Source organism: Ursus americanus, chromosome 1 (genome assembly GCF_024610735.1).
Source record: "Ursus americanus isolate L20-20 chromosome 1, mUrsAme1.1.p, whole genome shotgun sequence".
In the NCBI taxonomy this organism is placed as follows: domain Eukaryota; kingdom Metazoa; phylum Chordata; class Mammalia; order Carnivora; family Ursidae; genus Ursus; species Ursus americanus.
In genome coordinates this window covers 1,430,035-2,006,750 of record NC_142127.1, presented here as the reverse complement: position 1 = coordinate 2,006,750, position 576,716 = coordinate 1,430,035, and the positions used below count along the sequence as shown (strand labels likewise).

Here is a 576,716-nt window from a genome sequence, read left to right as displayed (position 1 = left end):
CACAGTTAATATCATATTTAATGGTTAAAGACTGGATGCTTTCTCCCTAAGATCAGGGACAAGATAAAGAAGTCTGCTCTTGCCACTTCTATTCAATGCTGTACTGGAGGTTCTATCCAGGGCAACTGGACAAGGAAAAAAAAAAGCATCCAGGTTTGAAAAGAGGATATAAAACCATTTCTATTCAGAGATAACATGACCTTGTATATAGTATACTAAGAATTTAGTATGTCCAACTTAAAAACTATAAGAACTAATGAATGAGTTTAACAAGGTTTTAGAACACAAGGGCCAAATAAAAAATCAATTGTATTTCTATACAATTGCAATGAAATTAAGACATCAATTTCATTTATAATAACATCAAAATAAAATACTTAGAATTAAATTGAATAAAATAAGTGCAAAACTTGTACTCTTAAAACTGAAACATTGAAAGAAATTAAAGAAGATCTAAATAAACGGGCCAATAAGCACATGAAAAAATGCTCAACATCATTAGTCATCAGGGAAATGCAAATCCAAGCCACAGTGAAATACCTCACACCATCTCACAAACACTAGGGTAGCTAGAATTAAATGGTTGGATAATAACAAGTGCTGACAAGGATGTGGGGAAATTAGAGCCCTATTACATTACTGGTGGGAATGTAAAATGGTGCCTTCACTTTGGAAAACACTCTGGTAGTTCCTCAAACAATTAAACATGGAATTACCACACAACCTTGCAATTTCACTCCAAGGTATATACCCAAGAGAAATGAAAACATATCTGCATAAAAAAAGAAAAAAAAAACACATGGGGCCCCTGGCTGGCTCAGTCAGTTGAATGTCTGACTCTTGATTTTTGCTCAGGTCATGATCTTAGGGTCCTGGGATTGAGCCCCACATTGTGCTCTGTGCTCAGCTCAGCTTGGAGTCTGCTTGTCCCTCTCTTTTTGCTCCTCCCCCTGCTCACATGCTCTCTCTGTCTCAAATGAGTAAATAAAATCTTTTAAAAAAAGAAAAAAAAAACCAGAAAAACATCTCATGTTTATGGATTCAGAAGACTTGGTACTGTGAAGATGCCAATACTTCTCCAATTGTTCAACATAATTCCAGTTAGAATACCGGCTATTTTCTTTGTTGAAATTGACAAGCTGATTCTAAAATTCACATATAATTACAAGGAGTCCCAAATAGCTAAAACAATTTTGAGAAAGAAGAACAAAACACAAGGACTCACACTTCGCACCTTCAAAACTTAACTACAAAGTAATGGTAATGAAGACAGTGTGGTTGCTGGCACAAGGATAGACACATATCAATCAAATAGAATTGAGAGTCCAGAAATAAACCCATCCATCTATGGTCAACTGATTTTTGACAGGGATGCCAAGGCCATTCAATGGGGGAAACTAGTCTTTTCAACAAATGGTGCTAAGACAACTAGACAGCAATGCAGAAAAACAAAGTTGGACCCTTACCTCAGACTTCATATAAAAACTCAAAAAGCCATTTTTATAACTCAAAATGGATCAAAGATCTAAATGTAAGAGCTAAAACCATAAAACTGCTAAAATAAAATATACAGATAAATCTTCATAGCCCTGTCACTTCAGGACTTGACAAAGGATTCCTAGCTATGTTAGTAAAAGCATGATCAACAGAAGGAAAAAAAACAGATAAATTGCATTTCATAAAATCTAAATACTTTTGTGCTTTAAAGGCACCACCAAGAAAGTGAAAAGACAACTTACAGAATGGGAGAATATATTTGCAAGTCATACATCTGATAAGAGATTTGTATCTAGAGTACATAAAGAACTCTTACAACTCAATAATACAATGGCAAATAATCAAAGTAAAAAATGCGCAAGGGATCTGAACAGAGAGTTCTCCAAGGAAGATATACAAATGTCTGATGAAAGAATGCTTCACAGCATTAACCATCAGGAAAATGCAAATCAAAGCCACAATGAGATGCCACTTCACATGCACTAGGATGGCTAGAATAAAAGGTCAGATAATAAGTATTGACAAGAATGTGGCAAAATAGGAACCCACGTGCACTAATGGTATAAAATGGTGCAACCACCTTGGAAAAGTCTGGCAGTTCTTCAAATGATTAAACATAGTTGCCATATGACCCAACAATTCCACTCCTAGCTATATACCTAAGAGAAATGATGACATATGCTATCACACAAAAATGTGTACACGAATGTTTATAGTTGCATTATTCATAATAACCAAAAGGCAGAAACAACCCATATGTCTATCAACTGATAAATAAAGAAAATGTAGCCTATAATACAAAGGAGTATTATTCTGCCATAATAAGAAATTTAAATACTGATACATGGGTGAACCTTGAAATCATGCTCAGTGAAAAAAGCCAGTCACAAGTGAGCACATATTACATGATTCCATATGATATAAAAGTCCAGAATAGGGAAATCAATGGAGGTTGAGGTAGGTTAGTGATTACTTCTGTCTGAAAGGAGAGGGGGTATACAGGTGTGATAGCTAAACAGTGCAGGGTTTCTTTAAGAGGTGATGAAGATGTCTAGACATTCCTAAATGATGACTGTGGGATGGTTGTACATACCTGTGAGTGTGCTAAAGTTCATTGAACTGAACACTTTAAGTGGATGGATTGCAAGGTATGTGAATTATATCACAATAAAGTTGTTAAAAACAATTGTTAGTAAAATAAAACAAATTAGGAAAAGAGAACTGGAGAGAGAAACAGGAGAAAGGGAACAAAGAGGTGGTTATTCAATGTTGGTAAATAAATCTTTGACTTTAGGTGGGGAGAGATACAGGAAGATGTGAGAAAGCCATGTGGAACAGCATACAGACTGACATCAAGTGAAACGTCATCAATTGCTAAAAGAATTAGACCAGCCCCAAAGATTGTGGGGTTGGGGACAGATCAGAGGGGATGGGAAGAATGTGGGGTGGTGATAAATGAGCCAGTGTTGTCTGTCCCAGGATTCAGGGTGACTTCCCTGACCCAGGAAGAGATAGACAGTGGAATCCTCTGACCATGTTAAAACAATGAAATTGACCATCATGCCCTGACATGGAAAGATGTCCATGATTGTTAGATTATAAAAGCAGGGTGCAGAACAATGTATGTAAGATATTCCATTTTTGTTAAAAAAATAAAGATGTAGGAAAAAAAGTCTAGAAAGATCTACACCAAGCAGTAGTTAATTTTAGAAGGAGAGATTGAGAAGGAAGCTTATGCTTTTTCTAGATCAGTTGATTTTTTTTTTTGCAAAGAATCAGGAAAAAAACCCCGATAAAGGTATTTCCACAAAGAACAAAGTAGTAAGACAGACCTAATTAACATTTGTGATTTGCAAATATTCTTTGATGAGAGATGATGTGTAAACAAGAAGGATTATTACCATAGACTCAGACAGCTTGGAATGTCCACCTCTGCCATTGTTTCTTCCAGGAAAATGCTGCAGGTTCTTCCACACGGCACCTGGGGCCCCAGGGAGGCCACCCAGCCTCCCTGAAGCCTCACTTCCCATGACTTTCCCAGTACCTCTTCTTCCATGCATCCCCGTCACACATCATTCCACTGAATTGTTCTTCTCACCACTTCCTTGAAACTGAGCCTGTCATGTCCACCAATGACCTCCAAGTTGCCCATGAACTTCTTTCTGCCCCTCTTGACTCTCAGTGTTTGGCAGTCTGGGTCTTGCCCTGTTCTTGGAATGCTTTCTTCTCTTGGCTTCTGGGCATCTTAGGTCACCTGCAGGTTCTCCTTCCCTGTCTCTGGCTGCCCCTTCTCAGCTGTCCTCCTGCTCTGTGCAGTCTGGGATGTGGGTGTGCTGGGCTCTGATCAGGCCTAGTCTTTCTCTTCCTTAGGGACCTCATCTGGGTCCTGCTGTCCTCTCTCTTAGAAGGACCCTAAAGGTTGTTTTTCCTTCCCTTGTTTCATATGGAAGATAAGAAAGAGGCAGAAATAGAGATTCAAAAAGAAGAGTCTCCAAAGGTAAGTGAACTTGTAGGGCTGGATTTTCCTCTTCCCCTGGTAAGACCAGGCAAGGGGAAAGGAGAGACGGAAAGTGAAGCAGGTGTGTGTGGAGGAGAGAGAGGGGCACAGGAACAGGTGCAAGTCCTCTGGTGTCTCTTCTTATCAGGGCACTAATCCCATCAGGAGGGCCCTACCCCCATGACTCCTTTTAACCCTAATTACTTCTGTCAAGGCCCTATCTCAAAGTAGTCACACTGGGGTTTCCACATATAACTTTTGGGGGACCCAAACATTGAGTCCATAACAGATGGGCTCAGTGCTGAGCGATCCTCAACAGAAAGCTCTCTCTCTCTCCTTGCACCCTCCCCTCAACCCCCTAAAATGTGAAGACATAGTGAGACGGGGACAACAGATAAGAAGTCTGCACATCAGAAAGAGAGTTGTCCCTGAAAGCCAAGTGTGCTGGCACCATCATCTTGGGCATTGGCCTCCAGAACTGTATAATCATTTTTTTTGTTTTAATTTTTTATTATGTTATGTCAGTCACCATACAGTACATCCTTAGTTTTTTATGTAGTGTTCCATGATTCATTGTATTATAACACCCAGTGCTCCATGCAATACGTGCACTTCTTAATACTCATCACTGCCCTAGACAATCCCCCCACCCCTCTCCCCTCTGAAACTCTGTTTCCCAGAGTCCATAGACTCTTGTGGTTCATTCCCCCTTCTGTTCCCCCCCTTCATTCTTCCCTTCCTTCTCCTACTGATCTCCCTGCTGTTCCTTATGTTCCACAAATGAGTGAAACTATATGATAATTGTCTTTCTCTGCTTGACTTATTTCACTTAGCATAATCTCCTCCAGTCCCGTCCATGTTGCTGCAAATGTTGGGTAATCGTTCTTTCTGATGGCTGGAAGGAGCCGAGATGCCCCTCACCAGCTTCTGGTATTTCAATCAAGTTGCTTCCTAGCCTGGACTTGAAGGTGTAGAGTTCAGAAAATGTGTTATTTATATGCTTTCCACAGCAACAACTAACCTGAAGTAGATGTGGAGGAGTACCCTTGCATCAATGTGGGAGTTTATCCACCTTGTTTTTTTTTTTTTTTATGTAGATATTCTTGGAACTCAATTTCACACATGGGAATTCATATTTATTTTTTCATTTATGTACTCAATTCACTCATAATGTAATGTTGAAGGTTACTGTTAGTTTTAGGTTAGGGCTAGATTTAGGGTTTAGGGCTTAGGGTCTAAGGACTAGGGCTTAGGGCATGTGCCTGGTATCCTGCAGTTCAGAGATCTCCCCAGAGAGTAAATTCAACACTGACTGTGATGAGAATAGCCTTGGCACTATCTCCTGAGCTGAGACAAGAAGGGGATTTGGGGCTCTAAATACTTGTTTTTAGAAATGCTGATTTTGGTGTGCCTGGGTGGCCCAGTCATTAAGCATCTGCCTTTGGCTCAGGGAGCAATCGCAGGGTCCTGGGATCAAGTCCCACATTGGGCTCCCTGCTCCCTGCCCTCAGAAATCGTTCTTTCTGACGGCTGAGTAATATTCCATTGTGTATATGGACCATATCTTCTTAATCCAGTCATCTGTGGAAGGGCATCTCGGCTTCTTCCACAATTTAGTTATTGTGGGCAATGCTGCTATGAACATTGGGGTGCATATGGCCCTTCTCTTCACTACGTCTGTATCTTTGGGGTAAATACCCAGGACTGCAATTGCTGGATCATAAGGTAGCTCAATTTTTAACTTTTTAAGGGACCTCCACACTGTTTTCCAAAGTGGCTGTACCAACTTACATTCCCACGAACAGTGTAAGAGGGAACCCCTTTCTCCACATCCTCTCCAACATTTGTTGTTTCCTGCCTTGTCCATTTTTGCCGTTCTAACTGGTATCTCAATGTGGTTTTGATTTGAATTTCCCTGATGGCTAAAGATTTTGAACATTTTTTCATATGTCTGTTGGCCATTTGTATGCCTTCAATTGGAAAAGTGTCTGTTCATATCATCTGCCCATTTTTTGATTTGATTATTTGTTTCCCATGTATTGAGTTTGAGAAGTTCTTTGTAGATCTTGGATACTAGTTCTTTTATCTGTAGTGTCATCTTCTCCCATTCCGTGGGGTGACTCTTAGTTTTTTTGACTGTTTCCTTGGCTGTGCAGAAGCTTTTTATCTTGACGAAGTCCCACAAGTTCATTTTATCTTTTGTTTCTCTTGCCTTTGGAGATGTGTCATGAAAAAAGTTGCTGTGGCAGATGTCGTAGAGGTTGCTGCCTATGTTCTCCTCTAGGATTTTGATGGATTCCTGTCTCACATCAAGGTCTTTCATCCATTTGGAGTTTATCTTTGTGTATGGTGTGAGAGAGTGGTCAAGTTTCATTCTATTGCATGTAGCTGTCCAATTTTCCCAGCACCATTTATCGAAGAGACTGTCTTGTTCCCACTGGATGTTGTTTCCTGCTTTGTCAAAGATTAGTTGCCCAAAGAGCCGAGGGTCCATTTCTGGGTTCTCTATTCTGTTCCATTGGTCTATGTGTCTGTTTTTGTGCCAGTACCATGCTGCCTTTTTGATCACAACTTTGTAGTATACCTTGAAATCAGGCAATGTGATGCCCCCAACTTTGTTTTTCCTTTTCAACAATTCCTTGGTGATTCAGGGCCTTTTCTGATTCCACACAAATTTAAGGGCTGTTTGTTCCAGCTCTTTGAAAAATGTCATTGGTATTTTGATTGGGATGGCATTGAAAGTGTAGATTGCTCTGGGTAGTGTAGACATTTTAACTATGTTTATTCTTCCGATCCATAAGCATGGAATATTTTTCCATCTTTTTGTGTCTTCTTCAATGTCTTTCAAGAGTGATTTGTAGTTTCTAGAATATACATCCTTTATGTCTCTGGTTAAGTTAATTCCGAGATAACGTATGGTTTTTGGTGCTATTGTAAATGGAATAGATTCCCTAATTTCTCTTTCTTCAGTCTCATTGTTCGTGTAGAGAAATGCAACTGATTTCTGAGCATTGATTTTGTATCCCGCCACATTACTGAATTGCTCTATAACTTCTAGTAGTTTGGGGGTGGAGTCTTTTGGGTTTTCTATATAGAGTATCATGTCATCTGCGAAGAGAGACAGTTTGACTTGTTCTTTGCCTATTTCGATACCTTTTATCCCTTTTTGTTGTCTGATTGCTGTTGCAAGGACTTCTAGTACTTTGTTGAATAATAATGGCGAGAGTGGACATCCTTGTCATGTTCCTGATCTTAAGGGTAAGGCTTCCAGCTTTTCTCCTTTGAGAATGATATTTGCTGTAGGCTTTTCATAGATGGTTTTTATGAAATTGAGGAATGTACCCTCTATCCCTACACTCTGAAGGGTTTTAACCAGGAAAGGATGCTGTATTTTGTCAAATGCTTTTTCTGCATCAATTGAGAGGATCGTATGGTTCTTGACTCTTTTCTTGTTGATATGATCTATCACACTGATCGATTTGTGAATGTCGAACGACCCTTGCACCCCAGGGATGAATCCCACTTGGTCTTGATGGATAATCCTTTTAATGTACTGTTGGATCCTATTAGGTAGGATCTTGTTGAGAATTTTGGCATCCATATTCATCAGGGAAATTGGTCTGTAATTCTTCTTTTTGATGGGGTCTTTGACTGGTTTGGGAATTAAGGTAATACTGGCCTCATAGAATGAGTTTGGTAGTTTTCCTTCTGTTTCTATTTTTTGAAACAGCTTCAGGAGAACAGGTATTATTTCTTCTTTGATTGTTTGGTAGAATTCCCCGGGGAATCCGTCAGGCCCTGGACTCTTGTTTTTTGGAAGGTTTTTGATCACTGCTTCAATCTCTTCATAATTAATCAGTCTGTTTAAATAATCAGTTTCTTCCTGTTTCAGTCTTGGTAGTTTATAGGTTTCCAGGAAGGCATCTGTTTCTTCCAGGTTGTTTAATTTATTGGCATAAAGCTGTTGATAAAAGTTTCTAATGATTCTTCCTATTGCATTGGTGTTGTTCATGATCTCTCCCCTTTCATTCTTAATTTTATTAATTTGGGTCCCTTCTCTATTCTTTTGAATAAGTCTGGCCAGTGGCTTATCGATCTTATTTATTCTTTCAAAGAAGCAGCTTCTAGTTCTGTTGATCTGCTCTACTGTGCTACTGGTTTCTAATTCATTGTTCTCTGCTCTAATCTTGATCAACTGCCTTCTCGTGCGTGGGTTAGGCCTGTTCTTCTATTCCAGCTCCAGCTTCTCGAGGTAAGAATATAAAAACTGCATTTTAGATTTTTCTGTTCTTTTGAATGAGGCTTGGATGGCTGTGTATTTTCCCCTTAGGACCACCTTTGCAGTGTCCCATAGGTTTTGGACCATTGTGTTTTCATTCTCGTTGGCCCCCATAAATTGTTTAAAATGATTTTTAATTTCCTGGTTTAACCAATCATTCTTGAGCAGGATGGTTCTTAGTTTCCAAGTATTTGAGTTTCTTCCAAATTTTTCCTTGTGATTGAGTTCCAATTTCAAAGCATTGTGGTCTGAGAATATGCATGGTATAATTTAAGTCTTTTGGTATCAGTTGAGACCTGTTTTGTGACCCTGTTTATGGTCTATTTTGGAGAAAGTTCCATGTGCATTTGAAAAGAATGAGTATTCTGTTGGTCTGGGGTGTAGTGTTCTGTATATATTTTTGAGGTCCATCTGGTCTAGTATGTCATTCAAAGCTCTTGTTTCTTTGTTTTCTGCTGAGGTGATCTGTCTATTGCTGAGAGTGGAGTGTTGAAGTCCCCTACTATTAATATATTATTATCTTTATGTCTCTTTATTCTGGTTAAGAGTTGGCTTGTATATCTAGCTGCTCCCCTGTTGGGGGCATAGATATTTACAATTTTCATATCCACTTGTTGGATACATCCTTTAAGAATAATATGGTGCCCTTCTGTATCTCTAACAACAGTCTTTAGTTTAAAATCTAATCTGTCTGATATGAGAATTGCTACCCCAGCTTTCTTTTGAGGTCCGTTGGCATGGAAAATTGTTCTCCATTCCTTCACTTTCAGTCTGGATGTATCTTTAGGTTCAAAATGAGTCTCTTGTAGACAGCAAATGGATGGGTCATGTCTTTTTATCCAATCTGCAACCCTGTGCCATTTATGGGAGCATTTAGGCCATTTACATTGAGACTGATTATTGAGAGATATGATTTTAATGATGCCATGTTGTCTGTAAAGTCTTTGTTTCTATAGATTGTGACTTTCTGTTCTGTATCACTCTTGGGGCCTTTTTACTTTTATAGAACCCCCCTTAATATCTCCTGTAGGGCTGGTTTTGTGGTTACAAAATTGGTCAATGACTGGAGATTCTGGAAGGTCTTTATCTCTCTATCAATTCTGAATGACAGCCTTGCTTGATAAAGGATCCTTGGCTGCATGTTCTTCTCATATAGAGCTTTGACAATACGCCGCCAACACTTCCTAGCCTGCCAGGTATCTCTAGACAGGTCTGATGTTATTCTGATATTTTTACCACTGTATGTAAGGATTTTCTTCCCCCTGGCCACTTTCAATACTGTATCCTTGGATCTAATATTTGCAAAATGCACTATGACGTGACTTGGTGTAGGTCTGTCGTCATTGACCTTGGGAGGGGTCCTCTCTGCCTCTTGGACACAAATGCTTGTGTTCTTTGCTTGTATCCTTTGCCAGATTAGGGATGTTCTCAACTACAATTTGTTCAAATATCTCTTCTAGACCTCTCTCTTTCTCCACCGCCTTGGGGATGCCGATGATTCTGACACTGGAACGTTTCATTGAGTCAATAATCCTCTGTAATCTACATTCTTGAGATTGGATTTTTTTGAGCCATGTTTCTGTTTTAACTTTCTCCTCTACCATCCCATCCTCCAATTCACTAATTCGTTCTTCTGCCTCATTTACCCTTGCCATCAGAGTGTCTAGTTTTGACTGCATTTGATTCAGAGCTTTTTAAATTTCTGCCAGATTTGCTCTCATTTCTGCCCTTAGAGGTTCTATATTCTTGTTAAGATTTTCGTTAATATTTTTTTGAAGTCTACACATCATCTTGACCATTGTTACTCTGAACTCCATTTCTGACAAGTTGGTTATATCCATATCCATCAGTTCTGTGGCAGAGGCTGCAGCCTCATTATCTTTTCTTTGCTGGGGGGGATTTCTCCACCTCATCCTTCTGATGAGGAGAGGTTGCAGGGATGCCCGGAGCCCAAATTATTGACCAGGTCCCAGGCAGTGTGCACTTGTTTTATAGGGACCTTAGGGATGTGGGCCTCTTGATTTTTCAGCCTGCTTTCTGGGGGAGGGGCCTACTGCACTGCTATTTAGGCAACCCTGTTAGGGTAGAGTTGCCCTGTCCCCTGCGAGGGGGTCACAATGTGACCTGGAATTTCCGGGCTTTTGTTCTCTGGCGGCTTTCCCTGGCGATTTTCTGTGACTCTTCTGAGAGTCAGAGCAGCAGTGGCCATATCCTAGCCTCTGTCTCAGAACAGAGAGATTGCAGTCTGCTCTCCACTGAGCTCTCTTGGCCACTTTAACTCTGTTTCTGTCGGTGCTGCTAAAAACCCTGCAGAGTCCCAGGTTGTGCTCCCTGCAGCCACTGTCCCAGCTCTCGCTTCCAGGGCCTGCACGTCTCTGTCCTTTGTGCTTTTAACACCACCAGCCACCACCTCCCCCTTCCTGCATGCACTTCCAAGCTCCCTGTTTCAGTGTGGTTCAGGCGTGATCCGGAGCTCCGGTTTTCAGTATGGTCATGCGCACGCTCCCGAGCTCCCGGTTTTAGTCTGGTTCCAGTGAATGCTCCAGAGGTCTGGTTTTCAGTCTGGTCGGGCACATGTTCCCAGGCTTACGGTCTCAGTCTGCTTTCTCGTGGGTACCGGTCCGCAAGGTTGGCCACCTCCCCATTGCTGGTGGCTACTGCTTCCCGGCACCCGAGGGCAGCAACTCCCTCCCCCTTCCGTTTACCTTCTGTTATCTGTGTGCTGATTCACAGCTCCCCGCATTGTACCTCAATACTCAGCCTGGAGATGTTCGTTTGTAGAGATCCAGATGTATCTTCCTGCATCTCAGGCTGATTTCATGGGTGTTCAGGATGGTCTTGTAGATATCCAGCTCGACTCAGGGGACCAACTGAAAAAGGAGTCCCCTACTCCTCTGCCATCTTTTCTCCTCCAGCCAAATAAATAAAATCTTTAAAAAAATGTTGATTTTAATGCCAGTTACCATGCAGCGTGATATTACGTGTCCAGTATTCAATACTTCCATCCAGAACTGTATAATCAATGCGTGCTGTTTAAGCTGCCTGGTCTGTGGTATTGGGTCGTGGCGCCCTAGCTAAGACAGCACGTCTGTCAGGGGTCTCTGCTCCTCTTTGCAGCTCTGTTTGCTCCTTCTTTCTCTCCTTCCCTCTCCTCCTCACTCATGGCTGTCCCTCAGAGTGGTCCAGAAGGTGGCTCAGGATGCCTAATCAGGGCTTCAGCTCAGCTGCAGCTGGAAGGCACTTTCTTCTGGGTCTCCGGTTACATCCTGCAAGGGGAGTCTGCTCAGTTTGTCTCCTCTGGTCCTGGTCTGTGGCTCTGCCTGCTGGGGGTGTGTGCCTCCGGATGGCCCACCCCGTTTCGGTCCAAGCAGCCCCCGGCCGAAGGTCTAGCACCCACTCAGCAGGGCAGTGAGAGCAGCGTGAGCGTGAGCGTGAAAGCCTGTGGGTGGCAGGAGGGATGGGTGTTCTGCGGAGGAAGTTCGCACGGGAGTGAAGGGAACATCAAACACCCCTGACTGTTCTGCAGTCATTATTCCTGCGCATGCATTTGCCCAACCTCCACTTCAATCAGGAGGCAGGCAACAGTGCCAACTTACAGAGGAAGGAATGGGGCTCTGAGTGCTCAGGGCTCTTTCCCAGGAGCTGGGCAGGAGCCAGGGCGGGGCTAGGAGGTGGCTTGCTGGGAGCTCCGCCCCTGGGTGGGACCTGCCTGCTCAGGCCCCTGGACCACATTCCCAAAGGGCAAGATAGAGGCCTGGATTCCCTCCGTAGTGAGCCCAGGTGAGCGCCCAGGTAACCCAGATAAACCCCTTGACCGGGCAGCCTGGGAGGCAGGGGCCTGCCTTCTTCCCAGGCCATTCCTTGCAGTGCGAAGGGGGCGGTGTCACGGAGTCGGTTTGATGGGCACAGACCCTCTGCCTGCCTGTCCTGTCGGATTAAGCTCTTTGAATTAAACATGGTCCCTCCAGGCTTTGATCTGGATGCAAGCGCCTGGTGCGGGTTACACCCTGAGCCATTATCAGCAGCAACACCTTGGTGTGACTTCTTTATCAGATCTTCTTTTCCCTAGACTGAGAATTGTACTAGAGAATAGACGTTTGGGAGGATTTGAGGGATGGGGAGATCTCTTACAAAGGCGCCATCACCGCCGACCGTCTTCAGCTCAGGACAATAATCTGAGATAACCATCGCCCTGTTTCGGCTGTACTGTGCCTACTCTGGAGCCAGCTGTGGTGTTCCAGTGATGGCCTCACCTCTTCCTAGCTGTGTGAACAAGGCACCTGAATTCCTCCGCTGTAAGAGACCTGGCGAGCAGGAGTGCCCTGTAGGCATTAAGTGCTCAATTACAAGAATAGCAACACAACAACCAGTATCTTCACATCAATTACAGATTACAAAGCCATTTTGCATGATTTTCTTTGAGTCGCAAACAGCTCTGGCAATTTTGACTCCCATTTTACAGATTAAGGAACTGAGGCTCAGAGAGATTAAGAGCCTTGTTCTACATAGGAGTCAAACCCAGCCTTTTTGATTCCACATCTGCAGAGTCCTGAAAGACCTCAGGTTTTGGGTGTTGCTGGACTTCGTGTTGAGCACTGGTCCTTGACAAAATGATGTGGCCTCTCAGAGCCTCGGTTTCCCCACCTGCTAAATGGGGATTGCAGAGTAGCAGTGTGGGTCATTATCACCATTACCTCACTGCCTGGGTTCCACGGGCCTGACGGACTTCTCTGCTATTGCTGTTGATGTCTGGGCTTAGCCCTGTCTGTCCACAAAACGATAGCAGAGACTTTGAAGGCTGAGAGCGGGTCAACAAAAGATAAAATACAGCCCCAGCCTATTATCTCAGCTTCAGATATCGACATTGGCAGACTTTTCCATGCTTGTGGAGGGAAGCATTGGAACTCCTGCCAAGAGCAAAAACTGATTTGCCCACATGCAGTCCAGCCCTCTGATCTGTCCCTGGAGACAAAATAAGGAAACTACCTCTTTGATCCAAAACTATTTTTATCTGCCTCTGAGCAGTGCTTATGGTGCATTATGTGTTTTTCAGGGAAGGGTGCTATCAGCAGTAGAGATAAACATTACCCTGGCCGAGCCCCGCAAATCGGCCCCCTTTGTTTTCACTGGCAGTACCAGTGGGGCCAGGCTTGGGTCACATGCTGATAGCAGCTGAGAAATGGAGTCACCTCAGCTGGTTGGCACTGACCATATGGCGAAGGAGGCAAAGTTGATTCAATGCATCTTGTCCCCAGATGTGTGTGCTGTGGCGTGAGGAAGGCCTGAGTGGATGCCCATGCCTACCTTGTGGGCTCTTCCCTCCTGTCCTCCCATCCCAGATTTTCGTCTCTGTGTTGGCCCACCCCTCTCCCATCAGGATCTAGCTGGACACTGGCTTATGGTTTCAGTTCACCCACAGCTTTGGGCAGAGACAACCCTGCATCAGCCCTCCCTGCCAACTTTTCTGGGGAGGAGGGATTCAGACAGAAGGGGCATACATTTTGCTGGGCCCTCAGGGGTCACTAGGAGTAGAGGGAGCCACAGGGAGGAGGGAAGTGATTTATGGCTGGGGGAAGCCTGCTGGTAAAAGCCTGGAGGTGGAAATCAGTGCAGCAGTATAAGGTTAGAGATGTTTCACAAGCTCTTTGTGTCTTCCCCAGAAGTGGCTGCTTTCCTTGTACTCTGCCTCCAGTGCACAGAGGTAGATACAGCTTGGAACCAAGTGTGATGGTTGATTTTGTGTCAGCCACTGGGTGCCCAGACATTTGGGCACCGGTATTCTGTGTGTGTCTGTGAGGGAGTTGATGCTATCATTTGAATCCATAGGCTAAAACAGATTGCCCTCCCCAGTGTGGGTGGGCCTCATCCAATCAGTTGAAGACCTGAATACACAAAAAGGTAACTCTGCCTGATTGGTTTGAGCTGGGACATCAGATCTTTTCTGCCTTTGGACTCAAACTGAAACGTTGGCTCTTTCTAGGTCTTGAGCCTGTTGGCATTTGGACCAGAGCTATACCATCAGCTCTTCTGGGTCTCTAGCTTGCTGACTTCAGGTCTTGGGACTTGTCAGCCTCCATAATCACCAATGGACCAATTCCTTAAATAAATCTCTTTGCACCCCCCCATGTCCTCCCCCCAACATTCTATTGACTCTTTTTCTGGAGAACACTGACTAATATACCAAGTGTCAAAATTTGACTTTTCTAAAATATGCCCGAAAACACATAGTAGAGACATTGTCTTGAAAGCCTAGGTTTTTAATGATAAGAACATGGGTTTTTGAAAGAGAAGGACTCAGCACATAAGTTGAGCAGCATATAGTCAGGGTTGGGAAGCCTGTATGGAGATGCAACAGCAGGTTTCCCATCCCGGGGGGTTGTGTTTTGGTGGGTGGAAGATGACCAGAGGGCTGTGGATGGAGCCTGGAGGGCAGGGTCCCTGAGAGGGGCCAGTGCACTGCCCCCTCCAATGTCTGAGCTGGGAGGATAGTGTTGACAGAATGCACTGCATTGTTGAGTGTGGCGGTTGAGGGCTGAGTGAGCATGTGCTTGACACTTCCTGAGGAGAACAGGGCAGCATCCTGAATTGAATGAATATTTACGCAATTGTTCAAATCAAATTTGCACACTCCACAATTTTTTCCCTCGGGTCAAGAGAGTTGTCCCTGCTAATGTTGACTTTTGCAGTTCTTATATAAAAATCAATTAGCTTTTAAAATTTCTCTCAGTTCCTCTCCATGCATCTATCCTTCATCCTCCATCCTCCATCCTGAGTTACACCTGTGGGGCTGTACCACACATGCCTGCCAACGTTTAAATATGTGTAATAGTATATTTGTTAGGGTGCTTTTGATCACAAGCAACAGGAAAAGCAGTTTCAAACCAGTTGAAACAATAGAGAGACTCTGACTAACTCAAATGAAAAATCCAGATGGTTGCAGGCTTCAGGTGAGGCTTGCTCCAGTGGCTTGGAAATGTCACAAACCCCATTTCTCCACACTGCCTTCTACAATGTGAGATTAACTACTGAGTGCTTCATATCAGGTCCCAAGATGGCAGGCTGTAGCTTCTTAAGCAGCTTGACTCTTCTTTCACATCCAGCCAGAAGGAGCCTTGGTTCACAGCCATTGTAGTTACTGCCAGGACGAACAGAGGCAGTGCCCATCTCCAGCCCAGTGATTGGATTCAGGAATGTCCTCAGCCTAGGATGCCAGCTCTGTGCTTGGAGTGTAAGATCCCTGGGTGGTGTGGTGGGATCAGCGGTGTTGGAAAGGGCAAGGGGGTAGAGATGCTGAGGAGGCAGCAACAAAAGTCCTTTATAAAGGGAATCTTGCATTTTTGTGTTTTATTAAATTTCACCTTTGCTACCATCTTCCCATAGTTTTCCTGCTAACTAGTAAGGAATCTTCCATCTTAGCAGAAATTGTTAAATTCTAACCAGCCAAGTAGGGATTGGTAAGTCTGTCCCTTTACCTTGGTTAGGGGCAGGCTCTGAATCATGCATCCTGGCCACACCCACCCTGGTCTTGTTCTGCTCACCTGTGAAATGAATCGGTGGTCTCTGCTTTGTGAGGTCCCTGTGAAGATACAGCAGTGTGTCTCCCAGTGTGTGTCCTGCCCCATGCTGAGGGGTGATGAATGCACATGCTCTTAGGATGCACTGTTAGTTCATGTAAAGGCCCATTGAGGCTGCTTCCTACAAAGTGCTATGGAGGTCTTGGGTATTTAGACAGAGGGCAGATCCAAAGGGTTAAGGGGAGGATAAGGCATAGGTAGCATGAAGCTGTCAGCCAGGACTCTGTGAACTTCAGGTGGAGGGGAGGAGTCCCATGAAGAGTGAGGGCCCCAGAGTCATCTGCTAACCCTCTCTGCCATTTCTGACGAGACCTTGTTGACCCATCACCAATTCACCATCCAACTCAATAGGAGTTATTGAAAGTGGCCATGCTCCTATGTGGTCACTCCTGGTCTGGTGTGGCTGTGGGGCCTGATGGTGATGGTGTCCTGTTTGCTGAAGGAGGGGAGCTCTGCAGTGCCCAGTCCAGGCTGGCCTTATAGTCATCTTCTGGGTGAGCCCTCAGTGCAAAAGCACACTTGAAGCTGCAGGGCCCTTAGGTGCTCAGAGCCACCATGGTGTGGCAACCTTAGTCCCCTACCACCCCCAAAGACAGGTCTGGGGTTGGGAGTAGAGAGTTCTGGCTCTGCTCTGTGGTCTTGACCAAGACGTTTATGTTTACCTGCCTTCCATTTCCTCAGCTACCTGTCTCAGGGTGGCAAGCGATGCTTTGGGGCCTTTGGGCAGAGCCCCCACAGGCAAGGAATGATCTTGTAACAAGACATTAATATGGGACTGTTCCAGCAGTTCTAGTTCAGACCCCAAAATGCTGGGGACAAGTGGATGGTAAGTGTCCCAGCCACTTTGAAAGTGGGGGCTACCTACACAGCAGAGGGGGGCTCACATAGTCAGTGGCAAACCCCTCCTGGGCCTTGGCCTCCAGCTCCGCCTCCCTGCTGGAGGTCCAGCTCAGTCTTGGGCCTGTTTCTTCTGTCCCTCGGTGCCCCTGTGGCCCCAGGTATGTCTGCCCGCTTGGCTTCTCTCCTCAGCTGCAGGAATGCCCCCTCCCGGTGAATGGCTCCTGAACTTGGCCAAAATGGTACTCCCGACCTCCATCCCTAACCAGCAGGCCGCTGTCTTCTCCGGCTCAGGTGACCACAGCTCCATTGTGCCTGCCACCTGCTCAAGCAAAAATCCTCGGGGCTGTCTTTGCCTCCTCCCTTTCTCTTCCACATCACTTTCAGTGAAGTAGAAAATCTAAAAAAAAAAAATCCATTTAGCTTGGTCTTGGAACATGTCTGGAATGTGACCACCTCTCACTGTTTTCATTTCCTCTTCTGGGGCCCAAAGTTCATTGGGATTTTTGTGCTGACCCCCACTTGCCCTCCATATCCACATCCCCTATCCGCAGACTGTCTGCTCTTAACACCAGCCAGAACAATCCTTTCAAAACGGAAGACTTAAGATGCTACTCCTCTGCTCTGGCTTTTCCTCTGTCTCCCTGAGGCCCAGCTTTCCCCTGCCCCACTTTGTCCTGTCTATAGTTCTTGTTGTTCTTTAAATAAATATGCCAAGGCTTTTGCACTGCTCCATTCCCCTTCCCAGAATGCTTGTCCTCCATGCTCCACTCTCTCCCCTTCCCCAAGTCCTTGCTAGAGCATCACCTTCTGCCTGAGGCCCACCAGCAGCCATACATTGAAAGTTGCAGCACACTGTCCCGTGCACCCTCACACCCTACCCTGCTCTCTGGTTGTCCCTCGACAGGCATGAGTAGTGTTCTGACACCGCACCATGTGCTGTGCTACTGTGTTTCTTTCTGTCTCCTCCCATTAAAGGACAACCCCATGAAGGCAGAGAGTCTTCTCTGTTCTGTTCCCTCTGGCCTCAGAACAGTGCCTGGCACATAGTAAATGCTCAATAAATATATGGGGAAGGAATGAGCACCCCCTTGATTTTATTAAGGGACTGAGCTTGAAGGTGCCAGGAGAAGGGATTTCTTGGGGAGATCTGTTGGAGTGCTGGAAGGGACTTCCCAATCCCAGCCCCATCTCCTCGGCAAGCAAGAAGGACTTTAGGAAGACCTCTGAGCAACTAATGTGAATCTCCGGGAAGGGCGCAGTGGCTCTTGGCTGAGTCAGGCCCAAACTGACACCAAGTGGGAAGGAGGCTGGCTTGGGGTGGATGGAAGGCAGGGCCACACTGCACTGCTGTGTTTCCTGAGGACTAGAGGTGCCTGTGCCCTAGACAGCGGGCCAGCAGGAGTGGGACAAGAGCCAGGGGACAGGAGGGCTGGCTGAAGGGGAGCTAGGTGGTCGCCAGAGCAGGATCTTTCTGGTGAGGGAACTGGGGTCAGCTATGCCTGGAGGCAGGTCTGCAAGGACATCAGAGGCTCGCACAGGAACATCACTCTAGCAAGGTGGGACCCTGGCAATCACAGTTCCTGTGCAGAGAGGACATCTGCAGGGGGATCCTGCCCACCCACTGAGGTCCCAGGGGGAGAAGAGGTACCTCTCATCCAACCATGGGTCTCCAACAGTGATGTAAGATGGGGCACATTAATGGTGGAAGCAATGTTGTTTGGGACTAAAAGTGACAGGAAAACATTTTATTTTATAAGCAAGATCAGGAGACTTGTATGACCTGTGTGGGATTTCATCCCGAGGAGCAGAACTTGGGGTGGGAGAAACACGACTGAGGTTAGATTTAGAGGTACAGTGAGAGGAAAGAGTAAAGTGGTTGCTTCTATGACCCATGGAGTCAGTCTTCTTCCTGGTTCTGCTTACAGATGGGGCCAAATCCGTGCATCTCCCTCAAGTGAGATGCTAGAACACCAACTGAGGACACTCTAAGAGACAGTGAGCCTGGCTATGTAGGAAGTTAAAGACCTCAGTGCTGGGGGGGTCATTGTGTGCTGAGCCCATCACTGCCAAAGAGGAGCAGAGGAAGGTGCCTCCCTCTCCCCCAAGCAAGTGAGAGATGGCTTTGAGGGGACACAGACTGGAGTCTGACTTTGGTGGTGTATCAGTCAGGACCAACCAGGTCATGCTGCAGTAACAAACATCCCCAAAGCTCATAGGCTTAACATCATGGTGCTTCTTCTCTATCCATGTTACTTGCCCACTTGGGCTGGTGATTTCTGCTCACGTGGTCACTGAGTGACCCTCCATCAGCTTCTGTGTGCTTCTGCTATTGCCTCAGCTGAGCGAGGAGGATTCAGAGAATTGTGGCCCTGAAAGCTTTCTCATGGAAGTGAGTGACACAGCCTGTGGTTGTCCCTATATCATTGTCCAAAACAAATTGTGTGACCACGCCTTTGAAGAGGGGCAAGGGAGTAGGCATAGAGATGAAATTTTGCCATGTGCTGGAAGGCAGAGACCCAAAAATACTGGGACCAGCACTAGTGACCACCACTGCTGGGAGAGGCCCTTCCCAGCAGAGGGGATGGGGCCAGACGGAAATGTGCTCCCTTCCACCAACGTGGGATGAAGGGTGTGTATCCAGCACCAGTGAGGGTTGTCTTGAAAGAGATCCTGGGGGATCCCAGTACAGGGGTGGGCCCCTAAAGCCAAGGTGAGGGCAGGAATTGAGAGCAGCAAACCTAGGAGGACATTGCCCATTTCAAGGACCCAGCCAGGGGCTACTAAGGAGCCTACAGACTGCCTATGGGAGTAGGTCAGCTTGCCCACCTGGGCTCATTTAGCAGACTTTTCCTATCACTTTATTCCCCAGTCCAGCTCCCCAAGGCCTCCCTCTATTACTCCGGAGTTGCCCTAAACTTCAGCCACCAGTAGGGGCAGAGTGGAGTGAGAAGGGGAGAGGAGCAGGCCAGCCCCACACCTCCCTGGCAGGTGTCCAGGGAGAAAATTTACTTGGATGAGAGCTCAGGATTTTAACATCAAACCGATTCAACTGGAATTATGGGGTTATTAGCCTGGGCTGGACCTTCTGTTATCCTGCAGAGACTGAGAAGCTCCAGGACCGGGCCGTAGGTCCCTGCTATGGACAGGAGGAACAAACTCATGGCGTGGCTTGAAGGTATAGCAGGAGCAGGAGCATGCTGCCCATCCTCTTGGAGATGAATGGTTCCATCTAAAACAGGGGAAACACCACCCACATGTGACCCGCCTCTCAGGGCATCCTGGCCCAAGTGACGCTGCATGAGTGAGGAGGGGCTTGAGCACCATGTGCTAGATATGTGATCAGGGCTGCAGGTGGCTCTTGTGAGGTGCACTCCCAGATTCTGGGGCACAAGCCTGTCTCAGGACAGCCTCCCACTCCCAGCCCTAAATTCCTGCGATCCTTAGGCCTCCCTCCCTCCCTCCCCTCTTTCTCTGTGCCCAGACCCTGCCCTGGGGCTCACCTACCTACCGAAGGTCAGACATTCTCATGCTGTACAGGGGGAAAACTGGAGATTGAGGGAGTTGAGGTATGGAGGTGACCCAGGAGGGAGCAAGCTAGGGAAGAGAGGAGGGCTGGAGCTGCTCAGGCTGGTGTGCTATCTGCTGCAGGGGCTGTGTGAGCATCAGGGAAAGGGCTGGGAGGGGCCACTGGACCTCCTGCAGTACCTCTCCTAGGCCAGATGCTGTTCTGCCCTCAGGGGCTTATGTTCCTGTGAGGGGGGCAGATGGTAAACAAGTGGCAGAGGGTGATTTGGGCAAGGGGGAGCAGGGAAAGACTGGGAGGACCATGCAGATAGGAGATGGGAGGATGCCTCACTGACAAGTGGGATTTGAACCAAGAGCCCAAGGTGTGAGGGGTTAGCAGGGGACAGCAGGGTGCTGCCTGTCAGGTGGGGGGCAGGGCTGTAGCTTGGGTGTTCTGGGAACTCCAGGAGCTGCACAAGCATCGGGGAGGTGGGATCGGATCCTGGGGTTCCCATATTGGCCACCACCCTGTGTGAAGTAGGTTTTGAGCAGAGGGTGATAGGACTTGATGTAGATTTTAACAGGTTCATTCCAACTTTGGGTCAAGAATACCCCTGAGGTCGGCAAGGGTGAGGGAGGGAAAGTGGGGAGGCTCTGCAATCCTGCAGCAGAGGTCATGGTGGCTTGGACCAGGGTGGGGTGGCAGGGACTGTGAGAGATGGTTACATTCTAGATGTAATTTGAGGGTTGAGCCAAGAGGATTTGCTCTGTGGGGGGGATGAGAAAAAGGAAGTGGATGAGAATAAACCCAAGGTTTCTGGCCTGAATGGATGGAAGAATAGAAGTACCACTAATTGAACGAGAAGGCTGGGATGGGACAGGTTTTGGGGACAGGTGGCTGAGAGTTATTTTGGCCACAGTAAGCTTGAGGTGACTGCTAGGCCTCGGAGTCACTATCTGTAGTAAGTGGTCGTGTGTCTGAGCCCTTGTTTTTAGGGGAGAGGTTTGTAGCGTGGTCTGAGGCTAGAAGTTCTCACTGTGTCAGTGGTATTTAAAACCCCAGCGAGGGAAGAATCCCCAGGGGAGTGAGTGCAGACAGGAAGAGACATATTCCAGACCCAGAGATCTCGGCATCTGCCACTGACAGGCTGCGAGAAGAGCTGAGAGCAACGAGGCAGTCTGAGAAACAACCTGGAGCCTGGTGACAGGCAGGTTGGAGGCTGGCCCAGGCCCAGGAGAGGGAACAACATTCCTCAGAAGGGGGATTTGAGCCCCTGCAGCCCAGGGGGCTGGAAAAACCCCTGGTCAGTGCAAGACAGAGACCTCAGTTAGAGCAGGACTCCCCAGGCTTACTCTTTCATTGATGCAGTGATGGGGGCAGCGTGAGTGAGACCCTGCAGGCCTGCCTTGTTCTGCTGTGTGGCCAGGCCACAGAGCCAGAAAAGGGTGCCAGAGGCTGGAGGGCCACAGTCAATGCTGGGAGGACAGTGGGTGGGTGAAGGCCTGCCTCTAGGCTGAGCATAGCTCACTGCCTCTCCATCAGAGAGGGCCTGCTATCTCTGTTTTACAGATGATGAAACTGAGGCTGGGAGGCTGTGTGACTTGATGTAGGTCACACTGCCAAGTGCAGGCTTGGGCTCCAAGGCCAGGGATCTTCTCACTGCTGGCCACCTGTCTCCTTAGAAAAGCTATATGAAAAAAAACCTGCAAAGCCAATTGCAGAAGGTTGCATATGGTCTGAGGCCGTTTAGATAAGGTTTAAAATATGCAAAACAGTGCTGGATGTTGCTTAAGGACATGACTGCAGAGACCAGCAGTGCGATGAGAAAGTCCAATGCGGGAGAGCGGGTTGGTTGAGAGAGGGGTTCACTCAAGGGCACCTTGTGGCCTCTTGTATTTCAGGCTGGGTGGTGCGGATGGGCACTGCCGTGCCAGTCCTCGTGCTTTTCCTAGCATGAGACGTCCGGCAAAACCTCCTGCTGTGGGCTCCCCTTGCCTTTGAGACTCCCGGTGCTCCTTTATCCCCAAGTGGCCTGCGTGCCCCATGTGTGCAAGCACTTCCCGCTTTGTGGGACCTCCTGTGTGCGTCTGGCTGTGTTCCAGGGAACTGGGGCTGCACTGGAGCTGGCTCAGAACGGCTCATGGTTTTACCTTTGTGAGCTGGGCATCAAACTGTTGGTGGCATGAAATGGACTGTGGGGGGTAGTTACACCGCAGGAGTCAGTCGGTGCTCACAGCAGGGCCTTTTCTCTCTTGCTCTGGAGAAATGGTTGTCGACATTTGCCAGCACAGCTCCCTGGAGCACCCACAGTGAACCTTGTTTAACTGGCCCGGCTGTGTCTCTGGGCTCAGGCCTCACCGTCCCACTGTCTGCTCCCACTCTCTCTTAGCTCCTGCGGGGCCCAGGCCTGCCCGGCTGTAGTGTGTGCTGCGTGGGGCTGCTCTGGGCCCTGCTATGCTGCCACACCCTGAGCACATGTTGGGGGCTGCCTGCTAGAAGGAGCTGGGCTCTTGCATCTCACACACCAGGGTTGACTTGGGCTGTGCCCGTGTCACTCTGGAAAAGTGACAGCCTTTGGAGCTTCAGTTTCTTCCTGGTCACACGATGTGAATGCCACCTAGACATAACTTCCACTGGTGGCTCCAGGAACATGGCGGCGTGCCATCGGTGACAAACTCTGGTGGGGGGGGGCAGGTGTGGTATGACTGGGGACTTCTGGAAGTTACTTTGAGAGGTTTCCCCTCCCTTCTCCATTCAACACCCCTGCCCTGCAAACAGGTATGTGACGTACAGGGGCGCTGTCCCTGCTGACCCCTTTGCTGCCGGAAAGAACCACCTCCAATGTCATCCTAGGGGTGTGTGGGGGAAGCTGTGCGCTCAGGGGTCCTAGCAGTGTCACCTAAAGAGCCAGGGCATGGGCTGGGAGTTGTAAGGGCTGTGTGGGTGTTGCTCATGTGTGTGTCTGGGTGTGCAAGTCTCTCCTAGCCGTGTGTGGATATGGATTTCCATGAACTGAATTTGTTGAATCCTGGCCCCACTTGCAAATGGAGGATAGAAACTGTGCTCAATTGGGTTCAGTAGATCCTAAACCCAAAGCTGCCACTCTCTCTCGTCCAGTCCTGGCAGTGGCTTGGTGCTGGATACCCAGTGGGGAACCCCACATTGGCTACTTTGCTGAGTGACTGTCTTTGCATTCCCCTTGTGGTGGACTGAACTGGGGCCCCCACTCCATATGTTGAAGTCCTAAACCTAATGTGACTGCATTTGAGGATAGGGTATAAGGGTGGGGCCTGGATCCCATGGGACTGGTATCCTTATAAGAACAGGAAAAGACCCCAGCCTCTCTCCCCATCTCCCTCTCTCTCTGAGTGTGTGTGTGCGCACGTGTGTGCACAGGGAGTAGGCCATGTGAGGACACTGCAAGAAGCAGCCATCTGCAAGCCAGGAGGAGGGTCTCACCAGACAACAATGTTGATTTCAAACTTCCAGCCTCCAAAATGGTGAAGAAATAGTCTGTTTAAGCTGCTCTGTCTGGGTATTAGCTGAGGCAGCCAGGTGGGCAAAGACACCAGAGGTTACTCTCTTTTATTGAGCACCATGGGCTTTATAAACATTATCCACGTGCAGTATTTATCTTTGCGCGATTTACATGCATTATTTCACTTAGATTGTCCTTGTTTTACAAATGAGGTGCCTGAAGCACAGGGAGGTGGAGTGACTTGCCCAGGGTCACAGCTAGCAGAGCCAGAATTTAAACAAAAGAGGGGATCACCTTGTAACCAATGTTCCTGACACCATACCACATTTGGGGTTCCCACATGAAGCTCCTTGGGTCTGACCCCAGTTGGCCCCCACAGCCCTCAACACTGTGACCTGAAGTGACCTGGCCCATGAATGGGGCCAGAGATGCTCTTTCCCTAGCACACTGGAAATTAGGCTCAGGACTAAACCCCAAGAAATTGGGGCCAGTGCCAGGCCCATGACCACAGGGCTCCCTGTGCAGCACCCTGGCATTTTGATGGATGAAAAACATTTCCAGTTTTCCTGTAAAAATGTCTGTTGTGGAAAGATAAGGTAATTCTAGCACATGCAGCAACAATTTCTTAACTAGCTTGTGCAAGAACGATTATGCTTATTTTTAGCCTTAGGGCTGGGTAGCTCATGGCTCCAATCAGCAGCTAGGGTGATGCCAGCTAGGTCAGCACCACTCCAGATCCAAAAGGCAGTATGGACGCTGGCCCTCTGCCAAGGGGTGTGGCCCGGGAACCACCCTTATCCGCACACTGGTGCCATGTGCCCTGGCCTTGGGAGCAGTTCAAGAGCCCTGCAGAGGACACAAGCCTCAGAACCCAAGGGGCCTGGACACTCCCAGCCACAAAAGGGATGCACACACACCTCTGAGGTTGGGGGCTGAGCATGACAGTGAATCCTGGGGCCAGGTAGGGCCTTGCCTGCCCTGTGACCTCAGGCAGCTCCATTCATGCATGCAGTGGGAAGAAGGGTTGACATGAGCTCAGCATTCTGAGGACCCTGGAGTCCTGTCATGCTGCCAGCTGGGAGGCTGTCCCCTGAATGGTTAGAGATGGGGCATGTGCTGGAGGCAGCATCTTCACCTGTCATCTGCACTGGTACTCCCACATGTGGAGCCCTCAGAGTTCTGCCTGCATGCCCTAGCAAAGCTGAGGTAGTGGAAGCATCCTATATTTGACCAGTGCAGTACCCCAACTTCCCAATAGCAGATGCCTCAGGGGCCACCCAGCTGGCAGGTGAAGGTCAGATGGGGAGCTTATGCTCAGCCCCTGGTCTGGCCCCCTTTGCAAGTGCCACCAGGTATGGCCCTTCCATCTGCCCTGGGCTGACCACACCTGTCCGCATCTCTTTTGCTGCAATCATTAGCCATGTTACACCTTGCTCTCCACTCCAGACAGGGAGTCCTGAGGGCTGATGATGACAGGTTGCCTCATCAACTGGACCCAGAGGAGAATACAGCCCCCAGTTGACCTCCCTCCCTCTTCTAGCCCCAACATTCTGGGTTCTCTAGCTCCAAAGGGCTGTGAGGGCCTGGCCCCAGCTCTGGGCTCAGGTTTCTCTAGCCACTGGCTTTTCCTGCAGACCCTTCACTCTCTTCTACTTCTAGGCCTCTCCAATTAGAGATGGGTCTCATGCCCTCACCCAAAGCATTCTTCCTCCATTTCCAGGGTCAGGAAACCCAGAATCTTTTTTGCTCCTGTGTCAGCCACATTTTGACCTTCTGGCCAGACCTGGCCCTGCCAGCTGCCCAGGAAGCTGTTTATTTGGGTGTTCCCTGCCTGAGACGTTCCTCCCCAGTCACCCTGAGGACCGGAGTGCTCAGGAGGGAGGAGGCATCAGCAATTTGGACGGTTGCCCCTCTCTGACAGTGGGCTGTGCAATCAGAGGGAACTGGGGCTGCATCTCAGCTCAGATGCTGATCAGCTGGGTGACTGAGCCCAGCTGACCTCTGGGCACTCATGACCTTCTGTGACAGATGGGTGACAGGGTGATTGTGAAATCTGGAGAGATACCTCGCAGTACCCTCCAGGCACAGTGCTTGCTCAGTGCAGGGCTCCCTGAACAGACACTGCCTGCATTCAGGCTGACTGCGAGGTCATTGTCAGGCTCAGATGTGCTGGGGTGATGGGCCATGTTTTGCTCTAGGTAGCAGTTTCTTTCTCTGTCTGGGATGGGGGTAGGGGGAGTTGCCTCCATGGTCTCTGGATGACCCAGCTCAGTTTGGAACAGTGGTGAAATCTTCAGGCCCCAGCCCAGACAAGGCCTTAGTTAGCACCTCCCCTAGGGCTAGCACAACCCCACTTTATGATTCTTGGAAATCCCTCTCCGAGAAAATGCACAATTCATTCACCCTTGGGGAGCTCTTGGCAGCCCTGGGTTACATTTCAGCCCATCCATGCAAGGGCCTGGTGTTCAAGCTGGAAACCTCAGCCCACCCTGAATGTGGTCATGACAAAGAGGAGGGGGAAGTGGATTGGAGATACAGGGAGCAGTGGCTCTGGCTCCTGCTGGGGAAGATGATAAATTAATTGTACACTGATGTGGGAGAGATGACGCCCAGATTCTACGCAGTGCCCGGCCCTGCTGCAATCTATATGTGTAATGTGTAATTGCATTGTATTGCCAAGAGAGTTGTGGCGGGGATTCATTTACACTGCAGAGTGACTGTAAGCATCCCCCACACCCTTTCTTGTCTAGTCTCTAGTGTTAGAGAAGATGCTCCATCAACAGGCTCCAAGCTCAGCAGAGGAAGCACCAACAGCCAGGTCATGGCTCCATGGTCGTTTGTCCAGAAGGGATTCCTACTTCTGAGAAGAAATCCATGGAGCGAGCCTGAGGAACTGAATGTGTGTGTCCCCTAATCAAATGTTGAAGCCCTAACCCCCAGTGTGCTGGTATCTGGAGGTGGAGCCTTTGGGAGGTAATTAGGTTTAGATGAGGTCAGGAGGGTGGGGCCCCTGATGTATAACATCCTTATAAGAACAGAAACAGAGACCAGAGCTTACTCTCTGTCCACCGTGTGAGGACACAGCAAGAAGGCAGCCATGTGTAAGCCAGGAAAAGGGCTCTTACCGGAGACTGACTCAGCTGGCATCTTGATCTTGGACTTCTCAGGCTCTAGTCTAGAATGGTGAGAAATAAACAGTTAAGCTGCCCAGTCTGTGGGGTTTCGTTATAGCAGCCTGAACAAGCAAGAGTTCAATTGGTGCCTGTAGTTGAAGCAGGCACTGTCCACGGGGACCAGAGGCCTACTGTCCTATAGCTGCCCGAAGTCCCACGTTCCTCCCCCACCAGTCCCTACAGGCCCTGTAAGGGCTCTTTATCCTTTATTAAAGAGCTGCTTAAAATGAGGGCCTGGGATTCTCCTACCTGTTTCTTGCATGGTGTTAGATATTTTTAAAGTGTTTTCCTTTGATCCTGGAAGCAATAAGCACTCTTGAGGCAGGATTAAGATTTCATGCTTTAAGGGAAGGGGAAGCTGAATGTGCACCAACCAGGTGCCTACTGTGTGCCAGCTACTGTCCCAGGCAGTGGGCAAAATGAGCAAAAATCTTCACCCTTGCAGAGCTGCATTCTGGCAGAGGCACACGATAAACGATGGACCTTATATAGTACATTGGAAGGAGGTCGTGCTTGAGTAGATTAGATCTGAGTCAGTGGAATTAGGAAGTCTGGAGTGGGTGAGGACAGGAGGTGGGACGCAATTTATAAAAAGTGGTCCGAGCAAGCCTCAATGACAAGGTGATGCTGAGCAAAGATTTGCTGGAGGTGAGGGAGTTAGCCATGTGGATATCTGGGTGAAGTATGTTCCAGACAGAGGGAACGGCCATGCCCAAGCCCTATGACAGGACATGCTGGAGTGCTTGGGGAACAGCTTGAGGAATAGGTGGCTGGTGTGGATGGAGGAAAGCAAATGTAGGGCAAAAAGGAGCTGAAGTTAGAGGGCTCCCACCAGGGAGGGTCTCATAGGTCATTGTGAAGACTTGAGTCTTATTCTGAAACAGGAGCCATGGGAGGGAAGGAGAAGAAAAATGACATGACCAGACCTATATTTTAAGAAGGTCATTGTGACTTTGTGGATGGTGGCAAGGGTGGCTGGTTGAGTTCTTGGGAGGCTACTGAAGTAATCCTGGTGATGGGGTAGTGGCGGCTAACAGCAGGGCAATAGATGTAGAGGGAAATGGTCAGATTCTCCATGCATTTTGAAGAGTGAGCCACCAAGATTTCCTGATCAGTTGGTAGTGGGTTGTGCTGGAGCAGGTGAGGCACCCATGACCCTAACGTATTTCAGTGGAGTGATTGGAAGGATGGAGGAGGGTTGGGAAGGTGCAGGTCATCAAGTTGGGGACAGAACCATGAGCTCAGTTCTGGCTGGCTGAGGTTGAGATATCCAAGTGGGACTGTCAAGTAGATGGCAGCCCAAGATCCTAGAAGTGGGAGAAATTTAGCTTTTCCAGGTCTGTCTGTTATTTCATGATGATTTTCTCTCTTCCACTAGTTTTGGGAACTGGACAATAGAAAGGGGCATGTACAACAAATGTCACATTTGCTTTGGTATGTGAAAGCCAGAGTTTCCCCAATGCCAGAAGCTCTTTACATGAATGCCCTGGGTAGGGCCAGCAGCTCCCATCATGGTGCAAAGATCTGCTTGGCCTGCTCTGTGAAGGTGTGATTGTTCATACCACCCTCTCCATTTAGATTGTGAGACTTCAGAAGATAGCACTGGATTGCTCATCTCTGGCTTCTCATGCCCAGCTTTTGAGGTGACCTATGGCAAATGACTCAGTAAATGGCTGATGTCACCTAGAGAAGCACAACCATCTGACCCCCAGTACAAGCAAGGGTTTGAAGTGGTCAACTTCAAAGGAGCACCAATGATTGCAAAGTCTTTGAATGGTATTTCTTATTTTAGCTGTAGAATTTAGTATGGGCTGTGGAGCCTGACAGCCTCTTAGGGACACCTGCCTTTCCTGGGGAAATCTTGAATCTATCTTCCACATTTGTTATTCTTTTGGTTTTTCTCTTTTTGCAAATTGCTCATTCATATTCTTTATCCATTTTTTCCCTTCTTTTGGGTTGTCTGCTTTTTTGCCTTTTGATCTGCAGGAATTCTTTATATACAATGGCTGCTGATCTTTTGTCAAGTTGCAAATATCTACTTCCAGTAGTGGTTGTCTTTTCATTTTGTTTCTGATATCTTTTGTTCATAGAATTAAAAAATTTTACTATAGTCAAATTTATGATCTTTTCCTTTATAGTATGTTCTTTTTGTGTCCTTTGACAAATCTCTTTATAATATTTCTTAATATATTCTAAAAGTTTTACAAGTTTTATTTTTCATGTTTAGATTTTTAATTCATTTGGAATTGATTTTTGTATGTATAACATATGTATATCCTACAAAGTGAAGATCTGTTTTTATATTTTCCCATGTGGATAACACTGTCTTTGTATCATTTGTGGAAAAATTTATTCCCACTTATTTTAATGCCACCTCTCTCATACATTGTTTTATATAGACGTGGATCTATTTCTGGGCTCTCTTACTCTGCTCCATTTTGCTATTTGATGGTCCCTGGGTCAATCCCATACTGCTTGAATGCCTACAGCTTTATTACAATTCCTGATATTTGATAGAGCAAACATTTCTATCTGTGTCTTTTTATTAAAAGTTTTGTGTCTTTTTTTTTGGGAAAATATTTTGGCCAGATATATTTAAGAGTCACTTTGTCAAATGCCATGAAATACCCTGTTGGATTTTAATTGGAATTACATTGCATTCCTAGCATAATTTGGGGAGAATTGATATCTTTATGGTATTGAATCTTTAAACCCATGAACATGGTAAGAATCTCCATTTGTTTACATTTACTTTAATTTTTTTCAATGCTGTCTTAGAACTTTCTTTATAAAGGCAGGGCTACAATTGTGTAGATTGTGTATCTCAGTCTATGTAACGATGCCCATGGAGTTGTGCAATGTATAAACTTCTGGCTACTCAGGACCAACATGTGTATAAGTCTTGCACAACTATTTTTGGACTTATTTCTAAGGATCTTATAGTTTTTGTTGCTATTAGAAGTATATCTTTCAAAAATTTAAATTTTTAAATTTAACATTGCTGGTATATATGTGTGTGTGTGTACATGTACGCACACACACATATCTAGTATTCAGTGGACTTGCTGAACTCTTTATTAGTTTTAATAGTTTGTAGGGTTTTTTTAGATTTTTCGTTGTAGACAACCGTAATATCTGCAGATAATAAAATATTTGTTTCATCTTTTCTAATCCTTAAACTTTTTTAAAGTGCAATGAGTGAATAAATTTCAATACTGTATTTAAAAATACAGAAAACTATATGTTGGGAGAATTATGGAAATATGAATATAAACTAGATGAAATTATTGTTAATTTTTTAAGGTGTTGTGGTTATGTAGAAACATGATTTTATTCTTTAAAAAATTTTTTTGGGGGGTCCCTGGGTGGCTCAGTCAGTTAAGCATCTGACTTTGCCTCAGGTCATGATTTCAGGGTCTTGGGATTGAGCCCCATATTGGGCTCTGCACTCAGGGGGAGTCTGCTTCTCCCTCTGCCCCTCCCCCTGCTTGTGCTCTCTCTCTTTCTCAAATATATAAAATCTTAAAAAGATTTTTTTTGTTGTTGTTTGCGTATAGTTGGCACACAATGTTACATTAGTTTCAGGTGTACGACATAGCAATTCAACTTTTCTATATGTTGTGCTGTTCTCACCACAGATGAGATACCATCTGTCACCATACAACACAGATATAATACCACTGACTATATTCCCTATGTTGTGCCTTATTCATCCCATAACTGGGAGTCCTTACATAAGCTTTTAAAAAAAAGTTTTATTGTAATTTTAACTGATTTAAAAAATCTGTTTGTAGTGAAATTATCACTCCTCTTTTTAATCTTTTAATGTGGTGAATTAAACAGGTATGTTTTCTAGTATTATATCTTGCTTTCCTGGTAGCAGCTTTCCTAGTGGTCATGATATATTGTTGTTTTTATTCATTACTGGCTTTGGTTTGCTAATATTTTTTTTATTATATTATGTTAGTCACCATATAGTACATCCCTGCTTTTTGATGTAAAGTTCGATGATTCATTACTTGCGTATAACACCCAGTGCACCATGCAATACGTGCCCTCCTTACTACCCATCACCGGTCTATCCCATTCCCCTACACCCCTCCCCTCTGAAGCCCTCAGTTTGTTTCTCAGAGTCCATAGTCTCTCATGCTTCATTCCCCCTTCTGATTACCCCCTTCTTTATCCCTTTCTTCTCCTACCAATCTTCTGAGTTCTTATGTCCCATAGATGAGAGAAACCATATGATAATTGTCTTTCTCTGCTTGACTTATTTCACTTAGCATTATCTCCTCTAGTGCCGTCCATGTTGCAGCAAATGTTGAGAAATCGTTCTTTTTGATAGCTGAGTAATATTCCATTGTATATATGGACCACAACTTCTTAATCCAGTCATCTGTTGAAGGGCATCTTGGTTCCTTCCACGATTTAGCTATTGTGGACAATGCTGCTATGAACACTGGGGTGCATATGGCCCTTCTCGTCACTACATCTGTATCTTTGGGGTAAACACCCAGTAGTGCAATGGCTGGATCATAGGGTAGCTCAATTTTTAACTTTTTAAGGGACCTCCACACTGTTTTCCAGAGTGGCTGTACCAACTTGCATTCCCACCAACAATGTAGGAGGGATCCCCTTTCTCCACATCCTCTCCAACAATTGTTGTTTCTTGCCTTGTCAATTTTTGCCATTCTAACTGGCGTAAGGTGGTATCTCAGTGTGGTTTTGATTTGAATTTCCCTGATGGCTAATGATTTTGAACATTTTTTCATGTGTCTGTTAGCCATCTGTATGTCTTCATTGGAAAAGTATCTGTTCATATCTTCTGCCCATTTTATGATTTGTTTATTTGTTTCTCGTGTATTGAGTTTGAGAAGTTCTTTGTAGATCTTGGATACCAGTCTTTTATCTGTAGTGTCATTTGCAAATATCTTCTCCTATTCCGTGGGCTGCCTCTTAGTTTTTTTGACTGTTTCCTTGGCTGTGCAGAAACTTTTAATCTTGATGAAGTCCCACAAGTTCATTTTATCTTTTGTTTCTCTTGCCTTTGGAGATGTGTCATGAAAAAGGTTGCTATGGCTGATGTTGTAGACGTTGCTGCCTATGTTCTTCTCTAGGATTTTGATGGATTCCTGTCTCACATCGAGGTCTTTCATCCATTTGGAGTTTATTTTTGTGTATGGTGTGAGAGAGTGGTCAATTTCATTCTATTGCATGTAGCTGTCCAATGTTCCCAGCACCATTTATTGAAGAGACTGTCTTTTTTCCACTGGATGTTTTTTCCTGCTTTGTCAAAGATTAGTTGCCCAAAGAGCTGAGGGTCCATTTCTGGGCTCTCTATTCTGTTCCATTGGTCTATGTGTCTGTTTTTGTGCCCGTACCATGCTGTCTTTGTGATACAATTTGAAATCCGGCAACGTGATGCCCCCAGCTTTGTTTTTCCTTTTCAACACTTCCTTGGTGATCGGGGCCTTTTCTGGTTCCACACAAATTTAAGGGCTGTTTGCTCCAGTTCTTTGAAAAATGTCATTGGTATTTTGATTGGGATAGCATTGAATTAGTAGATTGCTCTGGGTAGCATGGACATTTTAACTATGTTAATTCTTCCGATCCATGATCATGGAATATTTTTCCATCTTGACCAAGTGGGATTCATCCCTGGGATGCAAGGGTGGTTCAACATTCACGAATCTATTAGTGTGATAGATTATATCAACAAGAAGAAAGCCAAGAATCATATGATCCTCTCAATAGATGCAGAATTAGCATTTGACAAAATACAGCATCCTTTCCTGATTAAAACCCTTCAGAGTGTAGGGATAGATGGTACATTCCTCAATCTCATAAAAACCATCTATGAAAAGCCTACAGCAAATATCATTCTCAATGGGGAAAAGCTGGAAGCTTTTCCCTTAAGATCAGGAACACGACAAGGATGCCCACTCTCACCATTATTATTCAACATAGTACTAGAAGTCCTTGCAACAGCAATCAGACAACAAAAAGGGATAAAAGGTATCCAAATCGGCAAAGAAGAAGTCAAACTGTCTCTCTTCACAGATTACATGATACTCTATATGGAAAAACCAAAAGAATCCACCCCCAAACTACTAGAAGTTATAGAGTAATTCAGTAATGTGGCAGGATACAAAATCAATGCTCAGAAATCAGTTGCATTTCTATACACGAATAATGAGACTGAAGAAAGAGAAATTAGGGAATCCATTCCATTTACAATAGCACCAAAAATCATATGTTATCTTGACATTAACTTAATCAGAGACGTAAAGGATCTATTTTCTAGAAACTACAAATCACTCTTGAGAGACATTGAAGAAGACACAAAAAGATGGTTCGCTAATATTTTACTCATGACTTTGATAGTTATGTTCATGAGTATAACTGACCTATAATTTTCCCTACTGTGTTATCCTTGTCTGGTTTTATATCATGGTTACACTAGGGTCATCAAAGCAGCTATAGAACATTCTTCCTGTCCATTTAAATGGTTTGTATAATATTGGGATTATCTATTCTCTGACTTATTTAGAACTCATCCTAAAATTATCTGGCATCTGGGCTTGATTTCTCTCTGTGTCTCTATTTCTCTATCTTTCTGCAGATTTTAAACCACTGATAACTTTGATGGAGATGAGTCTGTCAGCTTTTCCATTTCTTCTTGAGTCAGTTTTGTTAAGCAGTATTTGTTAGAAAATTGTCTAAATTGTTGAATGTGCATGAAGTTTTAAATAATTCTCTGTCTTTTAAAAATTGCAGCCTCATTTTTCACTAATTTCTGCTCTTTGTCATTATTTCCCTTCCACTTTCCTTGGGTTACACTTGTTTTTCTCACTATGAAGTTGATGCTTTGCTTTTTAATATTCACCTCTTCCTTCTGATGTGATATAAGCATCAAAGACTCTAGTTTCTGTTTAAGTACCACCAGGAGTTTTGGTACCTAGTACTTTTATTACTGTTCATTTTTCAGGATCTTCTAATTAATATTTTGATTTCTTTTTTAGCCTGTGAGTTAGTCATAGATTTATTTCTACATCCTCAAATGTGTGTGGTTTTTTGTTATTGATTTCTAACTTGATTGCATGATACAGGATCTTTGAAATTTGTTGAAACTGGCATTAGGCTTAGTATACGATCAATTTTGTTAATATTCCTGTGTTGTTGAGAATTATGTATACTCTTTGATTGTTTTGCTTTATAATTGTCCAATAAGTCGATCTTGTTAATTGCATTGTTCAAATTTTCTATATCCTTACAATTTTTTGATATGCTTCATCCGCTAATTCCTGAGAGGGGACTTAAAAATCTTTCAAGACAGTTGTGGATTTCTTTCCTTGGAATTAGGTCAATTTTTGCTTTATAAATATGAAGCTATGTTTTTGGTTGTATATAATCTAGAATGTTTGCATCATTCTGCTGAATTCTTTCTTTTTTCCATTATATAGTATAGTCTCTATTTTTCTTAATAATGCTATTCTTTTGGTTAATATTTCCCCAATATATGTTCTTTTACATTCTTTACTTTTAGTTTTTATGTATCTTTGGGTTGTAGGTGTGATTCCTGTAAATGGTCTATTTCTAGATTATTCTTTTAATCCAACCCAACAATCCACGTTTTTATTTTTAAACAGGAAAGTTTAGTCAATGTATATTTAGTGTGATTACTGATATATTTAGATTTCATTCTAACACCTTATTGCACCTTATTTTGTGCCATTTGTTTTGCTTTTTCTATGACTTTCCCTTTTCTTTTTAAAAAAAAGATTTTATTTATTTATTTGAGAGAGAGTGTGTGCTCACGTGAGAGAGAGAGAGAGGAGAGAGAAGGAGAGAGAGCATGCGTATGAGAGCATGAGGACTCCCTGCTGAGCAGGGAGCCCACCTCAGGCTGGATACCCAGGCCCTGAAATCACGACCTAAGCTGATGGCTGATGCTTAACCAACTGAGCGACCCAGGTGCCCCTGCTCTTTCTTTCTTTTCTTTTATTGGCATGACGGAGTTTTCTTATTCCTCTTTTTTATCCTCTGATTGTTTGGAAGTTATGCATTCTTATGTATGTGATCATGTGAACTTTTTAAACCCTTTTTTAACACACAAACTGCCCTCCCCCAGTTTTATTGAGATAAAATGACACACAGCACTGTATAAATTTAAGGTATACAGCATAATGATTTGACTTACATATATTGTGAAATGGTCACCACATTAAGTTTAGTTAACATCCATCATCTCATATAGATACCAAAAAAACCCCAAAAAACAAAAACTTTTTTTTTCTTGTGATGAACTACCATATAATCCCACAATTCCACTTCTGGGAACATGCCTGAAGGAAACAAAACACGATGTTACAGAGATATCAGCACCCCCATGTTCATAGTAGCATTATGTGCAATAACCAAGTTATGGAAATAGCCTTAAGTGTCCATTGACAGGTGAATGGATAAAGAAGTTGTAGTGTAGATAGATACAATGGAATATTAATTGGCCTCAAAAAGAAGGAAATCCTGTCATTTACAATAGCATGGTTAGACCTCAAGGGCATGCTAAATGAAATAAGTCAGAAAGAGAAAGACAAACACTGCATGATCTCACTTATATTGTGGAATCTAAAAACAACAAACAAACAAACAACTCATAAAAAAAAGAGATCAGACTTGAGGTTACCAGAGACAGGGATGGTGGGAGTGAGAATTGGATTAAAGTGTTCAACAGCCACAAACTTTCAGTATAAGTAAGTACAAGGATGCAACATACAATATGATGACTACAGCGAACATGTCTGTATAATATATTTGAAAGTTGTTTAAAAGAGATCCTAAGAGTTGTCATCACAAGAAAAAAAACCTTGGGTAAGCCTTATGCTTGATGAATCACATTGCTGGGTCCCAAAGATACTGCATCTTCCAGTAGTGGTTTCTTCACCTCACAAAGCACATGCTGTTCAGGGCCCTTCAAGAATTCTACAGGCAAAGAGTCTCTGCAATATTGAGTGCTGTCCCAGGTTCATCTGTCTGCCAAAGAGAATGAATCTTTAACATACGTGTCAGGGATTTTAGGACAGGGCTCCCCAGTCCTCCCCCCCTTTCCCACATCATTTCCCTTCTCACTATTGGATCATTCCCAGGAACAGACAAACGTGCTGCATTTCTCCCATCTGGGAAGCAACCCTTTCTGACACTGCTTCCTCCTCCAGATACTGCCAGAGATGGGGCATGCTTCGAGCTGGAGCTGGCAGGGCCGCAGATGGATTGGCTGCATCAGAGGGAATGATGTTGAGACTGACACTGGGTTTTTGGTTTTCTCTCTTTGCAGAGATCTTCAGGCAGTTCCATATAAAGCTTGCATCCCTGAAATGGAGGCAGGAGTAGGAAGGATCATAGCTGGGGAAGGGCCCAGGCTCCTTGGGCCACTGGTCATTCTTGGGGAGCCTGGAGCATGTGCTTAGCTGGTCTCCAGACAAGATCTAACTTCCCTGCTGTTTCCAGACCTCTGGGGTCTACAGGAGTATGGATTTACCTCCTAGGCACAGCAGTACTTCTTGGGGCCTGGAGCAAATAGGGAGTGTATCCCAGAGAGACTTTATGGGACACTCCTTAGACTGGGAGAAGCCCTGCCATTGAGAGACATCAAATCCTAAGTCACCTAAGATGGGCAGAGCAGTAAGAGGAGTGGGACTGGCTCAGTGAGAGGGATGTTCATCCCCAGAGGCAGGTATAACAGGCCTTTCAAACAGGCTGTGGACAGCTGTGTTGTTCTACTGTCAACGCTGCTTCAAGGTAGGCCCTGTCTGGTTGGCACCAAGGCTCCAGGCATCTCCAGGGTGCTAGGGTGTCACCTTGGTCCTCCTCAACTGATCAGACTCAAGAAGCCATGGGCCTCCCTTCTCACTTGGGGGTGGCACACAGTAGGACAGCTTCCCTAGGTCCCACTTGAACCCCACTGAAGGGCCCACTGAATTATCCCCTGCCCTCACCATGTGTGCCCCATGAGCAGTGCCAACCTCACTGACTTCCACCCCCTCCCTATCCCAAGGGGGCATCTCCTCAGCCAAGTCAGGAGAACAAATAGGGCCATGTGTGCTAAATGTATCGTGCAGAGCCAGGCATACACTATACAGTTTCTAAGGATCCTCGTCTCCTATCACCGGCTTTGCTTGTCATCTTAGCTGAGTTGGGCTCTAGGCCTCTGTGTAATCATCTGCTAAACAGAGTAAATAATCTCCATTCTCCTAGCCTCCCAGGACTATTGAGAGAAGCAAATTGAGGTGTGGACTTGAAAAATGCTTAATCTAAGCTTGATCCCTGGCTTGTTTGAAAGGCCTGTTATACCTGCCTCTGGGGACGAACATCCCTCTCACTGAGCCAGTCCCACTCCTCTTACTGCTCTGCCCATCTTAGGTGACTTAGGATTTGATGTCTCTCAATGGCAGGGCTTCTCCCAGTCTAAGGAGTGTCCCATAAAGTCTCTCTGGGATACACTCCCTATTTGCTCCACCAGGCTGAGTGGGATTTCTCAGCCTTTGTATCTACTGTGTTCTGAGGCAGCATTTGGCTGCTAAGAGCCCCACCTATGTAACCTCTCTTGAGGACACTGACCCATCTCCCCCAATAAGATTAGGTACCCCCCCTCCACTGCAGAGCTCATCACTCTCTGCTTTGCCTCCTGGTCTGTCCTCCTGAGCAAGATCAGGGTCCAATTCAGACCCAGGTCCTTGGATACAGCACAGGTTTGACAAGCAACCCATGATGGCTTTTTAAACAAATGGGTACGTGAATGGGTAAGCAAGCTAGCAGATGAGCCGTGAATGATGGCCAGCTCAGGGAAGGAAAAAGAAGCTGTGGCCCAGCTGGTGGGCTCTCTCTGGGTGTGATGATGCCCTGGCGTTTCCAAGTTTCCAGTCAGCCTGGTGCTTAGCCCAGGGCAACCCCAAAACTACCCTCGAGTGTCAGGCAGGCTCCTGGGCTCACACTCAAGTTCCTCTCCTGCGGTGGGCCCCTCACTGCTCTCACCTGTCCTGTGTATCCTCTTTGCAAGTAGCAACCTTTTGCATAGACTGTGAGTTGAATGTTGAAGATAAGGTGGGCTCCATATCATTATCAGAGATGTTTCTGGTACCATCTCTAATTTCTCACCATGCATTCATTCTGCATCCAGCTCATTTGCCTTTCTCCCCTGCCATCTCCACCAGATGTGACTTTGAGCCACATGTTGTCAGACCCAGGCTCCCCATTCTCTGAGTAACATCACTTCAAGTGCCTGCCTTCCAGGAAGCCCTCCCCGTCTTTTGGCTTCTGTGATCCCATTTTGCCTGCCTTTCCTTTTCTGCCTTCCCAGATGCACTCATTTTCCTGAGCCCTGCCCTGAGCTTGCCCAGCATCATGGCCTGGTGGGCCATGTGTATTTGTAGGCTGAGCCCCCCATGGATCACAGCTCAGGGGCTGTCTGATCTCTTCACTTCTCAAACTGGACCTGCTCCCCTTCCCCAAACTCAACCGGTAATTTTTCTCTTGCACTCTTCTCTCTTGGTCTCTGTTCTGTAGTTCGTCCTTCTATCCACCCAGGTCGTCATTCCTGAGTCTTAGAAATCATCCTGGGGGCACCTGGGTGGCTCAGTTGGTTAAGTCTCTGACTCTTGATTTTGGCTCAGGTCATGATCTTAGGGTCATGAGATTGTTGGGCTCCATTCTGGGCATGTAGCTTGCTTGAGATTTTCTCCTTCCCTCTCCCTCTGCTCCTCCACCCACCCTCTCTCTCTCTCAAAAAAAAAAAAGGAGAAAGAAAGAAGAAAAAGAAATCATCCTGATTCTTCTCACTCTCTCATGCACTACATCTGACCCATGAACAAGTCCCATTGTTCTGCCTTTACTCCACACCTCCCCATTTACTTTCTGCATTCCCCATGAGATGTAAACTCCATCTGTCAAGTGAATGACTGAGTCTCATTTCATCTACTGAGGAACTCCATGAAGTAAGAAGAGTAGGGGTTATTACCCTCATTTTGGAAATGGGAGTGCAAAGAGACCTGGGGCCAGACCTGCCCCAGGCCAGAACCCTTCTGTTCCTTCTGTGCATCTCCCCTTCCTCCCAGTCATGACTTTAGCATGGGGATTGAGAGCACAAGCATACACGCTTAATCCAAGTCTGGGGTTCATTCAAACACCACCCTCCCCCACATTCTTAAGGGCTGTGAGGCTCTAACTCTTTGTGCCTCAGTTTCTCTTACTGTATTTCAGGAAGAATCATGCTACTATGCTGTAGAGCTGTTGTGAGGATTAGGAGAATGGATCCATGCTATACACTCAGCACTGTGCCGGCACAGACAGTGCTTGGGGTAGGCTGGATGTTTATAACAATGCTGTTATCACTGAAGAGTTCAGCACCCGGTTTCTCATTAGAGCTGTCTACACACACTTGCTTTCTTCACTTCCTTGCCCTCTTCAGTGCACTCCCACTGGTCCTCCCACCCCTGCACTACGAGCTGCTCCTCAGAGTCATCAGGAATTCTATAGCTGGGGGCGCCTGGGTGGCACAGCGGTTAAGCTTCTGCCTTTGGCTCAGGGCATGATCCTGGTGTTCTGGGATCGAGCCCCACATCAGGCTCCTCCGCTATGAGCCTGCTTCTTCCTCTCCCACTCCCCCTGCTTGTGTTCCCTCTCTCACTGGCTGTCTCTATCTCTGTCGAATAAATAAATAAAATCTTTAAAAAAAAAAGGAATTCTATAGCTGTATGTCCTGCACACTTGTCCTTGTGTCATACTGGATTTCATGGAGCACCTGGCTCCCTTCCTCCTGAGACAGTCCTTCCTCTTGGCAGCTGGGATACTCCCAGTTTTCCTCCAGTTCTTGAATTTCTCTTTCTCTTGCTCCTTTGTTGGCTCCCCCTCCTCCACTGGGCCCTAAGGATTGGCATCTGCCCACAAGACTCTCGGTCTTCCTTCCTCTGGGTTGCCTCTTCTATGAGACCTTGTCCACCTGCATACCATCACAGGCCAGCCACTCACCAGTGATGCCCCGTCTCCTTTCAACCCTCACCTCATGGCCAGCCTGCTCCCCTTAGCTCCCAATACCTACAGCTGTTTGACACTACCTCTTGGGATCTTCTGGGCACTGGTACTGAATATGTTTAAACTGAGCTGTGCTTTCTCTTAAACCCGACTCACTTTTGTCTTCCCACCAGGTAGGATCCTCCACCCCAAACCCGGGGAATCCTGCTTAGCCTGTTCCCTCTCCCACCCTCCTTCGCCTCCTGTGTCATTCACCTGCTTCATGTTTCTCAGGTCCATCTCCTTTTCCCATCTCTGCACGTATCACTGTAGTCCAAACATGTAATTTCTCACCTGGATGGATTACTTTGCCTCTCTAATCCATTCTCTGCAAAGCAGCTTATGTGATCCTTTAAAAACTCAAATCGGATCACGTCACTCTGCTATTAAAAACTCTTCAATCTTTGCCTGGGCCTTTGCTGATAAAATCCCACGTCCTTGGCACCCTTCACTTTCCTGAGCTCAGTCACCTCATGGCCTGTTCCTGGTCTTTGAATGTCCCATGCTGTCCTCTGCCCTGGCCTGGCTAGCTCACGTCAGTGTCACCTTCATATCCCTTCCCCAAGGATACCTTGCTGTGCCCTCAGACTGGGTCAGGACTTGCCAAAGCAGAGACTCAGAGAAGCCACCTCTCTGAAGCACATTCCTGACTGCCTCAAAGAGCTGTTCACATGTATGGAGCTGTGATTTTGTGTTATTCATCTGAAGTGAACCCAGCTGGCCTCCCAGTTTTAAATTCCACAGAAGTGCTGGTGCTTCCCTAGTTCCCACCTCCCCTGGGTACCCGAAAACCCACTTGACTCCTTCATGGGGTGTCCAGCAGGCACCTCAACACGGAACATGCCTGAAAACCGAATTCCTGATCCCACGGGGGCCAGATGTGCTCTTCCTGCAGCCGCGCCTGGTGAAGTGCTCTGTGTGTTGAGGCTCCAATCGCAGACTCAGCCTTAATGGCTCTCTTGCTCTCACCTGTTGCCTGTAACTCAAAATACCTCCCAAATCCCAGTGGCATCCTGAGCACATTTGACACCCAGAGATGATATTTTGTTAACATCCCCCTTGCTATGTTTGTGTCCCCTCCAAATCCCTAGTGTGGTGGTATTTGTGGGTGGAGGTGGGGCTTTTGGAAGGTGATTAGGTCATGAGGGTGGAGCTCCCCATGATAGGATTAGTACCATTTTAAAAGAGGAAGAAACACAAATCTCTGTCTCCATGAATTCACCAAAAGAGGCCGGGTGATGACATAACCAGGAAGAAAGCCTTCGTCAAGAACCGCACCATGCTGGCACACTGATTTTGGACTTCCAGCCTCCAGAACCATGAAGAATAAATGTCTGGTGTTTAAGCTGCTGGTCTGGAGTATTTTGTTATGGAAGCCTGAACTAACTGATACGCCTCTTCTATGTGACAAAATTATTTTCAGTAATAATCAATTAAATAAGGAATAGGATCCAGAAAAGAAAGGCAGAGCACTTTTTCTCAAATTGAACTTTGTGTATACAATCATGCCAATAAAAAATAAATGAATTTTAATAAAAGGGAATCGGCCACAAGAGGTACAACTGGGGCACAAAAGGCAAGCACTGAGAGACATCACTGATGTGACGTATCATTTACTTGATTAGTGCTTTAGTTTTAAAACAATCACTTAACACTTATAAAAGGCTGAATTTCAAGGATATTATTTACAATCAGTAACAGTTTATGTAGGAACTGAAATATGTACTTATCAAACAAAAATATTACACCTTCCAGTTCAAATTTTAAACACAGACAACCCAGGTGATTGCGCAGAATGACAGAGGTGAGGTAACTCACATTCTGCTTCCTCGTCTTCATAACTGCTGTACCACCAATATTTATTTCAAATTTACTGCCTGAATGCAGGGCCTGGAGACTGAACCAGGTGAACTGACCTGTGACCCGGTCCCTGCAGGGGGATGGGGGGGTCAACTGTGTGACGGATTGCTCTCTGGATTAATGTCCAGGTAGAAGACAAAGTTGTCTAAAGGAAATGTCATAAATTGTGTTAATTTGAAGTTTACAAATGTACTAATAAAACTCAATAGTAACTGCAGCAATTGTTTAGGAATTAGGTAAACAAAGGTTTCTTTTTGGGGGGGCAGTATTTGATCAAAGAGTCTATTTAGCACTGGCTGTTTGTGCAGGCTTCATTCTCTCTGGATGATGCACACGCACCCCTTACCACCTTCACTTGAGGCCCACTGCTCCCACACCCAACTTTAGCACCCACCTGCAGGATCAGACCCCTTCTCACCATCTTCCCTGCCACCTCCGTGGTCCCAGGCGTGTTTTCTCGCCTGGATTCCTGTCATTGTCACTGTTAGGGACTGAATTGTGTCACCCTCAGACTCCACCTGCAAAATTCATATGCAGAAGCCCTGACCCCAGTACCTCAGGATGTGACTGTTTGAAGACAGAACCTATAGAGAGGTAATTAAGATGAAATGAGGTCACTGGGGTGGGTCCTAATCTAATATGACTGGTGCCCTTATAAGAAGAGGAGATTAGGACATAGACACATGTAGAGGCAAAGACCACATGAAGACCCAGGGGAGAGACCAGTGGCTGTGCTGTTTGCTATGGCGCTCCAAGCGGACTGATACAGTCAAGGAAGAGGTTCACATGTGTTGCCCTGGCCCCAGCTCCAATCTTCCCCATCACAGCAGCACAGTGATTCTTCACATCAGATACCCTCCAGAGGTCCGCACTGCCTCACAGTAGGAGCCACAGTCCTGGCTGGAAGGACTTCCAACCTCCTCTCCCCTCCCCTCCTCCTTGGCAGGCGGGACCCCAGGCCTCCTGCTGCTCCTCATCAAACACCCCAGACCCTCGCACCTTGGGGCCTTTGTCTTTCCTGTGGTTACTCTGCAGGAATGCTTCTCCCTCAGGGCTCACGCTGTCAGTTCCCACCACGGACTTCCTTATTAGAGCACCACCTCCTAGGGCACCTGGGTGGCTCAGTTAAGTGGTTCAGCATCCAACTCTTGATTTCAGCTGGGATTACGATCTCAGGGCTGTGAGACTGAGCCCCGCATTGGGCTCCACCCTGTGTGTGGGGCTTGCTTAAGGTTCTTTCTCTCCCTCTGTCCCCACCCTCCCTCTCTAATAAATAAACAAATTAATAAATAGCCACCTGTTTTGTGAGGCCTGGCAAAACTTCACCTCACCTCACCTCAGCACTTCTGATTTCCTCTCCCTGCTTTCTCCTTCCTACCTAGTGCCTAATCTCACTTCCTAGCATGCTCTATCTATCTCTGCCGCCTCTTCTGGTAGAAAGAAGCCTCCCTGCCCTGAATCTCATTTCCTAGGACAGTGCTTGGCACAGAGTAGGTGACCAACTATTCAAAGAAAGAATGAGTGCATGAATGAATGACTGTCAGACACCCTGCAGGCCTGTCTACCAGAGCAGGAAGCAGGCCTGGCTTATTAGCAGCTCCATCCCCAGGGCCTGGGCTAACATCTGGCACATGGAAATTCTGAATTCAAATGTGCCGATTGCCTTGGATTTCACCACACTCTCTGAGCAGATTTACAAATAGAGCTAAGATTGCAGAATTAGTCCCCCAAGAATTGGCTCTTTCAACTGGGAAGTGAAATGGGATTTCAGAGAAAGGGTGGATGGATGTAAGAGGCTCAAAGGGCTTCGGTAGGGATTCAGGTTAGAGGAAGTCTCTGGAAGTTAATTCACCCACAAAGCCTCTGGTTACACCTTAGAAAGGTTTGGGGTTGAATCAGCCTGTCACTGTGCATTTTGTCTGGGACACACAGCCCAGAGAAGAGCTGTACACCCTTTACTGATTCAGTTACATTTTGACACCCCTCCCCCACCTTGGTGCCTGGATGGGATTATATCAAGAGCCTTGTCTTCCTCCCCAGTCCATGGCCACATGGAAGCTTGCCCTCCTCATGGGGACCCTACCCCTCCTTGGAGGGGCCCAAGACCTTCAAGCCTAGGCCTTGCTGTTGCCAGTGGCTTGGAAATGCTCCTTGGAGAAAGGGTACTTTCAAAGTTGTCATTTCAGGCTTCCTGGGAAGGGCTAAGTAGTAGGACACACTGGATTCTCCTGTGGGTGAGGACAAGCAAGTGCTTTCTTTCTGCCCCTCAGTTTGCTCAGCTATAACCAGAGGAGGGCCACAGTCACCTGGCAGGTGCATGTGAGGGTCAAGGACAGTGTAGGGAAGCAGTTGTTCTGTGGTTTGAACTCCATTAATGCTGGGAACTAACACTACCCACGATAGCAATGAGGAGGATGCAAGCCAAGAGTCTCCAGTCCTGGAGTTCAGGCAGGACACTGAACAAAGGGAAAGAGGCATTGGTTGTCCAGCCTTGCCACCTCCTCCTTCTTGCCCAGCTGCTGGGCCCACTAGGTTGGTGATAGCTCTGCGGCTCTGAGGTCCCCATGGTGATGGGACTGTTAGGCACATGGGCCATTAGACTTGTGCTGAGGGTTTGAAAGCAGCTATCCTGAGGCAGCCTTTCAAGCCAAGGGACCATCATGGAAGCATATTTCATGCAGACTGCCAAGTGTGTGTGATTTATCCAGTACCTGGCTTCTAAAATGCTATCAAAGTCTCCATGTGTTAATTACAGAGCCATTTACTGAATGAAGGGAGAAGGGCAGACATTCCTTTTCTGGGGCCAAAGTCCATTAGAAATGGAGATATTCTCTTTTGCCTGTGACAGGGTACTCACAGGGATGGAGCGTCTCAAAGAGGACTCCAAATGAGTCTGCGTCCTTTTGGCTGACACCTGACTGTCAGATGGCCTGTCCAGGCCTCAGGAACCCTGATGATGTCTGATCCAGGCCACAGTGATGTGGTACAGTCCTCTGGGGCCAGGACCTCAGGGGCCAGCAGGGCGACAAGCATCTTGGTTTGCCTGTCCTATGTTTAGCATGGAATTCTGGGCAGTCTGATACAGTCTGGCCTTGCAGCCCCACACGTGGATCCCCCATCCCCACTGCTGCCACACTGAGGCATCCACACAACATCCCCTGTGTCCCTCTTACAGCTTTGCTCTTCCTTACCATGAATGAGACGGGGGAGGGGGGGGCAGGGCTCTAGGGGTCAATTAGGCCAGTGGGGAGGCCATTATGTGCCCTGACCCTGGAGTACTGCCTGGGGGTAGGGAGCTGGCCCCCCAGGATTAAATGACTTCTGTATCTACCAGAAGGCAATGGGCACTGCCTCCAGGGAGATTAGCCACTCCTCCTGGGCCTTTGGCACAGGAGGCTCTTCCAGATTCTTGGGAGAAAAACTCTCATGTAATTGTCTCCTACGCTGAGGAATTATTTTAGTCCACCTTTTCGTTCATGGGCCAGAGCCTGTGCTGGGGGCTTGTCCTGAGGGGGCCAGGTCAGTGGGAGGGACACATACATAAACAAGGACACTAAGAGGGGTTAAAGCCCCTAAGGGAGAAAGATGCCAGGTGTGTGTGTGCGTGTGTGCGTGTGCTTGCGCACCTATGTGAGGAATCCGTCCCTGTCCAGGGGGCTGGAGAGGTGACAGGTGAGGGCTCCTGGGGAGGATGAGACACAGAAGCAGGGAGCTATGGGGATGGTCTTGACTGAATGCAGCACTGGAAGGGCCCTGAGTGGCCTCAAGAAGCCACATAAACCCAAGAAACTTGTTGTCACAGTGGAATGAGGCCTGGAGATGCCTCTTTATCTCTCTCTCCCTCCCTGAAAACCCTCCCCACCCCCGCCCAACTGCGGTGGTGTCTTGAGGCAGGACCCAAAGATTTTCTTCCTCTTCAGATGTCATAGTGAGGTGAGGGATGTTAAAAATAGGGAAATTCTGCAGCTAGGGAGTGAGGGTGCATTCTTCACTTATTAACAATGAAGAGACTGCACATGGGGTAAAAAATTCTGCTATTTGGTTGGAGGGCCTAGAAACAGAACTCTTTTCTATTTTTGCCACAAAAACATTTCAGTATGTACTTTGAAAACTTTTAGGTGAAACGTTTCTAAAAAATATTGTTCAATTAAAAAAACTTTGCTCAAAGTTATGAATGTATGGGGTTTAAAGAGTCTAACAGCATAAGTTTTGTTATGCAAAACAGCAGTCTCCTTGCCCTACCGCATGGATTCCTGCTTCCCAGAGAAAACCAATTTTTAACAGTTCTTTTGATACCATATTCACAACTCTAAATACAATAATGCTAACATTGCTAACTTTTGATTTGCCAGTTTTGGGCATTATCCTTTTACTTTCTACCAAGGAAGGTGGGGAATTATTTTTTGTTCATCCCATTCTGGGCAGCACCACATACATGTTCGAACATTTCCCATCCCCCACTATCAGCGACATAGTTAACTCTCAATTCTGAAGGCTTGAGAATACAAAAGTTCCCACACTCCTAGGAAAAGACCGATTGTTCTGTAGCCATGGTAACAAATAACCGCAGAACCAGTTTTAAACCTTTTCAATGGATAGACACCAGCTGACTTCAATGAACGTGCTTTGCAGCCAACCAATCAGTGTCCATCCCTAGCTGAAACTCGGCCAATCAGAGACAGATACACCCGCATAAGCAGCCTCTGAGTGCCAGCCAAGCAACCATTCTCTTTCATCCAGTCACCTTCAAGGGATGATGGATGACATGACCCCTAGTCCAGACGTCTGGCCAATCCCTGCTCTCTCCGCTCTGTGCTCTGGGAGACTGCCTGAGCAGTAAAGCTTAGGCTTGCTCAAGCAAGCAATAAATTCAGCTTCGTGTTTTACTTTAGAGTTGAACTAGGGCCTCATTACCTTTGACAAGATTAACACCCCCTGTTTACAGTGTGATTATGATAAGGCTTTTCACAGATAAGTTTTTTGTTTTAACTGGAGTTAATGATTGCTCTATATTTTAAATTTTCTTAATTTTATTTTCCTTTCTTTCATAACTTTTTTGTTTTACCTGGAGTTAATAATTGTTCTGTATCTGACATTTATTTGATTTTTTTCGTACTTGCCCCTAATTTATCCCCAAACTCGTTTCTATCGCCATGCCCACTCCCTGTTGGTGTAAATTTCTTCTCACAGTGTTCCAATGCATTAACTGTGCTATCAATTTAATTTTCCTGCAAAGTGTTTCTTTGAAGCTCTGACTTCCCCAGCTACCCTGGCTTTTCTGGCCCTGCCGCTCAGGCCTCTTGGGGTTTCCCTTCATTGCTTGCCTGGGACCCCCTTCCACTGTCCTTTTGGACTCCTGTTTCCTGCAGCCCTGGCAGGATGATGCCCTCATCTGGGAGAAGCCCATCCCCTGAGAGCTTCCTGAAGAGGAGTACAGGGGAGGATAATCTGAGAAATTGCATGTCTGAAAATGTCTTAAACTGTTACTTACTCCTGATAGTTTGGTATAGAATTCTCTGGTCAAGATCATTTTCCTTTAGAATTTTGAAGATATGGCCCTTTTACTTCTGGTTTTCAGAGTTACTAACAAGAGTCCTCTGGCATTCTGACCCTTGGACCATTGTATCTAATCCATGTTCACTGATTTTTATATCCTTTCTGAAAGCTTATAGGATCTTCTGTTTGTCATCAGTATTCTAAAATTTGAACCATGGTGATTGCAAGCTCATCTATCCCAAAAAATATTCTCAATTCCTTCAGATTGTCCTATTGCAAGTTTAAACTCATTCACCAGTTTCTCTCTCCACACACTCAGCACTCTGAAGTGCTTGGATGGAGCTTTAGAGCTGGCAGGGAGGGAACAATACATCAGGGAAATATTGCCTGTGCCAAGGTGGGCCCTAGTGAGTACCATCTAACCCCACTGGCAACTGATGGGACATCTGGGTCCTGCCTTGGTCTGTGGTCACCCGACACCTGCCACTTACTCTGCATCTCCTTATGTGAACTCTGAAGCCACAAGGCCTCACTGGCCCCCTTAGCCATGCTGTTGCTCCTGTCACAGACACAGGACACTTGTGGTGGGGAGGGGCGATCCAGACCTCTCTGCTGCCTCCTGGGGTTCCCACAGCCAATGGGACACATGTCCTCACAGCTTCAGGGATAATCTAAGTTTGCTTGGTGTTCTATCATTCCTGCTTTGGGAGCTGACCTAGGGTGGGGGCTGAGGGCCAAGTGATCTTTAGCAGCACCCAGCTTCTTCCCTGACTCTCTCCTCCCCCAGGCCAAGGGCCCCCATTTGCTCTCTGTGGGGGAAATAGCAAGAGAGGTGGTACCTTTCCATCCTGTTACTCATGCAGGGACCCTATCTCTTTTTGGTTAGACCCCGTTTTCCTGTAGTGCTGTCTCTGTCCTCGGCTCAGATGTCTATATGTAGTACTATAGAAGGCTGCCACATGGTTTCTTTGCTTCGGTTCCTGTTCTGTCAGCCTCAACTCCTGGAGCAGACCCAGGGGGACTTTTTACATTTCTAACTTGTAGTTAATGTTCATCCCCCCACCCCCCTTGCTCACTGTTTTCTGATGTCTTCGCTCCAATATCTGATGTCTACTGGTTTCTCTCACTTTCCCTGCTCTTTCCTTTGTTCCCTTCCTCCCACTCAGGGGCTATTTGGATGCTCCTTAAAACTGCCTGTCTGGCCTCAGGGCCTTTGTACTGCTTTCTGTGCTTGGATGTTCTTCTAGCTCTTTTTCCCTACTTCATTCAGATCCCTGCCTGAGTCTTCACCAGAATGGCAATCTTTTTGACCCCCCACCCCCCAAAGATTTTCTCTTCCCCTTACAGAGCACTATTCAAGAAAACACATGGTGTTGGAGGTACGTAATTGTGTTTTACTTCACAAATGACTTCACACTGTCTGCATGTGGGCTGCAAGGGCAGGGACTTCCCTGATTCATCATGCCACCCCCAGCCCTGATGGAGCTGATGTTGAGCAGGCACTTGGTAAATTCTTTGGATGAATATGGACAGCACTTGACTTGGTGAGCTCTGGAGCTGAGCATTGACTCATGCCAGCTTCTCTCTTCTGCAGTGAAAATGCTTCCCGAGTGTGGGTCCCACACTGAGCCCTTCAGGCTACATGCTCAGCCCACCATAAACGCAATGGTCTGCATATCAACGTTTCCTTACCAGAGCAGCCTGACCTCAGTATGTGCTAATTAGGCCTCTTGATGTCACTCTACACCTAAACCTCTAAGCCAGGAGGGTTCCCTGGCACCAACTCCTCCTGCTACTAGCCAGGCTCTGCTTCTCTGCTAATCTGCTCATTTGGTGTTCTGCTGTGGAAGAGCAGGTAATTAGCAAAGCACCATGCACCCCTCTATGCCATGCTAATGTCCAGCCCCACTGAGCTTTCCCTTCCCTGGCCCACCCAGCTTGCCTGCCTGCACTTTGACTCTCTACTGGTTTTATAAAGCATCTGGAGAATGTAGCAGGTGTCATCAGATCCCTCCCACATCCCTGCTGCTCTGTCCCATGTGTGGGATGCTGTGGGAATATTGGGAATTGACACTCCCCAGAGCAGCTCTGAATCAGTCTGAGGATTTTTGTGTAAATGTCCAGCTCCCTCACCCTGGGGGAGGATGGGATGACTCTGAGGCTTGTGTTTTACACCATTTCCCAACAGAATTAAGCTGATGGTGTGCTAGTGAATGTTTAGCAGCCAGTTCCCCAGGAAGAAATGAGTCTGATTTGTAGTGCTTGTGATTTCCATGGTATGAAGACTCCCACCTTGGCAAATTGCAGCTACCACATGAATATCACTGAAGTTGGAGCTGGAGACCTGCTCACCAAGGGCAGGTGTAAGTCAGCTCCAGTTCACCTGCAGTCTAGTTTTTGTAAGCACATCTTCTTTCCTTTCCTTCTCTGTCTCACTCTACTTCCTTCCTGCTGGGATCCTCCACCTCCCAAATAAACTAATTCCACACTTCCACTCAAATCAATCCTTAGGAACTGCTTCTGGGGGAATCTGATTTAAACAGTGAAAGTTAACTCCAGAAGGGACGTGGAGATCATTCATTTCTCAGAAGAGGAAATAGAGGCCCAGGGAGGGGAAATGGCTCCCCAGGACCCTACAGCTGGGTAGCAGCAGATCCAGCTTGGACCCCTGATCTACAGGTCAGGGGTCATCCTCAATCATGCCACCTTTAAAATTCCATTTTTGAACCCCATCTATGCTGTGTGGAATTTGGGGTCACACACATGGCTAGAAGGCTCAGGAGAGTATTGTCCTTACCCACCCACATGCCTGGAAATGGGCCCTCTGCAGGTGAGGTGCTGAGAAGCCTTGCAGCCCAGAGTCCCAACAAGACAGTGGAAGAACAAAAGGGAGCTGGAGGGGGTGAGGCAAATGGGAAATTTAGAATCTCATGTTGCCTTTCCACTGAGCCCGGATATGTCACTCTTACATGTGCAGTCCCTCCATCTATAAGGTAGTGATGGTGATTCTGACACTGAGAACCTTCCAGAGACCCCTTCTTAGTGCCTAGCACAGAGTGAACCCTCAGGGAGCGATGGTGATGAGGATGACGATGAAAATGCCAGGCAGCAGCAGTGTGGCTGGCACTCCCTCCATAGACCTCAGGCTGCTCATCTGCAAAGTGGGAGGTGGCCTGTGAGGGCAGGTGACTGACAGTTTGAAGGTGGGCTCTGTACTGGCAGGCATCCATGGGTCCCCACAAGACTGTCACACCCTGTATGCTCCAGTGGCTGCGGTTGTCCTGGGCCACTGTGGAGGCAATGGTGTGTCATCATGTCCATGGTCCTAGGAGTTCAACCTTGCTGCTTCTCTCAGGAGAAATGAGCTCAAGCACAGTCACCGCAGTCACTGAGCTGTCATAGCTAGAGAGATGGGCTGATGCCTTGGGCTGATTATTGCTGTACAGAATTGTGAGAAAGGGGGCAGAGTGTGTGGGATGGGGGATTAAACTGGATTTTTGTACTGCACATTTGTAGGTAATAAAATTATATTTTTAGAAAGCATTTTCATGCAATTCCCATGGTTAATTCCTCTTTGTTCTTCTATTTTCTGGTGAAATGTTATGCAATGATTGGTTAATTTCAACTTTTAAACTTATATCAAGGATAATTATCAAATGTTTGCCATTGGAATTAGTAGGATTTTTTTAAATCAAATGGAATGACAGTATTTTGCGATTAGGCCATCCTGGGCAGGGGGGCAAACTCTCCTGAGAGCCCTGTGCTGAGGTGAGAAGGACTCAGGCTCCCCTTATTGCCAAGGGCCTCCTATCTCTGAGACTGTCCCCAAGTTCTGAGGATTCCACATGCCACGCCTACTCTACAGACCACCACATATTGGGAGAAAGCAGCCCAGGGTGAGATGAAGGTAGCCTTGGTCTTATACTTTGCCCTGCCTTTTGCTGGCAGTGTAACTTGGAGGCTATTCATCTTCTCTGAGCCTGTCCCCTAGTCTGATGGGCAGGTGGTATCACTTAGGTGCTTATAAGAACTTGGGAAATCACACGGTAAAGTTCTGAGCTCAATGCTTGACACAGGGTGGATATGTGATGTTCATTAGTTCCCTTCTCCTTTTGTCAGACCACCCATTGTTTCTGTGGAGCACCTGCTGTGAGCACATCCTTTTGTGGTCCTGGGCCCTGCCTTCTGAGTTTCTCCTCCCTACATGAAAAAGAATGTAAGGTGATGCTGACAATAACCCACGTGCAGGAGTGATTCCTACCTGACAGGTGCTGTTCTAAGTGTCTACATGAGTTACTTCATTTAATCTTCCTAATAATCTTTTTTTCATTTTATAGGTGAGGAAGTTGGGCACAGGAAGATTAAGTGACTCACCCAAGGCACCAAGACCAGGATGGAAAAGTCAGGATTGAACCCCAGACCCACTCCCTTAAGTACCTCTTTGTGCCTCCAAGTACCAAAGCAGCTGGTCCAAACCTGTGTACTGCTTATGACCAGAGAAGGGACAGTGTGGATCTGAGGTCATCTGGAAAGCTATCCTGAGAGTAGGTAGATGGGCTGTGGGGAGTGACTTCAAAGGGGGCTGAGCTGGGGATAAGGTGGCAAAGGCTTTAGGTGGAGGTGAGAGTGGAGAAGAGTCACAGCCTCACCAAATACCTCTGCAACAGGAAGCCTTCCTTCAACGCAGGTGGCCTTCATTGTGCATTCAGTGAGAGTTTCTGCATCTCTCATTGGTTCAGTAAATATTCTTGAGCCTCATTCTGATACAGAGGTAGCAGGATTGGAGTCCAGTGGAATCTCTTCCTTCTGTGGAGGAGACAGACCTAAGCAGATGGACACAGTATGATGTGTTGGGAACTATGACACAGGGGAATGAAGATTTGAGGTAGGTTTGGGGATGGGGCAGTGTCAGGGAAAAAGATGAGGAACAGCTTGAGAGGTGCGCAGACTATAAGGGTTTTGCTCTGTGTGGGATAAAGAAAAGGTTGGGGGTTCCAACTTTGTTGAAGGACAAGAGCAAAGTTAGAGACTGACACTTCCCATTTTCAAGACTTACTATAAAGCTACAGTAATCAGGACAGTGTGATATTGGTGGAAGAATAGACAAGTAGATCAATAGAACAAAACAGAGATCAATAGAACAAAATAGACCCACAGTCAACTGATACTTGACAGAAAAGCAAAAGTAATACAACAGAGGAAAGACAGCCTTTTCAGCAAATGGTGCTGAAACAATTGGACAGCCACATGCAAAAACAATGAATCTAAACACAGACATTATGCTTTTCACAAAAATGAACTCAAAATGGATCAGAGACCTAAATGCAGAATGCAAAACTGTAAAACTCCTAGAAGATAACATAGGAGAAAATCTAGATGACCTTGGATTTGACTATAACCTTTTATTTTTTTAAATTTATTTTAATTTTTTAAAAAGATTTTATTTATTTATTTATTTCACAGAGAGAGAGACAGAGAGAGCACAAGCAGGGGAAGAGGTAGAGGCAGAAGGAGAGGGAGAAGCGGACTCCTTGCTGAGCTGGGAGCCTGACATGGGGCTTAATCCCAGGACCTGGAGATCATCACCTGAACCGAAGGGAGATGGTTAACCATCTGAGCCACCTAGGTGCCCTAGGCTATAACTTTTTAGATACAACACTAAAAGTATGATTCATGAAAGCAAGAATGGATAATCTAGACTTCATTAAAATTAAAAATTTCTGCCCTGCCAAAGACACTGTTAAAAAATGAAAAGACAAGCCTATCTGTTAAAGGACGGTTCTCCAAAATACATAATGAACTCTTAAAACTCAGCAAAAAGAAAAGAAACAACCTGATTAAAAAATGGGCCAAAGACCTTAAGGGACACTTCACCAAAGAAGATATACAAGTTGGCAAATAGGCACATGAAAAGGTGCTTTACATATGTCATCAGGGAAAAGCAAATTAAGACAACAATGAGAAACTACTACACACCCATTAGAATGGTCAAAATTCAGGACACTGATGACAGCTAATGCTGGGAAGGATGTGGAACAAGAACTCTCATTTGCTGCTGGTGGGAATGCAAAATGGTATGGATACTTTGGAAAACAATTTGGTGGCTCCTTACAAAATTAAGCATAATCTTTTCATACAATACAGGAATCACGCTCTTTGGTATTTACCCAAAGGCGTTAAACATGCACATGAATATTTATAGCAACTTATTTCTAATTGCTAAAACTTGGAAGCAACCAAGATATCTTTCACTAGATAAATGGATAAATAAACTATGGTAACACAGACAATGGGATATTACTCATCACTAAAAAGAAATGAGCTTCAGGCCATGAAAAAACATGGAGGAAACTTAAATGCATATTGCTAAGTGAAAGAAGCTAATCTGGAAAGGCTACATACTATATGATTCTGACTATATGACATTCTAGGAAAGGCAAACTATAGAGACAGTAAAAAGTTCAGTGGTTGTCAAGAGTTGAGAGGAACGAGGAAAGGGTTGATAGGCAGAGCACAGGGTTTTTTTAAAAGGAAGTGTGACTACACTGTATAAAAGTACAATGGTGGATACATGTCATAGTAAATTTGCCCAAACCCACAGAATGTACAACACTAAGACTGAACCCTAGTGTAAACTATGGATTTTGGGTGATTATGATGTATCAGTGTAGGTTTATCAATTGCAACAAATGTACCACTGTGGTGGGGGATGCTGATAATGGAGGAGGTTATGAATTTGTAGGGGCAAAGGGTATATGGGGTATCTTTGTATGTTCTTCACAAAATTGCTGTAAACCAAAAACTGCTCTAAAAAATAAGGGCTGTTTTTAAAAAATGAGATTCTAGAGGTAAAACTACAATGTCTGAGATGAAAAAATAATGCTGAATGGGATTAATGACAGATTAATGCTGAAAAGACTAATGAATTTGAAGAAATAGCAATAGAAACTATTCAAAATGTAACATATGAACAAAGAAAACTTCAAGTCGTCTAAAATATGTAGAATTGGAGTCCCCAAAAGAGGGGTAAGGGGGAAGGCCAGAAAATATATTTCAAGGAACAATAGCTGAAAAATTTCCAAATTAGATGAAAACTATAAACCCACAAGAAGTTCTATGAATCTCAAACACAAGAAAAATGAAGAAAACTACATCAAGGTGCATCACAATCAATTTGCTTGAAACCAGTGATAAAAACAAAATCATAAGGCAGCTGGAGCCAAAAGTCATGTTCTGCACAAAGGAACAAATATGAGAATGAAAGCAGACTTCTCGTTGGAAACCATGCAAGTCAGAAGACAGTGGAATGTCACCTGTAAAGTACTGAAACAAAAATAACCTGTCAGCCCAGGATTCTATGCTTGGTAAAAATATCTTCCCAAATTAAGGTGAAATAAGGATTTTCCTAGACTGTCAAATGATGGAAGAATTCATCACAAGAAGACCTGCACCATAAGATGTGCTAAAGGAAATCCTCCAGGCAGAGGAAAATGATCCCAAATGGAAATGTGGATCCACACAAAGGGATGAAGAACATCAGACATCATAAAGATGTGGGTGCATATAAAACATTTTAAAAGATCTTTTAAAAGGAAAATTGGCTATTCAGAAATGAAATATATGAGAAAAATAACAAAAGTCTGGGAGAAGGGACAAATAGAAATATACTGTTGTAAGGATCTTATACTATGTGGGTTGTGCAATAACATTACTTAAAGGTAGATAGTAGAGTATAAACTCTAACACAACCACACACATACACACACACGCATGAGTGCACACAGAGTTATGGACAATAAACCAAAATGGAGGTAAACAAGGAATCATTAAAAATATTCAATCTAAAGAAAAAAAGGCAGAAAAAAAGAAAAAGAAAAGGGACAAAAGAACAGATGTACAACTGGAAAACAAACAGCAAGATGGTAGATCAAGGTCCAGGTGTATGTAATCACATTAAATATAAATGATCTTAATAGTCAAAATTGGTTGTTTTCTAAGGTCCTGTATTCTTCAGAGAAGGTCAAGGCATTCTAAGTCTTAATCCATTGTATGTGGTCTAGGTTTTCCTTTCTGAAACAGGTAGAAGCTGATTTTCTCTTGTGCTCTAAACTTCTGCAGTAAAATGACTTGAGGTGGGTCTGTGCTCCTCGGTTTTGCTGGGTCCTCCATAGATGTCCCAATATGGAGATGCACGTCTTTCAGTTCAGGAGTTTTCTTGTTTGTTTGATTTCCACCATTCTGTTTTCTATGTTCTTTTCTTCAGGAATTCTTTTTTTTTTTTTTTAAAGATTTATTTATTTGTCAGAGAGAGAGAGAGAGAGAGTGAGCACAAGCAGGGCGAGCGGCAGGCAGAGGGAGAAAAAGGCTCCCTGTTGAGCAAGGATCCCCCTGTGGACTCTATCCCAGGACCCTGGGATCGTGACCTGGGCTGAAGAAAGATGCTTAACTGACTGAGCTGCCCAGGTGTTCCTCTTCAGGAACTCCTATCATTTGGGTATACACATTGTCTTAGGTCAGATCCCCAAGAAGCAGACCTTGAGATGCGGGTTTATATGCAAGTGGCTCATTAAAGAAATGCTTCCAGGGGAAATTGGCCAGGGAGTGGGGAGCAGGAGAGGGAAGGGCAAGCAACCCAGCAGGGAGCAGGTGAGCCTTCAGGCCAAGTCCCCAGAGGGGCACTTTGGCTGTCCAGCAGGGGACTCTGGGGTACAAGTTACCCTTCAGAACATCCTGCTCTAAGGCAAGGGAGCTGGCCTTTCATTCTCCTATGCTCCACTGACCAAGGGCCATTGGGGGGTCTAGACTTCCAGAACTCTGGACCCTACGTATACAAGTAAAGTGTCTCTGCAGTTGAGCAAAAGCCCTGTAATGCTGAGGGAGGGGAGCAGATGAGGGCAGCAGTGTCAGGATAGGACATTGACAGGGCTTGCTACACAGTCTCCTGGGCAGGTCCTTTGTTTTTCTTTCTTTTTTTTTTCTGTCTCATTTAAAAAAAATTTTTTTTAATTTCAATGTTTTTTTATTATATTATGTTAGTCACCATATAGTACATCACTGGTTTCTGATGTAAAGTTCGATGATTCATTAGTTGCATATAACACCCAGTGCACCATGCAATACGTGCCCTCCTTACTACCCATCACCAGTCTATCCCATTCCCCCACTCCCCTCCCCTCTGAGGCCCTCAGTTTGTTTCTCAGAGTCCATAGTCTCTCATGCTTCATTCCCCCTTCTGATTACCCCCCTTTCTTTATCCCTTTCTTCCCCTACGGATCTTCCTAGTTCTTATGTCCCATAGATGAGAGAAAGCATATGATAATTGTCTTTCTCTGCTTGACTTATTTCACTTAGCATTATCTCCTCCAGTGCCATCCATGTTGCAGCAAATGTTGGGTAATCGTTCTTTCTGATGGCTGAGTAATATTCCATTGTATATATGGACCACAACTTCTTAATCCAGTCATCTGTTGAAGGGCATCTCGGTCTGCCCCATTTTTTTTTAACTCTTTACCTTTTTCTCTTCTTTCTGAGAGATGTCCTCAACTTGTTAGATTATTACTTCTATAAATTTTGAAACTTTTATATTCATATTTTTAACTTTAAAGACCTTGTGTTTGTTTTTTGATGATTCCTTTTTTTTGTTCGTTTGTTTAAGTAGGTTCCACGCCTAGCATGGGGTCCCACACGAGGCTTGAACTTACGACCCTGAGATCAAGAGTTGGACACTTAACCAACTCAGCCACCCAGGTGACCCTGTTTTCTGTTTTTTTTTTTTTAATTATATTATATTTAAATTCAATTAATTAACATATAGTGTATCATCAGTTTCAGAGGTAGAGTTCAGTGATTCATCCATTGCATATAACACCCAATACTCATTACATCATGTACCCTCCTTAATGCCCTCACCCAGTTACTCCAACCCCCTACCGACCTCTCCTCCAGCAACCCTCAGTTTGTTTCCTATAGTTGAGAGCCTCTCATGGTTTTTCTCCCTCTCTGATTTTCTCTTATTTTATTTTTCCCTCCCTTCCCCTGTGATCCTCTGTTTTGTTTCTTAATTTCCACATATGATTGAAATCATATCATAATTGCCTTTCTCTGATTGACTTATTTCACTTAGCATAATACCCTCTAGTTCCATCCATGTTGTTGCAAATCGTAAGATTTCTTCTTTTGATGTCTGAGTAATATTCCATTGTATATTTATACCACATCTTCTTTCTCCATCCATCTATCAATGGACATCTGGGCTTGTTCCATACTTTGGCTATTGTGGACTTTGCCACCATAATTTGAATATTCTTTTTATAGAGTATCCTTTCACATTTCATGGATATACTATTTTCTCTTATTTCTTAGAAGCTATTAATGATAGTTTTATTGGACTTTCTCTCTATGTGTGGATTTCCTCTGAGTGGCTCATTCTCTCTCTCTCTATCATGATGAAGACTTTCCTCAGATGTCTGCTACACCTTGGCCTAAGAGCCAGGGCTCATGCACTGCTTGGGATCAGTGAAGGGGTAGGTGGCTCTTGTAGAGCCCTTGGGGGGCGGGGGCTTTGTGGGAGACTCTCCTGTCATTATTGTTAGGTCCCTCCTCTGGGACTAGTAGGTTTCCCCAGAGCTTGAATACCCTTCTCACCTCCTATTTGGAGGATGAAACATCTGAGTTCAGTGTTCTGGGGGCCCAGAAGGGGAGACTGCATGCTATTGGTTAACAGCTTGGTGTCTGGAATGGCACTCACAGCCCTACTGTGTGGTCTCTGATCAAGAGTCTGCTTTATTGTCTTCAGAGAGCAGACCTCCAGTCTTCCTCTGGAGGAGAGGGAGAGCTGGCTGGGGGAGGGCAGACTTTCCATTCAAGGCTGAGCAAGCATGGAAGAGGGGATCTAGGGATCTATTTCCCAGAGAGCTTCTGGGCAGTTCTCCTTATTTTAGCCCTATTGTAGCTCTTTATTATTCTGAGCTCCTGGTGCTGCCAGTTCCTGAGCATTTTGAGAATTCTTCGGTGTGAATTGGGTTGTTTCTTTGCTTTCCCTGCTGATGGCTTTTGATTTGCCTTTTTCCAGTTTACTTTACACCTTTTAAATTTTTGTTGGTATTGTATCTTCTTTTCTCAGTATCCTTGTGAATTTATACCTTTTAAAAGATTTCTTTCACAGTGGTTTTTTTTTTTTTTTTGGAGGTGGGGAGTGGATTTGGGAGGGGGTGAAATTAGGTGTGCACGCTCAATTAGTTGCCTTAAGTTTAAAGTCTTTTTGTCTCTTTATCCTCCATGAGCCACCTAGCCCCTGGGAGAGCAAGTGGGGCATGTGCCCTGTGTCTCTGGACTGGCAGATTTCAACACACTGTTCTTCCTCTGTGAGCCAACCAAATCCTGGCTGCTGCCTGGGCCTATATGGCACATGAAAGACCACATGGCTGTGTCGGTGCTTTCTGAATGTGTCTGTGGTTGACCTGTGTAGAGGCATCCTTCTGGCCAGGGAGAGTGCTGGGGTGAGAGGCTGCTCCAAGGAGGAATAGTTATGAGACCCCTGGAAAGTGGGCTGTAGGAGATCAGTGATCAAGCACCCTGCCCCTGTAGACTACTTGACCACGTTCAATAGTTGGTGTCATGCTTGTGGTCATGGTTTCTCCCTTATTTTTCACAGTAATCTCTTGAGGTTGTTACTTCCCTTCTTACAATGATTCCCATTTACAATGAGAAAGCTCAGGCCTAGCCAGGTGGCCAATGTGTATTACAGAACTAGAAGGTGAGAAGTGCCGGGTCCTAACCCCACATTCAGAGTCTTTGAAGCATCTTGGGAACAACTTAGATGTAGAGGCCACACAACAGCAGCTGCATGTGGGTGTTCATGATTGGAACTGTAATAAATTGTTCCATTATCTGTAGGATTTTAAATACTTTCCCCAACTCTCCTTGTTCATCCCCATGGTTGGCATTTATTCTCCAGCAAAAGAAACACTCAGAAAGGAAATATTTTTTAAAAGAAACAGTCATTGCTGGGAGCCTGCACGGGTTCATTAAAAGCAAGTCATTGCTTAATGGCATTCAGTTTCATTGAACAGATATGCTAAGCTGTAAGACTCGGTGCTTTTAAATAAAGTGCATTGTGAGTTCTGTAAAATATTTGACAACATTTCTAATTCTGTCACTGTGAACAAAATAGGGTCTGAATGAGGGCCACTGCTATTCGGAGGACACAAAGAGGGTGGAGCTCCGTGCCCTCAGCTGGAGTGATGAGCCTCCTTTTGTTCAGATGCATTTTCTATACCACAGCTGTAGGCTCTGTTTGTGGTTGTAACAGTTCATTTTAATCAATGACCTAAATCATGGAGGGCTTACTTATATTCTGCAGATGGAAGAAAAGCTGGGGGAGAGAGCTATTTGTTGGACAAGAGGTTCCAAGAAGTGTTGGAATGGTGAGTAAACCCAGAAGGTGGGGCTCAAAGGTGCAATCACAGGCCTGCTACACCTTCATAGAAACTAAGCCATGGTTGGTCATGGGGCTTGGACATAGGAGGATTTAAGTTTAAAATTCATGGTATTTTATAATCAGCCCTACTACTTAGACTTCAGACAGCCTCTTCAGGGTCTCAGAGGAGTTAATCCTCAGATCCCCAATGGGTCTTTCTTCTTTCACACTTACCACCTACTCACTTTCCCACCAGCCCACTCAAGTGTGCCCCCATTGCCATCTACCCATCTACTGACATCAACTAGTCCACCTACTCACCACCTATCTGTCCAATTACCCATCCATCGAAATACCCAACCATCCATTCACCCATCCACCCATTTACCCACCCATTATCCATCCATCCATCCATCCATCCATCCATCCATCCATCCATCCATCCTCCTAGATACGGCATCCACCAAATGCCTATCTCAGGCACTGTACCAGGTGCTGAAGAGCTAACAGATGAATTCAGTGCAGCTCCTACTTTTGAAGAGCTCATGACCTATTTATGGGTGGGCATGTGTGTGAATTCAATTAATTAACATATAGTGTATTATTAATTAACATATAGTATATATAGTGCATATAGAGGTAGAGTTCAGTGATTCATCTGTTGCATATAACACCCACTGCTAATTACATCATGCTCTCCTTAATACCCATCACCCAGTTACCCCATCCCCCCACACCCCTTCTCTGCAGCAACCCTCAATTTGTTTCTTATAGTTAAGAGTCTCTTATGGTTTGTCTCCGTCTCTGGTTTCATCTTATTTTATTTTTCCCTCCCTTCCCCTATGATCCTCTGTTTTGTTTCTTAATTTCCATATATGATTGAAATCATGTGAAAATTGCCTTTCTCTGATTGACTTATTTAATTTAGCACAATACCCTCTAGTTTCATCCATGTCATTGCAAATTGTAAGATTTCATTCTTTTGATGGCTGAATAATAGTCTGTTGTGTGTGTGTGTGTGTGTGTGTATATATATATACATATATATACATATACATACATATATATATATATATATATATATATCTCACATCTTCTTTTTCCATCCATCTATCAGTGGACATCTGGGATCTTTCTACAGTTTGTCTATTGTGGACATTGCTGCTATAAACAGTGGGGTGCATGTGTCCCTTCTCATGACTACAGTTGTATCTTTGAGGTAAATACCTAGTAGTACAGTTACTGGGTTGTAGGGTAGCTCTATTTTCAACTTTTTGAGGAAACTCCATACTGTTTTCCAGAGTGGCTGCACTGGCTTGCATTCCCACCAACAGTGTAAGAGCGTTCTCCTTTCTCTGCAACCTCGCCAACATATTTTCCTGAGTTGTTAATTTCAGCCATTCTGATGGGTGTGAGGTGGTATCTCACTGTGGTTTTGATTTGTATTTTCCTGATGCCAAGTAATGTGGAACATTTTTTCATGTGTCTGTTGGCCATTTGTATGTCTTATTTGGGGAAATGTCTGTGCATGTCCTCTGCCCATTTCTTGAATGGATTATTTGATTTTTGGGGGTGTTGCATTTGGTAAGATCTTTATAGATATTGGATACTAGCCCTTTATCTGATAAGACATTTGCAGATATTTTCTCCCTTTCTGCAGGTTGTCTTTTGGTTTGGCTACTGTTTCCTTTGCTGTGCAAAAGCTTTTTATCTTGATGAAGTCCCAACAGTTCATTTTTGCTTTTGTTTTCCTTTTTTTAATAATAATTTTTTGTTATGCTATGTTATTCACCATCCTTAGTTTTTGATGTAGTGTTCCATGATTCATTATTTGTGTATAACACCCAGTGCTCCATGCGATGTGCCCTCCTTAATACCCATCACCAGCCTATCCCAATCCCCCACCCTCTCCCCTCCAAGGCCCTCAGTTTGTTTCCCAGAGTCCATAGTTTCTCATGGTTCATTCCCCTTTCTGTTTACCCCCCCTTCATTCTTCCCTTCCTTCTCCTACCGATCTCCCTGCTATTTCTTATGTTCCATAAATGAGTGAAACCATATGATAATTGTCTTTCTCTGCTTGACTTATTTCACTTAGCATAATCTCCTCCAGTCCCACCCATGTTGCAGCAAATGTTGGGTAATCGTTCTTTCTGATGGCTGAGTAATATTCCATTGTGTATATGGACCACATCTTCTTAATCCAGTCATCTGTTGAAGGGCATCTCAGCTCCTTCCACAATTCAGCTATTGTGGACAATGCTGCTATGAACATTGGGGTGCATATGGCCCTTCTCTTCACTATGTCTGTATCTTTGGGGTAAATACCCAGTAGTGCCATTACTGGAACATAGGGTAGCTCTATTTTTAACTTTTTTTAAAAAAAGATTTTATTTATTCATTTGACAGAGATAAAGACAGCCAGCGAGAGAGGGAACACAAGCAGGGGGAGTGGGAGAGGAAGAAGCAGGCTTCCAGTGGAGGAGCCTGATGTGGGGCTCGATCCCAGAATGCTGGGATTATGCCCTGAGCTGAAGGCAGATGCTTAATGACTGAGCCACCCAGGCGCCCCTCTATTTTTAAGTTTTTAAGGGACCTCCACACTGTTTTTCAAAGTGGCTGTACCAACTTGTTTTCCTTGCCTTTGGAGATGTGTCTAGCAAAATGTTGCTGCGGCCAGTTCAAAGAGGTTGCTGCCCATGTGTTCCTCTAGGATTTTGAGGGATTCTTGTCTCACATTGAGGTCTTTCATCCACTTTGAGTTTATTTTTGTGTATGGTATGAAGAAATGGTCCAGTTTCATCTTCTGCATGTTGCTGTCTAATTTTCCCAACACCATTTGTTAAAGAGACTCTCTTTTTTTCCATTGGATATTCTTCCATGCTTTGTTGAAGATTAGTTGACCCTAGAGTTGAGGGTCCATTTCTGGGTTCTCTATTGTGTTCCATTGATCTATGTGTCTGTTTTTGTGCCAGTACATTGCTGTCTTGATGATTACAGCTTTGTAATATAGCTTTAAGTCCTGAATTGTGATGCCACCAGCTTTGTTTTTCTTTTTCAACATTCTTCTGGTTATTCAGGGTCTTTTCTGGTTCCATACAAATTTTAGGATTATTTGTTTTAGCTCTGTGAAAAATGTTGATGGTATTTTGATAGAGATTGCATTGAATGTGTAGATTGCTCTGGGTAGCATAGACATTTTAACAATATCTGTTCTTCCAATCCATGAGCATGGGATGTTTTTCCATTTCTTTGGGTCCCTCTCAATTTCTTTCATAAGTCTTCTGTAGTTTTCAGAATACAGATCCTATACCTTTTTGGTTAAGTTTATTCCTAGGTATCTTATGTTTTTTGGTGCAGTTGTAAATGGGATTGATTCCTTAAGAAAAAGAGAATGTTTATATTTAAGGTTTTTGGAGTCAAGTAAAGGGTGGAAAAGAGAAAGCACTGAGGAGCTAAGCAGAAAGTGCCACGGCAAGATTTACATTTTAGGACCATGGCTTTGACAGTTCTGGGCAGGATGGATTACAGGGGAGATATTAAAGGGTGAATGGTTGGCAAGTTGTCCTAACACTCTCTATGAAGAATGATGTGGCCCTAAGAAATAGAAGGAGAAAGATCAAGGAAGGCTATGGGGTGAAATGTTTTGCTGGTGCAGTTTCAGGCTGGGAACTAGTATGTTTGATGTTTGGATTGGATGGATATTTTAAAGTGTAGAAGCAGAGATCAGCCTGGGGCTCTGGGCAGCTTAGGGACTCTGGAGGCCAAGACATCATTATTGCCTGGTAAATGGTCTTCTCTTATTCCGAAGGCCTGGTGCCCTCCAGTTCTTCCTCCTATCATCCTTGCTTCCCCTGACCCACCCTTCCTATTTCTAGAATTATGAGAGCTGACAACAGCCAAGGGTCAGGGGAGAATAAGTGAATTTCCTACTTGTAAATTATTACAGAAGCACAGACTATTCTTTGCAGTTTCACCCTGACTGGCAGCCATTTATCTGGATAATGCATTTATTTATTGCCGCTTGACTGTTTTGCATTGAGATATATGTGCAAACTTAAAGTGCCAATGATTTGCTTGCAGACATCAAAGGTAGAAAAAGAAAATGAAATCGGGCATATTAGATTATTTGGTATTGAATTCAGTGTCTGCAGCCTCCCATTTTTCTCCATCTCCTGCCTTTTCTACAAATCAATTTACATGGCTTTTGCTGGAAATATTCATTGGTATACAAATCTGTGGGCAAAATCCAGCCATGGTGATCATTCTCCTAGCAGAAGGCAGTGAGATGCCAAGCAGGGTGGCTGTGCTGAGCAGCCCTCCTGCTCCATTGCTCACCCCCCACAGCCACAGTGCAGAAGCAGGGGCACACACAAATGTGTGCATGTACACATGCACGGAAGGATGAACTAGTCACTGAACTGTTGTGAGGTATTAAAAGAATGGGTCACTGATGGCTGGAGGAAGTCGGGATTGTCATAAAGTTGCCTGGACTTGGGGAAATCATAAGCTGGGCTCCAAGTTCTTAGGAGAGATGCAAGGTTGACCATACCTCCTCTGAGGTGTGTGAGGATTAGAGCTAGTGTGTGAAGATGCGGCCATGTCTAGCACTGAGGCTCTCCTCTCTCCCATCTTCTTCCTGCTGGTGGTACGGACAGGCCTCTGTGTCAATGATGTGTCTGGGAAGGTGGTCACCATTCGGACAACCTTTCAGGCTGCCTCCTGGGCTTTCCTTCTAAAAATATCCATCCAATCCTTCTACTCTGTGGGGCTTGCCATCCCCTCCTGGCAGCTTCCTGCCCTCCCTCAAGTCCAGCCTCTCAGCCTCCTGACCCCTCTCCACACTCCTTCCTCTACCCAACTGATGTCTCTGCTACCCCAGGCTCCATCCAGTCACAGCATCACATTACCACTAATCTTTTTTTAAAAATTGCTTCCATAGTAAGGTTTACCTGGTGACGTAAAGTGACATACAGGTCAAGACACGGAATACTTAAGCTCTCGCTGGCTTTGTCTCTACCTGGCTCTGCAGCTCCCGCAAGGCCCTTTGTGGGTCTCAGTTTCCATATCTGTTAAATGGGGTAATTCTTGTTTGCTCACTTCACCAGGTTTTGTAAGAATCACACAAGAGAGCCAATATGAAAATCCTCTAAATTAGGAACTCGCTGTAGAGCAGCGGTTGAACACGGGCCCCAGGAGTCCACGGTTTCTGCCCTCCTTGCTGTGTGACTCTGGCAAGTTGCTCACGTCGTTCATCTTGGGATCCCTCTGTGACACTTACTTCCGAGGGTTGTTCTGATGAAGGTGGCAGGAGTGGGTGACTGTGCTTTGCTCAGGCCTGCCACATACTGAGCCCTCATGACTGTAGGGATTACTATTTACTTATTTTTTATTTTATTTTATTATTTTAAAATATTTTATTTATGTATTTTTGAGAGAAAGGAAGGGAGAGTGAGAGAGTGGGGGGAGGGGAAGAGGGGGAGAGAATCTCTAGCAGACTCCACACTGAGCAGGTAGCCGGATGCAGGGCTTGATCCCAGGACCCTGAGATCATGACCTGAGTGGAAACCAAGAGACAGACAGTTAACTGACAGGACCACCCAGGTGCCCCAAATTACTATTTATTTTTAAGAAAACATTAAAATATGTGGAAGTTGGGTGATTGAGAAAATGTGATTACTTTGTGAATCAGGAAGAATTTAGAAAACCTGGGATCTTGAGGGGAAAAGTGTCGTTTCATCCATGTGAGATCTCTTGTCCTACTTTGGGGTAAAATGAATAAGGAGCATGAGGAGGTGGGGGAGAGTCTCCCCTGGCAGAACCAACTGCCAGGAACCTGGTGCTATGTGGACCTGTGGCTTCTTCTCAATGCTCCTCTGTCTGTCTGTCCTGTGGTCTCCCATGTCCAGAGAGTCTGGTGTGACCTGAGTAGGCAGGTGGCCATGCAGAGCCCTGTGGTCCCTCCTGCTCCTTCTGGGAGCCAAGCTCTGTGAGTACTTCCCCCACGACAACTGGGGCTGTGTTCAGGTGCTCCTCCTGTCCCCTGTCATCCACCTCAGACTCCCCTGCCTGTCCTTCCCTGTTGCCTGCAGGAAGCTGGTCTAATGAGGTGCACTTGGCAGCCTGCTGGGGTGGGCAAAACTACTTTGTCAGCATTTCTTCAGCTTCTCATAAATTCGCAGAAAAATTCCCTGCAGACAAAAGCTTGGCATGGAGACTCTCTGCTCAGAAAGGCGTTTCCTCTTGAAGTTAGAGGGGAATCAGTTTCCAGGGCTGTTCCCACCCCATAGTTTGCTTTTGGGAAAGGATGTGGAGAGGCTGAGGAAGGAAGAGGGCAGGAAAACCACTTGAAAATTTCAGGCTTGCCTCCCCCAACCCTTGTCCCTTTTTCCCCCTCCCCCTCCCCCGGCTCTCTCTTTTTCCTCTGCCCTCCCCCTCACTCCCACTTACAGAATCTGTGGCTGCCCTGGTTTTAATGTTTAAAAACCTTGAAATTCCACCACCACACCCTCCTACCAGAGCAGAGCATGGTATTTTGTTGGCGCAAAGTGTTTCAGTCCGTGAGATGGCACACCTAACATTGGTGGCTTCTTTACATGTTGCCGCTGGGTTCTGGTGGATTGGCGTTTCTGGAGCCACATGGACTTGGATTATGTTTCTAGATTATCCTCTTAGTAGATCAGGGACGTGGAGATTTTTACATCCGCAGACACAAAAGTGCCTGGCACACCGTTGGTGCCCAGTAAAGGCGCAGTATCACCCTGGTTTGCGTCTACCTTTGAGGCTTCACTTTCCTTCTGGGCATCAGCACACAGCTGCTATGGAATGGTCTATCAATCTGAGATACTGTCGGAGGCACACATGGCCGGACACTGGGTGAAGACAGGTGTTAGTTTGTCCCCACTGCAGCAGGAGAAGAGCTGAGCTCCCTACTGCCTGGAGCAGAGGTGTATGAGCTTTCAAAGGGAGAGGGAGGGACTGGGGGCCTGAACAGAGTCAGGCAAGTGAACTATTCCAGAATGCAGGTGAGATGGTTGGTCAATGTCAATGCTGTGCCTGCTAACTGGCACTTCCTAAGTTAGATTTGGACTACGACCCTCCACCAAGACTGGGAGGAGGGGCCCTGTCCTTCTTGATGACTACATTTCAAAGGACTGGCCCCTGAGTCCTTGAGAAAGAAACTCGTGAGTGGTAGGAAATACATCTCAACGGAAGGACAGGCAGAGGAAGGTTTTACAATTGTACTTTTTCTTGAAGAACTGCTTTATTTGGGGGATTCAGGGGCCTGTAGTCGGGTGTTGGCTGAAGCAAATGGCAAATTCTTTTGGCAGCCTTAGCTTTCTTCAGCAGGCACTTGAAAGGGTTTGGGGGCATCCCAGGGATGTGGCCTTAGGCTGCCAGAAGCCATGTTAGAGTTGTTCAAGTCCCTTAGTGAGTGTGTGGGTGGGTGGGGGAAATTGTTTATGTTGAAATGGCAGTTCTACAGGCTAAGGTTGAGGCCTAGTGGAAGGGGGCCCCCAGGGGCCCGACTAGGTTTTGATCGGGACTGAGTGTCATGGCCAGCAGGAAGTCCGTGGCAGAGCAGGCTGAGGCTGACAGACCTGCCACGGTGAGCGAGCCAGAGTCCAGTTATTGCCACCATGACGGCCTGTGCCAGGTTTACCCGTCTGCATGGAAACGGATGTAGTGATTGCATTTGACACTCAAAGGCAGAGGGAATGGGCATTTGTCCCCTGAGGCCCTGAGCTGCTCAAAACAAGGCCCCCAGCCTCCTGAGCCCTGTTCTCGGAGTGCTGTCTTGTTTCTTCTCTGGGTGGGCTCGTTCTCCTCAAAATGGGTGGAAGGCAGTGAAGCCTGTTCTTCCCAGGGAGGTGGCTCTGTGCTCACAGAGGCCTCCTCCTGCAGAGCCTTGGGTGTGGGGAGCTCCAAGATTGCTGGCCAGTGTGGGAGGGGCAGGGCATGGGAATCCCACATCCTGCACTGGGTGGCCCCCTCACAAGTTGAATCAGGGGCACGTGCTGGAACTCTCCCGGTGTCCATCTCAGCCTCCCGAGGGCTGGGCTATAGTGCTCTTTGTGTGGTCTGGGCTGTCCCCCTTCACTAGTGAGCTAATCACCATGGAGCTGGCCCGAAGTGCCTCATTTTGGATGAAGAAAATGGGCTGCACCTGGCGCCAGCATGCCGGGGTGGGGGGTGTCTCCCTGACCTCTTTGGCAGCCAGCTCTATATGGTGCGTCCTGCTATGGTTGGGCCTCAGGCGTGAGCCTTTTGGAAGCTCTGTGACAGTGAGGGTTATAGGGTCCTCCCTATGTCTGAGTGTTCCCCTGTGTCCCATTCTCAATCTGAGAAGCTGTCCTCCTTGGCTCTGTTCATACTACAGCAGCACCAAACAGCTGAGGCATCTGGCGCAGGGTCAGAGGTGTAGGCTGGAGGGAGGCTGCCCCTGATGGGACAGGTTGGGACGGCGAGCTGAAGGGGTAACCATGGGCACATGTGGGTGCTGGCTGATACAGAGGCTGTGCCCGGAAGGGGACAATTCAGCAGGGAACCGGGGTCCCATCCACATGAGGCGGATGCTGCAGAACAGAGAGCATCTGGAGAACCAGGACAGAAGAGTCAGGGCTGGGGGAAGGCACCTCACAGGCTGGACCCCCGGGTCACCAAGGGTGACCTTGGGCTGTCTCCAGAACCTCCAAGGTCAAGTTCTCAAAAGCTGGCTAAACTGGAAGGAGATTAAGAACATCACGTCTCAGTTAACAGGAGAGCCCAGCTGGATCAGGAAGCGGGTGATTTAGGATATTGTATTTCCTGATTAGTGGAAGTGCCTGAAACTGTCTCATACCCTCCTTGGGAGAGGAGTCTCTCTGGTGCCTGAGCCCTTCCTTGCTCTAAGTCTGCGGATGGGATGCTCTTGGGACTCCAGGGACTTTATGAATGAACCCAGTGCCCTCTGTTTGGGCCCATGGACACGGGAGGACAAGGTGACATCAGACTCATATTCAGGAACTTGAGGGGGATTTTATCACTTATCACGTCTTCTGGATCATTAACCCCTGGGGAGCTGACTTTCCAGGGAAAGGGGAGGGAGAACTGCATTTTTAATTTTTCCTTTCTTCCAGCTGCTGGAGTGCAGCATGGCCAGGCGTCCCAGGCCCTTGTCCTTGAGCCCCCACTCTGAGGGGTGGGCTTCCGGCCTCCCAGGATGAACTCAGTGACCAGGTTCTCATGCATAAGAAAGTAGCAGTGCCAAGTGGGCTGTCCACAGCACATGCTCACGTTAGGATGGAACTCTCCCTATCCTGGGGTTTACTCAAGCTCATAGATGGGTGTTATGGGAGGTCATTCATTTCCAGAGGTCTGCATCAGAACCCCCTGCAGCCTTGTTTAAGACACAGACCGAGGGACCCATCCCTAGCCTGCTGAACAGCACCTCCTCATACCGAGGAGCCTGCATGAACTCAAGCAGCCCTCGGGCTTGGGGGCTGGGGTTAGCAGGTGGGTGCCAGGCTCCTCTCAGCCCTGAGTCTGACGCTGGCCTGGGTATGGGCAGTGCAGCCACTGCACCTCAGAATGTTCAACCTTGAACCTAGCCCAGCACATAGAGGGACCCCTTTCCAGGGTGCTGGGGATGTGCTCAGAAGTCAGGGAAGCAGCATCTTTCTTGCAATGTTTCTCCAGCAGGTTCTGGCTGCTCCTAGGTCTGTCCAGACGTGCAACAGCCTACTTTATTTCTTTCTACGTTTCTTAAAACATCATTCAAGAGGAAGCTATTTTGCCTTCCACATCTGGGCCATTATTTGTGTGTGTGTGTGTTTTCCTAGGAGTCAGGAAGGAAACCCCTCCTTACTTTCTTAAATTGCAGTATCCTGGGGAGCATTAGTCCATAACTGGATTGGGCAGGGGGCCCAGTGTCTGCACATGGCTGGCTGGGGAGACAGTTTCCTGGGGCCCACCTAAGAGGGTCACTTTCTAGCATCCTGATTTCCTTTTTTCTCATTCCAGGGCCAAGAGCATAGCTTTTAGGCCCAGCTCCATGCTGGCTGACTTTGGATTTCCTTTCTCTGGGCCTCAGTTTCCCCAGGTGTGGAATGTAAGTCTGGCTGTGCTTGCTGTCCGGTTGGGGGATGGGGTCACCCTGAGGCTTCCATGTCCCCTTTGGGAGCTCAGCTTGCCCTCTGTCCTCCAAGTCTTGAAGTCCCAGGACCTGTGTTTCCTTCCAGAAGGGACTTTAGGATTAAGGGTGTGGATAGTAATCAGATTACACAGCAGACCTGGCCTCATCTTCCCTGGCCACAGACAGGAAGTGGGCCTGAGCACAGCAGGGCTGAGTCCTCTGCGAGGGGCACGGCCGGCAGCTTCCCCGTAGATGGCAGTGAGATGCCTTCATGTCCCTGGCTGAGGAAGGTAGACTGCCAGGCTGGGGGCTGAAGCTTGCTGGCTACTCACCTCAGTCATGGGTCACCTCCACTTTCCCTGCTCAGACTTGGGATGAGAAAGCATTTCCCTGGGTGGGGGGCTGCTCCCTGTGCCCATAGATATCAGGGTCTAGGTCAGAGCCCCGCTTCCTCCTCCCCTCCCTCTTCTTGATAGAAAGGTCTTTGTGTTTGGGCTGCAATCATCTTACAAAATCTGCTGCTTGAGTCTTACCCTCTCTGGCCCCGCCTGGAGGGAGGCAGGGCAGTGAGGCGGAAAGAGCATAGCCCTTGGGACAGAGCTGACCTGGATGTGAACCCAACCCGTAGTTGTCACTCCCCAGGGCAGGGAGTTTGCATGTTTTGCTCACTTGAGCGCCCCCAGCTCCTAGGCCACGTGGTGAGCTTGCAAACATACTTGCTAAATCCATGAACAGATACGGGTGTGGTACTCGTACCAAAGAATGTATTGGTAAGAAACAAAAAACAAGATAACCCAAAACCAGTCAGCGCCTCTTCCCCAGGCTTCCACCCAGCCAGCTCTGCCTCACTCTGTATTTGCGTATTGATATTTTGACTTTTGGGACTTAAATCCAGGCAGACAGATACCTCCTGGGGCAGGTGTGCAGGAAGTGTGTGGGACTCCTTTCTGCCTCACTGATGGAGAAAGTCCTTCCTGCAGCAGCTGGCCTGACCACATTCCTTCTCCCATGGGGTCTGGCACAGCTTGCTCTCTGATCTCAGGAGCCCCCTCGGTGGGGTGTGTGTGGGGGGGGGGGCATCAGCCTGGGCAGGATGTAGGGCACAGCAGCTGGGCCTGTGCACTGCGCATGGGGGCATGGGGAAAGCCCAGCGAATGTCGCATGTGGGCCTTCCTGCTGACGTACTCTTTTGCATTGCCCTGTGTCCCTGGTCTTGTCAGTGTCCACTTCTGGTGCCTTGTCCCCCTGCCCCCCCGCCCCCCCACTCCTAAGCCATGTCTGCTCCCCACTCTGGCTCCTTGTCTTCTGGAAGCTACGAATTTGGGACACCCCCCCCCCCTTCCGTTAGAAGCCCTTCCATGGATGCTCACTTGAGCCTAGAGAGTGACACTAGGGAGCTCAGACCCAGGCTACAGACACGGCTTTTCCTTCCTGGTAACAAGAAGGGACAGTCTTGCCTCTTCCAGCATCTTCCAGAAGCAGCCAGCGTTCCTTGTCTCCAGCTCACATCACTCCAGTGTCTGACTGCGACTTTACAGAGCCTCTCCTGCGTTCGACTCTCTTGCCCCTCCCCACAGAGACCCTTGTGATTGCATTTAGGACTTACCTGGATGATCCAGGAAAGTGTTCCCATCTCCAGGGCCTTAATTTAACCACATCTGTAGTCTGTTTTGTCAAAAAAAGGTGACATTCACAGCTTCCAGGGATCAGGGCATGGACATCTCGGTGGGAGGATTATTCAGTCTGCCACAACAACTTTATAATTTTCAAAATGCATTGTGTGTCAAGACAGGAGAGTAGAAAGAATTCTGTAGCTGGGGTTCAGACAGACTGGCTGTGATTGTGGCTCTCCCACGTGGGTGGCCTGGGACAAGACCTCACCTCTCTGGGCCCCAGCTCCTTGGGCTGGATCTCAGAGTTCTTAACCTCCTTCAGCATAGGCACTGGCTTTGTACATTCTTGGTGACTTGAAATCAAATAACTGAGTATCTGAATCAGAGGATGGAAGAAAAATAAAGGTTGGGTCGAGGCATCAGACAATGAGGTACCAAATGGTGTCTGAACCTTTATTTCTCAGCCCAGGGTCAGTCTTTGCTAATTTATCCTGGTATTGATTCCAGAAGTCTGAAGACTGAGCTCTTTTGTACTCCAGTGTTTAAAAATGTTTGCTAGGCACTGCCAAGGGACTTGCAATTTGCTGCAGTTTGGGCTCCAGGAAGCAGGAAGTTTCCCCTAGGCTAACTCGAGGTGCAGATTAGTGTAGGAGGTGTCAGGTCAGCAGCTGACTAACACGGGTCAGGACACAGGCCGGGGCGCAGGGTCCACGAGCTGCACTGACTCAGCTGGGCCCACAGAGAGCTGGAGCGGCCATCAGAGTGCAATGGAGCTGGGACAAGGGGTGGGAACAGGTGTGTATGCCAGTGTCTACAAGTCATGGATGTGGCCATCTGGGGAAGGGGTGTGGCCCTAGGCAGTCCCCAGGGGCTGCACTTCCAGTGGCTTGGGGGTAAAGCCTTTCTTCCTGAAGGAGGAGCCAAGTGGCACATCATTGCCTCTCAAACCACCTGCTTTTTCTTTCCTTCTTGCCTCCACACCTTTGCACAAGGTGGGCCCCATTCCTGGAATGTCATTCCCTTCTGTTAAGTTCATTTAACTCCCTAGATAACTTCTACCTGGTATGCTCAGCTCAGCTCAGGGAGACTGCCTCCATGGGTCTCCCACCACCACACACCTGAAGCTGTTGCCGTTACTTCTGTTCTTGCTTCTGAAGCTCTTGTCAAATTGCGGGAGTTTTTGCTTATGGGTCCATGTTATGGTCTGGATGTTTGTGTCCCCCACCCCAAATTCGTGTTGAAATCTGAACCCCTGAAGGTGATGGTATGTAGTAGACGGGCCTCTGAGAGGTGCTTAGGTCATGAGGGTGGAGTACTCAAGAGTGGAAAGAGTGCTCTTATAAAAGACCCCACAAAGCCCCTTAACTCCTTTTCAAAACCATGAGAGGATGGATATTAGCACTCCGTGGCCTGGAAAAGGTCCTCACCTGACCGTGCTGGCACCCTGACCTCCAGCCTCCAGAACTGTGAGCAATACATTTCTGCTCTTTATGAGCCACTGGTCTGTGGTCTTTTGTTCTAGCAGTCCAAACAGACTAAGATAGTCTGTAGCCCCACCAGCCTGGCTGCTGGAGGGCAGCTACTGTATCCTATACAGCTTTGACTCAGGCCCTATATGAGCGTGTAGTTAGTTCATACATGTCGCATGATCTTCTGAGTACAGAGGGTTTAAATGACTTGAAATCTCTTAGGACACATGACTTTTCAAGCTTCCAGACAGGAATACTAACCTAATCTTCTTGGGAGTGTGGCAAATATAGGGTTATAATTGTACTGTGTTGCTGTGATAACCCAGGAAGCCTAATAGAATGCCATGTGGAGTGGAATTACAGGCAGAACTTGCTCTGTGAGCAGTTTCGAACCATCATGGGGAGGTGGTAATACAGAATGAGGGTGGGGGTTTCTGGAGCCGCCATGCATGACACCCTGCCTGGAGATCCCATTTATAGATCTAATGGTGATGGTTTGGAAGGACTCACTCAAAACAGTGCACATGCAGAAAAGCTTAGGTTCTTCTTAATGGAGCTAAGTGTCATGGGTGTTTTTTCCTTGTGTTTAATGATGAAACCCAATGAATTCTAGGACTTGCCAACAGTGGATGGATTGCTTCTCTGCCCACAACCTCAGGAATTGCTTGGAAGTAGGAGAGAGGAACACTTCCAACAAAAAGGACAACTTGTCCTTGGAACGTACTTCTTAATGCTCATCCTAAGGTGAGGTTCTGGTCCAGGGAGGGTAGACACCCTGACAGCAAAGGGCCTCCAGGGCGGGATGTGAAGCAGAATCACCTGGGAGTGTTGTTACCATGCAGGTTCCCGGGCTCTGACCAGACCTACTGAACTGGGGCCTCTGGGTGAGGGCATGGCATTCATAGCTTTTAGAAGGTTCCCAGGGGACTCTGAGGCCGGTGGTTCAGCATGGCCTGTAGAATGACATTTGGGATCTACTATGAGGACAGATGAATGCCCCAGCAGACTGACCTTGAAAACAATGAGGTTGGACAGTGATACCTCACTCCCTCAGCTAGTGACCTTGCTGACTGAAAGCAGAGCTGCTATTGACTGTATGTGCCCAAGGTCTCTGCAGCTTCATGAGTTAAAGTCATTGCCCATTTTACAGATGACTATGTTGAGGCACAGGGAGGCTTGAATTAACTGCTTCAAGATGCCAGGGAGGCAGGGTAGTGAGCCCAGAGTTCAAACCTGACCTGCTGATCCCGCACCAGCAACTACCTCTACTCTAGATTGCTTTCTATAAACCAGGGAGCCTCAGGGAAGGGTGGCAGCAAGAGCTGGAGTAGAAGGCCACTTCCCTCTCAGGCCCTGGCTCTGTTACGCCAGGCTGCATGGCTGGAACAGAGCTGGGGATGGCTTGCATCACTGTCCCCCTTGATCTGAGCCCCCTTTCCTTTATCCCTGGTTTTGTCGTCCTACAGGAAACCGAGCTGTCATCTAGGTAAGGAGTTGAGACTGCTTTGGTTTCTATTTCTAAGTTGGGATCTCACCTCTGACAGGAAATACTCTTCCTGCTTTTTAATTTTTTTCTTTTTTATTATTTTTTAAATTCAATTAGCCAACATATAGTACATCATTAATTTCATATGTAGTGTTCATTTATCAGCTGCATATAACACCAGTGCTCAGCCCATCACGTGCCCTTCTTAATGCCCATCACTCAATTACCCCATCCCCGCACCCCCCTTCGCTCCAGCAACTCTGTTTTCTATAGTTAAGAGTCTCATGATTTTTCTCCTTCTCTGATGACCTCCCATTCAGTTTTCCCTCCCTTGCTTTTTAATTTTTTAAAATAAGTCTTAAATGAAATTTTATCTGATACTGTGGTCATTGTAGTACATTTGGAAAATCAAAAGTGTAATAATGCAGAAAATTCACCTCTAATTCTCCTATGTACTGTTAGCATTATCACATTTTTCTTTCCAGTGTTTCTTAAATTTGTTTTCTTTTTCTAAACTGAGCACATAGTGTAAATAAAATTTTGCATTCTGATTTTAGTTCAATATTAAATCAGAGACATTTTCTCACATCATTAAAAGAGCTTTTCGTAAACATTTTTCATAGGTGCCTAATATCCCATTGGTATGATAATGCATTACTTAACCACTTCCCATGTTTGGGTTGTCTTTAATATCTTGCTATGATGAGAATGCCTGACAGACATCTTCGTGTGTGAATGTTTGTCTGTGTCTCTGGTTATATAGATGGTGTTGAAGCAGTATCTGTGGGTTATTGCAAAGGCTCTCGATACAAATCGCCAAACTGCTTCCCTGGAAGCTTATGCTAATTCATTTTCCTGCCCTGTGAGTTAGTATTTGACCTCAAAGAGATGGTATGAGTCCTCCCTCAGTTATAAAATGACCCTCCAAATTAAATTGGGGCAGAAAGAATAAGGGCAGCCCATTTCTCCATGAAGGGAAGCCACCGGGGACGTCTGGCCTCCATTAAGGGTGCACGTGGTCTGTTGGAATAGGAGGAATACAGCTCACCTTTAGGCAGATTAGGTGGGTCATGTTTGCCTGGTAAGCCTGTTAGTTTTAATAGATTTCATTTTAAAATATCCATTGCCAACCTAATGTCAGAGAATTTTATGTAGGAACAGCTTTTAGATTTTGATATGCTTCTGTTTAGTCACTTAGAGGAGTCATTATTCTAATCTTTCTTTTTAAATATTATGTTTCCAGTCCCTTCCCAACTCAAGGTCCAGCCACCGAACCCAGTCCTGATGTCACCCCAGTGCCCATGAGGTGCGCTGGCATACCCACTCACACCCCCTGGGGAGGAGAGCCCGAATGCTTCCCTGGGGCAGAGTGGGGGTGAGTAGAGAGAAAGTGAGCTGGCAGCGGGGGCCCATCATGCCCCTCCGTCTCATGCCCACAACAGACGTAACCTACCAGCTTTTGATCTGTTGGACCTCGGTACCTCCCGGAAGTCTTCTCAGCACTGCCCTAGGGAGTCACTGCCCATCAGATAAATTTCATTTATTTTGCATAGAAAATTGAAACTTGTTTTCCATCCCCATTTAACTCTGCCAGTTACAAACACCCAGCACAGGGTGCTGTAATTGTTAGCTCTGTGGTTTCTCCCCCGCTTGTCGATGTGCATGGCTGGATGGCTGTTGGGGGAGTTTGAGTAGCCCTGGGTGATGTTTGGATGCCACGATCCCCACAGGGCCTTTCAGCTCCCACCTCACCACCTCACTGTTGGTGGAGTCCTCCGCTCACGCTGGAGGCTGCCCTCCCTCACCGCCAGACTTTCTGACCTTGGCGGCAGCTGCTGCTTGTATACTTTTCTGTCTGCTCTCTGTCTTTCATTGCCTGTGTCCTCTGTCCTTGCCTGCTTGTAGTGGGGCTTCTTTTGCCGCAGGTTCCTGTTAGGAGTCACTTTCCAAGGGTGAATTTAGGAAGTGGGTGGGAGCAGAGGGAAGCTGTGAGAGCATGGAGGTAGAGGCAGGTGGCCCTCTGGGAGTAGAATACCCACACCTTCTCCCAGCTCCTGGCTGCCCTCCACTGAGCTCTGTCCTGGCTGGGGGCCTGAGCCCTCAACAGCAGTCAGACGCTGGCCCATGGCTTCCAAAGGCCCAGTGCAGTCATTCTGCAAAGGCTCACAGCATCCTCATTGCCGAAGCCTTCTCCCACTGTAGACTGTGAGTTCCTCCAGAGCTGGGACTATACTTGGCAATGCCACTTCTTCCTAGGGCTGACTCTCCGTAAATGCAGAAATGGTCATGCTAATGATCCCCATTCACCAAGTAGTTATGGAGTCCCTACTCTGAGCAGGCACTTTCTAGGGCTTGGCATCCCTGACCCATGAACCTGTGTTCTTGGTGCAAAGTGTTTCGTACCTCATACAATGTGGTGGAGGTGCTTAATGTCTGTAACAAAGATGAGGTAGAGCAGAGTAAGTGGCCGGGGAGTGCCAACTGTAATTTCACATAGGGTGACCCAGGCAAGCCTCAAGGAGCAGGTGGCATTTGGGCAAATGCTTGAAACAGGTAAGGGTGTTGGCCATACAGATATCTATGGAACGAATAGCAACTAATGAATCATCGAACTTTACATCAAAACCAGGTGACTAACATAATATAATAGAAAAAACTAAAAAAAAAAATGTTCTAGGGAGAGGGAACAACAAGTACAAAGGACCTAGGGCAAGTATGAGACACAGAGGTTGCATGCAGAGTAGCTGGAGGGTCAGGTGTCAGAGCTGGGGCCCTCGAAACTTCACAAGGGCTGGGGCTTCCCCTCCAAGTGAGGCAGCAGCCTTGCTGGGGTTGTGGGAACAGACTGTGGAAGGTTGGTTGGAAGGACCTTGCAGTAATCCAGACAGGGGCTGATGGCAGGTGGGACAAGAGTGTTAGCTGGGAAGGTGGCAAGAGGTTACCCAGTGCTGGATGTATTTTGAAGGCAGAGCTGGCAGAATTCCCAGGACACAGAGTTTTAGAGAAAGAGGCATCAAAGACAACTCTGGGGTTTTGACCCATTCAGTCAGAAGCATGTGCTGCTGTTAGCGGACATGGCAAAGGCTGTGGGTGGCAGGGTTCAGGGCAAAAGGTGGAACACGCAGAGCTGGAGGTGCTCACAGACCCCCAGGAAGCCTGTGTGCTGGATGGCAGCAGGTGGGAGGGCAGACTGTGGGCCCAGGCTGGTGGGCAGAGGGCAGTCTGTGGAGGCCCTCTGTCTTGTCAGTGCCGCAGGACAGCCATTAGCTGTGAGCAAGGATGGCAGAGGCGTCGAAGCATCTGGGGACAGGTGGGAAGGGGAGTGGCCACCTTGCTGTGTGGAAGGAGAGCCTTGGGGACTCACACGAGCTCCATGCCATGGTAAAAATTAATGGAGGGCTACAGCAACCCAACATAGGCTGTGCTGCTGGAGGTTCAGATCCTTGAGGAATGAAGGTGTGGGTCACCTGGCCAGTTAAAGGACCATGATCAGTGGAGGGGCTGGCGATGGCAGAGGAAACAGGCATGGGTAGAGGGGAAAGGAAGTCGTGAAGGCAGACTAGGGCTGTAACAGCTGGGTAGGAGTTCTTCTCTGCTTTATTATTCATACATTTGTATGTACTCACCCATTTCCTTGCTCTCCCTCCATGACTTGCTGATACAGGATCTCAAACGGGAATAGTGGCTGAGCTGGAGATGAGGTGAATGATCTCCGGAGACAGATCTGTGCCTTCCAGGCCTTTGTCCCTTTGTTTTCTGAAGAGGGATTGTGTTTCCAGCTCTGTGAGGGACTGTCACATGGGTGAGATGCAGGTACACCGCAGCTCCCCTTGCTGTTGGAGACTGCTGGCTGTCCTTGTGCACCGCTACCTTCTGCTCTCCATCGTGCAGGTGAGGCCCCTGGAGCTGCATATTCTCGAGCCCCCTTCCTCTTGGGCTGGGTAGAGACAGCCAAAGAGAGGCACCGGGTGAGATTTGTGAAGTGGAGGAGAAAGGGAACACACTCCTCCTTGGTGGCAGGCGATGACAGCTTGTGAGGGTCAGCTGCTTGGTGCTGCGGGCTGCCAAGATAGTTTCTGGTGGACTCCTTGCTTCCGAGTTGTCCAGCAGTCATGAAAGCCTCTAACTCTCCATGTGAAAACCATTTCCACAACTGAGTGGAGTATCTTGAGCGGCTTCCAGCATCTTCGCCAAACCCTGCTTGATGCAGTCTGATAGACAGCTGTTGTATATGTTGGGCCCCATGCACTCGAGTGTGCCTGGGAGCTGGGGACCTGCTTACTGATAATTTCTATGGAAGTCAACATAAGCACCCTCCCCTGCTCCCTCTGTGGGGAGGTGTCTGCAAGGCAGTGTGGGCTCTGTGGTCTCTCCAGGAACATTACAGGGTCTCTGTGCCTACAGATGATTTTATCAATTTTAACTAAACTTTCCTCATAAAATTGACAAGTGGTCTAAAAATATTTCTGCTAATAAGCTGTGGACTAATGATCATACTAATAACGAAAGCAGAAGTGATGGGAAGTAGCAGGACTGGCATGTATATTCCTAGCAGGGACTTTTCTTGCTTCCACATTAAGTTGTGAAAACACTGCTGAGCTGGTGAGACTTTTTTTTAAATAATTTTTATTTTGTTATATTAGTCACCATACAGTACATCCCCAGTTTTTGATGTAAAGTTCCATGATTCATTATTTGCGTATAACACCCAGTGCACCCTGCAATACGTGCCCTCCTTAATATCCATCACCAGCCTATCCCAGTCCCCCACGCCCCTCCCCTCTGAAGCCCTCAGTTTGTTTGATCTGGTGAGATTTTATATATTTATATTTGCATCATTAATTATATTATTTTAATATATCATTTTAATATTATTATATTATTATATAATTTATTAAAGATAGATTTAAAAATAAAATAAATAAATAAATTTTAAAATAATCATGTTCTCAGTGTATGGTGTAGGTTCAGTGGATTGGTAGAGAACATTTAGGTAGAGATGCGGGGGGGCACAGGGCAGTGCGTAACTCGAGGGTGGAGGGAATTGTATGGAAAAACTATCTTTTTCTTTCCCTTGTATTTTCCAGTAGTTCTCTACATAGACAAAAAGTAATTCTTTTGGAGTATCAATTCTATAGCTAGACAACGGAATTCTCTTAAATTTCAGATAGATTTTTCTCCAGTGGATTCTCCTAGTTCTTCCAGATATGTAGATAATAATTTTGCTTCCTTCTTCCTAATTTTTATTATCAAACTGCCAGGCCCAGATTGAGTTCTGTAACATCAAAGTATAGAATCTGAACGCGCTTGTAAACTGTTCTAAAAGTTAGAAAAAGACATCAAAACAATTTAATGGAACTAGCGTAAAATTCACACCAAAATCTGATAAAGGGAGCACAAAAATAAAAGTTCGTATTGATTGAAGCAAAAACTTGAAATACAGTTTTACCAAATCAAATCTACAAACAAACTAAAAAAATAGTGCAGGACAATCAGCGGGGGCTCATTGCAAGGATGCAAGGGTATTTTATGGTCAGAAAATAATTAACATTACAAAACATAGTTGGGAATTAATTTCCTGTATTAAAAAGTCACAAGGAAAAAGAAAACACTACTTGCGATTATCTCCACGAAATTCAAAATGGCATTTGATAGAAGTGCACAGTCACACCTAAAACAGGAATAGAGAGAAACACTTCCTCCACGTAGCAGGAGAAACAAACTTAAACAGGAAGTCAGTGTGCCACAGAGTAGGGACTCCCTGAGAGCATACCCGTTAAAGCAGAAATGAGGAAAAGATGATCACTTCCCCACTGTTGTCCAACACTTTGCTGAAAGGACTCATCAATAGAGCTGGAAAACAGACAGGAATAAGGTATAAAAATTGGGAAGAAAGGAGCAAAGCTCTCATTATTTTCAGGTGACTTAATAGTGTATCTGAAACCAGCAGGAGAATCTAGAGAAAATTTCTTGAAAAATAAGGGAATTTGGTAAAATGTCTAATTATGGAATAGATAACACAAAATACTTTCCTGTAATAATTCATCTGCTAATTTTGTTCTATATTCTATGTATTTTTCCCTATATTCAAATTTGGTAACTCACATTTTCTTGGAAAGTCATCCATTTTTTCCAGGTTTCATATGTATTTGCATGGATTTGAGCAAAATATGTTTTTATTATGTCTCATGAATTTATTTTCTGTCATTTCTCATTCTCACTTGTAACTTGGGGCATTTTGCTTTTTCCTTTCCCCTTGATTACATTAGCATGCCGCAATTTCTCCCTTTGCCCATCCCCAACATATTTTTCACCCTGTCCTGCCGTTTCTGGGCCCCGGGAGGCACACCTCTGTGGCTGTCGCCTAAACAAGCTTGCATGCCTGGGCTGGCTGGCGTCTAGGAAGGGTTAGAAGGCCGGGCAGAGCATTGCCACATCACCCAGCTGCTCTGTAGGTTGGGCTCTCACCTGGCTCCCCACAGAGTCCCTCTCCTGCCTCTTCAGTCCTGGGGTGGGATGGCTTGATTCATCAGATGCGAGCTCCGGGTGCCCCGCTTCCCTCCCTCGTCCCCCTCACCCTGCCCACACCTTTGTAAGTAGCTTGGCCGTTGAGGGGGCCCAGGAGGCGCCACAGTGTGTAAATGTCCCATGGGCCTTAGAAAGGAGGGGTCATTCTGTTTGCCGGGCATGGTTTGAAACATTTTGATTCATTTTGTTACATAGACCCCCCCCCCCATCTTCTGTCATTGCGTTTATGTGATTGATTGGTCATAGGCAGACAGGGAAGTGACTGAAATTTGTTTGCTCCTGTTGTGTTTCTATTTCTCTTTGTATTTACTGTGGTTTTTCTTTTTATAATTTGCTGCTGCATTATTTGGTACATAAATTTTCCTGACAGTTAGAACTTTATTGTATATTATACTCTTTATCATTATAGAGTGGCTTTCTCTCTCTCCATAATGATTTTCCCTGGATTGTCTTGACTGGTATTGCTTCCACACCCCCAGCTTTGCTTTGTCTGTGTTCACTGGGAAGTCTGCAGAGGCTTCTCACTGACTTCGTTGTATATGCATTGCTTTCTTTCAGCAAGTAGATTTCTTGAATACAACCTTTAAAATGTGATTTATCCACTTACTGATATATCTGTTATGTTTGGTCTTTGATCTATCATCTTTTTTGGTTATAATACTGAGTTTTAACGTTCTCTGTGTGTGTTTGTACTTTGTATATTTTGTTCCAGTAATATGGAGGTTGATTGTCCTATTTCATCGTTTTCATATTTATATAATATACTTGCAACTCCATTTCTTGATTTATCAACTTCCAGACAGTATTTGACAGCCCATGATGAAGTATGAGAAGAGGAGAAGATTAGACTTTGTTCCAAGTCCCTTACCTGCCCGTACCTCCAAGTATGCTTAGCTCACACCATTCTCACGTGGCCGATGTTAGCATATTGACACGGAGAGTTCTTGGTTCTGTGAGTAACCCACTTCTGGACCATCTCCAGTCCTTGTACCAGACATTGCCATGTATGCCTTGGCTGGCTGGCTGTTTTTAGTCAGTACGACTTTCAAGAGACTTTCATGGGTGCAGTATTTTGGGTACTTGCATGTTTGAGATTATCTATTGCTCAACTTGGCTTAGTATAAATTTTTTAAGTCATAGTTTATTTCCCACAAATGCTGAATATATTCCTCTGTGGTCTTCTGGAATGTGGTGGGGCTGGGAGAAATCTGAAGGCAGCCTGATTTCTTTCTTTGTAAGGAATTATAATTACTATTATTTTTTCCTGGATGTCTAAGGAATTTCTTCTCTATCCTTGAGAAAGCTTGCTAGGATATCCTTATTGTTGATTTGTCTGTATCATTTTCTTATGGAATGTGTTCTGTCCTTTCACTCTGTAGATACAGCTCTTCCTTTTTTTTCCCCAAAAGTATTTCCTTCTCATTTACCTTCAAATAATTTTTTTAAAAAGATTTACTTATTTATTTTGGAGAGACAGAGAGAGAGTGAGAGAGAGCGGAGGGGAGGGGTAGAGGGAAAGAGAAAATCCTCAAGCAGACTCCCTGCTGAGTGTGGAACCCCACATGGGGCTCCATTTCACAACCCTGAGAGCATGACCTGGGCGGAAATCAAGAGTTGGATGCTTAACCAACTGAGCCGCCCAGGCGTCTCTTATTTACTTTTGAATATTCTAATTTCCACTTGGTAGGTTCCCTATTTTAGGGATACCGATTATCCATTAGCTGGATGTTTGTTTGCTCTTCGTGTCCACTGACTTTTAAACACGACTTTAATCAACTTGCCTTTTCATTCCGCACTCATTTTGACCACATTCAGTACTTCCTCTTTGCCGGAAATGCAATGATCCAACCTGTCTTTCCTTTGCTATTTCTAATTTAGTTATTAGTTCTGAAAGGCACTCTATTTGTTTCCTTGCCTCTTTAATCTTCCCTTGTTATGCTGTTAAACTATTTTAATCACTTTTAAAATCCATAAATCCTCAGCAGTATACGAGCCCTTCCACATCATCTCATGTAATTCTTTTTTTTTTTTTTTAAGATTTCATTTATTTATTTGAAAGAGAGAGAGAGAGAGAGTGAGCACGAGCAGTGGGGAGGCTGAGGGAGAGGGAGAAGCAGGCTCCCCTGCTGAGCAGGGAGCCCAACGCGGGGCTCAATCCCAGGACCCTGGCATCATGACCTGAGCTGAAGGCAGGCGCTTAACCAATGGAGCCACCCAGGTGCCCCTCACGTAATTCTTATGATGGTTTTGAAGAGCAGGTATCTTTCTTCCCCAACACTTTATTATACATATTTTCACATACAGAAAAGACAATGCAATTTCAGTGACCATCCACTTATCCACCACCCAAATCCCCTCAACATCTTCCTATACATGCTTGAGCACGGTTTCTCCACCTCTCTTTCTTTCCCTCCATCGATCTTTCTTGATGCATTTCAAGTTGCAGACCTCAGCACGCTTGACCCAAATACCTCAGCAGAGACATCTACTTTGGAGGTTTGTGTCAGGTTTGCTGTAACATGCAGCACTTTTGGGGCATTTCCTACTGTTTCTTGTCTCTCTCCCCACCCCCAGCCAGAGTGAATTATTCATTTTTTTTGTCTTATGTTTTTTCCGTTAATTTATTCATTTCTTTGCTCTCATATTTTCCATAGCTGCTATATCCTTTCTTTTCGTTTGAATATATGTAGCTCAATGGAGACTTCCTCCTCTTGTTAATATGGTGTGGGAAATTTCTCCTTGCCTTGCCCTCCTCTTATTCGAGACTCTTTGTTCTTTCCCCTCAGAGCTTCCATTGGAGGGCCGGGTATATTGTGTTCTCCAGTTTCCTGGAGGGATCTAGGGGTAGGTGGTGATGGAGTGGGGTACTGCGCTGTGGTTAATTGAGGCTGTGGACCTACTTGTGCTTGCCTCTGCCCTGCAGTTGTAATAGGAGCTTTGTTACAGGCTCTCTTCCTCTGGGGGAATGCATGTTTTAACCCGGAGGGAGGATCCCTGGCTTTCATTCAGCTCAGAGCTCTGCTGCCAGGCTTAGGGGCAGACCTCCTTTCCAGTAATCTGCCTCTCCCAGGAGCTCCCAGCTTCTTCCAGCTCCTCTGAGGACCTTCTCTTTTGTCCTCCACTGTGCTAACACCATGTTTATTTATTGAAGAAGATCAGCCCTTGGTGAAAACAGACTTTTCGCTGTTCCCCTCCAGACTGCTGAGCAGACCTGCACCCGTGTCTTCTCCGGGCTCCGGGGAGGAGTGGCAGGGTATTCCAGAGGGGCGCCCACCATAGCACTCAGCACCCCTGCATCTCTTCTCAACTTTTTCTTGCCTCCCCTACCCCCACGGTGTGATTGTTCAGTTGCTTTCTTACACAGAAGGAACCACGGGAACTGTGCCACCATGGCCATTACAGCTCATGTCCCCTCTCTCCTTGTTCACCATTACTTTCTGAAATTTATGCTGAGGGTATCTCAGATTCATAATAAATTAAACCAGGTCTTATTCACTTAATAGCTATCAGATGTGACACAAGCCGTTCGCAGGTGCTGCAGTGAGGCTGGGGTGGCTGTGAGGCTCATTGTCCTCTGCCTGTTCAGCAACTTGGGACCCTCAGTGTGGGCCAGAGAGCCCACCTTCCACTTCATCTGAAGATCCAGGGAGCCAGCTCTAAGGCCCTGAAATCGCCACTGCCCAACAAGCTGCCCCCCGCCCCTGTTCTGAGGGACTGTGCTTTCTGGGCCCACTCAGGTTGCTGCTTCAGTGTGACAACATTGTCACGTTGACAAGGGGATCTGCCAGAGAGAGAGAAAAGGAGAAGAGAAAGAGCACTGTTTGTCTTCAGCTCAGATGTGAGCCTCTCCCCCAAGGGGAGACTCATGTAAGACAGAAGAGTAGCATTAGAGAAAAATGGCCACAGGACAAGACCCTGCTTTTCTCAGAAGACAAAATCCCCAAAGGCTCATAGGCTCAACTGCCGTGTCTGGGGAGGTGCCTGACCATGAGATGCCACTAGAAAGGCCATTACAGTGATGAGTCACCAGGGCAAGTGATACATACTGTCCCTGTTGGGAGGACTGTATCCCAGCTCTGCCTTGGGAGGCCAGACGGGTGAGCCCTAATGAAACTGAAAAGCACAAAACCATAACCCCGACATTCTGCAAGGTTTTCTTACCAGGGAAACTGCTCTGTGTGAAGGTGTGAGCATGGCTGTGAGCTGGAGAATTGTTTACGGTGCTGAAAAATTGCAATGCCCACCACGCAGGAATTGACGGAATAAATCATGCTATATTCACATGCATGCATTCTAACAGCAATTACAACAAATGAACTAGATTTGTATGAATCAACTGCAAGGAAGCTTAAAGCTGGAATATGAATACGATGAGTGAAAAAAGCATGTTTTGGGATTATAAATTCAGTATGACTTCATGTAAATAGTAAAAACAAAGCATTGCTATACTGTCTTTTTGGATGCATCGAGTAAAATCTGACTCTCAGGATGGGAAGAACACATACCAACTTCAGATAGGGTTCTTCTGTCCGGCCAGGGAGGAGGAATGGGGTGGGGAAGGGGCACAGAGCAGACTCAATAGTAGCTATATCATTTTATTTCCTTAGAATCTCCTAGGCAGTTATGGAAATACTAACATCTGTTAATTCTGGGTAGTGGGTACATACACAGTTATAGTTCTCTTGGTATTTTTTATTTTCTAAAGTTTTTAATTGTACTTTCCCCTCCCCATTTCAATGAAAAGGCCATGGAGTCCCCCATGTGGCAGAGGGAAAGGTGGGAATGCACAAAGGCCAGGACCGCAGACTGAACACGGAGTTGCTGGGTGGCTGCATGGCCCCTGCTGGACTGTGAGTCCGTGAGCCCAGCCTGTGATTCCCTGGCCTGGCCCCCGCAGAACTGCTGTTGGAAACCGACCTCCATGCTTCGGAGCCAAAATATAACATGAAGACAGTTTGGGATAAGGAGGAATAACAGCTTTATTGCTTTGGTGGGCAAAGGAGGCTGCAACAAGCTAAGGCCTTTAACAAACAGCAAGCCCGTTTGGAGGAAGAGACTGGGGGGTTTTACAGGGAAATACAGGATCTAGCCAGTTTTGACAGGAATTGAGTACTTGCTGCCAGCCTCCTTTGTGCTGTCTTGAGGGTGGTACCAGTTCCGAAACTAAAGGCCAAGGTGGGGGCATGGGAAGTTTGCCGAAGAGAGGAGAAAGGTTACTTTAAACCCCAACTCACTGAAGCCTTAGTGCAGCCATTTTGAGTTTTGTCCAACTTTATGTTTTTAAGTGGTTTCAGAAGGACAGCTGTGCAGGTTGTCTTGTTTGAGTTGAGCAGAGTGGTGAGTTGACATCTCTCTCTGGCTGTCTCCCAGGGCAGGAGTGATGGTTTCCTCCTTGCTGTCTGCCAGTGCCATCTCGGGATCTGGCTCAAGGGGCCATGCTATCTATGCATGCTTGTTGAATGGACAGGCCCTGAAAAGGGGTTCTGCAAAGGGGTGGGGCAGGGTCCTGCAAAGGGGTGACCCTCTGGGCCCCAGCCTCACCCCACAGAGCCAAGCCAGGGAGAGCTTGACTGGGCAAGGGGTGAGCACCAGCACAGAGATGGGGGCCATGGAGGAGTGTCTTCTTCTGTTCTGTACCCAGGCCTCTGAGACACACCTTGAAAAGGAAGAGCAGACCCAGGACAGTGAGTTCTCATCACCTCACCCTGCCTCAGGGATGCAGGAGCAGAGCTTTAAAAGGCTTCGAAGTGCCCGCCCTGGGCTTAGATTAATGAAGGAGGGCTAACAGCAGGAACAACAGTCACAACCACCACCACAACACAACCTTGGAATTTTGGATGCCAGATGTTCCTAACTGTAAGGTATCTCTTCTGTCAGGTAGCTGATTTTGTCAACTAGCCAATGGATAAAGAACGGGTGCCTTTACATGGAGTGTAAAGGGGAAGTATTGGTGCCTCACCCTAGACCCTGTAGGCAGGCGTGCTGGCAAGTCTTTGGACAGGCCAGCTCTGCGTGCCCGGGAAGACCAACAGGAAAGACCACTTCTCTTGGCTCTGTTTGTATGTATGGGTTCTGATTTTTAAAATAAGTAGTCCTGAATTGATAAAATAAGAATCTATTTCATGTTGACTTTGTGCTGGACCCTGTGCTGGAGGGCAGGAATCACAGGGGTCCCTGCCCTCACAAAGCCCCCTCCCTCTGTGTGTGAACCCTGCTAGCTGGGAGCTGGATGGAGATGGGAGGGGGGATTCTGAGCAGATTTAGGAGCAGCCTGTGTCTGAAAGCCAGGGGGCTTGGAAAAGCCTAGTGCATTTAGGAAACTGTAGGCTGTAGGGGTGTGTGCATGCGTATACGTATGTGTGTGTGAACGCGTTGCATATGAACATGTATGCACACGCTTGCATGTTTGAGCATGCATGTGTTCAGGAGGGGTATGCAAACAGATATGAGGATGGAGGGAAGTAGGGAGCAGACATTTGAGTCCCAGGCAAGGAGACTGGCCTTGTCCTCTGTGAGTGGGGTGGGGGGTGGTCAATGAGCATATAAGTTGGTCAGGTGGGCCAGGTCAGGCCAGCTGGGGGGACAGGGAACAGCAGTGGCAGGTGAGGGATGGACCTTGAAAGAGTCAGGCCCTGCATTGGACCTTCAGGTGGGAGTGTCGCAGGCTGCACCCAGGCAGGGCTGTGCAGTTGAGACTCACTGTCAGACTCACCTGGACCTGGGCAGCATAGGCCATCCAGTTTCTGATGACCAGGGAATTGGTTCTTTACCTAACTCTGGAAGTGAGACAGAGGCAAGGCATAAGGAGAAGAGAAGAGAAGGAGCTGACAGAGTGACCAAGGGCTCAACCTCTTGACTGTGTTTTGCAAAACAGCCTCACGTACTTGGTTCAGATCCTATGTCCCTCCTAGGGGACCACAGGCATCAGGGAGTGGCCCAGCAGGGAAGGATATCACCAAGTCAATGAACCAGATCTTTCGTTAGATAACTGCAGTGAGGGATACTCCTGTTTTTAGCCTTAGTGAGGCACTTCTCTTTAGAAAGGGTCAGCTTTTGAAAGTATTGCGCAGTAAGAGTCAGCACTCCATGGAGAAGGTGGACTGGGAAGCTTCCACGTGCCTGTGGAACTCTAAACACATGTCTCCAGGACAGACTGAATTCAATAAAGGAAGGGACTCTAACTCAAAGAAGTCATTGGATTTTGAGGATAGAGATAGAAATCTGGGCCTAAGTGGAGATTATTATGTTAGCTTTTATATATGACACAGTTTACATTTACTTTTTTGTTCTTTTTTTTACAGATAATGCCAGTTGGTTTCTTTGGTGATATTTTCATCTTATTCCTCATATTTGGGCACCATTGCTGTCCTCAAAACACTTGGGCAGCACCAGTGGAGCCATGAAAACATCGGCTAGGACTCAGACTCACTTTCTAGTCCTATTGTCTGACCTGAGACAAGCCTCTTTACCCTTCTCAGCCTCAGTTTCCCTGTTGGTAGAACAATGGGGCTGCACTGGATTGTCTATAATGTGTGGCCTAATTCTAACCTTCAAGGATGCAAAGGGCCATGTACACGAAGCACCCACATATGTGTGGGACGGCATCTGTCTGTGTGTCCATAGAACTGACATGAAGGACAAACATAAACAAAAATAGGAATAGAGAAGTTCTCTCTGTTTTTATTTATTTATTACTTACTTATTTTACATGTATGTATATATATATTTATTTATTTATTTTATTATTATATTATGCTAGTCACCATACAGTACATCCCTAGTTTTTGATGTAAAGTTCCACGATTCATTACTTGCGTACGACACCCAGTGCACCATGCAATATATGCCCTCCTTACTACCCATCACCAGCCTCTCCCATTCTGTTTTTAAAAGACATCTGCTGTCAAATCCAACATTATTCACTTCTTTATGCCTGACTTCAATAATATGCTCTGCTTTATACCAAAAGCCCAGAGGCATGAAATAGATTAGCTCTTGGAAAATTGGGAGGTGAGTCTATTTTTCTATTGATTATAAAATTCACATATTCTAATAGGGAAAATTTTACAGGTACAGAGAAATCTGAAGAAGAAAATGAAAATTGCCTATAACATTACCACCCAGAGAACAGCATTGTTAATATTTTATGTACTTCCTTTTAAACTTTTCTTAGCATATAAATTCAAATATAGAAATCTTAAAATTGCAGAAAACTACAAATATAACAAGCATCCACAGTATAGAATATATATATATCTACCATATAGAATCAACACCTGTCAATATAGATCACATGTATCATGTCTTTACTTTCTAAAGAATAACATAGCGTACAGTTGGAATCTCTACAGCCCCCTACGCCAGGCCAGTTCCAACAACAGTTGTGATTCCATGTGTGTCTTTCCAGTCTGTGTTTGGGGGGCTTGTATGTCACATACTAGTATCCATGAGTAATTTAGAATATTCTTTTCTGTGCTTCTAAAATGTGTATAAAAGTTACCATATGAAAAATTTTATTTTTCAAATTTTTGTGATTAAACATTACATTTTTGAGAAGTATCAATGTTGATAGAGATCTTGATCTTATTTAAACATGAATAGCATATTACTGAATGAATATTCCATGTTTTGTTTAACCATTCTGTGAATGGTGAACATTTGAGTTTATATGTATATGTGGATATACAGTATATGATACAGGTTTTTACATTATGCTTTTTTTCAAGAAGTATTTCATAATGAAAATTCCCTTGTATCATTGACAATTCTTTAAAAAACATCGTTTTTGAATATTGAATATTACTCCATTTTATGGGTGCAACAAAGTTTATTTAACTGTTAACTGTGTGGTCTGGTACTGTTCAGGAGAATCAGGGAACCATCTAGTACCGTGGACCCACATGAATAAGTTGGATTTCGAGGAAATGTGTGGCATCTGTGGACTTCAGGCTGACCTATGATAGATTTCCAGCATTGCCTTTTACAAGCTGAGTGAACTTAGCAAATTCCTTAAATTCTGGGAGCCACCAAAGCCCCACCTGGACCAAGGGGACCATAATGTTATCCTCCACAACTAGGTCTGCAGGGAATATTGCATGCATGGAAGGTGCTCAGTGCAGGGCCAGGCATCTCATCTGCCCACATTGCCCATCACTAGCAGGGTTATTATTGAGAGCTGTTGAGAATTAGGTTTGCTCTCTCAGACTAGTTTTCTCCTGGGAACCTTGAGGTTACAGGTGCATTGTCTTGGGGTTGTACACATAGTCTGGTCCAATGCTTTCAAACTGCAAGGTGCATAAGCATTTCCAAGGGTCTCATTGAGACATGGATTCTGATCAGTACATGAGGGGCACCCCAAATCCTCTTTTATGAGCAGCTCCGTGGTCAGCTTGGCACTGCTGGTGTGATTAGCCGTGAGGGTTGGTACAACCTTGGCCTCTTCCCATTGGCTCACTCTTCTCTGGGCTCTGGTCTTTTTCCACATCTGTGGGTGACTGCACATGAGAGGGAGTATGGTTAGTGAGGCCACAAGAAGATCCTCCCTACCTCCTTTTCTCCCATCCCAGGGGGAGGCCTAGGGGCTTCCTGAGCCTTAAGTTTGCTGAGGGTTGCAGATGTCTTCGTTGCTATCATGGTAACAAGAAAGACTTCCCAAAAAAGAGGCTTTTTTTTTTTCTTTCTGTAATACTCCTAAATTCGTGAGTTTTTGCAATCAGGGATTCAAAATGGTGCGGGGGGAGAAACAAAGAAACCTCACTTAATAAGTGTGTTATCCTGTCCCGAGTTACTAATAGTTAATTTTACTTAAACTGGATTCACTCAGTCAAAATTTTGATCTTATTTAATAACCCGAAGATTTTTTTGACTAATAATAGAACTTAAAAGAGCAAATCTAACTTACGGATCTTGGTGAAGGCTTGCAAATGGGACGTTACGATGTTCACATAAAAACAAGAGATTCAGCCAACCAGAGAATGAAATCTACATATGCTGGAGGGGGAAGGGAAAAGGGAGCCTCCCCACTTCCTCTCCACTTGCCCTCCCATCCTTGAGACACCCCAAAGCAAAGCAGCCCTCCCCCCCATTGCTGTGTGGCTTCCAGTTGTCCAGAGGCAGTGAAATGAAAGCTGATTCCTGTTGTTCCCACCACATCCCCTGTGTCCCTGCTCATTTGGAGATCCAGGTGGCAGAAGACCCTGGGCAGAGCCCTGGTCTTCCCCCAGTGCCTTCCCTTTCCTCTTCCCTGTCCCTTCTGGACCCTGTTCCTGAGCCGTTTCTCACTGTTCCCTCATGCACCGCACACCCCTGGTAGAGGGCAGGCCTGCACAGGGCTCGTCTCTATCCCGGTGTGGCCTCCACCTTGTGTGCAGGTTCCCTTCTTCAGAAGCCCCACCCTCTGCCTCTGCTCCTCCTAACTCACTAGCCTTAGATTATGTTGATCACCTCCTGACATGCTCCTAGGAGATCTCAGCTTGTAGGCTCTGGGTCCTCCCTAGCCTCCTGAGCCCTGTGAGCATCCCCTCCTCACTGCCTGAAGCCAGCCCTGTCTTCCCTGACTCACTTCAAAGCTTTCCATCTTCACATGTGGTGCAAGTGCTCTTCCTCTTGCCAAGCTCCTGCTGATCTTCCAGCTGCCAGCCCCTCCTGCCCCCTGCCTTCCTGGGGCTCCTCCATCACTTGTGCCTTGCTGTCACTGCCACAGTCATCCGGGTAGATGCTTCCTCCAGAGCAGGGAGGCTTGCTCACCCAGTATGGAGCCACTGGGCATAGCTCAAGAAATCAAGTTAATCAGTCGTTAAGCATCTGCCTTTGGCTCAGGGCGTGATCCCAGTGTTCTGGGATCGAACCCCACATCAGGCTCCTCCGCTGGGAGCCTGCTTCTTCCTCTCCCACTCTCCCTGCTGTGTTCCCTCTCTTGCTGGCTGTCTCTCTGTCAAATAAATAAATAAAATCTTAAAAAAAAAAGAAATCAAACTTCCACTGTGCAGCATGGATCTGGACAATTTAATGACCTCCGTCTCGGCGAGGCTGTCACATTTCTGGGGTCCTTGCACATATCCCTGTCATGTCCCTCTGTTTCTTGGGACTCTACTCATCTTCCATCCCCTTTGTGTTCAGTGGATGACACTGCCTTCTTCTTCACTGTGTTAACTGAGAGCACCAGTTGCTCTCCATCACCTTCTGACCCATTCTCTCCAGTTCTCCATGATCATGCTCAGCCTCATTCCCACACCCTCCTGAGAGGATGAGTCTTCCCATCTCCACTCATGGCCATATTTTCTTGTGTCTTGGTCCCAGCCCCCTGATGTTTGTGAGTATATAATTAACATTTATCCACTCCACACTCCCACCTCCACTCCCACTATGAGCTCCAGAATATCAGGCATTGATTTATTCAAGCCTTATTCTTATTCAAGAATTTCTTATTCTTATCCTATGCTCAGGTGGCCTTCAATAAATGTTTGTTTGGTGAGTGAGTGCTATTGATTCTCAAATATATATTCCATTCTTCTTGCTGGCTTGTATACTAGTTGGCATCCCTGGGATGTGCCACAAGCAATCCAGACCCAAACTGATCCAAAACTGAAGCCATTGTCTTCTTTCTTAAATTAGGATAAGTCCAGTGTCCCCCATTGCCAATTAGACAATGGAGTTATCATCAACTCTTTCTTGACTGAATGAGCGTTCTCCCATGCAATTCCATTTCATGTCCCACAAATGTCCACTCTGTTTCCTCACCTAGGACTCAATGATGGGGTCCAGGCAGAACTAGTCTGATGATGATTCCAGACCCCTGGTTTGTAGAGCCAAGACAAGGCACCAGTGATTCTGTTTAGGCCACAGGGCCTTGAGAAAAGCTAGGGTCAGGTTGTTACTCCACCCCTACATCTCAGTTTGTATGGAGAAATAGATAAAGGTAGGGGGATTCTACCTCCATCATAGTGTCCAGGTCTCCTCAGTGCCAGCAATAATCTGGCAAGCAAAAGTTTTGAGCTTGCTATGTAATTTATAGTGGAAGCATAACTTATTCTGGATAACTGCAAAGTAAGAAACAATAATTCCACCAATTAACAGAAAATAATGACCACCAAAACATTACACAAAGCCATCTACAAAAGGACCTACCATATTCGAATAATATATCAAGAGTGGAAGCTGTAAATAATATAGTCTTTAGGGCAAAGGAGCCTCCCCACTCATCCATAATACCAGATCTTTCTTGACTTATGATAGAGTTATGTCTTTTTCTCCCCCAAAGATTTATTTATTTATTTGAGAGAGAGAGAGAGAGAGAGCGCACATAGAGGGGAGGGGCAGAGGGAGAGGGAGAGAGAATCTTAAGCAGACTCCAAGCTGAGTGTGGAGCCCGATGCAGGGCTCTATCCCATGACCCTGAGATCATGACCTGAGCTGAAACTGCGAGTTAGATGCTTAACTGACTGTGCCACCCAGGTGCCCCAATAGGGTTATGTCTCAATAAACCCATTGTAAGTTGAAATGTTGTTAAATTGAAAATGCATTTAATACGCCTAACCTACCAAACATCGTAGCTTAGCCTCACCCACCTTAAGTGTGCTCAGAACACTTATATTATTCTACAGGTGGGCAAAATCATCTAACACAAATTCTATTTTATCACTAAGTGTGGACTGACTATCTCATGTAATTTGTTGAATACTGTACTGAAAGTGAAAACCAGGATGGTCATATGGGTAGAACGGTTGCCAGTGTGTGGGTTGTTTGCCCTTGTGATCCTGTGGCTGACTGGAAACTGCTGCCCAACATCAGGAGAGGATAGTCTCGCATAATGCTAACCCGGGAAAAGATCAAAATTCAAAATTAGAAGCACAATTTTTCCTGAATTTGTATTGCTTTTGCACCATCCTAAGGTCAAAAAATTGTAGTTGAACCATCATACGTTGGGGACCCTCTGTACTTAATAGTCCAATGCTCTAAGGCAGACAAACAAATAAACTCACTCTCCCAAAACTTAAATTGAATATGAGGAGTAGTTGGTGAGAAAATCCTAGGCTCCAGTCCTGGATAATTATCATAAGGAACTTAAGAAATATTAAAAATAATCTATTTCTGACCAAACTGGTAAGCTCAATTCCTAAATATAGTGTAGATAGATCAATTGAAGCCACTAATAGCACCATTAATCAAGTTCTAGAAACTCGAGGGGGTTGGGGGAACTGGCACTCTCGGGCTTCAGAGAATTCACACATGACTCTAAGGGAAAAGGCTGTAAATAAATGATCGAGGTTGATAGTATCTGAAGGCCAAAGGCATCTGCTTTTATTTTTAAGTATTCTCTCATTGTTGCTCCTTGATCTGAGGCTCTGCACCAGAGCCCTTTTTGTGTCTGAGCTGAGAAGCCACTGTTTTCTCCAAGGAGTGCATTACACCCAGAATCTAATGCATGGAGCTTTCTTTCTGCAGCTTGGTTTCCCCAAAGTCTGAACAGGAAATGAAGGGGATGGGAGCTTTCAAAGTTTTCTGGGTCAGCTGCAAGTGCCTTTGATTTGGCAAGGCCAGGTAAGCACTGCCTGAGGCCATGCACCCCTGACTCAAGCTTCAACTCAAGCCTTGGTGCCAATTCCAATTATAGGGGCACAGGACTGCAATGGGGAGATGGCTGCCAGTAATGGTGGGGAAGCAATCAGGATGTGGGTCATATAAGCCTGGAAAGTGAGAGGCTTTAGATGGGTCACTGTGATTCTTTCTTCAGGCACCTCTCTGCCTTTACATCCACATCTCCCTTGGCAAGGGAATGGAGGTGACTTTTACTTTGAAACTTGACCATTTTACTCTACTGCCTCCTCCCTCTTTCTGCTTCTGCTTTATCCTTAATAACCCCATAAAGCAACACAGCCCAAAGGACTTAATTACAGTTTGAGCTCAGACTTGTCCTTCAGGTCTTGGTTGAATGCCACCATCTCTGGGCTACCTTCGTGGCCTACCTTGGCCAGGTTAGGCCCTCTGGCTGGGTCGGCATCACACACCTACCTACCTGTAAGGTTTTGTGTGTTAACCTTGGACTTGCTTGTTGAATTCTTTGTCTCTCCTACCAAACCACAGGCCCCGTGGGGTCAGTGACTGCTTCTAGACACATAACCATGGTCAAGGCCCTTGATTACAGTCCCTCGGATCAGGCCAGGCTACTTAGAGTCATACTGCCTACATGGGGCCCAGGGAGCTCTCTTGGCCACATGAATATAGAGGACTTTAGGATCAACAGCTGGTTAATGGTACTGGGAAGTCAAGTTCTAGGGACTTTGGGAGGAGGTGGACTCTTAAATACAGAGGTGAGGGAGAGTTCAGTTATTGCCCTTGGCCTCTGGGGATGCCCCGGGCTGAAGAGGCTCATCCTGGTAGAGGAGAGTGTGGAGAAGTTTGAGCTGCATCTAGACCACAGGCTGAGTGGAGCAGGCTGAACAGTGTGCTTACCATTGTTTCATGACCCACCAGTAAAGTATTGTTCAAGGTTGCTCAAGATGCGGCTCTACCTCTGTTCTGTTCTGTTGATTTATTTGCCTGTCTTTATGACAATACCCTGTTGTCTTTATATTACTGTGGTTTACAATGTCTTGAAATCAGGGAGTGTTGGTCCTCTAGCTTTGGCCTTTTCAAAGTTGTTTTGGATATTCTACGTTCTTTGCATTTTATTTATTTATTTATTTATTTATTTATTTATTTATTTATTATTATAATAATATTTTTCATTATATTATGTTAGTCACCATACAGTACGTCCCTGGTTTCTGATGTAAAGTTCCATGATTCATTAGTTGCGTATAACACCCAGTGCACCATGCAATATGTGCCCCCCTTACTACCCATTACCAATCTATCCCATTCCCCCACCCCCTCCCCTCTGAAGCCCTCAGTTTGCATTTTATAATTAGTTTGTCCATATGCAAAAAAAAATTCTGTTGGGATTTTGATTGGGATTATGTCAAATCTGTAGATCAATTTGGAGAGAATTGATGTCTTAACAAAATTGAGCCTTCTGATCCATGAACATGACATATGTCTCCTTTAACTTCTCTCAATGGTGTTTCATGATTTCCAAATCTTCTTGTCAGATTTATCCCCAAGTGTTTCATATTTTCTAATGTTGTAAGTGGCATTTCTTAAAAATTCAATTTATGATTTTTTATTCCTAATATATAGAAATTAAATTGGGTGTTTTTGTACACCACTCTTGTGACCTGCAAATTTGTTAAACTCACTTTTACATTCTAGTACTTAAAATTTTATTGGATTTTCTATATAGATGATCATGTGACTAGAGATAGTTTTACTTCTTCCTTTCCAAGTATTCTTTCTTTTTCTTGCCTTACTGACTTGAACTTCCAATGCAATGCTGATTGAAGTGGTTAGTAGACATCCTTGTCTTGTTCCTGATTCAGAGGGAACGTGTTCAGTTGTTCACCACTGAGTATGATTTTCTTGTAGGTTTTTTGTTGATGCCCTTTAATGGGTAGAAGAAACTCCTTTTCTGTTCATAGTTGCTGAAAGTTTTTTTATGTCTTTTTTTTTTTCATCAGGAATGAATGTTGGATTTTTTCTGCATCTATTGGGATGAACATACAGTTTTTCTGTTTTAATTTGTTAACATGGAGATTACATTGGTTGGTTTTTGAATGCCATACCAATCTTGCAATCCTGGGTTAAACCCCACTTGGGGGCGCCCAGGTGGCACAGTCCTTAAGCGTCTGCCTTCAGCTCAGGGCCTGATCCCAGAGTGCTGGGATCAAGCCCCACATCAGGCTCCTCCTCTGGGAGCCTGCTTCTTCCTTTCCCACTCCCCCTGCTTGTGTTCCCTCTCTCTCGGGCTATCTCTCTCTTTGTCAAATAAATAAATAAAATCTTAAAAAAAATAAATAAACCCCTCTTGGTCATGATGTATTCTTTTTTTTAATACATTATTGGATTTATTTACTGAAATATTGCAAAGAATTTTTACATCCACATTCATAAGGGATGTTGATCTACAATTTTTTTTTTCTTGTAATGCCTTTTACTGGTTTTGGTATTATGGTAATTCTGACTTTATACAATCAGTTGAGAAATATGCCCTCCTTTTCAGCTTTCAGGAATAATTTGTGTAGAATTGTTATTAGTTCTTCCTTGAATATTTGGTAGAATTAATTAGTGAATCCATCTGGGTCTGGAGTTTTCTCTGTGGAAAAATTTTAACTACAATTATGTTTCTTAACAGATATAAGGATAATAAAAGTTATCTGTTTTTGTGTGTGAGTTTTTGGTAGTTTGTATCTGTCAAGAAATTTGTCCATTTCACCTAAATTTTCAAATCTATTGGCATAAATATTTTTATAATTGTATTAGTTTCTTAGGATTTCTGTAACAAATTACCATGGCTTAAAACAACAGAAATTTATTGTCTCATGGTCCTGGAGGCTAGAAGTCCAAAGTCAAGTTTTTGGGAAAGTTGGTTCCTTTTAGAGGCTCTGAAGGAAAATCTCTTCCATTCCTCTCTCCTAAGTTCTGGTGATTGCTAGCAATTCATGGCATTCCTTGGCTTATAGGTTCTTGACTACAATCTCTGTGTTCATCTTCACATGATGTTCTCCATGTGTATTTCTCTGTGCTGAGTTTCCCTTTTCCTGTAAGGTTACCCGTCACTGGATTTAGGGGCCAACCCAGTTTAGTCTGACCTTACCTTAACTTGATCACAAATATAGACACTATTTTCAGAAAGGTCACATTGACCGGTTTCAGGTAGACATGAATTTTTTGGGAACACTATTCAACCAGCACAATAATTTTTCCTTATTATTCTTTTAATATCCGTAGAATTGTGGAAATATCACTTCTCTCATTTATGATTTTGATAATTTGTGACTTCTCTTTCTCTCTCTCTTTTTCTGATGTCTAGTTAGAGGTTTAACAATAGCAGTAATCATTCTGAGGAACTGGTTTTTGGTTTCACTGATTTATTTCTGTTGTTTTACTGCTTTTCTATTTCTATTATTTCCTTACTTCTACTTCCTTTGGGTTTAATTTTCTCTTATTTTCTAGTTTCTGAAGGTAGAAGCTGAGATAATTGATTTGAGACCTTTCATCTATTTAACTATAGGTGTTTCGTGCTTTTATTTTCTCTAAGTACTTCTTTAGTGGCATCCTGCAAATTTCAATGTGTTGTGCTTTCATTTTCATTCAGTTAAAAATAGTATTTTTTTTAGGGTTTTAAATCCTGTTTTATTTATTTATTTTTATTTAAGTATATTTGACATACAACATTATATTAGTTTCAGGTGTAAAACATAATGAGTTGATAATCGTATATACTGCTAAATGATCACCAAAATAAGTGTAGTTAATATCTGTCACCTCACATAGTCACACATTTTTTTCTTGTGATGAGAACTTTTAAGATCTACTCTGTTAACAACTTCCATATATGGAATACCCAATATTATTAATTATAGTCACCATGCTGAACATCATATCCCCGTTACTATTTATTTTATGATTGGAAGTTTCTACCCTTTGCCCCCCCTTCATTCACTTCACTCACGGCCCCACCTCCCACCTCTGGTAACCACCAATTTATTCTTTGTATCTATAGGCTTATTTTTGTTTGTTTGTTTGTTTGTTTATTTTTAGATTTCACATATAAATGAGAACATATGGTATTTGTTTCTCTCTGCCTGACTCATTTTACTTAGCATAATACCCTCAAGGTGCATCCGTATGTCACAAATGACAAGATCTTCTTTTTTATATATCATATTTTCTTTATCTATTAATCCATCAATGGATTAATGCAATCTAAGTTGCTTCCCATCTTGGCCACTGCAAATAATGTTGCAATGGACATGTGAGTGCATATGTCTTTTCCAGTTAGTGTTTTAGTTTTCTTCAGATAAACACCCACAAGTGGGATTGCTAGATCATATGGTAGTTCTATTTTTAATTTTTTGAGAAACCTCCACACTTATCCATAGTGGCTGTACTAATTTACATTCCCACCAATAGTGCACAAGGATTTCCTTTTTTTCACATTCTCGCCAACACTTATGTCTTGGCTTTTTGATAATAGTCATTCTAACAGGTGTGAGGTAATATCTCGTTGTTTTGATTTGAATTTCCCTGATAATTTGTGATGTTGAGTACCTTTTTATTGCCTGTTGTATGTCTTCTTTGGAAAAATGTTTATTCAGGTCTTCTGTCAATTTTTTTTAATTTTTTTATTTTATTATTTTTTATAATAATATTTTTTATTATATTATGGTAGTATCTACGCCCCCAACAGGGGAGCAGCAAGATACACAAGCCAACTCTTAACCAGAATAAAGACACATATAGAAAAAAATACATTAATAGTAGGGGACTTCAACACTCCACTCTCAGCAATAGACAGATCACCTAAGCAGAAAATCAACAAAGAAACAAGAGATTTGAATGACATACTAGACCAGATGGACCTCATAGATATATATAGAACACTACACCCCAGAACAACAGAATACTCATTCTTTTCGAATGCACATGGAACGTTCTCCAGAACAGACCATATACTGGGTCACAAAACAGGTCTCAACTGATACCAAAAAACTGAGATTATTCCCTGCATATTCTCAGACCACAATGCTTTGAAATTGGAACTCAATCACAAGGAAAAATTTGGAAGAAACTCAAACACTTGGAATGATTGGATAAACCAGGAAATCAAAATCAATTTAAACAATTTATGGAGACCAATGAGAATGAAAACACAATGGTCCAAAATCTATGGGACACTGCAAAAGCGGTCCTAAGGGGAAAATACATAGCCATCCAAGCCTCACGCAAAAGAATAGAAGAATCTAAAATGCAGTTTTTATATTCTCACCTTCTGTCAATTTTTTAATTGGATTGTTTGTCATTGACTTGTATGAGTTCTTTATATATTTTGGAGATTAACCCCTTATCAGATACATGATTTGCAAATATTTTCTCCCATTTGGTTGGTTGTATTTTCATTTTGTTGATTCCTTTGCTGTGCAAAGCTTTTTAGTTTAATGTAGTTCCACTTCTTTATATTTGCTTTTGTTGCTTTTGCTTTTGGTGTCAGATCCAAAAAATCATCACCAAGACTGATGTTAAAGAGCTTAGCATCTATACTTTCTTCTAGGAATTTTTTTTTAAGGACTATATGTATTTATTTGAGAGAGAGCGAGAGCGAGAGCGAGACCATGAACAGGCGGAAGGGCAGAGGGAGGGGGAGAAGCAGAGATCCCAACACAGGGCTTGGTCCCAAGGACCCTGGGATCATGACCTGAGCCATAGGCATACATTTAACAGACTGAGCCACCCAGGTGCTCCTCTTCTAGGAGTTTTATGGTTTTAAGTTTCAGGTTCAAAGCTTTAATTCAATTTTTGTGTATGGTATTAGATAGTGATCAAGTTTCATTTTTTTGCATATAGCTGTCCATTTTTCCCAGTACCATTTATTGAAGAGACTGTCTTTTCCCCATGCTATATTCTTGGCTCCTTTGTCATAAATTAAGTGACCAATTATGTGTGGGTTTATTACTGGGCTTTCTATTCTGTTCCATTGATCTATGTTTGTTTTTATGCCTATTCTGTGCTATAGCTTGGTAATTTTACCTTTGTAATATAGGTCGAAATCAGGGAGTGTGACACCTCCAGGTTTATTCTTCTCTCTCAAGATTATTTTGGCTATCTTTGGGATGTTGGTGATCCCATACAAATTTTAGGATTCTTTGTTCTATTTTTGTGAAAAATGTCACTGGAATTTTGATAGGAACTGCATTGAATCTGTAGATTGCTTTGGGTAGTATGGACATTTTAACAATATTAATTCTTCCAATCCATGAGCATAGAATATCTTTCCATTTATTTGTGCCTTCTTCAATTTCTTTCATCGGTATTTTATAGTTTTTAGTGTATAGGTCTTTCATCTCTTTCATTAAATTTATGCCTAGGTATTTTATTCTTATTGATGCAATTGTAAATTGGGTTATTTTTAATTTCTCTTTCTGATAGTTTGTTATTAGTGTATAGAAATACAGAAGATTTTTTAAAAATATTGAATACTTCATGAATTTGTGTGTTATCTTGTTCAGGGACCATGCTAATCTCTGTATTGTTCTGATTTTAGAATATGTGCTGCCAAAATGAGCACCAAAATATTTTTATAAATTGGTTTTGTATCCTGTAACTTTACTGAATTTGTTATAGCAGTTTGCTTTCTAATTCCTAATTTAACTTTTCATTATTTCATGTATTACTTATAAGCATGTTAGTTTCCAGATATTTGGGAATTTTTAAGATATCTTCTTGTTATTGATTTCTAATATAATACCTTTGTGACATAACAGCTTTTGTGTTCTTTGAATTCTTTAAAATTTACAAAGATTTGTTTTATGATCCAGAATATGGTTTATCCAAATAAATGGTCTATGCACACTTGCAAAGAATATCTGCTTTTGTTGGTTGGAGTGTTCTTATAAATATCTTTTGGATCAGGTTGGTTGATAGTGTAGTTCAAATTTGATTTTACTAATTTTCTGTCTACTTATTCTAGCAATTATTGAGAAAGGGGTATTGAGATATCTAACTATAATTTTAGGTTTATCACTCTTTGAAGTTTTGACTTTTATCCATTAATTTGGTGCTCTGATATTTGGGGCATGGGTGGCTAAGATTTTTATGTTCTAATGCAACAAACATTTTATTATTATGAAATAATTATTTTGGTCCATGGTAATATTTTGTGCTTTGAAATCTATTTTATCTGATATTAACACAGCCCCTCCAGCTTTCTTTTAGCCAGTGTTAGTATGATATACTTTTTTTTCTATCTTTCTACTTTTAACTTATTTGTGTCTATGTTTCAAGTGTCTTTCTTGTAGGCAGTATTTGGGTATTGCTTTTTAATCCAATATGACAATATCTGGTATTTAATTTGGGAGTATTCATCCATTTATATTTAATGTGACTACTGGTATTATTCAATTTAAATCCATCATCTTGCTTTTGGTTTTCTGTTTGTCCTATCTGTTCTCTGATCTCCTTTTCTTCTTTCTCTGTCTTCTTTGGGATTTGTTACATATTTTTTAAATGATTTTATGCTACCTTCTTTGTTGACTTTATGTTATTATTTTTGTGGTTGCTTAGAGTTTTACCTCTCTAACTTCTCTTGGTCTGATCTGCACTTGCACAAGCCTGAGAGTCAGTGTCTCCTGAAGTTTTGTGCCTACATACCTCTTCTGTCTCACCCTACTCCTGACTCTGGTTTTTATGTCTTTATTTGCTAACTCAAACCTCTATGAGGTTGTAGGTTAGATTTGATTGATTTATCTCCTCATTGGGAGTCCTATTTTCTTGTTTCTTTTCATACCTGCTGATTTTTTTACTGATGCTGGACTTTATGAGTTGTTTGGTAATGGATATTTTTGTATTCTCTTACATATTCTTGAGTTTTGCTTCAGAACACATTTAAGTACTTGGAAACAGTTTGATGATTTTGAGTCTTGCTTTGAAGATTCTTTTAGGAGCAGTGCATCTTAAGCATCCTTAGCACTCTAAGTCTAGTATTCACTATTACTGAGGCCCCATGAATTTCAATGTTTTTAGTATGGTTGGTGGGAACAGGCATGATTCCCAGTCTTCTCCTGATGCCAGGCACTGTTACCTGCAATCATTGGGGTCTGTCTTTTCATGGTCTTGAATAGTTTGTTTATAAGTATATGCTGATCTGTTCTCGGCTGAGGAGTTGAGGCGGGTCCTCTGTGGTTGTTAAGAGTTTTCTCTCTTAGCAGCTCTTTTGTACTCAGCACTGTTCCATGGACTCTGGTAGACTTGCTCTTTCTGGGTTTTCCATACCATCTCCTCGACTTAGGAAGTCTGCAAGGCTCCTTCTTAATTTGAACTCCTGTGCTTTGCCTTTGAATTTGAACTCCCAGGGTGATAAACTGGGGCAACTTTATAAAGGTATATCTTTGCTTTATTTTTTCTCCATCTCTCAGGAATCATTATCTTCTGTTGCCTTAAGTACAGTGCCTTGCAGATATTCATTTCACTTATTTTATCAATTTCTGCTGCTGTTATGTTTCAGGTGGGAGGATAAATCCAGTCCTTGCTACTTCCTCTTGGCTGTAAGCAGAAGTCCCTATTTTACCCATACGAAAGCCTAGTTTTAAGCATACATACCACTCTGCTTAAAACCTACCTGTAGGGGCTACCTGGAGAAATTCAAATTCACATCCTCTTCAATCTGTCCCATCAGAAATATGCTGTCATCATCAAAAACCTTTAAACTCTAATTTTGTTACTTGAAAGAGCATACTTTGTCAATGAGTCATTACAAATTTCAACTGGTGGTTTCATCACACATGAATAAACATCATCACTTTTATAAATATTTTATTTATAAACCATAAATATATTTAACTGCTCACTTCTCGTACATGTGCACAAACACACACACACGTCACATATTCAGGGATGTTGATAGAGAGAGTGAAAAGTGCACTGGATTTTGAACAGGACAGATTTGGCTTTTTGAACCTAGTCAACCAAGCTCCCCTTTCCTCTCCATCCCTGTTCTGTAAGCATTAAATGAGATATGTGAAGTTCTAGAATATTCAGTAGGTGTTAATAGCTTCCACTCATCTCTCCTCTCCCCATTCTCACTGTAACCCACCTCTGCTCCCTCATTTTATGTAATTTCTTTTGGCTGAAATAATCATGAACAAAAAAACATCAGGGTTATTTCTGAAATACATTGAAATCCCTTTCAGGCTGAGTACTGTGTGGGTAGATTAACAGTGTTTTGTAGTCAGTTTGGGGGGCAGCATTTTGCCATATGGAGTTGTTTTTCATCAGGGAATGCACTTTCTCTTAGTGGTAGATCTGAGTCACTAGCACGTTTATGGAGTCATAGCTCCTTAGGGGAGCCAAGACCTTGAGGGATTAGAGAGATGGTACAACTCTGGCTCCCTGATAGAGGCTGGGGTTATCTGCAGAGGCAAAGTGACTAGAATGAACACATGGCAGGCGGTGGTAGAGCTGGATTTAGAATCTCCTGTTTGCTGATGTTGGGATTGTTCTTGTGCTGTGAAGAATTCTATCCCCTCAGAGAATGTGTTTCACACAACTGGTAGCAGATAATTAGAGTAGTTTGGGGTTCATCTGGGCTGTGACTCAACTAGTGGGGGGACTCAAATGCTTTCAGTGTTATCTCAGTTCTATTGGCAGCAAAGAGGACAAACAGAAATTACCTGGTTGTGTCCATTCTCTTCTTATGTGTAAGACAAGGACTGCCAAGTTAAATTATGCCCCTAGTCCCTGTTGCTATGAATTCACAGTTCAAGGTCTCCTTCCCTCTTCATTAAAAAAAAATCACACATTTTCTCTATTAACAAAAATGTAAAAGTCAGAGTTAGAAAGAATTTTTAAATTCCCATAGTGACTCCTATCAAAGACAACCACTGTTAACTTTTGGGATAATTTTTCCCATTAAAAAAAAAACTAGGATGATTTTTTGTTTTCCGTTTTTTTTAAGATTTATTTATTTATTTTAGAGAGAGAGAAAGAAAGAAAGGGAGCACACAAGCAGGGGTGAGGGGGAGGGACAGGGAGAGAGTCTCAAGCAGACTCCCCACTGAGTGCAGAGCCTGACATGGCAGGATCTCAGGACCTGAGATCATGACCTGAGCCGAAGTCGGATGCTTAACCGACTGAGCCACCTAGGTGCCTTGTTTTGTTCTTGTTCTTGTTCTTGTTTTTATATATATTTGTGACCATAGTCCATATACAATTTCATGTTCTGCAGTTTTCATCTTACACTGTAACAGAAGTTTTTCCCATAGTTATTATAAATTCTTTATAAAAATAATTTTAGTGGCTATAGAATATTAACAACTGGACTTATAACTTCTATTGCAACTGAATTCTAGGACTGAAAGTACTAGAGAAACATCTAGAATGTTTGATAACATATTGTTTAAATAACAAAATAATACACGAATATTATATAAACATGTACAAAGAAAATAATCAAATGTCCAAAAGAACAGAAAATAAAAAGCATGTAGCCTCATTCTGTACCTCTTCTAACCTCCCATCCTCTGTTAACCATTTATAACTTTTGTTTTTCTGGAAATTGACTCTCCATCTGTAAGTAAGAGTTGTCAAGTATTCTAAACCCTTGTCTAGTAATTTTAGTCCTTGTACTTGGTAACAGTGAAAGATATATATCCAACAATCTAGGTACCTAATAAATTGCCCAGACAGATATCATGCAGCCACTAAAATTATTTTTATAAAGACTTTGTAATAAACATGGAATCAAGCATGCCCCTATCCTTGATTTATCAACCAAGACCCATGTATTCAGTCCTCAATATTTAAGAGAGGAATTTAGCTCATTTAAGGTATCCAGTACTTTTAACTTTTTCCTCTCAAATTTTAATTTTTATGCTATTACAATCGCTATTACAAGTAATTGTTATTTTGATAAATTTGAATTATGTCCTTACACCTCTGTTTCTTGGGCTGTCTACTCTTGGGGCATCTTACAGCTCTCGTGTCACACAGGAGGAAAAACATGCACTCCTCTGCTTCTTCCCAGCTTCATTTCCTCCTTCCCACTGTCGATGTCTTGAAGCATCACCTCTTTACATGACAGGGTTGATAAGCTTTCACTGAGGTTGCTACTGACCTGAGACTTGTTTTAGAGCTTCAGTGACCAGACTTGCATTAAAATTGGAAATCCAGGGGTAGAAGGACCAGAAAAATATTATACATTCCAGGTGAAGGTGGGGCATAAATGACCCCGCTCCATGGTTGCATCCCCTTAGATGTGTTTGCCCAACACAATAGGTCAACTGGAGGGACACTAGCCATGTTGTCTGCTGCTCATCTTTTGAAAATCTCATGCTTTCCTGGAGGAAGTGTTCACTCGAGTTGGGGAAAGGAAAACACCAGCAGCAGCTTCCTTCTCCCACCCCCCTCCCTGCCTGTGCAGAGAGCTCATCCTTTTCAGGGGCTATGTAGATGGATTAGGGGGTCCCTCTGAGGTGGCTGCTCCCAGGGAACAGCTAGTGGTGGGTGCCCACCCCCCCTCCCCAATCCCTGGGTCTAGGCCAGCTCCAGCTTTCTCTTTCACTGCTGGCTGGGGGAATGGCTCAGTGACTGGGATCCTTGTGTTCTGGTTAGGAGACTGGTAGGATAATCCCTCTCAGGGCTACATGAGGGACATGGGTGGGAAGTACGTGGGGTAAAGCCTGCAAACTGTTGGGGGTCCTTGTGCTGAGCAGAACCCTGGATTGTCCTGGGCCATGTGGCATCCATGCCTTCCCTGACAGGTCCATGCCCATGGTCTGTTTCTGCTTGTGCCCATCACTGTTCTAGTTCCTGGGGACATGAACAAAGGAGACAAGAATCCCTGTAGAAGCTGAAAGTCATCAGAGGGAGGCAGACAACAAGCAAAATCAATGCCATCTATAGTGTGGGGCATCAGAAGTTAGCAGGTGTGATGGATAGGGTAGCACAGGGAAGGGCTGGGAACCTGGGTGGGCCTCGCCTGGATCCTGCCCTCCCTCGGGCTCCCCACTGTCCCGCTCTCCAGCATTGTGCCTTCCCCACTCTTCCCTGTGTTCCCAAACCCTGTGCAGGGAGCCTCCTGGCAGTGTTGGTGGTGTGGGGGGGTAGTGATGGGCAGACTGCAGCAGTGAGAGGAAGGGTGTCCTCCAGCTCCAGCCAGCTGCTGCTGGGAAGGAAGGGCAGGAGAGGGGGTGACCTCAGGGCTCCCCCATGAGACCTTCTGGAGGGTGTCCCAGGCACACGCCTCAGCTGTCAGGTTGGCTCGTGGGCTGGACTCCTTTTGCATGGAGGAAAGGAGGGTGAATCTTCCTCCGTTGGTAGGTGCAGCCCCAGAAGGCGAGCTGGGACTGGATGCTTGTGGGACTGCTGGCAGGCAGCGTTCTCAGCATTACCGGGGAAGTTGCCAGCACAGGCAGAGACAGTCCCAGGCTCCCTAGCCACCAGCTTTATCACTTCAGTCCTCAAATAACCCACCAAGCCTCTTTGGTGAGACGGAAGCCCTCCTCCCCAGTTGCCGTGACCTGGCATGAGGCTGACTCAGTCATTCAGTGGGTGCTGACTGGATGTGCCAGGCTCTGTGTGGGTGTGACCCTGTGCTGCACGCCACTGCCGGGCATGGAGAAGGCCCTGTGTGCTCTGCCTGGCTGTCATCATTCCTCATCAGTCCCCTAAGAGGGAGGAGTGGGCGAGGGCTCTGAGAGGGAGCCAAGGAGGACAAGGGGAAGGAGGAGAGAGCCATTGCAGGCAGGACACTGAGTGGACACAGCAGAGGGAGGGACACAGAGCCGAGCCTGAGCACCTGAGTTGGTGGGAGAAGAGAATCGAGATATTTCCAGGACAGCTGGGGATGTCTTTTCATTATTCTTTTGCTCAAAATAGAATTATCTTTCGAAATCAAATTTGACAGGCAGCCTAGGCGTTTTGCCTGGGCTGTCGGGAGGAACTGGCTTCCTCGCCTGCAGATACTTTTTTTTCTTCCAAAGGAAGAGGAGGTAACATTCTGCTGGTTTAAAAGAAAGTGGGAGGAGGGAGACGTACAGTGGATGAATTTAGAAGGGTGAGGCCGGGTAAGGTGGGCAGGGGAAGCTGGGATTAAGCCCTTTGCTACTCTGAAAGGCTGAGAACCCTGTACTGGCTATTTTGCCCCCTGTGTCCTCCCCTAGGAACGTGAGTCTTGGACCCCTGGGCCCCCAGCGATGCAGCCCCACAGCATAGGCCCCTGGCTCAGATATCACCGTGAAGACAAGAAGAAAGCTCAGCGTGAAAACCAGGGAAGCAAAGAAGAGACAGAGACCGGGAGAGCATGTCAGGCACTTGGGGTGGGGAGTAGGGAGTGAGGGAGGGGTACTCTGAGATAGCAACTGGGAGGCTAGTAGGGCAGAGAGGAACCCAGGCCTGGTTTGGCCACTGCTGTCCTCAGTTTCCCTGTCTGGTATAGTGAGGTGGTGTAGACCCTTCTTGCCCTTGCTTAGGTGGTCCAGATGGCAGATCTGGGGGAGGCTCTGCATTGTCCCTGTCACCCTCTGTAGCTCTAGACCCTCCATCTGGGATGCCACCTGTTCTTACTATTCTCCCTGGGGCTGCTCTGGGTGCACACTGATTCTAAGTGGGGGTCCTCTCTGGGTTGCTTTCTCACTGCTGGAGGGTGGGCAGCCCAGGGCTAGAGCTTCTCCTTTGTGGAAGTGACCAGAATGGGCTGGACCCTCCCCTTTCCCTGCTCACCAATAGGGATTAGATCTAGGAAACATGATGCAGGTGACTTACTGTTGCAACAAAAACAGAGGTGCTTTCTTGCTGGGCCTTGAACCTAAAATGAGGAAAATATTGTCTAAATCCCACATTTAGAGGATTAACAAAAATAGTTCACTAAATGCTTAGGACAGTGCCTAGTACAGTATGCACTTTCCAAGGGGAGAGCTGTGACCCCAGTGACCGGGAGCCACTGTGTGTCCAGTCCTCACAGACCTTCCATGCCTCTTGTAACTGAGGCCTTCTGCAGGTGAGTGGGGACTGGAATGGAGCCCCTCATGGCCTGCTTTGGCCTCTCTGAAGTCAGGTCCAGCCCCTCATCTGCCTGGCTGGCTTTGGCCTGTCTCCTACTATTCAATGGTCACCTGTACTCAGAACTAGCCAGCTTTGCCTCTCCTCTGAACACACAAGCCAGTCACTGACCTCTGTAGTGCTGGTCTGTGCCCCATGCTCAAGGCTGGTGAAGATGACCTGAATGGGCAAGGATGGTACTGCTGGCTAGCTGTTGGGCAGAATGAAGTCCAGGGACCTATGGAGACAGAGGGAGGGGTCTAGGTACTCAGAGCAGAACTCTGGCATCCTCCTAGTTGACATGAAATGAGTGGGAGGGTAACATGGGGAGGGCACTTGAGGGTGTTTCAGATGTCAGAGCAGCAGGTGCAGCGGCCTGGAGGTGAGACAAAGTGCAGACCCACAGCTGCACGTGGCTGGAGGGTCTAGGCAGAGCTGGCAGAGAAGGTGGGGCTGGCATCCCAAAGGCAGGGTGGGTAGGGCCCAGGGATCTGACTTTGCCTGCGCTATAGGGCCAGGTAGGGAGGAGTGTGCCCAGATGGTGGGCTCCTATGCTGCTCCTCCGTGGCCTAGCTCCCTCAGCCACCCCTGACTCAAAAAGAGTGATGGCTATCCTTCCCAGCCCCCATGGGCGCCCTCTGCTGTGCATTGAGCCATTTGGCCCCATCTGTGTGCTCTTCCCTGGGCTCTGAGTCTAGTCATGTCCACCCTGTCTCCCTGTCTCTGAATCCCTTTTGCACTTGCACAGGGCCTGCAGCACACTTGATGTGTGTGTGTGGAATGGATCAATGCAGCAATTAAAAATCTTAGGGGGAAATTTCCAAAAGGCAAGAAGGGGTTCCTTTTTAATCAAGGAAAATTGAACACATGCAGTGTTCTGTCTCCTATCAAAATTACATTTAAATGACAGTAAAGGAGTAAAAAGAGCAAAAACTTACAAGAACAAAAAGAGAACCAGGGAGGACATAACACAGGCATGCCTCAGAGATAGTCCAGGTTCAGCTCCAGACCAGCTCAATAAAGTGAATATTCCAAGAGAGCGAGTCAAATGAATTTTTTGGTTTCCCAGTGCATGTAAGAGTTATCTTTACATTGTGTTGTAGTCTATTAAGTGTGTAATAGCATTATGTCTAAAAAACAATGTACATACCTTAATTAAAAATAGTTTATTGCTAGAAAGCTAACCATTCTGTAAGCTTTCAGCAGGTTGTAATCTTCTTGTTGGCAGAGGGTCTTGCCTGGGTGTTGGTGGCTGCTGACTGATCAGGGTGATGGCTGCTGAAGGTGGGGTGGCTGTAGCAGTTTCTTAAAACAAGACGACAATGAGGTCTGTGGCATCAGTTTAGTCTTCCTTCCATGACAATTTCTCTGTAGCACGTGATGCTACTTGAGAGCATTATACCCACAAGAGAACATCTTTCAAAATTGGAGTCAAACCTCTGAAAGCCTGCCACTGCTTTGTCACTAAATTTTTGTAATATTCTAAATCTTTTGTTGTCATTTCAATAATCTTCACAGCATCTGCACCAGAGTAGATCCCATCTCAAGAAACTGCTCTCTTTGCTTATCGATAAGAAGCCACCCCTCATCTGTTCAACTTTTATCATGAGATCGCAGCAATTCAGTCCCATATTCAGGCTCCACTTCTAATTCTCCTTCCCTTGCTATTTCCACCACAGCTACTCTTACTCCCTCCACTGAAGTCTTCAACCCCTCCAAGTCATCCATGAGGCCTGGAATCAACTTCTTTTAAACTCTTGTTAATGTTACTATTTTGACCTCTTCCCATGAATCACAAATGCTCTTTTTTTTTTTTTAAAGATTTTATTTATTTATTCGACCGAGATAGAGACAGTCAGCGAGAGAGGGAACACAAGCAGGGGGAGTGGGAGAGGAAGAAGCAGGCTCATTGCGGAGGAGCCTGATGTGGGGCTCGATCCCACAACGCCGGGATCACGCCCTGAGCTGAAGGCAGACGCTAAACCGCTGTGCCACCCAGGCGCCCCCACAAATGCTCTTAATGGCATCTGGAATGGCAAACCCTTTCCAGAAGATTTCCAATTAAGTTTTCCCAATCCATCAGAGGAATCTTTATCTATTGCAGCTTTAGACTATGAAATGTATTTCTTAAGGAATAAGACTTGAGAGTCAAAATTTACTCCCTGACCCATGGGCTGCTGGATGGGTGTTGTGTGAAAAGGCATGCCAGTGTTAATTGCGTACATCTCCATCAGAGGTCTTAGGTGAGGAGGTGCGTTGTGAATAAGCAGTCATATTTTGAAGGAAACTTCTTTCCTGAGCAGGTGGTCTCAACGGTGGGCTCAAAACCTTCAGTAAAGCATGTTACAAATGGATGTACTATCATCCTCACTTTTGTTCTATTTGTAGAGCACAAGCAGAGTAGATTTAACCATAATTCTTAAGGAGTCCAGAATTTTTGGATTGGAAAATGAGCATTGGCCTCAACTTAAAGTCACCAGCTACGTTAAGGAACAAGAGAGTCAGCCCGTGCTTTGGTGCCAGGCATTGACTCCTCTAGTGTGAAAGTCTTAGATAGCATCTTCTTCCAATAGAAGGCTGTTTCATCTACATTGGAAATCTCCTGCCGGTGTAGCCACCTGCATTAATGGCCTCAGCTGGATCTTCTGGAGAATTTGCTGCAGCTTCTACATCAGAACTTGCTGCTTCATCTTTCATTTTCATGTTATGGAGATGAGTTCTTTCCTTAAACCTCACGAAGCGGTCTTTGTCAGCTTCAAACTTTTCTTCTGCAGCTTCCTCACCTCTCTCAGCCTTCACAGGACTGAAGAGAGTAAGGGCCTTGCACTGGATTCGGCTTTGGCTCAAGGGAATGTTGTGGCTGGTTTGATCTTCTAATCCAGACCACTCAAACTTTCTCTGTATCAGGTATATGGCTGTTTTGTTTTCTTCTCACTTGTGTGTTAACTGGAACAGCACTTTTAATTTCCTTCAAGAACTTTTCCTTTGCCCTCACAACCTGGCTAACTGTTTGGTACAAGAGGGGTAGCTTTCAGCCTATCTCAGCTTTTGACATGCCCTCCTCACTAAGCTTAGTCAGTTCTAGCTTTTGATTTAAAGTGAGAGACAGACGACTCTTCCTTTCACTTAAACACTTCGAGACCATCGTAGGCTATTAATTGGTCTTATTTCAATATTGTTGTGTCTCGGGGTATAGGGAGGCCTGGGAGGAAGAGAGACAGGGGAACGGGTGGCTGGTGGAGCAGTCAGAACACACATAACATTTATCAGTTAAGTTCACTGTCTTATATGGGCACGGTCTGTGGTGCTCCAAAACAATTACGATAATATCAAACACCACTGATCACAGATCACAACAAACACAATAATAACGAAAACGTTTGAAATATCACAAGAATAACCAAAAGGTGACGCAAACCCGAAGTGAGCAAATGCTGTTGGAAAAATGGCATCGATAGTCATGCTCAACGCAGGGTGGCCGTGGACCTTCAATTTGTGAAAGATGCAGCATCTGCAAAGGGCACTAAACTGAAGGGCAATAAGAGGAGACGTGCCTGTATCAGAGAGGAGGTGTTCAGAACGTTTTAGAAGCCTGGGAGTGCGTGCATACATAGTAAGTGACTTTGGACACTGGAGAAAGCTAGACCTAATCACCTATTATTGGTACAAAACTCCAGGAAGGCTCTAGAATTAAAGGCAGGGTGCTGGGGTGGGATTGGAATGGAGAACCAGATAAACGTTTTGAGGACAGTTGGTCCTGATTCAGGGCCTGAGAATGGCCCACCTTGACTGGCTCTGTGGCCTACCTGCTCCTCTTCTGCTCCAGGTGGGACAAGCTGTGGTTTCTGTGCTCCGTGGAGATTTGGGAAATAAGGCAGACTGTGATAAAATCACCAGAACCTGGTGAAATCCATGCTGTAAAGCCGGATCCCTGTCTTCAGGCCTGGTCACCTATCCCTCCTGCCACTGTCAGCCGTGTGGCTTGGGGACAGCACCATCTCGTTGTGATGGTGATGATCTTCCCTTTGGGAGCCCCCCAGCATCCAGGCCCGGGGCAGCCATGGGAGTTACGGAGACCTGGAGGGCAACCCAGAACCTCCTTGAGGCAGGCAATGCCCTTCCTCTGAGTGCTCCTTGGGCACCAAAGCAGCTTCTGGTCAAAGCTCTTACTTTTCCTTGGCTGCAGATGGGTTTATCAGAATGTGTCTGACACTGGCAGGACCATTCACGTTTCACCTCAGGCATACAGTTTGTCCCCTGGACCGTCTGTAAAGCACTAAGCTGATTGCTGAGATTGCCTGTGATGTGAACTTAGCATCCTCTCAGCTTTGCCACAGCTGTAGCCCTCTGACCCTGCCCCTCTGTGGTCCCCACCAGGCAGAAGCTGGGTCTGTGTGTGCAAGGTGCCACCCGTCAGCTTGGATGGCAGTCACCCTCTCTAAGCACCATATCATGTAAGACAGCAAGGTGGGTAGTGTGGGCCTGGTGAAAGAAAGGACACCTAACAGCTCTTCCAGAGCTCACCTGGCCAGCAGCCTGTTTTGGAAGACTCAGGTGAACTTGCTTTCCTAGTTTCCTACATCATTCCCACCATGGTGTTTCCAGAGAGGAGAAAACAAGATCTCTTAGGTGTTAAGAGTGGGTCACAGGAATCTTCTTATGAATGCCATCTTCATCACTCTGGTTGCTCAGGTGGGAAGTCTGGGAATTATCTTGCTTCCCTCTTCTCTGGTATCCCATATCAACAAATATATTCAGAATCGGGCCCCTCCTCCCGCCTCTCACATTTTCCCTGGTCCAAGCATCCAGCCACTCTGGCCTAGGTGGCTACAAGGGCCACCCATCCGGCCTTGCTGCTTTCACTGTACCCTGCTGTCTATACCTGGCACTACAGCAGAAGTGACCCTGTTACACCTGAGTCATATTGGGTCTATCCTCTGCTCAAACCCTCAGTGGCTCTTATCCCTTGTGGCCCTCCTGGACTGTCCCTGCAGGCTGCCCCCTTGCTCCGTCCCAGATTCATCTGTTCCCTGTGGGTGCCCAACTCACCCTGCTCCGGGGCCTCTGCTCTGTGCCTCTGTGCTGGAGATATCCACATGCTTGTTTCCTACTCCCCTCAGGTCGCAGAGGCCCTCCTGATCTGAGCAGTGGACCGTATCCCCACCCCGCCCTCTCTGTTGCCCTTCCCTATTTGGTTTTGTCCACTGCACTTGTTATTAGCTGACCCAGTTTATATTGATTTGTTCACTGGCATTTTTGAGTCTCCCCTCACTGGAATATGAACAGCATGAGGACAAGGATTTCATGTGTTTAGTCAGCTACTGTATCCTTAGTGCTTATGTTCCCAGCATGCACTGGGCCCAGAGTTCCAGGTCTTTACCACAACAGTGCTACTGCAACAAACAACCCCCGCAGGCAAGTGTACGGGCTTCCTGGGCTAGCCTGCACCGAGCCTATGAGGTCACCTACAGCTTGCAGCCTTTACAGTCCAGGCTGCAGGGAAGCCCAGTCATGAGGCCATGGGCAGGTGGCCAGTAAGGCAGACTTAGTTCCTCACCATTGCCAGGCTACCTTTCCTGATTCAAACTTGGCCTCTGGTTCCTTGGCCAAGTTATTGAAGCTTTCTTAGCCTCAGTGTTCTCATCTGTAAAATGGGGATGATAACACACCTCCCTCAGTGATTACTGTGCTGATGGACAGATCTTCAAAGTGGATGGAGCAGTGGGACTTGCATTCCTACCTCTGTCCCAAATGCCAATACCCCATGGAATTTCTTTTATGGATTCTGGGTGAAGATTTTGCTGAGCCGTGAGCCCTGAACTGCTTAACACTCTGCTTTGTAAGTATCCCTTAACATATCCATTCATGAATTCAGCTGATGCAGGGTGCAAGGTGCAAAATCAATTTCCTACAGGTTCATAGCTGACTTTACATCGGTGGCAGTCCTTCCACTGCTGCTCTCGAAAATGCCACCCCTTACCTTTCATAGGTGGTGGGATGCCCCACACCCTGACAAAATGAGCGGCCAGGCGATATTTTCTAAGAGGGGTTGTCTACCTCTTTTGCTCATGTTGGAAGAGACCCCTGTTCTTAGGAAATATAGTCAATAGTATTATGACAACCTTGTATGGTAACAGATGGTAGTGAGACTTATCTTGGTGATCACTTTGTAATGTACACAAATGTTGAATCACTATGTTGTACACCTGAAACTAATATAATATTGAATGCCAACTTCACTTCAGTTAAAAAAAAAAGACCCCCATTATTTCTGTGGGACAAGTGTAGTCCTGTTGTCTGAGCCTTATGGGTTGTTCAGGGATCATGTGACTGTGAAAAGGTGGGGCGGGGGGAGGTTGCTTTCAGCTCCTTTGTCCAGAACGAGAGGTTCTTGACTGGAATGCAGCTGGGACTGGAGACCTACCTCATGGAACATGGATGCAGACATTTTCCATGTCACTCCATTAAATGTCCACACATTGTCAGCCCCCCAGGCCAGTGGACTCAGAGGCTCCTAAGAACCTCATGACACCCAGGAGCATCTTTCAAAGACTCAGGACATCACGGACAAGTTTCAGAGAGACTGGAAAGGTGCTAAAACTGGCAAGTCCATGCTAGGGAGCCTTGAGCAGCCAAAGGGAGCAGGGAGGTGGGGAGGGTATCGAACTGGGCTCCAGACCAGGCTTTGTTGGGACTGAGCTTCTAGAGTACCTTCTCATAGCCCTGCAGCCAGCCATTCTGGTCCTGCATCTCCTGCTGGGCTCTGGATGAGTCTTCAGTCAGTGAGGGAGACAGAAAACAGATAGGCAGGTGCTGTACTGTGTAAGGTACTGGAGATGTGATAGAAGATCCAGAGTCAAGGGGTACAGGACAAGGGAGGGTACTCAGCTCAAGCTCAGGGAGATCCAGGAGAGGCAGCAGGGAGGCTTCCTGAAGGACTTGCCAGCTGAGGATGAGACAGAACAGGAGCATGAGCTAGCCAGCCTTGAGTGGCAGGCAGAAGTGATGCAGGGGCCCAGACAAAGGGAGGACAGGAGCAAAGCCCAGAAGTGCAATCAGTGTGTGTGTCAGCAATATTGTGCAATGAGAGAGTGTGAGCTGGAGCTAGGGAGATGGGAGACATTGCACAGGGGCTGGCGCAGGGTATTAATGAGTCTGGACTTTATGTTGCAGACATAGGGGGGCCATTGTGGGGTTTCAGGCCAGGAAGTGACAGATTGGATTTGGATTTAACCTAGTGGAGGAGTGTGGATGGGGGTGGGGTGGCTGGAGGCACAGAATCCAAGGAGGAGTCTGTGGCAACAATCTCAGCCAGATGGGATGTGGTCCTTGATTGGACATGGAAGACAAGCCAAAGGGAGGAGTCCTTTGTAGCAGCTATGGGAATAGAAGGCACAAGAAGCACCCCAGCTGAGACCTCCTGAGGGAGTCTTCCCCGTGGGCCCAGGGTGGCCACGTGGGGCAGCCAGAGGCTCTGCGGCTGCCAGCTTGAAGCATTCCCATGCTGCAGACCTGGCAGGCAAAGTACTTAAATATTTATTACAAACAGAAATTGATGTTGGAGAACTAAATTCTCAAAAAGGAAATCGAAAGGAAAGGGAGGGTGGGCCTCTGAATTCCAATTTGTAGCACCTGGCCTCTGCATATTTCATAAACTCCTCCGAGTGTGGAGGGACCAGATGTTCAGGACGCTAGGAGGTCCGGCTATTCACACTCCAATGCTCTGCCTGGCAGCAGCTCATTATTCAGGGGCTGTGGTGAGGAAGGTCAGATGCAGAGATGCTTGAAAAAAAGAAGAGTGAATGAAATCATGATGGACAGGGGGAGGACTTGTGTCAAACTGCTGAAGGAATAATAGATATGAGAAGTGAGTTGAGAATTGAAATGAACATTGGAAAAAGGTAATGGCAATTTCCAATGTTTGGAAAGAGCATTGACTAGGAAATCAGCTAGACCTTCATCCTTCTACCAGCTCTGAGAACTTGAGAAAATGTCTTAATGTCTCTATACTCAGTGGAATACAAATAATATAATCTACAACCATCATTATTATCCTTTTCACCATCACCATCATCACCACTATCACCGTTATTATTACCACCATCACCATAATCACCATCATCACTACCATGATATTACCATTATCATCACCATCATCATCATCATCACCATCACCACCATCATTACATCACCATGGCCATTACCATCATCATCACCATCATCATCATCATCACCATCACCACCATCATTACATCACCATGGCCATTACCATCATCATCACCATCACCATCACCATCACCATCATCACCACTATCACTGTTATTATTACCACCATCACCATAATCACCATCATCACTACCATGATATTACCATTATCATCACCATCATCATCACCATCACCATTATCATCAGCACCATCATCACTATCATCATCACCACCATTACCATCATCATCACTATCATCATTTCCATCACCATGGCCATTACTATCATCATCACCATGATCATTACCATCACCATCACCATAGTTATCACCATCATCACAATCACTATTATCACCATCATCATTATCACCATCTTTATCATCACCCCGCCATCATTACGATTATCATCATTATTAACATTATCATCATTTTCATCATATTGACCACTCACTGTGTGACCCACACATAGTATGATCTATTTTTAAAACAGTGGTATTATTGCAATCTATTGTCTATATATCCCTCGCACAATTGAAGAAACTGAGTCATAATAAGTTTGGGTCAAGTTGACCAGAGCCAATAAATGGCAGAATGATTCTGCCTGATAGCACAGCACCCAGCATCTCCTGGGTTGAGTGTTGCTGTGAATATTAAACATACTGATATTTGCACATTGCTGGGTGAAGCAGGTCTTATTACATGGAGTTTCTTATTACATGTGTCTTACTTGGTAAAGAGCAGCTGTACTATGGCCTTGTCCAGAGTTGGCATGAATCAGGTTGAGACCTGTTAAGCAGAAACAAAGTCCAAAGACATTTTGGGGACCCTACTGTGTGCTGGGCAATGTGCTGGGAAGCACTGGCTCTGCAGCCCTTGACACAAGCACCAAGAACAATGTCTGTTGCCTGGACAAGGGGGTGGTTAATGTGCATGAGGGGCACACGCTGGAGGGCGCCTGGAGACTCCCTCTGCCTGTTGCCCAGTGAGACCTGGTTGGTGGCTGCTGTGTCAACTCCCAAAGACTAAGGTGGAGAGAGAAGAGTTTGGTCAGCAACTCCAGTGGTGCTGGTAGAGGCCAAAGGCCTGCTGGCTCCTGTTCAGGTGCTTAGGTGGGTGCTTGGCAGCCATACCCAGGTCCTGAGTTGGTTAGCAGAAATGGCTTGAATAAGAGAATAGGTCTTTGACATTTCGAGAGCAAACGGCTGAGGAATTCGAATACATTTTAATTACTTTAATAAAGTACACCCTATAGAATGCATTTTAATGGCAGGAGGAAGGAGGGATTATTCCAGCGCACTGCATAATTTATTTCATGCACTGTAGAGTCACCTCAGACATAGAGGAATTATGCACTGTGCTGTTGGCAAAGGAGAAAACAGGCAGAAAAGGGATACTTTTCTTATTGGCCTAGTCTTTTCTATCTTGTTAAAGGGTCTAAATTTATTTTCAAAATCTAAGTCAGAGCTTTACCATCCAAAGATGAACCTTTTGTTAGTATTTTATAAATGTACCTTTTCAGTCTTCTTTTTCTTTTGCTTTTTTTTTTTTTAAGAAAAGAAGAACAAGAAAAGGAGGCAATGGAGGGTTAAGAAGTATTCAGGGGAAGGAGGGACCCTCAGGGAATCCTGAGGGTGATGTGATGCCATAGAAAGTGGGTTGGTTTGTGATTAGATAAATGCAGGTTAAAGCTGCACTCTGCCCATAATGCTGACAGCCACTGAGTCTCTGTGCTTCAGTCTCCTTGTCTTCAAAGTAGAGAGCAGAGTACCTACCTGTCAGGATCTGCAAGGTTAAGTGAGGTGAGCTGTAGGAAGCACCTGGCGGTGCTTCAGTAGGTGGCCGTCCCTCAGGTGCCTGAGACCTGGGTGCTCTGGGCCACACAGAAGACATGCCCTGTGCTCCGTGGTGGTGCCTGGGATCAAGTCATTACCCTAGCATGCACAGGTGTATGGTATGTGTGCATGCATGCTTGTGTGGATACACGTACACACACACACACACACGCACACACACACACACATGCAGATAAATAGTGGAGCTGGGGACACAGCTAAGGACAACCAGAGGACACACCAGCCAACCAGGAAGCATTTGAAAGGTGAGGAGCATTTCAAAGCCAGTACAGGGTGTGCAGGCCTCTGCTGTCTGCATGAGCTGTGTCTCCCATGGCCAGACCCTTTCATCCAGTGCACATCCCTGTGGGAGCTTTTGAGGAACACAGGCTCCATGCTGTCACATGGCCCCTGGGCCAAGCAGAGGCTTTACTGTAGCTGAAGGAAGAGATACCTCACTGCCACCAGGTGTGTTGGCCATGGCAGCTGCTCTCTTCTTAGTCACAGTTATCAACCATGGTAAGTACCATCAACCCCAAGAGCCTGTGAGGCTCTAAGATGGCTCTTGACATAGGGCATCATGTATGTGGGATAGACTGAGTGTCCTTGCCTTGAAAGATACTTGGGATAACATGGTAGCTGTGTCTGCAGCGGACAAAAGAATGTGTCCTGGGCATAGTCTTCATGGCTCTGAGGGGCCGGGTGCTGGCCTTCAAGACTCAGAGAGAAGGTGTTAGGCCCAGCATTCCACAGGCATATTCCTGTCTATCTGAAGTGGAGGCAATGCCGGTGCTGTCTGCTGCATGACTGAGAGGTGCATTTACTTGTGGCGTGCTAGTTCATTCCACTTAATATTTTGAAGTCCACTTCCCAGGGGGCACTGTGCAGGTGAGTGTGGAGGCTGAAAGATGGGTACCACCTCCCTGCCTCCCAGTTCCCCAGGAAGGAGGCCTGTGTTCCCTCCCTTGCATCAGGGCTGGCTTGAGGCCGCTTTGACCAACAGAGAATGGAGGTTGTGAGGGCCCAACCATGCAGAGAGCTTAGAAGGGGCTTGTACAGGGAGAGGGGGGCCTATTGCTTGAGGCCAAGTGTGGGTACCGCTGGAGAGTGTTGCCCCCACAGCCCAGTGTGAGGGCCGGGGTCCCAGAGGACAGGTGCCAAGTGGATTCTCTGAAGGGAGTCCTCCCACTCTCCCTTTCTCACCCCTGCTCAGTTATGGGGCCCTGAAAATATGCCTTGTTTTGGTTTGCATTCCTAATTTCTGATTGGAAATTTGGAAGATATGAAAAGGTATAAAGGAAAAGTAGAAATCATCTGTAACTCTCCCACTTAGAGATAACTCCTATTATAGTCTGATAATTTCCTTCTGACTCTTTCAAGAATCACTCTTTTGAGATAAAGACCATAGGCTCCCCAACACACAGAACAAGAATTCCCATGTGCTCGGGAAAAGTGCCCATCCCAGTGGCCTTGTGGGCTGTGCAGTGCACTTAGGTGGCTTTCCTACTCCTTTGTGCCTCAGTTTATTCCTCCGAAATGGGGATAATAAGAATCTTTATTTCATAGGCTGTCTTTGGAGCATTCATTGTCCTGCTAAAATTAAACTGGGGTCACAGGGGACACTATGTGAGCTTTGGTGCTTGTATGATTGTGCAGAGAGCTGGCGTCTGTCAGGCCCTCATCGGGGTCCATGCACAGTGCCCTTTCTCTGGAACTGGGAGTGTCATACCTCTGCCCCAGGAGAGGCCCGTGGACAAGGACTGCATGCCCCAGGGGAACCCCACACTTCCAAGCAGTCTGTGCTTGGGGCCTCGCTCCCCTAGCAGGGTGAGACTGACTTTACCTGAGGTCACCTGAGTTGGCCCTTTCCAGGGGGAAGCTGCCGGGGCTGCCTCACAGAGCTTCCTGGAAAGCTCACCTAAGACTCTGACATCTGTGCACCGTTGAGCCCCAGGTTCTGCTTCTAGGGGACACAGCCCAAGACAGCAGTATTAGCTTCTTGTATCTGCTGTAACAAATTAGTACACACTTGAAACAATTGAAAACAACACAGACTTGGTAGTTTACAGTCCTGCAGGCCAGATGCCTGAAATCAGCTTCACTGGTATTAAGGCTGGGTTCCTTATGGAGCTTCTAGGAGAGAATCCCTTCCCTTGCATTTTCCAGTGTCCAGAGGCCGCCACACTCCTAAGCTTGTGGCCCTTCCTCCATCTTCACTGCTTGTCCTCCAACCTCTGCTGCTGTCACCAAGTCTCTTCTCTGATTCATCCTGTGGTTACATCAGGCTACATCTGTAATCTGAATAATCTCCCCCCTCAAGACGCTTAACTTTATCACACATGTACAGTCCCCTCTGCCATGGGAAGTGACATTCTCGGGTTCTGGAGATAAAGACAGGGGCATCTTCGAGGACTGTTACTCAGTAGCCTCCAACAACTGTTGTTACTGTCAAAATTTTCCTTCCTGGCTGTGTGGCAGGAGCCAGGGAAGGGCAGAGACCAAAGTCTTGATGTAGGGGTCCAGGGCAAGCTTTGGGCTGTACCCTGTGCTCTTCCCCCTCCACACCAAACACAAAATCAGACCCAGTTCCTCTCTGCTCCAACCCTCCAATGGCTCTCATCCCTCTTGGAAACCCCCAGGCCTTTGCTCATGCCTGCTTTTGCCCCACTGATCACTTGTATTTTCCTGAACATTTCAACCACACTCCTGCTCAGGGTCTTGGTACACACTGTTTGTGCTGCCAGACACCCATCTCCAGACTTTCTGCCCTTCTTTCAAGTCTTGCATCAAGATCACATGGTGGGCCTGTCCTCCCTGACTAACCTCTTCAAACTGGCCACACCTGCACTTTTACTCCTCTTTTTCTTCTTGACATTTTGGTGCAGCTGACATAGGTTTGTTTGTTTTGCTTCTGTCACCCTAGAATATAAACTGCTGAGGTCAGGGACTTTGTATCCCCAGTGCCTAAAACACTGCAAGTCTAGGTAAATGTCAAATGAGTGAGTGAATGAGTGAATGAATGAATGTCTTATACCTTGGAGAAAAGCTCCCAAAACATAAGATCCAACATCAGCAAGGTGGGAAAGAAAATTCTGGCTTGGGATTCCTGCTTCAAATCACCTGGCTGCCTCCCTGCTCCACAGAGCTCGCAGTTTACTGGGAAGGGTGCCAAGTGACCCCTCCTGGTATTGAGCCCAGTGTGCTTGGGGAAGGGGGCTGCGGCTGCCCACCCAGGAAGAAGAAATGGCTCTTTTTAAAGCCTGGTGACATCAGCACCTCCACTGGGAGGCTCCTCGGGTATGTAAGCTTCTTAATGACGTTGGACCTGAAGAGAAAAATGAGCTCTGTAAATATGCTCTCACAGACTTAAAATTAAATTCTACATTTTCCTGAGCTCATGGGAACTGACACTGCCATTAGTCTGTAATTTGTTTCTCAAAATTCTTCTATTTTAAGAAATTAAGCAGGAGGAGTAGAGGGTGAGAAACAAAAGGGAGGGAGGGGCTGGGAGGAAATGAGGACACCAAAGGCAGACAGTGTGGGGGGTGGGGCGGGTGGTGTGGGGGAGGCGTGGTGCAGGGGGAGGTGAGGAGACTGCTGAAGCCTGCGCTCTCTGGTCTTTTCCTCCCTGTGGATATTTCTAACCGGGATTGTCTTTGCTTCCAGTGCTGTGTGGAGACCGTGGGAAAGCCACGGTGGTTGCAGTGGCGTCAGGGCCATGTCTCAGTGAGGCACAGGGTCCCAGGCTCCCACTGGCACTCACTGCCCTGGCGACCAGCCTGACCTGCGCAGCACCAGCAGGTTTGGCCGATGTGAGGAGAGGAGCTTCACACAGCCCTGCTGCCCTCTGCGCAGGTGGCAATGCTTCTGGAGGGCTGCCTGGGCCCTCCAAAAGTACAAACCCCACAGCTCTTGGAAGGAACGAGGGCAGTGGGTTCTCAGATGAGCAGGGGGCAGGGTTTCCTGGTGGGTGTGGACACCTCAGCTGTGAGCAGCTGCTAGTTTCTGACGGCTCCCATTTTTTGCACTGGAAACTGATCTACTGATTTCAATTAACCTTAGGATCATGTCCATTACAAAGAATCACCAAGGTGACTGTTGGCAGGTGCTTACTTATGGATGGGTGGTACATCACTGCACAAAGAGGTAGGGAATGAGCTCTGAGTTGGTATATTTGGGTTGAGTGCTGTTTGGGCCAAGAATAACAAGTGCAAAGGCCCTGAGGAGACATGCTCCTGGCTTATTTGAGGAGCAGCAAGGAATCCTGAGTGGGATGAGGTTGGGAAAGAAGGGTAGGGGATGTGCTCAGGGGTCCTGAACAGGATGGAGGCAGATGGGGCCTTGCAGGCAACTGTGGGGACTTTGCCATCGCTATGAGTGAGACAGTGGCACTGGGGCTTGGATTGAGGAGGGCCCCGGCCTGACCTACACGTTGGAAAGATCCCTCTGGTGACATGCTGTGGGGAGACTGTCAGGGGCAGGGGTTGGGGGAAGCACAGCTATCTGGTAGGAGGCAGGAGATGAGGGTGAGCTTGGACAAGGATGGCAGCAGGCAGGGCAGGCTCAGAGAAGTGGCTGGCTCCAGGTTTATGGTATTGGGACGGGAGAACCCTCAGCTTTGTTGCTGTGGGATGAGGAATGGGAGAGGAAAGTGGGAGCCACAGCTAATGGAGGTTGTATCAGAGGCGGGCTGAGGGAGGGGCAGGTCTGGGAGGAGATGGGTGCAGAGGACTGTGGTGTTTGATGGGGTGGGCATGTGCATTCCTGGGCTGTTCAGGCAGGCTGCCATGGCAAGTGATGCCTGTCCAAGTTGTCAGAGTGGGGGAGAAAGAAGGAGGAGCTTACCCTAGGGGAATGTGCACAGCCACCCATTTCCACTTCCCATTTTTGGTGACCCAGCTTCCCAGGGCCCCTTGACTGAGCAGCTGTGAGTCTTACTTGCTGAGGCATCACAATGCTCTCATTTCTGAGACCTGGAATCACCCGTGTCCCATTACCATCCTCACTTCCCCTGTCAGGGTTCCCTGTAGCCCAAGCCTTGGTTGTGGTAGCTCTGCTTATTAGCAGGGCCTCCATACTGGACTCGGGGGAACTGGGGCACAGTCTCTCCCCCCCCCCCGCCCCGCTGGGAGCGCCCTAGCCTCTCAGTCAGCTCCGCCTTCACTCCTATTATCAAGACCATGGTGTGCCACGTTCAGCCCTGGACCCAGGGCTGACGCTCTGTGGTTTTGGTCCAGAAGTGAGTTCTACACTGACGACAAACACCAGCTTTGACTGCCGCTGGCATGCAGGAGGGCATCCTCTTGCTCTGTGGCTAGTCTGGACCCTCTGCCGCATCGACATCACAGGGGACACCCCTCTTCACTCCTGATCTGGGCCTTAGTTTTAGATTTGCACCATGCCTTTCTTCTAAGGTTTTTTTCCTTGAAGATTTTTCATTGTTATTATTGCTACCATTTTTCAGTTTTTGTGTAACTTTGTTTTACCCCAAGACTTGAATAGATTTTTCAGCACTTCTCTAAAGGCCCCTAATGTGCTCTGAGGCTTCCTTCCTGTGCCCTCTCCCCTCACCCCTGCAGTCCTGGGGGCCTGTCTCAGCTGGCAGCTCAGTGGCATCCTGGGTCACCCCCACCTCTCTTTTACACTGGGTGCACTGTTATTTGGTTCTGTCTTTTCACGTACCCTGGTTTTCACTCTCACTTCATTGGACTCTATTAGGAATAACTTTCTAAAAATGTGGGTTTTACAGGGGTTTTATACAAAGTTTTATATAGAGTTAAATTTTTTAATCACTGCATTTCTAAAAAGATTTATTTTGCTTTCACATTTTCTGATAGTTTGGTTAGGTGAACAATTGTATGTCTTACAAATCACTTCTGCTTAGAACCTGGCAGGAACCCTCTGTTGCCTTCTGGAAACCCTGATGTCTGTTGTTATTGGGACAGTTAAATGTTTATGGGTGATGTGTTCTTTTGTCCAAAAGCCTTGTATCTTCCTTAACTCCGGCAAATTTCCCTCTTAATTTTTAGATACTTTTCCCCCTTCATTTTGTTCTGCCTTTTTGGAACTTTTACCAGTCAGTTGTTAGAGCTTCTGGATTGATGCCCTACATGGTTTATCATTATTGCTAGTGTTTCCTTCTACACTCCAGGGAGTATTTTTGTTTTTATCTTTCTATCAAATTGTTCGTTTTGGCAATGTATGTAGTATTCATGAGAATTTTCTTGTTCCCTAATTTTTATTTATTTTTAAAAAAGATTTATTTATTTATTTTTTAGATGGAGAGAGAGAGCAAGTGCTAGCAGCGGTAGAGGGAGAGAGAGAGAGAGAATCTCAAGCAGACTCCCTGCTGACTGCAGAGGCTGACGCAAAGCTCCATCTCAGGACCCTGAGATCATGACCTGAGCCGAAATCAAGAGTCAGATGCTTAACCGACTGAGCCACCCAGGTGCCCCTGATTTTTTATTTCTATGACAGCCTGTTCCATGGATGCCTTCCTTATCATATCCAATTTCCCCAGAACATTCACTGCATGTCTCTTCCTAAAGTTATTTGTGGAGATCTGTTTACTGAGTGATAGCTGTTTTGTTTGAAACTGTCCCTGCTCTTTATGCTGGTCTTTCATTTTTAGGCTTTCTTCATGAGTTGTGGTCCTGGGACCACTCATGTTTAAGAATAAGGCACACGGGCTGCCTGGAAGCTCAGAGTTTTGGGAACTGCAAGCCCACGGTCAGGAATCCCTTTAGATGACATTGGCCATTATTTGGGGACATGTTTGAGACATAATGGCTGTTGTGGGGTGCCAACCTGCCCCCCTTGGTTCTCAGCAGCATGGGACACAGCTGGCCACTCCTAGGTCACTGTCCTCTTGGCTCTTTGCCCACCTCCATGGCCACTCTTTGCTATCTGCTCTCCTGGCCTCTCTTCATCTTCCTGACCCAGAAGTGTTGGAGGCCCTGGGGGCTACATCCTGGTTCTCTCCTCTCTTCCATCTTTACACATTCTTTCCAGGGTCTCATTTGAACTCATAGTTTTGAGAAATAGGTACATGCTAATACCTCTGAGGTATGTCACTGGAATTCTTCCCGGAGCCTCATATGCCCCATCCTGTTCAGGGTCTCTGAGCACATCCCCTACCCTTCTATCCCCCAACCTCACTCTGCTCTGGATTCCTTGCTGCTCCTCAAACAAGTCAGGAGCATATCCCCTCAGGGCCTTTGCACTTGCTATTCTTGGCCCAGACAGCACTCAATCCAAATATACCACTCAGGGCTCATTCCCTACCTCCTTCAGTAGTAGTGAGGTATGTATCACCCACCCATAAGAAAATACCTGTTACAATTTACCCTGGTGATTCTTTTTTTTTTTTTTTGTATTTCCAAAATTATTAATTTATTCATGTATTCATTTACCTATCTGTGCTAGATGCCTTTTTAAAAAAATTTTGATTTTTTTTTTATTATGTTAGTCACCATACAGTACATCCCTGGTTTCTGATGTAAAGTTCGATGATTCATTAGTTGCATATAACACCCAGTGCACCATGCAATACGTGCCCTCCTTACTACCCATCACCAGTCTGTCCCATTCCCCCGCCCCCCTCCCCTCTGAAACCCTGGTGATTCTTTGTAATGGAAATGATCCTAAGGTTAATTGAAATCAGTGGATCGGTTTCCAGTGCAAAATATAGGTGCTAACAGGAACTAGCACCCTGGTAGTATCGCCCCTTGCCCCCATGCCAGAGGCAGAGCTCGGGGGTGGAGGGGCTATCCTGGCTGGTTCTGGGCCATGCAAAGGAGGCCATATGGGTGTAAATTGAAAATGGGCAGAGTGGAATTGATTTGCATAAGCAAATGGGAGGATTGTTTTTGGTTTTCTTCTGAGGGGAAGGGAGCAGAGGAGAGACAGGAGGGAAGAGTGTCAGCATGGCATGGCCCAACCAAAGACATTTCAGTCTAGAAATGTGTACTGTGCCATGGCAAGAGGTTAGTGTTCAGTGATGGGGGAATCTTCCTGTGTTCCCTTTCTTTCAGTCATTGCCAGGTGATGATTACAAACAGCAATGCAGCTCAGAAACTATAGAAGACAATTCAATGGGATGAGGCAGCCAGAGCTACAGGGGGTCAGGAATCTGAAAACCCCTTAGAGTTTCCCAGGAATATTGAGGAGGGCTTTAGAACTTCAGTGGAGCATGTCTTCCATAGACAGAAGCATCAGGGAGACATGAACTGATGTGGTAGCAGTGCCACACCCCCAGCAAATGTCCAGTCCCTAGTTCCAAGGATCTGGGAATATGTTATTTCATGTGGCAAAGGGACTTTGCAGATGGGATTCATTTAAAGATCTTGAGATGGGGAGATTATCCAGATGGGTCAAATCTAAGTCCTTTAAAAAGTAGGACAGGAAGATGGAGAAGAGAGGTCAGCAAAATGCAACATTGGAAGGACGGAGCTTGTCCTTGTTCGTTTGAAGATACAAGAAGGGGGCTGTGAGCTGAGGGCTGTGGGCAACCTCTAGAAGTTTGCAGCCAGCAAGAAAGTCCTACAGCCACAAGGAAACTGATGCTCCCTTGGAACTGGCAGTAAGAAACCCACTTGCTAACACCTTGATTTCTGTGCCATGGACTTCTGACCTGAAGAACTAGAAGATAATGAATTTCTGTTGTCTTAGGCCATGGAATTCATGGTGATTTGTTCCAGCTGTGTGAAGTAAAGGATTAGCTCTGTAGGCCCGGGTTGTGAAAATCCTGCACTTTCCAAGTTGTTTAGGACTGTCTTTCCCAGCTCCTGGGGCATAACTTCTGAGCCGTTGAAATATCCTGCCTGATAAGAGGGTCTTTGTATATCTTTGTATTGCTGAGGCTTTGGGCCATGCCAGACAGTTCATGCAAACAATGTGATTTAGGGCTCTCTCTGTCTGCTCAGGCTGCCATAATGAAGAATCACAGGCTGGGCAGCTACAATGACAGAAAGTTATTATCTCACATTCTGGAGGCTGGAAGAACAAGATTCAGGTGTTGGCAGGGGTGGTTTCTCCTGAGGCCTCTCTCCTTGACCTGCAGATCGGCACCTTCTTGCTGTGTCCTCACACAGTCTGTCCTTTGTACTTAGACTTCCTCTGGTGTCTCTGTGTGTCCCAATTTTCTCTTTTTATAAGACACTGGTCTTAATAAAGACACTGGTCAGATTGAATGAGGGCCACCCTAACGACCTCATTTAACTTAATCACGTCTTTAAAGTCCCTATCTCCAAATACAGTCACATTCCAACGTTCTGGAGGTCATAAAAATTTGGGGGGGGGGATGCAATTCAGCCCATAACAATGATGAATGCTTGTTTTTCTTTGTCTAGACCCCGAGCCACACTGTGTATAGTTTGGCTGCTGGGGGGTCCTGGAGACTGAGTCACTAAGGTCACTCTCATGGGCTCTTAATGCCTGTGTGAGTGACCCCCAGAAAACACTCTGGATGGCCACACTGCACACGTATCCTCACTGGGAGACTTAAGTACTGTCGTGTGATCCTCCTGGGAGTGAATAGTACATGCTTGTGCCTGGTATCTCCTGGAGTCACCCTGTGTGCCTTTTCCCTTTGCTGCTTTCAACCTGTATCCTATCACTGCAACACACCAAAACTGTGAGTACCAACAGCTCTTCTGAGTTTTGTGAGTCTTATTGACTTGTCAACAGGGAGAGGTCCTGGGGACCCCTCAATGGTAGTAGCAATAGAAAACTAATGCATATTGAAAACAAAGCCAGGCTGTGAAGTGAATCAAGCTGCAGTGGGAACACTGCTTAATCAGTTAAAACATCACCTTCCCTAGAGGCCTCTGCATGTGACTGTGGGTCTAGTTCTTCCCTGGCAGGAGTGAATGGTGGTGTGAAGGGGTTCTGGGCACTTAGCATAGTTGGTAGGGATGGCCTTCCTAGTGGAAGCCACTGCCTAGGACCAGCTAGATTCCTGCTGTGTGTTTTTCTTGTAAGGAAATATGTTCTAAAAAGAATCTTAATCTGACTTTGTGAGAAGGGCCTGGAACCCCCTTCTGGAGGAGACTTGAAGCTGAGTGGACAACGGCATCAAGGTTGTGGCTGTCCTGCCAGCATCAGGGATGCTTGGGAAGAGAATCAGCATCTGCAGTACTGATCCCGCTGCCTCTTAGCAGTCCTGGGAGCAGTGGCAACATCACTCTGCTGCTGGTTCTGTCAGGCCTGTTGGGTGAGCTGTTTCTCTGCAATGGGCTCGTGAGTAGTGGAGGCTGCCACCTGGGAGACTACACAGTGCAGCTGCCCTGCTGCTCTTCGGCCCCCTGCATCTTGCAGCATCTAGCCCCTTTGCTCTCTGTGCCTTTCCTATCCTTCCTTCTTCTAGTTGGCTTGTGTAGGCCCCTTTGCTCTGCTGTGTCTGGGAGCCATAGCTCTGACTCATTCCTGATTGCAGAGATTCTCGGGTTTGCAGTCTGGATGTTAAAAAAATTAAGTCAAAGTGAGCACACCACAGAGTCATGGGATAATGGAACAAGAAGTAATGGGATAGCACTTTGCAGATACCTGTGCGGGGGCAAAGGGACACTAGGCAGGATAATAGAGCTCCAGAAGGTAGTAGCATGGGGCAGCTCACAGAAGGGGTGCTGCCTTCACAGCCTTCCCAGAAGTAGAGCTGAAGGCTCAGGAATGTGTGAGGAGGGAGTGGGGGGAATGTGGGAGCATCTCCGCAGGCAGGAGGGTCAAGGATCCAGTGTGTGGAAATGTGCTGCTCATTAAGAACACACAGCCTGGCCGACCACACAGTCAGCTGCTCTCCTTGGAGACAGAGGCATAGCCTGCGCCGCGCCATGTACTCCTCCGTGGACCCTCAGCTCTGCTGAATGAACTCCTTCCAGCTGGGTGGCCTGCCCCAGGAGGCTATACTGACCCTGAGGTCCCAGCAGATTCTTGACCCTGTGGCAGGACCTCCTGGGCTGCTGTTTTTCTTTACCTTCCCCAACTTTTTTGGTTCTCAGGAAGAGAAGGAAACAAGCAAGCACCGAGTGCCAGTCAGGCCCTGCAAGGGTGACTTGGCACAAGGGTCCTTTCTGATTTCAGCAAGGTGGTGACATTAGCACTTTACTGATAAGCTGCTGAGGCTCAAGGGCATCAGGGCAACCCAGCCAGGCTGGGCTTGGGTTTGTCTGCTCCAAAGTGCCTTCCTGAATGTTCGGGTACATAGGATGCCCCTGCAGTCCCCTGGTCCTGAGAGCCAAGGTAGTCAGGCTGCTGTAGGGATGGGTGTCCCTGGAGGGAAAGAGCTATCTGTCTGGGGGAGCTGGAGGCTGTCTATCTCTCTGCCCTCCCTCTCTCACTGTTTCTTCTGGGGCTTCTTTGGGTTCTGAGCAGCCCTCCTTGCACAGAAGTGCTGTGTCCTCCTGGGCCCATGAGCTGAGTTTCCTCTCACTCTGGACCAGTAGGTTTGTGGCCATAAGACTTACTAGGCTCGGATCCCTGGCACCCCCTGCCCAGGGGGGCCTAGTCTAGCCCCTGCTGCCCTCCTAGCACTTCCTCCTCTCTTCCCCAGAACTGTCCCTCTATCCCACCCAGCCACAGTCTAGACAACTAGCCAGGTGGGTCCTAGGCAGGAGCCTCAGCGCTCCACCCTCTGTGGGCCCCTCTGGCCCTTCTGATGTGAGTGGCCTCTCTCTCACCTCTGAACCTGTGCCCAGTTACCCATGCTGCATAAGTAGCTCCCCAGCCTTAGTGGCATATGACCCCCATTAGTTATGCTCATGATTTTGTGGGTCAGGAGTTCACACAGCACACAGTGGGGATGGCTTGTCTCTGTTCCATGGTGTCTGGGGGCTGGTTGAGGAGACTTGAAGATGGGGGCTGAAATCACTGAAGGCCAGTTGCTCAAGTGCTTGGTAGGTGGTGCAGCTGTCAGCTCTTCCCTCAGCTAGAGCTGCTGGTTGTAATGTGCATGTGGCCTCTCATGTGGCTCACCTGGGCTTCCTCACAGCAAGGCGGTTGGGTTCCATCTGGAACTAGGCGGAAGAGGTGTTGCCCATTGTGACCTATCTTTGGAAGCACCTTGTGTCACTTCCCTGTAGTCACAGACCTTTCCAGATTCAAGGCAATGGAAACACAGACTCCACTTTCTCAATGTAAGAGAACCAAAAACACGTGGGGAGAAGAGGGTGTGGGATAGAAGAGGTTGTAGCACCATTTTAAAAAAATGCAGTCTGCCACATTAGCCATGGATGAAATGAGTTCATTTGTTCATTCATTTGTTCATTCAACCACAGCATCCCAGCTCCTCCTGTATGCAAGGTGCCTCCTGGCCACGGGGAGAACAGCAGCAAACAGCACAGCCCGTCCTAGAAGCTCTGGAGCCTACAGTCTAGTCGGGGAGGCTGAGAGAAAACAGCAGAGCTCAGTGCATGTGTGGAGCAGAGCTTCTCCCTTATTGGACGTTGTTAAAAAGGTCCTAGCTCCAGAAGGCTTTTAACTCACAGGTGGAGTCCTTAGCAAGATTTCCAGACCTTTGAAGCCCCCTACTCATCTTAAATACTGCCCATCTCTGGGAATGGATCTGGTCCATGTGAGTTCCGGGGCAGGGGGTGGCAGCGGCGCAGAGCGGGCCCTGGCAAGTGGTAGGGTGGGTGATCCCAGGAGGGGAGAGGAGGAGCCAGCAAGTATAGCTGTGCATTCCGGAAGATGCCATGGCTACAGGTGGACTGGCCTTGGCATTGGAGAGAGCAGGGAGGCAGCCTCGTCCTGCTCACATCTTGTTCAAAACACGTCATGAGGATTAACTAAAGCAATGCACAAGAGTTAGCCAGGACTTGTAGCTACTCCGTGTGGTCGTAACTACCTTTGGCAATTTGGTGAAGCCTATGGTCTCCTTCTCAAAATAATGGTTTTAAATGCATCAAATAAAATCCATAGGCTTATAAAGGAAGCCAATTATATTGAAATATAAAGGCAAGTTTGAGTTTGAGTTTCAGTAGCATCTGCATTTCTTAATTAACCTGTTATATAGCAAAATTAGCACACTTCTAATGATTACCGTAGTTTCAAAGTAATGATGAGGTAGTGCAGGATATTTTGAGATGTCTGTGGCACCTGCCTGCTATGCGAGAGGAAAATACCTGTGATTTCTTCAGGCAATAGTCACAGTACTGCAAATCTCACTGTGGCTTGTTGCTCACATTCATCAGGGAAGGAACTTCTAATTTCAGTTAGTTTGGTGGAAAAAAAAGATAAAATGTTTTCATTCCCACATTTGGGGCTCCCCTGCAATTCTATCCTTAGATGCCCCAGGTTAAGGTCTCCTGAGAGCCTACCCTGTGATCCCTGGCAGGGGAGGCCTGCCTGGTGTTGATAGTGCTGGGTAACTATTCCAGAACCTTCTCTGCTGCTGACCTGGGCCCCGCCCATGGTGTGGAATCCTGCTCCATAAACCCCTCAATTCAATCTGAGCTCAGGCAGACACCCGCAGGGTGGCTACATCATGCCCCCCAGAGACGGATTTTCTCCTTGCTCTGAGCAGAGACTCTTCGGATTACACTTGGGGCTTGGATTTCAGCCACATTTGCAAATTTTTCTTTTCATTTGCACAGAAACCTGAGAAGCCTCTGTGGTCTGATTGCATCATTAATCATTGTGGGACTCCTGTGCTTGCATGCCCAAGTGGGAAATCTGTTCTTTGTTTCTTTTTGCTCCTTGGATTTTCACTCTGCCTCCCAATGAGGGTTGGACAATTCCATGCTCCATGCTTCTCTGTGCTGTGCCTCCTGTCACCCCACCCAGGCTCCTCCTCTCCCCTCCCCTGCCCCCAACCACATCCATCCCTGCCCGTCCTGCTGTGGGGAGGGCAACACACACACACACACACACACACACACACACACACACACACACACACACACAATCTATTTGTTCTTTCCAAGAACTGGTTGGCTTATTGCAAAAGTGCTAATTAGTTGGGGCAAGATTCAATCACCAGGGAAAAATTACACAATGGAGATAAATGGTTTTGTGGAGGTGAATGTTAGAATTGCTCTGTCTGTACTTTCTCTCTTCCCTTTTCCACCAAAAATTTCAGTGAAGATGAGACTGAGAATTGGATTTCAAAGGCTCTTATGGTTTGACTCTAAAGGGGCTTCTTAACTCCATGTCCCCATCTCCTCACCATCACGCCTGTCCTGTCCTGGTGGGCAGGTTGTTCACTGCACAGGGGGTGGCCAAGCAGAAGCTGAAATCCGGTCTCTTCTGTTGTCTTTGACTAAGTCTGATCTCCCACTCCTGGATGCTCTGCTGAGATCTTGACCTCTCCACTGCAAGGTAACTTTCATTCACCCTATCTCAGGGATCTCTGCAGGTGGCAGTCCAGAGCAAACTAACCCTTCTCCTAGAAAGGGGCAGTTCTTCCCTCAGACTCACCTCTCCAAATGCTCATCCCTGGCCCCAGCTCCTTCCCAAACTGATGAGGAGGCAGGGGAAAGGCCTTGTCTTCTTGTTAGTAAAAGCCCAGGACCCCAGGGAAGCAGTCACATGTTTCCAGAGTTTCTGCCTCTTTGTCTAGGGGTCTCATTCCATCATAAATAGGAACATATCATGGGACCTCCCTGAGCCTGACTGGGGTGGGATGCTGACAGGCTTATAGAACCACACACACACACACACACACACACACACACACACACACACACACACTTCTCCACCTGATGACTCCTCTGACTGTACACCCAGCTCACATTCTGCATTCAGAATCAGTCCCTGTATTGAGTCTCCCTCAGGGCAGTGGGTGGGCATTCACGACCTCAGCCCCATATTTGGATAGCTAAAAGAACCATGCAGGGTTTTCTTGGAACAAAGGGGCAATTGCACCTTGAGGTTAATTTCAGTCTCTTCTCCAAATGCAGAATGTGCTGGTAACTTTTTAAATGGCACTTTGCTTTTAGATCCAAATGTTCATTGTAAGGAGCACCCCTACAGGGACTGCTTGGGACAAAAGCAGGGAAGGATCAATGCATTTCAGACAGGATCTCCTCTTCTGTCACCATGCTCTTCAGTAAGAAAGAGCTGGAGTCCCAAGTGGCCCTGAGGTCATCCTTTGGTTTCTTTGTAACAGGAAAACAAGGAGTGCATCCCAAAGGGGCCTGCTTTCATTTGGGGAACTTGGTTTTGTCCTGGGAAAACAGCATTTTACTGTTACTTGGGCCTGAAGATTTGACCATGTTCTGGTTCCCAGAATGAACATGGCCGGGTCATCAGGCTCCCACTGTGTATGTTCAGGTTTGAGGTTGCTCTGTGGAGCACCTGTGACAGAGAAGTCTTCCTTAATTATATGGAAGGGAGGGGTTAAGAAGCAATATTCAATCAAGTAAATTTAAAGATCTGATTGACTTTATTCAAGGATTCATGAATCAAGCAGCATCCCATCTAGCAGAAAGGAAGAGACGAGATGACAAAAGTCAAACTGACACTCCACATACTGCTGCCCTCCCCCCACACCCAGGTGGCAGTGGGATAGATCTGATTTTTCTCAGGCACTCCTGACTGCCTAAGAACAAAGGAAGGAAAAAGCCAATGGTCAACTGATAAAGACCACATGAAACTCTATCAGTTTGTCACTGTCTTAATGATTTACAAGAAAAGCACAATCTTGAGAATAGTCAGACCTCCAGAAACTTATGGACTCAATTTTCCGGAGCCCTAATGTCACCTTCCCCTCCATGGGACAGAAAACCCTATATAATAGTTGCTCCTCACACTTATAATGCAGCTCTGTCTGCCCATTGGTCCTGTCCCCGTGCTTTAGTAAAATCATTTTTTTATGCCATGAGACATCTCAAGAATTCTTTCTTGACCGTTGGGTTCCACCATCCCACATCAGACGACGCACAGAGGAGCTGCACAAAATGGAAGGGTTTTACAGGCAGAAGGGGCTGGTTCAAGGAGGTTACTAGAAAAGAGTGAATTCTTTCTGGCAAGGTCACCTTCCTTCGGGGACAGCAGAATTCTATCAGGCTGGTTACCTCAGTAGTGCTGACCAAGAAATTCCAGACTGACTGCTTAAGAGTACATCCCTGGAGAGCCTGAAACCACAATTAGGTTAGAAATTAAGTCTTGGTTTGGTGATGTGGGCTTAGCACAAGTGACTCAGTTTGGAGCCTGTTTGTTCTTTTTTTTTTTTTTTTTTTAACAGAAGGAAAAGAGAAGGAGCAAGCAGATGCAGATGCTTCTCTGACTTAGGTGTGTCTCTGAGATCTGGTGTGGACCTGGAGCCTGGACATAAGCCACTCTGTCGACATGTCATTCATCCATGGAAATAAGACATTTGAGGCCTCACCTCCCAGGCAGAGGTGAAGCTACACTCAAAGGGAGTGATTCAGGATGACAACAGCAAAGCACTTTTCATGATCTGTCTGAATTACTGGCCCCTGCCCCAGCTCTTTAGTTCTCACATGTGTCCAAGTGGGAAGGGGCCACTGGGAGACCCAGCCTTCATGGCAGGAGGGTACCAGCTCTGCCCCCGCTCCTAAGTCCAGAATGAGGGCAGAGAAGCCCTCTGGCCAGCAACATTGCTTACCTTCCTTGGATTCATGGGCAATCTGGCCCTACCTCCCTGCTGCAGGAAGGGTAGGAGTGACTCAAAGGCTAAGGCTGGAATCATCTGCAGACTTCCAGGAGTAGCCGTAGAGGGCCGCAGGTGTTTCATGTGGCTGCACCAAGGGCTCTCATGGCCTGGTGCATCCATCCCTTTTTTGACCAAGCCTGCGAAGTCATGTGCTCTGCATTTTATTGATTGAAGGTGAGGCCCAGCCCCACTCCGTAAAGAATTCAAGGCTCTAACTGGGAGGAGCACGCAGGCAACTGTGTAGAAGAGCAGAGGGGGTGGGGAGCAGGTTGTGACATCACTGGAACACATACTTGGTGGGGAGCACTGCTCCATGCTCCTGCTCAGAATGTCCTTTCTTCTGGCCCACCTTGAGTAAGCTTTTCCTTTCCACTGCTCAGAAAATCCACAGCTGTGATTAAACCTTAGTCCCCACCCACTTTGGGTCTCCTTCTGAACAGCTAAAGTACTGGAGGAAGCGCAGGAGCCCCCTGGCTGGTCTCACATTCTTTGCAAATCCTGGAAGTGGCCTGGCAATCATGGGGTATCTCCTGTCCTTTCCTACAGGAGTTCTCTGCTCTTTTCATCAACCTGAAAGGTAAGTAGAACCTCTGCAGGCAAGTTCCCTGCAGGCAGCCCTCCTGAGAAGTGCGTGAGGGTCACATTAAGGCCTTCTTCTGGCAGAAGGGTAAGATAGATGATTCAAGGCACCATCTTCCTCCTCATAAGGTTGTCTCCATTGGGTTTGGCATCCAGGCCATCATGCTAGGGCAGGGGCTGGAGACTGCCTAAAAATGAATGCTGTGGTGGAAGAACACACTGCGGGTCAAGGAGTCACCATGTCAATCTGTTGGCAGCCCCCTGATCTTGCCAAGGAAGGGGCTGGCACTTTCTAATCAAACAGCTTAAGATCCTGCAACCTGAAGGCCAGGTCCTCTCCAGGAGTCTGATTCAGCTTTGTTGACTGTGGGCCACTTTCCCAGACTGTGAGGGGACAGGTGAGCCAGCACCTGTTGCTACTTTGATCTTTGAGAGTGCCCCTCGCCAATCACTGTTCCAGAAAGGCTGGCCTCCTGCTGCCTGGCTGCTGTTCTCTGACTGGGGACATGGCTGCATCTCTTTCCTCACATATAGGCCTTTCATACCTCTAGGTGCAAAGGTGGTGTGACCTGTTTTTGTGGCTAATCCCATATCTTAAACTTTCATCCCACCAATAAAAATCTACTTCTAACATACGTTCTGCTAAGTAAGTGTCCTCTGCTGCAAACTTAATGATGTCTTTGTAATGGTTTCTGTCTCCAGTGGGTCCCTTTAATGCTGCCTAAGCACCCAATGGTATAGACTGAAGTTGACTTCTGGCACATGGTGCGTAGTACTGTCTCTTCTCAAGTATTTTAGAGGACATTACAGTCAATATAAGACACGAGGAGGGGGGTGGCTCTAGTTTTACCTTCTGACAAGTGTTCCTGTTAGAGTGCTTATGTGTGTGTGTACATGTGTGCATGTGTGTTTGTGTTTTCACTGTGCATACAGCCAGTGCCCATAATAAGCTGGTTAACTTGGAAGCAGTGTCTGAGCTGTCTGGGTAAGCGGATTCACAGGGCTGACATAGAGGCCTGGCCCTGATGACTTTCTCTGAGCTCCCAGCAAGATGGAGGAGGAGGTAAGGAGGAGGAGGAGGAGATAGGGGGTGGCAGTTCAGTTACTCCAGGGTAGCAAAGGATGCCTTCCTGAGGATCACTGCTCTTTTTTCCAAAGCTGTCCTGGCCATCCATTCCAACTGATTCCATGGAGAAACAGGGATGCAGGGAGGGGGTGGATAATGTGACAGGAAGCCTGAGGAACCCCCCCCCCCGCCATGGCAATGCCCTGGTGTATCAGTCTGAAAAATCATGGGGCTGGACTCTGAGCCCTCCCAGCTCTGACACTCTGAGCATATGGTTGTGGTGGCTGTTGTGTGGGTGCTGGAAGATCTGTGTGTGTTGGGAAAATAGGCTTCAAAACCAAGAGCGTGCATGTAGCTCCGAGTGCTGATGGAGGCTGAGAGAAGCATACTCCCTTCTGCTCTGCAGCGTCTGGGCAGTTTCCCTTTTCTGTGGGAACCTACTCACCTTCTGCTTTTCCAGTGAATACACTTGCAACTTTAATATTGAGTTCCTGGGGATTTGCTTGGTTCATTTAGCAAAATGATTTACTGTGATGGGGATTGTTTGCTGCTTGGCTTCCCCATGACAGACACCTGTGTCTGTGCTGCCCTGCAGAGACAATTGGGAGGGGACTCTCATCAAGACCCCCTCTTTCTGCCCCCCATAAATTGTTCTGTGACTGAGACATTGATGATATAATTCCAACCAATGCATTCACCTTTAGAGCCTTGATTTAAGAATGCCCACACAGATATGACAAATGGCTAGTGTGTAATTTTGGTTAGCAGAATATATGTCCCCAGAATCCAATATATTTCTTAACCTCATACAATTTAATGGAGGCCAGTGTGAATTTGCTTGAGACCTAACACACCATAACTCAGTCTGTATTTTATAGCTAGACTCTGGAAATGAACTAATGTCACCTTAGAGCTAAGATTTCCAAATATCTGTGTTAAGCTATTAGAAATCAGTCTGCTCTTTGGGGGTGAAGGGGGTTGACCCGAGCCTCCCTTTAGAGCTCATTGGGTCCTTAGATGTGGGAAGGAGCAATGCCAGTCAAATGAAGGAGGCAGTGTGGCCACACCCTCTGGAGGTCTTTCCTAAAGGAGGACTGTCATGTCTTAACCTCTTGGGTTAATTTGCCTTTAGACCAAGCATAGACTCTTCTAGGGGCAAACTGAAAGATTCCCCACAAGCAGTGAGGTCCTTGAAGGTAGAGACGTCTGTTTTCATCTTTGTTTCCCAAACCCTGGCCCTTGGCAATGGTCTGGCCAAATAGAATGGGCTGTTGACCACTGGATGTTGAGGGAAGATCTTTGGCTTGCTGGGTCCTGCCTGGCTGCAGAGGCGAAACATCAGTCTGTGTGAGTGGCCTCAAGACAAGAATTACAAAATGGTTCCGGTGTATGTGGCCAACACGTTGGGGGAGCGGTGGGCATTGGCCAAAGCTGAGAAGTAGGCAGTCACATGACCAACCTCCATATGTTGGTCTTTGAGTCCTTGGGAAGAAGTGAGGTACTCTCTGGGGCTGTGAGGCTGCCTCTGCCTGGATGGAATGTCCTTTCCTTACCTGAACCTCATCTTTTGTGCAGCTCCTTTGTCTTTTTCATTATGTGTAATTAGATAGAGAGACTTTTCTAGAGGCCTTGGGTCTAATTCTATGATTTGGATTGTGACAATAGCCAGCACATGGCTGGCACTTCCTAGATGTTTAATAAATAATAATAATTATCCTAATGATAGGCCTTCTGCTTGCTGACAGTTTCTGCCCTCCTCCCTCCCACGAGCTGCCAGCTCTTCTGAGGGCTCCTTCCTTCCCCTTTGCCATCTTCACAACTCGGTGGCCATGATCTGAGCCTCCCTGTTGCTCTTCACCTCCCTGGAGGACTCTTTACAACTGTCATGGACAGACACAGTTCTCTTCTTTTCTAGGATGCATGCTCTTTCTTTTGCAGCATTTGTGAGCAAAAACAGGGACTCTTACACAGCTCACAGGATGACCCAAAAGAAGAGTCAGGCTTGTTTAGTGTGGAACCTGAATGATAGTGTTTTCTGGGATATTCAGAGCAAGTGTCAGCTTCTGAGCACCAAGCAGGCACCAGCCCATGGAGGTCTGTACCTGTCTCCCAGGGGGTCACAGCAGGGTGGGTAAAGCTGACAATTACCCACAGTCCTGCTGCCTTCATTTGAACACTGTGTGAATAGTTTGTAATTAGCAAGTTCTTTGTTGCTGTTGCCAAAGGGCTTGGAAACTGTCTTATTATTTCCCTCCTGAGTAGAGGCTCTTTTCATGGATTGAGCAATGGGAGGAAGCTGTCTAGGTTTTGCTGGACTATTACTGCATTTCTAAATTTTTTGCAAGCTGAAGAGTAAAGTTTCAATGGAAATATGTGTAAGACTTTTAAAAATGTGGCTATTATAATGGAACTTTTTATGTAAGCTTTTCCCAAATAAGCAAATCTTCATATATTCACTTAAAAATGTTAGGAGAGGTTATATGTGATTGTGAAATGTATGTGTGGATGTCAGCTTTGCTGGGACAAGGCATCCCAATATTTGGTCAAACAGTATTGTGGGTGTTTCTGTGAGGGTATTTTTGGATGAGATGAAAGCAGATTGCCCTTCATAATGTGGGTGGGCCTTGTACAATCAGTTGAAGGCTTGAACAGAACAAAATGCTGACCCTCCACCCCCTCAGTAAGAGAGAATTCTTCACACTAGATGGCCATGGAAGTGGGACATCAGCTCTTGGTTCTGCTGCATTTTCTATTCTGCGGATTCTGGACTTGACATCCTCTATAGTCACATGAGCCTGCTCCTTATAATAAATCTCTCTTTCTCTTTCTATCTCCTATTGGTTCTGTTTCTCTGGAGAACCCTGGCTGATACACTGTGTGATATTATGGAAACAGCTTGGGATTGAGTTAGACCTTCAGCTCCTCTATTTGGGACCCTTGGGCAAGTCACTGAACCTCTCTGAGCTTGAATTTTTCTCACCTGAAAATAGGGGATCTATCTTACACTGTCATTTTAGGAATTGGGTGCTCAGATAAATACTAAGGGAATGCACTGATGATCACACAAAGACATAACGCAAAATAGATTGCCTTCTCTTTTTCCAGGCTGTGGTAAGCATCAGGATTGATGAAACCTAGACCTGCTGCTGTGGAGGACACAGATCTCTCCCTCCATCCCTGCTCCAGCAGCAACAGCTGCAGACACTTACTGTGGGCCCACTGTGGGCAGGGGACACCTCTCTGGTACCCCATGCCCCTACTGGGAGACATTCCTGGGTGATCCAGAGCCCTTGTTTTCCATCAGCCATGCCCACTCTTCCCATATTTCACCTGTTTTTAGACCCTGTATTCCAGTCCTTTTAAACTCTGTTCTCTACACTCCAGGCCAATGACTAGCTAATTCGTTGGCCTCATCCTCAGAAAGCAGAAGGAAAGCCCCATTCCTGCTCTTTCTAGGTGTCATTTTTAATAGTGATGCCCTGGAGACTTCCATGTGACATGAGCCCGTACCCATTGGTATCACTACCAGTAAGACATTTCAGGGAAGGGACAGGGCCTTGGCTCCTCTGTCCACTGCATGGCCACTTGCTCTTTCCAAGCCCTGCCCTCTCTGGCCTAGTCTGCAATCCCCTGTTTGGCTTCCTCCTTCTCCTTGCTCTTGTCTGGCTCAGCTATTCTCTACAAGTCACTTGTAGCCATCAATTGAAAATGCAAATCTGAGCACCTCTTACCCATGCTTAAACCATCCACTGTCTTGTTCTCAGGGACAAGACAGAATCCTTGGAGGCCTGTGGGGCCAAAAAGGACACAGCCCTGCCCAGCCGCAGCCTCTCCCACACTGCCTCTGGCTCCCCCCGTGTGTCACTGCCTCTCCATGTAGAGGTTTCACATAGGGTTTGTGTTAGGGACTCTTTCTGACCATCTGGGTCCTAATGTTTTAATTTTTTCAGTGATACAGGTTTTTTTTAAGCTTTTTATTCTTTTTGAGTCTATTTGGTAAATTTTATTTTACTAGGAATTCATAAGTTATTTGCATTACTATTTTTAGATTTTTGCTGTATCTGTAGTTATGTCCCATTATCAATCCTGACATTTTAAATGTCTCCTTTTATTAATTTTTGATTATGCTTGTCAGAATTTTGTCTATTTTATTAGCTTTTTCAATGAAACAACTTTTGGTTTTTAAAAAACACTCTTTATTTTCTATTGTACCATTTCTGTAGTCCTTGCTCTTATTTCCTTTCTTCCTTTTTGGGTATATTTTGCTGTTATTTTTCTCACCTCTTTGGTTGGGCATTTGACTCATTAAATTTGTTGCTATTATTATTATTATTATTATTATTATTATTATTATTAATGCAAATGTAACATACCAATTGTATCCTACTTCAACTTGCTTATTTTTGGAAGGTTACTGGTGTAGAATTTCCCTGCAGTAACATTTATTCATTTGAAGTGTATACTTCATTGAATTTTGACCAATATATAGTCTTGTAACCACTGACACCAAAGATATAGGACATTTCTATCACCCCAAATGTTCCTTTATGACTCTTTGCAATCAATGTCCTCCTCCCAACCCTAGCCTTTGGCAACCATTGATCTGATTTCTTTCTTTTTATTTTGCCTTTTCCAGAATGTCAGATAAATGTAAATTCACAGTGTTACCATTTTGTGTTTCATTCCTTTCACACACTTGGTAATTTGTGAGATTCATCACACCATTGCACGTATCAATAGTTCATTTCTTTGTATTGCTGAATTGCTGAATAATGTTCTGCTGTTTGCCTATATCATAGATATGTATTGTTTCATTAGTTAATAGACATTTAGATTGCTTTCATTTTTGACTGTTATGAGTTGAAGTTGATCTTCACGAGGACAAATGCTTTCCTTTCCTTCTGAGCAAATGCATGGAAGTAGAATTGCTAGGTTGTATGGTAAGCTTATGTTTAACTTTGTAAGTATCTTTCAAACTGTTTTCCAAAGTGGCTGTACCATTTGCATTCCCACCAGCAGTGTATGAGAATTCTAGTTGCCCCACATTCTTGCTGATACTCGTTATGGTTATTCTTTGTAATTTTAGCCATTCTAGTAGATGTGTAGCGGTATTTCACTGTAGTTTTAACTTCATTTCCTGTATTGAATGAATTGTGTCTCCCCACCAACTTCATAGAAGTCCTAACCCCCAGTATTTCAGAATGTGACTGCATTTGCTGATAGGACCTTTAAAGAGGTGATTCAGTTAAAATGAGGCTGTTAGGGTGGCCCTAATCCATTCTGACTGGTATCCTTATAAGAAGGGGAAATCTGGACATATCAAGAGACACCAGGGATGCTCACACACAGAAGAAAGGCCAAGTGAGGACATGCAAGGAGGCTGTCTGCAAGCCAGACAGAGGAGAATCTAACCCTGCTGGTACCTTGCTCCTGGACTTGGAGCCTCCAGAACTGTGAGAAGTAAATTGCTGTTGTTCAAGCCACCTGGTCTGTGTTATTTGTTATGGCAGTTTGAGCAAACCAATACATTTCCCTAATGAATAATGCTATTGTGTGTTTTTGTGTGCCATTCATATATTTTTTTGGTGAAGTGCCTGTTAAAATATTTTGCCCATCTTTAAAAATTGAGTTGTTGGTCTTTTTATTATGGGGTTATAAATACTCTTTATACATTCTGAAAAGGTTCTTTATCAGATATGTCTTTTGAAAATGTTTTCTCCTAGTCTATGGACTGACTTTTCCTTTTTTAAAATGGTGTCTTTCAAAAACAGATTTTAATTTTGAGGAAGCCTAACTGATCAATTTTTTTGTTTGTGGGCTGAAATTTTTAAGTCTTGTTTAAAACATTTTTACCGAATCCAAGGACCCAAATATTTTTCTCCTGTGTTTTCTCTTTATGAGTTTTAGTTTTTGGTTTTATACTTTGTTTTATGTTTCATTTCAGTTATTTTTTTGTGTGCATACGGTGCAAGAGTCATAATGCATTTAAAAAATGAGGGTATCCGGTTGTTCCACTATCACTTGTTGGAAAGACTGTCCCTTACTTGCATGCTGGTTGCAGATCAATTGATCATGTATGTGCAGGCCTATTTCTGAACTCCCAACCCTCTTGTATTGCTCTCTGCTGCCCATCCTTATGACAAGACCACGTGGTGTTGATTAGTGTAGCTTTATAGTAAGTATTTAGCTCAGGTGTGAGATTCCTCCAAATTTCTTCTCTTTTTTCCCCAAAACTGTCATGGTTATTCTAAGATCTGCTTTTCAATAAAAAATTTTAGAATGAGCTGCTAATTTTAGAGGTTCTTAATAAGTTTGCCTTAAATATGGATCAATCTGGAAGAACTGCTATCTTAAACAATGTTGAGGCTTACAATCCACATGTTGCACTTCTCTGGAGTTTTAGTCTTATTAAATTTCTCTTATCAATTTGGGATTTTTTTGTATACGTTTTTCACATATTTTGTTAGATTTATCCCTAAGTATGTGATGTTTATAATGCTGCAATAAATGATTTTTTAAAAAATATACATTTTTAAATTTCCAATTGTTTCCTGCTAGTTTGTAGAAGTGCAGTTGAATTTTCCCTCAACTTCTATTGCTTTCCCCTCTCAAGGCAGACTCTCCCTGGCTCTTTGCAGTGGTGGATAGGAAGCGCAGTTCTTATTCCTATGGGAGAGGGGGTGGGGATTAGAATACCCTTCTGGTATTGCTGTGTGTTAGCTATCTTTTTTTTCTTTCAAAATTCTCTTTTAAAGGCTTTGATGACGCCTTGCTTACAGTGGCTAGATGTGAAGAAAAGGCAGGGCCCCCCCAGTGTTATCTCTATCCTTGTCCAGCTCCTTCCCACCCTGGATGGGGTCATAGTGTCAACTTCTAGACTCAGTTCCACTGATGCAGAGTGCCAGAGGGAGGGACAAACAGCTGCAGTGATAGCATCAGTTCACCACAAACTCAAGCCTGAACCCGGAGAGCTTTCTGAAGACACTGTGGAGGAGTACATTGAGTTGTTGACCGAACTGATTTATTTTACTTGGTTTGGGACAAAAGGAAATTCTATTTTAAGACTTATTTTTAGGTGAATTTATTATGGAGACAAAGGTATTCTGAGATTTGCAATAAAATGCAGCATCTGCAGGAATAAATAATAGACAAAACACTTACATAAATGGTGACCCTGAAAAGAAGGCTTTTTGATGGCAAAGCCTCTTCATCAAAAGCAAAATCCCTTTCTTGTGCCTGTGTTCCACCTTTGGTTTTGCACTGCTGTCTATGGTGAGCCTCAGACAGGAAGAGCTCATCTACAGACTGTTTCTGCTGCTTGGTATACATGTCTGCTGTCATTCTTCCAAGGTCAAAGACCGTCTTCTGATCCTTCTCAGCTTGACTCAGAAATTTCTCCTCTGCATCTTGGTGGGTCCAGTGGGCAGAATGAAGTGGCTCTCCTCTCTGTTCCTGGATTTCCCTGTGATCAGTACTCTGTTGGAAGAGGCTCACATATCTGTCTCTCTCCTTGGAAGAAGCACTGGCCTCCATCATCTCAGGGTTTCTGCTGCTTCCACAGTGATGGGCATGAGTCATGTTCACTAGCTATAAAGAGGACATTAAAAGGCCAAGCATGTTGGAGACTTGGTTGGACTGGATTTCCAGACTCTGAACACCTTTCTGTGACAAGTATTCTTCTGGACCTTCCAAATACTGGACGGACAAGCACTAGTGTGACAGCTTTGGAGTTTTCAGGGACAGCTAGATCAGTAGAGGTCAGAAGGAGATGGGGTTGCAGAGAACTCATGCAAATGGAGCATAGGATGCAGCACAAGTGTGGCTAGGAGGACCTGTCCTCTTCCTGGGGCACCTTACAGGTTCCCAGGCTCTGTCACTGCTGGTCTATCTGATCTTCCACCAGCCCTCCTGACACATTATAGGCAGCCCCAGTCAAAGTAAAGAAATTTGAATTCATATCACACGGCTACAAATTAGTTCAGTGGGAGTGAAACCCAGGTCTCTAGGCTTATTGTTCAGTGCTCTTTCTAGCAGCGAGCAGGGGCTAGAGATGGGGCAATGTGGCAGAGTGAACAGTCTCCTTGGTTAACAAATCTAGATGCAGTCCAACTCATTCACCTAGCCGAGTGACTGTGGGTGAGTGATCTCACCTCCCTACATCTCAGTTCTCTCCATCTGCATCAGGGGTATAATAATGTCCACCTAATAAGCTCAAATGGGTGTCACTTGGGGGTTTCATGTAGGACATAGTGGGAAATCAATAACATCTGTACTATTTTGTTTCCTCTGGCTGCCATGTTTAAGAAGAGACATTGCCCATGGGTTTAGTGCTACCGAGGGATGCCTGGAATTGTGGCAGGTGGGAAGGCCAGACTCTACTGTGTGCAGCTGCAGAGAGGAGGTGAGGGGGGACACATGCAGATGCACCTGCATCCTTGCAAAGCTCAGAGCCCCAGAGGGATGTAGAGTTGGCTTTTGGTAGTGGGTATGTTGTGCATGGATGTGTTCAAGTACAGGTTTCATGAGCACTCACTGGGAATGCTGGGGAGGGAGTTTTTGGGTTTGTGAGTTGACTAAACCCAATAGCCCCTGAAAGCCTTCCCAGACCAAGTATTTTTATTCATTTCTGTGGTAGGTTAAAAAATGGCCCCCGCAGATGTCCACAATGTGAATGAGCTGTGAATGGGTTATGTTAATGGCAAGGGGGAATTAAGGCTGCTTATCAGTGGTCTTTAAGTTAGGGAGATTCCTGGATTATCCGGGTGGGCCCAAGGAGTCACTGGGTTCTCACAGCGGGAGAGGGAGACAGAAAGAATGAGAGTCAGACAGATGCAGTGTGAGGAACAGTCCACCCACCTTTGTTGTGGACCAGAGACTGTGGGTGGGCTCGAGAAGTGGAAGGGGCAAGGACACAGACTCTATGCTACAGCCTCCAGAAAGGAACACAATCTTGGCAACACCCTGACTTCAGCCAAATGAGACTCATTTCAGGTTTCTGGTCTCCACTACTATAAGGTGATAAATTCATGTTGTTTTAAGCCACCAAGTTTATGGTAATTTGTTACAGATGCAATAGGAGACAAATACAGTTTCATTTCCCCTTTAGTGAGAGTTTTGGTTATAATGGGAAAACAGCAACTCCTTCAAAATCTACAGCTGTGATAGGCATTTCCAGATGGTTGGGCAAGTACAAATCAGTAATTGTAATCTGACAAGAAACAAGGGCCATGGCTCGGGCAGGAAGGTCTGCGGAAGGCAGCCGTATCATGGTAGGTCTGAGGCAATTCAAAGTGCTCTATTGCTCAGCTTTGCAAATGGTTTAGCAAATAATACACTAACAAAAGCCATGTATTGCTTCTTGTGTATAGGATGATGGATAGTTCATGAGCCAGCCCTGGCAGCTCATAACAAGGTCCCTGGAATGGGGCATTTCAGACAACTGCTTGAATGCCAGATCTGTCATGTCCTTGTGGGGCACCTTGAGCAAGTCACAAAACCTCAGGGCCTGGTAATGCTAACCACTCCCTCCTGTGGTCTGTGCAGACATATACATGGTATATTGTGTCTGGGGTAATTTGTCAGGGCCTGGGTCATACAGCAAGAGCAGTAATTGCGTGGTCTCTAATGTAATCTTCCCAGAGGTCTTGTGGGGTAGCTGTTACAATCACAGCTTTAACATCAGGGGTCAGGGACCCAGGACCTGAGGGCCAGGTCATGCTGGCACTGGATCTAGTCAATGGGTCACCTTCAGTTATCTGTCCATTTCCCCATGCCCCTGTGCACTGTTCCTCAAAAATCTCTGGTGGGATGTAAAGCAATTGGTGGAGAATTTGGGGTCTGAGTTTCTGTGACCCAGAGACCTTAGTGCTGAGATGCCTGATACCATGGCCATGCTCTCCTACCCTGTGCAACTGCTAAAGGGAAAGGGAAACCCATGACACTTACTGAGGACATTATGGCAGTCTTTATTAAAGGTAGGGGCCAGATGATGGGTGTAGGGACCACTACCACAGAGTGTTGCAGCAGGGACAGAGATTGGACTCAGCCCTGAATATAGTCTGGGCAAGTGGGAATGTATAGCCAAGGAGCAGAGTGTGGGGCAGCGGATGGAAAATTACTAAGAAGAAGCATTGGGGTGGGGGTGGGATGGGGTGGGGGGGTTCTGGCTAAACTAACCTAATAGGACTCTCACTGAAGGCAGGCCAGGGTGATTGGATCTCACCTGGGGACTGTGGGGGATGAGGAAGCTGATTAGGTATTGAGGGTGGTCAGATACTGAGGGTGGGGATTCTGGTTAAGCTGAACTAGTAGGATTCTTGCCAAAACTGGACAATGCAGAGAGGAACGTGGAAGTAGGCCTAGTTGAAAAGGTCAGAGGGGTCTGCTCAGAGTTTGGCCTAGGACAGAGTCTGTGTCACAGGCAAAGCTATTCCCCATGCCAGCTGGGTGGGCAGGTCACCTGTAATGCTGGCCAGGGATTGACAGACACCCTGTGTAGCCTGGAACAAGAGGCTGGGCCTGGAAAAGAGCTTCCCTGATCTGGGTCCATGTGGGAGCCGGGAGGACCCCAGACCTGCACTCCCCACTGAACAATGGACAGCCTGGCCAGAATGTCTCAGCTGTGTTCAGTGCCAATGATGTCTCTTTCACTGTCGTGGTGAGTAAATGCAGTTGTGTCATCACACAAAGTCTGCTACTCCCCAGGACCTAAATGCCCAACGGTGACAGGAAGCCCAAGGCTCGCCCACACCTTGCCATGTGTCCAGCTATGTGGAAAGCGCTGGTGCCTGTGTAAAGTGGTGACATTTTCCCAAGACATTCTGGGGACAGAGAAAGTCTCTCTTCTGTCTCTCTGCCTCCCTCTGTCTCTCTGCTTTATGGAGTTTACTAAGGTTTGTAAAGGCTAACATTGAGTCACCGCTAGACTTGAAAAGTCCTTGGTAAATGGCATGGGGCACAGATTCAGGAGAAATGGGGCCTCTCCCTGCTTGAGCTGTCACATCAGAAGGCAGCCCTGGGCCAGGTAACTACTCTTCTGTGTCCTTCTCCTCTGCTCACGCGGCCTGCAGGGCCTGCCCCATCTCATGCACAGAACCCCTATGAGTCATGTGTCACCTTGGGAAAATGCCAAGGAGTCAGGAAGGGGAAGGGGGAGAAACTAGGAAGGGAATTAGGTGATTTTTTAGGGTCAGAGTCAGAGCTCATGAAAAGTCTTCTATTTACATAGGCCTCTGAGTGCATGGTGCTTTCTATAGGCTACCATGTTCAATTCTTACCACTTTTCCTGTGACCTAGAGCACATTACTCCATTCCTAGGCGAGGCTTAGAGAATGGCAGAGGTTTGCCCTAGGACACACAGCAAGTGAATGGCAAAGCTGGGAATTCAAGCCCAGGCTGATCTCAGTCTCAGACTCATGCTCATGACCTCTCTGCCCCACGCCATCTAGGTGGGCTTTACTTGAAGTGAGAGTTCTCTCCAAGCATCTTTGAAAAGCCTGTGCCAGTTCGAGGTGTGAACTGCAGAATCTGTGTAGTGGGAAGGAGACTCAGCTCCTCCCACATTTTTTAAGCTTCCCTTAGCGGCAGATGCTGTGCTTGGTGCTGGGGACACAGACCTGTAGGCCCTGATCCCTGTCTAAGGAGCTGCCAGCATGCTGGGGTGAAGGGACACAATCAGGAAATTGCTGCAAGAAGGGATGGCATTGGACTTTGAGAGTATTGGGTAGGGCTGCTGTTCCCACAGAGGGCCTAACAGGACAAGACTTGAGCAGGAGGGGGCCATAGCAGGGAAGTAGTGAGGAGGGTAAAGGCCTCAGAGAGAAGCAGAATGCCCTGGGAGGGAAACACAGGCTGTCAAGGATCACCTGGGTCCCATGTTCTAGGCTGGAAAGCTGAGTCTTGAGGCTGCAGGTGGAGGCAGGACCAGAGGGCTTTCTAGAGTGGGCAGATGCTCGGGCTTTCTAGAGTGGGCAGAGAATCAGAATCTCCTGGGGACTTTCAAAATGACAAGTGTATAGGTTGCCTCCTAGACCAGCTGGGTGGGAATCTCTGGAGCAACCATGAAGTGCCTGGGAAGGCCTTGAGTGGTGGTGGACACATCTGTGTTAAGTGAGGGATGACACAGGGAGGTTGGCTTTAGAGGGGTCTTCTGGCAAGTGGGAGCCTAACCTAGGGAGTCATGTGGTTAAAGACAGGAAGAGAAATAAGGGCCCAGCACCCCAGTCTACCTGGGTGTAGACAAGGCCAGAACTGGGGATGCTGCCCTAAATTGGTGATGTGATGTTCGGAGGAAACATGTACAAGCATGGAGGCAGATTTGGAGCTCAATATCACCTCTGCTATTTCTTCATTCATGAATTAATTTACATTACCTTCTAAATCTCAGTGTCCTCAATTGTAAAATGGGGATACAAATGTCTCTTTGATGGGACTTTGTGAGGACTGAATGAGGAAAATGTGTTTAAAGGGTGCAGCAAGGTGCCTGGCATTCAGGAGCTGTTCAGCAGATGGTGGCTTATGTTAGTATATTGATTAAACTTAGGACTTTATCAGATTTCATCATGGAGGTGTTGGTCCATGCACGGGAGGTTTTTCTCACTGGAATGCAGATGATAAATACAGGATGCATACACCACCGCTCTCCCTCTCACCTCCCAGATGTTGTTAACCATTAAATGCCCTATATCTTGCTGAGGCCAGGCCTGGACAGAAACCTCCCTGAAGCATCCTGGAAAGCCACGGTCAGTCAATCAGACCTGAGATCTGGAACCAGGGACATTTGCCAACCCAGTACTAGACCTTTGGTAGACCTGTGTACTTGATACTTGTCTCTGGTTCCTGGACCCATCCATCTCCATCCTTTTATGCTCTCCTCTGTGCCATGGGGTTGGAGGCTGGAAGCCTGTAAGCTACATTTCTCAGATGACTTCTTGGCTGCCTTCTAGTTCAGTCCTGATGATGGGAGGCTCTGGCAGGAGACAGGAGGGCAGAGGAAGAGAGAAACCATCTTTTTTCCCCCTTTATCTGCCGCTGCCTCTGGTAGCTGTGATAAGTTCCTTGTCTACCCCTGCCCTTGTGGCTGACCTGCTGACTGACTCCAGTGGCAGGAGGAGTGTTCAGTGCTCCAGCAGCCTTGGCTGCACGTCCCTTACAGGTACTGGCTTACACGCTGTACACATGAGTGAGGGGGCCTCATTCACTGTGAAGTAGTGGGGACGGTGGTTCCAACAGCACCAGCAGGGGCAGCGAGTGCCCTGAGCCTGGGAGGCTTGGTAATCATCATCACAGCACTGGCGACACTGTTTCTTTTTTTGCTTCTCCAGTTCTAGGGGTGTAAACAACTCCCCATGGTTACTAGCATCTGGGTAACTTCAGCTTCTCCCTCCTAATTCTCCCTCCCTCCCGCCACACTGTCGTGACTGGTGCTCCATATTACATTCCTGCTCTGTGCATCAGACTGGACGCTGAGTGGTATACCCCGTATAAACCACAGGCTTACAAGTCAGGCAGAATCGCGGATAGTTTGGACTCTGCTCCTCTCTGGAGGTAACACCCAGAAGCTAAAGGCTCAAAGGAGATAGAGGTCATTTTTGTCTCCCATAACTGACCGAGTTCCAGGCCTGCAGACATCTCTGCTCCATATGCTAATTCAGGGACCCAGGTTCCTTCCATTTCTTTCTCCCCATCTCCTTAGGCATTGTTCTCATTTGCATAATGAAGACTGGGTTAAATCCTTCCAGGCTCAGGTTAGTAGGAAGAGGGACGGGGTTGTGGAGGCAAGCACCCAGTTATAAAGGCTCTGATCTATATGTGACCCTACTCCTCTCAGATTGGGCCCTCCCTGGCTGTAAGGGAGGCTGAGGGGTGCTATCACTGTGCAGCCGTGTGGCAGGCTGCAGCTCTGTTACTGAAGAGGAAAGGGAGAATGAATTTTGGTGGATCCGTAGCCACCTCTGCAATATAAGCTTTGTGATGTGCACAACTCACTTATGACATTTTCCTTGTAGGGTCATGACCACGAGTAAATGAGAATACGCATAAGGTTCTTACTACAGTGCCTGGTCCCGAGGAACCCTCATCCAAGGTCATATGCTCAATGTCTACAGTGGCTCTGGGCCCGTTGTGGCAGGTGAATGTCAGCTCCAGGGCGGAAGACTGAGATGTGCTGCATCTGGTGTCACAGATAGTCACAGGATCAGTGTTCACTGTGAGCCAAGAGGCGATGTGTCCTTTTGTCTATTTATGCACGAGCCTTTGTTCACAGCTCTTTGGGTTTATAGCTATAGTCTGCTTTCAAACTGCAGTTCAGGACAGGAAATTATATCCTATGATGGAGCAGGTGGTGGGTGAGGGTGGAGGCGTTCCCCATCCATCACTGTGGATGGACCAGGGCTTAAAAGATGGGATCTGTCATTCCTTTTAAAGGGCTCCTGTTTCCAGGCAGGCTGGAAATTGGGGGAACCTGGACTCTGGAGCACTTACAGTAAGTTGCCACTTCCCAGGATGGCTTAGGAGTGGTTGCCATGACAGTAGATTTGTGCTACTTTCTTGCTTTCAAAGGAAGCTGGGCTGCTCAAGAAAATGAGGGCGCCTTCTTCTTGGAAGGTTGGAGGCCTTTGTTCCCTGCTTCCCCTCCCCCTCCAAGAATGCATAGGGCCTCATTATGTTGCTTCTGCCTTTCACGGTATAATCTGGATAACAAAAGAGAGGCACAAGATGGATGGGAGCCATTTCATTTCTTGGCACCATGGCCTGAGCATGAACTTGCTTCTCAGGCTCCGATTAATTTGCTCAAGTGCAGGCTCACAAAGTCAAGTTTGATTCTACTCCTGTGGGTCAAATGGCTCTCTTTGGTCTCATTTTTGCAACCAACTAACTAACTGGCTAACTTTCTCCCTGCCCCCCCCTTTGTCCCTTCCTTCCTCCCCTAACCCCTTCTGTTCCCCCCACCTTCTTTCCTTTCTCCCTCCTTCTTTCCCTCCCTCCTTCCCTCCCTCTCTCCTTCCCTTCCTTCTTCCTCCCTTCCTCCCTCTCTCCCTCCCTCCTTTACTTCCTTCTATAAATGTCCACTGAACACTTTCATGCTGAGCCCTACTATGGCTGAGGTTACCGAGATATGTAAATAAGACCATAAGGCTCAATCTGAAACTGTTCACCACCTGCATGTGACACAGACATGAAAAGATGCGCTTAGGATAAGAAGCTCTAAGTGCTATGAGGGAGGCAGGTATTTGCCTGGCTACTGTGGAAACCCAAAGTAAGAAGGGTCAAGGACTCCCTGAGGCAAGCTTAGAATGAGCTGTCTGTCTCCAGTGGACTGAAAGGGAGACTCTTTGGGGAAGCACAGAATGCCCAAGATCTGGGGAGTGGGGGCTTTAGGAGGTCAGGTTGGGAGGGTATAGTGTAAGGCTGGGTAGTCTGGCAGGCTCCGATTGCCACAGGCCTGACAGTTCAGCATAAGGCATCTGGGTGCTATCTTCTGGTGCTTGAGAGCCACTGAAGAGTTTGAGCAGAGGAAAGCTGTGATTAGATATAGTGGCCTTTTGGAAGAGAGACTTAGAAGGCCCAGACTGGGAACCCAGGGGTGAGCTGGATGGGCCAAAGGTCCAGGGAGGATATGACAAGGAGGACAGGGGTGGCTGGGCACCAGGTGGGATGGAATGTGTCCTCTTTCTCCCTCTGTTCCTGTATCCAAGAAACATCAAGCTTCTGTTCTGTATGAGGCCTGCACTGGACCCTTTACTCTAAAAGCATACCATTTAACCCTTTCAATACCTGAGAGGAGGTGAAGACGCCTGTCCTCATTTTAAAGGTGAAGAAACTGAGCCTTGCAGAGACAGAAAAATGATCACACAACCCATGAATGGCAGAGTAACAATGAAAATTTAGGTAAGTTTTTTTCCCCCTCAAAGTCCATGGGATGCATGGAAACTGGAATTTTCCGTGGTACAGCATGCCATTCTCAGTAAGTGTTTGCTGGAGAGCTGGAATGAGCAAATGAATGCCTCCTCTCCTGCTGAAGCCAAGGCCACTGAACCACAGAGGCCGCTGGCTGCTCAGCCCCAGTCTCTGAGCTGGGCTTACCTGGGGACACTCCATTTCAGCAGTGCCTTTGGGAAGTCGTGGGCTTCATCAAATGTGGAAACAGCTGGAACATTTGTTTCTATTCCCAAGGGTTAAAATGCCTGTGGCTCCAGAAGTCTCTTAAGGAATAAAGTTAACACAGGATTGCATACCTTGTGAGGGGCTAGATGTGGGTAACATGGGACAGGTGGGTCTTCTGTCTCTGTCTGCTTTTCTACTCATTGTATGGTGTTGATTTGGGTAACATTATGCTGAATCTTACCACAGTAAACCCTATTTTACAGATGAAGAAACTGAGGTAAAGAGAGGTGATATGTAGCCAGCATCACCAGCTATTAAATGATGGTGCTGGGATTCAGTCTGCTCATAATGGGTCAATCGACCCTTCCCATGCTTAGGGCTGGTGCTGACCCTGCTATCACCGTGGGCTCCACTGAATTGTTTCCTCAGAGCCCCTGTAGTTGGAGGTCAACTCTAGCACCTAGTTCCACTGCAGGTGAATAACTTTTATAGGTTTTTCTCCATCATGATTGGAGCCCCTCTCCACACCTCAGAGGCCATCTCCATGAGCACAAGGCTCAGGCTTACTTCCTCCTCTTTGTCTCCTACAGGGCCTGGTCAATTCTCAACCTCGTACATCACTTGGGGCTGGAGATGTCCAGTATAACAGTGGACAGCTATTCTCTCGTCAATCAGCTGAGTGGGCAGGATGGACTCTGAGACCCCGAAAGCTGCCTTAACCTGTATTTTTAAGGCTCCATGCTCTGAACAGCCATCCGGGGGTGAGCTCTTGCACCCCACCTCCAAACATAACTACATATTCTCTTTCAGGGGGTAGGATTTGCTTTTTCTGATTTACAGAGCAGCTCAACCAAGAGCAAAGTCAGCCCTTGAATTTAAAACCCACAGACAAGTTAAGAAAGATGTTTTATGGAAAACTTAAGCACTGTTTTTGATAAATAGATCTAGCATGATAGGACTGCTATTCCTGTCAAAAAAGAATTGGTACCTGTCTCAATGTCTGGGGCTGCAGTCCCCTCCCTCAGTATTCCTTGGAGGGACCTATGCATCTTTAAGAATCTGACTTTAGCAATTTCCTGGTGGACATGGTCTACGGAAACCAACCTGCATTTCAGAACACACTTGGTGATTTGAAAAATCCTAACTTTTATCACTTTCATTGAGAGTAATTTAATGAAATGCTTATATGTTTGAATCAAATTTCTCTTTATTCTTCTTCTATAGACACATCTTTGGAGATTTTCTTTGGCAAGAGGCAAGTTCTGGTTCTGTTGAGAGTAGCCCTTGTCCGTCCTATACCCACCATGATATTGAAGGGGACAGTGCAGAGAAAGAAGTTGCAACTGCTTCTCTTCTGAGACCCCACCTCCATTCTTAACTCCTCAAAACCCCTGTTTTCCATTTCTGTAATTTTGTCATTTCAAGAATGTTAAACATTTTTCTGGGATAAATGTCCACATGTGCAATTGCTGGTTTGCTTGATAGTTGTATGTTCGTTTTTAAATAAGTTGTCAAACTTTTCTAGAGTTGCCATCCCATTTATATTCCTACCATAATATATGTTTTGATTGACTTTCTATTCATTCTCATGAGCTTTTGGTGTTGTTACTATTTTTTAATTTTGGCATTTTGATAGCTGTGTAGTGATAGCTCACTGTGGTTTTGTTTTGCGTTTCCCCAATGGTTGGTGACGCTGAACATCTTCTCATGTGCTTCCTTGTCATCTCTATATCCTCTTCAGTAAAATGTCTGCTCAGATCCTTGCCCATACTCTAAAAGGATTGTTTCATTTTTTACTGTTGTGTTTTGGAGAATTCTTATATATTCTAGATACTAGTCTTTGTCAGGTACATTGGTTGCAAATATTTTCCACTGGTCTATAACTTGTCTTTTTATTCCCTTAACAAGATCTTTTGCAGAACAAAAGTTTTTTTTTTTTTAAAGATTTTATTTATTTATTTGAGACAGAGAGAGTCAGAGAGAGAAAGAGCATGAACTGGGGGGGGGGGTGCAGAGGAAGAGGGAGAAGCAGACTCCCCACTGAGCAGAGAGCCCAACATGGGGCCTGATCCCAGGACCCTGAAATCATGACCTGAGCCGAAGGCAGATGCTCAACCGATTGAGCCACCCAGGCACCCCTGTTGTTGTTGTTGTTGTTTTTAGAGAGAGAAAGAGATGAGTGGGAGTGGGGGTAGGGCAGAGGGAGAGAGAGAATCTTTTTTTTTTTTTTTTTTTTTTTTTTTTTTATAGAGACAGCCATGGAGAGAGGGAACACAAGCAGGGGGAGTGCGAGAGGAAGAAGCAGGCTCATAGTGGAGGAGCCTGATGTGGGACTCGATCCTGGAACGCCGGGATCACGCCCTGAGCCGAAGGCAAACGCTTAACCGCTGTGCCACCCAGGCGCCCCGGGAGAGAGAGAATCTTAAGAAGACTCCATACCCAGTGTGGAGCCCGATGTGAGGCTTGATCTCAGGAACCTGAGATCATCACCTGAGCTGAAATCAAAAGTTGGATGCTTAACCCACTGAGCCACTCAGGAGAGCAAAATTTTTCATTTTCATTTTTATTTTCTTCTTTTTTGGCTCATGCTTTTTGGTACCAAGTCTAACTACTTTTGCCTAGCCCTACATCCCAAAGATTTTCTTTTCTTTTTTTTTTAAGATTTTATTTATTTATTTGACAGAGATAGAGACAGCTATCAAGAGAGGGAACACAAGAGGGGGAGTGGGAGAGGAAGAAGCAGGCTCACAGCAGAGGAACCTGATGTGGGGCTCGATCCCATAATGCTGAGATCACGCCCTGAGCCGAAGGCAGACACTTAACCGCTGTGCCACCCAGGCGCCCCAACCCAAAGATTTTCTTTTTTGGGGGGGAGGGGGTATGTTTTATAATTTTATGTTTTACATGCTTAAGTACCTGCTGTAGTTTGTGTTAATTATTGCTCAAGGTGTGAGGCTTAGGTCAAGTTTTTTTGTTTTGTTTTATTTTGGCTTATGTCTAATTGTTTACTGAAAAAGCTTCCTTGATCACATTGCTTTTGCTCCTTTGTAAAAAAAATTCAGTTGTGCATATTTATGTCTGTCTGTTTCTGGATTCTCTATTCTGTTCTGTTGTTATGGGTCTGTTGCCCACCAGTGCCATGCAGTCTTGATTACTGAGGTTATATAATAAGTTTTGAAGTTAGATAGACTGAAAACTCCTAATTTTATTCTTTTTCTTTTTTCAAAAATGCTTAACTCTCTTGTTCCTTTCCATTTTCATATACATTTATCCATAAAAATCTGTAAAAACCATACTGGGATTTTGATAGGAATTTACCAAATATGTATAACAGTGGGGGGAGTATTGACATCTTTACTTACATTAAGATTTCTAGTATATGAAAATGTCATATCTCTCCATTTATTTAGATCTTTGATTTCATCAGTATTTTTTATTTTTTAGAATACAACATCTGTACATATTTTGTTAGATTTACACCTAAGCATTTCATTTTTGAGTCATTTAAAATAACATTGTATTTTAAAATTTTGTCTTTCAAGTGTTCATTGTTAGCCTATAGAAGTAGGACTGATTTTTATATGCTGATGTTCATTCCTGTGACCTTACTAAGCTCATTTATTAGTTCTAAGATTTTATTTTTGCAGATTCCTCAGGAATTTCTGCAGAGATCATAATGTCACCTGCACATAGTGACAGTTTTAGTCCTTCCTTTTTGTTCTGGGTTCCTTTTCTTTCTTACCATATTGCAGTGGACAGGACTTCCAGCACTATGTTGAGTAAAGAGTGCTGACGGGTTGTATTTGCTTTGTTTCCAGTCTTAGGAAGAAAGCCTCAGTCCTTCACAATCAAGTACAATCGTAGTTGTAGTTTTTTTTTTTCCTTTGGTAGGTGCTCTTTATCATGTTGAGGAAGTTGTCTTCTATTCCTAGATGTCCAAGAATTACTGTAATGAATTGAGGTTAAATATTTTTGAATGAGTTTTCTGCACCAATTAAAATGCTAATGTGATTTTTCTTCTTTACTCTGTTAATATGATGGATGATGTTGATTGATTTTCAATATTTGAACTACCCTTGCATTCCTGGAATATATTCTGCTTGTATATGCTATATTTCATACATTGCTGAATTCTATTTGCTAATATTTTGTTAATTATTTTTGCCCATATTCAGTCTTTAGTTTTTCTTTATTGTACTGTTTTTTTTTTAATTTTTACTTTTAGGATTGCGGTAACACTAACCTTATAAATTTAATTGGGAAGTGTTCCTTCCTCTTCTGTTTTCAGAAAATATTGTATAGAATTAATGTTCTTTAAATATTTGGTAGAATTCTCCAATGAAATTATATTGGCCTAAAGATTTTTTAGGGTTAGACCTTAACTATGAATTCAATTTCTTTAGTAGCTATAGGCCTTTCAAATTACCTATTTCATATTGCATGAGTTATGGTAGTTTATACTTTTTGAAAAATTGACCCATTTCATCAAATTGTCAAATTTATATATAGAGAGTTGTTTGTAATCTCATTATCTTTTAATGTCTGCCAGAACTTTAGTGACATTTCCTGTCATTCCTTATATGGGTAATTTGTGTCTTTTCTTTTTTTCTTGCTGGACGTTTGTCATTTTTAGTGAACTTTTCATAAATTTTTGTGGTATTTTGTTATGGTAGCCCAAGCAGACTTATACATATGCTTCTTTAGCTCTATCCCACAAAGTTTGATATGCTGTATTTTTATTTTCTTCAGCTCAATGTGTTTTTAAAATTTTTTTTAAAGTTAGATTTTTTTAATTTTTTTTTATTATATTATGTTAGTCACCATACAGTACATCCCTGGTTTCTGATGTAAAGTTCCATGATTCATTAGTTGCGTATAACACCCAGTGCACCATGCAATATGTGCCCTCCTTACTACCCATCACCAGTCTTTAAAATTTCTTTTTTTTTTTTAAAGATTTTTTTAATTTTATTTATTTGACAGAGAAAGAGACAGCCAGCGAGAGAGGGAACACAAGCAGGGGGAGTGGGAGAGGAAGAAGCACGCTCATAGCGGAAGAGCCTGATGTGGGGCTCGATCCCATAACGCCGGGATCACGCCCTGAGCCGAAGGCAGACGCTTAACCGCTGTGCCACCCAGGCGCCCCCAGTCTTTAAAATTTCTGTTGAGATTTCTATTTTACCCATAACTTATTTAGGTGTTGCTTAGTTTCCAAGTGTTTGGGGACTTTTCTGTTACCTTTATGTTCTTTTATTTCTGTTCTTTTGATACTATTATAGTCAGAGAACACATAATATAAGATTTTAATCTTTGAGGTTTGTTTTATGACTCAAGATATGGTTTAGCTTGAAAAGAATGTATATTCTGTTTTTGCTGGTTGAAGGTTTTGATAAATTTTGATTAGATCATTTTGGTTGATGGTTTTGTCATGTTCTATTCCTTGCTGGTTTTGTCTCTTGCTCTATCCATTGTTGAGAGATGGGTGTTAAAAATCCCAACTTCAAAAATAAAGATTTGTCTATTTGTTTAAAAATTCTATCAATTTTGCCGCACATATTTTGTAGCTCTGTTGCTTGATGTGGATGCATTTAGGATTCCTATGTCTTCTTGGTGGATTGAAACTTTTATCATTATGTTATGTCACTGTCTGTCTCTCCTGTTTTCCTTTGCTCTGAAGTTTACTTTATCTGGCTAACATGGTCACTCATGCTTTCTTTTGATTAATATCTGTGTGGTATATCTTTTTATATCCTTTTAATACCAACCTCCCTATACCATTATTATTGGAGTGAATTACTGGTTGGCAGCATAAAGTTGGGTTATTTTTTTTATCCCCTCTGAATTTAGAATATATACATTTAATGTAATTATTGACCTGTTAGGGTTTACGTCTGCTGTCTTAATTTTTGTTTTCTGTTTTTTCTGTTTTTCATGTCTGTGTTCTTTTTATTTTTTTCCTTGTGGGTTACTTAGTTTTTACAATTTTAATTTATCTATAGTGTTTTTATTATTTATTATTGAAGTACAGTTGACATGCAATGTTATAATAGTTACGCTAATTCCATACATTACTGAATGCTCACCACAATGAGTGTACTCACCATCTGTCACCATACCACACTACTACAATATTATTGACTATATTCCCTATGCCGTACTTTCATCTCCATGACTTATTTATTTTAGAACTGGAAGTTTGTACCTCTTAATCTCCTTCACTTATTTCACCCATCCCCCCACCCAGCTTTCCTTTGGCAACCACCAGTTTATTCTCAGTATTTGAGTCTGTTTGTTTATTTGTTTTGTTGTTTTTCAGATTCCACTTATAGTGAAATCATATGGTATTTGTCGTTGTCTGACTTATTTCACTTAGCATAATGCCCTCTAGGTCCATTCATGTTGTCACAAATGGCAAGATCATTCATTTCTACGGCTGAGTAGTATTCCTGTGTGTGTGTGTGTGTGTGTGTGTGCGCGTGCACGCGCGCGCGCGTGTGTGTGTGTGTGTGTATTACTTCTTTTTTATCCATTCACCTACTGATGGACACTTGGGTTGGTTTTATATCTTGGCTATTGTAAATTATGCTGCAATAAACATAGAGCTGCATATATCTTTTGAATTAATGTTTTCATTTTCTTTGGCTAAATGCCCAGGAGTAGAAGTACTGGATCATATGATAGTTGTTTTATTAATTTTTTGAGGGAGCCTCATACTGTTTTGCATAGTAGGTGCAATTAACTTGTATTCCCACCAACAGTGCACGAGAGTTCCCTTTTTCTTCACATCTATAGTATTTTTAAGTATATATTTTGGATAGATATTTTTGTGGTATCTCTATGTATTAAATTATATATACGTAACTAATCAGAACCTACAGTTGTCCACACTTTACCAGATTGAGTGAAGTACAGAAACCTTCTCTCTTTAAGTTCTTTTACCTTCCCAAATTTGTATTATAATTGTTCTATGTATTTCCTTTACACACATTTAGGACCACATACAACAGTGTTATAATTTTGGCTCAACTTTCAAACATAGTTTAGAACATTCAGAAGGAGAAGGAAAATGTATTGTATTTACCCATGTTTTGATTTTTTTAAAGATTTTATTTATTTATTTGAGAGAGAGAGAGCATACGGGGGGTGGGGAATGGAGGGGCAGAGGGAGAGGGAGAAACAGACTCCCCACTGAGCAGGGAGCCTGATGTGGGGCTCCATCCCAGGACTTTGAGATCATGACCTGAGCCAAAGGCAGATGTTTAACTGACTGAACCACCCAGGTGCCCCTATGGGGATTTGTGGGTTTTTTTTTTTAAATTATTTATTCTTTTCTTTGATTGTTTGCTTCTTCCCACTCTAATCTTGTAGGAACCCTTCTTTCAACATTTTCATTCTGTTCAGAAAACTCCTTTTAGCCATTTCTTTCAGGTGGGCTATTGGTAACAAATTTTCTTAGTTTTCCTTTGTCTGAGAATGTCTTGATTTCCCTTTAATTCTGAAGGATATTTTCTCTGCATGTATAATTTTGGGTTTTTTATTTCAGCACTTGAAAAATATTGTGCTACTTCCTCCCTAGTTTGTAATGACAAATATGCTGTCATTTGAATTGTTTTCTCTTATAGGTAAGGTATAATTGCTCCCTTGCTGCTTTCAATATTTTTTGTTTGTCTTTACTCTTCAGAAATTTGACTATATTGCATTTTAAAATAAATTTCTTTGGGTTTATCCTGTTTGGAATTCTCTAAGCTATTTGAATCTTGTTTTTTGCCAAATTTGGGAAAATTTCAGTCACTATTTATTCAAATGCTTTTTCAGTCTCATTCTCTTTCTCTTTTTCTTTTAGGCTCCCATGATATGAGTATTTGATCATTTGTTATAATCTTGTATATCTCTGAGGCTCTGTTCATTTTTTTTTCAGTCTATTTTTTCTCTATTGTTCTAACTGCGTAATTACTATTATTTTACCTTCAAGTTTACTGATTCTTTTCTCTGTTCCCTCCATTCTGCTGTGAGCCCAACCATCAATTGATTTTATTATTTGGGATATTATATTTTTTTTCCAATAATTTCTTTTTGGTTCTTCTTTGTATCTTTTATATCTCTGCTGAGACTTTTCCTGTTTTTCATTTGTTTCAAGCATATTTATAATTATTTATTGAAGCATTGTTATGATGATTGCTTTAAAATTTTTATAAGGTAATTTGAACATCTCCATCATCTCAGTTTTGCTTCTATTGTTGTCTCTTTTCATTCAAGTTGACATTTTACTGGTTCTTGTTATGACAAGTGATTTCCAACTAAAACCTGGAAGTTTTTGGTTTGGTACTTTGGCCTGTCACTAGACCTTTGTTGATACTACTGTGGCTGGGAGGGTAGGAATGACTCATTACTATTCCCCATATGGCCTCCACTGAGGTCAGGGGTGTTGGTCTCCTTACCATTGGGCAGTGGTAAAAGTCATGACTCTCCACTAGGCTGCCTCTGATTCCACCCTTGGACAGGGGCAAGGGTACCTCCTTTCTGTCACTGGAGAGTGGAAGCCCAGACTCCCACATGGTCTCTGCAGTGTGCCCTGCATTGCTCAGGGTAATGAAAGTCAGACTCAGCCTTCTCTGACAGCTCTCTGTTGGGTGTTAGGTTAAAGTCCAGGCTCTCCACTGGCCTTTGCTAGTGTGAGTGTAGTAGGACCACAGTTTTTCTGTGCTGTTTGGCTAGGGTTGTGTGGTTTTTGTCTAAAAGTTCTCTGTCTTGCTAGACAGTCCCTTTGCTGGTCTTTGATTAATTTCAAACTCCCCGAAAAAGTAGGCATTTATTGGGAGTTTGAAAAATCTGTGCTTGCTTGTGCCTTTGTTAGTTATCTTCTTCTTCTACAAGTCTGGGATATATGAGGCAAAAATAGACAAGAGATATAGCACTGTTTTCCCATGGGTCCTTCAGTCAGTAGCTCACCTTGTGTTTTCTCCTCACTGTTCAGTCTTCTGATGTTTGTTTTATATACAATGTCCAGGAGCTTTAGTTGTACTTAGCAGATAAACAGCTGGAGAATAGAGAAACATTATTTGTTTCATCTTCCCAGAAGTGGAGCACCTGACCCGTGTGTATAGTTTTCAAGCTAATGATGGTTTTTACATTTTAAAGTGTTCTAAAAATTCAGAACAAAATATAACAGATAACAATAACAACAAAAAACAAAGAATATGTGTCAGAGACCATATGCGGTTCACAGAGCATAAAATATTTACTGTTTGATTCATTACAGAAAAATTTTATTGACCCTTTTTAGACATAAGTTAACTTTTAGAGCAGAATTAGTATTATGACATTTCACTTAAGTCATTGGCAGTGCTTTCATTTCTTTATATAGAGCCAGGCTTTTGTATCATATTTCTTCTATCTGAAGAACTTCCTTCTACATTTCTTTTAGAGCAGGTACACTGGAAATGGATTTTTTCATTTTGCTTGATGAACGTATTTTTATTTCTCCTTAATTTTATTTTATTTATTTATTTTTTTAAAATATGGAACATGTCACAGATTTGCTTGCCATCCTCATGCAGGGGCTATGCTAATCTTCTCTGTGTCTTTCCAATTTTAGTGTATGTATTGCTGAAACAGACACTCTTCTTAACTTTAAAAAGGTGTTTTATTGAACATGTAATTGATTGTTTTGTTCCTTTCATCCCTTTAAATATGTCACTGTATTGTCTTCAGGCTTGTCTAATTTCTGATGAAAGTCTTCTGTAATTCTTATATTTGTTTCTCTCTATATAGTGTCTTCCCCTTCCCTGTGGCTGCCTTCAAGATTTTATCTTTATCTTTGGTTTTCAAGAGTTTAAATATAATATGTTTATGTATTTTTTAAGGAGTGGGTGTATTTATTCTGTTTGGTACTCTTTGAGGGTTTGGGTCTGTGTTTTGGTGTCTGTCATTAATTTTTGGCCATTATCTGTTCAAATATGTTTTTCTGCCCTGTTCCTCTTCTTTCCTTCCGGGATTTCACATGCATGTATATTAGACTGTTTTATATTATCTGACAGCTTTTGGGTGCTCTGTTTTTTTTTCCCCCCGCTAATTTTTCTTTTTGTGTTTTAGTTTACAGAACTTATTTTGAACTATCTTTCAGCTTACTGATTATTTCCTCAACTGTATTGATTCTATTTTTGAGGCCATTAAAGCATTTTCTTTTAAAAAATTATTATTATTGGGGCGCCTGGGTGGCTCAGTCATTAAGCATCTGCCTTCAGCTCAGGGCGTGATCCTGGAGTCCTGGGATCGAGCCCCACATCAGGCTCCTCTGCTAGGAGTCTGCTTCTTCCTCTCCCACTCCCCCTGCCTGTGTTCCCTCTCTCACTGGCTGTCTCTCTCTCTGTCAAATGAATAAATAAAATCTTTAAAAAAATTATTATTATTATTATTATTTTTAAAGATTTTATTTATTTATTTGTCAGAAAGATAGCACAAGCAGGGGGAGTGGCAGACAGAGGGAGAAGCAGGCTCCCATGTGGGGCTCCATCTCAGAACCCTGAGATCTTGACCTGAGCTAAAGGCGGATGCTTAACTGACTGAACCACCCAGGCGTCCCCTATTAAAGCATTTTCAACTCTTTTATTATACTTTTCATTTTTAGCATTCCCATTGACTTCTTCCTCATGTTTTTTTTATGTCTCTGCTGAAGTTCCCCATCTGATCATGCGTGCAGAATACTTTTTCCACTTTTTAAAACATGTTAATTAAAGTTATTTTAAATTTCCTGTCTGATAGTTTCAACATTTGTGTTATATTGAAATCTGTTCTTGTTGATCATATTTTTTTTCTTTTCTTCCCACCTCCCTTGCTTATATGTATGTCTTATGCTTTTAATTTTTAAGATGACATCTTCTATAGGACAGTGAAAACTAATGTAACTAGTGTTATTGCCTGGAAATGGATATACTTCTCTTCATTTTCCTGAGTTGTTAGTGTGGGAATTTGAGCCTATTTAAGTTGAGCTGTGTTTGGGTTTTCTTATTGCTGTGGTCACTCTCAGTGTAATAGGAGCTTTAAATTCTTATTGTGTTATGTTCGTTTTAGAGTGAGGTTGTCATATTAGTCCATGCTCAACATTTAGCAATTCTTTAAAAATTTTGAATAGTGTCCATTGTCCTCTGCAAATAAACAGGTGCTTGTGTCCTATCTCTCCTTAGAGGTAGCTGTTATTCTTTAAGTTTTGGGTTAGTTGTTTTTTTCTGCAATCTCAGATATATTATTTACTCAAGAAAAATTGTGATTTCACAAATGATTCAGAAATTTTTGTTGTCAGGTGAGAGCAATGTCCTTTCCAGATTTTTACAAACCAATCAGAAACTTAAAATCTCATGAAGGCCATTTTGAGTCTTCGATTTCTCATTTATGGTCTGCCCAATCTCATTCAACTTATGAAATTTCTAGACTCATAGTTTTCTGCTCTATTAAAGGCAAATAGCAATACTTGCTTCATAGGTTGTTGTTTAGGATTAAGTTAAAGATAAAAAATACTTATGGCCACAGTGCCTGTCATGAATCAGTACATTTTATTTTATTTTTAAAAATTTTTTATTATGTTATGTTAGTCACCATACAGTACACATTAGTTTTTGATGTAGTGTTCCAAGATACATTGTTTGCGTTTAACACCCAGTACTCCATGCAACACATGCCCTCCTTAATACCCATCACTGGCCTACCCCAATCCCCCAACCCCTCCCCTCTAAGGCCCTCAGTTTGTTTCTCAGGGTCCATAGTCTCTTGTGGTTCATTCCCCCTTCTGTTTACCCCCCTTCATTCTTCCCTTCCTTCTCCTACCGATCTCCCTGCTATTTCTTATGTTCCATTAATGAGTGAAACCATATAATTGTCTTTCTCTGCTTGACTTATTTCACTTAGGATACTCTCCTCCAGTCCCATCCATGTTGCTGCAAATGTTAGGTAATCGTTCTTTCTGATGGCCGAGTAATATTCCATTGTATATATGGACCACATCTTCCATTTGTCTGTTGAAGGGCATCTCGGCTCCTTCCACAGTTTAGCTATTGTGGACAATGCTACTATGAACGTTGGGGTACATATGACCCTTCTCTTCACTATGTCTGTATCGTTGGGGTAAATACCCAGTAGTGCAATTCCTGGATCTATTTTTAACTTTTTGAGGGACCTCCACACTGTTTTCCAAAGTGGCTATACTAACTTGCATTCCCACCAACAGTGTAAGAGGGAACCATTTTCTCCACATCCTCTCCAATATTTGTTGTTTCTTGCTTTGTCCATTTTTGCCACTCTAACTGGCGTAAGGTAATATATCAAGGTGGTTTTGATATGAATTTCCTTGATGGCTAATGATTTTGAACATTTTTTCATGTGTCTGTTAGACATTTGTATGTCTTCATTGGAAAAGTGTCTGTTCATATCTTCTGCCCATTTTTTGATTTGATCATTTGTTTTTCGTGTATTGAGTTTGAGAAGTTCTTTATAGATCTTGGATACCAGCCTTTTATCTGTACTGTCATTTGCAAAAATCTTCTCCCATTCTGTGGGTTGCCTCTGAGTTTTGTTGACTGTTTCCTTTGCTATGCAGAGCTTTTTATCTTGATGAAGTCCCACAAGTTCATTTTTTTTTTTTTTGTTTCTCTCGCCTTTGGAAATGTGTCATGAAAGAAGTTGCTGTGGCCAATGTCAAAGAGGTTGCAGCCTATGTTCTCCTCTAGGATTTTGATGGATTCCTGTCTCACATCAAGGTTTTTCATCCATTTGGAGTTTATCTTTGTGTATGGTGTGAGAGAGTGGTCACATTTCATTCTTTTTCATATAGCTGTCCAATTTTCCCAGCACCATTTATTGAAGAGACTGTCTTTTTTCCATTGGATGTTTTTTCCTGCTTTATCGAAGATTAGTTGCCCAAAGAGCCAAGGGTCCATTTCTGGGTTCTCTATTCTGTTCCATTGGTCTGTGTGTCTGTTTTTGTGCCAGTACCATGCTGTCTTTGTGATCACAGCTTTGTAGTATAGCTTGATGCCCCCAGCTTTGTTTTTCCTTTTCAACATTGCTTTGGTGATTTGGGGTCTTTTCTGGTTCCACACAAATTTAAGGGTTGTTTGTGCCAGCTCTTTGAAAAATGTCATTGGTATTTTGATCGTGATGGTGTTGAAAGTGTAGATTGCTCTGGGTAGCATAGACATTTTAACTATGTGTATTCTTCTGATCCATTAGCATGGAATATTTTTCCATCTTTTTGTGTCTTCTTCAATGTCTTTCAAGAGTGCTCTGTAGTTTCTAGAATATAGATCGTTTACATCTCTGGTTAAGGTAGTTCCTGGATATTGTATGATTTTTGGTGCTATTGTAAATGGAATGGTTTCCCTAATTTCTTTTTTTTTCAGTCTCATTGTTCGTGTATAGAAATGAAACTGATTTCGGAGCATTGATTTTGTATCCTACCACATTACTGAATTGTTTTATGAGTTCTCCACATTTGGGTGTGGAGTCTCTTGGATATTCCATATAGAGTATCATGTCATCTGCAAAGAGAGACAGTTTGACTTCTTCTTTGCCAATTTGAATACATTTTATTCCTTTTTGTTGTCTGATTGCTGTTGCAAGGACTCCTAGTATTATGTTGAACAATAATGGCGAGAGTGGGCATCCTTGTCATGTTCCTGATCTTAAAGGAAAGGCTTTCAGCTTTTCCCCATTGAGAATGATATTTGCTGTAGGCTTTTCATAGATGGTTTCTATGAAATTGAGGAATGTACCCTTTATCCTACACTCTGAAGGGTTTTAATCAGGAAAGGATGCTGTATTTTGTCAAATGCTTTGTCTGCATCAATGAAAGAATCATATGGTTCTTGACTCTTTCGTGTTGATGTGATCTATCACACTGATAAATTTGCAAAAGTTGAACCACACTTGCATCCCAGTGATGAATCTCACTTGGTCATGATGGATATCCTTTTAATGTGCTGTTGGATCCTATTAGCTAGGATCTTGTTGAGAATTTTGGCATCTATACTCATCAGAGATATCAGTCTGTAATTCTCCTTTTTGATGGGGTCTTTGCCTGGTTTGGGGATCAAGGTAATACTGTCCTCATAAAATAAGTTTGGTAGTTTTCCTTCTGTTTCTATTTTTGGAAAAAGCTTCAGGAGAATAGGTATTACTTCTTCTTTGAATGTTCATAGAATACCCCAGGGAATCCGTCAGGCCCTGGACTCTTGTTTTTGATCATTGCTTCAATCTCTTCATAATTAACTGGTCTGTTTAAATAGTCAATTTCTTCCTGTTTCAGACCTGGTAGTTTATAGGTTTCTAGGTAGGCATCCATTTCTTCCAGGTTGTTGAATTTATTGGCATAAAGCTGTTGATAAAAGTTTCTAATGATCCTTCCTATTTCATTGGTGTTGGTCATGATCTCTCCCCTTTCATTCTTAATTTTATTAATTTGGGTCCTTTCTCTCTTCTTTTGAATAAGTCTGGCCAGTGGTTTATCTATCTTATTTATTTTTTCAAAGAACCAGCTTCTCATTCTGTTGATCTGCTCTACTGTGCTCCTGGTTTCTAATTCATTGATCTCTGCTCTAATCTTGGTCAACTGCCTTCTTGTGCGTGGGTTAGACCTGTTCTTCTATTCCAGGTCCAACTTCTTGAGGTGAGAATATAAAAACTGCATTTAAATTTTTCTATTCTTTTGCACGAGGCTTGGATGGCTATGTATTTTCCCCTTAGGACTGCCTTTGCAGTGTCCCATAGGTTTTGGACCAATGTGTTTTCGTTCTCATTGGTTTCCATAAATTGCTTAAGCTCTTCTTTAATTCCCTGGTTTACCCAATCATTCTTAAGCAGGATGGTTCTTAGTTTCCAAGTGTTTGAGTTTCTTCTAAATTTTTCCTTGTGATTGAGTTCCAGTTTCGAAGCATTGTGGTCTGAGAATATGCAGGGAATAATCTCAGTCTTTTGGTATCGGTTGAGACCTGTTTTGTGACCCAGTATATGGTCTATTCTGGAGAAAGTTATCTGTGCCCTTGAAAAGAATGCGTATTCTGTTTTTCTGGGGTGTAGTGTTCTGTATATATCTATGAGGTCCACCTGGTCCAGTATGTCATTCAAAGCTCTTATTTCTTTGTTGATTTTCTGCTTAGGTGATCTGTCTATTGCTGAAAGCAGAGTGTTGAGGTCCCCTACTATTAATGTATTATTATCTATATGTCTCTTTATTCTGGTTAAGAGTTGGCTTGTGTATCTAGCTGCTCCCCTGTTGGGGGCATAGATAGTTATAATTGTCATATCCACTTGTTGGATACATCCTTTAAGAATAATATAATGTCCTTCTGTATCTCTAACTGCAGTCTTTAGTTTAAAATCTCATCTTTCTGATATGAGAATTGCTACCCCAGCTTTCATTTGAGGTCCGTTGGCATGGAAAATTGTTCTCGATCCCTTCGCTTTCAGTCTGGATGTATCTTTAGGTTCAAAATGAGTCTCTTGTAGACAGCAAATGGATGGGTCATGTCTTTTTATCCAATCTGCAACACCATGGCATTTTGTGGGGAGCATTTAGGCCTTTCACATTGAGAGTGATTATTGAGACATATGATTTTAATGATGTCATGTTGCCTGTGAAGTCTTTGTTTCTATAGATTGTGACTTTCTGTTCTGTATCAGTCTTGGGGTCTTTTTACTTTTATAGAACCCCCTTAATATTTCTTGTAGAGCTGGCTTGGTGGTCATATATTCTTTCAGTTTCTGCTGGTCTTGGAAGGTCCTTGTCTCTCCATCCATTCTGAATGACAGCCTTGCTGGATATAGTATCCTAGGCTGCATGTTCTTCTCACTTAGTGCTCTGAATATGTCTTGCCAGCTTTTTCTGGCTTGCCAGGTCTCTGTAGACAGGTCTGACGTTATTCTGATGTTTCTCCCTCTGTAGGTGAGGATTCTCTTCCCCGTGGCCACTTTCAAGATTGTATCCTTGGATCTAAGATTTGCGAATTGTATTGTTATATGACATAGTGTTGGTCTGTTCTCATTGATCTTGGGAGAGGTCCTTTCTGCCTCTTGGACATGAATGCTTGTTTCTTCTGCCAGATTAAGGAAGTTCTCAGCTACAATTTGTTCAAATATCTCTTCTAGACCTCTCTTTCTCCACGCCCTTGGGGATGCCAATGATTCTGACATTGGAACGTTTCATTGAGTCAGTAATCTCCCGTAATCTACATTCTTGAGATTGGATTTTTTTGAGCCTAGTTCCCATTTTTTCATTCTTTTCTATCATCCCATCTTCCAACTCACTAATTCGTTCTTTTGCCTTATTTACCCTGGCTGTCAGAGCATGCAGTTTAGACTGCATTTGATTCATAGCATTTTTAATTTCTTCCAGGTTCGCTCTCATTTCTGCCGTTAGAGGTTCTATATTCTCGTTAATATTTTCATTAATATTTTTTTCAAGCCTACACATCATCTTGACCATTGTTACTCTGAACTCCATTTCTGACAATTTGGTTATATCCATATCCATTAGTTCTGTGGCAGAGGCCACAGTCTCTGTTTCTTTCCTTTGTTGGGGGTTCCTCCTCCTTGTCATTCTGATGAGGAGTGGTTGTGGGGATGTACAGAGCCCAAATTATTGACCAGGACCCAGGCAATGTGCACTTGTTTTATAGGGACCTTAGGGATGTGGGCTTCTTGTTTTTTTAGCCTGCATTCTAGGAGAGGGGCCTGCCACACTGCTACTCCAGCAACCCTGTTTGGGTAGAGTGCCCTGTCCCCTGTGAGAGGGGGTGCGGATGGGCACAATGTGAACCGGTATTTCCAGGCTTTTGTTCTCTGGTAGCTTTCTGTGACTCTTCTGAGAGTCAGAGCAGCAGTGGCTGTATCCTTGTCTCTGTTTCAGAACAGAGAGATCACAGTCTCCTCTTTACGGAGCTCTCTTGACCACTTTAACTCTTTTTTTGTTGGTGCTGCTAAAAACCCTGTAGCATCCCAGGTTGTGTGCCCCACAGCCAGTCTCCCAGTCTTCGCTCCCAGGGCTGGCTCATCTCTTTCCTTTGTTCTTCTAACTCTTCCAGCCACCCCTGGTTCCTGCGTGCACTCCCAAGCTCCCTGTTTCAGTGTGGTTTGTGCTCACTCTGGAGCTCCAGTTTGCAGTCTGGTTGTGGGCGTGCTCCTGAGCTCCCGGTCTCAGGCAGCTTTCTCAGCGGCTACCGGTCTGAGAATCCAGCCCGCTCCCCAGTGCAGGTGGCTACTGCTTCCTGGTGCACGAGTGCAGCGGTTCCCTCCCCCTTCCGTTTATCTTCCGATATCTGTGCATGGATTCAGGGCTCCCTGCTTCGTACCTCAATACCCAGCACCAGAGATGTTCCTTTATAGAGATCCAGATGTATCTTCCTACGTCTCGGGCTGATTTCTTGGGTGTCCAGGATGATCTGGTAGATATCCAGCTCAATTCAGGGGACCAGCTGAAAAAAGGTCCCCTTACTCCTCCGCCATCTTTTTTTTCTCCCCCGATCAGTACATTTTCAATCTCCTTTGTCACCTAATGAAATATATTAAGGATATTTTACAAATGGAAATGCTTTTAAATGACACTTGTGTCAACCCACATTATAAACAACATAGCCTGATTTGCCTGTTTTAATCAAGGAATGAACATCATTGTTATAAATTTGGAGAGAATTTTTTAGAATACTGAAATCCATGGTTGGAGTTGGAAGTAAATGGTTGCTTTCCTGGCCATCCCCCTTTGTTTCTCTCTGCAGCATCTCCTGAAAGATTGTCTTTGCTGGCGAACATGCTTTCTACTGAGATAGCTCTTCTCTTTCAAGCAGCTCTGTTGGGTCCTAGGATTTCTTTCTTTGAGCTGAAGTTCTGTCTCCTCTTGGCTTCCACTCTTGGTCCTGATGCTAGTCCTAAATCTTTATTGCCATTGTATCCCTCATTTATGTGAAAATTGCTCTTCCATCCTCTCTGAGTCTTTTTGCCTTCAGGAGAAACCCCCCAGTTTTTAACTTTTATTCATGTAACAGCATGTCGTGACTCATAGTCACATGCCACCAAGTTTCTTCTGCCCAATTCCCTCTACAGGTGGGACTCTATGAACTAAGCCTCATACTCCAGGGGAACACTGACCCAAGCTGACCGAGATTCTACCTCTGTTGTTCCAGGCACTAACTATTGTGCAGCCAAAATTTGTGCTAATCATTGCAGAGTCAATATTTCTGCTGACTCTTTGAGTTAAGACCCAAAGTGTCAAACATGCTGCTGTATAGCTGTTGGATTTTACCCCAAGGACATCTTATATTTATCTTTGTTGACTGCTATCCTAATTGGATTTAACCTATTTCTCCAGCATATCACAGTCATTTTGGGTATTCATCCTGTTCTTCATCACATGCTTTCCTCCCTATGGCTTCTTTACATCTGTGGACGTGATGAGATTAACTGACCTATCCATCCTCTAGTATAGGCCAGATCCAGAGGCAGCTTGGGTTCCTTCAACCACTTGCTGTACTGGCCACTTCAAGGCTTCAGGGAAGCCTGCCCCACCCCAGCTCTTTGCTAGCCTGACAGGCTCATGGACATAGCCAGCACTTTTGGTTCATGCTCTTGACAATTTACTTGCCTTGTGCTCCTTGTTAATGCTCCTTGTGTTTTTCTATCAGTGTCTGCTTCTCCCCAGCAACTCCTAGCATAACTTTTCTTAATGTTCTCCCTCCAGTTGTCCACTCCCACAGTGGTAGAGAGACTTGGTTAAAGGGGGTCTACCACTGGGACTGTCCTGAGTTGTCTCATTATTCCCTGTACCAGTCCAGCTGACTTTGAGATCATCTGTCCTTCAGAGTTCCAAGTTCTAGTCTAGTAGTACCTTTTATTAATGTATGGCTACTACCCTCCCCCCTCGGTCCTAGCATACCCTAAACTCCAGCCCTGACTCATGTGCCACTTCATTCCTCACATATTTCTTGAAAGCAGCTTTCACATGACTTTATACAAGCCAATGATGATTCAGTGCCTAAGAGGACAACATAAAAAATGGGGTCTGAAGACACTTGTCAGAAACCTCCCCCAGGCAGTCCTATGGGTTACCTATTATAAAAGGTGACTGAGGCAGGTCACAACTGTCCTAGTTCTCCTGACTCATTGTAGGTTATCCTTCTAACCCTTTACTTCTGAGATCATTTTCCAGGAATGACAAGACATAAGTATAATAGGAGCTGGGGAATCTTGCTTTCCTCATTTCATCCATCAATTTTATGTCATCAGCCCAACTTTAGTTCTGGCTTTCGTCAACTTCTTTCTGTGAAAAAATACTACTTCCCCAGTACCTACACTTATAGTTTAGACATTTGAGCTTGTTTGATACCTGCCTGGCTTGAGGTTCTTTTTCCCTTTTCTGGTCTGAGGACCATTCCTTGTGTCTGAGCAAGATAGAACAAAATTAGAAGTCATAAATTAGTATAAGAATTTTCTAACAAGGGAAAGAGACCTGAGACCAGTTTCTTGTAGAAAAGGCTAAAGCGTATTAATTTATTTTACAACTAGGAGGGAGTGAGGGGGAAGGAAGTTCTCTGAGGTAGCAGAGGGGTCAGAGAACATAGGGCAGGGGAGGGTTAGGAGACTGTCAAGGTGAAACTTCTTTCTCTGACATTCAGTGCTCTGCTGGGGTCCTTTATTCCTAGTTCCATTTGGCTCCTTCTCCTTAAATTGCGCATGTGTCTGAAACCAGAGCACCCTTCTTTCAGTTCATTTAGGAGAAATGCACAGGTGGAAGCTATAACAGTGCACTTTAAAGCTATTTAAAATTATTTATAGAACACCAACTATGTGCCAGGCCCTTGTAAAGTTCTGGGGGTTGTGGAGATGAGTAACATAGTCCCATCTTCAAGAAGCTTGGGGTCCTGTAGGGACAATGAGCCAATGGACACAACCCAGCAATTGTGTGATGTGGTAAGTGGTATGGGCATAGTGTAGCAGGAGCAGGAGAAGGTCAGCTGGGATGGGTCAGGGAGGTTTCCATGCACAGTGAGCAAGCCTGAGACCAGATCACCATGCCAAGTGGCAAAAGAAACTGGATCCTTGCATTGACCTACAGACCATTCTTCAGGGACACATGTCTCCTCTGAAGCTCCTTCCCCAGCCTCTGTCTTTTCATCTCCCACCCAACATACCCTTTTTGTTTCTCGCTATTTAATTTCTTAACAGAAGCCCTTTAAGTGGTGATCCAGACATCTCAGATCTCCCCACTGGCAAGTGTGGAAGCGGATGGGGGCAGAGGGGCTTCACACTGCTGGCACAGTATAAGTTCGCATACTATCTGGTGAAGCCTGTAAGGGCATAGATGCCTGCATCCCTGGCATCCCACCCATAGGTCTCTGCCCTGGAGAAACACCAGTGAGGGCCCCAGATGGCACAGGACTGTTCTTTACAGCATTACTGCAGGGTCCTGCACACCAGCAATAAACAGATGGATAAATGGGGGCAAGTGCATACAGTAGGATCTTGCAGAGAAGTTAAAATAGATATGTACTTACCTACCTCAGCAAGTCTTATAATCATCGTGTGGAGAAAAGGAGCATGTTCTGGAGAGATTAAGGCAGTGTGATACCAGTTATATACAGATGAAAACCCAACAAAATGATACTTTAAAATGTTTCTGGATGAATAAGTATGTAGTAAAAACATCCAAACATGCATGACAATAATAAAGAGTAAGTTCCCGATAGACTTTGGTGAGGTAGGAAGGAGTGGAGATTGAGGAAAGGTCTGCAGGAGACTTTGAATGTGTCTATAATGTCTAAATTCTTAAAATTAAAAGAAAGTTTCTACTCCACACATCACTAGTTACTGACCTTTCTCTCTCCTCCCCTTTATAGCTGAATTTCTCCAAAGAATAGTCTAGACATTCTGTCGCCTTGTTCTCAAATCTCACAAATTCCTTGATCTACCCTCATCTGGTGTCTGGCCCCCACAAGACATGGGAACAGCTGTTGCCAAGACCCCCAGTGACCTCCAGGTCACTTAATCTGACAGGGAGCAGCAAAATGTTGTACACATGCACACACACACACACACACACACACACACACACATGCACACACTGTTTCAAGCATAGAAAGCCAGCGAATATGTCATCCAGTTTTAGCAGATCTTAACATTGTTGCTTATCTGCTTCAGATTGTCTTCTAAAATCTTCCCTCTGCCACCCACAGCCTCATCTCATGGGTTTCCGTCTTCAAGCTCCTGAGTCTAGTGCTTCTCCTTCATCCCACCCCACCTTCACTCGGGCTGTAGAGGTTGCATGGTGGCACACCCACCCCAAGATGTGGTTCATCCAGGCCCCACCACTGACCAGTCCTGTGACCTCAACAGGTTCTAAATAGTCTGTGCCTCAGTTTCCTCATCCCAGGTTTATTGGGGATTAAATGACCTAACACATGTGAAACTCATGGAACAGAGCAGACCACAGAGGTGAGGATGCATCGTGGCACGCTGAGGGTCTGTGCACTCTCCTTCCGGCTGCAGAGTTGGCATCTGAGGGTGCACACATCCATCCTCCCTCCTCCAGCATGTCTTATCCTGAGGGCAGAGACAGGCTTCCAAAACTCAAACCTGCGTAGGTCACCACTCCAGCTTAATATACTTCAGTCTTCTCTCCACTGTTTTCAGAGTGAACAACCAGCTGTCCCTGCCCACCTCATCAACACCACCCTCAATTCATCTGCTATTTTTCAACAAAACTCCCCTCCCTGCAGGGCCTTTGGATGCGCTGTTCCACTCTCTTGGCCTGAAAGTTTTTCTTCACCTCCACCTTGTTGCCTTGTCAGGCTTGAGGCCTTTTAGACCCATAAGGTGAGGGTCTGTTTGTGTGGTTTGTCTTGTTCACGGTATTTTCACAGTGTGTGATGGTGCAGTTGTTCATTTATTCAACAGTAAGTTTCTGAGCACTTGCTGTGTGCCAGGAAATATGCATGATGCTGGGGCACGGTAGGGAACACAGAGGCCTAGGCCCCACGTCAAGGAGCCTTTGGTCCCTTAGGAAGAACACTAAGCGGACATCTGGGAGCACAATGAGGCCTGCAGAGGAGAGATGCACACATCATAGGAGTGTGCAATGAAGGCCTGACCGAATCAGGAGCATCTTAAAGACTTCTCTAAAATAATCTGAAGAATGAGTCATTGCTACCTAGGAAGAAGGGGTGAAGAAAAGTCCAGGCAGAGGGAACAGCATGTTCAAAGGTTCTGTAGGAAAAAACATGACATTTTTGAAGAATTTTGACTTAAAGGACAATTCAGGGAGACAAGGTCCTGAGGGATGCTGGAAGGAGAGAGCATCACAGAAGAAAGGAGCCGTAAGCATCTCCATTGAAGCAGGAAGTCAAGAGAATCATGCTGGTGAACCCTGCTTTAGACACAGGTTTCAGGAGAGCAATGAGAGTGGCTGTGTGAGGGCTTGCCATCTACTAGGGAGGAATGCCTTCCCTTTCCTTTTGCTATCTGTGCTCTGTGCGTGGCCTCTGATCTCATGTACATTGCCTCATGATCATAAGATGGCTGCTGCTCTAGCCAATTTGTGGAAGGAACTGACATGCCCTTCAACAGACGAATGGATAAAGAAGATGTGGTTCATATATACAGTGGAATATTACTCAGCCATCAGAAAGAACGATTACCCACCATTTGCATGGACATGGATGGAACTGGAGGGGATTCTGCTAAGCGAAATAAGTCAAGCAGAGAAAGACAATTATCATATGGTTTCACTCATATATGGAACATAAGGAATAGCATGGAGGACCACGGGGGAAGGGAGTGAAAACTGAATGGGAAGGAATCAGAGAGGGAGAAAAACCATGAGAGACCCTGGACTCTGGGAAACAAACTGAGGGTTTCAGAAGGGAGGGGGTGGGGGGATGGCGTAACTGGGTGATGGGCATTAAGAAGGGCACGTGTTGTGATGAGCACTGGGTGTTATATGAAACTAACAAATCACTGAACACTACATCAAAAACTAATGATGTACTATATGTTGGCTAACTGAACATAAAAAACAAAATAAAACAAAACAAAAAGATGGCTGCTGCTCCTCCAGGCTTTGCCTCTGAATTCCAGAAAGGAAGAGAGAGGAAGAAGATAAAAAGGGCTTTTTCATAGGGAGGTTTTACTGTTATTGTTGTTGTTTAATTGAGGAACCCTGAGACTTTTGTCTACTTCTTACTGGCTATCAAGACAGCATCATCCCAATGGGCTGGGATGTTATTTTTAGTTGGGTACATTACTACCTCTAAAAAGACATGTTTTTGTTTTAGAAGGAATTGTCTACCCCAGAAGAAGCAAGCTGAGAACAGATGGGGAGCCTCCTAGAATTCTAGGTGGTCTTTGGGAAAGGGGTCAGAGCCAATCAGAATTAGAGTCTTCAGTCCTGGCCCATTTAAAGAAGGAGCGCCCATCAGTGGCACGCGGATTCCAATGAACAGGAATATCCTCAAGACTGCTCATCATTGCTCTCTTTGCTGCACAAGAATTCTGGGGCAGTCATATACCTGTAGGGTTCAAGTTAAAGCTTTTTTTACTTAAACAATATTCTTTCTATTTTTTTAAAGCTCATTTATTTATTTTTGAGTAATCTCTAAACCCAATGTGGGGCTCAAACTCATAATCCTGAGATCAAGAGTCAAATGCTCCTCTGACTGAGCCAGCCAGGTGCAAATAGTTACTCTTTTTAGAAATCATCAAGCCAACCTGACCAAATTGTGGCAGGCAAAAAGTGGATCATGACCATTGACAGGTGGGACATTAATCTCTGAAAATGAGAGCGTGGCCGGTGGGGGGTGGGGGAGCCATCCACCAGCAGAACCTGCTTGCTTTTCGGAAGTGCAGGGCTGGATAAAGTGTCCAAGGTTGGATCTATTGTGGGCAGTGGCCCCAAGAGGGAGGGGAGAACCCTCCCATCCTCAGAGGGGTGTGCAGTGAGCTGGACAGTGGGAAGGGTGGGGTGTTCACCCACAGAGGAGGACCCCCTTCTCTTTTCTTATCCACACACATGAAGAGAATGAAAGGACAACTTGCCTGAGGACACAAACCTGGCTTCAATTTAAGAACACAGTGTAGGCAAGGAGTCACCCTGAAGTACCCTTTCTGTCCCCTCTTACAGCTGAAGTCCCCTCTCTTGGGGAGCTCTCCTGGACTATTGGGGCCCACACTGTTCTCTTTTTCCCAGCTATCACCTGAGCCTCTGTCTGTGCCCAAACCGACTCATTCCTGGGGATGAATGTCTCTACTTTAATGAGACTGATGAAAACAAGTGAAACCAGCCCATTTTTCCTTTTCTCAGGGCAGAGTAGCTGATATGGTGCCAGCAGGCTCAGGGAGGGATGCTTCTGCTCTGAACACCAGTGGACATGCCTACAAGCTTAACACTAGCCTGCCTTGCCTAAGTGCTTTTGGCAAATGTCCACTGGGGACAGTGCTTCCTTCTTCCTCCAGGGCCTTTGCAGATTGTATTGGTCAGGTTCTCCAGAGAAACGGAACTAATAGGATGTATATGTATATGTGTGTATGTGGGTGTGTATTTATTTATTTAGTAATTATAGGAATTGACTCATGTGGTTATGGGGCTGAGATATCCTGCAACCTGCCCTCTGTAAGTTAGAGAGCCAGGGGAGCCAGCGGTATAATTCAGTCTGGAGGCTGATGGTTTCAGTCCTGGTCTGCATCCAACTACTTGAGAACCAGGAGCACTGATGTCTGAGGGCAGGAGAAGATGGATGTCTCAGCTCAAGCAGAGAGAAAACAAGCTTGCCCTTCACCTTTTTGTTCCCTTCAGGCCCTAACAGAGTGGATGGTGTCCACTCACACTGGGGAGGCCATCTGCTCAGTCCACCAATTCAAATGCTAATCTTTTCTGGAAACCCTGTCACAGAAGTAATGTTTTAGCAGCATCTGGGCATCCCTTAGTTCCATCACATTGACACGTAAAATTAATCGTGACACAGATGGTGGTCCTGGGGGTGCTGACACTGGGGCAAGTGGGCCCAATTTCAGTAGTCCCTGGTTAAGTTACTTCCCTCCCAGATGGAGAAGTGGCTGAGCAGCAGAGGCTGTCAGCCTGTGGGTTGAGGGAAAGGGCCTAAAGGGCGGAGACACCAGAAGACACCCCCTAGCTCCCTAGGGCAGCCCTGTGGGTGGGAGCTCTGGCCCTTAATTCCCTAGTCTCATTCTTTCCCTCTCAGCCTGTCCTCTCCTTTCCTCGGTCCAGGTTATGAATCCTGGCCACCCGTCAAGCCTGGGGAGCTTGGCAAGATGAATGAGCTTCAGAGCTGCAGATGCCCTGACACTGGTGTTTTTTCCAAGCCCTCGTGGAGACTCCAGTGCTCAGCCAGAATCAAGAGCCTTAGTTGTTTCATTAACCCATGTGTAGTTTCCTGCATCCTCCCTCAAGTCCAGTTTGGATGGCTACCACATCTGCCAGGTGGCAGTGATATGGAGGTCCCCCTCCTCCACCTTCTGTTAACGCCTCCTCCCCCCACCCTTTATCTCCTCTTCTCCATCTTCTTCCATCCACTTCGGAGCAGTTATTAAGAACTTCCTGCATGGAAGTCCCTGATTAAGACCCTTGGAATGGGGTTATGAGTAAAACAGTATAGCTGCTGAAGCCATGAAGCATGTATTCTGGTAGAGTGAGATTGACAAGAGCAAATAAGTGAATAAACGTGAAATACAGCAGATGGGGATGGTGCTGTAAGAAAAGAAAACATGGAAGGGAGACAGTCATGAGGCTGGTGTTATTTTGGATGAGCTGGGCAGGATAGAGAGGTCAGAAGGCATTGACAGAGGCCCGGGGCCCGGGGGAGGCCTCCATACAGCTTCAGGAGAGAGCACTCCTGGCACAGGGACAGCACGTACACAGACTCTGAGGCAGGACCAGGCATGGCAGCAGCACCTGCTCTTTCTGTTCCTTCCACTTCTGTTCTCACTGCAGTGTCAGGAGGCTGGGCTTTCTCTAAGGGCCCTGTGGAGCAGCAATGAGTATGGGAGGAGCAAAGGTGGGTGTTCAGTTTTGTGGATCACCCTGGCTGCGCTGCGGAGAATGGATTCCAGGGATGGGTAAAGTAATCTTGGGAGAGAAGGCTGTGGAGGGACTGGCGGGCATCAGGGAGGTGCTGGTTCGAAAGATTCATGTTTAGGAGGCAGAAAAGATGGGGTGACTCCAGGTTTCTGATCAGGTCTGCTGATTGAGGATCATGTGATTTTGAGCTGCCTGGGGGATGCCCAGATGAAGCTGCCAAAGAGGCTGGTGGAGGCCTGGGTCTGAGGACCAGAGAGTTCATTCCAAAAGTAAGAACATGGAGTGGGGTGTAAATGTGATTGCTTGGAGTGAGTACTGTAGGTGAGGCTACCAGAGACCTGCCTTGAAACCTGAAGGGTATTATTGGAAACAGCCTTTCTTTTCTTTTTTTTTTTAAGATTTATTTATTTATTTATTTGACAGAGAGAGAGAGAGAGAGAGAGAGAGAGAGAGAGAGAGAGGGAATACAAGCAGGGTGAGTGGGAGAGGAAGAAGCAGGCTCCCAGCGGAGGAGCCCGATGTGGGGATCGATCCTGGAACACCAGGATCACGCCCTGAGCTGAAGGCAGACGCTTAATGACCGTGCCACCCAAGCACCCCTGGAAACAGCCTTTCACTGAAGTAACTAATCCAAAAACCAATCCATCCACCCATCCATCCTTCCACCTATCCACCATCCATCTAACCGTTTTCTCAAAGTTAAGCATTGAGAATTGCTTGTCTATCCTGAGGAATTATTTCTTTCTCTGTAACTGACAGTTGTTCCCCTTTTCTCTCTGGCCACTAGAAAGATCACAAATAACATATATTTTGTAGTTAGTTATGCCCTATATAGATGAATTTCAATTCTATTTTCCCTGGTTTGGGCTTCACAATAAATACACAGTATATACATATATATTTTTTTTAATCCTAATTGTTCAATCTAAATGTACCAGTTTAATGTATGAGTTTTCTATGAGTAATCTTTAATGTTCTGTTTAATGAGAAATATTTTACAATAAAAAAATTTATACAGTTTATAGAACCTCTATTTAGAGTGGACAAGATTTGGCTGGGTATTAAGCAACATGCTAATTTTTAGTAGGGAAATTAGAATTTAGTGGTTAATCCAGAGAGGGATTGGGGAGGAGGGAAAAAAAGAAACATATATGTTGATGGACATAATGGGTAGGGGCCAAAATAAAAGATTGCACTTCTCAATGTTGTTTGTATGAGCCTCACAGATGCATGAATATATTGCTATTAGTAACAATCATACTTATAATTAAAATAATTACATTTATAAAATATTATCCTTGATTTAGAGTATGTCCTAGATTTATATAAATGTTTCAAGTTAAAGTGATTTCATACATATTTTCTTACATGTTTCTGTCCACTCAGAGTACTGTATCTCTGTTACAATAATTCAAAACCACTTTTGGTGGTGCTGGCGGGTGGTATGTAAATTCTACTGATGTATGGGATTAGGAAACAGCATTCGATGGTGTTGTAGGTTCAAATCCAAAGTGGCTTTAATCTCCCTGTGTCTTTGGGGGGTATAATTTGCTGCAACAGTGCAAGGTTGTTGGGTTCATGTAATAGCAGACACAAGACACGGCCTGTGAATTCATGCAATGACTATTTCATGGGTGCCTTTGCCATGTCCAGGTACTGTGCTGGACTCTGGGAATGTGGACTGAATCTCAGTGAATCCCCTTTCTCATCTGTGAAATACACTAATATCCTTTATAATCAGGCGACCTCTTAGATCCAGAGTTCTCAAAAGTCTCCTGGAGTGCTGATTTAGTGCAAAGTTACAGAATATAAACTTCCAAGGGTGGGCTTAGGACTTCACATTGAAAATGAGTTCAGAATGTGCCACTGAAGAAGGGTTGGAGCCAGGAATCATTTCATGCCTCACACGTTCCCCTAATCCATTAGTAAGAGGATGCAGGAGAGTTTTTATAAACAAGTCTGGTGGGCAAAGATGTGGAGACCAGACCCAGCTCTCTTAACCTGTCCCTGGGTCTTGAGGAATGTGAGATGCGAAAGAGATCATGTCCTTATGGGATTCAGTCTGTAGGAGTGACTAAGAGGAAGCAGTGGGGGTGGGTGTGTGGGTGTCAATGGAGGCAAAGCAGGCAGGGGTTCAGGATGTGTCACCAATACGAGGCACCTCTCAAAACAAAGGCTGTGATATGGTTCTGAGACAATAGATGCACCTCTTCTTATTCCTCTCGTAAGTATAGCTAAATCCCCTGGATATTATGTGTAAAACAAACAAAAGTTTCTGAAGGCAGAGAGAAGGCAGACTGATAGGGTCCTTGAAAAGCAACATGGTGGTGAGTTCCTGGGTATCTTTTTTCTCATATTCCTGGAGTGGGTACTGGGTGCCAGAGAAACTAGCAGCCCAGAAATACCAATGGATACAGACAAAAAGCTCCAAGAAAAGCCTACTGTTCTGGCTAAAGGACCAGAAATGAGCAACCTAGCAAGAAAGAAAACTTTTAGACATTAACTCTCTATTCCAGTGAAACAGCACAGAAAAAACAAAAAACAAAAAACTACACCCCCTTTCCCCAGCAGAGACCACATGGGAGCCTCAACTTCTGCACAGTAGCTAGAAGATGCCCCTCTTGTCCTCCCAACCCTGGGGTGTTAGTACAGGCACTGGGGACCTGGACTTCCACCTCCACCTGGTGGTAATGAGGTGGTATTCCCATCTTAACCACAGGTGCAATGTCAGAGGAGACCTATTAAACAAAATTTAATAACTTCCAGAGTCTCATAACAAAACTTCCAAATATGCAGGACACAATTTAAAAACACTCTTCATACCAAGAATCAGAAACATCTCAGCTTGAATGAGAAAAGACAATCAACAGATGCCATTGATGAGATGACAAACATGTTGGAATTATTGGACAATAATTTTTAAGGCAGTCATTATAAAATTCTTGACAAATAATTACAAACATGCTTGAAGCAAATAAAAAAAATAAGAAAGTCTCAGCAGAGAAATAGAACCAAAATTATATTTTGGAATTGAAAAATACAATAAGTGAAATAAAAACCTCAGAGGATGGACTCAATAGCAGAATAGAATCTACAAAGGAAGGAATTAGTAAACTTAAAGATAGAACAGTAGAAATTGGTCGGCTTGAACAATAGAAAAAAAGTGAAAAAATGAGCAACTTGAACAAATGATCTAACACTTGTGTCCTCAGCATTTCAGAAAGAAAGAAAAAGATAGCAGGGCTAAAAAAGTATTTGAAGAAATTAGTAGCTGAAAAATCCCCACAGTTGGCAAAAGACATAAACATAGAGATTTTGAAAAGTTGGGCAAAGTTCAAACAAGATTGTGATGCTTAATTTTATGTGTCAGTTTGACTGGGCTAAGGGTTGACCACAGGGTTGCTGAAACATTATTTTTAGGTGAGTCTGTGAGAGCATTTCTGGCAAAGATTAGTATTTGAATTGGTAGACTGAGTAAGGAAGACCACCCACCCCAGTACATGTGAGCATCATCCAATTCTTTGAGGGAAAAAATAGAAGAAAAAGGTGGAAGAAGGGACGATTTGCTCTGTGCTTGAGCTAGGAGGACATTGACCTTCCTCTGCTTCAGATATCAGCTTTCTTGGCTTTTGGGCTTTCGGGTTTGGTCTGGGACTTTTTTTTTTTTTAAGATTTTAGTTTATTTGAGAGAGAGACTGAGAGAAAGAGAATGAGTGTGGGGAGGGGCAGAGGGAGAGGGAGAAGCAAACTCCCTGCTGAGCAAGGAGGTGGACATGGGGCTTGATCCCAGGACCCTGGGATCATGACCTGAGGTGAAGGCAGACCCTTGACCAACTGAACAACCCAGACACCCCTGGTCTGGGACTTTCACCATTAGTTTCACCCCTGGTTCTCAGACTTTCAGGCTTGGACTGGGACTATATCATCAGTTTTCCTGGGCCTCCAGCTTGCAGAAGACAGACTGAGGGACTTCTTAGCCCCCATAATTGTATGAGACAATCTCATAATAATTCTCTTTCCATATATCTAATATATATTAATATATCTATATATTGGTTTCATTTCTTTGTAGAAACCTAATAAATAATACACCTAAAAAACCTAAACTCAAATAAATTCATGCCACAATACATTATAATCAAACTCTTAAAAACTGAAGACAAAGAAAAAAATCTATAAAGCAGCAAGAGAGAAATGACACCTTGTTTGTAGGAGAAAAACAAAACAATGCTGTATTTCTCATCAGAAACCATGAAGACCAGAAGAAAATGGCATGACATCTTTTAAATGCTGAAAAAAAGGAACTGTTAATCCAAAATTCTATACCCAGTGAAAATGACCTTCAGGAATGAAAGGGAAATCAAGACATTCTCAGATGAAAGAAAAACTAAGACAGTCCATCACCAGCACACTTACTCTAAAAGAATGGCTAAAAAGAGTTATCTAAACAGAAATAGAATGATAGAAGAAGGAATCAAAAACATCAGGAAGAAAGAACAACTGGAACAGCAAAAATACTGGTAAATATAATAGACTTTATTTTTCAGTTTCTAAATTATATTTGATGGTTGAAATAAAATTATAATACTATCTGATGTAATTCTCAAGTATACAGAGGGAATATTTAAGACAATTCTATTACAAATGGGGGAAGGAATATTTAAGACAATTCTATTACAAATGGGGGAAGGTATAATTCCCTTGGTGATTCAGGGTCTTTTCTGGTTCCATACAAATTTTAGGATTGCATGTTCCAACTCTTTGAAAAATGCCAATGGTATTTTAATAGGGATGGCATTGGAAGTGTAGATTTCTCTGGGCAGCACAGACATTTTAACAATTTTATTCTTCTGATCCATGAGCATGGAATGTTTTTCCATCTTTTTGTGTCTTCCTCAATTTCTTTCCTAAGTGTTCTGTAGTTTTTAGAGTACAGACCCTTTACCTCTTTGGTTAGGTTTATTCCTAGGTATCTTAAGGTTTTTGGTGCTATTGTAAATGGAATCAATTCCCTAATTTCTCTTTCTACAGTTACATTGCTAGTGTATAGAACAGCAACTGATTTCTGTGCATTGATTTTGTATCCTGCCACATTACTGAATTGCTATATGAGTTCTAGTAATTTGGGGGTGGAGTCTCCTGGATTTTCCACATAAAATATCATGTCATCTGTGAAGAGAGATAGTTTGACTTCTTCTTTGCCAATTTGAATACATTTTATTTCTTTTTGTTGTCTGATTGCTGTTCCAGGGACTTCTAGTACCATGTTGAACAATTGTGGTAAGAGTGGGCATCCCTGTTGTGTTCCTGATCTTAAGGGAAAAACTTTCAGCTTTTCTGCATTGAGAATGATATTCTCTGTGGGCTTTTCATAGATGATTTTTATGAAATTGAGGACTATTCTCTCTATCCCTACACTCTGAAGAGTTTTAATCAGGAAAAGATGCTGTATTTTGTCAAATTCATTTTCTGCATCTATTGAGAGGATCATATGGTTCTTGTCTTTTCTTTTTATTAATGTGCTCTATCATGTTGATTGATTTGCAAAATGTTGAACCACCCTTGGATCCCAGGAATAAATCCCAGCTGGTCGTGACGGCTAATCTTTTTAATGTACTATTGTACCCTATTGGCTAAGGCCTTGTTGAGTATTTTGGCATCCATCTTCATCAGGGATATTTGTCTGTAATTCTTCTTTTTGATGAGTCTTTGCCTGGTTTTGGGATCAGGGTAATGCTGGCCTCAGGGAATAAGTTTGGAAGTTTTCATTCTCTTTCTATTTTTTGAAACAGATTCAGAAGAATAGGTATTATTTCTTCTTCAAGTGTTTGGTAGAATTCTCCTGGGAAGACATCTGGCTCTGGACTCTTGTTTTAGGGGAAGTTTTTGATTACTGCTCCAATTTCGTTACTGGTTATTGGTCTATTCAGATTGTCTATTTCTTTGTGTATTAGTGTTGGTAGTTTATAGGTTTCCAGGAAGGCATCCATTTCTTCCATGTTGCTTAATTTGTTGGCATATAGTTGCTGATAATAGCTTCTTTTTTTTAATGATTTTTTATTATATTATGTTAGTCACCTTACAGTACATCCCCGGTTTCTGATGTAAGGCTCGATGATTCATTAGTTGTGTATAACACCCAGTGCACCATGCAATACGTGCCCTCCTTACTACCCATCACCAGCCTATCCCATTACCCCACCCCCCTCCCCTCTGAGGTCCTCAGTTTGTTTCTCATAGTCCATAGTCTCTCATGTTTCATTCCCCCTTCTGATTAACCCCCCTTTCTTTATCCCTTTCTTCCCCTACCGATCATCCTAGTTCTTATGTTCCATAGATGAGAGAAATCATATGATAGTTGTCTTTCTCTGCTTGACTTATTTCACTTAGCATTATCTCCTCCAGTGCCGTCCATGTTGTAGCAAATGTTGAGAATTCGTTTTTTCTGATAGCTGACTAATATTCCATTGTATATATGGACCACAATTTCTTAATCCAGTCATCTGTTGAAGGGCATCTCGGCTCCTTCCACGATTTAGCTATTGTGGACATTGCTGCTATGAACATTGGGGTGCATATGGCCCTTCTCTTCACTACGTCTGTATCTTTGGGGTAAACACCCAGTAGTGCAATGGCTGGATCATAGGGTAGCTCAATTTTTAACTTTTTAAGGGACCTCCACACTGTTTTCCAGAGTGGCTGTACCAACTTGCATTCCCACCAACAATGTAGGAGGGATCCCCTTTCTCCACACCCTCTCCAACAATTGTTGTTTCTTGCCTTGTCTATTTTTGCCATTCTAACTGGCGTAAGGTAGTATTTCAGTGTGGTTTTGATTTGAATTTCCTTGATGGCTAATGATTTTGAACATTTTTTCATGTGTCTGTTAGCCATTTGTATGTCTTCATTGGAAAAGTGTCTGTTCATATCTTCTGCCCATTTTTTGATTTGTTTATTTGTTTCTCATGTATTGAGTTTGAGAAGTTCTTTGTAGATCTTGGATACCAGTCCTTTATCTGTAGTGTCATTTGCAAATATATTCTCCCATTCCGTGGGCTGCCTCTTAGTTTTTCTGACTGCTTCCTTGGCTGTGCAGAAACTTTTAATCTTGATGAAGTCCCATAAATTCATTTTATCTTTTGTTTCTCTTGCCTTTGGGGATGTGTCATGAAAAAGGTTGCTTTGGCCAATATCGTAGAGGTTGCTGCCTATGTTCTCCTCTAGGATTTTGATGGATTCCTGTCTCACATCGAGGTCTTTCATCCATTTGGAGTTTATTTTTGTGTATGGTGTGAGAGAGTGGTCAAGTTTCATTCTTTTGCATGTAGCTGTCCAATTTTCCCAGCACCATTTATTGAAGAGACTGTCTTTTTCCCACCGGATGTTTTTTCCTGCTTTATCAAATATTAGTTGCCCAAAGAGCCGAGGGCCCATTTCTGGGCTCTCTATTCTGTTCCATTGGTCTATGTGTCTGTTTTTGTGCCAGTACCATGCTGTCTTTGTGATTACAGCTTTGTAGTACAGCTTGAAATCCGGCATTGTGATGCCCCCAGCTTTGTTTTTCCTTTTCAACAGTTCCTTGGAGATTTGGGGCCTTTTCTGTTTCCATACAAATTTAAGGACTATTTGTTCCAGTTCTTTGAAAAATGTCCTTGGTATTTTGATAGGGATAGCATTGAAAGTGTAGATTGCTCTGGGTAGCATGGACATTTTAACTATGTTAATTTTTCCGATCCATGAGCATGGAATATCTTTCCATCTTTTTTATGTCTTCCTCAATGTCTTTCAAGAGTGATTTATAGTTTCTGGAATATAGGTCCTTTATGTCTCTGGTTAAGTTAATTCCAAGGTAACGTATGGTTTTTGGTGCTATTGTAAATGGAATGGATTCCCTAATTTCTCTTTCTTCAGTCTCGTTATTTGTGTATAGAAATGCAACTGATTTCTGAGCATTGATTTTGTATCCCACCACGTTACTGAATTGCTCTATAACTTCCAATAGTTTGGGAGTGGCTTCTTTTGGGTTTTCCATATAGAGTATCATGTCATCTGTGAAGAGAGACATTTTGACTTCTTCTTTGCCGATTTGAATACCTTTGATCCCTTTTTGTCGTCTGATTGCTGTTGCAAGGACTTCTAGTACTATGTTGAATAATAGTGGCGAGAGTGGGCATCCTTGTCGAGTTCCTGATCTTAAGGGAAAGGCTTCCAGCTTTTCCCCATTGAGAATAATATTTGTAGTAGGCTTTTCATAGATGGCTTTTATGAGATTGAGAAATGTACCTTCTATTCCTACACTCTGAAGGGTTTTAATCAGGAAAGGATGCTGTGTTTTGTCAAATGCTTTTTTGGCATCGATTGAGAGGATCATATGGTTCCTGAGTCTTTTCTTGTTGATATGATGTATCACGCTGATTGAGTTGCGAATATTGAACCACGCTTGCATCCCAGGTATGAATCCCACTTGATCGTGATGATAATCCTTTTAATGTACTGTTGGATTCTATTAGCAAGTATCTGTTGAGGATTTTGGTGTCCATATTCATTAGGGAGATCGGTCTGTAATTCTCATTTTTGAAGGGGTCTTTGCCTGGTTTGGGGATCAAGGTAATATTGGCCTCATAGAATGAGTTTGGGAGCTTCCCTTCTGTTTCTATTTTTTTGAAATAGCTTTAGGAGAATAGGCATTATTTCTTCTTTGAATGTTTGGTAGAATTCCCCAGGAAAACCGTCCGGGCCTGGAGTTTTGTTATTTGGAAGGTTGTTTATCACTGACTCAATTTTCATAATTAATTGGCCTGTTTAAGAAATCAGTTTCTTCCGGTTTCAATCTTGGTAATTTATAGGTTTCCAGGAAGAATTCAATCTCTTCCAGATTGCTTAGTTTATTGGCATATAGCTGTTGATAAAAATTTCTAATAATCCTTCCAATTTCAATGGTGTTCATCGTGACCTCTCCTTTTTCATTCATAATTTTAATAATCTGGGTCCTTTCTCTTTTCTTTTGGATAAGTCTTGCCAGTGGTCTGTCAATTTTATTGATTCTTTCCAAGAACCAGCTTCTAGTCCTGTTGATCTGCTCTACTGTACTTCTGGTTTCTGCTTGATTGATTTCAGCTCTAATTTTGGTCAACTGCCTCCTCGTGCGTGGATTAGGCCTGTCCCTCTGTTGCTGTTCCAGCTTCTTAAGGTGAGAATATAAAAACTGCATTTTAGATTTTTCTATTCTTTTGAGTGAGGCTTGGATGGCTATGTATTTCCCCCTTAGGACTGCCTTTGCAGTATCCCATAGGTTTTGGACTGTTGTATTTTCATTCTCATTGGTCTCCATAAATTGTTTAATTTGATTTTTGATTTCCTGGTTTATCGAGTCATTCCTGAGCAGGATGGTTCTTAGTCTCCAAGTGTTTGTGTTTCTTTCAAATTTTTCCTTGTGGTTGAGTTCCAATTTCAGAGCATTGTGGTCTGAGAATATGCAGGGGATAATTTCAATCTTTTGGTATCGGTTGAGACCTGTTTTGTGTCCCAGAACATGGTCTATTCTTGAGAATGTTCCATGGGCATTAGAATAGAATGAGTATTCTTTGGATCTGGGGTATAGTGTTCTATATATATCTATGAGGTCCAACTTGTCGAGTATGGCATTCAAAGCCTTTGATTCTTTGCTTAATTTGCCAGGGTGTTCTATTTCTGATAGTGGAGTGTTGAGGTCCCCTACTATTTATGTATTTTTATTTATATGTCTCTTTATTCTGGTTAAGAGTTGGCTTGTGTATCTTGCTGCTCCCCTGTTGGGGGCACATATATTTATAATTGTCATATCCACTTGTTGAATACTTCCCTTAAGAATAATATAGTGCCCTTCTGCGTCTCTAACTATAGTCTGTAGTTTAAAATCCAATTTATCTGATATGAGAATTGCTACCCCAGCTTTCTTTTGAGGTCCATTTGCGTGAAAGATGGTACTCTATCCCCTTACTCTCAGTCTGAATGCATCTTTGGGTTTGAAATGAGTCTCTTGTAGACAGCAAATGGATGGGTCATTTCTTTTTATCCAATCTGCAACCCTGTGGCATTTTATGGGAAGGTTCAAACCATTCAAATTAAGACTGAGTACTGAGAGATATGATTTTAATGATGCCATGTTCCCAGTAAAGTCTTTGTTTGTATTGGCTGTGACTTTCTGTTCTGTATCACTCTTGGGGCCTTTTTACTTTTATAGAAACCCCCATAATATCTCCTGTAGGGCTGGTTTCGTGGTTACAAAATTGGTTAGTGACTGGCGATTCTGAAATGTCTTTATTTCTCCATCAATTCTGAATGACAGCCTTGCTGGATAAAGGATCCTTGGCTGCATGTTTTTCTCTGAAAGAGCTTTAAATATGCTCCCCTAACCCTTTCTCTCATTCCAGGTCTGTGTAGACAGGTCTGACGTAATTCTGATGCCTTTGCCTTCGTACATGAGAAATTTCTTTGCTGTATCCTTGGATCTAATATTTGCGAAATGCACTATGACGTGACGTGGCGTAGGTTTGTCGTGGTTGAGCTTGGGAGGGGTCCTCTCTGCCTCTTGGACACGAATGTTTGTTTCCCTTGCTAGATTAGGGAAGTTTTCAGCTACAATTTGTTCAAATAACTCTTCTAGACCTCTGTTTTTCTCCACCCCCTCGGGGATGCCGATAATTCTAACATTGGATCATTTCTTTGAGTCAGTAATCTCCCGTAACCTACATTCGTGGGCGTGGATTTTTTTAAGAGCAGTTTCTATTTTGGTTTTTTCCTCTATTAACCCATCCTCCAATTCACTAACCCGTTCCTCTGCTTCTGTGACCCTGGCCATCAGAGCCTCTAGTTTTGCCTGCATTTGGCTCATAGAATTTTTAATTTCTGTCAGATTCGCTCTCATTTCTGTCCTTAGGGATTCTATATTCTCAGTTACCTTTTCGTTAATAGTTTTTTCAATTCTACTCATCATTTTGACCATCGTTACTCTGAATTCCATTTCTGATACTTTGGTTACATCCATATCCATTATTTCTGTGGCAGAGGCCACAGACTCACTGTCTTTTCTTTGCTGGGGGGGGCTTCTCCTTCTTGTCTTTCTGATGAGGAGAGGTTGCGGGTTTGTCCAGCGCCCAAATTATTGACTGGGTCCCAGGCCGTGCCCCTTGTTTTATAGAGATCTTAGGGATGTGGACTTCTTCTTTAAAGATTTTATTTATTTATTTATGTGGCAGCCAACCAGCGAGAGAGGGAACAGATGCAGGGGAGTGGGAGAGAAAGAAACAGGCTCCCAGCCCGGTGAGGGACTCCTTTCTGGAACGCCGGGATCACGCCCTAAGCCGAAGACAGGCGCTCAATGACTGCGCCACCCAGGCGCCTGGGTTGTGGGCTTCTTGATTTTTCAGGCTGCCTTCTGGGGGAGGGGCCTGCCGCACTGATACTCAGGCAACCCTGTTTGGGTAGAGTCTCCGTGTCCCCTGCGAGGGGGGATGGGGATGGGCACTCTCTGAGCCGGTATTTCCAGGCTTTTGTTCTCTGGCGGCTTTCCCTGGCGGTTTGCTGTGCCTCTTCTGAGAGTCAGAGCAGCAGCGGCCGAATTTCAGCCTCTGTCACAGAACAGAGGGATTGCGGCCTGTTCTCTACTAATGTTCTGGCCACTTTAACTCTGTTACTGTTGGTGCTGCTCAACCCTGCAGCGTCCCGGGATGTGCGCCCCACACCCGGCGTCCCAGCCCTCACTTCCACGGGCCGGCGTGTGTCTATCCTTTGTGTTTCTAATGCCGCCAGCCACCCCAAGCGCGCTCGGGAAGCTCCCGGTCTCAGTCTGGATCCAGTGAGCACACCGGGATTCCGGTGTTCCGCGAGATGCCTGGTGGCGCGCGCACCTGGCTCATGGTCTCAGTCTGCTGTTTTGCGGTGCCGTCGGAGAGCCCCGCCCGCTCTCCCGTGCAAGTGGCTACCGCTTCCGGGTGCCCGAACGTGGCGGCTCCCTCTCCCTTCCGTTTATCTTCCGATATCTGTGGACGGTTTCATGGCTCCCCGCTTTGTACCTCAATACTCAGCGCTGGAGATGTTCATTTGTAGAGATCCAGATGCATCTTCCTGCGTCTCAGGCTGGTTCCGTGGTTGTTTAGGCCGGTCTGGTACCTATCCAGCTCGACTCGGGGGACCGGCTGAAAAAGGTGTCTCCTACTCCTCCGCCATCTTAACTCCTCCTTCTGATAATAACTTCTAATAATAGCTTCTATTTCCTTCTATTTCCTTTGTGTTCGTTGTGATTTCTCCCCTTTCATTCATGATTTTATTAATTTGGGTGCTTTGTCTTTTCTTTTGAATAAGTCTGGCCAGTGCTTTATTGATCTTATTAATTTTTTCAAAGAACCAGCTTCTAGTTTTGTTAATCTGCTTTTTTGTATTTCTGGTTTCTATTTCATTGATCTCTGCTCTAATCTGTATTATTTCTCTTCTCCTGCTTGATTTAGGTTTTATTTGCTGTTCTTTCTTCAGCTCCTTTAGGTGTAAGGTTAACTTGTGCATTTGTGATTTTTCTACTTTTCTGAATGAGGCTTGGATTGCTATGTATTTCCCCCTTAGGGTCATCTTTGTAGTATCTCATAGGGTTGGACTGATGTGTTTTTGTTCTTATTGGTCTCCATGAATTGTTTAAGTTCTTCTTGAATTTTCTGATTGACCCAAACATTCTTTAGCAGGATGTTCTTTAACTTCTAAGTGTTTGAATTCCTTCCAAATTTTTTCTTGTGATTGAGTTCCAGTTTCAAAGCATTGTGGTCTGAAAATACACAGGGAATAATCTCAATCTTTTGGTATTTTTTGAGAGCTGATTTGTGACCCAGTATGTGGTCTATTCTGGAGAAAGTTCCGTGTGCATTCAAGAAGAAAAGCTGGGAGCATCACGTTAACTGACTTCATGCTATATTACAAAGCTGTGATCACCAAAACAACATGGTATTGGCACAAAAACAGACACAGATCAATGGAACAGAATAGAGTCTCCAGAAATGAACACTCATTCTATCGTCCACTAATCTTCAACAAATCAGGAAAAAATATCCAATGGAAAAAAAGACAGTGTCTTCAATAAATGGTGCTGGGAAAATTGGACAGCTACATACAGAAGAATGAAACTTGACCATTCTCATACACAAAGATAAACTCAAAATGTATGAAAGACCTCAATGTGAGGCAGGAATCCATCAAAATCCTAGAGGCGAACATAAGCAGCAACCTCTTTGACATTGGCCATGGCAAATTCTTTCATGACACATCTCCAAAGGCAAGGGAAGCAAATGTAAAAATGATCTTTTGGGACTTCATCAAGATAAAAAGCTTCTGCACAGCCAAGGAAATGGTCAACAAAACTAAGAGGCAACCCACAGAATGGGAGAAGATTTTTGCAAATGACCGTACAGATAAAAGGCTGGTATCCAAGATCTATAAAGAACTTCTCAAACTTAATACACAAGAAACAAATAATCAAATCAAAAAATGGGCAGAAGATATGAACAGACCCTTTTCCAATGAAGACATACAAATGGCTAACAGACACATGAAAGAATGTTCAACATCATTAGCCATCAGGGAAATTCAAATCAAAACCACATTGAGATACCACCTTACACCAGTTAGAATGGCAAAGATGGACAAAGGAAGGAACAACAAGTTTTGGAGAGGATGTGGAGAAAGGGCAACCCTCTTACACTATTGGTGGGAATGCAAGTTAGTATAGCCACTTTGGAAAACAGTGTGGAGGTCCCTCAAAAAGTTAAAAATAGAGCTACCCTATGACCCAGGAATTGCACTACTGGGTATTTACCCAAAGATAAGGATGAATGAAAAGAAGGGCCACATGCACCCCAATGTTCATAGCAGCAATGTCCCCAATAGCCAAACTGTGGAAGGAGCCAGGATACCATTCAACAGATGAATGGATAAAAAAGTTGTGGCACATATATACAATGGAATATTTCTCAGCCATCAGAAAAGATGGATACCCACCATTTGCATCAACGTGGTTGGAACTGGAGGGGATTATGTTAAGTGAAATAAGTCAAGCAGAGAAAGACAATTATCATATGGTTTCACTCATATATGGAACATAAGGAATAGCATGGAGAACATTAGTGGAAGGAAGGGAAAAATGAAAGGGGGCAAATCAGAGGGAGAGATGAACCATGAGAGACTCGGGACTCTGGGAAACAATCTGAACATTTCACAGGAAGCGGGGTGGGGGATGGGGTAGCCAGGTGATCAGTATTAAGAAGGGCACATGTTGTAATGAGCACTGGGTGTTATATGCAAATAATGAATCACTGAACACTACATCAAAAACTAATGATGTACTAGGTGACTAACGTAACAATAAAAAAATTAATGGAGGAAGGTAAAGGGATTTAAGTGGAGGTAAAATTTCTACATTTTATTTGGATTTGGTAAAATATTGATCCTTAGACTAGATAAGTTATGTATGTATAATTTAATACATAGGGCAGCCATTAAAATCTATCCAAATACACACACTCAAAACGCTGCACAGATGTATCAAAATAGAATTCTAAAGAAGGTACAAATATCCCACAAGAAAACCATAAAGGAAACAGAAAATGAAATAAAAAACAAAACAACAGAAAACAAAGATCAAAATGCTGGATTTAAGTTAGAGTTAAAGTAACAACTACACTAAGTGCGAACGGTCTAAATATACCATTTAAGAGACAGAGATTGAGAGAGTTGCTTTAAAAATGACCCAGATAATGTGGTCTATAAGAAACTCACTTCAAATTTAATATAGGTAGGTTGAAAGTAAAAGAATGGAAAAAAGATAAACCGTGCAAACATCAATCTATAGAAAGTATGATTGGCTACATTAATATATTTGCAGCAACATGGACGTGACTGGAGGAGATTATGCTAAGTGAAATAAATCAAGCAGAGAAAGACAATTATCATATGGTTTCACTCATTTATGGAACATAAGAAATAGGAAGATCGGTAGGAAGAGGAAGGGAAGAATGAAGGGGGTAAACAGAAGGGGAAATGAACCACAAGAGACTATGGACTCTGGGAAACAAACTGAGGGCTTCAGAGGGGAGGGGGTTGGGGGATTGGAATAGGCCAGCGATGGGTACTAAGGAGGGCACATATTGCATGGTGCACTGGGTGTTATATGCAAATAATGAATCATGGAACATTGCATCAAAAACTGGGGATGTACTGTATGGTGACTAATGTAACAAAATAAAAATTATTAAAAAATAAAAAAAAATATATAAGACAAAGTCAACTTTAAAGCATAGACCAATGGAACAGAATAGGGAACGCAAAATGGACCCTCGGCTCTTTGGGCAACTAATCTTCGATAAAGCAGGAAAAAACATCCAGTGGAAAAAAGACAGTCTCTTCAGTAAATCGTGCTGGGAAAATTAGACAGCTACATGCAAAAGAATGAAACTTGACCACTCTGTCACACTATACACAAAGATAAACTCCAAATGGATGAAAGACCTCGATGTGAGGCAGGAAACCATCAAAATCCTAGATAGAACATAGGCAGCAACCTCTACGACATCGGCCACAGCAACCTTTTTCATGACACATCTCCAAAGGCAAGAGAAACAAAAGATAAAATGAACTTGTGGGACTTCATCAAGATAAAAAGCTTCTGCACAGCCAAGGAAACAGTCAAAAAAACTAAGAGGCAGCCCACGGAATGGGAGAATATATTTGCAAATGACACTACAGATAAAAGACTGGTATCCAAGATCTACAAAGAACTTCTCAAACTCAATACACAAGAAACAAATAAACAAATCATAAAATGGGCAGAAGATATGAATAGACACTTTTCTAATGAAGACATACAAATGGCTAACAGACACATGAAAAAATGTTCAAAATCATTAGCCATCTGGGAAATTCAAATCAAAACCACACTAAGATACCACTTTACGCCACTTAGAATGGCAAAAATTGACAAGGCAAGAAATAACAGTTGTTGGAGAGCATGTGGAGAAAGGGGATCCCTCCTACATTGTTGGTGGGAATGCAAGTTGGTACAGCCATTCTGGAAAACAGTGTGGAGGTCCCTTAAAAAGTTAAAAATTGAGCTACCCTATAATCCAGCCATTTCACTACTGGATATTTATCCCAAAGACACAGACGTAGTGAAGAGAAGGGCCATATGCACCCCAACGTTCATAGCAGCAATGTCCACAATAGCTAAATCATGAAAGGAGCTGAGATGCCCTTCAACAGATGACTGGATTAAGAAGATGTGGTCCATATATACAATGGAATATTACTCAGCTATCAAAAAGAACGATTTCTCAACATTTGCTGCAACATGGACGGCACTGGAGGAGATAATGCTAAGTGAAATAAGTCAAGCAGAGAAAGACAACTATCATATGGTTTCTCTCATCTATGGAACATAAGAACTAGGAAGATCGGTAGGAGAAGAAAGGGAAGAAGAAAGGGGGGGTAAACAGAAGGGGAATGAAGCATGAGAGACTATGGACCCTGGGAAACAAACTGAGGGCTTCAGAGGGGAGGGTGGTGGGGGAATGGGATAGGCTGGTGATGAGTAGTAGGGAGGGCATGTATTGCATGGCGCACTGGGTGTTTTACACAACTAATGAATCATCAAACTTTGCATCAAAAAATAAATAAATAAAGCAAAGAATAATTACCAGAGGGACATTATATTACATAATGATAAAAAGGTCAATCCATTATGAAAATATAGCAATCCTAAGTGTGTATACATGAAACAACAAAGGTAAAATATATGTGAAGCAAAAGTTATAGAACTGAGAAGAAAAATCCTCAGTTATGGTTGGACACTTCAACACTCCTCTCTCAACAATTGATAGAATATCTAGACAGAAAATCAGTCTGGAAGATTTTGGTAACACCATCAACCAAGAATATCAAATTGACATTTATGGAATATTTTTGTCTAACGACAGCAAAATATACATTTTCTTCATGTGCTCATGGTAGATTTTCAGGATAACCATTAAAAAACTTCACAAATTCCAAACAAATTATACAGAGTGTGTTATCTGACCACATGGGATCAAACTAGAATTGATTAACAGAAAGATAACAGGAAAATATCTAAACACTTGGAAACCAAAAAATACACTTAGAAATAAATCATGGATTAAAGACAAGTAAAAATACATTGAACTGAGTGAAATAAAAATACACCCTTTCAAAATTTATGACGCAAAGCTAAAGTAGTGCTGAGAGAAAAATGTATAGCAGTAAATATTTACATTAGAAAAAATGAAATGTCTCAGCTTAATATTCTAAGTTCCCACCTTAAGAAACTAGGCAGAAAAAGAGCAAAATAAACCCAAAGTAAGTACAAAGAGGTAAATAATAAAGATGAGAGCAGGAATCTACACAATTGAAAACAACTGAGAAAATCAAAGGAATAAAAAGCTGGATCCTTGAAAAATTCAAAAAAATAGACAAACCTCTAACAATAATGAAAAAGAAAAAAGAGAGAAGACCCAAATTATCAGTACCATGAGTGCAACAGAAGATATCTTTACAAATCATATGGGATACTGCAAACAACTCTGCAGACAGATCTGAGAACTGCGATGACACGGACCAATTTCTCAAAGCACAAACTCCCACAACTCATCCAATATAGAGTAATAATTTGACTAACTATATAATTATTAAAGAATTGAATTTTTAATTAAAAAAATATGCTCCCAGAAAGTCTCCATAACCAGATGACTTCACTGGACAATTCTATCAAACATTTAAAAAAGAATTAACACCAATTCCTCACAATCTGTTCCAGAAGATAGGAGAAGGAGAAACAGGTCCCAATTCACCGTATGAGGTAAATTTATTCTGATGCCCCAACTAGACAAAAACAGTAAAAAAAAAAAAAAAGGAAAAGAAGAAAAAAAGAAAAGAAAACTAAAGTTAAATACCCCTCATGAGTATAAATACAAAAAAATTAACAAAACATTACCAAGTAAAATTCAGCAATGTATAAAAAGAAGTATGCATCATACCGAGTGGGGCATATTCCAAAGATACAAGGCTGGTCAATATTTGAAAATGAGATCCATCATATTAACAGACTAAAGAAAAACAATCATAGAATTATATCAATTAATGCATAAAAGACATCTGACACATATTAATGGTAAAAACTATCAGAAAGCCAGGAATAGGGTGGGGCTTCCTTGATAAAGAGCATCTACAAAAAATCTATAGCTAATATCATTCCTTTTTTTTTTAAAGATTTTATTTATTTATTTGACAGAAAGAGAGACAGCCAGCGAGAGAGGGAACACAAGTAGGGGGAGTGGGAGAGGAAGAAGCAGGCTTCCAGCGGAGGAACCTGATGTGGGGCTTGATCCCAGAACGCTGGGCTCACGCCCTGAGCTGAAGGCAGACGCTTAACAGCTGAGCCACCCAGGCGCCCCGCTAATATCATTCCTAATAGTAAAATACTGAATGCTTTCCTCTTGAGATTGGGATCAAAGCATGGATACTCACCTTCATTCCTCTTATTCAGCATTGTACTGGAAATGTTTGCTGGCAAAAAAAAGACATAAAGTCTATTAATCAGAAAGGAAGAAATACAATTATTACCATATGCACATGATATGATGGTCTACACAGAAAAATCCCCAAGGAATTTACCAAAAACTCCTAGGACTAATACATGAGTGCAGCAAGTTTGCAGGATATGAAGTCAATATACAAAAATAATATATTTATATAAACTAGCAATACACATATGGAAATTAAAATTAAAAATATAGCACCATTTACAATTGCTTCAGAAAATGAAACACTGAGGGGTGTCTGGGTGGCTCAGTCATTAAGCGTCTGCCTTCGGCTCAGGGCGTGATCCTGGAGTTCTGGGATCAAGCCCCACATCAGGCTCTTCCACTGGGAGCCTGATTCTTCCTCTCCCACTCCCCCTGCTTGTGTTTCCTCTCTCACTGGCTGTCTCTCTCTCTGTCAAATAAATAAATAAAATCTTTAAAAAAAAAGAAAATGAAATACTGAGGTATAAGAAAACATGTAGAGAACTTGTATACTGAAAACTGTAAAGAAAACTGAGGAAAGAAACCAAAGAAGACAGAAGTGAATGGAGAGGCATACCATTTTCACAGACTGGAAAATTCACCATTGTTAAAGATACCAATTCCATCCAAAATCATATACATATTTATCAAAATTCATACCAAAATTCCAAGGAAGTATTTTTGTAAATATAGACAAGATTATTCTAAAATTTATATGGAAATAAAAAAAACAGAATAAATGATTTTTCAAAAGAAGAAGAAAGTAGGAGCAATCAGCCTACCTGATTTTAATATTTATTATGCTACAGTAATCAAGACAATGTGTTATGGGTGTGAAGATAAACATGTGTATCAACAGAACAAAATAGAGAACCCAGAAATAGCTCCACACAAGTATAGCAAAGTGATTTTTGATAAAGGTGCCTAAGGTATTCAATAGTACAAGGATAATCTTTTCAACAAATAGTGCTGAAGAAATTGGATATCTATAGACAGAAAAAAAACCTCTATGCCAAAATTACTCTAAATGGATCATAGGATAAATGTAAAATGTAGAAGTATAAGTCTTGTCAAAGAAGATAACTGTAGAAAATCTTGGGGACTTTGGCCTTGGTGAGGAGTTCTTAGACATGACCCCCAAAGCATAATTCATAAAAGAAAAAAAATTGATAACTTGGACCATACCAAAATTTTAAAAAATTGTTCTGTGACAAATCATATTAAGGAAGATAAAAGGGCAAGCTGTAGACTGAGAAAAAAATTGCAAACCACATATCTGACAAAGGACTCGTGTCTAGAAACTTAAAGAATTCTCAAAACTCAACATTAAACAAACAATCCAACCAGAAAATGGGGAAAGGATATGAAGAGACATTTCACTAAAGAGAATATAGAGATTGCAAAGAAGCATATGGAACACTGTTTAGCATCATCGGCCAGTAGGAAAATGCAAATCATCACACCATGATGAGATCTAATTTCTAATCTATGTTCTACTATTGGAACAACTAAAATAAAAAAGTAACGACAATACTAAATGCTGATGAGGATGTAAAAAATTGGATCTTGCATAATTACTAGTGGGAATGTGAATGGCTTAGACACTCTGGAAAATAATTTGGCAGTTTCTTAAAAAACCACACATCTCTTACCCAGCAATCATTTTAGGCATTTAGTCAGATAAAGAAACATTTATATTCACACAAAAATCTGCAGAGAATGTTCATGACAGCTTTACATATGATAGGCAAAAACTGAGGACAACCCAAATGTCCTTCCGTAGGTGAAGAGTTAACTGTGATACATTCATCCTAGGAAGTACTTCTCAGCCGTAGTAAGCAACAAATTACTGATATACTCAACAACTTTGATTGAATATTTGCCTGATATTTGGATATTTGACTGAATATTTGGATAGTCAGGATATTTGACTGAATGACACAAGCCAATTTTAAAAGGTTGCACAGTGTGTGACTCCATTTATAGAACATTCTCAAAATGACAAAGTTATAGAGATTGAAATCAGGTTCTTCATTGCCAGTGAGGGATTTGGGAGTGTGTGTGTGACTATAAAGGTATCTTTGTGGTGATGGAACAATTCTGTATCTCAGTTGTGGCAGTTGTCATCTGAATCTACACATGAAATGAGAGGGCATGGAACTATATTCACACTTTATGACAGGGTCAGTTTTCTGGTTTTTATATTGTACTGTTTATGTAGAAAATGTAGCCTATAGAAGACCCTTATGGAAGGTACAGGAGAGCTCTCTCTACTATTTTTGAAACTTCCTGTGAATCTGTAATTATTTTAAACATAAAAAGTTGAAATAAAAACAAACAAATAAACAAACCCAAAGGCTCTGAGTAAATCAACTGGGATTTCTCCCCAACATCACGTTAATTAAGGCTGGAGAAAGTCATACGAATTACCAGGTGTTTTCTTTTAATTGGGAGGGTCTTGAAAATCACAAAAGGATGGTGTAAACACAGTAATAAGGATGTCCAAGCAAGGGTAGGAAAAAAGTCCTGGAGCTTTGACATGAACCAAGAAAACAACCAAGGAGCAGATGGGAAGGGTGAAATCCAAAGAAGACTGACACCTTAGAGATAAATATAGCATAAGCTTGCCCTGGGAGATGAAAGTACGCTGGCAGTCCGTAGAAGATGCAGGGGAGCCCAGGGGCCACAGGCAGGCTGTGCTTCAGCAGTGGGAGCCTCCTGGGAGCTGCAGGCCAGAACAGGTGCCTCCTATTGCCCAGGACCTGGCTTGTGCTGTGTGCTAGGAGGGGTCCGCAGCTCACTCCCCCTGAACCCTCTCCCATGAGACGGAAACAAGGGGCAGGACAAACCCAATTGGTGAAAGTTCTGCACAATAAGCTATACTTAGAATGCTTCATTTTGCCCTTTGGAGGACACAAGTTACATAAACGACCTAAAGAGACCTACAGAACCACCAAACAATGATGGGGAGGAGCAAAGCCTGGGTAAAGAGTAGACTTAATTTAATAAAAGGGTGTGACAGTTTCTAAAAAATACATCTAATGCTACCAGGTAAATAGAAATTTCTAAGAAAAGACTTAACAGACATAAACCGGTTGACTTGTCCCATTTCTATCCTGTGTATCTCTTAATATGCTCAGTAAAATGAAACATATTGAAACATATTAGTGTTGAAATACAACTAAATGAGGATACGGTTTTTAAGGTGCCTCACAAACAAAATTTTGTGAAATTTCATATTATATCATTCACCCTGTGTATTGGCCACCATCACAACTCAACCCAAACAGTCTTTGTGGTGCTCCTACCAATTATTTACATCTACGTCATCATCAGGAGAGTAGGGGGTGAGGAGGACTCCTTTCTGGGGGTGGGGAAAACTGCCTGGGACCCTGTGGTCGGTACTATCTGACAAGGCCCCCAGCGTCCCACCTCCTCCTGGTGGTTACCTCTTGCTGGCAAGGGGGCTGGACCCAATGTCTCAATTCTGACCCCTCGGAGAAAAGAAACGATGGCATGTTGGGTTTTTGACCTGGTATTCTCTCCCTATTGCCTTCTAGGCCTTTACACTGTGAAGCAAGCTATCCTATCAGAAAGGCCCACATGGGAAGGAGTTGAGGGTGGCCTCCATCCAGCAGCCAGCAGGAAACTGAGGTAGCTCAACAGGCAGTGAGGACCAAGCCCTGTGAGTGAGCTTGGAGGCAGCCTTTCCCGTCCAGCCTTGGGAGGACTGCTGCCCTTGACTGGAGCCTGTGAGTGACCCTGAGGCACCCAGCTGAGCTGTGCACTGACTCCTGACCCACAGGAGCCACAAGATAATAAATGTGTGTCATCTTAAGTCACTGTTAGGGTATAATTCACTAGGAGGCAATAGACACCTAATATAGATTTTAAGACTTTTATATGCTATAACTGAAAAGTGTACCTATGGTCAAGTGGCCAGATGCAAACAATGACAAGAACCATGTCTGTCCAGTTCCACCAGGGTACTCACTGCTGTCTCCCAGCCCTGTTTATGCTCTTCCTGTCCTAGGGTGACACCTTATGTGGTGAGTGATAGATATATCATCTGTGTACCCTTGATATATTCCTCTTCACATTGCTCTCTACAATGACACAGATATTCCTTCCCTTGGATCTGGTGGGCTTGTGGCCATGGAGGAAATGATGGTATTTAATTTCCTTGGCTGGGTCATACAAGTCATACAGGACATAGACTTTGCCTTGTCTTGTTGAAGTGCTCACTGGGGACCCAGCCACTACACTGTGAGGAAGCCAAGCAGTCACACAGAAGTCCACACTCAGTGCTCCAGCCCCAGTCCCTGGTTGGCAGTCAACAGCCATCTCCATATATGGGATGCAGGAGGACTTTGAGGATTCCTGGCGAGACTTCGAGGCCAAAGGCTGATACGAGGTAGTGCAGAGATAAGCTGTCCTTATGGGCAGATGTCATTATTGTTTCAATTCACTAAGTTTTGCAATGGTTTGTTATGCAGCAACACATAATCTTAACTCTCTCTGTGTGTGTATCTGCATGACTGTAGAGGGAAGGCTGGCCACCTGATTTCTGCAGATTTTGAAAGACCAGGACCCAGGCGGCAGATGTGTTGAGTCCATGGCAGAACAAGCCACAAGGGGGTGAATACCCTGGCTCCCTTCCCTGGAGGCTGTCCCTGCCTTCTAGGGTTGCATCCATTCCCTTGCAGGACTCCAACTGAGACCAGGACATGGAGGCATCCAAGGATCCTCTGTGGGGCAAGGGCAGAGGAGAGCACGGCTGGGACGGGCTCAGCTCTCCTTGGCAGTCATCAGTGTCTGCTCTGACCCCAGGATGCAAACTCTGCTCAGCGGAACAGGCCTGCGGTGGCCTGTAGTGAACATCCTCTCTCTAGACTTGGATGGGTGTCCCCCTGAGATAGGTTCTGGAGATGTCGTTTCCTTGTCTCACATCTCTGGGGATTCCTCTGTGCCTCATCCACCCGTATCTGTGGCAACCTGCTCCTTCTTCTGGCCCTGGGTTAAAGTCTTGCCAAAATTCTGCAAATGTGCACTGGAACACTGGAACATTTCAAACAGGATGCAGTGGTGGTGAGTCACCTGTGAGCAGTGAGCAGAGAGAACATAACACTTATTTCACTAAAGCGTCAGGGCATGATTTGGGCTTAACAGTGGTAATCGAAGGAGTGGGATGATAGAGCATGAGATTGCTCACAGAAGGGTGATAATGAAATTCAAGGTAACAGATCTGAGGGGGAACATAACAAAACCTACCTTTCAGGTGACAGGGATGTGGGAGGGAGAGTCAAAGCGCAGAGGAAGCCCTGGGTATGTGGTCAGGGCAACAGCAACATGCAGATTGATACATGACAGCAAACTTTTTTAAGGAAAGAAATCCAGAGCACAATATTATCTACCATCCATTCAATCAATCATTCATTCAGTCATTCACACACAGTTACTGAGCGCTGCTGTGTGTCCAAAACCACTCCAGATACTGGGATACAAGAGTAAACAGATGCAGCCTGATTTCTGCCATCGTCAACATGTCAGTCTTCTGGGAACCAGACACAGAACAAAGATCTTAACAAATAGTTAAATTCAAATTTTGAAAATTGTTATGAAGGGAAAAAGTTGGGGCTTGGATTTGGTTGGGATTGGGGAAGGCTTCCATGAGGGAGTGGCACTGAGGCAGAAGGTGGAGGGAGGGGCCTCTCAGCACCATTTCAGTCTTTCCTCCCTCTCAAGGCTTTGGGCTTTAGGCTCTTTCCTCTGGCTTGCCCTCCAGACAGCATGTGGCCTGCGGCTTCAAAATGCAGAAACACACTTTCAGAAAGCTTTTGTAGCTGTATCAGCCAGGGATCTTGATTGTGGGCAAAAGAAACAGACTGGCTGTTTCAGGAAGGAAAGAGATTTATTTCAAAGACGTGGGGGAACTCACAAAATCACCGGGAGGACCGAGAACCAGATTTAGCAGATGGGCTGGAATGAGGGAGGCTGGGCAGCAGGACACCCGCGGAGCAGCTCAGAGAGGACCCTCTAGCGCGGCTGCTGCCCCTGAACCTGGACGCCACAGCGAGCCCCACATTCACACCGGGACCCAGAATCATCCTGCTGTCTTTCCCTCCAGGGAAGCTGAATGCCTGCTGACCCTGCAGTCCTCGCACACCGGAATGGCCTGAAGTCACTGGCTCTCCAGTGTAAGTCAGCGCTTGGGATTCTGATTGGCTGAGGCAGCCTTGTTTTCCCAGAGCAAGAAGAATCCCTGGATCTCTGATTCTGCAACCATCCCCAAACGGCACATTTCCACTCCAGGTGAATCTATGGCTGGCAGAGGCGGGAGTCCTAGGTGTGTGGCTCTGGGCCCCTTTGCTTTTTCTGGTGTCCCCCAGAGCTCTTCGGTGGGAATGCGCTCCGCGGTGTGCGCAGCGGGGCTACACGTCTAATTTTGCATTGTAAAGTATACACATTGCATATATTTGAATGCAGAATTGGCTCACCTATCAAATTAAAGAAGCTTTCAAAACACTCTAGTTATCTATTGATTATGTGGTGAGAAAAGCACTCTCTCACTATGAGAGCGAATAAATTGATCCCACATTTCTGGAGGGCAGTTTGACAAGATGTATGCAAAGCCTTACAAATAAAGCCCTTGACTTAGTTCCATGCCTGCTAATGAAGCCCAAGGAAATAATTAGGGATGAGGACACAGCCTTATACTGATAACGCAGGATCCAACATCCACGTGTTGAAAAGGTTGTATCAGCTAGAATTCATACATTTGGCAGAAAACCCAACCCAATTATTAGCATAGGCAAGAAAACATGTCTGGGGGAAGGCTGAGCTTCAGGAATGGCTCCATGCAGGGCTCCTCCGAAGTTATCAGAATCTGTTTCTATGTTTACATCTCTCAGTGTCACTTCTTGTGTTTTGACCAGGCAGGATTTCTTACGGTTGAGAGCCTCCCCAGGGCTCAAGTGTAGCAGCAAAGAGGGAAAATCATCTTCCCCGCATTCCAAGAACAAGGCCTGATGCTCTCACTGATTGGGCAGGCTGAGGTCACATGACCACCCTGAGCCAGAAGGGGGCGGTCCTCCACCTGCTGGATTCGGCTGTGGTTCCTCTTCCAGCTGGGTGGAGTGAGCCCCACTCACACTCGGGCCCAGCTGGGGAGGAGCATCTCCTAATAAAAATTGGGACTGCTTGTTGGAGAAAGGGGGCGAGAATTGTGGGGACCAAACTGAAACCTAAAAAGAGAAGGAGAAAATGCATTTAAGTATTTATGGTAGTAACTTCTTGAAGTGGGGTTGATTGGCTTTAATTTTTTGCTTTATATTTTTCAGTATAATCAGAAAACTGAACATATCTTTTTAAAATCATGGAAAATCAGTGAAGAGAGGGCGTGGTGGACATGGTGGTTGTCTTCCTATAACTTGCCCATCTCTGGGGGTAGAACAGCACCCGTGTCCCTCCGTCCCAGGCCTGAGCCCATCCTTACACAGTGTTCCCCTGTCTGCAGGTCTGAACAATCAGGGTCAGGATTAGGACTTGAGTTTGGTGGCAAAGGCAGGGACTATTCTGTGGCTTTGCGTGCTGGTGGCCCCAAGGACACAGTGTACATAGAGAAGTGGGGAAATGGAGGCAAAGGGACCCTGCTGTAATCATGCAGAAAGCCGTGGTGAAAACCACTCCTCTGTTGACACTTTCATTGCAAGAGGCTGTACATCTTTTGTTTCAGCCAGTTCGAATTGCATTTTTTCTTAAGTGAAACTGTTATAAATACTCATTTATTTTGGGTCTATAATCACCCTATTTGAGTACAAAATTGGTTTGTACTGACGTTTAAAGAGACAAAAGAGAATCTTTTGCTGGCCTCCTAACTTTAAGGAGAATGTGAAGAAGAGGGAAGGCCTGACTTGTCCAGAAAGCCTTCCCACCTTCTCTCTGCAAGGAGCTTTTTGGGAAGAGGCAGCCCAACCAGGGACAGGAGGAAGCAGGAGACTGGGGTCAGCAACCATGCACCCAGGACATGACACTAGCTTGTTCTGGGCCTGCTACAAGGACTTTAGCCTCTTTTTTGCCTCAGGTTTTTCATTTGTAAGATTAAAAAAGTAAAAAAAAAGAATATAAATCCAATATGATGTGAAAGATAGTATGGTTTTGCTTGGTGAGGACCAAACTAAATCAACCTAGCAGGAGTTTGAAAGCCAAAACAAAAATACTAATTCAAAGGGATACGTGAACCCCCGTGTTTATAGCAGCATTATCAACAATAGCCAAATTAATGGCAGCAGCCCAAGTGTCCACGGACTGATGAATGGATAAAGAAGTGGTTTCTGTCTATCTATCTATCTAGATATATAATGGAATATCATTCAGCCATAAAACAGAACGAAATCTTGCCATCTGCAACAACATGGATGGAGCTAGAGAGTATAATGCTAAGTGAAATAAGTTAGAGAAAGACAAATACCATATGATTTCACTCATGTGGAATTTAAGAAACAAAACAAATGAACAAAGGGAAAACAGAAGAGAGAGGCAAACCATAAAACAGACTCTTATCTATAGAGAACAAACTGGTGATTATCAGAGAGGATGGGGGGGCAGTGAGAGGATGAGTGCTGAGTAATGTACAGAATTGCTGAATCACTCTATTGTACACCTGAAATGAAGACAACACTGTATACTAACTAACTGGAATTGAAATAAAAACTTAAAAAAATGCCCTAGGAAGAAAAAAAAAGAAAAAAAGAAAGCCAAAGCTGTAGGGAGCCTCCTCTGTACAGCAGACAGGTTTGGATGGGCCTCCTCTGGCTTCATCTCTGAAGGCCAAGCCCGTCTTGGGGAGGAGGATAGTTTTGCTCTTGCAAAATCAAGTCAAGGAAAGTGGTTAAAGGCCTGTCCAGTAAAGTGCTATCTAAGACAGAGCTGCACAGAAGTAGCCACAAGAGGGGTTGTAAAAATCTGGGCAGTGCTGGAAAGGTGGGGATCCCTGATGATTCATGATTGGGGTGGATCTCCTACCTGCACTCAGCTCCACAGCATGCTTTTTATATATTTACTGTCTTGGCTGCCTCCTTGATCAGACCCTCACCCCGCAGACGGCATGTTGTCTGCTGCAACCCTATCTCTCACAGAGTGCCTGGGGCAGAAAATGTCTGCTGAATGAGGGCATAGAGCTGAGTGATGTAGACCCCATGCAGGGTTCCTTCCCTTACACATGAGGCAGGCCAGGTGGGTGGTCAAGTAAGGCAAAGGTTTATCCCTGCAGGCCTGGTTCCTCCAACAAGGCAGTGTTTGACTTCCTCCGTGATTGTTCTCTATAAGCAATATCTCCTCTGGACCCAGAGAGTCCTGCCAGGGTGGATTGGGGTTATGTTTCAATCTGACCATAAAACCGCCCATTAGGAAAGGTATCTGATCAATTAGTTCTAATTAATTATGAACACAATGTGTCTCCAGCTGTGGGATGTGGTTTGTTTCCCATTGCTATAATTAGGAAAGTCTAGTGCCTGTATAAACAGAAAACGTCTATGTGAAAGAGGAAAAAGAGAAGCGGGTGGTTGGAATACCTATCGAACAGCAGCTAGAATGTTGCAACCACTTCCTGGAGATGGGCTGTCAGCCTCCTTGACCCTGAACATAGCTCTGTGATGCTGTTCTGGGTGAGTGGAAGCCTCCTGTTCACAGCCTGGCTTCCCTGCTCCATTTCTGTAAGGTTTTCTCTTGTGCCCTTCATCCCCCCCCCCCCTTGCCTGGACATGTAGTTGGCACGAGTCTAATCCTTGGAGAAGACTGGGGTGGGACTAGTGGGCATAACAGGACCTCGTGACTCAGATAGTTCTGGTCATACAGCTGCTTCCACCTCTGGGGGGATGCTAGTGCTCAGCCCCTGGGCTAGAGCCCTGCCAGGGCATGGAGGCCATTCCCAGCAAGGGGAGGGCAGGAGGCTTCTTGGGGACTTCAGGTATCAAGAGAATCTGTCACCCCCTCTGGGGCCTCCTTGACTGTGTGTCATGGAAAAGTAATGTTTTTACTGCTAGGGACTTTCACAGACAAATTAAACCTGACTCACCTGTGCCTAGTGTCTGTGATGTTTAGGGCCTTGCTGGGTGACTAGCAAAGATGCCAGAAGGGGTATGGAGCCATGTGAAATGGGCCAGGGCATGTGTTCAGTTCAGGTTCATCTCCTCTACGTTCTAGCTGTATGACCTTGGACAAGTCACTCACCCCTCTGAGTCTCACTCTGCTCATCTGTGCAATGGAGCTTTGGTCCCAGTCTTGAGGTTGCTGGGAGGCCCATGGCATAGTGAACGCTGTTAGTGCATAGTGTACGGGTGCTTAATAAGTGGGAACTGCTGGTATGTTTGTGATTGTACACAGAATGTCAAGGAATCTCCATTTCTAGCTTTTGCAGGGAATCATTCTCAGCCCAGAAAGTTTCTTGGTGTTTCTTCCTTGCACAATGCGTGGTGACTAGCCACCCTCCCTGGACTGCTGCATGGCTGGGTGCAGCAGGAGGCTGCTGTGATCCAGCAGCAAGAGAATTGTGTGAAGAGGGAAATTTGAGCAAGTACATCAGCAGAGTCTGAGGGTTTGTGGAAGGAGACTCCAGGGCAGGGTCAGCCAGAGCCAGCCCAGCCAGAGAACCCACAGGAATCAGACTATACAAGTGGCAAATCCTGACAGACAGGACAGAGACAGGCCCTTTGGTCCTGCTGGCCAAAGGCTGTCTCTGTGCTTTAATGAGGGAAGCATGCATGTAAACCCAATACAGGACTCCTTCCAGAGCATGCCTGTTGCCCCTCTCAACCATCCATCCACTGCTTTAGGTCTTATGTTTAGTATTAAGTTAAAGAAACCCTCCAGGAAGGGACGTGGGTGGAGGATGGGCTAGATGGGTGACAGGTATTAAGAAGGGCACTTGCTGTGATGAGCACTGGGTATTGTATATAAGTGATGAATCACTGAATTTTACCCCGGAAACCAATATTGTACCATATGTCAACTAATTAAAAAAATAAATAAATAAAAGAATCCCTCTAGGTGTTGCTACCTCCCAACCTGTGTTCCTGGGGGTACTTATTAGTAAGTGGTGTTAACAATGATGGAGAGAGTATTTTCCGATCATACAAGTCTGGGAAGATTCCTAACGATCCATGGCTAGTAAAGCCTCTGAAAGATCCTGTTTAACGTGGCTAAACCTGGTATAGCCGTGAGATCCAGGCAGAGCCTCCCCTTCCCCCCAGGGCACCACGCCAGACCTCAGCACCAGAGGCAGGCTACCCTGCATGCAGGAAAGCAGCTTCCTGCCAGCAGAGGAAGGAGGATGCATCTAATGGCCTGGTGTCTGTGGTTGTCTGATTCTTGGCCAGAGCTGACTGATTGCAGGTCAGTGACACATAGTGTGGAAACGGAGTCTCTGGTGGAGGTAAGGACTTCTCTTCATTATGATATTGGCCATGCATCATGCAGACCATCCATGTTTGGCCTGATAATCTCTATTTTATGACTGCTCTGTGTGGCCCCGGTGTGTGTCCTGACCCCTTAGCATGAGTTATGAGTTCATAACTGATAATGACAGGGTCCAGCATCTATGATGTGCTAGCTACTTTTATGCTTGTTCTTTTATTTCATTGTCACAACTACATAGCAAAGTACTTCTTATATTCATCATTTTTTTCAGATGAGAAAACTGACTCTCAAAGAAGTTAGGTGGCTCCTTAAAAATTGTATCACAATCCCATGGGATCCCAGAGGCTCAGGCTAGAACTTTCTCTCCTCATTCTCTCTCCCATGATCTTCATTGGCTGTTTGAGGCTTCTGTGTTAGAAGCATTGTAACAGCAGACTTGGCTTTAAGCCAAAGGAAAAGTAAGTCTTTTATGGTGGACAGGTGCAGGACTGGCTCGTGGGTAAAAAGTCTGGACAATAGGTTCTTGGCTCCAGGAAATCTCATTTCATAGATAAGAACCTGTGAAATTATATACATTAGCAGTTCTGTCCTTAATCTGGTCTTGGCTGTTTTATTTGTTTGTTTGTTTGTTTGTTTGTTTATGTATTTATTTATTTATTTTCCCAAAGATTCATTTATTTGAGAGAGAAAAGAGAGCGAGAAAAGATGAAAGAGAAAGAGAGAGTGAATGGGAGGGGCAGAGGGAGAGGAAGAGAGAATCTTCAGCAGACTCAACACTAAGCCCAACATGGGGCTCAATCTCACAACCCTGAGATCATGACCTGAACCTAAACCAAGAGTTGGGCACTCAACTGACTATGCCACCCACGTGCCCCTTGGTTATTCTAGTACTGCAAAATAATTGAGAGAAAAAAGAAGGGTTTGCTTTTTTGGGGAGAGGGGGAGATCTTGGTCCTCCTTTTTTTTTTAAATAAGTTATTTACACTTATAATAGTTTTAGATTTACAGAAAATTCACAAAGATAGTAGAGAAAATTCCCATATACACCACACCCAGTTTTTAAGTAAGAACTTAATATGGTACATTTGTCACAATTAATGAACCACTGTCATCACGTTAATATTAATTGAAGTTCATGTGTCACTTCAATTTTCTTGGTTTTTCCTCAACATCTCTTTTCTGTTCCAGGATCCCAGATTACATTTAGTCGTCGAGTCTCCTTAGGCTCCTCTTCACTATGAAAGTTTTTCAGACTTTCCCTGTTTGTGATGACCTTGACAGTGTTGAGGCATAATGGTCAGATATTTTGTATAATGTCCCTCATTTGGAATGTGTCTGATGCTTTTATTATGATTAGACTGGAGTTGTGGGTTTTGGAGAGGAAGACCACAGAGGTAAGTGCCATTCTCACCACATCACGTCAAGAGTAGATACCGTCAACATAATATATCACTGTTAAGGTTAACCTTGATCACTGGGCTGGGGTCATGTTTGTGAGGTTTCTTCAGTGTAAGGTGACTCTTGTTTTTTCTCCCTTTCTTTTGTACTTTTTGCAAAGAAGTTGCTTTGCACAGCTCATACTTAAGGAGTGGAGATTATGATCGACACCCTTAAGGGTGGAGTATTCACATAAATTATTTGTAATTCTTCTTCAAGGGGACTTACTTATGTTTTGTTTGTTTGTTTGTTTACTTGTATTAGTATGGACTCATGGATTCACTTGGCATTATAATCCAGTATTTATTTACTTATTTGCTCAAGTTTTTCCAACTTTGGCTATTAGGAGCTCCTTCAGTTGGCTTCTGTGTCCCTTTGACAAAGCCCATCGTTGCGTGTGTACTTATGTGTGTGTATTTTAGCACTTTATTGCTTTCTGGCACTATAAGATTCTCCAGGCTTATCTTTTTTTTTAAACATTTTATTTATTTATTTGAGAGAGAGTGAGTGAGAGAGAGAGCAAGCACAAGTTGTGGGGGCAGAGGGAGAGGGAGAAGCAGAATCCCTGCTGAACTGGAAGCCCAATACAGCACTTGATCCCAGGACCCTGGGATCATGACCTGAGCTGAAGGCAGATACTTAACGGACTGAGCCACCCAGGCGCCCCTCCAGGCTTATCTTGTATGTTTCCTGCCCTACTTCTAGAATCATCATTTCTTCAGGGATCTCTGGTTCCTTTTATTGGAGGATAGTATTAGAAACCAAGATCCATTGCTACTGGGATATCGTTGCTTCTAGGCATTCTCAGCTGATGGTACAAGGAAATCCATGTGTGTATCTTAACTGCAGTATATATGCATATGTCTATATTTTTATATATGTAACTATCTGTAACTATATTAAGCTAAACATGAGTTCATATTGATGTCTCCAACTTTAATGCATTATCATATGGATCATTCTAGCTGCCTCCCCTTGCTTCTTGGTAACCTCCTCTTCTAAAAGTGAGAAACCTGGCTCCAGACATCCACCATCCATTTACTTAATTTTTAGTAAAACAACTCCATCAGCTAGAGTATGGTGCTTATGCAGAGTTCTTTGCCTTTAGTCTTATAGACTCCACTCATTTCCACAGTTACTTAGAACAGCACTCTCCCATCATGAAGGAGAAACAACTTTCATAAGGTAGTTTTATATATTTGTATTACAATTGGATTCTTTTGTCAGAGTCTGCATTTCATCCTATGCCCTGACCTCCTACATGATTTTTTTTTTTTTACAAAATTGCAGTCATTATGGTTTATTCTCCATATTTAAAGTTCTGTGGGTCTGGACGAATGCACAGTGCCATGTATCTACCATTACATTATACAGAATAGTTTCATTGCTGTGAAAAATCCCCTTCACCTACTCACCCTCTACCCCACCTTAATGAACTCCTGGCAACCACTTATCTGTTTACTATTAGTTTTATCTTTTCCAGAATGTTATATAAACAGAACCATATAGAATGTACCATTTTTATTTTTTTATTTTTTATTTTAATGTTTTTTTATTATATTATGTTAGTCACCAGACAGTACATTTTTAGATTAGCTTCTTTCAATTAGTAAAATTTAAGATTCACTCATATCTTTGTATACCTTTAATTTCTTATGGGTTCATTGCATGACTGAAGATAACTAGGCCCTTTCACCCTCAAAAATACTGTTCAAATAAGCATAAGAGCTGCAAAAGGCGCCCACTTCAGTGAAAGCCTCAGCCTTTCCACTTCCACCTTGAGGTATAGGTGGCTTTGCAGCCTCACCACTCATCATCTTGGTCCAGGGTAGAGCTACAAGCATGCCTGTCTCTACCACTAACACTCTGCTTTAGGCTTTTCAAAGGAGAGGTGTGGGACATTCACCTTCCCTGGCATGCTGAGGCAGAGCTCAGAGAGCTCAAGGAAGACTCTGGCCACAACGGACTGTGTTAGCCAAATGAAAGGGGAGACTTTTCTGCCGACCAGGTTAAGACTGTTCTTCTCACACTATGCCTTCACGTAGGTGAGTTCCTCACTCTAATGGTTTCATCCATCTTTTCACTCAGTTATTTGTGCATCAAGTGTTCATTATCTGCCATATACAGGCCACCAGAAGATGCATAGATGACCATATAGACCCTGCTCCTACAAGTCAGGTACTAGACTTTTTCATAACTGCAGTCAAGAGTGATAAAGCTTTGGATGCTGGCATAGGAACAAATAACTTTGTCCAGGGGCCCAGGAAAAATCTGATCTACTGACGTTTTGAAGGATGAGAAGGGGCTGGCTTTGTGAAGAGGGGGGGAAAAATATCTTTAATTTTTTAAAAAATTTATAATAAAAATAAAACAAACCAAACAAAAAAATAAAGTGATTGAGAAAAAAGGAAAAAAAAATCTTATGCATAGAGAAAAGATGTGTAAAGGCCAGAAGGTAGGAGACAGCTTGGATCTTTGAAGTAGCTGAAAGATATTTGGCAAGATTGGGGCACAGAATGAGTGAGAGAGAAGTAAGAAGGAGGTCAGAGGGGCCAGTCCAGCCCAGAGAATTCAGGGTTTACTTAAACCTTCCTAGTGATTTTGAGATTTTATTTTAAGGTTGAACAGAAGCTTCTGAAGAGTTTAAGTAGAGTTGAAGCCTGCTCAGATTGTGTTTCTGAAGGATCACATCACTATGGAGGCTGAGTTGCAAGGTGGGAGCCAGGGAAGCCAGCTAGGAAGAGCTTGTTGGTGATGAAAGTTGTGCAGGGGGGATGAGGAGGGTGTGGAGTCAAGAGACGCTCATCACAGGGAACTCTTCCTTAGGTCCCCTGATAGAGCATTCCTCATTCAGGTCTGCAGAAAGGGCCCCTCTTGGTGACACTTTACTCCCCTTATCCTGCTTTCTGTTGTCTCCTAGCACTAGGCACTGCCTGACATCCTGTCATCTCAGTCGGTTCATATCACTCACGTTATATTTTCAGCAACACTGGTTTACTCAATTGTGTATAGTTGCTGGATTAAAAGTAGGGAAGGGTTTCATTCTCTTCTCCCAGACCCCAGACACATCCCTTTTCCCTTCTCACCGCTCACTTGCATCTCACATTCTATAACCTTCTCATGACTTTCAAGGGCAAAACATTTAGCTAGTTTAAGCTGACATTGTGATCACACAGTGAACTTGAAACTTCAATTCTTATTCCCCTAGGCTGAACTGTGGGTTGAAGTTTAGCAGTGTAAAGAGTATGGCCATCTATCTAATTCTTTTGTTCCACCTCCTCCTTGTCCCCACTCCATTCTAGGTCCTTCACGGTTGGGAATAGGAAAGACCCAAAAGGCTTTTTGGCTTGGCTGGCTTATCTGGGTGGTTCTTACTTGTCAAAGCCCTCAGTCACAGGGAGCATCCTTCATCATTTGGGGCACTCATGAATCGGTTCTTTGGACATTCCTGACAGGGCCCTCTGTACTTCCTATGCTCTAAATCAGAACCCCCACCCAGGACTCTTCTATCCTTAGGATGTAACCCCCTTGGGTATGGATAATAAAACTGGAGCCCAGACCAATCATAAACCTTGCAAACAGCCTCTGTGCCAGGAAAACTTCTACATTCTTGTCCCACTTGATCTCAGCAAAAGTGCCCAGCACCCTCTTCTGCCTTTAGGTGGTTCCAGTCATGCCTTTCCCCACAATCCAGGGGACACCTGTCATATTCTCCCAAAGATTATTGGAACTTCTAAGATGGCATGGGACCCAGAAGACTTGAAACTCAGCTCTTATCCAGCTAAGATGCAGGGTCCCCATACCTGACAGTCCCAAACTCTAGAAACAGTTCTTTGGCAGAGGCGGGGGGGCTCTCATGTGGCCTAGGCTGGGAAAGGAAGGATGCCACAAAATTCTCCTTTTCTATAATCTTCAAAGAAACTTTGCTCATACGGAGTCTTTAGCTTCTCTTACGTGGGTTACAAGTGGGTGATGGGTCAAGAGTATAAGAGCCAGGACTATCTAATGCTTAGCCGTGGAATATAGGAATATCATCCATTGGTTTCAACTTAAAGTTTTTGCCAAAATTTTGAAATAACAAGACAAGATCTATGGCAAATAATTGTTAATTTTAAATTTCCCACTAGAATTATGAGTCCGGTAAGGGCAGAGGATTAGCTTGTTTTCTTCAATATTTCTAGTAACTAGAGCAGTGATAGCACATAGAAGATAGAATGAATGAATGCACATGGACCAGCTTGATAATTCCATGAAGATAGGTAATAGAAGAGATTGGCATATAGTTTATACTCATCTCTGGCTCTTGGTTATTACCACACTGTTTTCTAAATGTGCATTTAGAAGAGGTTCAATTCCGGGATATGGGTGGGCAGCAAACTGATGTCTGGCATGTGGGTGAACAGGCTGAGATCTGGGCAGTGGGTAAACAGTGGACTTGGGTCTGGGATTTGAATTAGAATCCCATGACTCTCCAATATGGGGTTCTCTTGAAGCTCCTTTTAACTGGACTTGGGCAGTGCTATTAGTTATCTTTGCTTATTTGTTTTGTCTAATTGATCTGTTTTGGTCCTTGCATCCGCATGATCGATTAGCCAGAGGCACAAGTGCTGCTGCTTGTTGTGAGTCTCATGACTTCCCAGCCTCAGGTGGATTGGTGCTATTGCTTGGCTTTTGTCTTGCTTGCACCTTGGTAACTCCCTTTCAGTCAGGGACCTCGTTCCCCCTACCCCTCCTTACTCTCTTTTTCTACAGAGAAGAGCTACACGAGTGCTTTTCACAGATCCAACACTACTCTCTCTAATTTCCCTTGGTGGTAGGATTGTCTTTAGGGCTTTTCTGAAAAATGCTGTTGGAGTGCAGCTGATGGGGTTCCTGTCAAGACCTGTAGGGGTCATGCTAACAGTTAGTTCCATGGATGCTGATAGGAAAAAACCTGACTCCTGGACCAGAAATGCAAGATTATATTACTCACAGTAAAGCAGATGCTAGAGTGTGAGCATAATGTTGTTGGTTTTTTTGCCTCCTGGACCCATGGAGGATGCAATGGGCCCAGATCCATGCTACACAGGCAGTGAGTTTGTATTGCAGCTGAAGAGTCCAGGCCTTTTTGAGAAAGTAGCAAGCACTGTAGCAAGCAGTAGTTGCATGGTAGTGTGGTCATGCCTGTGGTCACCCTGACCTGCTTACGTGCTTCGGAAATTGCCCAGAATTCAGAGACTGATCTACTCACTGTGTAGCGTGTCACCCTCAGCAAGACTGGCCCATGGCAGACTGTCATTCCCAACTGGCACATATCATCAATCCACCCCCAAATTTTTATCTCCTAAAATCTCCAAGATATCCCTGACTTCTCAGCCTTATTTTGTATGGGCTATCCCTGAGCTGAAGTTCCAGCGACCATCTGAGCTAATAGGTAGGGCTGCTCCCAGCCACTGGCCAGCAGAGTACAACCAGAATGTCGGTGGGGGAGGGGCATGGGGAAAAACTTCATATACCTGGGATTATACTTTCTCTCTTTGATCCTTTGCCTCTATCCATGACCATCCATTTTCCCTTGAGTTTTACTGATGTAAATTAGCATCAGGTTGACTTCCCAGTTTTCCCCTTTTGGCTAACTTGGGATATTTTGTACCCTGGGGAGTGGTTGGGTTGGGGCATGAGAAGAGTTGGGTTTCTGACCCTAGCGAAGAGCAGTCAGGCAAGGCAGGAAGAGACTGGGAGGTCAGCAAGCCAGGTCTCAAGATACTCAGTGATGAGGGAAGGCTGTACACTGCTTGATCCCACTGGGCCTCACTTGGGCCTATGTCCCAGGAGAGGCCAGCATGATCTTAGGGAAGCAAAATTCAGGTCATGCCACCCCTGCCCCCATGCTTCCCGTCACCTTCAGTATACACCTTCAGCTCTGCCTCATGGCTGCTGACACTCACCATGAAACTAGCCCAGCCTCATCTTTCCTCACTTCATTCACCCTGCTCTGGCCATGTGGGACTTCCTCATGCTTCCAACACAGCAAGCTTGCTCTTGGATCCTCTTTCTTTAAATGTCAGCGCCAACATAGCTAACATGAGCACCTCTCCGTCATTTTCTAATACCATTTCTTCATGGCACTAATTCCATGTGAAATAGATTTACCAGTTTCTTGTTCATTGATACTTCCCCCCAGAATGTCAGGTCATGTGAGGAGAGACCTGCCCCCATTGCTCACTGTTGGATAAAGTTGGCCTTCATGTGTGGAATGGTAGTGTGGACAGGTTCCGTTGGCCATATTATTTACTTTTGCAAAAGCAGCTGAGACTCTTTCTGACCTAGTGTGTCCTCACCTTGGCATCCCCAGGGTTGATGTTACCTTGTTTCATTGCCTTCTGCTTCACCGTCTCCCTGCCCTGCATGCATGTAGTGCCTTAGCCCCGACTCTCTGCAGACCTGTGAGACACAGTGCCTAGCGGCCTCTCAGGGAGGCATCCGTGTCTGGTAGCTCTTCCCTCATTCACACATTGAACAAAGACTTCAGCAAGCAGCACACTGGGTACTGCCCTCCTGAAGCTTACAATTTGGGCAGAGAGGGAAATACTACAGGGTTAGGTAAACAAATAATTATTTGAGCCTCATTTTTTTCTTCTATTTGGACCCCTCTCTAGGCATCCAGAGAGTTTTTGGTGGGTTTCCTTTGCAGGGTTCCTCCCAGGCCTGCCTGCTCCTGATAGAACTCAATACCACAAATTTCACCCTAGCACCAAGGCAGCCCTGACCTGGACTCCCTGTCCACAAAGCATGGGACCTGAGAGCTTATTGGACTCCTGGGCACATTCTGATGTTTCCGGCTCATGACTTCATTCTTGACATTTCCTAAATAGTATTTATACCCTAAGTGTGTGGAAAGGACACTGAAATAGAAATTGCCAATAGAAATTCTACTCCTCAATCTGGTCTCTAGTAGCTGTGTGATTTTGAGCAAGTCACTTATCCTCTTTGAGCCTCACTTTTCTTGTCTAGAAAATGGAGACATGAACATCTTCTCTAAATATCTTCCAGGGGAATGCTAAGTAGAAAATAAAAGTGTGCATGTGCAATTACTTTGTAAAGGTGGGTGTTGAGCATTCAAAAAGCAAATAGTAAGCATTTCTAGTCCTTTGGTGGGTGGATGGCAATGCTTTGAGTTTGTTTGCCCTGCCTGTTACAGTGGGGTTTGGTGTTAGCAACTCTGGGTTAGAATCCTGGCTTGGTCCCAGGGTGAGAATCTCAACCTTGGTAAGCCTTGGGTTTCCCATTGGTGGAATAAAGATAATATGAGCAGCATAGATTTGTGGTGAGGGTGAGAAATAAAAAGCTCCCATTATTGTCCTTGGTTAACTCCACAAGTGCACAGTTCTTTCTGTCTTGCAGTCTCTTTGGGGTTTGTTAAAGATTCTGTGTCTTCCTACCCAGGGTTTTGCTAAAGAAGTGGCATCTGTCACTTTCAGCTCCAAAGTGGCCTGAGAGCCAGTGGAAGGAGAGCACACAGCACAAAGGATGGACTTCCTGGCCATTCCTGGATCTTGGGGCAACCTCTAACTTGCCAGCATGTCCCTGATCATGGGGATAATTCTGCATAATGGGAGGGCAATGAACAATCATGCTGATAAACAGATGACTGTGAGTAGTGAAAGATGTTTCCAGCAAAGCATTCTGAATACAGTATTTATGGACTCAAGTTGTTACTGGGATATTTATAGACTGGATGCAAATGTAAAGCATATGGTGCACTCTTCCAGAAATATTCCTTCAATTAAGCTGTGCACAGTGCTCAGCCATGCTGCTCTTTCATCCCAGGATGCTCTCTAGCACATATGTAGGGAACATCACTCTAATTTGCAGAAAATAGGGTGGGTGGACAACTCTCTCTCAGAGCACTGTCTCTGGGTAAAAGGCTATTTCTCTTTGACTGACATTGCCCTGACCCAGACTCTAGGGCCCATACAAGAGTGCTCTGTTGTGAAATGTGTGGCTGAATTTTTCCTTCTCTTCCTGTTCCTTGACGTGTGGAGATCACTGTGGGGGATGCAGTAGGAAAGGACAAGTACAGATTTAAGAATAATCTGGAAGAAGGTCCCTTGTGTCTCTAACCTTCAGTTTGTATGTGCAAGCCTGTGAGCTGGATGTACCAGGACATGCTCTGTGCCTTGCATCAAGACACCATAGCCACTGGAAAGATGTGATCCTTGTTTAGAATACTCTCCATGGGAACAGGTATTCAGAATCAACACCTCACTAAGAACACATCATGTCCTGAGACTGGTGGTTTCCAGACACCATGCAATAAAACGCATGTCAGGGCATTCCAGTGTGAGCAGTATATGGGTGAATTCCACACTGAGCAAGACAGGGTGAAAACACAAACCATCCAGCAGTCATGCTGAGCAGAGTGGTGCCTCTATTACAGAAGGTTTCTTAGACTATCTAATTTTCTTGAGCATTAAGAACAGACATGAATTTGCCTTTTTTTGAGGATACTAGAGAAAACACTCAAGGTTTTGAAGCAATGGGATATTAAGTTAATATAAGCCTTTTGGAAAGTAAATTGTGCCAAGCACCAAGGGATGGCTCACATTTTAGCATCATCATTTTCATTTCTTGTCATTTCCCCACCTGAATAACCTACATATGGACATAGTTTTATGCCAAGGGTGTTGTTAACATTGCTGTGGTGTATGTGTGTATGAAAAGACAGCAGAGAAATAGTCAAAATATTCAGCATCAAGGAAATCACTCAGTAAACTATGACATAGCCACTAAAAGACTATTATATAGCTATTAAAATTAGGTTTATTTGAAATTACATACAAAATAGTATTTATGATAACTATCAAGTTTTTGTTTTTTTTAAATAATGAAAAAAATCAAAGTTTTTATTTTATTTTATTTTATTTTATTTTATTTTATTTTATTTTATTTTATTTTATAATAATATTTTTTATTATATTATGTTAGTCACCATACAGTACATCCCTGGTTTCTGATGTAAAGTTCCATGATTCATTAGTTGCATATAACACCCAATGCACCATCCTTACTACCCATCTAGTTTTTGAAAGCAAATGCAAAATTAGATATATAAGAGCACAACTACAAAGAAACTTTAAAAAAATCTATGGCTATAGCATTTCAAATTGGAAAAAAGACATTCAAATGACCTATTAGTGGACGCTTGGGGAAAAGGTTCCAGCTTACTACTAATGAATGGTATAAAAGTTTTAAAATGCAAGTAATTATTTTTCAGCTATTAAGGTGACAAGGGTTTAGAAAACAACAATAAAAAAAAACCTTGGTGTTAGTTAGATGCAATGGAGCCAGTGCTTTTTATTGTTATTTGTTTTTAGATTATCTAGAACATAGTATCCTTGCTTTTTACAACTTAACTGTTGTTTTTATACATATTATATCTGAATAATTTCAAACATATCAATATTAGTTAATTGACATAATGTAAATGGAGAAATATTAGTAAAAATTATTCTATTTGTGGATGGGCCAAGAATTAAATAACGGACCTCTATATGTCTATCTTATTAAAAAAAAAGCAACCTTATTGAGATATAATTCACATACCATATCACTTAAAGTGTATTGTTCAATAGTTTTCAGTAATTCACACAGTTGTGTAATCATCATCACAATCAATATTAGAACATTTTTATCAGCTCGAAGAGAAATCCCATACTTACTAGAAGTTATTCCCCATTTCCTCCCTGCCATCCCCAGCTCTAGGTAACCAGTAATCTACTTTCTATATCTATAGATATATCTGTGCGCATTTCAAATAAACGGAGTTGTATAATATGTGATCCCTTGTGCCTGGTTACTATCATTAACATAATGCCTTCAAGGTTTATCTGTGCTGTAGTATGCATCAGTATTTCATTCCTTTTCCTTTTTTTTTTTTTTAGTATCAAATAATATTCCATTGTGTGGATATGCCACATTTTACTTACCCATTCATCAGTCCATTAGATGGACATTTGGGTTGTTTCTACTTTTTGATGATTATGCGTAATGTTGGTATAGAACATTTTGTGTGGATCTATGAATTCATTTCTCTTTGGTATAAATCTAGGAGTGGAATTTCTAGATGATATGGTAACTATGTTCAACATTTTTAGAAACCGTCAAACTATTTTCCAAAATGGTTGATCACCAGCCTATCCCATTCCCCCACCCGCTCCCCTCTGAAGCCCTCAGTTTGTTTCTCAGAGTCCATAGTCTCTCATGCTTCATTCCCCCTTCTGATTACCCACCCTTTCTTTATCCCTTTCTTCTCCTACCGATCTTCCTAGTTCTTACGTTCCATAGATGAGAGAAATCATATGATAATTGTCTTTCTCTGCTTGACTTATTTCACTTAGCATTATCTCCTCCAGTGCCGTCCATGTTGCAGCAAATGTTGAGAACTCGTTCTTTCTGATAGCTGAGTAATATTCCATTGTATATATGGACCACATCTTCTTAATCCAGTCATCTGTTGAAGGGCATCTCAGCTCCTTCCATGATTTAGCTGTTGTGGACAATGCTGCTATGAACTTTGGGGTGCATATGGCCCTTCTCTTCACTATGTCTGTATCTTTGGAGTAAATACCCAGTAGTGCAATGGCTGGATCATAGGGTAGCTCAATTTTTAACTTTTTAAGGGACCTCCACAGTATTTTTCCAAAGTGGCTGTACCAACTAGCATTCCCACCAACAGTGTAGGAGGGATCCCCTTTCTCCACATCCTCTCCAACAATTGTTGTTTCTTGCCTTGTCAATTTTTACCATTCTAACTGGCGTAAGGTGGTATCTTAGTGTGGTTTTGATTTGAATTTCCCTGATGGCTAATGATTTTGAACATTTTTTCATGTGTCTGTTAGCCATTTGTATGTCTTCATTGGAAAAGTGTCTGTTCATATCTTCTGCCCATTTTATGATTTGTTTATTTGTTTCTTGTGTATTGCGTTTGAGAAGTTCCTTGTAGATCTTGGATACCAGTCTTTTATCTGTAGTGTCATCTTCTCCCATTCCTTGGGTGCCTCTTAGTTTTTTTGACTGTTTCCTTGGCTGTGCAGAAGCTTTTGATCTTGATGAAGTCCCACAAGTTCATTTTATCTTTTGTTTCTCTTGCCTTTGGAGATGTGTCATGAAAAATGTTGCTGTGGCCGATGTCGCAGAGGTTGCTGCCTATGCTCTCTTCGCCCTTAAATTTGTGTGGAACCAGAAAAGGCCACAAATCGCCAAGGAAGTGTTGAAAAGGAAAAACAAAGTTGGGGGCATCACAATGCCGGATTTCAAGTTGTACTACAAAGCTGTGATCACAAAGACAGCATGGTACTGGCACAAAAACAGACACATAGACCAATGGAACAGAATAGAGAACCCAGAAATGGACCCTCGGCTCTTTGGGCAACTAACTAATCTTTGAGAAAGCAGGAAAAAACATCCAGTGGAAAAAAGACAGTCTCTTCAATAAATGGTGCTACATGCAAAAGAATGAAACTTGACCACTCTCTCACACCATACACAAAGATAAACTCCAAATGGATGAAAGACCTCGATGTGAAACAGGAATCCATCAAAATACTAGGACATTCACGTCTATTGCTAGGTGGTGAGTGGTTTTATCATGAAAGGGTGTGAGAGTTTTGCCAAATGCTTTTTTCTTTATGTATTGATATGATCACGTGGCTTTTGTCCTTTTTTCTATTGATATGGTGTATTACAGTAACTGATTTTTATTTGTGAAACCAAACTTGCCTTCCTGGAATAAATCCCACTTAGTCATGGTGTATAATCCTACTTAGTCATGGTGTATAATCTTTAAAAATGTGGTTGGATTCAGTTTTCTAGTTTTTGGTGAGAATTTTTATGTCTATATTCATCTGAGAAATTGGCCTGTTATTTCCTTTTACTATGTTAACTTTCTATCATATTATTATTATTATCTATCATATTGCTACTATTATTATTATTATTATCTACCATTACTATGGTAATATTGTCTCATAAGATGAGTTCGTAAGTATACTGTTCTCTCATATTTTTTGAAAGATTTTGTGAAGAACTGATATCAATTTTTCTTTAAATGTTTGATAAAATCCACCAGTGAAACCATATAACCTGGACTTAACTTTCTGGGAATTTTAAAAATTACTAACTTGATCACTGGTTATAGGTCTATTCAGAGGCTCTATTTCTTCTTTTAGTTTCAGTAGTTTGTATCTAAGAATTTGTTATTTCATCTAATTTATCTACTTTATTGGCATAATACTGTTTATAGTATTTTCTTATAGTCTGTTTTATTTCTGTGAAGTTGGTAGTAATGTCCCTACTTCCATTCCTGGCTTTTGTAATTTGAGCCTTCTCTTTTTTCTCTTGGTCAATCTAACTAAACTTTCATAAGTTTTGTTGATTTTTCAAAGATCCAACTTTTAGTTTTGTTGATTTTCCTATTCTCTATTCTGTTAACTTCTTCTCTAATCTTTATTGTTTCCTTCCTTATGCTTGCTTTAGATTTGGTTTGCTATTTTTCAAGTGTCTTAAGGTATAAGGTTAAGTTACTAACTTGAAGTCCTTAAAAATGTACATTTACAGCTATAATTTCTCATCTGAGTCTGCTTTGGCTGCATCTATAAGCTTTAGAAGATTGTATTTTCATTTCATTTATGTCAAAACATTTATAACTTCTTTTGTGATTGCTTCTTTGATACATAGGCTATTTAAGAATGTGCTGCTTCAGTTTCCATGTGTTTGTGAATTGTCCAAATTTCCTTATGTTACTGATTTTTAATTTTAATCCATTATGGTGAAATAACATAATTTATATAATTTAAGGTCTTTAAAATATGCTGAGGCTTGTTTTCTAGCCTAGCACATGATCTGTTCTGGAGATATTGTATGAATCCTTGAGAAGAATGTCTCCTATTTTGTTATGCAGTTTTCTATTAGTTGGTTTTCAGTGTTGTTTATTTATTCTAATTCCTTGTTAATATTCTGCCTAATTGTTCTAGCCATTATTGAAAGTTTGGTATTGGAGGGCTTTTTTTTTTTCTTTCTTTCTTTCTTTTTTCTTTTTTTTTTGTATTGGAGTTTTTAACTATTATTGTTAAATTCTCAGTTTTTTTCCCAATTCTATCAATTTTTGCTTCATCTATTTTAGGGCTTTGTTGTTAGGTACATATATATTTAGTTGTTATGTTTTATATATACATATATTGTATGGTAAAGAATTTGGCTTTGCCTAAAGAGATATCTGGTCTTTGCCCTAAGCTTCTGGGAAGTAATCTATGTCAAATCTGCTAGAGTTGTCTTTGTTTAGGTTGAGAGCTGGCCACTCTATATTTTAATAGGGCTGGCCACAGTGACAATCTTAGGGTAGTGGTTAGCCATACCCAAAAGACCAATTGTGTGATACAGGTGGGAGGTTGAGTCATCTGGGTTATCAGTCATTTTGGACACTAAGATAGGTTATGTGGGCAATCAGCAAGTCAATGATGCCTACATAATGAACTCCCAATAAAATCTCTGGAAACTGAGATCAACTGAGCTTTCCCAGTGGGCAATGGTTTGTACATATTATTACATGTTGATGCTGGCAGAGTAACCTGTTATGACTCCACAGAGAAAGGGAACCAGAAGCTTTGCATTGGGACTTTCAGATTCTGTCCTATATGTCTTTTTCTTGGCTGCTTTTAATCTGCATCCTTTCCCTGTAATAAATCATAATTGTGAGCATAATAGCTTTCAGTGAGTTTTATGAGTCCTTCTTGTGAATTATCAAAACTGAGAGTGGTTTTGGCAACCGCTCAAATTTGCAGTTGGTGTCAGGGTGAGGGCAGGGTATTCTGTCAAGCTTTGTAGTTTGGCTAATTCTGAGTATATATGCCGAATTTCAAAACCTCTGTGATTTGATTGTATATTTTATTATTTATTGTTATTATTGATATAGTAAGATTTAAATCTTTTTGTTTTTATTTTCTGTCTTATGTCTTTCTGGTTTTTCTATTCCTCCTTTACTGCTGTCCTTTGTATTAAGTGAATATTTTATAATGTAAAATCCTAATTCCTTTAATTTATTTTCACTATGTGGTTGTCCTATGAGCAATCATATATATCTTATATAATTCACTTCAGATTTATCAAAACTTATTCAACTCAGATATACAAATCTTATCCATATATCTATATCTATTTTTTGGTCTTAATTAGGCAATCAACCCATTTTTATTGTAGAAAGAAACAAACACATAGGTAAAACAATTATTTCACTTAGTCCTACTATCCATAGTTAACTAGTTCCCACTGAATATGAATCTTTCCAGATTTCTGTGGACATACACATGTATAAATACTTTAACAAAGATATGAACATACTATGAACATCTTGGTGTCAGTTTAAACCTGTATCTTCTGCATATAAGTGTATATCATTAAAACTTCATTACCTTCTGCTGTAGGGATTCACTAAAATTTCTTTAATTACCTGTCACTGGACAGTTTTGTTGCACTAATATTTACACATTGTAAACTCACCTAAAACAACATCTTTGTACCTTTGTTTCTGATTTATATATATATATATATATATATATATATATATATATATATATATATATATATATATATTCTCTTCCTCTCTTTTGTGCCATTATTGTTATTGTTATATATTACCTTAATATATGTTATAAAGTCAAAAATACATTTTTATTACTTATATAATTTTAAGTCTTTTAAACATGCTGAGAGAAGTAAAGGGGGCAGGCATATAGTTGTACTTGGTTATATTAACTTTCTTATCCACCATTTCTGGTTTTCTTTCTTTATTTCTGTGGATTGAGCTTCCCATCTCATGTTCTTTCCTTACTCCAGTACAACCTTGCTCCTACCCTATTTCTTTGTGCTGCTATTTTCAAGCATAATTTCATTTATATATGTTATCGACTCAATCTAATTATATACATATCCTTTTGTACAATTTTTTAAAAAAATAATTTAGTAGAAGAAAGAAGAGACATACACTCATGCTGTCTTTTATAATTACATGATTTAACAGTGCTTTTTGTTTTTTATGTGCATTTAAATCACCACTTGCTTTCAACATGCAGAACTTCCTTTGGTATTTCTAATGTGGTCGGTTTGTTAGCTACAATTTCTCTGTTTTTATTTATTTGGGAATGTCTTTATTTTACCTTCATTTTTGAGAGATAGTTTTGCCAGATGTAAGATTCGTGCTTGAAAATTTTTTTTTTCTTGTATTACATTTTATATGGTGTCCCACTGCCTTTTGGCTTCCATAATTTCTGTTGATAGATCAGTTCTTAATCTTAAAACTGTTCCCAATGTGGTTTTAATCTTACTGTGGTTCCCATGTTAAGTGATGAGTATTTCTCCTGTTGTTTTCAAGATTTTCCCTTTGTATTTCCACCTTTTTCTATGATGTGTCTGGGTATGGATCTTTTTCAATTTATCCTACTTGGAGTTCTCTAAACTTCTTGGATGGGTAGATTAATATTTTCTTCAAATCTGGAAAGTTTTCAACCACTATACCTTCAAACATTTGTTGTTCTTTTCTCTCTTTCTTCTACCTTTGTTATTCTCATTATGTGTATGTTGGTGTGCTTAATGTTGTCCCACATTTCTCTGAAGTTTTTTCTATTTTTGTTCATTCCTTTTCATCTGTTCTTTGAATTTCATAATCCTAATTGATCTATGTTCAAGTTTGCTGATTCTTCCTTTTTTTAAGATTTTATGTATTTATTTGAGAGAGAGAGAGAGATAGTGAGAGAGAACATGAGCAGGGGTGGGGAGAGAGAGAAGCAGGCTCCCCACTGAGCAGGGAGCCTGACCCAGGGCTCAATCCCAGGACCTGGGATCATGACCTGAGCTGAAGGCAGATGCTTAACCCACTGAGCCATCCAGGACCCCTTGCTGATTTTTTCTTCAGCCAGTTTAATTATACTTTTGATATTAGAGGTATTAAATATACATCTAATAAATATTTTGTTCTTATTATTCTACTTTTAACTTCATAATTTTCTTTTGGTCTTTTAAAAAAAATTTCTATCTTTTTATTGATATTTTCTATTTGATGAGGTGCTGTCATCATATCTTTCTTTACTTCTTTAACCGTCATTTCTTTTAGTCCTTTGAACATATTTATAATAGCCACATTGAAGTCATTGTTAAATCGGACATCTTAGTGTTTTGGGACAGTTTTTTGAGCCAGTCTTTAAGGGTTGTTCTTTTTTTTTCTTAATTTATTTTTTATTTTTTTATGTTTTTTTAATAATAATTTTTTATTATGTTATGTTAGTCACCATACAGTATATCCTTAGTTTCTGATGTAGTGTTCCATGATTCATTATTTGCATAAAACACCCAATGCACCATGCAATATGTGTCCTCCTTAATACCCACCACTGGCCTATCCCAATCCCCACTCCCCTCCCCTCTGAAGCCCTAAGTTTGTTTCCCAGAGCCCACAGTCTCTAGTGGTTCATTCCCCCTTCTGTTCACCCCCCTTCATTCTTCCCTTCCTTCTCCTACTGATCTTCCTATTTCTTATGTTCCATAAATGAGTGAAACCACATGATAATTATCTTTCTCTGCTTGACTTATTTCACTTAGCATAATCCCCTCCAGTCCCATCCATGTTGCTGCAAATGTTGTGTAATCCTTCTTTCTGATGGCTAAGTAATATTCCATTGTATATATGGACCACATCTTCTTAATCCAGTCATCTGTTGAAGGGCATCTCGGCTCCTTCCACAATTTAGGAATTGTGGACAATGCTTCTATGAACATTGGGGTGTATATGGCCCTTCTCTTCACTACATCTGTATCTTTGGGGTAAAAACCCAGTAGTACAATTGCTGCATCATAGGGTAGCTCAATTTTTAACTTTTTAAGGGACCTCCACACTGTTTTCCAAAGTGGCTGTACCAACTTGCATTCCTACCAACAATGTAGGAGGGAAACCCTTTCTCCACAAACTCTCCAACATTTGTTGTTTCCTGCCTTGTCCATTTTTGCCATTCTAACTGGTGTAAGGTTGTATCTCAAGGTGGTTTTGATTTGAATTTCCCTGATGGGTAATGATGTTGAACATTTTTTCATGTGTCAGCCATTTGTACGTCTTCATTGGAAAAGTGTCTGTTCATATCTTCTGCCCATTTTATGATTTGATCATTTGTTTTTCATGTATTGAGTTTGAGAAGTTCTTTACAGATCTTGGATACCAGTCTTTTATCTGTACTGTCATTTGCAAAAATCTTCTCCCATTCTGTGGGCTGCCTCTAAGTTTTGTTGACTGTTTCCTTTGCTACGCAGAAGCTTTTTATCTTGATGAAGTCCCACAAGTTCATTTTTTCTTTTGTTTCTCTTTGCCTTTGGAAATGTGTCATGAAAGAAGATGCTGTGGCCGATGTCGTAGAGGTTGCTGCCTCAAGGATTTTGATGGATTCCTGTCTCACATCGAGGTCTTTCAACCATTTGGAGTTTATCTTTGTGAGAGAGTGGTCAAGTTTCATTCTTTTGCATGTAGCACCATTTATTGAAGAGTCTGTCTCTTTTCCACTGGATGTTTTTTCCTGCTTTATCAAAGATTACTTGCCCAAAGAGCCGAGGGTCCATTTCTGGGTTCTTTATTCTGTTCCATTGGTCTATGTGTCTGTTTTTGTGCCAGTACAGTGCTGTCTTTGTGATCACAACTTTGTAGTACAACTTGAAATCCGGCATTGTGATGCCCCCAGCTTTGTTTTTCCTTTTCAACAATTCTTGGTGATTCGGGGTGTTTTCTGGTTCCACACAAATTTAAGGGCTGTTTGTTCCATTTCTTTGAAAAATGTCATTGGTATTTTGATCGGGATGGCATTGAAAGTGTAGATAACTGGGTAGCATAGACATTTTAACTATGTTTATTCTTCTGTTGCATGAGCATGGAATATTTTTCCATCTTTTTCTGTCTTCTTCAATGTCTTTCAAGAGTGATTTATAGTTTCCAGAATATAGATCATTTACGTCTCTGGTTAAGTTAATTCCGAGATAACGTATGATTTTTGGTGCTATTGTAAATGGAATTGATTCCCTAATTTCTCTTTCTTCAGTCTCATTATTCGTTTATAGAAACGCAACTGATTTCTGAGCATTGATTTTGTATCCCGCCACATTACTGAATTGCTCTATAACTTCTAGTAGTTTGGGGGTGGAGTCTTTTGGGTTTTCCATATAGAGTATCATGTCATCTGCGAAGAGAGTCAGTTTGACTTCTTCTTTGCTGATTTGGATACCTTTTATCCCTTTTTGTAGTCTGATTGCTGTTGCATGGACTTCTAGTACTATGTTGAATAATAGTGGCGAGAGTGGGCATCCTTGTTGTGTTCCTGATCTTAAGGGAAAGACTTCTAGCTTTTCTCCATTGAGAATGATATTTGCTGTAGGCTTTTCATAGATGGTTTTTATGAGATTGAGGAATGTACCCTCTCTCCCTACACTCTGAAGGGTTTTCATCAGGAAAGGATGCTGTATTTTGTCAAATGCTTTTTCTGCATCTATTGAGAGGATCATATGGTTCTTGATATGATCTATCACACTAATTGATTTGAAAATGTTGAACCACCCTTGCATCCCAGGGATGAATCCCACTTGGTCTTGATGGATAATCCTTTTAGTGTACTGTTGGATTCTATTATCTAGCATCTTTTTGAGGATTTTGGCGTCCATATTCATCAGGGAAATCAGTCTGTAATTCTCCTTTTTGATGGGGTCTTTGTCTGGTTTGGGGATCAAGGTAATACAGGCCTCATAGAATGAGTTTGGCAGTTTTCCTTCTGTTTCTATTTTTGGAAACAGCTTCAGGAGAATAGGTGTTATTTCTTCTTTGAATGTGTGGTAGAATTCCCTGGGGAGTCCATCAGGCCCTGGACTCTCGTTTTTGGGGAAGTTTTTTTTTTTTTTTTAAGATTTTATTTATTTATTCAACAGAGACAGAGACAGCCAGCCAGAGAGGGAACACAAGCAGGGGGAGTGGGAGAGGAAGAAGCAGGCTCATAGTGGAAGAGCCTGATGTGGGGCTCGATCCCAGAACACTGAGATCACGCCCTGAGCTGAAGGCAGATGCTTAACCGCTGTGCCACCCAGGCGCCCCTTGGGGAAGTTTTTGATCATTGCTTCAATCTCTTCATAATTTATTGGTATGTTTATATAATCAATTTCTTCCTGTTTCAGTCTTGGTAGTTTATAGGTTTCCAGGAAGGCATCCATTTCTTCCACGTTGTTTAATGTATTGGCAGAAAGCTGTTGATAAAAGTTTCTAATGATCCTTCCTATTTTATTGGTGTTGGTCATGATCTCTCCCCTTTCATTCTTAATTTTATTAATTTGGGTCCTTTCTCTCTTCTTTTGAATAAATCTGGCCAATGATTCATCGATCTTATTTATTCTTTCAAAGAACCAGCTTCTCATTCTGTTGATCTGCTCTACTGTGCTCCTGGTTTCTAATTCATTGATATCTGCTCTAATCTTGATCACCTGCCTTCTTGTGCGTGGGTTAGACCTCTTCTTCTGTTCCAGCTCCAGCTTCTTGAGGTGAGAGTATAAAAACTGCATTTTAGATTTTTCTATTCTTTTGAGTGAGGCTTAGATGGCTATGTATTTTCCCCCTTAGGACAGCCTTTGCAGTATCCCATAGGTTTTGGACCCCTGCATTTTCATTCTCGTTGGTCTCCATAAATTGTTTAAAATGATTTTTAATTTCCTGGTTTTCCAGTCATTCTTGAGCAGGATGGTTCTTAGTTTCCAAGTGTTTAAGTTTCCTCCAAATTTTTCCTTGTGATTGAGTCCCAGTTTCAAAGCATTGTGGTCTGAGAATATGCAGAGAATAATCTCAGTCTTTTGGTATCAGTTGAGACCTGTTTTGTGACAGAAAACATTAGAAAAGAATGAGTATTCTGTTGTTCTGGGGTGTGGTGTTCTGTATATATCTATGAGGTCCATCTGGTCCAGTATGTCATTCAAAGTTCTTGTTTCTTTGTTGATTTTCTGCTTAGGTGACCTATCTACTGCTGAGAGGAGAGTGTTGAGGTTCCTTACTATTAATGCATTATTATCTATATGTCTCTTTATTCTGGGTAAGAGTTAGCTTATGTATCTTGCTGCTCCCCTGTTGGGGGCAAAGATATTTATAATTTTCATATCCACTTGTTGGATACATCCTTTAAGAATAATATAGGGTCGTTCTGTATCTCTAACTGCAGTCTTTAGTTTAAAATCTCATCTGTCTGATATGAGAATTGCTACCCCAGCTTTCTTTTGAGGTCCATTGGCATGAAAAATGCTTTTCCATCCCTTCACATTCAGTCTGGATGTATCTTTAGGTTCAAAATGAGTATCTTGTAGACAGCAAATGGATGGGTCATGTCTTTTTATCCAATCTGCAACCCTGTGGCATTTTGTGGGGAGCATTTAGGCCATTCACGTTGAGAGTAATTATTGAGAGATATGATTTTAATGATATCATATTGCCTGTGAAGTCTTTGTTTCTATAGATTGTAAATTTCTGTTCTATATCACTCTGGGGTCCATTTTACTTTTATAGAACCCCCCTTAATATCTCATGTAGGGCTGGTTTGGTGGTTACAGATTCTGTCAGTTTCTGCCAATCCTGGAAGGTCCTTATGTTTCCATCAATTCTGAGTGACAGCCTTGCTGGTTAAGGGATCCTTGGCTGCATGTTGTTCTCAGATAGAGCTTTGAAAATACCCTGCCAACCCTTCCTAGCCTGCCAGGTCTCTATAGACAGGTCTGACATTACTCTGACATTTTTCCCTCTGTACATAAGGATTTTCTTCCCCCTGGCCACTTCGATCTAATATTTGTGAATTGCACTATGACGTGATGCGGTATAGGTCTGCTCTCATTGACTTTGGAAGGGGTCCTCTCTGCCTCTTGGACATGAGTGCTTATTTCCTTTGCCAGATTAGGGAAGTTCTCAGCTACAATTTGTTCAAATATCTCTTCTAGACCTCTGTCTTTCTCCACCTTCTCGGGGATGCTGATGATTCTGACATTGGTAGATTTCATTGAGTCAGTAATCTCCCATAATCTACATTCTTGAGATTGGATTTTTTTGAGCCAAGTTTCTTTTTTAACTTTCTCTTCTATCATCCCATCCTCCAGTTCACTAATTTGTTCTTCTGCCTCATTTACCTGGCCATCAGAGCATCTAGTTTAGACTGCAATCGATTCATACATAGCATTTTTAATTTCTGCCAGATTCACTCTCATTTCTGCCCTTAGAGATTCTATATTCTCGTTAATATTCTCGTTAATATTTTTTTCAAGCCTACACATCATCTTGACCATTATTACTCTGAACTCCATTTCTGACAATTTGTTTATATCCGTATCCATCATTTCTGTGTCAGAGGCCACAGTCTCTGTGTGTTTTCTTTGCTGAGGGTTTCTCCTCCTCATCATTCTGATGAGGAGAAATTGTGGGGATGCCCACAGTCCAAATTATTGACCAGGACCCAGGAAGTGTCCACTTGTTTTATAGGGACCTTAGGGATGTGTGTGTCTTGATTTTTCAGCATGCCATCTGGGGGAGAGGCCTGCCGCGCCCATACCCAGGCAACCTTGTCTGGGTAGAGTCGCCCTTATGGGGTTGGGCACAATGTGAACTGGTATTTCCCGGCTTTTGTTCTCTGGCAGCTTTCCCTGGCAGTTTTCTGTGACTCTTCTGAGAGTCAGAGCAGCAGTGGCCATATCCTGGCCTCTGTCTCAGAACAGAGAGATCACAGTCCGCTCTCCACTGAGCTCTCTTGACCACTTCAACTCTATTTCTGTCGGTGCTGCCAAAAAACCTGCAGGTCCTGGGTTGTGCGCCCCACAGCCTGTGTCCCAGCCCTCACTTCCAGGGCCAGCACATCTCTGTCCTTTGTGCTTTTAACACCATCAGCCGCCCCCGGTTCCCACGCACGCTCCAGATCTCCCTGTTTCAGTGTGGTTGGCTTGCGCTCCGGAGTGCCAGTTTTCAGTCTGGTCGTGTGCACCCTCCTGAGCTCTTGGTTTCAGTCTAGTTTGAGTGTGCACTCCAGACCTCCGGTTTTCAGTTTGGACCTGTGCATGCTCCCGAGCTTCCAGTTTTACTCCAGTTCCAGTGAGCGATCTGGAGCTCTGGTTTTCAGTCTGGTTGCATGTGCGTTCCCAGGCTCATGGTCTAAGTCTGCTTTCTCACGGGTGCCGGTCCGGGAGTCCGGCGCCTCCCCAGTGCAGGTGGTTACTGCTTCCTGGTGCCTGAGCATGGTGGCTCCCTCCCCCTTCTGTTTCTTCTGATATCTGTGCGTGGATTCACAGCTCCCCACTTCATACTTCAGTACTCAACGCTGGAGATGGTTGTTTGTAGAGATCCATATGTATCTTCCTGCATCTCAGGCTGATTTCGTGGGTGTTCAGGATGGTTTGGTAGATATCCAGCTCGACTCAGGGGACCAGCTGAAAAACGGGTCCCCTACTCCTTTGCCATCTTTTCTCCTATTTATTTTTTTTTATCTAAGGGTTGTTCTGACCCCACTTTGCTGTCTCTTTTCCTGGTTCTCTCTGGTAAACCAGTTAGCCTACAGTTTATCTTGTTGTTTTGTGGAGCTACCACACTCCTCTTAATTGCTTATCACTAAAATCTCCATTGTTTAGAGTACCCTTACGCTTGAACTTCCCCACGTTCTTTAAATAAACTAAGTTCCTTTGAATGACTCTTTAGAGCTCTCTGTTCTTTTGGACTGTCTTTCCCCCTGCTACTGCTTTAAAGCTGGGGGTCGGACAATAGCCCACTTCTCTCAAAGTGACATCCCTGTTTTACATGCATGTGCTGGGGTGGAGTTGTGGCTTCTGGTTTTCTTGGCTTTCATTTCCTGTAAGAAATAGACTCTCTTCCCTATAAGTGAACTAGGAAGAGGCCAATTGCGAACTGTTAATATTGGCCTCTTTCACCTATGGTAGAACCTCTATCCTACAAAGGTGGCTGGGTGGGGAGTAAACCCCTGTTCTCTTGGATGCATTTGCCTTGAATTTAGGCTCTGCAACACAGACAGATAATGTATTTCTGACCAGTAGCTGGGGATAAAAAGAACCCCATATCCTTGACCACACCTACTCAGAGTGGAGCTTCTGTTGGGCTGAGCTGGGAGAGAAAGAGGGAGAGAGCAGGTTGTGGCTCAGGTGTCACAGACTCTTGTTGTTTTTACAGAGATTTCATAGATTTTCTTGTATAAATATTTCTTCACTTGCTGTATGCCCTTGGAACACTTACCAATGATTTAACATTAATTTTTTATTTATTTTATTTTTATTTAATTAATTAATTAATTAATTAATTTTTTAACCAGCAATGTTTTTTTTTTTTTCTTACTGGAAAGTGGGTTCATGGAGCTCCTCACACGTCAAACCCGGAAGTGCAGTCTCTGAGGCCAGTAATTTTTAATCCTGCTGGTTAGGGTTCATGCCTTTGATCTAATAATTATACTTCTAGGAACTTTGACTAAAGAATTAATCAGAAATGCAAAGATTCATGAATAAAGTTATGAGATAATTATTTTTGATGGAGAAAAATGAGACAACCTAAAGATATCAATACTAAAGTGGTCAAATAAATTATAATACAACTGGGGTGCCTGGGTGGCTCAGTTGTTTAAGTGTCTGATTATTGATTTTGGCTCAGGTCATGATCTCTGGGTTTTGAGATCCAGCCCTTCATTGGGCTCCATGCTCAGTGTGGAGTCTGCTTGAGATTCTCCCTCTCCCTCTGTTCCTCCTCACCTCTCAAAAATAAATGTAATCTTAAAAAAAAAATATGATGCAACTACTGTAGCTAAGAATTGTGCCCCCAATCTCTGGGATACAGAAGGAGATGTCACAATTCTTCATTTGCTTTAACTCAAATCCAAATCTGTTCAGTCCTTTTCCTACCAGGAAGGCAGGAAATTCAACCTCAGTCTTTCCTGGGGCTGCATATTCCCAGGTCATGGAGTGCAGTTGAGATTACTCTGCAGTCCTCCAGCCATGTGGTTATAAGCTATATGCCCTTTGGTCACACTTGAGGAGCGCCTTGAATTGTGGTGGTTCTCTGTTTTCCTGTCATGCAAAGAACAAGAAAATTTTTGTTCAGGGCTAGGGATTCTGAACTTGGGGTTCAGTCATTTTAGGGCATAATATGATACTTTCCTCAGAGGCCCTGTCACATTCACAAGTCTGAGTATTTTTAGGATCATTTTCTTCTCTGCTCTAACTTAGGGTAAACTCAGTTTCATTCTCTCTCTCTCTCTCTCTCTTTCTCTCTCTCTCTCTCCTCTCATCCTAGAACATACACACATAGTCCCTGGAGATACCTGTGGCAAGGCCTTACCCAAGGTTTACTTCCCACCATATAGACATCAGAGTAACCTGAATCTGGATGGCTCATTACCTCTAAAGCCTCACCAATGTCTGGCCCTGGACCTCAAGTTAAAGGCCAGACTCCCCAGAATGACATGCGAGGCCTATCAAGTCAGCCTTCCAGAGGCCCACCCAGCGAGGCAAGGGAAATTGGGCTGGAACTGAGTGCTCTCTGTCAAACATCTTCTTGGGGCTTGAGCTTGTGCAGGGTGATACCTAGATGCCATTTTAAGGAAGACATTCCCAACTCCAACATTCAAAATTGAAGCGTATATAGTTTTAGTATTTCTCTAGTCTTTTATTTTTTCCTTTCTCTTCCCTTCTCATGCCTTCTTCCATTTTTATTTTCATTTTAAATCTGTGATTCCTGTTGGTGAAATAAATAACTGAAGTAGGGCTCCAACTTTATATTTTACAAATGATAACTCAGTACTCCTAACATTGTGTATTAAATGGCCTATCTTTGGCTCCTAATATGAAATAATACAATTGTTATATAATAAATTACTCTATATTTTTGGTCTTGTACTATTATATTGACCTGTTTATATATGTTTCTCCACAGCATATTGATTATTATTATTATTATTATTATTATTTCTAAAATGTTTTACTATCTGATTAGGCAAGTCTATCGTTATCCTAACTGAAATTTTCTTCAGTATTTTCTTTAATGCTGATTATCCAGATGACATTTAGAATCACTTTGTCTAGCTTCAAAAAAACAAGCAATTAAGCAAAAAATACACATAGAAGTTTTCATTTTTTAATTAAACTTGTTAATGTTTATAATATTCAGTTTTCCAGCCCTGGAAAAAGGTGAATTCTTCCATCTCTTCTGATGATTTTAGCCCCTTAACAGAGTGTTATGATATTCTTACAGGTGAGCACAGTATATTTTAGGTATTCAAGTCCTTTTAATATATCTCTAGATATGGAATGGGTTAGGTTGCTGCTGTGAATGACTTCTGTTTGTCATGTTTTCTAACTGGTTGGTTTATAAAAAGACTTGCTTTACAAAAAATTTTATATGTTTATTTTTTTTAAGCAATGATCTTAGGTCAAGTCTTTTACTGTGTATGGTTTTCGGTAGATTTTCTTTGATTTTCCAAGTATAAAAACACGTAAAGTTGCAAGCAGCAATAATTTTGCTTTTTTTTTTTTTACCCCAACACACATATCCCTCACTTTATTTTTATTCCAGTTGCATTACTTGGTACTTTTGGAAGAGGTTTAAATAATAAAGGACATTATGGAGGACACTTTTTATCTGCAGTTCCAGACTTTCCTAGAGGAAGATGGCTCTTTTCCTTTCCCTTTATTTTTTTACCTCCTAACTCCTCTTTCCTAAATTCTTTTCTTTCCCCCCATATTCTGTTTCCAAGTCTGACCTCCATGATGCATCTGGTGCAGACCCTGCTCTCCACTCCTGGGGCTCTCACCTCAGCTCAAGCACTTCATCTCTTTGTTGGTCCCTGTTGGAGTCTCCTGCTGGTTTCTGGGTCTCTAGCCTGGAAGTAGGAACTGAGGCAATGATGGCTACCTATTGACCCAGGCTCAGGTAATGTGTGCCCCTAACAAGAAAGAAAAGGGAGATGAAGCTTTTAATTTATTTCACCTAGGGCTTCTTTCCACTTTTTCCCTGGACCAAGGGGATTTTGATTTTCCTTTTCTCTAATTCTAATGGATCCAAACTTAGGGAGATCAAGTTCATAGGAAGAAAAGGAAATTTCTGGTGATGCTTTTCTTTTTCCAGGAATGACACCATTCTTTATTTGGACATCCTGCCTGATTCTGGGGACAAAATCCAACCGTGCTGTCCATTCACTCTCCTCAACATTGCTGCCCAACATGTGTCCTCTACTTCTCACTCTTTTCCAAACCTGATCCAGATGTTGCCTGGTAGGAAGGGCTTACACAGGTCCCCAGGGAGGGGTTAACAGACTAAGTCACACAGGACCCTTCACCAGGTCTCAAGTTTAATAGGAGCTGTGCTGTGGTGAAAAGTATGCTGGTTTTGCAGGGTCAGAGAAAGCCAGGCTTCACTCCTGCTGTGCTTCTTTCAATTTATGTGCACTGGGGCAAGCCATGTAAGTCCCCATCTATCCTGTGACTGTTATTATGCATGCAAGCTGTAGATTTGGGCATTACAAAATGCATGTACACCCCAGCACTAGTAGGTGTCCTGAGAGGATAGCTCTGGGGACTACAAGGCTCATTCTTGTCCATAATGAGGAATAAATAGCCTTGTCAACACTGCAGTGGGCTGCTTGGCAGTGTTAGGGGGCATTAGCCTTTCTCTCTGCAGGCAGCAGATGACAGCCATGGTGCCTCCTGCTCTGCTTGTGCAGAGGTTTGGGGACCCCAGACATCTGCACCAGCCCCATCACCACTCAGGGGTAGGGGCAGGCTCTCCCCTTTAACCATTGCCAGCATGTCCTTCTGTTCTGGATCATTTGCAGAGCACTTGCTTTCTTGAATGGATTCTCAAACAGAATGTCCAAAGGGTGTGCACTGGCTCATCACACAGTGCTGTGGCTCTCCAGTCACTGACTGGAGGGGGTGCCAGACAGTCAAGGGGGGGTGATGTGGAGAGCAGCAGAGTGCACAAGCAAGGTCTGGTTACCCAAAAGGTGGCACCACCTGTGGTGTATGAGCCCCCAAGCAAAGGTAATGGTGGTAGAGGTGCAGAGTGGGGCAGGAGTAAGGGGTGAGAGCATTTTTTCCTTTAAGGAAGTCATCTGATGCAGCTGGAAGGAAGCTGGAGGGAGCAAGAGAGGGCTAGAAGAGATCGTGCTGTACTGTGCTATGGGGAATGTATTGTAGGGAATGCAGTCTGATCTTGGGTAGATCCTTTCTCCTACAGGGCATCTGAGGGCTGGAAGGAAGGAGTGCTGAATGTGAGGCCTGTTCGCCCTTAAGCCTTTGTGATCCCGCTGGGCTCCCACCTCCTCCCCACTCCTGCCCCCTGCCCCTTATGCTCTCTGTGTGCTGGCACCTATTTAATATCAATAGACATAAATGATTTCTTATTGAATGTCATTTGCAAATCACTAGTTTGCTGCTCTAAACAACACTTAATGTCAATTACTTTTTTTATACCAATTGAAAATCACTGGTTTGCAGCTTCAAGCCTCTTTTAATGCCAATTACTGCTCAGAGTGCTGGCGACACTCATTCGAAGCTAGATTTCTAAGCAGTAACTTGCTCTTATGGGCTCCATCTGGCTCCATGTTCCTGGGGAGAGCTGCCATGTCTTGTGTTAACCCTTACTCCACAAGGGGACAGAACTCTGTCAATGTGGCTTGGCTAGGAGATGGCTCTTTGGAGGCCCAGACAACCAGGGCCACTATGATAGCCCAGGCAGAGCCTGAGATACTTAGGAAGGGAGGGAGGTGTTGGAGCCATGAGCATCCCAGGGCATCCCCACCCCTACCACAGGCCCCATATCTCCAGGACCAGCACTGCCACCCCACCCTCTTCCCCAGCCCAGACCCAGCATCCATTTCCATGGAGACTTACACTGGGGGCCACCTAAAGGCAAGCTGTGGTGTGGGAAGAGGAGAGAGGCTTATCTGCTCAGCCTGGTACAGCCCAGCTCTCAGCTTGGAGCTCCAGGTTGGACAGCCCAATGCAGTGGGGCATAGCTGAGTGAGGCACCAAACCACCTCTTGCCAACTACCTTTGTACATTTGGGCCAAGCGCTTAACCTCTCTTCTTCCTGGGATGTCACCTGTATAGGGGGGATCTTTTTATGTAGCCCCAAAGCTTTGCTTTTAAGGATTAAGTAGAAACTGTGCCTAAACTATCTAGTGAATTACCCAGCCCAAAGGAGGTGGTGCAGGAATGCTCTGGGAGCGGTAGGAATAAATGCCAGCAGTGTTGGCTCTGTCAGTGCTTTAGGCTTTCTGGGCTGCAGGGACACTGAGGACCAGAGAGGAGGCTTGGGGGGCTTGTAAGTATTGGGGAGGCCCTGGCACAATGAATGCACCCAGAGGCCCTGGCCAGTAGCTGGGGTCTGATCTTTACACTGCCTGTGAGCTAATGACAACAGCCTAGACTGGAAACCATTTCCCCAGGGAGAGAAGGGAGATGAAACACAAGAATAAAAAGGAAGGGAGGAGAAGGGGAAGAGAAATTGGGGAAGACAGGAAGAGGAGGAAGTATGAATGTTTTCCTTCATCTGACACATTGCTGTATCCCATCTGAGGTGTGTCTGTCTTAGTGTTGGCAGACAGATGAATAATGATAAGTTTCAGGGACCAAGATCTAATTTTCATCCTCAGAGAGAAGTGACACATTGGGGACAATGACCCAATTGGAAATGTCATATTTTTATTAATATGGAAATGTATTTGCTATTATTAGCACACAGTGGGCCAAGGAATGTACAATGAGATGTTGACAAATAACAAGCACAACCCACTCTCCAAGGGCCACATGCTCTGCTGGTTCCAGTGATGTTTCCTGCTCTGTGAAGTCTGCTACCAAGCCATCCAGTATGGCTATTCTGATTTGCCACCAAACATTTTTAATAGCCAGGCACAGTAGTGGGCCTGAGGCTAACCAGGAATTACTGGTCATGGGGACCAGGAGGGAGGAGAGAGCCATTCATTGAATCCTACTGACAACACTTGAGCTAGCTGCCTTGTGGCATTAACTCATTTAATCCTCCTAGAAACTGAAAAGGCAGGCATGATTATTACCATTTGCAAGGAGAAATTGGAAGCTCAAAAAGGTTAGCTCAGTGCTTCTCAAACTTTAACATCTATCTAAGTTACCTGAGGATCACATTATAATGAATATTTTGAATCAGTAGTTCTAGAGCAGGGCTGGACCCTGATCTCTTGTGACAAGTGTCCAGGCATTGCAGATACTCATGTTCTGGAGATCACACTCAGAGTACCAGGGAGTTGGGTGATCTGCCTCAGCCACACAGCTGCCTGCAGGGCAGAGCTTCAAAGGACTGGAGTTGTTGGCATTGGGAAGGCTGGCAGGGTCAGCTGTGGGGGCCCAGGTATGCCTGGCTGAGGTAGTGGACTTTAATCTATTGATAGATTGGACCCTGGGAGATTGATAAGGCCAGAGCTGCCTCCTCAGCCAGCCCAACAGTAAAATCGTAATTCCTGATGCATGCATTGGATGGAGACAGCATAGGGATGCTTGGTGGAGACTTTTCGGGGGGGGGGGGCAACAACAGAGCAAGGACAGTTTTAGATAAAGCTAGGGTGAAATGGAGGGGATAAATGCTCTGATTTTCAAATTTTCCTTTCAAAGTAATATTTAATTAAATTTTGGGGGGTATATTTTGTGTCACTAAAAAGAACCCATTTTAAGGGTATAGTGCAATAATATTGACAAATGTGCACACAGTGTACCCACAAATACAACTGAGATATAGAACATTTCCAGCATTCCAAAAGTCTATTATGTCCCATCCTAGGCAATCAAACCAGTGATCTGTTTGCTTCATTCAGTAGCTTCCTTCTTTTTTTATTGCCACGTAGTATTTCATTGCTTAGTTATAGCACACTTTTTTATCATTTTCTTCTTGATGGCTATTTGGACTGTTTCTGATTTTGGCTCTTATAAATAAACTTGCTATGATCACTCACATAAAAATATGTTAGTGGACCTATTTTCATTTCCCTTGGGTAAATCTCTAAAAGTAATTGCTGGGTTGCATAAAAGAATGCCACATTTTCCTTTTTGAAATTCTTCAATTTTTAATTTTCTAATTTTCCTACAATTCATTCATTTAAGAAATATATTGAGCTCCCGCTATTTGTCAGGTACTACTGTCTGGAAAAAAGGAGTCAAACTGTTAAAATAGAAAAAAAAAGCTTTTCCTCATAGAATCTATTTAGGGGAAATAGAAAACAAACAAAAATCCAAATATATTAACAATAAAGAGACCACATAGTTATAAGTTTTATGTAGAGAATTAAAAGAGTATTCTGTGCTAGTGACTAATTGTGTGGTCAAGGAAGTTCCTCTGGAAGAGGTAGCATTTAAACCGAGATCTGAATGATGACAAGGATCCAGCTGTACAGAGATCTTGGGAGGTGGGGGGAGCATTTCAGGAGAGGAGGAGCCAGAGCACAGGCCCTGGGATAGATGGACAGAGGAGGTCCATGTCACTGGAGCAGGGCAGGCAGAGGAGGGTGGACAGCTAGATAAGGAAGTTGTCTGCATACTCATCATCTTTTTATCTATGTGCATGTTCATTTGCTTACTATCTGCCTCACTCACTGGAGTGTCAGCCTCTGAGAACAGAGATTCTGCCTGTTGTTTCACCATGGCATTCCCTCATTTAGAAGAGTCTGGTGCTTATTGAAGTTGAATAAAGTTGAAATTTGTTGAATCATTGAATGAATGAATGAGTTAAAGGACTTGTTCATTGTTCAGTGTCCTGTCCTGGGCACTGTGATGTGTGTTGCTGTCACAATGAAATAAGACACAGTTTTTCCTCTCAGTGAGCCTCCAAGGCATGAGGGAAGAGAGGCAAGTGATCATTGCATGATAGCTCCATGATAGAAGGAAATCACCGGGTGATGGGGGAATACAGAGGATGATACCTTATGGGCACTGATGGAAGGTGTTCTTCAAGAAAAGTACTTGATGGTGGCAGAGGAATTACCTAGGTAGGGAGGCTGGAAAAAGCAATGTAAGAAAAACTGATGGTTAATGCAATTACGTAGATGCCTCGAGTGAGCACTATGTGTTAGGCAAATTATATGTGGTTCTATGTGGATATAACTGTATAGGTGTAAAAGATGTGGGGGAGTGATCCTGAGACAGTTCAAGATGGGCCTTGAGGACTAGGGAAAGAAATTTGAAATTTTTCCTGAGAACCACTGAAGGGTTTATAGTAATGGTGAGAGACATGATCCAATCGGTGTTTTAGAAAAAACAAAAGCCTTGGTTGGTTATCCATTAAATATGGCAGCATAGGGGTGCCTCAATGGCTCAGTTGGTTAAGTGTTGGACTCTTGGTTTCAGCTCAGGTCATGATTTCATGGGTTGTGGAATTGAGTCCTGTGTTGGGCTCTGCGCTCAGCAGGGAGTCTGTTTGAGATTCTCTCCCTCTATCCCTGCTCCCACTCACACTCTCTCTCTAAAAATAAATGTATAAATCTTAAAAAATATGGCAGCATATATACACACACAAAACTCTACTTCCTTTTCTATCTCTACTAAAACAACAATAAAAGAAAAATTTTTAATGCACAAACACCTACCAGAAAGTTTACAGTGAAAAAGTTATTGATAACAAACTACAACAGCCAGAATTCTCATACACAGCTGGTAGGACTGTAAATTAAGACAATTTGGAAAATAATATGATGGTATCTACTAAAGCTGAATATATACATATCTCATGACACAACATCTCCACTCTTGGGCATATACCTAACAGAAAAGCACACATATATTTACCAAAAACATGTACAAAAATATTTATGTTTGTAATAACCCTCAAGTTGGAAACTACCAAGGGTCCATCAAAAGTGGATAAATAAATCGTGGCATTTTGGACAGTGGAAAAACTGTGCAGCAATGAGAATATATGTGTGTGTGTGTGTGTGTGTGTGTGTGTGTGTGTGTATTCTATATATTATATTATGGATTAATGTCACAAACAAAATGTTGAGTGAAAGAAGCCAGACACGAAAGAATACATACTGTGTAATTCCATTTGTATAAAGTTCAAAAACAGAAAAAAAAAAAACCAACCTCTCATCTACACTGTTAGAAGTCAGGATAGTTGATACTGCTGTGGGGAGGGGAATTGAGACTGGAAGGGAGCATAAAGGGGTGTTCTGGTTTCCTGAAAATGTTCTGTTTTGTGATGTGGGTACTGGTTACATGATTGTGTTCTTTTTCTGAATATTGATTAAGATCTACTCTTATATGCAATTATCTGTTTTCATATTCAACTTTAATAGAAACATTTTAAAAAGGCATAAACCCACAAAGACAAAAATAAAAATTTGGGGAGCTGGAAAGCAGATGGTAAGTGGCAAGTGATGTAGCTCAACTGAGAAAACTGAATTTTTCGCTGGCAGAAGTAAAAATCAAAAAGCAACCTAGTTTATATACTAGGATTTCTGAGAGGCTGAAGAATTCACAGCATAAGGCGCCTTTGGAAATTTATAAAACCAGGAGAAATGGTTGCAAATCAATTTAAGAAGCATATAGACTTCCAGAACTCCTCCCCAAGTGTCTGAGATGGGGCAAGTGCTCCTGTAACCCTGGCAGGAACATGAGGTTTAATATTTGGAGAGGATAAAACAGAGGGTCTCTGGGCTGGACAGTAGGTACAGCTGAGTTTATGTGTGATACAGACAACAGGGACCATGAAAATGATTACATGCCTTTGTCACTACTGAGTTCCTACAACATTAACAGCCCAGCCTCTACCTACCCTCCAGGGAGGTGGTGGAAGAACATTCTCTGCAGGATCTGACTATCCCAGGAGAAAAAAAACCCAAAGGATACAGATAATAAGTTTTAATGCAGGATATATTCAGGTTAGATTCTTTATAGGACAGATAGCAAGACTTAGACACAGAGAGCACCCATCCACTTTTCTCTATGCCATTATTAATCAAGGATCTCAAGATACTTGAAGACAATATGCAATATGAAAGGCAGAACCAAAATATATAAACTGAAAAACAGAAAGAAAAAAAAAAGCAAACTCAACTTGAATGAAATAGACTATGCAAGGAGAAGAAAACTTAACAAAAATATGTGAATTTTACTAGAGAGATAGGGGTGGATTTGTGTCCATGAAAGAACAGGACACTGTTTTTAGAAGGAATACATAGAGTAGAAAAGAACCCTGAGGGGCACCTGGGTGGCTCAGTCATTAAGCATCTGCCTTCGGCTCAGGGCGTGATCCCAGAGTCCTGGGATCGAGCCCCACATCAGGCTCCTCCGCTGGGAGCCTGCTTCCTCTCCCACTCGCCCTGCCTGTGTTCCCTCTCTCACTGGCTGTCTCTCACTCTGTTAAATAAATAAATAAAATCTTAAAAAAAAAAAAGAAAAGAACCCCGAACATTATCAGGAAAAAATGATAAGCAAATAAGAGAATTAATCCAGGAGGTCCAAGTTAAGAACAGAATTTTCAGAAAGAACAGAAAATACAGTGTGGAGAAAATCATCAAATTATTCAATAAAGTTTTCTAGAGTTGAGTGGCATGAGTTTCCAAATTGAAAAGGTCTTCATGATAGCTAAAAATAGAAGTTCAACATTTTAGAAATTTGGAAGAAAGGTGCTAAAGCTTATAAAAAATAAGAAGAACAATTTTCATGCAATTAATATATAGAATGCATTAGACAGCTCAACAACATACTAGAAACCAGAAAGCAATAGAATAATGCCTTGAAAATTCTGAGAAAAAAAATGGTTTCTAACCTTAAATTCTGTACCCAGCTAAACTGTCAATCAAGTGTGTGGGTAGAAAAAATAAATTAATCAAAATATTATATCCATGAACCCATTCTCAGAAAGTGACTGGGATTTGATTACTAACAAAATGAAGAACTAAACCAAGAAAGATGATAGTAATCCAGGAGACAGGGATCCCTCAAATAATGGTTAAGAGAGACCCCAATATTATAACTGCACAGCAGATACAGAGAGCAAGCAACCTAGACTGGAGCATGTCTCAGCAAAAACTAAAAATCCTACTTAACCTAACTATATTATCAAGTTGGTGACACAAGTACATACAGAAATTTACTTTAAATCAGAGTATGTTGGGGCACCTGGGTGGCATAGTTGGTTAAGTGTCTGACTCTTAGTTTTGGCTCAGATAGTAATCTCAGGGTCCTGGGATCAAGCCCTGTATCCCGCTCTGCCCTCAGCATGGAGTTTGCTGGAGATTCTCTCTCCCTCTTCCTCTGCCCCTCCTGCTCATGCTTTCACTCGCTCTCTAAAATAAATAAATAAATCTTAAAAAAGTATGTTGACTCTACGTACTTAGAGCAGTACTTTTAAGGATAAAAAGGACAACAAAGAAATTTTAAGCAGCAATTCAGAAGACTAATTGTTAACAGTGCATTTAAAACTATATGGATTAGTCTGCTCAGCCTGCCATGACAGGGTACCACAGGCTAGGTGGCTAAAATAGCAGAAAGTTATTTTCTCAAAATTCTGGAGGCTGGAAGCCCAAGATCAGGGTGCCATCAGGGTTGGTTTCTGGTGAGGGCTCTTTTCCTAAGTAGTTCTCTGAGTCCTCACATGGCCTTTCCTCTGTGTGCTTGCTTCCCTGGTAACTCCTCCTTTCCCAGTCTACTTGGATTAAGGCTCCACCCCAATGATTTCTCATTTAACATTAATTACCTCTTTAAAGTCCTTATCTCTTAATATGGTCACATTGGGGGTTAGGGCTTCAACATATGGATTTTAGGGAGACACGATTCAGTTCATAAAACTATTATGTGTATTATACAAAAAGCAAATAAACATGCTAATGTAGTTAAGAACCAAGATTTTAGTATAAGAGAAATAAATATAAAATCAAAGTAGTTGATTCAAAACCCTGTAGTCTTAAATTAAAATGTAAATACCATTTTGGACTCATGATTTTCTTTTTATCTTTTCCCTCAGGTTTTTATTTAAATTCTGGTTACTTAATATACAGTGTAATATTAGTTTCAGGTGCAGAATTTAGTGATTCATCACTTATATACAATGCCTAATGCTCATCACAAGTGCCCTCCTTAATACCCATCACCCATTTAACCCATCCCCTCACCATACTGCCCACCTCCCCTCCCAAAACCCTCAGTTTGTTTTCTATAGTCAAGAGTCTGTTTTCTGGTTTGCCTCTCTCTAGGGGGATTATGGTTATCTGTTTTGTTTCTTGGACTCATGATTTTCTAAAAAAAAAAATGTTTCCTTGCTTTGTCCACTGAATAGATCTAGGAGAATTGAAAACTTGGTAGCAATGAGCATACTTAGTTCTTGGATTGTGGCTCCTGAATACCATATTCCAATAAAATAAACTAGAGTTCCATGGAGAATATCTGATTCATATCTGGGAGAGGGAATTTGCAAGGTATTCCCAGGACATGTTATTGTATTGGAAAGCAAGGTAATTGACTCAGGCAAGGAAGAGATTTGAGACTAATGGGGTGTTATTAAAAGGACACACTGAGCAATTTGAAGGGCTTCCCCTAACCAAATCTGGGGCAATTAGAGCATTGAATAAATAATAATTGCACTGTATTGAATCATATGTAGATAAAATCTGAGTTCATAATCACACTTAGAAAAACATTAACTTGGGGCGCCTGGGTGGCACAGCGGTTAAGCGTCTGCCTTCGGCTCAGGGCGTGATCCCAGCATTGTGGGATTGAGCCCCACATCAGGCTCCTCCACTATGAGCCTGCTTCTTCCTCTCCCACTCCCCCTGCTTGTGTTCCCTCTCTCTCTGGCTGTCTCTATCTCTGTTGAATAAATAAATAAAATCTTTTTTAAAAAAAAGAAAAACATTAACTGGTGACTTTTGATGTTTGGTGTTGATGGTGATGGTATTCAACTCATCTCTTTGAAACAATAAGAAAAAAGCCAGGATTTGTACCAGCTTTCTTATATGAACTGGATTTTGGAGTAACCTAATAATTAGAGAGGAATAGTTCTTTACAGAAGACTCTTTTGCAACAGAAATGATAGATTTTGAAAATCACCACTTTATCACCAATAATATAACTTAGGTAATGATCATTGATTGGTGAAAATACGATGAACATTATTTTTATGATGGAGGGAATGGGGGTGACATCTGAATCCACTAATAAATTTTAGCATCATGAATGTGGGCACCCTAACTCTATATACCTCATGAAGTGATGTGCTAGGCATTGGTTCCTAACCCTCTTGTGCTTGTGTGAAAATCACCTGGTGAACTTTTAAAAATGAGTCTTGGAACTCTCCTCTCAGATCCTCAGCTTCAGTTGTTCTGGGGTGGGGACTGAAGCCTAATTATAAGAGTTGTGCAGATGGTTTTAATGTGTAACTAAGGTTGAGAACCACCTCAATAAGGAGTATATAGCTCCACCCAAAAGGCTTTATGCCTGAAAAAATGAATGAATCAAATCAAACCTCAACAACAGTGGTTCACAAGTGCTAACATGCATCAGAGTTTCTGATTTAGCAGGGAAATTTGCATTTCACAAGTCCTCAGGTGCAGCTAATGCTGCTGGTACAGGGCAATGTTTGTTAAACTTTTGATGCTCATTGGGAACACTTGAGGAACTTTAAAAACACTGATGCTTGCTTGAGTCCCATGCCAAGATTCCAATTTAACTGACCTGAGTATGGATTTTAATCAGAATTTTAATCTTTACGTGATTCCAATACTCAGTGCAATCTGAGAATCACCACTCTAAATCTATCTACCAGTGTACAAGAAATATGAAGAAGAACAAAACAAGTTAAAGAAGAACTAATCAGCCAAATTTAGAACATGAGACATTTTACAAGACAAATGCCTGAGATTCTCCAGCCAATCAAGGACACTGAAATAGTGGGAGAAGGAACTCCTATGGAATAAGGCTTAAAACAAGGAGATTCACTGTGTGGGCCTCATTTGGATTCTAATTCAACCAACAAACTTGAAAGCCATATTAGGGACAATCATAAAATATGGGTATATACTCATTATCAGGTGGTATTTAAAGAATTATTAATTTTACTAGGTTCGATGAGAGCATAGTGGTTATTTATATGTATTTTTTACAATGCAAGTGTGATTAACAGTGTTATATTAGTTTCAGGTGTACAATATTGTGATTTAACAATTCTATACCTTTCTCAGTGCTCAAGTGTACTCTTAATCCCCTTTATCTATTTCACCCATACCCCCACCCATCTTCCTGCCATACGTAGCAACCACCGGTTCAATCTCTGTATTTGAGTCTATTTTTTGTTTGTTTCTTTATCTTTGTTCATTTTTTTATTTCTAAAATTCCGCATATGAGTGAAATCATATGGTATTTGTTTTTCTCTTGTTTCACTTAGCATAATAATTTCTAGATCCATCCAAATTGTTCCAAATGGTAAGATTTCATTCTTATTTATGGCTGAGTAATATAACATTGCGTGTGTGTGTGTGTGTGTAGGCATGGTGGTTATATGCTTTAAAAGTACTTACAAGTTAGAGATACATATCGAAACATTTATAGATGAAATGATATGGTGTCTGGGGATCTCTAAAATATTTCCACAAAAATGTATGTATGTGGATTCGTTATATAATTCTGTCTGCTTTTATGCACATTTGAAAACTTCCATGATAAAAAGTTAAGACAAAAGTAAGATAAAAAAGGAGCTATCAGACAGAAAAGAAAGCACCAGTAGAGATTCTTTATGATGATATACTTGGATACATTCAGAGGAGATTATATAGCAGAGCAAGAGTGCAAAGAAAACTAAGTGAATATAATGACAAAGTAGTTATTAACCCTAGGGAGAGCAAAGTTTTGTACACAAAATAAAAAGTAATCATAATATACTATATGTCTCAGCTGTGAAAAACGTTTAGCCAGTCATAATAATAGTAAGACCAAATACAGATCTAACTAAAATTATAAGGGGACCAAACTGGACCAAGTTAAGGATGAGAAGAATCCACATAGAGAGCAGGAATCAGCAGCAATGAACATCATCTTCCATAGTAAGCAGTCTATTGATGGTGACCAGACTGAAAAATTGAGAAATAGAAATGTGAACATGGTAATTAGTCATAGATAAATCTAAGTTCCAAAAAATCATAAAATAAGATAGAACTCAATGATAATGCATTAATAAGCTGTCTCTAAAAAATAATGAGTCCTATAAGGTGGGTGGTGTCACGTTATTGAGAGATTAATGAAATATTCTGTGCTATCCTGTGCACCTAGCTGGTAATTTGGAGATTAGAAAGCCAATTGCCAATTGTGTTACAGCCAAATTCACATGACTTCAGAGCCTACATCTCAGTGTTTGTTTTATTTTCCCACTGGAGGAGGAAAATAGGGGAGTACAGAAGGCTGTTGTACTCTTTAAACCTTAAGTATGAAATTAAAAAATTTAAAAACCTTTCATTTGACATTTAAAATTTTAAAACCTTACTTATGAAATTCAACAGAAAAATAAAAACCTTTAAATTTGCTTTTAAATTAAAAAAAAAACCCAAAAGCAAAGACTGGTAGGCTGAACAATGGATTAGTGCTGACAGGATAGAGGCAGAGAGATCAGTAGGGGGACATTGTGATCATGGGGGGAGAGAGCATGGAGGTCCAAGGTAGGCAGCCTGAAGTGGGGGTGGAGCGATGTGGATTTCTATGTTGTAGCAGACATCCAGAATGTGGACAGCAGCCCCATACAGGACATCTGACTCCTAGACCCATCCCTTCAGCAATGCTGAGCAAGTGTGGTGGGTACTAATATATAATTACCATTATGGAATACTTGGATACTTTTCATTGGAAGTTGATCTTGAAGATGTCACTACAAGAGATCTTAATTCACCTTCCTTGAGGATGTTGAAGCTGAGGCTGTGTGGGTCCCAGACAGAGTTATTTCAGATGGGTCTCCTGTACTTGCTGTTGACTTCTAAACTTACCATTTAACTGAAGGCTCAATGTTTTTCTATAATTTGGAAAAGCTAGATGGCAGACTGACTTTGGCTTTCCTTTCAATTCATCATCCATGTGTTTGACATAAGTCTTGAATACTATACACAGTGATTTTCCAAGACAAGAGTTTCTATTCCTGAGCCTGGCATCACATGTCACAGAAGCCAGACTGTGCTTGGAAACTTGTCAAAGGTAATTCCCATAATGGAAATGGCCTGGCCTGAGCTTCTGGCATTTCTTAAGTTCTGGGAGCTGCATGGCACATTGATTTGTTGCCATGGAGTTGCTGATGAGTTTTCAGGTTGAATATGCATGTTTTGTGAGGGCGATCGCCACTAGGGTTTCTCTGAGCAAATTTATGAGACAGTGGTTCTCATGCAACCTCTATAAGAAGCATTATACAGGGGTCAAACCAAACCAAACCTTCCTTCAGGTGGAGACCATTGACCAGGGAGACATATTCTCTTTATAGGGGTTACACCTGTCTGTATTAATGATTTGTGGGTCCAGGATTGTTTTCAATCAGGCAGTATTGCCATGAGTATCCCTTGGAATCAGCAGGACATGTCCATACCCCAAATGCCACAGTGTTTTGGCTTCTCAGTTGTGTTTTCATTTTCCTTTCCTATCATTTCCAAGGTCCATGTACATTCAGCTTTCAAAAACACTCAGGATCCACTCAACAGGTGAGCCAGCATCCTGGCTGGAGTTCCTTCTTCCCTCCGACTTGCATATCAGCCCTCTACAGCAGAGAGATTTAGGTGGTATATTGAAATCATCTGTGGAATAAAACAACTCAAGTCAGCAAATGTTAAAGGAGGGCCCATGACATGTAGGTACTGCTCTGGACTCTAGGAATACAATGGAGACCTGGAAATGGCAGGGTCCCCGCCCTCAGGGAGTTTACTTTCTAATGATGAGACAGACACAAACAAGTATGCAAATGATATATAATATAATTATATATGAGATAGTGACAAGACCTATGAAGAAATAAAGGCATAGTCAGGGTTTATGATTTTAGCTGTCTGAGGAGGTGACTTCTGAGCTGAGATTTGGATAAAGTGAGGAAGATTTGCTATATGAGAAAGAACATTCCAGGCAGAGGGTAAAGCGGTGGAACAGTACTGTGAGATGAGTTAGGGAGGTAGGCAGCGAATGTCCATCTGGGGTCCTGTAGACCATGGGGAAGAATGTGGAAAAAAATCCTGTGTGGAGAATGAATTATATAGCAAAAAGTGGAATCAGGCAGGCCAGCCAAGATGTAGAAGAGAAAAGGTAGAGAAAATATTGGACTTAGAGTATATTTTTGATTGTGGAAGTAACAGATTTAGCTGGTGGATTGGATGTATAATGTAAGGGAAAGTAGTCACAAGATTGACTCTAGGATTTTGTCTTGCATTTAAATGTTGACAACATTTACTAAAATGGGGGAAGACAGAGAGGCCAGGTTCTGCTGGGAGTGGGTATTGAGACGTCTGCTAGATGTCCAGAGAAGTCAAATATGCAGTTGGTAAATGAATTTGGTCTTAAAGAGTGAGAATATGAACCAATAGATAGATTTCATAGTTGCCAGAGTATACCTGATAATAAAAGTCATAGGACTGGATGCAAACACCTTGGGAGACAATGTAGACAAAGATGGAATGAGGTCCAACGTTTGAGTCTCAGGCAGTCTTAGCTCAGGGGTCTGAAGGAGAGTAGCCTAGAAAGGAGACTTAAAAGGACCAGGTTAGGAGGGAGAGTTCCATCCTGAGATTGATTCATTCAAGCTAAAAAGGAGTTAGTATAATAAATGCCGAAGCATGGCACAAATTTGGAGTAAGATTCTGAGGAAGAGGAAAGATCGGAAGGATTTTGTAAATGAAAAATATGTAATGAGTATTTTAAAAAAGGATTTCAGAAGCTTTGTTGACAGGGTCCAACTGTTGATGGCATATGGAATAATGTTAGAAGGTGACACAGAGAAAGCAAAATTTCTTAATTCCTGGTTTACTGCCATGATTTTGTTAAAAAAGCAGAACCGACACAATGGAAAGGATAGATGCAACATGGTGAAGAGGCAGGGGACTCAGCCTCAGAACAAGACAAATTAGGGCCCAGAATACAAGCATCAGTAGGATCATAAATCCATTGTTATAGAACCATAATAATCTGTGATAAAACTTAGAGCAATGGAGAGTTTCCAGAATATGCCAATAGGCTTATATTATATCCACTTTTGAAGGGAGGATAAAAATAGATTTTAGAAGTTTCAGGTCAGAGAGTTCAATGATTTCTAGTGAAATTAAATAAATGGCTATGTTAACCTAGTAAATGTAATGGCAATTATTAGGAATCAACAGACTTTGCTTGAAGTTGAGGAATGCTCGATTATTAATGTTTCTTTTTCTAAATGCTCATCTTGGGCTGGCAGACCAGGGAATTCCAGCAAACTGCAAGTGTGGCCTATCATCTTGACAGTGGGATAACATATAGCATTACTCAGGATAACGAGAGATGTGCGTTGATAGACAGCATAGTCCATGGCAACTGCCTTTTTTTTTTTTTAAGTCAAATTTCTGGTCAAGGCATTGAGCCATGCAAAGGTGAGCACTCTTCATTCCTCTTGCTCTAAGCAACAGGCTGACTGTTGGTTGCTGAAATAGGGAAGACCAATGGAGACCAGGTTGTAGTTGGGGGAAAGATTGAAAAAAACCCAAGCACAAAATCTGCCCCCAGAAGCCCTCAAGTTTCAATTCAAGAATGAGAAATCACGAGGAGCCATAAATTAAGCAGGAACTCAAAGCCATAAAGGAGAGCTAGTACTGAAGCTGCAGAGCCCTAAAGGACTGAACTGACGCCTCAGGGCAGGTGCCTTAATGTAAAGATGGACAGTAAGGCTCAAGGCCTCATGAAAGCTGAAACTAGGTTCTAGGCAAAAGTGTATATGGAAAGGGACTGTCTAGTCTAGGGTTGTAATATGGAAAGAGCCACCCATGATAGGATATGGTAGAAAAGGTCACCTTTGAGAAAATGAAACCCAAGCCTCTGTCACACAAAGGTGTAGGGCTCCAATTCACACTGTCTATGCTATGGTGTTTTAAAAAGAAACAAGAATTGTAGAATTTGGTCTCATGACACTACTGGGCTCTGGCAGAAGCAAATCCTTTGTCCCCCATAGGAACATTTTTACATCACAGGGCACATCCTGGATTCCTATAAAAGATAACTCTTGTTGAATATGAGCTCACAGACAAAAAATCAAAGTAAATGAGGAAAACTAATGTCATGAAAGAGTCAGTATTATGAAAGAAATGGTAGTTATACTCCTGAGGAACTAGAAGCAAAGAGCAAGTGTTTGTAATGTTTAGTGAGACAAAGGAAAGGAGAGAGCCTTTAAGAATGGGAAGACTGCTTATGAAAATGAACAGGCAACTAAGGAAAATGATCAAATAATAATTCTAAAAATTAAATATGTGGTTATTAAAATTAAAGAAAACAATACTGTCAATAGATTAACAATACAGTAGTCTAAGTGTAACTGAAGAGAGAACTAGTGAATAGGAGAGAGAGAATATAATTTATCAGAATTCTATATAGAAAGAAAATGAGAAAGATAATCTGAAAGACAGAAAGAGAAACTCAGGAGCAGATCTAATAAAAAATTCTTGAAGCAATAATTAGCGAGCATGAGAAAGTGACAGCATTTGAGGAAGACAGCCACAAGTCTTAATACTGAAGGTTAAGTCTTTTTTTTTGGCCCCACTACTTCAGATTTTATTTATATTCAAGTTAGTTAACATGTAGTGTATTCTTAGTTTCAGGGGTAGAAATTAGTGATTCATCAGTTGCATGTAACACCCAGTGCTCATTATATCAAGTGCCCTCCTCAATGCCCATCACCTGATTATCCCCTCCCCCGCCACCTCCCCTCCAGCAACCCTCAGTTTGTTCCCTATAGTTAAGAGTCTCTTATGGTTTGCCTCCTCTCTGTTTTTATCTTATTTTTTCCTTCCCTTCCCCCATGTACACCTGTTTTATTTCTTAAATTATACATAGGAATAAAATTATATGGCATTTGTCTTTCTCTAGATGACTTATTTTGCTTAGCATAATACCCTCTAGTAGCATCCACATTGTTGCAAATGGCAAAATTTCATTCTTTCTGATGGCTGAGTAATATTCCTATATATATATATATATAGGCTATATATATCCATTCATCAGTCAATGGTACATCCGGGCTCCTTCCATATTTTGGCCATTGTGTGTATTGTTGCTATAAACATTGAGGTGCATGTACCCCTTCGAATCATTGTGTTTGTATCCTTTGGATAAATACCTCATAGTGCAATTGCTGGGTTGTAGGGTAACTCTATTTTCAACTTTTTGAGGTACTTCCATATTGTTTTCCACACCAGCTACACCGGTTTGCATTCCCACCAACAGTGTAAGAGGATTTCCCTTTCTCTGCATCCTCACCAACATCTGCTGTTTCCTGAGTTGTTAGTTTCAGCCATTCTTACTGGTGTGAAGTGATATCTCATTATGGTTTTGATTTGTATTTCTCTGATTCCAAGTGATGTGGAGCGTTTTTTTCATGTGTCTGTTAGTATTTGTATGTCTTCTTTGGAGAAATGTCTGTTCATGTTTTCTGCCCATCTCGACTGGATTTTTGTTTTGTTTTGTTTTTTGGGTGTTGAGTGTGGTAAATTCTTCATAGACTTTGGATACTAGCTCTTTATTTCATATGTCATTTGCAAATATCTTCTCCCATTCCATAGGTTGCCTTTCAGTTTTATTGATTGTTTCCTTTGCTCTGCAAAAGCTTTTTATCTTGATGAAGTCCAATAGTTCATTTTTGCTTTTGGTTCCCTTGCCTCTGGAGATGTGTCTAGTAAGAAGTTTCCGTAGCTGAGGTCAAAGAGGTTGCTGCTGTCTGTGTTCTCCTCTATGATTTTGATGGATTCCTGTCTCACATTTAGGTCTTTTGTTCATTTTGAGTTTATTTTTTGTGTATGATGTAAGAAAGGTGATCCAGTTTCATTCTTCTGCATGTTGCTGTCCAGTTTTCCCAACAATATTTGTTGAAAGACTGTCTTTTTCCCATTGGTTATTATTTCATGCTTTGTCAAAGATTAGCGGACCATAGAGTTGAGGGTCCATTTCTGGGCTCTGTATTCTGTTCCGTTGATCTACATGTCTGTCTTTGTGCCAGTATCATACTGTCTTGATGATTACAGCTTTGTTATACAGATGGAAGTTCAGAATTGTGATGCCTTCAGCTTTGGTTTTCTTTTTCAACATTACTTTCGCTATTTGGGGTCTTTTCTGGTTCCATACAAATTTTATTTTATTTTATTATTTTTTAAATAATAATATTTTTTATTATATTATGTTAGTCACCATACAGTACATCCCTGGTTTTTTTATGTAAAGTTCGATGATTCATTAGTTGTGTATAACACCCAGAGCACATGCAATACGTGCCCTACTCATCATACAAATTTTAGAATTTTTGTTCCAGCTGTGTGAAAAATGCTGGTGTTATTTTGATAGGGGTTGCATCAAATGTGTAGATTGGCATGAGTGGATAGACATTTTAACAATATTTTTCCTTCCAATGCAAGAGCATGGGATGTTTTTCCATTTCTTTTGTCTTCCTCAATGTCTTTTATAAGTGTTCTATAGTTTTCACAGTACAGATCTTCCACTTCTTTGGTTAGGTTTATTCCTAGGTATCTTATGATTTTTGGTGCAATTGTAAATGGGATCATTTCCTTGATTTCTCTTTCTGCTGCTTCATTATTGGTGTATAGAAATGCAATAGACTCCTGTGCATTGATTTTATGTCCTGAGACTCTTCTGAATTTCTGTATCAGTTCTAGCATTTTTATTTTGGTGGAAACTTCCAGGTTTTCTACATAGAGTATCATGTCATCTGCGAAGAGTGAAAGTTTGACTGAGGAAGCACATTAAGTCTTAAGCAGGAAAAAAAAAGAAACTTTTTTAGTAATGTCAGGGTAAAACTGTGGAACAGGAAATTAAAAAATGAAAATCCTAAAAACTACCAAAAGGAAAGACATTCAAGAGAAAGAAAAATTATTTTCAGATTGGCAACCACTTCTTACCAGATACACAAGTCTCCAGAACACACTGGAATAATATATATAAGATGCAGAGGTATGAGAAGTGGTCAAACAAATAGTAATGCTATACTCAACAAACTATCATGCAAAAATAAGGGAAAGATAATGGTCAAGCCTACAGAGACTACGACAATTTATTCCTCATATATCTTTTCTGAAAGAACTAACTGAGGATGTACTTCAGCATGAAGATTGTTAAACTTAGAAGTCATTATTTAGATAAAAAAAAAGCAACATACAGTGTCCAGAATAATTATGTATGTAAAGCTAAATTAGATTGACAGTAATTAATAATAATAGTGATTCCCCCCCATGAATTTAAAAGTAAGATGTATAAAATACTAGACAGAAAAAATATGGATGATGAAAGTGACACATTTAGAGGAAAATGAAAGCAAACTGATTTTGTTTTCAGGAGGGAGAAAGCAAAGTAGAATTACTCTAGTATTTGTGAGAAAAGTATGTTAAACATGCATCTTAAAATTTTAAGGTACTGTTAATGGTAGTAAAACCTGTCAATAAAGGGTAGTACTCCTTAAGTCAGGATTAAACTGAAAGGAAACTGATGTAGTCATGTTTATAACAGAAAAAAAATGGAGTGCAAATCTGAAAATATTAAAGATGAAGACATACGATGACAAAAGGAACAATCCACTAAGCAGTTATAACAATCTTGAACTTATGCAGCTAACAAAATATATAAATATATGAAGACCCATTTCACAGACTTATGAGGAAAAATACTGAATACTGATGTAACCAACAGATATATATTAAAGTAAAACCATTTATTGATAGTTTATTTATAGAGGAGGAGAGGGGTTCCCAAATCACATGGCAAATAGCTGAAGTAAGATCTGAAAGCCATGTAGTATAGTTCCGAGGTCATGTTTTTAACTACCACCTTCTGCCTCCCTAAATGTTAACCATAGATCTGGAAGATAGACTAAGCCATTTGTCATCTATTATGCCAAGGAAGGAAGGGATATTAATTTATTTAACAGATATTCATGGGGGTTTTCTGTGCCAAATGATGTACTAGGCACTGGGGATACAGCAGTGGAAAAAAACAACAAAATGGAATCTCTGCTCTCGTGTTGCTTTGATTAGTGTGTATGTAGTGCATACAATAAATGTATGATATATTGAGTGTTATTAATTGCAGTGAAAAAGGAATGCAGGGTAAGGTGCAGAGCAGTGACAGATGGTGGGGTGCAGTTTTATGGAGGTGTCCCTCTGTGATCAGATATGAGAAGGACGGGAGAGAGGGAGTCCTGGGGAGATCTCAAGGATGAGTACGGCAAACAGAGGGAGCAGTCAGAATGAAGTGGGAAGTGGGAACCAGAGGGAAGAATCCTGGCTATACTGGATGACAGTGAGGAGGCCAGTGTGACTGAGTCTCCACAAGGGAGGGCAGTGGTATAAGAAGAGGTCAAGAGGCAGCCGTGACATACATATATAAAAAAAAAGTCAGTGTTGATAATGGAAAACAACCAGATCCTCTTTCCAAGGATCTCCCAAGAGGAAGATGACACGCAGTATCCCCAAGCCCATTGTACAATAGACCCCTTTTTGCCTTCAGAACATACTCTGGGGCATGTTGCACTTGGGGCTCTGCCTGTGAGTGACTTCTGTTGGGCCCCTTCTACACACTGTTGGACTATGGGGACAGGTGACAACACTCCCTCTTCCTGCCGCCTTATCAATAGTATCTCATTTAAGCATCTCAATGTCTAGAATTGTGCCATTAGATGTACATATTTTGGGGTCAAGTCCTTACACTTCTTGTAATAAAATGTAAAACACCCTGGGAAATAACACATATAACAATGACCGATCATTCATAATTTCTCTTTGAGCAAAGAACATGACTGTCACTGGCAGCCAGACCTGCAGAGAACCAGCATTAGGAATTTACCTTTGGTAAATAATGCAGCCCAGACACAGCAGCCCTGCAGGCAGGGAGCTCACCTTTCTTTGCCCTCCAGTCTCCTATGGGGCCTCCCATCCATGAGCCAAACTGGAAGCCAAATCATGGTTCTATATGGGTCACCTTCCAGGGTACAGATCAGAGTAGAGGATGGTGGAGGGTAGTTCTGGTGGAGTAAATGGAAGAAACCAAGCACAATTAGTGAATCCTTGTGAGTAAATCCTATTATTCCCAATAGACTCAAAGATCCTCATCAGTTAGCCCATTGATTCAGAAGATTTAATAGAGACTAAATGATGGTGGCCTGCAAGAGACAGAGGGGTCATGTTTCCTTCCTACAAAAGCGGGAACTGGTGAGTGGTCCAGCGGGTGGGCATCTCTGCTCTGCTGAGTCATCCAGAGACCCAGGTGTTTTCTGCCTTGTTGCTCACTATTCCTTCTGGGCCTAGGGCCTATCTTCATTGCCAAGGTCTAAGCTGCCCTCCTTATCACCATATCCCCATTCCTGCCCAAGAGAAGGGGAAGAGGGAGTAAAAGGCGAACAACTTCCTTTTAAGGGAATGCTCTGGAGGTTGCACCTCCATGCTTCTTGCATACCCCCGGGGCCACATGATGCCACATAGGTAATGGGGTCATACTTAGCTTAAAATGCAGGCAGAACTGCAGTTTATACCTGGTAGGTATTGGAAGGTTCTATTCCTGAAAGAATCAGAGAAAGGATGGATATCTGGGGATAATTTGCCATCTCTTAATTTCCTTCTGTGGTTTCCCACATTGCACCTGGCTCGCAGGTAAATGTACCTGGAATGGAAAGGAGCAGGAAGAAGGCACTGAGCCTGGCACAGGACCCCTCTGGGCTCAAATCCAAGCTCTGCTAACCAATGGCAGAGCTAGTGTCCTTAAGGGAGTTACTTAGTACATGGCAGAAAGCAGTCAAACTCCCTGGTGCAGAAAGTGTGATGATTCAGAGGCTGGCAGAGAGAGCACTGGCCCAGGGGTGGTCAGGTCTGTATCTGATCCCAGCTGTGTTGTTTTTAGGTGTGTGGCCTCAGGCAAGTCAGCAGTGCATGTGAATTAATAATTCATGCCTTCCCATCTGCACCAGGTCTGGCATACTCCAGGCTGGTGGTAAATGTCTGTTGCTGGAAGCTGATGTTAACCCAGAGCATGCTTGAACAATATGGTGGCCTGTTGTGTGACAAAAAGCATTTGCCAGGCACAATTAAGCAGGATGAAGACTGCAGAAGGGGCAACTAACCTAATTAACAAAACACTGTTTGTCTAAGGGCTTTATGGAAATTAATTGTTGTTAATGCTGAGCTAATTGAAAAGAGGTCTTATCAATTCATTAAAACAGGCCCTTCAGGACCTGTACTTAGAAACACTCTCTTGTAGTCAGTTGCAGTAACTGTGATCTTTACATGGCTAGTACTTGATTTCCTTTTTTGGTTTAAATGCAGTAGCTCCATTTCAGGCTTGCACCCCAGCCAACACCTCACTTGTTAGTCTGAGTACAGGAGTCCTGACTGTGATAGAGGAAGATTCTGGAAAGGACCACTGTGACTCTGAGTTGTACAGAACTTCCCTTAGTGTCAAAATTGCATGGCACTGCCCTGTGCCTTTGTCACTGCTGTGGTAAACTGCCTTAGGTTTAGAACTTCCTTCCCCTCATTCCTCCCCAGTCCTGTGTCTTTTTATTTTTATTATTATTTTTTTATTTTTAAATTTTTTTATTTTTTAAGATTTTTATTTTTTATTTATTCATTGGAGAGAGAGGGATAGAGATAGAGAGAGAGATAGAGAGAGCATGAGCAGGGGGAGCGGCAGGCAGAGAGAGAGGGAGAAGCAGACTCCCCGCTGAATTGGGAGCCTGACGGAGGGCTCGATCCCAGGATCTGGAGATCATGACCTGAGCCAAAAGCAGATGCTTAACCATCTAAGCTACCAAGGCGCCTCTCCAGTCCTGTGTCTTATGGAATCAGTTTACATTATGTAGGCTAAATTATATTTAACATTATACATAATTTAAAGTATCCCTTACCTTTCAAATGCCTTGATGCTCTGCTCTTCAGAAGTACACACACTGGATGGATAATTCTGGTTGATTCTCATCCAATGCTGAGTGAAGGAGCAGGCAGCTTACTTGGTTCTTTTATTTGAATACTAAAGTGTGTGTCTGGAAGTCTCATTTTGTTTGCAGTACCCATGGCTGTACCTACTTGTCATTGGTCCTCACTGTCCCTGACAGCTCCTTAGAGTTAGCGTCTCTGGGCCAGGTATGGGCCCTGTACTTTGCAAGGGCTGTTTCTATGTGCTGAATGGATGAATCAGCACACTGAAGCATGGTGTTCCAGCCCTATCGAGGCTCCTGTCTTCAGTGCCAGAGTGACAGGGAGGAAATCTAGGCACAGCTAGCTCTGGCTCTGCCCTGGAGGAATCATTTCTTCTGAGTGTCCTGGTTCTGAAAGCCATTGTACAAATGAATCTTGACTGTCTCTGAATAATAGGAAGACAGTCTTGGCTCAGAGCTGGAGATGAGCTGCTCAGTCCTCCTTTTCTGAGTGGCTCATGGGGGTGCTGGAGAAGGTGTGGAGGCCTGGGACTTGAATCCACTCCTAATTACCAGTTTTGAGTTTCTTGCACCACAGCACATTCTTCTCTTTCCTCTGGAGGAAAAATGCCTTGAAATATCAATGTAAGAGCAGCTTTTCCATACTAGTACTGTGGGGCACAGCATACATCTACAAATGAAACCACCCCCTTCTGCTGATCCTTTGGTTCCATTTTTTCTTGGGCATGGATGGTCTCCCTCCTTGCCCACAAAGGGGCAGGAATGTGACAAGTAGCATGTGTCATCTGGCTAAACTGTGCCAGCTTCCCTGTGGGTTTGTCATCATGGTTTTCTCTTTCCAGAGGAGGAAGATGACACTCAGAGAGCACCCAAATCTGACCCTTCCTAGCTAGAGGGAACATGTAGTGTCGTGTTTGAGGAAGCCTGAGAGGGGGACTCAGCCCAGGATTTTGGAGCCTTTCAGGTTGTGTTCCAAACGCTAGCAGCCTTACTAAGCAGGAAGTGAGAGAAAGAAGTGCCACAGTGGGGAAACCCATGTGTTCAGCAGGGAGAGTCAGCTGAGGTTGGCACAGGAGGGCCCTGCCTTTCCAGGCCTCAGATGGAGGGTGGAAAGGGGATGGAGAGGCTCTTCCAGTGAGACTTTTCCTTTGGTTCTAGAAGGAGCACCCTCCCCAGAGGTATCAGCTTAAATATCATCTTGGGAAATAAGAATCTTGATTTGGGCATAATGTCACTCTGAACCATGTCAGTGTTCTGGAATTAAGGGAAAACAGGGAAAGGATTCTCTGTTAATTGTCCGTGTCTGCTCCCAGGGATCCCAGGTTGGCTCAGGCTTCTTGTTCCAGGTGGTCTATGCACTGATCCAGGGGACCCTGGAGGAGCCCAGGTCTGAGGCCACTGGTAAGATCAGGTGGACATGTGTCCTTTGGACTTGCAGGTAGAGATGCTGAGAAGCAGTTGGATCTGGGGGTCTAAACTCCAAGAGAAGCCCCTGAGCCAGATATCCAGCTCTAGCTTGTGTCTACCTATTTGCCATCTCTCTGTGTCTTCCTCTTGCCTTTCTGTCTGGTGGGCATGATTTGCTGGCTCAGACTACAGGTCTGTGTTGGCATCCTCACTCTGTGGGCACTGCAGACCTTGAACAATAAGATTTATCAAAGGAAGGATGTAATTTATCTGTATGGACAGATATCTGATATGGACAGATGGGGGGAAGTCTATTAGGGAACTAGCTCATCCTGCCTGGATTCCTAGGCACTAGGTAGACAGAGCCTATAATGCTGGCAGTCCTTCCTGTCTGGCACATTGTTGCCCAGAGAATCATAACCGGGCTGTTAGCACAGTTTTCCCAGAGCCAGCAGACATGGGCTGCCTTAGAAATACCTCTTGGCATGGCAAAACTTACACCAGGACCTTTGGTGTTTGTATCCTGAGAAGCCTAAGACCAAGTTTAACCTGTATTAAAATCCAAAATAACAATTATTCAGTGGCAGCTCCAGAAGTGCTCCACCCACATCCCACTACCCAGGAGTGCCAAAGGGAAAAGCCGGTCCTGAAGTGGCCACCTGCAGTTCCCATCTCTGCCACAAGGTAGTGCCAAGAGAGACCTCAGGAAAATGGAGTTGGGGAAGAGAGAGCAAACTCAGGAAACTGGGCTCCCCAGGACCAGTCTAGTCAGCAACAGAGATGACCTTTTTGGGGGCTGTGGCTAGAGACTCTTTGGCCAGCCAGCAGCCTTCATCCATGGGGGCTTTGACCAGACAGAATGGGAGCAGCCATTTTTCTGAATGTTGGCCAGAGACCAGGTCATTGATATTCTCTGAGAGACAATTGATTCTCCTACTCCCATTTCATAGATAGGGAGACTGAAGATGACACAAGTAGCTTGCACAAGTAACCTAATTATTAAATGGTACAAACAGGATCCAACCCAAGGTATCTACATGGCCAAGCACCTTCCAATCACCAAAGCTGCCTTGGTGCTTCTCAGACATCAGAACACAAGGGTGCTAGCTGCTGGCTTTGTATGGGGCTGGCTGCCTGCTACAATGTTGTGAGTCCAGAAGATGTGCTTCTTTTAGGGGCACCCCAAACACCAGGCTTCATGTGACCATGCAGAACTTCCTTGGGAGAGTGAAGCTCAGTGTGTAGACTCTAATCAGGTTTGTTGGGACTGCCTTGGAGAGCCTGTATCAGAGGAGAGTATTAAGGAGACATGTCTTATTGTTGGGACTGCCTTGGAGAGCCTGTATCAGAGGAGAGTATTAAGGAGACATGTCTTAGCTACATCCAACCGTAAGGTATTTCTGAGGAGTCAACAGAGGCACGGGCAGCACTAAGCAGGGACAACATGGATATGGTTATGTATTGATGCTCTTTCCCAAGGTGTAAAGAATGGTAGGAGATTATCTAGGCTTAGGCAGGGAGCAAAAGGGTGGGTGCCTACAAAGGGAACATTATAAAGAAAGATTTGGAGAAGCAACATCACTGTGTTGGTATTGCTGGGATGTGATGTCAAGTAGGTGAAGAGACATGAAATAAGGGGCTGGACAGAGTACACTGTTCAGGGAGAAGCTTCATCCCATGCTAAGAGGTCATGCCTCAGCTTCTCAGGAATGTCAAGTTATTGGGGAGCTTTTAACTGCAGGTGGTATCATACTTGGATTTATATTTTAAATAGAGTACTCCGTTAATCTCAAATCCCAAATCCTCCCTGAAAATGCCAGCCCATGCTGATACCTCCCTTCCTGACTACTTATTTATCTATGCCAGGCATATAGGAATATATAAGAATTGTTTGTCCCTATGCTTTTCTGCAGAAACGTGGTAGGCTTCTGGAAAAGGAGGAGTCAAATGTTGTTTGTACTTCTCTTGGTCTCTTAATTCAGTAGGCATTTAATAGTTGACTCAAATAGATATTGGGTGCTGTTTAAATCCACCATAACAAAGCACATTTTTTCTGAAAACCAATTCCTTAGGGTGCAAAGCCCTGAAATATAGCAGAGGAGAAACAAGTAGCTTAATTGGCACAGCTCCCAATCTGAGCACTGCCTTTGTAATTAAATGTAAATTATGATTCATTCCGAGGACAATCAATTGCACTACTTTCATAAACTTTTAATTTCATTATGGAAAGTCAAGATTTTTCTCTAATAAGTTTTCCATTAACTCAGAACTTGATTTGTTACTGGAGTCTTCCCAAACCCACATAACCCACTTTGTGTCCCTTTTGCTCAAAAGGAATGTGAGCAAAAAAAGTTGGAATAATGTCTGTCTATGCTCATGCTGTCCTTGAGGCAGGGCACTCCCATATGGACCCACAGAATATTCAGGTTTTCTTCTGTTCCTGCTCCTCCTCCTTTCAGAGCTTGTGTAGAAAGATAATCTTCAGGTCTTGGAGCCTCAGCTTCCTCATCTACTATATGAATGAAGGAAGTATCTTATTTTATAAGATAATGGATATGAAGGTAAATGCCTGACTCTGGGCCTCACAAACAGATGTTCAGCAGACATTAGTGTCCTTCCCCTAACTTCTAGCTGGACCCTTCTATTCCAATTGGGACATTTTGTGTTTTATGACCACGAACCCAGAACTTAAAGATCCTAAGTCCTATGGAGCAGTAAGTGTGGGAATCACACACCATCTCTGAGTGACAGTTTGTCCACCACAGAACATGCCATACATTCTTCCACTGACCTCAGAGTCTATTTCTGGGAATTTGTTCCCCAGCTTATTGTGATATCTAAACATTTACTTTGGGTGAATTTCCTTGGTGTGTGTGCCTGTGTGTGCGTGAGCGCGTGCGTGCATATTTTGTGCATATTGACACCTGCCTCTGGAAAAAGTCTAGGGTCCACACCAATGCACATTAGAGCCAGAATTGTCTCTTGTGGTGTCACTGGAAGTGGTTAGCTTATTGCCTGTCATATGTCCAAACTGGACTCACTCTCTTCCACATCTGGAGATGCTGCCCACACTTCATTTGTCCAAGACCCCGTCTGTTGGACCATACCACATTAACTATCTCTGGTCTGTAGAGCCATGAAACCCACATGCCCCTTGGCCAGAATGGAGAGTGGAAGACTTGGACCCCTTTGCCAAGTAATGGTGATATGAAGGGAAAGTCCCCTAGAAAGTCTGGGCTTGACTATAGCAGAACCCATCACTCCATGTCACATTAATTAAGATGGACTAATCTCCTCTGCTTCAGGCTCTTTGCTTCAGTGACTTCAAGCCCAGACATTTCTAACCCTCTTTGAGACTCCCCAAGAATCTCTAACTTATGCTGTTTGGGGCTCAAGTATGCAGAATGGTAGACCAGATGCCCTTTCGTGGCTGAGACCTGGCTAACTACAGCTCTGCTTATTCATTGGGGTCCAAGAATGGGAATGCTCCCAGAAGTTTTACTTGCTAAAAAATGAGCCATTATTGATGGCTACATCAACCTTCCAAACATTAGTCACCGAGAGGGGTCTTTAATTTTTTTTTTACCAGTCGTATTCTATTGGGTGTTAATTATCAATTAGGATATGAAAGGATTCAGTGGTGCTAGGCAAAGATGGGCGTAGTCAGAAATACAGAGTGTACCCTCCACATTGGACCCCCTTCTGTGGCACTTGCACAGCTGCTCATGTTGAGTTCCTTGTAAGAAAGGCAGTAGTTGAAAGGTACGTAAGCTGCCAGCACCATAGAAACCCCAGTGATGGCTCCATTTCTTCACATTGACATACATGCTATGATACTGGGAGAAACCTCTATCCTCCAGGCAAACTTGGGACCCCTTCTTTGAGCTTCCCACATTTACCCATGACCCAGGGGCGACTGGAAAGCACTCAGCTAGAAGAATATCCACTTTCCTCGGGGTGCCTGGGTGGCTCAGTCATTAGACGTCTGCCTATGGCTCAGGGCGTGATCCCTCTGGGATCGAGCCCCGCATCAGGCTCCTCCGCTGGAAGCCTGCTTCTTTCTCTCTCACTTCCCCTGCTTGTGTTCCCTCTCTTGCTGGCTGTCTCTCTCTCTGTCAAATAAATAAATAAAAATCTTTAAAAAAGAAGAAGAATAAGAATAAGAATATCCACTTTCCTGACTCTCCAGACCAGGACCAGAGAGAAGACTGACTTCTCCTTCCTCTCAGGCCTTTGTATTTTTAGTTTTAAAAAATAAATATGTATTTTATATATTTTTTCTCCTAGCCTATACCCTCAGGCATTGAATAAGGTACCTAATCAATACTTGCATTTTCCTTCCCTGTACCCTATAAGGTAGGGACCGGAAGCTCAGATGCTTTCAAAGTTGACCAAGCAAATAACATACATATGTAAATGAGGCAGATAGTAGTGAGGCCCATTTCCAACAAGAGTGTGCTTATCTTACCTACAAGGTACTCATATATTAAAAATCACTGTGTCAGAGTGTCTGGGTGGCTCTGTTGGTTGAATATCTGACTCTTGATTTCAGCTCATGTCTTGATCTCAGGGTCATGAGTTCAAGCCCCACGTTGGGCTCCATGATGAGCATGGAGCCTACTTTTAAAAAAATTACTGCATCAGCTAAATACCTCTGTGCACTGGATTCAAATAGCCATTGCTAAGCAACCTGTTTATCCCTCTAATAAAAAAACACTTGAATACCACAGGTTGGATCTTCCTTTTCTGTAAATTTCCTTTTGGGAATCTCATCTCTTCCCATACTATATATAGCAGTCAAATCAGAATACAACAAGGTTTAAGGTCCATGTCTGCCAATGGGATTGAGGGTAGAGTTGCCATTTCATTTTATTACACATCCTGTTTTCCCTTCAACAAGGTACCATAATACTCTTCTTATCTTTATTTCAGCTCTTGAAAATGTAATCTTCTTGCTCTGCTTTTTCACTAGCCAGCCACAGCTCATTCTTTTGCAAACAGGAGCCTGTCCCCAACTTCTGCCAAAACTGTTTTTTAGAGGATGTTAGTGAGTTCCCCATTATCAAACCCATTGTCCTCCTGCAATAGCTGATGGTCACCTCGCCTTTGGGTAATTCTCTCCTGTCTGCACACCAGGACCCACATACTTTCCAGTTTCCTTGGCTCCTCTGACCACTCCTTTGCCATCTCTGTCCCTGAATGTTCTTCCCCTTCCTGTTCTCTCTCATGGACTTATCTTTAGTTTGGGCAAGAAAGCCTGAGAGAAGCAAATCAGTGATCCCTGACCAATGTCAGTGGGCCCAGGTAGAGGAATTATTGAAGACTTTTCTGGACATAAAAGTTGGATAGCAAATTCGAAATTTATTTTGAGAATGACTATTACACCAGACTCCATGTCTCCACCCAGGAGATATTTGTTTAAAGCCGATAAAATGGATGAAGTGCTTTCCCAGGTATTGGGCTTGACACCATCATGCCATGCTCTTCAAAAGCAAAGGTAAAAAAAAAAAAAAAAGACAGTCATTCGGTGCCTTCTCATTGCTCACAAACTGACAAACTGGAGGGAAACAAGCAATGTGATAAGCACCTGTTGGTAGCCGATGCAGGGTGCTGTGGTATGGTTTCCTTTAAGAACCTGATAGGCTTTGGGAATGGAGCTGCAAGAACGGAGGAGACATGCCAATTACATGTTCCTGTTAGGCCAATATGGATGTGGTGCCTTTGGGGATGGTGATAGTGGAACATGTTAACAATGTTTCCTCCTTAATAGGTAAATACACAGGGATGAACCAAATAGGAATAGGAATAGGAATAGTGAGAGCAGTAAAGGCCAGCAAGGTGGTTCAGGGCCTTTCTGTGGGGTCTCTAAACACAGTAGAGAACTTACATGGAAGTAGGATGAGGGATTTTTCCAGACTACTCTGCCCTTTGTCTGCCAAAGTCTCTTTTATCTATACTTCTGTATCTCCTGATTTGAGTTTAACATTGGATTCTTGACTTTGATATAGAGACCTTGATGCTAACCAACACCAACTTTCCTACACCTGCCCAGTTCTTGACTTTGTTATCTGCATCAGGATATCCCTATCCCTATGGAAAACATACTGAAGTCTATTCTTCACCAGGAGCCATGCTTGATGCTGAATATGTAGAAAAAAAGACAATTGACAGGGCCCTTGCTTCCAGGGAGCGTACTCTTTAGTGGCAGATATTTATAGCAAGTGAACATAAGGTAGGCATTTTTTAAAAAGCGTGTGAATATTTCAGGAATTCAGACAAGTGAGTATGTGTTGGGTCATTCCCAGAAGACTTCATGGATGAACATAACATTGGCTGACTCATAAAAACCTGGGGAGAATCTGTGTGGCTTGGCCGGAAGGATCAGGCACTCTGAGAAGAGGAAATATCTACTCATGGCTTGGAAGGAAAAGCACATTTGGAGTTAGGAGAGTAGACTCATCTGTATGATGGAGGAGTTACCCACCAGCCTATGCAGAAAGCTTGATATCTCAATAGCATTTTATTTTTATTTTTTAATGTTTTTTTATTATATTACGTTAGTCACCGTACAGTACATCCCTGGTTTCTGATGTAAAATTCGATGATTCATTAGTTGCGTATAACACCCAGTGCACCATGCAATACGTGCCCTCCTTACTACCCATCACCAGCCTATCCCATTCCACCACCACCCCTCCTCTGAAGCCCTCAGTTTGATTCTCATAGTCCATAGTCTTTCATGCTTCATTCCCCCTTCTGATTACCCCCCTTCTTTATCCCTTTCTTCCCCTAACAATCTTCCTAGTTCTTATGTTCCATAGATGAGAGAAATCATATGATAATTGTCTTTCTCTGCTTGACTTATTTCACTTAGCATTATCTCCTCCAGTGCCGTCCGTGTTGCACCAAATGTTGAGAACTCATTCTTTCTGATAGATGAGTAATATTCCATTGTATATATGGATGACAACTTCTTAATCCAGTCATTTGTTGAAGGGCATCTCGTTTCCTTCCATGATTTGGCTATTGTGGACAATGCTGCTATGAACATTGGGGTGCATATGGCCCTTCTCTTCACTACATCTGTATCTTTGGGGTAAATACCCAGTAGTGCAATGGCTGGGTCATAGGGTAGCTCAATTTTTAACTTTTTAAGGGACCTCCACACTGTTTTCCAAAGTGGCTGTACCAACTTGCATTCCCACCAACAATGTAGGAGGGATCCCCTTTCTCCACATCCTCTCCAGCAATTGTTGTTTCTTGCCTTGTCTATTTTTGCCATTCTAACTGGTGTAAGGTGGTATCTTAGTGTGGTTTTGATTTGAATTTCCCTGATGGCTAATGATTTTGAACATTTTTTCATGTGTCTGTTAGCCATCTGTATGTCTTCATTGGAAAAGTCTCTGGTCATATCTTCTGCCCATTTTATGATTTGTTTATTTGTTTCTCACGTATTGAATTTGAGAAGGTCTTTGTAGATCTTGGATACCAGTCTTTTATCTGTAGCATCATTTGCAAATATATTCTCCCATTCCGTGGGCTGCCTCTTAGTTTTTTTGACTGTTTCCTTGGCTGTGCAGAAGCTTTTGATCTTGATGAAGTCCCAGAAGTTCATTTTATCTTTTGTTTCTCTTGCCTTTGGAGATGTGTCATGAAAAAGTTGCTTTGGCCGATGTCGTAGACGTTGCTGCCTATGCTCTCCTCAAGGATTTTGATGGATTCCTGTCTCACATCGAGGTCTTTCATCCATTTGGAGTTTATCTTTGTGTATGGTGTGAGAGAGTGGTCAAGTTTCATTCTTTTGCATGTAGCTGTCCAATTTTCCCAGCACCGTTTATTGAAGAGACTGTCTTTTTTCCACTGGATGTTTTTTCCTGCTTTCTCAAACATTATTTGCCCAAAGATCTGAGGGTCCGTTTCTGGGTTGTCTATTCTGTTCCATTGGTCTATGTGTCTGTTTTTGTTCCAGTACCATGCTGTCTTTGTGATCACAGCTTTGTAGTACAGCTTGAAATCCGGCATTGTGATGCCCCCAGCTTTGTTTTTCCTTTTCAACAGTTCCTTGGCAATGTGGGGCCTTTTCTGGTTCCATACAAATTTAAGGACTATTTGTTCCAGTTCCTTGAAAAATGTCATTGGTATTTTGATCGGGATAGCATTGAAAGTATAGATTGCTCTGGGTAGCATGGACATTTTAACTATGTTAATTCTTCTAATCCATGAGCATGGAATATTTTTCCATCTTTTTGTGTCTTCTTCAATGTCTTTCAAGAGTGATTTATAGTTTCTAGAATATAGCTCCTTTACGTCTCTGGTTAAGTTAATTCCAAGATAACGTACGGTTTTTGGTGCTATTGTAAATAGGACAGATTCCCTAATTTCTCTTTCTTCAGCCTCATTATTCGTTTATAGAAATGCAACTGATTTCTGAGCATTGATTTTGTATCCCACCACATTACTGAATTGCTCTATAACTTCTAATAGTTGGGGAATGGATTCTTTTGGGTTTTCCATATAGAGTATCATGTCATCTGCGAAGAGAGACAGTTTGACTTCTTCTTTGCCGATTTGGAAACCTTTGATCCCTTTTTGTTGTCTGATTGCTGTTGCAAGGACTTCTAGTACTATGCTGAATAATAATGGTGAGAGTGGGCATCCTTGTCATGTTCCTGATCTTAAGGGAAAGGCTTCCAGCTTTTCCCCATTGAGAATGATATTTGCTGTAGGCTTTTCATAGATGGTTTTTATGAGATTGAGGAATGTACCCTTTCTCCCTATACTCTGAAGGGTTTTAATCAGGAAAGGATGCTGTATTTTGTCAAATGCTTTTTCTGCATCTATTGAGAGAATCATATGATTTCTGAATTTTTCTTTCTGGATAAAATCTAAGACCCTGATCAATTTGTGAATGTTGAACCACCTTTGCATCACAGGGATGAATCCCACTTGGTCATGATGGATAATCCTTAAAACATACTGTTGGATTCTATTAGCCATGATCTTTTTGAGGATTTTGGCATCCATATTCATTAGGGAAATCGGTCTGTAATTCTCTTTTTTTTTCTTAATGATTTTTTATTATATTATGTTAGTCACCATACAGTACATCCCCGGTTTCCGATGTAAGGCTCGATGATTCATTAGTTGTGTATAACACCCAGTGCACCATGCAATACGTGCCCTCCTTACTACCCATCACCAGTCTATCCCATTCCCCCACCCCCCTCCCCTCTGAAGTCCTCAGTTTTTTTCTCATAGTCCATAGTCTCTCATGTTTCATTCCCCCTTCTGATTACCCCCCCTTTCTTTATCCCTTTCTTCCTCTACCGATCATCCTAGTTCTTATGTTCCATAGATGAGAGAAATCATATGATAGTTGTCTTTCTCTGCTTGACTTATTTCACTTAGCATTATCTCCTCCGGTGCTGTCCATGTTGTAGCAAATGTTGAGAACTCGTTCTTTCTGATAGCTGAGTAATATTCCATTGTATATATGGACCACAACTTCTTAATCCAGTCATCTGTTGAAGGGCATCTCGGCTCCTTCCACAATTTAGCTATTGTGGACTTTGCTGCTATGAACATTGGGGTGCATATGGCCCTTCTCTTCACTACGTCTGTATCTTTGGGGTAAATACCCAGTAGTGCAATGGCTGGATCATAGGGTAGCTCAATTTTTAACTTTTTAAGGGACCTCCACACTGTTTTCCAGAGTGGCTGTACCAACTTGCATTCCCACCAACAATGTAGGAGGGATCCCCTTTCTCCACATCCTCTCCAACAATTGTTGTTTCTTGCCTTGTCTATTTTTGCCATTCTAACTGGCGTAAGGTGGTATCTCAGTGTGGTTTTGATTTGAATTTCCTTGATGGCTAATGATTTTGAACATTTTTTCATGTGTCTCTTAGCCATTTGTATGTCTTTATTGGAAAAGTGTCTGTTCATATCTTCTGCCCATTTTTTGATTTGTTTATTTGTTTCTTGTGTATTGAGTTTGAGAAGTTCTTTGTAGATCTTGGATACCAGTCCTTTATCTGTAGTGTCATTTGCAAATATATTCTCCCATTCCGTGGGCTGCCTCTTAGTTTTTCTGACTGTTTCCTTGGATGTGCAGAAACTTTTAATCTTGATGAAGTCCCTTAAATTCATTTTATCTTTTGTTTCTCTTGCCTTTGGGGATGTGTCATGAAAAAGGTTGCTTTGGCCGATGTCGTAGAGGTTGTTGCCTATGTTCTCCTCTAGAATTTTGATGGATTCCTGTCTCACATCGAGGTCTTTCATCCATTTGGAGTTTATTTTTGTGTATGGTGTGAGAGAGTGGTCAAGTTTCATTCTCTTGCATGTAGCTGTCCAATTTTCCCAGCACCATTTATTGAAGAGACTGTCTTTTTCCACTGGATGTTTTTTCCTGCTTTATCAAATATTAGTTGCCCAAAGAGCCGAGGGTCCATTTCTGGGCTCTCTATTCTGTTCCATTGGTCTATGTGTCTGTTTTTGTGCCAGTACCATGCTGTCTTTGTGATCACAGCTTTGTAGTACAGCTCGAAATCCGGCATTGTGATGCCCCCAGCTTTGTTTTTCCTTTTCAACAGTTCCTTGGAGATTCGGGGCCTTTTCTGGTTCCGTACAAATTTAAGGACTGTTTGTTCCAGTTCTTTGAAAAATGTCCTTGGTATTTTGATCGGGATAGCATTGAAAGTGTAGATTGCATGGACATTTTAACTATGTTAATTCTTCCGATCCATGAGCATGGAATATCTTTCCATCTTTTTATGTCTTCCTCGATGTCTTTTAAGAGTGATTTATAGTTTCTAGAATATAGGTCCTTTACGTCTCTGGTTAAGTTAATTCCAAGGTAACGTATGGTTTTTGGTGCTATTGTAAATGGAATGGATTCCCTAATCTCTCTTTCTTCGGTCTCGTTATTCGTTTATAGAAATGCAACTGATTTCTGAGCATTTATTTTGTATCCTGCCACGTTACTGAATTGCTCTATAACTTCTAATAGTTTGGGAGTGGCTTCTTTTGGGTTTTCCATATAGAGTATCATGTCATCTGCAAAGAGACATTTTGACTTCTTCTTTGCCAATTTGAATACCTTTGATCCCTTTTTGTCGTCTGATTGCTGTTGCAAGGACTTCTAGTACTATGTTGAATAATAGTGGCGAGAGTGGGCATCCTTGTCGAGTTCCTGATCTTAAGGGAAAGGCTTCCAGCTTTTCCCCATTGAGAATAATATTTGCAGTAGGCTTTTCATAGATGGCTTTTATGAGATTGAGAAATGTACCTTCTATTCCTACACTCTGAAGGGTTTTAATCAGGAAAGGATGCTGTATTTTGTCAAATGCTTTTTCGGCATCGATTGAGAGGATCATATGGTTCCTGAGTCTTTTCTTGTTGATATGATGTATCACGCTGATTGATTTGCGAATATTGAACCACACTTGCATCCCAGGTATGAATCCCACTTGATCGTGATGGATAATCCTTTTAATGTACTGTTGGATTCTATTAGCAAGTATCTTGTTGAGGATTTTGGCGTCCATATTCATTAGGGAAATCGGTCTGTAATTCTCCTTTTTGAGGGGGTCTTTGCCTGGTTTGGGGATCAAGGTAATATTGGCCTCATAGAATGAGTTTGGTAGCTTTCCTTCTGTTTCTATTTTTTGAAATAGCTTTAGGAGAATAGGTATTATTTCTTCTTTGAATGTTTGGTCGAATTCCCCAGGAAAACCGTCCGGGCCTGGAGTTTTGTTATTTGGATGGTTGTGTATCACTGACTCAATCTCTTCATAATTAATTGGCCTGTTTAAAAAATCAATTTCTTCCTCTTTCAGTCTTGGTAGTTTCTAGGTTTCCAGGAAGGCCTCCATCTCTTCCAGATTGCTTAATTTATTGCCATAAAGCTGTTGATAAAAGCTTCTAATAATCCTTCCAATTTCATTGGTGTTGGTTGTGACCTCTCCTTTTTCATTCATTATTTTATTAATTTGGGTCCTTTATTCTTTTGGATAATTCTTGCCAGTGGTCTGTCAATTTTATTGATTCTCTCAAAGAACCAGCTTCTAGTTCTTTTGATCTGCTCTACTGTGATCCTGGTTTCTAATTCATTGATTTCTGCTCTAATCTTGGTCAACTGCTTCCTCGTGCATGGATTAGGCCTATCCCTCTGTTGCTGTTCCAGCTTCTTGAGGTGAGAATATTAAAACTGCATTTTAGATTTTTCTATTCTTTTGAGTGACGCTTGGATGGCTATGTATTTCCCCCTTAGGACTGCCTTTGCAGTAGCCCATAGGTTTTGGATTGTTGTGTTTTCATTCTTGCTGGTCTCCATAAATTGTTTAAATTGATTTTTGATTTCCTGGTTTATCAAATCATTCCTGAGCAGGAAGGTTCTTAGTGTCCAAGTGTTTGAGTTTCTTCCAAATTTTTCCTTGTGGTTGAGTTCCAATTTCAGAGCGCTGTGGTCTGAGAATATGCAGGGAATAATTTCAGTGTTTTGGTATCGGTTGAGACCTGTTTTGTGTCCCAGAACATGGTCTATTCTTGAGAATGTTCCATGGGCATTAGAATAGAATGAGTATTCTTTGGTTCTGGGGTGTAGTGTTCTGTATATTTCTATGAGGTCCAACTCGTCAAGTATGGCATTCAAAGCCCGTGTTTCTTTGTCAATTTTTTGCATGGGTGTTCTTTCTATTTCTGATAGAGTAGTGTTGAGGTCCCCTACTATTAACGTATTTTTATCTATATGTCTCTTTATTCTGATTAAGAGTTGGCTTGTGTATCTTGCTGCTCCCCCAATGTTGGGGGCATAGATATTTATAATTGTCATATCCACTTGTTGGATACATCCTTTAAGAATAATATATTGCCCTTCTGTGTCTCTAACTATAGCATTTTAACTTTTTTCACATAACCAACCAGAAGGAAAGTTGCCTTGGTCTACTTTGTGCACCTCTGATGGGCCTGGTCTTAAAGGGTATGTGGTAATGGGTTGGGGTAATTGTAGAAGAGGTCACCCCAATGGAGGTCCCTTTTTCAAGTTCTGTGATCAGCTGAGATGATCTAGAAACTTGAGATGTGGGCATCATTCTGATTAATGCAAATTGTCAGGAAGTCATCTGCAAAGCCAGAGTGCAAGCATCAGGTGAATGTTAATACTCAGACAGACATGACATCCCTTTTCCTCCTGCACAGTAGGTGTATAGGAATGATATGGTAAAGGAACCCGTGCAGACTTTTTAGGGCCCGAAAAGAACTGTTTTTTGTGAATTGATGGGGTGGCAGTTTGGAATTCGGGCATAAAATAGCATTATCTCCTTTTGCTCTTTTTGAAACTATATTCATAGTGAGTAGACCCTCTTCAGAGCATGCCAGTCAAACATTTGTGTTAGAGGGAGCAAATGACCATAGTAAATCAGGCTCTGGAGTGATAAAGGTGAAGGAGCATCTTTTGTTTTTCATAATGAGCCCCTATCAACCACATCTGAATTTATGTTAATGAAGTGACTTTTGGAAAGGATGGAACTGCTTGCTAGGGAAAACAATCATAAGCTTAGAACCTCGGAACTCTCAGCACAGACCCTCCCACCCCCACCCCAGAGAGTAGAGAAAGGCTGGAGGCTGAGTTAATCACTAATAGTCAATGATTTAATCAACCATGCCTACATAATGTAGCATGCATAAAAATTCTAACCAAAAGGATTCCAAGAGCTTTTGCATTGGTGAGCATATCCATGTGTTGGGATAATGGGGTGTCCAGAACCCCCTCCCCTAAATCTTATCATATGCATCTCTTCTGTTTGACTATATCCTTTCATAATTAATTGATAATAGTAAATATACTGTTTCCCTGGGTTCTGTGAGACATTCTAGCAAATTATGGAACCTGAGGAGGGGGTCATGGGAACCCTTGATTTATAGCTGGTTGGTCAGAAGCACAGGTGATAACCAGGACTCGTGGTTGGCATCTGAAGTGGGGTGAAGTCTTCTAGAACTGAGCTCTTAATCTGAGGGGTCTGCTCTAACTGCAGGTGGTTAGTATCAGAATTGGGTTAAATTGTGGGATACCCAGTCTGTGACACCAGTCAATTCTTCTGCTGAGAATTGGAGAATTGCTTGGTAGAAAACCCATACTTTTGGAGTCAGAAGAGTTGTGAAAAGAATAGAAGAAATAATAGTTTCTTTCAGTATCCTAGAAAAAGAAATGGCAATTAAGAAAGAGTGGTAAACATAGAAACTATTAAAATAGAGTTGTGTATAGGGACACCTGGGTGGCTCAGTTGGCTAAGTGTCTCCCTTTGGCTCAGGTCATGATCTTAGGGTCCTGGGATCGAGTCACACATCAGGCTTCTTGCTCAGCGGGAAGCCTGCTTCTCCATCTGCCTGCTTGCTGCTCCCCTGCTTGTACTTTCTGTCTCTCTCTGACAAATAAATCTTTAAAATAATAGAGTTGAGTATAAAGTAATAGTTGATTGTAAAATTAATTCCGTATATAGAATTAATATAGAGGTTGGTTGTTTTCTTTAGAAACAATAGAATACTTTATATATTGTCAAAAATTTATGTGACCATGAGAAAATGGTGAATAAATTCTGAATTATAAGAAGAAAATATTGAAAAAGAAAATAGAATCAATTCAACAAAGGCAGGAAAGAAAAATGGAAAAACTACAACAACAAAAAACCCTTGTTGAATAGAAAACATAAAAGGACAAGAATAAATCCAAACACATGGATTATCATTATCAATATGAATAAGGTAAATTCCCTATTAAAAGATAAAGACTATCAGCCTGAAGTTTACTAGAAACATACCTAAAACAAAATAACATGACAAAAGTTGGAAATAATAAATTAGAAAAATTGCAGCAGGGAAATATTAACAGAAATTGATGTGGTGCAACAATATTAATATCAGACAAAAAACGATTCAAATTCCTAAGTATGAAGTAGATCCCCCTACTCTCTCTGGGCTGGAGAGTACAAGGATTTGAGCAGTGAGCCAGGCTGTAGCTTCCACAACTGCTAACAGACAACAACTCACAGAAGCAACCAAGAAATATCATCTCCTACCCCAAGGTGAAAGTCATAATTCTACAAGAAAAAATGAGAGTTAGCAATTTATGCATTAAGAGCATAGCTTCAAGACACAGCAAAACGAGATAGAAACACAAACTACAAACCATAATTATAAGGTATGACAATACATTTCACATAGGAATAAACAGATAAAAATAATGAAGGCAGTTGGGGATTTAAAAAAATATAATAAGTTTTGTCATGTTTGTGTGTATATGAACAGAGTGTGAACATATATATATATATATATATATATATATATATATATATATATATATATATATATATGTATCCCATAAAAATGTAGAAAATTTTAGAAAATTCTTTTCTAAATCCATAGGCCATTCACAAAATTGCACATGTTGTGAAACTGTATGCTAAAAATCTCAGTTACCAAAAATCAGAACTCATTCAGACCATCTTGTTTTACTACAATTCAACAAGATTAGAAATTAACTGCAGAAAATGTGTAAAATATATCTAGTCTTGTGTTAAGGAAGACATCAAAACTAAAATTAGAAACCAAACTTAGAATATATCTCACACTAAAAAATTTCTAAATATAGTTAAAGAAGAACTCAGAAAAAAAGATACAACCTTATCTGTAGTTATACAAAAATAAGAAATACTAAAATAGGTCAACTTAAGATTTGAGACATGTAAATCTTTATGCATAGATATAGATACATAGAACAATGGAACAGAGTAGAAAGCCCAGAAATAAATCCACATATATACAGTCGATTAATATTTAACAAGGGAGGCAAGAACACACATTAGGGAAAGGACAGTCTCTTCAATAAATGATATTGGGAAAACTGGATATCCACATGCAAAAGAATGAAATTGGACCCGTATCTTATACCATACAGAAAAATTAACCTGGACATGAATTAAAGACTTAAATGTAATATCTGTAACTTACTTCTAGAAGAAAACACGGGGAAAAAGCTCCTTGGGATTGATCTTGGCAATGTTTTTTTTTTTTTTTTTAATTTACACCAAAGACACAAACAACAAAAGCAAAAATAAACAAGTGGGGCCACATCAAACTAAAAAGCTTCTGCACAGCAAAGAAACAATCAACAAAATAAAAAGGCATCTATGGAATGGGAGAAAATATTTGCAAAACATACCTGATAAACAGCTAATGTCCAATATACGTAAGGAACACATAAAACTTATTAGCAAAAGCAAAATAAAACAAAAACAAAAAATGCCAAAACCAAACAAACCCAAATAACTTGAAATGAACAAAGAATCTGAATAGACATTTCTCCAAGAAAGGCATACAAATGGCCAACAGATACATGAAAAGATGTTCAATAGCACTCATCATCAGGGAAATGCAAATCAAAACCACAATGAGATACCACCTTACACCTGTCAGAATGGCTAAAATAAAAAACATGAGAAACAACCTTGTTGGTGAAGATGAGGGTGTGGAGAAAGAGGAACCCTCATGCACTGTTGGTGGGAATACAAACTGGTGCAGCCAGTGTGGAAAACAGTATGGAGGTTCCTTAAAAAGTTAAAAATAGAAGTACAATGATCTGGGGTGCCTGGGTGGCTTAGTGAGTTAAGCGTCTGCCTTTGGCTCAGGTCATGATCCCAGGGTAGGATTGAGCCCTGTGTTGTGCTCCCTGCTCAGTGGGGAGCCTACTTCTTTCTCTCCCCCCATCTCCACTCATGTTCTCTCTCTCACTACCTCTCGTTCTCTTTCAAATAAATAAAATCTTAAAAAAAAGAAGTAAAATGATCCAAGAATCTCATTTCTGTTTATATATCCAAAGGTAATGAGACAGGCATCTCCAAGAGATCTCAGCACTCCCATGTTCTTTGCAGCCAAGACATGGGAATAACCTAAGTGTCTGTTGGAGGATGGATGTATAAAGTACTACAGTTTATATATACAATGGAATATTATTCAACCTTAAAAAGGAAGGAAATCCTACTGGCAATCCATGGCAACATGGATGGAGCTGGAGGGCATTATGCTAAGTGAAATAAGCCAGACACAGAAAGATAAATACTGCATGATCTCACTTAATACGTGGAATCTAAAATGTAGAACAGCGGCATCTAGGGGTTGGGGGTTGGGGAAATGGGGAATGTTAGTTAGAGGGTACAAACTTTCAGTTATAAGATGATAAATTCTGAGGTTCTAATGTACAGCGTAATGACTATAGTTAATAATACTGTATTGCATACTTGATATTTTCAGAGAGTAGATCTTAAGTGTTTTCACATACAAACACAATGTTTATGTTAGGTGATAGTTGGGTTAATTAGTTTGATTTTTGTAATTCTTTTATAATTTATCAATCATGTCAATTTATCATCACATTGCAAATGTTTTATACCTCAAATATATGTAAGCTTCATTTGTCAACTATACCTCAATAGAGCTGAAAAAAGAAAATATGGATAAAATAAATGGTTTTCTAAGAATATGTAACAACCAAAAATTAATTTAGAAACAATAGAAAATCAACAATAGAAAATTCTAAAGCAATACAAAAATGGAACTGTAAAAAGTCAACATGTCTGGAGAGGTTCTTAGGGGATTTAAAAAATCGAATCTTGAGTAAAAAGAAAAACTGTATATTAACAAAAAGTCCCAGAACATAGAGCATAGAAAATATTAAGAAGTTTCTCTATTCTATGAGGCTGAAAATTCCCTCGATGGGGGCAGTGAAAAACCAAAACCAAAACCAAAACCCAACCACTTTAAGACATAGAGGCATCAGTCCCCGGTACTGTATAAACAAACTATATCCAGCACAGCATTAAAAGTATAACATGTCATAATGGGGAAATACATTAGATGATGTATGGTATACATGGCATGGTATTTATGATAGTGTCTGGCACATAAGTGATAAATAAGTCTGGGATTAGTATTCTCAATATTAATGGATTCTCTTATATAAGGAAAACTTTTTAGATAATTCACCACAGTAACCACTAACAGAGAAACAAGTCATTTGGTCACCTTTATTTTTGATAAAATTTGATAATGTGATATAATATTTGATCAAATTCAATTCTCACTTCTGATTTAAAAAACCATTCAGTAGGCTGGGGATAGGAACAGAATTCTTCAATAAAGGACCCTAACAGAAACATACAGCAAGCATTACCTTGCATGGCACTGCATTATCATTAAGGACAGGAATGGGACCAGAATCCCCACTATCATCATTATGTTGGGCATGGTCAAACAACAAGTTAAAAAGTGTTCTAAAATGAATTGTAGTGTTGGAAAGAAGAAACAATATCTGCATACATCTATATGCTAAAGATAATTAAGAAAATAAAATGAATCTGGTAAATCAGTTAAATACAAACGAATGTACAAGAATGGAGTGCTTTGCTAGATATTAGCAATAGTCAATTAGAAAATGAAAGTGAAAAATATCCATGCATTCCACAACACAAAACAAAATAATTAGGTATAAACCTTCTAAGAAATATGCAGGATGTATAACAAGAAAATTTCAAAATTATATAACTTAAGTGTATGCCATTAAAGAAGATCTAAATAAACAGACACTATGTATCTAGACGGAAAATTCAATATTTATATATGTTATCCTCTTCCCATTAACTTGCAGAACATAACAAAAATTTTCATTTTGCTTTCTATATTTTTCATGGAAATTCAAATGGAAGAGAAATGCACAAACATAACTGATAGAACATTTGACATAGAAGATTAACAACTAACAAAGGCCTATATTAAGCTAATAAATTATTGCAACATTATAATACACACACAAGGCTCAATCAACTGATTAATTGAATAGAATAGTAAATTTTACTATAAACTCAAAGATTTGTGGCAATCTATAATTGTATCTGTGATTAAGTAGCTCCTCAAATCAGGGGAAATATGACAGTTTAATAAACACCACTGGAGTAATTGACTACACATTTGAAAACAAAATAAGACATCTAGTTCATGCCATGCAATAAATAAATCAACTGCATTAAAGAGCCATTTTTAAAAATACACGCATTAGGGGGAAAATTATGAGACTGTATAAAATGTTTCAGGGAGCAACACGTAATCTAAATACTTGCTGTAAAACATTTACAGGTAATTTGACCAGAAACTAAGAATAACTTCTAGAACAGAAAAAAGAGCCATTAATAAATGGACAAATGACAAACTTCTGGGAAAGAATATTTAGCAGGTTAGAGATTACTATTTATAAATATATAAAGAACTTCTAAGAACAAATAAGGTAAATGCTAATTAAAAAGAAAAATGGGCAAAGGATATTAACAGGAAATTCACAGAATAAGAACAACATACGAAAAGATGCCCAACCTCCAGAGAAATGTACATTTAAGCCATAACACTATATTTTGTGTTGTTCTGATTCTCAAAAATTAAAAAGACATAATAATATCCACTGTTGGCAAGAATGGGGAGAAACAGGCATTGTTATATGCAGGTTGGTGAAGCTTGTGGGGAATAAAGTTGTTAATCTGTTCGAATGTAATGCACATACCGTTTGATGAAGAAATTTCACTTCTAGGACTTTAGCCTTAAAAATAAAGCTTTTATATACATATAAAGATATATGCACAAAGATGCTTATTCCAGCATTTTTTATAAAGGGAAAATTTGAAGCAATATAACATCTACTTTAGAGTATGATACAGACATTAAACAGAATGATGTAGACCCATGCGGACTGACAATATTTCAAAAATATTGTTAAACAAGAAAAAGAAAAGTGTATAATATAGTTCTATTGCTTTGAAACTTTATAACAACATTTAAAATGATAAATCTTCTTACAAAGAGGTGTGTGTGTGTGTGTGCACAGAAAAGTGTCTGGAAGTTTTATCCTGCTTAGCTGGCAGGGATGAGCCCTTTGTGGGAATGCATTTGTGCCCAGGCTGTTGTGAGGCTAGTATGAGCTAACCTGTGAGAAGCACCAAGCACTGGAGCCCATTATTATTGCAGCAGACAAGTTCTTTTTGAGGTTGAGGGTGAGCTCAAAGTGTAGCATGTTATTAAGCTGCATTCTTCAATTCGTTGACCTTGAGCTCTGACACATCATCTTAGAAATCTCTTCCACCCAGCAGCTAGGGGCCCAGGTGTGGAGACGGTGGGTCACAAAGACACTGGGGCTGCATTTTCACTGGGAAAGCCTCAGGAAGGTGGGGAATGAAGATGCAGTTCTCTCAGTCCTGTCACCTTTGCTGGGGCAAGTTATTAATGTGTAAGCTGCTCAACCATGTTGTATTAATTGTGTTTCCAGCCAGTGCCCAACGTGACAAGATTAGCAGAGAACATAGTTATTCATCAGTGAGTTGTCATGGCTTAATTGTCCTTTAAATTCATCAGAATGCAGCAGAGGTTGAAGAAGGCAGGGACAGCTCCTGTTAGCTTTCCTGAGAACAAGCACATGGAGACACCTAAAAAAAGGAAGTAGTTTCCCAGCCAATAAGTGAATCCTAAATGAGGCTGTATCAGCATTGTAAAAGGAGATTTTGGAATGGAGCAAGCAAGCCTAGCTAAGAGACTCTCTTTTTAAAATAGGGTCAGGAGGTCATAAGGGAGGGGGAATTCATGCAAGTCCTCATAGGAGAAACCATGGAGTTTTTAAAAAAACTTTTTGCCAGCTGCAAGCCTTCAGCCTGGACTTCTTCATCGCCATGACTCCTGAATCATGAGTATTCTTCACTAGGAAAGGAGACAATATGGTTTAATAACCCTCAGTCCCTCATTTGCATATTAATCCAACCAATCCAGTTAATCTAGTTTCAATCCCTGTTGTGCAAAGAGGACCTAAATGAGAACTGCGCTCCTGACCTTTCCCCTTTACTCTGCCACCTCTTTGTCTCTTTTGGAATGCAATTTGCTTTCTACCTGAATCTGTGTCTCCTGAATTGCAATTCTAATTGCCCAAATAAATGCCTGCTTGGTAAAATGTTCAGTGAATTCTTTCTTGGTTGACAGCATGCATTGCTCTTCCCATCTTTGCCATGTCCTTCCTCTAACCCTGGTAACTGTGAATAATCATAGTAGCGACCATCAGTTGAGGGCTAACCATATGCCAGACAGTTTAGAACAGCATCTCATTTGAATTTTGGAATAACCCTGTGAAGTGATTATTGTGTTATTGCCTTATGCCCATTTTACAGATGATTGACACTGAAGCTCAGAACAGGTCCATGTGTTCTGTGGCACATAACTAGTAAAACTGGGAATAAAACTCAGTGCAAAACTCTGTGTGTGCATGTGTGTGTTCAGGAATGTGCGGACATATTGCCCTGTGTCTGAAACTCTTTCTGTTATTTATAAGACCTAGTTTATGTATGACTGTCAGACATGTCAGGTTGCTGCAGACAACCTGTCCCTGATATCTGCATCCTAAAAGAGTGACCCTTATTATCTAAAGTTGTACAGTTTAGTTTAACAGAACTCACTCTTGCACCCAGTTTCTCATCACTTTGCTGACACATGGGTTCAAAGCAGCCATCAAGGTATTCAGGGACCGAAATATCCATGTTGTCCCCTTGAAATGGCAATCCCAGCTGGAGACCTGTCCCTACTTCACCCTAAAATCTCTGATGCATGTGGCTTCACAACCAGCCACCGGAGGAACTGTGTCCCCTTATCTGTATTAGGGTTTTCTCAGGCTTTCTTCATTTGAAGCTAAAATCTTCTCCCTGAAACCTTTGGATTGTTCTACTTTGCCTAAGCTTGGGTTCACTGCTTCTGGAAATGTATCATTTCTAATAATTTTCCTGGACCAAAGACACTGGAAGCTACAAAAAACTCTGCACTTCCTATTTCTAGGTAAATGCATGAGGGAGGCATTGGAATTCCCTCTCAGTGTGAAAGGATCTTACTGGAGGAAAGGTGTAGGGACTAACACTGGCTGGCTTGTTGATTTCAACAGCAAAACTGAACAGAAACAGCCTGGCCACATTATGCTGAAACCAACTCCTTTTCGCTCCCCATGAATATGAATTTTACCATATGACCTTTGTGGTTTCCTCCAGCTAAATTGGCAGAGTCTATCTCTCTACTATTTGACCTTGTTGGCTTGGATGTTATTAGATTTGTTGCAAGCAGAGGCATAAAGAAGTGCTTGTGTGACTAGGCTTTTGTATCCTGGTGCTGCCGCCTCTGCCATGAGAGCATGCCTGGATGGGGCACCTGCAGGAGGGAGACACACAGTACAGAGCCTACATGGTCACCCCAGCCAGGCCACTCTAACTCACCTGCAGCCAGTGCTGGGCCCTGGACATGTGGCTGAGCCACTTAGCCATTCCACACCTGACCTTTTCAGACATGGGAAGAATAAATGTTTCCCTTATTTGGCAGGCCACTTAAAACTTTTTTTTTTTGCAAAATCTGAAAAACCAAAAAGTATATATTATAGAAATTCACATTTGTCTTCATTTTTAAACATTTTATTTCTTTTTATTCATTTTTTCAGATTGTATTGATTTAATAAAAACAAAGCCTATTCATTATAAAGAATGAGAATAACACCAAAAAAGAAAGTTTTACAACTACCCCAGATTCAACTGCTCAGCAACACACATCTCAGTGTCAGGTGGTCCTCACCTCAGATATCTCTCTACCATATTGCATGGTGCACTGGGTGTTATAGGCAAGTAATGAATCATGGAACTTTACATCAAAAACTAGGGATGTACTGTATGGTGACTAACATAATATAATAAAAAATATTAAAAAAATAAAAATAAATAAAAAGGGGTTGGATAAAGAAAAAAAAAAGATATCTCTCTACCCACATTGATTCTAAAAGGTGCAAATACAGATAAACAAAGAAATATCTTTCAATAAAAATGGGATTAGCGACATCTACTATTTTCGATATAAAAGTATTTTATTAAATTTTACTTCAATTTAAGAGAAGAATATGGTTGGTATTTAAATGAAATGAACTGGGATCTTCAAATAAATGTTGCCTTCCACCAAAGGTATTATTTTATAAAAGAGCTCCTTGAGATCAAGAATACGAAAACCATTAAGAGGTTGGAGCCTTTATGTTTTAACTCCCTGCCTCAATTTCAGAAAATTTTAATTACTCTTTATGAAAAATGGTGGGGAAATCCACATTCTTATGCTTTCTGCCATCATTTCCCTGGATTTGTGCTGGTGATGTTTGCACAGTGAGTGGCGTTTGCGTTCTATTATGTAGCACTGTCCCCACTGTTGTTTAATCTTTTTCTACACTCAGTGGATTTGATGCTCATGAGCCCTTTTCATAACACCTCTCACTTCCTGGCTGGGCTTTTACTTTGCTTTCTCTGCTTGCTTGACTGGATTTTATCACTGAGCAGCCCTCCCCTCCCCTGTCTCCTACCAAGGTCTTGGAGATGCTGGATTCTGAAATCCCTGCCAGCCCAAGATTGTCTGTGACCTTGATAATCAAAAGGAAACTTGCCTGGGTAGATGACATTTTCTTTCCCTTGGAACTTTTTAGTCTACATGCTATATCCTCTGTTGGTGGCTTCCTTCCCTCCGTACAATATGCGTGATATAAAATTTATCATTTTTGCCATTCGTTCTCTGGTTTTAGTTGTTTCCTGAGCCTACCTATCCTTTCTTTGTTCATGCTAGTGGGCTGTGGTTTTCTTTTAATGTCTCATGGATACAGCCCATTTTTGGTAGTTTCACCTGTAGCTGTTATCCCTATGAGCCAGGATGGCTGGGTATAATATTCTTGAGTAACATTTATTGTTCTTGGAACTTTCTCTCCATCCCAGTCTTTGAACTCTGGAGGCGCTGTGGAGCAGCCTGAGGCCAGTCTGAGTGATTCACCCCAGCCTCAATTTCAGAAAATTGGCCATCTTTCCCCCTTGCTTCAGATGCCTGAATGCATGAAATAAGCCTTTGTCCTTCATGTTTATTGACTTAGCCAGGAAATACTTCAATGACATTCATTCCGTATTAATGTTTCCTGGCACGTGGTTCACCTTCTAGATTGGTTTGTTCACGAAAACTTCCATTATATTTTTAAAAAAATACCCTGTCCCTTTTGTAGGGTTTCCACTTCAGGGATACCAGTCAGTTGTGTCTTGTCTCTCCTTTGTGTACCCTCCATTTCTGCTGTTCTTTCCCTGATTGGTTTAATGTGCAGATCACTTCGAACCCACCCTCTTCTGTGGTCCATAACCAACTATCTAGCTTGTTTTGGTAGTTTTGTTAATAATGCTGCTTTGGTATTCAATTTTTTAAAAAGTTCTCTTTAAAACCTTCTTTGCGGGGCGCCTGGGTGGCACAGCGGTTAAGCGTCTGCCTTCGGCTCAGGGCATGATCCCGGCGTTCTGGGATCAAGCCCCACATCAGGCTCCTCCGCTATGAGCCTGCTTCTTCCTCTCCCACTCCCCCTGCTTGTGTTCCCTCTCTTGCTGGCTGTCTCTATCTCTGTCGAATAAATAAATAAAATCTTTAAAAAAAAATAAATAAAACCTTCTTTGCATTTTAATCTTATCTTTTAACTCGTTCATATTTTTACACGGTCTTTTTCTGGTGTGAAGGATTCACAGGAATATTCTCTTTGTCTTCAGGCTTTATTTTCACTTAGACCACTTTCTTCATCTGTCCTTTGCATGCTATGTGTTTTCCTCCCTTTTCATAACTTCTGAGGCTTAGTTGCCATGTCATTTCTATCTCTCTGCCTCACACTTAACTCCATTTGCTCTAATATCATTGGGCAAATTTTTCTTGACAGTCTTTCTGCCTTTTCTGACATGAACTGCTTTCCTCTCAGAGTCTCGTTCCAGGGCTGAACTGTGCTTTATACACTTATGTTCTTTTGCCCTGTTCCCATGGTGCCATACTCTTGGGGCTTTCAGCAGGCAGCCCTCAGTTAAAGGAAACTTCAGACTTCTTCCTGCCGTTTTGAGAGCCAGAAAGGAGACAGGTGGGCTTCCTTTCCCTATCTATGATTCACCTTTATACTTTCCATGTTGGCTTATTTACCCCATAATCACCTTCTCTCCAAGTCTGGGGGCATGAGAGAACTCTCAGAATTTTTTAAACATCTTTGTCCAGTTTGGCCTCTGGATGCAGGGAAGAGTAAGTGTCTTGCTCAGCTAAAACACTCTAATTTTTTTAACCTGGTTCCCCTTTTTCAAGCTATGGAATAATGTACCCTTTCCCTTCCTTGGGAGCAGTAAAATTTTGCTGACTTCTGCCCTTTTGTTGGAGAGAAGATCTGTGATCTGGCTTCCCTCTCCCACCCTTATCCCATTTTATTTGACATCAAAGCCTCCAGCAGTCAGAACTGGGCCACACACAGTGTATATTTAGAAGTACTGCTATCCTTCCTGGACTGCATCCTCTTGCATTAACATATCAGTTGGAGCCATGCTCCCCACACAGTTGAGGAACTGGATTTTTTTTTCTTGCAAGATAAGAGACACAGCATCTTCATTTTGCACTCTATAAAACTATGGTTAGGAAATTAAATTCCACACTAGGAGGAAAGATGTTGAGGTCACTTTTGATCACATGAAAATGCAACATGAGAGACAATTAAAAGGCAGAGGTCTGGGCTCATAACTCCTTCAGTGCAGGTCCTAAAGCAGCCATGTCCTCTGCCCCTCACCCCAGGGGACCAGAAGACAGGGGGTTTATCAGGCTCCAAACAGAACTAAAGCCCTGTGTGTGGGGCATAGGGAAAGAGAGCATCTGCTTGTAAGGGTGTGCTTTTTGTTATCAGTATAAACTGTTAAATTTAAGAAAAATTTGTGGTGGTGAAATAGAAATTCACTGAAAAAAATATTTTTAAAGTTTTTATTAAAATTCCAGTTAGTTGGGGTTCCTGGGTGGCTCAGTCAGTTAAGTGTCTGCCTTCGGCTCAGGTCATGATCCCACAGTCCTGGGGTCAAGCCCCACATTGGGTTCCCTGCTCAGTGGGGAGTCTGCTTCCTCCTCTCCCCCTGCTCCTCCTCATTGTTTGTGCTTTCTCCCCCTCTCTCTCTCAAATAAATAAATAAAGTCTTTAAAAAAATTCCACTTAGTTAACAGACAGTGTAATATTAGTTTCAGGTGTACAATTTAGTGATTCAACACTTCCATGCAACTCCTGGTGCTCATCACAAGTGCCCTCCTTAGTCCCCATCATCTATTTCACCCATCTTCCCACCCACCTTCCCGCTGGTAGCCATCACTGTGTTCTCTATAGGTAAGAGTCTGTTTCTTGGTTTCCTGCCCTCTTTGTTGCCACTAGCTTGTTCTCCTTGACACTGACACTATGCCTCTCCTTCTCCCAAATGCACACCTGGGAAGGTACAGGATGCTATAGAAAGTCCAAAGGTGGAAGTTGGGCCCCTCCTCTGGTTTGAACTGTACCTGCACGCAGGGCAAGTTCCAAGGGAATCAGACACCTATCTGAAACAAGAAGCAAATAATAGCAATATCAACAATGACCCATGACAACCCACATTAATTATTGATTGTCTACTGGGAGTCAGGAACCATGTCATTTGTTTTGCAGGCATTATTTCATATATGTTAACCCCATGATACAGATAAGAACATAGAAGAAAAAAAAAGTTAAGCTATGTATACAAAATAATACAACTGGAAAAGACCAGAATTAGAATTTCCCCCTACGTCTGTCTCTGAAGTACAACGTATATTAACTTTTTCTTCTTTTCGTCTCACCCAAAAGATATGAAAAGGACCTAGAACTTTTTGAGACAATCCAAATCAACCCTCAGTACTGGATAAACATACAATCCCTAAGACCGTCTAAGAGTGAATAGATGGACAAAATCATGGAGAATAGGAAAAAACCCCATCATTCAAATACAAGTTTCAACTTTAAGAGTTAATAAAGAGGGGTGTCTGTGTGGCTCAGTCGGTTAAGCATCTGTCTTTGGCTCAGGTCACGATCCCAGGGTCCTGTGATTGAGCATGCTTCTCCCTCTCCCTTTGCCCCTCCCCCAAGCTCATGCTCCCTCTCTCACTCTGTTCTCCTCTCAAATAAATAAACAAAAAAATTTTTTTTAAAAGTTAATAGAGAATATTCTCCTCAGGTGCCAAGGCATTGTCCCTTCCACAAAATAAAACAAAATGAAAAGTAGAAGAACACGTTGGAAATCTGAACTGCATGGGTCCACTTGTACATGGATTTTTTTTTTCAGTAAATATATTGGGTATTAAGGAGGGCATATATTGCATGGTGCACTGGGTGTTATACACAAGTAATGAATCATGGAACTTTACATCAAAGACTAGGGATGTACTGCATGGTGACATAAAAAATTATTATAAAAAAATAAAAAATAAAATAAACTGTCAAAAAAATAAATAAATATATTGGGAAAATTTTTAGAGGCTTGCAACAATTTGAAAAAAAAAAACTTGTGGTGGGAACTGCATAGTTTAGAAATTCTGAAAAAATTAAGAAAAGTTAGGTATTATTGTAAGAATACAGGATGTAATACATAGAACATACAAAATATGTGTTAATTAACTGTTTATGTTATTGGTAAAGAAAGCTTCCAGTCAAAAGTGAAATTTTAGTGGTTAAGTTTTTGAGGGAGTCTAAGTTGTATGCAAATTTCCGCTGTACAGGGGTAGGTACCCCAAACCCCTGCATTGTTTGAGGGTCAACTGCAATTTATTTGAAAATGCATTGTAGACAGTGAACCCTAAAGTAGATATAAGAACAAAACAATACCAGTGAATTAGAAGACAAAGGTGATGATAATGATGATGAGACAGGTGGGAGTTCTGTGGGATGTACATAAAAGATTATGCTTGTAATAACTGAGTATTAGTGGAACATTTCCCCTAAGCTGAATAAAGACATCAATGTTGAGATCAAAAGGCATCACCAAGAGTCAAACAAAATCAATCAAGAGATCCACATGGAGATGTATTTTAATGCAACATCTGGATCAAGCTGGGAGAGGGTTGCCCACAAAAGGAAGATGCAGCAGTGATACTAAAGTGCATGTAGTGGGTCCTGATGCCTGTTTGGGAAGTGCCTGCAACTGTCAGAATTGTGTATCATCCTCATTAAAGATTGAGTGTCCTGCCCCAGACCTACAGAAGCAGATTTTCCAAGGGTGCGGTGCAGGGATCTCTTTTCCTAATAAACTTTTCAGGAGATTATAAAGTGAAGCTGGGCTTGGGGACCATCACTGGCTGGATGCAGTCAGATAGAGGGCACATAAGCTGGCCAGCTACACAACCGATACCCACTAACCAAAGATTTCTTATACACTAACAAAAACAGTTAGTGAATAAAATGGGAAACAAGGCCCATTCAGGAAGAATATCCCAGAAATGATCTCAGCCAGAAATGTGCAAAATCTGTGTAATCCAAACAGGTGCATGGATGACAAACAGTGACACATAATGAGTTTCAGAATGGGAAAATTTAAACATGTTTTTCAGATGGGATGGATAGAAGAATTAACCATATTCAATGTAGATATTTGCTAAAGACAAGACTCTCAGGAATTCATGAAAATAGTGTTATTAATTCCTTGTCTGTCTGAGAATGGGAGGTTTGGCAAGAGTGATAAGGGACAGACATATTTCAAGCCTGGGGTAGAAGGAAGGTCTGAGTCCCTGACTGAGCCAGTAGGACCAATGGAACCAGCATTGGACAGAAAGGCCATGGTCTTAAAGGACACTCCTATCCTGAGTCTCGCACTAGCCAATTACCTTGGGGAAAAAATCTGGTTATCTCCCACTTGCTGTTAGGTTTTTTTTGAATAGTGCATGATTTTTCTAATTACAGAATCAATAAAAACTCAAACTAAAAACAAACAAATGAACAAACAAAACAATCCTGAAAAATACATAATGTCACCATATGCCTGCCATTCATGTTCAATGTTGTGTGTGTTTTCTCAGTCGTTCCTGCAGTCCCAGGTATGGTTCCTTTAGGAAGCTGCGGTGACACTGCTTGACTGCTGTTATTGACTGCAATGAACTGTGAATCTCTGCATATCAATAACCTGCTGCAACAAGGTTTGTAGGGTCTCTTGTATGGTTGCTTTGTCATTTATCTGACTGCTTTCCTATTTTTAGATATTTTGGCTATTTCATTTTTTCACTATTAAAAATGACTGCAATAAATGTTCTCAGATTTAGAAAGTTGCTGCTTTTCCAATTTTTTCTTTCTATGAGAAGTACCAAGAAGTTGAATTGGTGTCATAGGGTAAGCTTATTTTCAATAATATACTAATAAATATGTGCTACATGACTACAAAGATGGATGGTCAGGCCTGCTCACCTCTGCCTCTTAATCTATAGAATGAGGTTCTCTGACGAGCCTCTCGTTCAGAACTTTCATAGCCACTCTTTTGACCAGCATGTAACTAGCACTGTGATCCTCACTGGGCTAGGTCCTGCCTTCTCAGAGTTGACATTCAAAGCTCCTGGACTGCAGAAAGCCCCATTCTGATGGGAAGATGGACAAGGAGAGAGACAAACTCCTGTGCCCAGGGAGGATTCTGGGGCTTGGGAGCCTGCAAACTGCCTCAACTCTGAATAATCCTTGAAGGTGAATGCAACTTTCCAAAAATGCTCTCTGAGAGTGGACCTGTCCCAGCTGGAGGCTCATTCCAGTTGAGGTCAGGTAGGATGCTCAATGCCTGTCTGTCCAGAGCCTGGGCAACATTGGGTTGGGGAGGGAGAAATGCATCCCTTTTAGGTGTACCTATGAACAAGTTCTAAACAGCTTACAGGTCCCTCAGAGACTGCCCACCCCAGCCTGGTTACTGTGCTGGGGGGCAGCTAGAACTGCCTTGTAACAGGGCTGCACCCATCTCTGGGACCTCAAAACTCATCGTCAAATCCTTCTGAGAAGGTATAGGAGACTGACTGCCCTGGCCTGCCCACGCATAGCTTCCTCCTGCCTCCCCAAGTGCCCTATCTTATCTTACCGGCCAACCGCTGAAGCCTTGGCCAACCCAGCAGGGAGTGGGGTGAACTCACAGGCTTATGCTCCCTCCCCCCAAAAAACCTGGGGCAGGGAGACAGACATTCTTTCTGCTTTGCACCAGGTGAGGTCACCCTTCCCTGGAGTAAAGGCAACAGAGCTCCTCTGTAATTCATCAGAGGTCGGGGGATGTTCCCCAAGAGGCTTTGAAGAGAAGCAGATTCCCAGTGACCTTGAAACCCATCTTCTCAGAGCAGAGCTTCTCTGGAGGTATTAGCCATCAGGGGCCTTTGTTGGGGAGACATGGGATACTCAACACACCTAGGGGAGCAGAGAATGAGGTATATGCTTCCCAAGTGTGCAGGGCACTACGGAAGGAAGGAGGCCAAGGCCATCCAGGCAGGCGGAAAGTGTAAAGTGGGAGCTGTACAGAAAGGGTGCAGTGAAGGGTGAGGAGGAAAGAAGGAGACCAGGGCTTGAGCTGACCTAGGAAGAATGGAGATGTCAGGACATAGGGAAGGGAGAGGGGTATGTGTTATGTTCCCTGAGATCCTACAGAGGCAGGAGAGGGTCTGGCAGGGAGGGAAGAGGCCAGCCACAGGGCTGGTAAAAATTTCCTCAGAGAGCAGTGTTGATCATGGCACAGGGATCCCAAGAGACTGCCCCTTGGGTCTGCTGTGGCAGGGTTGGCAGGATAGCTGGGCAGTTTTCAAAAAGTTGACAGAGCCAGACAGGAAGATGCCCAGGTTCCTCAGCTAGGGTCTCTTAGGCATGAGTAGTGCATGACTTTTTCCTCATATGATAACCTACTAAAGCACAAGGTGTCTGTCTTCCTCTGGAAGATGCTGAAATGTTTTATACAATTTGCCATCCAGTTCTCATGGCCCTCAGATTCCTGAGAGCTCCTGCCTTATGCAACCTGTTTGTGCTCCATGGTTTGATAACACAGGGACTCTCCCCCCACTCCCTGCAGGTCCTACCGGGCTCCCACCTCTAAAGCAGTCAGTTTACAAACATGCTCAGTCCTGTAAGGTGAGATACCTTTTCTCCAAAGGAGCTCATAACAGAGTTCCCAAGATAGAGTTGCTCCTGTCTGCCACAGGGAAATTCCTCAGTTGGGCAGCAACAGAGCCAACACATGTATCAGGAGAAATGCTCTAGTGGTCTTCAGAATGCCTTTTCATAAGTCTTCAGAATGTTAATACTCCAGCACCAAAGAGAGAAAATCTGGCAACGCAAAATTTCCTGTTACCTTCTTAGCATTTCCATTCCTATTGTGGCAGTGAGGCAGAGCCGTGAACCTGGCACTAAGGGCTTGAACCAGACACATAGCATGCCCAACACACTTGTGTCAGGGCACTCACACCTGGACAGGTGTCAACAGCATTGCCCTTGGTGTTCCCTGTTCCCTGTAGAACTCTCCATCCCTCATGACATGGAATGTAGGGCTCAGAGGCACAGCCTCTTCTCCGTCACTGTGATAGATAGACTATTTACCTTGAGGGTATGGGTGGTTCAGCCCATACATGCCCCAAGAAAAGGCTGCCCACTAATGAGTCAGTTGAGATGGGAGCACCAATTTATGTGAATGTGTGCAGGTCAAGGGGGCTCAGGGAATAGCTGAGGTCCTGCAACTCAACCCAAGCCCCTGGCCTGCCAGCCGCTTGAGTCTCTGGGAGCAGCACACTCTTCCTCTGCTCTCACCAGATTGCTTCTCTCCTCTCCAAAAATATACATACATGTCTTTGTTCCTGCCCATTCAGCTGCCTTATTCATTCATTCACTCAACAAATGCTAGCTGAGTGTCAAAAAGTTTCAACCTTGTTCTACACACTGGGGATTCAGCAGAGAGAAATAGACAAAAGTCTCTGCCCTCATGGGGCATATCTTCTATTGGGCAAGAGATAATAACACAAGATAAACAGGTAGGAGGTATTAGGTTTTATCATGATAAGTCCTAAGGAGAGAAATCCTGTAGGAAACTGGAAGAGGGGCTTTTGAACTGTCCTTTTGCCCTCTTAATCCCCCTCCAAGCTGACCCACCCTTCAAGGCTAAGCCACTCCCTTCCTCACCCCACAGTTGTTGAAGACCCACTCTTTCTGAACCTGTTCTTCAGGGTTTCATGTCCACCCAATTAACACCAGAAGATGTTACATTCCTCAAGGAGTATTATGCATGTCCACAAATAATCAAAGAGCATGTGCCCAGTGGACCTCAGTGGGAACTTATGCCTGACTGTGTGACAACCAGTGTGAATCTGTGTGCAAGTCCTAGGGTCCTGGCCCATGGAGGCTGTGTGGATGCTCCATTCCATGAATGGCAGGAACCTGTTAAGAAGAATGCTGAAAAGGGAACTTGCCTATCAGGGAATGCACTTGGTCATGGTTTCATATTTTACTGTTGCTCACTATGATTAAATAGGGACTACCTACATTTTCAGAAACTCAGAGAGGTTAAGAGGGACAAGCCCAAGATTGCAAAACTATTGAGTAGAAACCCAAGTTTTGAAGGTCAACCCAACTGATCTCATTCTTTAGGTCTAGAGAAATGAAGGTAGCTCTGAAATCAAATTACCTACATGCCGATTCTGCCTTGATCCAACCCTGTTCTAGCAGAGTTTGGGTGAATTTTATATATTAATACCAGCAACAATCGCTGCATGACTTATAATAGGGCTAATAAATGAATAACAATAACATCAAAGAAGACATGAAAAAAGGGGCAGGCAGGATCATGCTAAAGATGGCTGGATATATTGAGATCTGGAGTTGAGCTCCAATTACGCTGAAAGAGAGCTGTCAGGGGAAAGGCAATTAGATTTGTACTTTCTCACCCTCCAGTGCAGAATTGGACCCATTAAGGACACTTGGTAAGAGGTTCTCCTTTCAACCCCCTGTTACCGGGTGGAGTGATGGTCAGGAGGGCTGGGTGGCTTCGGGCACTGTTGAGAGAGAGGAGAGCCTTCTGATTATGCTGTGGGATGCAATGAGAATGCTGTGGGTCTGAACAGCTACAATCCTTTTGAAAAACATTTTGGTGGCACATACAAAGAATTTTAAAAAGCCCCTATCTTTTGCCTCAGTAATTACTTTAGTAGGAATTTACCCTTAAATTTCATTTGGAATCTGGGCAAAGATATCACATAAAGGTGTTTCTTGAAACAATATGTAAAATAGGGAAAAACGGAAGCAAGCTAACTGCCCATCGTCCAGGGTATGGTGAGACACACTATGAGCAGCATATTATTAAGACATGAAAATTATGCATACAAAGAGTTTTTAGTCATGGGGAAATACAATATATTGTGAAATGAAAAAAGAGCAGGAACACAACTGAAGTCTTCCCTAACCCCTCAGACTAGGTCATAGTCCCCTACACTTCCCTCTCTTAGCATGAATCATAATTGTAATTGTATTTTATTATGTGCATAAACATGTTTCTCAATATACATTAGAATGAAAGCCCGAAAGGATAGTAATCAAGTTTGTTGTGCTCATTCATTAATTCTCAGGGCCAAGAATAGTGCTTGGCACATGGCAGCCACTCAATAAACATATGTTGAATCATAAGGAATCATGCAATATATGACTCTTTATGCCTGGCTTCTTGCACTTATATGTTTTCATGATTCCTGCACATAATAGCAGGTATCAGTACTTCACTACTCATTGCTGGAAAATATTCTATTGTGTGAATATACCATTTTGGTTATCCATTTATCACTAGCTAGACATTTAGTTTGTTTCCACTTTTTGGCAACTGTGAGTAATGCTGCTATAACCATTTGTATACAAGTTTTTGTGCTGACCTATGTTTTTATTGCTCTTGAACATATATATAGGAATGGAATTGCTGAGTAACTATGCATTTAACAATTTTTGGAATTGCCAAAATGTTTTCCAAAGTTGCTTCACCATTTGACATTCCCACCAGCACTGCGGGAGAATTGAAATTTTTCTGCATCCTCACCAACATTTGCTGTTCTTTTTTATTTTAGCTACCAAGCGGTTATGAAGTAGTATCTCAGTGTGGTTTTGACTTGCATTTCCATAATAAATAATAATGTTGAACACCTTTTCATGCAATTATTGGCCATTCGTGTATGTTCTTTAGAGAACTATCTACTCAAATCTTTTTTATTTTTTTATACTCTCTTTTTAATTTAATTTAATTTTATTATTTTATTTTTTTAAATTTTTTTAAAGATTTTATTTATTTATTTGACAGAGAGACAGCCAGCAAGAAAGGGAACACAAGCAGGGGGAGTGGGAGAGGAAGAAGCAGGCTCATAGCGGAGGAGCCTGATGTGGGGCTCGATCCCATAACGCCGGGATCACGCCCTGAGCCGAAGGCAGACGCTTAACGACCTAGCCACCCAGATGCCCCTATTTTATTTTATTTTATATTTTATTTTATTTTATTTTATATTTTTTTATAATAATTTTTTATTATGTTAGTCACCATACAGTACATCCCTAGTTTTTGATGCAATGTTCCATGATTCATTACTTGCATATAACACCCAGTGCACCATGCAATACGTGCCCTCCTTAATACCCATCACCAGCCTATCCCAATCCCCCACCCCCCTCCCCTCTGAAGCCCTCAGTTTGTTTCCCAGAGTCCATAGTCTCTCATGGTTCATTCCTTTTTTAAATTGGATTATTTATCTGTTCATAGTTGAATTATAAGGATTCTTTACATGTTCCACATACAAGTTTCTTATTAGATATATGATTTGCAAACACTTTTCTCATTCTATGGATTATCTTTTCCTTTTCTTGATCGTATGCTTTGAAGCTTAAAAATTTGAAATTTTGAGGAAGTCCAACTTGTTTGCATTTCCTTTTTTGCTTGTGCTATTGATATTTTATCTAAACAATGATTGCCTAATTTAAGGTAACCAGTAATTACTCTTATGTTTCCTTCTAAGGAGTTTTATACTTTTAGCTCTTACCTTTAGGTCTATGATGCATTTTCTTAGTTATTTTTTGTATATGGTGTGAGGCTATCCGGTTGTCTCAGCACTATTTGTTGAAGAGAATATTCTTTCACCATTTAATGATCTTGGCACCCTTGGCAAAATCAATTGACCGTAAATATGATGGTTTACTTCTGGACTTTCAACTCTATTCCATTAATTCCTATGTTCTCCCTTATTACAGTACTGCACTGCCCTGATTATTGTAGCTCTGCAGTAAGTTTTGAAATCAGCAAACATGAGTCATCCAGCTGTGCTCTTTCTCAAGATGGTTTTGGCTAATCTAGGTTTCTTCCGTTTCCATATAAATTTTAGCATCAGTTTGTCAGTTCCTACAGAAAAGTGAGGTGAGGGTTTGAGAGGGAGGACATTGCATCTATAGCTCACTTTGAAGAGTATTGCCATCTCAACAATACTAAGTATTCTAATTCATGAATGTGGGATGTCTTTCCATTTATTTAGATTTTCTTTAATTCCTTTCAACAATGTTTTGTGGTTTTAATGACAAGTCTTGCACTTCTGTTAACTTTAAGTATTTATTGGCTTCAATGTTATTGTAAATGTAATTATTTTCTTAATTTCATCTTCAGATTGTTTTTTGTTACTGTGTAGAAATGTAATAGATTGCTGTGTATTGATCTTGTAGTCTGCCATATTAAAAAAAACTCATTTATTAGTTCTAATAGCTTTTTTATTCTCTTCAGTTTTCTACATAAAACATTATATCATCTGCAAATGAAAGTAGTTTTACTTCTTTCTTTCTAATATGTATGGTTTTTATTTCCTTTTCTTGCCTAATTGCTACTTGGTCATGGTATATAATCACATTTATGTTTTTGGATTTGATTTCATAATATTTTTGTTGAAAATATTTACATGCATATTCAAAAGAGACATTGGTCTGAGTTTTTTTTTTTTTCTTGTAATGTCTTTGGTCTTGGTATCATGGTGATAGTAGTTAGTAATCTATTTCTTCTCAAGTCAGCTTTTGGGATTGTGTCTTTCTTGGATATTGTCCATTTCATCTAGGTTATATATCTTCTTGATATGCAGCCGTTTATAGTATTAACTTATAATCTTTTAAAAATTCTGTAAAGTCTTGATTTTAGTTGTTTCAATCTTTTCTTTTTCTTACTTGGTCAATAATCTTGAATTTTAATTTTGGTTATTTGTTTTTATTTATTATTTATTATTTTTTTTGAGAGAGAGAGAGAGAGAGAGAGAGTGTGTGCGTGTGCAGGGTTGGGGAAGGACAGAGTGAGTAGAAGGGAGAGAATCTTAAGCAGGTTTGATGTGGGGCTCGATCTCATGACCCTGAGATCATGACCTGACCCCAAATCAAGAGTTGAATGCTTAAATGAGTGAGCCACCTAGGCACCCCATAATCTTGAGATTTTTAAAGAACCAATTTTTGGTTTCATTGATTTTCTGTATTGTTTTTCTGTTTTCTACTTTTATTTGCATTCTAATTTTTTGTCCTTCTCCTGTTTACTTTGTATTTAGTTTGCTCTCATTTATCTAGTTTCTTCAGGTGGAGGCTTAGATTATTAATTTAAGGTTTTTTTTAATGTAGGTGAATATATTTTGAGAATATAGCTATACATTTCCTTCTGGGCACTGCTTTAGCTGCATCCCATACATTTTGGTATATTGTGTTTTTATTTTAATACATTTCAAAGTTTTCTAATTCTAATGTGATTTTTTTCTTTGACCCATTGTTTATTCAAAGTGTGTTAATGTCTACATACTTGTGAATTTCCCAAATTTCCTCTTATTCTTGATTTCTAATTTAATTCCGTTGTGGTTAGAGAACAGATTTGGTAAATTTCAACCCTTTTAAATTTGCTGAGGTTTGTTCTACTGTTTAACATACGGTCTATCCTGGAGAATGTTCCATGGGCACCTGAAAAGAATATGTGTTCTAGTTTTATTGGGTGGAATGTTTTTATAAATGTCTGTTGGTTGTGGTTGGTTAATAGTGCTGTTCAAGTTTTCTATTTCCTTGCTGATCTTTTGCGTAGTCATTCTATTTTTTTTATTAAAAATGAGGTATAAACTGTTTTTGAATTACCCATCTCTTTCTTCATTCCATCAGTTTTGCTTCATGTATTTTGCAGCTCTTAATGGGTGTTGGGAGATGCATTCACATTGGTGATTTATGATTTTGCCTTAGATTTACTCCCTGTTTCTGCAGTTCCTCAAGTTTAGCCAGAGGTGAGAGATTAGGGAATTTTCAGGTCTTTCTTGAATGTGCACACTGCCCTGTATATGTGCATCTCCTTCCAGATCCCCAGAAATGTGTTTAAGTTTTCCAAAGTCACCATGGACATGTTTTATCCCCACATCATCCTTTCAAGTTTTTAGTCAAACTCTTATTTGCTCCAAAGATATCACTGCCTCAGTGTTTAAACAATTGCCACTGATTGTTTTTAATAAATACCCTGGGAATAGGGTTCTTTGCACAGATGGCTTCTGAGTCAGATCAAATAATGATTGGCCCTGTGAATGGGTTTCTTTGGGGAGCTACTGGACACGTCACAGTGACAAATCTCTACAAATGAGGCTTTCTGAGGCTCCTTATACACTTTAGTTGCTACTATGATGCTGATTTTTACAGCTACTATTATTTCAAGGCTGCTGGTTTTCAGGATGAATAGTGTAGCCGGAGACAGGGAGATGGGAGTAGGACAAGTTAAAACCCAATAAAGTTCACTGCTCTTACTAGGACTCAGCCATTTTTTTTTTTGAACAGACACTTCTTGGATTGCTGTAAGCCTTTCATTAATTTCCAGCGTTCTGAAAAAGTTTATTTTGCCACTGTTCTTTTTTTTTTAAGATTTATTTATTTATTTTGAGGGGAGGGGGAAGATAAAGAGAGAGCAAGCACACGAGGAGTGGGGAGGGATAGAGGGAAAGAATCTCAAGCAATTTCTCCAATAAATGGGGAGCCTGACACAGGGCTCCATCTCATGATCCTAAGACCACAACCTGAGCCAAAATCAAGAGTCGTTTGAGTGGTTCAACTCACTCAAATGGCTGAGCTACCCAGGTGTCCCTGATTTTGCCACTGCTCTTACTGCTCATAAAGGAGTGGATTTTTGGAAGTCCTCTGAATTTCTAGAAGTTCCCTGTATCAGTTTTATATGTGTTGCTAGATATCAAGATATATTCTAGGCAAGTCTTCCAGGTCTCTGAAGTTAAGCAACTACTCCTGCTAAAGAAAGGTCAGGACTCCCAACTTTTTCTGCTCCAAGAGGCAGATGATTAGCCGCCTAAACTAAAGGGTCTTACCTATTCAAACTGAAGTCCCCTGTGAAGATCTGAGCACCCAGGTCCTCCAGTAGATTATAAGTTTTGGTTTAATAACATTTTGAAGCCCTGACTGGACTTTTATTAAAGGGTAAGAAAGACCCAGGCTGAGCTAATAAAGAGAACAAGTAGAAGGAAGAGGAGGAGAAGGGGGAAATAGAGGAGGAGAAACAAGAGAAAGAAACCTGTACATAATTAATTGGCCTGTTTAAAAAATCTATTTCTTCCTGTTTCAGTCTTGGTCATTTATAGGTTTCCAGGAAGGCCTCCATCTCTTCCAGATTGCTTAATTTATTGGCATAAAGCTGTTGATAAAAGTTTCTAATAATCATTCCAATTTCATTGGTGTTGGTTGTGACCTCTCCTTTTTTATTCATAATTTTATTAATTTGGGTCCTTTCTCTATTCTTTTGGATAAGTCTTGCCAGTGGTCTGTCAATTTTATTTATTCTTTCAAAGAACCAGCTTCTAGCTCTGTTGATCTTCTCTCCTGTACTCCTGGTTTCTAATTCATTGATTTCTGCTCTAATCTTGATCAACTGCTTTCCTGTGCGTGGATTAGGCCTATCCCTCTGTTGCTGCTCCAGCTTCTTGAGGTGAGAATATAAAAACTGCATTTTAGATTTTTCTATTCTTTTGAGTGAGGCTTGGATGGCTATGTATTTCCCCCTTAGGACTGCCTTTGCAGTAGCCCATAGGTTTTGGACCATTGTGTTTTCATTCTCGTTGGTCTCCAAAAATTGTTTAAATTGATTTTTGATTTCCTGGTTTATCGAATCATTCTTGAGCAGGATGGTTCTTACTCTCCAAGTGTTTGAGTTTCTTCCAAATTTTACCTTGTGGTTGAATTCCAATTTCAAAGCATTGTGGTCTGAGAATATGCAGGGAAAAATTTCAGTGTTTTGGTATCAGTTGAGACCTGTTTTGTGACCCAGAACATGGTCTATTCTTGAGAATGTTCCATGGGCATTAGAATAGAATGAGTATTCTTTGGTTCTGGGGTGTAGTGTTCTATATATATCTATGAGGTCCAACTCGTTGAGTATGGCATTCAAAGCTCTTGTTTCTCTGTTGATTTCTTGCTTAGGTGATCTGTCTATTGCTGAGAGCGGAGTGTTGAGGTCCCCTACTATTAACGTATTTTTATCTATATGTCTCTTTATTGTGGTTAAGATTTGGCTTGTGTATCTTGCTGCTTCCCTGTTGGGGGCATAGATATTTATAATTGTCATATCCACTTGTTGGATACATCCTTTAAGAATAATATAGTGCCCTTCTGTATCTCTAACTATAGTCTTTACTTTAAAATCCAATCTGTCTGATATGAGAATTGCTACCCCAACTTTCTTTTGAGGTCCATTGGCGTGAAAGATGGTATTCCATCCTTTTACTTTCAGTCTGGATGTATCTTCAGGTTCAATATGAGTCTCTTGTAGACAGCAAATGGATGGGTCATGTCTTTTTATCCAATCTGCAACCCTGTGGCATTATGGGAGCATTTAGGCCATTTACATTGAGACTGATTATTGAGAGATATGATTTTAATGATGCCATGTTGCCTGTAAAGTTTGGTTTCTATAGATTGTGACTTTCTGTTCTGTATCACTCTTGGGGCTTTTTCACTTTTATAGAACCCCCCTTAATATCTCCTGTAGGGCTGGTTTTGTGGTTACGAAATTGGTCAGTGACTGGCGATTCTGTAAGGCCTTTATCTCTCCATCAATTCTGAAGGACAGCCTTGCTGGATAAAGGATCCTTGGCTGCATGTTTTTCTGTGAAAGGGCTTTAAAAATGCCACCCCCCACAACCCTTTCTCTCATTCCAGGTCTGTGTAGACAGGTCTGACGTAATTCTGATACCTTTGCCTTGGTGCATGAGAAATTTCTTTGCCCTGGCAGCTTTCAATACTGTATCCTTGGATCTAATATTTGTGAATTGCACTATGAGGTGATGTGGTGTAGGTTTGTCGTGGTTGAGCTTGGGAGGGGTCCTCTCTGAAAATATGTTCAAAATCGTTAGCCATCAGGGAAATTCAAATCAAAACCACACTACGATACCACCTTATGCCAGTTATAATGGCAAAAATTGACAAGGCAAGAAACAACAATTGCTGGAGAGGATGTGGAGAAAGGGGATCCCTCCTACATTGTTGGTGGGAATGCAAGTTGGTACAGCCACTTTGGAAAACAGTATGGAGGTCCCTTAAAAAGTTAAAAATTGAGCTACCTTATGATCCAGCCATTGCACTACTGGGTATTTACCCCAAAGATACACACGTAGTGAAGAGAAAGGCCATATGCGCCCCAATATTCATAGCAGCATTGTCCACAATAGCTAAATCGTGGAAGGAACTGAGATGCCCTTCAACAGATGACTGGATTAAGAAGTTGTGGTCCATATATACAATGGAATATTACTCAACTATCAGAAAGAATGAGTTGTCAACATTTATTGCAACATGTACGGCACTGGAAGAGATAATGCTAAGTGAAATAAGTCAAGCAGAGAAAGACAATTATCAATGGTTTCTCTCATCTATGGAACATAAGAACTAGGAAGATCAGTAGGAGAAGAAAGGGATAAAGAAAGGGGGGATGACCAGAAGGGGGAATGAAGCATTAGAGACTATGGAGTCTGAGAAACAAACTGAGGGCTTCAGAGGGGAGGGGGGTGGGGGAATGGAATAAGCTGGTGATGGGTGGTGGGGAGGTCACGTATTGCATGGTGCACTGGGTGTTATACGCAACTAATGAATCATGGAACTTTGCATCAAAAACCAGGATGTACTGTATGGTGACTAACATAATATATTAAAAAAATATTAAAAAATAATAAAGTGTAATTTCAAAGGTTAAATCTATGACTTTCATGCAACTATGAAATGAACATATGTCAAATGTTTTATTCAACTCATTATTTAATTAGGGAACAATAAGATGCTAAAATTAGTTGAAAGAGTATTTGATATTTACAGACAAATTAATGAATGAAAATTAGGTTTGATTGTTATATTAGATACTAAATGATAGTCTTATCGGATAACAATAAACTTCCATTGAAGAGAAAAAACAAAGAGAGATAAACCTGTATTCAATTCTGGAAATTATCAATGGAGGGTAAGTTATGGAAGGATTAGATGACATGAAGCCCAAAAAGAAGTCTTGAAGAAGTCTTATGGTTGGTCTTTTTTTTTTCTTTTTTAAACTTTATTTTATTGTGAAAAATAAAATACAGCATACATACAGAAATATCCTTGGAGATTATTTTAGGAATGTTTATAAAAATTTATTAAACTGTGCATTTATATTTTATGGTTGGTCTTAATACGAAGTCCAGGATTCCATAGTCAAGAATTTTTGGGGACTTTGGAGCAGAAAGTCATCCTACACAAGCCCTCTAGGTAATTATTCTCTACCTTGAGAGTTTTTGGAGAAATTAATAAGGTATGATTATCAAAGCAAAGAGAATACATATCCATGTGATAGAAGGAAAGCCTGCAACATCTTTAGGTCTCATGTTGTTTGACTGTGCTAAGGAGCTGCTAGACTCCATGTTAGATGAAGGTTCAGAGTGGGTAGCAGGTATCCTAAAGGAAGCCTGAAAAACTTATGGTCATTGAAGCTGCTGTGTAGTCAGGGTTAGAGCAGAAGAGTGCACTGGGTGAATATGGGGAATGAGGGGCAGGACACTGGGTCTGGGGCAAGGGCCATGCCATAGAAGGAGCTTTGTATTGGAGACCTGAAGGCCAAGGGAGAGTTACTGAGATGGAGTTGGGTGGGACTGGGGAGAAGTGTGGTGAACACATTGAGACAGGGAGCAATGTGTGCCTGGACTGTTCGAGTCATGCCAATGTCACAGGGTGAGTTGTCATAGGGTGCAAGGTGCCTGAAAGCCACACGGCAAAGATCCAAAGTGCCATGCTAGGGAGTCACTGACCATAAGAGCAACATAGCCAATGTGTATTTATGGATCATTAATTTAGAGCCAAGGCAAAGGAGAGATTGGAGGTGGGGTAGATGAGAGCAAAGGCATCTTGAGAGGATGTCACTTTGGTAGTCTAGGTGATCAATGACACAAGACTGGGCTAGGCAGTGGTTGTGGGATACTGGCAATGCGCTGATGGTTTAGTGTTGAAGGAGGTACCATGGAACAGAGACTTACTGGATGGAGATAGGAAGTAAAGGGAGGAATGTAGCTTGATGTCTAGAAATCCAGCTTGGACATCTGGGTGTGGTAACAAGTATCAAGCCTAGGAATGAGGAAAAGAAGTATGGCTGGTGGAGATCTCCAGCAAATACATTCATTCAACTCTTCTTCAGTGCATGTGTGTCCCTGTGCTGGGCCCTGAAGACACTATAGTACACCCAGGAACCAATGTCTTATGCGTGGAGGAGGAAGACAAGCACACAGATGGTGACTACACAAGGCCATGGGTACCATGAAATGGGAACTATGGGCTTCAGAGAAAAGACATGTAGTGGTCTGTATGTGTAAAAGGCTCAGAGGAGAAAGACTTTGTAAGCATGGCTGGAATAAAGATTGGGAGCAGCGAATGGAGCTGTGGGCAGACAGAGACCCAGCCAGACCAAAATTGGATTGGGAAGGTCCTGCAAGCCAGCAGTTGCACTGAACTTTGTCCTGAGGGGAATGCTGAGCACTAGAGGGGCTAAGAAAGGGTGTGTCTTGAATCTAGCAGGACATTAAGGCAGGAAAGTCCAGTGGGCCCTTGGGATATGGAGTATTATGTGAAGGTGTAACACTCAGCTGAAGATAGAGATCTGGGATTTATCTGCCCACAGGTACTGGGAGCCAAACAGAGGGACGTAGGTGGTGGGTGATGAGGAAAAGTGTACAGTGAGAGGGTCAGCAAGGTGAAGGCTTTATCCTAACATAATTCATGACAGTCAGGCCCAAGTTCCCCAGGCTGCTGATGAAGAGATGCAAGGTGTGTGAGGTCTTTACATGTGCTCTACTTTCTGCCTCTGACATAGTCTCTCTGCACACTTTTATCAGTCACTTTGGCCTTTGATAGCTCCTACCTTCCTTTAACATCTAGCCCTAGAAGCTTCCCTGAACCTGGGCCTCAGCTGGATACCGGGCTTTTGCATCAGGGCTTCCTGCGAACCCTCAGAACACACCTCCCTCTCCTGCCTTGGCTCTCTGTCTACTCTAGGGCTGGTCCCCAGGCCATGACCTCCCGCCCACAGGGCTGTTCTGCCTGAGCACAGTGCCTGCACAGCAGGTGACCAGGGAATGTCTGACTTGGATATTTGCTACCTACACAGCAAAAGAAACACATAAACTGTCAAACATGACTTTTCCTTTCTTTCATGTCTCCATTGCAGAATTCATGTTAAATGGATTTTTAAAAGGATGGGTGCAATTTATATTTTAAATATATAAAGTAAAGGAGTGGGAAGGGACCCTAACTGAGTAACTATTATGAGGCAGGCACTGTTTTAAGTACTTGTCTTAGTGCCTTGATCCAGGATCTGCTACATAATTTGTAGGGTCTAGTGCAAAATGATGAACGGAGTTCCTTTCTCAGAAGTTATTAATAATTTCAGAACAGCAGAGCATTAATCCTCTCAGGGGGCTGTTCTGAGCATCCAGCCTGTGTGACAGGATAGGTTGTAGGCTCATAAAGTCTGCTCTGTTTTAATCCTACAACAACCCAGCAACAGAACATAGCTATCTTTATTTTATGGATTCAGAGGAGGTGAGTAACTGACCAAGGTTGTTTAGCAAATGAACTATGTAGCTAAGAATCAAACCTAAAGATTCTAACTCCAAAGCCCTCAATTTTCCCAAAACTCTGTGTGATAAATATTTTTATTGTATCAGTTTGAATCATACGAAAGTGCCATTTTTGAAGATTAAGAAATAGTGGGTTATTGGCAATTTCATATGGTCCAATCTAATACATTCCCTTTACTGACATTAATTTTCATCTTTTATGTAAGTCAGGATGGTCCACGTAGATTACCTGAAGCCCACATCATGAAGCCCACAAGGCCTTCAGCCTGGCCATTCTGGCTGTGAAATAATTTAGCCCCTCCTTGTCCCAGCACATGACTGGTGGTAGTCCCTCAGCCATGGGCTGTGATCTCAGAATTACGTATGATTGTTAGGGGTGCAGAAAACTGTCCTTATCACTGTTAGATCCCCAAAGCATGTTCAGGGTGGCTTGTGTGGATTTGTCTCATCCGGGTTTAGCTGAAGGCTGACCAGAATTGCTGCTTCTGGCAAGAATACAGTTCCATAAAGGGTCTGGCATATAGTAAGTGCTCAGAAATTGTTTGTTGAATGTTTCTGATCAGTGAATTAAAGCCTTCAGGGAAAGAATCAGATGAGATGTCCCTTTTATATACTGCTGAAATATCTGTAAATTAGCAATACAGAAATTACAGAGGGCAATTTGGCAATATGTACCTGTGGCCTTAAAGTGTTAAGCTTCTACCCATTCATCACAGTTCTGAGGAATTAATCTGAAATGAGGACAAAATTTTAACAATATTCATGTGTTTTGAAGTGCTGTTTATAATAGTGAAAATAGGGAACAAAGCACATGCGCATTTATAGGTGAGCAACCAAGGAAATGAGGGTGCGTCCATTTGATGGGACATTTTGTAACCTACATTGTACGGTTCCTACTAGCTATTTGAGAAGATGGGAAAATGCTTATGGAATGTTTTAAGAAAAAAGTAGAATGGAATATTATGTAAATAACTAAGTAGGATTATTATAAGGTAAAAGAGGAAATCTTAACATTTTTGAAAGATGAGTCTGAAGAGTATTTGTTAAAGGTCAATAGTACCAGTGACTTGGCATTGGGATTATGGGTGATGTTTTTCCTCTACTGTTAGCTTTACTGATTTTCTAAATCACTACAATGGGGGTGAAGGTTCATATACCAGGGAAGGACACAGGCTCTGCTGGTGTTCCTCCCATGAGCCTCCACTGGTCCCACATTTGACTCCCTTGGCAGACTCTCTGTTTACTTGATCTTGAATCCCTGATGCCCTGTTGGTGGGACTTGGACTCTGCTTGAGCCTCAACCCCCTTTGCTCGGGTGGAGGATTTGGCATGACCTCCCTACCCAGGTGCCTGGCTCTGGCTGGCACATCTGGCTCTGACCCATAGCTGCCCTGACTCCAGGCCCAAACCATCCATGTCCAGAGTTTTCCCTGGATCTGGCCAACTTTTGAATAATACCATGCTTCAAGTATTTCACTCCATAGCGTTGCCCAAGCAAATTCCAGCCAATCTGATGCCATAGGTCTGTCCTGCACTGTTGGGGATGGATGTAGCAGGAGTGCCCTGGTGGAGATAAGGCATTGAGAGGAAATTGCTGATTTAAGGAGAAAATGGATGAGTTCAGAGGGAAAATGTTGAACTTGGTATGGTTTTGAAACAGAAAAAAAATGTTTTGTCATCAGATTTTAATGACATAAATAGGATGTAGCCACATGGAGTAACGGAGAAAGCACGGACCTGCCAACTATATGACCTAAAGGCGATAAACGAAGTGGTCTAAGACCCAATTTCCTCATCTTTAAATGGTGGTAATAATTCCTAACATTCAGCGTTTCTGTAATGTATAGAAATAGCATTGTGATGAGACATGAACTGGTGGTCTTCTGGATGAATTGGCTGTTGTCCCTCAGGCAGGGTCCCAGGGCCTCTGGCTGACTCCTGTGCCAATATCCAAGCCCCCAAGTTTATGGGTATCTGAGAATGGGACATTCCTGTAACTCCTATTGCAAAGCTCAAAGTCTTTCAAATCAGTTAGGTGGTCCCTGCTCCCTCCCAATTCCTCAGCAGATAGAACACACGTCTCAACTTACCTGTCTTAGTTCATACCTGTTGTCCCAGTAAAGTTATCCACAGCATCTTTGCTCATTCTAAAAGTGCCCTAGTTTGGACAATAAAGAATATGGTCACACTACCCATAAATATGCAAGATGACAGAGATCAGGGTCCCCTTCTGAAGCATGGATGGTGATGAAACCAGCCATACCTGCAGTAAACGAAGCTCACTTTGGGCTGGGGAGAATCCGGGGGCTGTCTGCATCCTGGGAGCTTGTGCTTCTGCTTTAACTGCTGTTTGTTGGTGTCTCTTACCTTACCCCTTGAACAATGGGCATCATGAGCAGGATCAGGTCTACCCTGGAATTGGAAGAGAACCCCTCTGGGTATGTTGGTTGAGTGGGGATAGCAGGAGGTGCAGTGGTAGTTGGGAGTTATATTCACAGTCAGCTGTGGCTCTACAGATGGATCTTCCATGAAAGGAAGTTTGGCTCTTCTGTCTGCTTACAGGTCTGTGTTGGGGGGCAGCCCAGGCCTCTGCTGGCCTGTGTAGTATGGGAAAGCCCTGCTTGTCCTGTGAGGCCGACACATGTCCTGTCTAGGGAAAAAGATGCCATGGGGGGCTCAGCTCTGCATTTCAGACAGAAAGACATGGGAGAAAAGAAGGAATCTATCATTCTGGACACCTTGATGGGGTTCCCTCGGGCAGAACCATTTATAGCTCTTTGAAAAGGGGTGGAGGAAACTGAGAGGCTGCTCAGTCTTCAACCATAGAAGAGACGTAGGGAAGGTGTTGGACCTGCAAAGGCAGAGACCTGAACAGGGTGCACAGAAAGGACCAACCCGGGACCCAATAAAGAAGCTGAAGGTGGAGCAGCTGTGGGAAAGGGAGACAGGGACAGACTAGGATGAGGGGCCCCATGGAGGACACTTCTGTAGAGAGCCTTGGCTCTCATCCCTGCCATGGACCTCATAAAAAGACTGAGGGGACAAGGACAAAGAGCATGCCCATTTCATTGAAATGGTCTCTGAGCAGGAACACCTACAGCTCTGGCACATTGCCAGGGCATCCCTGCAACCTGACCGGAGCATCTCTTCCCAGGCTCATGGACAGAGTTTCTGCTTAAGCATGGAGCCTGTGTTGTCTGGGTTGTCCTCACTCACTGACAGACATATGCAGCCCCTAGTGGGTGCACAGATAAAACTCAGTTAGGGCTCTGGATTCATGGAGGGGTGAGTCATTGGAGCAGAATACAGAGATGAGTAAATGAATTAAGCACAGAGATAAATGTCCCATCCTTCTCCTCATGAGGAATGTCATTCTAGTCATGTTCTTGCTGAAAAGAAGGTCCTTTCCAGCCAGCACCAGAGTGCGTGAGGTCTTGACTTGCCCCAGGGTAGTGCTTCCTCTGACATGTGAGGGTGTTTGCAAATGTAGTATCTTTACAGGTGTCTTGGCATCATTAAGCACGTTAGAAGATCATGGTCTGACATCCCACCTCCTCCAGATAGCCTCCTGGGTTTATGGGCACATTCAAAGCATTGGCATCCCCCAGGTGTCTGAACCATAAGCTGGGACCTCCACCTCTCTCTACACCCCATCAGTCTAACAATGTACCTATCCATTCCACACACCAGCCAGTGCTGCTTGGTTGAGGTCCTTGCCATACAGCACCCCCAGCTCCTGTGGGCACATTGGCCCCCAATCCACTCTATGCATGGCTTCCAGAATGATCTTTGCAAAACTTAGTGCTGACTACCTTACTGCCCAGTTGAAGAGTCTGGCAGGGCTTGAGGGATCAGCTCCCAGATTCTTAGTGTAGGGAATAAGCCCTTTGTCCTATACCCCAGCCTCTAGCTCAGTGTTGTGGCCCTGCACAGCAAGGTTCCACAAATGTTTTCTGTATGCACCAACGGGTGAGCTGTTTGGCTCCCTGTGGTATCTGTAGGCATCAGTAAATGCACATCCGTTTATGTCAACACTCACTGCCTTCAGTTTGCCTCCCTGCCAAACATCTCTCCTAATTAGGTTAATTGGGATTGCACCTCTGTGGCTGCTGACCAGGCCTCACCCCCGCAGAGCCAGCTCTTGTGGAGCTACAGGGAGCTCCATTCTCCAAAGACATGGGAGGGGATACTTGCTAATAGGCTCTGGAAGAAAACAGCCAATTCCCAGGGCTGCTTTGGAATGGCCCATGTGCCTGCTAAGTTAGCATAGGAAGTACAGATGTGAAAAAGATACACCCACACTCCCCTCCTGATAACTCAGAGCTATGGGAACACAGAGGTGGTGGTCCTTATCTAGGCCTGCACCATGGAAATGTCTGGGAAGCCTTCTTGGAGGAGGGGAAGTCTAAGTGTCATACCTTGAATAAACAAAGGGCCCTAAGTAATCAAGAAAGGGGGAATAAAGGTAGGTTTTGTGATCAGTGAGCAAGATGAGCTCTGCAATGTAAGGGGCCATGGTGGGGCCATGCTGACCACTGCAGTGGAGGGAAGAGACTCTGGGAGCATGTACATCTGGTCTTGGTGCAGTTGTTCTGAAATGCCCTGAGGGGCATCTGTGTGTCGCACTTACATTCCCAGGGCACTATGTACATTACAGTGTGTAGCAAAAGCCACTGGAGGGATAGGAAGTCACATCCTGATTTAGAAGGGCTGGTTCTACACTTCCCCAAGGATGAACCATGTAGTTATGTGAAACATTTCATGCTGTTTAAAATAATTTATTTATTTATTTTTAAAGATTTTATTTATTTATTTGACAGAGATAAGAGACAGCCAGCGAGAGAGGGAACACAAGCAGGCGGAGTGGGAGAGGAAGAAGCAGGCTTATAGCGGAGAAGCCTGATGTGGGGCTTGATCCCATAATGCCAGGATCACGTCCCGAGCCGAAGGCAGATGCTTAACTGCTGTGCCACCCAGGCGCCCCTAAAATAATTTGTTTATTAAACCAGTAGTATTTCATATGGCAAGAAGTCTGACAATACAGACAATAAGAGAATATAAAAAACACCTATCATCTGAAACTCCCAAATCGCTGATGTAAATAGTATGTATGAGTTGGAGGTGAAAAATAACAATTTGTTGTTGCTTTTATTTATATTCCTTTGACTATTACAGAGTTTAAGCTTTTTTGTTGTTTTCTATTGCACATTTACATTTGCTCTTTTAGAAATTAAGCCTTTGCTTCTTGACTTTCTTGTTTTGTTTTTGATTTGCAAAAACTCTGTATGTGGAAAGATATGAACAATTTGATGAATATAGCAAATATTTCCTTAAATGATGTTTGTCTTTTAACTTTATGATTTTGCATTTTTACTACTCAGAAATGTTTACTCAATGCAGTTGAATCTATCATTCTTTACCTTTATGGTTTTGTTTTTAGTATTATGTTTAAAAACATATTCCCCCATTCCAATTTATATAAATAGTCATTTAGGTATCTGTCAAGTAATTCTATGGTTTTACTTTTACATTTAATTCTTTACATTCTTTGTAATCTGTTCGGTGCAGGACACAAGGGTGAGATCTAACCTAATTCATTTTCCCAAACGATCAGTTTCTCATTTATTTGAAATGCCACCATTCTCATGTACTAATTAGTCTTATTTATACTTGAATTATTTTCATAACTTACATTCTCTTCTAATGATTTGACTGTTTCTCCTCCATCAACACCAAAATGTTTTAACTATTTTAGTTTCTTGCTGTGTTTTAATATCTGGCAGGATTTTTTTCTCTTGAATAGTCTACTTAAATTTTTTTTTCTCTTCTTTGTTCATAGATGAAATTTGGAATTATTTTTTGAGTTCTAAAAACTCTTCATTGCTAGTTATCTATCTAATTTCTATTCTTTTCTCCTGATAACATGAGTGTATATGTGACCACAAAAGATGTGATATTTTCCCTGATGGGGCTCCAAGAGAAAAATGGTTTCCTGATAAAAAGGAACTTACTTATCTGGTATGTATCATTTCCCTTTTCATCCTGCCTGGAATGTGGCTGAGATGTCTGGAGCAGCAGTAGCTACCTTGTGCAGTTGATATAACAGAAGAGCTTAAAAAAGATAATGGAAAGATAAAGGAAATAGGGCTCCTTTTGCCATCATGCAGCTGCCATACCAGTACTTGATCCTGTATTTCTGAAATTTCTGTTAAAAAAGAAAAAATAAATCCATTTTTGGCTAAATTACTATAGTTGGATTTCCATTATATGCAATCTCAACCTAGTAGTACAAATTCTATTTGGACTTTAATTGAATTATTTTACATTGACTGGTTATTGGCACACTGCAATATTAAAACGTTCTATCCAGTCTCATCATATGTATTGCAGAATTTAAATTCAGTCACTTGCTGTCATCATTCTACCACAGTATCTGTTCATTCGTGTTGCTCAGGCCATATTCATAAGGAACCCCCTTTCCATCCTCTCCCTACCTAGGTTATGGCTACCTACCTCTTCCTGAAATACTACCTACAATACTGTTCAACATGAGCTGTCTCTTTTCTAAGTTCCTATGCTATAGTTCCACTTGATCTGGTGGTCAACAATGGTTGGGGGCAGAAGAGGGAGTGTCTTTAAGAAACAACAGTCTCAAAGGCTCTGGTTCAAGATGGTGACACAGGAAGATCTTGAACTCACCTCCTCCATGGATACACCAAGTCTATAGCTATATATGAGTTAATTTCCTCTGGGGTGGGGGAACTAAACCAAAACCTGACAAACCACCTTCTTCACATTGGGCAAACAAGAAGGAAACTACATGGAAGCAGGTAGGAAAGACTGAGTCACAATCCCACATAAACCCCACCCCAGGGATGGTGACTCACAATTGGGAGGGAACTCAACACCAAGAGCTTTTCCCTGAGAAGTAAAAAGTTTGTTCCCCATACCAAACTCCCAGCTATTAAGACCAGCACCTGAAAGACAAGCCAACCAAATTTGAAGACCAACTGGGCTCCTACCCATGAGACCCACGAGGCTGCAGTGAACTGAGAAACAGCTCTTGAAGTGCTTACACACAGATTCACCTGCTCCAGGGCCCCATGAAGAAGCAGCCCTTTGAGAAGTGTCCAGAATTTATGTGAAAGAAACTGATTCGTTAATTTTAAAATGTTGGTCTGAAGGGCAGGGGTGTTCTGGGATACTCAGTGGGGACAGAGGTTGGTGGATGCCATCTTTCTGTTCTCCCTCTGCTTTGCTAAAGCTGGTAGGCACCATTTTATTTCCTTATTTCTTTTTCTTTTCTTTTCTTCTTCCTTTTCTTTTCTTTTCTTTTCTTTTCTTTTCTTTTCTTTTCTTTCTTTTCTTCTCTCTCTCTTTCTCTTTTCTTTTTTTGGCAGGTACCATCTTTACATTCCCCATCTGCCTCATTCTTGCCAATGAGCATTATCTTTACTTTCTCTAACTGCCAGGCTCCAGATTGGCAGTATCTCCTAGATGGGAGTTTCTACTCCTGTCTGGTGCCCTAGTTCTTTATGTCTGGGGACCCAGCTTTTGCAGCAGACACCCAGGGGATACCCCTTGATCTCTTGGCTCTGGAGCCCAGGGGAGGTTGCTTTCCTGGGTCCCATGGGACTATGATATTGGAGAGATAGTTCTTGGCAGAATACCACTCCAGGGCACTGCACAGACAGCAGACTGAAACACACCTTCAGTTTTTCTGAAAAATAAGTCTATTTGGTTGTTCAGGAGATTTGGCCTCAGAGATAGGCTTCAGGTTTTACTCAAATAGGGGTGTATGGCAGGGCTCTTAGGGAATGGAAGTGAGTGGATGTAATATTTGAGCTATCCATCTACCTTGCTCCAGTTTGCTAATATCTTCCAGAAACAAACTCTGGTGCTTTGGCTTTTGCAGGTGCTTCTAGGAGACACCTCTACATTACCTGGCTTTCGTGGCCAACAGGACTTATGGTTATGGATCCCATAGGACTATAATCAATGGAGAGAGTTCTTAAAGAGCTATCACCATCAGAGCACAGCAAGTGGCAATCAGCACATGAGCTTAGTCTTTCTGTGAAAGAGGTCTATTAGCTTAACATCATAACTGCAGCCCAAGAGGCAGGTTTCTAATTAAACAGGTATCTAAGGGCTGACTGTAAACATTTCCTGAGACATTAGAGGATGAACACTATCCTCATGTTTTCCCTCTGCCATGCTCCAGAACACCGGCATCTCTCAGAGGAGAAATTTTATATATCTGGCTTCCCAATTTTTATATCTGGTGTTCTGGTTTTTGTGGATGCTGCCCAGAGGATACCCCTTGATCACCTGGCTCTGGTGGCCAGGGAAGCTTGTGTTTCTGGGTCCCACAAGACTATAATGATTGAGACGTTACTGGATGGCTACCACCCCCAAGGCATTGAACGGATAGTAGATGGAAACACACCCTCAGCCTTTCTAAGAAAGAAGCTTTCTTGCTTGTGCTAGATCTCCAGCCTTAGGGGCAGGGTCCCCATTTGGCACATGTCTAAAAACTATGGAGGTGCACTCAGGGAATATAGGCTGGGAGGCAGGGTATTGTTGTCCTTTCTCTTTACCCCATTACAACTCACTGGTATCTTCCAGTTGGGGCTTATCCATTCATACATTCATCTGGAGCCCTAATTGTTTTTTAAAGATTTATTTATTTATTTATTTGAGAGGAAGAGAGAAAGAGAGAGTGAGAGAAACTGGGGGGGGGGGCAAAGGAAGAGGGAAAGAATATCAAGAAGACTCCGTACTGATTGAGGAACCTGATGTGGGGCTTGATCTCAAGGCTCTGAAGTCATGACCTGAGCCAAAATCAAGAGTCAGACACTCAACTGACTGAGCCACCCAGGCACCCCATGGAGCCCTGGTTTTTGTGATTGTTGTCAGAGAACATCTCCAGACCTCCTGGCTCTGGTTGCCAGCAGGGCTTATGCTTGTGATCTCACAGGATTGGAATATATTTACATTTTTAAGAAGCTGCTACCTGAGGGTCTGGATTCCAATCAGCCTGAATTTAAGTACTGACTCAGATAGTCTCTTTTGGAACATTGACTGATCTTGGCACACCCTCAACTAATGGGAGCTATTGAAAGTAGAATAGGCTGCTTAGGACAATTACAGAGACAAGCAAGAGCTAGGGCATGGTTGAATGATAAGGTTTATCTCCTAAACAACGGCAACCTGTTAGTACCAGGAGAGGTGGCTGTTTCACCTAATGTGTAGAAACAAACACAGAGAGTCAAGCAAAATGACAAAACAGAAATATGTTCCAAATAAAGATTAAGATAAAACCTCAAGGGGGTGGAAAAAACCTTAATGAGGTGGAGATAAGCAATTTACCTGCTAAAAAGTTCAAAATAATGGTCATAAAAATGCTCACTGAATCTGGGAGAAAGTAGATGAACACAGTGATAACTACAACAAAGCAATATAAAATAAAAGAAAATATCAAACAGAAGCTACAGAGCTGAAGAATATAATAACTGAACTGAAAAAAAATACCCTAGGGGGTTCAATAGCAGACTAGATAAAGCAGAAGAAAGGATCAGTGAGCTTGAAGACAGGGCAGAAAACTCACCCAATCAGAGCAGCAAAAAGAAAAAAAAATGAAAAAAACAAGTGTGAGGCTAGCTCATGGAACCTAGGGGACAGTATCAATTAGACTAACATTTGCCTTATGGGGGTCCCAGAAGGAGACAAGAGGGAAAATAGGGCAGAAAATGTGTTTGAAGAAATAATAGCTGAAAACTTTCTTAACCTAGGGAAGGAAACAGACATTCAGATTCAGGAATCCTGAATATATAATATATAATGCTGAATATAATCCAAATATAATGAACCCAAAGAGATTCAACCAAGACACCTTATAATTAAACTGTCAAAATTTAAAGACAAAGAGAGAATCTTAAAATCAGCAGAACAACTTGTTACATAAAAGGAAAACTCCATTAGACTATAAGCTGATTTTTCTTTTTTTTGTAATAATTTTTTATTATGTTAGTCACCCTACAGTACATCCCAAGTTTTTGATGTAAAGTTCCATGATTCATTATTTGCGTATAACACCCAGTGCACCATGCAATACATGCCCTCATTAATACTCATCACCTACCTATCCCAATCCCCCACCCCCCCTCCTCTCTAAAGCCCTCAGTTTGTTTTCCAGAGTCCATAGTCTCTCATTGTTCATTCCCCCTTCTGTTTACCCCCCCTTCATTCTTCCCTTTCTTCTCCTACCGATCTCCCTAATTGTTATGTTCCATAAATGAGTGAAACCATATGATAATTGTCTTTCTCTGCTTGACTTATTTCACTTAGCATTATCTCCTCCAGTCCCGTCCATGTGGCTGTAAATGTTGTGTAATCGTTCTTTCTGATGGCTGAGTAATATTCCATTGTATATATGGATGACAAGTTCTTAATCCAGTCATCTGTTGAAGGGCATCTCATTTCCTTCCATGATTTGGCTATTGTGGACAATGCTGCTATGAACATTGGGGTGCATATGGCCCTTCTCTTCACTATGTCTGTATGTTTGGGGTAAATACCCAGTAGTGCAACTGCTGGATCATAGGGTAGCTCAATTTTTAACTTTTTAAGGGATCTCCACACTGTTTTCCAAAGTGGCTGTACCAACTTGCATTCCCACCAACAGTGTAAGAGGGATCCCCATTCTCCACGTCCTCTCCAACATTTGTTGTTTCCTGCCTTGTCAATTTTTGCCATTCTAATTGGTGTAAGGTGGTATCTCAATGTGGTTTTGATTTGAATTTCCCTGATGGCTAATGATTTTGAACATTTTTTCATGTGTCTGTTAGCCATTTGTGTGTCTTCATTGGAAAAGAGTCTGTTCATATTTTCTGCCCATTTTTTGATTTGATTATTTGTTTCTGAAAACCAAACCTTAAATAAAGGGAAAAGGGACTGGCACTTTTCTGAGTACATGGTATATTCCAGGCTCTGTGGTTTAGTTAGGGCTATTCACAGAGACCACTTCTTTTCCTTTCTTCCAGACCCTGGTGGAACTCTGTTCCCCACCCTGCTGCTGCTTTGGGGCAGAGCTGGGACATTGCTATGACCCAGGAGGAGAGTAAGAGTAAAGGCCAGAGGTCGCTGCCCCATGGAAGTCCTTCTCCCTCTGCCTCCAGCTGTCACCCCTGTTGGTGATGTCTGCTGTATCTCCCTTGGACCTGGGGGAGGATGGTGTGCATGAAGCCCCCTACTGACCACAGCACAGGCTATTTGAGAGAGTGAGTGGCCTGTCACCACATTGTATTACAGCCTGTCCTCCCTGATATGGGCATCTTATCCTCTTAGACCCTCTGACATAGATTTAACAATTCCCATATTATCCACAACAAACCCAGGGCTTAGAGAGGTAAAGCAACATTCACGCTGTTATCCATGAGGAACGCCTGCCTCTATTCTGGGTGACCTGACTGGAAGGTCACAAAAGTTCAATTAGAGCCATCTGCTCCTGGCTCACCCTTTGATCCTCCCTAGAGTTTTACTGCATTTCCATCCTGTCTTCCAAATTAAATATAGATGCCCTGCTCTGTTTCTATGGTCCCCAGTGCTACAATATGGGGCACAGAGCAGAATTAGGGAATGCTTGCTGCCTTCATGAAGACAAGCCAGCTGCAGCCCACATGCCACTCCCCTTCAGCGAGTCTACATTGAAGGTCACTCTGGGCCTAGTGCAGCTAGCCACTGGGGACACAAGGACCTTGCCCTGCACCCCTTCCATGATGGCTGGACCTAAAGCTTGGGGCCATAGACAGAGCTGCCCATAGATAGTGCAGCTCCTCTGGCTCACATCAGATGCAGGGGAGATCGATTTTCTGTGCAGTTTGAGGCAGACTTGAAGGCGTGGCTCCTTCCTTGGGCCCATGCTTGTGCTGGCTCTATGTATTGCTATGCAGATCCACCTGGTTCATTCCCTGCCAGGGGCTCTCATATGATCCCAGGCCCCTTGCTTGACCTGCATGCAGTGAGGGGTCTGGATGTTTGGGCCTTGGCTGGAGGACAGCATCAGTCACAGGTGTGTGGGGAAGGATGTGGTCCTGGTGGATGGGCTGGCATGGTGGCATGGTGGAGTGTTGCCAGTCACCCTGTGCATGGGGGTTTGCCCAATGTCTATGGCTCTGGGGCTCTAGATAACTCTTCATGAACACAAAGACAAATAAATAAGGCTGTTGCTATATCTGGGTATTATCAATGTGCCTTTGAGTTGTTGGGAGTACTTGTTATATTACCAAAGAGGATCTAAAGAAGAGAACTCTCTTTGTAGCATCTTGGGACATTTGGGAAGTGAGTACTACGGCACATGGGTACGTGGTTGTGCATGAGTGTGTACAGAAAAGTGGGGAGATGTACACACACCTCCTTCACCTGGGTGAGCACGTGTCTTTGATATGTCTGTTTCTGAGTGTGTGCAAACATGTCCTTATCTGTCTCTCTGTCTGTGTACTTGAATACCACATCCCCCACAGACCTACCAAGAGACACACATGTGCGGACTTTATAGACACCCTCCCATGCTCAGTGCACAGATGATGCAAGGGAGTGGCCTGCAGGATCTTTCACTCTCATGGGCCCCTTCCAAGGTACTGGGGAGGCCCTTGAAGTGTGTTCCCATGGTCAAAGTGTTCATCAAAATTTCAACTCTTTCTGCTCCAACCTTCTATGTCTCTTACATTGGACATATGCTCAGCTTGGATTAAGTGCAGTATTTGCATGTGGATTATAACCACCTCCACGTGGCTGTTGCTTCTATCCCTCCAGCTGCAGAAATGGCTTCTGAAAACATTCCCACCATGCTCTGTGCCAGGCACCTGGCATGACAGCAGGATACAGGGCAGAGAGGACACTGCAGTGAGATGTCTTATGGCCCCAGCCCCAGAAATGTGGGCATCATAGAGGAGGGGCCTGTTAGAAGCCAGTCTGTGGAAGAGTCTTCCAATCATCACAAGGTGGGCAGACTAGTAAGGATCATTTTTCACTGACACTTTTTTAAAAAAAGTTATTTCCAATTAAAATATAATTGATAATGCAGTATAAAAGATTTCTATATTCTTTTTCTTAAAGAAGGCCTGCCAAATTGTATGCACTTCAGTCTTGATGAAATCTGGATCTTTGTATAAATGAACAATGAAATGAACTAATAAATAGATAAATATCACACACCCATGCATGTGAAGCCCCAGAAAGAATATCCACACCCTACTTTAACTTAGCCCTTCTGACAGTCCCACTCTGCTCTAGCTCCCTGATGCTCCAGCTATGTTTTTTTGCATTATATCATGTTGCTGCCCATCATGATGATGCTTATTGATTTATTCATTTGACAAATATTTCTCAGGTACCAGACTACCTTCAAGGCAGAAGGGTTACAAGAGTGTAAAGGACAAGATAGATCTCTTACCTCATGGCGTCCACATTCTGTGACAGTGGGGATAATTAACAATAAAGAAATGAGTGAAAAAGTTCATTCAAGGCAGAGAAAAATGCTATAAGGTTAAAAAAAAAGATAAGATAAAGTCAGGTAGTCAGGGCAGGTTTCCCTGAATGGTGACATTCAAGTCATTCCTTGGGTGGCAGCAAGGAGGCAGGAGTGCCAGAAACTAAACAGCTGGTAGGAGGCTCCTGGCAGGACAGGCCTGGTGTGCTGGAGAGACAGTGAGGTCATGCATGAGGGGCTGTCAACACAGGCCCCAGAGCATGGAAGCATTCTGCTGAGACAGAAGGGACCCAGGTGGTCTCAGCAGGGAGCACATGTGACTCACTCTATGCAGAGGGCAGCAGGCCAAGTCAGGAGGATGCTGCGGGGTCTTGGGAAGATGGGGCTGGTCTCAAGCAAGCTTTAAGAGAGATAGGGAAGAGGACTCAGTGAACCCTGGGCTGGAGGTGAAGCTGCTAGGACCCATGAGTTGGAGGTGGTTGGTGAGGGAAAGGGGAATCAAGAGTGACATCTAGGATTTTGGCTTAAACTAGTAAATGTGGAAGAACAACAGGGAGGGTGGAAAGGAGGCAGAATTCTGTTCATATGATGCTGCGCATGAAGCTTCTACTGGACGTCCAGAGGAGATGTCAGGGAGGAACCTATAGATGCATCTGGAGGCATGTGAGGTCTGGGTAGGTTGGAGGAGGGGGGAAGGGAGGATAACAAGTAGTTCAGGGATGCACAAGATAAAAAGATGTAAAATGTGATATAGAAAGGATCAGGGGGATTATTCCAGGGTCCTGCAGGGGGAGAAACTGTCTGCAGCCCTGAGGCAGGGGTACTGCTGGGAGAGAGGCAGCTCCTCTCCTGAAGGGGACACATTCCAGCAGACAGTGGCTGGAGGAGCACCCATGAGCATATGCATTCCACAGTGGCAGGCTCACGGTCAGATAAGTTGTTGGCCTATGGACGTCTGGGGCTCTCAGCCTCAGAGCCAACCACTGAGCCCTCACCTTCAGCAGCTGGACAACTTGAACAGAAAAGAGCAGCCAAAGATTTTGTTGAAGAATGTTGACGTGAGGATTTGGCTACACTGTGGACCTGGCTTCTGATTTCTTGAGCAGCCTGCATGAATGGAAAGGTGGGGAAACTGAGGTGGAGATGAGTTCTTCTTGGAGCTCTGCATGGGGTGGAGGCCAGGCAAAGAGGGACTCCAGATGTCTCCGTTTCTAGGCAAGTGCTCCAGACCTCTAGGGCCCTGAGCAGGCTGTTCCTCAGGCTGCCTGGGGTGATTAAAATGCATAGTGTGATTAAAGCAGGCTTGATGTGAATTTCACAGCTCCTGCCACTTTCTCTTCCTGTCTTCCTTGCTAATCTTTTGTGCTTTCCAATTACACTGCATATGTTCTGCTGCTGAGTGTGAGAATCCATCTTCCTTGGGAGAGCTTGCTAATTACCCTCTATGCAGGGGCGGAGCTGTGGATTTTCTTGGAGCAGAATGGGCCAAGGACAGAAAGGACCCCAGGCTCCACCAGGAGAGATAATGCTGTTGAGTGATCAATAGTATCAAGTTTATCAATTATTTATGACTGTGTTTTAGTTAGGGCCAGCCTTGGCTCTGCGGAGACATACATACTGCCTTACTGAAAAATGCAGGTGTGATGCTGTTCTGGGGAAATGGAACTGGGCATCTGTGTGTTAAGAGCCTGGGAAGAGGCTGGGGGCTGGGGAGTTTCTGACATGCTTTGCAGGTATGCACACTCTCATCTCTACATGATGCACTGAGGGCAAAGGGCCTTCACCCGGCCAAGTACAGGCCTAACTGCCTGAACTGCACGACACGCAGGCTGCAGCCCACAAATGTGGTGGTGTGTGAAGGGTGAGTAACACAGCTTTCAGAGCAGCAGGGAAGCCACACTGGGGGATGGTGGTCTGATCAGGGTAGAAGAGGAGGGGAGCCCATTAGAATGGTGTTCACTGGATCATGTATTCTTTCTTTCTCACATGTACCTGGACGAACTACTATGTGCCAGGACCCCTTCTAGATATTGGGGCATAGCAGTGGACAAGACTGTTACCATGTACATACACACACCCTATAGTGATGACTACTATAAATGAAAAAGGAAAATGAAGCAGAGTAAAGGAGATAAACACATGTGTGTGTTTGTGGGAGGGGGTGGTATTTTTTTTTTTTAACCAAGGAAGGCCCCTTTAATAAGGTAAAATTTAGCAGCAGCCAGAAGGAAGCTGGGGAGGCAACCATGGAAATGCCTGGGAGAGGGTATTCTAGCAGAGAGAATAGCAAGTGGAAAGGCCTTGGGGCAGGGGAGGGTTTATTGTGTTCCAGGTTGCAGGGAATTAATGGAGATTAAGGGGACATGCAGTTGGGGGAAGAAGTTGGAAGCAAATCATGCCTGACAAAGCTGTGACTGTAGGGAGGCTTGGCCTCCAGCTCCTTCAGGAACCCCAGCTCATGCCCTGCCTCCTAACACCTCCCTCTCCTTAGGGGGAGGGTAGTCACACTTATTAATCACCTATGATGTGCTGTTTTTATGTCTCCTAGGTCAGTATTACAACTTCCGTTTCACACAGAAGAAGATGGAGGCCTGGGAAGGTTAAATGAATTGTCTCCCAGCAAGGATGGGGAAGGCCCAGGTAACACCTACACCTCTCCCCATGCTGTCCACCAGGACTACTCTATGCAATGAGTAGTCATTGCATACCTGCGCCACACCTGTAGCCCTCTCTATGCTGCCCACCAGGACTTCTCATTGCACTTATCCAAGGACTTGCTCCTTGAAGAAATGCTCTCTCAGCAGAGGGTGAGCTTGCTGCGTTGGTATTCAGTGGAAACAGCATCATTTATCCCAGGGAAATATCTACTCAGCATCTTCTTGGAGGTGGGAGGAAGGGTGCAGTCTATTAAAACGGAATCTCTGGTCTCAGGAATTGTAAGGGAAAGTGAGAAAGTTCTCTGAGCTGTCTCTGTACTCCCTAATGAGCCAGGGAAGATCAGGGCCACTGTGGCCTCCCTGGGGCCCTCTTAGGCCAGCCTTCCTGGATGGAGGTGTGGAGCCCTTTGTCTTGAAATAGAAGAGCAGAGCGTGCTTATTTTACTTGGTCCTAGCACACCCCACCCAACTTCAGCTGGCAGTGTCCACCTTCCCAGGGATCCCCAATGTCCTGTGGCTCTCTTTCCTCTCAACCACACTGAAATGTGCCCCATACCCATTTCCTCATGGAGGGAGAAGTCCATTGTCACAAATCCCCAACCCTTGTCAAACTTCTCCTGAGTTCTCTAGAAACAAGAAGGCTTGGCTTTTCTCTGTGTTCAGGATTTTAGTCCCCCAGCCCACACACAATCCTGTTTACACCCCGACCCTCTTGGATTTACCCTAGTCTTGCAAGGCTTTTTCTTTTTTTTATAATAATTTGTTATTATATTATGTTAGTCACAATACAGTACATCCTTAGTTTTTGATGTACAGTTCCATGATTCATTACTTGCGTATAACACCCAGTGCATCATGCAATACATGCCCTCCTTAATACCCATCAGTGGCCTATCCCATTCCCCCACCCCTCTCAGACCCTCTGAAGCCCTCAGTTTTTTCCCAGAGCCCATAGTCTCTCATGGTTCATTTCCCCTTCTGTTTACCCCCCTTTCTTCTTCCCTTTCTTCTCCTACCAATCTTCCTACTTCTTATGTTCATAAATAAGTGAAACCATATGATAATTGTCTTTCTCTGCTTGACTTATTTCGCTTAGCATTATCTCCTCCAGTCCCGTCCATGTGGCTGCAAATGTTGTGAAATCGTTCTTTTTGATGGCTGAGTAATATTCCATTGTATTTATGGACCACATCTTCTTAATCCAGTCATCTGTTGAAGGGCATCTCGGCTCCTTCCATGATTTAGCTATTGTGGACAATGCTGCTATGAACATTGGGGTGCATATGGCCCTTCTCTTCACTACATCTGTATCTTTGGGGTAAATAACCAGTAGTGCAACTGCTGGATCATAGGGTAGCTCAATTTTTAACTTTTTAAGGGATCCCCACACTGTTTTCCAAAGTGGCTGTACCAACTTGCATTCCCACCAACAATGTAGGAGGGATCCCCTTTCTCCACATCCTCTCCAAAATTTGTTGTTTCCTGCCTTGTCCATGTTTGCCATTCTAAGTGGCGTAAGGTGGTATCTAAGTGTGGTTTTGATTTGAATTTCCCTGATGGCTAATGATTTTGAACATTTTTTCATGTGTCTGTTAGCCATTTGTATGTCTTCATTGGAAAAGTGTCTGTTCATATCTTCTGCCCATTTTTTGATTTGATTATTTGTTTCCATTTATTGAGTTTGAGAAGTTCTTTGTAGATCTTGGATACTAATCTTTTATCTGTAGTGTCATTTGCAAATATCTTCTCCCATTCCGTGGGCAGCCTCTTAGTTTTTTTGACTGTTTCCTTGGCTGTGCAGAAGGTTTTTTAAAGGGGAATGTTCCAGAACTTCTTTCTTAGAATTGCACAGGCTGGAACAGTACTCCAGAGACATTCTCATTTAGAGCTTTAAGAAACCAGGTAACAAAACACATGCCATATAAAATCTCTACTGTTCACAATAAATAATGAAATGTTTGTTTATGTTTTTTTTGGCATTTCCCTAAAGAGTAAAAAGCAGTTCAATTTGCCAGCGGCTTATCATAAGTTGGTGGATGCCCAGTGTCCTCCCATGCCTGACACTGTTGTGGTTTTCTGTGTCTTCTGCAGAAGGCTGTGGCCCCCTCCTGTCCAGGGTGCAGGGTTGTTCCTGGCCCTGGGCAGAAGTCAATGTTCTGCCCCTTAGAGATCCTTGAGGAAGTCCAGATTTCATGAAGTGTGTCCCTCACCAAGGAAAGTGAGGTCAGAGGGGATGGGCCTTTCCTGTCTGTGAGATTGTAATCATCTGAGGTTGGGCTCTAGGTGTGGCTGTTTCTTAGGGAGGACACACCTCACTCTGTAGGCACCATGTGGAAGGGGGCTCAGCACCCCCATCTCAGACACAGTGCATGGCTGCTGGTTCCAAGGGCCCCAAAACATTTCTGGCAGGATAAAGTCTCAAAGACTCTAGGCATCTGATACCCTCCAGTGTTGTGGAGATCCTGGACACAGAGAGCTGGGTGGGTTAGCTCCCTGCCACCAAGGAGCCTCACACTGTAGGGGAGACCCCCAGATACTTATTGTACTTACCAGTAAGCTGCTCAGAGCCTAAGCTGAGGGAAGTTTGGGGTCTGTGGAGGTGTCCAGCCCAGATTCCTCATGTTTCTGGGAGAGGCAGCTATAACTGAGCAAAGTGTTGAAGACACGTAAGAGTCATCCAGGAGTTGGGACAGACAGAGGGAAATCTAGGTGTAAGGAATAGAATATGTGGAGGCTGGAACACAGAGCAGCACGCTGTGGTTGCAAAGTGGTCAGGAGCATGGCGGGGGGGGGGGGACCAGGAAGTGCTGGTGCCAAGCTGATGGTGCCAGTCCACCTCCACCCTTCTTCCACGCTGTGGGCTTAGGCCTTGGGTTCAAGAAAGGCAACTGCTAACACTCACAGACTGGTTTGCCAGGATCAGGAGACTTATCCCGTGTGGGCCCTTGCCACAGCAGCAGCCTTCTCTTAGAACCCTGGCTTTGCACACTCTGTCGGGACCCGCTTCGCATTACCTCTGCCCTAAGGCTTCACAGTCACTAAGTTTCCAAGTCCCAACTCATGTTTTTATTCCATTACATTATGGAGAATCATAGTTAATGGGAAGCCTAATGCACAATGAGTTTATCACATAATCGCCAGGATTTAGTGCCTTCTGCTTAGTTTGGAGGATTATTAATCAAAGTGTCACAGATGGTTCCCTGCAAAGATGTTCTCCTGGAATCGGGGGAGGCTTTTGCAGAGAGATGTCCTGCAATGTCTGAAAATGTCCAGTGATCAGGGCAGTTGGCTGGCTTTCGAGCAGAGCATCCTCTCCAGAGCATGGTGCTGACATTGTTGTGAGCTGCGGTCACACACAGGGCTTAGGGACATGTCATCAGGTGGTGGCACACATCCCTGCTGGCCTTGAGGTTGACATGGCTCTCCTGACAACAAAACTATTATTTTTTTAATGGAAAATAATTTAATGAGGGTTTATTTACAGGGCAGGGTTAAAGGAATTAGTAAGAGCTGATGAGGCATGCAAGGAGCATTATCAATGGTGGGAAATCATTCCCACCCTCAGGCCAATGGAGGGAGATGGCCTCCCAGAGCCCAATGACAGCCACAGGGGCTGGGGGGGGGCGGCTGGCAGGGCTGCAGCCCCAGAGGGCCACTGCCCCTGCTGTTACTATTTATGTTTGCTGTCTTTTTTGTTACCATTTCAAAAATTGTGGTAAAATATATATAACATGAAATTTACCATCTTAACCATATTTAAGTGTATAGTTAGTGTCCTTAAGTCCATTCACATTGCTGTGTGAGCATCACCCCACCCATCTCCAGAACCTTTTCAACTTGCAAAACTGAAACTGTATTCACTGAATGATAGCTCCCCTTTCTGTCCTCCCCTGGCCCTTGGCCACCACCATTCTGCTTGTTGTTCCTATAAATCTGACTACTCTGGGTACCTCATATAAGTGAAATCATGCAGTATTTGTCTCTTTGTAAGTGACTGATTTCACTTAGCATCATGTCCTAAAGTTTCGTTTAGGCTGCAGCATGCATCAGAATGTCTTCCCTTTTCACGGCCGAATCATACTCCACTGTGTGCATACACTAAATTTTGTGTATTCACTCACCTGTTCGTGGACACGTGGCTTGCTTCCATGTTTTAGTCATTGTGAATGCTGCTGCTATGAACGTGGCTGCACACATATCTCGTGAGACTCTGCTTTTGATCTTTTTGTATCTTATGGTAATTCTCTGTTTAATTTTTTGAGGTCCTGACTGGAAGTATTATTTTTTAATGACTGAAGTGATTATCCTCCTTTTCCTCCTGGATCTCACTGTTTTTATTTGGAACTGGTACTAAGAAGTCCATTCTTCTCAGCCCAGTTTGATAGGGTCTGCTCTATAAGGAACTGCGGAGCATGTTATGAATCTTTGCTACTATTAGTTATTTCTTTCATTTTTTCTACTCTCTTGGGAATTTTTGGTGGTTTCTCAGCATTGTGCTGTACAGGTACCTGTTTCCAACTGTTGGCTCAGAGGTGGATATCAGGTTAGGCTGGGCTCTAATTTCATGCAAAACTTTAGAACAGTTTGGTGTCAGGGTGAGGAACAATGCTGACGGGCAGCATCTGCAAGCCTTGATTCCCTAATTGTCCATGAGATTTTCATGCCAACTGAATGAGAGTCCCACCTGTCACATATGTTCCTGGGTGACAGGTAAGGCAGTGGCTCTCAGGAAGTACGGTGGTGGTGGGAGTCTGCCTGGGCTTATGTCCAGGCTCTCTGCTGTGGCTTGCTTCTTGCCTTCTGCAAGTCTTCTGCTGGCCAGTGGCCAGGGACCCTTCTGCTTCTCCCCACTTTCAGTGCATCACCAAGCCCTTCACTTCTAAATCTGTCTTAAATTCACCCTGTCTGTCCACCTCCACCACCAAGATCTTATCCAGAACCTATTTTCGTCTAGGTTTTCCCAAGTATTGAATCTAGCTAGAGCCTCCTCCACACAGTCTTCACCCAGGGGCCCTTGTGATCTTCTTAAGTTGCTAAGTTGCCTGAATGATGACTGCCTTCTCAACACCCCCAGAGCCCAGCCTAGTTCTCTCACTCCCAGCCCTGCAGGTTGCAGGGATCCCCTGTTCCCTGAATCCCCAGACACACCTGGCTGTTTGATCCTTTCACGTGGCCCATTCCTCTCCCTGGAACCCTTCTCTCAGTCCTCAGCCTGAGCTGAGTAGCTGATCTTCTGCAGAGCCTTCCAGAAGGGAGACAGGCAGCTTTCCTCTACTTCTGCAGCACTCTGAATTCAAATGTTATTCCAGCATTTATTACAATCTTCTGCGATTTCCTAATTTCTTTTCATCTCCTGACTGAAAGTCCCCAAGGGCGGGGCTCCATCTCCTCCACCATGACAGGTCCCGTTGTATGGAAATACTTTCAGAAAAAATGAATGGAGAGGACACATACAGGGTTTTGAACATAACTATGTACTTGAAAGTGGGCCTTGCCCAGACTTTGGCATGGTCCTACTCCACTCCCAATCACTCTGCTGCCATCCCCTCAAGTTGGATGACATCTGTCCCTCTGAGGCTCACCCATCTTCGTTGCTGTATTTGCCCAGCTGACTTGTTCAGCTGGGGCCACATTACGAGTTGTCTGAACAGTTGGGATCTTGAGATCAATACAAAAGATGCACAATTTAGTGGGTTTGCTAGACATCCTGTTTTTGTAATTAAGAGTGCTCTTTGCTAACAACTCTAGCACATTACCACATCTGGATTTTCTCTACTATTTAGAAAATAAAAATCTGTGCAATTACTGGATCATAGGGTAGCTCTGTTTTTAACTTTTTAAGGGACCTCCACACTGTTTTCCAGAGTGGCTGTACCAACTTGCATTCCCACCAACAATGTAGGAGGGATCCCCTTTCTCCACATCCTCTCCAACATTTGTTGTTTTCTGCCTTGTCCATTTTTGCCATTCTAACTGGCGTAAGGTGGTATCTCAAGGTGTTTTGATTTGAATTTCCCTGATGGCTAATGACTTTGAACATTTTTTCATGTGTCTGTTAGCCGTTTGTATGTTTTCATTGGAAAAGTGTCTGTTCATATCTTCTGCCCATTTTTTTTATTTGTTTATTTGTTTCTCGCGTATTGAGTTTGAGAAGTTCTTTGTAGATCTTGGATACCAGTCTTTTATCTGTAGTGTCATTTGCAAATATCTTCTCGCATTCCGTGGGCTGCCTCTTAGTTTTTTGGATGGTTTCCTTGGCTGTGCAGAAGCTTTTTATCTTGATGAAGTCCCACAAGTTCATTTTTTCTTTTGTTTCTCTTGCCTTTGGAGGTGTGTCATAAAAAAAGTTGCTGTGGCTGATGTCAAAGAGGTTGCTGCCTATGTTCTCCTCTAGGATTTTGATGTATTCCTGTCTCACATCGAGGTCTTTCATCCATTTGGAGTTTATCTTTGTGTATGGTGTGAGAAAGTGGTCAGGTTTCATTCTTTTGCATGTAGCTGTCCAATTTTCCCAGCATCGTTTATTGAAGAGACTGTCTTTTTTCCACTGGATGTTTTTTCCTGCTTTGTCAAAGATTAGTTGCCATACAGATATAGTGAAGAGAAGGGCCATACGCACCCCAATGTTCATAGCAGCATTGTCCACAATAGCTAAATCGTGGAAGGAGCCGAGATGCCCTTCAACAGATGACTAGATTAAGAAGATGTGGTCCATATATACAATGGAATATTACTCAGCCATCAAAAAGAACGATTTCTCAACATTTGCTGCAACATGGACACGACTGGAGGAGATAATGCTAAGCGAAATAAGTCAAGCAGAGAAAAACAATTATCACATGGTTTCACTCATTTATGAACATAAAAAGTAGGAAAATCGGTAGGAGAAGAAAGGGAAGAAGAAAGGGGGGGGTAAACAGAAGGGGGAATGAACCATGAGAGACTATGGACTCTGGGAAACAAACTGAGGGCTTCAGAGGGGAGGGGGTGGGGGAATGGAATAGGCTGGTGATGGGTAGTTAGGAGGGCACATATTGCGTGGTACACTGCATGTTATATGCAAGTAATGAATCATGGAACTTTACATCAAAAACTAGGGATGTACTGTATGGTGACTAACATATTATAATAAAAATATTATTTAAAAAAGAAAAGAAAAATACAATGGAATATTACTCAGCTATCAAAAAGAACAATTTCTCAACATGTGCTGCAACATGGATGGCACTGGAGGAGATAATGCTAAGTGAAATAAGTCAAGCAGAGAAAGACAATTATCATATGGTTTCACTCATCTATGGAACATAAGAACTAGGAAGATTGGTAGGAGAAGAAAGGGATAAAGAAAGGGGGGTAATCAGAAGGGGGAATGAAGCTTGAGACACTATGGACTCTGAAAAACAAACTGAGGGCTTCAGAGGGGAGGTGGTTGGGGGAATGGGATAGGCTGGTGATGGGTAGTAAGGAGGGCACATATCGCATGGTGCACTGGGTGTTATACGCAACTGATGAATCATTGATCTTTACATAAAAAAAAAAAAGAAAAGAAAAATGTGTTTTAAAGACACTGAGGTGTGTATGTACATTTGTGTATTCTTACCCACCCTTATGTGCTGTAAGAATCATCTGTTCACTGGTCTCCATGGGAGCCTGTCAGGGATGTGACATTCACAAGTAGCCAGGTCTGTGTCTGTGATGTTCTCTGCATCCTCTGTGACCCACAGACCCTCCGTATAAAGCATCAGAGCAGAAAACCCTAGCTAGCAACTCTAACAATGGAGGTTGTGTGATCCCTTGGCTTGGCATACACAGACTTGCTCATCCAACCAGTGACCCTACAGCCCCCCGATCCCTTAGTTTCTGCCCTGTGCTCTCTAAGTGTCCTCCACATTTCCCCTACTCACCCTAAGCTTACATTGCCCTTCTGTCTATCTAAGTGTCTGACTGGTAATAATGGGTGTGTTTGAGTGGGGACATTACCCTGTTTGGCTGTGAAGCCCTGAGACCAGATATGCCACCTGGCAGGCACTCAGGAGAAGGTTGTGAAAGAATGAGTACAGGAGGGACGGAATGAGGACCACTAGAAATGATACTGGCTTCTTTAGGACCATCCCTAGGTCACCTGGTAGAGAGAAGGAGACTTGCCCTACTAGTTGTGTGTGGTGTCAGCTCTTTCTTGATTATTATAATACTAACTTTGTATTATTGATAATCATCTATAACCCACCTCAGTAATCAAAAGTGGGGGAATTGGAGGTGGTGTTCACAATACATATAATTCCGCCACATGTAAAAAATCAAGGAAGGAAATGGGGCTGGAGGAAAATTTAGTGTGAGCTAATGGATGGGATGATCTCTACACAAATGTGTACCATGCTTTCTTGTGCCATTGCCATGTGTGGGCCCCACTTGACTTCTTGGACCTCTATGGATCAGAACAAAGAAAGAAACACAATAGCTCACAAGATAAGAGAAACCAGGCTCCTCAGCCTGAAAGTTGGTTCCAGGTGCTCAAGGAGGGACCTGCTGTGGGGACTGGAACCAAGAAGCCAAAAGAGAGTGCAGGGGAGTGGCAGGTGCCATGGGCTTGTGGAACCCGTCTGATCCCAGGTGAGACGGGAAGAATCCAGAGCCCAGGAGCAAGCAACAGAGCCTCTGGGGGTCACACTGGTCCAAAGGAAAGGAGGCCCTTGCATACTCTGTGTTTGGTGAATATCAAACGAGGTGATGGATCACAGATGGGCAAGTGCCAGGAGAAATATAAAACCCAGCAACCCACAAGCATGCGGGTGGTTCTATCAACACTAGGTTATAGAATTACCATTAAGCAGCCACCTCCCTCTTCCAAACCTCTTTACTGATCTGCTGTTTGGGATAAAGTGACAGTATCAGGGACTTGATCTGGTGTGGAAATCTAGGCTTGTAGTCTGAAAGACATTTGAGGAAAGCTGAGAGGCAAGAGGGTCTGGAACCTTCCCCTGTAGCTTCAAGATGTGTTTGTCCTGTGTCTGCTGAGTGTGGCAGTGCATGGGGTTGAGTGCCTTGGGCCTGGAAGGTCGGATTGGAACTCTGACCCCACCTCTAGGAACTGCTCCTTGAGTGCTTCGCACTAAGACCCTGGGAGAACCAGGCCCTGAGTGGAAAGCAGAATAGTGTGGGGTGCAAAGAGCATTGTGGGACCAACCTGAGGTCTCCATGGGGGCTTAGATACACCCTGGGATATGGTTGCAGGCCTTACAAGGAAATGTTGAGATGGAACCTGTGCATTGTAGGTGCTCAACAAGGAGCCTTCCTCTCCCCTGGCCCCTGGCTCTTCACTCACTCATGCGCCGACTTTTGGTGGGGTGTTTAATGGGTTTGCAGTGCTGTTTTAAATCACAGAATCCGCTCTGTCCTAGGGACCCTCCAAGCTCAGACTTCCTGGAAAGGAGTGGGCTGGCCCTTTAAGATGAATGTTCATGGAATTACATCAGCGGTTACAGAGCCTACAGTTAGGGTAAACCACTGGAATTTATGGGACACATCTTCATATTTAATACAGCATCTGGATTGTATTTCCACATGCCACACTGAGCCCTGTGTGCCCATGGGAAGAAATGGCACTGTCCTTGCTCTTTCTTTTCCTCTGTCTCTCACTTGGGCACAGCTGCAAGCAGAAAGCCCCTTCCTCAGGTGAAGCGCCACACTCCTCAGGGAGCAGCCTGGAGAGGGAAATAACAAGAACCACCATCGGTTTCCCAACATGATGAACATCCCGCTGGGAAAACACTCCCTTCTCCTCTACCCTGAGTCATTTAAGTACCTACAGGACAGTGTTCTAGGCTCTGTGATGGAAGGTAGGCAGAGGACACCTCTGCATCATGGGTGGGGCCCAGAGGCCACAGCTCTCAGAAGTAGCCAGAAGCCTGGGAAGGGCTTCCTTAGACTGCTTACTCAGCAGGTCACTCTCAGCGCTTCCCTGCTAAAGCCCAGGGCCAGCCTTGCCCAGTACCCCTAGCCCCACACCCGTCGGAGTGCTGCTGTTCAGTTTCCCTGCAGACATGGGATGCTGTCACTGCAGCTAGGGTGCTCCCCTCTGACCTGGTGTCCTGGCCTCACATCGGCCCTGCTACACTGCAGACATGGTGGTGTTCTCTCGTGTCGGTCCTGCTCCACTGCAGACATGGGATGCTCCCTTCTGACCCGGTGTCCTGGCCTCACGTCAGCCCTGCTCCACTGCAGACATGGGATGTTCCCCTCTGAGCCGGTGTCCTGGCCTCGCATGGGCCCTGCTCCACTGCAGACATGGGATGCTCCCCTCTGAGCAGGTGTCCTGGCCTCACGTCAGCCCTGCTCCACTGCAGCCACGGGATGTTCCCCTCTGAGCCGGTGTCCTGGCCTCGCATCGGCCCTGCTCCACTGCAGACATGGTCACTGCTCTGGAATGCAGGACTGATGGTGTCCCTGATTCTGCTGCTTTCCCGAAGCTGCTTTGGCATGTGGCTCTCGCAGGCCCATATCTTGCCATTACCTGCCCTTGCAGTGTCCCGAGAAGAACACACTGTGCTGGCTCCTGTTTTGGAATCATAACAATATGTATTTGCAGGTTTTAGCCAGTCAGTGGCAGTCCTTCGACATGATGAAATGGTGACTTTGTGGTATTTCAAGCTACACGGACACATCAGTCAGATTTGGACCATTTAATTTGCTAGATGTGAGTTTACAGACAGTCAACTCAGTATTGTAGTTTAAAAAAATATTTTCTTTTCAATTTCAGCTTTACTGGGGTGTAATTAATAAAGAGAAATGGTATGTTTGGTGTACAACTCGATGCTGTGATACAGGTGTACATGGTGAAATGATCACCATGGTCAAGCTGATGAACGCATCTGCCACCTCACAGAGTCACCATTTTCTTCTTGTTTATGTGTGTGGTGAGAACACTCAAAATATATCCTCTTAGAAAATTTCAAACACACAATTCAGTCCTGTTAACTATAGTCACATGGCTGTATATTAGATCTCTACAACTAATTCATCTTGTACGATTGAATTCTATGCCTCTTGTTACTAGAATGCTCCTGCCTGCTTCTCTGCTTGGAAGATCCTATTAACCCTTTGTGACCCACAGCATAGGCACCTCCTCCGAGAAGCCTTCCCAGCCCCACCAGCTCCCCTAGGCTTAACCAACCAAGCAGGTGGAGGGCCTGCCGGGCAGGCATTCAGCAAAGGCTTCCTGGATGAAGGGGTTCCACCTCTGCGGTGGATGAGGAATAGATACCCAGAAGTAGGAGCCAGAGATGCTAAGACCTGTCACTGTCATCGATGTCCCAATTTTGCCAGCATCCACTCACTCATACACCTGTGATGACAACTCTTGGGAGCCCATATTGACTGGGTTGTTCCTCGAAGATTCCCTTCAGTCCTGCTAACCCATCCTGGGGATATGGAGAGGTGAATTAGCCTCGCTGGGAGGAAGAGCCCAAGAAGTAGCAGGCAGCCCTGTGGGATAATGGACTGGGCCAGAGGGGGAGGACACTTGTCTCCTGGAAAGATCCACTCACGGAGTCTTGACTGTGGTTTAGAAACCACCCAGGTTATGAGCCATGGTGGGTGGTAGGGGAGGGTGTTCTGCTCAGGGGAACAACATGAGCAAAAGCAACAAGGCTCCCTGTGGATGAGCAAGAACAAATGAGGCTCGCTGTGGAGAATGAGCTATGTCTCTATGCCCTGCTATGGAAGAAGACACAGCAATGCAACATTACAGGAAACAAGCAGGAAGCTGCATCACAGGAAGACAACGACCCCACACGTGTGCGTGCATGCGCAGACACACACATACACACAGAGATGCATCTTTCTAAGCAAGTGTTTATATGTGCATAGAAAGGTCCAGTGTATTATGCAGCCAGCTGGGATATCTGGGGAGGGAAAAAGGAATGTTTATGGACTTCTGTATTGTTCGTATTTTTTATAAGCAGAGATTACACTTGTATTTTTTTTAAGATTTATTTATTTATCTTAGAAGGAGGGAGAGTGTGAGCACGGATGGGGGGTGAGAAGAAGGAGGGGGAGAGAGAGAATCTCAAGTAGACTCCCCCCTGAGTGTGGAGCCCAAGGAGGGCCCGATCTCATGACCCTGAGATCATGACTTGAGCCAAAATCAAGAGTTGGATGCTTAACTGACTGAGCCACCCAGGCGCCCCAGAGATTACATTTGTATTTTTAAAAGAAAGTATGAAGGCAAAGTATGACTTTTCAAATAGCATGGGTCTAGACAACTAGGTGAAGCTCCTGACCTTGCAGGTGACCCTGTTGATGTTCTCTACTGCACATTTCGGTTTCCAATCATTCCCACTTTGGAGGCCTGCCTCCCCTTGTGAGGAATTCCCTGCTCAGAGGTTGCTTAGGGTGGTTGAGGGTGGGAGAAGGAAGACTGGTTACGTGAAGGCTGGACCAGATAGCCATAAGCCTGCCTCCACTAACAGTCTGGGGAACGCCACCTACAAAGTCTTTCCTGTGGCTATGATTTCATCCTGACCTGCTGTCTCAGTCCAGGTCGGGCATTTCCCTCACCCAAATAGGGAAATGAGAGCAAGCAGGAGTGGCCATTCCATGGCCATGTGCTCAGCTGCCTCCTGGTCTGTTCTAACAGCCCACTGCCTTGTCTGATACAGGGAACAGCCTTGATCCAGCCTCCTCTCTGGCCCAGCCCCACTGCAGACCAGTAGGATCCCAGGGGAAGAGTGCGCATTTGGAAGCATAGATTATTCCTTTTGATCCTGGGTTAACCACTTACAAGCTGTGTGTCCTCGAGAGGACATCACTTCTTAGACCCTCAGTTTTATCTTCTATTTGTGTAGATAGTAATATATTCCTTACAAGACTATGATAGAATGAAACAAACTGAGGGCTTCAGAGGAGAGGGGGGTGGGGGAATGGGATAGGCCGGTGATGGGTATTAAGGACGGCACGTATTGCATGGTGCACTGGGTGTTATACACAACTAATGAATCATCGAACTTTACATCAAAAACTAGGGATGTACTGTATGGTGACTAATATAACATAATAAAAAATTATTATTAAAAAAAAGAAACAAGACTGTGTAAATAAAATGCCCACACTGGGGTGGGCCTAAATAGGTGCTTTGTAAATATTGAACACCTTTCCCATCATCCACACCACCCCCACTTCAACTTTGACATGAATTTGAGATGTGAATATTATATAAGTACCTGCCCAAATAAGATTTAATTTTTCTCTCAGCTCCATGTGGCAAATCGAATTAGATATGTCATGGTGGCCAGCTTTGTGAAGGAGGCTCCCACCTCCCCAGTACTATCACTAAGCTGCACTATGTCCAATCTTGCCTTGTCATTGAGAGATGGCAGTGCCTCTCCACTTATCTAACACTGGCCAAAGTGCTGGGCTCCCTCCCCTGAGCCCTGAAAGCACAAGGCCCAGTCCTTTGGGCCTCATTCTACATCTGCAATCAGGTTGAACACAGATCCCCTTAGCAGCTTGGAGCCCACTGGATCCTGGGAAAGCTACCTCGTTCCAGCTCTAACTAGAGGAAATGAAATGCTGTCAGGCCATCCTGGGCAAATGCCCATGGACAGATCAAGTGCCAGCCCAGAGGTCTTGTTTCTCATCTGCTCACATGGTCAAGAAACAGTGATGTTGACCTGGTGGGTTTACCTGGTATGGCCTGTTGAGCTGAAAGGAAAAGGAGCATCCAGAAATAAGGGGCTTCTTTACAGCACACTGGCTTTTTCTTTACTTGGTATAGCCTCTGCCTGCAGCTTTTCAGAAGCTGCAGAACCTGCTGGGTATAATGCATGGAAGAGGGTAAAGGCCCCTGTTGGCCTCTCTTTGGTTGCCTGAGAGTCTCTGCTTATCTCAGTGTTCACACCATTCCCCACCTGAGTCAATGTAGCACACAGATTTATTTTAATGTAATACATATGGATGCAGCATCCATTAATCGTTCATCCACTTACCCAACACATCTTTAATGTAAACACACTCTATGCCAGTGCTTTAATAGAAGACAGAGGGACTGATGATAGACAAAGGTGCCGTGGATGCTGACCTCAGGAGCCCGAGGTCCAGTGGGGGAAGACAGCATTGATTAGGCAATCAAGACAGTGCAAACCTGATTGCAAACAATGATAAATACTGCAGAGGACACACCTCAGAGCTTATTGCTGAGGCTGACCTGGTTCCGGGAAGCTGGCCTCCCTGGGAATACCACAGTTAAGCTGAGTGCTAAAGCGTTGACCTGGTAGGTGTTGACTAAGCAAATACGAGTGCTGATAATAGAGGTGGTCTTACGCTATAGTGCTATAGTGACCACCCCCCAGGATCTCTTCTAGTGATTTACGAGGGTGACTTTTCGAGCCTCCCCAAAGCCTGTGGCATGGGTGGTGCTGACAATCCCCAGCTTAAAGGCAAGGGGCTGAGGTATGGAGAATAGCAGCGTGGGGACTGGACCCACCACCGGGCTCTGCTGCTGCCCAGAGTGAGTGAGGAGGGGGAGGAGTGACAGCACCTGAGACAGAGGGACAAACAAGGGGAAGGAAACCCTTAAGGAACATTTGCAACTTAAAAACTTAAAAACTTGCAATGAACAAATCCAGCTGAGCAAATACTTTCAGGTGGCCCTGAGCTTGACCAAGCCAAAGAAACTGGGTACTGTGTACCGACTACCACTCCCCTGGGACTGAGGACACACATCCTTACATTGGGCATATGGAGCAGAAAAAAAGGGGTTGCTGATTGGATGAGGTGGTCAAAGAGGGTGGTGGTGCTCCCTGCCTCCTGCTGCCACTCCTGTCTCAGAAGAGGGGGCTCTGTGACCTGGGCATCTTCCTACTCCTTGGCGGGAGGTGGATAGAGCTGAGGAGCTCTAAATGGTGCCTCCTTGACTTGGCTTGGCTCTCAGTTTGATGGAGAGGGTGAGATTATCCACAGCACCTATCTCATGATCAGGACTCAGCCTCCTGCATTCACTAACATGTCAGGAGATGGAAGCTTTCGTAGGTGGAAAGTGATCATTAGGGACTAAATGACAGAGAGACAAGAGATGCTGGAGAAAACACAGCCCAGTGCAGACAGGACAAGACCCTCACCAAATGAGAAGAAAGCCCTTGACAGGTTGTATATCACATCATACTGCATCGGCACTAAGATATACATTCGTTTTTGCCATTTCAGCATTTCTGCAATCAGATGTGAGGCATCCTGTGATTGATAGTGTCATACCATGGTGTCCAGGAGGTCACAGCTGTGATGTAGTTGTCATTGCTCACATATATACAGACTTGGTCAGAGCTGGGGTAACCCCACATCCCATTTTTCTGGGGACAGTCCTGACTTCTGTCAGTTGCCTGTGTTAATTACTGATAGCATCCCTTTTATCTGTAAAACATGTTAAAATGGGGTGATAAATTGCAGTCTCTCCATCACTTTAATTGTATTATGTACATTGTTGGTACTATGTATCTATCAAGCCTAAGTACCATTAAAAAGGCCTTCACAAAGATAATAGTATGATACAGCAATGAAACAAAATTACTGTATACATAGGAGTGCAAGCAGCACAGGGGTGTAACTTCGATATTAGTGAGGCACATGCTGGTCATTGAAACAATGATGGTAATTCCACCTTTTCTTGAAGAGCAACAACTGAGTAGCTTACGGAGATCCAAGAAAAGAAAGCCCCACAGGTGATGCACACTGGGTATTTTGACTGGGTACATGTAAAAGGAGGCAGTAAGCAATGCAGTTGACGGCAGGAGAAATCGCCAGGACACGTTTTCAGTAAATGAGCTTGACGTTGATCCACTGTTACACTGAAAAAAATACCACCTCAAGGAGAATGTATGTCTGTGTTTGCTGGTGAGTGCCTTCTTACTAGAGGGCAGAACTACATGGAGAGCTGAACAACAGTCACCCAAACGATAATGGGGAAAGGGTTCTTGTATAATCAGTTAGCAGTACATAATTTTTTGGACTCACAGCCTTTGTGATGAAACATGGCAGGAGCTAAGAGGCTCCTCACCTATTAGAGCTGGTGGACGTTCAGGTAAGAAATCATTATTTTCTAGTGTCCTCACTTCAGGCTTTCACTCTCTGACAGAAGGGAGGGCTCTGGAGGTCATCTGCCCAGGCTCCTGTCAGCACCCCTTTACTTACTAACCTGTGTCTAGCTGGGGGCAAGTCCCTTGCTCTCTCTCAGCTTTGGTACCTTCTTCCAAGTCATGGAGGTGAGAACTGTCCTGCCTGATGGAATTCTACAAAGAATAAACAAGATGATGCTGTGAGCTGCCCAGCACAGATCCTGGTGCATGGCGAGCACATGAGGTTAGCTCGTATGATTATGCTGCTGCTAGTAGCCTTCTCTACCTCCCACATTGTAAACTGCAGCAAGGATGCCTCATGATACCTGCCATCATGTTGGGCTGTAGGGCCTCTGACTGTAGGTGAGTTCCTTGAAGACACCATAGTTTTTTCATAACAGAGTGAATCTGATGAATGAATGAATGAACAATGGAATGTGATTCTCAATGCTGTGCTTATTTTCTCACACAAAGTCCCTCTGAGAGAGACTATGAAGGCAAGTGTATTTGAATGCATGATGACTGCAATGGGAGTAATTCACAAAGAAGGTGCGAGGATGTCAGCTAGATAGGAGTGGAGCTGCAGGAGTAAGACTAGCCGGTTTGTGGGACTCTGGAGAGAGATGCTGCCCTTCCTCACACCTTCCCAGTGCTGTCTCCTTCCACCCTCCCTGTGCTTCTCAGGTGCCAAATCCAAAACGAGGGTCTGGGGAAGGCAGCCGATTTTGACGGAGGCAGCCAGAGGCTTTGGGGAGAAGCCAGAGGACCCTTGGTCACCCAGCTGGACAGGCAGCCAGACAACAGTGATGAATAGGACCCCCAGCTGGGAGCCACCTGATCAAGACAGGCCCATTTGTCTTTAATGAGGATATTCTTTTCTCCGCTGTTAGCAAGCAGAAGCATCTCTGTGTTCTGGGCACAGTTCCCCTGACCAGCTGCACTGCACGCTTCAGCGCCCCACACCACACTGGGACACTGCGAATGCTCCCAGCACCCTGCTGTTGGCCGTCTATACCCTCACTACCAGCCGCAATGTTTCTATCAGCTTTTTTTTCTACCTCTCTGAGAACAGGTGACTTGGGTTCTGGTCCTGCTTCTGACTCCAACTGACCTTGTAAACTTTGACAAATGACCAAATGTGTCTGAACCTCTCCTCCTATTTATTAAAATGAGTCACTCTCCACAATGTCTTCCAAGGCATGATTTGGCCTTTTATTGGAAAAATAGAGAATAAATAGCTTCTATGGGACCATACAGAAAGATCAGCATTCAGATTAGGATTCCTGAATTTTCAGCTTGCATCTTCACATCAATTCTTTCAGCCTTGCTTCTCCACCAGAGTCACACGGGAAATGCTGCTGAGTGCATGCTTTCCTGACTGTAATGACATTTGAGAAACATGGATTCCCTCAGAGTGGAGGGCTCAAAGAACCAAAAAGGGATGGAGGGAGAACCTGACCACCTTGCTGTCCTGAATTCCACCTTGCTGGGGTTTCCTGGGTTCCCTTGTTCTAGAACCTGGGCCGTGAGCATACTGGGGTTCCTGATAAGAACCATGGGAAGTTGGACATGACTCTGGGTGGATGAGCAGATCTGGTCGGGGGTCAGGAAGGCTGGTGCCTATTTTTGGCCAGGCTGCCAATGCCCTTTCTTACTTTGTGCCAGCCACTTGGCCTTCCTGGATGTTCAGTGTTTTATGAGGAGGGCTGGACTCCACAATTCAGGTCCCTTTGAATAAACCATCCTATGGTTCCATGTGGGAACATGGACATGTTCCATGGATGTGGCTGTAACAGTCAAGGTCAAGGCAGGAAAACAGAAACCAAGCACATAGGGTATTTCAAATGGAGAGGATTTAACACAGGGAACTGCTTACATGGACTTGGGAAGTTTTGAATGAATGGAAAGGGTAAGATGAGATAACTCAAAAATGGGTAAGTGCAAGACACAGCCACCATCCGTTAGGGCTAGGGGGACAAAAGGGAAGGGTATAGTGGTGGGGCATCTGTGGGCCTGGAGAGGGGGCTACTGGAGCTGGCGCTTGGACAATGGAGACTGAATGCAGCTTGTGCTTGGTCCTCTGAAGGAAACCTGGTCACCATTCAGGGAGGTGGTGTGAAGAGTCACATGGCTGATTCCTGAGCTGCTAAAGGTATTGGAGTGTAGCTGCTGCTGTTGGTACAGAGATGCTGACAGGATCTGGGAGCAGGAAGAGGGTCTCTTTTTCTCCACTGGCCTCTCAGTTTCCTACCTGTGTCCATCACTGGCAGGACCAAAGAGAAAGTCCTCTGGGGAGGGAATATGAGTAATGGGGCCTGCAGTCTCCCCACTCAACCTCATAAAGCAGAGTACAGAAGGGTGGGTTTGGGGCTGGGAGTCAATAGAGTGCAAAACACGGGCACAGAGGCTTAGCTCTGACTGTCTGGTAGCCATCCACCAACATCCCTGTCCACCCTCCCACCTTCCACTTCCCAATTGTGTTCCAGAGGCCGTTTCAGAAGATGAGGGCAACTATGTCCTGGTTTCTATGCCTGGGAACCCAGAAAATCTGCTGACCACCCCTGGCTCAGAATAAACCAAAAGTGTGAGTCTGGGACATGTGCAGCAGGGCTTGCTCCAAGGCAGGGCTGACCAACCATTCCAAGGTCAAGACTACCTTACTATATAAGCCATAGTGTGCACGAGAGGCAAGCACATGCCTTTCTTAAGCAGTTGTACCTCAAGATCTATATTTGGCATTTTGTAACTGGACCAGGAAGGACACTGAGGGCTAGGGCAAGGGCACAGAGATGAGTTGAGTAGTCCCTTGTAATCAGGTTCAATCTCTGGCTGCCATTTCTCTGCCTCTCTGCAGGTTTTTGGAAAGCAGCTGACCCACCGGATTATTGATTATTACTATGCTGAGCAGAAATGAGTCCCAGGGAGTCCTGGTCAGCAGTGCAAGCACTTGCAGGAGGTAGACATGAGAGGGCAGAATAATGTTACTTTCTCCTGCATGCTATGCCCAAAGATATCACATTCTTCCCAGGATCCCCCAGGAAGGATTGGGAACTTGAGGTGTGGTGAGGGTTCCCCAGGACCCCCTTTCCTCACTGGGCTCCCAGGGCCTCCCTCAGCTGCACACCTTTCAGGCAGACCCTCAGAGTGTCATGCCTAGCACTGGTGTCTCTCCCTCTGACTCAGCACCAGAACTCTGACTGTGTTCAGGGGGTGAGTGAAGATTGAAGTGATGTCTTCTCTTATACTACCCTGAACCTTAGCAAGATGGAGGCCATTAACCCAAGGAAAACATGCCTGGGCAGTGCCTGATGAGGCCAGTGACTGAGCCAAAGGAATTGTTAAGCTGAAGACCAAGACTGTATTAGTGACTTGGAAAAATCTTAAGTACAACATATAGACATATATTTTCATTGTGATCCAGTTGTGACCCAGTGCCTCAATATTATACACACACACACATATATATATGTATATATATGTAAACAAGTATATATGTGTGTGTGTGTATGTGTAGCTCATATATACACCTGTGCACATGTGTGTACAAAACATGGATTATGTGGATAATATGTGTATCCATATATATAAACCTGCCTTGTGTCAGCCCAGGTTCCCTGGAAAACCTAGCTTCAGTACCAGTGCTTTATTACAGGTGATGTAGGAGGGAGACGGGGGGGAGGTATAGTCCCAGTCTGGCTATGGCTTCATCTGCAAACACAGGGGCTTTTTGCCAAGCATGATGTCACTAGAGAGGCTCTCTGGGCCACCTCATTCCATAAAAGTCTGATGCAAGGAGAAGGGAAAGGACTTGATCTATTGGCTCCTTCCCTGCCCTGTCTCTCATCAATTGGCCCAGGAATAGCTGCCTTTCCAGGCAGAGCCTCTGTGAAGCTGATTGGGTTGCACAAGGAAGCTGAGGCTGCTGTACTCCCACGGCAGCAGGTGTGTTGGAGGCTTTGTTCAGAGTCTGAACTTCACTCCTGTGGGTGCCTGAGAAAGCCAGTGTCATTAAGAGAAGAGAGGCAGCAGAAGCAGTGAGGATCCCCCACTGAGTAAGAAACAGGACTTGGAGGTTCAAGTGGGACTGAATAGACCTGAAGAAGTACAGAAAGCGGGTCCAGATTATGTGCATTTATAAACTCTTAAGTATATAATATTCATACACACATGGCATGAAAAATTTCACAAAACGACTTTATTCTCACTATATGGCAATACGCTTTCATAATTTCTACTCTATTCTCTTACAAAACCCCCACTTGCAACCCACTAAACCACTAAGCCACCCCTATAGACTGGATCTAGACATGGTCTTGATCTTTGGCTCACATCAGTGGCAGGGAAATGTTGCTAGGGGCAACATGGAAGGTCACCATGCATATTGTATTTTGGTTTTTAATTGAAATTTTTGAGATAGATGAACATTCACATACAGAGAGATGTAATACAGACAGATCTCATCTTCCCAACGGTCACATTTTCCAAAACTGTAGAACAATACCACAACCAAGATGGCAACAGTGAAACAATATACTTATCTTATTCACAATGGTGGTACAACACGCCTATTTTACCCAAATCTCCCGGGTTTCACTTCTACTTATTTATGTGCACGTACGTGTACTGAGCTCTACACACTGTTACCTCCTATGCAGGTTCATGAATCTACCACCACAATCGAGACACAGAAGAGTTCCAGGACCACAAGGATCCTCCTGCTGCTTTTTTAGAACCCCCCCCACACACATGCACACACCTCTCCCACTCCCCTCCCTTTAGCCACTAATTTGCCCTCCATTTCTAAAATCATCCCATGTGTTATTTGTCATCCATACATCCTCTTAATATTTGTTCATATCTTTTATCTGTGTTTTAATAGGATTGGTTATTTTAAAGTTCAATTTTGAGAGTTCATTATACATTCTAGATACTAGTCCTTTGTCAGTATGTGGTTTGCCACTTTTTCCTCCTATTCTGTGGTTAGTCTTTCCATCTTTTTAACAGTCTTGATAGAGCAAAGTTTTTATTTCCGTTATGTACAATTCACCATTTTTTCCTTCTATGGATGGTGTGCTTGCTGTTAAATCTAAGAATTCTTTTCCCAGACCTAAATCCTCAAGGCTTACTTCTATTTTTTTTCTCCCAAAAGTTTTGTAGTTTTGCATTTTACGTTTAAGTATATGATCTGTTTTGAGTAACTTTTTATAAAAAGATTTCCCAAGCTGGTCACCTTCTGTAACTTTCATTCCTGCTCTGTCTTCTCACCTGCCTCCATATCACTTCGTGGAAAAGGGGGGGGGGGTGGACCTCAGGCCCAGTGGGAAAGGACAGCACCTCTTTTGGTCCTTTATTTCTGATGGGTGTCTCAGCTGATGTCTCCTGCTACTGTACCAGGTTGCCTGATGTCTCTGATGTCACTCTGCCTTGGTCTGGGAGAGCATGAACTACCTGGGCTGCCTTCTGTTACTAGGCGGGGAGTCTGGGGTGCCTTCCTCTGTTGGGTGGGGCATTGTAAGACACGCTGATGCTGTGCTGCTCCCTCATTCTTGAGGTCTTAGATCAACTGCTCTCCTCTCCACCTTTCAGGGTTCTGCTTAGGTTGTCTCCTATATCATTTCTATGGGGTTTATAGTTATGTATAGTGCAGGGAGGAAAGAGAAATATGAGTCCCTCCAGAGCCCATAATGCTTTTAAGACACTGTATCACCCAGAACCCATCCCCTGTCCTATCTCATGTGTGATTTTGTAACCTGGAGCCATGAGCCTGCAATCAAGAGACTTAGATGGCTGGAGCCTCTTCCAGGAAAGGCACACTCCTCAATATCTACTTCCTGAAGCCGTGGAGAAGAGTGGATGAGGCAAGTATTCCCAGAGAGGAGAACTGGGTCCTGAGGGCAGGGAAGCCTCACTAATCCCACCACAGGGTGTAATATGGGCTCAGTATCCCCTTCATCACTGGGGAGTTTTTACTAACGTAACTGTTTTCTACGTCACTGGGTTGGGTGGAGATGGGGTTTAATTCATTTCATTTAATTCATTTTCAGCAGGATTTTCTGTTTCTTGTTACCAAAACATCCTAAATAACACATATCATCACTAGTCTCTGGTCTACTTACCACCTAGGCTCCTGCTTCCAACGTTGTACTCTATTTGATGTAGCTGTTTACCAAACATAAGCAGAACTTGTTTTCTTCCTGTCTCCCTAGAATTGTTCTTAGCTACCTACAAAATAGGATGTGTTATGACAAAGTGATTTCACATGTTTTCATATTTTGTTTAGAAAGCTTTCAGTGGTTCACAACCATATGTGTTAGAGCCTAAGGGGCCTGGAGAACATCTCCTTCCACATTGTTATTTTATAGATGAGGATCCAGGGCCCTTGGTGGGGAGTATGTGACCAGTGCAAGGGCAAAACAAAGCAAAGACAGGATGGGAGCCCAAGCCTTGTTTATTCCAGGTAAAGTTTCTTCCTACTGTACATCCTGTCCTCTGGGATATAGGCCATCTGACTACACCATGTGCTCATTGAAATTGCATCCATAATGGGACTCTTTTCCCCTATTGTTTTGCTTGAAATCAAAGCAGCGGCCAAAGGGCTCCCTTTAGTATGTTACCCTGGGACTCTAGGGAATGTCAGAAGCAAAGGAGGAAAATAATCAGCCTGAATCTTTACAGCTAATTAGTTTGCCAGGAAACCAATCCCAGGGCCAGAAGCAATTATTTTTACCATTTCATATTCCAGCCAGCTGAAAGATCCTTGTCAGCAGGAGACTCCTGCCGTGCAAACGCAGAAGGGCCAGTGCAGAAGTCATTAGTGGCAAGGGGATACACTCATTTCCCAGGGTGGAAGCACTCCTCAGCAATGGCCCAGGAGTGAATGACCCTGTCCATAGACAACTTCTCTTCTTTGCCAACACATTTCTAGGGAGCCAATTTGGCTCCCCCAACACTGCTGAGAAGAGAGTATGTGCAGTGTAAGAACCCATGTGTGCTAGACCAGGATCTCTTAGCTCTGAGTTGTGTGAGCCAGGGTGTGATTACCCTTGTGAGATGAAGGGATTTGAGATGCAACATGAGTGCCAGTGTTGGAGCAGCACTTGATCCTAACTTACCCCGAGAATGGAGATGAATAGAGTCATAGCTTCTTATGGTCATCTAGCCATTGGATTCTCAAACTGACTGAACATCAGGATCACCTGGTAGGTGATCTTAAAATCAGATTCTTTCTTAAATTCTTACATTCAAATTCCTGGGCCCCATTCCAGATTCAGAACCTCTGGCTAGAGAGTAGAAATCTGTGATTTATAGTCCAGATAACCAATTTTTGGAAGCACTCACCTAGGGCAAGTCCTCTGCTAGTGAAATAATGTCCTCAGTAGCCTCCCTCAGAGGATTTTGACCTGCATGTCTCAGGGAGGCTACTGAGGACATACGCACATCAGCTTCCCCTGGAGTTCTGGGAGCTCTCTGCTGCAGAAGAGCCTGGTCTACCTTACAGAGATTTACTGAGAAGACAGGGGTCCAGACCACACCTCCCCTAAATCTTGCTGCCAGACCCTAGCTCTCAGGGCCAGCCAGAAGACACAGCTAGGGTCCTCAGGGGTGATTCTCCCATGTATTGGGTTCACACATATTGGGTTGGATGGGATTCTTTGAGGACTTCTCATCCATTGGCTCATTCAACCTCCAGCATGCCTTGGTAGGTATATTCCATCATTATCCTTTTTGTAGGTAAGGGATTGAGGTGCAGAGGGGTAAAGCCACCCACTTAGTTAGAAAGGAGCAGGACCTGGGGTCTGAACCCTGATAATGTGGCTTCCTAACCACGTGACAATACTGCTTCCAGAATTTGTTGGGCCTCATCCAGCTGATTCTCTTGGCATAGGAAGGCCAAGCAGGAAGATGATGAGTGAGCTTGTTTTTTTTTATTATTATTATATTATGTTAGTTACCATACAGTACATTCCTAGTTTTTGATGTAAAGTTCCATGATTCATTACTTGCGTATAACACCCAGTGCACCATGCAATATGTGCCCTCCTTAATACCCATCACCAGCCTATCCCCTTCCCCCACCCCCTCCCCTCTGAAGCCCTCAGTTTGTTTCCCAGAGTCCATAGTCTCTCATAGTTCCGACAGTTTTTTGCCAACTTAATCATAGTTAGGGATGGAACTTTGGGATTCCTTACTCCACCATTTTCAATGACATCACTCATGACTGATTTTCAACAAAGGTGCAGAAGAAATTCAAGGGAAGGAGAGCCTTTACATGAAATGATGCTGAAACAGCTGGGAACCCGTAAGCCAATAAATAAGTAAGCCTTGACCTAAACCTCACACCATACAAAAAGCAACTCAAAATGGGTCATATGTTAATTGTAAAATGTAAAAATATACAATTTTTACAAGATAATGTAAGAAAAAATCTTTAGGATCCAGGACAAGGAAAGAGTTCTTAGATTTAACATCAAAACCATGGTCCATAAGAGGAACACTTGATTTAACTGGACCTCATTGAAATTAAATATTTTGTTCTGGCTAAGACCCTCTTAGGAAGATGAAAAGATAAGCTACAGAGTGAGAAAATATATCTGGAAACCTTTGACAAAGAGCTATTATCTAGAAGATATAAAGACTCTTAAGTCTCATCAGTTGAAAAGCAAATAATACAGTTTGAAAATGGATAAAAGTCATGAACAGACATTTCCCCAAAAATAGACAGATGGGAAATAAGCAGATTAGAGTATGTTCATCATTACCCAGTAGGGAAATGCCAATTAAAAGTGATGATACAGTGTCACCGCACACCTATCACAATGACTATAACAAAAATAGTGACAACACCACATGCTGGGGAGGATGTGGAGAAGTCTGATCTCTCATACATTGCAGGTGGGAGTGCAACATGGTAAATTTTTCTGGACTATAGTTAGCAGTGTTTGTAACACTTAACATGCAACTATCTCATGACCCCGTATTGCACTTCTGGGCATTTCTACCAGAGAAATGAAAATCTATATTCACATGAAATGAATAAATGTATATGAATGTCCATATCAGCTGTATTCATAATAACCCAAACTGGAAACAATCTATCTATTCTTAAATGGGTGAGTGGTTCAACAACCTATGGTACTCATATACTATGGGATACTACTTATGAAAGAAAAAGGAACAAATTATAGATACATGTAACAACTTGGATGGGTCTCAAAGAAATTATGCTGAGTGAAAAATGCCAGTTTCAACAACTTATATATCATATGACTGTATTTATATAATATTTTTGAAATGGCAGTATTTTATTAATAAAGATAGTTTGTTTCAGGGATTAGGGACAACATTGGGAGTGTGGGTGGAAGGTGGGTGTGATTATAAAAGCACAAGATACAAAGATCCTTGTAATGATGGAATGTTCTATATCTTGTCTTTGGTGGTGAATACTCAAAAATACACTTGGTAGAATTTCATAGAACTAAATATACACGTGTACACAAATAAGTACAAGAACAACTGGATTAATCTGAATACGATTGGTGAATTCTATTAATATCAATATCCTGGTTGTAATACTCTACTAGTTTTGAAAGATGTTACCTTTGGGGGGGGAATCAGATAAAGGGTACATGGTATCTCCATATTCTTTCTTTCTTTCTTTCTTTTTTAAGATTTTATTTACTTATTTAAGGGGGGGGTAGAGCGCGCATGAGTGGGGTGAGGGGCAGAGAGAGAAGCTGACTCCCCGCCAAGCAGGCAGCCGGATGTGGAGCTGTATCCCAAGACTCCTGGATCATGACCTGAGCCGAAGGCAGACGTTTAGCTGACTGAGCCACCCGGCACCCCTCCATATTATTTCTTACACCGTGGATTTGCAGCATTTCAAAATAAAAAAAAAAATACAGCAAATGAGAAGTACACTGTATAATTTTGCTTACGTGCTCAAAATTCTGTGGGTTGCAAGCCATGCAAGTGCACTGCTCAAAACTCCCTCAAGAGGGCGTGCTGGCAGAGGTGCAGATAGTTGACAGTCCCCAGCTGTGCGGCTTCAAGCACGCCTGCGCGTGTGCAGTCAGTGCCTGGGAAGAGCGGTGCTCTGATGGCTTGCCATTTCTGAACAGAGCAGGATTCTTCTTTGGACAGTCTTGGGCTGGCATAGATTTTCTCAGAGCTGCGCTTTCTGGTGGACAGAACCGCATCCAGGTGGAAGTATTTCCCTGTCTACCCTTGGTCCCCCTCACTCTGGTCTTTATCATCCACAGGTATTGTACCTAATAAAGTGTTTACGCTTCAGTCTAGTGCCTGCTTCCTAGGGGACCCCAACCGACACAAATCACTTGCAGTTTGTTTGAGGGTGTTGTAGACAGTCCACAAAATATCTGGAAGGCCACAGTCTCATCCCTTAACTTCTCTGCCCCAGAAATTTCTCTGTGCTCTGAGCCTTCTCCCGGTCCCTAGAATTAAGTGCCTCCCACTACAGGCCTCTGTATCTGTCATTTCCTTCTCCTAGGAAGTGCTGCTTTTCTCTCAAGTAACTTGCACTGACTTTCTGATATTGTATCAAAGTCACTCCTCAGAGATCTCTTTTCTGATCTCTCAGGCTCTCTGCTGTTTTCCTGCACTGGCCACTGCTTGCCTGTGTAATTGCTTGATGACTGACTCTCCCACTGCCCCCAAAGGCAGTACATTGTCTTGGCTGTTTTGTTGATTGCTCAATTTCCAGCCCCTACCCCAGTGCTGGCATATGGCTGCAACTTGGTGATATTTGTCAAATGGATGGTCAAACTGGGTTAACTGGAAGAGGATGGCACTGTTTTCCTGACCTATATTTATCATAATTAACTTTCTGCAAATACTTTTATTTGGGGAATTCATGGTAACATGTAGGGCATTGGTAATTTTGCATTTTGTGTACTTATACCTTTGTAAGGCTTATGTGTCCTGTAACTTGCAGTCTGATTCCCCCAAATACTTGAAGCGCCTTTCTATTCCCTGGAGATCACTTATTATAATCTCTTAAGTCTGATGGTGATTTGCTAATCAAAGGTTTCATGTCTTCCCCTACCCACTCTGGAAACCAAAAGGGAAAGAAGGCCATTCCAGCAATCTGGGTTCTCATCCTTAACAAACCATCCTCATAAAATGCTAATTAAGTGGTAAATTCAATGGACAATCCCTGAATGGCTGACTTGCATTTTTTAAGTTAATGAGTATTTGTAGTTGCCGATACTGCAGGGGTCATTATGGATTTCCTGGTGCGATGTTTGACTGCTGGGCCCATAAACCTCCCATCTCCAAGAGGAGTCATTGCTCAAGCTCCATGAAATAAACCTAGAGGTGGAATCTACATGAAATGCTTTATTCTTTGAGGCTCCTAGGAACTAAAGTGTGTGGAAGCTAATTAAAAACAAACAACAAATACTACACACGGACACACACAAGCAAGTTATACCATTAGTGTTTATACAAAACAGAGGTCTGGTGCACTCCTAAAGTCCCAACCAACCACTGATGAGTACTAACTGCAGTCTTAGACTCTCCTCCCTGGGGCAGTCATGACCACAGTTCCATGACCTCCTGCCTGAGTCCTTCCATGGAGCAGTACTGTGCTGATGTCTCATCTCAGCCACTCCTCAGAGTTTTATTTTTCTTGGAAACTTCATTTGATAGAAGGTGAGATACAGGCTGTGAAAGGTGCAGAACTTGCCCATAATTGCAGCACAGTTAAATGGCAGATGTAGAAATCATGCACCATTCTCTGGCACCACACTCCAAACCTCTTCCAAGAAATGGACCTGGCCTATGTGACTTTTCCTTTCCAGGATTGCCATTCCCAGGTCCATGGTCTTGCTGATCCCTCTAACTGAAGCACCTCTTCTACCTGGTCCATCTCAGGAGCACCTGCCCTGAGCCCTCAGGAGCTCAGTCAAAAGTCTTCTCTGTTTGAAGCATTTCCTCAGTTCCCAGGCAGCACAGTTGACCTTTGACTCTGCACTGCCACCCTGGTTCACACATTAGCTGTGAGGCCTCATCTCTGGAGTCTCCAGGTAGTGTTGACTGGATGCCTTGAGAGCTTTATGAACCCCCTCCATGCTGTGAGCTATCCTTGCTCATTTCCCTCTCTCTGACACTTCCAGCATTGCCCCGAGGATGTGATCTTTTGAATGTTTCATTATCAGTGGAAAGAGTAGCACTCTCTAAGTTGGCCTCTATTAGTGAATTGCACACTTTCCTTCCAACCTCAAAGAACCTGGTCTTCAAAAACAGGAGCTGCAGGGACCCCACTAAGATAGCTAGAAGTAGAGCTGCTCTTTGGGGTGGCCGAGACCCCTGGGTGCTTGGTCTCTCCCTGCCCCTTTAGGGGCCCCTGAAACAGCATCACATAATCCCCAAGCCTCCCTCTGAGCAAACATTGAATATTTCAGGACCAGTGATCATTTGGATTTCTTGTTTCTCAGTTATTCTAAACATACAAGAGCCTGGGTCTTATATGATTTTTGAAGTTCTGAGATCCTAAGGCTATCACCTTTTGGTCTCGAGGGATTTGCTCCATCCTTTCAAAAAAGATTCAGAAAGAAATTTTCTTTCTGTATTCTTCCTCTGTATTCTTCCATACAGAGGGCCAAGGACCGTTAGGAACAGATAACTCAGATACTTGGAGGTCAGTGCTAAGTAGAACTGGGTTCCACCTGGATCAGGAATTTTTTGGAGTCTGCTCATATTCAGGTTCATATTTGGAAATAGATATTGATAGAGATAAAAAGCAAAAATGCTATGAAAGGGACTGAGACTAAGAGGGCAGGTAACAACCCTTTCTCATAGAGCAGAGAGACTTAAGCCGCTTCTTGTGGGAGGCCTGAGATACAATAACATACTGAGATGATTTTTGAAAAGCTAGACCCTCCAGATTTAAAGTCTGCCAGAGCTGTCAAAGCATTCAGAAGAGGTGAGCATCTAATCACATGTGGTCAGAAGGGAAGTGGGTGATTGGGGTGGGGGATGTATCATCAGTCAGTGGAAGACGTTCTCATAAGTAACATCCGTATCCCATGGCAAGGCCAATTCAGAAAGTTTTACAGGTGCTATTTGCATGAGGGCAACAAGGATGCACATCACCTGAAATAGAACAGAGTAAATTATTTACAGTTTTTCAATATCGGCTTGTTTTGGAACCCCAGGGTTATGTCAGTTGTAATGATATATCTTTTATTTCCAACATCTTCTCTAGCCCAGCACCCATGCCTGGCTGGAACTGCTGCCAGAGCCCCAGTGGGCCCAGCAGAGAATCTCAGACCAGGGAAATCAATGGGTTGCTCTTGGCATCTTTGAAACATCGCTCTTCTCTGTCTTAATTTCCATGAGGGGGAAATTGAAATCATTTCATCTTAAATATTTTTCCCCTAAAACTAAAAATTGGTTCACTTTTAAAAAGTAAGATTCTAGCCCTCAAAAGAATGGAGAGAGGTAGTGGAAAACCTGCAGCCTCTGGTTCACCTGCTAGGCCTATTCCCTAGTGGCTGTGCAGACACAGGCCATGGCCTCTGTAGTAGGCCAAAGATGGTGCAAAATCTGTGCTGCTTCTTCCATTGAGAGGTGTCATCTTCTCCTGAATCTGAGCTGGGCTGAGATGGTTTGCCTGGCCCACAGATTACAAGAGAAGTGAGGCTTTGTGACTATTGAGATGACATTTAAAGTGTTGCAGCTTCCATCTCTGGGTCTTAGTCTTTGAAAGCCCTGGCTCACCCTGTAGGGAGACCGACTATCCTGAGACCATCATCGGGGAAGCCACATGTCAGCAGTATAGTCTTCAGTCTCATCTGGATCCATCCAGCCCATAGTCATCCCCACCAGGGCTCAAGACATCAGTGGGAATGAAGCTATCCTGGACCCTCCAGACCATTTCATCCACCAGCTGAAGAACACCAGAGATACAAGTTATATAAGGATAGGACACCTGTATGGCTAAACCCTCAGTGAAAGAGGGACATTTCTGACTAGAGGCAAAGGAAACCATGACCACTGTCTCCTGGCAGAAAAAATTGATAAATAATAATCATTTCCATCACCACCACCATCATCATCTTCCCAAACAATTTGTATCCATCAACTTATCCTTTCAAAGTTTCGTGTTTCAAATTCAAGGTATCTGTGCAATAATTTAATCTCAAAGATGACAAATTTAAGTGATCCTCAGCTACTTGCCTCCTGGAATCCTGTAGAAGCAGACACAGATCCTCATTGGAATAAATCAAAATTAATTTCAGCCCCTCTGTATTCTTAAACTTGAAGCTCAGTAAAATACAAACTCACAAAAAATTACCAAAATTAGAGTAAACAAATCATCATGTGTGTGAAAGCATAAAAGCAACAATATCAATGATGACAAATGAGTTTAGATTGAAAAGGACTTCAGTTACAGTTAAGGAATAGAAAATAAATGTATTTGACATTTTAAAATAACCACCATAACAATGATATGTAACTTGTGGGGTGAAAAAAGGGGGCTTAGAACTAAATAACAGACCAAAAACAGCATTAAGGATAGGAGAGGGTTGACCAGTTACCAGTATTTTTAGGTCTTTGTATTATTAAGAAGAATGATTAAAATACTTAGTGATTTAAAAAATTTTTTTAAAAATTTAAAAATTGTGTATATGCACACACACATATATATATAACATAAAATTGCCATCTTAACTATTTTAAGTGTGCAGTTTTATAACCTTAAGTACATTCATGTTGTACTACTCATCTCCAGAACTCTTCTCATCTTGTGAAATTGGAACTTTATACTCATTAAATATTAATTCCCCATTCTCCCTCCCTTTAGTTTTTGGAAACCACCAAACTATGTTCTGTCTTTGTCAATGAGACTATGCTGGGTCCATCATGTGAGTGGAATAATACAATATCTGTCTTTTTATAACAGGCATATTTCACAGTATAATGTTATCTAAATCCATCCATGTTGCAGTATGTGTTAGATTTCTTTCTTTTTTAAGGCTGAATAATATTCCATTGTGTGTATACCAAATTTTGTTTATCCATTGTTCTGTCAATGGATACTTGGGTTACTTCCACCTCTTGACTATTGTGAATACTGATGCTATGAACATGGGTATAGAAATATCTTTTCAAAGACCCAATTGAATTCTTTTGGGCATATACCCCAAAGGGGAATTGTTGAATCTTATGATGATTCCAATTTTAAGTTTTTGAGGAACTGCCACATGTTTTTCATATCTGCTGCACCATTTTAAATTTCCTACCAACAGTGTACAAGGATTCCCACTTCTCCACATCCTCAGCAATAATTGTTATTTTCTGTGTATATTTTTTTAAATAACAGGCATTCTAACAGCTGTGAGGTAGTATCTCATTGTGGTTTTTATCTGCATTTCCCTGATGATGAGTGATGTTGAGCATCTTTTACTGTAGTTATTGGCCATTTCAATATTTTTTTGGAGAAATATCTATTCAAGTCCTTTGCCCATTTTTGAATTGATTTTTGTTATTGTGGTTGTTTCTTTATATATCATGGATATTTACCAGAATACCAAATTTTTCTTACCAAATAAGAAATCTCAAATATTTCCTTCCATTCCAAAGATTGCCTTTTAACCCTGGTGATTGTGTTCTTTGATACAGAAGTTTTAAATTTTGGTGACATTCAATTTATCTGTTTTTTCTTTTGTTGCCTCTGTTTTTAATGTTGTATCCAAGAAATTATTGCTAACTCCAGTGTCATGAAACTTTCCTCTTAAACTTTCTTCTAAGAGTTTTATAGTTTTTACTCTTACATTTAAGTCTTCAATCCATTTTGAATTGCTTTCTGTATACGGCATAAGGTAAGGGTCTAATTTCATTCTTTTGAATGTGGATATCCAGTTTTCCCAGTACCCACTGTGGAAAGACTGTCGTTTCCCCATTGAATTGTTTTGGTACTCTTGTAGAATATCATTTGACCATATATGTGGGACTTATTTTGAACCCTCTCTTCTATTCCATAGGTCTGTCTGTCTTTATGCCATACCACACTGTTTTAATTATTGCAACATTGCAATAAGTTTGGAAATCAAGAATATGAGATCTTCAAATGTGTTCCTTTTCAAGATTGTTTTGGCTATTCAAGTTCCATTGAAATTCCACATGAATTTTAAGATGAAACATTGGGATTTTGATAGGGATTGCATTAGGTATGTGGACATCTTTGTGTAGTATTGACATCTTAACAGTATGTCTTCCAATTTGTGAACACAAAATGTCTTTCCATTTATTTATGTATTCTTTAATTTCTTTCAGCAACATATTTTAGTTTTCAGTGTAAAAATTTTTCGATTAGTTGGCTAAGTGTTTTATTCTTTTGATATTATTGTAAGTAGTTTTTTTTTTCTTAAAATTTTTACTTTTTTGGATTGCTCATTATTAGTGTAGAGAAATACAATTGATTTTGTATGTTGATTTTGTATATGTCAACTTTACTGATCTTTTTTTTTTCTTTTTGGTTAGTTATAACAGTTTTTTGGGGGGAATCGTTAGGGTTTTCTACACATAAGATTATGTCAATTGTGAACACAGACACGTTTACTTCCTACTTTGTAATTTGGATGCATTTATTTATTTATTTATTTATTTATTTATTTATTTATTCTCTCTTGTCAAATTGTTCTGGCTAGGACTTTCAGTAATATGTTAAATATAAGTACTGAGAGCAAGTATCTTTGCCTTGTTCCATATCTTAGAAGAAAAACTTTCAGTCTTTCACCATTGAGTATGATGTTAACTGTGAGATTTTCACAAATGGCCTTGATTATGCTAAGGTAATTTCCTTTTATGTTTAACTTGTTGACTCTTTTTATAATGAAAGAGTGTTCAATATTGTCAAATACCTTTTTTTTGCATCAATTTATATGATCATGTGGTTTTTCCCTCCTTCATTCTGTTAATGTGGTGTAGTACACTGATTAATTTTCATATGTTGAACCATCCTGGAATTCCAGGAATAGGTCCCATTTGGTCATGGTGCATAATCCTTCTAACATGCTGTTAAATTCTGTGTGCTGGTATTTTGTTGGGAATTTTCCCATCACTATTCATCAGGAATATATGTCTGTAGTTTCAATTTTTTTTCTTTTTGATTTATTGATTTATTTTACTCATTTGTTTTGGTTCGGTTTTTTGTTTGTTTGGTTTTTGTTTTGTTTTGTTTTTGCATTCCACATATAAGTGAAATCATATGGTTTTTGTTTTTCTCTGTCTGACTTATTTCACTTAGCATTATACCCTCTAGGTCCATCCATGTTGTCACAAATGGCATGATCTCATTATTTTGTACGGCTGAATGATTTTCTATTCTCTTTACATCTTCTTTATCTATTCATCTATCAATGGATACTTGAGTTTTTTCCACATCTTGGCTATTGTAAATAATGCTGCAGTAAACATAGGGTTGCATATACATTTTCAAATTAGTGTTCTTATTTTCTTTGGTTAAATACCTAGTGGTGGAATTATTTGATAATATGAATTTCTATTTTAATTTTTTTGAGAAACCTTCACACAGTTTTCCATAGTGATTGCACCAATTTCATTCCCATCACTAGTGCATAAGGGTTTCTTTTTCTCCATATCCTTCCCAGCACTTGTTATTTTTCTTTTCTGTAGTCTTTTTTTTTTTTTTTCTGGTTTTGGTATCAGAGTAATGCTTCCCCCAAAAAATAAATTTAAAAGTATTCTGTCTTCATTTTTATCCAGAAGAGTTTGAGAAAAATTTACATTAATTCATCTTTAAATTTTAAAATTTTTTATGTTATGTCACCATACAGTACATCCTTAGTTTTTGATATAGTGTTCCACGATTCATTGTTTGCATATAACACCCAGTGCTCCGTGCAATATGTACCCTCCTTAATACCCATCACTATATCTCATTTCATCTAGATTGTCCAATTCATTGGCATACAGTTATTCATATGTTATTATAACCTTTTATTTCTGTGAAATTACTAAAATGTCCCCTTTCATTTTTGATATTAGTTATTTCATTCTTTTTTTTTCTTAATATAGCTAAAGTTTCATCAATTTCATTGATCTGTTTAAAGAACTAATTCTTGGTTTTCTTTGATTTTTCTCTTCTCTATTTTGTCTTTGCTCTAATATTTATTATTTTCTTTTTTTCTGCTAAATTTGGAGATAGGTTGTTCTTTTTCCTAGTACCTCAAGATGTACAGTTTAGGCTTCCTATATGAATGATTTCCTCTTTTTTAATGTAAGCATTTACAGCTCTAAATTTCTCTGTTGATAATGCTTTGACTGCATCCTATAAGCAGTGCCATGTTTTTGTTTTTTTGTTTTCATTTATCTCAAGATATATGCTAATTTCCCTTGTGATTTCTTCTTTGATACATTGGTTGTGCTATTTAATTTCTAATTATTTATGGATTTACTAGTGCCCTTCTTTTGATTTCTAGTTTCATTCGATTATGATTGGAAAAGATACTTTCTATGGCTTCAATATTTATACATTTACTAAGACTTGTTTTGTAGCCTAACATATATAGATAGTCTATGCTGGAGAGTGTTCCATGGACTCTTGAGAAGAATAAGTATTCTGATGTTGTATGGATTGTTCTGTATCTGTCTGTAAAGTCCAATTGGTCTATAGTGTTTGTCAAATCCTCTATTTCCTTAATGATTTTTTGGTTGCTCTATCCATTGCTGAAAGTGGGGTATCCAGGTCTCCAACTATTAATTTAGAGCTGCATATTTAGAAGATCTGGTATTTTGTTCATATGTATGTTTATAAATATTTATAAACTTCTCGGTGAATTGACTCTTTCATCATTATATATATTTTGTCTTTTGTAACAATTTTTTTAACTCCATTTTTTCCCCTGATATTGTATAGCCACACCGTGATCTCCTTTGGTTACTATTTACATGGAATACATTTCTACTTTCTTTCACTTTCAACCTATGCATGTCCTTAGATCTAAAGGGAATGTCTTTTAGACAACATATAGTTGGATCCTGATTTTAGCTGAGTATATATGGACCACATCTTCTTAATCCAGTCGTCTGTTGAAGGGCATCTCGGTTCCTTCCACGATTTAGCTATTGTGGACAATGCTGCTATGAACATTGGGGTGCATATGGCCCTTCTCTTCACTACGTCTGTATCTTTGGGGTAAACACCCAGTAGTGCAATGGCTGGATCATAGGGTAGCTCAATTTTTAACTTTTTAAGGGACCTCCACACTGTTTTCCAGAGTGGCTGTACCAACTTGCATTCCCACCAACAATGTAGGAGGGATCCCCTTTCTCCACATCCTCTCCAACAATTGTTGTTTCTTGCCTTGTCCATTTTTGCCATTCTAACTGGCATAATGTCAGTGTGGTTTTGATTTGAATTTCCCTGATGGCTAATGATTTTGAACATTTTTTCATGTGTCTGTTAGCCATTTGTATGTCTTCATTGGAAAAGTGTCTATTCATATCTTCTACCCATTTTATGATTTGTTTATTTGTTTCTCCTGTATTGAGTATGAGAAGTTCTTTGTAGATCTTGGATACCAGTCTTTTATCTGTAGTATCACTTGCAAATATATTCTCCCATTCCGTGGGCTGCCTCTTAGTATTGTTGACTGTTTCCTTGCCCGTGCAGAAGCTTTTTATCTTGATGAAGTCCCACAAGTTCATTGTATCTTTTGTTTCTCTTGCCTTTGGAGATGTGTCATGAAAAAGGTTGCTTTGGCCGATGTCATAGAGGTTGCTGCCCATGCTTTCCTCTAGGATTTTGATGGATTCCTGTCCCACATCGAGGTCTTTCATCCATTTGGAGTATATCTTTGTGTATGGTGTGAGAGAGTGGTCAAGTTTCATTCTTTTGCATGTACTGTCTAATTTTCCCAGCACCATTTATTGAAGACACTGTCTTTTTTCCCCTGGATATTTTTTCCTGCTTTCTCAAAGATTAGTTGCCCAAAGAACTGAAGGTCCATCTGGGTTCTCTATTCTGTCCCATTGGTCTATGTGTCTGTTTTTGTTCCAGTACCATGCTGTCTTTGTGATCACAGCTTTGTAGTACAACTTGAAATCCAGCATTGTGATGCCCCCAGCTTTGTTTTTCCTTTTCAACAATTCCTTGGTGATTCGGGGCGTTTTCTGGTTCCACACAAATTTAAGGGGTGTTTGTTCCAGTTCTTTGAAAAATGTCATTGGTATTTTGATCAGGATGGCATTGAAAGTGTAGATTGCCCTGGGTAGCATGGACATTTTAACTATGTTAATTCTTCTGATCCATGAGCATGGAATATTTTTCCATCTTTTTGTGTCGTCTTCAATGTCTTTCAAGAGTGATTTGTCATTTTTGGAATATAGATCCTTTACGTCTCTGGTTAATTCCAAGATAACGTATGATTTTTGGTGCTGTTGTAAATGGAATGGATTCCCTAATTTCTCTTTCTTCATTCTCATTTTTCGTATATAGAAATGCAACTGATTTCTGAGCATTGATTTTGTATCCCGCCACATTACTGAATTGCTCTATAACTTCTAGTAGTTTGGGGGTGGATTCTTTTTGGTTTTCCATATAGAGTATCATGTCATCTGCAAAGAGAGACAGTTTGACTTCTTCTTTGCCGATTTGAATACCTTTGATCCCTTTTTGTCGTCTGATTGCTGTTGCAAGGACTTCTAGTACTATGTTGAATAATAGTGGCGAGAGTGAGCATCCTTGTCATGCTCCTGATCTTAAGGGAAAGACTTCCAGCTTTTCCTCATTGAGAATGACCTTTGCTTTAGGCCTTTTATAGATTATTTTTATGAGATTGAGGAAGGTACGCTCTATGCCTACACTCTGAAGAGTTTTAATCAGTAAAGGATGCTGTATTTTGTCAAATGCTTTTTCTGAATCTATTGAGAGAATCATATGATTCTTGACTTTTTTCTTGTTGATATGATCTATCACACTGATCGATTTGCGAATGTTGAACCACCCTTGCATCCCAGGGATGAATCCCACTTCGTCATGATGGATAATCCTTTTAATGTACTGTTGGATCCTATTAATTAGGATCTTGTTGAGAATTTTGGCATTCATATTCATCAGGGATATTGTCTGTAATTCTCCTTTTTGATGGGGTCTTTGCATCGTTTGGGGATCAAGGTAATATTGGGCTCATGGAATGAGTTTGGTAGTTTTCCTTCTGTTTCTATTTTTTGAAATAGCTTTAGGAGAATAGGTATCATTTTTTTTTTTTGAATGTTCGGTAGAATTCTCCAGGGAATCCATCAGGCCCTTGAGTTTTGTTTTTTGGAAGGTTTTTAACCACTGCTTCAATCTCCTCATGATTATTTGGTGTGTTTAAAAAAATTGATTTCTTCCTGTTTCAGTCTTGGTAGTTTATAGGTTTCTAGGAAGGCCTCCGTCTCTTCCAGGTTGCCTAATTTATTGGCATTAAAGCTATTGATAAAAGTTTCCAATAATCCTTCCTATTTCATTGGTGTTGGTTGTGACCTCTCCTTTTTCATTAATAATTTTATTAATTTGGGTCCTTTCTCTATTCTTTTGAATAAGTCTTGCCAGTGGCTTATCTATTTAATTTAATCTTTCAAAGAACCAGCTTCTAGTTCTGTTCTACTCTACTATGCTCCTGGTTTCTAATTCATTGATCTTTGCTCTAATCTTTATCAACTGCTTCCTCGTGTGTGAATTAGGCCTGTTCTTCTGTTGCTGTTCCAGCTTCTTGAGGTGAGAATATAAAACCTGCATTTTTGATTTTTCTATTCTTTTGAGTGAGGCTTGGATGGCTATGTATTTTCTCCTTAGGACTGCCTTTGCAGTATCCCATAGGTTTTGGACTGTTGTGTTTTCATTCTCGTTGGTCTCCGTAAATTGTTTAAATTGATTTTTGATTTCCTGGTTTATCGAATCATTCTTGAGCAGGATGGTTCTTAGTCTCCAAGTGTTTCAGTTTCTTCCAAATTTTTCCTTGTTGCTGAGTTCCAATTTCAAACCGTTGTGGTCTAAGAATATGCAGGGAATAATTTCAGTCTTTTATTATCAGTTGAGACCTGTTTTGTGACCCAGAACATGATCTATTCTGGAGAATGTTCCATGAGTAGTAGAATAGAATGAGTATTCTTTGGTTCTGGGGTATAGTGTTCTGTATATATCTATGAGGTCCAACTTGTCTAGTATCACATTCAATGCTCTTGTTTCTATGTTGATTTTCTGCTTGGGTGATCTGTCTATTGCTGATAGTGGAGTGTTGAGGTCCCCTATTATTAACGTATTTTTATCTATATGTCTCTTTATTCTGGTTAAGAGTTGGCTTGTATATCTTGCTGCTCCCCTGTTGGAGGCATAGATATTTATAATTGTCATATCCACTTGTTGGATACATCCTTTAAGAATAATAGAGTGCCCTTCTGTATCTCTAACTATAGACTTTAGTTTAAAATCCAGTCTGTCTGATATGAGAATTGCTACCCCAGCTTTCTTTTGATGTCCATTGGCGTGAAAGATGGTATTCCATCCCTTTACTTTCAGTCTGGATGTATCTTTAAGTTCAAAATGAGTCTCTTGTGGACAGCAAATGGATGGGTCATGTCTTTTTATCCAATCTGCAACCCTGTGTCATTTAGGGAGCATTTAGGCCATTTACATTGAGAGTGATTATTGAGAGATATAATTATAGTGATGTCATGTTGCCTGTAAAGTCTTTGTTTCTATAGATTGTGACTTTCTGTTCTGTATCACTCTTGGGGCCTTTTTATTTTTATAGAACCCCCCTTAATATCTCCTGTAGGGCTGGTTTCGTGGTTATGAAATTGGTCAGTGACTGGCGGTTCTGGAAATTCTTTATCTCTCCATCAATTCCGAATGATAGCCTTGCTGGATAAAGGATCCTTGGCTGCATGTTTCTCCCTGAAAGAGCTTTAAAAATGCTCCCCCCCAACCCATTCTCTCACTCCAGGTCTGTGTAGACAGGTCTGATACAATCCTGATACCTTAGCCTTGGTACGTGAGAAATTTCTTTGCCCTGGCCCCTCTCAATACTGTATCCTTGGATCTAATATTTGCGAATTGCACTCTGATGTGACGTGGCGTAGGTTTGTCGTGGTTGAGCTTGGGAGGGGTCCTCTCTGTCTTTTGGACACAAATGCTTGTTTCCTTTGCTAGATTAGGGAAGTTTTCAGCTACAATTTGTTCAAATATCTCTTCTAGACCTCTGTTTTTCTCCACCCCCTCGGGGATGCCCATGATTCTGACATTGGAATATTTCATTGAGTCAGTAATGTCCTATAACCTACATTCTTGTGATTGGATTTTTTTGAGCCAAGTTTCTATTTTAGCTTTCTCTTCTACTAACCCATCCTCCAATTCACCGATACGTTCTTCTGCCTCATTCACCCTGGCCATCAGAGCATCTAGTTTTGACCGCATTTGATTCATAGAATTTTTAATGTCTGCCAGATTCGCTCTCATTTCTGCCCTTGGAGATTCTATATTCTCTTTAATATTTTCATTAATATTTTTTTCAAGTCTACACATCATTTGACCATTGTTACTCTGAGTTCCATTTCTGATAATTTGGTTATATCCATATCCATCAGTTCTGTGGCAGAGGCCAGACTCATTGTGTTTTCTTTTCTTGGGGGGATTTCTCCTTCTTGTCATTCTGATGAAGAGAGGTTGCGGGGTTGTCCAGAGCCCAAATTATTGACCAGGACCCATGCAATGTGATTGCCACAAACTAATTAAGATATTCATTACCTCCTGTGGTTACTTTGTTTTTGTTTTTGGTGGTGCTGGTGGTGGTGGTGTTAGTAAGAACACTTGAGATCTATTCTCTAAGCATGTTTGCTGGACAAGATACTTTTTTCTCTCAGCACTTTGAAAATATTATCCCACTCTCTCTTGGCCTATAAGGTTACTGCTAAGAAATCTTTTGATAGCCTTATAGGGTTTCTTTGTATGTGACAAGCTCTTTTCTCTTGTTGCTCCAAAATTCTCTCTCTTTTTTTGACAGTTGATCATTTGATTGTAATGAGTCTCAGTGACGTCTTCTTGGATTGGATCTGATTGGAGTCTTTTGAGCTTCGTGTACCTTGATGTCCATATCTTTCCCTAGGACGAGGAAATTTATTATTATTTTTTAAAATAAACTTTCTTCCTCTTTCTCTCTTTACCTTCTTATATTCCAATAATGCAAATATTGTTTTTTTTTAAGATTTTATTTATTTATTTGACAGAGAGAGAGACAGCCAGCGAGAGAGAGAACACAAGCAGGGGGAGTGGGAGAGGAAGAAGCAGGCTCACAGCGGAGGAGCCTGATGTGGGGCTCGATCCCACAACGCCAGGATCACGCCCTGAGCCGAAGGCAGACGCCTAACCGCTGTGCCCCCTAGGTGCCCCCAAATATTGTTTTTTTGATGGTGTCCTGTAAGTACCATAGGTATCTACCTTCATTTCCATTTTTTTCCTCCTTTGACTCCATAAATTTGAATCCCCTGTCTTTAAGTTCACTGATTCTTTCTTCTGCTTGATCAAGTCTGTTACTGAAGCTCTCTATTATATTTTTTAGGTCAGTGTATTCTTTAGGTATAAAATTTCTTTTTGGTTTTTCTTATGTTTTCTATATGTCTGTCGAACTTCTCATTCTGCTCTTGCGTTATTTTCCTAATTTTGTTAGGTTTTAAGACCAATTATTTTTAATTGTTTGTCAGTCAATTTGTGGCTCTCCATTTTTTTGGGGGGGTGTCACTTACTGAGTTTGCTGTGTACCTTTGGAGATGACATGTTTTCCTAATTCTTCATGATCCCTGTTATCTTGCACAGTTTTCTGTGCATTTCAAGAAGCAGTCACCTTTTCCAGACTTTGTGGACTGACTTTGGTAAGGAAAGACTTTTCCCTGCATGGTGGCATGGGAGCACACAGTGTGCTGTGGTCTCAGGTCTGGTAGTACAGGGCAGCAAGTGTGAGGCCAACGGGTGGATGTGGGCCTGAGGGGCATGGTGTCTCATCAGTTCTGGAAGCTGCTGCCAACAATATTGATGAATGTGTGATCATTGATGTAAGAGCTATGGGGGGATCTGTCGTGGCTGCAAGGGCTGCTTGAGTCATCATGTCTTCATGTCCGGTGGCAAGGGATGAGGGCAAGTGGTGAAGGTGGCCAGAGCTGGTGGTGTGCACATGCTTAGCTGCAGGAGCTAGATGCAGGTGCCAACTGTAGACACATGCACATTTTTGTTTTGTTTTGTTTTACCATGTCAAATATCACTGGACATATGACTTCAGCTAGACATTAACTATGTATTTGGTACAGTTGTTAAACTAGTTATTGATCCAGCAATGTATTCTATAATCTAAATTCTATTTATCTTTGTCTGTGAGGTATTGAGAGATGACCTTACAACGTGGCATACTTAAGGTCAGTTTCTTTTTCTTTTGAATTTCATAAATCTAATAGTCTGGTGAATCTGTTCCAGTGGCAGGACTGGGGCCATCCTCAGGTGAATGAGCAGTTATACACTCAGGTCGTCAATGTGTACTTGTGTGGTTTTAGGGGATAGCCACAGGTACTTACACAGCAATGATGAGAAGTAAAGGGAGTTGGGGCTGGTGACATAGAGGGGGTCTTCTATAGGAGATAGCTATGGGCATACATGGTAGTATAGGTCAGTAACAGAAATAAGAGATGTCTCTGGGGGCCCAAGCAAATGCAGGGACTTTGGCTGTTGATATGTTCTTGTATGACTGTAGGAACTATCTGCAGGTATGCACATGACAGTAGAGGCTGGTGGTGGGAGTTGGGGCCAGTTATGGTATGCAGATTCATGGCTATGTGTCTAGCTGCTTGTGAATGAAGTGGTGCAGGATTGTGACAGGGGATGGAACCAGCAACCAATGCATGAGATGTGGGTCCCTTGGTTATTGGCATGTATTCGTGACACGGCAGGTACTAGCTGTGGACATGCACACAGCAGTTGTGCGTGAACTGTGACAGGAATTGGAATCAGCAGCATGGAAGGACAGTCCTGAAGGTGTTACCTGCAAGTGATTGTGAACAGCAGTGCAAGCCAATGGCAGGATTCAGGACCATATCTAGGTGCACAAATAGCAACAAGTGCTTGGGCTGCTGGTATGCACTCATTTTCTTGCAGCAGCTTGTTGTGGTATACACATGGCTGTAGAGGCCTGAGATATACAAGTGCAGAGCTACAGGTGTTAGCTGCAAGTGTTTGCACAGCAGTGGAGGCCTGTGACAGGAGTCAGGGCTAGCTATGGGCCAATGAGTAGCTGTGGAGGCCTTGGCTCTTTATGTCCACTTGTACGGCTGCAGGGCCTACCTGCAGCCTTGTGCAGAACAGTAGGGACCAATGACAGGTGTCAAATCCTGCAATGTTCAGGAATATGGCTGCAAAGGCTACTTATTGGTGTATCCACAACAGTGAATACTGGTGACAGGACTTGGGGGTGGCAGCATACAGGTGGACAGCTATAGGGGTGCCAGCTAGTTATGGGAGTTGGGGCCATATATGAGCCCCCTAGCAGCATTGAGGTCATTGGGGCATTGGCTGTTGGCATATACTCATGCAACTGTATGGACTAGCTGTGGGAATGTGCACAATAGTGGAGGGTGATGACAGGAGTTGGTCCAGATCTTGGTGCACTAGCAGCTTTATGTGGGGTTATTCTCAGATCTTCTACTGCACCGTGTTGCTAAATTTCTCAAGTGGACTCCCAAGCTCTCCCAGAGTTATTTTTATTCATGGATAGCTGTCTAATTGGTGTTCTTTGTGTGGTGTCCCACTCTGCCATCTTGGTGATGTTACTTCTCAGCATTTTGAATACACTATTTCCCTGACTTGAAGCCTTCAAGTTTTCTGCTGAGAAATCCACCAGTAATATATTGAAGATCCCTTGTATGTGATGAATCACTTTTCTCTTACTGATTTCAAGACCTTCTTGGTCTTTGACTTTCAACAGCTTGATTCTAATGTGTCTCAGTGTGAATTTATTTGGGTTTATCTTACTTGGAGTTCATTAATCTTCTTTTATTTATAGATTCATTTTCCCCCTAAGCCATTATTTCTTCCCCTAAGCTCTCTTCTCCTTCTTTTTTCTTCTCCTTTGGGACTCCCATAATGTTTATATTGGTCAGCTTGATGGTGTCTCATAAGTACCTTGTCCTCTATTCACTACTTCCTCCCCCTCTCCTCCTCCTTGCTGTCTTCTTCTTCTTCTTCTTCTTCTTCTTCTTCTTCTTCTTCTTCTTCTTCTCCTTCTCCTTCTCCTTCTCCTTCTCCTTCTCTTCTTCTTTCTCTTCAGTCTCAGTATTTTTATATGACCTGCCCTTATGTTCACTGATTCTTTTTTCTGTCTGTTTGAGTCTGCTAATGAACGGAACCCCACTAGTAAATTTTTTTTTCAATTCAGTTAGTGTTTTTCAGACCCAGAATTTGTTTGATTCTTCCTTAAAAAAATCATTTGTTGTCTTTGTTGGTATTCTCAGTTTGGTTATATATTTTGTTCATTTTGTTTTCCTGGTTTTGTTTACTTGTCTGTCTGTAGTCCTTTTTAGCTCATTGAATATGCCTGAGCATATTTAAGACAGTTGTTTTAAAATCCGTGTCAAATAAAATAAGTCAGAAGTCATTAGGCTTGAGTTCTTGAAATATACTTTTTTGTTTTAATTTTTTTTTCCTATTTGTTTGTATGACTTGTGAACTTTGGTTGAAAATTAGGCATTAGAAAAAACTGCCACCTCTCCTAGTCTTTGAAGACTGGCTCTATTCAAACTAGTAGTTCAGTGTAGAGACTTGGAAGCCTCTCAAAAAATTTCTGAGGATGCATCTTCTTTGAGCCTGTGTATTTTTTTCCAGTTTCCTGAATACACTACTAATATTGAATGTCTTAATTTAATTATGAATCTCACCCCTGCTTCCTGTCAAGGCCTTATATTTCTAATGTATTCTTCTGCTTGTGATCTCTTCTTCCCTGACAACCATGGGTCTGCAGATCCCCTGTAGTTCTCACACAATGTGGCATCTGCCACTGCTTTCAGCAGCCTTCAATCTGATATCCCAACTATGGCACCATTCCTGTCAACTCTCTGAGTAAGGCAAGACACAAACAAGTCTCTTGGGCAGTCCCCAGACAAGCCAGAATGTTGCAAGTAAACTCCATTGTTTTCCTTCTATCCTGTGGAAGAAATCAGAAATTCCATCACTTCCTCCCAATAACATGGTGTTGTGCTGGTGAGGGGGTGGGAAAGGGCAAACAAACATGCCATGAAATGTCCTATTGACTTTAATGTGGCTTTTTCTTGGTTAGGAATTTACTTGGTTAATGCAACTTCTTAACTGGTTCTAAAGTTTTCCCAAAGCTATCTTGTCCCATGTATTATTGGGTATTTTGTGTTTCCATGAGAGAATGGAGGCCTGGAGCATCTTAATCTGTCACCTTGCTGATATCATTTAATACTAAGCAACTTTATTTTTTTAAATATTATTTATTTATTTATTTATTTATTTATTTATTTATTTATTTGACAGAGAGAGAGCACATGCACACAAGCAGGGGGAGTGGCAAGCAGAGGGAGAGGGAGAAGCAGGCTCCTTGCTGAGTAGGGAGCTCCACATGGGACTTGATCCCAAGACCCTGGGATCATGACGGGAGCTGAAGGTGGACACTTAACCAGCTGAGCTACCCAGGCGCCCCTTGCCACTATTGTACCTTGTTAAGTGTGTATATTAGTTTTCTGTTACTGTTGTGACAAATTATTACACATGTAGTAGTTAGAAGTCTCACGTAAGTTTCCCTGGGATAAAGTCAGGGTATTGGCAGGGCTGCATTCCTTTCTGGAGTCTCTAAAAATAATCTATTTCTTTGTCTCTTCTAGGTTTTAGAGACTGCACACATTCCTGACTCATGACCACCTTTGTCTATTTTTAAAGACAACATTATTGCATCTCTCTAATCGTTCTCATATAGTCACATCTCCCCCGATCATAGCCTGTAAATCTTCTTTGCTCTTAAGGAATATATTAATTAGGCCCAACCTGAATAATCCATCTCAAGGACTTTAACCATAATCACAACCTGAATAATCCATCTCAAGGACTTTAACCATAATCACATTTTCTAAGCACATTCTCTAAGGTAAAATATTCACAGGTTTTAAGGATTGAGATATAAACATTTTTTTGAGGTGTCATTTTTCGGGCTAGCATAGTCAGTGTACTAAAAATTATTGTATAATGCTAAAAGAATAGAAATAAAACATCTAGCATCCAAAACATAATACAGTCCTACCTTCTAAACAGTAGAGTGAACCATGAAAGACTATGGACCCTAGGGGCGCCTGGGTGGCTCAGTCGTTAAGCGTCTGCCTTCGGCTCAGGGCGTGATCCCGGCGTTCCGGGATCGAGCCCCACATCAGGCTCCTCCGCTATGAGCCTGCTTCTTCCTCTCCCACTCCCCCTGCTTGTGTTCCCTCTCTCGCTGGCTGTCTCTATCTCTGTCAAATAAAATAAATAAAAAATCTTTAAAAAAAAAAAAAAGACTATGGACCCTGGGAAACAAACTGAGGGCTTCAGGGGGGAGGGGGGTGGGGGACTGGGATAGGCTGGTGATGGGTATTAAGGAGGGCTCATATTGCATGGTGCACTGGGTGTTATACATAAGTAATGAATCATGGAACTTTACATCAAAATCTAGGGATGTACTGTATGGTGACTAACATAATATAATAAAAAATATTATTAAAGAAAGAAAAAGGAATCAGAAAAATCAGGAAAAACAGAAAACTCAAAATAAGATGGCAGTTACACTTGGAGTGACCATAGTTAGTATAAGATAAAGAGTTGCTGAATCACTGTTTTACACCAGAAACTAATGTAACATTATGTGTCAACTATACTTCAACTAAGAAAATCTTTTATTTTCCTGGATAGGCAGGGAATGCTTGAATTGTTTAAAGTGTTTAAATTGTTCTAATGTGCATGTTATTAAAATATTAAAATTAATAGAAAAACTCAAAATAATAGTATAAATAAAATTGAATAAAAAACGTAATGACACTGAAATCTCCATTCAGATGTGGAAATTGCCACATTGAACAGAGAATCAAAATGCCAGCAATATAGAGTTATGAAAGATACATGTAAAATCTACCAAGGCACATAGCATTACTAAGACTAAAGGCCACTCTTATACTGATAAAATAGTTAATTTTCTAAAAGATTTATCAATTCTAAACTTTCATGCACTTGTACAAAGCAACAGTGGACAGAACTACATAGAAAAAAAATGAACTAATTGATGAAACAGTGGGGGATTTCAATGCTTTCTCAGCAATCGAAAGATAAGGAAAAAGCAATTAGTAGGGATTTAGGAGATTTAAGCAGCACAATAAATAAGCATGATATAATGTATTTAGAACTTCACATTAAAATTACAGATTATTCATTATCTTTACACACAGAACATTTTAGAAAATGATCAAGCACTAAGTCATAAACAAGACACAATAAATTTCAAGAAACTGGCATCATAAAATAATTTTTGAGTATTTTATAATTCAATAAAAATAAATATAATTTCTATTTATTTGGAACTTAGCACACACATTTCTAAATAGTTTGATATTCAAAGAAGGAATTATAATGGAAACATAAAATACTTTGACCCTGGATGATACTGAAAACACTGTTATAAAAACTCACAGGATGTTAACAATAGCATGCTTAAAGGTAAAATATATATCAGAGAGTGTATTTATTGGAAAAGAAGAAATTCTGAAAAATAATTATGTTAAACATCCAACTTATTAAAATAGTAAGGGAAAGAATAAGATCAAAGTGAAAGATGAAAAGTGAGAAATATAAGATAAATATTTCTTAAATAGAAACAATACCATTAAAAAAACCAATGGTGAAGGGGCATCTGGGTGGCTCAGTTGGTAAGGGTCTGTCTTTGGCTCAGGTGGTGGTCCCAGGGTCCTGGGACTGAGCCCTGCTTTGGGCTCCCTGCTCAGCGGGGAGTCTTCTCCTTCTGCCTCTCCCCTGCATGTGTTTGCTCTCATTCATTCTCTCTCTCAAATAAATAAAATCTTAAAAGAAAAGAAAAGAAAAAATCAATGGTGTTAAAAGCTGTATCTTTTAAAAGACTAATTAAATTAAAACATTTTCTGACAGTGATCAATATAAAATGGAGGCATGAATACAAATAGAGCAGAGAAGTTTTTAAAAAAATAATACTAGCATGAGAGACTATGGACCCTGAGAAACAAACTGTGGGCTACAGAGGGGAGGGGGGTGGGGGAATGGGATAGGCTGGTGATGGGTAGTAAGGAGGGCATGTATTGCATGGTGCACTGGGTGTTACACGCAACTAATGAATCATGGAACTTTACATCAAAAACCAGGGATGTACTGTATGGTGACTAACATAATATAATAAAAAAATATTAAAAAAAAATAAAATAACTATCAGTCACCAAAAATAAATAAATAAATAAATAAATAAATAAATAAATAAATAAATAAATAAATGCTAGGAACAACTATACATCAATAAATTTGAGAACTTAAACAATATCTTAGAAATATATAATTTAGCAACACTCACTTCAGAATAAATAGAAAGCCTGAATAGCAGTATAATTATTAAATAAATTGAAGAATGGTTTTATACCTGCCCACTTAAGAAAAGATTAATAAAAGATTCCCATTAAGAAAAGATTAGGCCTTAATAGTTTTAGGATTAAGTTTTATAAAACTGTCAAGGAAAAGATAATTCTAATTAAAAACTCTTCTGAAGACTAGATAAAGAGAAAATGCTTCTGATACAATTTATAAGACTGAAACTCGTTGATACCAAAGTAAGACAAAAAGAATGAGAAAAGAAAATTGCAGGCCAAAATTACTCACAAATATAACAGAAAAAATGCTAAACAAAACATTGTCAAAATAAATCCAGAATTTACTTAAGAAGATAATACTCATGACCAAGTTGATTTAATATTAGAAAACCCATTAATGCAATTCACCACATTAACAAACAGAAGTGGAAAAACAAACTGATTATCTCAATAGTTGTAAAAATAAGTATTTAATGACAGTTGCTCATATTCATGATAAAAATCATGCCAGAGATCATGTACTAAAACCTACTATAAATAATATATTTCGTGGTGAAAGAGTAGATGTATTTATTTTAAAATCAGAATTTTTTTTATAATACCACATTGGAGTTCTAAAGAATGCAATGAAAAATAAAAAGAAATAGAAGATATAAGTAGGGAAAAAGTGATACAGGTTGTCATTATTTGCAAATGATATGACCACATAGAAAAATGCAAATCATCTATATACATATGTTAGAAATAAAATGGAATTTCTAGGGTGACTAAAAATAAAGTTAATATTTATCCATAATGAGACATGCTATCAACTAAGATGAAGCAAGAGAGATTGAATTTACTCACCTACCTTAAGTAACTAAAAAAAAAGAAAAGAAAAGAAAAAGAAAAACTATATGAAATAGCAATTTTTAAACATTGGGCAACAGGTAGAATAAGACAGCTATCCCTGAGAGAGAGAAGAAAGTAAGATAGAAGAGTGAATCCTAGATTAGCCCAGCATGAGTGTTGAGAACACAGTGCAAGGAGGAGGAGCCCAACTGAACCCTGATAGCCTTCCTGAGTTGAGGTAATGAGTCTGGTAATCTATGACATGTATGTAGGGAAATTGCCTGAAAAAGGGGAAAGAATTACAGAACTAATGTATAAGTAACACAGATAGTATGAAGTGAGAGAAAGAGTAAAAATGTTAAGTGGAGATCTAAAAAATATAAAAAATACACAAAACTTACAGGGATGAAAAATACATTAAATGGAATAACACTGCAGAAGAAAACATCAGGAAGTTGAAGACATAATGACTTTTTTGAATTTAGCCAATCAAATTCAATAATATATAAGAAATATAATACATCACTACCAAATATTATTTTCCCAGGAATGGAAAGTTCTTTTAACATTCAAAGATTTTAAAATATAATTCATTATATTAATAAATAAATAAATGCATAATTTTGAAGGATTCAGCATATTCAATTGACAAAACCCAGGAAGAATTCCTAGTAAATAAACCCCCTTTATACAAGGAGAGAGGATTTCTTCAGGTTGATAAAGGGAATTAAGAAAAAAGTCTATATGAGTACCATACTTAATGGTGAAAAGCTGAATGTTTCTCCTCAAGATCAGGAATAATCAAGGTTTTCCACTTTCACAATTTCTTATTTATTTATTTATTTATTTATTTATTTATTTATTTATTTATAATTTTTATTTTGTTATATTAGACACCATACAGTGCATCCCCAGTTTTTGATGCAATGTTCCATGATTCATTACTTGCATATAACACCCAGTGCACCATGCAATATGTGCCCTCCTTAATACCCATCACTAGCCTATCCCAATCCTCCACCCCTCTCCCCACTAGGCCCTCAGTTAGTTTCCCAGAGTCCACATTCTCTCATGGTTCATTCCCCCTTCTGTTTATCACCCTTCATTCTTCCCTTCCTTGTCCTACTGATAATCCTATTCCTTACGTTCCATAAATGAGTGAAATATATGATAATTGTCATTTCTGCTTGACTTATTTCACTTAGCATAATCTCCTTCAGTCCCGTCCATGTGGCTGCAAATGTTGTGTAATTGTTCTTTCTGATGGCTGAGTAATATTCCATTGTATAAATGGACCACAGCTTCTTAATCCAGTCATCTGTTGAAGGACATCTCAGCTCCTTCCACAATTTAGCTATTGTGGACAATGCTGCTATGAACATTGGGGTGCATATGGCCCTTTTCTTCACTACATCTGTATCTTTGGGGTAAATAACCAGTAGTGCAATTCCTGGATCATATGGTAGCTCAATTTTTAACTTTTTAAGTGACCCCCACACTGTTTTCCAAAGTGGCTGTACCAACTTGCATTCTGACCAACAGGGTAAGAGGGAATCCCCTTTCTCCACATCCTCTCCAGCATTTGTTGTTTCCTGACCTGTCAATTTTTGCTATTCTAACTGGTGTAAGGTGGTATCTCAAGGTGGTTTTGACTTGAATTTCCCTGATGGCTAATGATTTTGAACATTTTTTCACGTGTCTGTTAGGCATTTGTATGTCTTCATTGAAAAAGAGTCTGTTCATATCTTCTGCCCATTTTTTGATTTGATTATTTGTTTCAAGTGTATTGAGTTTGAGAAGTTCTTTGTAGATATTGGACACTAGACTTTTATCTGTAGTGTCATTTGCAAATATCTTCTCCCATTCCTTGGGCTGCCTCTTAGTATTTTTGACTGTTTCCTTGGCTGTGCAGAACTTTTTATCTTGATGAAGTCCCACAAGTTCATTTTTCTTTTTTTCCTCTTTTTTTAAAATATTTTTTTTTTATATTATGATAGTCACCATACAGTACATCCTTGGTTTTTGATGTAAAGTTCCATGATTCATTATTTGTGTATAATACCCAGTGCACCATGCAATACGTGCCCTCCTTACTACCCGTCACCAGCCTATCCCATTCCGCCACCCCCCTCCCCTCTGTAGCCCACAGTTTGTTTCTCAGAGTCCATAGTCTCTCATGCTTCATTCCCCCTTCTGACTACCCCCCTTTCTTTATCCCTTTCTTCTCCTACCAATCTTCCTAGTTCTTATGTTCCATAGATGAGAGAAACCATATGATAATTGTCTTTCTATGCTTGACTTATTTCACTCACCATTATCTCCTCCAGTGCCGTCCATGTTGCAGCACATGTTGAGAAATTGTTCTTTTTGATAGCTGAATAATATTCCATTGTATATATGGACCACATCTTCTTAATCCAGTCATCTGTTGAAGGGCATCTCGGTTCCTTCCACGATTTAGCTATTGTGGACAGAGCTGCTATGAACATTGGGGTGCATATAGTGCTTCTCTTCACTACATCTGTATCTTTGGGGTAAATACCCAGTAGTGCAGTGGCTGGATCATATAGTAGCTCAATTTTGAACTTTTCAAGGGACCTCCACACTGTTTTCCAGAGTGGCTGCAGCAACTTTCATTCCCACCAACAATGTAGGAGGGATCCCCTTTCTACACATCCTCTCCAACAATTGTTGTTTCTTGCCTTGTCAATTTTTGCCATTCTAACTGGTGTAAGGTGGTATCTTAATGTGGTTTTGATTTGAATTTCCCTGATGGCTAATGATTTTGAACAATTTTTCATGTGTCTGTTAGCCATCTGTATGTCTTCATTGGAAAAGTGTCTGTTCATATCTTCTACCCATTTTATGATTTTTTTATTTGTTTCTCCTGTTGAGTTTGAGAAGTTCTTTGTTGATCTTGGATACTGGTCTTTTATCTGTAGTATCATTTGCAAATATATTCTCCCATTTCGTGGGCTGCCTCTTAGTTTTTTTGACTGTTTCCTTGGCTGTGCAGAAGTTTTTTATCTTGATGAAGTCCCACAAGTTCATTTTATCTTTTGTTTCTCTTGCCTTTGGAGATGTGTCATGAAAAAGGTTGCTGTGGCTGATGTTGTAGAGGTTGCTGCCTATGCTCTCCTCTAGGATTTTGATGGATTCCTGTCTCACATCGAGGTCTTTCATCCATTTGGAGTTTATCTTTGTGTATGGTGTGAGAGAGTGGTCAAGGTTCATTTTTTTGCATGTAGCTGTCCAATTTTCCTAGCACCATTTATTGAAGAGACTGTCTTTTTTCCACTGGATGTTATTCCTTGTTTTGTCAAAGATTAGATTCCCAAAGAACCGAAGGTCCATTTCTTGGTTCTCTATTCTGTTCCATTGGTCTATGTGTCTGTTTTTGTGCCAGTACCATGCTGTCTTTGTGATCACAGCTTTGTAGTACAGTTCGAAATCCGACATTGTGATGGCCCCAGCTTTGTTTTTCCTTTTCAACAATTCCTTGGTGATTCGGGGCGTTTTCTGGTTCCACACAAATTTAAGGGCTGTTTGTTCCAGTTCTTTGAAAAATGTCATTGGTATTTTGATCGGGATGGCATTGAAAGTGTAGATTGCTCTGGGTAGCATAGACATTTTAACTATGTTAATTCTTCCGATCCATGAGCATAGAATATTTCTCCATCTTTTTGTGTCGTCTTCAATGTCTTTCAAGAGTGATTTGTAGTTTCTAGAGTATAGATCCTTTACATCTCTGGTTAAGTTAATTCTGAGATAATGTGTGATTTTTGGTGCTATTGTAAATGGCATGGATTCCCTAATTTCTCTCTTTCAGTCTCATTGTTCGTGTATAAAAATGCAACTGATTTCTGAGCATTGATTTTGTATCCTGCCACATTACTGAATTGCTCTATAACTTCTAGTAGTTTGGGGGTGGAGTCTTTTGGGTTTTCCATGTAGATTATCATGTCTTTTGTGAAGAAAGACAGTTTGACTTCTTCTTTGTCAATTTGGATACATTTTATCCCTTTTTGTTGTCTGATTGCTGTTGCAAGGACTTCTAGTACTATGTTGAATAATAATGGCGAGAGTGGGCATCCTTATTGTGTTCATGATCTTAAAGGAAAGACTTCCAGCTTTTCCCCATTGAGAATGACATTTGCTGTAGGCTTTTCATAGATGATTTTTATGAGATTGAGGAAGGTACCCTCCATTCCTACACTCTAAAGGGTTTTAATCAGTAAAGAATGGTATATTTTGTCAAACGCTTTTTCTGCATCAATTGAGAGGATCATATGGTTCTCAAGTCTTTTCTTGTTGATATGATATCACACTGATCAATTTGCAAATGTTGAACCACCCTTGCATCCCAGGGATGAATCCCACTTGGTTGTTATGGATAATCCTTTTAATGTACTGTTGGATCCTATTAGCTAGGATCTTGTTGAGGATTTTGGTGTCCATATTTATCAGGGGAATTGGTTTGTAATTCTCCTTTTTGATGGGGTCTTTGCCTTTTTTGGGGATCAAGGTAATACTGGCCTCATAGAATGAGTTTGGTAGTTTTCCTTCTGTTTCTAGTTTTTGAAGCAGCTTCAGGAAAATGGGTATTATTTCTTCTTTGAATGTTTGGTAGAATTCCCCAGGGAATCCATCAGGCCCTGGAATTTTGTTTTTGGGGAGGTTTTTGATCACTGTTTCAATCTCTTCATAATTAATTGGTCTGTTTAAAAAATCAATTTCTTCCTGTTTCAGTCTTGGTAGTTTATAGGTTTCTAGGATGGCATCCATTTCTTTCAGGTTGTTTAATTTATTGGCATAAAGCTGTTGATAAAAGGTTCTAATGATCCTTCCTATTTCATTGGTGTTGGTTGTGACCTCTCCCTTTTCATTCATATTTTTATTAATTTGGGTCCTTTCTCTATTCTTTTGAATAAATCTGGCCAGTAGTTTATCAATCTTATTTAGTCTTTCAAAGAACAAGCTTCTAGTTCTGTTGATCTGCTCTACTGTTTTCCTGGTTTCTAGTTCATTGATCTCTGCTCTACTCTTGATCACCTGCCTTCTCATGTGTGGCTTAGGCCTGTTCTTCCTTTCCAGTTCCAGCTTCTTGAGATGAGACTATGAAAACTGCATTTTAGGTTTTTCTATTCTTTTGAGTGAGGCTTGGATGGCTATATATTTTCCCTTTAGGACTGCCTTTGCAGTGTCCCATAGGTTTTGGACTGATATGTTTTCATTCTCATTGGTCTCTAGGAATTATTGAAACTGATTTTTGATTTCCTGGTTTATCAAATCATTCTTGAGCAGGATGGTTCTTAGTCTCCAAGTGTTTCAGTTTCTTCCAAATTTTTCCTTGTGATTGAGTTCCAGTTTCAAAGCATTGTGGTCTGAGAATATCCAGGGAATAATCTCAGTCTTTTGGTATCGGTTGAGACCTCTGTTGTGACCCAGTATATGGTCTATTCTGAGAAAGTTCCCTGTGCATTCAAAAAGAATGAGTATTCTGTTGTTCTGGGGTGTAGTGTTCTATATATATCTATGAGGTCCATCTGGTCCAGTATGTCATTCAAAGCTCTTATTTCTTGTTTGATTTTCTGCTCCAGTGCTCTGTCTATTGCTGAGAGCAGAGTGTTGAGGTCCCCTACTATTAACGTATTATTATTTATATGTCTCTTTATTCTGGTTAAGAGTTGGCTTGTGTATCTTGCTGCTCCCCTGTTGAGGGCATAGATATCTATAATTGTCTTATCCACTTTTGAAAAATCCATTAAGAATAATATAGTGTCCTTCTGTATCTCTAACTACATTGTTTAGTTTAAAATCTAATCTGTCTGATATGAGATTGCTACCCCAGCTTTCTTTTGAGGTCCATTGGCGTGAAAAATGGTATTCCATTCCTTTACTTTCAGTCTCCATGTATCTTTAGGTTCAAAATGAGTCTCTTGTAAACAGCAAATGGATGAGTCATGCCTTTTATCCAATCTGCAACCCTGTGGCGTTTTATGGGAGAATTTAGGCCATTCACACTGAGACTGATTATTGAGAGATATGATTTTAGTGATGTCATGTTGCCTGTGAAATCTTTGTTTCTATAGAATGTAAATTTCTGTTCTCTATCACTCTTGGGGCTTTTTTACTTTTATAGAACCCCCCTTAATATCTCCCATAGGTCTGGTTTCGTGGTTATGAATTCCTTCAGTTTCTGCTGATCCTGGAAGGTCCTTATGTCTCCTTCAAATCTGAATGACAGCCTTGCTGGATAAAGGATCCTTGGCTGCATGTTCTTCTCAGTTAGAGCTTTGAAAATACCCTGCCAACCCTTCCTAGCCTTCCAGGTTTCTGTAGACAGGTCTGATATTATTCTGATATTTTTCCCTCTGTACATAAGGATTTTCTTCACCCTGGCCACTTTCAATACTTTATCTTTGGATCTAATGTTTGCGATTTGCACTATGATGTGACGTGGTGTATGTCTGTTCTCATTGACCTTGGGAGGGCTCCTCTCTGCTTCTTGGACATGAATGCTTGTTTCTTTTGCCAGAAGTTCTCAGCTGCAATTTGTTCAAATATCTCTTTCTCCACCCCCTTGAGGATGCCGATAATTCTGACATTGGGAAAGTTTCATTGAGTCAGTAATCTACCATAATCTGCATCCTTGAGGTTGGATTTTTTTTTTTTTTTTGAGGCAAGTTTCTGTTTTAACATTCTCTTCTACCATCCCATCCTCCAATTCACTAATTTGTTCTTCTGCCTCATTTATCCTGGCTGTCAGAGCATCTAGTTTAGACTGCATTTGATTCATAGCATTTTTAATTTCTGCCAGACTCGCTCTCTTTTTTGCCCTTAGAGATTCTATATTCTCATTAATATTTTCATTAATAGTTTTTTCAAGCCTACACATCATCTTGACCATTGTTACTCTGAACTCCATTTCTGACAATTTGGTTATATCCATATCCATCAGTTCTGTGGCAGAGGCCACAGACTCATTATCTTTTCTTTGCTGGGGGGGATTTCTCCTCCTCGTCATTCTGATGAGGAGAGGTTGAGGGGATGCCCAGAGCCCAAATTATTGACCAGGACATAGGCAGTGTGCACTTGTTCTATAGGGACCTTAGGGATGTGGGCTTCTTGATTTTTCACCCTGCCTTCTGGGGGAGGGGCCTGCCACGCTGATATTCAGGCAACCCTATTTGGGTAGAGTTGCCCCATCCCCTGCGAGGGGGAATGGGGATGGGCACAATGTGAACTGGTATTTCCAGGCTTTTGTTCTTTGGTGGCTTTCCCTGGTGGTTTTCTGTGGCTCTTCTGAGAGTCAGAGCAACAGTGGCCGAATCCTAGACTCTGTCTCAGAACAGAGAGATTGCAGTCCACTCGCCACTGAGCTCTCTTGGCCACTTTAACTCCATTTCTGTCGGTGCTGCTAAAAACCCTGCAGCGTCATGGGATGTGCGCCCCACAGCTTGTGTCCCGGCCCTCACTTCCAGGCCCCGCACGTCTCTGTCCTTTGTGCTTCTAACACCGCCAGCCACCCCCAGTTCCCGTGCGTGCTCCTGAGCTCCCTATTTCAGTATGGTTCGCGTGCGCTCTGGAGTGCCACGCATGCTCCCAAGCTCTCGGTTTCAGTCTACTTCAAGTGTGTGCTCTGGAGCTCTGTTTTTTGGTTTGGACACACGCGCATTCCCGAGCTCCCAGTTTTAGTCTGGTTCCAGTGAGCACTACGGAGCTCTGGTTTTCAGTCTGGTCACATGCGCATTCCCAGGCTCATGGTCTCAGTCTGTTCTCTCGCGGGTGCCGGTCCGCAAGTCCGGCCCGCTTTCCAGTGCAAGTGGCCACTGCCTTCTGGTGCGTGACCGTGTCATCTTCCCTTCCCCTTCCGTTTATCCTCCAATGTCTGTGCACAGATTCTTGGGTCCCCATGTCGTACCTCAATATTCAGCACTGGAGATGTTCATTTGTAGAGATCCAGATGTATCTTCCTGCATCTCAGGCTGATTCCGTGGGTTTTTAGGATCATATGGTAGATATCCAGCTCGACTCAGGACCAGCTGAGAAAGGGTCTTCTACTCCTCCGTCATCTTTTCTCCTCCTTGCAGAAAGTGGTCACTTTTCTGTTCATAGACTTTCTGCTACTCTTTTCTTCATTCGCCAGTTGTTTTCATAGGTATTCAGAATGGTTTGGCAGCTCTCTAGCTGGATTCTTGGGACCAGACAAACTTTAGGTCTCCTGGTCCTCCGCCATCTTGGAACGCCCACCCACAATTTCTATTTAAGGGAGAACTGAACGTTCTAGGCTGTGCAGTAAGGCAAGAAAAGGAAACAAGGTATCTAAGTTGGAAAGGAAGAATTTAAACTGCCTTAATTTGTAGACAACGTGATTGTTTATGTGGAAATCTGATGGAAGATACAAAAAAAAGAAACACAGAAATAACTCATAAGCTGAAAAATTGTATTTCTATGTATTGACAGTAAAAATATAAAATTGAACTGAAAAATATCACCTCTTATGGCATCTTAAAATATGAAATACTCGTTGGGTAAATTTGACAAAAGTATTTAAAAGATCTATGTGATAAAGCTACAAAATACTGTATAAGAAATTTTTAAGAGATCTAAAGAAGTGTAGAGACATACTATCCTTTTGGATTAGAAGACTCAATATTGTTAAGATGTCAGTTCTCACATTTATCTATAGGTTCAGAGCAGTGTCAGTAAAATCCTAGAATGTGTTTTTGTGAGAATGATTAAGTAGTTCTAATGTTCATTTGAAAATGGCCTAGAAAAAAACTTTGAAAATAAAGAACACCTTTGGAATTAAGACTTGATATAAAGCTATAGTAATCAAGGCAGTGCAATATTGTCATAAAGACTGACACAAATCAACACAACAGAATAGAGTCTAGAAATAAACCCATTCACATACAATTAATTTTTTTAAAGATTTTATTCATTCATTTGACAGAGAGAGAGGCAGCGAGAAAGGGAACACAAGCAGGAGGAGTGGCAGAGGGTGAAGCAGGCTTCCTGCTGAGCAGGGAGCCTGATGCGGGGCTGGATCCCAGGATCCTGGGATCATGACCTGAGCTGGAGACAGACACCCAAAGATTGAGCCACCCAGGTGCTCGCAGACAATTGATTTTCCACAAAGTGCAAAGAATTTGGTGGAGAAACAGTGTTTTTTTTTTTTTTAACAAATACTGTTGGAACATTCAGTACTCATATGCAAAACAGTGAGCTTTGATTAATCCTATATACCATATACAAAAATTAACTCATAAACCTAAATCATAAACCTAAACACAAAGGCTAACCTATAAATATTTACAAGAAAACATGGGGGAAAAGCCTTTGTGACCTTATGTTGAGCAACGATTGCTTATATATACATTATATGCACTACCCATAAAAGAATAAATTGGTAAATAGAACTTCATACCAAGTAATGAATCATGGAACTTTACATCAAAAACTAGGGATGTACTGTATGGTGACTGACATAATATAATAAAAAAAAACTATTATAAAAAAAGAACTTCATCAAAATGGAAAACTTCTGCTCATCAAAAGACATTGTTAAAGAAATAGAAAGTAAAGACATAGACTAGTGGAAATATGTAGAAACCTTGTATCTGGTAAGCAACTTATATTTAGAACACTCAAAACTCAATAATGAGAAAACAAACAACACAACTTTAAAAACTGGCAAAAGATCTGAACAACATTTTACCAAAGAAAACATATGAGTGGCATATAGGCACATAAAACATCATTAGTCATTAGGGAAATGCCAAGTAAAACCACCTAGGATATTATTTTACAATGTGAACATTGATGTCTGTCTCAAGGCTTCCAGCTTCCATGGGAATCATGGGTAATTTCAGTCAATTTCAGCTTTGGTGGTGGTGGTGGCTACCCATCACTTACCACTCCCCCACCCCATCCCAAAACAGGCAGTCATAGACTTATTCTTGGAGTAGCTTGCAAGTGACTTGTTGAAGCTAGCAGAGGTAATAAAGACCTTGTTCCTCAAATATCAGGAATCTGTGTTCTGGTCACTGGTTGCTGCTTCTGCCTGTGGAGGTAGAGACAGAGAGGTGGGCTGCCACTGTTGCAATCCCTGCATCATTGTTGCAACCCTTAAGGAACAAGAGTCATGTTATTTCCCATTTATTTTCCCCTTTCTTCTGTTTGTAAACCAGACATTTAAAGACTAGGACATTTAAAAATAACTGCAGAAATGGTGGACTTTAAAAAGCCACTATACATGCCAGGAAAAGGCACATGCTCACAAAATGCCCAATAAAACTTTAAATTTACAGCTTTGGCTGATCTTTGGCATAGAGACACACTACAACAGTTAAAAAAGAGCAACCCCCCACCACCCCCAGAAAATCCTGGGGTAAGGGGGGAATCTTGATTTCAAGAGGTACCATATTATAAAACTCAAATATCCAGTTTCAACAAAAATCACAAGACATACAAAGAAACAGGAAAACATGGCCCATTCAAAGGAAAAAAAAAATAAGTCAACAGAAACATTATTGAGAAAGACCAAGGGATGGTCTCACTAGAAAAAGACTTTTAAAAAACCGTCTTTGAAGATGCTCTAGAGCTAACAGAAGATATGAACAAAGCCAAGACAGCAATGTATGAACAAAATGGAAATATCAATAAGGAGATAGAAAACACAAAAAGGAACCAAAACTAAATTCTGGAGCTGAAGAGTACAATTGAAATAAAAAAAAAATGTACAAGAGGTATTGAAAAACAGATTTGAATAGACAGAAGAAAATATTGTTGAAGATATGATTTACAAAGAAAGAAGTTTGAAGAAAAGTGAACAGAGCTTAAGAGACTTGTGGGACACCATCAAGTGGGACAGCATATGCATTGTAATTGTGGGAGTTTCAAAGGAGAAAAGAGAAAGGGTCAGAGAGATTATTTGAAGAAGTAGTGGTCAAAAAAAAATCCCAAGATGAAAGACATGAATATATACCTCTAAGAATTTCATTAAATCCCAAGTAGAATAAATTTAGAGACCTGCATTAGGACAAAGAAAGAATCTTGAAAGCAGCAATAGAAAAGCAACTAGTCCTGTGCAAGCTATTCTTAATAAAATTATCAGCATATTTCTCATCAGCAACTTTGGAAGTCAGAAGACAGTGGGTTGATATATTAAAATTGCTGAAGGAAAAAAAATCAACGAAGAATCCTATATCCTGTAAAACTGTCCTTTAAAAAAAAAGACTATGGACTCTGGGAAACAAACTGAAGGCTTCAGAGGGGAGAGGGTGGGGGAATGGGATAGGCTGGTCATGGGTATTAAGGAGGGCATGTATTGCATGGTGCCTGGGTGTTATACGCAAATAATGAATCATGGAACTTTACATCAAAAACTAAGGATGTACTGTATGGCGACTAACATAATATAATAAAAAATATTATTAAAAAAATTAAATAAAAATAAGTTTACAAGAGACAAAGTAGAACATTATATATTCATAAAAGTTTCAATATAGCAGGAAGATATGACAATTATAAATGTTTACACACTCAATAACAGACCATCAAAATATATGAAGGAAGAATGGACAGAATTCAAGGGAAAGACAGATAGTTCAACAGTAGTTGTAGACTTCAGTATCCCACTGTCAATAATAAATAGGTCAACCAGACAGTAGATAAATAAGGAAACAAAAGACTTGAACAACACAGTGAACCAATCAAATCTACAAGATATGTACAGAGTACTCTACCCAACAACAACAGAATACACTCTTCTTAGATACACATGGGACATTCTCTGGGTTAGAGCATATGGTAGTCCACAAAGAAATGGACAAAAAAAAAAATATATGGTATATACATGCGATGACATTTTATTAAGCTTTAAAAAAGAACAGATAGGGGCGCCTGGGTAGCACAGTCGTTAAGCGTCTGCCTTCGGCTCAGGGCGTGATCCTGGTGTTCCGGGATCAAGTCCCACATCAGGCTCCTCCGCTGGGAGCCTGCTTCTTCCTCTCCCACTCCCCCTGCTGTGTACCCTCTCTCGCTGGCTGTCTCTCTGTCACATAAATAAATAAAATCTTTGAAAAAAAATAAATAAAAAAAATTAAAAAGAACAGAGTTCTGATACATGCTATGACATGGATGGACCTTGAAGGTATTATGCTAAGTGAAATAAGTCAAGCAGAAAAGGACAAGTATTGTATAATTCTACTTATATGAGATACCTAGAATAGTCACATTAATAGAGACAGAGAGTAGAGCAGGAAAATTGTATGCCTACAAAAAAATTAATTCCAGTATGGTTTAAAGACTTGAATTAAAAAGCAAAACTTGTGAAAAATTTACAAGAAAATCTGGGAAGGGTTTTCTCCACAAGGCATTAAAAAACACAAGCCATAAAGAAGAAAACAGATATATTTAAACACTTTAAAAGCAAAACAAAAACAATCTCTGTTCACTAAAACTTTATGTTCACCATAAAGAAATGAAAAGACAAGCCACAAACTATCAGAAGACATTTATAACACATAGAACAAAGATTTAGAATCTAGAATACATTAAGACCCAATTATTTCAAAGATTTATTTACATATTAGAGAGAGAGAGAGAGAGAGAGAAAGGAGGGCAGAGGGGGAGGGAGAGTCTTAAGCAGACTCCATGCTCAGCATGGAGCCTGATGCAAAGACCCAATTTTAAAATTTTATTTTATTTATTTATTTGACAGAAAAAAGGAGAGCACAAGCAGGGGGAGCAGCAGGCAGAGGGAGAGGGAGAAGCACGCTCTCTGCTGAGCAGGGAGGAGATGTGGGTCTAGATCCCAGTACCCTGGGATCATGACCTGAGTCCAAGTCAGACGCTTAATGGACTAACCCACTCAGGCACCCCTAGACCCAATTATTTTAAAGAAAAATCCTTAACAAGCCAATAAAATGATAGACAAAAAGACATGAGCAAAGCATTTCCTAGAGTAAACATGAAAGATCAGGATATATATAAAAAGTGCTCAAACTTATTACGAAGCAAGAAAATATAAATTAAAACAAAATCTGGTCGTATTTACCGAATAAAAAATAAAGAATCCTAACTTTTGGTAAACATATGAAGCAAAAGTCACTCTTATCTCTTACTGGTAGATGTTAGCACAATGCCTTTGGAAAACAATTGGCATTATCTTGGAAGGTTGAAGGTATGTACATATTATTACCAAGCAATTTTATGCTTACTAGAAAACTTTTCTTCTGCAGAAAATCTGACACACTTGCATTAAGTGACATGCAAAAAAAAAAAAAAACAAACCAGAAAACCAAAAAACGGTTACTAGCAGGTTTTGAGATAGCAAAAACCTGGAAATGATGCAAATGTCCATGTATAAATGGTATGCTCATACAGTGAACTACTACACAGCAGAGAAAATGAATGGACTACAGCTTTGTGCATTAGCAGAACAAATCTCAAACACTTGCTGCTGGTTGGAAAGCGCAAGTCACAGAGAAACAAACCATGTATAGAAAATTCTTAAGTGCTTAATACTTAACAATATATTACTTAGGGAAACTTACATGTGTTTCCCAAGTTCAATGAAAGTAAAGGGAACATAAACATAAACTTTGGGAAAGGGATAGGTATGTGATTGGAACAAGACATCAAAGGAGCTGGGTGGAAATTAATACAATAGTTTTATTTTTTATAACTTAAGCTTGTTGTATTCTTTTACACATAGGAAATCTTTCATAATAGTAATAATAATAATTATTATCATAAAAGAATCTAGCTCAAGGTACAAACTTTTGGCATTAGTCAGAGATAATACAGATTTCTTGAGCAGCTACTCCATTCCAGACAGTGTTAATCACTACATTTTAAGGGTGAGAGATGAGTTCAACTGACTTTTTAATAGCCCTAGAATCTTCTTCTGCAGATAGGTAGATACTTATGTCAGCCCCAGTAGACATCCGAAAGCTGGAGTCATTGCAATGTCTTGCCCTTCCTGAGGGCTTTGGGTGAGGAGCTCCTCCACCAGAAATGTTTCATGCTAACCAGTCTTAAATATTTCCTTAGAAATTGTCTCTTTCAGAATTAGTGCCATCACTTGTTTAGGTCAGATAATTAAGAAACATGAATTGGGGGGACCAGGGAGAGGATGAAGGTCTTTTCAAATCTCTGCACTTACATATACCTACTTGGGCATCGGAATGTGGAATGAGCTCATTCTCACTATTTATTTGGTATTGAGTGATACAAACTTATTTCTGCATAATTAAGAAGAGAAAAAGTATTCCTAAGGTTGTGACTGTTAAATGACAAGACTGTGCTCTTGCAACATCATTAAAAACCTCAGTTTCCAACAACAGCTGGAATGTTTGCAAGAGATGGGTTAGATCTATGTCGCTCCTGCTTAAAGGTGGGGTTGAGCAAGCTGAGGCAGGGGCTTTGCTATTAAACATTTGCCAATTCTCAAAAAAAAAAATGCACAGATAAATTTTCTCAATTGGTGGTTAATTTTCCATAATGTTTCTTAAGTTTTGCTTATCTGCCTTCCTCTGTCTTATCCATATTAGTATTTAGAGTAAAGTGATATCTGGTTAAGTTCCAGTTAGATACTTGGTTTTCAGTAGTTTCTAGATTTCCTAAAATAAGAGAAGTATAGAAAAAAAGGAAGAGCTGTTTTCAGAACCCTACTTACAAGGCCCACCCACAGCAAATGCATGGAGTAGGCTCCCTTAGCACAGAGCTCAGCACTCGACCACCCAGGCAGAGTCACTGACATTCCTTGACAAGAAGCTTATCTTTGAAGGAAGGAGCAATGTTTCATTTGTCTTTATATTCCAGACTCCTAAAACAGGGCTTGTACCCAAGTAAGCAACCTGGGGCTCACCATCACAATGAATGAATGGCTGGATTGATAAGCACAGCCAGTATAGGCACCACAGTGCTAACGGAGAGCAAGCACCCATAGCGTGCACACCACAATGTTGATGGAGGACGCAGAACTCCCACTGTGGACACCACAGTACTGATGGAGGGCAGAGAATCCCAGGTGGACTCAGCAATGCTGACGATAGGCATAGAGGGCCTTGAGTAGGTTATATAGGCCAACCAGACTATGAGTGTGCAAAAAACAGGTGGGATCCTTTTCAGGAGGGAACATTTATTAAACGTCTACAATGTGGTAGGACTGTGCTATGTTCTGTACATTTTTTTTCATTTAATTCTCTGGATTAAGTATTTTTGTACTCAATTTATAGATAAGAATATTGAAGCATAGTGAATTGAAGACAATTTCCTGATGCCTCTGAGCTAGATTTGTCCAGTGCGAAAGCCTGTGATTTTTCTATTAAACCACATGGTACCATTTTAAAGCTGGTTGGTGTATCTTTTGGATTTGGTCAACAGAGAGCATATGGACAATTCTGGTTTTGAACATTTCTTTGTCAACAATATCATTTGGCTTATTTTTTTCTACTGCAGATCAGGTGGATAATGATCTTATTTTTTCATTTTATTTCCCTAGAAAGATATGTGACAGTAGATAAGATTTAGTGAGAGTGGAAAGGAGAAAAACAACCCACCTTTTCCCCTCTTGGCTTTGTTTTTCTGTGTTCTAAGTAACCTGGCATCAGAGGGTGGCTTTGATAGTCTGCATCCCTGGACACAGTCCTCTTGGGCTGGCTCACAGAGGCTAACTCAGGCTATGAGGAGAGGAAGGGCAGAGAGAGCTGCCCATAAACTTCCTAGAAATCATGAGAAGTAGATATTTGTCCAATATACTTGCTGCCTAGGAATGTGAACCCTCTTGTGTAGGTCTTATAAGTAGTCTCACTGGTGATGTCTCTTCAGGATCCTAATGTGCTCTGCCTGTAGTAGAAACTAAGAATTAATCAGAAAGAAAGCATGTGGGTATTGGGAATCCCTAAGAGAGAAGGGGAGAGGTTGTGCTGTGTGGTAGGTCTGTTCAGGAGCTTTGGGAAATGCAGAGGAAGCTGTGGGAGGAAGGTGCTGGATGTGCAAGGGGTTCATGGGGCCACACAAGCATGCAGGAGGCATGGTCCTGAACTTGGGTGATAGAACTGAAAGGCAATGAATTTTGTTTTAACATCATTTTTGTATGTGATTCTACTTTTCTTCATACTTTTCTGTATTTCCAAAAGTAAAGTAATGAATATTCATTCATTTTATAATAAAACAGCAAAAAAAGAACATAACTGTTGTATGGAGGACAAAGCAAAATCTCTTAGCACATACATGATTCGTAACAAAGCAATGTGAATTTGCAACCACAGTATTGAATGTGTGGGGTGGGAAATACTGGTGTGTGCTTAGCAAGCAAGGAAGGTCCTGCAAATGCCACAGGGCCTCATTGTTAAAATGCAAATATAAAGTATATAAGGTGTCCTTGATAGCCAATTATCTTGGGAAATTTTAGGAGCCAGACCCAGCATTAGAAATCATGATAACTTTTCTTAGGTCCAGGCTCTGTGCAGAAGAGAGGTCATAGACAATCTGGACAAACCTGTGTTTAGAGGAAGCTTTAACACAGACCTTGAACACTAAGCTATAAGAAAACCATGATGTGATTTAAGGAAAATAAGAGTCAGGGGAAAGACTTTGTCTAGATTCACTACATTTAGTGCCATTAAAACATAGAATCATTTTTTCTTTTTTAAGTTTACATGTTCCTAAGAATCCTGATTCAGTTTAGTAGATGGAAAAAAGCCGCTTGTCAATGCTTAGCTGACATTGAATTCATTTCCTTCCCCCTCTCCATTGTTCAAATTCATGATCAGAAATAGTTTCCCCATAAGGCATAGCACTAACATTTCTGCCATGCTGCCAGAGCACACAGACGTCTATTCAGTACCATCATTATAGCATTACTTCCTTCCTAAGAATATTTCCAGGCTCAGGGTCCCCATAGCCAAAGCACTGCATGACTGACTGCTGCTTTGATAAAGAGCAGGTAATGTCTCCCCAAATGATGAGTCCTGCCTGTCTGGGGAGCAGAGATGCCTAGAGACTAGGCAGCCAAATGGTGAGAACATTGAGCCCACTCCCTTCGAGCAGCAATTGGTTCTGTGTGTTCTTTCAGTGTGGATCTCTCTGCTCTTACTCTACCATCCCTCGTGAGTTCCTGAGCACAACATGGTGTCACGCCAGCCTTCTGGCTTCTGACCAGCTGCTCTGTCCCTCAAATACCCTACTCCACCTGATCCCACTAATGGAGTACATTTTATTTTTCCTTCAAAGTTGAGCTTGCTGGCATCATCTCCCCTGGCTCAGGTGCCTCTCCTGTCTGCTCACATAGGCCCTGTGCTCCCCTATCTTAATTCTGGTTCCTTGTCTATTTGTTCCCTTCTGTCACCCTCACCTCACTGCACTGTGGCTCTCTGTGTATCCCAGTTGAATGGGTAGCTTCTGAGCCTTTGGATGTCAAAATCCTGCTCCGGTTCACATACCCCTGGCTACTGTTGTCAGGGCCCCTGACCTTGAGTGTAAACAGTCTAGGTTTAAGCCAGTCATGAACTTCCGGAATTTGCTCCCACCAGCAGTCCCTTGGTTATAATGGAAGCACCCAAGCTGAAAGCCTGGGCATGGATCTGACTCCTTGTCTCCCATTTCCTCCACAAGCCACCAAGACTAAGAGGCACACTCCCACCCTGCCTCCAGACATCTCCAGAATCTGTGCCTGGCTATCTACTCTGCTGCCCACTCTTGTTCAGGCCACCCTTCAACTCTCTGTCTGGATGAATGAGAGCCCTCATTGCTGTCACTGCCTCTCCCATTCCCTCCTCTATACTGGAACCAGGACCAGCACTTTATATCTCCGGGCCCTCGGAGTTCCTTCCCTTCTGGTGCACATCTCTGCCCCCTGCAGGACAGGCAGCCAAGGGTTTCTGCCAGCAGGAGGTAAGCACTGTTCCTGGGGAACAGATGGGGTGCTCCATGGGGTTATGTGGGCCTTATAGGGATGACTCTGCCATGGTGTGCCAGTGATCTCACACTATCCACATAGACCATGTAGCCAAAGTCTTGAACCACAGATTCTTAGAGTCTTGGTAGGATGCCCTGTGGCCTGGGAACACAGAAGGAAGGAGACCCATGAGTGACTGCTTGGAGATCATCTCACACTCATATTCCTGCCCCCAGCAGGCTGTCATAGGACTTCTTATGACCTCCCAGATTCGGATCCCCACTCCCTCAGGGTGTAACTGCAGACTTAGCTGTAGCCTAATGGGCTCCTCAGTGGGGTATCTCCATTCACTCTCAGCCATCCACCCCTTCCATTACAGTGTGAGGGAGAAGGACATGGGGAACTGACATCTGCCCTGTGCTGCCCGTGTCAGTAAACTGAATCTAAAAGCATTCTGCTGTACCTTCACCAGCTGGACGAGCCAGGACTAGGACCTCATCTGTATGCTTGACAGACCTCTGTCTGGGGGGGGGGGGGGTGACCACTTCCTTTTATCCAGTCAGATGGATGCCCCAACATAGCTGACTGCAGGGAGGAGTGTGGTCTGAGGGAGTCCACTCCAGGCACATTCTCTTTTCTAGGCTGTGATGACTAATGATCTATTGAGTCCCAAACACAGGCTCTCCCTAAGTTCCTGGGCACCTGGTAGAGTGGGGAGGCCATGGGGACAGTAAGCAAAGCACCCTCCTTACCAAGACCAGAAAGAGAAGGAAGAGACCTAACACCTTGTCAGAAGGTTGAAGGTTGAAGATGGGTTGTTATGCATTGGTGGGCACTGTTCTGACCACTGATTTTTCCCCAAATGAATGCAGGCCTTGCGATCATGTGGGGACACTTCAAGGTGGTCTTACATTGTAACTGTTGGGTACTGTTGACCCTAACTGCACTTCATAGGATACTTGTTGGGTTACTTCTACCATGCCTGATGGAGAGAGTTGGACTCTTGTAGATGTGGAAGCATCTGGTAGAAATCTAACACAGATTTGTGGCATACCACTGTCCTGGTTGATGGGCAGCACTTAGGATGGTGGTGTGACAATATCCATAAGGCCAAGCAGTGCTGTAGGAGGTGGTCATGGGCCCCACTGTGGGCAGAACCAGCCCTGCTTCACTGAGCACAGTGTAGCATCATGGGCAACCCAAGGGCTAGGGTTTTTTTTTTTTTTTTTTTTTTTTTTATGTTGGACGCTGAAGGCAGTGATAATATGTTAATCCAGTCACTTCTCAGCAAGGAAAGGGGTAATTCCCTGGATATACTTATAAAACACTGATGCCTTGGTCCTATGCCCAAACTTCTGATTCAGTGGGTCTGTGATATGGTCTGGACATCTGAATTTTTAGAGCTGTCTCCCTCCAGATGACTCCACTGGCTGCCAAGGCTGAGAATCACTGCCTCCAGAGCCACCAGCCCATTGGGGTTGGACCCTATCAGTCCTCTGTCTCAGGTGCTTTGTTCTCCTGGAGGCCAGTTCCCTTTATCTTCCATCACTTTTAGTAAAATCTGGGTCATCTTCTAAGACCCACTTCCTCTGAGAAGTCTTCTTTTGACCACTTGGCCCATTTGGTAGTTTTGTTGTGGATGTGGTTGGTGTTTTCTGCAAAGTAGCCCCCTGTGTCTGATGAGCCTTTTAGTACAAGGCAAAGGACCAAAAATAAATGCTTGAGAGTTGATGACTTGGCTGAAACTTGTGCTGAGCCTTAAAATGAAATATACTAAGTCTTCACCAACATTTCTAGAATATTAACACTCTTGGACGGAATTCCAACTGTATATAGTTTTCCTTATAAACATTTATACAGAGTTCCTCTGATTAAAGGGCATAATTTGCTAACTTATTTGTCCTTTCTAATGAAAAACTAGCAGGTGTTTTATGGCACTAAATAAAATATACATTTTTGTTAGGGGTATTCTTGGTTGTGTGTAACTGTTAGATTAAATTCTACAGTGGAGCTATTGTAATAGCTAAAGGATTTTCTGGGTTCATTATTTCCATGGCATTAATTTTTCTCATTATTTCAACATCTATTAACCTTATTATTAATAATTATCATTAATGTAACAATTTATTGATCACTTACTACAGGGAAAGCAGTGTATATTTATTTTTAAGTTTCACAACAAACATTAAGAATTTCTTACTTCCATTTTACCAGTGAAGATACTTAGGCTCGAAAAATTTAACCTAACATTACCCAAGATCACAGAGTCAGATAATGAGGTTTGAACCCATATATGGTTGATTCCAGGGCTTCCTCTCTTTTTACCAACATTTTTTGCCTCTGAATTTTTATTAATATTGATAATAACTAACATTTATTGCTAGATATATAGCACTATGCTAGGTTCTAAAGACCATATGAGAAAGAAACCAAATATGCTATAAAGTTTATGTGGAGAATTAGTTGGATAATCACACCCCAACACAGAAAATGTAGAGCAGAGAAAAATACAAGAGGGTATTAGTAATAGTTTTTGGGTGACAGGTTTAAAGTGATTTTATTTTTCTGCTTTCAAAAGTTTGTAATATGGATGTATATTATTTTTGTCTCAGAAACAATATAATTTGTTACAAAATCTAATTAGAGACGAAATGGCCATGGAATAGTTAAATGGTTCTATGTGGCAGGATGCACTTGTCACTGCATGTGTTGTATACCATCAATGTTTTCAGAAATCAAAGGAAAGTCCAACATATATTCGTGGAGGTGGTTGGGCTTTGAAGAACTGATGGGCTTTTGGAAGGCAGAGGGGGTCGATGAGGAGAACAACTGGTCAAAAACCTTGGAAAGTGTGGACAGGCTGTTTCAGGTGAGTAACGAGGAGGATTCCTCTGCCTGAGATGGGTGGAGGAAAGGTCTCCTCTACTCAGTGTCTTGTAGCATCTGAATTTGCCATGTGTGTTCTTACTAAACTTGGTTGTTCTCAGGCTACCAGGAGCAGAAATGTGCCCAGTTTCCTCAGATGGTGGGGTTTATCCAAAGAATGGAACCTAGGGACACAAAGATGCACAGGAAGGACCAGGCTTTAACCTGCCATTTGAAACACTAGCTCTCAACTAGTATTTCTGGCATTACTCCTTTCTTGTAATAGTGTCTTTGTCAGCATTAGCATAGTCTTCTTTGCATTTATGGGGAAGCCTCAATTGCCACCTTTTTTCAGAATAAGCACTTCTGTATGTTGCGAATGAAGTACTAAAATGTACCCTTTTTAACAAATGAAGAAAGTGAACTGAGCTATGGAGAAACAGATATCTTGTCTGAATTTGTATAATAATCAACACTTGAAATAAGGTCTGGCTGGCTCCAGAGTCCTTGCTTCTCTCATGATCTCTCTGAACCTCTGAGAGAGACAGCCCTGAAGCAACACCCCTTAATTTCCTAGAGTCTTGAGACAGGGAACTCCTTGTCTTTGTCTTAGACAGGTGTGGGGCTCACCTGTGGGTCCCCTAAGCTCTTCACAGTTTTGTGGTGCCTGACATGAAGCTCACCACTTCCCTCAGGTAGTATGAAAGAGAAAGGAGCAGAATATTTCCTCTTTCCTTTGATGAGAGATCCTAAGACCTCATTTGCCTTCTAATAGGCAATTTGGCTGTCAGGCCCTGCTCCTTTCTTCCCTATCTTGTTCTTTAGGACTTTGAGACTCTTTTTCAACCTAAATGATCTCCTTGGACTTGATAATTTTCTGATCCTGATATCTTGAGCCTATCTTCTCCCACCTACTTATACCAGAAACTCTTTCTTGTTCCTGGGGCTATTGGGAATAGTGAGCACTGATCAATTACTATGTGTGTTTCTGGATATCTTCGGAAAGATCAGATTCACAGAGGAGCAAGGTTGGCAGTGAAGAAATGGTGCTTTCTGCTAGTTTTGAGGTGGCCATTGGACATGGTTGGTAGGAAAGTGATGAAACAAGCCTGGAGCTGAAGGCAGGTGGATTATATGGTCATGCTCCCAGGTTGTCCCAGAGCTTCTGGGTTTGGGAATAGTTTACCACTAAGCCTAACATTTCCCAATACTGATAATTAGTGATATTCTGAGGAGACAGGAAAGGACAGGGTCAATCTTCCTGTTCATGAGTGATTTGTAGATACCATTCTACTTTCATATTAATTCTAGAATTCTAGTAAGAAGTAGTATATGTAGTACATGGAATAAGAGTAGAGATAATACATCAAAGGTGATGGGAGGGCCTAACAGGAATATTAGTTCAGAGTTCTTACTTCTGAAAGTAATTCTTCTGGGAGGGTAGATTTTCTAGGCGGATGACTGTTAAAATTCATACTGTGCATCATGAAGGTTACTGTGTAGCTGAATAATTATCTACTGAATGAGTGAATTAATAAATAAGTGAATAAGAAGTTAAAAACCTAGAGGGAATATTGATTCAGTGGCATGACTCTGGAAAAAAGAGGGCAACTATGTGGGGACTGTGTTCATACTTATCATTATTTTCATCATCATCATTATCACTACTAATATAACATATTCATAGTCCTTCACTGTCTTCCAAGGTATCTTTGTGAGAAGATGGAAATAGCATGACTTGGGATCTAGTAGGCCAGTTACATCAACACTCCGAACCTCTGGTTTCTTTCCATTTTTTTTAATTTAATTTTTAAAATTTTTTATTATGTTATGTTAGTCACCATACAGTACATCCCCAGCTCTTGATGCAATGTTCCATGACTCATTGTTTGCGTATAACACCCAGTGCACCATGCAATACGTGCCCTCCTTACTACCCATCACCAGCCTATCCCATTCCCCCACCCCCCTCACTTCTGAAACCCTCAGTTTGTTTCCCAGAGTCCATAGTCTCTCGTGGTTCAGTCCCCCTTCTGATTACCCCCCTTCATTCTTCCCTTCCTTCTCTTACTGATCTAGACCTCTGGTTTCTTAATGGCAAAAAGAGATCATGTGTGCAGAGGTTTGCATAAGGCTTGGCACATATAAGTGCTCAATAGATACTTAACTTCAGATACCATTTTGTCATCCTGAAAATCTGCTTTTGCTTCCATTTCAGTATCCTTCCCCAGTAGGCCTTTTTTTTAAAATAAATTTGCACTTGACCTTGATGAAGGTAGGAGAACACCTTCTCTGAAATCCTTGGTCAAAGCTAGTAACTTTGGTTACTAGCCTTTTTAAAATCATTTTTTGGTAGAAATATTATCTTCAATCTCAATACTATGGTCCAAACTATTAGGGAAAAATTCAAAGACATCATTTGAAACACAAGGGTTCTTATTTCACAAAACTTCAGAGTTCTAATAAAATGTTAAATCCATTTAAAAGGGCAGCATTAAAAATTTAAGACAAACTCCTTCCTCTTATAATGAATAATGAGCAAAGGGATTTATTCAATTGAATTTGATTCCACTCATCGAGTATTCATTGAACTCTTAAGAGGAAGGAAGAGGTTTGAGAAAATCAGAAAGTCTTGCCCTCTAAGAGCTTCTGGCCACATAGGAGTATGAGGAGGCATTTGGGTTGACAGTTGGAGTTAATTCCAGCATCTCCTGAAATGGATGGCACCATAATGAACCAGACCTCGCATTTTTCAAGATATCACATGACTATCCTCATAATGTTAGCATTATGGATCATGATTTGAGGTACAGCTTGGTTATCCCATTTTTGAAATCTTCAATAGTCTCTGAATGAATGACTAGTGTCACCATATAGATTTTAAGTAGTAGGAGTACCCACTCCCTGATATTCTGAGTAAACAGAGGAAATGAGAACAAGGCATGTGTGAGGGTCACTTAGGGTATGAGGGTCATTGTCTTATTCAGTGGACATTTATTGAACACCACTCTTTTCCAGACATTGAGAAATACAGCAGAAGACAAAACAAACCATCACTTTCATGGTGTTTTGGGTTTACTGGAAAAGACATAATATATAAGTAAAATACATGGTGTTTTTGATATAAAAAATGTCAAGGAGAAAAAGCAAAGATGGTAGGTGATATAGGAAGTGTTTGTGAACACATTACAATTCTAGATAGGGTGAACAGGAAGGTGTTGGAGGCTGGATAATGGTCCCCTAAAACGTTTACCTCTTAATGCCTGAAACCAGTGAGTATGTTACTTTATGTGGCAAAGAGGACCCTGCAAACCTTGAGATGGAGAAGTTATCCTTAATTTTCCAGGTCAGCCCTAACGCCACCACAAGGGCCCTTTTGTAAGATGGAGGTAAAGAGGACTAATGGGGGAGACGGGAGCAATGTGATGACGGAAGCAGAGGTTAGAGAGATGTGGCCAAGAGCCAAGCAGCCTCAAGAAGCTGGAAAAGCAAGGGATGACTCACGCCTGGAGCCCTGCTGACACCTTGACTTTAGCCCCCATAAGACTTGTTTTGGATTTCTGACCTTTAGAACTGTAAGAGAATACATTTGTGATGCTTTAAGCCACTAAGATTGTGGTGATTTCTTATAATTGGAATAGGAAATATATAAGGAGGTTCACTGAGAAGGTGAGATTTGAGTAAATATCTGAAAAAAATCAATCATGTGAATCATATGCAAAAGGGCTGAAGCAAAACTGTACCTGGTGGGTTGGAGGAACAGCATGGGAGCTAGTAGTGTGAGTAGAAAGAGACGAACTTGATTCTGGTAACATTTGAATAGGTCTATTTGGGTATAATTGACATGCAACAAACTGAACATATGTAAAGTGCACAACTGTATTTGTTTTGACTTATGCAAACACTAATGAAACCATCACTGTAGTCAAGAGAGTGAAGATATCCATTACCCTCAAAAGGTTCTCTCTACTTAATTATAATACCTCTATCCCTGGATTCATCCCCCTCTACAGGCAACTGGTTACCTGTGTTCTGTCACTATTGATTAATTTCATCTTTTACAGTTTTAATAAAAGGAATATTATGCCATATATTCTCTTTTGATCTGGCTTCTTTCTCTCAAAATAGTTATTTTGAAATATATCCATATCATTGCATGTATCATTCATTCCTGCTTATTGCCGATTAATATTTCGCCATATGAAAATATCTTGATTTGTTTATCTAGCCACCTGTTCATGGATTTTTGGGTTATTACCCATTTTTGTCTATTAAAAATAAAGGTGCTATGAATATTTGTGTATAAAGACATATTCTTTCTTCTTTTCTTGGATAACTACCTAGGAATGGAATAACTGGATCATAAGGTAGGTGTGTGATTTACTATTTAAAAACCAGCAAACTATTTTCCAAAGTGGTAGTAGCGGTCTATAAAAGTACATCAGAAAAAAGTACATCAGTACATTGTGGGAAATACACACAACCCAAAGTATACCATTTTAACTATTTTTAAGTGTGCATTTCAGTGATGTATTTGTCTGCTTGGGCTACTGTAACAGAATACCATAGACTGGGTGTCTTAAACAGCTGACATTTATTTTTCACAGTTCTGGACACTGGGAAGTCCAAGATCAGGGTGCCAGCCACTCCAGTTCCCCAAGGAGAGCTCTTCCTGGTTTGCAGCCACCTTCATGCAGCGTCCTCACATGGCAGAAGGAGAGAAAGAGTGAGAGAGCTCTAGTCTCTCCTCTTCTTGTAAGGACACTACTTCCATCAAGGGACCTCCATCAACATGACCTCATTTAAACCTAATTATGAATTACCTCCCAAATCCATCACACTGGGGGTTAGGGTTCTAATATATGAATTTTGGGGAGGACACAGCTCATTCCATAGTAAGTAGCATTAAGTATATTCACACTGTTGTACAATAAGAGCCACTATCCATCACCACAACATTTCATCTTCCCAAACTGAATCTGTACAGATTAAACACTAACTTTTTCTTCCCTCCCTCTCACCCTTGGCAAACACCATTATATATTCTAATAATTAGACTACTCTAGATACTTCAAAGTGGAATCATATTGTATGTATATTGTCTTTTTGTGACTGGTTTATTTCACTTAGCTTATTTTTTTAAAGATATTATTTATTTGACGGAAAGAGAGAAAGAGAGAACAAGCAGGGAGAGTGGCAGGAAAGAGAGAGGGAGAAACAGGCTCCCTGCTGAGAAGGGAGCCTGATGTGGGACTCGATTCCAGGACCCTGGGATCATGACCTGAGCTGAATGCAGATGCTTAAACAAATGAGCCACCCAGGTGTCCCAGTCTTTGTCCATTTTTAAATAGTTCTGTTTGTTTTATTGTTAAATTTTGGGGGTTCTTTATTTATTCTGGATGATATTCCCTTATCAGATATATGATTTGCAAGCATTTTCTCCCATCCTTTGGGTTGCTTTTTCTGTGTGTTGATAGTGTCCTTCAACACACAAAGTTAATTTTGAGAAAATCAATTTATTGATTTTTTTCTTTCAGTTGCCTGTGCTTATGGTGTCATATGCAAGAAATCATTGTCAAATCCAATGTCATGAAGCTTTCTCTCTATGTTCGCTTTTAAGATTTTCATAGTTTTTAACTCACATATTTAGGTCTTTGATACGTTTTGATTGACCTTCATTATTTTGCATGTGAATATCCGGTTTTCTCAGGACCATCTGTTGAAAGACTTTCCTTTCCTCTTTGAATCTTTTTGTACTCTCTATGGTTAAAGATTTTTTTTAAATGTTTTTTTTTTATTATATTATGTTAGTCACCATACAGTACATCCCTGGTTTCTGATGTAAAGTTCGATGATTCATTAGTTGTGTATAACACCCAGTGCACCATGCAATACGTGCCCTCCTTACTACCCATCACCGGTCTATCCCATTCCCCCACCCCTCTCCCCTCTGAAGCCCTCAGTTTGTTTCCCAGAGTCCATAGTCTCTCATGCTTCATTCCCCCTTCTGATTACCCTCCCTTTCTTTATCCCTTTCTTCCCCTACCGATCTTCCTAGTTCTCATGTGCCATAGATGAGAGAAATCAATATGGTAATTGTCTTTCTCTGCTTGACTTATTTCACTTAGCAGTATCTCCTCCAACGCCGCCCATGTTGCAGCAAATGTTGAGAACTCGTTCCTTCTGATAGCTGAGTAATATTCCATTGTATATATGGACCACAACATCTTAATCCAGTCATCTGTTGAAGGGCATCTCGGTTCCTTCCACAATTTAGCTATTGTGGACAATGCTGCTATGAACATTGGGGTGCATATGGCCCTTCTCTTCACTATGTCTGTATCTTTGGGGTAAATACCCAGTATTGCAATGGCTGGGTCATAGGGTAGCTCAATTTTTAACTTTTTAAGGTAACTGTATATGTGTGAGTTTATTTCTGGGCTCTCTATTCTATTCCATTTGTCTGTCTTTATGCCAATGCCACATTGTTTTGATTAATGTAGCTTTGTAGTCAGTTTTGAAATCAAGAAGTATGAGACCTTTAATAATTTTTTTCAAGATTGTTTTGTCTATTCAGGCTTCCTTGTGATTCTATATGAATTTCACATTGGGTTTTTCTCTTTCTTCAAACAATGTCATTGTTCACTGTTGGTGAGAATGCAAATTTATGCAGGCCCTGTGGAGTACAGTATGGAGATTTCTTAAAAAATTAAAAGTAGAATTATCATATGAACTGGCAATTCCACTACTGCCTAATTGCCCAAAGAAGATGAAAAGTTGAAAAGATACATTAACCGCTATGTTTATTTCACCATCATTTACAATAGCCAAAATATGGAAGCAACCCATGTGTATCCATAAATGAATAGACAAAGAAGATGTGTATATATGTGTGTCTGTGTGTGTGTGTGATGGAATATTACTCAGCTATAAAAAATGAGATCTTGCCATTGCAACAACATGGAAGAACCCAAGGGAATATTGCTAAGTGAAATAAGTCAGAGGAAGACAAATATCATATGATTTTACTCCTATGTGGGACTTAAGAAGCAAAGTAAATAAACCAAGAAAATAAGAGACAAAAAAATCCAGACTCAAATATAGAGAACAAACTCATGGTTTCCAAAGGAGAGGTGGGTGGAAGGATGGGTGAAATAGATCAAGGGGATTAAGAGCACACTTATCATGGTGAGCACTGAGTAATGTATATAATTGTTGAATCACTATGTTCTACACTTGAAACTAATATAAAACATGTAAAACTGTAAGTTAATTATATTTTAATAAAATGTCATTGGGATTTTGATAGTGATTGCATAGTTGTAATAGTAAATACTATTACTTTGGGTAGTAGTGACATCTTAACAATATTAAATAATATAATCCATGAACATATGACAACTTTCCACTTATTTATGTCTTTAATTCCTTTCAGCAATATTTTATAATATTCATTGTACAAATCTTTCACCTCCTTGGTTAAGTTTATTTCTAAGTATTTTATTCTTTTTGATACTATTGTAAATGGAATTGTTTTCTTTTCTTTTCTTTTTTTATTTAGAGAGCGAGAGAGAATCTTAAGCAGGCTGTTCCATACCCAGCCCAACATTTGACTTGATCTCACAACCCTGAGATCATAACCAGAGCTGAAATCGAGAGTTAGATGCTTAACTGACTGAGCCACCCAGGTGCCCCAATGTAATGTTTTCTCAATTTCCTTTTCAGATGATTGATTGTTACTGTATAGAAACACCACTAATTTCTAATCTTGATCTTGTCTCCTGAACTTTGCTGAATTCATTTATTAGTTCCTATAGTTTTTTTTTAAGGTATCTTTAGGGTTTTTTACATGTAAGACCATGTCATGTGTGAGCAGACATACTTTCCTTCTTTCTTTCCAATTTGGATGCCTTTCTTTTTCTTTCTCTCTCTCTCTCTTTTTTTCTTTTTTTGAACTAATTGTTCTGGCTTGAACTTCCAACACTGCATTGAATAGAAGTGGCAAAAGTGGACATCTTTGTCTTGTTCCTGATTTTAGGGGAAAAGCATTCAGTCTTTAATTACTTAATATGATGTTGGTTGTGGGTTTTTCATATATGGCCTGTAATATGCTGTATAAGTTTTCTTCTATTGCTATCTTGCTATATATTTTTATCATGAATGGTATTAAATACTGTTAATTGCTTTCTTGCATCAGTTGAGGTAATCATGTGCTTTTCCCTCTTTATTCTATTAAATGTTTTATTATATCAATTGATTTTCATATGTTGAACTATCCTTGAATAAATTCCCCTTGGCCATAATATAAAATCGTTTAATAGTCTCCATATTCTTTAACATTTTTAGTCATTTCAGTAAATGTGTAGTGGTATCACATTGTGTTTTTAATTTGTATTTTCCTAATGACTTCCTAGGTAAACATGTTTTTTCATGCTTGTTTGTCATCTTTTATGTTCTTTGGTGAATTACCTGTTAACATTTTTGTCCATTTAAAAATTGAGGTTTTGTCTTTTTGTTGTTGAGTCCTGAGTGTTCTTTATAACTTCTGGATACATGTTCTTTGTTAGTTGTATGCTTTAAAACTGTATGCCTCAGTCTTTAACTTGTCTTCATTCTTAATAGTATATTTAGGAGAGCAAGAGCTGCTGATTTTGATAACAACAATTTATCAATTTGCGATTTTATGAAATATACTTTTGGTATCATATCTAAAAAACAGGCGTTGAGGCGCCTGGGTGACTCAGTTGGTTGAGCATCTGACTCTTGATCTCAGCTCATGTCATAATCTGCACTGAGCATGGAGCCTGCTTGGGATTCCCTCTCTCCCTCTCCCCTCCGCCCCTGCATTCACGCACACTCTCTCTCTCATTCTTAAAAAAACAAAAACAAAAACAAAACAGGCCTCTCGTTACGGAATGAGAGAGTCAAGGAAATAAACAGAGCATAAGGAATACAGTCAATGATGTTGTAATAGTGATGTAATGAGACAAATTGTAGCTATGTTTATGGTGGACACAATGTAATGTATAAATTTGTCAAATCACTAAGCTGTACACCTGAAATTAATGTAACATTGTGTGTCAACTATACTCAAATTAAAAAAAAATTAAAATATATGTAAATAGGAAGAACAATTCAAAATAAAATAAAAATTAAAAATATATTTGCTTAGGGGTGCCTGGGTGGCTCAGTCAGTTGAGTGTCTGTCTGACTCTTGGTTTTGGCTCAGGTCATGATCTCAGGGTCCTGGGCTCAAGCCACAGGTTGGGTTCCATGCTCAGTGCAGAGTCTGCTTTTCTCCCTTTTCCTCTGCACCTCCCCCCCATACTCTCTCTTTCAAATAAATAAATCTTTAAAAACCCACCATATTTGCTTAATGCAAATTCACAAATTTTTTTTATGTTCACTTATAGATGCTTTAGTTTTAGGTTTTATTATTTTTTTCTTATATCATTTTTTATTGAGATGTAATTGACATGTAACATTATATTAGCTCCAATTTAGATCTATATCTCTCCTTGAGTTAGTTTTTGTATATAGTGAGTGACATGGATCAAAGTATTTTATTTTTATTCTTTTGTTTTATTATTATTTTGCATATGGATGCCCAGTTTACCAACAATATTTGTTGAAAAGTCTATCTTTTCTTCTACTAAATTTATTTTGCACTTTTGTTAAACATAAGTTGTCCATATGTATGTGGATCCATTTTTGGATTATGTTATCTTCCGTTGATCTACTTGTGTATCTATATGCCAATTATAATCAAAGTAGTATACTATTGGCATAATTTGTAGTGTTGGCCCCTCCTCATTTCTGATATTGGTAATTTGCTTTTTCTCTCTTTTTCTTGATCAGTCTGAATTGGCTTGCCAACGTCATTGATCTTCTCAATAAAAACTAGCTTTTGGTTTCATTGATTTTTCTCCATTTTTTATTTCTTTATTTCATTGTTCTTATCTGGTATTTAACATTTACTTTCTTCTGCTTACTTTGTGTGTAATTTCCTCTTCTTTTTCTAATTTTAAAGTAAGCACTGAAGTCATTGATATGGAACCTTGTTGGATGTCAGATATTTTTTGTATTCCTGTAAATATTTTTGAACATTATTCTGGATGCAGTTATTTGGAAACACTTTATTCATTTCAGGTCTTAATTCTATAACTTGTTAGGTGAGTCAGGAATAGTGCTCCATCTATCACTTACTATTCACCACTACTTAGACAAAACATTCCTGAATAGTCTAAGCAATGGTCCATGAGTCATAAACTTCCACTCCAGCTAGTGGGAATAAGCATAATTGCTAGCTGTATGTGAGTGCTGGGTATTTTTCAGATGTTTTCCCCTCTCTGAGGTTATTTACATGCAGGTGTTGATCAGTATTTTTATGAATGCTTGAAGGGGACCCTATGTAAGTCTATGAACTTCTCTCTGTGAAAACCCCTCTCTTTCGTACACTATCATGCAAACTCCAGCTGCCTTAGTCTCTCTGGGCTCTCAGCTCTATCTTGTCAATTTAGGGAAACCATTAAGGTCTGCTTGGGTTCCCCTTGCCTGGAAAGCCTTTCAAGCAGTGAATTGAGGGATTCATAGAGTATACCTAGTTTGTTCCAATCTCTCAAGGATAACTATCCTTCATTGTCTGATATTGAATTAAAAAATGTTTAATATATCTTGTTTGCTCTTGTTTCAGATGGAAAGGTAAATCACGTCCTTGTTACTTCATCTTTGGCAGATATGGATGTCATAACGGGCATCTCTGATAGCATTCTTAGTTAACCAAAACAGTCTTCTAATTATATGCTTCCTGCATCCCAAAGAGTGAGCTTAAAGAGTCACATTAATAAGTCATTTGATCCCAAGATATCTCTGTAAGTCAGGCTTTATCCTAGCTCTAACACATTAACTGTATAAGAGTGGGCAAATTATTTCACCTTTATGAGTTCTGTTTTTAATCTACAAAATGGTAATAATAGTAATAATAATAATAATAATAATGTTATTATTTCCACAAAATTGTTGAGTGGACTAAATGAGATAATAAAAGTTGAACACTTAGGTTGTCACTTGATGTGTAGAAAATATTCAACATAGGGAAAGCAAAGTATAGTGATATTTAGTAACTTGCCAAAGATCACACAGCTGTTAAATGTCAGAGTTTGGATGGAAGCCCAGTGGAAGCCCAGTGAAAGCCCAGTGGAAACCCAGCACTATTTCACCCAGGAATGCTGTGGTGTCTCTTCAGGCAAAACACACGGTGACATTATGGAGGAAGCGATTTCACTTACCTGGCTAAGGTAGCAACTCAGAAAAATGAAGATGTGGTTTTAGCTGTGGGGAGTGGAGGGCAGTAGGAGAGAGGAGAGGAAACAAGTTGGATAGACAATTCCCAGTATGCATACCTCCAGAGCACTAGTATTTAGTGAGCCTGAGTAAAGGATTCTGATACCACAGACCTTGATAAGTTGTGTACTGTATCACAATGAGGTTTCATAGGAACTAACAGCAGAATAAAGACTCTAATAAATCTGTAATAAGGAGAACTTCTTAACTTTATATTTTTAGGGGCACCTGGGTGGTTCAGTTGGTTAAGCATCTGCCTTCAGCTAAGGTCATGATCCTAGCATCCTGGGATCGGGCTCCCTGCTCAGCGGGGAGTCTGCTTCTCCCTCTCCCTCTCCCTCTGTATGCTTGTGCTCAATCTCTCTCTCACATAAATAAATAACTCTTAAAAATTTAAATTTATTAATATTAATTGATTAAAATAAAATTTGGCATATAAAATATACATAATTAATAAATGCACATTATGAAGTTGGAGATATAACACACCCATGAAACTATCACCACAATCTATGCCATAAACCTATCCATCACCCCCAAAAGTTTCTTTCCATCCCCTTATGTATTATTATTATTATTATTGTAATTATTATTACTATAAGAACTTTAAGATCCACCCTTTTACCGAATTTTAAGGTATACAATATTATATTGTTAACTCTAGACGTGATTGGTAGGTTTTTAGGACTTATTTATCCTGTATAACTGAAACTTTGTACCTTTTGGTTAATGCTGCCCCATTTTCCCTCTGTTTGGCTCCTGCTAACCACCACCCCACATTCTGCTTCTATAAGTTTGGCTATTTTAGGTTCATCATATAAATGGTATCATGTAGAATTTGTCCTTTTGTGTCCGACTTATTTCGCTTAGTGTAACATCCTCCAGGTTCACTCATGTTACAAATGGCAAGAGTTCCTTCTTTGTAAAGGCTGAGTAATATTCTGTTGCATGTATATGCCACATTTTCTTTATCTAGTCATCTTTTGATGGACATCTAGGTTGTTTCCATGTCTTGGCTATTATAAATAATGCTCCAATAACCTGAGTGTGCAAATATCCCTGAAGATTCTGATTTCAAATCCTTTGGATATATACTTAGAAATGGGGTGCCAGATCATATGATATTTCTATTTTTAGTTTTCTTGAGGAAACTCTATACTGTTTTCCATAATGGTTGTACCAATTTATATTCTCACTAACAGTGTACAAGACTTCACATTCTTACTAACACTTGTATCTTTTGTTTTCTTGAGAAAAGCCATCCTAAAAGAAGTGAGGTGTTATTTCATTGTGGTTTTGATTTGAATTTCCTTAATTATTAGTGTTGTTGAACACCTTTTCATACATCTATTATTAGCCATTTGTTTGTCTTCTCTGGTAACATGTATATTCAGATTCTTTGACGATTTTCAGATTGGGTTTTTTGTTTTTGTTTTTGTTTTTGTTATTGAGTTGTGGAAGTTCCTTATATATTTTAGATATTAACCCTTTATCAGATACATAGTTTTCAAATATTTTATCCCATTCCATAGGTTGCCCTTTTATTTTGTTGATTATTTCCTTTGGTGTGCAGAAGATTTTGGTTTGACATAATCCACTTCTCTATTTTTACTTTTGTTGCTTGAACTTTTTGTGTCACATCTAAGAAATCATTACCAAAGCCCATTCCTGGAAGATTTTCCTTATGTTTTCTTCCAGGAGTGTTTCACACATCATATTTAGATCTGTAATCCATTTGGAGCTGATTTTGTGTATGGTATGATATAGGATCCAATTTAATTCTTTGCATGTGGGTACCCATTTTCCCAGTACCATTTATTGAAGGAATTATTCACTTCCCACTTTCTGTTCTTAGCACTCTTGTCAAATGCTAGTTGACCATATATGTGTAAGTTTACTTCTGGGTTCTATTCTGTTTTATTGGTCTATATGTCTGTGTTTAATTACTGTATCACACTGGTTTGATTACTGTAGCTTTGTATCTTACTTGAAATTAGGAAGTGTGATGTCTCTAGCTCTGTTTTTCTTGCTCAAAATTGCTTTGGCTATTTGGGGTCTTTTGTGGTTCCATATACATTTTAAGATTGTTTTTCTATTTCTCTTTTTAAATTCTTTATCTAAATTCAGTTTAGTTAACATATACTGTATTATTAGTTTCAGGGGTATAATTTAGTGATTTATCAGTTACGTATAACACCCAGAGCTCATTACATCAAGTGCCCTCCTTAATGCCCATCACCTAATTATCCCTTCCCCCCACCCACCTTTTCTCCAGCAACCTGTTTGTTTCCTAGAGTTCAGCATCTTTTATGGTTTGCCTCTCTATTTTCAGTTTATTTTTCCTTTCCTTCCCCTATGTTCATCAGTTTTCTTTCTTAAATTCCACATATGAGTGAAATCATATAGTATTTGTCTTTCTCTGACTGACTTATTTTGCTTAGCATAATACCCTCTGGCTCCATCCATGTCATTGGAAATGGCAAGATTTCATTCTTTTTGATGGCTGAGTAATATTCCATTGTATGTATCTATTCTTTATAATTAATTAATATCTATATGTCTTATTTATATTTAATTAATATTAATATTATTTAATCCTTTCCATTCATCTGCCAATGGACATCCTGGCTCTTTTCATATTTTAGTTATTTTGGACATTGTTGCTATAAACATTGGGGTGCATGTGCCCCTTCAAATCACTATGTTTGTATCCTTTGGATAAATACTAGTAGTGCAATTGCTGGGTCATAGGGTAGCTCTATTTTAACTTTTTGAGGAACCTCCATACTGTTTTCCAGAGTGGCTGCACAAGTTTGCATTCCCACCAAAAGTATAAGAGGGTTCCCCTTTTTCCATATCTTTGCCAATATCTGTTGTTTCCTGAATTGTTCATTTTAGACTCTTTTTCTATTTCTGTAGAAAAATAGCATTGGAATTTTGATATGTATTACATTGAATCTATACATCACTTTAGATGGTATGGACATTTTAACAACATTAATTATTCTAATCCATAAACATAGGATGTCTTTCCATTTATTCATGTCTGCTTTTATTCATTGGTGTATGCAAGTCTTTTATTTCCTTTGTTAAGTTTATTCCTAAGTATTTTTTTTTATTTTATTCCCAAGTATATTATTCTCTTTAGTATTATTGTAAATGGAATTTTTTTCTTAATTTCCTTTTTGGATATGTTGGTAGTATATAGAAATATAGCTGGTTTTTGTATGTTGATTGTGTATCTTGCAGCTTTGCTGAATTTGTTATTGAAACAGTTTTTGGTGGAGCTTAAATTTGTTTAATGTTAATATTCTATAGAACTGCCCTTTTTAAAGCATGCCTTGGACTGAAAATCTATTTTGAGGCTAAATTTTGCATGGTTTAGTGATGATTGGTATGGGGGATGAGGAAGAGTGAGGAATATATAGTATCTCTCATATTACTTTCTGGATGTCTAAGAATATGATAGGACTTTGACAGTGAGCGAGAAATTACTACTAGAAGAACTATTCTCACATTTACTCCTTCTTTAAGAGTAGCAGCTCCTATTTGAGGTCACCAGGGAAGTATGAAAGGACAATCAGCTTGATTCACACCTGTTAATGGTGGAAAAAAATGGGGAGTGAGAGAAGGAAAAATGGGAGAAATAGTTAAAGAGATAGGAGGAGAAGCAGAAGATGATGGAGTTGCATAAACCAATGGAAAAGATAATTTTAAGGAAAAGGGAATTACTCGTTGTGGCAGGCAGAATAATGGCCCTCAAAGATGTCCGTGCCCTATTCTCCAGAATTTGCAAATGTGTTACCTTACATGGTGACAGGGACTTTGCAAATGTGATTAAATTAGGGGCTTTGACATGAGGAGATAATGTCCTGAATTATTCAGATGGATCCGGTGTAATCATAAGGGTCCTTAATCATTGGAGAGGCAGGCAGATGAGGAGGTCAAAATGATGCAATGTGAGGAACATTTGAGTACTTCACTCCCCTGTTGACACCTTGGTTTTATCCCAGTGAGACCCATGGCAGACTTCTGATCCCCAGAACTGTGAGATAGTAAATTTATGTTGTTTTAAGCCACTAAGTTATAGTCATTTGTTTCAGCAGCAATGGGTAATCAATACACTGGTGGTCTCCAATAAGAAAAAGACTGAAAAAACACCCCTTGCATTTAAACATTAAGAAGTAATTGATGACTTTAATTGGAGGAGTGTCACTAAACTTTTGGGGGAAAGAAAGCAGATTTGGGGAACCATAATAGGATCAGGAAGTAGAGATGTAGGTCTTTGGATTAGAAAGGGGGGGAAGACATTGAAGATAGGGCAGTGGTTATAAGGGGACACTAGATCAAGGGGACAGACTTTGCAGGGTTGGAGACATTTTATCAAATTAAAAGAAAAATAACAAAATTAGTCTCATTCTTACATGCTTTGTGAATTTACTGTGCAAATCTGGAGAAAAAGAATCCTGCAATATGAGGGGCACCTGGGTGATGCAGTCGTTAAGTGTCTGCCTTCGGCTCGGGGCGTGATCCGGGAGTTCTGGGATCAAGCCCCACATCAGGCTTCTCCGCTGGGAGCCTTTTTCTTCCTCTCCCACTTCCCCTGCTTGTGTTCCCTCTCTTGCTGGCTGTCTCGCTCTGTCAAATAAATAAATAAAATCTTTAAAAAAAATCCTGCAATATGGAATCAGATGTTAAGAAATGAAATATCTCCACTAAAATAGAGCAGAGAGAATGAGAAGAGTGGAATAGCTGAAATCATCCTGCTGGAACAGCTGCTAAACATGGACTCCTCTGGGGTGTCTGTCCTACTCTGTAGCCTAGTTGGGACCTTCCCTATGTGCTCTGGATTTACCCTTATCACTGCATTTGCTTCATCACTGCAGAATTAATGACCTGCTTATGTTTCTGGCTTCCCCACAGTCCTGCACATCCTGGAAGATGGGGCTGTGCAGCAATCACTGTTGTGTTCTTCTGGCCAGCAGCCTGGCATGCTGTATAAGTTTTCTATGTATTTGTTACATCAGGGACTGAATGGACAAGTGCCCATCATTTTGTCTCTTTTAGCATCTTCCTGCTCTTCCCTGCCAGCCCTGACCTTGCCTGTCCACCCAGCCTTGTTCATGTCTCTCCTGCTCAAGATCCTTTTGCGTAGAGCCCATGTGGTGACTTCAGGTAGGCAAAAACTTATGTGCTAATAGTCAGGTTTCCAGATGGGTGTGGCTGAGTACATGCTCATTTCTGCAGCCAGCACTAGCAAGTGCAGTGATCCTGGGCTCTGCAGCCTGGGAAGGAGGTAGTGGAAGGAGCAGTGGATCTGAGGCCGGCCGGACCTTCTCAGAATCCCAGCTCTGCCTTTGATCAGGTGTGCGGCTTGGGCAGATTATATGACCATAAGAAACCTCCTCTTCCTCAGCAGATTGGATGCTTCAATCGAAATCTGAGGACTGTGGTAAAGATTAGAAATAATGTATGTTACGATATCCCAGGATTGTACCTGGCACACGGCAGGTACTCAATAAACTAGGGATTCCTGTTGTGTATAGATGGGATGTCTATTAGTTTGAGACCTTGGAGGCCACAGACTTGCACTCAAATCCTGCTACTCACGGTCTATGTAGCCTTTATAACCCTAAGTGTTTTATTTAATCTCACTGTGCCTCAGTTTCCTCAAATGCGAAGTATGTATAACAAAATCTCCCTCATGGTATATGTAATTTGTGAATTTACTACATAATTCTGGAGTAAAAGGAGCTCTGCAGTATTGCAGAGTCTGGCTCTGGATAATTCCTTTCTCCTTCCTTTTCTGTGTTCTGAGGCAGAGTCTTAGAAGGTCATGATCAACATAGCAAACATGCACGTGGAAGTTGCTTCCTTGGTGCATGCTAATATAAAAGTTGTCTCCTGGTTTATCCAGGACATGGTCAACCATGGCCTGTGTGGCACAGGTGTATTTGGGGCCTTACTGCATTTAGCAAGTTAATTGTTCATTAAGAGGAAGGGACATTCACAGAGCTGACCTGACATCCTGATAAAATACCAAATGACTTTCAGTGATTTATGGGCACAGACGTGGCTTCTTGCTGGCTCATGTCAGAATGGGCTGGAGTGATAAGCGCACACTTATCTCTGGGCCTTGATGAATTACAGGGAAGTCTTGTACATAAAGGCAAAAAAGCCGCCCTGTGGAAAGAGGACTGTCACAGAGTGCATTACGAAAGCCCAATCAGCCTCCTTGTGGGAGGACAATTAATGAAATTAAAAGTTAGAATTTTAATTATCATACAAATTAGAAGGAAATTAATCAGCTCATATTTTATGACTTGTCTTGGTGTGGAGCACTGCCGCTTAGGTTTTATGGCAAATCTTTGATTAATTGAGACACAGCATGGAGGTATAAAATGCAGACTCAAATTGCGTGTTAATATCCCCCTTTCCTCCTGTGCTGCCCCAAGGTTAGAAACCGGGTAAAGGAGAGATGATATATGAAGATGCACACCCATGCATGCAGACACAAGCTTACATTATGGCTTTCTACAAACTGTTTGCCTTTTCATACTTTTTCAATGTGGACAAGAATCTTTTGCCCTTCTCTTTTGTGTGGTGTTCTTCAACTTCTGTTTTCTGCCAACCAAACTTTGATTGGGAGACTCCTGAGCACAGCATCGCATGATCTGGGCAGATCCTCGGATCAAGTGTCACTGCAGAGTCATCGGTCAAATCTGTACATCCATGTGTCCATCCTCCCAGACCTTCCCAGAGCCCTGGACCAAATTAAACTTTAGCAGCTGAAGGATGACTTTCACAAAGTCAGTTCATTGAATCAATGGCTCTATGTCTGTCAGGTTGAGTCCTTCAAGTTAGAGTGAAAGGCTTCAGAGACAGAAATGGACAGATGACCAGAGCTGCCTGGGACACAGCACACAATGAGACTTGTCACTCTGTTGTTCCATACACAAAGAAGCTACGAGTTTGCAGGTGACTATTTTCAGGAAGGGAGCTGGGGAGAATGTAGATGGGAGGACAGTCTGTAGGAGGCCAGGAATGAGTCTTGAATTAAAGACATCACTGCCTGGACATCTGATACACATATCAGCTGTAATGCGTCTGCCTCTGAGCTACCACCCTTAAACTTGTCCTTTTCACATTCTTCTCCATTATGGTAAATACGATTTCAGTCTTCCCATATACTTAAGGAAGTTTGGAGCGATCTGATCCTTCCACAAGGCTTGTAGGTTCTACTATAAAAACAAATGCAAGAAGCAGCCACTTCTTACCACTCCCTTCAGACACACTGCTGGGTCACCTGGGCTACTGTGGTGACTTCCTCCCAGTCTGGTTTCTTCTATCCTTGCATACTTTGGTTGATTTGCAATAAATCTGCCAGGATAAACCTTTAAATATAAATCAAATTATGTCACCACACTGTTTAAAATCCTCTGCGGTCTGGGTCTCATTTAGGGTAAAATTCAAAGTCCTCGTGGCGATCTGCAAGGCAATATGGTCTGGCTCTCTCGACCTCTCTGACTTCATGACCCATGTCCTCCTCTACTCACTTCACCTAGCCTTGTGCCATTGGCACTTGCTGTGCTCTCTGTCAGGGATACTCTTCCTTCTGGCTGCCTTGTGGCCCAGCTCCCTTACCTCATTTTAGCCTCAGCTCAAATGCTGCCTTCCCAGGGAAGCTTTCTTAACCGCTCTGTCCAACAGAGGAGTCTCCCTGACACGGGTATTCTGGTAAATATTTGGTCAACAGCTGGCTCAGGGTTGCATTCAGTTTGTAGTGCTTGTTGACTTCAGTGAGGTGAATGCTTTTACTATGACCAATTTTAAGTCACCAGAGTAATGATAACTTGCAAAATTCCTGGAAACACAGCAATTGGCTTTCACAAGCCTTATAGGTAGTTGTAGGATACTCTGCCTGTAGTCCTTTTTCTGTTCCATTTTTTCCTTAGTACCAATTCTTGACATATTATGTATTTTATTCATACATCTTATATATTAGTTATCACTCCCATAAGAATATACCTTTCATGGGGGCAGTAATTTTTTAACTATTTTTTGCTGTTTTCCTCAGCTTCTAGTACAGCACCTATCACATAGTACATATTCAATAAAATTTTGTTGAATGACAGTATTAATGGAAGAATGAGTACCTAGTACTCATTAGACACTGATAAGTTTGGGGATACATAAATGAATAAGACAAGGTCTTTGATGTCTGTCTAGTGGTGAAGACAAGCTTCTGTAATATAATGAAATAGGGACTAAAATAGAGGTTGTTCCTGGTAGATATAAGAATATAGAACAATCATTGAAATTAGGCTCAAATATGAGTTGATTGATTCTGATGTAAATGGTGGTGTGATTCTATAGCTATTAATAGTATTTGACAAAGGGTCCCTGGAATGTCCAACTTCTAATATCCTTTCTCTTCATTAAATTCCAGATATATACTCAAGATACTTTGGTGCTTTAGGAATTGTTGAGTGCCTTTCAGGCTTCATACCAGTTGCTAGCTGGAGTGAATCACACAGCTTATTAGGTCAAGGGCCACAATGTTCAATTTTACCACCTAGCCAACCCTGGAGGCAGACTTAATAAAAAAAAGTATTAACGCTCCAGAATGATGTAAAGTGGGAGCAAGTTACTTGTACTGCCTGGGAATATCCTGTGGCCTTCCATTTGTGTGGTGTTATGGGTGGCAGGGACTTTAGGGAAAGTCACGTCCACTTGTGTGCCTTTTAAAACACAGTGATCTTATTTACCAGCAAATGTGTTTGCGAAAGACCATGATTTCATTAGGTCAGTGTTTACTTCATTTTGAAGAAAGATGAGGAGGGACGGAAGAGAAGGGTGATGCCTTTTCCTTCCCTTTATGGATCGTTAGTGATTTAATGTGCAATTTATCACAGTGACAGATGTGTTTTAAAATATGGCAGAATGAAGGAAATGAACATTTTCTGGCAATGTTAAGTTACTCTGTTAGACACTACACACATATAGACCAAGAGTTGATAGAATTCCTGACATCCTTTAATATATGCTCATAACCTATATGGTAATTCAGAACAGAGCATAGGAATTCCTTGGGTGAGGGTTTCTTGCTGTTTATTTATCATGCTGTGTGCATCCAGTACCTTCTATTTGCCCCTCCACATGCATTCTCCTCCTTTTTCCACCCTGCTTACTGCCCTGAGAAGTGAGCTACAATGGACCGCATAGACAGGTTCCCCACTGCCACACTTCTGGTTGGGTTGGGCCAATGTGAAGCCCAAGGGGAAGGGCAGAGGGAGGAAGGAGAGAAAGGGTACCTATTCTTCTTCTGGCTCCCTCTTGCAGAGATGCTGATGCACCCGCCTACCACGAGGCAGAACTGTGTTAGGTGACACACTCGACTAATGTGGAAAGTACCTCTGACTACTTGATGGCTGCTTGTCTTGAAAAGTTTTGTGGGTATTTCCTGAAGACAAGGATGGATGTGCCTTCTTGCAGAGGAGTATGGCATTTTCTGTTTCCAAACTGTGGGCACCATGGATAGGGACCACCTGAGACCAGCTATGAGGTTTCTTGGTCGACACACATTATGCCTTTGCAGAGTGTAAATGTATGGGAAGGTCAGAACTTCTCGGGGGCTTTTTATTTTGTTTTTCCATATTTTCTTTTACTTTTTCTGCTCTGCTTCCTCAAGACAGTTTTCTTTACATTTCCCAGGGGTTTGAGGAAGCAGGGTATGGGAACATTTTGTCTTGCAGTTACCATGAAGGCAAAGCCAAGAGGCTTAAAGCTACACCTATGACAGTTTCCAGTTTGAGTGGGTCCTGGGCCATATCTTCTGAAAAAGCCTTCTGCTTTTAAAAACACCTCCCTTCTCCTTTATCGAGAAGATCTGCAGAAGAACCCCCTTCCCCTTGGGGTGGGGGAGTTTCAAAAAGCAGAGGGCACAGAGCATTCCAGAACAATGATCTCATCTTGGTAATGATGATTTCTTTAGAAGATCCAGGGATACTTGGGTTAAAAGTATTTGGTATAGATAAAAATAACAATGAGATAACATCTTCATCTATAAATTAGAAAATGTTTAAAAAATTTTCCTTCCAGTGTGAAAAGACAGACACTCTCACTTATTAGCATGGAGTGGAACACATTTGGAAAGAATTTGACAACATGAATACAACCTAGAAGATAATTATACCTTTGGGTCTGCAATTTAACTCCTAAGAAATTATAGTAAGTAAAATCTAAAATGATGAAAAAAATCACTATGCATAAAGTTTTATTTATTCAATAAATATTTATTGGGAGCTACCATGTAGCAGATATCTTTCTAAGTGCTGGGATTGCAGCAGTGAATTAAGAACAAAAATGTCCTGTGCATGGGAGTACCTCTTCAAGTCAGGAATGGGAATCATTTGATAAAAAACAAAAACAAGGAATTAGAAGATAATGTATCATTAAAACATTCTTAAGGTTGTCTGTTTATGGCCAGAATGAAGCAAGTGCACTGTAGCTCATTTTTTACAGTGGTCACAGCAAAACACACTGGACAAAATACAAAAACAAATGCCTAAGATCTCATAACAGCAGACAGACTGGGGAGGGGAGACAAAGCACCCAAAGTGAAAAATGACTGGAAAGGTAGCTGTGAGTTTCCTGTTTTGTTTAGTTTGGTTTTCCTCTGTCAGTGTCAGTGACCCAAGGACAGGTCAAATGGAAAGTATACAGCAAGTACAATTGGCAAAACTGCATGATTGGTCTGTTGCTCAGGACAGAGGATAGGGAAAAACATCCCCGTGAGACAGGGAGTGCAGAGAGAAACCTTGTAGTTTTTCTCTTTACCCTGGTTTTCTTTTTTTCCTTTCCTGGCTCTGCCCCAAAACCTGTCCAGTCACACTACCATGGTGTTGGCATAGTAACTAAGACCCCAAGAGGAAGATCATCTCGTTGGAAGGGGGAACTGGGAAGAGTGTTTCACAAGGAGTGTGTGGGGTATCCCAGATATATATTTTCTCTCTCTTTTACCACTTTGTCCCAAAGGCAGGCACTGTAATGTAGAACAGCACAAGTGGTTAAAAATCTGAAGGAACTCTGTCTTCTTGGCCAGAAGAACCAGGAAAAGTAGCCCCCAGGGGTGGAGAGGACATTGAAGAAGAAGATCAATCTCCAAGTGAACTGCCCCTAAGCTGAGCCTGTGCAGAACACATCCAGATAATCCCAGCAAAGCTTCCAGAATGGAATTACAATAGAAACCAAACCCTAGTCCCAATCCAAATCTTGACAGTGTGTGTGAGGGGTTGATCAAGCAGCACCGAAATGGCTGTGAGAACTGAGCTTAGGTTGGAATTATCACACAGAAGGTAGTATTTGCAATTCATACCCAGTTGGGTTGACTGCTGGCTTGACAAAGAGAAAATCAGTGTTCTTCAGAAAATTTCAACATGACCCAGAGTTGCATAACATGGTATTTAGAACTTTCAGAAAACGTCACCAATTCTCAAGGGAAAAATACAATCAACTCTGGAAAATGGTATGGAGATTCCTTAAGAAGTTAAAAATAGACCAACCCTGTGACCCAGCAACTGCACTACTAGTTATTTACCCCAAAGATAAAAATGTAATGATCTGAAGGAGCACCTGCACCTCAATGTTTATAACAGCAATGTCCAGAATAGTGAAACTGTTGAAAGAGCTGAGATGTCCATTGACAGATGAATGGATAAAGAAGATGTGGTATAATATGCAATGGAATATTACTCAGCCATCAGAAAGGATGAATACTTACCATTTACATCGAGGTATATGAAACTGGAGGGTATTATGCTGAGCAAAATAAGACAATCAGAGAAAGTTGATTATCATATTGTTTCACTCATATGTGGAATATAAGGAACAGGGCAGAGGACCATTAGAGAAGGGAGGGAAAACTGAATGGAAAGTCATCAGAGAGAGAAAAACCATGAGAGACTAACTATAAGAAGCAAACTGAGGGTTGCTGGAGGGGAGGTGGGTGAGGGGAAGGGATAGTTGAATGATGGGCATTAAGGATGGCACTTGATGTGATGCTGGGTGTTATATGCAACTGATGAACAAATTCAACCTCTGAAACTAATTTTAAAAACTTGAGAAAATCAAAATAAATATTCACTGTATGAAACAATGTATTTTTAGAGTTTCAAAATCAAACTAGTTCTAAAACTCCTAACCATAATATAATTTGTTAGGGACCTAGAAGGTGACAAATGATGATAATTCTGAATTCCTTAAATTGGGAAGAAATTAAGGATACCACTAAGGTATAAGTATACGTATTTCAATTTCATGAGTTACATATAAAACGGTAGAGTTTATAAATAATAAATTATGAAAAATAAAAGATACGATGAGGGAAAATAGCCAAATCAATATAAAGATAGTGAGAATCAAGAAAAAGGAAGAAAAGAAAGGAAATATGAAATGGGACATGAGAAAACATAAAATGCCATGCAGAAGAGAGGGCTCACTTAGCTAATACCTTCAGGAAGGATTTTTCGAGAAGAGGATATTTGAACTGGGATGAGACACAGACAAGGAGAAGCAGCCAGCACGAAGAATAACATTCTGAGAGAGAGAAAGAGTCTGACCTTGATGCCACAGTCGGGGCAAAGGATCTAGACCACAGGAGCAGAAGTTGGAAAGGTGGAGGGAGCCAGTCGTGTTAAGGACATGATAGAGGGATTAGCTTTTACTCCAAGTGTGTGGGAAACATCCATGGGTTTTAAACAGAACAGTGATATGGTCTGATTTTGATTTTATTTTTTATAATAATATTTTTTATTATATTATCTTAGTCACCATACAGTACATCCTTAGTAAATTCCATGATTCATTATTTGCATATAACACCCAGTGCACCATGCAATAAGTGCCCTCCTTAATACCCATCACCAGCCTATCCCAGTCCCCCACCCCCTCCCCTCTGAAGCCCTCAGTTTGTTTCCCAGACTCCATAGTCCTTCATGGTTTATTCCCCCTTCTGTTTACCCCCTCTTCATTCTTCCCTTCCTTCTTCTACCGATCTTCCTATTTCTTATGTTCCATAAATGAGTGAAACCATATGATAATTGTCTTTCTCTGCTTGACTTATTTCACTTAGCATAATGTCCTCCAGTCCCATCCATGTTGCAGCAAATATTGGGTAATCATTCTTTCTGATGGCTGAGTAATATTCCATTGTATAAATGGACCACATCTTCTTAATCCAGTCATCTGTTGAAGGGCATCTTGGCTCCTTCCACAATTTACCTATTGTGGACAATATTGCTATGAACATTGGGGTGCATATGGCCCTTTTCTTCACTACATCTGTATCTTTGGGGTAAATACCCAGTAGTGCAATTGCTGGATCATAGGGTAGCTCAATTTTTTTTATTCTTATTTTATTTTATTTTTTTAATGATTTTTTATTATATTATGTTAGTCACCATACCGTACATCCCCGGTTTCCGATGTAAGGCTCGATGATTCATTAGTTGTGTATAACACCCAGTGCACCATGCAATACGTGCCCTCCTTACTACCCATCACCGGTCTATCCCATGCCCCCACCCCCCTCCCCTCTGAAGTCCTCAGTTTGTTTCTCATAGTCCATAGTCTCTCATGTTTCATTCCCCCTTCTGATTACCCCCCCCTTTCTTTATCCCTTTCTTCCCCTACCGATCATCCTAGTTCTTATGTTCCATAGATGAGAGAAATCATATGATAGTTGTCTTTCTCTGCTTGACTTATTTCACTTAGCATTATCTCCTCCAGTGCCGTCCATGTTGTAGCAAATGTTGAGAACTCTGATAGCTGAGTAATATTCCATTGTATATATGGACCACAATTTCTTAATCCAGTCATCTGTTGAAGGGCATCTCGGCTCCTTCCACAATTTAGCTATTGTGGACATTGCTGCTATGAACATTGGGGTGCATATGGCCCTTCTCTTCACTACGTCTGTATCTTTGGGGTAAATACCCAGTAGTGCAATGGCTGGATCATAGGGTAGCTCAATTTTTAACTTTTTAAGGGACCTCCACACTGTTTTCCAGAGTGGCTGTACCAACTTGCATTCCCACCAGCAATGTAGGAGGGATCCCCTTTCTCCACATCCTCTCCAACAATTGTTGTTTCTTGCCTTGTCTATTTTTGCCATTCTAACTGGCATAAGGTGGTATCTCAGTGTGGTTTTGATTTGAATTTCCTTGATGGCTAATGATTTTGAACATTTTTTCATGTGTCTGTTAGCCATTTGTATGTCTTCATTGGAAAAGTGTCTGTTCATATCTTCTGCCCATTTTTTGATTTGTTTATTTGTTTCTTGTGTATTGAGTTTGAGAAGTTCTTTGTAGATCTTGGATACTAGTCCTTTATCTGTAGTGTCATTTGCAAATATCTTCTCCCATTCCGTGGACTACCTCTTAGTTTTTTTGACTGTTTCCTTGGCTGTGCAGAAGCTTCTTATCTTGATAAAGTCCCACAAGTTCATTTTTTCTTTTGTTTCTCTTGCCTTTGGAGATATGTCATGAAAAAAGTTGCTGTGGCAGATGTCAAAGAGGTTGCTGCCTATGCTCTCCTCTAGGACTTTGATGGTTTCTTGTCTCACATCGACGTCTTTCATCCATTTGGAGTTTATCTTTGTGTATGGTGCGAGAGAGTGGTCACGTTTCATTCTTTTGCATGTAGCTGTCCAATTTTCCCAGCACCATTTATTGAAGAGACTGTCTTTTTCCCACCAGATGTTTTTTCCTGCTTTCTCAAAGATTAGTTGCCCAAAGAGCCGAGGGTCCATTTCTGGGTTCTCTATTCTGTTCCCTTGGTCTATGTGTCTGTTTTTGTTCCAGTACCATGCTGTCTTTGTGATCACAGCTTTGTAGTACAGCTTGAAATCTGGCAATGACATGCCCCAAGCTTTGTTTTTCCTTTTCAACAATTCCTTGGAGATTTGGTGCCTTTTCTGGTTCCACACAAATTTAAGGGCTGTTTATTCCAGTTCTTTGAAAAGTGTCATTGGTATTTTGATTTGGATGGCATTGAAAGTGTAGATTGCTCTGGGTAGCATAGACATTTTAACTATGTTTATTCTTCGGATCCATGAGCATGGAATATTTTTCCATCTTTTTGTGTCTTCGTCAATGTCTTTCAAGAGTGATTTGTAGTTCTAGAATATAGATCCTTTATGTCTCTGGTTAAGTTAATTCCAAGATAATGTGTGATTTTTGGTGCTATTTTAAATGAAATTTATTCCCTAATTTCTCTTTCTTCAGTCTCATTGTTCGTAATGCAACTCATTTCTGAACATTGATTTTGTATCCCGCCACAGTACTGAATTGCTCTAGTAGTTCTAGTAGTTTGGGGGTGGAGTCTTTTGGGTTTTCCATATAGAGTATCATGTCATCTGCGAAGAGAGACAGTTTGACTTCTTTGCCAATTTGGATACATTTTATCCCTTTTTCTTGTCTGATTGCTGTTGCAAGGACTTCTAGTACTATGTTGAATAATAATGGCGAGAGTGGGTATCCTTGTCGTGTTCCTGATCTTAAGGCTTCCATCTTTTCCCTATTGAGAATGACATTTGCTTTAGGCTTTTCAGAGATGGTTTTTATGAAATTGAAGAATGTACCCTCTATCCCTACACTCTGAAGTGTTTTAATCAGGAAAGGATGCTGTATTTTGTCAAATGCTTTTTCTGCATCTATTGAGAGGATCATATGAATCTTGACTCTTTTCTTGTTGATATGATCTATCACACTGATTGATTTGTGAATGTTGAACCACCCTTGCATCCCAGGGATGAATCCCACTTGGTCTTGATGGATAATCCTTTTAATGTGCATTGGATCCTATTAGCTAGGATCTTGTTGAGAATTTTGGAGTCCATATTCATCAGGGATATCAGTCTGTAATTCTCCTTTTTGATGGGGTCTTTGCCTGGTTTGGGGATCAAGGTAATACTGGCCTCATAGAGTGAGTTTGGTAGTTTTCCTTCTGTTTCTATTTTTGGAAACAGCTTCAGGAGAATATGTGTTATTTCTTTGAGTGTTTGGTAGAATTTCCCGGGGAATCTGTCAGGCCCTAGAATCTTGTTTTGGGGGAGGTTTTGATCACTGCCTCAATCTCTTCATAATTAACTGGTCTGTTTAAAAAATCAATTTCTTCCTGTTCCAGTCTCAGTAGTTTATACATTTCCAGGAAGGCATCCATTTCTTCCAGGTTATTTAATTTATTGGCATAAAGCTGTTGATAAAAGTTTCTAATGATCCTTCCTATTTCATTGGTGTTGGTTGTGACCTCTCCCTTTTCATTCTTAATTTTATTAACTTGAATTTCCCTGATGGCTAATGATTTTGAACATTTTTTCATGTGTCTGTTAGCCATTTGTATGTCTTCATTGGAAAAGTGTTCATATCTTCTACCCATTTTTTGATTTGATTATTTGTTTCTTGTGTATTGAGTTTAAAACTCTGGCTGCTTTTTGAGATGAGTTGTGCATGGAATGAGTGGGGCCAGGGAGGCTACAGGAGCAGTCCCAGAACAACCAACCATTGTGACTGAAGGAGATGTGCAGGCAGCTACAGACAGGACTTTCACTGGATTGATGGTGTGGATAAGGGATGAGGCAGAAATCAGGGATAACCTTTCATTATGCATGTGTTTGTGAGAGACTGTGGGGTGTGTGGAGGGTGAGAAGGAGGGAGGAAAAAGGTGGAGGGGGTAAGCAAGAGAGGTGATGAAGTAGATGGCTCCATTTACTGAAGTAGAGCTGTTTATTTGGGCTGGAGGTCATGGGAGGTGGAAGAGTGTATGTATAAACATGTAAGACAACAGAACTGATGTGGTATATAAAGCCACAGAACAAAGTGAGGTCACCAATGAAGGGAGTGAAGGGAGAGAAGAGGCCTCAGGACAACTCTCTGGGATGGCAGAAAGGAGAAGCCAGGAGAGTAGCCCAAGAAAGTGCTATCATTGGGGTGAGCAGTAATCAGGAGAGCATGGGGTTGTGAGAACAAGGAAGGGGTATCTCTAGAGGGAAGGAGGCCTGATGCAGTTAATGCTACTGGGAGATCATCTATGGCAAGGCCAGAGAAGTGTCCTTTGCTTTTGGCAATGTGGAGATCATTGGGGTCCTTGATATGAGGAAGGGCTCATTTGGTGGAAAAGTGAATCCTGGGGAGGGAAGCTAGCTAGCTAGACTGGGTAAGTAGAAGTTGTTTTTAAATAAGTTTGTGATGAACTGAGAAAGGTGGAAGGTACTGGCTATGTATTGTGCAAAAGATGGTATCATGGGGACCTGAAGAAAGACTTGCTTTTTAGGTAAAAAAGACTTTATTGAGTCTGCAGGATCCAGAACTCTTGCTTCTTTAGAAAGCATTGTTTCTCCTGCTGATATGGCCAAGCGGTCATAAATAGACCTGGTGTTTTGTGGGTCACTGTTGCCCCCCCATTGCCATTGCTCTCTGGAGGGCACTCTGGCCTGGGAGGCAGCAAAGCTGTGTCTCGGTGGCTTGTGGAAGCAGCCTGGGGATGGCAACAATGCTTCAATCAGTGCTTACATTGTTCCTTCCGCTCCTTGCTACTGCAGAGGGGAGTCTAGCCCATCACAGGATACAGCTGGAGAAGAGTATGGGCTCACAATTACTTGTATAAAATAAAACCCTATTAAACTTTGCTTTATAGAATAATCTTTTTTTTCATAATAATATTTTTATTATATTGTTAGTCACCATACACTACATCCCTGGTTTCTGATGTAATATTCGATGATTCATTAGTTGCGTATAACACCCAGTGCACCATGCAATACGTGCCCTCCTTACTATCCATCACTGGCCTATCCCATTCCCCCACCCCCCTCCCCTCTGAAGCCCTCAGTTTGTTTTTGAAGGAAGAAGTTTGTCTTCCCTGGGTTCAGACAGCATCCTGCACATTAGTAGAGTTTAAATAATTATTTCTGTTGATATTTGATGGCATAGTTTCCCTAATATAACAACAGCTAGCCATAGTTGAATGTGTTTTGTATGTCAGGCACAATTATAACTGTTTTATTTACATTAACTCGCATAATCATTACAACAATTTTATAATCCCATTTTAAAGAGGAGAAAACTGAGGTACAGTCAGATTAAGAAACTTTCCCAAGTTGTAGAGGTAGGATTCTGACTTGAGCCTGCTGCCAGATGCTGTATTCTGAACTATCACACGCACTGCCTCAGTTTTGAATTGCACATTTTTAGGAAACTTGCTGGGGAAAACAATAAATGGTCCACCAATTCCACAATGAATTGGGTTTATTCAACAGCAAGAGAGATTTTGTATTCTGTGAAACATGCAAGAGTTGGCTGTTCAGGAAGGTAGGGACAAACGTAAAGAGAAACAGTTCACTGTCATCAGCATTCTCCATTCTTGACAGGAATTGTTTGGGCATCTTGTAAACCCATTACTTACAAATACAAGTATGTATGACAGCATGTGTGTCAGTTTTACATCAGCTGATGTGGTGCTTGCCGTGTATGGATATTCAGAAAATATTTGTTATTTATGATGAGGAATATTTAAGACAGGGATTGGCAAACTTTTTCTGGAAAGGTCTGTATATTAAATATTTCAATTTCTGTGGTCTATACAGTCTGTGTCAAAACTACTCACTCTGCTGTAGCTTGAAAACAGTCATGGACAATTTGTAAGTGAATAGGCTGTCTATGTTCCAATAAAGATTTATATACAAAAAGAGGGCAAGGCCAGATTTGGGCCTCAGGCCAAACCTACTCTTGGCCAATATGGACCACATGATGTATGTATATGTGTATGCATATGCATATATAGACAGATGATAGATAGGTAGAGAGCTGATGTTAAAAATGACAAGTGACTGCTAGTACCTGGAAACCTATTTTGCATCGAAAGAGCCTTACCCTCTGCCTCTGTGTCATTCCTTCATCCCTCAGTGTGCACCCCTTTTCTCAGTCATTTAAAATATAGCAGAGAGTGTGGCAGCCTGCAGCCCATGGATGGATGTTACTGCTCCCTTCTCTTCCAAGGGCTTAACTATGATCCTTGGTGCCAAATCAGAAGAGACAGACAAGGGCCTTCCTTTGACCCTGTTTAGGAAAGGTGCTGATCCTTCCTATTGAAGGCATGAAGGAGGACCACAGGAAGAAGGGGCGACCTGAGCAGAGACATCCATACGCAGAGGTTTTCAGTGCGGCTGATGTCAGTTCATCTGCTCCTAAGAACCAACTATTTGCCACATTATGGAGACTCAAAGCTAGGAATTGCTGTGGTTCCTGTCTGCACCTCACTTGCTTTTACAGAAATGAGAGAGATCCATCAGTGACACAAAAGAAACACTGGTTTTGAGACCAGAACACACATATCAACAGAAAAAGAGCCTCCACATAGTTGTATTCGGTTTATTTGGCTAGTTTTTTTAACTGCTTTAGAAAATCTTTACATTTGGTCTGAACTAAGTAAATGTCTTATATTGACTCTCAACCAGGCATGCACATTTTTGCCAGTTTTAGCAAGATTTGCTTGAGTTATATTTAACTATGAAATCAGAGTTCCTTTGTTTTTTGTTTTCTTGTTTTTAAGGAAATAATTTGTATGCTTACCTTTTACCCTCTAAAATTAACAACTAGGCATAAGTGGCAGGATTCAGACCTGGGTCTGGCTGGGTGTTTTGCCCATGGTCCTTCTGCTGTTATGGGGTCTCAGAAGGCAGAACTGGAACAAAGAAAGCAGAACATCTCAGGGAGACATTTAATCTGACACTACTACTATTACTACCACTATGGGGAAGTGGGGCAGAGAAGGAGGTGGAACACAAGAGGAGGGGGAGTGGAGAAGAAATTATTCTTGAAGTTATCATTTATTGAGTGCTTATTATGTGGCAGAAACTGAAATAAGTAGTTTATATAAATTACCTCTTTTTAATGCTCTAACTCTCATGACAGCCTTGTAGGTAGGATTTATTACCCACACTTTAAAGAAAAAGAAGCAGAATCAGAGAGGTTAAATTTGTTTCCCAGGTCACAGAGGTACTAGCTGACAGAGCTGAAATGTGAAACACACATTGACTACACAGGGTATGCTTTTACCGCCACACCAGCTCATTTCCCTTTTTTGCTTAGTGCTATTCAACAGCTGAATGAACCCCTTTCTTTGTAAGCATTCAGAAACAGCACAATCATCAGAGATAAGTGGTATTCATCTGTTTTATGGCACATCCAGCACCAAGATTTCATGATTCTAATAGAGTATTCTAAGAGAATCCCAAAGAAATGGTATCTCATGGAACAGATTTTGATAGATTCTGCTCCCCCCTGACATGAGAGAGGGGATTAGTTCTCAGAAACATCAAATCAAAGCAAAGCAAACCAAACCAAATCACCTTTCCGGTCAGTGGATAGATTTAGGAGCTGTCGGTTCTGAGTAGGGGTTTGAAATGAAGAATTGGAAATGGTTGGAGTAGGTTCTCTCCAGACCTACAGCACTGCATATGATAGGTACACAAAAAGCCCTGGCATGTGTCCCCAGAGTTCAACTCCAGCTACTGGTATCTTGAACAATTAGACTTCTGCAATTTGGTGGGGGTAGCCTTTCATTTAAAAATGACTTTTATTTTTATTCTGCCCTCCCCAGCACAAATTCCTTGTTATTTCCATGTGTTAAGGCCTTGACCATGGTTAGCTATTTGGCCTGGCTGATATATGGACTGGGAGCCCACTCTCTGGGGCAGAAGTGGCAGGCTTGGATCCCATGCAGGCCTAGCGCCTGGGCAACCATCAGTGTGTGTGTGGGGGGGGGGGGGGGGCAGAATGAACTTTCCCTTCAAGGCCTTCCTAGATCTTTCCTTTGAAATGGTGATGGGTAGACTGTTCCACCTTCCTAAAAAGGGGGCCCTGTTCTAGGTTCTTCCCAGGCTTTTTCTGGGTTCATGAACTGTTCTGTGGAGAGGAGTCTGCAAGCCCCTTCTGCCCTTGGTATGAGCCTGGCTGCTGCTGATTTTTGACTCTGGCTGTGACTGGTCTTCTGGTACCTGCTGGTGTGGGTATGGGTGGAGTCCTGAAGGGACCTGGCTGTCTAGGAGGGATGTGGGAGCAGTGCCCTGAGACTTACCCCTGGCCTAGGTGCCCTCCCTCCAGCTGTGGGACAGTATCAGCCTCGTTGCTGCATGGCTGTTCTGGCTGTCTCCAGAAGGTTCCTGTAATGAGAATATAAAGTCAGACTTTATGGTCAATTTCCTCATTGAATTTTGTCCTCACCACAATCTCATAAAGCTGTTATAATTTCCAGGGTTAAATATATGAGAAATCTGTGATGATAGATTCAGTGACAGGGTTTGAACCTTGGTCCATGGACACTCACCAGCCTGCACTGGTCCACTGTGATGGTGCCTCCCAGTGGGCATTACCAGTCTTTGGAGAAGAGAGAGCCATCTGATCATGGCTACAGTAAATACAAACAGCAGTGAAATCAGATGTAGGTGCCTTAGCCTACCAATTGTTTCCTCTCACTTAGGATTTTCTCATGTTTCACCTTTTAAGAGGCCATGATTTCTGACCAGCAAAAAAGCTGGTGGTGCAGAAGACCTTGCTCTGGGACCTCAGGAGGTTGGGTTATACAGCAAACCTATCCGTTGTTTGTCATGTAATTGTGGTCACTTGACCTCTCTTGGGCTTTGGCTTCTGCTTTTGTGAGATTAAGGGGTTGAACTGGAAAAGCTTGTGAGGTTATCTTTGGATCTAACATTTTATAATTCTGTGCATAAGCTTGTATTGCTCATAACTCACTAATGTCATCTTAATAGGTATCAAACTATTATCTTTGAATAGTAACTTTGGTGATGGCTTTTGTTTAATGCTACCTGATTTCAGATTTGCAGTATGAGGTTTCTAAAGCATGAGTAACTTGCCTAAGTTCTCAGAGATGATAGTGATACTGCCTCTTAGAAACCCAAGTCAACCTGACTCTATGTCTAGGGCTTGATGATGGAATTCCTGCATCAGCAAAGGACTGAAGTAGTTTGAGAGTGATCAAGACACTTAACAGAGCTCCCAGGATCTTTAGGTGTTGTAATTGGTTAGTTTGCTCCCCTTTGCACATTCTGTTAGAAAAACATGGGCATGCCCAGTTTGCAACAGTGTCCTGCCTCAATGACCAGGACAGCACAGAGCAAACAGGTAGGTGACTGCAGACACTTGGTATATTACTGATATCAGCATCAAAATATGAAGAAACCCAGGTCCTCATTGGCTGTGAGGCCAGATACCCTCCTACCAATTTATGTTTGAGGCAAGGTATCTCAGAGAGGCCATTGAGTTGCTGAGACAGCAGACCCATCCCAGAACTGCACATACTTCTCTTCCTCTCCCTGACCATCATCCTCCCTCCTGCTGACTCCTGTTGCTTACTCCACAGTACACTAATTTGTACTTTCTAAAGCTTCTCTTAGTTTGAAAAGCCATTCAAAGAATGGTGAATATCACTGTGCTCAATATCACCCTGTTTGCTTGTCCAGGAAATACTTGGGCTGTTTGTGATATCCTTCCTTTTCTGGTGCCATGGGCAGATTTGCTTAGCTAACTGTCCATGAGCCCACACACATACCTGGCTTGCCTGCAGATATTCATTTCCAATCCAATGGCTTAGAAAAACCATGCAATCCTTTCTATAGGGATATTGTCTCCTCCCCTGTGAGAGACACAAATAGGAGGAAGATGCACATCCTGTGCCCGCTCTTCAGGTGTGACATGTTGACTTATAGAGAGATTCTACTCTGTGGAGGTCCCTGCACTCCTGGTAGACTTCTGCTTTGTTGATTGCAGACAGAAGAGGATCTGGATGGCCGGCTGAAGCCATCTATTCCAGGCCTGAACTTCATAATGTTGTGGTGAGCTTTATGCTCAGTATAATCACAATTGTACCATGAAAAATACTTTAGTGCTAAAGAGTTGATGGTCATCAGAACATGCTGCCTTCATGAGAATTGATTGTTGCTTTCTTGTGCAGGCATCCCAGAGGAAACTGGGATGTGGACTAGTGATTTATTTGCATCAACCTTCCTCTTAAATCACCAAGACTACTTCCAAATGGTAAGGTCTGTGCTCTTGAGGGGCTTCTGTGTTTCATTTGAGTCAATCAAGGGCTTTGTTTTACACCTTGTTATTAAAAGACAGCTTATAGCTTCTCTACCCTTTCCTCTCTCTTCTCGGCCCTATAAATTGAGTACCGTTCTAAGGGCTTGCAAAGGACAGTGGCAGACAACACTATATAGTAAGTTACTCAAAGCCAACTACATTTATTCTAGATGTGGTCTTTATTATCCATCTCCTATCTATTAATTCCTAGCTTTGATTCTGCCTCCAAACTTTGGCTTTTGGAGATGTAGCCAGGCTTTCTTCCTTGATCTTGGACCCAATGCGTGAAACTGACTTTGGTGACCTGCCTACCCTTCCTACTTTTCTCCAATCTTTGAGCAGTAGCTGATGTCTTCCTGGGAAACTGCTTCTCTTTACAACATGATGATGTTGAATGATCACTTTGCTCTAGCTCTATAGGTAAGTCTTTGGGAACTGGGTTCATAACCTAATTCTGCAACTTGTGGGGTTGGTTTTATTTATTTCTTTCCTGTATTTCATTTTTAATGTTATAGAGTACACATAGTCAAGGGTGGGGGAAGTGAGCTGTACATTTTTTTTTTTTTATTGTCGGGGGCTTGCATGTCAGCTTTTGTTACAAACGCCTCCATAAGTGTTGCAACGTATGCTTTCTAAAACAGAGGCATGTAGAGGTCCTCCTTCAGGTTACCCATGTTCAGGAGCTAGGACTCGATTAGTCATGACTCTTTTCAGTTGTAAGGAAAAAAAATACAACTTGAACTTGCATGAGCAGCGTGGGAATATGTTGACTCCTGTTATGGAGAAGTCCACAGAGAGGTTGAGCTTCAGGCATGGCTCAATTCACTAACCCAAGATAATGCATCTTACTCTGCATTTCTCTATTTCTTTGGCCTTTTCTTTTCTGTATTGTTTTCGTTCTCATTATGCAGGTGGAGTCTTCCAGGTAGTGGGTAAAGATAGCTGTTCGTTTTTCCAGAATTATTTTCTCCAATATTCCCGATTTCCCAATTCTGGCAAAAAAAAAAAATCAATTATTTCTGTAAGTGACTCCAGGTTGGAAATTATAAATATAGCTTTCATTGTGTTCAAGAAAATGGAGTAGTATAATTTGTCCAGACCCGGGTCAGTAGACCACTGCTGTGATCATGGGGTTTGAGCTTATAACCAAAAGAATAGTATGCCAGGATAGCCACTAATAAGAGCAGCCACAGTCTCTCAAATGCAACCATGCAAGACATCTCAACCTATGGTGGAACACAGAGAAGGAATGTTCCTCACTCAGTCTTTCTGCTCACCTGGGGCCTTAATCAGTCATTTCTTTTATCAATAAAACAGTGAATTTATACGGAATTGCTGTTGCCCATGTTCTTTGTCTCTACAGCCCCTGAAGTCCCAGAGGAAGGAATTATTTTTCCCCAGCCACCTGGAGATCTGAGATGGCCATGCTAGCCCTTTTGTTGCAGCCAAAGAAGGCACCACAGGCACCACAATATTTCTCGATTATAATGCCATTAGTCACACTTTCTATGGCAGTTTGTATCATCTGTCAGTATCATTAGCACCTTTATTAAAAAGGAGAACTGAGCATGATTTTATTTAACCTAGGATATAAACAGGCTAATATCTATGATTTAAAAATGGCTTCGTGTTTAAGGAGCTTGCAATCATACACATTAGCTACTCCAAAGAAAAGCAAAAACATTAGGGTAGTTGGCTCCCAGCAGAAAAAAAACACAAGCACATTTGGACAGAGTGCCAGGAAACCATTTTCATTTGAATCTCAACATTGTTTCACAGATGGTCTGTTAGCCTGATGCATTCATTAGAGGTGCGATTTTACACAAGGGCCCCTATTGCACTGTGCCATTGCTTAAGTGGTTTCTTCCCCATTCCCTTAAAAAAAATATATAAAGATCCTCAAAAATAACCTGCCAGAGAGCTAGCTCTGGTTTCCTTGTGTGAGTGTTCTCACAAAAGGATGCATCTTTTTGCTAAGAATAATATACTTATTGCCTTACATTAAACCATGTACAGATTATTTATTACCTTTGTTAAAAAGCCAATTTACTTCTCAGTATTGGTAATGGAATCTGAAGGCCCGCCATGCATCATCAGTCCGTGTCTTCAAGGAAACAGAAGAGATGATGTGCAAACTGAGGCTCCAAGGCACCTGCAAGAGTAGGCACACTCATAACTTATATTTTATGCATCTCTCATTTCAATTAGCAAAATATGTCTATTTCTTCCTTTCCTCTATGTTAATCTCCCCCTAATAAACAATCTTGTTGCATCCTTCAGTAGGGAGAATACATCTTGTAGATGCACCAATTTGCAATAGTTGTCATCCAGAAAACTGAATCACAGAATAAATAACATGGATGGAATAAACAGAGAGCTGGAGGCCCTTTATGGTGAGTCACTTTTATGGGTGTGTGTGTGTGTGTGTGTGTGTGTGTGTTTGTGTATATATATAGTGTTATTTCTAACAAGACATTAACATGGCTAAGAGGGCTGTCAGCTGTTGTAAACCTTGTAATGGTTTGCTATTTGTCTTTGCTACAAGAGAAACAGAAAGGCTTCTATGCCATTACATTGGGAAAGCCCATCCTAGTGACAATTTTCTATGTTAAAAAAGATTTTAATGTAACTGACAATTTTTGATGGACAATGGTTCCACAGAAGGTTTGTCTTTCCAACTGTCTCATTTCCAGTGACTTGTAACTGAAATATTAAACAGAGGAAGACAAATTTCATCTCTGCCTGCTAATGTTATCTTTAAAAGAAAAAAAAAAGAATAGGGACAATCAGCAGGTGCAGGAACGTTGATAATTGAATCTGGACACACATCTTGATGTCGAAACTCTATTATTGGTGACCTAAGCCTGGCCAGGTTAGGTTTCCCATCCTCAAGGCAAGTATTTGGAGGACAAATGGTGAGTATTCTAGAACGCTTCAAGACCAGTCCATTAATCTGAGAATTAAAGAAAAACTGTTAGAAGCTTGAAAAATGCGTGTTGAACCTGAAGTGAACTGGCATGGCCCAGGTAGTGCTCTCCTCACTTGTTGGCCCTGTGCTTATGGTGGTAAACTAAGGGATGTGAGGTGGCAGCTGTGATAGGGCACAAGTCGGAACCGAGCTTCTGCCTCAGGGATATTGCCCCCTAGCTATAAGAGTTTGCACGAATAGTCTAACTTCTGGCTTCATGTTCCTCCTCTGGACTGATGAGGCTAAAAATACCTTATCCTCCTGCCTCACAGATTACAGAAGACCTGAGGAAATAATGATTATCAGAGTGATTTGGAAAGTTAGGGGGGTTTGGGAAAGTATAAATTCACAGGCTAATGAAAATCATGGGCATCAGAGTAAAGCATTCAGAAATTTAAGAGCCATAACAAATACCACACAGCTGGGCTCTTAAGCATCTACCACCTATGTTCTACCTTTCTCTGATCCAGTTCTTCTTCCAACATTGTCTATGGGAAGAAAGTTGAGTTAGTCACTTTCTAATTGCTTGCTTACAAAATGGAGGCAATAATAACTTATCTTGTGATATTATAAAGATCAAGTAAGAGAAGGTATGCTCGGTGCCCAACAGAGTAGGCACATGTAGATGCCGTGTAGGTTAGTACATTCTAAGCAGAACAAAACATGAGTGCATTGGCACAGAGGGCCAGGAAAACATTTTCGTTATTTCATCTGTGTTTCCTCACTGTTCAGAATTGTAATCTTCCTTCATTATTCCCTCCCTGTGAGCACCTGAATGGCCCACCAGGAGAGTCTCTGTGAGAAATCAATCTTATTCTGACTCAGACTCCCTGTAATTTCCCTGGATTGTCAGATTCTGGTTAACGGAGATCCAGTTATTCTCCAGCAGGCTCACCCACGGCTTGCTGTACAACTGTCATGATTACAGAGGTCACTCAATCTTAAACAAGGTGGGGTTGCTGTGAGAAGAAGACCCTTGGTCCCTCTTCTTTGAAACGGTGATGATGCCAGTCAGGCTGAGAAGGTGTATACCTGGCTAAGGTTTCCAGCCTCTATGTGTGGGAGAACATTGTTAGGGCTGTGTTATTCCCTGAGAACAGCATGGAGATGAGCAGCCAAGACCTGGGGTGAGGGCTAGATTCCAAGAAATAGAACTGGCCTTCAGAGACCCAGAATCACCCTGTAGAACAGAGAGTGTTGTAGGCCCAAAGGACAGATCCAGGAGATCTGTCACATGCAAAATAAAAGATGGAGAAGGAGAAAGAACAGATAGGGAAGAGGCAATGATTAAGCACATAGTAGAGGAAATAGTTACTGATATGAAGAAAAGATGTTCACTGATTAAAAAGGCTGGGTTCTAGGCAAGATGGATACCTTTTTTGATAAATTTCTGAAGTCTAAAAATAAAACTCATGCATTCAGACTGCAATAGTTACATACTAACAAAGGAAAATGGATTTTTTTTTCTCATCTGCAACATTGGAAACTAAAACCTTACAGATCACTGAAGAAAATAGATAAAACTCAAAAACTCTCTAATTCTGACACTATTCTCTAGCCAGACCAGAAGAAAGGCATTTGTGGTTGCTCAAGGATCCAAAGAAGAAATAAAGCAGAAACTATCACATGTCTGGAAATCAGTAACTAAATGGAATGCATATCAGGAGCTACACATAATGTTATATTCAGATATAAACTTATAGCCTCAAATGTCTTCATTATTAAAGACTGATGATACAGGAACTAAGAACACATATTAAAGGTAAAAGCAAAATATTGAAAAAGTAAAGAGAGGAAGTTGATTTTGAAAAAAAATTAATCAAATGAAAATTTAAAACCAATGGTAACAAGAAAAAATAAGTTCTATTTTTGTTTGTTCTTAAAGGCCAACAAAATAAATAACTCTCATGAGGACAATTAAAGGAAAATAAGTTATTTGGAGTAAGAGAAAGCAAAATGAAATCATATATTTGAAAGAATAAAATTATGGGAATAGTTTGTGTAGCTCTGGCCAAAAAAAAAAAAAAGGAAATGGATAATTTCCTTCAGAAATACAGAACACCAGAAATTCAAAAAGAAGTAGAAAATTTGAATAAAGACAGTTACCAATGAAGAGGTTGGAAAGATGACTAGCAGGTTACCATTAAGCAGAGACTATACAAAGAGATATTATACAGCCGTTTATTTAACTTTTATTTATTTATTTTTAAAAATTTTTAATACTTTTTATGATATTATGTTGTGTTAGTCACCAAACAGTACATCATTAGTTTTTTATGTAGTGTTCCATGATTCATTGTTTACGTATAACACCCAGTGCTCCATGCACTGTGTGCCCTCCTTAATACTCATCACCTTTAAATCATATACAATTCCAGTTATTTATTCTATGCCACAGTTACTCTCAGTGTGGTCTCCAGACTAGCAGAAATGCAAATTCTCAGGTCCTCCAGCCCCTAGACCTACTGAATCAAAAACCCTTGAGATGGGATGCAGCAACCTGTGGTTTAACAAACCTAATGGGTGATTCTGATGCACACTTAAGCTCGAGAACCGCTACAATACCAGACCACAGAAAAAGTGTAAAAACTCCTTGTGGCCAGTACATTGTTCTTTCTCTTTCTGTTTATTATCTATCTATCTATCTATCTATCTATCATCTATCTATCTATCTATCTATCTATCTATCTATCTATCATCATCCATCATCTATCTCATTTATCATCTATCATCATCTATATATGTATCACTATATGTAACTATCTTTATCAATCTATATCATTTATCTATCCATCTTTTTATTTTAGGTATGCAGATTGCAGAAGTTCCTAATTGCTAGAATTTTTTTAAAGTTTTTTTTTTATTTATTTGAGAGAGAGAGAAAGAGAGAGCACATGAGCAGGGGGAGGGACAGAGGGAGAAGCAGACTCTCCTTTGCTGAGCAGAGAGGCCAACCTGGGGCTGGATCCCAATCCCAAGACTCTGGGATCATGACCTGAGTGGAAGGCAGACACTTAACTGATCGAGCCACCCAGATGCCCTAGAAATTTTCTTTTTATTTTAAAGATGAATGGGTGTTGAATTTTATGAGGTACTTTTCTCAAATCTGTTGAGATGATCATATGATTTTTCTTTCTTATTCTGATAACATGATTTAATTTTACATTAAAAATGTTTTATTCTTGGGGTGCCTGGGTGGATTAGTCAGTTAAGTGGCTGACTCTTGGTTTTGGCTCAGGTCATGATCTCAGGGTTGTGAGATAGAGCACTTCATCAGGCTCCGTGCTAGGCCTGCAGTCTGCTTAAGATTCTCTCTCTCCCTTTCCTTATGATCTGCCCGCCTCCCCCACCACCACTTGGATGGGCACTCTCTCATTCTTAAAAAAAAAGAAAGTTTTATTCTTGCCTTGAAACTTGTTTGATCATGATGCATCATACATTTAAGATATTTTTTTTTAATTTTAATTCAATTAGCCAACATATAGAACATCATTAGTTTCAGATGTGGAGTTCAGTAATTCATCAGTTGCTTATAACACCCAGTCTTCACCACATCACATGCTCTCTTTAATGCCCATCATCCAATTACCCCATCCCTCTATCCACCTCCACTCCAGCAACCCTCAGTTTGTTTCCTATAGTTAAGTGTCTCTCATGGTTTGTTTATTGAAGTTTTGTTGATGTTTTGTTTAGGATTTTTGCAGTACAATCATGAGTAACATTTATCTCTAATTTTCTTTTTAGAAATATACATTGAACTTTACATCAAAAACCAGGGATGTACTGTATGGTGACTAACATAATATAATAAAAAATATTATTATAAAAAAAGAAATAAATTGGTGAAATTTTTGCATAACAGGGTTATTATGCAGGAGTCATAAAGATGAGTTGGCAAGTGCTTCTATTTTCTCTTTCTGTAAAGGAGTTTGTACATTAGTGATATTATTCCCTCCTTATTTGGCAGAATTCACCAGTAAGCCACTGGGCCTAAAGTTTTCTTCATAAAAAGATTTTGATTAAAGATTTAATTTCTTAAACAATCATTTGCATTTTCATATTTTAATGCAGATCTCCTATTCTTTTCATGTCAGTTTTGATAAATTGTGTTTTCTAACTTGTCTATTATATCTAAGTTGACAAATTAGTTATCATAAAGTTGTTTAAAATACCTTTCTATTAATCATTTAAACATACTAGTGAGATTTAGTTCACTTATAAAATTTACCTTCTAAAGGTATGCAATTCATTGGTTTTTAGTGCATTCAAAAAGTTGTGTAACCATTACCTCAATCTAAGTAAATAAAATTTTCTTCATCTCAAAGAGAAACCCCATGTCCTTTAGCACTCACTTCCCTTCCTCTTCCCTAAAACCTAGGCAACCACTAGTCTAATTTCAGTCCCTGTGGATTTTTCAATTTTGAATTTTTATATCAATGAAATCATACAATATGTGATCATTTGTGATAAATTATTTCTTAAGCCTAGCCTAATACTTTCAGGATTCATCTGTGTTATGGCATGTGTCAGTACTTCGTTCTATTACTGAATAATAATTCACTGTGAATATACATCATATTGTTTATTTGTTTATAATTTGATGGACACTTGAGTTGTTTCCACTTTTTGGTTATTATAAAAAATGCTATTATGACTCTTTGTGTACAGGTGTTTTGTTTTTTGGGGGTATATGCTTACATTTATCTTGAATATATACCAAAGGATAGATTTGCTGGGTAACATGGTAACACTATTGATATAATTAAATGTACTTTGGCTATTTGCATATATTCCTTGGATGAATGTCTATTGAGTTCCACTGCCCAATTTAAAAAAGTGGGTTACTTATATTTTTGTTACTGAGTTGAAAGGTAATTAAATTCAATTTCTTTATCAGATATAGAATTCACAAGTGTATTTTTCCATTCTGTGGGTTGTTTTTCTTCACTTTTTTGGTGGTATGATTTTCAGCATAAAAGTTTTTAATTTTAGGGGCACCTGGGTGGTGGCTCAGTCGTTAACCGTCTGCCTTTGGCTCAAGACGTGATCCCAGCCTTCTGGAATCAAGCCCTGCATCAGGCTCCTCCACTGGGAGCCTGCTTCTTCCCCTCCCACTCCCCCTGTTTGTGTTCCCTCTCTCGCTGGCTGTCTCTCTCTCTGTCAAATAAATAAATCAATCATTAAAAAAAGTTTTTAATTTTAATGTACTCAAACTTATGTATTTTTCTTTCCTGCTTATCTTTTACTGTTATAGTTAAAAAGAATGATCTGAACCAAGATGATGAAGATTTATTCCAAAGTTTTCTTCATAGAGTTTTATAATTTTAGCTCTTACATTTAGCCCTGTCACCTATTTAAGATAATGTTTGTGTATAGTGTAAATAGGGAGTCCAAATTCATTATTTTTCAAGTGAAAATCCAGTGTTCCACAGAAGGAAAGCTACCAAACTCATTCTATGAGGCCAATATTACCTTGATCCCCAAACCAGGCAAAGACCCCCTCAAAAAGGAGAATTACAGACCGATTTCCCTAATGAATATGGACGCCAAAATCCTCAACAAGATACTTGCTAATAGAATCCAACAGTTCATTAAAAGGATTATCCACCACGATCAAGTGGGATTCATACCTGGGATGCAAGCGTGGTTCAATATTCGCAAATCAATCAGCGTGATACATCATATCAACAAGAAAAGACTCAAGAACCATATGATCCTCTCAATTGATGCCGAAAAAGCATTTGACAAAATACAGCATCCTTTCCTGATTAAAACCCTTCAGAGTGTAGGAATAGAAGGTACATTTCTCAATCTCATAAAAGCCATCTATGAAAAGCCTACTGCAAATATTATTCTCAATGGGGAAAAGCTGGAAGCCTTTCCCTTAAGATCAGGAACACGACAAGGATGCCCACTCTCGCCACTATTATTCAACATAGTACTAGAAGTCCTTGCAACAGCAATCAGACAACAAAAAGGGATCAAAGGTATTCAAATCGGCAAAGAAGAAGTCAAAATGTCTCTCTTCGCAGACGACATGATACTCTATATGGAAAACCCAAAAGAAGCCACTCCCAAACTATTAGAAGTTATAGAGCAATTCAGTAACGTGGCGGGATACAAAATCAATGCTCAGAAATCAGTTGCATTTCTGTACACGAATAACGAGAACGAAGAAAGAGAAATCAGGGAATCCATCCCATTTACAATAGCACCAAAAACCATACGTTACCTTGGAATTAACTTAACCAGAGACGTAAAGGACCTTTATTCTAGAAACTATAAATCACTCTTAAAAGACATTGAGGAAGACATAAAAAGATGGAAAGATATTCCATGCTCATGGATCGGAAGAATTAACATAGTTAAAATGTCCATGCTACCCAGAGCAATCTACACTTTCAATGCTATCCCGATCAAAATACCGAGAACGTTTTTCAAAGAACTGGAACAAATAGTCCTTAAATTTGTATGGAACCAGAAAAGACCCCGAATCTCCAAGGAACTGTTGAAAAGGAAAAACAAAGCTGGGGGTATCACAATGCCGGACTTCGAGCTGTACTACAAAGCTGTGATCACAAAGACAGCATGGTACTGGCACAAAAACAGACACATAGACCAATGGAACAGAATAGAGAGCCCAGAAATGGACCCTCAGCTCTTTGGGCAACTAATATTTGATAAAGCAGGAAAAAACATCTGGTGGGGAAAAGACAGTCTCTTCAATAAATGGTGCTGGGAAAATTGGACAGCTACATGCAAAAGAATGAAACTTGACCACTATCTCACACCATACACAAAAATAAACTCCAAATGGATGAAAGACCTCGATGTGAGACAGGAATCCATCAAAATTCTAGAGGAGAACATAGGCAGCAACCTCTACGACATCAGCCAAAGCAACCTTTTTCATGACACATCCCCAAAGGCAAGAGAAACAAAAGATAAAATGAATTTATGGGACTTCATCAAGATTAAAAGTTTCTGCACATCCAAGGAAACAGTCAGAAAAACTAAGAGGCAGCCCACGGAATGGGAGAATATATTTGCAAATGACACTACAGATAAAGGACTGGTATCCAAGATCTACAAAGAACTTCTCAAACTCAATACACGAGAAACAAATAAACAAATCAAAAAATGGGCAGAAGATATGAACAGACACTTTTCCAATGAAGACATACAAATGGCTAACAGACACATGAAAAAATGTTCAAAATCATTAGCCATCAAGGAAATTCAAATCAAAACCACACTGAGATACCACCTTACGCCAGTTAGAATGGCAAAAATAGACAAGGCAAGAAACAACAATTGTTGGAGAGGATGTGGAGAAAGGGGATCCCTCCTACATTGTTGGTGGGAATGCAAGTTGGTACAGCCACTCTGGAAAACCGTGTGGAGGTCCCTTAAAAAGTTAAAAATTGAGCTACCCTATGATCCAGCCATTGCGCTACTGGGTGTTTACCCCAAAGATACAGACGTAGTGAAGAGAAGGGCCATATGCACCCCAATGTTCATAGCAGCAATGTCCACAATAGCTAAATCGTGGAAGGAGCCGAGATGCCCTGCAACAGATGACTGGATTAAGAAGTTGTGGTCCATATATACAATGGAATATTACTCAGCAATCAGAAAGAATGAGTTCTCAACATTTGCTACAACATGGACGGCACTGGAGGAGATAATGCTTAGTGAAATAAGTCAAGCAGAGAAAGACAACTATCATATGATTTCTCTCATCTATGGAACATAAGAACTAGAATGATCAGTAGGGGAAGAAAGGGATAAAGGAAGGGGGGGTAATCAGAAGGGGGAATGAAACATGAAAGACTATGGACTATGAGAAACAAACTGAGGGCTACAGAGGGGAGGGGGGTGGGGGAATGGGATAGACCGGTGATGGGTAGTAAGGAGGGCACATATTGCATGGTGCACTGGGTGTTATACACAACTAATGAATCATCGAGCCTTACATCGAAAACCGGGGATGTACTGTATGGTGACTAACATAATATAATAAAAAATCATTATTAATTAAAAAAAAAAAAAAAAAAAAAAAAAAAAAAAAAAAAAAAAAAAGAAAATCCAGTGTTCCAGCATTATTTGTTTAAGAACATTCTTTCACCCAGAGAAGTTAAGATGGCGGAGGAGTAGGGGACCCCTTTTACAGCCGCTCCCCTGAGTCGAGTTGGATAGGTACCAGACCATCCTGAACATCCACGGAATCAGCCTGAGATGCAGGAAGATACAACTGGATCTCTACAAATGAACATCTCCAGCGCTGAGTATTGAGGTATGAAGCAGGGAGCCGTGAAACCCCGCACAGATATCAGAAGATAAACAGAAAGGGGAGGGAGCCACCAGGTTCAGGAACCGGGAAGTGGTAGCCACCTGCACGGAGGAGCAGGTGGACTTCTGGACCTGCACTCGTGAGACAGCAGACTGAGACTATGAGCCAGGGAACGCGTGCCACCAGACTAAAATGGAGCTTGGGTGCACTCACTGGAACCAGACTGAGACCGGGAGCTCTGGAACGCGTGGGTGCAGCTGGCAGCTGGAGGGTGGTGGCTGGTGGTGTTAGAAACACAAAGGACAGAGATGTGCCAGCCCTGGAAGTGAGGGCTATGACATCGGGTGTGGGACACACATCCCGGGACGCTCCAGGGTTGAGCGGCACCAACAGAAACAGAGTTAAAGTGGCCAAACATCACTGGAGAATGGTCTGCGATCCCTCTGTTCTGAGACAGAGGCTGAGATTCGGCTACTGCTGCTCTGACTCTCAGAAGAGGCACAGCAAACCACCAGGGAAAGCTGCCAGAGAACAAAGCCTGGAAATAGAAGCTCACAGTGTGCCCATCCCATCCCCCCTCACAGGGGACACAGAGACTCTACCAAAACAGGGTTGCCTGAGTATCCATGTGGCAGGCCCCTCCCCCAGAAGGCAGGCTGAAAAATCAAGAGGCCCACATCCCTAAGATCCCTATAAAACAAGTGCACACTTCCTGGGTCACAGTCAATAATTTGGGCTCTGGACAACCCTGCAACCTCTCCTCATCAGAATGATGAGAAGGAGAAATCCCCCCCAGCAAAGAAAAGACAATGAGTCTGTGGCTTCTGCCACAGAACTGATGGATATGGATATAACCAAATTATCAGAAATGGAATTCAGAGTAACAATGGTCAAGATGATGTGTAGACTTGAAAAAAGTATTAATGAAGATGTTAATGAGAATATAGAATCTCTAAGGGCGGAAATGAGAGTGAATCTGGCATAAATTAAAAATTCTATGAGACAAATGCAGTCAAAACTAGAGGCTCTGATGGCCAGGATTAATGAGGAAGAGGTCGGATCAGTGAATTGGAGGATGGATTAGTAGAAGAGAAAGCTAAAATAGAATTTGGGCTAAAAAAAAAATCCATTCTCAAGAATGTAGGTTACAGGAGATTACTGACTCAATGAAACTTTCCAATGCCAGAATCATCGGCATCCCCAAGGGGATAGAGAAAAACAGAGGTCTAGAAGATATATTTGAAAATATTGTAGCTGAAAACTTCCCTAATCTAGCAAAGGAAACAAACATTCGTGTCCAAGAGGCAGAGAGGACCCCTCCCAAGCTCAACCACAACAAACCTACGCCATGTCACGTCATAGTGCATTCACAAATATTAGATCCAAGGATACAGTACTGAAAGTGGCCAGGGCAAAGAAATTTCTCATGTACCAAGGCAAAGGTATCAGAATTACGTCAGACCTGTCTACACAGACCTGGAATGAGAGATAGGGTTGAGAGGCCATTTCTAAAGCTCTTTCAGAGAAAAACATGCAGCCAAGGATCCTTTATCCAGCAAGGCTGTCATTCAGAATTGATGGAGAAATAAAGACCTTCTAGAATTGCCAGTCATTGACCAATTTCATAACCATGAAACCAGCCCTACAGGAGATATAAAGGGGGATTCTATAAAAGTAAATAGGCCCCAAGAGTGACACAGAACAGAAAGTCACAATCTATAGAAACAAAGACTTACTGGCAACATGGCATCATTAAAATCATATCTCTCAATATTCAGTCTCAATGTAAATTGCCTAAATGCCCCCATAAAATGACACAGGGTTGCAGATTGGATAAAAAGACATGACCCATCCATTTGCTGTCTACAAGAGACTCATTTTGAACCTAAGAATACATTCAGACTGAAAGTAAAGATATGGAATACAATCTTTCATGCCAATGGACATCAAAAGAAAGCTGGGGTAGCAATTCTCATATCAGACAGATTGGATATTAAACTAAAGACTATAGTTAGAGACACAGAATGGCACTATATTATTCTTAAAGGATGTATCCAACAAGTGGATATGACAATTGTAAATATATATGCCCCAACAGAGGAACAGCAAGATACACAAGCCAACTCCTAACCAGAATAAAGAGACATAGAGATAAAAATACATTAATAGTAGGGGACCTCACCACTCCACTATCAGCAATAGACAGATCACTTAAGCAAGAAATCAACAGAGAAACAAGAGCTTTGAATGCCATACTTGACGAGTTGGACCTCACATAGATATATATAGAACACTACACCCCAGAACCAAAGAATACTCATTCTATGCTAATTCCCATGGAACCATCTCAAGAATAGACCATGTTCTGGCACACAAAACAGTCTCAACTGATACCAAAACACTGAAATTATTCCCTGCATATTCTCAGACCACAATGCTTTGAAATTGGAACTCAACCACAAGGAAAATTTGGAAGAAACTCAAACACTTTGAGACTAAGAACCATCCTGCTCAAGAATGATTCGATAAACCAGGAAATCAAAAATCAATTTAAACAATTTTTGGAGACCAACAAGAATGAAAACACAATGGTCCAAAACCTATGGGCTACTGCAAAGGCAGTCCTAAGGGGGAAATACATAGCCATCCAAGCCTCACTCAAAAGAATAGAAAAACCTAAAATGCAGTTTTTATATTCTCACCTCAAGAAGCTGGAACAGCAATAGAGGGACAGGCCTAATCCACTCACGAGGAAGCAGTTGACCAAGATTAGAGCAGAAATTAATGAAATAGAAACCAGGAGTACAGTAGAGCACATCAACAGAACTAGAAGCTGGTTCTTTGAGAGAATCAATAAAATTGACAGACCACTGGCAAGACTTATCCAAAAGAAAAGAGAAAGGACCCAAATTAATAAAATAATGAATGAAAAAGGAGAGGTCACAACCAACACCAATGAAATTGGAACAATTATTAGGAACTTTTATCAACAGCTTTATGCCAATAAGTTAAGCAATCTAGAAGAGATGGAGGTCTTCCTGGAAACCTAGAAACTACCAAGACTTAAACAGGAAGAAATTGATTTTTTAAACAGGCCAATTAATTATGAAGAGATTGAGTCAGTGATAAACAACCTTCCACAAAACAAAACTCCAGGCCCGGATGGTTTTCCTGGAGAATTCTACCAAACATTCAAAGAAGAAATAATAGCTATTCTCCTAACGCTATTTCAAAAAATAGAAACAGAAGGAAAGCTACCAAACTCATGCAATGAGGCCAATATTACCTTGATCCCAAAACCAGGCAAAGACCCCATCAAAAAGAATTACAGACCGATTTCCCTAATGAATATGGACATCAAAATCCTCAACAAGATCCTGGCTAATAGAATCCAACAGTACATTAAAAGGATTATCCATCATGACGAAGTGGGATTCATCCCTGGGATGCAAGGTTGGTTCAACATTCATGCATCTATCAGTGTGATAGATTATATCAACAAGAAGAAAGCCAAGAATCATATGATCCTCTCAATAGATACAGAAAAAGCATTTGACAAAATACAGCATCCTTTCCTGATTAAAACCCTTCAGAGTATAGAGATAGAGGGTACATTCTTCAATCTCATAAAAACCATCTATGAAAAGCCTACAGCAAATATCATTCTCAATGGGGAAAAGCTGGAAGCCTTTCCCTTAAGATCAGGAACACGACAAGGATGCCCACTCTCGCCACTATTATTCAACATAGTGCTAGAAGTCCTTGCAACAGCAATCAGACAACAAAGAGGGATAAAACGTATCTAAATCGGCAAAGAAGTCAAACTGTCTCTCTTCGCAGATGACATGATACTTTATATGGAAAACCCAAAAGAATCCACTCCCAAAGTATTCAAAGTTATAGAGCAATTCAGTAATGTGGCGGGATACAAAATCAATGTTCAGAAATCAGTTGCATTTCTATATATGAACAATGAGACTGAAGAAAGAGAAATTAGGGAGTCCATCCCATTTACAATAATGTCAAAAACCATACGTTACCTTGGAATTAACTTAACCTGAGACGTAAAGGATCTATATTCTGGAAACTATAAATCACTCTTGAAAGACATTGAGGAAGACACAAAAGATGGAGAAATATTCTATGCTCATGGATCGGAAGAATTAACATAGTTAAAATGTCCATGCTACCCAGAGCAATCTACTCTTTCAATGCTATCCCGATCAAAATACCAATGACATTTTGCAAAGAACTGGAACAAATAGTCTTAAATTTTTATGGAACCAGAAAAGGCCCCGAATCACCAAGGAACTGCTGAAAAGGAAATACAAAGCTGGGGGCATCACAATGCCGGATTTTGAGCTGTACTATGAAGCTGCAATCACAAAGACAGCATGGTACTGGAACAAAAACAGACACATAAACCAATGAAACAGAATAGAGAACCCAGAAATGGACCCTCGGCTCTTTGGGCAACTAATCTTTGAGAAAGCAGGAAAAAACATCCGGTGGGAAAAAGACAGTCTCTTCAATAAATGGTGCTGGGAAAATTGGACAGCTACATGCAAAAGAATGAAACTTGACCACTCTCTCACACCATACAGAAAGATAAACTCCAAATGGATGAACGACCTCGATGTGAGACAGGAATCCATCAAAATCATACAGGAGAACATAGGCAGCAACCTCTACAACATCGGCCAAAGCAACTTTTTTCATCACACATCTCCAAAGTCAAGAGAAACAAAAGATAAAATGAACTTGTGGGACTTCATCAAGATAAAAAGCTTCTGCACAGCCAAGGAAACAGTCAAAAAAACTAAGAGGCAGCCCACGGAATGGGAGAAGATATTTGCAAATGACACTACAGATAAAAGACTGGTATCCAGGATCTACAAAGAACTTCTCATACTCAATACGCGAGAAGCAAATAAACAACTCATAAAATGGGCAGAAGATATGAACAGACACTTTTCCAATGAAGACATACAGATGGCTAACAGACACATGAAAAAATGTTCAAAATCATTAGCCATCAGGGAAGTTCAAATTAAAACCACATTAAGATACCACTTTACGCCAGTTAGAATGACAAAAATTGTAAAGGCAAAAAAGAACAATTGCCGGAGACGATGTGGAGAAAGGGTATCCGTCCTACATTGTTGGTGGGAATGCAAGTTGCTACAGCCACTCTGGAAAACAGTGTGGAGGTCCCTTAAAAAGTTAAAAATTGAGATACTCTATGATCCAGCCATTGCACTACTGGGTGTTTACTCCAAAGATACAGACGGAGTGAAGAGAAGGGCTATATGCACCCCAATGTTCATAGAAGCATTGTCCACAATAGCTAAATCATGGAAGGAACTGAGATGGCCTTCAACAGATGACTGGATTAAGAAGTTGTGGTCCATTTATACAATGGAATATTACTCAGCTATCAGAAAGAATGAGTTCTCAACATTTGCTGCAACATGGATGGGACTGGAGGAGATAATGCTAAGTGAAATAAGTCAAGCAGAGAAAGGCAATTATCATATGATTTCTCTCATCTATGGAACATAAGAACTAGGATGATCGGTAGGGGAAGAAAGGGATAAAGGGGGGGTAATCAGAAGGACGAATGAAGCATGAGAGACTATGGACTCTGCGAAACAAAGTGAGGGCTTCAGAGGGGAGGGGGGTAGGGGACTGGGATAGGCTGGTGATGGGTAGTAAGGAGGGCATGTATTGCATGGTGCACTGGGTGTTATATGCAACTAATGAATCATCGAACTTTACATCAAAAACCAGGGATCCACTGTATGGTGACTAACATAATATAATAAAAAAACATTAAAAAAAAGAATATTTTTTCAGCCATTGATTTCTTCTCCCCTTGCCAAGAATAATTTGATCATTGGTATATAAATTTATTTCTGAAATCTCAATTCTATTTTATTCATCTATATATGTCTGTCCTTATACCACACTATCTTACTTACTATAGTGTTTATAGTGTTTGAAATCAGGAAATATGAATCTTCCAAATTTATTTATCCTATTCAATATTGTTGGCTATTTTTGGTCCCTTGTGTTTCCTAATTTTAGGATCAATTTCTCAATATAGGCAAAAAAAAATCAAAATGGGCTTCTGATAGGGATCTCATTTAACATTTGCATAAATTCATGGAGTATTGCCACTTAAACAGTATTAATTATTTTGATCCATGAAAATGGGATGTTTTTCTCCTTATTTAAATCTCCTTTACTTTCTTTCTTTCAAAAATGCTTTGTAGTTTTCAGTGTACAAGTCTTAACATTTATTTTTATAAAATTTATTCCTAAATATTTTATTCTTGTTTATGCCATTTCAAATGAATTTTTTAAATTCCATTTTTGATTATTTATTGTTAATATATAGAATTACAACTGAATGAGATATCACCTCATACCTGTCTGACTGGCTAAAATTAACAACACAAGAAACAACAAGTGTCAGCCAGGATGCAGAGATAGGGGAACAGTATTGCACTGCTGGTGGGAATGCAAACTTGTACAGCCACTCTGGAAAACAGTATGGAGGTTCCTCAAAAAGTTAAAAATAGAACTACCCTATGATCCAGCAATTGCACTACTAGGTTTACTCAAAGAATACAAAAACTGTAATTCATAGGGATACATGCACCCCAATATTTATAGCAGCATTATCAACAATAACCAAACAATGGAAACAGCCCAAGTGTCCATTGACTGATGAATGGATAAAGAAGATGTGGTATATGTACATGCAAAGTAATATTACTCAGCCATCAAGAAGAATGAAATCTTGCCATTTGCATGACGTGGATGGAGCTAGAGGATATTTTGCTATGCGAAGTAAGTCAGTCAGAGAAAGACAAATTCGATGTGATCTCATTCATATGTGGAACTTAAGAAACAAAGCAAAGCAGCAAAGGAAGAAAAACAGAGAGAGAGACAAACCAAGAAACAGATTCTTAACAATAGGGAACAAAATGTTGAGTGTGGAGTAGGGGCATGGGGATGGGTGTAATACATGATGGGGATTAAGGATTGCACTTGTCGTGATGAGCTCTGTGTGTCCTATAAATATGTTGAATTACTAAATTATATGCCTGAAACTAATATTAAACTGTATGTTTTGATTGAAGTGTTTAGTCCATTTACATTCAACATAAATATTGATAGGTATATATTTATTGCTATTTTCCCTATTTTATCTTTTTTTGGTCTTTTCTCTCATGGTTTGCTGGATTTCTTTAAATACATACTTAGATTCTTTTCTCTTCAGTTTTTGCCATATCTATTACTGGATTTTGATCTGGCATCACCATTAGGTTTGCATAAGACTTCTTCTGCCGGTAGCCTTCTATACTAAGTTGATGGTTGTTTACTGTGAACACATCCTTTAGTCCTCTCCCTTCATGTTTTAGCTATATAGTTTTATTTATTTATTTATTATTTATTATATTCAATTAGCCAACATATAGTACATATTTAGTTTTTTATGTACTGTTCAATGAATGATTATTTGCATGTATCAACCTGTGTTCATCATAACACGTGCCCTCCTTAATACCCACCACCCGGTTACCCCATCACCCCACCCCTTCCTTTCTGTAACCCTCAATTTGTTTCCCTGTGTTCAGAGTCTTTCATGGTTTGTCTCCCTCTCTAATTTCTTCCTATTCAGTTTTCCTTCCTTCCACTGTGGTGCTCCATTCTATTCCTTATGTTTCACGTATGAGCGAAACCATATAATAATTGTATTTCTCTGCTTGATTTATTTCATTTAGTATAATCCCATCCAGTTCCATCCATGTTTATGCAAATGGTAAGTACTCATCCTTTCTGATGGCTGAGTAATAACTGATGGTCTATATGAAACACATCTTCTTTATCCATTCTTCTGTTGAAGGACATCTCAGCTCCTTCCACAGCTTGGCTATTGTGGACATTGCTGCTATGAACATTGGGTGCATGTGCCCCTTCTTTTCATTACATATGTATCTTTGGGGTAAATACCTAGTAGTGCAATTGCTGGGTCATAGGGCAGCTCTATCTTTAACTTCTGGAGGAAATTCCATACTGTTTTCCAGAGTGGCTGTAGCAGCTTGCATTCCCACCAACAGTGTAAAAAGCTCCCCTTTTTCCACATACTCGCCAACACTTGTTGTTCGCTGTCTTCTTAAATTTTGCCATTCTAACTGGTGTAAGGTGTTATCTCATTGTGGTTTTGATTTGTATTTCCCTAATGGTTAGTGATGTTGAATATTTTTTCCTGTGTCTATTGGCCATTTGTATGTCTTCTTTGGAAAAGTGTCTGTTCATGTCTTCTGCCCATTTATAGACTGGATTATTTGTTTCTTTGGGTATTGAGTTTGATAAGTTCTTTATAGACCTTGGATAACAGCTCTTTATCTGTAATGTCATTTGCAAATATCTTCTCCCATTCCATGGGTTGCCTCTTAGTTTTGTTGACTGTTTCCTTTGCTGTGCAGAAGCTTTTTATCTTGATGAAGTCCCAAAACTTCATTTTTACTTTTGTTTCCCTTGCCTTTAGAGACGTGTTGTGAAATAAGTCTCTGTGGTCAATGTTGAAGAGGTTACTGCCTATGTTCTCCTCTAGGATTTTGATGGATTCCTCTCTCATATTGAGATCATTCATCTATTTTAGTTTATCTTTGTTTATGCTGTAAGAGAATGGCCCAGTTTCATTCTTCTGCATGTGGCTGTACAATTTTCCCAGCACCCTTTATTGAAGACACTGTCTTTTTTCCATTGGATATTCTTTCCTGATTTGTCAAAGATTAGTTGACCATAGAGTTGAGGGCCCATTTCTGGGGTCTTTATTCTGTTCCATTGATCTATGTGTCAGTTTTTGTGCCAATGTCATGCTGTCTTGATGATCACAGCTTGATAATACAGCTTGACGTCAGGCATTGTGATACCCTCTGCTTTGGTTTTCATTTTCAACATTCCCCTAATAATTCAGGGTCTTTTCCGTCCCATACAAATTTTAGGATTGTTTGTTCCAGTTCTGTGAAAAATGTTGATAGTATTTTGATAGGGATTTCATTGAAAGTGTAGATTTCTCTTGGCAACATAGACATTTTCACAATGTTTTTTCTTCCAGTCCATGAGCATGGAATGTCTTTTCCATCTTTTTGTGTCTTCCTCAATTTCTTTCATAAGTGTTCTGTGGTTTCTAGAGTATAGATCTTTTTCCTCTTTGGTTAGGTTCATTCCTAGGTATGTTATGTTTTCTGGTGCTATTGTACATGGAATCAATACCTTAATCTTTCTTTCTTCAGTTACATTGTTAGTGTAATAGAAATGCAACTGATTTCTGTGCATTGATTTTGTATCCTGTCACATTGCTGAATTGCTGTATGAGTTCCAATAATTTGGGGGTGGAGTCTTTTGGGTTTTCCACAAAAGCTTACTTTCCACAAAATATCATGTCATCTGCAAAGAGAGGGAGTTTTACTTCTTCTTTGCAAATTTGAATGCCTTTTATTTCTTTTTGTTTTCTGATTGCTGAAGCTAGGACTTCTAATACTATGTTGAACAAAAGTGGTGAGAGTTGGTATCCCTGTCGTGTTCCTGACCTTAATGGAAAAGCGCTCAGATTTTCCCCATTGAGAATGATATTTGCTGTGGGCTTTTCATAGATTACTTTTACGATATTGAAGTATTTTCCCTCTATTCTTATATTTTGAAGATTTTTCATCAGGAAAGGATGCTGTATTTTGTCAAATACTTTTTCTACATCAATTTGGAAAGATCATATGGTTCTTGTCTCTTCTTTTGTTAATGTGATCTATCACGCTGATTGATTTATGAATGTTGAACAACCCTTGTATCCCAGGAATAAATTCCACCTGGTGGTAGTGAATAATCCTTCTAATGTTCTGTTGGATCTTATTGGCTAGAGTCTTCTTTAGTGTGTTCATCAGAGATATTGATCTGTAATTCTCCTTTTTGATTTAGTCTTTGGTTTTGGGATCAGGGTAATGCTGACCTCATAGAATGAGTTTGGAAGTTTTCCTTCCATTTCTATTTTTTGAAACAGCTTCAGTAGAATACATATAATTTCTTCTTTAAATGTTTGGTAGAATTCTCCTGGGAAGCCATCTGGGCCTGGACTCTTGCTTTTTGAGAGGTTTTTGATTACTCTTTAAATTTCCTTGCTGTTTGTTGGTCTGTTCAGATTGTTGATTTATTCCTGTTTCAGTCTTGGTAGTTTATAAGTATCCAGGAATGCATTCATTTCAGTTTTTTCATCTCCTGGTTAAATTTATTACCAAGTTTTTATTATTTTTGGTGTAATTGTAAATGGGATTGTTTTAATTTCTTTTTTCTGCTGCTTCATAGTTAATGTAGAGAAATGCAATAGATTTCTTCATATTAATTTTGTATCCTTCAACTTTACTGAATTCATTTATCAGTGCTAGTAGTTTTTTGGTGAGTCTTTAGGATTTTCTATATATAGTATCTTATTATCTGCAAATACCGAAAATTTAACTTCTTTACCAATTTGGATGCCTTTTATTCCTTTCTCTTGTCTGATTACAGCAGCTTGGACTTTCAGTACTACATTAAATAAAAGCAGTGTGAGTAAACTTTTCTGGGTTTTTTTCTGATCATAGAGGAAAATCTCTTAGTTTTTCACCATTGAATATGACGTTAGGTGTGGGGTTTTCATATATGACTTTATTATGTTGAAGTTTGTTCCTTCTAAACCCAGTTTGTTGAGTTTTTTTTTTTCAAGAGACTTATTTCAGACCTAAAGACACTTGCATATTGAAAGTGAGGAGAGGGAGAAGCATTTATCAGGTGAATGAATGTGGAAACCAAGATAGAATATACTGGAATTAATTGAAAAAAAGAAAAAAAGACCACCCCCCCCAAAAAAATAAAAATAAAACCAGCATAGCAATACTTATATTGGACAAAATAGACTATCAAAGACTGTAACAAGGGACAAAAAAGGACAATGTATAATAATAAAGGGGATAAACCAAAAGAAGATATAACAATTGTAAATATTTATGCACCTAACGTGGGACCACACAAATACCCAAAATAATTAATAACAACCATAAAGGAAGTAATTGATAATAATACTTTAACACGCCACTTACATCAATGGACAATCATCCAAAGAGAAATCAAAAAAGAGACAGTGGCTTTCAATAACACAGTGGGCCAGATAGATTTAACAGATATATTCAGATCCTAAAACAGATATATTCCATCCTAAAGCACCAGAATACGTATTCCTTTCAAGTGCACATGGGGCATTCTCCTGAATAGATTACATATTAGGTCACAAACCAGGCCTCAACAAATACAAAAAGATAGAAATCATACCATGCCCCTTTTCTGAACATAACAGTGTAAAACCAGAAGTTAACCACAAAAAAAATTTGGAAAGACCACAAATACATGGAAGTTAAAGAACACGCTAATAAACAATGACTGGGTCAACCAGGAAATCAAGTAAAAATTTAAAAATACTTGGAAACAAATGAAATGGAAACACAATGGCCCAAAACCTTTGGGATGCAGCAAAAGCTATTATACAAGGGAATTTTATAGCAATATAGGACTACCTCAAGAAGCAAGAAAAATCTCAAATAAACAACCTAACCTTATACCTAATGGAGCTAGTGAAAGAACAACATGCAAAACCCAAAAAAAGCAGAAGGAAAGAAATAATAAGATTGGAGCAGAAATAAATGACATAGAAACTAAAATGAGCAAACAACCAACCAAAACAAAACCAATAGATCAGGTCAATGAAACCAGGAGCTGTTTCTTAAAAAAAAAAAAAATCAACAAAATTGATAAACTTCCAGCCAGGCACGCACACGCGCGAGAGAGAGGGAGAGAGAGAAAGAGAGAGAGAGAGAGAGAGAGAGAGAATTCAAACAAAATCGCAAATGAAAGAGGAGAAATAGCAACTGGCACCACATAAACACAAACAATTGTAACAGAATATTATGAAAAACTGTATGCCAACGAATTGGACAACCTGGAAGAAATGGATAAATTCCTAGAAACATACAAACTACCAAAACTGAAACAGGAAGAAGTGGAAAACTTGAACAGAACAAGAACCATCAAAGAATTTGAGTCAGAAATAAGAAATAAGAAAAAGGAAAAGGGAAAAACAAAATAAAACAAACAAACAAACAAAAAACCTCTGATCAAACCAAAGTCCAGAACCAGATGGCTTCACAGGTGAATTCTACCAAACATTTAAGAGTTAATACCTATTCTTCTCAAACTATTCCAAAAAATAGAAAAGAAAGGAAAACTTCCAAACTCATTTTATGAGTCCAGCGTTACCCTGATACCAAAACCAAATATAGGCTCCACTAAAAAAGAGAACTACAGGCCAATACCCCTGATGAACATGGATACAAAAATTCTCAATAGAAAGCAAACTAAATCCAGCAACACATTAAACAACACATTAAAATAAATCATTCCCCACTATCAATGGGATTTATTCCTAGGTTACAAGGGTGGTTTATATTTATATTTATTAGTTTATTTATAAATCAATCAACGTGATAGACCACATTAATAAAAGAAAGGATAAGAACCATATGATCCTTTTGATAGATGCAGAAAAAGCATTTGATAAAGTACAAGCATCCATTCATGATAAAAATCCTCAACAAAGTAGGGATAGAGGGAGCATACCTAAACATAATAAAGACCATATATGAAAAACCCACAGCTAATATCATCCTCAATGGGGAAAAACTGAGAACTTTTCCTCTATGGTCAGGAATAAGACAGGGATGTCCACTCTCACCATTGTTATTTCACATGGTACTGGGAGTCCTAGCCTCAGCAATCAGACAACAAAAAGAAATAAAAGGCATCCACATCAGCAAGGAAGACGTCATTTTCACTCTTTCCAGATGACATGATACTCTATATAGAAAACTCAAAAAACTGTACTAAAAATTTCTGTAACTGATACACAAATTCAGTGAAGTTGCAGGATATAAAATCAACATACAGAAATCTGTTGCATTTCTATACACCAATAATGAAGCAGCAGAAAGAGAAATTAAGGAATCAATTCCATTTACAATTGCACCAAAAACAGTAAGATACTTAGGAATAAATCTAACCAAAGAGGTGAAAGATCTGTATGCTGAAAACTATAAAACACTGATGAAAGAAACTGAAGATGACACCAAAAACAATGGAAACACATTCCAAGTGCACAAATTAGAACAAATATTGTTAAAATGTCTATCCTACCCAAAGCAATCTAAATATTTAACGCAATCCTTATCAAAATTCCAACAGCATTTTTCACAGAGCTAGAACAAGCAATCCTAAAATTTGTATGGAACCACAAAAGACCCTAAATAACCAAAGAAGCCTTGAAAAAGAAGAACATTGGATATTCTTCCTGCTTTGTTGAAGATTGGTTGATCATATAGTTGCGGGTCCTTTTCTGGATTTTTTATTTTATTCCATTGATCTATGTGTCTGTTTTTGTGTCAGTATTACACTGTCTTGATGACTACAGCTTTGTGATATAGCTTGAAGTCTGGAATTGTGATGCCTCCAGCTTTGCTTTTTCTTTTTCAGGATCGGCCACCTGCACATTTTCTTTAGAAAATGTCTGTTTATATCTTCTGTGCCATTTTTTATTAGATTATTTGGGGTTTTTTTGTTGTTGAATTATAGAAGTTCTTTATGTATTTTGGATACTAGCTCTTTATCAGACATGTCATTTGCAAATACCTTGAAAAGATGCTCAACATCACTCATCATTAGGGAAATAAAAATCAAAACTACAATGAGTTACCACCTCACATATGTCAGAATGGTTAAAATCAAAAAGACAAGAAACAAGTTTTGGCTAGGATATGGAGAAAAATGAACCCTTTTGTACTGTTGGTTGTTGGGGTTAATGTAGAGTATGAAATCAGCCATAATACATGGCTTGCTAAAATGTTACATGGAGGCTGCTGGGAGCAAGGAAGGGAGTAGGCCTTTGGAATGCTGAGTTCTGTGTGACCACTCTGCTGTAGGAATGCCTCGGGGAATTGCCTTCCCTGAAGCTTTGTTAACCTAAACAGCCACCCTGTGATCTAAGAGATGTAGGCATTGTCCCCTAGGTTATGTTTAGCAGAACTTGTAGAACAGGTGGATTAGCATATGGTATTATTCCTGTAAACAGATCCTCCTAGTTCCAGCAAGATTCCTTGTCACACATAAGTGATAAAGATTCATGAAAAAAAAAATAAAAATAAAGCAGCTGCACAACAAAGGAAACAGGAGAGTGAATAGGCAATCCATGAAATGGGGGAAATATTTGTAAACCATGTATCTGATAAAGGGTTAAAATAAAAAATATATAAGAAATTCACACAACAATAATAAAAATCAATATAACCCAATCAAACAATGGGCAATGGATCTGAATAGACATTTTTCAAAAGAAAACATACAAATGGCTATCCAGTACATGAAAAGGTACTCAACATCAGTAATCACCAGGGAAATGCAAATCAAAATCACAATAAGCTATCACCTCACACCTGGTAGAATGGCTATTACCAAAAGGCAAAATATAATAAGTGCGTTGAGAATGTAGAGCAAAGAGAACCCTTGTACTCTGCTGGCCGGTATGCAAATTGGTCCAATCATTATGGAAAACAGAATTGAAATTCCTCAAAAAATTAAAAATAGAAGTGCCATATGATCCAGCAATCTCACTTCTGGATATACATGCAAAATAAATGAAATCTGGATCTCAAACCGATAGCTGCACTTCCATGTTTAATGCAGCATCATTCACAATAGCCAAGATATGGAAGTAATCTAAACGTCTATTAATGCATAAATTAATGAAGTAAAAGATACACACACACACACACACACACACACACAATGGAATATCATTCAACTTTAAAAAAGAAGGAAGCCCTGCCTTTTACAACAGAGATCTACCTGAAGGGTATTATTATAAGTGAAATAAGACAAACAGATACTGCATGATTTCACTTAGATAATGAATCTCAAATAGTCAACTTCTTACAACAGAGAGTAGAATGGTGGTTTCCAGTTGGTGGGGCAGTGGAACTCTGAGGAAGATGGAATGAGAAGATGTTGGTTAAAGGGTAGAAAATTTCACTTATGCAAGATCAGTTGATGAGGTTGCGGAATATAGGTGAGGTTCAGTGGGGTGGAGTCTGGAGCTGACAATCAAGAAAGAATTCTTGAGACACCTTTGGTGCAAAATTGGTGGTTTATTAAAGCACGGGAAAGGACCCATGGGCATAAAGAGCTGCTACCCCAGGTTGTGAGGGGTGGCTGATTATATACCCTGGGGTTTGGGGAGGTAAGGGAAAAGGGAGGCTGAGAAAGCACTTTCATATGTTAAAGAAGACTTTCAGGATATTGGAGGCCTTGCTATTGTCAAGCCAAGGCTGTTTACAGTATTTTCCTCTTATCACCTGTCCTTATCAATGAGCTGTAGGTCCAAAAGAAATTCCGTTTTATTTACATTTCCTTCTGCCTCAGCTTCCCTCAATTTTATGGAGGGGATGGTAATGTTAGGGCTTCAGGAAACTGAATTATGGGTTTCTGGAAGTTAGGCTATTAATAAGAAAGCTTCTTCCTTGTAAATCACCAGGACATATGTAAACTGCGGGAGACTCAGGTCTCACAGGACTGTGATCCCTGTCAGTTAACCATTTGTTTTTTTCCTTTCCTTAGTTTTAGGGCAGCCAGGAATGCCTGAAGAATGTTGCATACGTCCTGGTGGGGGGGGGGGGGTGTTGCAGGGTGTCGACTTCTGCTTTGTCCTCAGCTTGCCTTCTGTTCCCTCATCACAGTGAGTTCTGGAGATCTAACATACAGACATGGTGATGATAGTTAACAGTTGTGTATTGAATACTTGAAATTTGCTACGAATGTAGATCTTCAATTAAATCTCAACATACACACAATAACAAAATTATATAAAGGTAATGAATAAGTTATTTAGCTTGATTTTTTTCACAATGTATACATATATCAAAACATCAGGTTTTATACCTTAAATACAGATAATTTTTATATTTCAAAGATATGTCAATAAAATTATTTAAACATACCTCTTGAAAGAAGACTAAACATATCTTAGTTTCCTCTAGAAAATCTAATTCTTTGGCTTCCTTTACCTACCCAGCTCCCAGTCTTCCATTCTGGCATTTCTTACACTCAGCAAATGTCTTTGGGGTTGAATGTGTTAGAGAAGAAGCTTATTCTGCATCTGGGTCTCCTACAAATTGTAATCCATTCAATTTTAACTAAGCCAAATCTGCATGTCCACATCCTGACTGAGCAGATGCCCCACAGAGGGCAGAAGGCTTACTCCTCCTTGGAGTGTATTTCTCTTAGGCTTCTTTGCATCTACATTTCTCTGGTATTTTTAAAAAATATACATTGTTTTGCTTTATCCTCTCTCTCTCTCTCTTTTTTTTTTTTTTTGGTTGTTACAATGGGAAGATTGGTGTTATTCTTTTTCTCTTAACTTTTTTTATTATGTTATGTTAGTCACCATACAGTATATCCTTAGTTTTTGATGTAAAGTTCCATGATTCATTATTTGCGTATAACACCCTGTGCACCATGCAATATATGCCCTCCTTAATACTTGAATGATTTTTGATGAGGGAATAGAAGGCTGGCTGAAGACAAAGCAGAAGTTGACACCTTGCAACCCCTACCCCCCCATGTATGCAACATTCCTCAGCACTCCTGGCTGCCCTAAAACTAAGGAAAGGACCTGCAGCTCATTGATAAGGACACAGTGATAGTGTAAACAGCCTTGGCTTGACAATAGTGGGGCCTCCAATATCCTGAGAGTCTTCTTTGACATGTGAAAGTGCTTTCTCAGCCTCCCTTTTTCCTCACCTCCCCCAACCCCATAGTATATAATCAGCCACCTTTCACAACCCGGGGCAGCAGCTCTTTCTGCCCACGGGTCCTGTCCCCATGCTTTAATAAACCACCAATTTTGCACCAAAGATGCCTCAAGAATTCTTTCTTGGTTGTCAGCTCCGGACTCCACCCCACTGAACCTTATCTATATTCTACGACTTCATCATTTGGCGCCCGTACGTGGGGCTTTGAGTCTTTACATACAGACTCTGAGCTTCGGTGCAAAATTGGTGAGTACTTTCCTCTTTACTCTCATTTCTGGGCTCTTCAAGGAGTATGGTCTTATTGGAACACTTTCATGTCCCTAGGTCAGGCTGTAATCCTCTAACCCATGGCTACTCTATAGGGAGGAAAAAGCCTGCCTTTTGGCTGGAAGTTAGTACCCTGGCTAGGATAGTAATAAGACCCAGAAACTTAATGCCCTCTTTTTACTGCTGTCCTTATACAAAGTCATCTGTCTTGGGCACGGGACAGCCACCTAAGTGACTAGCATGGCTGCCAATCTTAAGACTCCCAGGTGAGGTTTTCTCCTGATTGATCTAATGCGATCCCCTCCACATTCCTGGTCTAGCCGCTTCTGGCTGTGGGACCTCCACTCGGAGCAGGCCAAAACCAGTACCCGATTGAACTAAAACCCAACCAGGGACCGTTTCCTAGGGAAGCTGGCTGTAAGGACCACATGTGTTGGAATGTCGCTTAGACCATGATGATTTCTGTTTTTACTGTTTTCCATCAATGTCCTCTACTAATTACTTAGGCTACAAAATTTGGTAATTCCCCCTTGTTAAACTTTTCTAGTGTTCTCCATGGGTTAAAAAAAGCTGGTTCTTCAAGACAAGGTAAAAGGCATGACCTTCATGGCACGACCTTCAAGGCATGGTATTTCAGTCCATTCACCAGGCACCCATCAGCAGCCTAGGATGCTAAGGGGTAGGGGAGGGACACCGGCATCCCTCCAGGGCTTTTTACGGCAGGAATGCCTTCACGGGAAGGCAGGATTTTGATCAATAGCGATTTTTGTTGAGGGACGCCTCTGGTAGCTTTTGACACACGGGAACCTCTGACATATCCTGCGTGGGATGCCACCTGGGAGTCAGGAGGGATTTGGTAATGGACCTTTCTTTACTTTTCTGAGCATGGTCTCAGTAGGCTACTTCGTTGGTCATGAAGGTTCTCCCTTGGGATGCCTTTTAACCCATTGGAAACAATTCGGATTGCAAAACTTAGGAAAGGACTGAGCTCCTGTAACACTGCATGGCGTCAGTGGGATCTCTCGGTTAGATCGTTTCTGTAAGGAACCGAGCAAATGGACCTAGGGCACCTTCATTGCTCATACCTAGGCCTTCATTTCTCTACACAAGGACCCCGACCTAAGGGCCTCTTGCAGAATGTGTTTGCCCGAATGGGTCAGCTAGTAAACTCTCTCCTGACATTTTGGATGATAATTATCGAAATAGGCCTCCTCTGAGGAAACCCAGGTTGCTGGAGGAAACACAGGCCATCCCACGCAAAGGGGACTCTTGACTCTCTTCTCTCACTGTTCCTTCTAACAGATGTGGGGGCTTCTCCCTCACTCATTCCCCGGGTTAATGGCTATAACTGGAGCCATCTGTGGTTAGTCTACCTCGGGTTGGGGACTTTAAGGAATATTCCCAAGCAGATGCCGAAACTCCTTTTGTTTCGGGGAAATTCCCTGTCTTCTCTGGCCCGACAGGGACTGCCTATTGCCCCTTGTTGGTGGGAAAACACAGCATCTGCTCTTGTTGGAGCTGATGAGCTCTAAAACTGGGAACCCTTTCTCTGCCTTCTGGCAGCGCTCTGCCTCCAATGTCTCCCCCTCTCCCTTCTTTCTGCACCACCTGGGGTGCGGCCTGCATAACTGGCTTCTGTACCAACCTCAGTGCTCCTCCTCCCCTCACCATCAAGGAGTGAAGAAGAGCATCCCCTGGAACCTAACGTTACCCACTCCAGATTTCCCCACCAGTGTCTCAGGTAAAAACTGAAAATGGGGTGGGCCCAGGTGGAATGTAATTCAGTATTTAAACTAAGTCAAGTTTGTTGGTTTAATTAAGATAGACCTGTCTTTAAGTTATCAGCACTAAATGTAAAACTTTTATTCTGTTGAGGTTTACTAAAGATCAAACAAACTTGTGTTACCTCTATTGTGAGTTGTTAGTAAAAAGATAACTAAAATGATGGTTAATTGTCTGTCTCAAAGTTTTCATTGGGTAATTGTTAAAATAGCTTTCAAAGTCTTTGGTAACCTGAATCTTTAAAGTTTTGCTTGGATGAATTCATTGGACATCTAGGTCTTTTTAAAATAGGATACAGTGCTAAAGCATTGAGTACTGGATGTAAGTTTGTGCTTTGACTTCTTATTGCAAAGAAACTAAGGATATTTAAATCTGTTGGTAAACAAGTTTTGTGCTTAATTGATTCAAAAATTTGCCATCTAAAGAATTCTGGGTAACAGTTCACAGTTGGTTACTACTTAGTTCTCACTGGACACTAAGGTTTCTAAAGAATGCAAAATTCTACTAAATGTAATGAAGGCTGATGGAAATAAGGGAAGCAACTCTGTATGTAGAAAAATAGGAGATATGTAAGAAGGATAAGGAATGGGAATGCATTTTTGTTGAAGGTAAAATAAGGTAATTTTGTAGTAAATAAGTTGGTTGTTTGGAAAGATGGCATGGGATAAAATCTGAATGCAAAAGAAAGTTGTAGAAGGTTTATGATGGGATAACTTTGGAATGGAATTTTATGTGTGGTGAAGATGGACTAAGATTGAAATGAGTGGATTTTTAAAGTACAGTGGTATGATACATAAGTCTGTTTTCCTCTGTTTATTTTTTTAAAGATTTTATTTATTTATTTGACACAGACAGCCAGCAAGAGAGGGAACACAAGCAGGGGGAGTGGGAGAGGAAGAAGCAGACTCCTAGAGGAAGAGCCTGATGTGGGGCTCGATCCCAGAATGCTGGGATCACGCCCTGAGCTGAAGGCAGATGCTTAACGACTGCGCCACCCAGGCGCCCCTGTTTTCTTCTGTTTAAAAAGATAAAGGTTTCTTGATTTGTTCATCTGCTCTGGATAAGAAAATGTAAACAGTTTTGTCTTTGCCTGGAAAACAAATTTTCTATGTTTTGTCATTAACAGGTCTTCATCACTTAGTTAACTTCTCAGCATTAAAGGAGCTAAGTTTTGCTAACAACTATGGAACTCTGCATATTTGCCTTTCAAATCTCTTATTGTCACCTTGGTTACATAAAACTAGTTTTGTAATGATCTGTAATCCTATTCAGGCATGTGCTATAATTTTAAGGTTTTAATGAACTTTACCAAGATTTAAATTGTACGTGAAGTCTCTTTAACTCATTAGGCATTTTTCTTTGGTATGCCAAGTTACTCGGAAGCACTGTTAATCGATAAGCCTTAGGTTACATTTGGGTAAACGGTGTAACTCTCCAAAAGATAATATACAATTCCTAAATTTTTAATGTTTTAATATAAGGTCATCATCACTCGATATTCTGGCTATCAAACTGTTATGTGTTACAGAAATAACCTGACTTCCTCGTCAGCTATATTGTAAACTCATCAGATTCTAACTATGTCCATTCTGTGTTTTTGTTATTTGTAATTGTTCTTATTGTCTTGCAAAATGAGTTTTATCTTAAAGGAAGTTCATATGAAGGTCTTTTAGGACAGATACAGGTATTCGATATCTTTATAAAGAAATGGGTAAGGGGGCGCCTGGGTGGCATAGCGGTTAAGCGTCTGCCTTCGGCTCAGGGCGTGATCCCGGCGATCTGGGATCCAGCCCCACATCAGGCTCTTCTGCTATGAGCCTGCTTCTTCCTCTCCCACTCCCCCTGCTTGTGTTCCCTCTCTCGCTGGCTGTCTCTATCCCTGTCAAATAAATAAAATCTTTAAAAAAAAAAAAGAAATGGGTAAGAATTTCCAGAACTAACTAAAGCTGCATTTAAACTAAACATGAATTAGTAACATGGGACTAAATAAACTAAAAGATTATAGTGTTGTAACTCTTGCTTAAAACATTACTGGTTCTCTAATGCTTACTCTTCCAGATTGAGGAGACTTTCTCTTAAGACATCAGTGATAGGGGCGCCTGGGTGGCACAGCGGTTAAGCCGTTAAGCGTCTGCCTTCGGCTCAGGGCGTGATCCCAGCATTATGGGATCGAGCCCCGTATCAGGCTCCTCCGCTATGAGCCTGCTTCTTCCTCTCCCACTCCCCCTGCTTGTGTTCCCTCTCTCGCTGGCTGTCTCTATCTGTGTTAAATAAATAAATAAAATCTTTAAAAAAATAATAATAATAAAAAAGACATCAGTGATAATACAGAAATAATAATAAAGCAAATTAAAGCATTTAACTTTTCTCTCTACCTGAACCCTCCGAAATTAAAAAGGTCTCAGTAAGTATTCTTTCTTCCATGGCAATCAATCATTTGCATAAGTTCAATAAGTATTGTTCTCCCTGTAACAGGACACCATTGGAAATATTCATTATTTTACCAAGGCTTTGACTGGAATGTCATATTTGAGAGACATGTAGACTCAGATATGACCAAACAGCTTTCAGGAACTATGGTTGACTTTATGAAACCTGGAGCCATAAAGCCCCCTGGAAATGGCCTGATATCTTGCTTACAGAGTTCCCAGCAACCTCACCAGGTGAGTAAAGAATGTCACTTCCTGGCAGGTGCAGGAACCTCAGGCTACTTTGGGAACCTTGTGGAGAGGAATCTGCCCAAATCTGCAGGTATCGCAGACATGTCTGATGGCAAGTACTTGGCTTGGCTTCTGGCCTGGAAAGGCTACTAGAAGTTCAACCTGGAGATTCCTTATAAAAGTTCCAGCAAAGCAGATTCTAAAAGATCTATATGATCAAGCACTATTCTTGCTGAGCTTATGTAAATAATTATGCCAAGTTTGTTAAAATTGGACTTGTTTTGCAAATAAATTAGTCCTGATTTGGCTATCTCTGGAAATGAGGATTATTTTAGAGAGAAAAACTATGTTTAAAAAACCCACCTTTGTGGATGTTAAATTCTAGATCTGATTGTCCTTAAATGTTTGCTTAAGCTAGACAACTTGAGGTGAACTTCAGAGAAATAGCTATTTTCTATTTCTATACAGTAGCTCATGTATAGATAATCTTCATGCTTTTTATTCTATGGGGTTAATAACAGGACCCCATGGGCATATACTTAATTATTTGAACAACTGGGAAATGGAATAGATTCCCCAACAATTTTATAAATATCACCTTGACCAATTCTATGTGGCTGGGATGATGAAATCACTCCCTAAGAGCCAGAGGATATCCCACTCCATAGGCTTGTGAAGATAATGGGTGACCCCACTTTCCTTGTGATTGGACTGGATGATGACTTGGAGATGCCCTTATCTCTTGACAAGTCTTCCCCCACTTGCCAGTGATTCCTTGTTAAGATATTAAGGCTAGAGCTCAAACAAAGAGGACTTCTTAATGGTTTCATCCTGCAGTGTTATATTTATATTGGAAGCAACCTCTATGGATGTACAATTACAAGGAGAGGCTTTAGCCGAGCATAGAACAGCCCTCCTGGTAAAAGGAGCCTCAAAGCTCACTATGGGACAGTCTGACTGTAATGACTTTACATCAGGTCCAAGACCAAAAGCCACCAATGGATAATGGGAAGCTGTCTTATTAAATACCAGGCTATGCTTATAGATATGCCTAAAATAATACTTGAAACCTGTCAGACTTTAAACACAGCTACCCTTGAGACTGGACCTGACCATTGTATGCTATAGTCAAGTCTAACTCAAGGCTGTTAAGGGCAAAGCTCTGTCAGCAAACATGTCCCCAAAGCAGAATTAATAGCACCCACCTGTGCTTTGCAATTGGCAAAAGCCTTAAAAATATTTATACTGACTTCAAATATATTTTCCTGGTCCTCCATGCTCATGGTGCAATTTGGAAGAAAAGGGGATTATTATCAAGCCATAACTCCCCAGTAAAATATGGGCCTGAAATCATTGCATGTATGGCCCTCCAAAACCAAGTGGCCCTTGAAATCCTGATTGCAGTTCAGGGAGACTCAGTATTATATGACTGGCTCCTGGCTGGGACCCGATGGCGATGCGACTCTAACCTGTGTCCATGGATTCCCCCAGGTTGGATAGGCTACTGCACTCTTGGGTTTTGCCTGTATGCATGGATACATTATTAAAAACATTACCAACTCAGCCAACCTTCCAAAATTTAAAACCATGGTGAACATGTTCTGTGTTACATTGGTATGACCTATCTTTGTTACCTCTTTGAGACTGGAGAATGTTGTTTGGCACATGGAAACTCTTAAGTACATGGTCAAAGCCCTAACTGACACTTAAAATAGCATTTCTGTATTAAATGCTAGGGTAATACAAATACGTGAAGCAGTTTTACAAAACGGAATGGCATTAAATTACGCAAGGTGAAACTTGTGCTAGCATAAAAGCAATGCTGTGTATACAGTCCAGATTACCACCAAAATACTTCTGGGTTTCTACCTGACAAATCAATACTCAAATTGGTGCTTTAAATGATCTCTTTCCTTTAGTGATTATTTTAAACTCCTGGACTGGAGGAAAATTATCAAAGGTCAATTATCAAAGATCTTTTTTTTCCCCCCAGATCTCTCTTTCTCATTCAATGTTAACCTTATTTTGTCATGTCCGGTGTCTCCCTTCCTAGTACCAAGACTCCATCACTGCCGTAACTTCCAGCTAACAGATGATCCCTTCTACTCAAGGAGGTTCATCTATATTATCCACGTGATTCAGCTGCCTCCCCTTTTGTAACTCTGCTATACATTCCCCACTGACCAATGTTGACCCATAGGTAGGGATATCTCTATGCCCCTATCCAACAGGAAGAAGTTACAGGAGATGAGACCTTCCACCTTCAACAACCTTAACGATTTAAGGGTCAAAATTGTTCAGGGGGGAAATGATGAGGGAATAGAAGGCTGGCTGAAGACAAAGCAGAAGCTGACACCCTGCAACCCCCCCCCCCATGTATGCAACATTCCTCAGCACTCCTGGCTGCCCTAAAACTAAGGAAAGGACCTACAGCTCATTGATAGGGACACAGTGATAGTGTAAACAGCCTTGGCTTGACAATAGTGGGGCCTCCAATATCCTGAGAGTCTTCTTTGACATATGAAAGTAACTGCAGCTCATTGATAAGGACACAGTGATAGTGTGGACAGCCTTGGCTTGACGATGGCAGGGCCTCCAGTGTCCTGCGAGTCTTCTTTGACATGTGAAAGTGCTTTCTCAGCCTCCCTTTTTCCTCACCTCCCCCAACCCCATGGTATATAATCAGCCACCTTTCATAACCCGGGGCAGCAGCTCTTTCTGCCCACGGGTCCTGTCCCCATGCTTTAATAAACCACCAATTTTGCACCAAAGATGCCTCAAGAATTCTTTCTTGGTTGTCGGCTCCGGACTCCACCCCACTGACCCTTACCTATATTCTATGACTTCATCAATTTTCTTATGTGACTTTTTGGAGGAACTATCTCCCTCCCTTTCCCCATGCTTAAAATCATTTTTGGAGGGCGTTCCAATGTGACGGAGGAGCAGGGGACCTAAAGTTTGTCTTGTCCCAAGAATCCAGCTAAGAGAGCTACCAAACCATTCTGAATACCTATGAACGCAACTGGAGAATGAAGAAAAGAGTAGCAGAAACTCTATGAACAGAAAAGTGACCACTTTCTGCAAGGAGGAGAAAAGATGGTGGAGAAGTAGGAGACCCTTTCTCAGCTGGTCCTGAGTTGAGCTGGGTATCTACCAGACCATCCTGAAAACCCACGGAATCAGCCTGAGATGCTGGATCTCTACAAATGAACATCTCCAGTGCTGAATACTGAGGTATGAAACAGGGAGCTGTGAATCCATGCACAGATATCAGAAGATAAGCGGAAGGGAGAGGAAGCCAACGCAGTCAGGCACCTGGAAGCAGTAGCCACTTGCACTGGGGAGCGGGTGGACTTGTGGACTGGCACCCCTGAGAGAGCAGACTGAGACCGTGAGCCTAAGAATGCGCGTGTGACCAGACTGAAAACTGGAGCTCCAGAGTGCTCACTGGAACCCGACTAAAACCAGGAGCTTGTGAGCATATGTGTGTCCAAACTGAAAACTGGAACTCCGGAGCACACACTCGAACTAGGCTGAAACCGAGAGCTCAGGAATGCCCACGTGACCAGACTGAACCGGAGCTCCGGAGTGCTCACAGGAACTGGACTGATACCTGGAGCTCAGGAGTGCATGCGCGACCAGACTGAAAACTGGCACTCTGGACTGCATGCGAAACATACTGAAACAGGGAGCTCGGGAGTGCACGCGGGAACTGGGTGTGACTGGCAGTGTTAGAAGCACAAAGGACAGCGATGCGCTGGCCCTGGAAGTGAGGGCTGGGACACAGGCTGTGGGGCGCACATCCAAGGACACTGCAGGGTTTTTAGCAGCACCGACAAAAACAGAGTTAACATGGCCAGGAGAGCTCAGTGAAGAGTGGACTGTAATCTTTGTTCTGAGACAGAGGCTAGGATATGGCCACTGCTGCTCTGACTCTCAGAAGAGGCACAAAAAACCACCAGGGAAAGCCACCAGAGAAAAAAAGCCCAGAAATACCAGCTCACATTGTGCCCATCCCCATCCCCCCTCTCAGGGGACAGGGCAACTCTACCCAAACAGGGTTGCCTGAATATCAGTGTGGCAGGCCCCTCCCCCAGAAGGCAGGATGAAAAATCAAGAAGCTGACATCCCTAAGGTCCCTATAAAACAAGTGCACGCTGCCTATGTCCTGGTCAATAATTTGGGCTCTGGGTATCCCCGCAACCTCTCTTCAGAATGACAAGGAGGAGAAATCCCCCCCAGCAAAGAAAAGATAATGAGTCTGTGGCCTCTGCCACAGAACTGATGGATATGGATATAACCAAATTGTCAGATATGGAGTTCAGAGTAACAATGGTCAAGATGATGTGTAGGCTTGAAAAAATTATTAATGAAAATATTAACGAGAATATAGAATCTCTAAGGGAAGAAATGAGAGCAAGTCTGGCAGAAATTAAAAATGCTATGAATCAAATGCAGTCTAAACTAGACGCTCTGACAGCCAGGTAAATGAGGCAGAAGAACGAATTAGTGAATTGGAGGATGGGATGATAGAAGAGAAAGTTAAAACAGAAACTTGCCCCCAAAAAATCCAATCTCCAGAATGTAGATTACGGGAGATTACTGACTCAATGAAACGTTCCAATGTCAGAATCATTGGCATCCCTGAGGGGGTGGAGAAAGAGAGAGGTCTAGAAGAGATATTTGAACAAATTGTAGCTTAGAACTTCCCTAATCTGGTAAAGGAAACAAGCATTCATGTCCAAGACGCAGACCTATACCATGTCACTTCATAGTGCAATTCGCCAATATTAGATCCAAGGACACAGTATTGAAAGCAGCCAGGGGAAAGAAAATCCTTACGTACAGAGGGAAAATTATTAGAATAATATCAGACCTGTCTACAGAGACCTGGCAGACTAGGAAGGGTTGGCGGGGTATTTTCAAAACTCTATCTGAGAAGAACATGCAGCCAAGGATCCTTTATCTAGAAAGGCTGTCATTCAGAAATGATGGAGAGATAAGGACCTTCCAGGATTGGCAGAAACTGAAGGAATGCGTAACCACCAAATCAGCCCTACAGGAGATATTAAGGGGGGTTCTATAAAAGTAAAAAAGCCACAAGAGTGATACAGAACAGAAATTTACAATCTATAGAAACAAAGACTTCACAGGGAACATGACATCATTAAAATCATATCTCTCAATAATCCCTCTCAATGTGAATGGCCTAAATGCTTCCATAATATGCCACAGGATTGCAGATTGGATAAAAAGACATGACCCATCCATTTGCTGTCTACAAGAGACTCATTTTGAAACTAAAGATACATCCAGACTGAAAGTGAAGGGATGGAAAACCATTTTTCATGCCAAGGGACGTCAAAAGAAAGCTGGAGTAGCAATTCTCATATCCGACAGATTAGATTTTAAACTAAAGACTGTGGTTAGAGATACAGAAGGACATTATTATTGTTCTTAAAGGATGCATCCAACAAGTGGATATGACAATTATAAATATCTATGCCCCCAACAGGGGAGCAGCTAGATACACAAGCCCACTCATAACCAGAATAAAGAGACATGTAGATAATAATACGTTAATAGTAGGGGACCTCAACACTCTGCTCTCAGCAATAGACAAATCACCTAAGCAGAAAATCAACAAAGAAACAAGAGCTTTGAATGACATACTAAACCAGATGGACCTCATAGATATATATAGAACACTACACCCCAGAACAACAGAATACTCATTCTTTTTGAATGCACAGGGAACTTCCTCCAGAATAGACCAAGCTCTGGGTCACAAAACAGGTCTCAACTGATACCAAAAGACTGAGATTATTCCCTGCATATTCTCAGACCACAATGCTTTGAAACTGGAACTCAACCACAAGAAAAAAATTGGAAGAAACTCAAACACTTGGAGACTAAGAACCATCCTGCTCAAGAATGATTGGGTAAACCAGGAAATTAAAAATCAGTTTAGACTATTTCTGGAGACTGATGAGAATGAAAACACATCGGTCCAAAGCCTGTGGGACACTGCAGAGGTGGTCCTAAGTGGAAAATACATGGCCATTCAAGCCTCACTCAAAAGAATAGAAAAATCTAACATGCAGTTTTTATATTCTCACCTCAAGAAGCTGGAGCTGGAAGAGAAGAACAGGCCTAACGTATGCACGAGAAGGCAGGTGATCAAGATTAGAGTGATCAATGAATTAGAAATCAGGAGCACATTAGAGCAGATCAACAGAACTAGAAGCTGGTTCTTTGAAAGAATAAAGAAGATCAATAAGCCACTGGCCAGACTTATTCAAAAGAATAGAGAAAGGACCCAAATTAATAAAATTATGAATGAAAGGGGAGAGGTCACAACCAACACCAATGAAATAGGAAGGATCATTAGAAACTTTTACCAACAGCTTTATGCCAATAAATTAAACAATCTGAATGAAATGGATGCCTTCCTGAAAACCTATAAACTACCAAGAGCAAAACAGGAAGAAATTGATTTTTTAAACAGACCAATTAATTATTAAGAGATTGAAGCAGTGATCAAAAACTTCCCCCAAAACAAGAGTCCAGGGCCTGATGGATTCCCTGGGGAATTCTACCAAATATTCAAAGAAGAAATAATTCCTATTCTCCTGAAGCTGTTTCCAAAAATAGAAACAGATGGAAAACTACCAAACTCATTCTATGAGGCCAGTATTCCCTTGATCCCCAAACCAGGCAAAGAGTCCATCAAAAAGGAGAAATACAGACTGAATTCCATGATGAATATGGAGGCCAAAATTCTCAACAAGATCCTAGCTAATAGGCTCCAACAGTACATTAAAAGGATTATCCATCAAGACCAAGTGGGATTCATCCCTGGGATGCAAGGGTGGTTCAACATTCGCAAATTGATCAGTGTGATAGATCATATCGACAAGAAAAGAGTCAAGAACCATGTGAACCTCTCACTAGATGCAGAAAAAGCATTTGACAAAATACAGCATCCTTTCCTGATTAAAACCCTTCAGAGTATAGGGATAGAGGGTACATTCCTCAATTTCCTAAAAACCATCTATGAAAAGCCTACAGTGAATATCATTCTCAATGGGGAAAAGGTGAAAGCCTTTCTCTTAAGATCAGGAACACGACAAGTATGCCCACTCTCACCATTATTAAACATAGTGCTAGAAGTTCTTGCAACAGCAATCAGACAACAAAAAGGGATAAAAGGTATTCAAATTGGCAAAGAAGAAGTCAAACTGTCTCTCTTCACAGATGACATGGCACTCTATAACTACTAGAAGTTATAGAGCAATTCAGTACTGCGGCGGGATACAAAATCAATGCTCAGAAATCAGGTGCATTTTTATACACGAACAATGAGAATGAAAAAAGAGAAATTAGGGAATCCATTTCATTTACAATAGCACCAAAAATCACACATTATCTCAGAATTAACTTAACCAGAGATGTAAAGGTTCTATATTCTAGAAACTACAAATCACTCTTGAAAGACATTGAAGAAGACACAAAAAGATGGAAAAATATTCCATGCTCATGGATCGGAAGAATAAACATAGTTAAAATGTTTATGCTACCCTGAACAATCTACACTTTCAATGCCATCCCGATCAAAACACCAATGACATTTTTCAAATAACTGGAACAAACAGCCCTTAAATTTGTGTGGAACCAGAAAAGGCCCCGAATCACCAAGGAATTGTTGAAAAGGAAAAACAAAGCTCGGGGCATCATGTTGCTGGATTTCAAGCTATACTACAAAGCTATGATCACAAAGACAGTATGGTACTGGCACAAAAACAGACACATAGACCAATGGAACAGAATAGAGAACCCAGAAATGGACCCTCGGCTCTTTGGGCAACTAATCTTTGACAAAGCAGGAAAAAACATCCAGTGGAAAAAAGACAGTCTCTTCAATAAATGGTGCTGGGAAAATTGGACAGCTACATGCAAAAGAATGAAATGTGACCACTCTCTCACACCATACACAAAGATAAACTCCAAATGGATGAAAGACCTCGATGTGAGACAAGAATCCATCAAAATCCTAGAGGAGAACATAGGCAGCAACCTCTACGACATCTGCCACAGCAACTTTTTTCATGACACATATCTCCAAAGGCAAGAGAAACAAAAGAAAAAATGAACTTGTGGGACTTCATCAAGATAAAAAGCTTCTGCACAGCCATGGAAACAGTCCAAAAACCTAAGAGGAAGCCCAGGGAATGGGAGAATAAATTTGCAAATGACACTACAGATAAAAGACTGGTATCCAAGATCTACAAAGAACATCTCAAACTCATTACACGGAAACAACTAATCAAAATGGGGAGAAGATATGAACAGACTCTTTTCCAATGAAGACATACAAATGGCTAATAGACACATGAAAAAATGTTCAACATCATTAGCCATCAGGGAAATTCAAATCAAAACCATATTGAGATACCACCTTACGCCAGTTAGAATGGCAAAAATGGACAAGGCAAGAAACAACAAATGTTGGAGAGGATGTGGAGAAAGGGGATCCCTCTTATACTGTTGGTGGGAATGCAAGTTGGTACAGCCACTTTGGAAAACAGTGTGGAGGTCCCTTAAAATGTTAAAAATTGAGCTACCCTATGATCCAGCAATTGCACTACTGGGTATTTACCCCAAAGATACAGACATAATGAAGTGAAGGGCCATATGCACCCCAATGTTCATAGCACAATAGTAAATTGTGGAAGGAGCAGAGATGCCCTTCAACAGATGACTGGATTAAGAAGATGTGGTCCATATATACAATGGAATATTACTCAGCCATCATAAAGAATGATTACACAACATTTGTAGCAACATGGATGCGACTGGAGGAGATTATGCTAAGTGAAATAAGTGAAGCAGAGAGAGACAATTATCATATGGTTTCACTCATTTATGGAACATAAGAAATAGGAATATTGGTAGGAGAAGGAAGGGAAGAATGAAGGGGGGTAAACAGAAGGGGGAATGAACCACTAGAGAGTGTGGACTCTGGGAAACAAACTTAGGGCTTCAGAGGGGAGGGGAGGGGAGTGGGGATTGGGATAGGCCAGTGTTGGGTATTAAGGAGGGCACATATTGCATGGTGCACTGCATGTTATATGCAATTAATTAATCATGGAACATTGCATCAAAAACTGGGGATGTACTGTATAGTGACTAATATAACAAAATAAAAATTATTAAAAAAAAGGTGTGGAAAAAAATCATTTTTCGGAAGTACTTTTGCCTGATGCAGGGACAGCCTTGTGGTTTTGAAATGCATGGGGGAGATAAGACCTACGAAAGTGCTGGTAAGTCATATCCATTGGCTTGTTTTGTTTCATATTAAACCAGGAAAATAGTGCTCACCTTCTTCCCCAGGCAGCTTCCTCACACTACTAGAAGATGGAATCAGAATGACGCCTGTGCAGCCAGTGTCTCAGTTTCCCCGTGTACTGGATGAGCTCCACAGACTTTTGGCCCACAACACTAACATGTTATTCTGTGTACTGAAAAAGAGATAGATAGCTATAATTGAGAACATACCTTAATGCTACTTCCTAAAAAATGATGTTGAAAAATAATAACTCTTACTTGATTTGGTGGAAAGAAATTAGAATCTGTTTAGCAAACATGACCTAAAAACTGATTAATGTCAGAGGCAATGATGCTTTTTCCTCAGGGCATGGCTTTATTTCAGTTGCCATTGAATCCTGCTGTAATTAAACCATTCTTTATTTGATTTAAATTATATGACAAGGTCTCTGAGGCTGGAAATAGCTCTGCAGTGCGACGCAGTAAGAAAGTGGCAAAGCTAGTTGTCTAAAATCTGGGGCTCCTGACTCCCACAGCAAGACCATATTCCATAGACATTTATAGGATGCTTCTTGTGTTGCCAGGAACCATGGTAGGCCTTATTATACTGGGCATGCCTCTCCTGTATACATTCATATCACTCCCAGATCCTCAAAGGCAGAGAAACTTGTGTTTCTTCCACTCTACTGCCTTACTCCAGTATCCTCTACCTAGTAAGCACTTGACTGGTGTTGGGTTTAATTAGGGTTGGGGCCCTGAAGAGCAATTTTTCTATGTCTTCATTTGGCATGTGTTATGGGTAGGATTATACCTACCCCCAGATCCATATGTTCCAGTCCTAACCCCAAGACCACAGCATGTGCCCTTGTTTACTCATAGGGTCACTGCAGATACAATTAGTGAAGTCATGTGATAAAGTTGCATCATTAGTAAATTGTGGTGTGGCTCATCTTCCTGTAATTGAACCCAAGGTCACTAGAAAGGCCCTTATAACATGGCTGGTGTCTTTATAAAGAGGGGGATGTGGATACAGAGATGGGCTAACATAGAGGGAGGGCAATGTGAAGAGATATAGGGAGAAGGCTATCAGCAGGCCAGCAAGAGAGGCCTGGGACAGAGTCTCCTTCCCAGACTCAGAAGAAACCAACCCTGCTAATATCTTGATGTCAGACTTCTAGTACCCAGAACTGTGAGACAAATTTCTGCTGTTTAAATTTTGAACAATTATAAGATGGGTGGAATTTTTACAGTTCTACTGGGACAAATGGCACTATAGCACCTAGGGAACAGACTTAGGGGAGAACAATAGCCAAATTATGGAAGCAGTCCAAGTGTCCATTGATTGATAAATGGATAAAGAAGAAGTGATATATATATATATATATATATATATATATATATATATATATATATATATATATACACACACACGCATACATACAATGGAATATTACTCAGCCATAAAAAGAATGGAATCTTTCCATTTGCAATGGAGTGGATGGAATGCTAAGCAAAATAAGTCAGTCAGAGAAGACAGATGCCATATAATTTCACTCATGTGGAATTTATGAAACAGAACAAGTGAGCAAAGGAGAAAAAAGAGAGGGGGGAGACAAACCGAGAAACAGAGTCTAAACTATAGCAAACAAAGTGATGATTACCAGGGGGGTGAGGGGGGATGGGTTAAATATGTGATGCGGATTAAGGAGGGCACTTGTTGTGATAAACACCACATGTTGTATGGAATTGTTGAATCACTATATTGTACAACTGTGACTACTATTCCACTGTATGTTAACTAACTGGAATTTAAACAAAACCTTAAAAAAAAACTTAAGGGAGAACAAGCAACCATGTGCATCTTCTTATAGGAACCTCCAGGTTGTGAGTTGATAATTCTATACCTTTTCAGTTTATGACAATAAAAGTTTACTAAGCACATGTTATGTGACAGGCATTATGCTGCAAAGAAACTCCAGTGTGAGAGGAACATGAGGATGGTGTTGGAGCCCAGAAGAGGAACGTCAAATAAGAATTCCTGGGAGAAAATATCTAGGCCAAGTCTTACAGCATAAGCAGAAATTAGTCAAGAGTAGAAAGGAAAGAATGGCACAAAGCCAAAGCACTGAGATGTGAAACGACTTATTCCCTTACATTTCACTGTGGACAGATGCACACATGCCTAATCCCCTTCCTTTCACCCTGCCTGCACCCTCAGGCTTAGAGCCTCATGTTTGGAGCCTCAGCTGAAGATATGGAGGGTTTTCTGTAGAGAAATTTACCCCTGCCCCACTCCCAGCTTGTGTCACACACAGATGGGCAGGTGCTTCCATGGACACAACTGAATATCTGCTTATTTCAGATTTGCTCTCATACTTAAAAAGCGCAGAGAGAAGTAGATTTTATGCTTTATGTATTGCATTGATTGGGGGATGGGAGGGTGGAGAAGAGAGGAGAGAGAGAGAGAGGTTGCACTTGAGAGAGACATTAAAATCTGAGTGAAGTGTGAGGTCCTTGGCTGTCCCTGAGGCTGTGGGGTGAGGGCAGGTTTCGAGAGGCAAGTGAGTGTTGGAGTAAGCATATTGGCTCCTGTGGGGGGACGCTTGTGTTGAACACTGGTTGATTGGGAAGGCAGCCTGTTGGGGAGATGAGAGTTGCCAGCCTGCTTCAGTAGCAATGAAAATCACAGCTCATTAGAACTAACAATGCTAACAGTTAATGAGAGATGAAAACATTCTGGCATCCCTGGAGCTGACTACTACTCTGCTTAGGTGCCTGTAGCTGAAAGGCCCTTCTGGCTCCCTTACCTGGTTCAGAACACACAGTGCAGCATTCCGTCAAAGGTTTCTGGTCTTCAGGTCAGTGAAGTCCAGAGATCAGCAGTGTTCTTCAGACCCTATTTCCCTCTGACAAATTGGACAAGTGCAGGGGTACAGGTACAGGAAATGACTTAATTATGTGATTCATAATCATTATGTAATTCATAATTGTGTGGAGCCTTTATCTGACCCCACACTATTTCAGAAAGAGATAGCATTCAAACATCCTAGTGATTTCACTTCTTGGTATCAGTGCTAAGGAATATACTAAATATGATTAATAGGCAAGAAAAATATTTAGTTCAATTTTAAAAATTTGAAGGAAACTAATAAACATAGGAGACTAGAAATATAAAGTAACATACTTCAATAAGATTAAAAATTATAAAATGATGATTAATATGCTTAAAATAATTCATTGACATTGGGAATTTTCATGAAATAATACAAGGTAGACTATTAGGGTACAAAATTGTAAGAGTATGTATTATGTTTTTAACTTTGAAAAACAAATATGTAAAAAGATTGCTATCAACATATTAACAGGGATTGCTTCCAAGAGTGAGATTGATGACTTGTGTTTTCTTATTTCTGCTTTTCTGTGGCTTCAAACTTTTCTATAAGCATATATCAATTTCACTGTCAGAAAACCAATGATAAGAAACAATATAAAAGCAATGTAAGGTGATACACTGACCATCACAAAAAGATGGAAGGCTGTAGCTCATTTGGTGAGATTGAGTCTCACTGCTGCTATACTTTATAGGTCTTAAAGGAGAATAGTTGGTTAAGGTGGCTCCTTCCAGGAACATTATTTTTATGGTAGTTGTAAGATAGGAAATTTACTTATTTGCCAAGTAAAATTAGTGAAAGAAGAACTAGGGTACATTAGTTTTCAACTGATGCATACCGAGTGACTATAAACTTAATGGTATAAAAGAACACATCTCACAGTTCTGTAGGGCAGAAGTCTGGGCAAGCATCGTTGAGTTCATACTCTGGTGAGGCTGAATTAAGATGTTGGCAAGGCTCTGGTCTCATCTGGAACTCAGAATCTTCCTCTAAACCACGTGGTTGTGAAAAATTCAATCTTGTAGCTATAGGACTGAGGTTCCTGTTTTCTTGCTGCCAGTCAGCTGGGGACTTTTCTCAGCTCCTAGAGAGCCCCCACATCTTGAAAGTCAGCAAATTAAAATGTCCCTTATACTGAATCCTTCTCACACTTTGAAACTCTTTTTCAAGGAAGAGCCCACTATCTTTTAAGGACTCATCTGATTAGGTTAGGCCCACCAAGGGTAATTTCCTTTTCTTAAGGTCAGTTGATTTTGAGTCTAATCATACCTATAAATTCCCTTCATAGTAGCACCTACATCAGCATTTGATTGAATGACAAGGAGATTGCTGTCTGGGAATCTTGGGAACAATTTTGAATTCCACTACACAGGGTTATGATGTGGGGCTCTTGTGGAAGTTGCTGCCCTTCAGTACTCATTTTTTATAGGTGCTGTGCATGAATGCAAAGAACGTCAATGAAAATAAGAGTTGAAAATATTTGATGCCATTTGTTGAGTACATTCTGTGCATGGCACTTTGCTAGGTGCCATAAGTACACTATTTTCATAGACGACATGAGGAAGGATCCCTATATTTCAGAAGGAGAAAATAAGACCCAGAGACTGCACATGTGCAAGATCACCCAGCTTGTAAATGACAAAGTTGGGATTCATATGCAGCCTCCCTAAGACCTCAGAAAATATACTGTGTTTTCAGATTGAGTCATTGGGTCAAAGTTGAGATAACTGAATTATTTCCCTACCCTAGCATCCCACAAAGCTAAATACAGTTTTGACAAAATCACATGTCTGTGTCCCCACATTCCCACGTGCACCCATGGCAGAAAACACATTTCAATCACAATGCCTACTCCCTGAGGCTTTCAGCCTCACAACTCCTCAGTGCAGTGCTGGAGGACGCCCTTAGCTGGGGATTTATTGTAGCCATCAGATAATAACTGAGGAAAGGGCCTGAACTTTAAATATATTAAGATGGAATAAATAACACATAAGAAAAGAATCTAGGTTTAATCAACATGCTCGAAAGCCATGGTTTCTCCTTGTGTTTACATTAGCACATAATCTAGCCATATGGCTTTGGCCATTAATGAAATATCCTTATTCATCACATTTTCTTGCTCCTCCCTATCTTTATCACTATCATTGATTCATAAACTTTTTTCAGTCATCTAATGGACAAGTACTGACCTCCTGTGAATGTGGTGAGTGTGAAATGTGCTACGTGGAAAGTATCTGCCCTCTGCCATCTATGAGCTTATAACTAATAAAAGTCTACTATGGTTTACCCTCACTTTATTTTAAAATGTTTCTCCTGCATAGTGGAAACCTTCTCTGGCCCCTGTTGGATCAAAAACCGCTGATTTAGTTGTCTGCATAGAATTCTAGGGCTTCCTGAAACTTGGATTAAGGGAAAATTAGGAGGATCATATGATTCCTGACTTTTTTCTTGTTGATATAATCTATCACACTGATAGATTTGCGAATGTTGAACCACCCTTGCATTCCAGGGATGAATCCCACTTGGTCATATGGATAATCCTTTTAATGTACTAAGAGGCAGCCCACGGAATGGGAGAATATATTTGCAAATGATGCTACAGATAAAAGACTGGTATCCAAGATCTACAAAGAACTTCTCAAACTCAATACACAAGAAACAAGGAAACAAATCATAAAATGGGCAGAAGATATGAATAGACACTTTTCCAATGAAGACATACAAATGGCTAACAGACACATGAAAAACTGTTCAAAATCATTAGCCATCAGGAAAATTCAAATCAAAACCACACTAAGATACCACCTTACCCCAGTTAGAATGGCAAACATTGACAAAGCAAGAAAGAACAATTGCTGGAGAGGATGTGGAGAAAGGGGATCCCTCCTACATTGTTGGGAAGAATGCAAGTTGGTACAGCCACTCTGGAAAACAGTGTGGAGGTTCCTTAAAAGTTAAAAATTGAGCTACCCTATGATCCAGCCATTGCACTACTGGGTATTTACCCCAAAGATACAAGCGTAGTGAAGAGAAGGGCCATATGCATCCCAATGTTCATAGCAGCAATGTCCACAATAGCTAAATCGTGGAAGGAGCCGAGATGCCCTTCAACAGATGACTGGATTAAGAAGTTGTGGTCCATGTATACAATGGAATATTACTCAGCTATCAGAAAGAACGAGTTCTCAACATTTGCTGCAACATGGACGGCACTGGAGGAGATAATGCTAAGTGAAATAAGTCAAGCAGAGAAAGACAATTATCATATGGTTTCTCTCATCTATGGAACATAAGAACTAGGAAGATAGGTAGGGGAAGAAAGGGATAAAGAAAGGGGGGGTAATCAGAAGGAGGAATGAAGCATGAGAGACTCTGAACTCTGAGAAACAAACTGAGGGCTTCAGAGGGGAGGGGGTGGGGGAATGGGATAGACTGGTGATGGGTAGTAAGGAGGGCATGTATTGCATGGTGCACTGGGTGTTATACGCAACTAATGAATCATCGAACTTTACATCGGAAACCGGGGATGTACTGTATGGTGACTAACATAATATAATAAAAAAAATTATTATAAAAAAATTTTTTTAAATAAAATAAATAAAAATTCAACCGAAAAAAGGGAAAATTAGGGAGATTGATTGAAAACAAATTCTGATAACTAACTTGATGCCATTTACCCATTGACTTGATGCCATTTACTCACTGACTCATGCGAAACATGCATTTGACATGTTTTTTCTGAGCTCCCTAGTGTGCTGATAATTGTAGCATATAAAGGTAAAACCCAGTCTTGTCCTTTAAGTATTTATGATTCACAGCAGAGAGTTTACAAATATCTACAGTACAAGGAAGCAGCAAATAAGTATCATGAGTTTAATAAACACTTAAAAGGAAAAAAGAAATACAGAAAGCTTTGTGAAATGGCCCCTTCCCCAGGGAGTTTCCTGGGTGCCAGGTCCCATACTTTCTTCCCTTGCACCCTGCCACAGCTCACACCTGTCCTTCAGTCTCTGGAGTCCTGACATGGTCTCTGTCCACCTCTGCAGATGTAGCTTCTCCCCTTGCATGTCTCCTTTCTTTGAACCATTCGTGTGGGATTCTACAGTGCTCCCATTATCTACTTCTGTAGGTGCTGTGCGTAAGTCTGAACAAATGAATGAGAATGAAAGCTGGCAAAAGGGGCCCCAGTCTTCTCTGAAGGATGCACAAGGCTGGTTATGACTTGACCTCAGCTTTCATTTGAGCTCTGTGGCCATCATACTTCCATAACTCTCTCTGTACTACAACCATCCTTAATTCTTGGGTCTCTCCCAGGCATGCCCAGCACGCACATCTCCTGCCTCTGCAGGCAGCACCCGCCTCTCTCAGGCTCTCCTTAAGTTTCAACTTATGGCTCACATTGGCCTTGGCATGTTAGACACCATCCTCTAAAACCTGGGTAGAGTATTCATTTCCTGGTGCCTTTGCTGTATGCTACAGAGACAGCTCCCAAGACACCTGTGGTATGTTCGTGCATTGTTGTTTATTTACACAACACTCTCTCCACCCCCCTGGAAATGGCTTATGGAAAAAGACCATATCTTCTCCATGCCCCATGGTTAGATCAGTGCACTGTGTTGAATAAATGATTAATGAATGGATTTATTAATGTCCTACTGTAATTAAGAGGAAGGAGAGATGATGAGTCTGATGTGATCTAGGGAAGTATTTCATCGCACAACAAGGCAATTCATCAGAGATGTCCTGAGGCCCATGTGTGCCCGACACAGTTTTAGGTTTTGGAAAAAAGAAAAAAAACAACGACAACACTTGAATAACTTTTAGAATTGTCATAGCTGTCATAGCTGTCAGAGAATGTTTTAAAACTGTTATTTATAAAATGGTGAATTCTGGGAAGAAGGAACAGGCAAAATAAAGTTATAAAGGTAAGTAGGTACAAAGTATACTTAGGAAAGAGGAGTCTAATTTGGCTTCAGGTTTTTTTTTAAATTAATAGATTTATTTATTAATTCACTCCCAAACATTTTTTTACTATCTTCAGGTGAGCACTGTGCACTAGTAAGACTAGAATGAATCTGGATTGTTTTCTGCCCTCATGAAATTTGCAGACTTCTGAGAGGGATAGATATTCCCATAAATAATTACAAGAAGCTTTGCTGGGAGGAATTCCTGGCCTAGAGATAAGATTCTAGGAAAGTTGGTATTTGAGGTGGCTTTAGACAAATGTCAGTCAGAAAGCCAGGAAACCCAGGGAAGGTGGAAGGTGAGAAGCTCTTAGAAGGCAGGCAGCAGTACATAGGCTCTCACTTGTTTGTTTGAGCTTAGAGTGATAGAAAGCTAAATGCATTAAAATCTTGTAATTTTGTTGGGGTTTTCACAATGAGAACATGGTGTTTGACTTTAGGAATGGGACTTCAAAGATGAAATATGTTTTTAAGCTTCAGTGACAGCATGCAGCACCTGTCAGAGGCAACAGTGCATTCCCCAACAATTACTCCCTGCTGAGTGGGGCCTTGAGAGCCAAGGTAAGGAGAACACTGTGCTGGCAAGAGGCTGGTGTTCTACTGAGGGGCATTAAAGGGCTGGTGCAAACACATGTGTGTCTGTAGCACATTCCAAGAGCTACCTTACGGGAAGGCAGAGGGTTTCTGGGGGAAAGCAAAGGGGTGACTAGCCCAACTAAGGAAGGCAGGGCATACGGACAGTTGTAATATGTTATAGGCTAAATTGTGTCCTTTCTCCCAAGTTTTGTATGTTGAAGTACTAATCCCTAGTATCTCAGAATATAACTGTATTTGAGATTGGACCTTTAAAGAGGTGATTAAGTGACAATGAGGTTATTGGAGTGGGTTCTAATCCAATATGACTGGAATCTTACTAAGAAGAGATTAGGGTATGGACCCACACAGAAGGAAGACCATGTAAGGACACAGGGAGAAGACATCCATCTACAAGCCAAGGAGAGAAGCCTCAGAAGGCAGTAGTCCTGCTCTTGACGCCTTGAGTTTGGACTTCCAGACGTTAGAACTGTGGTATTTTTTTTTATGGCAGCCCTACCAGACTGATATATAACATAATAGAAGGCGGATCCCTAAGGCAGAGGGGCTATGGAGAGAGTATAGCATTTTTAAGAGATATTTCAGAACCTAAAGAGTGTTCTGGGATTTAGGGAAAATATTTCGTGCTCCCAGGAACAGAGGAAGGTGCTTAACGTTCCTGAGCTTCCATTTCCTCATCTGTGAAATGAATGTAATAGTCCTCATAACTCATGACCATTGTAAGAATTAAAACAGATGAAACAAGTGGGAAGTGACTGCTATATGGGGGAGAGTGTCTCAGGTTCAGGCCTTTAGACAAGAACAACACAAAACAGAACAAAACAGAACCCAGTTTTGTCCTGCTCAAACTACTACATGTCTCTCCTCCCATGAGCGAAGCTCATCTGTGTTCTTGTTTCTTTTAAAGTTACAAAATATACAAAATGCACATAAAAATATACTTCATCAACTGTTAGCATTTTGCCATATTTTTCATATATTCTTTGTAGACCCTAACCTTTAAGATACATATTTGAAATTCCTGTTTGTGTCTTTTCCCTTCCTGTGCACCAGAAATATCTGCTCTCCAACTTTGGTATTTGTCATTCCCACATGTTTTAAACTATTCACTATATGTTATAAGCTTTTATTATATATCTGTAAAATGGTAATACTCTTGTTTATTTTGTTGAATTCATTTAAGGTGTTTCCAGATGTTTATTACAAAGTTATGGTGAACATTTTTGTACTTGTCTCCTAGCCTGTATGAATAAGAGCTTTTGGGATCAGAATGCCTTTCGAATAACAAGTCTTGGCTTATTAGTGGGTCATAAAATCAAGTAGTGGTCAAGGTCAGCATGACAAAGAAGGTGGCATGATAGAACACAAAATAACAGTGCATCACATGTGAAAAGGATAAATATTTTTCGTTGAATACACATACATATATACATCATACACACCTATGTGTTCTGTATATTGGGTTATGTTGTAAATAAAGTGGGTTTTCTACATGGATCCAGGCAAGAAGCATTTGGAAGCCCACATTCTGGTTATATATCTAAGAGAGATTTGCTGATCACGTGGTAGGTCCACCTTCCAATATGTCAGATATCTCCAGATTCATCACCAAAATGGTCATGTTAACTTTTATACACCTTGCTCACTTTTAAAAATAATTTTTATTTTGTTATATTAGTCACCATACAGTACATTCCCAGTTTTTAACACCTTGCTCATTTTTAAACCAATTTGTTGGTTAAGAAATTGTATCTCATTATGTTTTCTTTTTAATTTTTTATTATGTATGTTAGCCCCCATACAGTACATCCTTAGTTTTTGATATAGTGTTCCATGATTCATTGTTTGCGTATAATATAGTTTTAATTTGCTTTTCCTGGATTAGTGGTCTAGGCTGAGCACTTCACCACATTTATTTCCCATTTAAGTTGCCTGCACATCTTTTTTCCCCACTTGTTTATTGAGTTATTTACTTTTTTCTTTATGATTTGTTAGGCATATGTATTTGACATGAATCCTTTTTCTGTTACATGTATAGCTAATCTTCTCCTTGTCTATCTTGTCTTCTCACATTATTTAATATGTCTTTTGTGAAAGTTTGTATTTTAATATGTCAAAAATGATTGATCTTTTCCTTTATGAATTGTTCCTTTTGAAACTTTTTAAGGAATCCTTTTCTATCTGGAGGTCAGAAAGATATTATCCTATGTTTTCTATTGAAGTTTTCAAAGAATAAATTAACTCTGTTCCATCTATCAAATAGCCCATGCCTCGTCCACTGATGTATTATATTACATACTCTGCATCCATGATGTGTGTCTGGGTTTTCTGTTTTCACTTTGAGTCTACCTCTGCTCCTCTGTCAGCACCCCATTGTCCTAATTGCATTATTATCATCTGCCCTGATAGGGCTAGGCATCCACATTCTTCTTAAAAACTGTCTTGTTTGTCTCTGTCCCTTTGGCCCCTTTATAAAAATTATAGAATCATGTCAAGTTCCATGAAAATTTTATGGCATTTTTATCATAATGTCATTGAGTTTATAAATTTGGGAATAATTGACCTTTTTGTTATTGAACCTTTACATTTATGGACATTTATTTCCATATATTCAGGTTTTCTTTAATGGCTTTCAGCCACGATTTTTGTTTTCCTATAATTGTCTTTCACATACTTATCCCCATAAATGTGAATAGTTTTTGTAACTATTTTTGAAAAAATTTATTGCATATTATAATTGGTAATTGTTGATGTGCAGAAGTGCTGTTTATTTTTTATTTATTTATTTATTTTTTAAAAGATTTTATTTATTTATTTGACAGAGATAGAGACAGCCAGCGAGAGATGGAACACCAGCAGGGGGAGTGGGAGAGGAAGAAGCAGGCTCCTAGCGGAGGAGCCTGATGTGGGGCTCGATCCCAGAACGCCGGGATCACGCCCTGAGCCGAAGGCAGACGCCCAACCGCTGTGCCACCCAGGCGCCCCATGAAGTGCTGTTTATTTTTTGAATGTTGATCTTCCATGTAGTCAGCATGTTACTCTCTCTCCTTAGTTATGATTTTATCCATAGCTCCTTTTTGACTTTTATGTAGCCTATCATAATTTCAAAAAAGGATGATTTAATCACTTCCTTTACGGTTTCGATACTTTTCTTTGTTTAATTTTTACACCCACACCTTTAATGAAATTTTTTTTCAAACTTAAATGTTATACATTCACTGGTTAAAAGTTTTTAAACTCCAGAGAAGTGGAATGAAGAAAATGAAGTCCACAATGCTGCCTCCAGAGTAAACTTAATTTTTTTTTACTATTTAAAAACTTAAATTTATATGCAGTAAAATTTATTGTTTTTTGAGTACACTTTTGTGAATTTTGACAGATGCATAGAGTCTTGAAACCATCATTACATTCAGGATATTGAAAAGTTCCCTCATCCCCCAATTTTTCTTCTTGCTGTCCCTTTGCAAACAAACCCTCCTCTCCCCTCTAATCTCTGGCGACTATCTGTCTATCCTCTTTCCTCATAGCTTTGACATTTCCAGAGTGCCATATAGATGGAATTATATAGTTCGTAAGCTTTCGATTCTGCCTTCTTTCATTTACAATAATGCATTTTAGATTTATCCATTGATGTGTGTATCAATCATTCGTCTTTTGAATGTTGAGTAGTACTGCATTGTATAGATATACCACAGTTTGTTCATTCATTCAACTACTGAGGGATTTGAATTGCTTCAGTTATCGGCAATTATGACTAATGCTGCTATAAATATCCAAATGCAGGTTTTTGAGTGAACATAAGGTTTCATTTTTCCCCATTTTTTAAGCATATGATAAGTGTATGTTTGAAATATAGAAAAAACAAAACAAAACAAAACAAAAAACCAAGCCATCCAAACTATTTCCATAGCGGCTTTACTGTTTTGCACTCCCTCCAGCAATATATGAGATTTCTAAATGACTTGTATCCTGATCAGCACTTGGTGCTGCTTTTTTTTTTTTTTAATTTGCACTCTTCTGACTAGTGAATATTGGTATCTCATTGTGGTTTTACTTTTAATTTTCCAAATGACTAATTACTTTTAACATCCATTCATAAGCTTATTAGCCACCTGTCTTCTTCAATGAAGTTTTTGTTCAATATTTCATCAATTATTTAATGGTTCTTTTTCCTTATTGTTGAGTTTTTGAGAGTACTTTATAAATTCTGAATACAAGTCCTTTGTCACATTTATGATTTGAGAATATGTGCTCTTAGTCTCTAGTTTTCCATCTTTTGGACAATGTCATCCATAAGGTGAAAGTTTTTTTTTTTTATTTTAATGAAGTCCAATTACTATTTTCTTTTGATTATTATGCTTTTAGTGATGTATCTAACAATCTTCACTAACCCTAGGACACAAAGATTTTCTTCATTTTTTTTCCCTAAGAGTTTTATAGTTTTACCTGTTAACTTTAGGTCTAGGATCCATTTTAAGTTACTTTTGTATAAAGTGAGTGGTATAGGTCAAGGTTTATTTTATTTTAAAGGATACACAATTATCCCAACATCATTTTGGAAAAATTTCTTTCCTCTATTGAATTGCTTTTGAATCTCTGTCAAAACTTCATTGGCCATATTTCGTGGCTCTATTTCTGGACTCCATTCTGTTCTGTTGATACGTGTGTCTGTCACTTCCCCAGCACCACAGTCTTGGTTACTGAAGCTTTAAGCATTATCTTCCTTGATGACTACATTTCCAAGGGATGGTCTCCAAGTTCTTGAGGAAGATATTTCCTGAGTTGTAGAACTAGCAAGATACTGGGACAAGATTTATATATGTATCTAAATGGATAGAGAGGGGACTTACAATTATAAGTTTTCTTTAAAAAATGCTCTAAGCAGCAAAGTCGACAATAGCCGAACTGTGGTGAGAGCTGAGATGCCCTTCAATGGATGAATGAATAAATAAGGTGTGGTTCATATATACAGGGGAATATTACTCAATAATCGGAAAGGATGACTACCTACCATTTGCATCAACATGGATGGAACTGGAGTTTATTATGCTAAGTGAAATAAGTCAAGCAGAGAAAGACAATGATATGGTTTCACTCATATGTGGAACATAAGGAATAGTGTGGAGGACCATAGGGGAAGGGAGGCATAACTGAATGGGAAGAAATCAGAGAAGGAGACAAACCATGAGAGACTCTGGACTCTGGGAAACAAACTGAGGGTTTCAGAAGGGAGGGGGGTGGGGGGATGGGGTAACCAGGTAGTAGGTATTAAGGAGGGCACATGTGGTGATGAGCACTGGGTGTTATACACAACTAATGAATCTTGAACACTACATCAAAAACTAATGATGTCTAACTGAACATAATAAAAAAAAATGCTCCAAGGAATAGAAGCTCAAGGGACTACAGGCAGAAAGAAGACAGACTAAGGTTTGGTCAAGCTAAGGGACACTCGAAGGATGTCTTGGTCACCCCTTTGAGAAACAACTTTATCATTAAGAACTCAGTGCTTATGTGCAAGTGTTTTTTGCCATTATAGATGTCACACATTTTCAAAATTACTTCGGTCAGCAACTTTTCCCCCACTCCCTTCAGTAAGGTTGTTCTATGTGCTAATAATAGTTAGATTGTTCTTTGACATTCTGCATTTCATGCTGGAATACTTCAACCTCCTAATTTTAAAGTCATTTGCATATAGTAAGGTTTACTTTTTGTCTGGTGAAGCTCTATGGGTTTTGAAAAAGAAATAATGTTATGAATCTACTATATTAGTTTCCAAAGGCTTCAAGGTACCATAGGATGGGAAGTTTAAATGACAGAAATTAATTTTCTCACAGTTCTGGAGGTTGGAAATCCCAGATCAAAACGTCAAAAGATTGGGTTTCCTCTGAGGCCTCCTTCCTTAGCTTGTAGACAGACACCTTCTTCTTTCTGTTTTTCTCTTTGTCCTAATTTCTTGTATGACACCAGTCATATTGGATTAGGGTCCACCCTAATGACCTCATTTTAACTTAATCACCTCCTTACAATCCTATCTTCAAATAAGGTCATCTTCTGAAGTATTGTGGGTTGGAACTTCAATATATGATTTTTACAGGGACACAATTCAGTCCATATCTACTATTAGATTGTCATGCAGAATAATTACGCTCCTTTAAAAATTTTATATGCTTCACCCATTCCAGTGCCTCCCCAATCCAAATCCCTGGCAACCACTGATTTTTGTTGTTGTTGTTGTTGTCCATAGTTTTGCCTTTCCTGGAACGTCATATAATAAAATCACACCATATGTAGCCTTTTCAGACTGACATCTTTCAGTTAATGATTTTTAAAGATTTTATTTATTTATTAGAGAGAGAGAGAGAGAGCATGGGAAGGAGTAGAGGGAGAGGGACAAGTAGACTCCACACTGAGTGTGGAGCCCGATGCAGGGCTTGATCTCAGGACCCTGAGATCATGACCTGAGCCAAAATCAACAGTTGAATGCTCAATTGACTGAGCCACCCAGGTGTCCCTATATTTAAGATTCACCTATATCCTTCTGTGGCTTGAAACTTCATTTCTTTTGCTTGCTGATTCTTTTTATTTATTTGATGAATGCACCACAGTTTGCATGCTAATTCATTTACTGAAGATTATCTTTGTTGCTTTCAGCTTTGGGCAATTATGAATAAAATTGCTATAGACACGCATATGCAGGTTCTATTTGGACATAATTTTTCAAATCAATTAGGTAACTACCTACAGGCACAATTTCTGGTTTATATGGTAAAGCTATGTATAGCTCTGTAAGACACTGCCAAACTATCTTTGAAAGTAGCTATACAATCTATATTTTTTAATTTCCCCATCAATTAATGAGGGTTTTTGCTCCAAATCCTTGTTAGCATTTGGCATAGTCAGTTTTTGGATTTTAACCATTCTAGTAGGAATATGATAATATCTCATTATTTTAGTATGAAATTCCCAAATGCCAAATAATGTTGAGCATCTTTTTATAAGCTTATTTTCTACCTACTCCATATGTGCTTTGGTGAGATGTCTGTTCAGGTCTGTTGTTCATTTTTATTTATTTATTTATTTATTTATTTATTTATTTATTTATTTATTTATTATTTATATTTATTTTTTGAGATATATGGATTATTTTTATTGGTTTGTTCACTTTATTTCTTTTAATTTAAATTTTATTTTGCTAGTATTTTGTTGAAGATTTTTGCATCTATTTCATCAGGGATATTGGCCTATAGTTCTTTTTTTTAGTGGAGTTTTTATCTGGTTTTGGTATCAGGGTGATACTGGCCTCATAGAATGAATTTAGTTTTCCTTCCTTTTCTATTTTTTGGAATAGTTTGAGAAGAATAGGTGATAACTCTTCTTTAAATGTTTGTAGAATTCCTTCTGAAGCTGTCTAGTCCTGGACTCTTGTTTGTTGGGAGATTTTTTATTCCTGATTCAAATTCTTTGCTGGCTATTGGTTTGTTCAAGTTTTCCATTTCTTCCTGCTTCAGTTTTGGTAGTTTATATGTTTCTAGAAATGTATCCATTTCTTGCAGGTTGTCCAATTTGTTGGCATATAGTTTTTCATAATATTCTCTTACAAATGTATTTATGTGATGTTGGTTGTTATTTTCCCTCTTTTATTGATGATTTTGTTTATGTGAGTCTTTTCTTACTCTCTCTCTCTCTCTCCTCATGTTTGTTTTTGATGAGTCTGGCGGCTAAAGATTTATCAATTTTGTTGATGTTTTCAAAGAACCAGCTCCTGGTTTCATTGATCTTTTAGTTTTAGTTCTATTGTTTTAGATTTAGTTTTAGTTCTATTGTTCTTTTAGTTTCTATATCATTTATTTCTGCTCTTATCTTATTATTTTCTTCCTTCTGCTTATTTTGGGTTTTGTTTGTTGTTCTTTTTTCTAGCTACTTGAAATACAAGATTGGGTTGTTTGTTTGAGTTTTTCTTGCTTCTTGAGGTAAGCTTGTATTGCTATAAATTTCCCTCTTACAGCTTTTGCTGTATCTCAAAAGTTTTAGACTATTGTGTTTTTATTTTCGTTTGTATTCATGCACTTTATTCTTTCTTCTTTGATTTCCTGGTTGATCCATTCATTGTTTAGTAGCATGTTGTTTAACTTCCATGTATTTGTGGTCTTTCCAGATTTTTTCTTGTGATTGATTTCTAGTTTCATAGTGTTGTGGTAGGAAAAGATGCATGGTATTACTTCAGCCTTTCTGAATTTGTTGAGATTTGTTTTGTGACCTAATATGTGATCTATTCTGGAGAATGTTCCATGTACACTTGAAAATAATGTGTATTCTTCTGCTTTAGGATAAAATGTTCTGAATATATCTGTTAGATCCATATGTTTCAGTGTGTCACTGAAAACAAGTTTATTTGTTGATTTTTTGTTTAAATGATCTATCCATCAATGTAAGTGGGGTGTTACAGTCCCCTACTATTATTGTATTATTATCAATAAGTTCCTTTATGTTTATTTTTAACTGTCTTATGTATTTGGGCATTCCCATGTTGGGTGAATAAATATTTATAATTGTTATTACTTCTTGTTGGATTGTTTCCTTTATTATGATATAGTGTCCTCTTTGTCTCTTGTTACAATCTTTGTTTGAAGCTCTTTTTTCCCCTGAATATAGATATTGGTCCTCTGGCTTTCTTTTGACATCCATTTGTGTGATAAATGTTTCTCTATCCCCTCATTTTCAATCTGTAGGTATCTCTAAATCTGAATAAGTCTTTTGTAGACAGCCTAAGGATGGATCTTGTTTTTTATGCAATCTGTTACTCTATGCCTTTTGATTGGAGTATTTAGTCAATTGACATTCAAACTAATTATTGATCGATATGTATTTATTGCCACTTTGTTACTTGTTTTGTGATTGTTTTTATTTTTCTCTGGTGTTTTCTTCTCTTTTTCTCTTTCATGGTTTGCTGGTTTTCTTTGGTGATTTACTTGGATTCCTTACTTTTATTTTTTTGCATATCTATTACTGTTTTTTGATTTGTAGTTACCCTGTGGTAGGCATATAGCAGTCTATATTAAGTTGACGGTTGCTTAACGTCAAACTCATTCTTTACTCCTCTCATCTCTACATTTTATATATTTGGTATCATATTTTATATCCTTTTGTTTTGTGCTTCTCTTGACTGATTTTTACAGGTATACTTATTTTATTTATTTATTTATTTATTTATTTATTTATTTATTTATTATTTATTTATTTATTTATTTATTATTTATTTTGTACTTCCTATTTTTCTTGCTCTTAATTATGGTTTTTGTTTTCCAGTCACAGAATCCTCATTAACATTTCTTGTAGGGCTGGTTTAGTAGTCATGAATTCTTTTAACTTTTGTTTGTCTGGGAAACTCTTCATCTCCTTCTATTCTGAATGATATCCTGGCTGGATAAAATATTCTTGGTTGCAGATTTTTCCCTTTTAGCATTTTGAATATATTATGCTACTTTCTCCTGGCCTGCAGTTTCTGCTGAAAAATCAGCTGATAGCCTTCCTTTGTATGTACCTGTCTTTTTTCTCTTGCAACCTTTGAAATTCTTTTTTTATCACTTTTTTTCCCATTTTAATTACTATGTGTCTTGGTGTGGACCTCCTTGTTGGACCCTCTCTGTGCCTCCTGAATCTGGAGCTCTGTTTTCCTCCCCAGATTCAGGAAGTTTTCAGCTATTATTTCTTCAAATACATTTTCTGCTCTCCTATCTCTCTCCTCCTTCTGAGATCCCTGTAATGTGAATGTTATTATACTTGATGGAGTCATTGAGTTCTCTAAATCTATTCTTGTTATGTAGTATTTTTTATCTCTCACCCACTCAGCTTGACTACTCTCTATTACTCTATCCTCCAGGTCACCGATATATTTCTCTGCTTCCTGTAGCCTACTATTTATTCCATCTATTGTATTTAATTTCATTTATTGAGTTCTTCATCTCTGATGTATTATTTTTTATTTCTTTGTTAAGGGCCTCACTGATGTTCTCCACTCTTTTCTCAAGTTCAGTGGATAACTTTAAATTCTTCATTAGGCTTATTATTTATTTCTGTTTCTCTTAGATCTCCTGCTATCATTTTACCCTGAGCTTTCTGTCCTTATATCTTTGGGATATATTCCTCTGTCTCCTCATTTTTGTCTATCTCTCTGTGTCTGTTTCTGTGTGTTAGGAAAGTCAGATATGTATCCTGCTTTTAAAAGTAGTGGCATTATTATTATTATTATTATTATTATTATTATTATTATTTTTAGTGGTGGCCTTATGAAGTCCTATAGTGCCCTGCAGTTCAGTTTCCCCTGTTCACCAGAACCTGGTACTTCAGGGGTCTCCTACGTGTGTTGCTTGCATCCTGCTATTTGTCATAGTTGCTTTTTCTTTTTTTTCTTTTAATCTTTTTTTTTATTATTATATTATGTTAGTCACCATACAGAGTTGCTTTTTCTTTCTGTCCAGATGTCTGCACTGACTCTCTGCCATTTCTGAGCTGTGCTTGCACTAGTGTTGTTAGTGAGACTGAGGCATGCTGGTTCTGAGGGGACATGAACAGATAACCCAGGGGTGGGATGGTGGTGTTAGCAAAATTTGCACTGAGCCCCTAGTCCTAGGTTGGTTTCCCCAAACATGGTGGCTTCCAGCAGGCCAGGCACTCGGCAGCCATGGTGTGTTGTCTGTGCTCACAGTGGTTGGGTGGGACACATACAGCATTAGCAAAATTTGTGCTGATCCCAGCAGGTTTGGAGTGGTCAAGACTTCAGGAGAACTTGTGGGTGAGACACACTGCTAGCAGGTTAGGTGGCAAGTGTCTGTGCAAGTGCCTCCTTCCACAGGGTGTTTCTTATTTTTTAATTAGGTTGTTTATTCCGTTATTTTCAAGTTTTAAGATTTTTTTTGGTATATTTTGGATACATGTCCTTTATTAAATTTGTATTTTTCACATATTTTCTCCCATTCTGTGACTTGCTGTTTCATGCTTTTACTATTATCTCCATAGCGCATAACTTGTAATTTTAATAAAGTTGCATTTATCCATCTTTTGTTTTTCAAGGATCATTCTCTCCTGCTGCATGTAAAACTCAACACCAAATCCACTCTCAGATAGTTGAGTCTACAACCATTGTTCTCCTTCAGTATTGTGCTAGTTATTCTAGGTCTGAAGAAGAGGTACTGTAGTGCCTTTCCATATATACTTTAAAATTTGATGTTATTTATGAAAAAACTTACTGGCACATAAAATTGCCGGGGATCCCAAATAGCCAAAAAAATCTTTAAAAAGAAGAACAAATTTAGAGGACTCACACTTTCTGGTTTCAAAGTACACCACAATGTTATAGTTATCTAAGCAGTTTGGTACTGGCATAAGACTAGACATAGAGACCAGTGGAGTAAACTGAGCTTCCAGAAATTGATCAATATATTTATGGTCAATTGATCTTTAACAAGAGTGTCAAGACCATTTTCAATAAGGGAAAGAGTAGTTTCTTGAAAAACTTGTTCTAGGATAACTGGTTATGCACATTCAGTACAATGAGTTTGGGCTTTTATGTCACAACATATACAAAAATTACTCAAAATATGACAAATACCCAAATGTAAAGATAGAGCTATATAACTCCTAGAAGAAAACAGGAGCAATTATTATTGATCTTGGACTTGGCAATTGATTCTTAAATATGTCACCAAAAATATAAGAAACAGGAGCAAAAAATAAACACATTGGGGTGTCTGGGTGGCTCAGTCTATAAAGCATCTGCCTTTGGCTCAGGTCATGATCCCAGGGTCCTGGGATTGAGCCTGGTGTTGGGCTCTCTGCTCAGCAGGGAGCCTGCTTCTCCCTTTCCCTCTGTCTGCTGCTCCCCCTGCTTGTGTGTGCTCTCTCTTTCAAATAAATAAAATCTTTAATAAATAAATAAATACATTAGATTTCACTGAAGTTAAAAATGTTTATTCATCGGGGTGCCTGGGTGGCTCAGTCATTAAGCGTCTGCCTTCAGTTCAGGGAGTGATCCTGGCGTTCTGGGGTTGAGCCTTGTGTCGGGCTCCTCTGCTGGGACCCTGCTTCTTCCTCTCCCACTCCCCCTGCTTGTGTTCCCTCTCTCACTGGCTGTCTCTCTCTCTCTGTCCAATAAATAAATAAAATCTTAAAAAAAAAGGAAAAAAAAGGAAATGTTTATTCATCAAAGGACAATATAAAAAACAGAGAAAGTTAATCTATAGTATGGAAGAAATATTTTCAAATAATATATTTGATAGTGGTCCAGTATTCAGAATGTATGAACCCTTAAACATCAACAATGAAAATATAAACAAACCAATTAAAATCTGGGCAAATAACTTGAATAGATATTTCTCTAAAGGAGATATACAAATGGACAAAAAGTACTTGAAAATGTGCTCAATATCATTAGTCTTTAGGAAAAGGTAAATTAAAACCACAATGGGATAATACTTAACACCTACTAGGATAACTATTATAATTTAAAAATAGAAAACATATTGGTGAGGATGAGGAGTAATTGTAATTTTTGTGTATTGCCGGTGGGGATATAGAATGGTGCAGCTGCTATGAAAACAGCTTGTTACATGCTCAAAAAATTAATCTTTTGACCTAGAAATTCCACTCTTAGGAATATACCCCCAAACCGTAAACATATATTCAAGCAAATGCTCGTGCACAAATGTTTATAGCAGCACTATTCACAATACCCAAAAGATGGAAACAACTAAAAAAACTCATCAGTGGATGAATGGACAAACAAAATGTGATATATTCATACAATGAAGTATTAGTCATAAGAAAAAATGTACTGATACATGCAACAGTGGATGAGCCTCAAACACATTATGTGAGTTGAAGAAAGCCCCCCAAATGGTCACATTTCATATGATTCCATTTGTATGAAATATTCAGAAATATAAATCCACAGAGAAGGAAAATAAGTTAATGGTTGCCAGAGAATGGGAAAGAGAGGGAATGAGAAGTAACTGCTTTAAGGGTTTTGAGGTGATAGAAAAGTTATGTCGTTTCAGTATGGGAACATGAAAAAGCTCTGGAGATAGATTATAATCACACAATATTGTGAATATATTAAATGCCCCTGAAGTTGCATACTTTAAAATTGTTAGTTTTATGTTTTTAAATTTCATCTCAATTTAAAAAAAACAAAGCAAACTTGAATTTTTATTTAGCTTGGGTTAAATATATAGATTGATTTGGGAAGAATTGATATCTTAACAATGCTAAGATTCCCAATTCATGAGCATGGAATATCTCTCCATTTATTAAGATCTTCTTTGATTTTTTTAAACAATATTTTTCTTATGTTTGTATATAAAGCCTATAAATATTTTTTTAGATTTATATATAAATATTTTAATTGTTGTGGCTAATGAAAGTGGAGATTATTTTCTAATTAAAATTGCAATATTTCGTTGCTGATAGACACAAAAGCAATTTTTTTGGTACATTTAGCTTACATTCTGCACCCCTGCTATACTTGTTACAATAATTATTTATTTCTTCTTTGGGAGTTTCTTCATGAATTTCAGACCATTTGTGAATAAAGATATTTATTTAATCTTTTCTTATATGTAACTTTTATTTCATCTTTTGTCTTATTGAAATAGCTAGGACTTCTAGTATGATACCAAATAGGAGTGTTTAGAGAATATACTCTTTTCGTGTTCCTGATGCTGGAAAGTGTTCTTTCCTATCATTAACTATGAGCTAACCTTGTATATTTTCTATACTGAATCTTAGAATTAGTCAGTTCTCCCTTGGAGAGGGAAATCCACTATTTCTTTTATTGGGGAGTGGTATTAGAGACCAAGATCTGGGCACTAGGTGTGATACTTGTTCCTGATGCCCCTCAGCTGACAGAGAAAGGAACTATATGTTTGTCTAGTAGCCTAGACACGCACACACACACACACACACGCACACACACACATATGTATCCCTTTGATCTAAATGTGAGCTTATACTGATGTTTATTACCTCATGGATCATTCTGTCCTCCCATTTCTTGTAATCCCTCACTTTAAAAGTGTAAACATGGCTGTCAACACATGCCATTCATTTATTGTTTACTTCCATGTACATGTACAATATTTTCAGAATTGTTTACCCATATCCTAAAGGTAATAGTTTTACTATGTAGGGTGCAGTGCTTATATACAGCTTCTTTTACATTTAGTCTTGAAAACTCCTTCGCTTCCAAAGTTACATAGGTAAGCTCTCTTTTCCCTCATCTTCAAGGTGAGATTTTTGATTTATGGTTTAAAGTATTTATCATTTTCCTACTTTGTTTTTGCTGCAAAGACTTGTAAATTCACATATTTTGTGATATCATCTGGTTATCTTCTATATTTATTACTTTTGAAATAATCTTTTCATCTTTTCTTTTACATTTTCTAGTCATTTTTCATATTTCCTTTATACAACTTTATGTAGATTCAATATTAATTGCCTTTTGTTTTCCATATAATTTGGTTTCCATTTCTGAAGTGATTTTGTCTTTTTCTTTTATTTATTTTCTGAATTCCGTGAGTTTCCAACATTTTTCTATTGTCTGTCCATTTATTCTGTAAGATTTCTTTTTTGTTGTTGTTAAAGCATTTCATCATGTTCCTTCTTAACTATATTTGATCATTTAAAAAATATGTTGGAATGTTATGTTATTTTCCTCTTATTTGTGGCAGTGTTTTCTGGTTTTATTTTGCTTCTAACAATCTCTGAACTTCTATTTTTAAAAATTATGTTTTTAAGAGCATGTGGCATTGTTTTGTATTAATAATGGAATGAGTTGACTCATCCTGGGTCACCTATTACCAGAAGAACCATATTTTTGGGGGGTATTTAAAGACATTTTCCCCATTTCTCAACTAAAGATCTCTCTTTTCTATTGTCACAGGGAGGATTCTTTCTTCCAAATGTAGCTATCTCTATATTTTTCCTGTACTTCTGTTATCTCAACTCTTCTTTTTCTTTTGTTCTGCTCTATTGGCTGTTAAATGTATCTTCATCATTTGCACACTGGTCAGGGAATTTGGAAATAAATCTTGCCTGATATTTTCTGGATAGCACCTTGTTTTGTGTGTATTGTGGTAAATTGCACATATTAGTCATAGATGTATGGGTTTTTTTTAAATTTTTTCTTGATTCCATTCTATTGGCCTATATGTCTGTGCTAGTGCCAATATCAACCGTATTGATTACTGTAGCTCTGTAATAAAATTTGAATTTGGAAGTGTGAGACGTCCAACTTTGTTCTACTATTTCAATATTGTTTTGTCTCCTTGGAGTCCCTTTTAGTTCTATATGAATTTTTAGTATCATCCTTTTCATTCCTTCAGAGAAGGCCATTTGGATTTTCATAAGAATTGCATTGAATCAGTAGGTTGCTTTGGGGGTTTGCCATCTTAACATTAATTCATTCAATTTATGAACATGGGATCTTTCTGTTTACTTAGGTCTTCTTTATTTTCTTTCAATAAAGTTTTGTGGTTTATACACTGGGCCTCCTTGGTAAAATTTATTCTTAAGTATATTATTACTTTAGATGTTATTATAAATTAATTGTTTTCTTAATTTCCTTTTCAGAGTGTTTATTGCTAGTAAATGGAAACACAACTGATTTTTGTGCATTCATCTTCTATCCAGAGATTGGGCTAAATTAATTTATTAGCTATAAAAAGGTTTTTTTGGTGTATTATTTTGGATTATTTACATATAATCTGGAAATAAAATTAGTTTACATATTATCTGGAAATAAAATTAGTTTTACTTTTTTCTGTCCAATTTGGATGCCAATTATTTCTTCTTATCTGGCTACTCTGGTTAGAATTTCTAGTACAATGTTAGATAAAAATATCAAAAGGATACTAAATCTTTATTAGATATGTCATTTGCAAATATTTGCTCCCATTCTGAAGGCTGCCTTTTAGTTTTGTTGATTGTTTCCTTTACTGTATAAAAGCTTTTTATTTTGATGAAGTCCCAATAGTTTATTTTTGCTTTTGTTTCCATTGCCTCAGGAGCCATATCTAGAAAAATGTTGCTATGGCTGATGTCAAAGAGGTTACTGCCTGTATTATCCTCTGGGATTTTGATGGTTTCCTGTCTCACATTTAGGTCTTTCATGCATTTTGAATTTATTTTGTGTATGATGTAAGAAAGTGGTCCAGTTTCATTCTTGCAGAGAAAGGGGTGGGAATGCAAACTGGCATAGCCACTCTGGAAAACAGTATGGAGGTTCCTCAAAAAGTTAAAAATAGATACAAAAATACCGATTCAAAGGGATACATGCATCCTGATGTTTATAGCAGCATTATCAACAATAGCCAAATTATGGAAAGAGATCAAATTTCCATCAACTGATGAATGGATAAGGAAGAAGTGATACACACACACACACACACACACACACACACACACACAGGGGAATGGAATATTACTCAGCCATAAAAATGAATGAAATCTTGTCATTTGCAATGATGGGCATGGAGCTAGAGAGTATTATGCTAATCAAAATAAATCAGTTAGATAAAGACAAATACCTTATTATTTCATTCATATGTGGTATTTAAGAAACAGAACAGATGAACATAGAGGAGAAAACAGGCAAACCATAACATCGCCTCTTAACTAGAGAGAACAAAGTGCGTGTTGCTGGAGGGAAGGTGGGCAGGGGCATGGGTTAAAAGGGTGATGGGTAATAAGGAGGGCACTTGTGATGAACACTGGGTGTTGTATGTAAGTGATGGATCACAAAATTCTACACCTGAAAATAGTATTGCGCTGCATATTAACTAACTGGAACTTATTTTTATTTATTTATTTATTTATTTATTTATTTATTATATTATGTTAGTCACCATAGAGTACATTCCCAGTTTTTGATGTAAAGTTCCATGATTCATTACTTGTGTATAACACCCAGTGCACCATGCAATATGTGCCCTCCTTAATACCTAACTGGAATTTAAAGAAAAACTTGAGAAAAAAAAGAAATATCAAAAGGAGGCATCATTATCATGATCCCAATCTTAAGGGAAAGTTTTCAGCATTTAACCATTGACTATGATGTTAGCTGCAAATTTTTCATATATTCCCTTTTCATGTTGAGGAAATTTCCTTCTATCACTAATTTATTGAGTGTTTTTATTGTGAAAAGATGTTGGATTTCTCAAATGCTTTTCCTGTACTAATTGAGATGATCATAGAGCTTTCCCTTTATTCTGTTAATGTTGTGTATTTATTACACGGGTTGATTTTAATATACTGAACCACCCTTACATTCCTAGGAAAACCCACTTTGTCATAATGTATAATTGTTTTTAATGGGCTACTGTATTCACTTTGCTGGTATTTTGTTGAAGATTTTGCACCTATATTCATAGAGATATTGGCCTGTAGTTTTCTTTTCTTGTGATGTATTTGTCTGTCTTTAGTAACAGAGTAATTCTGACTCCATAGAATGAGTCAAGAAATGTTGCCTCCTCTTCTATTTTTTAGAACAGTTTGTGAAACATTGGCTTTAAGTCATACTTAAGTATTTGGTAGAATTCACCAGTATAGTCATCTGGTCTTAACTTTTAATTTTTGTGAGGTTGTCAATTACTGGTTCAAAATCTTTACTTCTTATATGTCTATTCAGATATTCTCTTATACCTTTAGTGAGTTTTGGTAGTTTTAGGTTTCTAGAAATTTGTCCATTTCATATAGGTTTTCTAATTTCTGGCATATGATTGTTTATGGTATTCTCTTAAAATGCTTTTTATTTCTTTAAGGACTGTGGTAATGAGCCCATTTTAATTTTGATTTTAGCAATTTAAATTCTTGCTCTTTTTTCTTATAAGTCTAGATAAAGTTTTGCCAATCTTGTTAATAGTTTGAAAGAACCAACTTTAAAAAATATTTATTTATTTGAGAGAGAGAGAGTGGGGGAGAGCATGAGCAAGTGAAAGAGCAGAGAGGAAGCAGACTCCCTGCTGAGTGGGGAGTCCAACATGAGGCTCAGTCTCCTGGCTGGGAGATCATGACCTGAGTCGAAACCAAGAGTTGGACACATAACTGATGGAGCCACCAAGTAGCCCCACCAACTTTTGGTTTTACTATTGATTTTCTCTATTGTTTTTGTATTCTCTATTTTGTTTATCTTTGGTCTTTATTATTTGCTTCCTTCTGCTAGTTTTTGTACTACTTTGTTCTTTTTCTACTTTTTTAAGGTGTAAAATTAGTTTCTGATTGAGGGTTTTTTTTACGTTTGGGCACTTACAGCAAAATATTTCCCTCGAGATCTTGTTTCACTACTTCCCATTTGTTTTGGTATGCTGTGATGTCATTTCATTCATCACAAAATATTTTCTAATTACCCTTGTGATTTCTTCTTTGACGTCTTTATTAGGAGTGTGTTTAATTTTCACATATTTGTGATTTTTCCATTTTTCCATTTTTCCTTCTGTTGTTGGTTTCTAGTTTAATTCTGTTGTGGTTGGGAAGATATTTTGTATGAATTCAGTTCTTTTAAATTTATTGAATCTTGTTTTCAGGCCTAATCTATGTTCTATCATGGGGAATATTTTATGTGCCCATGAAAATAATGTGCATTTTGTTGTTTTGGGTGAATTTTTCTATCTATGTCAGTTAGGTTTCATTGGTTTGTAGTGTTTTTCAAGTCCTCTACTTCCTTACTGTTCCCTCTAGGTATTCTAATCATTATTGTAAGTAGAATATTGAAATATCTCACTGTTAATTGTAGAACTATTTCTCTATTAATTTCTGTCACTGTGTGTTTCAGATATGTTGAGACTCTGTTTTTAGGTGTCTATATGTTTATAATAGCTGTATTTCTTGACTGACTGAACCATTCCTCAATATATAAAATCCTTTAACTCTTATAATAATGTTTCACTCAAAGTCTATTTTGCCTAATATTAGTATAACTACTCCCAATTTCTTTTGATTACTATTAGCAGGAAATTTTTTTTCATTTATTTTACTTTTAACCTATTTGTGTCTTTGGATTTAAAATGAGATTATTGTAGACAGCATATGGATGGATTCTGTTATTTTATTCATAATGTCGATCTCTGCCTTTCAGTTAGAGGTTTTAATCCATTTACATATAAGTAACTATTTAAAAAGACAGACTAATTTCTGATATTTTTCTGTTTGTTTTCTACATGGGTTGTATCATTATAGTCTTCAATTTCCACTTACAACTTTCTTTGGTACTTAATTGATGATTTTTTTTATTGCACCACTATATTTTACTTTTAATGTCCATTTTTGAATATTGTTGTTGTTGTTATTTATTTGGGAGTTATGTTGAGGTTTTTTTTTTTTAAGATTTTATTTATTTATTCGACAGAGATAGAGACAGCCAGCGAGAGAGGGAACACAAGCAGGGGGAGTGGGAGAGGAAGAAGCAGGCTCATAGTGGAAGATCCTGATGTGGGGCTCGATCCCATAACACGGGGACCATGCCCTGAGCCGAAGGCAGACACTTAACTGCTGTGCCACCCAGGCGCCCCTATGTTGAGGTTTTGGTTAAGATCTTAAACTTATAACAGCTAATTTAAATACTAATTTAGTTTTGATAGTATACATAAAGTCAACTCTATTGATCCCTGTGCCTCCCTCTTTTGGTTGTTATTGTCACAAAATATATCTTTGTACATTGCCTGCCCATTAATATAGATTTACAATGAATTGTTTTTGCACTGCCTTTTTAAAAATATTTTTTTTAATTTTGTTTAAAATCAAGTAATTAACATAGAGTGTATTTTTAGTTTCAGAGGTAGAGATTAGTGATTCATCAGTTGCATGTAACATCCAGTTCTCATTACATCAAGTACCTTCCTTAATGCCCATCACCTAGTTACCTCATCCCCCCATGGACCTCCACTCTACAGCAATCCTCAGTTTGTTTCCTATAGTTAAGGGTCTCTCATGGTTTGTCTCCTTCTCTGATTCTGTCTTATTTTATTTTTCCTTCCCTTCCCCTATGTTCATCTGTTTTGTTTCTTACATTCCACATATGAGTGAAGTCATATATTTGTATTTCTCTGATTGGCTTACTTCGCTTAGCATAATACCTTCCAGTTCCATCCACGATGTTGAAAATGGTAAGATTTCAATTTTTGATGGCTGAGTAATATTTGATTGTGTGTGTGTGTGTGTATCACAACTTCTTTATCCATTCATCTATCAATGGACATCTGGGCTCTTTCCATAGTTTGGCTATTGTGGACATTGCTGCTATGAACATGGTAGTGCAGGTGCCTCTTTGGATCACTATGTTTGTATCCTTTGGATAAATACCTAGTAGTGCAATTGCTGAGTCATAGGGTAGCTCTATTATTAACTTCTTGAGGAACCTCCATACTATTTTCCAGGTGGCTGTATCAGCTTGCATTCCCACCAACAGTGTAAGAGAGTTTTCTTCACATCCTTGCCAACATTTGCTGTTTACTGACTTGTCAATTTTAGCGATTCTGACTGGTGTGAGGTGGTATCTCATTGTGGTTTTAATTTGTATTTCCCTAATGCCTAGTGATGTGGATCATTTTTTTCATGCATCTGTTGGCCATTTGTATGTCTTCTTTGGAGAAACGTCTGTTCATGTCTTCTGCCCATTTCTTGACTGAATTATTTGTTTTTTTTGGGTGTTGAGTTTGAAAAGTTCTTTATAGATCTTGGATACTAGCCCTTTATCTGATAAGACATTTGCAAATATCTTCTCCCATTCGGTAGGTTGTCTTTTAGTTTTGGAGACTGTTTTCTTTACTGTGAAAAAGCTTTTTGTCTTGATGAAGTCCCAATAGTTCATTTTTACTTTTGTTTCCCTTGCCTTTGAAGACATGTCTAGCAAGAATTTGTTGTGGCCAAGGTCAAAGAGGTTGCTGCCTGTGTTCTCCTCTACAATTTTGATGAATTCCTGACTCACATTTAGGTCTTTCATCCATTTTGAGTTTATCTTTGTATATGGTATTAGAAAATGGTCCAGTTTCATTCTTCTGCATATGGTTGTCCAATTATCCCAACATTTGTTGAAGAAACTGTCTTTTTTCCATTGGATATTCTTTCCTGTATTATCAAAGATTCGTTGACCATAGAGTTGAGGGTCCATTTCTGGGCTCCCTATTCTGTTCCATTGAACTACGTGTCTGTTTTTGTGTCAGTACCATACTGTCTTGAGGATTATAGCTTTGTAATACAGCTTGAAGTTCAGAATTGTGATGCCACCTGCTTTGGTTTTCCTTTTCAACATTCCTTTGGCTATTCAGGGTCTTTTCTGGCTCCATACAAATTTTAAGATTATTTGTTCCAGCTCCGTGAAAAGTGTCTATGATATTTTGATAGGGATTGCATTTGTGTAGATGGCTTTGGGTAGTATAGACATTTTAAGTATTTATTCTTCCAGTCCATGAGCATGGAATATTTTTCGACTTCTTTGTATTTTCTTCAGTTTCTTTCGTAAGTATTCTATAGTTTTCAAAGTACAGATCCTTTATCTCTTTGGTTAGGTTTATTCCTAGGTATTTTATCATTTTTGGTGTAATTGTAAATGGGATCTATTACTGTTTTCTCTTTCTTCTGTCTCATTGTTAGTGTATAGAAATGCAACTGATTTCCGTGCATTGAATTTATATCTTGCCAATTTGCTGAATTCATGTATGAGTTCTAGTAATTTTTGGGTGAGTCTTTTGGGTTTTAAACATAGAGTATCATGTCATCTGTGAAGAGTGAAAGTTTGACCTCTTCTTCACTGATTTGGATGCCTTTTATTACTTTTTCTTGTCTGGTTGCTGAGGTTAGGACTTCTAGTACTATGATGAACAATAATGGTGAGAGTGGACATCCCTGTTGTGTTCCTGACCTTATAGGAAAGTTCTTAGTTTTTCCCTGTTGAGTATGATATCCACTTGAGTTTTTCACAGATGGCTTTTATGATATTGAGATATGTTCCCTCTATCCTTACACGACAGAATTTTGATCAAGATAGGATGCCATATTTTGACAATGCTTTTTCTTCATCTGTTGAGAACATCATAGGATTCTTTTCTTTTCCTTTATTAATGTGGTGTATCACATTGATTGATTTGCGAATGTTGAACCAACCTTGCATCCCAGGAATAAATCCCACTTGGTCATGGTGAATAATCCTTTTAATGTACTGTTGGATCCTATTGGCTAGTATCTTGGTGAGAATTTTTATAGTCATGTTCATCAGGGATATTGTTCTGTAATTCTCCTTTTTAATGTGGTCTTTGTCTGGTTTTGGGATGAAGGTAATGCTGGCTTCAGCCCAAAATGTAAAGACATTAGACAAATTCAAAACCATATTAAGAAATGCAATTTGTATTGCCTTTTAAATAATATAGAAAAAGTAGGTATTACAAAGATATCAAAGAAATGATAATATAGGATCTATACTTACTATTTATCTTTAACAGTGTACTTTATTTCTTAATAATTGCAAATCAATCAGGTGCCCCATCTTTCAGCAGTAAATGTTTAATAACCCTCTTGCTTCTAAATGAGTTCTGATGAGAAATCAGTTGTAAATCTTATCAAGAATTCCTTTTCTGTGACAGATCACTTCACATTTGCTGTTTTTAAGATTCTCTCTTTGTCTGTGTCTTTTGGCAGATTGTTTTATAATGCGTCTTGGTGTGGATTTCTTTGAGTTATTCCTAGTAGGAATTTGATGAGTTTCTTGAAAGTGTAGTTTTATGCTTACATCAAGTTTCGGAAATTTTTGGCTATATTTCTTCAAATATCGTTTCTGCCCCTTTTTCCTTTCTTTTATCCTTTTGACACGTCCATTAATTATTAGTTGGTACAGTCAATTGTGACACAAAGCTTAAGTTCTGTTCATTTTTAAAATTATTTCTTCCCCCCTGCACTCAAACAGGGTACATTCACTGGATTTATCTTCAGGCTTACCAATTCTTTCTTCTGCCTGTTCAAGTCTGTGTTGAATTCCTCTACTACATGTTTCATTGTGGTTATTGTTCTTTTCAGCACCAGTATTTCTATTTTGTTCATTTTTATAGATTTTATGTCTTTATTTCTTTTTTTATTATATTATGTTAGTCACCATACAGTACATACCTGTTTTTTTTATGTAAAGTTCGAGGATTCATTAGCTGCATATAACACGCAGTGCACCATGTAATACGTGCCCTCCTTACTACCCATCACCAGCCTATCCCATTCCCCCACCCCCTCCCCTCTGAAGCCCTCAGTTTGTTTCTCAGAGTCCATAGTCTCTCATGCTTCATTCCTCCTTCTGATTACCCCTCTTTCTTTATCCCTTTCTTCCCCTACCTATCTTCCTAGTTCTTATGTTCCATTGATGAGAGAAACCATTGATAATTGTCTTTCTCTGCCTGACTTATTTCTCTTAGCATTTTCTCCTCCAGTGCCGTCCATGTTGCAACAAATGTTGAGAAATCGTTCTTTTTGATAGCTGAGTAATATTCCATTGTATATATAGACCACATCTTCTTAATCCAGTCATCTGTTGAAGGGCATATCGGCTCCTTCCACGGTTTAGCTATTGTGGACAATGCTGCTATGAACATTGGGGGTGCATATGGCCCTTCTCTTCACTATGAATGTCTTTATTTCTCTCTCTTTATCTGTTTTTTCGTACATTAGTCTTATCATTTTTTTTTTTTGTCTATGGTTTTCCTTAACTATTTGAGTATATTTAAGACAGCTGATGTAATATATTTGTCCAGTAAGGCCAATGTGTGTTTTCTCAGGGACAGTTTTTTTTTTTTAATTTCTTTTTTCCCTTAGTGGGTCATAATTTCTTGTTTCTTCATGTTCCTCATCTTTTCGTTGTTGTTGTTGTTGTTCAAAATTAAACATTTTGAGTTTTATGATGTGGTAACTTTAAAAATAAGATTATCCCCACTCCCCAGGATTTGTTGTTGTTACTTCCTGTGGGATAACACTGTTTTCTTATGTAGTGAATTTTCTAAACTATTTGTGTAAAAACTGTTTTCTCTGTCTTTTGAGGTTCCTGAATTTTCTGTTCCTTTAGCTTAGTGCTATGTCAATGTGAATCTATTTGTCATAGATTCTTTTAAACACTTGGAGCCAAGGTAGAGAGGAAGAAAGGAAAGGAAGACAGAGAGAAAGGAAGAAAAGAAAGAAAGAAAGAAAGAAAGAAAGAAAGAAAGAAAGAAAGAAAGAAAGAAAAAAGAAAAGGAAAGAAAAAGAAAAGAAAAGAAAAGGAAAAGAAAAAAAAGAAAAGAAAAGAAAAGAAAAGAAAAGAAAAGAAAAGAAAAGAAAAGAAAAGAAAAGAAAAGAAAAGAAAAAAAGAAAAGAAAAAAGAAAAGAAGAAAGTTCTTTAGGGCTTTGAAGATTGGATATGTACAGGGGCATTCCTTCAATATTTAGCTGGGTCATTTATACGTCGGCCATATCTTTCACTTTTGCTTGTGTTGAACCTAAAGATCAGTCATAGGTAAAACTTTAAGATCTTTTCAGGGCATGTGTCCTGCACTGGGATGCACATGGTTCTTCATATTCTCTAGTAGATGTGGAAACTGTCCCAAGCTCTTATTTATTGAAATATTTCACTCCCTAGGTTTTCTTTCCAGGTATTCAGTGTATTGTTTATCCTGTCCTTTTTATTTTGTCTCAGGTGCTAGCAAGTTTGGTCAATTGGTTTTCAATGTTTTTAAGGACCATCACCCACTTAGCTGTTTCCCCACTTTGAGAAAGTTCTGAGTTAAGAGAAGGCAATTGATACAATTATCAATCCTTCAGGGAACCCAAAGATAGGTCAAAGTGGATAAATGTAATTCTTTGAGAATAAGGTTTTCATTACTCCTAGAATTAGGGTACTCATCTTGATGAAGTCCCAATAGTTCATTTTTACTTTTGTTTCCCTTGCCTTTGAAGACATGTCTAGCTAGAATTTGTTGTGGCCAAGGTCAAAGAGGTTGCTGCCTGTGTTCTCCTCTACAATTTTGATGAATTCCTGTCTCACATTTATTTATTTTTGTTATATTTTTTATTATATTATGTTAGTCACCATATAGTACATCCCTGCTTTTTGATGTAAAATTCGAGGATTCATTGGTTGCATATAACACCCAGTGCACCATGCAATATGTGTCCTCCTTACTACCCATCACCAGCCTATCCCATTCCCCCACCCCCTCCCCTCTGAAGCCCTCAGTTTGTTTCTCAGAATCCATAGTCTCTCATGCTTCATTCGTCCTTCTGATTACCCCCTTTCTTTGTCCCTTTCTTCTCCTACCGATCTTCCTAGTTCTTATGTTCCATAGATGAGAGAAACCATATGGTAATTGTCTTTTTCTGCCTGACTTATTTCTCTTAGCATTTTCTCCTCTAGTGCTGCCCATGTTGCAACAAATGTTGAGAAATAGTTCTTTTTGATAGCTGAGTAATATTCCATTGTATATATGGACCACAACTTCTTAATCCAGTCATCTGTTGAAGGGCATCTCGGCTCCTTCCGCAATTTAGCTATTGTGGACAATGCTGCTATGAACATTGGGGTGCATATGGCCCTTCTCTTCACTACGTCTGTATCTTTGGGGTAGATACCCAGTAGTGCAATGGCTGGATCATAGGGTAGCTCAATTTTTAACTTTTTAAGGGACCTCCACATTGTTTTCCAGAGTGGCTGTACCAACTTGCATTCCCACCAACAATGTAGGAGGGATCCCCTTTCTCCACATCCTCTCCAACAATTGTTGTTTCTTGCCTTGTCAATTTTTGCATTCTAACTGGCATAAGGTGGTATCTTAGTGTGGTTTTGATTTGAATTTCCCTGATGGGTAATGATGTTGAACATTTTTTCATGTGTCTGTTAGCCATTTGTACGTCTTCATTGTAAAAGTGTCTGTTCATATCTTCTGCCCATTTTATGATTTGTTTATTTGTTTCTTGTCTCACATTTAGATCTTTCATTCATTTTGAGTTTATCTTGTGTGTGGTGTAAGAAAATGGTCCGGTTTCATTCTTCTGCATGTGGCTGTCCAATTTTCCCAGCACTGTTTATTGAAGAGACTGTGTTTTTTTCCATTGGATATTCTTTCCTGCTTTGTCAGTGATTAATTGAGCATAGCATTGAGCGTTCTTTTTGAGTTCCCTCTTCTGTTTCACTAGTCTATGTGTCTGTTTTTGTGCCAGTACCATCCTGTCTTAATGACTACAACTTTGTAATAAAGCTTGAAGTCCAGAAGTGTGCTTTTGTACATCAAAGGGAACAGTCAACAAAATTAAATTCAACCTACAGAATGGGAGAAGATATTTGTAAATGACATATCAGATAAAGGGCTAGTATCCAAGATTTATAAAGAACTTTTTAAACTCAACACCCAAAAAAACAAATAATTCAGTCAAGAAATGGGCAGAAGACATGAACAGACATTTCTCCAAAGAAGACATACAAATGGCCAACAGATGCATGAAAAAAAATGATCCACATCACTAGGCATTAGGGAAATACAAATTAAAACCACAATGAGATACCACCTCACACCAGTCAGAATGGCTAAAATTGCCAAGTCAGGAAACAGCAAACGTTGGCAAGGATGTGAAGAAAACTCTCTTACACTGTTGGTGGGAATGCAAGCTGATACAGCCACCTGGAAAATAGTATGGAGGTTCCTCAAGAAGTTAATAATAGAGCTACCCTATGACTCAGCAATTGCACTACTAGGTATTTATGCAAAGTTACAGATGTAATGATTCAAAGGGGCACCTGCACCATTATGTTTATATTGGCAATGTCCACAATAGCCAAACTATGGAAAGAGCCCAGATGTCCATTGATAGATGAATGGATAAAGAAGATATGGTACACACACACACACACACACACACAAACACACACCACACCACAATGGAATATTACTCAGCCCTCAAAAAGGATGAAATCTGAACATTGACATTGACATGGACAGAACTGGAGGTTAATATGCTGAGTGAAACCAGGCCATCAGAGAAAGACATTTATCATAGCATTTCACTTATTTGTGGAATATGAAAAATAGGAGAGAGGACTATAGGGGAAGGTAGGAAAAACTGAATGGGGAGAAACCAGAGAGGGAGACAAACCATGAGAGACCCTTAACTATAGGAAATAAACTGAGGGTTGCTGGAGGGGAGGTGGATGGGGGGATGTGGTAACTGGGTGACAGGCATTAAGGAGGGCACATGATGTGATGAGCACTGGGTGTTATATGCAAATGATGAATTACTGAACTCTACCTCTGAAACTAATAATGTACTACATGTTGGCTAATTGAATTTAAATTTTAAAAAAAGAACAAGTTACTCATAACAGGAATGGAAGATGCCATTGTCAGGATGGCCACTGCATCAGGGCAATAGAGTAGAGCAAGAGTAACTTAAAATGTTTCAAAACTTTCCTGCTATATTTCAGTACACTTTCATCTCATTAAGCTTGCACGTGGATGTTGTATGCCTTTGACTATGTGACACAGTTATGATAAATTCTGATACATTTTTTGGGGGGGATTTGGTGTTTCTTGGGATAGGTAGTCACTCATTGTTCCCTATTTTGCCATTTTGCTGATGTCACTCCCTCCTTCTATTCTCATTCCTCTTTCTATTTAAATTTCAATTTGGGAAGTTTTTATTAACCTGTCTTCAAGCTCATTGATTCTTTCCTCTGCTTTGTCCAACCTTGATAATCTTATCAAGGGAATTCTTTACTTTTGTTGCAGTGCTTTTGATTTTAATTCTTTCTTAAATTTTCTATCTCTTCTTGAGACACTCATCTGTTCTCCTTTTTCATTAGATCCATTAGCATATTAATCATAGTTATTTTAAATTCACTGTCTGATAATTGGAACAATGGTTTCATATCTGAGTATGATTCTTATGCTTGCTTTGTCTCTTCAAGCTTGTTCTTTCTTTCTGTTCAGGAAACAGTTAACTCAGCAGAGCTCAGTTGACCAAACCTCACACACTTATAGGAAGGCCAGTCTTCAAGACTGTCACTTGACTAGATCCTGGGAAATGAGCTCTAAGCCCTTCAAATATTCTTTCTGATAAGAGTATTGTATGTTGGAGGCCTTGGACTATGTGATAGTCATTTGATCAGGCAGTCTCTGCTAACAGTCTGATTTATCGTGAACATATATTTTTGCTGTGGGGGACTAGAGTATGAGTAGCTAGGGTCAGTCATGCAGGAAATGTATTCCTTTATGAGTGAGCCCTTCTCCAATAAGAAGCTTAAACATCAAGGCTTGGGTTAGTTTCCCTGGTTGACCAAACTTTTTAGGTGTTGCAACACATCATGGGAGAACTGAACATGCCTCTGTAACTATTGGACTTTACCCATGCGCTTTGTTTCTTTGCTGAATTTAATTTTGTGTCCTTCCACGTGATCAGCCACAGCCATGAGTATAACAGCTTTTCTGAACCTTGTAGTCCTAGAAAATCGAGGAGCCTGATTGTAGTCTTAAGGACCTCTGACACACTTACCTATTAGCATGCTTTGTAATTCTTTTGTTGTTGGCTGTTTCCCAATTTCAATTCCAGTCCATGAAAATGATTTCCTTACTCTTTAGCCTTTTCTTTGTTTTTTATTTTTTAATTTTTTAAAAATTAATTTATTTTTAAAATTAATTAATTTATTTGAGAGAGAGTGAGAGAGCACACACACAAGTGGGGGAGAGGGAGAGAAAGGGGGGATCCTCAAGCAGACACCCCACTGAGCATGCAGCCTGATTCAGGGCTCAAGTCCAGGATCCTGAGATCATGACCTGAGCCAAAATCAAGAGACTGCTGCCTGACTGACTGAGTCACCCAGGCACCCCTAGCCTGTTTTCTTTTAAAAAATATATCTGACAAGCTTTTTGTCTTTGCTACATGCCTGAAGCAGAGTGAGAAGTGGTGAGGAGGGGGGCTAGAGTGTGAATTCATGACTCTATCCAATTAGGTTTATTTCTTTTCTTTTATATTTACTTTCTATTTATTATGTTTTTCCCCTCTTGGGTTCTTTAATCTATTTCTCCTCTCTTTTTCATTGGTCATAATTTCTTTTTTTCCTGTTAACTTTTTTTTCAATTTGAAACTTATGTCTACTTTTCTTGTCTTTCTTTCTGCTTGCCTGCCTTCCTACTTTTTTGCCTTCCATAGCTATAGTTGTGCTTTCAATATTCACAATTAACCTAAGAAATTCTATCAGTAAATGATAATCTCAACCATTTTTCTGAATAAGGCATGGACATGGAGTGCTTAATTATTATTGTCTCCTGTCACATGTTTATTTTCATCTCATTCTATATCTCTCAATGAGGGATTTTTTAGTTATTATATTTAGAAGTAAATTATTATTTGGGTCAATAAACCTATTTGCTAGTTTCTTTACTCATTATTCTTTTTTCCTATCATGTTCTTTCCATTGAGATAAATTTCCTTCTTCTTGAATTGAATTATTTTGTATTTCTTTTGACTAGAATTTGTGAGTGGTAAAATCTAAAAAAATTGTTCAAAAAGTATTGATTTTTCCCATACTCTTGAATAATGGTTTAAGTATTTATATGACTAGATTGACCATTATATTTTATCTGTACACTGAAGAAAGTATTTACGTTCTTTCAGATTTTGTTGTTACTGCTTGTAAGTCTGCTGTCAGTCTAATTATAATTCCATTAAAGGTGATATGATTTAAAAGATTTGTCAGCTTTTAGGGGCGCCTGGGTGGCACAGCGGTTAAGCATCTGCCTTCGGCTCAGGGCGTGATCCCGGCGTTGTGGGATCGAGCCCCACATCAGGCTCCTCCTCTGAGAGCCTGCTTCTTCCTCTCCCACTCCCCCTGCTTGTGTTCCCTCTCTCGCTGGCTGTCTCTCTGTTGAATAAATAAATAAAATCTTTAAAAAAATAAAATAAAATAAAAATAAAAGATTTGTCAGCTTTTAAAATTTTGTAGTCTCTGAAATTTTTCAATTTTTACTGCAATGTATCTACATATTACCTTTTTATTTAGTTGATGGAATTAATTGTTTTTCTGAATGTGAGAAAGTATGCTTTTATTAAAATTTGAGAAGTCTAAGCTGTTTTCTTTTCAAATATTGCTACTCTTTATTGTATATCTCCCAAAATTCACATAAGACATAAATTAGATCTTGTAAATCTATCTTCCAAATCTTGTAACTTCTAAATCTCAGCAATTGTTTTAATTTGTTTTTTTAAATTTTTTAACGTAATTTTCTTAGTGTTTTTTTCTTATTGTTTTGATTTCCTTTATGTGTTTAATCATTTTAAGTGTACTAATTGTGTACTCTTATTATCTGAAAATTAGATAGCTATTTATTTTGAATCTGACCAAAGATCATGAAGGATTATTTTTATCATGCATTTTATTACTTTGGATTGTGAACTCATTTTATTTTTTTAAGTTTTATTTATGTAAGTAATCTTTACACCCAATGTGGGGCTCAGACTCATAACCCCAAAATCAAGCATCTCATGCTCTTCTGACTGAACCAGAGAGGCACCCCATGGATTCTGAATTCATTTCTAAATGGTGCTTCCCCTGTGGGAATCCTTCATATCCTACACTGAGTACTTTCCTAACAATAAGCTCTGTAAGGCAATCTAGAAACATCACTGGACTAAGACCAATTTTTATGTTAATGTTTTAGAACCATGTATTATTCCAGCTTTTCCAGTAAATAGAACCAATAGGATATCTATCTTCCTATATATATTATCTATATTTTCTACCTTCTACCATCTTTATCTATTTATCTATTATCTTCATCATATATAAAGAGATTTATTATAAGGAACTGGCTAATGCAATTATGGAGGCCAGCAATTTCAAAATATACAGAGCCAATGTCCCAGGTTGAGTCTGAAGCCAGAAGATGTTATAGAACCAGGAAGAATTGATATCCCAGTTTGAGTTTAAGTCCAGGAGGTTGCTGTAGAAAGAGGAAGAGTTCATGTTCCAGTTTGAAGGTATTCAGGCAGGGAAATTATTACCTTTTACTTGAGAGAAGGTCTGCTTTTTGTTCTATTCAGGATTTCAAATGATTGGATGAGGTACAGCTACGTTATAGAAGGTAATTGCTTTACTCAGTCCTTATTTAAATGTTAACATCATCCAAAAGCATATTCATCAAAAGATTCAGAATAAAGTTACATCAGATATCTGAAAACCTGTGGTCCGGTCAAGTTGACACATAAAATTAACCATCACAGACAATGTTGTTAGAATAAATTCAAATTTCAGACACAAGTGTGGAACAGATTATATTATGTATTCTTAGGGGGGAATTATTTTGTCTTCTACCCTGAACCCAGGTGAAATGAACTTTTTTTTTTATTCCCTGTAATCTTATGTTGGTGGGTAAATTATTTTAAGTTAAATAATTCACTAAATGCAGATATATTTAGATAATGGCCTTCGTTTCAATTTCTTATTGAATGCTCTAAGATATAGTCTATTATCTCCAAGATGGCATTAATTTCCATTTATTTTTTAAAAAGATTTATTTATTTATTTTAGGGGGGCAGAAGGAAAGGGAGAGAGAGTCTCCAGCAGACTCCCCACTGAGTGCAGAGTCCAACATGGGTCATGATCTCACAACTCTGAGATCATGACCCAAGCTGAAATAAGAGTTTCATGCTTAACTGACTGAGCCACCAGACTCCCCTAAATTCCATTTCTTGAGTTGCAAAGACTGGTGACCTCCTGAGCCTATCTATCTCCTGGGGCAATTGCTGCATGATCTCTTGTGTTTATTGGTCTTTATTTATTTTCTCTTCCATTAGATTCTAAGGATTTCTTCCTCACTCACATTATGTTGTGCAAGCTGACTTCTGCATTTAATATAATGTTTGTTATATAGTTTCCTGACATTTCTAGGTGCTTGTCATAGGAAATTTTCAGCATATTTATTATCTATTATGCTAATACCAAGAAGGCAAATCAATTATTGTTATTTTGCAATTTGAGGAATCAATCTACACAAATATAGTATTACTATGCTATAAAACTAGTGGAGTAGAACCAGTAGTTTCTGAAACTACCTGAACCAAATCATGATCCCAATTAGCTTAATTCCTTTCTTTATTGTAACTTTTATGTATTCTGTCCTTCCAAACTTCATTTTTTAAACACTGTTTAATTGTAAAATTGTACATGGGTAATTAGGCAAACATACTTTCCCTTTGTTTATCCTCAGAGATACAGAATCATGATTAAAAGAAGAGATATGTATTTTTATTTCATTTTATTCAGAAAATTTGTGTTTAGTGTTTTTATAGTATTTAAAGGAAACAAAATCACAAGCTTTAATAGAACCTCTTGATACATACTTGATGTACAGTGGCCTGTGTTTTAAAAGTCAATAGGATAAGTGAGCTTTTATTCCCAAGGATGATATATTATTCCCTGTATGGTCACCCTGGACACAGAATGATAAAATACTCCTTGCCTCAATTCTGCTGAGTCCCTTGTATGGAGACTTTTAATTAGATCCTAGTGTTGGTTTGATCTTCCACAGAGAGAGGGGATTGCTGAACGTGGTTATTCATTGCAGAGTTAGAGCTCAAAGCAGCTGGGAGATCCAACTGGGAAATTGTAGGAATATGGATTCCAACATGGCATTTTCAGGGAAGGCAATTATTGCAGGCTTAACAGGAATAATCCAGAGTTACTTGAGCTGCTCAGGAAATGAAAAATAGGGCTATTTTTTAACTTATGAAATAAGCTGTTTTATAATGGATTTTGGTTTATAGAGAAGTTGCAATACAATACATGGATTTCCTTTATTATTAATATTTACATTAGTATGATAAGTTTTCACAATTAACGAACTACTATTGATACATCATTATTACCTAAAGTCCGTACTTTATTCAGAATTCCTGCATTCTACCTGTAATCATCTAGGATCCCACATAGGGAAACACATTACGCATAGTCATTAAGTCATTTCAGGGTCTAGGCTGTGATAGATTTTCATACTTTCCTTGTTTTTGATGAAATTGAGTTTTTAGGAGTACTGGCTAGTTGGAGTTTGCCAGATGTTTTTCTCATGGCTGAGATAGATTAATGTGTTTGGGGAAAAGACTACAGATGTGAAGTGCCATCTTTATCACATCATATCAAGAGAGCACACTATTGACACGGCTTATAACTATTAAAGTTAACCTTGATCACCATGCTGAGGTAGGGTTGCAAAGTTACTCTTTCTTCTTCTTTTTCAATACCATACTCTTTGGAAGGAAGTCACTATACATAGTTTGTACATAAAAGATAGGGAACTATACCCCACCTACTTGAAAGAATAGCATCTACATAAATTATTTAGTATTCTGTCTGAGAGATTTGCTTATATTTCCCTTTTTATGGAATTAATTTTTTAAAGATTTTATTTCAGAGAGAGAGACAGCGAGAGAGAGAGAGAGAGAGAGAGAGAGAGAGAATGAGGGAGCATGAGTGGGGTGAGGGGCAGAGGGAGAAGCAGACTCCCTGCTGAGCAGGGAGCCAGAAGTGGAGCTCAATTTCCAAACACCAGGATGCTTTAACAACTGAGCCACACAAGCACCCCTATGGAATTAATTTTAACTAATTCGATAATTTATTTATGTCAGTATGGACTCATGGATATTTATGTCAGACTTAGGGTTATAATCCAAAACTAACTTACTCGGTTTTTTGGTTTAGTTTTGCAATTTATTTCCAGGTTTGGACATTAGGAATCACTTCCGTTGGCTATGTCCCTTGGACATATCCCAATAATTGTGGTTTGTTGGTTTGTTTGAGAACTTCCTTATTTTTTGAATTCTCCACACTCATCTTGTGTATTTCCTAATCCAGTCCTAGAATCAACAATTTTCCCAAGGATCCATAGTTCTATTTTTGGGAGAATGGTATTAGAAACCAAAATCTAGGCACTTGGTATGCTCATTGTCTCTGAGATATCATTGTTTCTAGAACCTCTCAGCTAACAGAGAAATATGTGTACATGTATGTATATATATATACATATACAAAAAATGTGTATGTTTTTACAATCCACATAAAAATAAACATGAGTGTATACCGATATCTCCAACTCCAGTTCATTACCTGTTCCTTCATATCTGGAACCTCCCACACCAACAGTGAGAAATTGTCTCCCACTGTCTGCCATGCATTGCTTTAATTTTTCAATTCCAGCACACATGTGTATTTTATAAAGTTGTTTAATCCACATCCCATGTGAAACTACTTTATCACTATTACTGTTCTTATGCGCAGATCCTTTTGCCTTTAGTTTATAGACTCTACACTTCCAAAGTTACTTAAGTCAATAACTTTTCTTACATTCCTTTCAGTAATGGAAGTTCAGTTATTTTGTCACATTCTGCATTCTATCCTGAGGTCTGCTGGCCTCCACATTTTTAAAACTTTGCATACATAAATATTCATGGTTCCAGCTATAGAATTTTATGAGGTTTGACAAATGTTTAGTGTCATACATCCTTCACTACTGAGTCATACAGAATAATCCCTTGTTCATCTCTTATTGAACATTTCTCTCCCTGAACCTGAGGCAACCACTGATCAGTTTATCATCTCTGTAGTTTTCCATTTTCTGTAATGCCATATAAATTGAGTCATACACTATGCAGCCTTTTCAAACTGATTTCTTTCACTTGGCAATATGCATTTAGATTTATCATGTCTTTGCATGACTTTATAGTTCTTTTTATTGCTGCATATTATTGCATTGTATGGATATACCACAATTTGTTTATCTACTCCTTTAATGAATATTGGTTGCTTCTAGTTTTTGGTGATTATGAATAAGCTGCTACAAACATTAGCTTGCAAGTTGTTGTCTGAACATAACTTTCAAATAGGTAAATGTGTTGATACACAATTACTGGGTTATATGGTGTGGTAAGGTAAATAAAGATCCCCAAAGAAATCCAGTTCCTAATCCTTAGAATTTGTAAATGTTACCTTTATGGAAAAATGGACTTTTCAGATGAGGAAATTATCCTCAATTATCTTGGTAAACCCTAAATGTAATCACAAATGTTTTATATAAGAGGAAGAAAGAAAATTGATTGCAGTGTAGGAGATGATGTGACAAAAGTAGGAATTCGAAGATACTACAGTGCTGGCCCTTGAAAAGCCCTTGGTCAAAGCCAAGGACTTCGAGGAATGCAGCTCTAGAAGATGGAAAAAGCAAGGAAATGAATTTTTCCCTAGAACTTCTAGAGAGGGGCTGGACAACACTTTGACTTTAGCTCAGTGAAATTGATTTTAGGCTTATGGTTTTCAGAATTGTAAAAGGAGAGCACGTATCACATGGTGCACTGGGTGTTATACGCAACTAATGAATCATCGAGCTTTACATAAAAAACCAGGGATGTACTGCATGATGACTAACATAATATAATTTAAAAAATATTATTATAAAAAATAAAAATAAAAAAATCTGAAAAAAACAAAAAACCAAAAAACCAGAATTGTAAAAGGATAAATTTGTGTTGTTTTAAGTTATTAAAGTTGTGTTAATTTTTTTTATAGCAGTTATAGGAAACATATACAGTAAAACTATGTTTGGTGTTGGAACAATATTCCAAACTGTCTTCCAATGTGACTGTACCATTTTGCATTCCAACCGATGATAAATGAGAGTCTGTGTTCCTTCTCATCACAGCCAGCAATGGGTAATGTCAGGTTTCTTGTGTGTGTGCGTGTGTGTGTGTGTGTGTGTGTGTGTGTGTGTATGCGTGCACGCATTCTTGTGTGTGTAATTTTAGACATTCTATTATGTGTGTAGTGGTAATTCATTATTATTTGAATTTGCTTTTCTTTAATGACAAATGATGTCAGTGATTTATTCATATGTTTATTCTCAATCTGTATATTTGTTTTTGGTGATATCTTTTCAGATTTTTAGCAAAGTTATTAATTACATCATTTGTTTCATTATAGCTAACTTTTAAAAGTTTTTTGTGTATATTCAGTACAAGTTATTTATGATATATGGATTTTGCAAGTATTTTCTCACAGTCTATATTTGTATCTTTATTCTCTTACCTATGTGTTTCACCAAGCAAGCTTTTAATTGTAATAAATTCTAATTTATCAATTTTGTTTTTTCTTGGATTATGTTTTGGTGTCATATCTAAAATTTTATCATTAAAGTCACCTAAATTTTCAATTATTTTCTATAAGTTTTAGAACTTTGTCTTTTACAATTAATTTTATAATACATTTTGAGTTAAATTTTGCATAAGGTATAAGATTTGTATATAGGATAATTTATTTTGCATACTGGGGTAGAAATTTTGAATTTAAGATTCAATAGCATCCATTGTGTTTACATCTTGTAAAATTGGGAGGTCCTTGGACAGCCTAACTGCAAGTCTTCTTCCCCAATCTGCTCACATGGATATGGTTTCCAGCCAAAAAAAACCCACAAAAACCCAAAAAAACAAAAACCAAACCAAACCAAAACAAAAAACCCCCCAAATCCCACTACATTATTATGGGAATCAGGCATTAGTACCTTGTTATTCCTGAGTAGTGGGCTTCAGTTCACTGTTAGTCTAAAGAATTATTCAAATAAACCAATCAAGTCCTCTAGAGGTGGCTAGGGGTCTTTCCATCTTTCTGTTAATACAAATTCTACCTCCCAGAGCCCCTGCTTTTTCAAAATGGTATAAATCCTTTGTGGCACTGCACGGCTCAGTGAACTTTCCTCCCAGTCTGTGTTCATATATGACTGGTAAACCTCTGTCAATCTCATCTGTCTAGTGTCAGATATATTATGTTTGGCCTTTCAAAGGAAAAATATGGGAATCCCTCACTCACAAACAGGCTGAAGATGATTCCAGTAACATTTGTTGAAAACACTATCCTTTTCCCATTGGATTGTCTTTATGCTTTTCTGAATCATCAGTTGACTATATTATTGTGGGTCTATTTATGAGTTCTCTATTCTAATTTATTGATCTACATGCCAATCTCGTTCTTCACCAATACCATACTTTTGCAGTACTTTTGCAGTAAATCTTGAAATTGTGTAGACTGCATTCTTCAATTTTCTTTTTGTCCTTCAGATTTGCATTCTAGGCCTTTTTCTCTTTGGTATAAATTTTAGAATCAGTTTGTCAATATCTACAAAGTAACTTGTGAAGAATGTGATTTATATTGCATTGAATCTATATATCAATTTGGGAAGCATTGACAACATAACAGTATTATGTCTTCCCACCCATGAATATAGAGAATCTTTTTATTTATTTAGATCTTTGATTTATTTCCTCAGGGTTTTATAGCTTTCTGCATATAGATCCTATACATATTTTGTTTGATTTATAAGTAAGTACTTCATTTTTAAAGTACTAATATAATTAATATTTTTAAAATTTCAAATTTCAGTAATTCATTAATGGTACATAGGAAAGTAATTGATTTTTAATGTTGACTTTACATCCTTTGACCTTGCTATACTCAGTATTAGATGTATTTTTTTTTTCTTTCTTGGTAGATTTTTAGTGGTTTCCACTGTAGGTTATCAAATTTAAAAACAAAGACAGTTTTATTTGTTTCCTTTTTAATGTGAATATATTTTATTTCTTTTTCTTGCTTTGTTATACTGGGTAGGAATTCCAGAATGATGTTGAATAAATAGTGGTCAGAGAGGACACTCCTACTTTATTCCTGACCTTAGGAAGAAAGCATATCCTTTTTCATGATTTAAGTTTAACTTTAGGTGTTGTTTTTTTGTGTGATTTTCTTTTTCAAGGTGAAGAAGTTTACCTATAAGTTAGTTGTCCAAATTTTTTCAAACCATGATTGGGCAGTGCATTTCACCAATTTTTTATGTGTGTCAGTAATATATAATTTTCATATTTTTTTATATTTCTTTCCTGTTGATATTGTGGATTACATTGATTAACCTCCCTCCTTTGATTTTTTTTGAGATATAATTGATAAATAAAATTGTATATATTTTAAGTGGGCAATCTGATGATTTGATATACATTGTGAAAGGAGTACTAAAAATTAACACATCTATCAACTCACAATGTTACATGTTGTACATTAGATCCTCACAACTTATTCATCTTAAAGCTAAAAGTTTGTACTCTTCGACCAACATCTCCTTATATCTTCCACTGACCAGTCCCTGACAATCACCATTCAATTCTACTCATATGAGTTAGTTTTTTATTTTTATTTTTTAAGATTCCACATAAAAGAGATACCATATGGTATTTGTCTGGGTTCTCTATTCTGTTCTATTGTTTGTATGTTTATTTTTATGCCAGTACCATATTATGTTGATTACTATAATTTTGTAATATAATTTTAAATCAGGAAGTGTAGTGTCTCTAGATTTATTCTTTCTCAAGATTGTTTGACTATTTGGGATCTTTTGTGGTTCCATAAATATTTTAGATTTTTTTTATTTCTGTGAAAAAATGCCATTGGAATTTTAATAGAGATTACATTGAATCTGTCAATCACTTTGGTTCTATAGGGATTTTAACAAAATTAATTTTTCCAATTTGAGAACATGAGATATCTTTCTTATTTGTGTCTTCTTCAATACCTTTCAATGTCTCATAGTTTTCAGTGCGTATATCTTTTGCCTCCTTGGTTAAATTTATTCCTAAGTATTTTGTTTATTTTTTAAAGCAATTATAATTGGGATTGCTTCCTTAATTTCTCTCTTAGATAGCTTTTTGTTAGTGATAGAAGAGTAACTGAGTTTTGTATGTTGGTTTTGTTTCCTGCAACTTTCATTTATTAGTTCTAGTAAGTTTTTGCTGGAGTCTTTGGGATTTACTGTATATAAAATTATGTCATCTGAAAACAGATAATTTTACTTCCTCTTTATAATTTGGATGTCTTCTATGTCTTTCTTTTGCATAATTGCTGTGGTTGGGACTTTTAGTACTACATTGAACAGAAGTGGCAAGAGTGGAAATTCTTGTCTTGCTCTTGATCTTAAAGGAAAAGCTTTTAGCTTTTCACCATTGAGTATGGTACTAGCTGTTGGTTTATAATACATAGCTTTTATTATGTTGAGCCTTTATTATGTTTCTTCTATATTGATTTTGTTAAGAGCTTTTATTATGAAAGAATATTGCATTTCTCAAGTGCTTTTTGTGCATCTATTGAGATGATCATATGATTTTTATTCTTTATTCTTTATTTACTGATTTGTATACACTGAACCGATCTTGATTCCTAGGGATAAATTCCACTTGATCATGATGTATGATTCTTATAATATGCTGTTGAATTCAGTTTGCCTCTAGTTTGTTGGGGATTTTTGCATATATGTTCATTAGGAATACTGCCTTGTAATTTTTGTTTCTGGTAGTCTGCACTTCTGGCTTTAGTATCAGGGTAATTGTGATCTTACAAAATGAGTTTGAAATTGTTCCTACCTCTTAAGTTTTGAAAGAGCTGGAGAAGGGTTGCCCTTAATTCTTCTTTGAATATTTGGTACAATTTACCCATGAAGCTGCTTTGTGTTTGTTTGTTTGTTTGTTTGTTCGTTTGTTTGTTTTCCTCGTGGTTTTTTTTTTTTTTTTGAGAGGTCTCGACTACTGATTCAATATCCTACTAGTTATTCTTCTTTTAGGATTTTATTTTTCATCATGATTCAATCTTGGTATGTTGTATGTTTTTAGAAATTTATCCATTTCTTTTAGGTTATCCAATTTGTTAGTTATAATTGTTCATAATACTTTCTTATGATCATTGAATTTCTGTGGAATCAGTCTTAATGTTTTCTCCTTCATCTCTGATTTTATTTTCTCTCTCTTCTCTTTTGTTCTTAGTCTAATTAAAGGTTTGCCATTTCTCCTCTTTGACTTTTGGGACTCCTATAATTTAAATATTATTTTATTTGATGGTACCCCATAATTTATGTAGCCTTTCTTTAAACTATTTAATGTTTATAATTTCAAATTACCTGTCTGGATAATTTCAAATTACCTGTCTTTGTGTTCACAGATTCTTTTTCTGCTCAATCAACTCTGCTCTTAATGCTTTCTTGACCTTGTTCATTTCTTGCATTGTAGTTTTCAGCTATAGAATTGTTATTTCTTATTATTTTTATTTCTTAGTTGAACTGTTTTCCAAAGTGGCTGTACCAACTTGCATTCCCACCAACAGCGTAAAAGTGTTCCCCTTTCTTCACATCCTCATCAACATTTGTTGTTTCTTGCCTTGTCAATTTTTGCCATTCTAACTGGTGCAAAGTGGTATCTCAATGTAGTTTTGATTTGAATTTCCCTGATGGCTAATGATGTTGAACATTTTTTCATGTGTCTGTTAGCCATTTGTATGTCCTCATTGGAAAAGTGTCTGTTCATATCTTCTGCCCATTTTTTGATTTGATTATTTGTTTTTTGGGTGTTGAGTTTGAGAAGCTCTTTATAGATCTTGGATACAAACACTTTATCTGAAATGTCATTTGCAAATATCTTCTCCCATTCCATGGGTTGCCTCTTAGTTTTGTTGACTGTTTCCTTGGCTGTGCAGAAGCTTTTTATCCTGATGAAGTCCCAAAAGTTCATTTTTGCTTTTGTTTCCCTTGTCTTTGGAGATGTGTCATGAAAGAGGTTGCTGTGGCTGTTGTCAAGGAGGTTACAGCCTATGTTCTTCTCTATGATTTTGATGGATTCCTGTCTCACATCGAGGTCTTTCATCCATTTAGATTTTATTTTTGTGTATGGTGTGAGAAAATGGTTGAGTTTCATTCTTCTGTATATAGCTGTCCAATTTTCCTAGCACCTTTATTGAAGAGAATGTCTTTTATCCATTGGATGTTTTTCCCTGCTTTGTCGAAGATTAGTTGGCCATAGAGTTGAGGGTCCATTTCTGGAGTCTCTATTCTGTTCCATTGATCTATCTGTCTGTTTTTGTGCCAGTACCATGCTGTCTTGAAGATCACAGTTTCACTTATTTGTGGAACATAAGAAATAGCAGGAAAATCATCATCAGGAGAAAGGGAAAAATGAAAGGGGGATAATGGAGGGTGAGATGAACCATTAGAGACTATGGACTCTGGGAAATGAACTGAGGGGTTTAGAGGGGAGGGGGTGGGGGATGGGCTAGCCTGTTGAAAGGTATTAAGGAGGGCATGTGTTGCATGGAGCACTGGGTGTTACAAGTGCTTCGTGCAAACAATGAATCATGGAATACTACATAAAAGCTAATAATGTACTGTACGGTGACTAACATATCATCAATTTGTTTTTTTGCACAGTAATTAACTATTAATTCAATTTTTTTAACAAATAAGGGGTTATTCAGTTTATTTTTCCTTGTGTGTATTATGGTCATTTGTATCTTTTAAGAAATTGTTCCATTGTATTTAAGTTATAAAAGTTGAAAGAATAGAGTCATCCATAGCTTTCCTTTTTAATTCTTTTAATGCCCATGCCTTTAGTTATGGTGATTTCTTTTCATTTCTGATACCATAATTTGGAACTTCTTTCCCTTTTCTCTTGTTTAGCTTAACACGAGGTTTATCACCTTTATTGACCTATTAAAATAATCATTCTGTTGATTTTATCTATTGCCCTATTTTCAATCTCTTTAATTTGTACCCTAATTTTTACTATTTATTTATTTTTCTGCTTGCATTAAGTTTAAATTGTTCTTCTTTTTTTAGTTTCCTAAGATGGAAGCTCACGTTACTGATTTTGGGTTTTTTTTTTCTTTTCTTTTCTTTTCTTTTTTTTTTAAGATTTTATTTATTTGAGAGAGACATAGAGAGAGCACATGAGCTGAGAGAGGGGCTGAGGGAAAGGGAGAAGCAGACTTACCACTAAGTGGGGATCCTGACATGGGGCTTGATCCCAGGACCCTGAGATCATGACCTGAGCAGAAGGCAGACACTTAACTGACTGAGCCACCCAGGAGCCCCTTTTCCTTCTTTTCTAATACATGTACTTAGTACTACAAATTTCCTTATAAGTATTGTTTTGCTACATACTACACGTTTGGATGAGTTATTTTTCACTTTTTAGTTCAAAATATTTAAATTGTTTTGAGAATTATGATTTTACTCATATATTTATTATTAAAATCATATTTAATTATCACATATTTGGGGATGTTTCAACTATCTGTTATTGATTTCTACTTTAATCTCACTCTGGTCTGGAAACATACTTTGTATGATTTCTGTTCTATTAAATTTGTTAAACTGTGTTTTATGGCCCAGATCTTGTTGAAAGTTCCACTTGAGCTTGAGAAGAGTATGTGTTCTGCCACATGTCAGTTAGAGCCAATTGATTGATGGTGTCATTCAGTTCAACGATATTATTACTGATTTCCTGCCTGCATCATCTGCCAATTACTCTAAGAGGGATGTTGAACTCTATAATAGCCAAATTGTCTATTTATCCTTCAGATTTATCAGTTTTTACCTCAGGTATTTTGATTCTTTTTAATTTTTATTTTTTAGGTACATGTGTTTCAGATTCTTGTCTTTTTAGTAAATTAAACCCTTTATCATTATGTAATATCCCTCTTTATCCCTGATAATAGTCTTTGTTCTGAAGTCTGCTTTTTCCGAAATTAAAATAGCTATTCTACTTTTGATTAATGGCACAATTTCACCTTTTCTTTACTTTTACCCTACCTAAATCTTTATTTTTTAAGTGTATTCCTTGTAGATAGCTTATAGTTGAGTCTTGTTTCCTTTTTGAATCAACTCTGGCAATCTCTGTCTTTTCATTGATGTTACTCAACCATTCACATTTTAAGTGATTATTGATGTAATTGGATTTCTATGTAACTGTTTTCTCTTGATTGCATTTCTTCCTCATTTTATTTTTCTCCTCTTTTCAGCCTTTTCTTGTTTTGAGCATTTTTTTATAAATCCACTTAATCTCTTCTCTCACCACATCAAACATTTTTAAGATGTAGTGGTTGCCCTAGAGTTTACAATATACATTTTGAACTAATAAAAGTCCACTTTTAAGTAATAGTATAGTACTTCACATGTAGTGGAGATATCTTATAGCAGGTGGTTCTTTATTTCTCCCTCTAAGCCTTTTGGGTATTACTGTCATTCATTTCACTTGTTCATATGTTATAAGGAAACATATTGTTACTATTGTTGCTTTACTTTTTTATTGATGTATAATTGACATACAATGTGACATTAGTTTTGGGTGAACAACATAGTGATTTTACAACTCCATATATCATGCTATACTCACCACAAGGGTAGTTACCATCTGTCATCACGCCACAGTATTACCATTGACTGTATTCTCTATGCTGTACCTTTCACCCATAATTGGAAGCATGCATCTCCCACTCCTTCACTCATTTCACCCATCTCCTTATCCCCTTTCCCCTCTGTCAACTACCATTTTGTTCTCTGTATTAATGGGTCTGTTTCTGTTTTTTGTTTGTTTGTTCATTTGTTTTGTTTTTAGGTTTCACATATGAAAGTGAAATCATATGATATTTGTCTTTCTTTCTTTGACTTATTTCACTTAGCATAATTCCCTTTGTGTCTATCCATGTTGTCACAAATGGCAAGATCTCCTTTTTATATGGCTGAGTAATATTACATTGTGTGTGTGTATATACACACACATATATATAATATACATATATATATAGTATGTGTGTATATATATACTATATATATGCTACATTATACATATACATATATATGCTACATTATCTTATACATATATGTGTGTGTATGTGTATACATATGTACACATTACATCTTCTTTATCCATTTACTCATAGCCACTGCACAGCAAATCCAAAACCAAAACCAAAACCAAAAATCCTTATTCTGAATATTCTGAATGGGAGAAAATGTTTATAAATGATATATCTGTTAAGGGGTAAATATCCAAAATATATAAATAACTTATACAACTCAACATCACAAAAACAAATAATCCACTTAAAAATGAAGAGCAGATCTGATAGATATTTTTTCCAAAAAGGACATACAGATGAGCAACAGCCACCTGAAAATATGTTCAACATAACTAATCATCAGGGAAATGCAAATGAAAACCATAACGAGATATCACCTTACATGTGCCAAAATGGCTAGTATCAAAAAGACAAATAATAATAAGTCTTGAGTAGGATGTTGAAAAAAGGAAACTGTTGGTGGGAATGTAAATTGGTGTAACCACTGTGAAAAAGAGTATGGAGGTTTCTCAAAAAATTAAAAATAGAAATATCATACAGGGGCGCCTGGGTGGCACAGCGGTTAAGCGTCTGCCTTCGGCTCAGGGCGTGATCCCGGCGTTATGGGATCGAGCCCCACATCAGGCTCCTCTGCTATGAGCCTGCTTCTTCCTCTCCCACTCCCCCTGCTTGTGTTCCCTCTCTCGCTGGCTGTCTCTATCTCTGTCAAATAAATAAATAAAATCTTTAAAAAAAAAAAAAAGAAATATCATACAATCCAGTAATCCCAATAGTGATTATTTATTCAAAGATAACAAAAACATGAATGCAAAAAGATATATGCACCCCTATGTTTACTGTAACATTATTTGCAAAAACCAAGATATGGATGCAACTATTATTGCTTTAAACAAAGTTACTTTTTTGATCAATTAAGAATTAGAAAAGAAAAATAAAGTATCTTGGAGTGATATATTGATTTTATGAAGATCTTCCTTAATATATGTTCTAGTGTCTGACTTACTAATTTTTTTCCTATCAGAAAATTCTTTCAACACTTCTTGCTGAGCAGGTCTGCTGCTGCTAAATTCTTTCTCCCATCACCATTTTTAAATTTTTTTTTTTGGCCTGAGAAATTTTATTTCTCTTTCACATCTTGAACATTGTTTTGCTCAATATAGAATTCTAGGCTGTTTTTCCCCCTATACATCAGATATTTCATTCCACTCTTTTTTTGTTTGCATGGTTTCTGATGAGAAATCCAATATAATTCTTATCTTTCTTTTATACATAATTCATTTTATCCCTCCAAACTTCTGGATTTTTCTTTTTTTTTTTTCAATTTTAATATAATATGTGTGTATTTGGGGAGACAGCAGTACTTATCCTGCTTGGCATTTTCTAATCTTCCCAGATTTATGGTGATTTGTTGTTTATTTTACATATTAGAAAGTTCAGGGCCATTATTATTTCAAATATTTCAGTCATTCTTATTTTTTTTAGACTGCATCTTTTGATGTTATTCTGCATTTTCTGAATAATTTGTTCCATTGTATTTGATGGTAATGACAATTATTATTATTAATCATTTTCTTTTATTGTTCTTTCCTTTGCACTTTATTTTGGCAAGTTTCTGTACTGGTCTGCAAGTTCATTGATTCTTTCCTTAGTTTCATCAAATTTATTATTGAGCCCATGAAGCTGGGTTGTGCTTAATGTTTGCTGAAGCTATGGGTATCAGGGCCTTCAAATTCCTCTCATGTCCTTGTTTTTGCCTCCACATGACCTTAGTGTTTTCCTCAGAAAGTGTGTCTTATAACTTTTTAAGCTTTCATTTATGGCTCTTATATTATATTGTAGTCTTACTGCTGTAATGATAAAGTGTGGGTTAAGAGTAACATTCTATTATTCTTTTTTCATTAAGTCTTAGTTTTGCTTGTTAATTTGGCATGTGACCTTTGAAAATATTTTTCCATTGACCTAGCTTTTTGTTTTTCTGGTGCTACTCCATTCTATGACTGCAGTATTCACAATCTATTTCCTTGAAGTTCTGACCCCTTTTGATTATTTTTTTCTTCTTAGACAATACGTGAAATGTGAAGGGGTCTGAAGTGGGAGTAATTCTCTTTCCTTTGTGGGATAAGTCTCTGGCAAAGTGCTTCTCCTTGGAGATTAGGCTTTTGTTATAGAGAAGTCTGTGGACTGATTTCACAAAGGTTAGTCTTCCCCTCCCTCTGCTAGACCCTGAGGACATCTTTCTAGATCTTCCCTATGAGAATCTAGTGTGTTTCCTAGAGATAAAGCTCAGAAAATTCCAGGGTCCCCTAAGATATGGCCTCTAGGAATTTTTCAGTCTTAAGCAGTCCACATTTGACCTCTAGCAATTTGTCAAAATTAGCATTTACATATTTCTACTAGGTTTTGTTTCCAGCAGGTTCTGCTGAAGGTAAGAAGATCTCTACTATGTCTAACTCTAACTATGGCTTCTTCCCATCATAGGATGGCAATTTGCCCTGCAATGTCAGTTCTGATGGGTCTAAGCAAAGTCGGTTTTCAGTTTGTCGTGTTTTATTTTAGAGTGAGGATGGGAGTTACTATCCAAGCTCTTTTCATATTAGAACTGAAAATAGAAATTACAAAGGAGATTTTTAAATTTACTTTGGAATTTGGGTGTAGGTTCTGCCATTCTACTTGAAAGTGCCTGAGTCTGTTCATAGTTTTTTGTTTTGCTTGGTTTTTAACATTTTATTCAGTATGCATGAGCCTGTGGACTTTTATTATAATTCAAAACAGTGGCACAAAAGGAAGAAAAATGGAGTCGAATGATCAGAAGTAGTGCTGATATTGGGAAATAATATTAAAATTGTCATTTAAAAACAAACAAAATATTGTATATTTAATAATTGTGTGTTGATATTTTGGTGTCTGAATTTCACCTTGCCTCTGAGAAATCCCTTCTTTACCTCTGGGTCCACAATGAGTGATACAACAATAGCATTAAACTACTGTTTTTAATTAATATCTGCGTAAATTTTTATCACCTCAAAACCAGGTTCTGGTGAAAGTTAGACTGGGGAAGTTGGTTTTGGATAATCTACACCTTCTCCACATGTGTGTGAGGCTGAAACATCAAGTGAGAGACAGAACTAAGGGATGATGTTGAATACCCTGGACCATGTTTATAGACATCCCTCTGTGATTCCAGAATCCTAAGTGTCTATGGAATGCAATTAAAACTGTCTCCCCAATGGACCTTATCATCCATGTACAGCAAATAACTTTAAGTGATGGAAAGCATCAACTTTGAGGTCAGACAGACTGAGATCAGGTGACAGTACTGTCACTCTATTGGTATGACAGCACTGCTCAGACCTCCCTGCAGAGTGCAGTTAGCTGACAGTTCTCAGCCATTAAAAATTTCAAGATCCAGTTTCAGCTTCCAAGCTGAAACAGCTTTTCCTGGACAACTTTAGCCAATGGCTAAATATGGCTATGATACCAGAGTCTGGCCATTCCTATCTAATATGGGACTCCTTCATCAGGCAGTCTTTGTCTTGAGCTCCCAGTTGGATGGGTTGATATTGTCAGGTGCCATTGAGATATGAGGCACACCTTGCCCCATTCTGATGTCTTAGTCTCATTTTTATTCCCAAGTGTTGATCTTTCCCTCCTGAACTTCTTATACTCCTCATTCTCTGTCTCTCTCTGTCTCTCTCTGTCTCTCTCTCTCTTTTTCAGTTATTGCTTCTGGGGAACATTCCTGAAACAGTGTGTGATCTTGGCAGCTTATATAACATTATAATTATACATTAAAAAAGATAATCATTACTTCAAAAGTTTGTTGTGAAAAAATAAAAAAAAATAAGATGTGGGGAATTAATGGTTCCATTCCCATAACTTTGTTATTTAGATGGCATCAGACAAGTAGGGTACAACCCCCTTTATATGTATAAATATATATATTTAAGTATATATATATGTATATATATTATATATATATTTATATAATATATATATTTAAGTATATATATAAGTGTATATGTACTTCTCTATAATGTAGGATGAGTGTTTAAGCTAAATTAAAGTGAAAATGGGAGGTAAAAGAAGAGGTAGATCAGGAGGCAAAAATGCAAGGTTATGCAGATTAAATTTACCACTAAAATGTACTTATTAATGAATATCAGTTCTAGTTTTAGGATAACTAGGTGTCTGTCCTGCCTGGGCTTGTAAGAGGCATCTGATGTGATGGGGTAATTTATTTTTGCTTCTTTAAGCAACTTATTGTTAAGAGGGTTGGAAACGAAAGTAGTTAGAGACACTGGGATTCAAGATAAACACCAACGAATGAAGTCTGAGGTCTGCAGAAAATCCTTGGGTTGGGATCATTGAAATAAAAAAGCACATGTGGTATCATAAATATTACAACACACTGCCTCAAAAATAGTGTCAAAATATACTAAATTTATTAAAAGTCCTACACATAAATTACTTCTTGTATTTATTAGAGTCTTGCAAATTAGATATCATTTTCTTTATTTTTAAGAAGAATGAAATCAAGCCATGGACCTTTCCCAAAGTCACACAAGAAAGTGATTGGCCAAACTCAAAATGTCAAGTCAATAGCATTTGCACCATCACCTCTATTTCATCATGTTTCCATGAGCAAGATGATTATCTTCAAGCAAAACAGATTGGCTGTGCAACATCTGCTTAGAAACTTTTATTTTCAACATAGTGGAGGAAGTGTTTTATCTTTGAGTATTCACTAACTGGAGAAAACATGAACTTTTCCCATCAGAGAATCTGGCAAGTGCATGTAGGTAAACCTTGGGCCTGCCCGGGACTAACATCTCAAGAACATTGATCAATAAACACAGTTCCAATCATCTCATGTTACAGTCACCGGCAGCGGTAGGGTTTGGCCGCTGCAGCTCCAGGTGTTTATGCCTGGGCATTGCCAGTTCCAGTCCTTTTCTTGGAGATTATCCGCACGAACACTTAGCTCATTTAGCCAGTCAAGGGTTTTCCAAAATGTAAGTTTATTGCCAAGTTAGTAAAACAATTATATAACACACCAATTTCCAATATCTAGCCTAAAGTCTGCTATACACTAAATGCTCAAATGTTTCTTCAAAGAATGAATAAAATACTTAGTATTAAGAGACTTCTATTTTCCTACATAGCTTCCTAAAAAGGCAAATATTTAGCAATTAGGATAGAGTTTTCAATGAAGATTAAGCAAAATCATTAATATTTACCAGAGGTTTACCCTTCAACTAAGTCATTTATACAATTTCATTTAATCCCCACGATCATCTTGAAAGCTGTCTTTTGTTTTTTTGTGTTTTTTTGTGTTTTTTTGTTTTTTGTTTTTTTCAGGAAAGAAGAAGGATAATTAGCGATGTACTCAAGGTGACCTGCAAATAAATGGCACTGGAAAGATTTGAATCTAGCACTGACTAATTTCAAAGTCAAAGCATGTATCCTATCACACTAGTGGTTTCTAGGTGTAGACCTTGGGCCAGCAGGATCAGCATCACCAAACTGGAAACTCTTGGGAGAGGGCCAGCAGCCTTGTTTGGGCAGTTTCCAGGAGATCCTGATGCAGTGGAACAGAAGAGCCATTAAGCTACTTTCCAAACTTGTCCATTCCCATCTGCTGGTCTTTACCATGTCTTTGCTCCATATTTATACATATCATACTGACAAAAAATATCTTCTCGGTTTCAGGAAGTCGTCAGAGAATTTCTGCAATGGAGATGTTTTCCTCACATAAAAACTGAATTACATGGCACACTTCTGGGAATACTACATATCTTGGAAAACACAATTTTTAAGTAGTCACAAAGATAACTGCTACTCTGTATAATTTTATCACAAGTCTTAATAGAGTTTTGTTTTACTTGTCAAATTATTTCAGCATGAAAAATGATACTAAAATTAAACACGAAGCAGTGATGTAGTGTGCAATATTTCCTAATAAAGATGATCAAATAAGTAAACAAGTCACTGAGATGGGACATGTTCACCACTACCACCAAGTGCTTTTTGGTGTGAGATGAAGTGACACACACTCTGTAGGTAGTCTCTATCTTCCCACATTCACCATAAAGCCAGAGTCAGCACTTCATCACATCCCTCGTTGACCACAGCAAAAACAAGGCAGCAACAGAAGCCCTCACTCCAACTCTACAGCAGTGGTACCCTGCATGGATGCTTTCTGCAGAAACCAGGGGAGGGGTATTCTTGCCATGAGCACAGGAAAATGGGACTTTGCTCTTACAACCTGCCAGTCCCAGGTCTGCTGTCCCTCTAGAATTCTCCATATGCTCTGTTACACTATGCTCAGTCCATCCTCCTCCTCTTTGTCTCCTCTCTGATCTTTCCCCTCTGTCTCTTCCTGTTCTTCTACAAACAATGGATCTTCCTCAAGATTCATTTTCTCAATACACAGAGATAATAATAACTTTTTTCTTTCTATTACATATATTCAAAAAGAAAAAAAAGATATAATTTTTAAAATCATTCATTTTTAAATTTCTAATTCTAAACCACTCCATTGTATGACATGGAAACTTCATAAAGGTTGTTGAATAATGGCAGGGAGGGGCAATAGACAGGTGTTGCCACCACCATGAATTTGCTGTCCAAACATACTAGCTGAAGTGGGGCCTGAGTGATGCTGTTGGCCCCAGGAGATGACAAAAGCCCTCCCTTTAGATGGAACCAACCAGAAGATGCATTCTTTTGCATATGAAGTTAGACTTAAACTTCTGGTTTCCCCCTAGCTCTCTGATAGCTCCCCATTATCTTTTTTTGGGGAAGGAATTACCTTGATGACAAAAACAGGCCTCCTCCACCTGTAATTACCATTGTCTAATTTGGTGCTGATTATTATTGAATCTATTTAAGAGGCACAATGTGATGATACATTTTACTGAACAGATCTTTATACTCTATTGTGTCATTAAGGAAACAGACACCACAGCTTCAGGGAAGGAAAACATTCAGCAAGCAAGAGGAACATTTTAGACACTGTGAAAATCACAGAGCTGGTCCCATGGGCAATGACCACAGAGGTCTCTGAAGTGCAGAGTGTAATAATGAAGGTAAGGTAGCTGAATGGGAGCCAGGACCCAACATAAGCCCATCTGGCTCCCACTACTTCTTTCCTTCCATCTGGTTTCTGCAACAAGGAGTATAGAACAATGGTTAGGAGCAAACATTCCGGAACCAGACAGTTTGGGGATTAAAATCCTCACTCTTCCCCCTAGTAGTAACATAATCTTGGGCAAGTCATTAATTTCTCACTATCTCAGTATCTTCATTTGTTTAATTGGGATGAAAATAAAGTTCCTGTGTCATAGGTGTCTGGTTATCTATTGCTATATAATAAATCACCAAATGTAGTGGTTTAAAACAGCAGCAATCACATTATCTCATGATTTCTATGGGTCATCAGTTCACGAAAGGCTCTGCTGGACAGCTCTGTCTCAGTGTCTTTGCTGGGATTGTGGAGGTCAGACAGTGGTGGAAGCTGGAACTGGGGGTGGGAAGATGAAGCAGCTGGAGATGGCTAGGACCTCCATCTTATGCAGCCTCTGGGCTTCCTCATGCTGCCTCTCCAGGTGAATTAGTTTGGACTTCCTTACAGCATGGCAACCTCAGGGCTTATTTAGTAATGAAAGACTTTGAGGAATATTCTAACAAACAAACTGTCATCTTCTATGAACAAGGAGACACCACTTCTTCATGAGAGGAGCATCAACATTTCATGCTACAGTAACCTATAGGATGGGAGGAATGCTGTGGTCAATTCTATAAAACACAATCTGGTGCAACAGTGTTAGAAGTTAGTTCATGTAAAGCACACAGACTGCTAGCCCTGACAAAGAATGGACCTTAAAAAGATGTGAAGTTAAATCTCCAAAACAAGGTTAGGCAACCATTGAAAAAAACAAGATGGAAAGCCCACTCTCTGGACCTGGGCAGAGGTTCTCAGGAGTGCCTACTCCCCACTCAGCTCTAGAGAGCCTACGCCCATTTTGAGACTTCTGTGCTCAGGCCTGGGGCACCTCCCCCATGTGTGAGGAGTAGAATAGAAAAGGGCATTTCCTAAATGGCTGGGAAGTGGCTCCAAGTGCTATTTCAACCCACCCATATTGACTGCTTATGTTCATATGAGATTTAAAATATAATTTTATTGAAATTCCAGAGACATGGTCTCAGGGGTTGCTTCAGTCTCCACATGTTCAAATTACCTAGGACAAGAACTTGCCAAGAGTTGCCATTTGCTATTGTTCTTCCCTTTGGCCTTTGAGCCAGATGGACTGAGTCAGGTCTGAACACTGCTGCTCAGTGGCCATGGGACCAAAGAAAGCAGGGTGAGGGAAGAACCAGCTGCTGACCAAACACCACTGATAGCTCCTGCAATGGACTGCCACTCTCACCCTGTGCACTTGACCCTGCCTCTCTCAGGCTTGCCCTTGGATTTTGACTATTGCTTCTGGCTTGGTCCCACTTGGGTGCCCTGGGGCCTTTGTTATCCCTTCATACATACTCTGTAACCTGTCTCTAAATCTCCCTGGCTCTACATCCTCATCTATCTCTATCTATCTCTGGTCTCTCCCCACTGCTTCTGCCTTCTCATTTGTTTTAGTTTCTCCTTTGTCTTGTCTGTGTCATCTCTCCTTCTAAACAGCTGCACCTTCCTCAGGTCCCTCCATCCAATTTTCTGCCCTGTAATCTTACCATGAGCACTTCAAATACATGTTTGACCACTACAAAAAATACTATTACCATATAATAGACTTCTTTTTGTGACTAAGAAAATAGATCATGAAAAATGTTAAGAGGTTGTGATTTTAACTACGTATTTTGACTTGTATGCAGTTTCAATTTAGCACTTCCTATGAAATGCAAGGATGGTATTCTTTTCCAGTCCCCTCTGCAGCTCATGATATTAGTCAGTTGCTATTTTTATATTGTTAATGTTTATAATGTTCATATTCTATTCCATAAACACAATTTTGATTATTTAGCACTGATACAATGTGTAAAATGATCCGAGGCTCAAGACACTGTTCTGGCTTCTCTGTGCCTGAGTTTTTCAACTGACTGCCTTTCACTATTGGTGGGTTTTTTTCACTTGTTTTTGTTTTGTTTTGTTTCAGATTGAGTTTAAGAATGTTGTGTTTCTTGAGATCTATCACCCTTGAGATGATCTCCCTAGACCTGTAATACTTGAATGAAATCTTTGTCTAGTACACTATTCTTGGTAATACTTTATTTCCCTAAGAATATTTAGGATTAGTTTTATGTACTCATGGCACTGAGTAATGCCAAAGAAAAATCTGATGTGATGTCTATCCCTCTCACCAAATGACCTACTTGAAATTAATCAGTTTATCTGATTTTCCTGGAAATGGTATGCACTTTTGAACTTCAGAATTGGGAAGGTTTTCTCTCTGTGGATGTTTTTCCTTGTGTATAAGAATATATGTTTTGTTCCATTTGTTGGAGGCTTCTTTCCAGGGACCTAGTTATCCTTAGATTATATCATCTTTGTCTATCTTCCATATCTGTCATCTTTTCTCTAGTTGATTTATTTATTTATTTGAAATCAAGTCTTTCTGCTTGTAATTCAGTTGCCAGTGGTAACTATTCAGTTCTTTGTTTATACTACTTCACTGGTTCTGGGATAATATGATCATGGTATTGTTTTGGTTCCTAATTTGACCAGGTTATCCAGTCCTTCTTTTGGTCTCAGATTTCGGCTTATTACATCGTCTTTGAACTTTTGAATCCACATTTTTATTAACCCTATTCTATAGTGTAAGGAAAAATGGTTACTTTTCCTGCATTTTTGTGCTTTTTTTCCCATAGTTTTTTATATGCCTTTGATATGATACATTACATGTATATATATTTGCTGCAGTAAGTTGTTTCTTTTCATCTTGCTCAGGCTTGGCTACTACTGTGTTTCTATAGTTTAGCGTGAGTGATTAATTCATTCCTTCTCACCACATAGTATCTGAAGCCAGCTTGTTTCTGCTCTTCAGTTACCATTGGAAGGAAGGTGTTGGGTACTTTGAATTCTGGTAGGCCTTGGTAGCCTGAGGGTATGGTAAGCCCCCCAAAGAATCTAGGATCCCACTGTAGACACCCTTAGTTGAATGACCTAAGCTCTTCCTGTGAGTTTTTTTTTTCAATGTCCTATATCAAGACTTCTTAGCCTTCCAAGTTGAGGTATAAATTCAATTCTTAATAGGGAGTACTCTTGGGCTTTGGGTCTTTCCCATTAACTCAATGGGAGCACTGAGATACAGCCAGCACTGTTCTATACTGTTCTTTCCATGCATTTCTCCCCAGCCCCTGCTATCTCTCTGCTTTAAGACAAGAGGGAATGGAAAGGGTAACCACTCACTTTGCTTCCCTTGAATTTTGGGGTTACTAGTGCACATTTTCAGGATTAGTGGGCTTCTGGGATAAGGGAACAAGATTAGCATTCTAATTTTTCTGTGCCTTCCCAGACACTTTAGAATGAAGCATTTCTTTTGTTAGTCACCATTTTTTGCAATTTATTACATTATATTATAACCCCAGTTATCTGTACTTGCTGCTGGTCAATTTTCCTGCTGTGTGTCAATTTCAATCTGTCATCTTAACCAATAACTTTTCTTTGAAATGAAATCTTTCATGAAATCAGTGCTCATGTAGTTCAGTCTCTAAGCAGTTGAAATGCAGTCCACCACTAAAAAGAAATAATGAAACAATCTTCAAGGACTCTATTCCTCTCTTGTACCTCCTGAAGGATGTCAAGTCACAGGTAGTTCATTCATTACACACTCATTCCTGCAAAACCCCTTCATGTTCTCCCTCCTCTTCTCCCTGACTTTCTAACACCACACACATTCTTCCAAACTCAGAAACTCTTCAATCAGTGTTAGTCTAGCACATCTTTTGTCCTCATCTTGTTTTTCTTCCCAATTCTACTTTGCAGAAGTTAAAATAACCAGTTTAAGTAGAAAGTCTCTCCTTCCTTGGAGGGCAGGAGAAGGGAATCAGCTGAACTCTGTCTGCCTAGCGGGGAGAAAAGCAGAGGCTAGAGACTTTCATATACTAGTCTCCTTTGCCCTGTAGTATGTAAGACAGGTAAAAATGCATGTGGTCATTTTAACTAAAGAAAAGATGGAGGAGGGCCTTATATCTTCAATCCACCATTAGTCTCTCTGTCTTTCCAATGGCCTCCCTCCAACTGCAGGGACTTTGGGAGGTACCTTTGCAGGACCCTAGCACTTAGCAGAAACACCAGTTTGAAGAGCACTTCCAGGTATATAGATAATGCAAAAATGCAGCATTACAAATTGCTGGAGGAGAGTATAGACTCCTCGTTAGTGTGCTGGGACAATTGGCTTGCTTATGGTAAAATAAAATGGAATTAGCTCACACTACACAAAATGTGAATTCTTTGTGGACTAAAGATTTAAATGTGAAAAATAAAACCACAAAAATTTAGAAGAAAATACATCTGTATTACATCAGTGTAGGAAACAATTTTTTTAAAGACAAAACAGCACAAAACATAAAGGAAAAAAACTGAAAAGTTTGATGAATTAAAATAATAAGATGGTTATGCTCTAAAAATTCAAAATAAGCAAAATTTTTTTGAAAAGATGCTGGGTAGGAGGAGATTTTGCCAAGCAAACATATTATTGTAACCAGAATACATAAAGAACTCCTACAAATGAGGGTGTAAACAACAAAGCAACAAAGTAAATGGAGGATTATATGTACAGGCAATTCATAGAAGAAAAACCCAGATGGGACATCAATATTTATTAAGATGCATATGCTCTTCAGGAAAACTCAATAAAAGCAACAAAAGGATACCAGTTCATTCTCATCACATTGGAAAAAACAAAACAAAACAAGTCTGATAGTCCAAAGTGTTGGCAAGGATGCAGGGTTGGGGCATCTGCTGGGAAATGTGCAAATTGGTATAACTGCATGAGAAAGAAATGTGGCAAAATCTATCCAAATAAAGATGTACATTCCTTAAGTTTCATTAATTCTACTTGCAGATAAATATCTCCAGATGTTCCTGCTGTGTGCACAAGGAGGCATGTCAAAGAAGTTCATTGCAGACTTGTTTGCAATAAAATGAAGACAGATGATTATGTTTTGGTATATTAATGCAATTAAATATCATTCAGACTTAAATGCATGATCCAAATCCACATGAATAAGTCTAGGAAAATAAAATCGAATGAAGATCATGGAACATTGCATCAAAAACTGGGGATGCACTCTATAGTGACTAATATAACAAAATAAAAACTATAAATAAATAATAAATAAATAAATAATACCCAAAAATCAAATGAGGAAAGTTTGTTATAAAAAGCATAGGATGCCATTTTTAAAATACCCAGAAAAACATAATATGCTGCTTACGAATTTATTTATATGAGGCACTAGTATAAAAACAGTAATTTCAGAATGGTGATTATCCTAGGGAAGGGGGAAGAGGAAACATAGGGGATCTGGTAGAGGTGTTAAGGATATTATAACAATTCAAAAATTCAAAATGTTTTATTTGTAAAATAAATAAATATGACAATCATATCGACACCTATCTGTCATGTAACTCTCTAATTTTTGAATGTTTGTAATATTTCCTAATAAACACAGGGAAAAACACATGAAAGGAAGCAGGCTGAAGTCCAACTGCTATGGACATTCCAAGTCCCAAGAACATGGTTCAGCCTCCCTGTTCAGCCTCATCTTTGTCCACATCCTGACTCAAATCACACTTGTGCTTTTAACGTATCAATACTCTGGATTCTCATTCAGTCCACATCCTCCCTCATACCTCCATCCTCCCTCATACCTCCGTCCTCCTGACTCTGCTGGTTCCTCAGCCTTCTCCTCTTTGGGAAGCTGACCCTCTCAGTTGGGCCAGTGGTTCCTCCCCAGGTGTATGTTTTCAAATGATTCCATAATAATCATTAAATGTCAGTCCATAGATAGACTGAGAACATTCTGAGGGTGGAGAGGGCTGAACTTGTAGCTATCTAGACCAAAAATTCAGTCTAGAACCCAGTAGAGGTCAATGTTTGTTGGATTCAATTGACCTGACCTCAGACATGCAACTGGCTGCCTTCTGGCCTGTCAGCTGGAGCAGCCACAGAGCCCAGTGCTCCCAGGCCTGCTTCTGGCTGGTGGGGGAGGTTACAATCATGTGACTACAGGTTAAGGTGTTACAAACAAAGCTGACCTTGTTTCCTCTCTTCTGGGGATTTCCCTAAATTTTTAAATGGCTTTTATTTATGTTTCAGCTTTGACAGCTTATAAGTGGCTTACCCCCCACCCTCACTAGTCGCTCACACTTTGGCTGTTTGCTTTCAGGGACTGAATTCATTTTTCCTACTCTAATAACTGAAAGGCAACTCATTGCCGTGGGTCTTTGCTCTCTATCAAGCACCTTCCATAATTATATCATTTAATCTTCTGGCATCCCTGTGAAGTGTGTAATCATTGTCTCTATTTCATAAATGAGTAAACAGGGATTCAGAGAGGCAATATGACTCATGCAGTCACACAGCAAGACTCAGGTCCAGAAATCCTCCCCTAGATGGTATGATTCTGCAACCAAGCCCTGTTGTCTCCCCACCAGCCTGCTCCTCCTCTGCAGTTCCCCATCCCCTTGGGGTCAGCAGTCTTCATTGTCAGTGCTGTCTGAGATTGAACCAGCAGAACACACATGACAATAGCATAGATGTGCTTAAGCCTGGGGGAAAGACAGTTAATAATGAAGAGCCTCATTACTCTGGGGCAATCACACACAATTAACAGATTCGCTAATTTCATATTCTTACCTTTCTAATAAATGTGCAGTTTCATATGGAAGTTATTCATTTATTAACATGAGATTGTTACACTCTGAAGTATAAGTGAAAAAACAATGGGAGGGGGCTGAGCCATGTTCAGGTATCACATGTGCAGGGGCAGAAATGTGCACTCTCCATAGGTATTGCCAGTGAGCTGGCATCTCTGAGGGTAGAACATTCTATGGAGATGGGATCATTAGCAAAATTACATAGCTAATGAAGGACAAGTTAATGAAACTCCGTAACGTTTTATAAGCTTGTACAAACAGCAACGTGTCATACATCGCTGGGAAATGATTGCCAGAGAGTTGCTTGGAATGTACTCATTAAGTCTTAACAATACCAACTGGACAGTTTATCCCCCATGGAGCAGCTCATTCAAATGCACTTCTCTCTTTATCTCAGGCTCTGAGAAGTGGATTTCAGGTCTCAATCTCAGGCAGGCATCTAGCTTCACCTCCCATAGTGGGATGGGCATATTTGAGGAAATCATCTTAAGAGCTGAAGGAGGAGGAAAAAGATGTCCCATTCCCCAGCAAAGGGCACCAAGACATCAAATTGCGAAAATGTTGTATGTGTTGTTATAAAAAAAGTCAGGGCGCCTGGGTGGCACAGTGGTTAAGCATGCGCCTTCGGCTCTGGGCGTGATCGCGGCGTTATGGGATTGAGCCCCACATCAGGCTCCTCCGCTATGAGCCTGCTTCTTCCTCTCCCACTGCCCCTGCTTATGTTCCCTCTCTCGCTGGCTGTCTCTATCTCTGTCAAATAAATAAATAAAATCTAAAAAAAAAAGTCATTCTCTGCTCTTGCTTTCAAATAAGTAAAAGACAACAAAGGAATGATAACACCTGTTTAGGTCAGTGAGCACTCCTGACTGTATTTGGATAATGCCCTGCAGCCCAGTCATACCATGTGGTATAATATTATAGTATAGCATGGGCACATATATTTCTTAAAACAAGTAGCATTCTTGCCATTCACTCCCATTATGTTGGAATATAACTAGCCTAAATTTGGAAATTATTTTACAAATATTAATGAGGCCTCAAATTAGGACTTTTCTTTGTGGAGCTGCTAGTGGAAACACAATTATAATAAGCCCAAAGACTGCCATATGTTGGTCTTGCTGTGCATGGGGCCAGTGTGGATGGATGTGCCTAGCTAAATGGCAGTGTTTGTCTTCTGGTGTTAGTGTGTTGAAGACACTTTGGGAAGGTTAGAGTCATGGTTCTGTGGGATAGGCAATGGTGCTGGTAGGACATTCATATTTACTGAATTAGGAGGGAAAAAAGAAAGAGAACAAAAGAAGGGAAGGCAATTATAAAAACACTGTGGGCACCTCATTGGTCTTGGAGCTCTATCTCCCACCTGAGGTCATCAGGAGAGCACCAAACAGGCTCTGACTGGACTGTGGTCTGTTCAGTGATATGTTCTGGGATGATGTTTATAACTATTCCTTGCAGGATACACACAATAGAATATCACTCAGCCATCAAAAAGAATGAAATTTTGCCATTTGCAATGACATGGATAGAACTTTGTAGTGGATATTATGCTAAAAGTCAGCCAAAGAAAGATAAATATTTACGATTTCACTCATATGTGGAATTTAAGAAACAAAACAAATGAACATAGGGGAAAGGAAGGAAAAAAATAAAATAAGCTGAAAAATGAGAGGGAGGCAAACCATAAGAGATGCTGAACAATAGGAAACAAACTGAGGGTTGCTGGAGGGAAGGAGGGCGGGGGAGGGATAATTGGGTCATGGGCATTAAGGAAGGCACTTGGTGTAATGAGCACTGGGTGTTATATGCAACTGATAAATCACTAGATTCTACCTCTGAAACTAATAATACACTACATGTTAACTAAGTTGAATTTAATAAAAAATTAAGAGGAAAAAGAAAAAAGCAGCAGAAGCCTCTGAGCAGCCAGTTGGGGGAATCCAGAGAGTTGCAAGGGAAGCAGCTGTGGGAGAAACTGGGAGGCTTTATGTGGACCGTAGGGCCTGCCTCGAATCGTTGATTGCTGCTCAGTAACTGTCCCAATGCTGACAAGTAGCAACCTCTAAGCTTTAGATTATTAGAGAAGTTGGTATGAAGAGCTGAACTGTGTACCTCCCAAATTCCGATGCTGAAGTCCTCACCCTTATTACCTCAGAATGAAGCTGTTTAGGTGGGCCCTAATGCAGTTTGACTGGAGTCCTTAAAAGAGGAGGAGATTGGAACACAGACACACACAGGAAAGACCATATGAAGATAACAGGGAGGAGACAGGCATCTGCAAACCAAGGGGAGGGTCTTTAGGAAGAACCAAACCTACCTACACCTTAATCTCGATCTTCTAACCTCCAGAAATGTGAGAAGTACATTTCTGTTGCCTAAGTCTCCCATTCTGTGGCACTTTGTTACGGTAGCCCACACAAACTAACACAGTTGAGAAAGTAAGTATAACATGAGGTCTTGACTAAGTATTAACTAGGGTGAGACACCAACACCCTGAGCTTCCTCTGGCCTCGAAGTCTTGGACAAACATGAACAAGTGTACTAACATGCCACTGGGTTTTACACACCCCCATTCACCCAGCTCCTGTACTTGTCACAAAGGGCCTTAAGTGTCCCATAAACCGTCCCAGAGTTGCTGCAAACAAATCCACACTCAGAGAGAAGTCTGCTTCTCCACCCTCTGTGAAGGGTCTCGTATTGGCCAGCCTCTCTGTGGCCCCTGAGCCTGAGCTAAGTAGCAGGGTGGTGTTGTGCACCTACAGAAGGGGAAAATGCCTTCTTCCCCTGTCTGCTTCCTGACAGAGGGTACTCAACAGTGATACTTTATGCTTTTGCCCTGATGACTTAAAGTATCGAAGCTAAAATGGTCCTTTGGTTTTTACTGACAGGTTCCCGCCTCTCACCTTTTTCCTCCAACCCTTCTTCCCCAGGCTTTCTGTTTCTAGGCAGTGCTGCCTGCTAAAGAATGTTTGAATAAGGAAAAATTGACTTCAAGAAGGAAAGGATTATTTCTTTCTTTCTTTTTTATTTTCTGCTTCCAGTGGATTCTGAGCCAGTGCTTCTCAAACTTGAACTGCCTCAAGAATCACCCTGGGAAGCCTATTAAATGAATCAGGTGGGGAGCCAAATTCATAGGCCTCACCTCTAGAGTTTCTGATTTAGCACGTATGGGGCAAAGCCTGGGAATGTGCTTTTCTTAAGGCTCCTGGGATGCTGTTGCTTCCTGTCTGAGGACCACCTTTTATTTTTATTTTTTTGAAGGTTTGTACACAGCACAGTTTTAATGAGTTTAGTGTAAGTCTATTCCCACAGGCTTCTACACATAAGTTCACAAACACTTATATTTGTGTGTGTGTATGCGTGTGTGATACTGTGGTTTATTCTAATTATTTTTTAAGTTTTTATTTAAATTCCACTTTAACATATAAGCATAGCATAACATATGACATATATAGTTAACATATGGCATAATATTAGTTTCAGGTACACATTATAGAGAGTCAACAATTGCATACATCACCTGGTGCTCATCACAACTGTGCTCCTTAATCCCCATCACCTATTTTACCCATCTTCCCACCCACTTCCCCTCTGGTAACCATCAATTTGTTCTCCATAGTTAAAAGTCTTTTTCTTGGTTTGTCCCTCTCTCTTTTTTTCCCCTTTGTTGGTTTTGTTTCTTAAATTCCACATATGAGTGAAATTTTATGGTATTTGTCTTTCTCTAACTGACTTATTTCACTTAAAATAACATTCTAGCTCCATTCACATTGTTAAAAATGGCAAGTTTTCATTCTTTTTTATGGCTGAGTAATATTCCACTGCGTGTGTGTGTGTGTGTGTGTGTGTGTGTGTGTGTATCTCATATCTTCTTTATCCATTCATCTGTTGATGGACATTTGAGTTGTTTCCATATTTGGTTATTGTTGATATTGTAGCTATAAACATCAGGGTTCATGTATCCTTTTGAATTAGTATTTTTTTTATTCTTGGGGTAAATACCTAGTACAATGGCTGGATCATAGGGTAGTTCTATTTCCAACTTTTTTGAGGAACCTCCATATTGTTTTCCAGAGTGGCTGGACAAGTTTACATTCCCACCAACAGTGTAAGAGGGTTCCCCTTTCCCTGCACCCTCATAAACACCTGTTGTTTCTTGTGTTAGTCATTCTCACAGGTATGAGGTGATAACCAATAACCTATAACCTATACCAATAACCAATAACCTATACCCTAGGTATAGACCTAGGCTATACCATATGCTAGACCATAAAAGAATTGCATGCTTAAAGATATTGCCAAAAACAAACAAACAAACAAACAAACAAACAACAAGAGGAGATCTTGATAGAAAGTCATTATGAGGACACTCATAGCTCCATGATACTAGTAGTGGCACTCTAAATGGCAGCAAAACCAGAGCTAATTAAGATAACCAGGGAGAAAAAGAGCTAAGACCAAGAAAATCCCTCTGAGGATCATGGTTAACCCTGAGTGCTGGGAAGGTTGTGTGCAAATACTGATGTCCATCAATCAGAATAACACAGAGAATGATGTGGGTAAGACTTGAAAACATTCCCAATGCCCTACACAGGTCCACTAAGGCCTTGAAGTACAACCTCTGACCAACCCCTGAACAATAAGTTTGCTTTTATGCAAGGTGACTCTTGGGAAGCAAGGTTTAAATATAATATTACTGTCATCTCCTAGGCTGAAAGACAGTGTGTATGCCTAAAGCTACACCATCTCACTGGTGATTAAATTAAAAAATTCAAGTGATCAACAGTGGGTAAAACACACACACACACAGGCTCTGTTTCTCTGGAGAACCTTTACTAATACAGTGACTTTTTAAAAGACAGATATATGGAGGGAGTTAAGATGGCAAGGAGTAGGGGACCCCTTTTTCAGCTGGTCCCCTGAGTCAAGTTGGATAGGTACCAGACCAGCCTGAACATCCACGGAATCAGCCTGAGATGCAGAAAGATACATCTGGATCTCTAAAAATGAACATATCCAGCACTGAGTATTGAGGTATGAAGCGGGAAGCCCTGAAACCTTGCACCGGTATCGGAAGATAAATGGAAGGGGGAGGGAGCCGCCACGTTCGGGCACCGGGAAGCTGTAGCCACCTGCACGGGGGAGTGAGCGGACTCACACCAGCACCCACGAGAGAGCAGACTGAGACCTTGAGCCAACCAGACTGAAACGGAGCTCCGGTGTGCTCACTGGAACCAGACTGAGACCGGGAGCTCCAGGAGTGTGAGGGGGGGGCTGGCGGCTGGCAGTGTTAGAAACACAAAGGACAGAGCGCTGGCTCTGGAAGTGAGGGCTAGGACACTGGCTGTGGGGTGCACAAACAGGGACGCTGCAGGGTTGAGCAGTACCAACAGAAACAGAGTTAAAGTGGCCAGAACATCCGTGGAGAATGGTACGTGATCCCTCTGTTCTGAGACAGAGTATGGGATTCGTCGCAACCTCTCCTCATCAGAATGACAAGAAGGAGAAATCCCCCCCCAGCAAAGAAAAGACAATGAGTCTGTGGCCTCTGCCACAGAACTGATGGATATAGATACAACCAAATTATCAGAAATGGAATTCAGAGTAACAATGGTCAAGATGATGTGTAGACTTGAAAAAAGTATTAACAAAAATGTTAATGAGAATATAGAATCTCTAAGGGCGGAAATGAGAGCGAATCTGGCAGAAATTAAAAATTCTATGAGCCAAATGCAGTCAAAACTAGATGCTCTGTCGGCCAGGGTGAATGAAGCAGAAGAATGTATTGGCGAATTGGAGGATGGGTTAGTAGAAGAGAAAGCTAAAATAGAAACTTGGCTCAAACATCCAATCTCAAGAATGTAGGTTACGGGAGATTACTGACTCAATGAAACGTTCCAATGTCAGAATCATCGGCATCCCCGAGGGGGTGGAGAAAACAGAGGTTTAGAAGAGATATTTGAACAAATTATAGTGGAAAACTTACCTAATCTAGCAAAGGAAACAAGCATTCATGTCCAAGAGGCAGAGAGGACCCCTCCCAAGCTCAACCACGACAAAACTACGCCACGTCACGTCATAGTGCATTTCACAAATATTAGATCAAAGGATTCAGTATTGAAAGAGGCCAGGGCAAAGAAATTTCTCACGTACCAAGGCAAAAGTATCAGAATTACGTCAGACATGTCTACACAGATCTAGAATTAGAGAAAGGGTTCGGGGGGGGCATTTTTAAAGCTCTTTCAGAGAAAAACATGCAGCCAAGGATCCTTTATCCAGCAAGGCTGTCATTCAGAATTGATGGAGAAATAAAGACCTTCCAGAATCGCCAGTCATTGAACAATTTTGTAACCACAAAACCAGCCCTACAGGAGATATTAAGGGGGGTTTTATAAAATAAAAAGGCCCCAAGAGTGATACAGAACAGAAAGTCATAATCTATAGAAACAAAGACTTTACTGGCAACATGGCATCATTAAAATCATATCTCTCAATAATCAGTCTCAATGTAAATGGCCTAAATTCTCCCATAAAATGCCACAGGGTTGCAGATTGGATAAAAAGACATGACCCATCCATTTGCTGTCTACAAGAGACTCATTTTGAACCTACAGATACATTCAGACTGAAAGTAAAGGGATAGAATACCATCTTTCACGCCAATGGACCTCAAAAGAAAGCCGTGGTAGCAATTCTCATATCAGACAGAGTGGATATTAAACTAAAGACTATAGTTAGAGACACAAAAGGTGCACTATATTCTTAAAGAATGTATCCAACAAGTAGATGTGACAATTATAAGTATCTATGCCCCCAACAGGGGAGCAGCAAGATACAGAACCCAACTCTTAACCAGAATAAAGAGACATATAGATAAAAATACATTAATACTAGGGGACCTCAACACTCCACTATCAGAAATAGAGCACTCATGCAGAAAATTGACAAAGAAACAAGGGCTTTGAATGCCATACCTGACGAGTTGGACCTCATAGATATACATCGAACACTACACCCCAGAACAACAGAATACTCATTCTATTTTAATGCCCATGGAACATTCTCAAGAATAGACCATGCTCTGGGTCACAAAACAGGTCTCAACTGATACCAAAAGAATGAAATTATTCCCTGCATATTCTCAGACCGCAATGCTTTGAAATTGGAACTAAATCACAAGGAAAAATTTGGAAGAAACTCAAACACTTGGAGACTAAGAAACACCATGCTCAGGAATGACTCGATAAACCAGGAAATCAAAAATCAATTTAAACAATTTATGGAGACCAACAAGAATGAAAACACAACGGTCCAAAACCTATGGGATACTGCAAAGGCAGTCCTAAGGGGGAAATACATAGCCATCCAAGCCTCACTCAAAACAATAGAAAAATCTAAAATGCAGTTTTTATATTCTCACCTCAAGAAGCTGGAACAGCAACAGAGGGACAGGCCTAATCCACGCACGAGGAAGCAGTTGACCAAGATTAGAGCAGAAATCAATGAATTAGAAACCAGGAGCACAGTAGAGCAGATCAACAGAAGTAGAAGCTGGTTCTTTGAAAGAATTAATAAAATTGACAGACCACTGGCAAGACTTATCCAAAAGAATAGAGAAAGGACCCAAATTAATAAAATAATGAATGAAAAAGTAGAGGTCACAACCAACACCAATGAAATTGGAAGGATTATTAGCAACTTTTATCAACAGATTTATGCCAATAAATTAAATAATCTAGAAGAGATGGAGGAATTCCTGGAAACCTATAAACTACCAAGACTGAAAGAGGAAGAAATTGATTTTTTAAACAGGCCAATTAATTATGAAGAGATTGAGTCAGTGATAAACAACCTTCCACAAAACAAAACTCCAGGCCCGCATGGTTTTCCTGGAGAAGTCCACCAAACATTCAAAGAAGAAATAATACCTATTCTCCTAAAGCTATTTCAAAAAATAGAAACAGAAGGAAAGCTACCAAACTCATTCTATGAGGCCAATATTTCCTTGATCCCCAAACCAGGCAAAGACCCCTTCAAAAAGAATTACAGACCGATTTCCCTAATGAATATGGACACCAAAATTCTCAACAAGATCCTTGCTAATAGAATCCAACAATACATTAAAAAGATTATCCATCAAGACCAAGTGGGATTCATCCCTGGAATGCAAGGGTGGTTCAACATTCTCAAATCAGTGTCTTAGATTTTAACCAGAAGGAAATATTCAAAAATCATATGATTCTCTCAATAGATTCAGAAAAAGCATTTGAGAAAATACAGCATCCTTTCCTGATTAAAACTCTTCAGAGTGTAGGAATAGGGTACATGTCTCAAGCTCATAAAGGCCATCTATGAAAAGCCTACAGCAAATATCATTCTCAATGGGGAAAAGCTGGAAGCCTTTCCCTTAAGATCAGGAACACGACAAGGATGCCCACTCTCACCACTATTATTCAACATAGTACTAGAAGTCCTTGCAACAGCAATCAGACAACAAAAAGGGATAAAAGGTATCCAAATAGCCAAAGAAGAAGTCAAAATGCCTCTCTTCACAGATGACATGATACTCTATATGGAAAACCAAAATAATCCACTCCCAAACTATTAGAAGTTATAGAGCAATTCAGTAATGTGGCAGGATACAAAAACAATGCTCAGAAATCAGTTGCATTTCTATACATGAATAATGAGAATGAAGAAAGACAAATTAGGGAATCCATCTCATTTACAATAGCACCGAAAATCATACGTTATCTCAGAATTAACTCAACCAGAGACGTAAAGGATCTATATTCTAGAAACTACAAATCACTCTTGAAAGACATTGAAGAAGACACAAAAAGATGGAAAAATATTCCATGCTCATGGATAGGAAGCATTAACATAGTTAAAATCCATGCTACCCAGAGCAATCTACACTTTCAATGCTATCCCGATCAAAATACCAATGACATTTTTCAAAGAACTGGAACAAATAGTCCTTAAATTTGTATGGGACCAGAAAAGGCCCCAAATCACCAAGGAACTGTTGAAAAGGAAAAACAAAGCTGGGGGCATCACAATGGCGGATTTCGAGCTGTACCACAAAGCTGTGATCACAAAGACAGCATGGTACTGGAACAAAAACAGACACATAGACCAATGGAACAGAATAGAGAATGCAGAAATGGACCCTCAGCTCTTTGGGCAACTAATCATTTACAAAGCAGTAAAGAACATCCAGTGGAAAAAAGACAGTCTCTTCAATAAATGGTGCTGGGAAAGTTGGACAGTTACATGCAAAAGAATGAAACTTGACCACTCTCTCACACCATACAGAAAGATAAACTCCAAATGGATGAAAGACCTCAATGTGAGACAGGAATCCATCAAAATCCTAGAGGAGAACATAGGCAGCAACCTCTATGACATTGGCCAAAACAACCTTTTTCATGACACATCTCCAAAGTCAAGAGAAACAAAAGATAAAATGAACTTGTGGGACTTCATCAAGATAAAAAGCTTCTGCACAGCCAAGGAAACAGTCAAAAAAACTAAGAGGCAGCCCACGGAATGGGAGAAGATGTTTGCAAATGATACTACAGATAAAAGACTGGTATCCAAGATCTACAAAGAACTTCTCAAACTCATTACACGGAAACAAATAATCAAATCAAAAAATGGGCAGAAGTTATGAACAGACTCTTTTCCAATGAAGACATACAAATGGCTAACAGACACATGAAAAGTGTTCAAAATCATTAGCCATCAGGGAAATTCAAATGAAAACCACATTGAGATAACACCTTACCCAGTTAGAATGACAAAAATTGACAAGGCAAGAGAGAACAATTGCTGGAGAGGATGTGGAGAAAGGGCATCCCTCTTATACTGTTGGTGGGAATGTAAGTTCGTATAGCCACTTTGGAAAACAGTGTGGAGGTCCCTTAAAAAGTTAAAAATTGAGCTACCTTATGACCCAGTCATTTCACTACTGGGTGTTTACCCCAAAGATACAGACGTAGTGAAGAGAAGGGCCATATGCACCCCAATGTTCATAGCAGCATTATCCACAAAAGCTAAATCATGGAAGGAGCCGAGTTGCCGTTCAACAGATGACTGGATTAAGAAGATGTGGTCCATATATACAATGGAATGTTACTCACCTATCAGAAAGAACGAGTTCTCAACATTTGCTGCAACATGGACGGCACTGGAGGACATAATGCTAACTGAAATAATTCAAGCAGAGAAAGTCAATTATCATATGGTTTCTCTCATCTATGGAACATAAGAACTAGGAAGTTCGGTAGGGGAAGAAAGGGATAAAGAAAGGGTGGGTAATTAGAAGGGGGAATGAAGCATGAGAGACTATAGACTCTGAGAAACAACCTGAGGGCTTCAGAGGGGAGAGGGTTGGGGGAATGGGATAGACTGGTTATGGGTAGTAAGGAGGGCACATATTGCATGGTGTACTGGGTGTTATACGCAACTAATAAATCCTTGAACTTTACATCAGAAACCAGGGATGTACTGTATGGTGACTAAGATGATATAATAAAAAAAAAATTAAAAACAAAAAACAAAAAAAACCAAGGCTATATCAAAAGGTTGCATATTATATAGAGATGGATAACAGATTAGTAGTTGCCAGGAAAGAGGGATAGGGTACTGGATAATGCAATGATAAATAGGAAATATAATAGGAAATTCCTATAGTGATGGAAAATTTTATACATTACTGTGATGATGGTTAGACAAAGTTTTATATGGAATCAAACTGCATGGAACTATGCTTTCTCTCTCACACACACATACACAATACACACACACACACATACGAGTGCATGTAAAAACTAGTGAAAATTGAGTAAGTTCTGTAGTCTAATAATATTGTATCAGTGCCTGGCTTTAATATCATTACCTTTACATAAGATATCACTATTAGGAGATGCTGAGTGAAAGGTTCAAAGGACTCTAATATTTCTTCACCCTCCTGTGAATCTATAATCATTTCACTAAATAAGTATTTTTAAAATTAACAAAATTAATAACTACCTCACAAGATGATCAGGGCAAAAACAGAACAAGTACAAATACCTACTTAGAAGTAAGAAAATTATGTTACTATAGATCTTAAAGATATTTTTCAAAGTTCTTATAGTATATTACAAACAATTCTAAGTCAATAAAGTTGAAAATTCTCTAGAGAATGTCCTACAAAATTTCAACTTATCAAAACAGACACAAGAAACAAAAATCATAATGATTTCTATATCCATTAAAGAAAATGAATATGTACCTAAAAACCTTCCCACATAGAAAAACAGGAGATCCAATGGCTTCAAAAGTGAATTCTTCTCTCAGAGAATAGAAAAAAAGAGAAAGAGTACTTCCCAACAAATTTTATGAAAGCAGAAGACTCTGCATGCCAACACTTGACAAGGACATCATGAAAAAGGAAAATAACAAGCCAATGTCTCTCAGGAATGCATATGCACAAGTCCTAAACAATACATTTGTGGATCACGTTCAATGAAACACAAAAAAGAACCATTATTGATATGCTGCTTTTAAGAGACTCATTTTAGACCCATAGATACCCCAGATTGGAAGTTAGGGATGGAAAATCATTTATTGTGCTAATGGACATCAAAAGAAAGCTGGAGTATTTACCTTTACAAACTACACAAACTATATTTTAAACCAAAGACTGTGATAAGAGATGGAGAAGAACACTATATCATAAAAAGGGGTCTATCAAATAAGAATATCTAACAATTGTAAACACTTGTGCCCCTAACTAGGGAACAACCAAATATATAAATCCATTAATAACATAATTAAAGAAACTCATTGATAATAATGCAATAATAGTAGGTGACTTTAACACCCCACTTACAGCAATGGACAGATCATCTAAACAGAGGAAGGAAACAAGGGCTTCAAATGATGTGCTGGACCAGATGGACTTCACAGATATATTCAGAGTATTTAATCCTAAAGCAGCAGAACAGACATTCTTTTCAAGTGCACATGGAACATCCTCCAGAAAAGATCACATACTGGGTCATAAAACAGGTCCTACTGGTACAAAAAGATTGAGATCATACCATACATATTTTCAAACCACAATGCTATGAAATGTGAAGTCAACAACAAAGAAAAAATTTGGAAGGACCACAAATACATGGAGGTTGAAGAACACCCTAGTAAAGAATAAATGGGTCAACCAGGAAATTAAAAAAGAACTTAAAAAACACATGAAAGCAAATGAAAATGAAAACAAAACCGTTCTAAACCTTTGAGATGCAGCAAAGGCGATCCAAAGAGGAAAGTATATAGCAATACAGGCCTTCCCCAAGAAGGAAGAAAAGTCTCAAATACACAATCTAAACTTATACCTAAAGGAGTTGGAAAAAGAACAGCAAATAAAGCCAAAATCCAGCAGGAAAAGATAAATAATCAAGATTGGAGCAGAAATAAATGATCCCAATTTTTTTTTTAAAGTAAAACAAATTAACAAAAGTAGGAGCTGATTCTCTGAAAGAATTAACAAGATTGATAAACCCCTAGCCATACTTATCAAAAAGGAAAGAGAAAGTACCCAAATAAATAAAATCATAAATGAAAGGAGAGTTCACAACCAACACTGAAGAAATACAAACAATTATAAGAGATTATGTGCAATTATATGACAACAAATTAGGCAATCTGGAAGAAATGGATGCGTTCCTAGGAACATAAAAACTACCAAAACTGAAACAGGAAGAAATAGAAACCCTGAACAGACCATAACCAGCAAAGAACTTGAGGCAGTACTAAAAAATCTCTCAACAAACAAGACTCCAGGACTGGATAGCTTCACAGGGGACTTCTACCAAACACTTAAAGCAGAATTAATACCTATTCTTCTGAAACTGTTCCCAAAAATGGAAATGGAAGGAAAATATCCAAACTCATTCCATGATGCCAGCATCATCTTGATCCCCAAACCAAAGACCCCACTAAAAAGAATTATAGACCAATATCCTTGATGAACATGGATGCAAAAATTCTACCAAGATGCCATCTAATAAGATCCAAAATGATTATTCACCCTGACCAAGTGGGATATATTCCTGGGCTGCAAGGCTAGTTCAACATCTGCAAATCAGTCAATGAGATACACACGTTAATAAAAGAAAGGATAAGAACCATCTAATCCTTTCAATAGATGCAGAAAAAGCATTTGACAAAATTCAGCATCTTTTCTTGATAAAAACCTCCCACCATGTAGGGATAGAGGGAAAATACCTCAACATCATAAAATCCATATTTGAAAAACCCACAACAAATATCATACTCAACAGGGAAAAACTGAAAGTTTTCCCCCTCAGATCAGGAACATGACAGGGATGTCTATTCTCATCACTGTTGTTCAACATATTACTGGAAGTCCTAGCACCAGCAATCAAAAAGGAATAAAAGGCATCCAAATTGACAAAGAAGAAATCAAACTTTCACTCTTCACAGATGACATGATACTTTATGTAGAAAATCCAAGACTTCACCCAAAAATTGCTATTACCAATACAGGAATTCAGCAGTCACAGGATGTAAAATCAATGCACAGAAGTCTACTGTATTTCTATACTCTAACAATGAAGCAAAAGAAAGAAGCATCAAAGAATCTATACCATTTACAATTGCACCAAAAACCATAAGATACCTAGGAATAAACCAAACCAAAGAGGAAAAGGATCTGTACTCAGAAAACTATAGAACACTTATGAAAGAAATTGAGGAAGAGACAAAGAAATGGAAAAATATTCCATGCTCATGGATAGGAAGAACAAATACTTAAAATGTCTATACTACCCAAAGCAAATTACACATTTAATGTAATCCCAATAAAAATACCACCAGCATTTTTCACAGAGCTGGAATAAATAATCCTAAAATTTGTATGCAACCAGAAAAGATCTTGAATAGCCAGAGGAATGTTGGGGACATCACAACACCTAACTTCAAGCTGTATTACAAAGCTGTAATCATCAAGACAGCATGGTACTGGCACCAAAACCGACAAATAGATCAATGGAACAGATTAAAGAACCCAGAAATGGACCTTCAACTCTATGGCCAACTAATCTTCAACAAAGCAGGAAAGAATATCCAATGGAAAAAGGACAGTCTCTGGGAAAATTGGACAACCACATGAAGAAAAATGAAACTAGACCATTTTCTTACACGATAAACAAAGATAAACTCAAAATGGATGAAAGACCTAAATGTGAGAGAGGAATTCATCAAAATTCTAGAGGAGAACACAAGCCCAACTTCTTCGACCTCAGCTACAGCAACTTCTTGCTAGACACATCTCCAAAGGCAAAGGGGGGAAAAAAAAGCAAACATGAACTATTGGGACTTCATCAAGATAAAAAGCTTTTGCACAACAAAGGAAACTGTCAACAAAACTAAAAGGCAACTAATGGAATGGGAGAAGATATTTGCAAATGACATATCAGATCCAATTATCCAAGATCTGTAAAGAACTTACCAAGGTCAACACCCAAAAAACAATAATCCAGTCAATAAATGGGCAGAAGACATGAACAGACATTTCTCCAAGAAGACATACAAATGGCCAACAGACACATGAAAAAATGCTCAATATCATTTGCCATCAGGGAAATACAAATCAAATCCGCAATGAGATATCACCTTACACCACCCAGAATAGCTAAAGTTAACAACTTGGGAAATGACAGATGTTGGCAAGGTTGTGGAGAAAGGAGAACAGTACTGGTAGGAATGCAAGCTGATACAGCCACTGTAGAAAACAGTATGGAGGTTCCTCAAGACGTTAAAAGTAGAACTACCCTATGACCCAGCAATTGCACTATTAGGTATTTATCCAAAGGATACAAACTTACTGATTCAAAGGGGCACATGCACCCCATTGTTTATAGCAGCAATGTCCACAATAGCCAAACTATGGAAAGAGCCCAGATGTCCACCGACAAATGAATGAATAAAGAAGATGTGGTATATAGGGGTGCCCGGGTGGGAGCAGTTGGTTAAACATCTGTCTTTGGCTCAGGTTGTGATCAGGGTCCTGGGCACCTTACTCAGTGGGGAGTTTGCTTCTCCCTCTACCCCTCCCCTGAACTTTTGCTCTCTCTCTCTTTCTCAAGTAAATAAATAAAATCTTTTAAAAAGTGCCACACACACACACACACACACACACACACACAATGGAATATTATTCAGCCATCAAAAAATGAAATCTTGCCATTTGCAATGACATGGATGGAAGTAGAGGGTATTATGCTATATATAATAAGTCAGTCAGAGAAAGACAGATACCATATGATTTCATTTGTATGTAGAATTTCAGAAAAATACAGATGAATATAGGGGAAGGAAGGAAAAATAAAACAAGATGAAAACATAGAGAAAGACAAACCGTAGGTGACTCTTAACTATAGGAAACAAACAGGGTTGCTGGAGGGGATGTCAGTAGGGGGATAGGGTAATTGGGTGATGGGCAGTTGTAATATGGATGTATTACGCAACTGGATGTAATATTCAACTATGAATCACTAAATTCTACCCCTGAAACTAATAACACACCATATGTTAACTAAACTGAATTTTAATTATATATATAATTATTATATTATTATTAATTATTATATATAATTATTTTTATGTTTTGTTTGGGGAGAAACCTTTTTATTTTTATGTATTTATGTATTTTTTTATTTATTTTTAAATAATTTTTATTATGTTAGTCACCATACAGTACATCCTTAGTTTTTGATGTAGTGTTCCATGATTCATTATTTGCATATAAGACCCAGTATTCCATGCAATATATTTTTTTAAAAGAAACTATTATAACCAAATTAATTTTATTCTAGGAATAAAAAATAAGTAAACCCTCAATGTTGGTTCAACATTCAAAAATCAATTAGTGTAATTAACTTCATTAACAAATAAAGGAAAATAATTATACAACATCTCAATAAATGAAGTAAAAGACTTAATAAAACTCATTATTTTTGATAAAACAGCCTTTAAAAACAAGGAATAGAAGTGAACATCATTAATCTGATAAAGGTTTTCTACAGAAACCCTACACAGAAATAATACTCATTTGTGAAGTGTCAAAAATTTCCATCTAATATCAGGAATTAGCCAAGGAGGCTTGCTATTCAGCACTGTACTAGAAGCTAAAGTTAGTAAGCTTAAGGCAAGAAAAATAAAATTACAAGAATTTGAAAGAAGATAAAACTGTCATTATTTGCTGGTGACATGATTGTATATATAAAAAAATCTAAAATAATCAGTACATGAGTAAATTTAGCATAATATCTGGATATGTTTAAATATACAAAAGCCAGTGTATTTTTCTATGCCAGAAAAATAAAGGTACACAATAAAATGCTTAGAATGGCTCCATGAAAATAGCATTAAAAACATGAAACACACACATATAAATCCCACAAAATATGTGCAATATCTATATACTCAAAATCAGAGAACAATTCAAGAAATTTAAAAAGGCTATATCAGTGTTTGACTAGAGAAATAGAACAGAGCATATTTGACATATTATTATAAGAAATTTTCTTAGCAATCATGACTAAGCAAGTCCAAAATCCACAGAGAAAGCAATTAGGAAAGGAATTTCATGAGCATGACTAAAGCTTTCATCCACAGTTGAAATTTCTTCTTTCTTAACCCTGCCTTAAAACCTTGCAAAAGAGTCAATAAAACTCATTCAGATTATCCAGGATAATCTCCACTACTGTCAACTGATTAGAGTTTTAGTTACATCTACAAAATTATTTCACAGCAACAACTAGATTAGTGTTTGATTGAATAACTGAATATTATAGGCTAGCCATGTTAGCACATCAATCAAGTTAACACAAAGGACCAAATAAATAAAGCACCATGTATGGATTGGAACATTCTGCATTGTACAAATATCAATTTTCCTCAAATATAGATCGATCCAAATGTATCTTAATATCCTTGCAGAATCTGGAAAATTACAAGTTGATTCTAAAATTTATATGGAACCTAAAATGACAATTCTAAGACAAACTTGAAAAAAAAGTTAGAGGATTAAAACTACTGGATAGCCAGATTTACAGTAAAACTACATTAAATAATACAGTATGGTATAGATAGATTAATAGACCAACAAAACAGAATAAAAATTCAAAGACAGACTGACACATGGAAAACTGACTAAGTTGGCAATAAAGAACACAGGGAAAATCAGTGTGTGTGTGTGTGTTTTCAGTAAACTGTGATGGGTCACTTGGATATGTATGATTTTAAATCACACTGTACAAAGATATACTTCTAGAATATAACAAAGGAAAATAGCTTCATGACCTTGGGGTAAGCAAAGAGTTTCTAAATAAGATTCAGAAGTATTAACTATAATGGAAAAGACTGAAAAAACTAAAGGTAGGAAATTCGAGTCATCAAATAAACCATTAAAACTCAAAATGGGTAAAGGTATTAGCAACACATATAACTAAAAAAAGTTTATGTACAGAATATGTAAAGAATTTCTAAACTTTAGAAAAACAGGTAAACTACCCAAAAAGTCAGTAAACTTTGACACTTCCCTAAGGAAAATATAAAAAGCTTTAGTGTACATGAAAAGTGTCCAATGTTATTTACTCTCAAGAAAAAGAAAATTAAAGCCATTGTGAGATACCGATAAATAGCTATCAGAAAGGCTAAAATTTTAAGAGTTAGCAAGTATGTAGGCAAACAGAACTATTTTTAAATTGTTTTAACTTTATTTTCAGTATAGTTAACATACAGTGTTATATTAATTTCAAGTGTACAATATAGTGATTCAACAGTTCTATGTATTGCTCAGTGCTCATCATGAAAAGTGGACTCTTAATCACCTTCATCTATTTCACTCAGCTCCCACCCACCTCCCCTCTGGTAACAGTTTTTCCATTTCCCTGATAGTGAGTGATATTGAGCATCTTTTATGTGTCTTTTGGCCATCTATATGCCTTCTTTGGAGAAATAGTCTGTTCATGTCTTCCGCCCATTTTTAATTGGATAATTTTTTTGATGTTGAGTTGTATATGTTCTTTATATATTTTGTATACTAATCCTTTATTGAATATGTCATTTGCAAATATCTTCTCCCATTCCATACATTGCCTTTTGGTTTTGTTGACTGTTTGCTTTACTATGCAAAAGCTTTTTATTTTAATGTAGTCTCAATAGTTTATTTTTCTTTTATTTCCCTTCCCTCAGGAGACATCTAGAAAAACATTGCTATGGCTGATGTCACAGAAATCACTGCCTGTGTTCTCTTCTAGGATTTTTATGGTTTGAAGTGTCACATTTAGGTCTTTAATATATTTATAATTTATTTTTGTGTATGGCATAAGAAAGTGGTCCAGTTTCATTCTTTTACACATAGTCGTCCAATTTTCCCAACACCATTTGTTGAAGAGTTTGTCTTTTCCCAATTGCATAGTCTTTCCTCCTTTGTCAAAGATTAATGACCATATAATAATGAGTTTATTTCCAGGCTCTCTATTCTGTTTCATTGATCTATGTGTCTGTTTTTGTGCCAGTCCCAGACAGTTGTGATTGCTACAGCTTTGTAGTATATCTTGAAATCTGGGATTGTAATACCTCCAGTTTTGCAACCAGAGCTCTTAAATGAATCTATCAGGAGTGTACATCTACACAGCTTTAGAAAACTGTTTGGCAGTATCTATTAAGGTTGAATATACATATATTCTATTCCTAGGTACATACTCATTGAAAAGCAAGTGAATACTGAAAGACATGTCAAGCATAATCATAGCAGCATTGTTCCCAAAAGCCCCAAATTTGGGCATTTGGCATTGCCCAAATGACCATTAAATACAGAATGAATACATAAACCATTAAATATTATAAATATGAATGAATTACAATTAATTTGAGATATCTCATCAATATAATGTTGAAAGAAAGAAGCTAGAGGCAAGTACAACTTATTTCATTTGTATAAAGTGCACACAAGTTAAAACTAATCCACCTTGTTAAAAATAAGGATAGCTGTTACCTGGGAAAAGGAAAGAGGTTGAGATCAGAATGGATGATAAGAAGGGTATCTGAGGTGTTAGAAATGTCTATTTCTTGGCCAGATTATTTGTGGATTTACTCTTATTTAATTAATAATTATATTGAAATAATTGTAAATGCACATATATTTGTAACAAATAATACAGAGAAATCCCATGTGCCCCTTCCCTAGTTTTCCCTAATGGTAGCATGTTGTAAAACCATACTGCAGTGTAACAACTTGGGTACTGACATTTACCCAATCTCTCAGTTCAGATTTTCCTGCTGTAATTGTGCTGTTTGTGTGTGTGTGTTGTGCTGTGTTTTTAACACATACACACTTTTGATTTTAATACATCAGAGGGCTTGTGTATCTACCACCTCAGTCTAGACACAAAGAAGCTCTATCACTGCTGGTTCCCTCACGTTTCCCTTTACACAGATACTTCCTTCCCCCAACATATCCCTAACCCCTGGCAACCACCAATCTGTTCTCCATTCCTAAAATTAAGTAATAATTATTATTACTATTACTAGCATTATTTTTTTCACATGTCTCTGAGCCTCTGTTTTCTGCATGTTATTCAGATTAAGTTCTGTTGATGAGTGCTGAGATTCATTGATCTATATTCTTTCATTTCCCTGACAGAAGCCCAGGCAGCAAGTTTTATTTTAAGTTTCTGTTATTTTATTTCTTTTATTAATTTCCCCAGCTTTGTTAAGGTATAGCTGACAAATAAAACTGTATATATTTAAATATATAACTGACAATTTCCATTTCATTATTTTTTCATAGTTGCTATTTCTTTGCTGAGATTTTGTTTTGTTTCAAGAGACTATTTCTTGAAGTTGTTTTTAATTATAGCTGCTTTAAAATCTTGGTCAGGTAATTCTTTTTTATTACTTTTATTATTTTTATTTATTTTTTTCTTATAATAATATTTTTTATTATATTATGTTAGTCACCATACAGTACATCCCTGGTTTTTGATGTAAAGTTTGATGATTCATTAGTTGCATATAATACCCAGTGTACCATGCAATACGTGCCCTCCTTACTACCCATCACCAGTCTATCCCATTCCCCCACCCCCTCCCCTCTGAAGCCCTCAGTTTGTTTCTCAGAGTAATTCTAACATCTGTTTTATACAGTATTGGTATTAGTTGATTGCCTTTTCTCATTCAAATTTTGACTTTCCTATCTGTTGCTGGGTGGGTGGCATTCTATGATATCTTGGAAATTTTTACTATTGTGTAGGAGACTGTGGATTCCATTTAAATCATCTAGTTTAGCAAGTTATAACCCTTTTGGGTTTGATACACAAATCCTGGACTGCATTGTGGACTGTGTTCCAATGACGATTTAATTGTCAGAACTTTAGGATGTTATTTTGGACTGCCTGGCTTAAAAGGGATCATTGGGGTACCCACTGTGCCCCCTCAAAGGGCAAAAGATTTCTACAGGATAGCCACTTGTTGTCTTTTGATGGAAGAGTGGAATCGGAGGCCATGGACAGAGACTTCCCTGACTGGGTGTTCGTTGTGCTGGGTTCCCCCTTGCCACTGCAGAATGGAGAGCATCTTCTGGGCTGGGCACTTCATGTAGCAGAATCACTCTAGTCACTGCTTCTTCACTGCCCTGGTGTCTCTGGGCAGTCAATCAATATAATTTCTGATATGCTAACGTCTAGTGAGGATAGCCACCATTAATTAAAGAAGAAACTTGCAGGTTAAATACCAGATACCTCTGCACAAGCCCAGTGTACTAACACATCAGAACAAACGCATCTGTTCCTGTTGCTGGTGTCTTTTCCAGACATCTTCCTGAGAGTGGAACCTTGAAGCTAGGAAGACAAAGTCTGCCTTTCAACAGTGCTTGAGTACATCTTGTTGTACCACTAAAACTGCAAGACTTATTGGCAAACCGCTAAATTTGTAAATATTCCAATGCTCTTTTCTCAGAGTTGTGAGAGCTTCATCTTCGATTGAGATGCTGCACAGTATCATTCTTTAAGGAATTAAGGAAAGAAAATACTCCCTTAGTCCTCATATCTTATACTAATACCAGCAGATATTGACCACTTACTCTGTACCTTGGATGCAACCTTATACTAGAAGTCTTCTAGAAAGCTGCAAGAGCCCGGGACCTTGTTCTAAGGTGTCTATTTTAGGGGTCAGAAAAAGAAATGACAACAGGCCAGGTGATCAACTGGCCTTTATGACAGAGCCTGGACTTCAGCGGGATGCCAGCTCCAGACTCTTTCTTTGGACCCAATTGTTTGTTTCCCTGTTGTATTTGGAGAAACAAGCATGCTCACATTAACAAGTTAAGTAAAATTGTAAACTAGAATCTGTCAGTCAAGGGTTCAGGAAGGAGTTGTAGTTTGATTTTTTGAAATATTTGTATTTCAAAATGCACACACATGCACATAGACCTCATTTAGATACTGTGTGTAATGTAAACATGCTTATTTAATTAAAATGCTATTATAATGTATTAAGTTGTCATAAAATGCGTTCAGTAGTAGCTATATCAAATTGATTCTCACAGAGAAGTATCTACGCAAAAGTTACCCAGCCTGCCTCTTAATAGCCATGTGCTCTTGGGTAAGCCACTGGTTATCACTGTGCTTGGATTTCTTCCCTATAAAGAGAAGCATTAATCCATAGCTTGCCAACTTTGCTAAGTGTTGGTGAGAATCAAAACTGCTAACGTAGTTACAATCTCTTAATAACTTATTAAATAATCCACCGTGGTGATTCTCCATTGCCATCTTTATACATGCATGTCCAACATCACTGTGTTGTTCTCTTGTATGTGCTTGCCTAGTTTTCTAAGGAGGAAAAGGAGAGATTGACAATTTGAGTTCTGAATGCCAGATTGCTGTCTCAGCTATCATTAATGAAAATAATTCTATGTCACTATAGAAGTAGAGTGGGAACAATTTGAGGTAACTCCATGCACACATGATGATGTTAGGAGCCATCTAGCATAAATGGGGAAGGAAAAATTAAAAGTGAGATATTTCCAAACATGTTTTTTTTTTCCAAAGGAAGAAATCACAAAACCTGCTGACAGCTGCTGACCTTCTTACCAGAATAGATCTTCTCTGCTCAATCCCATTATAAATGTTATGAATCCAGCCCAAAAGGAGATGTACCATGGCTCATCATGAAAATTATTCATTCATTCTCCTTGACTCCTTTTGTCACTAGGGAAATAAGGAGTATTATATCAACTGCAGATGGTCCCACACTGCTCAGCAAGTACAAAATCTTCTATGATGGAAAGAACGACAGCGAGTCCAATTGATGCTTTCAATCACTCCACAACAGCACAGGCTCTCTTGAAGTTTTCTGGAGAGCAGCTGGTGTGGCTTTGCCGTGTATAGCAGGTAAACCAGCAGTTTCTTCAAGGAGCTGGGCAATGAATCACAGCTCTTGATGGCACCTGTTTTACTGTCCTTTAGAGCCCTGCTGTCAGTCACCCAGCACCATGATTTCATAGGAGTCCTTTAGAGGTCATTAGCTTGGGGGTTCAAGAGAGCACAGAGATAAATAGACCATGAGAAGACCTAGCTTCTGGCACATGTGATGCAGGAAGAAGGAATTTTGGAGATATTGGGCTAAGGATAGTAGGTTAAGGTTTTGCACAGAACCATTGAAGTCCACCAGTGGTGTGCTCAGCATAAGAAATGGATATCCAGGACCCCTGAAAACAGCCCTTTTCTTTCCCCTATAGGCATCTCATTCAATCTTGACAGTCTATCAGTGGAATCACCATGCACCCAGCCTGGACTCCAGACAACTTTGAGGCAATTCCCAGTTCCTTCAAATTTATGAAATATTTTTAAAGATTGTATTTATTTATTTTAGAGAGGAGGGGGAGGGAGCAGGTGAGGGGTAGATGGGGAGGGAGAGGAATAAGAAGACTCTGTGCTGAGCACAGAGCCTGACATGGGGCTCAGTCTCACAACCCTGGGATCATGACCTGAGCTGAAATCAAGAGTCAGCCACTTAACTGACTGAGCCACCCAGGTGCCCCAATATTCATGAAATATTTTGGTATGGCTGGTTGCCAGTATGTAGATAACCCATATTATGTCCTGTTTCTCCATCTTTCACACCTTCTATACTACAGGTATCTTATTGACAGATGAAATGACCACTGTGGGTTGTGCACACTTTCCCTTCCTTCCTCCAAACCCCTGCGAAAATATTGGAAGTGCTCGTCCAATTTCCCACCTTTCTTTCCTTCCCTGGCCTTTCAAATGAGTCTTGATCTCCAATACCTGTTGTGTAAATTTGATCACACAGACTTGGGAGATGGAGACAGTCAGCATCAGGGAGGTGATCAGATAGGAAGCTACACTGAAGAAAGCTAGGTCGGTGTTCCTGGCCAGAGCTGGGAGATGGGCAGAGGAAAGGATGCAGCGTGCCTTGGCTGCGGACAAGGAGGTAGTTTTATGTTTTCTGTGTGGGCAGGTATTGTGAGTAAATGGCACTAGAGAGGGTAAGGTATTAAAAAAATAGAGAATTTTAAAAAGGGAACGCTGAAAATATTGTTGATGTGTACCTTTTATTCCTCCTAACACCTTTGAAGAGAGGCTAAGGAAGGTTTGTGTTGCTTTGGCTTATTACCTGAGCCTCTAGAACTTGACACCACTCAGAGACAGCGTGCTTAGGTCTCAGACCTGTTTTCTGTGCAAAAAGCAGTATAGTTTTGGGGAGAAGCCATTGTCTCAGTTGAGTCCAAGGGGAAGGGTCCAGCACAGTTTCTGAGGACTCTCATCACACCACACACAAGGACCTGCTGATGTTGGAGATTACCTCTTTACTCAGAGTTAAGGACCTGCTAAAATGGGAAGCAGATACTTTTGGGGTATAAAGGAAGGGATAGGAGAAAGATGGCAGAGTTGAGAAGAGACTGGGGTGAGAATCCCCATGGAAGGACTTCAGCCATCTTGTCAGAATTCTACCCCATAATGCTGCCTGATGGAAGATGCCAAGCCTGAGCTAGTGGGGAGGGTCCTAGTGTCTGCAAAAGAACAAAGAAATGATGCCACACTAAAGGACCCAATGTCTAGTCAAAGGCAAACAGAAAAACAGTAGATTCTACATCTTGCCATGCATGAGCATGAGCAGGCAATTGCGAGCCATCTGTATATGTTCTCCCTCCCTCCATGATGCAATGGGAGAGATGCCTGAGAGCAGCCCATTTCCCCTGCCCAGCCTATCAACACCAAAAGTCAGAGCCACACATCCAGCCTCCACTGGGTGGAAGGAAAGAAGCTTTTGTGAAACTGATGCATTAAAAGGAACATGATAGAATCTTAAAGAACTGTAATGTGACTATCAATCAAAGATGAGTGAGTGGAAAGTTCTGGAAGCCTTGATATACTGCTAAGGGAGCTACTTTGCAATGGAAAGGAGAAATTTAACAAATAGTCACCAGAAAGCAATGAAACCGTGCTCTAGATAGAAGCAGGGCTGGTGCTCCTAATCACACCAGCTACATTTGTTCACATTTTTCTCCCCCATAGGATTATAATCCCCCTGAAGGCAAGGACCATATCTGCATCATCTCTCAGACACTTACAGAAGTCTTTCCCCAGACTCAATTTGCAAACATTAGAATTATCTGACTGTATTTCCATCAGAACTGCGAAGTCTTGAAGGCAAAGGCTGTCTTTTTCTGCTGTGTCCCCAGCTTCAAGAACAGACCTAGAACAGAAGGGTCATTCAATAAATGCTAGTTGGACTGTAGAAATTATGAAAGACAGATACCAACTGTAATGAACTGAATGATCCCCCAAAGATGCCCATATTCTAATCCCTGGGACCTAGGAGTATGTCACATGGCAAAGGGACTTACACAGCAAAAGGAACTTTACACATGTGGACTACGTTAAGAATCTTGAGATGGTGAGATTATTTTGGATTATCCAGGTAAACCCAAAGTGATCACAAGTGGCTTTATACGAGAGAAGCAAAGGAGTCAAATTCAGAAAAAGGAGATGTGATGGCAGAACAAGAGGTAGGGAGGATGAGCTTGAATTTGGAGGAAGGGGCTATGAGTCAAGAATGCAGGCAGTTGTGGAAGCTAGAAAAAAACGAGTCAGACTTTCCCTGGAGTTTCCAGAAGAAATGTCACCTGGCCAACACCTTGATTTTAGACTCCTGGTCTCCGGAGCTGTAAGAGAATATATTTATGCTGCTGGCATCCACTGAGTTTGTGATAATTTATCATAACAACAATAAGAAGCTGACACACCAATATAGGCCACTGTAAACATCGCTACTGAAGACCCAGAAAAGAAAGCGCCTGAAACGTCCTGACACTGGCACCTTGTGCAGCCCCCGAAGAGGCAAACAAGAAATAAGGACTGGGACCTGCCCAGCCCCACACTCTCTCATTATCATAATTACACCTCACTAGAACTCTCTCATGTGAAAATGTAGTCTCTGGATGCTTACTTTCTCTCTTAAATTTCTATGACGTTCTCTTTATAGCTTTTTCAAGCTTTGTCATCCCTTATTTCTAAGTACATAGTGGATTGTTTTTTTTTTTCCTTCTCCTTGTCTCTGTTTCCTCTAAGTTTGTTTACTATTTTGTCTTGATCTTTATCATGTTACAGATTCTATCAGATGTCTGATGATCCTTGCTTTTCTGCTTAAATTTGAAAGTGAAGAACTTAAAAGCCTCCAGGAAGTTCTGGGCACTATATGGCAGGGTTCTGAACTTTGACACTGCTAATGTTTTGGAAGCAAGAAGGCAAAGGAGCCCAATCCCATGCTGAAGCAGTCCATATATTCAGCCTTTTGGAACACACAGCACAGAACACAGGACAGGGAAGGGAGAATGGATGGGGGCAAAAAACAAACAATAGACAGCACAGGTATCATATTCCTATTTTCAGAGAGGAAAACTGAGGATACAAGAGATTAACTTGGGGCTCCTGGGTGTCTCAGTCAGTTGGGCATCTGCCTTCAGCTTGGGTCATGATCCCAGTGTCCTGGGAGCAGGTTCCCTGCTCAGCCGGGACTCTGCTTCTCCCTCTCCCTCTACCCACCCCCTGCTCATGAGCGCTCTTTCTCTCTCTCTCAAATAAAATATTTTTAAAAATAGAGAGAGATTAATTTGGCCTAGTCAAAGCTAGTAAATAGCAAAGAAAAAATTGAATCTGGGAGGCCTATGTTTATCTAAGGGTGGGGCTCTTTTACCTATACCAGGGTGAAGGTAAGTCTGGAACAGAAACGGTGAGTACATGGAGGAATATTTGAGTATACATATTTCAGAGAGTGTATGAAATTCATCTTTAGATTTAACTTATGTTATTGAGCATTTACTATACCTAAGCCCCAGGACCTGAGATGAGGTGAGCAGCTAGTACAGGCAAGGCACACGCAGTTCATAATCCACCATCCTACCACAGCCTCTATTGTAGACCACACACTGCCAGGTGTCTGAAGCCTCCTCCACTGCAGGGGACATGATAAACAATTCAACATCTTTCCCAACTTTCTAGACAATGTTAAATTCCCTTGCTGGGCCTCCATGACCAGGTACTGTGTGGCCTCCTAAAATTTCTGTTGTACTTCCTTGTCCTAGTTTGTGTTCTGACTGAAAGCAAGCAGCTTTCCCTCCCAGAGCCCCTTGCCTGGGACAGCCTCCTCCTCTTTCTTGCTTACCTGTCTCAACCTCCAGGAATCCATGCTCCCACTGCACCCTCAACTTCTTCCCACCTAATGTCAGTTAAACACTATTATGATCGTTTCCTTTTCAGCCTCATATTTGAATGACTTAACCACTTCATCTCACTCTGTTCCATCTTCCTCAAGCATCTTGCTGATCCCGTGTTCAATTCCTATTGGGAGATCATGTGCCAATTACAGTCACACAAACACTGGTCTGCTTGGTGGTTTTACTTCTCATTTTAATATAACGAATTGGCAGATTGGTTTACTCATCTCAGCCTACAATTGATGTGGGACATCATCTGGCATCCCTTCAAATCTAAAACTTCCTGCATTGGGGCAAGCAAGCTTTCCTGCATCTCCACATGAGAGGTGGAGAGAACTGGCCAGCCTCTTCCAGATAAAGCTCTTTCCCTGCTTCCCATGTATTTGCTGTGTGAATTCGGGTTCAGAGGGCCATGTACTTGCTGGTAAGAAGTGTGGCTGTTTGATAATGGTGATCTTGTATCCAACAGTCTTGCTGAACTTGTTTATTATTCTAGCAGGTTTACTTAAGGTTTTTTTTAATATATCAGATGGTGTGATCTGTGAATAGAAAGTTTTAATTCTTTTTTTCCAATATGGATGCTTTTTATTTCATTTTCTTTCCTAATTCCTCTGTCTAGAATCACCACTGAAATGTTGAAATGAAGTGGCAAGAGTGGACGTCCTTGTCTTCCTCCTAATCTTAGGGAAAAAGAATTCAGTCTTTCATCATTAAGTGTGATGTTAGCTGGGGGGTTTTCATAGATGTCCTTTAATGGGTTGAGGAAGTTCCATTTTATTTTTAGTTTGCTGAGTGTTTTTATCATGAAATGGCATTAGATTTCACTAAATGCTTTCTCTGCATCTATTAAGATAACCATGTGGGTTTTTTTTCCCTTTATCCTATTGATATGGTATTACATTGATTGATTTTTGTGTTCTGAACCAACCTTACACTCCATAGATAAATCTAACTTGTTCATTGTATGCAATAATACATTTATAAACTACTGGATTTGGCTTGCTAGTATTTTGTTGAGGCTTTTTTCCTTCACATTCATGAGAAATATTGGTCTAGAGTTTTCTTTTCTTCTGATATTTTTGTCTTGTTTTGTTAGACAGGCTCCATAAAGTGAGTTCAAAAGTGTTCTCTCCTCTTCTATTTTGGGGAAAAGCTGAAGAATTGGTGTTAATTCATTAAATATTTAGTATAGAATTCAGGCCATCTGGGACAATTATTTTTTCTTTATGGAAATTTTCTGTAAATCACCAATTAAATATCTTTACTTGTCATAGGTAAATTCAGATTTTCTATTTCTTCTTGAGTCAGTTTGGTAGTTTTCCTTATTTGGCCATTTCTTCTATTTTTTTTTTTTGTTGTTGTTGTTGTTCCATTCCTTCTAGATTACCTAATTTCTTGGCATGCAGTTGTTCACAGTAGTCTCTTGTAATTGTTTATTAATGTATATGCATGTATGTATGTAAGTATGTATGTATGTATATTAGCTCTGTAGTGACGTCCCTTCTTTCACTCCTGAATTTGGTAACTTGACACTCCCTCGCCCCTTTTTTTCCCTAGATAGTGTAGCTTAAGATTTGTCAGTTTTATTAAGGAACAACTTTCTGGTTTCTTGCTATTTTTTTAATTATTTTTCTATTCTCTATTTCATTTATTTCCACCCTAATGTTTATCATGTTCTTTCTTCTGCTTGGTTTGTATTTAATGTACTCTTTTTCTAGATTCTTGGGGTAGAACTTTATGTTATTGATTTGAAATTGTTCTTTTTCAATACATGCATTTGTAGCTAAAAGTTTTTCTCTGAGGATTTCTTTTGCTGTGTGCTATAAGTTTTTATATGCTGTGTATTCATTTTCATTAATCTGAGTATGTTCTAATTTCTCTTATGGTTTCTTTTTTTGATCCATTGGTTGTTTATGAGTGTGTTGCTCAGTATTAACATATTTGTGAATTTCCTTAATTTCATTCTAGTGATTTCTTTCTTTTTTTTTTTTAAGATTTTATTTATTTATTTGACAGAGATAGAGACAGCCAGCAAGAGAGGGAACACAAGCAGGGGAAGTGGGAAAGGAAGAAGCAGGCTCATAGCGGAGGAGCCTGATGTGGGGCTCGATCCCATAACACCAGGATCATGCCCTGAGCCGAAGGCAGATGCTTAACCGCTGTGCCACCCAGGCGCCCCTCATTCTAGTGATTTCTAATCTAATCCCCTGTGGTCAGAAAACATACACTGTATGCTTTCAATATTTGTATTTTTATTGAGGCTTCTTTTATGGTCTAGCATATGGTATAGCCTAGGTAATGTTGCACGTGCAATTCAGAAGAATGAGTATTTTATTGACACTGGACAGTATTCTACAGGTGTCTGTTGTTTACACCATTGAGGCCCACAGTTTCCTTGTTGATCTTTGTCCCAGTGGTTCTATCCATTAAAATGTGAAGTTGCCTATTTTCCCTTCACTTCTGTCCATTTCTGTTCCATATATTTGGGGGCTCTGCGTTTATGTGCATATGTGTTTAAAACTGTTAAATCTTCTCTGTGGATTAAACTGTTTATTATTATGAAATGTCCTTCATTATATTTAGTAATTTTTGTTTGTTTGTTGTAAAGTCTATTTTTTTTCTGTTATTGGAATAACCATTACAGTTCTCTTATGCTGCTATTTTTTACCTGGTATATCTTTTTCCATTCTTTTACTTTCAACTCTTGTATCTTTGTATATAAACAGTGTCTCTTGTAGATGACATAGAGTTGACCCTTGTTTTACTATTCAATCTTAAAATCTTTGTCTTTTGATTGGATTGTTTAATCTATTCACATTTAATGTTATTATTGATATGGTTCAATTTATAGTTGTCATTTTTCCTTTTTTAATGTATCCCCATGCCACTTTTGTTCTTCTGCTCCACCTTTATAACTATTTTTGTTTAAGTGGATATTTTCTACTGTAACACTTTAATTTCTTTAATGATTTAATTATATTATATTTTATTTTATTTTTTGAGGACAATGCATATCTTTTTCCAATTTTATAATATTTTTTATTTTTTATTATTTTTTTATGATATGGGGGAGGTGCTACTACTGTACTTTAATGGGTAGAGGATAAGGATCCTGCCAAACATCCTATAAACATAGGCGCTCCAGCCCCACTGCAACAGATAATTATCTGTTCTAAAGTATCAACAATGCCATTGCTGAAACCTTTTTTAACGTCTGTCTCTATTTCAGTAGGTAGCCATTGATGTCTCCACTCTTTTTTTTGATAGCTGTTGTTTTCCTTTTTTTAAAATAATAATATTTTTTATTATATTATGTTAGTCACCGTACAGTACATCCCTGGTTTCTGATGTAAAGTTCGATGATTCATTACTTGCCTATAACACCCAGTGCACCATGCAATAAGTGCCCTCCTTAATACCCATCACCAGCCTATCCCATTCCCCCACTCCCTGAAGCCCTCAGTTTGTTTCCCAGATTATGGACTCTGGGATATAATATTTTTTTATTATATTATGTTAGTCACCATACAGTACATCCCTAGTTCTCGATGTAAAGTTCCATGACTCATTACTTGCATACAACACCCAGTGCACCATGCAATATCTGCCCTCCTTAAAATTATTGTTTTAGTAGCCACTTTAGGGCTTACTATGCACATCTCAATTTAACAAGATCCATTTCCTAATTATACTAACTTAATCCTAGTAACATGTAGAAACTTTACTTCTGTATAGCTCCATTCCGTCACCCTATTTTTTGTGATGTTATTATTTTGTATATGTGTCTTTTTATTTTTTTATTTTTTTGTTAGTACATATTTTTATTAAATTAATTTGAACTTCAAAAACCAGAATATTTTAATAAAAATTGATTCTTACAACAGTATTTTGATCTTTAGAATAAGGAATGAATTAAGCATATGGATTTGTTTTTTTGCATATACTATTACAATAATAATTGAAAGATACCACGGTATAACTTCACTGCCCCCTCCCATATTTCATGTAAGAGGACTTCCTTAAATGGTGATCCTTGAATCTGCGTGTGTATGTGTGTGTGTGTGTGTGTGTGTGTGTATTTGGTTGATTCCTCCCAACATTCTATTATGAACATTTTGAAACATGCAGAAAAATTGAAAGAATAAACAACAAATTACCTGGTTATGTTATATGTCTTCTAGATTCAGTAATTCTTATCATTTTGCCAAAATTGCAAAGTGTGTATGCATATATATATATACACACAAGATAGATAAAAAACTTTGGATTATTTGGAAGTTGCAGTACTCATGATGCTTTATCTTTTAAATACCTGTACTTACATCTCCTAAAAATCTGGACTTTCTTCTCTACAACCACCATAGCATTATCCCACCTTAGAAAATGAACAAGAATTCATTAATACCGTCTAGTAGCTAGTGTATATTCAGTTTTCCCCACTTGTTCTTATATAATATATTATATATATAATATATAATATATAATAGTTGGGTTTTTCAAATCAGAATTCAGTCAAAGTTCACACATTGCATTTGGCTTCATTTGAATTTCGTCATGGAGTCATTTTTACAAAATATTTGCTATTTTTAGTGTAGTCACCATTAAAGATTGAAATATGGAAGTCCTTCTGTTTGAAAGTGCAATTGTCATTGTTTTTAATTTCATGATTTTTTTTTCTTTCTTGCTTGCTTTTTTTTTTAAATGTTTTTTTTTTATTATATTATGTTAGTCACCATACAGTACATGCCTGGTTTCTGATGTAAAGTTTGATAATTCATTAGTTGCGTATAACACCCAGTGCACCATGCAATACGTGCCCTCCTTAATACCCATCACCAGTCTATCCCATTCCCCCACCCGTCTCCCCTCTGAAGCCCTCAATTTGTTTCCCAGAGTCCATAGTCTCTCATGCTTCATTCCCCTTCAGATTACCCACCCTCTCTTTATCCTTTTCTTTTCCTACCGATTTTCCTAGTTCTTATGTTCCATAGATGAGAGAAATCATATGATAATTGCCTTTCTCTGCTTGACTTATTCCACTTAGCATTATCTCCTCCAGTCCCATCCATGTTGCACCAAATGTTGAGAACTCGTTCTTTCTGATAGCTGAGTAATATTCCATTGTATATATGGACCACGACTTCTTAATCCAGTCATATGTTGAAGGCCATCTCGGTTCCTATCATGATTTAGCTATTGTGGACATTGCTGCTATGAACATTGGGGTGCATATGGCCCCTCTCTTTACTACGTCTGTATCTTTGGGGTAAATACGCAGTAGTGCAATGGCTGGGTCATAGGGTAGCTCAATTTTTAACTTTTTAAGGGACCTCCACACTGTTTTCCAGAGTGGCTGTACCAACATGCATTCCCACCAACAATGTAGGATGGATCCCCTTTCTCCACATCCTCTCCAGCAATTATCGTTTCTTGCCTTGTCAATTTTTGCCATTCTAACTGGCGTAAGGTGGTATCTTAGTGTGGTTTTGATTTGAATTTCCATGGATGGCTAATGATTTTGAACATTTTTTCATGTGTCTGTTAGCCATTTGTATGTCTTCATTGGAAAAGTGTCTGGTCATATCTTCTGCCCATTTTACGATTTGTTTATTTGTTTCTCCCATATTGAGTTTGAGAAGTTCTTTGTAGATCTTGCATACCAGTCTTTTATCTGTAGTATCATTTACAAACATCTTCTCCCATTCTGTGGACTGCCTCTTAGTTTTTTTGACTATTTCCTTGGCTTTGCAGAATATTTTTATCTTGATGAAGTTCCACAAGTTCATTTTATCTTTTGTTTCTCTTGCCTTTGGAGATGTGTCATGAAAAAGTTGCTTTGGCCGATGTCATAGAGGTTGCTGCCTATGTTCTCCTCTATGATTTTGATGGATTCTTGTCTCACATCGAGGTCTTTCATCCATTTGGAGTTTATCTTTGTGTATGGTGTGAGAGAGTGGTCACGTTTCATTCTTTTGCATGTAGCTGTCCAATTTTCCCAGCACCATTTATTAAAGAGACGGTCTTTTTTCCACCGGATGTTTTTTCCTCCTTTATCAAAGATTAGTTGCCCAAAAGCCAAGGGTCCATTTCTGGGTTCTCTATTCTGTTCCATTGGTCTATATGTCTGTTTTTGTTCCAGTACCATGCTTTCTTTGTGATCACAGCTTTGTAGTACAGCTTGAAATCCGGCATTGTGATGCCCCCAGCTTTGTTTTTCCTTTTCAACAGTTCCTTGGCGATTCGGGGCCTTTTCTGGTTCCATACAAATTTAAGGACTATTTGTTCCAGTTCTTTGAAAAATGTCATTGGTATTTTGATCGGGATAGCATTGAAAGTATAGATTGCTCTGGGTAGCATGGACATTTTAACTATATTAATTCTTCCGATCCATGAGCATGGAATATTTTTCCGTCTTTTTGTGCCTTCTTCAATGTCTTTCAAGAGTGATTTGTAGTTTCTAGAATATATATCCTTTACGTCTCTGGTTGAGTTAATTCTGAGAAATGTATGATTTTTGGTGCTATTGTAAATGAGATGGATTCCCTAATTTCTCTTTCTTCAGTCTCATTATTCGTGTATAGAAATGCAACTGAGTTCTGAGCATTGATTTTGTATCCCGCCACATTACTGAATTGCTCTATAACTTCGAATACTTTGGGAGTGGCTTCTTTTGGGTTTTCCATATAGAGTATCATGTCATCTGCAAAGAGAGACATTTTCACTTCTTCTTTGCCAATTTGGATACCTCTTATCCATTTTTGTTGTCTGATTGCTGTTGCAAGGACTTCTAGTACACTGTTGAATAATTGTGGCGAGAGTGGGCATCCTTGTCGTGTTCCTGATCTTAAGGGAAAGGCTTCCAGCTTTTCCCCATTGAGAATGATATTTGCTGTAGGCTTTTCATAGATGGTTTTTATGAGATTGAAGAATGTACCCTCTGTCCCTACACTCTGAAGGGTTTTAATCAGGAAAGGATGATGTATTTTCTCAAATGCTTTTTCTGCATCTATTGAGAGGATCATATGATTTTTGAATATTTCCTTCTGGATAAAATCTAAGACACTCTTTGATTTGCGAATGTTGAACCACCCTTGTATTCCAGGGATAAATTCCACTTGGTCATGATGGATAATCCTTTTAATGTACTGTTGGATCCTATTAGCCAGGATCTTGTTGAGGATTTTGGTGTCCATATTCATTAGGGAAATTGGTCCGTAATTTTCCTTTTTGATGGGGTCTTTGCCTGGTTTGGGGATCAAGGTAATATTGGCCTCATAGAATGAGTTTGGTAGCTTTCCTTCTGTTTCTATTTTTTGAAATAGCTTTAGGAGAATAGGTATTATTTCTTCTTTGAATATTTGGCAGAATTCCCTAGGACAACCGTCCGGTCCTGGAGTTTTGTTGTGGAAGGTTGTTTATCACTGTTTCAATCTCTTCATAATTAATTGGCCTGTTTAAAAAAATCAATTTCTTCCTGTTTCAGTCTTGATAGTTTATAGGTTTCCAGGAAGGCCTCCATCTCTTCCAGATTGCTTAATTTATTGGCATAAAGCTGTTGATAAAAGTTGCTAATAATCCTTCCAATTTCATTGGTGTTGGTTGTGACCTCTCCTTTTTCATTCATAATTTTATTAATTTGGGTCCTTTCTCTATTCTTTTGGACAAGTCTTGCCAGTGGTCTGTCAATTTTATTAATTCTCTCGAAGAACCAGCTTCTAGTTCTGTTGATCTGCTGTACAGTACTCCTGGTTTCTAATTCATTGATTTCTGCTCTAATCTTGGTTAGCTGCTTCCTCATGTGTGGATTAGGCCTGTCCCTCTGTTGCTGTTCCAGCTTCTTGAGGTGAGAATATAAAAACTGCATTTTAGATTTTTCTATTCTTTTGAGTGAGGCTTGGATGGCTATGTACTTCCCCCTTAGGACTGCCTTTGCAGTATCCCATAGGTTTTGGACCATTGTATTTTCATTCTCGTTGGTCTCCATAAATTGTTTAAATTGATTTTTGATTTCCTGGTTTATCGAATCATTCTTGAGCAGGACGGTTCTTATTCTACAAGTGTTTGAGTTTCTTCCAAATTTTTCCTTGTGGTTGAGTTCCAATTTCAAAGCATTGTGGTCTGAGAATATGCAGGGAATAATTTCATTCTTTTGGTATCAGTTGAGACCTGTTTTGTGTCCTAGAGCATGGCCTATTCTTGAGACTGTTCCATGGGCATTAGAATAGAATGAGTATTCTTTGGTTTTTGGGTGTCATATTCTATATATATCTATGAGGTCCAACTCGTCAAGTATGGCATTCAAAGCTCTTGTTTCTTTGTTGATTTATTGCTTAGGTGATCTGTCTATTGCTGATAGTGGAGTGTTGAGGTCCCCTACTATTAATGTATTTTTATCTATATGTCCCTTATTGTGTTTAAGAGTTGGGTTGTGTATCTTGCTGCTCCCCTCTTGGCTGCATAGCTATTTATAATTGTCGTATCCGCTTGTTGGATACATCCTTTAAGAATAATATAGTGCTCTTCTGTGTCTCTAACTATAGTCTTTAGTTTAAAATCCAATCTGTCTGCTATGAGAATTGCTATCCCAGCTTTCTTTTGATGTCCTTTGGCATGAAGGATGGTATTCCATCCCTTTACTTTCAGTCTGGATATATCTTTAGGTTCAAAATGAGTCTCTTGTAGACAGCAAATGGATGGTTCATGTCTTTTTATCCAGTCTGCGACCCTGTGGTGTTTTATGGGAGCATTTAGGCCATTTACACTGAGACTGAATATTGAGAGATATGTTTATTAATGATGCCATGTTGACAGTATAGTCTTTGTTTCTATCGATTGTGACTTTCTGTTCTGTATCACTCTTGGGGCCTTTTTACCTTTATAGAACCCCCTTAATATCTCCTGTAGGGATGGTTTCATGGTTACGAAATTGGTCAATGACTGGCGATTCTGGAAGGTCTTTATTTCTCCATCAATTCTGAATGACAGCCTTGCTGGATAAAGGATCCTTGGCTGCATGTTTTTCTCTGAAAGAGCTTTAAAAATGCCCCCCAACCCTTTCTCTCATTCCAGGTCTGTGTAGAGAGTTCTGGTGTAATTCTGATACCTTTGCCTTGGTACATGAGAAATCTCTTTTCCCTCGCCACTTTCAATACTGTATCCTTGGATCTAATATTTGCGAAATGCACTATGACGTGACGTGGCATAGTTTTGTCGTGGTTGAGCTTGGGAGGGGTCCTCTCTGCCTCTTGGACACGAATGCTTGTTTCCTTTGCTAGATTAGGGAAGCTTTCAGCTACAATTTGTTCAAATATCTCTTCTAGACCTCTGTTTTTCTCCACCCCCTTAGGGATGCCAATGATTCTGACATTGGAATGTTTCATTGAGTCAGTAACTCCTGTAACCTACATTCTTGAGAATGGATTTTTTTTAGCCCAGTTTCTATTTTAGCTTTCTCTTCTACTAACCCATCCTCGAATTCGCTGATCCGTTCTTCTACCCCATTCACCCTGGCCGTCAGAGCCTCTAGTTTTGACTGCATTTGGCTCATAGAATTTTTAATTTCTGCCAGATTCGCTCTCATTTCCGCCCTTAGAGATTCTATATTCTCATTAACATTTTTGTTAATACTTTTTTTCAAGTCTACACATCATCTTGACCATCGTTACTCTGAATTCCATTTCTGATAATTTGGTTATATCTATATCCATCAGTTCTGTGGCAAAGGCCACAGACTCATTTTTTTTCTTTGCTGAGGGGGGATTTCTCCTTCTTGTCATTCTGACGAGGAGAGGTTGTGGGGTTGTCCAGAGCCCACATTGTTGACCAGGACCCAGGCAGTGTGCACTTGTTTTATAGGGACCTTAGACATGTGGGCTTCTTGATTTTTCAGCCTGCCTTCTGGGGGAGGGTCCTGTCGCACGGATATTCAGGCATCCGTGTTTGGGTAGAGTCTCCGTATCCCCTGCGAGGGGGTATGGGAATGGGCATACTATGAGCTTGGATTTCCAGGCTTTTGTTCTCTGGAGGCTTTCCCTGGTGGTTTGCTGTGCCTCTTCTGAGAGTCAGAGCAGCAGTGACCAAATCTCAACCTCTGTCTCAGAACAGAGGGATCACAGACAGTTCTCCACTGGTATTCTGGCCACTTTAACTCTGTTTCTGTTGGTGCTGCTCAACCCTGCAGCGTCCCGGGATGTGTGCCCCACAGCCTGTGTCCCAGCCCTCACTTCCAGGGCCGGCAGGTCTCTGTCCTTTGTGTTTTTAACACCGCCAGCCGCCAGCCGCCCCCATGCGCTCCCGGAGCTCCCGGTCTCGGTCTGTTTTCAGTGAGTGCACCAGAGCTCCGTTTCAGTCTGGTCGTGCACCTTCCCAGGCTCACGGTCTCAGTCTGCTCTCTCGCGGGTGCCAGTCCTTGAGTCCACCTGTTCCCCCATGCAGGTGGCTACCACTTCCCAGTGCCCAAATGCGGCAGCTCCCTCCCCCTTCCATTTATCTTCTCATATCTGTGCGCGGTTTCAAGGCTCCCCGCTTCGTACATCAATACTCAGCGCTGGAGATGTTCATTTGTAGAGATCCTGATGTATCTTCCTGCATCTCATGCTGTTTCCGTGGATGTTCAGGATGGTCTGGTACCTATCCAACTCAACTCAGGGGACCGTCTGAAAAAACTTGATATTGCCTTGTATTGCTACCCTTAATATTCTTGAGATCTATCCAAATGGTTGAATATATGAATAGTTTTCTCCTTTTTATTGATAATAATGTTCCATTCTATGAGTGTACTAATGTTTGCTTAACCATTGCATTGTTAGAGGATATCTGGACTGATTCCAGTTTTTGGTTAATATGAATAGTGCAGCTACATTCATTCATGTATAGGATTTTGTCCTTAGTTGTATGGTACTACATGCTTAGTTTATAAGAAACTACCAAACTTTTTCAGCATGGCTACACTATTTACAACTCCATCAGTAATGTGTGGATGATCTAGTTTCTCTGAATTCTTATCAGCAGTTGATGTTGTTGATATTTTTTGTTTTAGTGATTCTGATGTAAAATAATATCATCTTGTGATTTTAATTTGCAGTTTCCTGACGGCTAGTATTATTGAACTTACCTTTATCTGATGATTTTCTATCCATATTTCTTCATAAGTGAAATGTACATACATGTATTTTGTACATTTGCTGATTTAATTGTTTATTTTTTACTGATGAGTTTTGAGGGTTCTTTATGTATTCTAGATACTTGCCCATTGTCCATACTTTCTTCTAGTCTATAGCTTGTCTTTTGAGCCTCTTCACAGTGTCTTTCAGAGAACAAAATTCTTTAAGTTTGATGAATTCCTCTTATGAATTTTTCCTTTTATGGATCAAGATTTGGTTTAGAGTCTAAGAACTCTTTGCTTAGCCCTAATTCCCAAAGATTTTCTCCTATGAGTCCTCTAAAATTTTTAGTTTTACATTTTAATTTTAAACATGTGATATGTTACACATTAATATTTATATAAAATATAAGATTTAGTTTTATCTTCATTTGTTCACTTATGGATATCTAATTGCTCCCACACTTTTTTAAAGATTTTATTTATTTATTTGAAAGAGAGAGAGAGAGAGAAAGAGAGAGCACGAGTGGGGAGAGGGGCAGAGAGAGAAGCAGACTCCCCACTTAGTAGGGAGTTTGATGCAGGGCTTGATCCTAGGACTCTGAGATCATGACCTGAGCCAAAGGCAGATGCTTAACCAACTGAGCCACCCAGGTGCTCCCATTTGTTGAAAAGACTATTCTTCCTGCATTTAATTGTCTCACATTACTGTCAAAATCAATTAGGTATATTTGCTTGGATCTATTTATGGACGCTCTATTCTGTTTCATTGATCTATGTAAAAATAAAAATATTTCTGCCAGTATCACACTTTCTTGATTAGCTATATAATAAGTTTTAATATTGGCTAGAGTGATGTCACCCACTTTATTCTTTTGTAGTCAGTATCGTTTTACCTATACTAGGTTCCCTGCCTTTCCTTATGGCTACTTGCTAGGATTTTGATAGAAATTATATTAAACCTATACAACAACTTGAAAGTATTAACATATTTACTATGCTTAGTGTTCCAATCTGTGAATGTGGTAAGTCTCTCCATTTTTTAGATCTCCTTACATTTTTTTCATCAGCATTTTGTAATTCTCTGCATAGAGTTTGTGTACATGTTTTGTAAGATTTATGTAAGTATTTTATTTATTTGGAATGATTGTAAATGGTATTTTGTTTTAAAATTTGTTTCCCACACGTTTGTTGCTTGTTCATACAAATGTGATTGATTCTATTGCTGATTTTGTATCCTGTGACCTTGCTGAACTCATTTTTTACTTTTTAATTTATTTTTTATTTAAAAAAATTTTTTTAGTTCTTGAGATTTTCTAGGCAGACAGTCATGCCATCTGAAAATAAGGACAGTTTATTTCCTCCATAAGTATATACATTCTATTTTCCATTAGAAGTTATAGCCAGAATAATTAGGAAAAGATAAATAAATGAAGTAAATAGAACTTCCAATACCATGTTAATTAAAATAGAGAAAATGGACATCTTTGCCTAGTTCCTACTCTGAGGGAAAAAAGTATTTGGTCATTTACTACTAACTCTGATGTTAGTTGTAACTTTTCTGTAGATGTTCTTTTTCAAGTTTAGGAGGTCCTTTATTCCTAGTTTTCAAAACTTTTTTTTCTCTCTCTCTTTCTTTTTAATCATGAATGGACCTCAAATTTTGTCCAATACTTTTTCTATATTAATTGATATGTTCATATGATTTTCTTCTTTATCCCAATGATATGGTGGTTTATATTGATTTATTTTTTAAATTGAGATATACTTGAGTCATAACATTATATTAGTTTCATGTGTGCAACATAATGATTCAATATATATATATATGTTGCAAAATGATGACCACAGTAAGTCTAGTTAAGACCCATAGGCTGGCGATGGGTATTAAGGAGGGCACGTATTGCATGGAGCACTGGGTGTTATACACAAACAATGAATCATGGAACTTTACATCAAAAACTAAGGATGTACTGTATGGTGACTATCATAACATAATAAAAACTTATTATTAAAAAAATAAACACCCATCAGCACACAGTTACTTTTTTTACTTGTGATGAGAACTTTTAAAATCTATTCTCTTAGCAACTTTCAAATATGAAATACAGTATTATTAACTACAGGCACCATGTTGTGCATCACCCCATGATGTACTGGTTTTATAACTGAAAGTTTGTACCTTTTGACCAATTTCACCATTTTGCCCATCCCCAAATCTTGTTTTTGGCAACCAGCAATCTGTACCCTGTATTTATGAGCTTTATTAATTGATTTGTAATTATTGAATAAGCCCTGGAAACCTTGGATAAGTCTCGCTTAGTCATAGTATATAATTATTTTTATATATTACTGGATTTGATCTGCAATTATTTTTTTGAAGAATTTTATTCATCTATGTTCATGATATACAGGCGTATTGGCTTATAATTTTCTTTTTTGTACTGTCTTTATCTTGTTCTTTTATCAGAGTGATAATGAGTTTAATAATATTTTTAAAGACTGAAGGGCTTCAGAGGGGAGGGGTGTGGGGGATTGGGATAGGCTGGTGATGGGTATTAAGGAGGGCACGTATTGCATGGTGCAATGGGTGTTATATGCAAATAATCATGGAACATTGAATCAAAAACTGGGATGTACTGTATGGTGGCTAATATAACAAAATAAAAATTATAAAAAAAGAAGAAAAAAGAAAAAATTTTGTAAAGAAATTTCTCTTTATTCTGTATTTGTCTTCTCTTTTATCATTTTCTGCTCATGTTTTTATTATTTTCTTCCTTCTGTGTGTGTGTTTCCTTTTGTGTGTGTGTAATTTTCTATGCTTTTCTTCACTTCTTGCACGTGGATTCTTATTGATTTTTAGTGCTTTTTCTTTTTTAATATGCATGTTTAAAGCACAAATTTCTCTCTAAACATGGTTTTAGCTGTATTCCACATTTCTGATGATATATTTTTATTGACATTCAATATAAGATATTTTCTAATTTTCATTATTAAATCTTTAATAGGGTTATTTAAAAATGATTATGTTGCTTAATTCCCAAATTATTAGTTTTTTTCCAAATTATTTTTTTTAAATGGAATTTTACCTTGGTTACATTGATGTCAGAGATCATACCCTATAACTTCAATACTCTGAAATTTATTGAGACTTGCTTTATGGCTCAATATATGGTTAATTTTGGTAAATTGTTGATGCACGTTTGAATGGAACTCTAGGCTTAACATTCCATGTTCATGAATCAAATCAACTTTGGTAATCTTGTTGAAATTTACCTGTTGATATTTTTATCTCCTTGTTTTATCCATTACCGAAAGGATGGTGTTGAAATCTCCCAATATAATTGCACATTTTTCTATTTCAACTTTTATTTTTGTCAGTTTTTGCTATATCTTTGAGGCTGTCTCATTAGGCGCATACAAAGATGTACTTATTATATCCTCCTGGTGAAATGAAACATATTTTTATTCTGTTTACTTCTAGTAATGCATCTTGTCCTCAAATCTACTTCACCTGATGCTAATATAGGCACTTCGCCTTTCTCTACATTTGTATTTACATGGTATTTTCCCACCCTTTTCCTTTCAATCATTTTATGCCTTTATTATTTAACTTGAGTCTCTTACAAACAACATATTGCTGCTGCTGTTGTTTTTCAATTCACACTAATATTCTTTGTCTTTCAACTGGAATGTTTAGTCCACTAACATTTATTTATTTATTTATTTTAAGATTTTATTTATTCGACAGAGATAGAGACAGCCAGCGAGAGAGGGAACACAAGCAGGGGGAGTGGGAGAGGAAGAAGCAGGCTCATAGCAGAGGAGCCTGATGTGGGGCTCGATCCCACAACGCCGGGATCATGCCCTGAGCCGAAGGCAGACGCTTAACCGCTGTGCCACCCAGGCGCCCCTCCACTAACATTTAAAACGAATGCTGACACATTTTCTTTCTGTTGCCTGCTTTAGTTGTCCCTCCTCATCTTTGTTCCTTTTTTCTTTTTTGTCTTATTTTAAATTTATTTGTACCTTTACACTTTCCTCATAAGTTTTTGTTAGTTATATGTTCTTAACGATTTCTTTAGCAATTGCCATATAAACTATAATGTTCGTTCCTGACTTGTTAAAATTTAATAAAATTAGTTCTTTTCTGCTTTGTGGTTCTTTTACCTTTCTCATTTTCTACTTTGTCCACTCCTTTTTCAGTACAAAGTTTTCAGAGAACTCAGCCACTTACCCATTTCCCGTTATATAGTTCTTGAGTATTTACATTTTCTATAATGTGGTTATATATCACAAGATTTTTGCAATTGTGCTTGTTTGTATTAATTGGTCAATAAGCATTTAAATTTATCATTTATGTCTCTCCTGCATCTATGAGTAGTAAATGGTACAATGGTTTTGGTTTTTTATGACCACTTGATTGGCTTTGGCCTTGACCAATGAGATAGGAGTAGATAGGATTATGCCATATACAGGCAGAAGCTTTACACGTAGTTGTGTGGGTCAGTTCCACATTTTCCTTTTAGTCTCCCCCATAACAACGAGCACGTTTTTCATAAGGGCTATTCCTTCATAACCATCCTTATGTGATTGAGTAATAAATGTTTATAGTTGTAAACCACTGAGATATTAACTTTGTAATGAGGAAAGGCAGGCAATAAAGTGAGCTTCCATCCTAGGGCATTATCCTCTGTCTTTAGTGTAGGTGTGCTGAGAACATAGTTTTTAAGTTTCTGTTAACTTGAAAACTTTATTCCACATTCACTTTCCTTGCATTCTGTTTTGAGATATAACATAAAATTAGTAAGTGCACAGACTGATGAATTTTTACAGGGTAAATACACCTTTGTAATCAGAACCCAGATCAAAAAGCATGCACCATCAGCATCACAGAAGCAACATTTTTCAAATTTATGGCTATCCTGATTTTAAATATCATACATTAATTTTCCTATTTTTGAACTTTATGTAAAGAGATTCTTACAGTGTATATATTTTGTCTGATTTCTTCGTGCTCATCAATATTCCAATATTTGAAAAATATTCACAATATATAATTATATCAAATTTTACATCTTTAATGTGTTACACCTGCCAGTGGGAGTGCAGACACTACTAAGACAGTGTCTCAGCTTTAGTAGGCTCACAGTCTTGGGTGGATATAGGTAATTAAGTAGTGTGATGACTGTCACAACTGGAGTAAGTATTGGATTCTTGATTATTATGTAGTAAACAAATAAATTAAATAAAAACTTAGCTGTTTGCTACTTTTGTGGCAGCCCTATGCAATTATTGAACACATCATTATTGAGCAAATCCCTATGTCTATGGCACTGGGCTAAGATACAGCAAAGGTTATGATGTCTCAGTCCCAGCTCTCTTGTGACTTTGAATTGAGTTTAGCACAGA

The 576,716-nt window shown here is 41.1% G+C and overlaps 2 non-coding genes across 2 annotated transcripts; both read right to left on the bottom strand.

Moving 5' to 3' along the window:
- Positions 1 to 100,944: 100,944 nt before the first annotated feature.
- Positions 100,945 to 101,047, bottom strand: LOC123779521 (U6 spliceosomal RNA). Its single transcript, XR_006776210.1, has one exon. It is a non-coding gene; the product is annotated as a U6 spliceosomal RNA (small nuclear RNA).
- A 61,375-nt stretch (positions 101,048 to 162,422) lies between these two features.
- LOC123779520 (U6 spliceosomal RNA) lies at positions 162,423 to 162,529 on the bottom strand. The gene has a single exon (XR_006776209.2). It is a non-coding gene; the product is annotated as a U6 spliceosomal RNA (small nuclear RNA).
- Positions 162,530 to 576,716: the final 414,187 nt, after the last annotated feature.